Below are 406,108 nucleotides of genomic sequence, written 5' to 3'. Positions count from 1 at the left end.
TCTTTAGTAATATCGGGTTTTGGTAAGGGACCCGGTTAGTTAAATAGCAAATAACCCGCTGGAGGGCATGATTTATCTTGTGATATGGAGATATGGCTGTTCTCTTGAATGTCGGACTATGGTTATGATGTTGAATCATGATCTGAGACTATTTGTAAAACACACAAGATGAGTCAATGCTACCCCACCCTTCAAAACACAGGTAAAGGTATTGGCCCACAGTAGGCTATGGGATATTTACATCAGCCATTTATGATCAGGCTAACACATTTAATAAAATTTAACAGTGCCCAAATGTGTTAGCCTGATCTGTGATAAAATAACCATGCAAATCTCACTATCCTACTCCCTTGTCATCTTACTAACCCATCCCACATTCTCATTTGCAGATCCGCCAGAGCGCCTGTGGGCCAACTCCGTTGGTGACGATGCGCGGTACAAATACCTTTAACATTTAACATCATTGTTATTGCTTCGACTGACATTTTGGTGCAACCAATCTAAGTATGTCCTAATGTGGCATGGCATGTTTTACTGTAATATGTTTAGTATGTCTTTAGACTGCTCTATATTGTGCAGCCAGTTGGCCCTGATTTCATTGTGGCATGGCATTTTTAAGCAAAGCATTAAATTAATTCAAGCATTAATATTCCTGTGCACTGTTGGTGACTTGCATGTATTGGATTTTTGTTACCCTACAAAACAATTTCAAACACTCTGGCTTTTTAGCCAATTTTTCTCAGAAAGTGTGCTGTATAATGCATTAAAACACACATTTATATATTTCTCCTGGTGCAGTGTGCCCCTGCAGCAGCATGATCATTGTGTGTATCGCGCAAGCGTGGTGGTCTAGGCCCACAATCATGAGTTTGGTCTTGGACCTGTTTGGGGCCATACCGTTCAAGATCATCCAGTTTTCGATACAAGTGTATGCTTTGTTTAACATTGCTTCGTCATGTGCATGATAGCCAGTCAAGGGGATGATACACTGGGTATCATCTGAAAAGTTGGTGAACCAGATGCCTTCTTGTTCAAGCATTGCAAAGAAGGGAGCTGTAAATATGTTATAAAACACGGAGACAGACCTGCTCCTTGCGGAACTCCATATTCGATCGATACCAGGGTTGCTTCTGCTGTTTCTGAACATACACAGCTTTCCCTATTCAGGAGAAAGGAGGCTACACAACGAGAAGCCTCTGAGGAGAATGCTGCCACTTTTTCTTTTTTTTTTTAAATATATTTATTATTTTCACATGAAGTAACAATCAGAACAAAATGAAAACCATCTCCCCCCACCCCCCCTTCCGGGATAACTCCGTCCATGCAATGTTCTCGCGAAAATTGTGGTTCCTCTTCACGAGAATAGATCCAGTATCCTTATTGTGTGCGGACACCATTGTTCCTTGTAGTCCAAGTGGAGGCATCCTATCACTTGTCCCCAATCCTTTCTAAACCTCCCATGTTCTCCTTGGATGTTATATGTTAACAGTTCCATAGCCAGATGCGTCCACACCCTACGCGTCCAGTCTACTGCTGCCGGCGGATTTTTCTTTTTCCAGTTATGTGCCAACTCCAGCCATGCCCCTATCAACAGACCCATAAAGTTCCTCTTCTGCGAGGTGTTGAGAGTTTTATCCTTGGGGTCCCATAGGCCCCCCAGCCATACCTCGACCCCCAGGTGGTCTGTCCCCGGGAACATTTTATGCATTTGGGCCTTAATTTCCCCCCAATAGGTGTTCAATTTAGGGCAATCCCACCAGATGTGTCGCCAATCCCCTTGTCCCCCACATTCCCTCCAGCACCTGTTCTGGGAGTTGGCAAACATCGTGTGTAGTCTCTCTGGGGTGTAGTGCCATTGAAGCATTATTTTCACCCACATTTCTCTATTTTGGATGGCTCTCATCAATTTTGGAATCTGACGCCAGATATACTCCCATCTGTCCCTGGAGAGGGTGTAGCCCAGGGTTTTCTCCCACCTTTTCATATATTGCCATGTGGTTGGTTCCGGTTGTGCATTAATGTATTGATATGTATTTGAGACAAATTTGCGGGTGCCTGTTTGCGTCATAATGTACTTTTCAAAAGGGGTCAGGTCTCTAAACATTGCTTCTTTTATTCGTGGGGTACGTAGCCAGTGGCAGAGCTGTTCATATTTAAATCGATCCTTTGGTGTTAGATTCAAAAGCGTTGTGCAGTCCGCAAATGACCTTATCTGTTGGTCCTCTTGCATGTCCCCCACCATTTTGCACCCGGCCTCTTCCCATTTACTGTAGGCGCCTATTTCCATTCTCGGTGGGAACTCTGGGTTGCTAAACATTGGCATAAATGGAGCGGGATCTTTAGTCAGGGTTTCTTTTTGGGTAGCTGCATCCCACACCCCCAGCGGAGTCTTCAGTATCTCACTTACATGCGTATTGTCGTGTCGAAATCGATTGTTAATCCATAGCATATGCCTGGTGGGTGTCCTTGCCACCGCTCTATCCTGCCTCTCCCAAATTTTTTCCCCTCGCTCTGGGATCCATTCCCTTAATACCCACAGTTGGGCTGCATCATAGTAGTTCTTAAAATGTGGCATAGCGCACCCACCTTCCCCTCTATTCGCAGTCAGATTCGCATTTGAGATTCGAGGGATTTTGTTTTGCCAGACATATTTGGACACCTCCTTCCTAAGTGCTCTAAATAACTCCCTGGGGGGTCTTATCGGGAGGGCCTGAAATAGGTACAGTAGTTTAGGGAGTATGGTCATCTTGACCGCCGTGATTCTACCCCACCAGGAAATCGCCAATGGATTCCATTTTAATAAATCTTTTTTAATATTTTCCAAGATTAAGGGGTAATTATGAGCATAAAGTTCATCTATTTTCCCGGTGAGAGTGATACCCAAATATTTGATACCCGTGGTCGCAACCTTCAATTGGCAATCTGTCGCACTTGTGCAGATTTCTTCTTTGTTACCTGCCAGGATCAGTATCTCTGATTTTTGCCTGTTTATTTTTAATCCCGAGATCTCCCCAAATTTGTCTATAACTTCCATTAGATGCGGTAGGGACCGCCCCGGGTCTCCTATAGCCACTAGCATGTCATCTGCATATGCCACAGCTTTGTGCTCCTGTCCCGCCATTTCTATGCCCTTTACCTCCGGTATATCCCTGATTTTCGCTAGTAAGGGTTCCAGATAGATAGCATATAAAAGGGGGGAAAGTGGGCACCCTTGTTTCGTCCCTCTCTCTAGGTATACTTTATTCGACAATCCGCCATTCACAGCTATTCTTATGGACGGGGAGTTGTAGTTGGCCCGGATCATGTCGATATATCCTTCACCCATTCCCATTTTTTTTAGGACCTGGAATAGAAATGTCCACTCCACCCGGTCGAACGCTTTCTCCGCGTCCAGAGCTACCAGTGCCGCTGGGGTCTGTTTAATGCCTATTTTCTCGACCAAATGGAGCGCCCTACGAAGGTTGTCATGTGTCTGCCGATTAGGGACGAATCCTGATTGATCCTGGTTTATCAGTGTAGGGAGAAGTGGTGCCAATCTAGCAGCTAATATTTTAGTATACAGTTTGGCGTCTAGATTTATTAAGGCAATGGGGCAGTAGGCGGTGGGGCATTGTTCTTCCTTCCCCTTTTTATGGAACACCAGTACTTTTGCCTCATTCATGGTTTGGGTCACTGATCCCTTCCCCCCAAAAGTGTTATAAAGGGACATGAGTACAGGAGCGAGGATGTCTTTGTATGTTTTATAAAAGAGGGCGGTATATCCATCCGGGCCCGGTGCTTTGTTCATGGGGAGGGACTGTACTGCTGCATTGACCTCTTCTATTGTAATTTCTTTTTCTAAGTTTAGCCTCTCTTCCTCCCCCAGTACGGGGAGTTGAATCCCGGCGAGAAAGTCTTCTTGGAGATCTCTGTTAGGGAGATCCGTAGTGTACAGTTTTTGATAGAACCTTTCAAGTACCTGCCCTATCTCAGAGGTTTGGGTCCTTAGTTGGTCTGACTCATCTTTTAAAGCTTTTATTGTTCGCGTCTGCTGAGTACTTTTCAATTGTTGTGTGCTTTGAGTGCAATTAGATGTCCCCTTATTACCGCCTTTAGAGCGTCCCATACTATGTCTTTGTTTGTGTCTGGGAGGTCATTATCAGCCAAGAAATCTGTGATATGTTCCCTGAGCTTCTGCGCCGTCACTGGGTCCTTTATTATATCCTCCGGGAGGCTCCAACTCCAAAGCCAGGGATAATGTGTGGGCCAGATGACGGTCATCCACAAAGGGGCATGGTCCGAGAGCGTGATAGGTTCAATCTCTATATGTTTTATCTTACCTAGGAGGCTCAGTGAAACCCAGAGGTAATCTATCCTCGAGGCCGTATTATGTACGTGCGAGTAATAAGTATAGCTTTTTCGTTCTGGGTTGGCATTGCGCCAAGCATCAGCAAGCCCAAGGTGCGTGATTTTTTGCTTTAGGTTTTTCGATGGGGCGTCTTGACTATGTTTCCTGGGCCCGGATCTGTCTATGGATGGGTCCCACGCAATGTTAAAGTCCCCCCCAGTATTACCTCTCCAGCGGCTTGTTGATCTATTTTGTCTAGGACCTCTCTTAAGAAGCCATCCTGGCCTGTGTTGGGGGCGTATACCGTTGCTGCCACTTTTTCGAGCCTGGTGACCACCAACTGGTGGTCAATCAGGTCGAAAGTGGCGGAAAGGTCCAACAGCATAAGCAGGGAGGCTTCTCCTTTATCCATGTTGGCCAGGACCCTGGATTTAAGTTCCAGTAGTGCAGTTTCCATACTGTGGCAGGCTCTGAAGCCCGATTGACGGTAGTTGAGTATGGGAAAGCTTTCCAAGTGATTAGCTATCTGCTTGTAGGCGACCCTATCAAGTATTTTTATCAAGAATGCCGAGTTAGTAATAGGCCTATAGTTAAGGGGATCCTCTTTTGAAAGACCTACTTTTTTCAACAGAGGAGTCACCCATGACCATTTTCAATTGTCAGGCACAGTGCTCTCTCTAAAGGACGCATTAACAAACTGGAGAATAGCTTCCAGCAGAGAAGGGGGGTGGGGGGCATGTCTTTATGATGATAGCAGAAAAAGGGTCGCCCTTGCAACTAGTTGTTTTGAGCTGCCTATCTTTAACACCAATGTTGTAGTACATATCAAATTAGTATGACAATAATATTCAAAATAGATGTCATGGTTGTCCCTTTGCTATTTGAAAATCATATTGGATCCAGGAAAAGCAATAGAGAAAGAAATAGCTGAAAATCATATCAGATATCCCTTGGGAAGGCTCTCCCATCCGTGTGTGAAATATTACTGCTCATTTCATATCGTCACCCCAGCAGTGTAAAAAAAGGTATATAGGCATATCAAGTGGTGCCGGTGTATGATTGTTGTCTTCCAATTTTTGCCATCAATCACTTTAGTTCATATTACATACTTATGTTCATATGCCCCATTTGCAAAATAGAACATCATACAACAACCACTTGTCATATCCTTCATGGATTTCAAAATAGTCTCAAATCCCCTATAGGCAGAGGAAATCCGTTGTGCATTACTAGCACAGTCATCTAACAGCCTCTTGTCATATCTATCATGGATTTTAAACATGTTCTTAATTTCTATATAGATAGACTCATTTTGCACATTACTGACCCCATCGGAACCCCATCCTTCAATGGTAGCACTCAATAAATAAGGCGTTTCCAGCATCTATCTCCATTGTTGATCAAACAAAACCAAATGTGTGGCAGTGTATGAGATCATTTATCAGTGTTTTGTTTATACAGTGAGGTCAGTCAATATTTTTTGTTCCTTTCCTTTATTAAGTGTATGGTTGAAACAACCCTTCCACACTATAAAACTGAGATTAAAACTTTCAAATAAACATCTCTCCAACATGTCAAATAATTCACATTCCACAATTAATCAAACAAACAATTAAATCCATCAATTAATAACCTCACCCTATTTACACACCATACAAGTTCAAAATAAAAGAACTTGCCATACATAAAACTAACAGTAATTTAAAACGTTTAATACAATTTTACACCATCAATCAAAGTCTTCTCCAGCTACCATATATAATACATTTACACAATTTCAGATACAACTTTCCATATATAAAAACAGAAGTGATTTAAAACAGCATTAATTTCATTTTACTTTGTCAGTCTAAATTTCACCAACTGCCATACATGAAATACCCCAGCAGTAACTACCATAGACTCTGCACTGTAGATCACACTCCAACATTGATCCGATTGATATTCCCTAAAGCCAGCATAACTCTTATTATACAATTTATTCAATGTCACACATTGAGTAAGGATATGTCGTGATGTTTCCACATACTTTTTTACACAACCTACATAGCCGTTCTTCTCTGGGAATTCCCTTCCAGGCTCCAGTGTTAGCTAAAACTGGAAGAACCTCAAGTCTTAAATATAAGATGAAGCGTATAAATGATGTGTATCTTAGGTTGGTTAAATACTTACGTGGGTATGCAGAAAATAGGCCTTGATGGGAATTGCTAGCATCTTTCCTGGTATCAGCCAGGTGAGCTGAAGATTGTATTTGATCAAGTTCTCTAGTTAGAAATGTAGTTTTGGGGTTCGCTGAGACCAATCTCTCCAAAATGATTAAGAACCATGGACTCCATATCTCTATACCAGGTACTGCGCTTGACATATAAGGGAAGTACCACCTGGGTCGCTATATCTAATATTTCCCCAAATTGACAGACTACCACCTTTCAAAGGGAGATTAAGGACTGGAGACCCAGTTCTAATCTAATTGCCTCAACGGGTACGCCCCTGGAAGGCCCAAAGGAGATGGCAATATTCTTGCCTCCAGTCTTGTCAACCAAGACACTGCCTTTTCAGGATATGTTTCCAATGCTTACAACATAACCGGCATTATAGAAATTCTATAGGCCCATACCTTAGCCTCTATTGAGCCCCCCCCATGCATGTCAATAACCTTCCCGATGGACAACCATTTTTTCCAAGTCTTCAAATGCACCGTTTCTGCCAAATGAGCTAAACTCTTGGTGTTTCTAATTTTTTATGCCCAAATACTTATACCCATTGAACGGTTCCAAATGGAGGTCCTCAAGTCTAAATGCCGGATAACCATAGGCTTTTTTCCCAATAATCATTATCTTGGTTTTATCAGTATTGATCTCAAGGCCATTAGCCTTAGCGTATTGACAAAGCATGTCCAGCAATCGTTGCAAGCACATTGCAGTACGATCCAGCAACACGTTGTCATCTGCATAAACAAGAGAACATATATATCTTCATTTCCAAATTGAGGGGGGCACATTTTTTACTGTGTTCAATGAAGAGGCAAAATCCGATACATAGAGATTATGCAACATGGGGGCAAGCACGCACCCCTGATTTAGTCCTCTGTTAGTAGTAAGGGAGTCAGCTAAATCTCCCTCTTGGGATAAACAAACCCTGACATGGGTGTCTTTGTGGAGTAATTTAAGAAAATAAAGAATGGAAGGGTCAATACCCCACCAGCTCAGCTTATCCCATAGCTTTGATCGAACGACACTGTCAAAGGCAGAGCTATAATTTACATAAAAAATATATAAAGCAGAGTCTTGGTTGAACAATGTACCAGTTATTAATGTATTCAGCACCCAGATGGAATGAGACGTACTGCACTTTTTCCTAAAGCCTGTCTGAGTCATATTTAATAATAGAATAATAACTTTATGAAAGGGCATAGCGTAATTGTGCTAGAATCTGCAGCTATCTAGACTACCTCTCAATATCTTCATTCTCATTTCTAATATTATTTACAATTGGCCTGTCACCCTAAGCGCCTATATCACCAGATTCAGCCACACTTTTTTTAGATTTACTATAGCTACATAATAACACTTATCATGCTTGTTTTATCAAAGATGCCCAATATAAAATAAGAAATGGCTAGACTGGCTAAATACAAAAAAAAGCCAGTCTAGCTACATAACACTTATCATGTATAATGCCAATACAAAAGGTCATAGCACAGTAAGAAATGACTAGACTAGCTGCACCGAAATGCCAGTCCAGCCACGTAACACTTATCATGCTTGCTTTATCAGGGATGCCTAGTAGAAAATGCCATGCCTGCCCCCTGGGCCCACAATAAATGTGATTATATGTGTAAACAAGGTGCTGGGGATGCCAGGGGGAAGGCCTGGTATTTTTGTTTTTTGCACTTTTTGATGGCATAGGCCACCCAATTTTGCCAAAACATTGTTACAAGAATAAAGAGGTGGCAAGGAGCAGTCTATGTGGTTGCCATGCATGACAACTGGAAATGTTGTGCCATACAAGTACCAATGCACAAAGTGTTCATTTCTGTAGTACTACATGCATAGAATTAAAAAGTGGCTTGTTTAAAGTATTTTTGACCAATCAGGAGTACTGTCACATGTCACGTGTCTGTGTGACTTTCGCTTGAGCCAGTGGAGTAATCTCAAAGAAGGGAACGCTGTGCATAGTAGTGCAATGGAGCAGCCTAGAGGAGAAGGGCTGTGCATCAGCCAAATCCTAACAGCTCACACACTGCAGAGAGGGGCTATTTGTTTTGCATGCACCTCAGAACGTGCTCACAGACACATGCACGGCTGCTAGTATAAGGTCCTCTTCAGAGTCAGAGAGAAGCCAGCATACTGGATGCCCGGTCTTAAACACCATTCGTATTCACATCCTGCAAGAAGAATTCTCCACTACTGTGTTTGCGTGTTTAAACCCGAATTAAAATGTTGCCAGTGGTCTACCGCTCCAGAGAGTAAAGACTGAGCCGGAGACTAAGCAGAATTCATAGGACTAAGCAGAATTCAGTGCTACAGGCGCCAGGCCAGCACATGTAGAAACTGGCATGGTCATTATTGTGCTGTGTCCCCCACCCAAGTGTATTACCCATTTTGGCGGCATAGCTAAGCAGCCATGCAGTGAGGACGTCTCTTCCGGTTGCTCCCAGATGATCCAGCATAATCCTGGCCAAAATTAGCAGATGGAAAGCATTTGGAATACCTGACAGTGTGCAAATCCAGTGGAGGAAAGTGCAGGCACACGTGAGTGAAATCCGACTGGAAATTAGAGGCTGCATAGCAGAGAATGAGGCAGCCATAACACGTAACTGAGCGGGCAGTGCAATACCCAAGATGGCGGCAAGTGCAGACCCAGCAACCCACCCGACACTGCAGAGAGAGGGCAGCACTAAAGCCGATGCGGTTAGCAGCGGAAAGCCAACAAAAGAAAAGCAAATGCCTGATGCGAACAGGCGAGAGAGGTGCATACCAGGGTGCAGTGGACCTGTCCGCAAAGGAAGGGTGACCACCACTAGACCCGCCGCAGGGCCATTACCAAGCTGGGAGTTCCCAATTTGGTGAGCGCTGGGAACAACTGGAAGATGCGCTCATAAGACATCGAAGAAAACGCATGAGGAACTCAGACACTGCGAACATTGCTAATCTCACAGTCACAGAGGGACGGCCCCCCCATCATAAGAGAAGCACCCACAGACATACTGGGGCACACTGCAGCCATGTGAAGAACACATACACAGCAGGAGAGATAGCTGCAACTACCCAGCAGATGGGCCAGTAGCATCCGCGCTGCCTGAAGGAGGAAACATTCTTTAGAATGCAGCAGCCAGCCGAGAGCGTGCTTCAGAGAGATGCAGGCGAGAGGTGACGTGACGGAATGTTAGAGGCTGCTTGAGAGTCAACAGCGGAGTGTCAACAGCCACAGCTACGGACATACGTCCCCTCCCTCCTCTTTGTGTAGATTTGTACTTTTCAACTCATAGTAAAGTAATTAAAGCCATTATAATTTCTCCTCTTTGTGTTCCCTTATTTACCCACGTTCGGACACTTCATTTGGCGACGAGGAGCTGTGCAGCCGTCAGTGCTATCTGTCTGACAGTTACGAGGCCGCTCCACCCATGCCCGGGTGTTGCAGTGGCCCGATCCTTAATGCGGTAATGACTTTATGACCTTTTCCTTATCTCATCCGTGCTGCAAACCAATTGCCGTCAGACTCATTAAGATTCTCCCCACGGCACACAATAGCACTGAGATTTACATATTGTGCCGTTCTGTTCTTACTCTGTCTTCCCACTCATTCATACGCTTGTGTGTGCAGATATGCCTAACGAAAGCACATAAGAAGAAATTCCGGCACGTGTTCATTTAAAGTGACATGCACGCTCTGTAGTTATTAGGAGAACAAGCTGCTGTGGAACTCATAAGTTCACTTATACCTCACAAGCTAAATATCCATCTACCATTGTGCACTATATAAGAAATTTATTGCATCTGGACAATTATATAAACTGTTTCATTCCGGTGGTGATGGCATTCAGCAGTGTACCTCCACCGGCATTATTTATGCCAGATGCAGATGAACCGGCCATTCCTTGGAAGAGATGGATACGATCTTTCGAACATTATGCAGGGGTAGTCTGTGGCCCGAATTGCAGTGCAGAGAAGAGGAAGTCCCTGCTATTACATTGCTTGGGACCTGCTGGTCAGGAAAAATATGAATCCTTACCTGAACTTCCAACTGATGAGGACACAGACATTAATGAATATGAACGTACTGTAAAGAAAATAAACAAACATTATGAAAAGAAAGTAAGTATTATTCTGGAGAGATACAAGTTTGGCAAGAGGACACAAGAGGAGGGAGAAAGTGTTGAGAAATATGTAACTGCTTTACGTAAACTTGCCAAAACCTGTAACTTTAATGAGCAATTAGATGAAAGGATAAGAGACCAATTCATGCTAGAGTGCAGAAGTGCTAAAGTAAGGGAGAAGTTATGGTCTGAAAATGATCCTTCATTAGATATCGTGCTGAGAGTGGCAAAAGAAGTGGAGCACAACGAGGAGTGTGTGAAAGAATTAGAGAACAAGATGAAATCTGTCCAATTGGAGTCTAATAATGTGAAACTTGCTAGATTGACAAGTGACAACACTGATGAAAGAGAATCCATTGCTATGGTAACTAACACCAATGTAAAAAAGAAAATGCCCAATAAGTCACATCAACCACAGCCAGACAGAGGGAAATATAAATACAATCAGAAAAATAATTCAAGTAACTACTGCAAGAAAGAAGGTTTCATCCCAAATTCAAGGAAAAAACGGCAAGGCAGATGCTACAGATGCGACAGTGTAAATCATTGGGCAGATGATCCCGAATGCCCAGCATTGAAAATCATTTGTAGTAGATCTAAAGGAAAAGGACACTATTCCAAGTGTTGCAGGGTTCGCAACATGTCCACCAACTGGATAGGTGGGAATTCAAGTAGTGATCAAGATGAGGGTGAAGAGTGTGTATTCATGGTTATGGATGATGAAGATGAAGAAGTATTAGATAGCCCCAAAGCCAAAGTCTACATTGATGGTGTTGAAATAGACATGATGATTGATACGGGAGCAAAATATACATTGGTACCGCAACAACTATTGGATAAGAAAAGACATGAATATCTACATGAGACAGATATAAAGCCCAGAGCATATGGTGGTGTGAGAATAAATACCATAGGGTGGTTTTGGGGCAGTCTGAAATTCAAAGGAAGGAAAGCCAATGGGAAGATTTACATCACAAACTCAGGTCAAACTCCTCTATTAAGCTGGACACATCAAAGCAAACTACAAGTTAAAATAGATTCTATTGCTGAGGAATCTGTGTTTGCTGTTCAAAATAAACCAGATAAGCAGAAGAATAATTCCGAAGTGAAGAATCACACTCCTGAGGATGTCATGGCAGAAGTGTTTCGTGATGGGATTGGATGTCTGCGAGGGTATGTGCATGAAATAAAACTGCGAGCCAATCACATGCCTGTAGTTCAGAAATTAAGGAATGTTCCAATATCCATGAGAGATGAAGTCAAGAGGGAAATCAAACTCATGGAAAGTCAAGGCATAATCGAAAGCATTGATGCTAGTGAATGGGTGTCACCATTGGTAGTTCTCAGAAAAAAATCGGGAAAGCTGAGAATATGTATTGATATGAGAGAACTCAATAAATGTGTTATACCGGACAGGCATCCTCTACCAAATATTCAAGAGTTAATATCTACCATTGGACCCTCGAGTCATTTCTCCACTCTAGACCTTACATCAGCTTACCACCAAGTTAAGTTGCACGAGAAGTCGAAACACCTTACAGCCTTCATTACACCAGACGGATTATATCAGTTCAAGAGAATGCCATTTGGTCTTGTGTCGGCAGCATCTGTCTTTCAAAAGATTATGCACAAACTTTTTGAAGGAGTGCCAGGAGTGATATGTTTTCAGGATGATATACTGATTCATGCTGATAGTAAGAGACTTCATGATGAAAGGTTAAAATATGTGTGTAGAAAACTCTGGGGAGCAGGAATGACTTTAAGCAAAGAAAAATGCAAAATTAATTGCTCTGAAATCGAATATCTAGGACATAAGATTTCGGCCAATGGAATATCTCCAAAAGAACAATTAGTTAATGCCATAAAGAAGATGCCCAGACCGAGTACTAAAGAAGAAGTACGTACATTTTTAGGTATGGCAGAGTATTATTCAAAATTCGTACGTGATTTTGCTGTACATACCATTCCCCTTCGTGAAATCAATAAGAAGAAGATTTTTACATGGAACAACGAATGTGAGGAGGAGTTTGAATTCATTAAATCTGCTATTGATAAGGCTCCTGCTTTGAAGAATTTCATAGGTGATAAGAAAGTCATCATCACCACAGATGCAAGCAATGTTGGGTTAGGAGCTGTCGTCACGCAGGAGCATAAGGGGCAAGAGATGGTGATCGCATTCGCTTCAAGACTTCTCAAGGGGGCCGAAAAATCGTATGCAGCCATAGAGAAAGAAGCATTGGCAATTAAGTGGTCAGCAGAAAAATTCAGGAGTTTTATTTGGGGCCGTGAAGTAGAATTCCGTACAGACCACAAACCATTGATTCATGTTATAATGTCCAAAGGGTTGGACAAAGTTTCCAACCGAATCAGAAGATGGGTGATACTTCTTCAGGAGTTTAATTGTAATGTGCGATATGTACCAGGAAAAAAAAACATTGCAGCAGATTGTTTGTCACGGCTGACTAACGTTTCAGAAATTCTGGATGAAGATGATAATGCAGAAAATGTTCTAAATATTGAGTCCACGTCTATTTCAAGGATGGAATGGAGCGATGCTGTAAAGGATGACAATTCCATGAACAGTCTTAAGAAACTTTTATGCAATCAAGATTCATGGAATAAGGCCATGTTTGAGAAAGCCAATCTTTCTGAATATTGGCTCATTGCTGATGAATTGCATATTCAGAATGATATAGTGATGAGAGGAGACAAAATCATTCCACCTAGTAATTTGCGACAAAGAATCATCGAGTTAGGTCATGAAGGCCATCAAGGGATGGTAAAAACCAAGCAACGCATAAGAAATGATTACTGGTGGCCAGATTGCGACCTACAAATAGAGCGACATATCAGGGATTGTATCCTTTGCAACAATAATGACAAGAGCTGTGTGGGAGTGAAACAAACCATGGTTGTGACTGAAATTCCTGATAAAGCATGGAAAGATTTGGGAATGGATGTGTTGGGCCCAGTGTGCAGTGCGGGGATACAAAAGTATTGTCTGGTAGTGATTGACCTACTCACTAGATGGGTTGAAATACTTATAGCACCTAAAATCACTGGAAATATTGTAATAAACTTCCTATCTAACATATGTGAGAGAGAAGGCTATCCTAATAGTATTTTGACTGACAATGGCACTCAATTTAGATCCAAAGAAATGAGAGAATTTTGTAAAAAATATTCGATATTACACAAAAAAAGTGCCATTTATCATCCTCAAACCAATGGCACTGTGGAACGCTTCAACAAAGTGTTGAAACAGACCATCAGGTTGGCATGGTCCAACGGCATAGATTGGGAAACAGCTGATAAGGAAAGAATTATTGTGCATCGTTTCACACCCCATTCCACTACGGGACTTTCCCCGTTTGAGTTGAGCAGGGGTAGGAAAGCATGCACAAAATTGGCGCCAATGTGGTTAGACAATAAGAACAGTGGAGTCAACAAGGACTTCGGGTTAGTATGTGACAATATCAGGAGCATGCAGTTAAAAAACAAATCTGTATATGATGAGAAGAGACCCATAGGCAGATTCGATAAAGGAACTGTAGTGGGGAAGATGGTAAGAGTTAATCTACCTCCTGTTCTCAGAGAAGGCCCCTGCAAGTGGTCCAAACCCATCAGAGTACTGGAGGCCTTTAAACATTTGGTTAGAACGGAAGATGGTAGGATCTGGAATGTTGAAAGAATATGGTTATGTGGTGATAGAAAAAACTCTGCCGACAACAGTGTTAGAGGGATGGTGAGACATGAGAATGAGCAAAAGAAAGGGCAAGGTGATGTAAGTAGTTGGAAAGATGTGCGGGATGCAAGGTCTGACAAATCGGAAGTGATTTCCTTGCCAAGTCACATCAGCGAGATGCCTCGATGTTCTAGATCCAGGAGAGTTCATCACAAGCCAAAAAAGATGGAAGACTTTGGGCCTCATCACGACCCTGGCGGTAAGGGGTTAACGCCAGCGTTAGCTGCGCCGACCCCTTACCGCCAATTACGAGGTCCCTTAGCGCCATGGCGATTTTAACACCTGCTTTTAGCAGGTGTTAAAATCCATGGCGCTAAGGGACCATGGAGTTAATTACGCCACCGTAATTTACGGTGGCGTAATTAACGCCTTCCCCACTCCCATTATGCCCTATGGGGCAAAAATGGGAATGGGGAAGGGTAAATGGGGATTGGGGACTTACCGCCCCGCCAAGGTCGGAATGGGGCGGTAAGTCCGCCAACCACCATGGCGTAAACGTAGTTTACGCCATGGTGGTAAAGTCACGGCCCAGGCGGTAACTTACCGCCTGGGTCGTGATGAGGCCCTTTGTGTGTTGTGCACATAGATGTTAATTTCTGTTTTTAGTTGAGTTTTTTTGCTTGCATATAAAGGAAGGGAGATGTGTAGCATCCACGCTGCCTAAAGGAGGAAACATTCTTTAGAATGTAGCAGCCAGCCGAGAGCGTGCTTCAGAGAGATGCAGGCGAGAGGTGACGTGACGGAATGTTAGAGGCTGCTTGAGAGTCAACAGCGGAGTGTCAACAGCCACAGCTATGGACATACGTCCCCTCCCTCCTCTTTGTGTAGATTTGTACTTTTCAACTCATAGTAAAGTAATTAAAGCCATTATAATTTCTCCTCTTTGTGTTCCCTTATTTACCCACGTTCGGACACTTCAACACAGCAGGAGAGATAGCTGCAACTACCCAGCAGATGGGCCAGATACACACCGCGACAAAGGAGGTAAACGCAACGTGCATGAGCAGAGTAATCAAACAAATATAAATGCAGCAGCCCTGATAACCCATACCAGTTCACACATGCACAGGAGAGCACAGCAGGAGACAGGAGGAACATCAACCCTTGGGCGTGTCGCTCATAGTACACTACCTGTGCCCAAGCAGTGGAGGAACCAGTGTGATTAAACAGCTAGAACGGGTAGACACAAACCCGGTGTGAAGAGGTGTAAATAACACCAGCGGACAGAGCACAAACAGCTGACAAGGGATTACACATGTCAGCCAAAGCGATGAAGAGCAGATCCAAGCAGCCAACGCTGGACACATCTGCGAAAGCAGTAAACCCTGGTGAAGTCCCTACACAGGTGGTCCTAACACAACAGGGGGAGCAAGAAAATATGAAGGGAGAACAGCAGGTCCTGGAGGCCATAGCGGCCCTAAAAATAGCACTAGAGGCCAAAATGGACGCCATCCGCCTAGATGTAAACCTGTTGAGACAGGATGTCAGAGAATTGGCAGAACATACGGGGACCCTGGAAAACAAGTTGCAGAAAATGTAGTAAACGTGAAAAACTATGTTTCTGAAAGACACAGGGGACCCCACACTCTGGGTTAGGGTATTAATGTAACAATTAATCTCGGAAAGAAAGTCCAGAGGGTACAATTTAAAAGTAGAGTATCAAAGGATTATATTAGACCTGATACATTTTCAATATATGAGTTGAATCATGATTTAATCTGCACTTATGGCAACAATTTACATAGCAGGAAAATTAAGAACACATCTATTTGATAAAATTCATACTATTCAGTCGTTCAAACATTCATCCACGTACGTCCACCAAACATCAATACACTCATACCAAGTACCAATGGGTATAAGATAAAATCTATAAAAATCATAACATATAATTCATCAGTTTGATTGTTTATAGAAAGAATGTGCAATCAATATACATGGCCAGAATAGATAATATGAGTGGTCAAAAGTTGAGATGGGTCCCAGAAGTCTCCAACCACGACCTCATCACAAATTTCTCTTTACCGGTTTCGATGTGTACACGTTATTAAAGTAACGTCTTCATCGGGAGATAAAGATTACATTCTAAAAGAAGAGGGAAACATAAACTCTTAAGTCCCCTATTCTTGGATGGCAACATGAGAAGATAAAACCAAATTTACAATAATTACATCATTATTAAAAAACAATTTATAAACATAAACAACAGCCTGCCCCCACCCCAAGTACATATCTCTAAGGTGGACCATAGGTGTCAGACAGAAAGTGCAACCATCATGTATTGGTGTCCTGGGGTACAGTGGGGACAGGTCATGGAGGACATTGATACCACCAAGTTAAAGTGCAAGTGCATTCCGGGCATAGGAGCCTCGTGGTCTCTGGGTAGTAAGTGTAGAGCAGATATAGTCGCCTACTGTGTACACTGGCTAACTGAACTAGTACAAGTTGTGCTCAGATGATGGGGGCCCCTGATCTCTAGATGGTACGAGTGGAACAGGTGTGATCACTTGCTGTGTGTACAGACTAACTAGTCCAAATAGTGCTAAAGTGATGGCGACTGACCTTGGCACAGAGGAAGAGAGGCAATCCATGGCTCCTTTTCAAGTAAACTGGACCAACTGCCGTTCGAATTAACAGCGTCCAGAGATAGGTTCCTGCACAGGTGATTGCCAAGCTAGCAATAAGACTCCATTCTGTAAAGTATTAACATAATCTTATGAACTCATGCTAAATCCATCAGAAGTGAATCATAGGCCAGAGATTAAAATCACAGATCATTTTACCCAGTGTGTTCAATTGATGACACGAATGGAAGAGAGAGCGTACTGGCTCCTCCAAGGGTCTGCTGCCCCACCGTGCGAAGATCACTGAAACACACGGATGTATTGCGTCTCTAAACAGCAAAAGGAAAGAGACCAATCAGAAGGGTGGGTGTATATGCCAGTAGGTATAACCTGTAATAGACTTCCCATTAGGATTTCACTAAGTGTAGCCGCAGTGACTCCCATTCCACACAATATCCCCATTATATATTTGGAATGAGGTCATATGGGGGCCTCCCAACAGTTAAATGAAGTCATCCAAGACAAGGGAACATTGTAGCACTTTGTGTGCTCACTAGACACTAGAGATTCAAAAATGATGTATCTCCCCCCTCTCTCTCTCTCATGGCAAGGCAGCCCATGGTCAGTGTGGCGCTGCCCGATGACGGGCTTACGCGGCAGCGTGACATGTCACGCCGCCGCACTGTGTATAAATAAAGGGGGGGTTCCCGGCCGCGTTAGAGCGACCGGGAAGCCCGAACACGAAGGACTGGTGCCGGAGTGAATCCTTCATGTGGTGGGGGCTTACGGGACCGCGTGGGGGCTCCGACCCGCCCCCAACAGTGGCGACGAGTGGTGAGGGAGACCCGGGCCCGGCGGTGTAATCTTTGGAAGAAAACTTTTTTGAACGAAGCGGAACGGACCTTCGTTTCGTTTCATGCCAGGTCGCGGGACGCACACGCGGCCGGCGACCATTTTGTCTTGGAGGCCGTGAAACTTCACAAGGCTCCGGTTTGGAGCGTGAAGTCAACACGGGCCTAATTTGTGGACACACTTATAGCAGGAAGTCTACCCTGCACGCCCATGTCTGATTTGTGGGTTTTAACCCAAATTTGGGACTCTTACGTCGTGTGAAAGTCAGGAGAAGGACTTATATGACAGGGCCTGTCTAGGCAAATCCATCGCCTCGGCTCAATTTTTGGAACTCCCAGGTCCATGTGGATTGCGGCAAGGTGGATCCACGGTGTTCTCTTTGTCCTCTTCATCATCAGAGTGCCGTGGGTTTTTCTTCTTCTTTCTTTGTCTTCTTCATCATCAAGCTTGGCTGCTCTGGGTATCTGAGCCTTTTGTGCATCCACTGGTGCCTTGTCCGGAAGCCTCCCCTTGTTTGAACTGTTCGTGTGTCCGGAAAGGAGGGGTGAGTCGCACTATGATGGTGGGAGTTTGAGTTGCGGCCCTCAGGACAGTAGGTGGGGGTGCCTGTGCGCTCAAGCCCATGGGTGACTCTGAGGATTCAGACAGTGGTGGTGCAGCAGCGTCGCTCCCCCGCGATCGCGGCCAGGCAGCGTCTCAACAACAGGCCGTCCTACCTCCGGTGATTCAAGCCCCTGCAGGACCGCCACCTGGGCAACCAGGATTTCCCATCATGGCTCAAGTACGAGCACCCGCAGCCCATGCCGCCTTGCAGCCCATCCTGGAGTTCGATGCATCGGGCCCACCCTCGAGCATGGGGCCCCGATGGAGAAGATGGGTGAGTCGCCTCGACATGTATTTCAGGGCTGCTCAGGTGACGGATGATGACAGCAGAATTGCCACCATGCTGTACTCGGCAGGGCCGGCAGTCCAGGAGATATTTGAATCGCTTACACCAATCAACAACTCTTATGATGCGGCCAAGGCGGCACTCCTGGCACACTTCTTTCCCCTTGCAAACGTGGACTATGAGAGGTTCGTCATGCTCTCGGCGAAGCAGAAGGAAGAGGAGACACTGGACACTTTTTATGGTCGCCTACGCCGCCTCTCCCTCGGATGTGCATGGGGAGATGCAGACGACATGATACGCACGATGCTAATCCAGGCATGCTCCTCCGGCAAGCTCAGGAGGCAAGTCCTGAGAGAGCCGGGCATCATGCTGCCCCGCATACTGGAGCTGGGCAGGTGCCACGAGGTAGCAGAAGCACGAGCCAACAAGATGGAAGCAGGGTCGCGGTCAGTGAGGTCGGAGGAGGTGTGTGTCGTGTGGCGGGGTGGCCGAGGAGTGAGATGCCCGGGAGGAGGACCCCGAGACAGGGCAGGAAGAGCCGGGGAGTCGTGCGGGTACGACCTCCCTCACATGGCAGAATGCCCCGCGGTTGGAAAAATCTGTGGGAGGTGTGGACTGGCCAATCACTTCTCGAGAGTATGTCGTGCAGCCATGCCGGTGATGGTGCCGAGAGGTCAGGCACGGATGTGGACTCCGCGCCAGAGCCAACAGCCCAGTGTTGCCCAGGTTGAACAGGGTGAAGTTGAGTCCCATCCGGAAGGAGCCGAAGAGGAAGACGAGGAGAACATTTTTTTCGTCTCAAGCGTGGGAATACTCAAAGGAAAAAGCAGGAGACAGCCGAGATGTGTGGTCGAGATCAACCACTCCCCAGTCCCAGTGCTCGTTGACACAGGCACCTCTGTCAATGTGATGGCCAGAGGGCATTATGACTCTCTCAAACCCCTCTCAGGTCTGGTCGCACCGAAGGCCCGCATATTTGCTTTTGGGGGTCAGGAACCGCTACCGCTAGACGGTGCCTTCGTAGCAGATGTGGAGCATGATGGCTCACAAATCAAGGCTCGATTCTACGTGACCCCGGTGAGCAGTAATACCTTACACAGCTGCGCAGCTGCGGAGGCCTTAGGTATCGTCAGCTTTGCATACTCCGTCCACCTGGAGGACATTAATGATCTCCTTGACAAATATGCTGCACTCTTCAGTGGGATCGGAAAGATGACGGGGGAACAAGTTCGATTACACATCGATTACACATCGAGTCAGTGCAGCCCATCGCATTGAAACACCGCCGAGTACCATTCCATTTAAGGGAGCAGGTCGATAAGGAGCTGGACAACTTGGTGAGCCTGGATATCATCGAGAAGGTCGAGGGCCCAACCCCCTGGGTGTCTCCGATCGTGGTGGCCAGAAAGCCCAAGCAACCTGACTCGGTACGCATTTGAAGGACATGAGGCTCCCCAACAAGGCGATCAAAAGGGAGCGCCATCTTACACCAACAATCGATGATATCATTGCTGATGTGCAGGGGGCTCGAGTGTTCTCGAAACTGGACCTCCGAGCCGGGTATCACCAGGTCGTCCTTCATCCAGAGTCCCGGTACATAACAACGTTTACCACCCATTGGGGACTGTATCGATACAAGCGGCTGAGTTTTGGAGTATCGTCTGCCGCTGAAGTGTTCCAAAACATCATCAGGGGCGCCCTAGCAGATCTGGAGGGCGTCCTTAATATCAGCGATGATATTCTGGTGTTCGCCAAAACCGAAGTGGATCACATGAAGAGGCTCGATAATACTCTGAAAAGACTTCAATCGTTGGGCCTCACCCTTCACAGGGAAAACTGTGAGTTCATGCGCCCCTCTATTGAATTCTTTGGCTTCATATTCAAGGAGGGGGGGGTGTCGCGAGACCCGAAAAAGGTTCAGGACATCAAAGCGGCGAAGGCCCCCGAGTCTGTGACGGACGAGAGGAGCTTCCTGGGGATGGTAACCTATTGTGGGCGGTTCATCCCGAACTTAGCCGCGAGATCTGAACCACTCCGGGCGCTGACCAAGAAGGAGTCACCTTGGCACTGGGGCCCTCTCGAACAGGCCGCCTTTGAGGACATTAAGGGCGCCCTCACAACGGGGGACACCATGGCGTTTTTCGACCCAGCCTTGGAATCCGAGATTGTGGTCGATGCAAGTCCTTTCGGGTTGGGAGCAGTGCTGACTCAAGTAGATCACAACGGGACTGTTCGACCTGTGGCATATGCGAGCAAAGCGCTCACTGAAACGGAACAGAGGTACTCCCAGATCGAGCGGGAGGCCTTGGCAGTGCTGTGGGGCTGCAAACATTTCCGGCTCTATGTCTTGGGACGTCCAGTGACGGTGGTAACTGACCACAAACCACTGCTTCCGATATTGGTGGGCTCCTCGTCAAAACCACCGGCTAGAATTGAGAGGTGGATGCTCGCCCTCCTCGAGTACTCCGTCACCCTGGTGTGTAGGCCAGGGGCCAACAATGCCGCGGACTACCTGCCTCGTCATCCGGGAGTAGGTGGGGGAAATGGACATGACACCTGCGGAGAAGAAGCAGACAGTTATGTACGAATGGTGGTGGAGGCGGCAACGCCAAATGCGATGTCCCTAGAGGAGTTGGAGGCTGCTGCGGCTGAGGACGAGTGTTTTCGAATCTTGAAGGACGCAATGCATAATGGGTCTTGGAAGTCCATCCTCGGAACTGTGTCCGGGCGCACGCAGGAAGCCAAAACAACTCTGGAACAGTTGTGGAAGGTGAAGGAGGAGTTGTCGTTCTCCGACTCAGGGCTGCTACTCCGGGGTGACCGGATCGTTATTCCACGGTCAAAGGTGAGTGATGTGATCAGTCTCGCCCACCATGGACATCAGGGCGCTGCCAAGACCAAGGCGCGGCTCCACTCGAAAGTCTGGTTTCCGGAGTTGGAGAAAAGGGTGGACGACTTTGTGGCGGCATGCGTTTGGTGTCAGGAGGCCTCTCCTCTGCAACGAGAACCTGCCATTGAGGCAATGCCCCGAGGCACGAGGCCCTGGGAGATCGTCCACGCCGACTTTGGCTCAACATCAGTGGGCACTCACTTCCTGGTAATAGTCGATGAACACTCGAGATACCCGGAGGTTGAGTTCGTCGAATCTGTGGCCTTTGAGCATGTGGTGGTGGCGATGGAGAAGATATTTGCGGCCCATGGCTTTCCCCACACTCTATGCTCTGACAACGGATCGCCCTTCCAAAACGAGCGGTTCTCCGAGTTGATGGAGAGCTGCGGAATACAGCACCGGAAGATCTCCCCACTGTGGCCCCGAGCAAACGGGGACGCTGAGCGACTGATGCGGACTCTGAACAAAACCTTCCGAATTGCTCAGGGGCAGGGGCAATCCTTACAAAGCGCTCTCTATCAGTTTCTGCGGGTGTACCGCACCACCCCACATGCCGCCACGGGAGTGGCGCCGGCAGAAGCGTTATTCAAGAGGTGCCCCAGGGGACTGCTGCCGGAAGTTGGGGAGAAAGAACCAGGGGTCATCGATAGTCAGCAGGTGGAGGCTGAAAGGCGAGTCCGAACGGAACAAGAAAACCTGCGCAGGGGTCTCCGACCTCAAAGACTTGAACCGGGAGATGAGGTCCTCATCCGCAACCGACACCCCCACGGCAAGCTCTCGCTCCCCTATGAACCGGAGCCATTGGATGTGGTGGCAGTGAAAGGGTCCATGGTGACGGCCTCGGATGGACGATCTGCTGTCACCCGAAATGTGAGTTTCTTTAAGAAGCTGGGTGATTCCCGAACTGAAACCCCACCCGAACCTGATCCACCAGACTTGCCTGCTGACGGAGGTCTCTGGGACGAAGTACCAGAATCCCCAGTCCGGGGAGACGCGGCGGAAGGATGTCACGTGCCGGAGGTAGGCCGGAGGTACCCCCAGAGGGCTGGGCGAGGGAAACCTGCCTACCTCAGCGAATATGTTGTGGGACGTTTGGTTAGTGAACTGGGGTGAGAAGATCTGGGTGGATGACATTAAAGGGGTTTTTGGGTGTGCAGTAGTGTTTATGATAGATGTGTGGTTTTCTGGTTAATAAAGTTACTGTTAATCTATGTTGTTGTTCCTCCCGGAAAAGGAGGAGTGTGGCGCTGCCCGATGACGGGCTTACGCGGCGGCGTGACGTGTCACGCCGCCGCGCAGTGTATAAATAAAGGGGGCGTTCGCGGCCGCGTTAGAGCGACCGGTAAGCCCGAACACGAAGGACTGGTGCCGGAGTGAATCCTTCATGTGGTGGGGGCTTACGGGACCGCGTGGGGGCTCCGACCCGCCCCCAACAGTCAGAATACCACAGCATGAGTCCGCTAACCTGCAGCAATTAGAAGGTGTTGCTCAGCTGGCAGCCCCCAGCTGAATGCCTTCAAATGGGTGGGCTCATACGGATGCAGAAGCTCAGTAGCACGGTGTTGCTCTCGCCGTGAATTGAAATAGCGTCCAATTGGCCATGTGATTGTGCGCTCTGTCACCTGACCTTGCGTTTGTCGTGCTGCCGTGGCAAAATGAATCCATGTAATAGGCATTGAAGACGGACTCACAAGGGAATGGAAAACTTATACTACCTTCCCGATCGGGTCTAAGGCATACCCTAGTTCAGTGACTTAATTCGTTTTTCAAAAAAAGAGAGTGAAACAACGGAAGTTCGAAACGTAATTGCTCAATCAGCATACTGCCATAATTTTACGGTGCAATGTAATGCCAAAAGGATAGAGAGAAATTACATGTTTCTAATACAAGTCTAAAGTAACCCATGGCTTGGGGACTCGAGTACATATTCAGAATCCGAAGAGGCAATTGGGATTGAAATGGGGAGAAGTAGTTTGGAATAAGGACTACACAATAAGCTTACTGCCATGGTGTCATGGCATAATACAATAGAAAGCATGCTCATGAAGTGCTAAAAAGCATATAATTGTTCTTTATAGGCCAAGTTTTTTAACATTTGGGTCTGATTTTGAGCATACACTTTTTCTATGCAGAACCATTCTATTTGTTCTGCATTGTGTCCCATCTCTACAAAATGGATGACTCTGGGAGCATTAAGATTACGAGTTTTAATTTTGGAGCGATGTTCGTTAATGTGGGTGCTCACCTCTCTTGTCGTTTTGCTAATATACAGCATCTGGCAGGGACAGCGAATGGCATAAATGACATTTTTGCTCTTACATGTTGTGAAGGTACGATACGAAGATCGCAATTTTTATTTTGCATACTGAAAGAGGTCGTTTTCTTTGAAAATTTGCAGGCAATACAGGAGATATAAGAATAGCGCCCAACCACTGGGTTGAAATTGATATCTCGAATGGAGGAAGTTTTTAATAAAGTTTTTAATGAAGTTCTGCTAGCGCAAGTCATTTTTTGTTTCAAATGTTTACTTTTTTTTAATGCAAACAGCGGTTTAGGCATACTAGTTCCTGATGTATTAAGAATGTGCCAATTTTTTAGAATAATGCTTCTGATGGCATTACTATGTTGGCAGAAGGTTAAGACACAAAGCAGTTCCTCTTTTTTTTTTTACAGTGTTGCATTTGGGTAACAATAGAAGGTCCCGATTGGCATATCGGGCTCTCTTCCTAGAATGCTTTATAAGTTTTTTTGGGTACCCGCGTTCCAATAATCTTTTTTCTAGGACTGCTGCATGTTTTATAAAATTGGTGATGTCTGTGCAGTTGCGGCGTAACCGTAAAAACATGCCATAGGGTAGATTACGAAGTAAGCTGGCAGGATGTTGACTTTCATATTTTAGTGTGGTATTCCTTTCTGTGGTTTGTCTGTGTAGTTCGGTAGCCTACACAGCCTTCTTCGACAAAAATAGACAAACCCAAGAAAGCAATCATGGAGACTGACTGTTCAAAAGTGAAATGGATATCTAAGTCTACACTATTGAGCCATTCCACAAATAGTAGGGATGCTAAAGTTCCTTCCCAAATCATAAGTATATCATCAATATATCGACGGTATACCTTTATTTGATCTCTGAAGGGATTGAAATCACCCAAGATCTTTTCTTCTTCGAGCAAGGCCATAAAAATGATGGCCAAGTTCGGAGCGAAAGTTCAGCCCATGGCCGTACCTTTGCATTGTAGGAAGAATTCTTCCTTGAATTTGAAGAAACTGTTATTTAGAACCAACTCGGCCGCTTTACAAAGAAAATCTGTAGCGACAATGTGTGGTAAGGGTTGTCTATTTAGCATCGTTTGTAGACTAAGGACCGCTCTATCCTGAGGTATATTAGTGTAGAGGGCCTCAATGTCAAGAGTTACCAATATTTGTGTGTTTCAGAAGCCCTTGATATTGATTCTCGCCTTGCATCAGATGGAGCTTTTCCAAGTGATGTTCGTTTTTTGTGTGGCATGTTTGAGTCACTCAATGGCTTCAGCACATTTGAGAAAATGTCCAAGAAAGATTGATTGGTTGTGTTCTCTTTACGTGAATGAACTTAAGTTAACTGTAACCTTGCCATCTCCCATATTTGGAGTGATGTGCTAAAATAAATGTAATTATTTTTAAATTTCCTTTGAAAATGCTTTAATAAACAGTTTCAAACTGTATACAGCAGTAATACATTTCAAAGGAATAACAAACAAATCGAATATTTTGCTTCAGACACTTTTCAAAATGTTGCCTCCTTCTAGTACCTACTGTAGTGAATCGGGGTGAGCATCAGCAAATGGGGGTGTCTACAGAGTACATTTTTTGCATCCAAACATAGATTACGATCTTGCCTCAGACAAAACAGGAATCTATGCAAAATTTGGTAGAAGTGGGTTCAACGTTGTGGATTTGTATAATGGACAAACATACATACACACATCCAAACATTCCGCTTTATATATAAAGATGGTTGCTGGTGGAGTGCACAAGAGATCACTGTGCTATGGTACTGGCGGTGCAATTGTTGGGGAAAGCATGTTTGGAAGGGAGGGGCACCCTTCCCACGAAAATGAGCATTTTCAAAATATACGAGGGTGTGTGTTTCGAAAAAAAGGGGGCTCCCGCCTTATTGATTAAACTTGGCACAGAACCATTGAGGCATTTAAGCAGGTGCCCCCTGTGTGGCTTATGTCACAGCATGCCATTGCTTGGCACTTCATTCGTCACACACGTCCATAAGATGGCAAATCGCAGTGAAGGCATTTGAGCGGGAGCCACCTGTGTTGCTTATGCCATGGCATGCCATTGCTCGGCACCTCACTCCAAGCACACTCCCAGCATAACATGGCATAATATCACTGAGCAATGTCCAGTAAAATTGACCAGAGTCCCGGACCTGATCAACTCATTTTAAACAGTTTGACACCAGGCCGCCAAAAGGGATTGATTTCCACCACTTCCACCCCCTTTCATTAAGAATTCGGGCTCTTCTGGGGCACTGTTGTCCACGCATCAAGATGGCCTCTTGAATGAGCGGCTCTGCAGCCTATCAATCCACCACTGCAGAGTACATATCCTTAACTGGCACGGTTTTGCATTTGAAAGGCCGCCGAGGCATTCCAAAGGCAGCAGATCGGAGCGGGGCAATTTTGGAGACTATTGAAGCTGTTTTACCCCATCCAGAAGATTGGTCCTGGCCTGCGTATTGAAGCCACCGCTCTTCCCGCCCGACTAGGACCTATGGAGTGACCGCTGTTAACTGTCTGCCCACACAAGACAGTTCTGCTGGCTGCAGTACCCTCCGGTGGCCCCCCATGACAACAGAAACTCGACCCCAGCCAATACCGCCATCTAGCTCTATCCTCCTGGAGGCTGTGGGGACTGCATGGTGCGGCCTTGTGAACCTCTGGCCCCCCGAAAACTGCGGTGCTGCCTCTCCCACACCATGCACTGTACCTGCAGCAAATCCTGTCTAGGCAGTAGACCTCCTACTGGACATCCATTGTTCGCAGCAGCCTTGCGCACCGTGCTGTGTGTGTCACTGGACTTGTGACTGGAGCCTGCTGCACCCGTGGGGCCCCATCATCCTTACACCTGCAAGCGAGCTGTTGGGGTTATGGGCGGCACCTGCTGTGCTCGGCTGACCCTGTGCGATCCCTGGTCCAGTGGGATCAGCCCCAACCCCTCGCTGAGGTCCCTCTGCAGTGGGGGGTCCGCGGCTGTTGCGCTCCCAGGCGGCCTCCTATCCTGCTCCTGGGCTCCGCCCCACTTGCTAGAGTCTGGCCCCCCAGTGTTATTCCCCACATGCTCCAACTCTGTTATCCTGCTGGGCCTGTGTATGACATACCCATGGGCCCTACCCCGCCACGGGTGTATTCTGGAACCGGGATTCGCCGAGCCTGCTTTTGGTGGCGTCAAGGCTGTAGCCTGGCACCCGGATACCTGCCTCCTCCTACGCTGACACTAACCTGATAGCGGCACGGGTGACCTCCTTTTGCTGAGATGCAGTGACATAATTGATGCACCATGGCAGAGGTGGTCTGAATGGCCTTGGACCACACTTGTCACCAACAGCCCCGTCCACCACATCACCTGAGCTGTCTGTTCATCTTGGGATCCCTAGAATTTTGCAACATAGCCCTGCTGCAGTGCTACTTCTGGATTCCAGGTTGGTGTGTTGATGACTCCAGCAACTTCCGCCCGCCTCCCAACCCCCCCAGCACCCGTGACTGCCACCATTTTGCCCTGTGCTTCCATTTTATTTTTTTAAAGAGTAAGATCCCCAGGTGCACTCCGCACCTTCCCAACCAACTTCCAGCAACTCCCGCCCACCTCCCAACCCTCTCAGCACCCATGACTGCCCCCATTTGGCCTTGTACTTCCATTTTTTAAAAAGAAAAATAGTAAAATCCCCAGGTGCGCTCGGCACCTTCGCATGGTAAACCCCCAACCCACTTCCAGCAACTCCCGTCCACCTCCCAACCATCCCAGCACCCGTGATTGGCCCGTGCTTTATGCACAAGACCACACCAAGAGCCTAGCCCTTGCAGCTCTCACACCGTTGACCCGCCGCTTCCCCTGATTGGGCAACTCCCGCATTTAATAGTGCCTCACAGGGCAGCCCCCAGCCCAGCAGCCCCTGAGGAAAAGGGCGGCTCCTACATTGGCAGCTCAAAGGTGTGTCTGCAGGCGTCAGCAGGGGAAGCCAGTGGCCAGCCGTCAAACAGTAACAACTACCATAGTAAGTGTGGCATGGGTGGGGAGTAGAGCAATTACTCTACTCCAGAAAACCCTGCCACTCTACATTACCCTACCTCGGAACTGTGATTATTAGCAAGTACCACCTCTATATAGGACTGTGAACATTAGCCTACGTCGCAGCTATATAGGGTTATGAATGTCAGCATGTGCCACACTTAAATAGAATTATGAATGATAGCAAGTGCCACACTTAGCTGGAATTGTGATTGTTAGCATGTGCCACACCTAAATGGAATTGTGAACATTAGCCTCAGTCGCATCTAGATAGAAATGTGAATGTTAGCATGCTCCACACTTAGATGAAATTGTGAATGATAGCAAGTGACACACTTAGATGGAATCGTTAACATTAGCTTGAGTCGCATCTAGATAGGATTATGAATGTCAGCAAGTGCCACACTTAGATGAAAATGTGAATGTTAGCAAGTGCCACACTTATCTGGAATCGTGATTGCTAGGATGTGCCACACCGAGATGGAATTGTGAACATTAGCCTGAGTCGCATCTAGATAGAAATGTGAATGTTAGCATGCACCACACTTAGATGAAATTGTGAATGATGTTAGCATGCGCCACACTTGGATGAAATTGTGAATGATAGCCAGTGCCACACTTAGATGGAATCATGAACATTGCCTCAGTCGCATCTAGATAGAAATCTGAATTTAGGCAAGCACCACACTTAGATGAAATTGTGAATTATAGCATGTGCCAAACCTAGATGGAATCGTGAATGATAGCATGTGCCAAACTTAGATGGAATCGTGAACATTAGCCTGAGTTGCATCTAGATAGGATTATGAATGTCAGCAAGTGCCACACTTAGATGAAATTGTGAATGATAGCATGTGCCAAACTTAGATGGAATCGTAAACATTAGCCTGAGTCGAATCTAGATAGGATTATGAATGTCAGCATGTGCCACACCTAGATAGAATTATGATTGTTAGCATATGCCACACCTAGATGGAATTGTGAACATTAGCCTGAGTCGCATCTAGATAGAAATGTGAATGTTAGCATGTGCCAAACTTAGATGGAATCGTGAACATTAGCCTGAGTCACATCTAGATAGAAATGTGAATGTTAGCATGTGCCAAACTTAGATGGAATCGTGAACATTAGCCTGAGTTACATCTGGAAAGGATTGTGACTTTCAGCATGTGCCACACTTGGATAGAATTATGAATGTTAGCATGTGCCACACTTATCTGGAATCGTGATTGTTAGCATGTGCCACACTTAGATGGAATTGTGAACATTTGCCTGAGTCGCATCTTCATGGGATTGTGAATGTCAGCAAGTGCCACACTAATGTGTTGTGTTAATAGCGCCTACATTAGTACCATAAGGAGCTACATTGAATGTGCAGGCCTCAAAGGGGTGGAAGGTTACATTGTGCATAGTAAGGTAGGTCAGAGGCCCAAGTTTAGCAGCTAACAGAGACCTGTATTTGAGTGTTTGACACTAGCTAGCAAAGTGCAGGGCCGGTAAAGCTTGCCCACTAGGGGTTAATGGCAATGCATATTATTGCAAGCTTCTCCTGGAATAGTCTTTCTTTGCAACCATTGCACTGCCAGCCTTGGTAAACAGGCCCTCTTTCGCATGAGAAGGAATGGTACGTCCTTGCACGCACTGATAACAAAGATTTCTGAATTTGCAGATGGGCTTTGGGGGAAGGAGTGTTTTGGAGAGAGAGAGCAAGTTGGGTTTTTTCCATCGGTAAACTTGTTTTGCACTGAGCAAGTTCTGGAATAGTGCGTCAGGTTGACTGACAGCACGAGATTACAAATGTACATGCAATCATGACTCAGTGGGAGATTCATCCGTGGACTGCTGTGGAGCAAGTGCCCTGAGCGTGATGATGCCCCAGGTGGCTCCTTGTGGCGCTGTCATCTACAGAGCTGGCTGAGGAATGATGAGCTGCAGTTCGTTTTAGATGACCTAGGTCCCCAGTGCTAATAATAACATACAAGGAATGTAAGACTGTGTTTCTCTAATTATGTGTGATGTCTCTAACTTGAATTCACTTATTTCCAAATTGCTGCTATATTTACTGTTGTGTTATATTGTGCTGTCTGTCTAATAAAATGTTAAATTTATGCTGATGGTGTGATTTCTCCAACATTATGATCATGGCCATCGCATGGGGAACCTGTATTGGGGTGTGATAAGGTAATTTATTGCAATAAGGGCTGGTCCCGGGTGTGCAAATACTCTTTTCTATACACACATCTAGACAGAAATAGTTAGCGATCTAGATACGATTATGAATGTTAGCAAGTGGCACACTTAGCTAGAATTAGGAAGACTAGCAAGTACCACATTCAGATAGAATTGTGAACATTAGCCTCCGTCAGACCCAGACAGAATTGTGAATGATAGCAAATACCACACTTAGACAGAATTGGAAATGTTAGCATGTGCCACACTTAGATAAGATTGTGAACAATAGTCTGCATCACAACTAGATAGGATTGTGAATGTCGGCCAGCGCCACATCTAGATAGAATAGTGATTTTAGCCAGTGCCACGTCTAGACTGCATTGGGAATACTATCAAGGCCAGATTTAGAATAGAATTGTGAATACTAGCGTGCTTCACATATAGACAGGATCTTTCGAAGGTGGGCCAGTGCCACATTTGGATACAGTTGTGAATATTGGTGGGCGTTATATATAGAAAGGATTGTGAATATTAGCCAGTACCGGATCTAGATAGAAATAGAGAGTTATTCACGTGCCACATCTAGATAGAATGGAAATTTAGCACATCACTTCTAGACAGCGATGCCAATAACCAACCCACTAACAATTTCATCCCTCTGCATACACCTCTCAAACCCTAACCAACACAACCACAACCCTATAGCACAACAAACTGCACAAACTTCACTACACTGCAACAACAAAACATCCCACACATAGACTTGCACAACAGCACACAATGGCTACTGTCCGGAAAGCACCCCAGACCCAGGGGCTGGGATGAGGCTGCCAACGCCACATCACTGTTCTCTTGCACTTTTCCCACTTGTTCTTACTAACTCACGCCCCTTTCCATTCAGAGCCACCAGAGCACCAGGGGACCACTCCAGTGGTGATAGTGTGCGGTACAAATATCCTTTAACATTAACACTGCTCACCCCGGCTGGTTCTGTACTCGATTGCCCCCCCTTACTCCTGCTAACTGAATCTCTGCTGCATCACCTGGTCCATTGATGCACTCAGAGCGTTTCCTTTGGGCTCTGGGCTCCTGGGGAGTGCTGTGCCTGAATTTACCTCTACTCTACTCATATGGTTCATAACCCTTACAGCCCCTCTACTGCATTGGCCTGCTGTTCTCTGAGTGATCACTCAATAGAAACCTGTTGCTAGCTCTGCGTTTCTTCAGTTGTCTGCCCTGGTGTACGCCGGAGGTGGTGCTCAGCATCTGCGCCCTCAGCCCACTGTTTCCTCCCTTCCCTTCTGGTAGTGTAATCTCCAGTGTACTTCGCTTTACACTCTCGTTCCTCCCTGGTGGGAGGTTCCACCATGACTAAGGGAGGAGATAAGAAGCAGTGTTCTATGAACATGTTTGCTAAGCCCCCCCCAGGGACCCGGCAGACCCAGTGAATCAGTATCTGCCCCGGCCCCATGGCCGATGGAGAGCCCTCTAAGATGCAGAAGATGATGGACTTCATGCGGGAGGGGTTTACAACTCTCAACACCAAATTGGACGATATAAGTGGCACAATCAGCTCAATAAAGGCTTGCATGGAGAAAACTGATGCCCGTGTCACCAAAGTAGAGTCCTGGGTTGGGGTGACAGAGGCTGATATCACCTTGCTGCGTTCCGACCTAATGGCGCTTGGTGCGGGAGATTTGGAGGAAGAATGATGACTTGGAGTCCAGGTCTAGGCGCAATAACATACGTATTATCGGGATCCCCGAGGACAACATAACTGGCTCCATGGAGAATTTTGTGGAACGCACTCTTCTTTCCTTGCGGGAGGGTCCTAAACTGTCTCCTCAATTTGCAGTGGAGTTGGCCCTTCGCACCCTGATGACGAAACCTAAACCAGGGCCCCCCCGCCCTATCATTTCCAGGGTCTTAAATTACCGCGATAGAGATGCATTGTTACGTGCTGCCAGGGCCAAGGGAGAGCTGCTGCTCGGATAGAATAAAATTCATCTATACCCGACTTCTCTGTAGCAGTACAACAAGAGCGCAAATCCTTCCTGGCGGTTAAGAGGAGGCTCCGGGACCTTGAGGTCCACTATTCCATGATGTTTCCGGCCAGACTCTGTGTTGAACACTCCAATAAGGTATTTTTCTTCACGATCCCAGAGGAGGCGATCAGATTTATTGACCAGCATTTTCCTGGGTGACACTGCTTGTTCTAATGTCAGTCTCCTTGAGATCCCATTATCTAGTGTCGAGAATCTGTTCAGTACGATGGTCTCCTATTGGTCTGCGGTGGCCTCCAGCTATATATTAATTGTTGCATAATTCTTCTCCCTATGTGCCTAACCACTTGATATATTGCTCTCTGTTGTGGTGTGTGATGGGCTGCAAGGCGGTATCAGCTCCCCCATGCTAAGTTGCAAATGTTTGGGTATCAGTGTTGTGGGGTTTTCACCCTCCTGTTTGGGTCGGGGGTGTTAAAGGGGACAGTTGGTTATAGAGAATGATTTACTTGGGTTGCAGGTCTCTCAGAAAAAGGCAAAATTGATCAATGTTCTTATGTGCAATGTAGCAGCTCTCTCGCAGGCTGCACCATTTTTGTTATCTCTGAGTTGGATAGCGGTTGAGAGTTTGAAATGTAAGAGCTGGAATGTTAGAGGGCTGGGCAGCTACCCCAAAATGTGCAGGTTGCAGTTATATGTACAGCAGCACAAAGCCCAGGTACTTTTCTTACAGGAAACACACACAGGCTGTGGGATGTGAGAGGTTTGCAAAAGGCTGGGGCCCGCAATGCTATTATACTCAATACTCCACTCGGAGTAGAGGAGTGATGACACTGATCCACAAGTCGTTACTATACAGTCCTAAGAACATCCGTATAGATCGCTTGGGGCGATGTGTGCTTCTACATAGTGTGCTGGCGAGCTTGGAGGTGCTTCTCCTTAACATATACGGGACCAACATAGACGATCCTGAAGTTTACAAACAGGTAATGGATATGCTGGGTCGATATCCCCTGATTCCTATCCTATGGCGAGGCGATTTTAACATTGTCTTGGACTTGCAATTGGACAGGTCTGGGAGCAGGGCTTGCCTCCTGTCTAGGGCTGCACGCACTGTCCTTGATGGACAGCCCGAACTTGGTTGGGTGGATTCCTGGAGATTTCTCAATCCCCAGTTTGAGGTTACACCTTCTATTCGTCTGTCCATGAATCGCATTCCAGAATCGACCTGTGGCTAGTATCAGGGAAACTAATCAATCGCGTGTCTAGTGCTGACATACTCCCTAGGACAAATTCTGACCTTTCCCTGATCATCCTGACTCTAACCTGGGACGAGAGGCAGACCCACAGGCACCCCTGAAGGCTTAAACCCCAAGCAATGTTAGATCCAGTGTTGAGGTCCGAACTGGGAGAATGCGTCAAAGACTACTTTGATATCAATGTGGGTACGGTGGGTTCCTTAGCTGTTCTCTGGGATGCCTTCAAGGCATATATTAGGGGTATGGCTCTAGTAAAAGAATCCAGCATCCTCAAGGCGATATGTAGGGACCTCCGGAAGCGGGAGGACACTCTTAGGCACTTGGAAGGAGCATATGCCCAAGAGGGTTTATAGTCATATTTTCTAAATCAATAATTCCGAATGCATTATTGTCGAATCAATAATGTCGAAAAAAATGCTGTGACTGGGGTCAATCAGGGAGGCTATCGAGGGGTTCGGGAGACTGCTGATAGGGAGCTGAAGTTCCTGGATAGCCCGATGGCCGCTATACAATACAGTGAGGGAGAAAGTCCTAGCAGATTGTTGGCCAGGTTCGTACATCAGGAGCACGGGGGCGGCATATTCCTTTTATTGAGGATCATAGCTGTATACCAACTATAATGAGGCCTTGCAGGCCACAATAAATACATTCCTAGATGAGATACTGCTGTCAGTACTATCGGATGAAACTCGTGATGCCCTTGACCGCCCTATGGAGAGTGAAGCGATTGCTCATGCCATTGACACACTACACTACAATAAGGCCCCTGGCCCAGATGGTCTTACTATCGACTTCTATAAGAGTTATAAATCCCTCCTTGCCCCCCGCCTGGTTGCCCTGTGGGATGAGTCGTGCAACAGAGGGGTGCTTCCCCCGACACTCAGAGGCTGTGAAAACGGCCTTCCTAAGCCCGGAAAGCCTGCCGCACAGTGTGGTTCATATCGCCCCCTGTTCCTGATTAATTGCGACATTAAGATCTTCGCTAAGGTGCTCGCCGTCAGCCTCGCCCCATATATGGTACATCTAATTCACTCAGACCAATCTGGCCTTGTCCCGGGCCACTCCACTGCCCTCAACCTTCGGTGATTATTCAGTGTCCTGTCGCAGATCGCCCTTGAGGCTCAGGCCATTGCCGCAGTGCTTGATGTTCAGAAGTCATTCGACTCTGTCTTCTGGCGCTTCCTCTGGGCGGTTTTGGAAAGGTGCAACTTTGGTTCCCGCTTCGTTTCCTGGATACAGCTGTTATATTCCAATGCCATGGCCAGTGTGTGTACTAATGGCCGCCTTTTCCTGGCCGTTTGACATCTGCAGGGGGACCAGGCAGGGATGCCCCTTCTCTCACTTATCTTTGCCATAGTTATGGAACCCCTAGCCGATTTGCTAAGGCATAAACATGCACACAGGGGGTGCGGCGGTCTGGATCTCCTGAGATTGTTTCTCTTTATGCGGACGATGCATTGCTTTTCATCAGAGACCCTGAACGGAACCTTGAGCTGGTTCTGAGGGATGTATCCCGCTTCGGCTTGTTGTACGGCCTCAAAGCTAACCAGGCTAAATCTGAGCTCTTTCCTTTGACTGACTCGACTACAGCGCCGGCAGATTCTATGGGATTCACTTAGGCCCCTTCTGAAATAAAATATCCCGGAGTCATGATTACAAGGTGCCAGGACACACTGCATGATCAGAACTTTGGGACCTATTTGCATTGGCTCAGGCTTCAACTGCGTTCTTGGGCTATGCTTCCCATTACCTTTGCTGGCAAGGTTTCTCTTCTTAAAATGGTTGTGTTGCCCCAACTATTATACTGCTTTCTGTATGTCCCCCTCTGGCCAGGGGTGGTGCTATTTGCAGAGCTTTAAACCATTATTAATAGCTTCCTATGGCACTGGGGTGCAGTGAGATTAATGTGGTCCACTCTTACTCGATCTCATAGTCACGGTGGCCTTGCGGCGCCAGACTTTGAGATATACTGGCTTGCGGCACAAGCTCACTATGCAGCCTATTGGTCTGCAGACGGTCCGCCGCTCCCCCATGTGAAGATTGAGCGCCTTCCCTGCAAGCCCAGAGAACTCTGCTCGTTGTTCCTCCCGCCCTGGTGGAGGGACCCGAGAGTGCCCAGCCCGGCTGCCACTGTGGCTTTAGCTTGGGACAAAATACGGAAGCGGATGGGCGCTCCCTGCACATTCCACAGGGACCTTTCACTGTGGAAATACATCCCTGGTTTCCCCACGATTGGTAAGGCTGCGGTAGCCAAATGGGCTGATGTCGGCTATACTTCCCTCAGAGGCATGTACGCACAGGGGTCATTTGTGAACTGGCCTGACATACACAGTCATCTGAAGGATTTGTCCTCTGGTTGGCTGTAATATACTGGGCTGTGACCAACTGTTAGAGATGCATGGCCTGGGTTTCCTGCGCAACCTGCAGATGAACCACTATTTACACTGGTGACTGGGTCAACTGTACTTACTGGAGCTGTTTCCTCGATGTACAAGCACCTCCAAGATCACCAAATTAATAAGCCCCTTATCAGGCTACGTGAGATTTGGGGTAGGAACCTAGGCACCGATATATCTAAAGAAAGATGGGAAGTCATGTGTAGACGTGCCCGTGAAGTGTCCCTGAATGCAAGATATCGCCTAATTCAATTTAAGGTATTACATAGGTTTCATTAGACCCATACCAGACTCCATACTATGTCCCGAGATTACTCCCCCAGGTGCCATACTGATGAGGTGGGTTATTTTCACATGGTCTGGACTTGCTCTAAAATGTCTGAATATTGGGCAGGGGTCTGTATGGCTGTTTCTGTGATGCTTGATAGAACTATTGTTCCCGACCCTGTGAACTGTTTACTACATGAGTTCCCTACGCTCGACTGGGGTAGCCTCAGGCTGGCTAGTATCTGTATGCTTCTTGCTATATGACGCATTTTTCTCCTGTGCCTCTGACCAGCTGTCCCCAGCCCGGAGAAATGGCTTTGGGATGTCACCTGGGCATCAGATTTCGAGGAGCGTTGGATCTCCTTGCAGCCCTCCGGCTACATGCCTTTGGTATATATGGCCACACTTCCGTGCATACCTACAGTCATTATCAGGCACTGGTGATGAGGACCCCATTTCCCCTGGGCCTTCGGGCCCCCTGAACTCCTCAGTGATTACTGAGCCCTGCCCGAACCCTCCGAACTGTGACTGCTTCTAACCCCTACTGTCATGAGATGTTATGTTTTCTATATTACTACTGTATTCTCCGTATCGCTGTGCTTTTTACTCCGTTATGGTTTCCCTGTGACCTTGTCAAGCAATAATAAAGGTTTAAAAAAAAGAAAGAAGTTGGGCTCTTGAAAGTGAGCAAGGGGAGGGGGGTTGTTATCTGCACGAGCAGCGCGTAACATCGTATGAGAAGAGCCTTCGATGTTATCTGGGGCCTGGCCCCAGGGTGCTATGGGGCATCAACACCTGAGAGGCCCAGTGCCTCAGGGGGTTGCCGGGGAACACCCGGTCTTTAGTGGGAGCAGGGCGAGCATGCCCTTGACCATGAAGACCCTTGCCACCTTGCTGGCTCGAGGGTCCCATGGCATCATGGCCTGCAGGCCCGTGCTCACACAGTGTGGGCCTGCAGTCCTAAATGAGAGATGGACCAGTCATTCTTCTTTGGGAGGCTGCAGCCGTTCTAATGCACGTGCCTGCAGGGGCTCCTTTTATTGGTACGACAATCTTTTATCGGCAGGCTTTCTAACGCCAGGCTTTTAAACGTGGAAAGAATAATGAAACATTTCATCGAATTTTTATTTGGGTGGTGGGTAAGGGCAGATAAGGGGTTGGGGGGTCGGGAATAGTTAAAAGTCGGTGAGTGAAGGGGGGTTTGAGGGGATGGAATCCCCCCAAAAAAATGTGATGAACGTTAATGTTGTTCTTTCCACGTTGAAACAGCAGGCATTAGAAAGCCTGACGATGAAAGAACATGGAACGCTTTTATTAGCTTGGGCCATGACACAGTCATAGCCCACATTAAAAGGGCAATACACATAGAAGGGACACATTCCCTTACATGGGCAAGACACTTGGGAGGGTCACACACCACACTCCTCCTTTTTCATAACAAACGAACGTTACTAAAATATAAATGATTCCCTCCCCCGTTGCAGAACGACATGACTTGGGCTACTTCAGAATCGTAGAATCAACAACAAATAGGATGTGCCACTGATAAACACATGGGGCTCACATGGTTATAGACATACAACACATATCAACACACTCTATGCATCACCGGCAGGTGACAGTCACTGTTGGCGACCCAACAGTGGAATGTTGGCAGTTCGACCACATGTTACAAACCCTTTATTAACCTCAGGTCAGTGAAACTTCCACCACTGAATGACGCCATTGCTAGCTGCTGGCACCATTTAGAACATGCTTCCAAACCTACGGGAATTCAGCTTCACATCCATTTAAATGGGACCACTTTAAGCACATCATTTACATACAGGCTCACAGCACCTAAACACATGTATACTGAGAATTCTCCGAGCACTTGCAGGACTGCAGGAGACCTGTACACTTCACTTCAGTGTCTGTTCAGGATAGTCATTACCACGGGTCCAGGTCTGTTGATGTTACAGTTCAAAGGCCAGTAAAGCCGCACCTGGGGGCTCCAGGGGCCACAACGGTTTAGGCCCTTGATGTTGGGGCAGGCAGCGAGACGCAGGTAGCAGGGCGTTCAAGCTGCGCCAGGCTCAGGCTCCGTCAGTCCCTTGATGTTGGGGCAGGCAGCGAGACACGGGTAGCAGGGCGTCTAGGCTGCCCCACAAGATGTCAACCGGGCAGCGGTGTCACTTCACTGTAGTGGGACAGGAGGGCGCACAAGCACCTGTCCATAGCTGCAACTCTTGCTGGCTTATAGCACTTCTTCTGGGTGGTGGGTTTGAGAGCTGCGAGATGTTGGTTGGCCGGACACAGATGAATGGGTGCCTGAGCCACTTCTTCTCCTCCCCAGGCAGGAGTCCCTGCTTGTTGATGGGGCAGGTGATTTCCCAGTTCGGGGGTGAGATGAATCGTACCCAGGGCCACATCAGCCTGGTCCATGGATGGCAGGCCCAGCAGGGCACACACCAGTGGCAGGGCGATACTGGGGCAGGGTGTCGCTGGTGGCAGGGTGTTAGGGCCGCTTCTTTATTCAGCTCACACAGGACGAAGTAGTTGGCATTGTACTGCTAGCAGTAGAGGACGCACACCAATGGCAGGGTGTCACTGGGGCCACTTGATGCGCGGGCAGGGGTGACACACATGGCTGGGCATTGAGGCCACTTACTGTCCATTCCTCTCCCCCAGGCAGGAGCATGGTTGGCATGGCACTGCTGGCATCGGAGGGCGCACAAGCACTCCTCTGGAGCTGTAACCCTCAACTGCTTCTACCTGATGCATGTGCTGGGTCTCCTGACCGGAGTACCACCAGCCACTCTTCTCCATCTGAGTAGGGAGACGTTGGCACAACACAGGTGACCAGACGTCTGGGCTGCATTTTCCCCAGACGGCAACATCCTGGACGTAGAGAGAGTATTGCCATCAGCACGAAATATGTAATCTTCATCTCTCACATTCCCCACAGGATTGTAGGATTCTTGGAAACTGTTCAGAACATCATACAATCTTTCAAACTCCTTTCCTATCTCGTCTTGCGTCTTTTGTGTTTGCATTCTCTGCACCAGATGTTTGAATGGAATCTGAAGATAGCAAGGGATAGAAAACATGGTCAAGGAGTGGCCACCAGGGGGCGCACGGATGATCGCCTACCCCGTGTGAGCTCCGTCGTCGATGGTCCGCGAAGTGACTTGAGCCCCCACATCGCGACCCCCCCCCACGGCGACAAACCCGTGAATAAGGCGTCGGAACACCGCCCCACGGAGCAGGAAAAAACCCGAACGAAATCGGGGCTGGGAAGCCCGGGAAAACCCTATCTGAAGTTTTCACCCCGTCGGTAGCGGGAAAACGAAACTAGTTGGCCCGACGCAGCCGCGCTGGAAGGCGGGCCTGCCTGGAGGAGAACACTCGACTTCTGGACTTCCCGTCGACGTACCTCCCCCAGACCGCAGCCCTTAGTGTTGGAGTGCCCCCGCTGACTCCCCAGCACGGACCCCCACTCCTGGCCTGTGGAACAACAGAAGGCCCTGCCAGGGAAGTAGGCCGCACCCCGAGTCAAGTGCGGCCTACACAGCCAGCTGAGATCAAGGCTCCTCGTAGTCCCGAAGCCCGTCACTCGGTGGATTGAACCTGACCCCCCCCACCTATGAGCGCCCGGCATAGACGTACATCGCTCTAGGTGGCCCCGATCCTGACCAGGCCACGTGGGGATAAAGAGGTGGCGCGGGACCCAAGGTGAAGCGCCCGACCCCCTAGATAACTAATGGCCGCCATCGTCCTACGCCTCACAGACTGGTCACCTAAACTTTCGATGGCTTCATGTCAACCCACACCAGATACCGAAGATAGAAGACAGCCTTGAACCTGCAACCCTGCATGCCTTCATAGAGGGTAGGGCCCCCTACTCAGGGGCGTGTGCCTCCTCTTACCCGGGTCGTACTGTATGGACCCACTTCACAAACTAGCCAGATTTGCCTACGATCCTCTCCCCCCGCCAGGCAGGCCTGCAGCAAAAATGTCCACGGACCCATCGGAGGAGAGTGCTGCCGCCACCAAAGGAGACATTACCAGATTACTGAATGAGATAAAAAACATGGGAGCCAACCTAGGCGGTAAAATCGATAAAATTACCCAGAGGATGGACAGATTTGAGGAACGCTTGGAATGTGTGGAAAATAATCAAACGTCGATCGATACCCTCGAAACCCAGATGGATGTATGGATCCATAACATTGAAAAAAGAGAGGTTGAGGCGCGGCTTAAGATGGATGACTTAGAAAATAGGGAGATGAGGAACAATCTCCGCTTTTTCGGTATCCCAGAGCGCGAAGGAGAAACTGAAAAAGACCTCAGAGATACCATATATGATATAAAAATACTCACCGCTGATGAGGAAATTGATGAGTCCATGACCGAACGCATACATAGAGCTGGTGGACCGCCTGGCGGCCCGCGTTCCGTCCTAGCCAAATTCCATCGCTATCAGGACAAGACCAGGATTCTGGAGAAGGCCAGATCCGGAGGCCCACTCACACTGGGGCGCCCAAATCACGATCTTTCAAGATTTATTGTCACTAACATTGGCACTTAGACGCCTTTGCAGCCCCCTGACGAAATGGCTCAAGGACCAAGGTACACAATATGGGTGGGGCTACCCTTTCTCGCTCACCTTTGAGCACGGGGGCAGAAAAATTGTGCTACGCTCTGAGGACAAAATCAGGGACTGCATCACTGACTTTCTTGGCATGGGCTCGAAGGGCAACGAAGGAGGTGACAATGAGCAGCTGGGACCACAGTGGGAGCTCCAGGGCCCCAGGCGCAAGAGGGTGAAGGGATCGAGGAAATATAGACGCGCCAACAACACGCCTGACAAGGAGCAAGGGAGTTGAAATGTGTACGACCCGGCCAAATGTAACTACCGGTGAAGAACGAGACACCGGCCCCCGCAGAGTTCCGAAGAAGTAATATCCGTCGTTGGGGTGCCACCGCTGGCAGCGCACCCCTCTGGACTAAGCGACGATGTAAACTCTCGCGGGAGGCCCCGGGAACACACGTAACGTTAAACTTTTATATGCTTGTTGCCATTACTGTTGAAATGTTGAAGTTTTACAATGTTTTGGGGGGGGATTGAAAAAGGGGGCTCACCCTTAAGTTGTGATGGTATAATCGAACGGGACCGTGAAGCAACGGTCCCCACTGATGGTCCGCCAACGGGCCGCACAATGTCATCCGGCCCGTACCGGACGCCATCAACAGCTGCCCAGGCAGCACCCCCAGTTCCCAAGCTCAATGGAGCTCCACCAGATACGGCGGAACAGGGGGGGAGAGGTGAAGGGTCAGAGACACTTGGGAAATGTATGCGCATCATTGGACACACTCCGGAATGTCACCGTTCAGATGTCACTGAGAATCGGCAAACCGAGCTGGCTGCAACAAATGCGCGATCCTCAAACCCCAATCATCGATGGCTTCACTTGAGAAGTCTAAGGGCAAGGGTCTCCTGAGAGTTGGGACTGTCAATGCGAAGGGACTGAACTCTCCTACTAAGAGATCACTGGTCCACAGAGAATTCCGTAGATCTAACATAGACATTCTTCTCATCCAAGAGACGAAATTTGCAAGGGGAGAGGAGCGAAGAATCCTGGGAAGACGCGGGGGTATGGAATACTGGGGCTCCGGCCCACTCAGAAAGGCAGGTGTTGGAATCCTCATCAAGAAGGGAGTTGGGTTTGAATTGGAAAAGACTTGGTCGGATGTGAGTGGTCGAGCCCTTCTAATAGTGGGGAGAATTGCACAAGTCCAGGTCACAATTGCTACAATATACTCACCCAACAACGGACAGGCCGCATTCCTTAGAAAAACGATCCCCAAAATTGTGCTAGAGACCGCGGGTCAGCTCATCCTAGGTGGTGACTTTAATCAATGGGTAGACCCTGCCGTGGACTGGAGACCAGGCACGCCAGGCCTGAAGACCCAACACAAAGGGAACCGTACTGAATTTGCCGCCATGATGGATCTATACGACCTACGTGACGTGTGGAGGACTCTACACCCAGACGAAAGTGGCTTCACCTTTTATTCGCATCCCCATGGCACACTCACATGGATCGATTACATATTCCTTTCTCCTGACCTTTCAGAATCCACAAGCTACTCTGGAATCGTCCCAATAACATGGTCTGATCATGATATGGTCTTGGCGGACGTCAATTGGACCGACCTACCAGTCGCTAGGGGATCTTCGCGCTGCAACGAGTCCCTTTGGACTGATGCAGTGTTCAAAAACGAAATGGAGACCGAGATCGAAGAATATTTTAAGGTAAACAACAACGGGGAGGTCTCCAAACAAGTGATTTGGGAGGCTGGGAAGGCCACTTGGAGGGGAGTACTGATGCGCGAGGGCTCCTCTAAAAAAAGGGAACGTAAGATTATAGAAAATAAACTACGTAATGAGATACACCAGCTGGAAGTGGAAGTAAGAGATAATGCAGGGGTAGACCCCACCAAACTAGACGCAGCCCACCGTAAAAGGGAGGAACTACGACTGTTAGAACATGGCCAGGTGGTGAGAAAACTGCAATTCCTCAACCAAACATATTACGAGAAAGGGGACAAGGCCGGTACACTACTAGCTGCCAGGCTAAGAGAACGGAGGGAAGGACGTAAGGTGAGAGAGATAACAGAGCCCACCACTCCCCCGGTCGACCCCCCCCGCTCAATTCCCGAGTGCTTCGCCGACTTCTACCAAAACTTATATACCTCTGAACTGATCTCTACCCAATCTGACATATCCTCCTATCTGCCCTCAATCAACATGCCTACAGTAACACTCGCGGAAGCCGAGCTCCTTGATACCCCAATACTTGAGCATGAGATACGAGATGCAATCAAACGATTAACGCTAGGGAAATCCCCGGGGGAGGATGGTTTCACGGCAGGCTTTTACAAAACCTTTAGCGACCAACTCTCTCCCTTCCTCACTGAACTTTTTAATGAGATAGTGGACACTGGGGCTGCCCCGGAATCTTTCAAGAAAGCCCTCATAACAGTCATCCCTAAGGAAGGCAGGGACCCCAAATTATGCGGATCATACCGCCCCATCTCCCTCCTCAACCTCGACGCCAAGGTCTATGCTCGAGTGTTGGCTGCAAGACTGGAAACCTTGATGCCTAAATTGATCCACCCTGACCAGGTTGGGTTTATTCTTGGGAGACAGGGTGCCGACACCATGCGCAAAACTCTGCATCTCATTCACGCAGCACATAATCTACCAGAGGACCCGGCCCTCTTATCCATTGATGCAGAGAAGGCCTTTGACAGAGTGGAGTGGGATTTCCTGAGAGCAGTCCTCCAGAAAGTAGGGATAGGCCCCAAATTCTGCGATGGGATACGTGCAATATATACCTCCCCCAAAGCATAGATATTCGTGAACGGAGAGTATTCCAGGTGGTTTGCGCTGCAGCGAGGAACTAGACAAGGATGCACCCTTTCCGCGATCTTGTTTGCACTATCCCTTGAACCCCTGGCCCAAAAACTTAGAGAAGATCCCCTGATAGAAGGTATACGGTTGGGAGAAACGGAATATAAAGTAGCGTTGTACGCAGATGATATCCTCCTCCATGTGACCAAACCCAATGACTCCATTCCCCACGCCCTAAAACTAATAGTAGAATATGGCCAATACTCCGGCTTCAAAGTAAACAAGTCAAAGTCCACTCTCTTCCCCCTCCAAGGCACCCCTGATGAGAACAATGCCAAGTTCCTACCACTCGGGCTTAATCTGGAGCACACGAAACTGCAATACCTGGGGATTCAGATTACTAGATCCCTAAGCGACTTATATGAGGCCAACTTCCCCCTCCTCCTCCGAAGATTCGAGGCAGACCTTGAGAAGTGGAGTAAATTGATGATCTCTTGGCTGGGGCGTATCAACGCCGTCAAGATGGTGTGCCTCCCCCGCTTCCTCTACCCTTTCCAGATGCTCCCAATTGAGATGCCCAAAACATTCTTCACAGAGGCCCGTAAGATCATGATGCGATTTATTTGGCAGGGGAAAAGACCGAGGATCGCATATGACACACTTATACTCCCCAAAGACAAAGGAGGGGTAGGCCTTCCCGATCTAACTACTTACTACAAAGCGGTCCAGCTACGTATCTTGATTCTGCACTTTAGAGACCACAAACACCTGCAATGGGTACAGATGGACAATCATTACATGTCCCCCGCCACGGTAGCGGAATGGCTATGGTCTCCTTACCAGAGGGTCCAGAGAAGAATCAAACACCATCCCATACTGACCACCATATGGAGCATATGGCACACTGGGAAAGAGATGCGAGAAGTCACAACCTGGCCATCCCCGCTCAGTCACTTGTGGTCTCCTGGCATAAACGACCATATTCCGAATTTAGAACGGTTTCAGTCATGGTATGAGGCGGGCCTGGAGAGGGTGGGCCAACTCCAAAGAAAGGACTCGTTCATAACGCTACCGGACCTAACCACAGCATTGGGGATAGGTAACTTATCGACATTCCACTTTCTCCAATTGAAGGGGGTGCTAAGGAAATCTGAGTGGAGAGAGAAATTGAAGAGAGATCTTACCGCCTTCGAGAAACTACTAGACTCCAGAACGGAAATGAAAGGTCTTATATCTGTGATGTATCAGACGCTAATAGCGGCAGGGGGTGGATCTACAAACCCCCTCAGAGCCAGGTGGGAAAAAGACCTTGGTGAAGAGATACTCCCCGACCAATGGGATTTAATGTGCAGAGCTGCACCCAAAGCCTCCTTGTCCAATCAATACAAGCTCCATGCCATAAAGCTCTTACATAGGTGGCATTATGATCCACTTAAACTCTCTAAAATGTTCCAGTCGTTGAGCCCGAGATGCTGGAGGAACTGTGGAGCATCTGCTGACTACTGGCACATGTGGTGGAGCTGCCCGCATATCAGTGTATTGGACCGAGGTCCTGGGATGGATTAAGGAGATCGATGGAATCCAAAGAGAGCTTGACCCACTCCTTGTGTTGTTCGGCCTTGAGAGAGACGATGAAGAGTGGCTCCGGATGAGAGGTCTGGCCCCCCAGCTGCTGTTGGCGGCGAGAGCCCTGATAGCGATCAAATGGAAGTCTCCCCTAACCCCAGGGAAAAATGAATGGATTAAACTGGCCACGAGCATCTGCGTGATGGAAACGATCAGGGCCTCCCTGCACAATAAATCAGCTAAATGTGAAACCTTATGGATGGACTTTAAGAACAAACACATCACACCTATCACAGACTCCCAGTCAGGAGAACCCTCAGAAGCCTAACTTAACGAGGTCATATCCTAAAGAACACTGTGAAGGATCAGAGACTCATTCCCAGCAGCCACGGTGACGACAGATGTCGCACTATGCCAAATATGTGCTCCCAATGTTTATGTCAGATGATTATACTTACGATGTACATTATACCAAGTGGGGGAGGGGGGTGGGAGCGGGTTGGGGTGGACAGTGTAAGAGACATACCCAGGCAAATGGAACTGTCACGAATCTAAGCCATTTTAATATTGTTTGTTACTTTGCAGTGCTTCTCTGACATGTACCCCTGGACGATGTACAATTTTCTTTGAATACTGTTTGCCCTTCTTTTGTCTTCTGTTTTTGTAAAAACAATAAAGGAAAATTTAAAAAAAAAAGAAAACATGGTCAAATGCAAGACATTGAGTGTTTGTCAGATGACACCCAGGAATTGCTGCTTGGGTTGCAGGCACAGACCACTCCTCATTGGTACATGATGGCATTTGAAAACTTGTCTTCATATTCAGAGTATGACGCTTGAATGCCTACGTGCAGTGTCACAGAAAGATTGTTTGTTCTTTACTAGGGCTCCAGCTCTTTCTGTGGCCCAGGAACTGAGGTGTATTGAGAGGCAGACAACGTTACCCCGCCTGAATATCATTAGGTGAACCTTCTTGTTGCGCAAATAAATGTTAAGTGTTAAATAAATACGCCCCGAACGGCAGTTGCCGCCGGGACCTCGCAGCAGCCAGACGTGTCGCTTTTTTGAAGGCATGTGTTTGAGTGTTGTGAGGCGGCCCGAGGCGCTCCGGAAGGCCAACACTGCCGTCTGCTGGGGCACTCAGTTTCCACATTATTCTTTCTTCTGCCGGTGGACACATTTGACCCATTATGCGGCATCAAACTCCACACCACCAGCTCTCTCCTCCAGGAGGGATCCGATTTCTTCCGTATGGGCGGGGGTGATGGTGACGGCTGCGCCGCTTCCGCCTTCCTTCATTTATAAACAAGGCACAGCAGCCAAGCAGGGCGAGCCGGAGGACATCACACATTGTTCGTCGCCATTATTTCTGAGGCCTGCTATGGGCATCCAGCAGGCCCCAGGGTGCTATGGTGCATCAACACCTGAGAGGCCCAGGAACACAGTCTTTAGTGGGGGCAGGGCGAGCCATACCCATGACCCTGCAGACCCTTTCCACCTTGCTGGCTCAAGGGTCCCACTGCATCATGGCCTGCAGGCCCGTACTCACACGGTGTGGGCCTGCAGGCCTAAATGAGAGATGGACCAGTCATTCCTCTTTGGGAGTCTGCAGCCGTTCTAATCACGTGGCTGCAGGGGCTGCATTTATTTGCTTGGGCCATGACACAGCCATGGCCCGAATTAAAAGGGCTATACACATGGGAAGGTCACGTTCCCTCAAAGGGGCAAGACACTTAGAAGGGTCACACACCACAGTTACTGCACCTGCCAAGTTGTAACTTTCAGGCACCTTAAAATATTTCAGAAAACGACATACAGCTGAAAACGCTTCTCTCTTTTTGGTTCTTACTCTCCAAAAATCAGTGGTGCGCAGCCTCGCCCCTGATGAAAGGCACACTATGGAAAAACACCTTAACCCCGGCGCATGTTGGCCTGTTGTTGTTGTACCCCGTCCCCACTGGTACATGTACATGGCCTGTGGTGTGCATTACATTTCTATTGTGCATGGAGACGCACTGACGCAGGGTACAAAACGGCAGAGTGATTGCTACAGTTGCACGGAATGACCAAGCTTTTAAAACCAAAAACCAGGACATTTTTGCCATGCTAACCTCCCAAAACTTGCCAAATGAATGAAGGTATGCCTGCATTTTAACTTTGAGTGGAATCTATAGATTGATATATGTGCTGGAAACCGGAGGGATTTAGTCTGTCCTATCATGCTAGGTATTTACATTGCACCTGTTTCTAATTAACCGAAGTTAAGCCTGCAGGGTTGGCGTATGCATAGGGGAAGGCGAGGGGGTGGGGGAGGATTCTAGAAAGTGCACCTTCCTTCTTGGCCCCTGTTAAGTAGATAGTCATCAGTTTAGAGGGACACAGTTAAGTCAGTTAACGTGAGTAACTGATTGAAGCTTTTATGCAGAATTATTGGTACCCATGACATGCTAACAAAAAAGGTTTGCTTTATGTGGATGGTCAAACTAGTCCTCATAAGTGATTACACTCACTCTCAACCCCCCCACCCATCCTACCCCCTTTTCTCTACTCAACTCTACCCCCTTTCCCTTTACCCCACCACGCATTGTACCCCTTCTCCCTAGCCCCACCCATCCTACACCCTTAACTGCACCACCCACCTTACCCTCTCTCTCCCTATCCCCTCTTATCCTTCCTCTTACACTCCCTTTATTTGTTACCCTCTCACTCGCCCTTTCTCACTCATATTTCATCTTGTAACGCTTGTGTACAGGCACCTTATAAATGACCTATCATATCATATCTTATTCATTATCAATGGCACCCTCTATCAATGGCGTGCTACCTTGCTCTATTCCCCTTCTCATTCTATTTCACACCTGCACCCCTTATCACATCCTCCTTTCAAACTTTGCCTTCTCCTCCTTGCACAACGGTGTCTATAAGTGCATAATGCAAAGAACAACAGTAAACACCAGAACTATTGGCATTGCCAATGCTTGCTTTTACCAGGCATCTATCATAGAAAAATACCATCCATGCCCTCTGGGCCCCACAGCGACCTAAAATACGCACACGATATGAGTATGTGTGTATGCGAGGCTCCGCGAGGTCCGGGGGCAAGCATGGTATTTTTTTTACTGGACATCTATGTTAGATGTCCAGTAAAATAAATACCATCCCTGTCACTTGGCCCCACAGCGCCTCAGAATTAGAGCTGATTTTGGCTGGTGGGGAGAGGGATTGGGCAACAAAGGCATTGTACAAACCCCCCCACACTCGCCAAAACCAGCTACACAGACCAGCACAAACACACACACATTCACACAACACTCACACAGCATGCACTTGCTAATTCACACGAGCACCCATCAGCATACACGCATCCATACACATATTTAAACAATACATAAATTAACATAAACTTACCTTCTGGCCCAATCCCGAAGTTTCCTCCCAGTGCTCCAGCTACTGCGTAGCATGAACAGGAGCTTCCTGGTCCCTGCACATGCATGCAGCATCCTGAGCATGGGTGATGAAATGCCCTGCTACAGCCTGCTCTGTTTGTATGTGCGAGGAGGCGCAGGAGCGCCCCCTCGCACATACAGACATGCAGTTCCCCAGCCAGCATTTCCAATGGGCTGTGCAAGGTTGGGGAACCAAAACGGCCCTGGCCTTGCATGGCTCATTGAGCATGCGCAGCAGGGGAACAGAACTGCCAAAGGAAAATCGCATTTCCCTTTGACAGTTCAGCCAGTCCAGGAGCACTGCCTCAGCCGGAAAAAGAAGCTGAGGGAATGCTCAGTGTTTCACTGGGCTGGCTCCTCAGCTTCTCTATAATGGGCGTGGGGGCCAGTGAGTTGATGCCCCCTCGCCCATTATAGACGAGTCACCACTGAAAAACGGCTAGACCGGCTGCACCAAAATGCCAGTCTATTCAGACAATTACACTTAGCAAGACTGCCTTATCCGAGATGCCCAGTAAAAAAAAGTAAAAGTCAAGCTACAGTAAGAAATGACTAGATTGGCTGCACCAAAATGCCAGTCTAGTCACTAATAACACATATCATGCCTTCTTAGCTTGGACATGGATAACCATTACAATTTAGCGCACAACCACCGCTCCACCACTCCCCTCCACATGTCCCCTCTCCCTCACACCACCTACCCCAGAATCAGCTCCTTGGCCCAGAATTACCTTCACAGCCCTCTTCCCCGTCCCAGTACTTATGTATGAGGCACCTTGCCTCAAAGGTAGTTCCTGGGACGAGGAAGAGTGGGACTAGGCGTAATGAAATTTACAGGTAACTAAGGCAGGCATTACCTTCATGTCCCTCTACCTCGTCCCAGTACTTGTGTATGAGGCAACGTGCCTCATACACAAGTACTTGGACGAGGAAGAGTAGAGCTAGGCGTAATGAAGATTACCAATAAGTAATCCAGGCCGTAAACACAAGCAAACACACACATTCACACACCGTTCACCATACACTCACACACACACGCACACACTCCTAGCCACCCATACATTTACACGTGCATCCTTTCACCATACACACACACACACGGACACCCAGGCAGCTACCCATACATCATGCCCTCACTCATTCACACACTTTACATTATATACATATACACACACACACACACTTACATTCATGCACACACATTAAAACAAAATACATTTTCTTACCTTTTGAATCAGTTGGTGGAGGGAACAAGAGTTCAGGAGCCATGCACACAGGGGAAACGCGCTGGTATTGGAAGCAAGACCACACAGAGCAACAGAGGTTTGAATCCTGGATCCACGCTTAGAAACCGAACTCAGGTATGGTATTAGGCGCATTATAAAAAAACAATTAAATATATAAATAAATACACCCAGCAGAATAAAAGTCTTGTAACGTTCTGAGTTCACAAAGTTCCACACTTGCAACAAAACTAGGAGAATGGCTCTCTTCTATCTAATGTCCAGTTTACACAGATTCCTCTTACGTATACTTTAGCATTAAATCCTTCATCAAAGTGTTTAATTAATTTCAATGGTTTGGTGTTCTCTTTACTTGAACACTTTCTTTCAACTTGGCCCCACTGGGACGAGAAGGAGGCTCCTCAAGTCTTTCTCAACTACTCAATACCAGATTCTTAAGGGAACAGACCAGGTAGTCGCTTCACAAAATGGTTTACTTCTTTTGTCTCTGTTTCCAGTTCATAAATTGCCCCGGCACCCTCCCAGACTTATCACTGTTCCGTTTTCTCTCTCTCAGGGAACACTTTGCCAGTTTCACCAGTGGTCGTAGGTTCAATCTTCTACTTTCTTCTTCCACTCTCCTTTGGCCCGCTAAGCTTTGTAGCCTGTCACACTTCCTCTGTCAGCTCGACTTTGCAGGCCGTCACGCTCTTCTTTGGCCCGCTCAACTTTGCGGTCCGTTATGACTGGTGGTCAGGGCTCAAGTTTCAGACCAAACAGTCCACTCATTACAGGTCTTGCAACCACCACAGTTTCTCGTACTTCCCACGCGCCTCTGCCATAGGCTAGTTCCAATGGTGAGGGCATTGTTCTTGGATCACATGATCCACCCACTACGGGTCACACCACCACTGCACTGATTTTTCACTTCAGGTTTGCTGGATCTACACTGATGGATGAGACACTTCCCTTACGTCTCTTGGTTGAACTCCAGCACCTCAGACAGCTGTCTCACTACGGCCTCAGAACGCAGCCTTTTTGGCAGCATCCTCACTTGTTGGACTCTCCTCCCAGAGGTAGCTCCCCGTAAGTGCTTTTCCTAGTCCTTCTTTACTATTTGTCTTAAGTAGCTGGGACTGCCCTAGTATAACGTCAGTCCGATTGAGAGCAGCTGGTTGAATACTTCATGCTTGACTCTAGTGTTCTTGGTTTCTTCTTCGGCCCAGTCCATATCAAAGGGATGCTGTCTGGCACAATACAGTAATACATTGTCTCTGATTTTATCATGTATAAGGAAGAGTTGGGTGCTATTATCGCTTGTGATTGGAGCTAAAGGCTACGTATCCCAAACTTTCATCCTTATCCACAGGCAGGGATTTCTTCCCTATGAGGTCCTCCCTCATTTTACCACCACTAGGGGGACTATCGGTTAGCAGCCTCACCTCCCTAAAATCCAAGAAAAAATCTTGCCCCTGGGCTGAAGTGACGACATCTGAATGATCGTTACAGGACCTAGGTTACAGTCACCTGGGACCCTCTCAAAAGAACATGGGGACCATTAGGGTCACTAGGAAGGATTCCACCAGGTCACAGTAGGCACGTAAATGGATATGTTTTTGCCACTGGTGTTTTAGGGAGTGACAAAAACCCACTGCAGGCAAGCCTGGATGATATCTCCTTCATCACACAATTAGTGGAAAGTGGTGTGTCTGTGGTCTCGTATATAACCTATTTGGCAGCAATAGGGACATGTTACAACCGCTAACTACGGACGCTGTCATTAGCAAATCAAATAATTTGGAGACATGTTAACAGTCTACATAGATTACCTGCCAAGGAGAATACTTCACAACCAGTGGGACCTCAATGTGGCCCTGTTGGCGCTCATGTGAAAAATGTTTGAACCGCCAATTGTCGATGGTTGACATAAGGCCTCCAGATAAGGGTTGTACCAGGCCTTTATACGCATTCAAATCTTGTAAATACGACAGCTTTATTATTTTCCTGTGTACATTTACGCACAGGTTTAGAGCAGAGGGCCGTGCAAAGGTCAGGTTACTGGACAGAAACCAAAATGCTTCTATGGATTTTTATCTACATGGATGTAATTTCAAGCCATGGAGAAAAGCCTCTGAAACAGGTTTTTGTTTCTCTGAAGCCTTTCAGAAAAGAAACCACACACCGTGATAAAAGGATGTTTTTCTTTCTGTTCAGTTTCTGATGTGTTGTGTGTAGATGCTCATGGAGCGAACAGAAGCATTGTGCACATTTATTTTCCTACCATTTTAGGATTGCATAATTAATAAGATGGATAACTAAATTACAATGGAGAATTAATCCTTAGTAACAAATTATGCTTTTTTTCCCCAGTGAAAGCAAATCAGTATTGCACAATTTTATTTTTCAGAGTTCCTTTGCTGTGTGCATAATCATGCAGAGGTAGATAATTTTTTACGGATAATTTAATTTACACTCCAGTTATAAAAACAATGTGTAAAATGATGAGTATGCACGGTCTAGTTTACATCCAATCAACCTTGCAGTCAATGGGGTACATTACTATAAATGTTCAGTGGCATCAGAGTCTTTGCCCAAGGGTGAGTGATTGTCATTACAGCACAGGTGTTATAGCCTCTCAAATCTTAAAGACTAAAAAAACATCCAAAACCTGACTCTCCAGGAAGTGCAAGCGCTGTTCAAAAACAAACAAATGAAACTTTCATTTGTAATTGAAATAGAAACTCAGCAAGACCTGTCCCTGTGATAATCCAGATAGGTATTTGACTTCAGGTAGCGCTTCATGTATGGTTTGTCCAACATCTAGGCACTGTGATTAATATATGTCAGTCGATACTCAGTTACCGACCTCTGAAGGATGTTAGCCAATAAGATAGCTCAATGAGCACTCATTACTGTGATCTGTGCATGATATGTAGGTTGCAGGTTGGAATCCCGGCAAGGCCAACTCAGCCTTTCATCCTTTCGAGGTCGATAAAAGAGTATTAACTTTGGTTCGCTGATAATTGTAATAAACATGTACAGCGCTTTGCCAAAAGCGCTATATAAATAACAATGACCTTGAGATTAGCTATAGAATTTAGCATGTAGTTCTTGCCTCTCTGCACTGTTGTATCATAACATTGACATACAATTGGGTAGTAATAGTTCCAGGAAATGAGGACTTTCATTAAACATCAAAAGACAATTCTGCTATTGAATCACAAAACACACAATACAATTCATGTTTGCTTTACTATGTAATTGACTTGGTTTTTGTGTTTTCAACATTTAAATATATACAGGAGAGATCAAATGGCCAGACCTTATAGAAATAATGAAACGTGTATTCTGTCACAACGCAGAAAGCTGCCACATGGTAATGATTTCCATACTGTTTTGCACACATTGGCTGGATGTCATATACATTTTACCCTCTTGCAAAGAAGAAAACTCATTTTTACTCTCTTAAAATCACATGTACTCTCAAAGTTTAAAACTAGGGAGTAAAATACTCCCATCTCAAAATCTTATCTGGAGCACTGGTTGTCGTTAATGGTGGTCTTTTTGGTTGCTGTCACCCAAGCCTGCCGGATAAGTGAACTTCAAGTGCTCCGTGCAGAAAGCCTTCTATTATGTTCCACAGGGAAAAGGTGGTTCTCAGAATGCACCCCAATTTACGACCAAAGGTGGTTTCTGCCTTCCACATCAATGAAGAAATGGCACTTCCAATTTCTGCAAAATCTTAGTGTCTGCTGCGTAGCAGCAAAGCTCAATACACAAAGAACTTTGTGGGTATAGTCTCACTAATTGACTAAATAAACATTACTAGCTTTATTGAAATGAGCAATAAATATTGCTAAACAATAAATTGATATTTGTTAAGAGTCATTTTCCTCAATACTTCAGACACAGTGTGGAACGTAAAAAAGTGAATTGTTTGTAAACAAAAATAAATTCATGAAAGTGTAATGCATATAATACATGTAATGGCAGCAAAATATATGCAGGTGCAAGGCAATGTAGAAATACGTACCGCTCATTTTGCCCTGCTCACAATGACTTATTGCAAAACATTAACTCCATACCTTACACAAAGAGTTCATCATAAAAACAAGAATACATGAATGCATGTTTAATACTGACAAAACTGCTTTGTACATACAAATACATTATACATCCATATAAATGTGCTGAGTGCAAAATGCATCATATAAAAGTCAACGCAGAACCATATTACTTCACCAAGTCAAATCGTAAATATTGGAAATACCAGACTAAAGTGCAAAGAGTATAACAGATTCAAAAAGTGACAGGTGCCCTTCAGAAAAGTGTCAAGTGCCACATGTTTGAAAAGGTGCCAAGTTCTATTAAAAAAATTGTTGAGTGCCAACTAGCTGAAACCATATTAAATCTTGTTGTAGCAATCACTCTGACTACATTCCCTTATTATTCATCATATAGACAAGGGACTGGCTAGTTTCAATGAAGAGCACAGAGCCTCGTCTTTCTCAGGGCAGAATGTTCTATCTAAAAGATTGGTTTTCGGAAAATAACAACTTATGTCAAGTACGCTCTCTATTCAGTGGTGTATGAGACTAATGAACATGGCAACAGGCTCCGATCCCATTCCGTGGAACATCCCAAGATTATGGAGGAAAGGGTCTTTGGACTAAGTGTAAAGGTGTCACTACAGTGAAAACCCTTATGCCTCTGCATTCGCTATGCTGGTTAGGTCTGATTGGAGTTGTGGCCCTAAACATCTGAAGTGGTCAAAGAGTAAGGTGTTGTTTCTGAGTTCCTTGCACTCTGCCTAAAATAATAAATGTGGTTAGTGTGAGTTGCTTTTCATGTTATTTGAACTCACTGTCAGATAAATCCATATTTCGAGTGAAATTTGTAACTTGCAAATTTTCTTTCTGAGATCTTTAGTTGTCTATAGTTTATCCGTACTTGTTCACACTACAGCGCCATTATTCAAAGCAAATAATGTATAGATCGATAATTGAGTCACAAACTTCAGGCACTGTGTATCGGCATGCCCCTGCTGAATGTGTGAAGTCATGAAATCTGTTGATCCCTTAAAGGAAATATTCTGACAAAAGATTGTGAACATTTGCAATAATAAAGTTTACTTTTTCCGTTATCAAATTCTATCAGCTTTTCATGTGCAGTTATAAGAACAATTTTTCCGCAAATGTTTCACTCTTAGTCTTCTTTTTCTTCCAATCCCCCCAGGTAAAGCAGATGCACTCCATATAGCTCCACCAATTCGATCTTTGGTTTTAAAAAGGCAATTGCCAAATGAACTGTGTAATGTATAGTATGTATCCAGTCTGCACGTGTATATGTACTATTTGTTCTTTTACAGTGTAAGCATTTGTCATAATAAAAACACTTCCATTACCCAGTTGTCAATTTATTTCTTTAAGTTACTGTTTGTTATTCTTTCTTAAAGTTGAGTAGATTTCTATTAAGACTATTAGTGAACATAACACCAGATAACAGTATAATTATGGTTGTATGTAATTTGGTTGACCCCCAACTGGTTGAAATATCCCCCCTTCCATTTTTTAAAATTTTGTATACCACAAAAAAAAGGTAGATGGTTGGGCGGGTCAGGCAATATTCGTTTGGGTAAGGGACGTGGAGGTATGGGGGGGTAGACCTACCCCACATTCTGACATTTAAACAAATTAGGTACAAAACATTTGGGGAAAAATGCAACTAGTTCAGGTTCGATTAGAACAGATTGATCCATAATTATGCCAATGTAAAACATATCTGACACTTTGGTCCAATTAAATGGTTATAATAAATCTTGAATATGATAATTGTAATAATTAATTGATAATTGAATATGTAAGAACCATGGACTAATAGCGCGAGTAATATAATAAATGAAATGAAGTTTTACTTTAACAATATAAATACTTTCATGGAATATAAATAACTGAACATATGAAACAGTCAATGAAAAGAATTACATACTGAGTACAACAATGAACTTAGTGAAAGCATAAAAAAAGGAGAGAACTGTGACAATGTTTCTAGGTGGACACATGGGAACCGAGCTATGAGACCCTGGGAGGGGGGGGGCATACCTTCAGAAAGATAATAGCCAGTATATAAGGTATTCCGAAGGTGTCTACCCTATCCACTTTCTCCTTTGCCAGGTACCAGTCTGTAATTCAAGACCTGGTAGAGTTTTGAAGAATTAACTACTCTGCATTAGAAGGCTAAAAGGTCTGTGGGTTTCGCCTTTGATCCAAGTAAAAGTACATTTGGCTACACAGTCTGCAGGATGGACTGTGAACAAGACATACCTGAGCTTGAGGGTATGCAAGGAATTTGGCAGATGAGGGGGTGCAATGTTGACAGAGTTATTGTGCAGCTGCCTGCAGGAGGAACCATGGTCGGGTCAGGCAGCTACCATGACAGCGCTGCTTGACTTCAAGTTGGCAGCTGACAATTTATAACTGATACAAACCACTAGATCTGAAGGTGATGACTCAGAAGGGCCTATCCCTTTGTCATGTCCACACAAGGACTTGGGTACATTCATTAATACCCTTCCTTTTTCAGTTTTAAAAGGGGCAGTGTTATAAAGGGAGGCTTGGGTCGAAGGGAGTTTGGAAATAAGCGTTGCAGTAAACAGCGGAGTAAAAGAGGAAGAAGGAAGATGAAGAGAGTGGAAGGAGAGTAAGACTTAAAGAGAGATGGATGGTAAAAGGTGATGGGAGAGGAAGGTGAAGAAGGGTGAAAAGAGGGGAAAGGGGATAGCAGCGTGAAGAGGGAAAAACTAGCAAAAGGAGAGAGATGGAAGGTGAGATACAAGAGAAAGGGGGAAATTACTTGGAGAATGGTTTGAAAGGTACAGACAAAATTGGTATAGGAAGATGAGGGCCAACGATGGAGGAACATTTTTGGAGAGGTACTGAGAAAGAAAAGGGAGGTGGAGGAAGGAAGAAGTGCAGAAGGTGGACCCTGAAAATAAGGTAAATACTGTGGAAGATAGCCTCTGTCCGTTAAGAAATATGCTAAATGGCCCCTGGTTTTACATATTAACCTAATAACTAGCCCATAGCAGAAGTCAAAAGTAGAGAGAGGTAGTGGAAAGCCGAGGATGAGCGCAATACCCTGGGTAAATCAACTTCACTGTGGTTACACTCTCAACACCTCTGCCCTTCTCTTCATCATCTCAGAGCCTGCCATGCTCCTCCGACGGACTTCACTTGGCCTCCCAGCCTCACTGGACCCCTCTTCGCCTTCCCGAGGTAAGCCCTGGCTTTGTGGACTTCTTTGCGCCTGATGCGCACTTCTGGGCTTTTACATCACAGATATCCCTAATTATATTTTCGGCACGACGATTGCAGAAGCGCAATCTCACTACACAGAGAAATCCCATTTCCTGGGCATTTTCTTTGGGCACTGTGCACCTTTCTCCACGTGTGTTTTTGGCCTTCAAATATGTCCGGGTTATTTTTCTCAGCTTCTTTGCTGTGTGGCCTGGCCTTGACTCCCTCTCCCATTGGTTGGCCTGCCATGATAGGCCAATCAGCCGAACCGGGAGCCGCGAGCCGGCACCAGACCACAAAGGCCCTCACAAAAGCCCCTGTCAGTTCCCTGTCCGCTACAGGTTCGCTACCCACCCCCCAGGCCTCCTGTGATGATGCGTGTGCCCCTCTCCCTTCTCATGCCATGTCCTCTCCCCTGCCATCCGACTCTCCCTGCATGATAGTACCCCTTTTCGAAGTTTTGCATTTGTGTGCTGCTGCCGGCCTGCAACATGGGGTAGGCACCATGCATTTGCCCATTATTTGACTCTTGCATTTGTGTGCTGCTGCCACCCTGCAACATGTGGTAGGCACCATGTATATACCAACTACTGGACCTTTGCATTTGTGTGCTGCTGCCGCCCTGCAACATGGAGTAGGCACCATGTATTTGCCCATTATTTGACTCTTGCATTTGTGTGCTGCTGCCGCCCTGCAACATGGGATAGGCACCATGTATATGGCATTTGCTGGACCTTTGCATTTGTGTGCTGCTGCCACCCTGCAACATGGGGTTGGCACCATGTATTTGCCCATTATTTGACTCTTGCATCTGTGTGCTGATGCCGCCCTGCAACATGCGTTAGGCACCGTGTATATGCCCGTTATTTGATTCTTGCATCTGTGTGCTGCTGCCACCCTGCAACATGGGGTAGACACCATGTATTTGCCCATTATTTGACTGTTGCATTTGTATGTTGCTGACGCCCTGCAATATAGGGCCAGGCTCACTTTGTATGCTTCCTTTTCTGTAATCTGAAGCACTGAAACTAATTTCTCAAGCGTAAGCGCCGAGATAAGCTAGGGTTTTGCGCACTATACAAATAAATAAACTAAACTAAAGTGAGTGGTGCTGTCAGTCCAGAAAAAGTAGACACCCCTCAATCATGAGGCAATGTACTTTGTTGGCCGAAGACCAACCACCTCATGTGTTTAGTATTAGAAATATATAGGCATAAGCTTGACTAAAGTGCGGCCATTTTGAAGTGAAATCGCCATTTTGTTTTCTAACGTTTGCCTCTTGCTTTCTGTTAAAACTGCTTTGCTGAGAACTTATTCTGCTCCACTAGTACATTATTGTTCATGTAAAGTGCAAGGCCAGGAGAGACTTGTTGAAACATAACGCAGCAACCCAGACAGAAATGCCTGGTCTCCTCCCTCACAAGTCCTTTGAAGTAAGCAGCGAGGCATTTTAATCAGTGCACAGGTGCCAGCTAGTCTCGTTAATACAGTAGAAATGTTAGAAGCGAACATTAAATGGCTTGAATTATGCTCATCTTTGCGGCCCCCCTTTCCTGAGCCCTGTAGAGCCCTGGAGAGCAAGTTGACCCCCAGTACACGAATAGAAACTAGGAGATAGCGAGGCCTGGAATGCGTCTCTCCGCTGCACGCAGCTTGCTTTCAGAGAACAGAAGCAGTGTGTTCTTATAACAAAGAATTGTGTCTGCAGGCTCATAAAATTGCAAACTGTTTCTAAATAAATGTCTGAAGGTGTCATATTCGTCACAATTGTCAATCATTGTACCCAATTCAAAGGAAATACATTATGGGCGGTATTGAATGTGTCACCACTGATTGTGAGATGCTTGCTTTGTATATATGTAACTGTTGTATGGTTCTCACTCTCTTGCATCCCCTGGGGTCTGGAAACACACGTCGCGGGGCGTGGGTCCCAGTTGGCCAACTGAGACTATTTGCTTTGCAATAAACCCTAGCTTTTGGGAATACATCATGTCTGGCGTATTAGTTTGTGTGTGGTGATTGTGCCTTGTTTCCATACGCGAGGGTCCCTCAGCAACCCCTTCAGTGCCTCTCTTCAGTTTCCGGCCCTGCTAATGCATCACATCATCAGTTTCTGGCCCCTGAAAGGGCCTTTCTTTGTCTTCAAATCCAGGAGTGCCAGCGCGTCTTCAAGCCTAGGATGGACAAATGGTCTTCCTGTCCAGGAGAGCAAACACATCTTCATGCCTAGGAGGGCCAACCCATGCTCTTATAGAAGAGTGCCAAGAGGAACCCAAAAAAGTGTGTTGTGGAGCACTAGAGGGGGACTAATTAGAATACAAAAGTGGGCACAGGAATAAAGTCCTCTAGAAGAAAGGGGGCCTCCTCGCAAGTGCTAGGAATGTCATCAGAGGGAATGCTATGGGTTTCGGAATGAGAACACTAGAAGTGAATGCAAGACAAGTAGTATGGTTTTTGGTGCAAGGGTGAGTCGTTACTGCAAAATGATTAACTAAAAGGAAATAAAGAAGTCACACATACTGGCTGTGTCCTGGTTCACTTCCTTAAGAACTGGTGATGAGTTGCGGCAATGACAAAGAGCCTGAACTTGCCATTGGTTGTGGCCGCCCATTGAGGAGACATTGCCCGAGCTGAGCGGGTACAGGGTTAGTTGCACAGTCGAATGGTGGCTCATTGGGACTCTGCAGGCCTGTATTCGGCAGTATCTGAGCTGTGCATGAGCCTATGAGGACACAGGAAGCCCCCTAGCAGCATGGCCATGCATGCACGCTACAGAACGCGTGATCCAAGTATGCATCGTCCTGTGTTGCCAGTTGTTATCTGGCAATTTGAGACACGATAAGGAGTTGACATGTCTGTTTCTTAGCTATGTAACAAGCTGCAGGCCTTCACTGTGGGCACTGCGCTCCGTGGTTTACCCCTCCCACATGCAGAGTAGCAACCAAAAGGAACACTCGAACACATAAAGAAAGGAGCATGCCGTAGCACAATTGCCTTTTACTCTGAGAGGATTTTTTTCATTGGACCTTAAAAGGGAGATTACAGACATTTGTCCCTGTGAACAAGATTGCAAATACCAACAGCACGAAAATAGGGAAGCAACAGAAATGAATTAAAAGATTATGGCAAACACACCAGGCACTGGGTTATTCCTAGGTTATTAAATGGAAAGAAACTACCTGAATGCATCGATATGGGCAGCAGACTCAGTTTGATATATGCATAGCCAAGATGGACACGCATTACGAGGTGAAGGGGAATAACAATTTGGCTTGTTATCACTTTCCATCAGACAACAGAAATATTGTGAGACCATTCAGTAGTTTGCTACAGCACTGAGAGGGTTGGCTATAGAGTGTTGTTTTGAACATTGTCAGAAAGAATACATTCGTGACAGGTTGATGATCAACAGGAGAGCAGTGGGTCCCCTTGTCGAATGGAAACTAGCTTGTTCACAATGAAACAGCTAATTCCCATTAGATAAACAGAGCTCCAAACTGGGGAAGCAGAAAGGTCCTCTTGTTTAATGGGAACTAGCCTATTCACAGTGAAGTGGCTATTTCCCATTAGATAAACAGACCTCCAACCTGGGAAAACAGAAAGGTCCTCTCGTCTAATGGGTACTAGCCTATTCACAATGAAGCATCTATTTCTCATTAGAGAAATGGTCCCCTAGCCTAAGGAGAAGGAGACACAAAGGTCCTCTCGTCTAATGGAAACTAGCCTATTCACAACGAAGCATCTATTTCCCACAAGAGAAACAGACCTCCAACCCAAGGAGACATAAAGGTCCTCTTGTCCAATGGGAACTAGCCTATTCACAATGAAGCATCTATTTCCCATTAAGGATACAGACCTCCAACCTGGAGAAGCAGAAAGGTCCTCTCGTCTAATGGGAGTTAGCCTTTTCATAATGAAGCATCTATTTCCCATTAGAGAAATGGACCTCCAACCTGGAGAAGCAGAAAGGTCCTCTCGTCTAATGGGAACTAGCGTTCTCAGTGAGAATAATCTAAAACTCATTATTATGCAGGGCCTGACCACTAGGGAGCAAAAAGGGCAATTTCTCTAATGGGAACTGGTGTTCTCAGAGAGAATAATCTAAACCCATTATTATGCAGGATCTCACCACTAGGGGAGCAAAATGGGCCCTTTCTTTAACGGGAACCAGCGTTCTCTGTGAGAATAGTCTAAAACCCATTTTTATGCAGGACTTGCCCACTAGGGGCAAAAATGGCAATTTCTCTAATGGGAACAAGCGTTAGGGCAAAAAGGGCCATTTCTCTAATGGGAACTAGCGTTAGGGCAAAAAGGGCCATTTCTCTAATGGGAACTAGCGTTCCCAGTGAGAATAACCTAAAACCCATTATTAAGCAGGACTTGACCACTAGGGGCAAAAAGGGCAATTTCTCTAAAGGGATTTAGCGTTCTCAATGAGAATAATCTAAAACCCATTATTTATTATGCAGGACCTGACTACTAGGGAAGCAAAATTGACCTTTTCTCTGATGGAAACTAGCGTTCTCAGTGAGAATAATCTATACCCCATTATTATGCAAGACTTGACCACTATGGGGCAAAAAGGGCCTATTCTCTAATGGGAACTAGCCTATTCACTATGAAGCAGCTATTCCCAACTTAGAAATGGCCCTATCTGTTTCTCAGATGGGTCTATCTTCTAATGCAGGCCTTCTCTGTTTTCAAAGGAGGTAACCATGGGACCGGGAATTGTGGTGTGTGCTCTGGCCCAACGACATGGCTGGAATGCAGAGGCACTGCTGGACATGTGCTGCCCAGCGGCCTCCAGGACCCCGACAGGCCCCCCAAAACTTCCTCGGCGGGCCTCCGCTTCCATTTTGTCCAATGTGGGACACTTTTCAACGTACTACGAGTCCCACAATGCAGCATTTCCTCTCAGCGCAACAGTGCTTGAAGCAGCAGCAGTCTCTATAATATTCTTATTTATTTTTTTCCAATGGGCACATCCTGCTTACTGCTTCTCTGGCTGCTTTCTAAATGCAGCTTTCGCCAAACCACTCCAAGTTCCAGGCATAACACGCTTTTTCTTTCAGGCCTTTACCGAACACCTTGGACATCTCTTGGGCTGGATCATCAGGCCTCAGACTTCACTGTGCTTCAACTCCATCACTCTCCTTTATTCTTCTGGGCTTGTAGTAAGGACAATTTGTCGCCAAATGAAGTACCCTGGGCCAGGAAATAGAGACAAGGAGCAGGAACAGTCTGACCCAGGTATGTAGTAAAAGGAAATCTTCTATATTCTTCTTAGTTACAGTTGCAGGTAGAAATACAGGAGCATAGGGCATAAGCGTCCTTCTAGTTCACCTCTCACACTCCAAGTCCCTAACCAACATCCTTGGAACCTGGATCAGCCAAGGTTCCACACGCATCCTCACATTCCATACACTTCACTTCACAAGCACTCATACATAGACACCTGAGCTACCACAGGGAGAAAAGGAGCGAACGCTCTAGAATTTAAGAAAGCATAGTAGAAGGAAACACGGAAAGAACAGAGAGAGAAAGAGATAGAGAAGAAGGGAAGGACATATATACATAGGTTAGTCTAAAAGAAAACGAGAAGTTATGGAGAAGCTAGTTGACAGGTGAATGATAGACAAAGAAAATGAAAACCTTTAAGGCTATGCCGCTAGTGAGTGGTTGTGCAGCATTGAATGTAGAGTTGGCGGGATGGGAGTGCACGCTTAGTGCGTGTATTTGAATTGTAGTAGTTTGCCCTGGGGGGCATATTGCCAAGTTTGGCTTGGCGGTCAATGAAGTAAATACACAGGAAAATAGGATTGGAAAAAGACTGAGGGCAGGCTGCCTAAATTGAAAGAAAAGGGGAAGGGCGAACGTGGGGGCAAGCATATGATGCATGTACTGGGTGTGCCTCAAAACAGTGCCCTTTTTCGATCTTGAAAGGGTCGGCTAATTTGGTGAAATGCGTTTAACTAAGCATTTCGCGAGGTTCTAGAGAAATAACCAGCAAGGAAACTGTTAACATCCCGGGTGAGTCATTCAAGTTAGACGAGCCAAGAGCAGCCTCCGCATTGGGCTGTGTTGGTCCAGAGCTGGGACTGGGAGCCTTATGCAAGCCAGTTCTTCAATCGTGAGCTCATATTAACGTATGCAAACAACCCCGCACTTCAAATTCTTAGCGGGACGAAATGTTTCAAATAAGTGTTCATTAGATTGTATCTGGTTTATTACATTTGGTTTACTTCAGCATACTTTGCTATTATCAATCAATTGCTTCACGTTTTAAATTTAAGCTTTTACTTTTTGTGAAAAGAAAAACTGATAGTTCATAAGAAATGTCGGTTCATCAATCAAAAATGCGTTGTTCTTTTATTTACTTGTTTTGCGGAAATCTAAACTAAGAGCAGCCTGAATCTAATAACTTTTCGTAAATGTTTGTCTTTCGCTCCATTCCTAAAAACGCCCTATCTCTTTCCAGCCAGCGAGTTTACGCTCAGAGTCAGCACAAGTCGTTTTTATCCGACGCCCTGCAATCCGATTGGCCTGTTTGGATCCGAGGTTGTGACCAATCAGTAGTGAGACCGCGATGTTTTCATCGGGTTCAAACCGTATGAATTGAAAACGGCCACAAACTGAACGGACAGGACAGCTGTCACAGCTCATAGCACAATATAAGAGCGAGAAGAGCCATGCGCGCCTCTTCGCCCCTCAAGTTGGTGTCCACAGTTACAGGTGAGTTACTAGCACAGGTGTGTGTCAGGGCGGCACCTTTGGGTAGGTGGGCGGAGCTGTGTGTGTTCGGTGGGGCTAGTAGTCTAAGGTACTGTGCTGCCACCCCGCCGGTTGGTCTATTATCTCATTCTGTGTATGTATGTGGCTTTACTATATGTAGTTAAGTATGTTCTCCTAGGGCGACAACGCCGCTGTTGTATGCCGCCGCTTTACGAAAACGACCCTTGTTGCTGTTTGAATGTGTTGAGGGTGCGGCTCGGGTCAAAGGTTGGGGGTTATCAAAAGCAGCTGTGGGAGAGTGCTCAATTTTCTTTTTCTTAAGTATTGAGGTTATCCAATACTGCAATTCACAAAATAATTGTGTTGCATTTCAAGACTCCCAGCGAGGGGAGGGTGGGTTCTCCTTGCATAGCGATCTTGTAGAATAGCTTCCGAGCCATTGGGCATGATGTTTCCAGAAGTCTATATTACTAAGGTCAAAGTAGGGGACAGACATGGAACGGTGTGCCAACAGACCAAACTGGTTTAAGTAAACCTTTTTACTAACGTGACAGCACCCTGAATTCTACCTCGCCCAGACTTCTCTTGAAAATCCAACAGATGATCCATAACAATGTACTATCTAACTATTATGCTTTTATAGGGTTCAAGGTCAAAGATTTGAATACAAAGTTTCGAAATGCAATACTTTTGAAACAAAAGGCCTAAAAAAAAAAATCAAATGCATTTTTTTTTTTGTGGGGGTGGGAGGCCCAAAATCCCGTTTTTTGGCCAAAAAGCACTAATTTTACCTATACCAAAACCACAATTCTTTTTGTTTTAAAAAAAGGCATTTTTTTTTGTTATTTTTTTTATTTTTTTTTTTCTTGGTCCTTTTGATTCGAATGTATTGCATTCGATCCTTTTGAATTCGAAATGATGACCGGACACCCTTTTATAGAGCACCTCATAGCGGATACCTGCCTTGTCTAAATGCTGTAACAAGTGTTATTACTAATCAATTTAATGGTAGTGTAAAGTTGTCTTGTGTACATTGAAATTATGTTGTGCCGTTTTGCCAAACGGGGTGGGGGGTTGGGGGATTAATGGTGAGGCTGGTACGATTCCTGCAGTGTGGGCTGGTGTAACATCACTTTTTGCTATGTGTCAGAAAACCCTATTTTGCTGCCTGAGCTGCATGCTTAGTCAGTACTTAACAGATAGGATATATTGACACCTGGAATGTGGAGTACCTGTCTTTATGGGGTCCCAGGTGTGCAGTTTCTGTAACTTGATGTGAGCCAGGCTCACTGAAATAACAGAACACAGTGAAGCGGTGTTAAGAGCTACTCGTAAACCGACGCAAACGGCACGAACCCAGCTGACTCAAGAAGATGAATGCAGTGGACACTGTTTCATAAAGTCCCAGGATTCTAATAAGCACAATGTGCAAAACATATGAAAGTATCCATAACAAATATATATGTATGTGAACTAAGTGCATCATTATCACCTTAATAATGCACTTATTTCACATACACGTACATATTTGGGATAAATCTGGCTGACTGCGCATGCTCAGTCATGACTTATAGTTAAGCAGTGGGGGCAGGGCCGGCGAAATAGCAGAGGCAATCGTTAACATACAGATAAAGTATCATGAGAGAGTATTTTCCACATCCTGGATGGAAGCCTACAATCACCAGCACGAATGGTATTTCACAAGAAATAGTGAACGAAAATACATTACGATCACCAGGTTCAAGTTATGGGGCACCATCTATACATAAAAACAGCGACTGGAGCCTCGTTATATGGGACAAGTGTTGAAATTGCACTTTGCAAGTGGAGACATTAATCCTTGCACCACCTTAACCCATCATCATATTTGGACCTCTTGTTTGGGGAGGAACCTCACGGTACTGCTCCAAAAATGGTGTGATTGATAATGTAAATGCATCTGTCAGATAGCTCAGTGAGTTCAGTGCTCTCTGCTGAGAACTGTGCTCATCCTCAGATCTGCCATGGTCAGTCAGGGTCTTCAAGACACGCCCCTGCTGGGTTGCTCCAAACCAAATGGCCTCACGCTGCCCCTGTGAAGGAGTGTGGTGGAGTGGGCCGAAAGCTGATTCCTTGCTTTCCCCTGAAAGCAGCGCTTACAGGACACGCCCACCCTAATAATCATGCCCACCCTATTTTAGCATCTTCCAGCACCCCCCCGTAAACACCTATCGTGCCCCTCAGCACATAACCCCACCCACCCTGGTTTGCTCCAGCTCTGCAACCCACACCCTCAAGCTCACCTCAGCATTGAACTATCCAAGAACTCTTGCCACCCACCACAACCCTAACTCACCGCAGCACAACAGCTCACGCCACCCAACCTCCCCACACAACCCACCCATGCTACCTCAGCCTGCTTCCTTACCACCTCACCAACATCACCCCGGCCACCCTTAACCCACCACCTTGCCCACTCCATCCACTCACCAAAGCTAAACTCTCTCTTGCCTCCTCCGACACATCCTTACCGCACCACTTTACCCAACATGCACAGACCCTAACTCGCCACAGCCCACCACCCATTCACCTTACCTCACACAAACACACCCACGCCAATGTCGTCTCAGCATGCTACCCTCCCTGGTTTGGGTCAACATACCAACTTGCACACCCAACAAAACTTACCCCAGAACACCTCAAACGACCCATCCTACCTCATCCCCCAGCACAGTAGTCATTCCATCTCACTGCCTCCCACCGTAGCTTGACAGAGCATGCCTTCCAGCAACCCTCGATCGCCCTAGCACAACATCAACCATTCTAGATCACCCCAATAGCTCATTCTTCCACACTAGATCGCCCCAGTAGCCCAACCTCCAGTATACGCTTACCCTACCACCCACCCTTTATCCTACCTCACTGCAGCACTTCAAATGGCAGTGAAACCTAATTGCACCCCCTTTACTCACTCACCCACCCTAGCATGGCCTGGCCTGCCACTCATTAACCCAGCCGAGCCCCACCCAGAATTCCAAACTTTCACTATCCCCTCAACCACCAACCAACCCTTGTTGACCCCAGCTCACCTACCTCACCCTAGCACCCCATCTTAGATTGTCTCGTCTCCCTACCTACTCCTAAAACACACCTAGCCCATTTTACCTTGGCACTGAAACCCACTCACTCTAGATCACCCCAGTAGTGAATCCCAACCATCCGAGCACACCCCAGCCCTATGTTATTTGGCATTTATATAGCGCTCTATATATCATTGGTATGACCTCTAAGCGCTGGTAGGTTGAATGCCCTAAGCAACCATAGTTCTGGTCAACCACTCGGCTTTGCCCTTCCTCCATTCATGTACCCTAGCACATGCCAGCCTAAAGCTCACCACATCCCACCCCACTTCATCCACCCATCCTGTCTCAACCACCTCACCCTAAACCCTCGCCCAGAAAAAATCTGACCACCCACAATCGCCCCACATAATTCCACACAACCACTGCCTCTCCTCAACCAAACCAACTCCCCCCTCACATCACCCCATCTACAGCACCCACCCAACCATGTCACCTGCTCACCCAACCTCATCACGTTAGCTCGCCTCATCCAACATATCACCCCACCACCTCACTGACCCCAGGACCCCTCCGACCTAGGCTAACAATAGCACATATGCTTGAGGACCCTAGCTTACCCTAGCACAATGCCCACCTACCCTAGCTCATCCAGGCACAACAACCTATTGTTCATAACTAGCTCCAAAATACCATAGCTCACCCCAACACCTCACACGCTAGGTCACCTCAAAGTAACACACCACCCAGCGTGCCCCAGCAACCCACCCAGAGCTCACCCCTGGAGTCCGCTCACTCAAGCATCTCAAGAGCTCACCCACACTTGCTACCCCAGGATCACACCTAACCCTCTTCCCACTCTTCCTCACCTAGAATCCCCCGTGCTGGTTGCAGCATCACACCAACACATACCCTAAGAACCCACCTATACCCTACGACACCCTGATCACTCCCGGCCCACCAAATCACTGCAACACATGCGGCTCACACCAGAACCCCAACCACCCTTGCGCACCCTAGCAAACCCTAGCTCACCCCAGCAAACCTACCTCACCCCAGCACAACCTACCACACCAAGGAACCCTAGCTCAGCCAAGCTTTCACCCCAATGCAAATGCAATAAAAACAAGCACAACTCATTCAACATGGCTCATTCCAGCAGCCCACCTATCCAACCACCACCAAAGACCCCAGAAAACATGAGTTTGCCCCATTCTCCCCAGTCACACAACCTCCCTCACCCGACCTCACATACCCCACCAAACTTCAACAAACCACTTTGCCTCATCCTACACAAGCTTACCCAACAATGTCACCCCGCCCTAGCTCCCCAGCATAACACCGACCCACCCTAGCTCTCTGCAGCACGCCACCCATCTACCCAAACTAATACCCGCACAATACATATCCACCCTAGCTCCTCAGTACATAAACCTCCCGGCCTAGCTTGCCCTGGCACAATACTTATTGTAGCTCACCCAGGGCACCATAAGCTGCCTCAGAAAACCAATCCCAGCTTGCATCAGTACACTCCCGACTTTTTCTCTCTCCAGCTCCCCACCCACCCTAGCTCACAACATAAATCACCACAAAAAAAACATTGCACTCACCCTAACTCTTACTAGCATACAATCGACCCGCCCTAGCTCACCTGTGCAGTACAACCACCCTCCTCTAACACCCCCTGCACCCTATATCACTCCAGCACAAGGTCACTATAGCATCCCATCATCCAAGCATCCTATGCACCATAAGCTCCCCAACACTGCACACTTTTTAACTAATCTCAGCCCCTAGCCACTCACTCTAGCTCACCACAACATAGCACCCACCCACCTAGCTCATCGGGTACAACCACAGACCCTAGCTCACACCAGCAAAACGCCCCAGCCTAGCATGACCGACTAGGACGCGGATCCTAATTCACCCCAGCAAACCATCCTAGTTCACACTAGCCCTACACCTACCAGAGCTATTCCTCCAACCCCACCCACCTACCCTAATTCACCTCATCATCCCACAGACCTAAGCTCCTACCAGCACCCGGCCCACTTAAGCTAGCCGCCCAGCATCTGAACAAGCTTACATAGCTTATCACAGCACATCACCCACCCTAGGACACTAGAGCAAATAATGTCACTGTGGCTCATCCAAGCACCCCACCGTAGCTCACCTCAGCAGCCCACCCACCCACCCACATAAGCTCACCCGAGCTGTATAGCCAAGCACCCAATTACATCCCAGTACAGGCTCCTCTCATGACATCACACACCATCCTAGATTGCATCTTCTTGATGCCCACCCACTGCATCAACCGAGCTTCCCCCTAGCTCACACACGCTTCCCCCTAGCTCACACACGCATCCCGTAGCGCGACCGAGCACAACACACCCAACTGAGCTAAAAGCAGCACACTTTAAGGGCATCATTACAAGTTGTGGCACAGCAAAAAGTGGTAATTCCATTACTACCACCTTTTTGGGCGGTAGCAGAATTACTGCAATTTTTCACAAACCACTGAATTATACATTTGGATATAAAGTGGAGGATTTACCTCCAGCAACAAATCCGCCGGTGGTAAATCCATCACAAATCTCCATGGAGTCCTGTGCACTACACACACAGGGGAAATTACAAAACATTACCACCGCTTGTAATCCCATGGTGCACTCATGGGACCAAGTGGCGGTAATGGTAATGAAGAATAGGGGCACCTGAATGAACAGCAAACATGTAATGAGGCCCTTTACACCCACATTAGCACAGCCCACTCACCACAGCACTGCGCCTAAGCCAGGTCACTGTAGGACCTCCTCCACCAACCCTAGCACCTCCCAAGCACTCCCCTCTCCCACTCTAGCTTAGACCTGGCACATGCCCCAGATCAAGCCAGCACCTCAACCATGCACAGCACTGACCCACCGCAGCTCACTCACCGCAATGCCCACTCACCTAGGTCACCCCAGCATAGCCTCCACCAATCCTGGCACAACCCAGCACAGCAGTGACCCAACTTCTGTTTACTCTGATAGTTTGCTCCGGACCACAGATACCAGAATGCATTTGGTGGGGTATCCACTTGAGGGAGCACATAAAACATTGCACGGCGGCTCCCGAACCGCAGGTCAAGCATGTCTCAAACGCCTCGTAGTGAATGGTGTAGGTTGTCCAATGGTTAAGGAATTTAGGGCAGTAAACGGAGGCAGGAAACTAATGTGCGAGCGATTTCAGCGCAAGTAGACAGGGCGCAGCATAGGTAGAACGCAAACTCTGGGTGCAATGAAGCGTGATGTTAATTAAGAATTGTTGTGAGAGGCGCTGGGCATCGTAACACTTGTAATGTATCTGTAATGAATTGTGCACCCTTACATGATGTGAATGCACGACCAGGTGGTTGCTAGCTGATCGCTTGTAGGGAGTGCATTAGCTCCCAGAGCCATCTTGTCCTGAAGAGGAAACTAAAGTTATATGCACATTGTTCATTATTTAATGTTCAACGGGATTAGGTCATGATCCCGGCTCAAACGCAAGCGAAGACCACAAAAGTTTGCCAGCAGGTAATACAATGGTGTCCCCTCCAAAAACATCTTTCTTTTTGCAGATACCATGATTACTGGACAATGATGATTGCCCATGCGCTAAGCGCAGGAAGTCTTGATGCTATTAAAGACACAGAGGCTGTTGAGCAGTGAATAAAAATAAAGCATAATGCTCGCCTCAGGTCTTGTCATAGAATTATCAACACACTTGTTCTGTGGCCAAATCGTACAGTTTCTCCTCATGGTGTATGAAATGGCAGGACGATCCTATAATTTTACCCAACTGCGCGTTGCACCCTGGAACTTGGAGTTCCATATTAAATTTGACATATAATAAATACTACGAGCTCCAAAATGCAGATCCCTGTAGCACTATGTAAATGAATATTAAAAGTGTGCAGTGGACCTCTGCTGCAGCAGTCTGTATGCAGACATGTCCACATTGGCCTCTCAGCCATACCAAACTGAAGAATGACTAGACTGGCTGCACCAAAATGCCACAAGCCACTAATACCACATCAATCCTGCTCTCATACACACTAGGACTGGGAAGAATAGGGCTAGGAGTAATGAGTAAGCAAGGCATTAAACACAAGTATTGGTGCAACACCATTGAGTTGACTGGGAATCATCACTCCACCCCCCTCCCTCTAACCCCCTTGAAATTTTGGGCTATGTTGACTTGACCTGGCTGACCTTCAGAGCAGTTGCCAGACAGAACAGGACACATATGTTAAATGGCACCTGGGTTTCTCTGTGAACAAGAGCCCAGCAATTACTAGCATAAAGCATTTCACTGTTAGTACCTGCATTCAAATGCCACATTTTTTAGGCAATTGAAATCGTGATGTGGGATTTAATACTTGCATGCTAGGGGACTGATTGGAAGGGTAGAGAGTGAACAGGAGACCACTCATTCTCACAGCAGTCCGTAAGTGATTGCTTTCAACCTTAAAGGAGAGAGTTAACTGCTTGTAACATTGAAGCTGCACTAGAATAGTCTCATTAAAATGCGTAAAGGAATTTGATGCCCCAAACAAATAACTTTGCCCCTCCCCACCACCCATGAAGTTAGCGCCTCTTCCAACATTTGAAGGGTTTGCCACCCGAAATGTAGGTTTTGTTGCGCCCCTGAATGCAAACACACACACCAATCACCATACGCACACACGCACACCCAGCCATCCATACATTAAAGTGTGCACCCTTTCACCATATACTCACAAACGCACACGTCATGGGGTTGAACAAAAAATGACAGGACAGTCTGTCAGATTTTCCTACTCTTTCCTACCTTTCGGTGGGTTGCCCAATGCCTGCTCCCGGTAGGATTTTCTGATGGGTAGCAAAAACTAACGTTAAACCGGCAGTCTAGAGTGTGGCATTGACTCTTGGGTATTGTTTGGATCGCCTAGGGTGACCAGGCATCCCAAGTTTTCCCGGGACAGTCCGGGGAAATCGCCGTCGGTCCCGGGCTCCCGGGAGTTTTTTATTTTGCAAACCCCATCTGGGGTTTGCAAAGGTGGGTGCCTGCAGCCTACGGTCCCTGTTTTTGCTGGGACCCAATTTCGAAATAAGGTCCCGGCGCAACTCTGAACTGCGCGAAAAGCATTTTACTTTTCACGCCCCCATTTCCTCCCCTTCCCCTCCCTGGCCACTCTCCTCCAATGTGAGTAACGTGGAATGTACGCCATCAGTTTATCAGCAGCGTGCATTATTTGAAGCACAATGCTCACTGCACGATTAGCTGCATTTTCTCAAATCTGTTTTTGCTTTTGCATTTCTCTATTTGCACTACGTCAACACACCTTGAATCAGCACTTGGGGGGGGGGGGGGGGGGAGGATTAGTGTGGCATGTATGATGCCTAAATAAGTGAGATTTCTTCTGTGTATCATTTGTTTTACTTTTCATTATTGCTATTAGGAGTAGGTGGTGGTGGTGGTATATGAGCAATATTAATTCTATTAATTACACTGCCCTTAGGCTAGCTTCTATAATACAAATAGCAATAATTATAGTAATAGTAAGACATTACGCAGCTCAATAGTAGACATTACGCCGCTCCCCCTGCAACAGGCAAGTGACATAGAGGTAGGACTAAATTTTTAAAAAATGTTAGTCTTACTTCTATGTCTATGGCCTGTCGGGTTTTTGTTTTTAAAAATCTAGTCACCCTAGGATAGCCCCACTCTATGGGGCCGGACCTTGAGAACTTCTCATGCACGACAAGACCAGGACACTGGGATGGAGGAAAAGTGTCTTTTTGTGAGATGAGTTTGACCTGCAGCCAGAGGCTCCTGCTCAGGGGCGGAGCCAGACTCAACATTTTGGGAGGTCTGGATGTTAGTTTTGAAAGCTTTGAGTTGGGCCCTTACCTCTGTTCCTCTTCCTCGTCCCAGTACTTGCCTTTTGAGGCCCCGCCTCCTTTTCATGAACCTTATTCCAAGCTTTCTTCTCATAAGAACTGCCCCTCCCGGGAGGAATAATCTCTCTATTACCCATGACTGATCAGTTTTTTTCATTTATTGATGCTATGTATGCATTGCAAAGAAGGATTGGAGGGGCGCACAATTTCACTTAATAGGTTAAACCATGAGAGTACTGTTTCTGGTCTAACTGCTAAAAAATATTCCTGGCTAAAGGGATAAGTCAAAACAGAAAAGACGTACAGTTGTCCCCTGAAATCATTCAGGGGAATAACAGCGCACTCTTGTAACACCCTTGGAAAACCCTGTTTGGTAATTAAATTAGTACTTAGAACACAAAGATAAATACACAAAAATTCAACAGATATAATACATAATTGATTTCAAGAAATGTTTATAAAAGTTTCAATTCTGGACAATCAAACAGTCAAATGATGTATGTCCAGAGAAATTCAATAAATGTAACACCATGCAATTAACTAATCATATATGGAACTTTAGTGTGTACTACTTTTTTCCAAAAGAAATAAATACATAATTTAATAGTATCTCTCACTCAGAGATTAAGTAATTGGCGATAAATACATAAATCTATTACACATAACGTAATAGATATGAATTGACACTTGTTGATGGAATGAGTTCATGTAAGAGTAATCCCAATGTTAGTTTGAACGAGGTGATGGAAAGTCTCCAATTTCGGATTTCCTGCTCTTAACTATGCGTTTCGAGAATGGTTCTCTTCAGGTGATTGAAACTCAAAACCTACCTGTAACTAAGAAACCAGTCCAATTATGCCTCCTAGGATTAACTAACGTGTATTAAAACTTATGGACTTGCTCTGACTTGATTTCAATGGAGGGAACACTAACCCGATGGCTCAGTAAATCGTAACTGACACAACTGTAGTATGCATTGAATGTCACTACACAGCGAGGGGTATGTCTTCACCTTGAGGTGTTGTTCAGAGACCCCTAAGAGATGGAAACTAAAAGTAAGGCATGGTACTGGGGCGATATAGCTGAATTCTGTGTAAATCAGACAGTATAAAAAAGAGGGTCATTCACTCACTGCTAGCTGTGAAGAATGTATTGTTGATCACATTCCTTGATCACTGGCCCTGTAATAAGACCAGGTCTAATGTTAAAATTGTGGGGAACTAGAAGTGAATAAAATCTTAAATATTTTCCTCTGTGATCCCCTCTCCGTGTGTCTCTTACCCCTTCTTAGTGTAGAAGCGAAGCGTGGGCGGAAAGCAGCAATTACACGGCCTCCTGTCCTGCATTCGCTTCAAAATAAAACCATGTCTATGGTGGCTTGGGCACGCATCATGCGTCTCGCTTCGATCACGCGACGGTGCTCACGTCTTCATGAGCTTAACTAGAAATCAAGTGAACCATGTTGGAATGGCTAATTGACATTGTCGATGGATGTTAAATCAACTGTCCAAATGTAACCTGGATAATTAACTTTAGCCAGCCTTTATTTGTTTTTATTTTTTCAGAAACAGTTTGTTTCCAATAAACAACATTTTCATAAAAAGTACACAACGTCTCATACTAAGCAGTAATGATCAAAATTACAGTACATTGTAAATATCATATTTTGCGCATTCTAGCATAACTATATCCAATGAATTCAAGGAACATACAACAAATACACATATACAAAAGACAACACAAACAGGAAGAGGGAAGAAAGGGAAAAAGAGAAAGAAGAAAGAGAAAAAAGGTGACCCTCCCTCACCAACATTTTTGTAAAAGGCAGTCATATCTGTTATATTTATAATTCCATCACCACCTCAATCATAAAGAGCCAGAAAAGGACCCCATAACATCATAATCCTCTTCTTTATCTCTATTTTTCAATGAAACCTTATCATACTGTGATAAAACCTGCAACTCCGACAACCACTCTTCAACACTAGGCTTTTTCCAAATCATGAGGATAAGCTTAATAGCTACCATAATAACCCTATCAATCCAGCAAGAATGTTTTTTAGTGCGCACACACCTTTCGTTATGTGAGAGTAAAATTATGTTAACAGCAGATCTTTGCAAGTGTATGCCAAAGATCAAATCAATCCTATCAATAACCAACAATTGTACTCTCGGGCATTCCCACAGTAAATGTAAAAGAGTAACGCTATTATTGTTACAACACCAACATAATTCCCTTGATCGTAACCCCAATTTAAACATCTTAACTGGTGTCCAATACAGCCTTCCAATGACTTTCTGTCGAATCAAACGTAAACCAATATCTACTCCTAAATACAAATGCACCCTCAAAACACCTCTCCAATCTAAGTCAGAAAGGACCCTATTAATATCATGTGACCATATTTCCTTCAATCTAGTCCATGCTAATTGATGATTTTTTTTTTCTACTGGCATAAATTGCATGTAGGTCCATACAAGTGTATCCTTGTCCATCTAACAATTTGCTAATCTCTGGTTTCCTCCCAACTGAGCCCCCAGTCATATCCAACCTTTGATTAATCATGGAAGCTAAAGCCAAATACCTATTCATCTCTCTCTCCGTCCCAAGTTATATTTATGCTGCAATTCCTCAAAGCAACACTCACCATCCATCACATCCGCTAGTCTCAGAATTCCCCTATTAATCCAACTCCACCATCTCAGACATTTATCTAATCTGTAACGCTTCATTATGCCATATTGAAGCATCATGACTAAAGCCATAACCTTGTTCATTTTCACTAAACCGCATCCCTATCACCTGTCTGGTTGCCACCACCGGGATCAGTTTCAACCTTGTACGTGGTAGTTTACCCATACTATAGATGCTACTTAAGTCATATGGAGCGCACATTTCTCTTTCAATACGCAACCAAATCGGTTCTTTAGTGTCCCTATCTCCAAAGTAATAAGCTCTTTTTAATCAAAAAGGCCCTGTAGTATTTCATCAAATCGGGATACCCAAAACCACCTTCCTCAACACCTTGTAGTAAAATGTACTTTGGTACTCAAGGTTTTTTACCAAGACCCCATAAAAAGGATTGAGAAAGTTTATCAACTTTTATTAATTGTTTTTTAAATAATAATAAAGGGATGGACTGAATTACATATAAGAGTTTAGGCAAAAGAACAATTTTAATCGCGTACATTTTCGCCCACAAATTCAATGTCGATCTCTCCCATCTCCTGATCAGTAATGATATCTTTAAGGTTACTTGGTCCAAATTATATTGCAAAATTGTATTAAAATCACCAATAATATGTATTCCCAAAGATAAAGGGAACATTTCAGTTTCATCTCAATTTACTTTATGCCCCGATATCTCTCCTACTTCTTTAAACATTTCTTTTATCACATCCCGACATGTTTCAGGATTCAACAATAAAAGCAACATATATCAGCATATGATAACATTTTTACTTCAACCTTCCCAACCATAATACCTTTTATCAGTTCACATTGTTTAATGTAAACAGCTAGAGGTTCTAAAGCCAAATTAAACAAAAATGGTGACAATGGGCAACCTTGTTGTGTGCCCTTCGGAAACGAGTCAGAAATCGCTGCATTAACCAACACTTGAGCCCGAACATCACGATGTATACATTCAACCATTTTCAGAAATGTTGGTCCAAATCCCATTTTTACTAACGTGTACTCCATAAATGTCCAATTAACCCTATCAAAGGCTTTTTCAGCATCAAAAAATCCAATAACATTATTCGAGTCTTTACCATAGTGTTCTCCAATCACATTTAGCACAGTTCTTATATTATCATAACCAAATCTCCCTGGTATGAGTCCCACCTGAGATTCATCAATCAGGTCCTCTAAACAAGACATTAATCTATTAGCCCATATTTTAGTAAACATTTTCAGATCAACTTTCAGTAAAGAAATAGGTCTATAATTCCCACATTTCTTATGATTTTTATTAGGTTTTGGGATCACGATAATCGGTGCCTCTTTCATCGAATCACACATTACACCTGATGCAATAAACTCATTGTAGAGCTCACACAAGATTGATGCCAATTGAGTATCATACATTTTATAAAACTCTGAAATCACACCATCTGGTCGCCGTGATTTCCCATCTTTCAATTGAGATATGGCGGTACATATCTCAGCAACCTCAATCCTATCAATAGTCAATTTAGAAAGAAATCTTGTCAAAGAAAGATCCCAAACTATCTGCAGAGGACTCAACTCTTCCTTCTACAGTTGCTCATAAAAACTCCGGAGGTATGTGCAGACTACTCCATTAGTGTGCAAAGTTCTACCGTCTTCAGTTTGAATAGAAGAAACACATGTATCGGTCACTAACCCTCTAAGCTTTTTAGCCAACAATTTGTCATTCCTATCACCAAATTCCCAAAACCGTTGTTTCGAATAAAACATGCCGCTACCAGCCAAATTCTGCACATGATTCTTCAATTCCGCCTCTAGTTTTTTTCAACCTCAGCTTATTTTGGTCTAAATCATCACTTGCACAAACCTTCTGCAATTTTTTTAACTTCCATTTCTAGTCTTCTAATCTCTACCTGATTTTTCTTCTTTACATGGGCAGTTTTACTTCTCAGTTCCCCTCTTAATACTGCCTAAAACAATCCCATACAGTCTTAACTCCTGTTGACACTCTATTTTCCTCAAAATAATGTGTAATAAGTTCATCCAAACCCGTTGTAATCGAATCATCCTTAAGTATGCTAGCTTGCATCCTCCATCTTTTAGATATCTCACCGGTATTCCGCAAAAGCAACTGCATATCCAAGAGTGCATGATCAGAAATGCCCCTCTCCTCTATATTTTTGACGCCACTTCTTGGCTACATAGTGTATTACTAACAAAAAAGTAGTCATTTCCCGAGTATGAGTTATGTACAGATGAATAAAGAGTATTCCTTTGCACCCTGATGAAGTTCTCTCCAAACATCTACATGTCTATATTTAAATACAAATGCCCTCAGTTCTTCACTAACCTTTACAGTATATCTACAGTCTGATTTCCGGTCCATCACGCTATCCATCACTATATTAAAATCTCCTCCTAATATCAATGACTCACCTTCCATACTATCTAGCAATTAACCTAATTTACCAAAAAAGGAAGTGTTCGGCGAGCAAGGCGCATATACAGTACCAATTGTCAATTTCCTCCCATCATATCAAGCAATAAAATGCGACCCTCTTCATCTGATGCAGTTTTCTCAATTTTAATCGGTAGACCCCTTTTAAACAATATACTGACACCTCTAGACCTAGAATCATAACAATTTGAAATTGCCTGGGAGTATTTTGCTTTGGACAAATATTTTTCACTTTGGTCATCCAGATGAGTTTCCTGAAGGAAAATCACATCGCCCTTGCCTCTCCATAACCTTGCCAAAACCTTACGTCTTTTCACAGCATTGCCAATACCCTTAACATTCCATGAAATGAAAGTCAATGGAGCCATATCGTTATACCCTGACAAAATAAAGCCATATAATAACCTTTATATTCAGAAGGGAGGGTCCAGAAAAGGGGAGAGAAAGAAAAAGACAAACAGAAAGCTTGAGCATCGTGTAGCTCTCCTAGTGTCATGATGCCTACCCCCGGGCCACCGGATCGAGTCCATCAGCCCCGGGAGCAGGCATCCAGATACTCATTAAAACCGGGGCTGTTTGGATTCAGTCCTGGCGCCATAGGCACCAGGCTCATAGACGTTACTTACCTTATGCAGACCATGCTGCAAATGAGTCCAAGCCAACGTGAGGCCTGGATGGGACTATTTTATTACAGGGACTATTTTTTACTCGGATGTGGTTCTGGGGAACTTCTTACCTGGGACTACTTTGCAGGCTATTTAAACCACGCCCGAACAGCAGCTCATGCTTCGTGTTGTTCTGCATCCAGCAGCGTAACACTCACCGTGTCTGCAAGTCAGCATCCAGTCTTCTGCCACGCCCTCCTCGAATCCGGAGCTCCTAGACAAAAGGAAAAGAAAGGAGAAGAGGTTGGATCACGGACATTATTTGATTCCTTGCCTGATTCCGGACCCAGCACATCTCCGAGCCTGGAAAGGACATTACTTCAGCACGCGTCGCTTCGCCAGCAGCAGCGCCACTTTATACTCACCAGTCCACCGCATCTTTCGACTCGGCGCTGCCTCCATCAATTTCTTCGTCGAAACCCAGCACCTGGGGGGAAAACAAAAGGAATAACAAGGTGAGCCAAGAAAACCGACAAAGACAATCTCTTTGCCACCATAGGCTTACCTGCTTTAACACCGGAGGTATTATCCTTTAATTCGCCGCATCTTCCTATGCCGCACCTATAAAGGGAGAGAAAACGGCAAGCTAAACACATGCAACTTTTACCGGACAGTGTTTGGTAATAGACTCTTACCTGAACGCCATCAGCTGCCGCCAGGCAATATCCTTTTGGACCCAGCTGCAACCTAACGAGGGAATGGAACAAGAGTGAACATCGGACATATGGAACTCTTTGAACTTTATAGACACTGGAGTCATTATTCCTCGAACTCCTCCAGTAACTTCAAACCAGTGAAGTAACTGGTATCTACGCGCCCCTGCATGCCATGCAGGATGGAGAGCTCATCATTTAAAAAGATTAGGTGAGGTTACCAAGAGGGGATATTGGAGGTGATTAGTGGGGAGAACGAGAACAGTTGGGGGGCCATCACTAAAGTCCACGGGTGGCTAAATCCCTTTCTCCACTTGCAGGAGGCTACTTCTACGAGTGCAGCAGACAAGATTAGTCGGGCCAGTCCAGACTGTCCTCTCTTCAATACGCATCACGTTGGTGGAGACCGCAGCTGTCTGGGTCTGATCGACGCCCCTGTGGGAACCAGGTGAGAGTAACACCTAGTCTGATGAACATCAGACACAAAATAAGCATATATATGTACATCAAATATCATATTCTGAACTATACCCACCAGAAATCCATGCCCAAACAAACATGAATATAATAATCAATGCAGACCCAATGCTATCTATAACCATGTAATTCTCCCCATCACTTCCAACCTACCAACTATCAATTACATACCCCCCCACATATGATTATGTACTATACATACATTGGATTACCCACATACCCATTACACCCAATCACTGCATTTATGCTTTCCCATCAACAACTATCTTCATATTTCCAATCGTCAAACCCAAAAAAAACTGAAACCATCAACACAAATAACACACTCCTATTATATCTATGCCCAAATTTATCACCTACTGTAAATAACAGTAAACTATATCTCCAACAACTGAGCCAACACTCACAGTAATGTAGTAAGCAAACAGTCAACCCCAAACATGTATTAACAAATCAGTCCCATTGACGGTGAACTGCAACAGCTGAATTAGTATGGCAATTAAAAAAAGTTCAACACTATACTTGAATAACAACAGTAAACTTAACCAAAATGATCTTTCCCTAACTTCTCCTTCTACAACATCTCCTCTTCATTTATCACATTCAGCGACAACCACACCCACAACTAAGTCAAGTAGTAGGCAATGGAGAATTATTTTCGTGATTACAGCATGTCATTAATACTCCATCACGTTTCCAGATCATGGCTATAATATACCATTAAACCCTTGTAAATGTAGTTATCAGGCTGAGTGAGACATAGCCATTGAGTCCACATGAATCACTCGCATACAACAGTCAATACAACTATGTACTATTACATTCATATGTTTTTCCTGGCTCAAAAGTAGTATTCATGACACACCGCCACCTAGCTAGCCAGTTCAGTTTTGACAGATTCACATGTAAAAGTGAGTTCAAATCAACACGTGACCCAATTCTCAAGCCGCAATTAATGCTATACATAAACTTAATCACCACAGACATAAATGCCTAACTCACTACATAGGTTGTTAAGGCAGAAAGTAGGTGTTTCATTCTCACACATAACATCACATCAAACCTGGATAAGTCTTAACGCCAAACTATGCCTTGACTGCAGAGGTCCCACAATCTTATCAAGCTAAGCTTTCTCATAGTAAGTTACTCACATCCTTAGTGTGCTGTCATTTGTCAATTGGAAAACCTTCATAGCATCAGTAGATCCGGTACTCGCAGTTGGTTAACATTTCATACAGGTACTTGGACATCAATGAAATATTGTATTGGTCTTACAGTGTAAATAATGTAGCCAGGAACTTGAATGCACTCTTAGTATGAATACATCACACTTGGACTCCTAAACAAATTGTTATTTGGATATTGGGCACAATGCTATAGAAAACATGTGTCACAATGCCTGCCCCCAGACATCCGGAACAGGTCCATCTGTCCAGGGAACAGGCACCCAAGAAGACACAGGAATTCCCAAAACTCCGCCGAGGGGCTATATGGGTTCAGTCATGGCGCCATAGGCACCAGGCTCATATTGCCAACTTTAAACTATGCAGGTCATCCTGGAAAGAACTAATGTACAGGTCATCGTGAGGCCATGAAGGGACTACTTTCCATTAGGAACTATGTTGCTGCTTGGGTGTGGTACTGGAACCTCTTACCTGGGAACGACTTTTTTTGATGCTATTTAAACCACGCCTGAAGAGCAGCACATGCTTTGCGTTATTCTGCATCTTAGCAGCGTAACGCTCACTGTGTCTGCAGTCCAGCTTCCAGTCTACAGCCACACCTGTCTTGTGTCCGAAGCCGATCTTGGAGAAAAGGAAAGAAGAAGAGAAGGTTGGAACAAGGAGATTTCCATTTGGTCATCTTTTCCTGGAGCAGCCGCACCTGTGGATAAAGGAAAAAGACATTAAAATAAACTGCGTCGCATTGCCAACTGCAGCGCCATACTCCCCTGTCTTCGGAGCATCTCCACGACCCGGCGCAACACCCGTTGAATCGCCGCCCGAAACATCAGCATCTGAAAAGACGAGAACAAACAAAAGGTGAGCGGGGTTCCGCCAAAGACTTTCTTTTACTTACCGCAAGATACTTACTCGGAAATTTACTGCTCGAGGCAGCGCTGGTCACCATCCTACGTTAGACATTTTCGGCAAGGCGCTGCACCTGCAAAGAAGATGAACTATTGGTTAATTTCATTTGGAACAATGGTGCTTGGTACAAACTGACTCTTACCCTAAGCGCTACCTTCATCCATTGAGGCAAACTCGCTCCTTGGATCACGCTGCAAGGGAAAAGGTATGAAAGGAGCAAGAGTGAATTAACAGACATGTGAACGCTAAAAGAACTATACATTCGGTTTACACACTACTTACCTCAGTCTTCGTTGTCTGGAATTCTGCCAAATACCTTCGGATCAGTGAAGTAACTGAACTTCTACGCGCCCCTGCACTCCACGCAGGATGGAGAGTTCATCCTTTCAAACAATAAGGTGAGACTTTATGAAGGAGAATACGGAAGTTTCCAGGGAAAATATTGTTAGTGTAACCTCTCTACCACGGGTGGCTAATCCCCTTTACTGCTTTTAGGAAAATATTCTTGTGGGCCAGGCAGACGAAACTGAGTGGGCAAGTGCAGTCGATCATCACTTCGCTACGAGTCACACTGGTGGAGACCGCAGCAGTCCAGCTTCGTTCAACGCCCCTGTGGAATCCAGGTGGGCGTAACATGGTAATAGGTACATAAAATCATACAATACGTTAAATGCCATATTTTGGAGATGTTCTTATCACCTCTTTCAAACTACCATTGGGATTATTGTTGCATGAACTCATTCTGTCAACAAGTGTCAATTCATATGTAACGTTATGTGTAATTGATTTATGTATTTATCATTGATTAATCTCTGAGTGAGAGAACATTTATTTCTGTATGAATGTCTTTTGAAAAAGTGTAGTACACACACTACAGTTCATATATGATTAGTTAATCGCATGGTGCTACATTTATTGAATTTCTCTGGACATACATAATTTGACCGTTTTTGATTGTCCGGAATTGTAACTTTCATAAACATTTCTTGAAATCAATTCTTTATTATATTGGTTGAATTTTTGTGTATTTATCTTTGCGTTCCAAGTACCAATTTAATTATTGAAGGGGGGGGGAGGAATTACCCACAAGTGCACTGTTATTCACCTGAATGATTTCAGTGTAACTAATGTCTTTTCGGTGTATGCATTGATCCAGGCTTTCATTTGGTGCAGGGCACTGTGGGGCAATGGCTGGATCCTTGACTGCCAGACCTCAACGGAAATCTCATTTATCCAAATTTCTTGGTGAACAATAGAAGGGCATGTTCCATGAGCAAGCCCAGGTCTCCTTCCAAGGGTCAGAAGTCCTGACAAGTACAGTTGACTGCTGGGAGGCAGATCGACTTGTATTTTCAGGGTTTGGGACCAATTGGTCTACAAGATAGAGCTCTTCTCCCTCCCACAGGAATCAGGAAAAGTTTTATTCTAGTTCCAAACAACAAATAAAGAGGAAGGCCATGACATCCATTCGGGAGCTGTTTCAAAAGAGGCGATAATCTGAGTGCAGAAGGGGCAGAAATAGTTGGTATTCTTCTCCGAGTCTTCCTGGTACTCGACCCACAGAGCTCAAGGATCTGTACAAGTTTGTGTCTCATTCGAGATGGATACCCTGCACAGAATCATCCATGGTATTCTGAAGGGGGTTTGGCTGACGTCGGTGCATCTGCGGGACACTTACTACCACCTTCCCATTCTCAGAAACATCCAACGATTTGAGGTTTATGGTGGAACACAACCACTTCCAGTTCTTGGTTCTGGCCATTGAATTGAAGCCCCCACAGTGTTTACAAAGCTGCTGGGCCCTCTGGTGGCAACCCACAATTGGGAGGGGGGTCCAGGTGTAACCCTACTTGGCTAATGAGGGCAGCAGACAGGGTAGTGGATCTCAGATCCTCCAAGGGTATGCTAATCCTTGATCTGGTGTTGATTTTAACATTTCCAAGCCACGTCTGATTCCTTCTCAGCCTCTCCGGTTCATTGGGCCCAGTTCTGCATGAAAGGAGGGAAGGTTCAACTTCCTCTGGACAAGACCTTTAAGCTTCACGACTGTTATTCAAACTCTTCAACAGGGACTAGGTGATAGTGTTAGATCTGTGACCACTGCAGGGACACATGGCCTTGTGTTTTTGTAGTCCCTTTTGCAAGACTCCGTCTAAAACCATTGATAGTCCACCGTCACTCATTTTGGCACCTGGTGTTCTACAACTGCCGCATACCAATTCTTTGAGATCTCCAGGGGTGGTTCTCTCTGGGTCACCTTCAAAGGGGTGTAACCATATCTACACACAGTCAGATTACCCTTACAAAAGACGCGAGCAGGTGCAGTTGGGGTGTGACTCTGCAGGGCAGGGGTTATCGGGAGAGGTGGTCTCAGGAAGAGCCCAGGCACTCCTCCAATTGGAAGAAACTAGATACTATTGGCAGAGCCCTGATAGTCTTAAAGACCATGTCATAGAACCAGTGTGTGGTGGTAAGGACAGATAGTACCACATCCCTGTCATACATCCATTTTGTCAGGGAGGTACAAGTCCTTGGGCAAGCTGGCAATGCAGATTTGGTTTCTGGTTGGATGCCATCTGTCTTCCCTGGAGGCTGTCCACATAAGGGACATAGACCATGCAACCGCAGACCATCTCAGCAGAATTTCTAGTATCAGGGGAGCGGCCTCTGAAGAAAGGTGAAATCTGCAGAAGGTTTGGGACTGCAGTCATATATAGGTTTGTGTCCCCCTCAAAATGCTCACGCTCAGACTCATCCAATGGGTGGTTTCGAAGTTGAGAGGAGGGATTGGGACAAGCAGCAAGGGTGGTGCAGCTGGCAGGGGGCTTCTACAATTACATCTGACAGTCACCCGGCTAACTTTGTATCCTAGTGCAGTAGAAAACACTTACCGGCTTTAAACTATAGCATTCCAGAGATGGTACAATTCCTCCATAAGGGGGCCTAAAAAGAACGGGATGTATCCTCCTTCAGAGCACAATGGGCAGCCGTTAAAGCCTTTTTAGTACATTGGTTGCCTACTCTGGGAGAAGGGGGGGGGCAGGGAGGCGGTTGGGAGTTGGTTACGAAGATGCTTAAGGGTATTGTATCTTATGTGGATTTGACCTCCTTAGGATTTACTGTTGGTTCTGGATGGTTACATGTGATTTTTATTTTTTATCTATAGATTTTTAATGAATAAATACCGTTTTTATTTTGGGGGGAGAGGTCTCACCAAATACCTTTTTCCCTTAGTTTATAATCCCCATATATTTATATAATCTTTATTTTTGGATCTAAATGTTTAGATATAAATGTAGTTTATTTTCTATTCATGTAAATCCCTTCATACTGTTACAAAAGGCATTATTCACTTTGCTTGCTGCCCAATTTACTGAACGCTGTTTGTCTGCAATTTTCTTTACAGCAAAAATGTAGATGGGGGGGGGGGGGGGGGGTTTGGCGTGGTGTGTGTGTGTGTGTGTGTGTGTGTGTGTGTGTGTGTGTGTGTGTGTGTGTATAGGAAGGTAGGCATGGGTGGCGGAAGGCTGTGGGGGAGTTGCAGATGGTCTCCCGCTCTCTAACATGGGGTACATGTTAGAGAGCCCTACAAAAGGCTCCATTTGGCCCAATAGAGCCTGCTGATTAAAAAGTATTTTATTTTCAAATTTGTTTATTGGCATTTATTATTTGCAGCTTTTACATGACATTTAAGTGTGCCATTTATGACATTATCAGTGTCTACATTATAAAACGGTAACATTCCAAACAAAACAACATTAAGTGTCTGTGTTTTTGTCCATGTATATCAGTTCCTTTTTTCCCAGGGGGGTAGCAAGGCACCGGTGAAGGGGGGGGGGGCGCTAGGGGTCCATTCCGGTTTGTGCAGATCTCCCCTTGGTTATCCTCGCTTTTGGTTGTAGGCTAACGTTGTCTGGGACAGTTTAGTTCATGCGGGGCTTATCTGAGGGGTGGAACATGTTTCTTGCTATTTCTTTCCATGCCTCTAGTGCCATACTTGGGTTGTCAGTGGCTTTGGCGACACTGTCCTCCCATGCCTTTGTTTCGGCGCTCGCCCATCTCTCCAATTCTCTGTACCATGTGTTCTATTGTGGTCCTGCAGTTTTTTACCAAGACATTGCGATGGTTCTTTTGGCCAGTATGCATGTTATATCCATAAGTCTTACCACATGTTTGAGTTTGGCTAGTCTGGGGTAAGTTCCCAGCAGGCATTCTTCCGGGGTCCACTTATACCTGGTCATGCCTGCTTTTTCACATGTCTGTCTTATCTTATCCCATAGAGACTGTGTTTTGGTGCATTCATACAGCATATGAATCAAGTCTGCCTTCTCCGCCCTGCACCAGACACAATTTGGTTGCATTTGCTTGTTGAAAGGGTGTGTTCCTCAGCAGGTGTTGGGGTACCCAGATTAGTTCCTTTAGTTGTACCGGGGAGATCATGGTTCTGCTGATTAAAAATGATTACCCTAAAAACTATTTCTGATTCAGCCAGATGGTTGGGTGAGATGGATCTCCATTTGTGAAAGTGCAGGGTGAGTAACCTGTACTGAGATGTGGCCCTTCCTTTATCTGAAAAGCAGCCTTAAGTTTTCACAGGTCCCAAGAAATAGTCTTATAGTTATTCTCTCAGGACCCCAGCTCTGAGTCTACCTGGCCATGTCTGGGTGGTAAATGGGCTGTTCTTGAATACCTAATCCACACAGTCTCTCGGACAAATTATTGGAGACTTTTTCAGTTGGGAGTGTGGGTTAAAAGGCCTCCACGGCAACCATCAGTGGGTGGATCAGAACCACCATTCTTACGGCCTATGAGATAGCGGGCCTGCAGCACAGGCGCCATATTCAGGGTAGAGTGGGGTAGCACCCACATGGGGCAGCTTGCAATGTCGATCATCGCTTGACATCTGCAGAGCACCTACATCGGCCAGTTCAATACATTTATTCAGCACTTTAAGTTAATGTAGACGATCCAAGGTCAACCTCAATTGGTGTAGGGTGCTGCAGTCTGGGCCTTGATAAATCTTTGTTCCTTTGAAACTCAACAAAGTGGTGGTGGTTGGCTACGCATTCTGTTGGCATGTCAAGGTGGTTTGTCATAGGCCCCTTCCCCATCAGCTTGGCTTTGGCCATTCTCACGCCCAGGCTGGTCGTCACAGCAGAGTGATGCCACTGCCTCCAAAGTGGGAGGGTTTAAGACCTCCCAAGCCCTATGCTGGTGCTGCCTATGCACCCTCCATAGCTGCAAACCTCCTGTTATTCAAATCACTCTATAAGCTACTCCCAGTCCAACTGCGGAAATGACAGGCCGGGAAATCCTGCACTCAATAACGGAAATATTCAAAGTAAATGGCAAAACACGCTTTATTAACAATCAACATAAATCCTGGACAATATACAAGCATTAAGTATCTCAAGGCATAAATTGGTTTACAAAAATTGATTAGCAGGGCTTGCTAATTAACTTTTTCTTGATTAGAAATATTGTATTCTTAATTTCAGTGTCACCAGAAGTTTTGTACCCAAGACATAAAATGAGCAACAATACAGCAGTTTTGATTGTGTACTGCTGAAGTGAGACATTAGTCATGCCTTGAAAAACCTTTAAAATTCCACTAGACCTGCAGGACGCATAACTTAGTTTACAGCCAATTCAACAATTACACAACCACACTGTACATGTACAAGGGATCTCCAAAGAAGCAGTTTTTAATAGGAATAACAGACTATTAAACGACTTCATTTGATATCCTTGTACATGTGCAGTGTGCTTATGTAATTGTTGAATTGGTTGTTTTACTGGACACTCTGTGCATAGGGTCCGTTTTGACAGTTACCTGCTGCGGTTACTCATTTTATTTAGTTGCAGTTCAGAAATTCTCATAAAAAGGTCATAGAACTGACAAGTGCTTTGGGTAACTTAACTTAGTTTACCTACTCGACATAAGAGAAGTGCACTGGACCTATGGCAACAAATTTAAATGCGCTTTTTGTAAAATGTGCATGTCACCACAGACCTACTTTCTTTGGCCCACTGCTCCCACCCGTATGCCAGCCATGCAAAGTGAAACCTTTATTTGACATTTACTGTAAACAAAGTAAATGTTAAATGAAAAACCTCCCCTGCACATGGTACCCGCCCTTCACAAATTCTACTAGACTATGTGAGTGGCCAAAAGGACTTTGGGAGACTTGGATTAGTGTCTGTAAAATGTAAACGGTTAGCTGCATGAATGGACGCAGTTATGATAAAAAGGCTCTGAAAACAGTTTGGCCAGTTCTCTCCCACAGGTGCTAATATATAATGCAATCATAATCATAGAGCGAGCAAAGCGAACCCTGAAGGCTAACTACAGTGCATGGTAGTGCAGTAGATCTGCAGGTCTAGTGGTCTAGTTCCCGACTGGATGGAACTAGTGATCACTACTTTGAGTTAACATATAGTTAGCTTTGTCCATTATGTAAGAGGAAAGACTAGAATAATGGATGGCATAGCAGGCAGACACCTGGGCAAACTAGATGGAATATTGTAGTTTGTAGCCATCTCACTTTCAGGTTAGCTGGTATAAAGCAAGAATGTCAAGGTGTATGGGATCAGCTCATGAGTTCGGTTGCACAGATTATGCAACCAGCAGTTTACAGAACTAGGCTTTCCATCGGATGAATTTGGTAATGTAGATTTTCAAAAGTGCTCACTCATCTTCCCCAACAAAATGAAATGGTTGACACTGAGATTTAGATGCACAAACCTAAACTTGACTGGAAAGCATGGAGACACTGCAGTGTTTTGCAGCAGCAATACAGTAATTATGCATTATGTAACAACTTACATTTTTAGGAATGCAATTGCATGACTGTCTTTTTAAAACCAGTAAAGTGAACACATACCAGCCTTTGCCAGATAGGATGTAGTTGTCATATTCAACGTATCCTCCTGATTACTTGTGGTTTGCAATTATTTGAAAAAGAAAATCTTGCATAGCACTCCCACACAGGCCTTTGGCACTAGAGTGGAGGAGAGGGTTACTGCTGCACTCTTTCCCTGTGAGCCCTTTTCAACTTGCAACGAACAGAGAAAAGAGTAGAGCCCTAAAGGCAAGAGCAGAATGCAGGGTGAGTGGTGCTTTCATTGAACGGGTAACTTAAATAGCTAATTTTGCTACACAAGTGCCAACTTAATTAGCAAACCAACAGAATTGCGTAGCAATTTGTTATGCGACCTTGATTATTGTATGCCTTGCAATTATTTGAAAAACGTTCTTGTCTAGAACTCAGCATTTGCCACTTACAGTGGAGGAGATTACTGCGGCACACGCTCCTTTAGACCCTTCAAACTTGCAGTCAACAGAGAAGAGGGTGGAGAGAGGACTCGGGGCAAGAGGAATGCAGGGTGAACTGTGCTGTCATTCAACAGTATCATTTAAATGGCTATCTGTTCTACACAAGTATCAATTTAATTGGCAAACTTGCAGAATGGCTTAGCCAATTGCTATGCCACACTGCTTATTTTATGCCTTGGCTCTCGCATCACTCTCGTGCCAACCTGAGTGCACCAGCACTCTGTTCGAGGTCATTCGGATGAGTCGGAGGTAAGGAGACTTGTTTGTGTGTGCAGACACTTGCAGCTCTCCTCACAGGAACGAGGGAGCTCCTTTCCCTGGGGACAGTGGAGGCTGAGTGGGGTGTACTTCTCTGGATCTGGTAGCATTCTAGCCATGCATATAGAGGCACAGTTGCGCATTCCACCCAGGCATGCAATACTCCAGCCCCCATGATGCATTCTTTATAAGAATGATCCGAACTCTCCACACTTTCTCTTCTTTCTGTACTGTGCTCATCAATGTCTTTTTTTAATTACATTTTTAACTTCATTCTTGCTTTTCCTTTGCATTTGTTAAATCCTTGCCTTAAAGCACTGTTGAAAGTGGGAGTGTTATTTGCGAATCTGGGAAAGCGGAGCCAACTCCCATTTTGAGTGGGTACATGTTAGGAATGTTTGCGGGGCACACATAGCTGCTGTAGCATCTGTGGGGGGTTCTACTCGGCACTGTAAATGCATTTTGTGAAATATGTAACTTTGAGCTGTTATCTGTGCTTTTAATTCATTGTGGGCTTCTCCAAGCCTGCTGCTGACATTTGCGTACACGGGAGTTGCATGGGTAGCGTCATTTGCACTTGGCCTGCATAACGCGTGTCTTTTGTTTCAGACTCCGCTTTTGCCCACTGGTGTGCGTCTAAATTGCAGTTACCATAATGTTTCTTTGCTCTTTGTTAGATTACTTGATGAGGAAGGAGGTGAACCTAATGTAATTTCTTTCCAGGGTAGACCTGTTGATGTTCTAACAATGTTTGCCCTCGTACCACAGGCACCCAAGAAGTCTCCCCCCAAACCCCCTCCAAACACAGAACCTTCAACACCTGGGCCATCTCTGCCCAGCACACCTCACACTACCTACCACCCAGATCCTCGCTTACACTATTATAACATCCCCCAACCAAGTGAAATCTCTCAACTCTTCCTTCCACACCCCTGGCATTAACTCCTTCAACACTCCCCTGGAATTCAGAATCGGGGCGTCCTCTCCGACCTCCCACCTCTCCTTTCCTTCTTCAACTGCAACTTCGCTGGTCCCCTCAAGACTCCAGACCACCCTTCTAGGAACTGCACATCACAATCACTCTTCACACACTCTAAGAATGCCCACAGCGTCCCCCACCCACCTTACCAGACGCCTCACCTTTACCTATCAAACACTCCCTCTTTACCCCTACTAACCACACTGCACCCACCCTCCGCAGGAGATTACTCTCCCTTTGTGGCCCTCCACAGCTCACCTCTCCGGGGGTCAACAACCCCCTCCGTCCCTCCTAATTTTATGCATCTGCTAGGTCACCAAAAACTGACACAACATATTAACCTCATTTCCTCCGAAAACCCAGACATCCTCTTCATCATAGAAACCTGGTTCTCTGACTTCTGACCCATTGCACACAAGGCATTCCCCCCCTCCCCTCCAGACTACACACTTGTCCATTACAACCGGACGAGCAGAGCAGGCGGGATCCCCATCCTTCATTCGCACCTCTCTCTCACACTGAGGAACAAGCCTCCTATTGGAATTTCTCAACCCCCTCATACCCACAGCTTCCTGCTACTCTACAGACCTCCCAGCTACAATCAAGACTTTGCCAATGCTCTAAGAAACCCCCTACCTGCTATCCTGGTCACCCACCCTTCACTCTCCATGCTAGGAGATCTCCACATATGGTTCGATGCCCCGCACAACCCCATACAACCTAACCTGGAAGCCCTCATCATGACACAAATGGCATCAGGTGCCACACACACTGCAGGACATACCCTAGATGCAATTTTCAGTTTCTCCAACCTTATCTCCATGCTCCCGCCCACCCTCTGACCACAAACCACACAGCCACGCTCTTCTTTCAACTCCTACCCCTCCTCTCCACTTGACTAACACTGGTGATGGCCACCCGATTCCCACTGTGGAACAAAGTCCTAGTAACCCCGGAGTTGGCACACTCCCTGCATTCCTCACTTCAAAATCTCCTAGTTGAGGGAGGTCTAAGCCTGTGGGTTGTGCACCATGGTGCGATTGCAAAAGAATTTTCAAAAATGAAATCTGTGCTACATTCATTGTGATCATGTCCCTCAATGTGTGCAACACCTACAAGGAAGCAACAATCTCTGAATTTCACCCTTTTCGCTCCAGATTCAACTCTACGTGTTACTGGCCCTAATATTAAAGCCTTATAACATGGCTGCCCTGCATTGAGCCCACAAGCTGTGCCTTTCTTTCTTGGCCTGCCCCTGCTCCGATTGGCTGGCTTGGTCTTTTTCCATCCAATCCCAGCAACTGGGAGGCAGGAGCCGGCCCGGTGCACTTAGGCCTGAAACAAAGGCCCTGTCTGCCCCCTCTGTAGCCTGAATGGGGCTGAGGGTCCTGGTCGACTTCCCACATCACCACATGCGTCGCTATGGCACTGCACTCTCTAAAACCCACTGAACTTGTGACACTGCACGTCCTGTGGGTTGGTGCCATTTGTTAACATTACTCTCTCCCCTCTGACTTATTCGGTCTTGCCCACTCACTTGGACTTCGACCTCTTGCTGTGCCCATTGCCCATACCGGTTTCAACTGCCCTGCTAATTTTGTATTTAACTCTGCCCAGTGGCCGCTTTCTGCTTCTTGTTTCATGCTGTTCCGGCAGTCATTGCTCTCTCATCTGTTTGCAACCTCTCCCCTTCCCACTCTTCCTCAATTTCCCCCACCCACCCTCTCTTCTCTTCCATGGTTCTCTCAGTTTCTCTTATCTTCAACTGTTTCTCTAGCGACTATCCTATCCTTCTTACTAAGTCTGGTAGGAAGAAGTTCAACATCCTGGTTTCCAACCCAGCCCTCCCTATTGCTGATACCTACACCAGCGCTTCCTCGCTGACATCCTCTTTGTCGTTCCTTCGCCAGACCTATGGACTCCTCATATGGTCTGTGCTCTCTCCTTACTCTTCCTCTCCCATTAATGGTGGCACATGGTGTGAGGCCCTCCCGACTTCCTTCCTCTCCTCCAAGATAATAATCAATGTTTACCTCAATGGCTCCATCCTGGGCCAAGGCCCTCAGGCCAACCTCCACCTATTTGATGGAGGCTTCACGCACCTTATCAATTTCCTTTTCTCACCCACTGTCCCTTCTCTCCCTTCTTCGGCTTCCTTGCCCCCACCCTCTACCACTTCTCTGGTGCCCTCTTCCTCCTCCTCAGCTACCTTGCCCTTCTCCTTCCTCCTCTGCCTTCCCTCAGGCTCCATCTACACCTCTGCAGGGAGTACCTCTGATTTGTACCCCTCCCCAGAAGTCTTTCAAGGATGAAAACCTTCTCCACCTCGCCACTTTAACCCTCGCTCAGCTTCCAAACACTCCTCCGATACCTGCCGTCTCCTGGAAGAACACAGCCTTGATGTCCTTGGTCTCACCGAGACATGGCTCATGGCCTGCTCTGTCATGAGCTTTGACACTCTCCTTCCTGATGGCTACAAGATCCTCTGTGCCCAGATCCATCCGTTCCGGTGGGGGTGGGGTGCAGCCTTGATCTTCCCGGAGTGGATTCATGCGCCTATCATTCCTATGCAGGGTTACCTGGTCAGATCACCTCCTTCCTGTCATCCTCCTTGCTGACCACAACCATTCCACTCTTCCTCTTTGACTTCAATATCCATCTGGATGTTTCCTTTCCGCCACTGGAATCTTTTGCGGCGCTCCATTATTCCCTCTGGCCTCACTCACTATGCAGGGCACACGCTTGATGTTCTGATCTCTTCAGACCTCCCCCTCTCTAACCCTCTCACCACTCCTCTCTCCTGGAGTGACCACTCCCTCCTTTCCTAATCTCTCTACCCCTCAGTCCAAGCCTACCCCCTCACTGCTGCTTACCTTCTCAGTCATTCGACCCATGAAGCGTGTGTCAGTTGAGGCTTTTGCCACATCTTTCTCTCCCCCCTCCTACACCTCTGGATGACTGACCCTGACACATCCCTTTCCATGCTCTACTCTCTTATCTCTGATAGTCTCGATGTACTTGCCCCTGTCATGAGGACCCTGAAGCCTAAGTGCAACTCCTGGTATGACTCGAACCTCGTCCTCCTTAAATGTAAGCGTAGGGTGACTGAGAGGAAAGGGTTGGCATCTTGTACATACTCTGACAAACTGGCTTGCCACCTGATCAAAGGCAATATAGAGACTGTCCTCACTAAGAAGAGAACTTGCATCCAAGCCTTCATTTCTGCGGCATCTAACAACTCGGCCGAACTCATCTGCAAGGGGCTGTATGGCCCTGGCTTCTCTAAAACCCAGGACATCCGGTCCACCCTCTCGGTTTCTCTTGCCTCTCCCTCCGCTCTCTCCTCTTCCTCCAGACCCCCAGCAGCCACCCCACTTTTACCTTCTCTGCCTTTCCTCTCTTCTCCCCTGATGAGGCTTCAAGACAGTCCGATCTATAAAAACCTCTTCTAAACCGGTTCTTCCAAAAACATGAAGGACCACATTGACACACTCGCCCTAGCCAGCCCTGGCTGATTTCTGCAACCACTCTTTTGCCTCCAGGAAGTAGCCCCCTGAAGCACTTGTGTATGCCCTCTTCTCAAGAAACCCTCAGCCAACCCCTCCCATCCGGCTATCGCCCGATCTCTCACTCCTTGAAAAGCTGCCCATCTCCCTGCTTAATCTTCACACTGAATCTGTTGCTTGTCTCCATGACCATCAGTCTGGCTTCAGTGCAGCCAGAAGCATGGAAACTGCTCCCCTAAAACCATGAAGGCTTGCTCTCTAACCTTCATTCTAATCTCCCCTCTGTCCTCATCCTACCTGATCTCTTTGGCCTTTGACACGGTCAACCATACCATCCGGTTCAACTGGCTCCGAAAACCTGGGTATCACTGATCAGGCTCTGCCCCGGCTGACTTCTTTCCTCACGGACAGACCCTCCCAGGCCCAACTTGGGTCCTCTCCTCTATTTCCTTCTGCACCTGCGGTGTTCCCCAGGGGTCTAACCTTTCTCCCTGGTTGTTCAGAAATACTTGGCACTTCTCGCCCACCACATTGCCTCTCTCTGCTCCAATTTCCAGTGCTATGCGGATGATACCCAGCTCGCCTTCAGGCTCCCCTCCTCCCCCTCTTTTCCCCTCTCTCATCCTTGATTGTCTGACTGTAATCCAGGAGTGGTGCACCGCCAATGATCCCTGCTTGAATGCAGATCCTTCTATCGGCACACCCGCACCCCTTTCCTGCCACTCTGGCTGGCCTCCCTTGGCCCTCCTCGTGCTCCCACCTCCAAGGCTAAGAACCTCAGGGTTGGCTTTGACTACTCTCTCTTTCTCTCCTCATATTTTAGACGTCTCTAAAAGTCTAACTACCAACTGCATCTTCCTCTACTTCCCTCAGAAGCTCCCTGTATATAGAACTCTGGTTCTCTCTAGGCTTGACTACTGTAACAGTCTCCTCTCCGTCCTCTGCAACTCATCCAGAACAGGACTGCAAGAATTTTCCTTGGCCTCAAGCCCAGGTCATATATCACCAGCACTGAATCTCTCCATTTGGCTCCCAGTCACTGCAAGGATCACGCTCAAGACCCTCTGCATTGTCCACAAAGTCTACGGGGGCCTGGGACCAATCTCCAGCTTTCTCTTCTGAAGTATCTTCCTACTCAAGCACTTCGTTCGTCACCTCCTTGCGGATCAGTTGCTTTTCCAAGCAACGAGGTGGGGGCAGACCTCTCCCTCTTCGGCTGGCGCCTCCCTCTGGAACAGCCTCCCTGCCTCTCTGAAACTTGAGCAGAACCATCTCCAGTTCTGGAAGCAGCTCAAGACCTTCCTCTTTGCTTCTGCCTTCTCTCTTCCGCTACCTTGCTGATCTCCTGTGATACTGCACTAGTTACATGGCTACCCTCTGAACCACAGGCCCAGGTTCCTGCCCTCCCAGTTGCACACCTGCACTGCACCCCCTGGCAACCCTGCACTTGGAGCTGTATCTGCAACCCTACAACCCCCTCCCGTCCCTACTTGCACTATCTATCACCTGTTTTTTCTTCACTCAAACCAACTGCCACCTGCTGGCCGCCCTCCTTGTTTCAATTTTTAATCCTCTGTTTTGCACTTGCTTCTCCTCCCCTTCCCCTGGCACTTCTCCCCTTCCCTCTCCTCTGCACTTGCACGATGTCAATGTCACTGGGCCTAGAAAGATTGTCTTGTTCCTCAATTACCTCGTTGCGCCTTGAAACACGTGTGTGTGTGTGTGTGTGTGTGTGTGTGTGTGTGTGTATATAGGCGAAATATAAATAAAATATCATATCCTATAAAAAATTAAGTCCATCCTATTTACTCAGTATTAATACTGAACCAGCATTGACATGGCTACAGCCAGCAAGGAAAGGCTGCTACAAATGTGCAACGTGCAAGTTTGCCTACAAGAACACAGACCTTCACTGACTCAAGAGGAACCAGTTTGTGGATCCAGCACAAAATGAACTGTAAATCTAAATTTGTCATTTATGCTTTTGATATGTTTGTGATGAGATCTATATAGGTAGTACAATCGGAGAACTGAAAACTAGAATTGGGGAACATATCTCAACTATTGGTAGTCAAAACCGTAAACTCCCATTAGCCCAGCACTGGCAATCCACACAAACAAGATTTAAGATGTATTGGCTTAAGAAAAATGTCATTAGGTGAAAGCGGAGGAGACAAAGAATGTCTCTTGAGACAAATTGAGGCTAGGATCATATGTAAGATGAGGACAACAGTTTGGCCTTAACCCGGACCATGAAATGGGAACATTCTTATGAACTATGGCCAATTGTATGCTAAATTGATGAAGGCTAGGATACCAGTAAATGGGCGCTTCATTAGTAAACCATATAGGGCATAGAAGCGTTTAGTACTAGATGAAATGCTGTAAACTGATACATTAGTTAATTAAGCTTTAAATAATTCAACAATGAACTTGCATAAGTAATGGAATTTTGGGTGCTGTGAAGTAATGACACACAGGGCCTGATTCATGGAATGTTTTCCTATGGGATTGTGCCATTCTAAAACCCTTCCATGAATCAGGCCCAGAATGTGTGATATTCGACTATATAGAGTTCTTTACCTATAAAATGGGAGTAGTTTGTGTGTTTTGTCCCTCAGGACCAATGGAGAATCGCAAGCACAACGTAGCGCGATTCCGTAACACAGCCACACAAACGTGATGACGTTGCATGTTAGGTAAGTACATGTTCACAAGAATATAAATTCAAAATGGCGACCGCAACGTGAGTAGTTGCACGTGGGATGCCAATTCGAGGTTTTCCTTTACACAGGAAAGTAGGGATTTTTGTCACTTCCAATTTAGATATGGCTTTTTAACTTGGGGCGTTACAACATGTGGATACATCTATAATCTGATTGGTAATGTGGGAAGGGAATCCGGCTGATACGGAGCACATCACACATTTTGTGTGAATAGAGATTACATGTATGTCTAGTATCATTAGTGTAGGATTTGTAAGTGCAATAGGGAGGTTCCGTATAATTTAAATTGTTTTTCAGAACCAAGGCAACTAACTCTAATATTTGGGAGCGATGTTGCACAATAAATGGACACGCGTTTTGGAGAAAATATAATTGGGTCAGTATTACTCTTCTATGATTATCAATGTTGGCTATCTATGGAATTTAGGAAGCATGTAAGACTTGGGTTATGCCACCCACAGATAATAATTTAAACGTGTATCCTATGTAAAAGCCTAAGGATGTGTTCTGTAAGTTAGTCATCACCCCTAATGGATAAGATCACAGGAACAATATAGCAAACGCTGAAGCGTTACTTTACTAATGGTATCTAGGTTGCTTGTCTCTCATTCCCCACTAAACCTACCCACCACCATCTGTTTTTGTTGCAATGGTGCATTGTTTATATACATTTCATTTGTTTGGAGACCTATTTCAGAGGCCTGTTGGCCGAAACACATGTTAACCAAAAGGGCTTTTTGGTACAATATAAACAGTACCTTGAAGATTCATATTAAATAACTGCATTATTTGGAAGTTAAACTTTTTTCAGGTTTTTGGCGCACCCCAAGAATACCAATACTTGTACCCTTAAAGTTTGACATTTAAATGTTATATGTAAATGTTCATTGTGATAAACTATTTGTAGTGGTTAGCAGGGTGTAAAAAGGTACACTAGAGTGGCTAGATAACTACATGTCAGAGGCATCTCTTTTCCAGGCCCTAGTCTTTTATTATCCCCAACAGTCTGCATGATGGGTATGGGGGGAAAGCACTAACCACCTGCTTATTTACAGTTCTTTAATAATCTGCAGGGGTTGGAGGGAGAGGGCCCTATGCTTTGGTATGACCACTTTCTTGAACTCTTTTTTATTGATTTTCACAAGATGACAAACCTTCCCTTCCCCCCCCCCCCCCCCCAACCCCCTCGCCCACCCCCTTTTCCCCCCGGCAACGAACTAACCCATTCAACCCCCCTCCGCACAAGCAGAAATTCTACAATCAATGCAAATCCAACAGTCTCAATCGTTGTGGGCACCACATCACTGTGTAATCGCCTTTAAGGACGTTCAATAATTCCTCCCAGTCCATTGCAAAGCGCTGGATCTTACTGCCCATTCCAGAGCCACTATCTCCCACATCTTTCTGAACCAATCTTGAATCGTGGGGACCTCTGGGCTATTAACAGCATTGCGGCAAGAGTCGTTATGACTTTGGCTTTTTCCCGCCCTCTGGGTTCCCCTGCCTCCACCCCCTCCTGCCAGCCCAGCGGGATTTGCGCTGGAGTCCTTTTATCGTCCCGTCCGAAGGCCTGTTCCTGGGCTTCGCGCACTCCACCCCCCCCCAAAACGAAACCATCTTTTGACATTGCCACCAGACGTGCTCTGCGGAGCCCACCATCCCACAGCCCCTCCAGCAGAGCCCCGATACGGTTGGGTAAAATCTATGAAGCCAGGCCGGGGTGTAATACCACCCAAATAAAATCTTGTACCATGCTTCGTGCAGGCAGGGGGCCTTGTCCAGTTTGGGGATCCTCCTCCACAACTCTTCCCAGTCCGACCTACTAATCGCACCTCCCATAATCCGCTCCCATTCCCTCATGTGGGCCCATTGCCCCCCCCCCCGCCCTGGAGCCGTCCAGAATCTTATAGATATTAGAGATGAGGCCCCTCGCCCCATCGTTAGTGAGCAGGAATTTTTCAAAGAGTGTTGGGTCCTTCGTGGCCGCGTGCTTGATCCCAGGATGTAGCACCCAATGGCGTATCTGAGCATATCATAATCTCTCTCCTTCCTGGACTGCAAAGAGCCTCTTACAGTCATTAAATGATAATAGTTCCCCTCCAACAAACCTATCACAATTTCCGACAGCCACCCTCCTGCCACTTCGTGAATGCTCCCCTCTCCAAGCCCGGTGAGAAATCCCCATTACCAAAGATGGGGTAAAGGGAGACGGAAATGTGGTGGTCCCCTCGGAGCCCGTCAACCTGTCCCAGATATCGGCCATTAGTTTAGTGATGGAGCTCTCGTATAGGTGTCGGGGTCTACGTGGTTTCGGGAGCCACAAATACCTCTGCTAAGTTGCGGTGCGCTACGGCTCTATCCATCCGCACCCATAATTTGTCCAGCGCCCCTTCCTCCCCCTTCAGCCATTCCCTGATAATACGTAGCTGTGATGCCTCATAATATCGCCGGAAATTCGGCAAAGCAAGAAAGCCCACACTCTTCGGGGCCATCAGGAGACTGCACCCACCCTAGGTCTTTTCCCCTCCCAAATGAAACCCTTGGTCAGTAACCCCAACTCCTTAAAGTAACTCGCCGGGACTGGCTGCGGGACAGCTTGAAAAAGATAAGAGCCGCGGGAGCGTGACCATTTTAACCGCAGCTATCCGCCCTATCCAGAACACTCTTAGATCCCTCCACCTTTGAAAATCCCTCTTAATAGCTTTAAGGAGCGGTGGAAAATTCGCCGAGAACCAACGCGGCAATGACGCCGTAATTCTCACTCCCAGATACCGAATCCCACCAGGGCTCCACCGGAAATTAGTATTCGCTCTCAGGTTCTCCCTCTCTGCTGCCCCCAATGTTAAACTCAGCACCTCCGATTTTGTAGCGTTAATTTTGAGCCCAGAGGCTTCCCCAAATGTCTCCAAAAGGAACATACTAGCCTGTAATGGTTCCCGTGGGACCATGAGCATGAGCAACATGTCGTCGGCAAAAGCTACTATTAATTTGCTCACCTCCGAAAGGGACACTCCGAATCTCCCCCGCCTCCCAAAAAGCCTGGAGGAGCAGCTCCAGATAGATTGCAAATAGGATAGGGGAAAGTGGGCAGCCCTGTTTAGTCCCCCTCTGCAAGGGTATCCTTCTGGAGGCGACCCCGTTCACCATCACTCTAATGGAGGGCGACTGATAGTTAGGCTTGACCATCGACAAAAAGCCCCTCCCCCCCAAAGCCCATCTTCTCCATTACCCGGAAGAGAAAAGACCACCCCACGCGGTCAAAAGTCTTTTCCGCGTCTAAAGCCACCAGGACCGCGAGATTGTGTGTTTTCTGCACTTTCTCAATTATATGGGCCACTCGCCGGATGTTGTCCGCAGTTTGTTGTCCCCTAATAAACCCGGCCTGATTGGGATGTATCCGATCCGGGATAATGGAGTCGGCCTGTTGGCCAATATCTTGGCATAAATCTTGGCGTCAAGATTAATCAACGCTATATGGCGATAAGAGGCCCTCTCCTCCGGGTTTTTATCTGGTTTCAGGATCAAGGTAACTTTAGCCTCTTCCATGGTCGGAGTAATTCCGCCAGTGAGGCGGAAGGAATTAAAGAGTGAGGTGAGATATGGGCTTAGCAGCGCACGGAACATCTTGTAAAAGGCAGCTGTAAAGCCGTCTGGACCTGGGGCTTTGCCAGGTGGGAGAGCTCTTATCACCCCCCTGCACCTCCTCCTCCGTGATTTCCCGATTTATGGCCTCACTCACCTCCCTGCTCACTCTCGCCAGCTGGATTCTTTGGAGGAAGTCCTCTGGTCTCTCAGCCCTAGGATGTTGGGAGGTATAGAGCGATTCATAATACTCAGCAAAGGCCTCCTGTACCCCCTCCCCATGGTACGTGACCCGTTTCCCCGTGGCCAACCTCGGGGCCGCAATCGCATTCATCGTCCTTTTACCTCTGAGCAATCACGCGAGGAGGGGGCCAGTTCTATTGGCCTTAGCATAATATTGTTGTCGCATGGACAGTAAGGCTCCCTCCGCCCTCTTGTTACGTAGGAGTTCCAACTGCCCCACCGCCTTCCTATATGCCTGCATTGCCCTCCTCGAGGGGGTACCCCCGCCGCCTGACGCGCCGCCTCCAATTGCGATTCCAGGGCGCAGAGTTGCTTCTCACGGTGGGCGGCCAGCGCTATTAATTCCCCCCTGAGGGTGGCCTTGAAGGCATCCCACCTCATGTCCTCCCCAGTTTCCCCTTTCTTGTTGGTGTCGAAAAAGAACTTGATCTTCTCCAACGCCTTTTTATGATTACCGGATCTCTCAAGATGGCCCCCGGGAGTTTCCAACCCAAATCCCCCTCCTCCTCCGACCCACATCCAGCTCCAAAGAGACTACTTTGTGAATCCCTATCGGCCCCGTGCCTACCTCCCGAATGTCTCCAACCAGGGCAACCGAAACCCCCTCAGCTCCCTCCATGAATCCCTTAGCCCCAACCTTCTAACTCTGTCCTACAACTCCGCCGACATTACCGCTCCTCCCCCTCCCCCTTGTCCTATCCTTTCTCTTATCCCATGCTACGTTAAGGTCCCCGAGGAGGACAAGATGGCCCCACGAATGCTCTTCTAACAGATTCAGAACCCGTTGCAAAAAGGATTCCTGGCCCGAAATGGGAGCATACACTACGGCTATCGTTAAAGGTACCCCCTGGCACGTCCCTTTTGCAACAATATACCTCCCTTCCTTGTCTCTGAGGACCTTGCAGGGCTTGAAGTCTGCCGTATTCCTAATTGCCAGAGCTACCCCCCTGGCCTGGCAGGGGGCCGAGGCATGCAAGATCTGGTCAAAGCCTCGCAATTTCAACCTGCCCTGGTCCTTAAGGAGCAAGTGTCTCCTGCAAACCCATAACATCCGGCTTCTCCTTTTGTGTGAAATGCTCCAGCTTTTTCCTTTTGAGAGGGGTATTCAACCTCCTCACATTATGTGTTAGCCACTTAAGGGAGGAGAAGACAACCTAACGAGTGGCACACCCCATTGCATTTCCAAGTTTAGCTTGTTGCCGTGCCTCCTGAACTCCCCCCAAGCCCCCACCTTCCAACCCCCCTCTACCCCTCTGGAGGCTACGACCTTCCCGCCCACACCACACACTAACCTCGGGCATCATTGCCCTTTTGCTTCCAATATGGTTGTGCCCCCATGACCCCTAAGCGCATAGTCTCCCTAATGAGGCCCACCACCTCTACCAGCCAGCATCCGATCAGGACTGCTCCGGGGAGCCGCTTCGAGCTTCATTAGGCGTTCCATCATTCCGCCGACCATGTCCTCTGGGTCCCCTTTTCCTGTTTTCTCGTACCATCGTCCAGTCCCAGGGCCTGGAGCCCGCACGACTACTCGGGCCCAGGGGGTCTGCACCCGGGGGGGGCTGGGGGGGAATCCTTCAGGTCGAGATGTAGAAGAGCAGCACCTTCTTGGAGTGATGTAATTCGCCTCTGGGATCCCTCCCACTCAAAGAGCAGGCCGAAAGGGAAGGTCCACCTATATTGAATCGCTTTCTCGTTGAGGACCCTCACCACTGTCCCATTTGTCGCCTCTTTAAAAGTGTACTGCTGGCCAGGTCCTGGAAGAGAGCGATCTGCCGGCCCTCAAACATAATCGGTTCTTGTACTCTCGCCTCTCTGAGCACCGCCTCCTTCTGGGCATATGGAGTAAAAGCTGCCAGGACATCCCTGGGCCTCGCCATCTGGGCTTTAGCCAATCGACCAGTTCTATGGACACGGTCCAGCTCCACCATCTCCGGGTTGCTTTCGGCCAGAATATCTGCAAAAATGCCCTGTAGTGTCGCCTTCAGAGTTTTATCAGAAACCGATTCAGGCAACAGCTTCACCCGTATGTTGACTCTACGGGACCTGTTTTCCAGGTCTTCTACTTGGAGCTCAAGATTCCTGGTAGCGACATCCAGCCTCTCAATAGCTTCACTGTTTGCTGCATTGTCTTTATCTACCTCTTGGAGGCCTTTCTCCAGGATATCAGTCCTCTCCCCCAGTTGCCGCAGCTCTTGCTTCAACTCCCCCACAGCTGCAGTCGGGTCTGAGCGCATTAATTGAAACTGTTCCTGGAAAGTCTTAGCCAGATTGGCTTGCAAGGAATGTAACTCTCCGATTGTCACGATGCCTGCTCCCGGGGAGCCGGCTCCTGCCCTGCGTCCCCGAAAGCAGACATCAAGTCCCCGGGGAAGGTCCCAGCAACCCCTTATAGGGGCCCTTTGGACAGCGTCCTGGCGCCTATGGCGCCAGGCTCATAGAAAACGTCAGTCCTGGCGCCATAGGCGCCAGGCTCATTATGAAAGTGTTTGGGTGCACTGACCTGATGCAGACCATGCTGCAGAACCCCGGCCTCCTTGAGGCCTGAAAGGAACTACTTTACCTGTGGCACTCATTTACCACCCGGGCGTGGTCGGGGAAGGATACGTACCTGATTGGAGGAAGGACACATTCTAGGAACTTCTTCCAAAGCTATTTAAACCACACCCGATCAGCCACACGTGCTTCGCGTTGTTCTGCATCTAGCAGCTGGACGCTCACCGTGTCTGCTCCTGCATCTTGACTTCTGCCACACCTGCCAGTATCCTGAATCACCTGCAAAGGAAGGGAACAAGAGAACAGAAGAAGGAAAAGGCCTCACCTGCTAAATCTGCATCCCAGAGACATTTCGCCGACAATCCTGAAAAAGAAGACATTTATTTTTAAAAGCACATCGCATCGATCACTGCAGCGCCGTATTCTATTCACCTTTACAGGGCGCCTCCATGTTCAGCAGCGACCATCCGGATTCGCAGTCGCGCCCCCTGCGCCTAGGGAGAAAAAAGACAAGAACAAAGGTGAGAAAGAAGGGAAAAGGGAAGCTAAAACTCCATGTCAAGACTTACCTGCTGGTCATTCCCTTTTTATTTCGGGTCCGCGCCGCATCCAGGCATTTTCGGACCCCGGCCCCTAAGGGAAAAAAGACATCAGCGTAAATGAGTGAATGAAAAGACATTACCAAAACACTCATTAAAGACTTACCTGATTTCCACAAGGATTTCACCGCTCACCTTGGTTCGGCGCCTGTTCCCCGGCATTCCGTACCCCTGCCCCTATGGGGAAAAAGACATTAGTATTAGAACATTAATGCATGGACACAAGGGGAACCACTTATAGAAAAACTTACCTGGAAGCCAAGCAAGTTTGGTTCTCACCCATCCGAAAATCCAGTGACGTAACTGGATACCAACGCGCCCCTTCATCAGAAGCAGGATGGAGAGCTTGTCCTTCCAGACCCTAAGGTGAGACGCTATGGGGAAGCACAGAAGGGTTTTGAGGAGGGTGAGAGGGGTAAGTGGGAGGCCGATTGCATTACCCCGCAGACAGTTAACCCCCTATTCTCACCTACAGAAGGATACTTCTGCGAGTCAGACAAGCCAGATCTGGGGCCCGGTCCAGTCTGTCTTCTGAACCCTGCGCATCACCTTAGACGAGGTCACCGCAGCGCGAACCAGGCCAGCGCCCCCATGGGAATCAGGTGAGCGTTACACCGATGAACTTGTGTCTGGGCATATTCGCCAAGTCCTCAGTTCGCTTTGGCGCAGGTTCCTCCCTCGTTGGGGGCCTCAGACTCCTCTGGCGAGGTCCGCGCCGACCAGATGGCCTGGAGGGTGCCCGTGTTATCCCCAGAGGCCTGTGAGTGCTTCTCCCCTCTACCCCTGGATTTAATGGGCATGCCGGCCACCTCCTCTCCTCCAGCCCAAAGTCCCTCCACCGACCTCCTCCTACAGCAGGGTCCGGGCCCAGGAGCAGGCCCCTGCAGCGGCTCCCACAGGTATCTCCCGCCCCCCAGTCCCTGGGGGACCTACAATGTTATTACAGGGGCCCTGGCCGCCTGCCTCCTCACTCACCCCCCAGACCTGGCACAGTGCAGCCCGATGCGAGGATGAAGGGCCTCCAGGCCAAGCGCGCCTTAGTCGACTGCAAATGGTCCACAAGTGGTCTCTCCTCTCACCCGGGAAAATTGAGTCCCCCCAGCCCCCCTTCACCTCCGAGATGCAGGAGGAGGCAGGCCCCCCAAGTCTCCCCCAATACTGGCAGGGCAGGCTACCGGCTGAGTACTCCTTTCAGGTCGGCACGGTCCAGTCCTCCGCCGCCGGCCGCCTCCAGCACTGCGGGAGCCCCAAAGGAATAATTCCCTGCGCTCCGCGCCCGTATACCCACCTCAGGGCGCCTGCTTCTGCTCCTCGTCGCAACTCCCAGCAACAGGGTCCCGACCGCCGAGCTCGCCGCAGCTTCCGGGCTGCCTCAGCACCCAGGTCGCTTCCTCCGGGGGGCGCCGGGAGTCTGGACCCGCAGCTCAGTAATCCGCCAGCGAGAGGGGGCCGTCCCCGGCCGCGGCTTCCCGCACTGCCGGGCATCGGCAGCTCTCCTGCTCCAGATGCTCCTGCGACCACTTTACAGGACGGGACACCGGCCACTCCCTCCAGCGCTGCCCGGGACTCCAGCCTCTCAGCGGGCTTCGCGGCTCTCGTGGGCGGGCCCGCTGGCACAGGCTCCGCGACTCCTCCTTGCCTCGCCGGTACCGCCGCTGTTGTCACACCACAACTTCCCCAGGGCAGCACTCGCCACCGACTCTCCCCTCGCTCCTCGGCAGCCGCAGGTGACCGCAGACTGCTCTACGACGTCCGTGAAATGGGTGGTGGGCACCTTCCCCTCAAACGGGGCCAGAGAGCTCCGTCGGCACAACTACTCTGTGCCGGTGGCCATCTTGGAATCGTATAACCACTTTCTGATAGCTTTCTCTTACCTCCTTCAGGCTCCCCCAGCCCGTTCTGTTAAATCGTCTGTTTTTAAACATAGCTGGCTGAGAGTATCTAGCCTTGATCTTACTTCTGCTCTGCTTGCTAATTCTGGCAATGATGTGGATTGTTCTCTAATCTTGAAGCCGCCGCCTTAGCCTCAGCTGATCTGCTAGCCCCTATCAAACTCTGTAAACCTAAAACCCGTACCCCTGAACCCTGGTTTACCGATGACCTTTCTGCACTTAAGTTGCACTGTCATCAAGCAGAGAGGAAATGGTGCTCTGACTATTCCTCCTCTGCTAAAGCACCATTTTCGCTGCTCTCTCGGCCTATCATAAGGCTATGATTCTTGCTAAGAAGCTCTATTATAGCAAGAAAGTCTATTTAGTCGCTTAATATACCTAAGGCCCTCTTTTGATTTTGTCCAGTCTCTTTCCTCCCCTGAGAATGGTAAGGCCTCGGTCCCCCCTTCGCAAGGTTTGTGACTCTGATTTCTTTCTTGAAAAAATCTCTACTATTCGCGACCATATAAAAGCTGGTCTACCGTTGCTTACAGCTTCTAAAATTCTTATTTCATCTCCTCCCTTTACTGCTTCTTGGTCCCTGTTTTCTAATTCCGACATGCTGTCTAAGTCCGCATCTCCTAATGATGCTATACCTCTTATTCATTTAAATGAGGTCTCGGCTGACCTCATTGAGCATATTAATTCTGCTGTGAACATCTCCTTCTCTACAGGGCTTATTCCTCCACCCCTTAAGCATGCCCTGGTTGTCCCTCTGCTTAAGAAACCGTCTCTTGATCCTCATGTGCTGTCTATCGTCCTATCTCACTCCTTCCCTTTCTTATGAAGCTGATGGAGGCTTTGGTCTCCCCTCTTCTCTCTAACTTTCTTGAATCTTCTAATTTCTTCAATCCTTTTCTGTTTGGTTTCCGCCCCGGGAGGGGCACTGAATCTGTCTTGAACTCGGTACTTGATGACCTGGTATGTTTGGACAAGGGTGGGGTCAGAGCAGTCCTACTTTTGGATTTATCGGCCGCCTTCGACACCATCGATGATTCCATCTTGCTCTCTTGCCTCTCCAATGTTGGTCTTTCTGGCCAGGTTCTTGACTGGTTCACGTCGATTGTCTGATCATTCAGTCTATTTCTCTTCCCTCGTTCCGATCTAAGTTAGTTACACTTCTTTGCGGCATTTCTCAGAGCTCTGCACTTTCTCATATTGTTTTTAATATCTATATCAGATCTCTTCTGCTTCTTTCACTCACATGGCTTCCGTTACTACTCTTATGCGGACGATACACAGATTCTTGTCCGCCTGGATCTTACTCAAGCTGAGACTGCTGCACGACTCAGGAACTGTTTGAAGGATCTGGGGCATTGGATGATGACCAATTGGCTAAAACTGAAAGGCAGTAAGACCGAGGTCCTGGTTGTGGGTACTTTGTTCCCCCCCTTCTTTTTTGGGCCCCGCAATTCTGGCCACCGAGCCTCGGCCCTCTTCCTCTTCCGGTTCAATCGGTCCGCAGCCTCGACGTCAAGATCTCTGCCTCTTTGGCCCTTGACAACCAGGTGGCTAGCGTGTGTAGTGCTGGGCACTTTAAACTCTGCATTCTGCGGAAACTCCTGTCTTTTGTCCCTGCTGAATGCCAGGCTCTGGTAATGGCAGATTGGTCCTCAGCACTCTCGACTATTGCAATTCTCTTTATTTGGCCCAGCCTCGCTATCTCATCCAAAGGCTTCAACTACTTCAAAATGCTGCCGTTCGTTCTATATTTCGTCCTCCTTTTGGATCCCACATTTCTCCTCTGCTCAAACTTCACTGGCTTCCTGTGGCCAGCCGGATCTTGTTCAAATCGCTCCGTCTGGTGCACCGTGCCTTTTATGGCGTGGGTGCTGAGTAACTCCAAGCTAAATTAGTTCATTATACTCCTTCCTGTTTGCTGCGCTCTCAGTCTGCGTGTCTTCTCATTGTTCCTTGCTATCGGTTGTCACGTATGGGAGGCCGTGCCTTTTCAGTCGCGGCTGCTACAGCCTGTAATAAGCTGCCTACTGCTCTTCGTGCAACTGAAGACTATCTTACCTTCCGCCGGCTGCTGAAAACCACTTTGTTCTAGGCCCGCTTATTGTGGTTGTTGGCCGTTTTCTGATTGTATTCCCCTTCTGTAACTAGCGCCAAGATGCCTTTGGGTGTACGTGCGCTTTATCAAGTTTATATAACATAACTTCTGGATTTGTGCCCTGTAATGGCACTTCATTCTGAATTCTTGTACAGTATTTGTAGTTTCTGGCTCTAGGTTTAGAAGTACCAGAATGCAACGTGATCAGAACTGCTTAGCATCTCTCACCTGACAATTGTCACCCCACTGCTAAGTTTTGGACCCCACCAACATGAACTGCCTTCGACCAATTGCTGGGATATCATGGATTTCCAAAATATTGGAAATGGTAGTAGTAGTGCAACTGATTGTGGAATCCCATGGATTCAATCTGTCTTGCGGACCAGACCTGGGACAGACTGCTCTTATAACGGTCTAGGATGATATCCTAACAGCAGATAATTATTTTATCGGCCTTGATTATGCTGGACCTCTCCACGGCATTTAACACATTTGACCACAACATTCTGTTAACGCACCTTAAATGTTTGGTCAATTTGTCAAAAAATTATTTTGCCTGGTCTAGGCCCTTACTGTTCAAATGAGGTGAAAATGGGATTCAGAGCATGATCATATTTTCTGCAGAAGAAAAGGTCTTGCACTAAAACAAATTAGTTAGATGGGAATCCTTCAATGAATTGTATGGTCTTATTCTGTTGAATGAACTATGATCTAAGACGGGGACACTCTTACCCCCTTCTCATCTATTTCTTTTAAATTAATTTCTACCCCTGTTATGTCGCTCCCAGAAGGGACAAATTTGTTTTATGGAACAAAGCGAACTGTAAAACCATAAGCTTCTTGCTTTTTATTTTCGATGCTAGTTTCTAGACATGAAGCTGGGTTTAGAGACATACCAGTGACTGAATTTAGGTAACTTTATGCTTTTACCATTGAGTTACTTTAAACGTTTTTATGGATTGGTGTTGGTTATTGTTAGGAAGATATGTGAAATCTTTAATAAAACAATGCTAGACCTATTTCTTGCGATGTCCCACATTAGACCTATTTCTTGCGATGTCCCACATTATGTTCCATTGGTCCGTGTTAAACATGTTTTTCCAACCTCTGATGCTTTTTTATTAAAGAAACTGATCATCTTTATCACTTCTATGCGGATGACACGCACATTCATTTTCAGGATAGCTAACACCTGTGAGGGCTGGGAAAGTCTTGCCACCTGCATGTTGTGAAGTTCAGAATTGGATGGCACTTGATGGATTAAATACTGTCAAAATGGGCATAATGCTGCCTGGCCCTAAAAGCACTCTTTCTTTGTCTGCAGAAAAGGTAAACCTGAGTCTTCTTGCAAGCAAACATGGGGATGCACTTGCATGTCAATGAGACCGTTAAATCGTCCTTATACAGTCTGCCCATGTGTAAATGATTTTTATTTTTCATCCCTGAAAATGAGCATGCAGAGATCGTCTGGACTCTGTAGACTATAGTCTACTAATTGGTCTTCCTGCGAATCCAATCCATCACTTGCAAATGGCACAAAATGCAGCCATCAGACTGATTGTCGTAAAATGTCCCCAAATTTCAGATTATTGTTCATTACATTGGTTACAGTTCACAAACATATCCAAAATTCCTTTGCGTGGTTTTTAAATGCTTAAACCAGTTCTTTCCTCGGGTTCCGCTGGTAAAAAAAATGCTGACCATTCCTTTTGTCTGTTTAGGTCCAGAGGCAACATAAGATTCTCGGTTGGCAGACCAACTCTCGAACTGCTGCTCTACTCAATTCAGACTTTGTCAGCCTTTCGGAAAAGCTCAAACATGTTTTCTGTTTGTCCCACAGTCCATTAGCAACAGGGGCAGGAACCACACTGTGCCTCCGTAGGGATGTGTATAGCTATCCGTCTCCGACTACGCTTCCTAAACGAGATTGTGCCCTATGCCAGTGTGGTTTGGGATTAAATGGTATTCGCTTTAAAGTCTGAACTTCAGAAATCAACCTTGAAGCAGAAAGCGAACATGGTAGCTGAGCAGTTTTAGATGCTGCTGCTGTTCAGGGTGGGGAGGGGAATTTCTGCCCAATACTGAAAATCAAAAGTTGCCACCCAAGAACTCGCACGTCAGTTTGCTAATATTTGCTTTCAGACAAGAGAAGCATATAATTTCTAGTTGGCATTTTGACAAGAGGTTAACTTCAAAAGTATTCCTGGAGACCAAAAATAACCGATACTGTTGGTGGAATTCTCACAAAACATAGTTGTCATTTGTCCTTGAGCCTAGACACTGCCATATTTTATGCTGTTCACTGATAGCAGGCACAGAGTGAGGAGGATTGCGTTTCTTTTAATAGAGGATTGGTTAAAAAATAAAATAACTTGTTTTTTAGGCCTGGCTCACTCCCTGATGTGGTGGGGGGAAGGGGTGGGGGCAGGGTTGGGGGGGAGAGGAGTACTAGCTCGCAGGATCTGGGCAGCCTATCTTTAAGTGCCTGAGCGCCCAAGTGTGACCTACAGAGCGACTGACACTTCTCCATGATCAAATGACACTTGGAAGCAGCTCTGGTTTTTGAAAGAGGGTGGCGGGGGATTCACCTTTTTTTCGACAGTGTCATTTGATCATGGAGATATCCCGAACACCTCCAAATCAGTTATAATAAACATCTACTATATGTACAATGGCGACTGAAAAGTAAACTGCTGATCAAGCGTAACGCTTTCAGTTTAACAGGAAGACTTGCACCCCTGACTCGTCCTTAGTATCAGATGACTAAAGGAAAGCTGTTGGCCGTCGTGCCTAAGGCCATGTTCCTCATGGGCACCTTTCACAAAAAGGGGACTAAGAACAGCCAGAGGCCTTAGCCGTCTCTTCAGGACCCTCATTATTATTACCTTGAATAAAATGAAGAGGGGGCTATCATACCACAGGGGAAGGTTACAACTTGGATGATATCATTCCTTAGTTCGCACATACCTCAGAAAAGGTGGTTCCGCCTTTGGACAGTCTCTTCACTGTCAAATTGCCTGTGATGAAAGATTGGTGATGAAGGAATGCTAAAACGCCCAGGTTCCTCACAAGCATGACGGCTGTCAAAGGGAGACTATCCCCTCTGACTTTTCCAACGACCAGATGGATGCGGCTGCTAATTAATCTTTTTACACGGACTCTGTGTAACCTGCATCTCTGAACAGGTATTCATTTCATGTAGCACAGAATGAATACGTATTTTAGAGGGCCGGGGTGTAAGAATGGGCACGCTGTTTGGAGCTGCTGAGTATCCTAGCGATGCAGCTTTAGTTTTTGTTGATTCCTTTTTAATGTTTTAAGATCCTGAGTAGTGTCTGAGAAGCAATTTCAGCAAAAAAGCCAGCACGCAAGCTAGCGCCCTCAGGCTTCCATGCTTGGTTAAATAGCTCTTTCGACAGCTTGGCGGGAAGGGTTAATCTGTTCTGTAAATGCCAACTCAAAATGGCTTCCACAGCCAGACAACCTAGCTTGAAAATCACAGGTACCCATCTGCTAGTTGTGGCGGCCCTGGCGAAGCCTGTGGAGGTTACCCCAGTGGAGGTGACCTCGGGGCCCAGCGTTTCCCTGCCACCGCGGAGGGAATCCTCGGGGGGGGGGGTGGGGGGGGCCCAGCGTTTCCCTGCCACCGCGGAGGGAATCCTCGTTTCAACCCATCGATGAGACCCCCGTCAGAACCCTGGTGGAAAAAAGAGGGGGGAGGCGGTGGCCATCACGGACACGGATACAGCCTCTGAAGAGGAGCTGGCTGAAGTCATGAAGATCCTGGACAAGAAGTTCGAGGAAGTCCGGTCCCACGGGAGGGATCCCAACGAGGCAGACGAAGAAAGAGACCGTGGCGCCGACGAGGTTCCCGTGGGGGTGGAGGATTCCACGCCCCAACCATCGCACCTGTCGCAGCCGATACCTGGGCCACAGGATAACTCTGGAGCAATCTTGATGGCGATCCAGGCCTTGTGTACAGAGATGGACAAGGTTGTCCTTACCCCCAGCGGACGACCCAGCGGAGCCTGTACCGTCAGGAAGCCCTCCAAGCAAGCGGAGGAGAACTCGTCCCCCACCACCCTTCCAGCCGGCGCGGCCCTCAGTCTTCATCTCCTTCCCCGGATCCGCGGGATGACACGGGAAAGGAGACGGCCACGATGGGGACGGATGACTATGGTGGTGACGGGATGGGCCTCCCATCACCACCTCCTCGGGCCCCTCCGCCCAATGAAATCTGCTCCTTCCACACCATGATCGCCAGGGCATCCGAGCTCTTCCAGCTCTGCCCCATAGAACAGAAGAAGGAAGGTTTTCTCTATCAACGGCGTGAGGCCAAGAGGAAGACAGACCTCTCGGTACCACTTCTTGACGACATCTGGGACGAGGGGCTGGAACTCCTGAAGAACCCGTCCACAACCCCTGCCAAGAGGGACCGGTACGAGAATAAGTACTGGGTCCCGGATTCCGCCCCCATGTGCCTTAGGGCGCAGCCGACCCCGGATTCGGTCGTCTCAGCGGCGGCCAAGAAGAAGTCGGCGGGGGCGACGGCTTCGACCTCCCCGCCGGACGGCGAATAGAAGAAATTGGAAGCCATGGGACGACGGGTCATCTCGTTAGCGGCAACGGCTATTAAAGCGGCCAACGCCCTCGCGATTGTGGCCCGCTACGACAGGGAGCTGTGGTTTAAGATCGCCCCTCTGCTGGACTTCCTCCCGGACAACAAGAGTGCCGAGGCCCTGTAGATCCTGCAGGGAGGTGAGGTGGCGTCGGACCACGCCATAACGGTGGCCAAAGACCTTGCTGACACCGGCTTCTGCCAGATGGGCAACAGTGTTTGCCTTCACCTGCGAGGTTGGCTCAAGGCAACCGATTTCTGACAGGACGTGCAAACCAGAATTTTGGACATGTCTTTCGACGGAAACCACCTGCTTGGCAAGACAGTGGACGAGTTGCTGCAGGCTATCAAGGCCGACACAGACGGCGTGGGCCTAGAGTTTTGCAGCGACGACGGCCGCCCTTTCAAAACTTTGGAGGCAAGCAAGGTGCCTCCAAAGGATTCGGCGGCGGTTCCTCGATGTACCGCCAGGCGGCCCATTCTTAGTCGCCGGAGGCCTACAGAGGACACGGCAAGTAAGGAGGATATCGTCGCCTAGGAGGCCAAGGCGGCAAGGCCGCTACCAAGCAGGACTGAACCGGCCGTAGCGTCGGGCTCCCACCTGAGCACCCCGGTGGGAGGCCGGCTGGCGAAGTTCATCAGCGTGTGGGAGTGCATCTCCACCGACTGATGGGTGCTGGATGCCCTGGCTCGCAGGCACTCTCTAGTTTCTAAAAAAAGTTCCCCTGCATTCCACATGTGGCCAGGAAGGAAAACCAAGTCACTCAACTGCTGCCGGAAGTAAGGGCGATGCTCAGGAAAGGAGCCATTGAGCTCGTTCCAAAGAGGCTCTGGGGCTCCGAGTGTACTCATGATACTTCCTCGTAAGGAAGAAGACAAGGAGCTGGCGACCCATTCTGCACCTTCGTCGTTTAAACAAGTACATAAAGTCTCAGATTCCGGATGGTCACCATCCAGCACGTTCTGGGACAGCTGGAGTAAGGTGACTTCCTATCGTCGCTGGACTTGGAGGATGCCTACTTCCACATCCCCATTCTAAAGGGACATCAAAGTTTTCTCAGATTCTTAGTCCAATGACGGCCCTACCAGTTCAAGGCCCTCCCCTTCGGATTGAAGTCGGCACCCAGGGTATTCACCAAGTGCCTAGCACCAGTGGTGGCGCGGCTGTGCCTGCAGGGGATCCACGTCTACCCCTACCTGGACGATTGGCTCGTCTGAGCAAGGACAAAAGGACTCGCCGTCCAGCTGCTCACGGACCTGGGATTTCCATCAACTTCGCAAAATCCTGCTTGGTTCCGTCGCAAGTCGCGCTGTTCCTGGGAGCCAGGCTCGACACAGTGGCGTGATTGGCCTCTCCGTCGGAGGAAAGGACGAATGCCATCCTGGGCAAGGTGCAACGGCTGTTGACCATGGACGAGGCCAGGGTAAGGTCCATCAAGTTCCTCCTCAGCATGATGTCCTCGTGCATCTACCTCGTGCAGGCTGCGGATGCGTCCACTGCAAGAGTTCCTCGATGCCCGTTGGATGCAAGCGGCGGGCAGCTTCGAAGACAGGATCTCGCTCAACGAGACCTTTCACCAAGCAATCCGGTGGTGGGGCACCCGCGTGCATCTCGCGGCGGGTATGGACTTCCAGTCCCCGGCACATCAGGAGACGTGAAGACTGATGCCTCTCTGGAGGGATGGGGAGCACACACCGGAGATCTCCACTCAAGAGGCCTTTGGCTCCCGGAGGAGAGGTCACTTCACATCAACGACCTGGAGCTCCGAGCCATGTTCTGGGCCCTCAGGTCCTTCCTTCTGACCCTCAAGGGCAAGGTGGTGAGGATCTTCACCGACAACACCACCACGATGTTCTATATCCGGAAGCAAGGAGGCACCAGATCCCCAGTTCTATCCAAGGAGGCCCAGGATTTGTGGCACTGGGCCGTCGCCCAAGGGATGTTTCTAGTACCCTTCCACCTGGCAGGAATAAAGAACACCATCACCGACTCACTCGGCAGGGAGCTGCTTCTGTGCCACGAGTGGCAACTGCAGCAAGATCAAGTGAATCTGCTATTCCAACGATAATCCCCAGATCGACTTAGTCGCGACGAACACCAAGTGCCGGAGGTTAACCAGCAGGTTTCCCCAGCCGGGGAGCATGGGCGATGCCTTCTCATTCCCTTGGGACGGCCTGTTCCTCTATGCGTACCCGCCGTTACCGTTGCTGCTGCGACTCCTCAACCAACTCAGACGGTCCCGGTGCAGGATGAGCCTCGTTGCCCCGGCGTGGCCGAGACAGATCTGGTTCCCGGACCTCCTGATAGACGCGGGTCTCCTCTCCAGAGAAGGAGGCGCCATCCTCCACCACGACCGGGGGTCGCTGAACTTGCAGGCCTGGCTCCTGCAGCACGAGTTTGGAGGGTACAATATCCCGGCGGACTGCAAGGAGGTGCTTGCAAAGGCCAGGGTGTCCTCAACTCCCAAGTGCTATGGACCCAAATGGAAGAGTTTGTCTGGTGCTGGGCACAGAAGATTAACCCTCTGCGGATTATGGCCCCTCAAGTGCTGCTGTACTTGCTATCGCTGGCCAAGGCGGGGCTGGCCCATGCCTCCAAGCTCCATCTGGCGGCTATCTCCCGCTACACCAGAATTCCGGGGCTCTCATTCCTGTGGTCCCATCGCCTGGTGAAGGAGTTCATGAAGGGACTGTTCCGATCGTTCCCGCCGGTGAAGGCTCCGGCCCTGGCGTGGGAGCTCAACGTGGTGCTGACCAGGTTCCTGGGGCCGCCGTTCGAGCCTCTGCATTCGGCACCGTTGAAGTTCCTGTCTCAGATGCGTTTCTTGTGGCCATCACCTCCGCACGACAAGTGGGAGAGATCCAGGCCCTCTCCTGCAAGCCCCCATACCTGACTTTCCACGAGATGAGGGTGGTGCTGAGGACACACCCCTCCTTCATGCCCAAGGTGCCATCCGACTTCCATCTCAACGAGCCCTTGGTGTTACCTGTTTTCTTCCTGTCGCCTTCGTCGCCGGCCAAGAGGACTTTGCACTCGCTGGATGTAGCTAGAGCGCTGAAGTTCTCCGTGGACCGCACAAAGAGTTGTTCAGAAGATATCACAGCTGTTTGTGAACTTTGGACCTGTGAACCAAGGGAAGGCCCTCTTGAAGGCTTCCATTTCCAGATGTCTCTCCAGCTGCATCATGCACTGTCACCGGTTGGCAAACCGACCGTTGCCTGGCTGTCTGAGAGCCCATTCGACCAGAGCGATCGATGCTACCACGGCGTTCCTATCTGGAGTACCCCTGCTGGACATCTGCAGGGCTGCTACGTCGAGGTCGACGCACGCCTTCACAAGATTCTACTGCGTCGACCGGGATTCCAGAGAGGAGTCCAGAGTCGGCCAGGCAGTGCTGTGCAACCTGTTCACCTGAAGGTGGGCCTGGTGAGGAGGTAAGAGATGCTTAATGTTAAGTTGATGAAATGCTTAAGGTTGAGCCTTGCCACCTTCCGTGGTTGTGCATGTGTGTACTACTATGTATTCTTGTATTCATGAGCATGTGAATCCATACCAGACCCCATGCTGGAGAAGGAACAAGTTGCTTACCTGTAACTGTTGTTCTCCAGCATGGGTCTGGCATGGATTCACATGCGAACCCTCCCGCCTACCCTTCTGCGGCTCTTCACTTGGTCCTACTGCCACTTTACGTGCTACCAAATCCGAAGATGGCTGCCAGAGGAGGGATTTAGGTAGAGGGCAGTCATTGGCTGGGGGCAGTATGACCCAGAGACCAGTGATTGGTTATTAGGAGAAAGATAGTTAAGAAACTGAAACTGATTTTTTTTCTTTACCGAGGATTCCCAGCCTGATGACGGGGAATATTCATGAGCATGTGAATCCATGCCAGACCCATGCTGGAGAACAACAGTTACAGGTAAGTAACTTGTTCCTTGCTTAAGATGTTCTACTGGGTGACAATTGGGATGGCCAGGCTTGTGCCGGAAACTAGTTATTTTCTGGTGGTTCCGCCTTAGAATCTTTCGGGAGCACATGATCTTGGGCTGGGCATGAGTTCTTACTGCATGAACATCCATTTGTTACACTGAGATCGTGCTTGCTTTAATCTTCCTCCACTCTGGTTCCCCTGTGGAGGTAGCATTCAGATGGAACGTGTTGGCCTAGTGGTAGAAAACTGGTACACCATGTGCTTGAGTCTTTTTGCAATTTTGGAGCATTTAGCAGGGGTTTGAAAAAATGAGTGGGTAATGTATTTAGATGGGTGAGGTTGGTGATTTCGATGGCTTACTTTGGAGCTCAAGCAAAGCCCCCCCGGAGAAGGCAGGGATGCTATAAGTGAATTGGCAGCTTTACGTATAGCACACAGGGTGCCTCAATAATGGACCTCTGTAGGGCAGTCACTCGGGCCTTGGATGTGGGTGAGGCGATCTGTCCTTTAGGACCAAGGTATTGGAATGAGCTGTGCTTGAATAATCATGTAAATTGGAATTATTGGAAGCCCTCCTGGCCTGTATTGGGCTCGTAGCCAAATAACCTTGGTGTTAAACTTCTTTAGTAAAGTCATAAATAACTTGCCCCTTGACATCAATGCCTGTTTCCCAGATGCACAGGTTTTCTTGGCTAGTGAAGAGTATACATTTTGGTGTGTGTGTTTTCCCTTCTCTGGGGAAAAATGTTTTATGTGCTATACTACATGTTGGGGGATGTCAGGCTAGACTGGTACAGGGGCTTTCTGCTTTTCACTTTGGATCTGATCCATGGGGGGGGGGGGTAACCCTGTGCTGCCTGGAGTAGAGCCACCCTGTGTGGAAGGGGACACGAGCAAGAACCCACCCTGTGAGCCGGAGAAGTGCAGTAGCCATGTCTCTGGGCTCAACAACCCTGGGTGGGTAAGAAGTATGAAGGTGCATGCCACTGCAACGAGAACACTCAGACTAGTGAAGAGCGCTGCCTTGGGGAGGAGGGGAGGGTCCTGCAGAAGACTGCGCTGGACTCTGTTTCTGCATCGTCTGGAGTGGAGGCCCTTTGCATGGAAGACTGCATGATTTCCCCTTTCAATCCTCCCCACTCCCTTGGTCCCAGGACAAATGGCTAGGGGAGAGGAGCGCTGTGGAGTCGGAGCGCTGTGGAGTCGGAGCGCTGTGGAGTCGGAGCGCTGTGGAGTCGGAGCGCTGTGGAGTCGGAGCGCTGTGGAGTCGGAGCGCTGTGGAGTCGGAGCGCTGTGGAGTCGGAGCGCTGTGGAGTCGGAGCGCTGTGGAGTCGGAGCCTCAGGGTTTGACATGGCCCTGGGTTTCTGAGGGCTGCTGAGGGAGGGCAATCATTGCTGCACAGAAAGGGGGGAGGGAGGCTGATCATGCAGCAGAAGAGAGTGGGGACCCCCCCTTAAAGCCACAGTCCTAACTGGTTGGAAATTATGGAGATGGAAGGAGGCCTTGGTGGCAAACGTGGTGCTGTGAAGTGTGGCATGCCCTGGAAGCTAGCAATAATCAGTGGGAAGCTGGGAGAAAGACGACTGGTACTGGGTGTGGCAGAAGCGGCACACCTCACTTTTCACTTTCCGCCTCCCAAGATCTATACTTCAGGAGAGGGTGTGGAAGATTGCAGATTACATTTGGTGGTGAGAGGATGAAGAGCATTGAACACTGGGCTTAAACATTGACAAGTTGTTCTTTTGGAAGCTGAAAGGACTCTTCTAGCTGGGACTCATGGTGGTTTGACAAATGGTTGGTGCCGGTGACCCTTTGGAGGCCCTACAGGCTCATGCATGGATTTCGAGTAGAACAGTGATGCGTCTCACGAGGGTCTGTGTAGATGAGGGGGGGGGGGGTTCCAAGAGCGGTGTTCAGGCTGTTTGGTTGCCTTTGGGAAACGGTCTTCATTTCACTTCCATATGTTGTCAGAAGTAGGTGACTGTCTCTCACCCAGAGGATTATGAAGCAGTGCTCTTCAGAAGCAAGAATTAATTTATGGACGCAGGGAAGTGGAAGTGTCAACATTAGTGATTGTTTATTGGCAGCAATAACCACTAATCAGAAAGCTGATCAACTGGGCTTGAGGCTCAATGATTCTGAGTGGTCCCAACTCAGTTGCCTGAGATGTTGCAACATTTTCAAAAATGGAAGGAAGGAGTGTGGATTTGGGAACAGGTCAAGGAGAGAACATAGGGTACCCCACTCAAGGAGGAGGCAGATACATTTGTTTGCATGCAGGACTGGCCATAGCGGACAAAGGCGAGAGTTCGTGTAGGGGGACCTATGGGTTGGCACGCCATTGCATGAGCCAGGATCCTGCAATGACTGCTTCTTTCTCTCATTTATTGGCACGTAAAAAGGAGCTTTCACTTCACGGCTCCTTCCAAAAGACTTTTGCCATAGTTTGAGAGGCAGGGAAATATCTTATGCATCTCCCAATTTAAATATGCAAACAGAACATCCACCTCCTCCGAAGCCATATGCCTGTTTAATGTATCAATATTTGAATCTGACCAGCAGAGTCTATTGCCCTGTCGTTGGCAGAAAAAAGGGCATCTGAGTTTAGTTTGGAATTTCTTACCCCTATTCCACTCACACGTCCAACTCCATAATGCATGATCACTAAAGGTGCGATGTTCAAGAAATATTGGACTACAATGAGGCCATAGCCTATAGCTTAAATATGCGTAGTGCAGATAAGTTTCACCTTTACCATTGGTCCATGTGGCTTTCAAGGTTCCAGCCTCGGTCCTTAGTTTTAAGACAGATCAAGTCTTGAGCATCAAGACAGCTGTCCATCCAATCTTGGTTCTTTTTTGCCTGGGGAAACCGAACCAGCTACAGTATTCATCTCTGTAATGTTGTCATTATATGATCTGGGTTCAACATATTCATTTAGATCCCCACACACTACTACACGTCCAGTTTGGCGGATATCATGCCAAGATTAAGATCGGATAATCTAGTGGCGGTGTAAGTTGCTGTTTCCATAGGCAGAGCACTTTTTGGGTGGCTTATAACTCCGCTTCCCCTGGACGAATCCTCACCAAACTTTGCAAAAAAAAATATATTGGCCACCCTGAATTTCTTTGCGAAGTTCGGTGATGTTTGGTCTAGGGGGATTCCAAAACGTATTTTTTTCCCATAGACTAAATGGGGGAAAAACTTTGCGCACGGCTACAGGTCAAACCACTGGACGAATTTTCACAATTTGTGGCAGGTATAGGGGCTTGGTCCAGAAAGCGTGCTTTTGTAAATTTGGTGACAATCCGTACAATATTTTTCTTTAAAACGACCAAAAAGTATGTCTCAAAAAATGTGTATCTATGTCCGCTCCGCGGTCACACTTCACTGTTCGCTCCGCAGACAAGATAATGATTGGCTAATGGGCTTGCGTCATGACCGCAGACACGCAACGTCTCTGCCGATTTGGCTGCTGTGAGACGTGTTCTGCGTCAGATTGTTTGGCTGCGCCCGACATCTTGGATCCGCCGATAGCGGAGCAACAACCAGCGTACACATGCTATATTTATAAAACTCTTTTGATGTGTCACAGAGCGTTGGGACAGGTTCAGACAGTAAGACATGGGTGATCAATGCATTTGTTCTGGGGGTCGGTCTTCATGATGTATTTTCAATGGCCACCTTGAATGCACAGAAAATGAGGGGTGTAATAACGGTAGCATTTCAGTCCATGCAGTGCACAGGAAACTTGTTACTGTTGTAAGGAGAAGCGCAGTGGTAGCGAACATTGAAATAGACAACATGCCATAATTGCAATACATTTTCCTATGGGTATTATATTCATTAGTACGCCACCATGGGTGTGACATGCTACTGTGGTTGTGGCCAGGGCCTACAGTCTTGGATGCATGGCTGTCGGCCGAAGGCATTACTTCCAAGACTGTAGGCCCTGGCCACAACCACTGCAGCATGTCACACCCATGGATACACCCGTAGTATTGCGTATCGATTGCTAAATTGTGGGGAGTGTGTGCTGTCTTGAGTGAATGGCCAAAGTTGTAAGTACTGGATGTGCAAGCCACTGCACACCCATCCCATGTAATATCTATGGACATACAGCTCGGAGTGAAGCCTCTGGCCAGAAGCGGTGAAGGATACCACACTTATAGAAAACCCCCACTACCGCACATCACTGAGGTGGTTGTGGGGAGACCCTGCACTCTTGGGTGCATGACCGAAGGCCATGCACCCAATAACAAAGTTAGAACCGCTTCGTGATGCATTTTCTATGGCCACCTTGTACGCACATCACAGCTATTGGTACACTTGTACTATGCAACATCATTAAGATGGTTGTGGGGAGGGTGTATACAAACCAACTTTGTATATAGTGAAATGAGGAGATAAAATGGTTGATATGCTGTGGTGTTTCTGGCCAGGACCCAAAGTCTTGACTGCATGCCCAAAGGCCATGCACCCAAGACTGAAGTCATAAGCAGTGGAGTTATAAGTGAATATGGGAGTGGTGTAATGCGCTAGTTGTGTGCACGCCCTAACATCTTGGCTGCAGACGATGGTCCCAACAGTACATTTATAAGTAGCTAATTTACAAGGACCATGGTTTCCATATGCAGCAATGGTTGTGGCTAGGAAGTGTACTCTTTGTACTTTGGTCGTAAGGCGTAGGTCGTAGATTGGACACTGAACATGCAAGGGGCAGCCTCCAGCCACTGCAGCATATTACTACCATAGGTTCGACGTGTAGATTCGCATGTGTAGAAAATGACTGCCAATATACTTACTCCTTACTTCGTTCAGAATCCACATATATTTTTTAAATGCTTTTCGTACTACGTGGAAGTATCTCTTTTTTAATTTCTGTGATAAAAGAAAAAGGTATGTTAGTCTTTGCATTTTATGAAAACTTACTACATTGCATAATAGTTTACTTTTTTTTTCCCCTCATGTTTAGTTTACAAACCAGTGTGCTGTGCATTGTGCTCAGTTTCTGTGTTTGCTTTTCTAATCCTTGGGTCTGGGGGGGAAAAAAATCCTTGTCGGATAAAAAAGAAAAACCTTCTATTGCTATGGTACTAACGACTTCCTTGTTTCCTTTGAGTGTTTACTTCATCTTTCTGATTAATGTTATTTTTGTTGCCTTCCTTCCGATTTTTAACAGCTAGATACCTTTTAGGCGTATATTCTAACTGTGCATTTGTTCCTACAAATCTGTGATATCCATTTATTAGTGTCATTGTTATATCCTCTTGTGCAGTTAGATACCTGTTGGGCTATTCTAACTGTGTGTAGTCTTTCACGTAATTTTTTGGCAATCTTGAAGTACACATTATTTATTACATTTTGGCTTTAAGAAGATTAAATACGCATTTGTAAGATTAGCTGGCAATCTTTGCTTTAGAGTAATGGTGCTATCATTACATTCGAACCATCCACATTTCTTTTTAATGTATGCAGTGTAGTGACCTGCATTGGTTGTAGTTCCTGCATGGTAGACTATACCTATTGTTGTAAATGTTTTCTTTCCAAGTGACACTTGACCGTGTACGAATCCAGTCAGTTTGCAGTTGTTTTTGGTACCATCTGCATTATAACATAGAAGCATAAGTATTATGTAGGCACTATGTGATTGTATGAGTAAGGTGGAGCGATTGTCTGAATTGCAAATAGTGCATAATCTGCCATGGTTTGCATTCTGTACAAGTTGCTGAAATGGAATGCTTTCACATTTTGGTTTGGAAACATTCACAAATCGCTCATTTGGGATTTCTTTCTGTATTACATTTCTACAGAGTGCATGTATGTTTCCACATGTACGAAATCTGGAAGATTTCATTTACAGGTATGCTTTTGTTTTCCAATACTAATAGTAAGTACATTAGAAATTCTTGTAAATCTTCTTGCGAGTTGAGTGAATCTCACCATTCCAACAGTCGTCCAATTCTTGCCGTATTCCATGACCACTGTATGTGTTGTCAGGATTGCTTGTTGCATTTTTATGAAGCACTAACATTTGCAAACACAATTGGTCTGTACTGTGCAAGTAAATATTGCAAAAAAATGGTGGCAATTGAAATAGAATATTCATTGCTACATTTCCAAAGCAACTTACCCCACTTTCATTTGCAAATTGGAATGGACCAGCTAGTTCTGTATCTGAGTGCCTTTTTCAGAATTTCTGTTCCTCCTTTGCCGATGGCCCTGGTTTACATTCCCTAATAGGCTTTGTTTGTGGTAATTGCTGAAACTTTAGCTTCTTTTCTTTGAGGAATTTGCTGTTGGATTCTGTTGCATTTCTGTTTCATTTAGTTTTCTTTTACCACGTTTTACTTTGTCTGGAACAGGATATTGTTTCAGATGAGGGGTGTACAGTGAACGCAGTCTATTGTATTCTAGAATGCAAGGAATATCAGCTTTCACTTTACTTGCATCAAAGTTCATTAGCAATAGACCGTCAAATGTACGTAAGCGTGATAATGCTACGTAACTCATGCCTTCTTTAAAGACTGTTTCCTATATCTATCAATGCTTTATCTAGGGTAAGACCTTGGGATTTATGAATGGTAACTGCATATACAAGAGTTAGCGAAAATTGCTCTCTACGTACATACATGTCTTTGAAGAGAAGGAATCGAGCAATTGAGCGCCCTATCCTTTTCACTTGTGAAAGTTTATCAAAGTGAATACTGACAAACTGAATGTTGCTGTCACGTGGGTATGATTGAAAGCAACAACTGTACCTAGTGCTCCATTAAGTAGCCCTTGCTCGACGTCAAGGTTACCTTTAAGCATTACTCTACAATTTAAGCATAATTCTAATATTTTTTCCAACCCAGCTGTGTAGGAGATTGCATTTTATAAACTATTTAGTCGTGTTGTGGCTTGCTCACACATGTGTAATGTCATACCATGTACGTCTAGTTTGTCTGTGGCGCTAATTGCCATTATTGGTTGCATTTCTTTATTTAACATTGTTTCATTGAATTTGATACAGCTTGCAAGAGTTGGCATTGAGGCCATACAATTGACATTTTTGTGCCCTATTTGTTCCATAACATCAGTTGCACATGCATTATCACCATAGTGTATGAATGTGCCGGTTTTTCAATACAACTTGTGCTTCTTGCGATAGTACACCAACTCTAATACTTTTTAAGATGTTGGCATAAGTGAGATCTGCAGATTGCTGCATGTTCTCAGTTAATTCTCTGTATTGGAAATGTTGCCAAAGGTTGACATTACATATGCTACCAACAGTTCTCCGGCAGTTTGTGGCCTAAGGTTTTAAAAATAGGTTAACCTTTCACTGGTGTCAATTGTAGAATATCTCCGTAAACTATGTGTTTCCCTGCAAAGACTTCGTTTTACTTTTAAGTACTTCTTGTAATCTGAGGTGAATCAAAGCCAACATTAAGTTCGAGCCCATGCTCACTTCATCTATTGGTAGCATTTTCATTTGTTTTAATACTCTGCGTAATTCCATTGCAGCTTCTGCAGAACGTTTGTAATAGTCTAATTTATTTTGATGCTCTACTGGAAGCAGTAGTAATCGGTGTAAAGTGACACCGCCTATGTTAGGCAGCTAAATCTGTGGGGGCCGTTGCAACAGCTGGTTTGATGTTTGTCAATTGTTGAAGGAACTTGCTGATGATTTAAGAAGAATGTTTCCTCTGATCCAGCTTCACCACTCAAGTACAGCAGTATAGGTTTGTAATTTTGGCAGGTACATTCTTTATTTTCGTGTTGTACACCATGTACAATTGTTACGTCTTCAAAAATGGTGCGCTGATCTTTAAGTTTTGCTTGTTGTACATTTAAGTCTTCTGTATCTTCTTGATACTGATACATGGTGTTTTCTACTTCTGCCATAGCTACTTCAGCCTCATTTGCTATTAGTGGTTGTCCTAGTGGTTCTTGACTTCCTGTTACAGAAGGTTGACTACTGTCGGAAGAGTCTTTATCTAGTTGGGCGTGAAGTTCTTCTTCCTGTTGCTGCTCATTGTGTAACATTGTTTTGTACTGCGTAAAGTTCACATCAGTGATGGCGCTTTCATTTGCTTTGAAAGCATCTTCATAGCAGTCATAGTTTTCTAGCATGTCTTCCTCTTTTCTCCATGGTTTGAAAAGTTGTAACAGAGACATGTTATAGTTCTTCCTGTTGAGTTTTTAATGACAATTTTACATGATTGATTAAGCTTCGCTTGGTAAGTTTCACTAAGCTCCCTTCACAATCGGTCACTTTATATCTACGTTTGCTTTCATCTGGTTTTACATTATTTTTGTATGCACAGTTTTGAGCTATGTGGTATAGACGCATGCTTTCCAGAGTGCTACTCCTGTTAGGATAGTATGTGTCTAGTAAATTGTTTTCTCCAAGGGGAGGAACATTTTTATTGCAAATAAAGTGTAGCATGGCAATGAAACGATGATGGAAATATCTTGACACATTAACTGGATCTAGAGAGCAAAGTTCTGCAGGTGTTAATATATCTGTTTTTGTTGCGGTTTGCTATGCGTAGGAACTCATGTAAATCTTCCCATGCATATTCTGCACAACTTAGCGTAACAAACCACGTTGGTGGTCCAAGGTTTCTGATCATACAAAGCACGTCTCCGTGCTGTCGGACCAGTATTCCTTTGTACCACACATGTTTGCAAACAAATTTGTTATACTTGCTTGTAAAACCTCATCTTTTTCCTGTACGTTTTGTATTAACTGCGTAGCTGACCTATTTTGAAAGTGGGTTCCAGATTTTAAAATGTGTGCAACTCCATAACATAGTGTTGCTAATTCACTTTCATAGAGTAGGTGGGATATGTATTCCACATTTTTTCTAAATATGGGATCTTGCGAATACATTCGTAAAGAGCGGTATTCTGATGATCCAATCGGAGTGGGTCGATCATCGTATCTTCCACCTTTGCCAGTAGGAAATAGCAGTGGAAAAGCACGTGCTTCTATACTTTTTGCCATATACTCATTGGTGACATTTTGCTTTGTCGCATTTGGTAACTTTCTAGTGCATCATCTATGCTTTCAATGGAATGCAATGGATGAATTGTGTAATGGCCCAAAAGAGTGGATACTGTAGCAGGATCCAGAATGGCTCTTCAATTATTTCAGTTGTTTCCCTTAAGCTTTCATCAATATTTATTTCCTTGTAGTACTCGTTAGTTATTGTCTTTTGGATATTGCAATGCTTGTCTAACTTTATGCAAGTCTGCCAGTTGTTGCCAAAATCTTTTGTCCTTTGTTGGTACACCATTTACCAAGACTATTAAAGAATGCTCTATTGAACGTTGCACTCCTAGAGTGTACATATTCTGTTAGATCTAATGGCAAATAAATTACTTTGCCACAAATGCCTTTCACCAATTCAGAGGAAGGTAATTTAGCTGTTTTTTGATGAAGGCGTATAATTGCTTGAAATGGGTGAACTGTTTGAATTATTATGCTCTCATACAAATTGAGTTGTTGCAGGATTTTTGTTAGTGGGAACAATTCCAAATTATTTGTTATAGCACTTGAAGGAGTGTGGTTGTTTAATTTTGTAGTACAGTAACTGCAACATATTAGGCGTTCAGTTAGTTAATATTTGTTTTCTGCTAAAAGGTATAGAGCTAATTCAAACCATTTAGAGTCTTCATTGTCTTCTATTTTGAATGCTATGTCTACATTTTTTGTGTTCCTTTTGTAAAGGGTTCTGCGGCAACACACACACATGGTTTGGTACTTCAGACAATGAGCTTTTACATTTTACCATTTCTTTTCTGTATGTGTGTAATAGAAGGTTGCTATGTGCAGATTTGTTGCTACTATGTTCTTAAACTATTGCATTTTGTAAGTGGCTTTCAGTTCCAAAATACTTTCTCTGAATACGGTCAATTTTGTCTTGTAGTATTTGGGTGTACCATGCAGAAGAGTGTTATTTGAATTGCTTAATTCTGAAGCTGGAGTTTTTGCATAGTATATTTTATACTCTAGATTTCTTTCACTTGAATAATGTATTTATATCCTTTTGATATCATGGAAGGTGCTTTTGCAAATGGGCCCCCAAATGCAGGCTAATGAATGTCTTTGTAGTCCTGTGTATTTGCGCACTTGACCCATCCATATTTTGCAGCACTTTCATTTTTACTTTTGTCTTTACCTTTTACATACTGATTGAGGAACTGACGTAAAGATTTGAAAGCTTTCTTTGGAATGGCACACATTGATGTGCATGGCCATTTGTATACTGGATGGTGTAGTTCTGCTGAATCGAGAGGTAATTCTGAGTTTACAGAGGATACTTTTGTAAGCAGTGTTTCTTGTTCCATGATGGTAGTATTGATTTTCTCATACCCTCGTCCACTTCTCATACCCTCGTCCACTGCTATGGATGGTAATTGTTTGTTTTTGTTTGTATGCTTCTTCATTAAAATATGGTTCTGTGGTTGTTGTGACTCCATTCACCACCACAAACATTGAAAAAACATTTTTGTTCACATTGAGTTTATTGCTGAGTTTCTTAGTTTGGTACTTAGTTTTGTTAGTGCTTTCATCCTATTTAACACTAATATAAACCTCTTCCTTTTCAGAAGGAGTGCACTGTCCACCAGAGCTTGTAGGATTAACTTTCTAGGGTAGGTTTTAAGGGGTGAGGATGATTTCGGTCCTCTTAGTAGATTCTGAAGGACTCTGTGACGAACATTTTTGATAAAATACTTTTTTTGCTATGGGTTCTTGTTACACTATCAGGATTAGTAGGAACATTGTTAGCTGTACTGGTAGGCAATTCCTTTTATTTATTGCCAACATTTTTGTGTTTTGTGACCTATTTTGATGGAGGACGTAAAGTTTCAGTACTTGAAGCTTCTTTTGTTTTGCTAACCGACTGCATTAGCTGGTTTCTTCCAACATTCTCTACAAACTTTACAACAGATGGATGATTAGATTGGGCACTTTTATTTTTATTTGCTCTACTTCTGCGTTCCTTTCTACGGAGTTGCTTTTTGGTAGGCATTCTTTGGTGTCTGTTGAAAAAAAGAAGGCATACTTTGGTCTGTTGTGCTGTGTGCATGCGTGCATGAGTCTGATGGGGAAGCTCTTTGTTATGGTGTGTGAATGTGTATTGGACTCTTGACAATGATTTGGTAAGGCTATTTTACTGTTTGTATACTAGTACAATGTGCTTCAGATGAGACTAAAAAGTGGGCTAGTGTTGACGAAAAACTTTAATAAACAAAATGCCATAAACTTGCAACAGCAACTACTTTTCTAAATCTAACCTTCTAGGGATTACGTATGTTATTTGAGTTCCAAACACACAGGGATTTGTGAGCCATTCTGTCTGTTCTTCTTTGTTCAATAAATGGATATTTGTAGGTAGAATGGTTCAGAAATCTGTTTGCTTTGGTGCCCAAATTAAGCAAATAACCCATGCAGCCTCTTTGAGGAGTAGTTACAATATGAAGGTAGTGCTGTACTTACTTTTTTTTTGCAAGATGACCAGGTTTCTTTGGATATGTCTGCAGTGTAGATGCTGTTTATTCTCAGGAGAGTAGTCTTCACTGTGATTTTGAAGAAAAAAAAAAAAATTGATTACTTTGTGTACAGCAGTGCTGATACAGCACACATTAATTGTGCATAGTTCGTCAGAGCATTCTCCTTCATATTTGAACCCAGTGCATGTGCGCATTTCTGTGCAGGCTTTGCATGGTATTTGCAATACGTTACTTGCGAGTCCTTCAAAATTGCTAACATTTTTAAGGTTATGAAAATGCCTTGTTTTTTACAAGATGTACTATCAATAGGAGAGAGGTTTGTAAGCGATAGGGCACAGTAGTAGATGGGAACACATTTTCCACTTGCAATTTTCAAAGCACAATGCCGAAAAATTGGGAGACCTTCAGAGGGAGATGTCACCACAGCAATCGGGAGTGTTTACTTTTGTGTTACGATTACATTGTAAGTAGCATTACTGTAGGACGTACACAGTATACAACTCCGACATTTTCTAATACTAGTTTCGCCCTAAATAGGCATCCTTGCAGCATTTGTATAGGTTATGCGGAAGAGGTCGTGCGGTTTGTCAATGATAAATCGGACATCTTGCACTTAAAAGGGGGAGCGTTGGTATGTATTGCCTATGCACATTTAGCAGCATTCATTTTGTTTTACATTAAATCATAAAGGTTGCACATGTTCTCCGATTGAAATATAAATACCTGTACTCTATACTCGTGCATGGAGCTGTACGTAGAAATTCGCAACACTTGCACAGTAGCTTCTGAAGTAGGTTCTTTGCAATGATATGCGACTTCATTCAGAATTATCGACAGTAATTCTGAAGTGCGCAATGTTGATGACGAGTTACATTTAGCGATTTTCAATGTGATTGGTGGATGGTTGTGTGACTGCTTAGTTGTGTCCAATGAGGGTCTCGCTTTGCTACCGCTGTGGAAAGGGTGCAAGAACTGAGGTGCGTGCCGTACGTAGGCAACGCTTGTCCACGGGTAGAGCGTGTTGCATACGGGTTTCTACAGCAAATCCTGCATGGAAAGGGGACTGTAGGCATCAGCCAATCAGATGTTCACATTATTCATTTGTGTCCAAAGACGGTGCGTACAGTGAAGATGGCAGAGGTGGAGAGGGTCAGGGTTTTGGTGTTTGGTGACATTTTTGTCCATGGCTTACAACATTATGCAGAGTAGGCATGGGGCACACCATTTCGATGTCAGAGGAGTGGAGGTGGTGTGGAACACTGAGACTGATGCCATTGTTGCGGCAATTCTGCAAGTTTTGCAGACACCTACATACGATGACCTCTCCTCATGTGGTCATTTTGCACTACGGTGCTTGCCATTTGGGCTACGTGACTGCACGTACTTTGGCAGATTTGGGACAGTTGGTTGACGCACTCATGAACATCTTTCTAACTGCAAAATTTCTTTCTGGTTTACTCCCTAGAGTACAATGGGACAACAATTCTTTTTTCTGTCCAGATCAAAGTATTGGGAGGTGTATCATTAATCGCGGCATGCATGCGTTTGTTACGCGCTGGTATGTTTTTCTGCAGCCACGAAAACATTGTTCCAAGTAATGCGGATTACTTTGAAGCAGATGGTGTTGCGCTATCTTCTTTGGGAAATGCAATGTTCTTTTGGAATGTAAGGCTTGCTTTAGAGAATGTTCTGTAATGGTTGTACGAGTAAAGTAAGGACAAAATACAAAATAAAAAAAATGCTCTTTTCAGAGCCCACCTTAATTGGGAATAATACTTTAACGTACCGTCGTCACGCTCTGATCCTATACATGTACGCGCACATGGCGGTAGTTTGCAGCCAACGCATATCACCAACGGGAATTCTGGGGTGGAGACGCATGCAAATGAAAATGAGCGGACCTAGGGATTGGTCAATAAAGTTCAGTGGGTGTGTTCTGAACGGCGCGATTTAGTAAGACCGTCTTTCCCCGACAGGAGACCACACAGCCATGGCTTTGCGTGCTCGCAAACAGATTATCTGGATTTTGGGAGACTCATGGATACATTGGTTGAAGGTGCATGCAGAAAGCTGCAGTTTATCTGCAGATCTCGGATTTTCTTATGTGGAAGTGCACTGGCATGGCGTGCATGGCATGAGGTGGCTGGACTTGGTACCTCTGTGTTACTTTACTGACAGAGCGTCCTCCAGATATACTTATCATTCATTGTGGAGGAAACCGATTAGGCCATGTCTCTGGAATTTCTTTGCAATTTGCAATGAAGGAAGGACTTTCGAAGCTCATGGACATGTTTCCAAATTGTCAAATACTTTTTTCCCGTATTGCACAAAGACAAATATGGCTGCATTCTTGGTCCACAAATGGAGAAAGTGAGACGCAATGTGAATAAGGCTGGCTGTGCCTTTTTAAGAGATGTTGGCATGTCTTCATTCCACAATGAAAACATTTTGTTTTGCAGCTCTTTCATTTTCTGCAGAGATGGAGTCCATCTCACATATGCTGGCATATGCATTGCAACCTCTCTTGGATTCACCATCCACAGTTTTTGACCCACACAACACTCCACCGAAAGGCTCTTTTCAGAGCCACCACTTACTCCCAGCGTACACTTCATTGTGTTTGCTCCCCTTGCATCCTCCCTTTTTTTCTTTTTTTTTTTTCCCTACGACTGTCCGCAAACTTTTCTGCAACTTCGTGGGGGTCTACAACGGTCACTTAATAGTTCTATTGTTAAACTGAGAAAGGCGGCTCTGAAAAAAGCCTTTCGTAAAATTTTTGTTTTCTCGTTTCTTGGTTCTCAGCACACAACACACTAGGAGAGGAGGCCAAAGGAGGGTAAGGAAGGGACAGCAGCCAAGGGGATAAGAAAGGGCAAGTGGACAGAGAAAGATATAGGGTGAGCTTCACTTAGGTAAGGAGCAGATCTTCTGGTGCTCCGTGACCGTGGCCTCAAAAGCACTTCAAAAATTCTCCCCCCCTGCAGAGTACTACGTCACAATACATACACAATATTGTCACCTTTGAAAGGTAAGGGTCAACAGTATTGTGAATGGCTTGTGAGGCAGCTGGAGGGAGGCGCTCCCCCACAGGAGTCTCTCTTTTGGTAGGAGGATCAGACTCTGAGGATGCTGTGGAGGAACTCCATCGACTACGCTCTTCACATGGCACCACCTTGCGAATGTCCGCAGTGTGGAACGAAGTGAGGTGTCGCTTCATGGTTGTCGTACCAAAGCTGTACGCACCAGGTCTCCTGCGACTCAGCACCACCTCGCACTGGTTGCACCTCACCAGGTTCGCACGTGCTTTTGATATGTTCCCATAAACGGAAAACAACCGCCACGACTCCCGACGAGTGCTCCTAGTGCGGAGTTCCTCCACTTCATTCTCTTCCTACTCCCCTTCCTCGGTCTCTACATCCTCACCCATATATCTCTCTGCAGGCCCTTGGGCAGGTGGTGGTGGTGCTGGGTTTGGGGGTGGTGCACAGGCTAATGAACCAAAAGCAGCCATGGAAGCCATGCCGATTACTTTCCTTTTGGTCACTACAGCAGTAAAGGCAATACACCTCAATCTGCTATAGCTAGAAGGACATTGAAGATGCGCTTGGGGGTGTGGCCATTTATAGGGGTGTGCCTCGTGACCGTCTTCATCCCTCCAAAGCAGTACGAAAATTTGACACAAGTCCTCAGGTAAGCTATTGTCTGGGATATGTGAAAATATATTTTTACGCTCTACAACATTTTGCCTTGTGGCTACACATTCTTTTGTACTGCTGCGAAAGCACACAAACTGCGCAAATTAGTCCACACGCTCAGCGTGGTTGCGGTCACATGATGACGTCGTCAACACATCTGCGACAGAAATGGGAGTCCGCTGTACAGCAAATGCAGAGTTACAAACGTGTGCATGCGTGCAAATGTCCTACGGACAGTGTTCGGGTTCTCAAACTAATTCAAAGTGCGACACAAGTGAGATGGACAGTTAGGGACAGGCGCGATGTTCGTCATACTTTTGTACTGCGAATGTGCATACATGATCTGCTCACTCTATGGACAGGTCCAGTGTCCTTAGGATAACTCCATTTTGTTTGACTTGGAACTTGCCGGCCACCGCGCCTGTTCTACGGACGCCATCATTTTGGCTGCGGACGATACAGACAGGTATACTGTCCTTAACGCACTCCCATTTTGCTCATTTACAACCATCCCGGACACCTGATGTGTTAACATGTTTAATTTCGTTTGTAAGCGGCACAGCGAGGTATAATGTCCTTAGGTCGCCCCTTTCTGTTTGTGTGCACACTTTGAACAGATGTTGTGGTCAAACATCAACTCCATCTTACTTGATATTAGTAAGTGTAGGTGTACTGCCTTTACAACACCCACATTCCATTGCTTGCGGATAGGTCGATCAGGCACGCTGTTCGTGAACAGTAAGTCTTTTTAAAAACCTGTGTACTTCATAAAAAAATTCTACCTCCCCATTATGGTTCAAATTAAAACCGAACAACCCCTGAAATTCTCCAGTTATGGTAAACTAAGCCCCCATACCTGCCATCACCACTGTGCACTGCTAACACTAACACCCAGAACATGAAAGATGGCATCACAAATGTTATTGATGACATCACTGACAACATCACATGTTTAGCCCCTTTGTTTTCGTTCCCTGCCACATATATATACATTCAGTAAAACAACTTTGTTAAAGGGATGTTATACTTCACAGTGGAACCAAAAAACACTACATTCCCCATTATGATAAGCTCAGCAACCATAGCTCACAGCATCTACGTGCATTGCTAAGACTTAACACCCAGGACATCAAATATGACATCACATATATCATTGATGACTCCCTGATGACATTACATGTCTGCCTCACTTTTGTTGCATTGACAAATCTAGGCCAGGTGGTTTTATTCACTGACCATATCAAAATGGTAACCTTGTTGTGTGTTCGTAAAGTACTTTCCTTAGGGTCTGGTCTGTGTGTGTATGTATATGTATGTATATGTGTATATATATATATATAATTTCTTTTTTTTTTAAATTGGTTATTTATAACGTGATAATACCCAGAGGTTTCTAAGCGTGGACCCGGGATTGGACCCGGGATTGAACCTGTTTCTCTGCATCCTTTTGCTTCCAAAGCGAGCGCGTTGACGCTGAGCTATCCTTCCGAGAAATCTTCAGGATCAGTAATTATGGCTGGTAAACCTATAAGGTGACCTGATCTGTGTCAAACTGGGCAAGGGATATACCAGTTTTAGCTCCTATAGCCAGACCACCCATCGGGTGGCCATTGGATCTACGCTGAGCATGTTTGCTACGAATGCATGACTTGTTTATCTTACAGACTTGGTTGACATGAGACCATAGATGGATATAATATCTTGTGCAAAGTTAGTTAATCTTTGTTAGAAAGGAGTGCGTTGTAGCCCTCGAGTATTCCAGGAGGACCATTTGAGATGTGTTTGATAGATTTGTCAAGGCATAACTGACTTGGGGAATCCATTACTCGATACCTTTGTGCAGATGGTAAGGTTTTCTGGTTTGTTGTAGCAGGCATGTTCTTTCATTTAAATCTATTGGTCTTGGGTAGTTTGGGCAGAGATCTCATAGTTTCTCCATGTTCATGTTAACAGTATGTTTTCGGCATACTGTCAGCTGGTAGCCCATCGCGCTGAGCGCCAGTTGGTAATCACTCAGCAGTGGCGTTGGCGATCCAAATTCCATTGCAGCCCTGGTTGGGCTGTAGCTTTTTGGCAACTCCACATACGTGATGTCTTTACTGCTGATGTTTCTCAGATTTGGAATGTTATTAAAAGGTTTCATTAAATAACAGTTCATAAAAGGGCTAGTTGCACTTGGGTTAATTTCTTCCAACTTGGCCCATTTGCCCAATCGGGAAGAATCACCTTTTGTCTGGTTGGTTATGGTTCTTCTCATTGGTATGCCCACCTCGTTCATGTTACACCCAAGCATTGGGTGATAGTAGGACATATTGATTTAGAGCTTGCCCATAATATTCATGGGAAAGTGCCTGTGTTTTCCAGCAATGGCTCTCGTTAATAGACACAATGGTTCAGGGGCATCCAGCTGTGTTAGTTGTCTGTAGAGGCAGTGGGCATCCTTCTGCTTGAGAGCTGCGAGAGTACCAGATATTTTGAAGAGGGAAAAAGTGGCGTGAAGAACTGTCTTTTTGAATCTGGATCTGTCCCCCATGTTGCCCTTTTTGGTGGTCCTTTTGGCCATGCAATTGGGATTGTAGCACCCCTCTGTCAGTGACGGTAATTCTCGTATTTCCATTTGCAGGGTTTAGGTCCCGAACAATCGGATTGAGCTAGTGGGACAGAGGGCGGCTGTTCCTGTCATCCCATTGTCTGATAATTATGCTGAGGATGAGAAATCAATATGGTATATGGATTGATTCAATCCTGGATGAATAATAATGGGTTGGCTCTGAAATATGGATACTCCCATTTCCAAGTTGCTGGCTATAACATTAAAACCAAAGCAAGTAAAAACACTTGGTTTTCTTTGACCAAAATTTAAATATGAGGGCTCACATACAGACAATCCAAGATGAACTTGCTTGGGTAATGGGTTACAGTAGTTGGTTGCATGCATAACAGGCAGGTTTAGAGACAATCCAAGATTAACTTACTTGGGTAAGAGGTAGCTTACATTGGTTACAGGCCCGTTTATAAACATTTCAAGATTACCTAGCTTGGGTAATCTGTTGCAGTTTTCTTTGATTCTTGGGAGAAGAGCCAAGTTTTGAGGCCTTTGTGGAATGACCAGAGGGATGGGTCTGATCTCCGGGCCGAGTTCCATTGTTTGCCGCAATTACCGGAAAGCTGGAACCGCCCGCATTGTGCCATCTAAACCTAGGGATGGCAATGTGACCAGCATAGGCTGAGCGAAAACGTCTGTAGGACTGGGCTTTGGATATTTGTCTGGCTAGTTAGACCGGGGCATCATTAGAGAGGCACTTGTGTGTTAGGGTTTTGAATTTGATGCGATTGCGAACCGGCAGCCAGTGTATGTTGCGGCTGGCTGATGAGATGTTCTTTTCTGGGAATGTTGAGGGCGGCTCTGACTGCATTGTTTCCATTATTTGTAGCTTGTTGATTCGGGCGTTGGCACCTGCAAATAGGGAGTTACAGTAGTCGATCGTTGAGGAGAAGTGCTCTGGCAAGGGTAACACAATTGTCTGGACTTAAGAACGGTCTACTAGCTGTGATCCATTTGTCAGTGTAGGCCTTTGCTGAGGGTATGGCGTTTACTTGTCTAGTTAAGGAGAGTGAGTCAAGGTAATTACTTCGCTAGCTACAGCGCTAATGTTACGATCAATGGTGAAGAATTTGCAGGATTGGGGAAGTTTATTTAGCTTAGACTGATTACCGATGAGTTTTTTTTTTTTTTTTTTTTTTTTTTTCTCATTGAAACCAAGTTCTTGTTGCGCCATCCAAGCTTCGTCAACCACAATACACTTAATCAACATCGGTCTCCTGCAGAGCTCAGGTTCATGGGTGCCATCCAAGCTTGGATTGTGAGGTAGATTTTGTTGTAAGTTAGTGGTGTCCTAAGTATTTGGGTGTCGTCCGCCTAATTGGTATGTGACTCCCAATTTGTTTAAGAGGTCGAATAGTGGCTTGGTGAACACGTTGTACAGAGTTGGCGAGACACATGAACCTTGGGGAGCTCTGCAGGAGGCCGGGGCCAGTGAGGCTGCTGCAGAGGTGGCAAACTCTCATAGTATGGTTGGAGAGGAATGATTCCATCCAATTTATTGTGTGTGGCGCTAGGGCGAGATGTTGATTAAGTATGTTGTGGTTGACGAAGTCTGCAGATGGGTTAAGAAGAATTGCAAAGTCCCCCTTATCTTTCATTTTGGTCCCATTTAAATTTTTGAGGTCTAGGAGGGCAGTTTTGGTTCTGTGACCAGGACGAAGCCTGACTGGCGGAGGCCAAGGAGATTATTGGATTCCAGACATTTTTTTAACTGTAGGTAAGCCACTGTCGAGTATTTTCAAAAGGAAGGGTACCACTGTGATAGGACGGTAATTGGTAGGTACACTTGAGTCCAGGGTAGGTTTTATGAGCAACTGGAATTACCCAAGCTTCTTTCAGCTTATCTGGGACTTGACTGGAGGAGGAGTTGTTGAAGTTGTGATGAATGGCGCAAGCTCATTGACGCAGTCTTTAATGAGAGTGGCAGGGCATGAATAATCTTGGCATCTGGAGGGCTTTAATCCCTTGATTTTAGTAGTTTTGGCGGTGGAGACTGTAGCGAAATTTGATACTAGGGGTGGTATAGTGGCGTGGGGGGTTAGGACTGGTGATTGGGTGTCTAAGGTGAGTAGCTTTTTTGGCAATTTTGTTTTGGAGTAGGTTGATTTTTGTCAGTGCAATTATGGATGTTAGTGCACCAGGGCTGGTCCTTGATACAGTGGTCGGGAGTTGGGGCTGGTGATTAGAGTTCCCGTAATATGGAGAAAAGTTCTCTAGTGCCAGAGTGAGCTTTTTCAATTCTCAGATTATCAGAGTTACTTAGATTGGGTGGTAGCTTTCTTGTATTCTGTGGCTAAGGTGTTGAATTCTAGTTTGTTTGCGATGGATGGTGTTTTTTCCATGCACATTTGGCAATTATTTTAGCGAAACGTAGGCTTTTGATGTGTATAGGGTCGTTATATGGCATTTGTAAGTGTTTCAAGGCGCAACAAGGCAAGGAAGGGGGAACAGAGGGAGGACAGACAACTATCTTACTAGGCCAAGTGACATTGAGATCGCGCAAGTGCAGGGGAGGGGAAAAGTGCGGAGAGTGGGCTGGGCTGTACATGGGATCAAAACAATAACAAGTAGTGCGGCCAGCAGGTGCAAGGGTAAATGCGCACAGCAGGAGTCCAAAAGTGCAGGTGGGGCACTCTAGGGTTACAGATGGAAACCCAAGTGCAAGGGTTGCCTGGAGGCAGTGCGTGTGTGCAACTGGGCAGGTGGGGACCTGAGTCCGAAATTGGAGGGTAGCCAGGTGGCCAGTGCAGTATCAGACAGGAAATCAGCAGGGGGGAGGAACAGAGCAAGCAGGAGCAAAGTGGAAGGTCTTGAAGTGCTTCCAGAACCGTAGATGGTGCTAGAGTTTCAGGGAGGCTGTTCCAGAAGGAGGCCCCAGCCGAAGAAAGCGATCTACCACCAACTCGTTGCTTGGAGAAGCGACTGACCCTGAGGGAGTTGGATTAGAAAGAGCTTGCATAGGAAGGTATTACGATGAGCGAGTTGTAGGTATTGAGGACCCATGCCCCAGAACGCCTTGTGGACAATTCAGAGGGTCTTGCACTTAATCCTTGCAGCCACTGGGGTCCAATGCAGAAATTTCAGTGCTGGAGCGATAACATCCCTAGGCTTGGTGCCAAGGACAAGTCTCAGTCCTTTTCTGGATGAGTTGCAGAGGGCGGAGAGTAGAAGCAGGCTGATTTAGAAAGGGGCTGTTGTAGTAGTCCAGCCTAGAGAGAACCAGAGCTCTAGAGACATTGAGCTTCTGGGGAAGGAGAGGAGAGGAAAGAAAGAATACCTCTGAGGAGGTGCAGTTGTTAGTTTGACGTCAGTGTGTGGCGTCAAAGATGACTCCGAGGTTCTTGGCTTGACAGGTGGGAGCAGGAAGAGGGCCAAGGGAGGCCGGCCAGAGTGACGGGAAAGAGGGTGCAGGTGTGCCGAGGAGAAGCTCCGTCTTACTGGCCTTGTTTCTTGTAGGCTCGTGCAGTTGGGATGCGTGGAGAATGGTGTTACTGAAACACATGTTTTGACGTGGGAACCTAGTGCTTCTGCTAGTGTAGCACTTTGCTCTTTATCTGGAGAATGAAAGATATTTGCACGCCTCCTTCCCTGCACATGCTGTTGACCTGGTTTTAAGCAGGGTATCTGATCTTGGAAGTGGGCCTCTCGGAGGCTGACCCTCACATCTTGAGCAGAAATGGAAATGCTATCCAGGAAATTCCTGAGTTCTGCGTCTATTAAATTCAGATTGTTGAGAACCCACTTAGTCTTCATGCGCAAGGGACCGATACCCCAAGCCACCATGGAAGGACAGTAGACTTTAGCAGCCTAGCAGCAAGAGCGGTTTTGGGACTAGTCTTTGATCCGGCACCGTTAAGGCCTCCACTTCCACCCCCACCCTGGACTTCACTCTGGGTGTATGCATATGGGAGTACCTCTTGGTGGGAAAGTGGAGTCCTAAGGCTTGCCCTTCAGTACCGGATTGCCACTTTACTCCAGACAAGGTTCAACAGATATTGGAGTGTCCTGCCTTGGCATCGTCCTGGTGTCTAGGCCTGCAATTGCAGTAACTGGGAGCCTGAAGTAGTCAATCCTTGTCTGCTCATTTCCACCATAAGAGGAAAAGTCCTAGGCATCGTTTAGTTTGTTACTGTCTGACTTCTTCCATACACAAACCGGTCTGCCACACCTGAGGGTCTGAGTTTGTTGCTGGAGCTTATATTTCTGCAGAGGGTGAACCATGTAACCCTTCTGGTTATTTCATGTTACCGCTTCAAACAGGGTGTATGTTTACATTTGCCATTGGAGTAAGAAATACTCTCCTCCTTATTCACATACACAGCATAGCAACTGTTTGCCTGCGTAGTAACTTGCAAGTTTAACTTTAACTATTTAGCTGGTACGATAGCACAGCGAGTAGAGCGTTCGCTTTGACATCGTGCAGAGGCTGCTGACAGAGGTTCGAATCCCGGCAGGGCCAAACTCAGCCTTTCATCCTTACGAGGTTGATAAACGAGCACCACACACCGTGGGTAATAAACAGCATTCAGATACCTGAGCCAAAAAAAACAGTCCTGTGAGAGGACCCCCCCCCCGAACCTCCAATTCCTCTTTCTCCATAGAGTTCTGTGGAAGTAAACCTGCTGCTGTACCGATTTTTATTTTATTTATTTTTTTACATTTATTTATTTTTGAATTAATGTTCAAGTACCAAGACTGGCAGTCTTAAATATTTATAGTATAAGCGAATACTGGTTACTCCTGCCTTGCCTGGGTCTGAAATTCCAGACCTCTACGGCTTATTTGGACCCTCTGCTCCTGGTCCCTCTGTGCCTCTTTGGACATGGTAAAACCATTACCTTATGAGACCAAATTCTGCAGTTTATAGCTTTGAAGTTTGGCGATAGTGTTGTGCCCAATTTGCAGCTTCCTCCACACTCTCCATAGGGTCCCTCTTCCACGCGCTGGATGATTTGGTTGACTGTACGGCAATGGGATTAAAGGTTTTAAGGACTGACTATGCTGCATCTGAAATTAATTTTTCCAAAGAACTATTGGTTTTGTTCATGGCTATCCAGGTGTTGGATTTACTGCTTGCTGCTTCTGGTGGTTTGGTTTGTTACCTTCCATTCCAGATAAACCTTTACTGGCAATTGGAACTTCCATTCTGGCGCAAGTGAGGAAAACTGGTGTTAGAATCATTCAGACCCTGGTATTTTCAAGTACTCGGCGACACATCGAGGACCCTCTCTAAAGGCAAACATTTTGTTGTAATGGGGAATCTTGCAGTACAATCCAAGGTGGTGTTGGCTGCTGTGAGTAAAGGCGAGGTTCCGGTTCAGAATCCCTCCTGGACAAAAATTCTATCTCAGGCTAAGTTGTATTAAAATACCTTGGTCATTTTAAGGCTGTCTGTGTTTTGGTTGAGTATGACATCCTAAACTGCAAGGCATTCTAGACGTTTGTCGTTTTTTGCTTTCTCTGGACACCCAAAAATTCCTCTTTTAGCTAGTGGAGGATAAGGTGGTTTACTTTGCCACAACAGCTGCAGGTTAACCAAGACCACAGACCTTTCTTCAAGAGCTGCAAGTTTCTCAGTCTGCATGTGTAACCACAATTCACTGAAGAGACCTTTGTTTAATCCTGATGTGGGACAAGGATCTATCAATTAATGTGAACAATGTGCTCCACGTCCAACTCTTTCAAACCTGCAATACTGGTGCTGTGACTGCTAAATCTTTCCAGCCCTCTTTGAATTTGAATCGTTTAAGGCTTGACCATTTGCTAAAGGCAAGTTGTCCACTTCTATTTTACAGGCAACTTTGGGAAAAAATATATATTCGACAAAACCAGCAGGGTCTTCTTCCTTCAACCAGGATACTTTAGCAACATCGGCTTGACTCCAGTGGGGATGCATGTTCTTCCTCTTCTTGCAAAGCACCATGCGTCCCTGTGGAAGGGGAAACTTTCCTCCTTTTTTACAACTCCTGGGAAATCCTCATGTACGATCATTGGGTGTTCAAAATCATCCAATGGATTGTTCCTGGATGTTTCCCGTAGTTCATCAATGAGTTTCAAGATATTCCCCCCGGTGCGATCTCTGTTGTAGCAGAAGGTCCAAGAGGCCTCTCTATCTTCTCGCTACATCACAACACTAGAGAAAACTGATGTGGGAAGCCTATTATAGACGGCAACGAACTCTGCATGTGTTGCCCTCTGGAATCCTTTGACATGATGACCCAGCATTAGATTTTTGTGGCCTCCAGGTAGAGAATTGGTTAACATTACTGGATCTTCAGCATTGCCATTTCCACAAGTTCACCGTGGAAGGCGAGTACTAGCAAAACACATGCTTAGCCTTGTGCTCAAATGCAGCTCCTGGAGCTTTCACAAAGGTGTTGCCACCTTCATCTTCAAAACATTCAAATCTACCCATACTAGCCTGATTGGCTGATCAGGTCCTCTTCAGTAGAGTGGGGGGGAGGGGTACCTGGCCAGCCTCTCCTTTGTGCGCAAACCCCCTTGCAGGGTTTGAAACTGAGGGGAGCTGGGAGCGATTTAGCTCCTGCTTCTAGCCTGCAAGAGCCTGGTTGACACCAACCAATACCGGGGGCTACTTTGTGTTCGGTATTAGGTGGCCTGGCGAGCACAAACACATGTGAATTTAACTCTGTGCTTTTGGGACAATCTCTAAATAAATATCGGGACACATCTATAGTACAAATCTATAGGACATTTTTAAGCTTATAGGGTAATATATAACTTACAAAATGATATGTTTGTAGCTTGTGTTGTGGAAGTTAGATTTTGGGCAATGCTATGTACTGGCTCTTGGTCCCTGATTAATATGGGGTAGCCAGGAGCTGCTTTTAGCTCCCGATTATCCAATCTTAATGTCAAACCCTACCTTAATCCATCTGAAGTCTGGCCTCTCCCCTTCCCAGAGGGCTCAGTTTATTGGAGTGGCCCTGGATAGCTCACTGAATTTGGTTACATCAAGCCAAGAGACACAACGGAATAGTCATTTAACATCATAATGAATAGGTCCGATTACAAGGTGCAATAGCCGGCTCACAGAGAGCAAGCATGATGGTATAGGTCTGCAAGAAACATGTCTGGGTGGAGGTCTATGGCCTTGACAAGAATCTGAAAAAGAAAAGGGATTGCTGTAACTTTGGGCTGTAATAGGAGGTGAATGAATATGTGCAAAACATCTTATTTCTGTCTTAACTACGCTTCGGTAAGCGTGTGATGCATGTTCTTTGCAGTCTCCCTTTTATAATGTACTGTTTGGTTCAAAACGTGATTCCGCTGAAATGTTGATGTTGGCAGGTTACCACTTGTAGTGTACTGACTTAAAAATATGGGGAGGTTTTAACGTCTCATTAATTTGTCCACTTCATGTGGTGTGTTGCTGCATCTCAAAGAAACCTGGCTAAGCTCCAGATTGCCCAGAACAATGCCTTAAGGGCCGCAACGGCATTTCAAGCAGGGAACCCATCTCAATGGTTAGGAGACAGGCACACTGGCTACCTATTAAAGAAAGGGTTGTCTTCAAAACACTTGCCATAACACACAAATGTCTCCACGGACTCGCACCCACGTACCTTGAACAAAGGATCTCCAAACACAGACCAGACCATCAAGGGCCGCCTATGCCAACCGCATCTTGGTTCCTCACATGCGCAGTGTGCGCGCTGGGGGCTCGAGCTTCCCCCTCTATGGCTTCCTCTCTGTGGAACAACCTCCCGAACGAGATCAGATCAATTGAATCTCGTGCTGCCTTCCGTAAGGCCTTAAAAACTAGGCTTTGTCTAGAGGGCTTACCCCACGCGCGACTCCGAACTTATGCTTCCCTGCTGATTGTGTCACACCCTTCAATGTAAAACTATGCTTCTCTTAAATGTACCAAATAGAGCAATTGTGATATGTTGTTTCTCGGGCTGCTTATTGTAACCCTAAAGCAAGCCTTCTTAAGTATCCTTCACAGCGCCTCTACGCCGTGGGCAAAACAAGAGGTGATGGTTGGAAGGTTTAGAATAATTCTCAACCTCTGGCCTTGCTCTGGGCAACCCTCCCGACCATTGTTCTTCGCCTGCCAAGCCATTACAAAAGGGGAAAGACCACATGCAAATCAGGCTTGGTCCCACCCCCAAAGGGGTAGTCCAGCCCGAACTGCTAGGTCACATCCCTTCTGCACGAGACCACAAGCATCCCCAGACATGTTTCAACCTTGTTGGGCGTCATCAGTGAGGAGTAGCGTGGGTCTCTAGGCCTAGCAGGCACGGGACCCCCGTGGGCTGCAGTGCGCTCTACAAATCCAAAAATAAATAAATAAAAGTACTCGCAACATTTTGCTTTCACGAGGTACCGTAGAAAAACCAGCATTTTGTCAGTGACAGAAATGTGTTTTTTTTTTTTTTCATGTTCCAAAAACACACCCAAATTGCAAACAGTTTAATTTATGCCAGCAGAAAGTGATCCATTTTTTTCTGATTGTATTAATGTAAACATGGGTGTTGGTCATTTTATTTATGATATTTATAAGGCGCTTATACAGCAAACATTGTATCAAAGCGCCCCAAGGCAAAAGAGAAGGGAGCAAATTACATTGAATATCTTATCTCCTTAAAGACTTACCATTCTGAGAACATACCAGCTCCGAGCAAGTAATGAGTATTGATTAATGCTGATACTATAATGCTTTTTATTTAGTATGTCTGTCTTTATGCACTCGGGGCAAGTGTTGACATAAATTGTGGCCGGGAGGATAGCTCGGGGGGGGCAACAAGTTTGTCTTGGGTTCACGCTTGGAAACCAGCTCCGGTATTTGGCATGTTCTAAAAGAACAATTCTAATTATAAACTGTCATGAAGCCTAAACAAAATCGAAGGGCTTGGCATACATACTTAAACCTACTTGCCACTAATGTTAACTGTCCTGTTAGTAAATACACTGTATTGCTTTGGTAAACGGTGCTTTTTGTCTACTATTAATTATTACTGCAGTGCTTCAGTGCTATTATGGGGCCACATCGAATTTAGTGCCTGCATCTGTGACTGCTCCAAAATGGCTGCCTACTTTTTGCACCAGTGTGCTTTGGTGGGCTGAATGCCTACGGACTTGTGGTAGGCCAAACCAAGGATATGTGGCCCAATTGGGGTTTCCGGCAGTCAAAGCTGGCCCCTTTCCTAAGACCCCTGCCGGACCTGGGAGGGCCCCCACCTTCGTGCTGCTCTACAAATCGTGCTGCAGCCTCCTGTGCACATCTTGATCTTGACCCCAGCACCTCCAGGCTCTCTTCTGGTCAAATGTGAGTGACTGAACTGCCCTATTGCCTCCTCCACAGATCACCTTGAACCATAACTCTGCCAATCCTGTTCTGCCTTTTCTCTCTCGACCACCTATTCTTCATTGCGCTCTGTGTTCTACATAGGTAAATTCAGTCAAGTTGTACTTATTTGTTTTCCAACTCGCATCCCTGTGTGCACCACATAATTTGTGATCCTTTCTAAAATCGTATCTAGGTGGGTGTGCTTTACATCTTGCATCCATTTGTGCACTGCATTGTGATCCTTTTTGTAATTGAATCCTGCACCCCACCTTCTGCTTTCTATGTGTGCCCTCTTTACTACTAGTCCGCCTTCGAGTAAGGGCTAGGACTCTGCAAAGCAGCCCCCTTTCCTTCTCTCATCTATCCTCTGCCACTGAGATGGCACTCTACATCTCCCCAATTCTGGTACACTCACCTATCCTGCCGCTCTCACAATGTGTGGACGGAAAAAGCACAAGAGACCTTCTGGGAGCAAATCCTGACCTTCCCATCGCAGAAACCTATGTCTGCACATCTTCCAGAGATCTTCACCAATATCATGTTCTTTGTTCCCTCTCCAGACCTATGGGCTTCTCATCTCTACTCTCCCCTTTCACAACCGCTCCCATTTATGGTGGCACCAAGTGGGAAGTCCTCTTGGCGGGCTTCTTCTCACACTGCATCATTAATTTCTACCACACTGGCCCTATCCTGGTTCAAGGTCCTCAAGTCAACCTCCTTTTCTTTGACCGGATCCTGCCGTCCCTCATTAACATGCTTCTTTCTCCTCTTTGCCCACCCCCCTTCTCTCTGTCCACCCCCCTCTGACTGGAGGACCATGCCCCTGTACTCCACCTCAGAAAACCTTCAAAGGAAGAGATGCTCTCCACCTGGTGACTCTAGCGCCCACTCAGCCAACAAACGCTGACATCTGCCGCCTTCTTGAATTCACTGAACCGACATTCTTGCTCTTACTGAGACATGGTTCAATGCTAGCTCAGTCACTGCTTTTGACTCACTCCTACCTGCTTCAAGATCATTTCCAAGACTTGAATTCACTGTGCTGGTGGTGGGGTTGCCTTAATCTTTCCTGAGTGGGTTCCTTCAATTTTACCCACCCAGCTCGGCTCTTCCCTTGAGAGCCTGGTATGCAATTTGGTTATCTCCCTCCTCCACCCTGATCATTGCTACCATTTACTGGCCTCCAGGTGCTACCTCCCTGTTCCCCTCTGAATGGGCTGATTTATGTTCCTCCTTACTTGCAACCTCCTCCAATCTGCCTTTCTTGGGTGATTTCAACATCCAATTGGACTCCCCTGGCACTGCATCCCTTTGGCCCTCTGACCACACCACCCAAAAGCTCTGCCAACCTCGTTCATGAACATCCGCCCGATGAAACAAGTGTCGGCTGTTGCCTTCACTTCCACCTTTAGCCCTCCTTGTACCCCTAACTCGGACTCTACCACTGACGCTGCTCTCAGCAACTTCCACTTGTCCATAACCAACACTTTTGGCAATCTTTCCCCAGTCATGTAGATCCGCCTCTAAGCGTAACGCATGGTACGACTCTAAACTTGCAGCTCTGAATCTAAGTGGTGAGCGGCGGAACGGAAGTGGCAAACTTCAGGCTCACCCTCTGAAAAACTGGCTTGCCGCCTGCTCCAAAGGCAATACAGACTGTCCATCCGTGCCAAGAAAAGGGCCCACATTCAGGCACAGGTATCTGATGCATCCAACAACACAGCTGAACTTTTTCGAAATCTGCAGGGAACTAGCCAACCCTTCGCAGTTTCCTCCCCTCTTCCTTCCCAGGCCCTCTGCAACACACTGGCCACTCTCCCACCAAAACTCGGGACATCCTGAACAGCCTTGTTACTCGCCCTCCCAACCCATCCCACACCCCTTTGCATCCCTTGGCCCCTCACCCTCCTTCGCCCATATCACACCTGAAGTCACCAGAGTTGTCCACTCCATGAAGGTCTCTTTCAAACATCCCTCGCTGATCTCTGCAACCACTCTTTTGCCACTGGCACTTTACACACCTCCCTCAAGCACTCCATTGTGCGCCTCCTCCGTTAAGGCATTGGCAGACCCTACCTGTCAAGCCTACTACTGCCCTATTTCCATCACCTGCTGGAGAATTTGCCCTTGCCCCAACTCCACTCACACTGAACTTATCAATCTGGATTCGAAGCATCCAGAAGCACGGAAACTGCTCTTCTGAACACCCGCAAAGAACTGCTTGCATTCCTGTATTCAAACTCTCCAGCTGTCCTCCTCCTACTTCATCTCTTCTCTGCCTTTGACACCGTCAACCACTCCATACTCGTACAAAGGCTCCACGACACCCTTGGTAACACAGAACGGGAACTGGACTGGCTGACCACCTTCCTAACTGACAGCTTTTCCCAAGTCATCCTGGGCACCTTCTCTCCTACTTCTTTCTCCACCTGTGATGTCCCCAGGGTTCTATTCCCCACTCCCCCTGTTGGCTCTTTGACATCTACCTTACTCATCTCCCCCAACTTCCAGTGTTATGCAGACACAACTTTTTCCAACTTCCTGCTGATCCACTTGCACCATCCATCACCCCTGACTGCCTAACTGCCATCCAGGCATGGTGCACTTCCAATGATTTCTGCCTCAATGCCAGCAAAACTGGGATCCTTCCCATTGGGACCCCTGCTCCTGCTTTTTCCATCACTCAGGCCTTCCTCCATGGGCTCTTCTCCTCCCCCTCGCCTCCCGTTCAGTCTTCTGACGCCAGAAACTGTAAGTCATCTTCAACTCCTCCCTTCCTCTCCCCTCAGCCCCCCCCCCCTCCTCTCTCAAAGTACATTGTTACCCGAGCCCTGGTTCTCTCTAGGCTTTGCTATTGCAATATCCTGCTCCTGAATCTACCTTCTTCCACACTGTGATTCCCTCGAGTTAATTCAGAATAGGGCAGCAAGACGTATTATTGGCCTCAAGCCCAGGAGCCGCATCTCTCCTGCCCAAATGTCTTCACTGGCTCCCGGTTGCTTCACCGATTAAATTCAAATCCCCCTTATCCAGAAAGCGGTCTGGGACCACACTATCTGCAACTCTTATTAAATATTCTCCTGTGTATGTAAAGTGTTTTGCTAAACTGAGGGCACCAGGTCGATGGCTTTCCTCAGCTGGCTCCCTTTTTATGGAACAGCCTCCGCCCCCCTCCCTATGCTTCTTGAGCAGGACTTTCTTAAATTCCGGAAGCTCCTCAAGACTTTCCTCTTTGCCCGCCCCCCCCCCTCTCGCCCACCCTCCTTCTCTCCTATGCAATTTCTCAGTTGCTTTGATTGGTGCCTGGGGCCCTTATGCATCAGGGCACTGACCTCCCAGACCGAATCCTCCCCCAGCTTGTCTATCCTCAGCACTTGCCTTGTTACACACTTACCATACCTTGCACTTCATCTGTTGCTCACCCATGAGCATGGGTGCCCTAGCACCTACCCCCAGTGCCCCCCTGCCTTCTGCACTTGCACCTTCTAAATACAAGGCATAGTAGGTTCGTCCTCCCCCCTCCACACCCCCCCCCCCACTGTTTGAACATTTGTATGCATTTTAATGTCTCCTTCCCATGCCCCCTCCCTGTTGACCTGTGGGCGCTTCGAAACAGAATTTACTTGATGTATACGCGCCTAACAAGCGACCAATAAATAAAGTTAACCCAGGCAGGCAAGTGGCCCTTGAACACTTGCTGGCTTGTATAAATAACAATTTCTGAAGTTAACAATTAACAAGCTGGATTTGACTTCATTTCATATATCCAGTTTCTAATGGGAATACATTTGGTAATGTTCTACTGCAGTATACAACGTGCATATAGATTTCTTGTAAGCAATAAATGCATTTCTCCCTCTTCACCAGTATTTTTGTCCTATGACTGTCGCACTACATTCCTGTAGCTCCTAATGAAATCCCACCCTTTGTAATCGTTTCGCCCGATAAATGGCCATTCCACCAAGAGTTGCGCTGTGACAAATACTTTCCATGTTTGCAGCGCTGTGTCTCTTTGCTAAACATTACTGACTTGTATTCAAGTCCCACTCCACCCCACTCTACCGAAGAGGACCTGATCAGCCGATCAGGCTAGTATGGGTAGATTTGAATGTTTTGAAGATGAAGGTGGCAACACCTTTGTGAAAGCTCCAGGAGCTGCATTTGAGCACAAGGCTAAGCATGTGTTTTGCTAGTACTCGCCTTCCACGGTGAACTTGTGGAAATGGTAGTTATTGAGCTTGCACCTAGCTTTGGGGGCAGGGGGGATAAGGGGGTAGAGGTGGAAGACCTGTTGCTTCCCCCTATGATTGTAGGGACGCAGGAGCTAACTGCGAAGCTGGGCAGGTCACCTATTGTCGGGTAGGGTGTGGACCGATGTTGGCGAGTCTTGATGTGAACAGACTTAAACTAGCAATTCTTCTTTGACCTCTGTTTTTCTGGGATGATCACCCCACAGGCGCTCTGCCAAGTGGCGTTGCTAGAGGGCTGGGGGAGGGGTCTGCACTGAAATCCTGTGCCCCCCCTTGGGCACACCCTACAGTGGCATACTGAGCAGGTGGTGGGGAGGGGGGTAAGACCCAGATATTTGTCAGTGGGACACCTCTTCCGTTAGGCACCTCAATGAGGGTGCCCAACAGGAAAGGTGTCCTACCAGCAGGACAAGTGTGCTGAGAAATTCCTGCTCGGCACGATCATTGTCCTGGCAGCAGGACACCTTACACTCCGCCGTCCAGGACAACGTCCCAAGGAGCTCTGGGCAGCAGAGGGGCTCTCACGTTGCCGTCATCTAGCATTTCAATGTGAGTACTTAGGCACTGGTGGTAGGAGGCCTGGGGGGAGGGGCTACTATTAGCAGGGACTTTTGTACTTTGGGAATGGGAGGGAGTGATCAGAAGGGTGCATAATAATGCATGCTTTATGAAATTACTATGGCTTTGAAACCTAAGAGGATTTGTTAGGCGACATTAATCTACATGATGCTATTGTGACTTTGCATGGAGAATAAAACGAAAGCCATGCTCTTATTGCTCAACGTATTTCTATAATGTGTATAGTAACTGTCATGCGGTTTGCTTCCAAGGCATTTCTATAAATGAAGTATTATTTAAGCACATGAAATGCAAAGCAAAACCTTAATAAAAATCTATATCCAATAAACCTGGGAAGATGTGCTCAGTTGCATAAATTGTCCACATTACGGTTTCACCATTTAACCAAGTGTGTGTGATCCTGGGCATATCATTTAATCGACACTGATCGACAGCTCTGTAAGGGATTCACTTCATAGCTTATAATATATCATGCATTTATTTAAAAAAAGCCTAATGACTATAGAGCTGCTCCATATATAATAGTGCAATTGAGATTATCTGCCACTTGGCTTACTTATGGCAACTTATTCTAAAGTCACTTCCACGGTGCCCACAAGTATGAAAGACTGATGCTTCTTGCAATGTCCTTTTCTGTGAAGTAATTTCAGTTGGTGCAATCCATATGCAAATTAGGAGGTTTGCATGTATTTTGCCGCAGAGCGCCTGGACAGAGCTCTAATAGTTGAGTTTCCGGCATCTGTAATGATTCTAGAGTTTATTTTTATTTTTTTTTGTTAAAATGACTTCTGCCACTGGTACCAAAAAAGTAGAATGGGACAGGGGTGGGCGGTTTGGGGGCACAAATGAGACGGTATGGAATTGGGCACACAGCATTTGGGGGAGACCGGGGGGAGTAGCATGACTTTTTTAAAAAAAAATAATCTTTTCTCAAATCTTTGTTTTAGTTGAAAAGTTCACCCTTTCAAACATTGCTGAATTTTCAGCATCAATTTGTACAATAATTAAAATCGCACCACACCAAATGAATTCATAATTGCCATCAACAAGAATAAAAACATATGAAGAACTAATTGTGTAAAATCATTATAGTAAAACTAACAGAGAAAATGCTTCAAAGGTTAAAATCAACAAGTTATGAGCGAATTCATCAGAGGGAATACACATTTCTAAAATGAGATACTTCAACATTCCATCAAGAGTAAGAGCGTGTTGAAAAACTATTATGGTATGACTCCTGCAGATAGTAAAAATCCTTCCAAAGTTAAAATCAGCAAGTTAAAGTTCATCACTTGAATTACAATTTACTCAGATGATATACTTACTCATGAATTATAAGACAAAGGCTAGAACAAATCATCAAGAGGACCAGGACCTAACTATGACCTTCCCCAACAGCCCTTAGAACAAACATAGAGAGGGAAAGGAAGCACTGCATCACGGGCCCAATGCAATGGGTGAGAAACAGAATGTTTCATCACTACATACGGTCCACCAATACAAAGCAGGAAGCACAATGCCCCACCACACAAACTACAACTAAACAGTCCCAAGGATGTTCACCCCACGGAAATCAAAGAACCAGTCAGGACAGAAGGATACGAACGCCTGAATACACACGCTCACCAAGATGGATCCACTAGGACAACACTTCAACACAACCCTGAACCACTCAAAGCCTTAACCGACCAGGGTCACACTAGATCACCTGAGAATAGATATCACCCACCCAGTCCCACACCTGAAGATTAGGTTCAGACACACCCACCAATACAAACTATACTCAATAGGATACAGTTGGATCAGTGCAACACCACCAAATCGAGTCGGCCCACGAGGAACCAGCAACATCCGAACCCACAGGTATACAACTCTAACGGAATCATAAGTACCTGAACCAGGATACAGACCCCACTAACCCAACTCTCAATCTTCTGCATACTTAAACCCACACAAAACCACACAACCATCTCTCTCCCAACAATCCGCACGCACTTTACAACACCGCATCAACAGCACATAAACTTCACCCACAGCACTCGAGGCCTTCATCCGATCGATACTAGCACAAAAGCCCAGCTCTTGGTGTGTTGTTGGCAGCTTCAGCTCGGTATACACCCCTTCTCCCCCTCTCCTTCTCCCCTCCTCCCGACTAACCCCCCCCCACCCTTCTTGTTTACAGACCCGCCAGAGCACGAATTCCGTTGGTGACAGTGCGCTATACAAGTACCGCTAACATAACATTTATAGCTTCTACCATTAAAAATGCATTAAAAAGTTACACATCTGGGCTAAAATGCAAGTTTGAATTTACAATAGCGATATTGAGTCTGCATTATATATCTTTTGACCATAAGTCTCCTCTGTTACTGTATTGACTAAAATATTTATAAAATGCATCTTCTCCGGGGAGCCAAGGATGGACAGGAAACGATGAGATGTTTTAATGTTTCAGGAGAATTTTCATTTTTGCAACAGCTGACATTCATAGTTGATGATTTTGAATGCATAGCAATCTGAACTCTTGTTGGCCATAAATTTAATCTCCATCGTAGTATAATTGCCACATATTTGCTATCTGGGAATTTGGTTAAATATCTTGGTATTATGTATAAAGGTGTTAAGACAAATCCACCAGTTTGAACAATTGAAGTTGAGCACCAGTCCCACAGCTTGAGCTTAGCTTTGTCTAGGTTTAACATGTGCAGAGAAATGTCGGCATTTGACAAACATTGTTTACAACACAGTTCCCATGCATATAATGGGCTTGTGACAGGGCCGTTAAGGGCCCCAAATAGCAAAGGCAAGAGGGTCTTTGTCTGCATAGATTCATCAATACATTTTCTATAAAAGCTTAGCGCTTGCCATGCAACTATAGCAGCCAAGGAGACTAGGCCCAGCTCATACCTTAGAATTGCGATTGGTGTGCTCTTGGGAACCCTTGGTGTTTTTCCAGAAGATGCCTTCAATAAGAACCCAATTGGGATCTTTTGGAGGTTAACATTGGGCACCATATGTTTACTAGTACTGCTTTTTGCCTGTAAAATGTAATTTCCGGGATATGTGAAAATGTTTCCTCTGTCCGAGTCTAGCTTGTGGTAATGTGTTCATTTTCTATATCAGCTCTTTTCGATATGGTAGGTCTGTGGAGCTGTTCAGTTTTGACTGATATTTATCATACTCCTAAGTCCCGTCCCCTTTCCTCCATACTTATGGGACATCTCTCCATCCTGTGGGACGGGACCGGAGCACTTTGTAAAAGCATCCAAATTTTTTTCAAAAATGTGTCCCTCTCTTTCCTGCGTGGGGCATGGCACGTGGCCGTAACCCCGCCCACCTTGGCCCCGCCCCGCGCATCGCCCATCAGTCCTTTTCTCCGCAAGATCGGTGACGGACGCACATGCATCCTCTGAAGTTTTTCTTCAGTTTTTCCCCTCTCTGGCTCTCGCTAGCGTTCGTCCAGACTGTTCATCATGTCACTGTCGCTTCGCGAGGGCGGATCCCCATCCTCTTTGTTTAGAGTGTTTGGGTCCGGAACACCGTTGGGACTCCTGTTTTTACTGTGACTCCCTTTCGGTCCGGGCTCTTCAACATCGGTTGGAGCGGTGTGAGGAGGTGTTCGCTCGGACTCCTCCTTCGCATTTTCAGGCGTTCATCGACGAGAAGAAAAAACGCCCGGTAAGTTCTTTGATTTTCAGAGCACCCCGGCCGGGGGATACCTTCCCGGGTTCCTCTCGAGCCGGGAGGGGCGTCGATCGCTTGTTACCGAGGTTTGCCCTGAGGTGCCCGTCGGGCCTAATAATTCTACCGGAGTTTTCTCCGAGGGTCTCCGTAAGGGGCCTGTGTTCACCAGAGTACACTCCGAGGCCCCTCCTGTGGGGGCTGTGTGTAGACCCAGTTCTACTGAGTCGTGGGGTACCGGAGCTTGCTCTGAGGCCGTTCTTTCGGCTTCCCTCAAAAACAAAACCGGGGTACGCCCCGAGGTCTTGGCTGGGCTTGAGGTTACCGAACGCATGTTCGAGGCCAGAGCTGATAAGGCTTCTACCGGGCCTAGGTCCGAGGTTCCTCGTACAGAGGCTAAGGCTACCAACAGTTCTGAGGGGCCGGGCAAGGCCCTGTTGGTGACAGCGCACCGTTCCCGCTCTTGTGATGATACCAGGTCTGTTGAGGGGGCAAAGAAGCAAGGTTCTTCTTTTACCGGCAGTGCCGAGGTCCTTCCTTCGAAGGCTCAGTTGGCAGTTGGTATGTCGCAGAAACATTCCAGGCCTCATAGTACCGGCTCTGCCGAGGTTCCTTACGTTAAGGCTAAAATTAAGACCACTGATCCATCGACGGGGACCCCTGCCTCACCTCCTCACATGCCGCAGTGCCCCTCAGATGAGGACAAAATGGCGCCCGTTCCCGCCACGACCACGGCGGCCATTTTAGGTACTACCCCTACAACTATGCCATCGGCCCCTGGTGTAGGGTTCGGTCCTTCGGGTGAACCTAAGGTCCCTTGTGCACCTCCTTACCGGCCAGTTTTTGATTGGAACGGCCGGATGCCTCTTCCGCACAATGTTTTGTTGCCCGCGGGGGCGGCTCCCTTGATTTATGTGGATACGTCGGCGGAGGGGCCAGTGTGGCACCCGTCCCCGTTGCGTCCCTGGTTTTGTCCACCTCATAAGAGGCCTCCTCAGGTTCCGAAACTATCTCCTGAGGACGCATTTTTCGGTAAGTTTCAAGCGCTTATGCGCACCGACCCCATGAGGGAATATTTCAAAGGGCTTTTCAAGGAGATATGTCCACCCGCGCCTCCGGCTCCAACCGTCCCGTCTGTGGTTCCGCCGGCGCCTCCCTTGCCCATGGTGCCTCCCCCTGCGCTTCCGCCTGTGCCGCCATTGTCCCCAGTGGACAAGGCAGTGCCTGACTTGGCTCAGCAGGAGCCGGACCTGTCAGATGACCCTCAAGGCGATCAGGACAACGAGGACCTGCCCTGCTCTACCAGAGCTTTCCATGACTGGGTACTGGGCATGAGCTTCTTGGATGTTCCGGTGCCCGAAGCACCTGCTTCGCAGGAGGGCGTGCTTTCTGGGGCATTCACCTTGTCTCCTTTGGAGCGTACCAGCCTGTTCTTGCAGAAGGACGCTCTGGCCGAGGTCCGAAATGTTTGGGAAAAGCCACACTCGGGACTTTTTGTCAATAAAAAGAGTGACGCGAGGTACAGGGTACATTCCTCGGAAGAAGTGGCCTTGTCGTGTCCGCCTCCCTCCTCCACAGTGGTGGCTGTGGCCACGTTGCAATCCAGACCTGCAGCTTCCTCCTCCGCGACGGCGACTCAGGTCTTGGGGAAGGAGGACAAGCTCCTGGACTCCCTAGGGAGGAAAATCTTCGCCAATTCGGCCTTGCAGCTCAGGCAGGCCAATGAAGAATTGATTTTGGCGGGAGCTAACATGCGGATGTGGAGAGCTCTGTCGGAGTTTGAGGAGCATATCCCGGTAGAGAAGCTGGAGGATTTCAGAGGAGGCCTTTCCGATGCCAGGGTCTTGGCCCAGGATCTCCTGGAGGCTGCGGCTCATCACTTAGACACCTCGGCTAGGGGTCTGATGTTAGGGGTTGATGCCTCGCGGCAAGCATGGCTGCATGCCACTAGGTTCTCGAAGGAGGTGCAAGACAAGGTCCTGGACCTTCCATTTGATGGTAAGGAGCTTTTTCACTCTTCTATGGATGTAGAGCTCACCAAAGACAGCACTCGGACGGCTAAATCTTTGTCTGTTCTGGTTAAACCTCCCTTCAAGACTCGGAGGCCGTTGTCGCAAGGTCGACCTTCCTGTGGTTTTAGGGGCTTCCTCCACCGCAAAAATCGCAGAGTGGATACTCCTGTGGGGAATAACTGCCGTAGACAACAGCGTACACGGTATTTCTCCCGCTCCTCAGCCTCCTCATCAGGTTCAGGTGGCACCGCCACCGATAAACCTGCCAAATGATGGTTTTCCGTGCTCGCACGAGACCCCGGTGGGAGGACGCATTGCGTCTCATTGGTAGGCGTGGCAGACCATCACAGAAGACAGATGGGTCTTGTCAGTCGCTCGAACGGGCTTCTGTTTACCTTTACCCCCTACCCCACCCCTCAACCCTCCTTTTCAGCTGTCGGGCTCACCCTCCCTCTAGGCCGAGGTTCAGAAACTTCTGCTCCTCGGAGCTGTGGAACCTGTTCCCCTTGGGGAGCGAGGGGAGGGCTTCTCCTCCCGGCTGTTTACGGTGGCCAAACCCAACCAGGCTGGCCTGCGCACCATCCTAGACCTTTCCCAGTTCAATCTTTCCCTACCCCAAGAGAAATTCAAGATGATCACGCCCAGCCAAATTCGCTCCTCTTTGCAGGCGGGCGATTGGCTCAGCGTGGTGGATCTTCAGGATGCGTACATGCATATCCTGATTTGGAACCCACACAGGAGATATCTCCCTTTCTCTCTGGGAGAGGAGCACTTCCAGTTTCGGGTGCTTCCTTTTGGCCTCAGTTCGGCGCCGCGTGTCTTCACGAAGATGTCGGTGATCGCGGCCCATCTTCGTCTCCAGGGTATCCATGTGTATCCCTATTTGGACGACTGGCTCCTACGCAGCCCTTGCCGGTTGGCAGCAGCGGGCAACCTCCAGTCTCTCCTTCAGCTCCTGTTCCATCTTGGGCTGTCGGTGAATTGGCGGAAATCCTCCATGACTGTCTCACAGGACCTGACTTTCCTGGGTTTTCGTTGGAACACGATAGACTGCCGTGTGTATCTGACTGGGGACAGAATGGCGGATCTGTTGGCCACGTGTCAGATGTTATACGCAGTCGGAGAGCATGCCGTCCTGGTGGTTCCAGAGGCTTCTGGGCCTCATGGCCTTGTGTGTGCTGGCTCTTCCTCTTGCTCGTCTCAAAATGAGGCGGACCCAGATGGCTCTACAGAGTTCCTGGCGTCAGGCTGTGGACCCGGATTCCAAACGGATAATGATTCCATGAGAGTGGACCTGGACTTGTGGTCTTCTCTCAGCAACCTGTCAGTGGGTGTCAGATTCCAGGACCCAAGCCCCATGGTGACTCCTCCCTTTTCGAGTGGGGTGCGACGTTAGATCTTCTTCAGGTCTCGGACCTCTGGTCACCTCAGGACAAGCTCCTGCACATAAATCAATTGGAGCTTCGGGCGATTTTTCTGGTGCTCAAGGCATTCAGACCGCTCAATGTCAACAAGGTGGTCCACATAAGAACGGACAATGTGGTGTCAATGTACTACATAAACAAGCGGGGGGGAACAGTCTCCCCCTCTCGTGGATCTGGCCATTCAGATTTGGGAGTGGGCCGTGCTTCATGGGGTCTGGCTGCTTGCAGTGCACATCCCGGGCTGGCTGAATGTCACCGCGGATGCCCTCAGCCGGCGGACAGTGGTCAGCTACGAGTGGGAGTTGAAGGCGGAGATCCTATCATGGACTTTCTCGGTTTGGGGCACACCAGAGGTGGACCTCTTCGCCACGGTGATGACCAAGAAGCTTCCTCAGTACGCCTCCAGAGGGGGGCTGGGAGCCTCCTCTCTGGGGGACGCACTAGAGATCCCATGGCACAACATGAGAGCTTATGCCTTCCCGCCTCTTCCTCTGGTTCATTGAGCAATTTGGAAGTTGAAAAGTTCTGTCAACTGTTCTCTTCTACTTATAGCTCCGTGGAGGCCGGCCAGGTTTTGGTTCTCAGAACTTCAACACCTGTCGGCGTGTCCGCCGATCAGGTTACCAGTAACTCCCGATCTTCTTCACCAAGGGGAACAGCAGATGAGGCACCCCTCCCCACAATCGCTCAACTTGGCGGCATGGTGCCTGAGTTCACGGCGCTAGAGCCTTTGGGTTTGTCTGCGGATAACATGCGCATTATCCAGGCAGCCAGGAAACCCTCGACCAGATCCCAATACAAGAGTAAATGGCTTTGGTTCTGTTATTGGTGTTTGAAGAAAGAATTGGACCCGAGGGTGGCGACGATTGACACAGTACTGTCCTTTGTCTCCTCCCTAGCAGAGTCAGGGGTTCATGTCTTGTCCTGCAGGACTTATCTCTCGGCGATTTCCGCCTACCTCTCTACAGACCGGTGTTCTTATTCGTTAACTAACCCGGTGGTGGAGAGACATTTTGCTGGTTTGACACGCATCTACCCTCCAGTTCGTACTCTGCACCTGCCCTGGGACTTAAACGTAGTCCTGACGGCGCTGTGCCATAAACCTTTTGAGCCAGTGGCTACGGTTGACCTCAAGTACGTGTCCTGGAAAGTGTCCTTTCTGGTCGCTGTTACGTCAGCGAGGAGAGTGAGTGAGCTCCAGGCATTGCCGGTGGAGCATCCTTTCTTGGTTTTTCACAAGGACAAGGTAGTCCTTCGGACGAACCCAGCTTTCCTAACAAAGGTAGTGACCGAATTCCATCTGAATCGGTTGATTTCCCTTCCGGTCTTTTTTCCGAACCCTGCCTCAGAGGCGGAAAGGGTTCTACACTGCCTGGATGTCCGAAGAGCTCTTAAGTTCTACCTTGACAGGACTGCCGAGCTTCGGAGCTCCTCCCAACTGTTTGTGACCTTCGGTAAACCCCAGGGCAGGCCGGTGTCTAAGGCATCCATTTCCAGATGGATTGCTGCCTGTATCACGGAATCTTTCACCGTCCAAAAGCTGAAACCACCTAAGGGTATTCATGCGCATCAGTTGCGAGGCAAGGCAGCTGCGGTTGCTTTTCAGAAGTATGTTCCCTGGGAGTCCATCGCTAGAGCGGCTACCTGGGCCTCCCCATCTGCTTTCTGTAAGCATTACTGCCTCGATATGAGCTCTAGGGCCGACGCTCAGTTCGGCCAGGCTGTGCTGAAGAACCTGTTTCAGTAAGGGGTATTTCCATCCACCCATAGTTCCTGTAAGGAGTGCTTGGGAATCTCCCATAAGTATGGAGGGACGGGGACGTAGGAGTATTACCAGGTTACTCACCGTAGTGACCACCTTACTCCTAGTCCATAGTCCCCTTTCCTCCATGCGCCCCCCGCCGTCCCCTCTAATAAGGTTCCTCTGTTATTGCTAATGGGTCTTGGACCCTGCGATAGAAAAGGACTGATGGGCGATGTGCGGGGCAGAGCCAAGGTGGGCGGGGTTACGGCCGCGTGCCGGGCCCCGCGCAGGAAAGGGAGGAGGGACACATTTTTGAAAAAAATGTGGATGCTTTTTACAAAGTGCTCCGGTCCCGTCCCACAGGACGGAGAGATGTCCCATAAGTATGGAGGAAAGGGGACTATGGACTAGGAGTAAGGTGGTCACTACGGTGAGTAACCTGGTAATTTGCAAGTATAAGTGGATATCACTGAGTCCAGCGGAGTTTGCCTTTCAATTGTCTCCCAGAGGGTAATAATACTAGGGTGTTTGATTTTTTTTTATGTTAATGGTTGGTCCCTTTTCTTGCACGTATGAGTCGAGGCAGTTAACTTTCTTTGGAGGCTAACTGGTGTTTGATCCAATAACACTAAATCTGCATATAAAAGCCAAGATACTGGTACATTGTTAAGAGCGGGGTCTGGTTTAAAACAAGGTTGATATCATTAATATAAAAATGAAAAAGAATTGAAACTAAAATGCATCCTTGTTTGAGACCAGAGTTGGTTGGAATTACTGCTGTTAGCAGGCCGTCTCTTTTTAATTTTAATAGATTTTTGAGTAAAATTGATAAATAAGGTAAGACGGGCAACCTGCTTCAGCCGCAACCACAGCAACTTGCGTGAAACTGAATCGAATGATTGGCTAAACTGTGTTTATTGCTTGTGTCTTAATTGGAGAGGAGCAGGTTTAGGGCTGTTCCTATTGCCTTTACATATCCAGATCGATGGTCTAAGAGGTCAGCCTGTTGCATCCATACTTGCAGATCTTTCATGATTAGCCTTGCAAAAAATGTTGCCAGGAATATTAAGTAAGGTTTTAGGGTGGTAATTGTTAGGATCGGCCCGATTTTAACTTTTTTAAAGATGGGTATTATAGACACTACTGCGAACACTGTTAAAGATGTTTTGTAGTACCCGTTCATGGGGATGTGTCTTGAGCATCGCGTTTGACTGACCGTCCGGGTCGGGCGCACGCAAGTTGCTCACGTTATTAATTAGTATGATAATATCAGTGTGATCAAATTTCAGATTCATTGCATCAGTATGGCTAATTGACTAGAAGTTGATTACATGCAAATGTGGAACATTTTTGAGAAATGCTTCACTCGTTCTTGTTCACTGACGGAGTTTAGTAACAGCGTTGTTATAGCCGATGTTGGTCCTTTAGAAAAGATTCCATATTTCAGCAGTAGATTGATTTGAAATGGCCTTGAGCATGTTCTCCATCTATTTGGCTTTGTTTATTGATCTGGCGAATGCCATTTCTGTAGTTGGTGCAGAGATGTATTTTAGCATTCCGCCACTTCGCGTAAGCTTGCGTTGGAGTGCCTTTTTCAAGGTTTGCACTTCGACATTGCATGGGTGTCGATGTGGACAATGGTTGAGGAGTGTATTTTAAGTTTTCTATGATTATCAGGAGTATTTGTATATTATAAAGTACCTGGGGTGGGTGGGGGGGACGTGGGAGGGCACTTATCTGAATACGATCCATTAAAGTGGGTTTTAGATGCAATAATGTGCTTGTTGACCATCTTAATCTGTTTCTGGCAGGATTCAGACTGAATTTTCTATTCAATATGGTCTGGGATGGTGCTGATTGCCCAGTTCACTTAACTTCCAAAATGTTATGGTCACTAGCGTCTGATGGTATAATTAATTCATGACTACTATTTATAGCATTAGCTGAAATGTACACATGGTCCAGAGTTGCAGTGGAAGTGCCTCTGGACCATGTAGGTGCTGGAGGTACATCACAGATCGAACCATTTAAGACCATGACATTTCAAGCTTTCATAAAAGCAATCCACCTAACGGCCCATTCGGAAGAGGACGACGTTTAATAGTAGGCGATCTCAACAACACCTCTGCATACAATCAAAATCAGATAACTGTGGATCCAATAGTTTGTGCATAAGAATTATCGTTGATGGAATTGGATTCGAGTATATGTTTAAGAGGGCAGAGGGGAAGAGTTGCTGAGATGTTTTGTCTATGGTCAATTTTGTGATCTGTAGACCCGGATAGGGTGTCATGATCACTGCTTCCAAGGAGCCACGACCAGCCCAACGTCCTTGGAAGCAGGCCCCTAACCCTAATCCTAGCCACCAGCCGGTCCCCACAGGGACCTTTTGGACCTTGTCCTGGCGCCGGTGGCACCAGGCTCATCAGAATCATCGGTCCCGGCACTGGAAGCGCCGGGCTCATAATGTGTGCAGATGCTTGGGTGGACTTACCTGGAGCAGACCATGCTGCTTACTTACCAGCCACTTAGAAGTCCTCTGTAAACAGGAACTACTTTCTTACCTGGGTGGGGCAAGCTCCACTCCCTGGATTCAGCACTGGAAAGCTTCTGGAACTGGAACTCTTTTCTTACCTAGGCGGGGCCGTGGAGGAAGACGCCTCATCACTCCAAGGCTATTTAAACCACACCCGATAGACGAAACGTGCTTCGCGTTATTCTGCATCTGCAGCAGAACGCTCACCGAGTCTGTTCCAGTCTTTCTTCTTTCGATCCTGAATCTGCAAGAATTATACTCACCATTCCTGCATCCAGTCGACAGCAGCGCCTGCAGAGACAAGAAACAGCAGGTTAGCAAGGCAGCCTTAACTCGCAGTGCTAATCACCTGATCCATCGGCTGCGGTCATTTCGGCACGCTGCACCTCCGCCTGCGAAGACAAAAGCATTGTCACTACTTACCGGCACTCCGTGAATTCTGGATTTCTTCACACTGCATCGCCGCCTGCGGAGATAAAAGCATTGTATCTACTTACGGACATTCCGCGGACTCCGGCGCTGCAAACCAACTTCTGAAAGACCAAAGAAGAGACATTAGACAGGTATTTACTTACGCCCATCGCACTCTTCGCAATAGAACGCCTGCAATACTCCGGCATCTCTTCAGCACGAACTACGCTGCAAGGGAAAAGACAGAGCGCTTGCATTTACTCACGCATTTCCAGGTGCTTCACTCCATCTTCCTCAAGAGTCCTGCAAGACAAAAGGGAGAAAAGCATTATACGAAGTCCTGTTCAATGTTAACGTGCCTTGCACCTAAAGACTATTAAGACTAAAAAGGTGTCTGGAAACTCACCGCTCGTGCAGTTAACGACGGTAACGGTCTTCTGAGTCCAAGAGGCCTATGTTTCACCAGTGAAGGAACTGGCAACAGCGCCCTGCACCAGACGCAGATGGAGAGCCCAGCATTCACCTATCTAAGGTGAGCACGTTGACCTGGGGGCTCTACGGGGAAGCTAGGGAGAGAGAGGAAGAGGGACATTGAACAACCCAGACCATTAACCCCCATATTCTTTCACCTGCAGAAACCTCACCCTACGAGTTCGACACACAGTGCGAAGAGGTTCGACCCCAGAAGCCCATAGAGTTCTGCACATCACCTTTCGAGTCACAGACACCTTCCTGCCAAGATCAGCTCCTCCGTGGGAATCAGGTGAGCGTTACAGAACGCAAAGCCCACCGCAAAACTCCTACCCAGGCGCAATGGAAACTTCAGACACTGATCACTTAGCCCAGTTGCTCGGGGAATTAAGAGCAGAAGTACATGCAGCTCGTCAGGAAACAAGCTCTCTAAGAAGAGAACTGATAATTTCCAAGGAGCGAACAGAGGACCTCGCTAGGCAATTGCTACAAACGCAGGCAGGACAGACACTCCTGCCCGCTCCAGGAGGAAGCCATCCTTCTGCATCATCTGTAAATCCAGTGCAAATCAATCTACCTGGTAATGTGCCCTTGGCTCCGCCCGAACGTTTTTCTGGTGACCCAAAGAAATTTGCAGTGTTCATCAACCAGTGCCGCTTACATTTCTTAAGTCGACCAGCTGCATTCCCAACAGACCAGACCAAAGTGGCTTTCGTGCTTTCTTATCTCAGTGGCAGCGCCGCAGATTGGTCGATACCTTTAGTCACCCAGGATGAACCGGTTTTACATGATTTCCAGGCCTTCCAGTCCAGCATGGAGAAACTGTTCGCAAGACATGCACAAGGGCAGGCCTTGGACAATGAACTTCTTTCATTACGACAGGGTAATCAAGACCTCTTGACCTATATAGCCTCATTCAACAGACTCATAGTGGAAACTCAATGGCCCGAGGATAAGAGAATAACGCTTTTCTACAGAGGCCTGCGTGGAGAGCTCAAGGATGTGTTAGCTCAAGTTGTGAACCCTCCACAAGAATGTTCAGACTATATTGACTTAGTCGTCCAATTGGACCACAGATTACAGAACAGGAAGGCTGATCTTTCTAAATTTGATACCCGAGTGTTTTCTAAACCACAGACTTCTACTAAGGGAGCTGACACCGTGGAACCCATGCAAATAGGGGGGGATGAAAGGTCCTTTAACCCAAAAAGAGCGGGAAAGAAGAAGACAGCTGCAATTATGCCTCTATTGCGGGAACTCGGGGCACTTTCTTCGAGACTGTCCAGTGAAACCAGCTAAGAAGGCTGTAGGAGCCGCAGATTCCAGTACCACAAGTTCTGAGCAGGGAAACGACCTAGCCCGGCAAGTGTAGAGGTCCTCTTGCCGAGCGTTAAGATCTGTCCCGTGACCTCGCATTTCGTGGTGCCCATGGTCCTCATTAGTCCTGCACGTCCGGATAGTTTGCATGCAATTGAAGCTTACATCGACAGCAGAGCAATCGGCAATTATGTGGACCGTGTAATGGCATCAAGGATGAATCTACCCCTTGTCCCTAAGGCAGTAAAAGACTTCATTACTACAGTGGATGGCACAGAGATAGCCTCCGGACCTGTAACGCACGCCACCCAAGAAGTGACGCTAGTGAGCCAAGATGGACACCGGGAGAAAACCGTGTTCGATGTGATCAAGGCCACTCAGTTCCAGATCATTCTGGGAATCCCTTGGTTAGAGAATCACAATCCTCAGATCAACTGGCGAGCAAAGACGGTTCAGTTTCCAGAATGTTTTACCACTTGTTATCCTCAGACTGAAGTTTCAGTGGCGGCAATCTCTTCTGAAGTTCCCACATTACCTCCCGACTACCAAGAATTCCAAGATGTCTTTCGGAAGGATCAAGCTAACACCCTGCCTCCTCATAGGTCTTACGGCTGTCAAATAGACCTGATACCCGGAACAACTCCTCCTTGCAGTAGGATTTATGCACTCACCGAGCCAGAGAATCTTCACCTCAGACAATATCTGGACCAATACCTAGCTAACTGGTTTATCCGTCCTTCTAAATCTCCAGCTTCCTCGGCTTTGTTCTTCGTTCCGAAAAAGGAAGGAGACCTTAGAACTTGTATAGATTACCGCGCCCTGAATCAAATCACCGTTAAAAACAGATACCCGTTACCTTTGATCCCTGAACTCCTGGACCAAGTCAAAGAAGCATGTATATATACAAAGTTGGATCTCAGAGGAGCCTACCAATTGGTACGAATAAAAGAAGGCGATGAATGGAAGACGGCCTTTCGCACCAAGTATGGGCTATTCGAATATCAAGTGATGCCCTTTGGACTTTGTAACGCTCCTGCCGCTTTCCAGTATTTTATGAACGATGTCCTTAGAGAACTCATAGATGTGTGTGTTGTCTACATTGATGACATCCTTGTCTATTCATCATCTGAAGAGGAACATCAGACACGTTAAAAAGGTTCTCGAGAGACTGCGTCAACATAACCTTTTTGCCAAGCTTGAAAAATGCGTTTTCAACGTAACTGAAGTTGAGTTCCTGGGATTCATATTGTCACCTAATGGGGTTCATATGGATTCAAAGAAGGTCGATGCAATCATCAAGTGGCCATCACCAACCTCGGTAAAAGGAGTTCAAAGCATGTTAGGCTTCGCTAACTTTTACCGCAGATTCATTCCTGAATTCTCTCGGCTAGTCCAGCCCATCACCGCTCTGTTAAAGAAGAACAAACGTTTTGAATGGTCTACTGAAGCAGAACAAGATTTTCAGGACTTAAAAGCTAAATTCATCTCTGCACCTGTTCTAAAACATCCTCGCCCAGAACTCCCCTACATCGTGGAAACTGATGCTTCTAGTCTTGCTATGGGAGCAGTGTGATCACAAAGCGATCCGGTCACACACCAATTACATCCAGTAGCCTTTTGGTCCCGCAAATTCTCGGCTTCCGAGATCAACTATTCAATTACAGACCAGGAACTTTTAGCTATCAGATTGGCCTTTAAAGCCTGGCGGCATTATCTTTTGGGAGCCAGACACAGTCACCGTAATGACTGATCACCGCAATCTACAATATCTGAAGACGGCCAAAGCTCAGTCTTCCAGACAGCTTCGCTGGGCTCTGTTTCTGGCTGAATTTGACTTTATAATTACTTATCGACCCGGCAGTAAAAACGAAAAAGCAGATGCCCTCTCTCGGATGGGAGTAGATGAACATTTGACCAATCCAGAACCAATACCCATAATCCCAGAACAAAGGATTTTGGGGTTGGTCAGCGCTCAGTCCTTTGAAGACCTCAAGACTACAGTCAAGTCACTCCTAACTCCGGCCGATTTGCAGGACTGGCAATTAAAGGGAAAAGAATTCTCAGTGGATCAAGACCTACCATATTTCCAAGGGCGATTGTACTTGCCCTGTGAGAAAATACAAAAACAAGTAATCTCCGGTTATCACGACTCTCTAATGGAAGGTCACCCTGGCATTACCAAAACCATGGAAAAGATCAAAAGACATTTCTGGTGGCCATCATGGAAGAAGGATATTAGAGACTTTGTAATCTCCTGCGGTGTGTGTGCCCAGAATAAAAGTCAGAAGGAGAAACCAGCCGGCCTTTTACACCCTCTGGATATTCCTCCCTGTCCATGGATTTCATCACGGACTTACCTCCATGCTCAGGGTATAATACCATTTTAGTAGTCGTGGATCTATTCTCCAAGATGGCTCACTTCATTCCCCTGAAGGGCCTACCTTCGGCTTCGGTATTGGCCCGAGAATTCTTAGAAAATATCGTTCGGTTACACGGTTTTCCCTCGGTTTTAATCTCCGATAGGGGAAGTCAATTCATCTCCCACTTTTGGCGAAGTTGCTGTCGTCTAGCCCAAATTGATGTAAGACTTTCAACCAGTCACCATCCCCAAACTGACGGACAAACCGAGAGGACAAATCAGACTCTAGAGCAATATTTGCGTTGCATGCTCCAACAAACTGAAAACCCTGGGAAGGATATTCTTTGGATCGCTGAATACGCTTACAACAATTCGACTCATTCTGGAACCGGGAAGACTCCCTTCTTCCTATTATACGGACATCATCCTAGAACCTCTAATCTGGATCCTCCCCAAGAATTCGAAACACCTGCTGTGGATCATTTACACTCTGAGATCACCCGTGCTTTTAAAGAAGCCACTGCCCATCTGCAAAGAGCTAAAGCTCAAGTCAAAAAGGGAGCAGATCGACACAGTAAAGAGGCCCCTCACTACGCAGTAGGAGATCAGGTCTGGTTATCCACTAAGCACCTGCCTCTAAAAGGACCCCGCACCTTCAACCCGAGATACCTTGGACCCTACCACATCTCTACCATAGTTAATCCGGTGGCGGTCAAATTGGAATTACCTGCGCATATGAAAATACATCCAGTATTCCATGTCTCCTTATTAAAACCAGTACAACCAGAAACCCGATTAACTGAACTCCCAGAACCTGTTTTGGTAGACGGAGAACTCGAATTCGAAGTAAAGAACATTCTAGACTCCAAAATCTCCAAATCTAAGTTATATTATCTGGTTGATTGGAAAGGATACGGCCCCCAGGAAAGGTCTTGGGAACCCTCAGAATATGTCCACGCACCTCGTCTGGTCGAGAGATTCCATCTGAATCACCCCGACAAGCCAAAACCCCCGAAGAAGACACGCTTAGGAGGGGCCTTGAGGGGGGGGGGTACTGTCATGATCACTGCTTCCAAGGAGCCAGGACCAGCCCAACGTCCTTGGAAGCAGGCCCCTAACCCTAATCCTAGGCACCAGCCGGTCCCCAAAGGGACCTTTTGGACCTTGTCCTGGCGCCGGTGGCACCAGGCTCATCAGAATCATCGGTCCCGGCACTGGAAGCGCCGGGCTCATAATATGTGTGCAGATGCTTGGGTGGACTTACCTGCAGCAGACCATGCTGCTTACTTACCAGCCACTTAGAAGTCCTCTGTGAACAGGAACTACTTTCTTACCTGGGTGGGGCAAGCTCCACTCCCTGGATTCAGCACTGGAAAGCTTCTGGAACTGGAACTCTTTTCTTACCTAGGCGGGGCCGTGGAGGAAGACGCCTCATCACTCCAAGGCTATTTAAACCACACCCGATAGACGAAACGTGCTTCGCGTTATTCTGCATCTGCAGCAGAACGCTCACCGAGTCTGTTCCAGCCTTTCTTCTTTCGATCCTGAATCTGCAAGAATTATACTCACCATTCCTGCATCCAGTCGACAGCAGCACCTGCAGAGACAAACAGCAGGTTAGCAAGGCAGCCTTAACTCGCAGTGCTACTCACCTGATCCATCGGCTGCGGTCATTTCGGCACGCTGCACCTCCGCCTGCGAAGACAAAAGCATTGTCACTACTTACCGGCACTCCGTGAATTCTGGATTTCTTCACACTGCATCGCCGCCTGCGGAGATAAAAGCATTGTTTCTACTTACGGACATTCCGCGGACTCCGGCGCTGCAAACCAACTTCTGAAAGACAAAAGAAGAGACATTAGACAGGTATTTACTTACGCCCATCGCGCTCTTCGCAATAGAACGCCTGCAATACTCCGGCGTCTCTTCAGCACGAACTACGCTGCAAGGGAAAAGACAGTTAGAGCGCTTGCATTTAGTCACGCATTTCCAGGCGCTTCACTCCATCTTCCTCGAGTCCTGCAAGACAAAAGGGAGAAAAGCATTATACGAAGTCCTGTTCAATGTTAACGTGCCTTGCACCTAAAGACTATTAAGACTAAAAAGGTGTCTGGAAACTCACCGCTCGTGCAGTTAACGACGGTAACGGTCTTCTGAGTCCAAGAGGCCTATGTTTCACCAGTGAAGGAACTGGCAACAGCGCCCTGCACCAGACGCAGATGGAGAGAGCCCAGCATTCACCTATCTAAGGTGAGCACGTTGACCTGGGGGCTCTACGGGGAAGCTAGGGAGAGAGAGGAAGAGGGACATTGAACAACCCAGACCATTAACCCCCATATTCTTTCACCTGCTGAAACCTCACCCTACGAGTTCGACACACAGTGCGAAGAGGTTCGACCCCAGAAGCCCATCGAGTTCTGCACATCACCTTTCGAGTCAGACACCTTCCTGCCAAGATCAGCGCCTCCGTGGGAATCAGGTGAGCGTTACATAGGGAGAGGCCGAAGGTTGTAGGGAAATGCCAGAGTCCAGTTTGATAGCAGTCAAAATGCCTGCTGATGTGACACTTGAACCTTATGTCCCACAGCTTGACGTGTTATTGTATCTAATCGAGAGAGGTTGATACTTGCCATCTTCCCCTTGATATTTTGGTCAGAGTGAAAAGGATGGATTTTAGGCCTCTGCTTCGTAGGTGATTTAATGTAACCCTTTATCTCAGGTTCAAAATTACTACAGGGCTTGGTTTTCAGCTTGTTGATCTTAAATTCCAATGATCCATGAAATTGGGACTATCAGTATACTTGGTGGCCTCGATGTCACATGATTGTAAGCTTTCCAAATTTGCAATGGTTTGAAATGCAGCAATAATAGTGCTGCTGTTTGGCAAAGGATCATCTCTGAGCCTGTCGATCATGGTTAGGAGGAAAGTGGTTGCATGCAAGCTACATTTCAGACTTTGAGGCAAAAATAGATTTATGGACTTTGAAGCAAAGGTGTTTGGATAATTCATATTTGTAGCCAATGTTCTAGAAGCTTGAACAGCGGTCTCACAGGAGTTATTTTTCAATTCTGTATCCCTAATTTGCGTCTCTTGATGTAAAGAGACTCTTGTTTGTTGGTGAGTTCGCAAATGGGGAAACTCTTCATCCACTTGACAGGCAGTGATTAATCTTGTGCCTACAGATGAGTGCTGGGGAGAGTGTAAGCTCTCTATTATGGGGTTCAATTCTGGAAGAGAAGCGACAGAATAAGTTGAGAGGTTCATGAGTTCCTCTTCGTCTCGTTTTGCGTCAATTTGCAGTTCAGATTCAGTAACGGTCACCGGAGTATAAATTCGGCCTGGGTGAAAGTGGCTCTTGCAGGGTCAAAATAATGGGCTGAGGAGGTGACACTGTCGGAACTTGAGCTAAATCAGTGGGTGTGACAACATTGCGACCCTTACTAAACTGTCTCTTTGGCATTAAGGGTAAGGTGGCTTTACTAGGAGTGTTCAATCCATTAATGAAGCCCTTCGTTCTTGGATTAGTGGACTTTTTGATTTTGGGGTGTACAGGTGGGTTTAGTCTCTTGAGCCTCCTTTTCCATGCAATTGGGAGAAAAAGATGAAATATTTGCAGGTAGGTCGGTTTTTCGATAATTTCTACATCAGCATCAGCTTGTGGGTGAGCGACATTTACCCTTGACGAGATGAGAGCACTATTGTCAAAGATGGGTGTACGTTTTTGAGCCGCACTCACGGAGTCCCTCCACTGTAACCTCCACAATTGACCCAGCTACACTCTTGCAACAAGCCCTTAATGACTGGGTCAGCGTTGTCACCTCACTGTCAGTTTGCAAGCCTTTTCGAGGGGTGATTTCTGCTGCCACCCAGTCGACTTTGGCAGTCAATGGTGTCAGCAATGAATAGCAATTACTTTTTTTTTTGTCCATGTTCTCATGTAGTTTGACCATACTGTATACGGTTGTGTTGATTGTGGTCAATATCGATTCATGGAGTACATGAGGCGGGAAGGTCATACCAAATGAGGGGTGTAGGGTAGGCAAAAGATGCCGCTGAGGACAATTCTGAAAAGGATGAGTTCACCACAATTTAAATGGCTGTTTCTGTGTATAGGATGGGTCAGTTAGATGGGTTTAGCATAGATTGCCTAGGTGAATCGGCCAATAGTTTCCAGTATGGTATTGGGGAATAGTGTTGGAGAGTGCAAGGAGTCCGGCTGAACTGGAATTGCGTTACCGCAACAGTAGTGCTCTCATCTCGTGTTATTCGGGTTAGTGATCTGAGGTTGTTGTACCGCTTGAGAATAGAGTAAGGGAATATCTGCAGAATCAATTGCATGCACAGTTCTAACAGTCGGGGGATATACATCATTCATCCCCTCTAGAAATGGAGCTAGCAGCGTGTTAAATAACTCATTCGAAGGGTGCGCCACACTCTAGCATAACCGTCTGACAATGTTGTGGGTAATGCGCAGATTGGCTGTTGAAAGATGGCATGAACCTTTGGCATTTTCAGAGTTGAAAAAATAGCAGGATATGCATTTAAGAGAAAATCGGAGTTCGGCTTGGGCAAGCGACAGAAGTTACGAATGTCCGAGTCCAACATTGTTGATTGTTTCATAGTTATGCGCAAATGTTTGCGGTGTTTACTTCTGCAATGACTTTTGTCACGGATGTTGCCTCAGTATTGAACTCCAGCGGCATCAGTCATCAGCGTGTAGGCTGTCATAATCTTAATGTCAGAAGCACGATGTAATGGATTAACACAGTGCCGGGCAGAGGGTATTCAGCACAGACGGGAGAGTGGCACCCTTCGGAACAGCACTCTCCGGATGCACTCCCGAATGTGCGCGGGTACTTCAGGACGCTGGGACAAGGGGGCGTGGTCTGGCCCTGTAAATATAGCAAAAGCAATATTAAAGTCCTGAACCACTATACAGAGGTATAGAAGTAAAGTCTTTGTCCGTTAATGTGTACCGTTGTACATACAGTCCACAGGCACAGATTTCAAGGTATATCCACGGCAGGCAGCAGTAAACGCGCAGTGGAGCTCCAGCCTCCAGGGAGTCTGGCAGTAAAGCGTATGCACTCACGAATGCGCACTCACTGGACGTTTTGTGGCCCCCTGCAATGCCGGATACTCCCCTGCCTGGGCTATTCTCTCCGCAGTGCTGCCTGTGGTCCGCCCGCATGGCACACACAGGGCTGCAATAGACAGGGCCTCCATGCTGCCACCGGGGCTGGCTATGGGCACGGTAAATGCAGATAAGAACGCGCCATAAAGGTGCACACAACAGTGGCACAGGAGTGATGTTCATCAGTCGGAGTCCAGGACTTGCCATTGCTACTGCATGCATGCCCAGCTAGGTGAAGAGGAGCCCTGCCTGAGGGAGTGGGAGCACAGTGAAAAAAGACCCCAATTTGAATTTCAACCATCGGGCGTCGATTGTTGAAACTTAAATTGGGGTTTTTATGGGTAACTTGCCCCTGACAAGGGTTTCCCGGCCGAGCCCACAGCTTCACTGAGGGAAATAGGGGGCTCTGATCTAACCTGCTGTCCACCTTTCCCCAGCAGTCGCTTGCACATTTGCAGGTGTTTTGCTCAGCCGGTGTTTTTCTTCTGGCCTGAAAGGGACACTCTGCCCTCGGGACATCAGAGTGGCTCCATCTCTGCAGAAGACGCTCCTTCAAAGGATCATAGCTTGTTGCTGGTAGACCGCTGTTATAGCGCGCACTCACACTGTGCTCCTCGTTCACACGCCGGTCTAGATATTCTCAGTGCTCTTGCTACGTGTGCACTATAAAATGTCCAAACAAAGACCCTGCTGAGAAACGAACCCACAGGCCCAATTGCGATCTGCACAGACCTTCCAGTAAAGCAGCCGGCATTGCGAATCGTGGGTATTAAAGGCACACTTGTGAAAGGCCCCCTACAGCAGATGCGAAAGACCCAATACGGACACTGTCATTCCAAAGGGCTTAAAATGGCAGGTGTTCATTACTAGCCAATGACCACAGGCAACATCTGAACAAATTGCCCACGAAGGCCCGAAACCAGGAGTGAACTAACTGGTGTTGGGCGATATACTGAATTTTCCTATATCAAGTTCAATATTGATATAGGATGAGACCATATCAGTAACATCAAGATATATACAACATAATTTCTTGCTGTATAAATGCACGATTTTACTTCCCCCACCCCCCAGGCCACTTTGCCCCTGTCAATTTGGGAAAGCATACACATTGTTCTTATAGGCGCCCCCCCTACTTTTGTCTGTGGCCCCCTTTGCAATCCCCCTAAATTTGATTCTTGGAGACTTCTCTGCGAGAGCACACCTATGAGATTACAGGAAGACCCCGAGTGAGAATGATCAGATACAAACCCTGGATGCGATTGCTACCGTTCGAAGACAGTGGAGGTAACACTGGAGGGGCGGGCGGGGCTGGGGGGTGAGTCCGAGGCACAGAACCATTGGCTTGGAACTTGACTGAAACGGATGAAGGAGGATCAGGAGAGACTCAAGAATTGACACCCTCACCGCCCCCGCGACCCCCACTGAGTCATCTGGAAACCCTCCCGGCTCATCGAACAGATGTGACCCTAGAGGCTAGAGGCATCAGTGAAGGGGCGATGTTGTGGACACGGCCCCTTTGAGAGAGGACACGTGGGATGGGAGGGAGTGGGGAGGAAGAGGCGTAATTTGGGGTGAATGGGTTAATTGCAGTTGGAAAGTGAATAAAGTTTGTACCGCTTACAGACTCTGCATGATTAATTTGGGGCCTATTGGGGAAGCCCAGAAAACTGGCAAAGGGCTTTGGAAGCTGGGTCATGGATGATTTGGGATACAGCTGCCTTCTGCCAATGGTTCAGTTCCTGCGCTTTTGTTGGCTTCTCACAATATCTTGTCATTATGTTAAACCCATTGGAAATGTCCTTGCACGTTTCAAAATGTGTCGGTTGTAAAGTTACGAAGCACATCGTAACAGAAGTCCTTTTTCTTTTTTTAGAGCGAAGACGACAAAAAATTGATGAGCACTTTTCAAAACGACGGCCATTGTGTGGAGCATATGTAAATGTCAATCGAGCGCAAAGCAGGTTAGTTTTCTTGTACCTGTGGGGTGTTTACAATCCAAATGTTCCCCCTCAAAACGCTTGAGGGAGTATGCCGCACTCATTGACAGATATTGTGTTGAACTAGATCAAATTAGCTTTTTTCAGTAATTTAATATCGACGTTAGCTAATAGCAAATGTCTTAGCTAGTGCTGAGATTAAATAATTACTGAAAAAGCACATTTGATCTAGTTCAACAAACCATTCATGAATGCTACTGAATTTCAAACCGGTATGTAAAGTATTCCTGATGGAGCAATGAGTTAATATATATTTTGTAACTTTATAGGAATGCACCATGAATGAGCAAAATCGATTTGTAATTTTCAATTTTAAAAATGGTCTAATCAACCAATGTTACGTTGATATTTTTATGTGGGGCTGTTCATCAGGATCCATGTGGATGGCAATGTTCAGTGCATTACCCATGCGGGGCCTACGTTGCTTGCTTGGGCTGTATCTGTTCGGCCATTTGGTGATGGGATTGCAGTAATTTCTAGTGAATGAGCAGGGAAGGCATGAGGGCAAGTTCGACATGGGGACGACTTCTTGAAGTAACACACAACACTTGGTGTTGATCACTCCTTCTGTGCTGGGAAAGCAGCTGCCATTGAGCTTTCTACGAAGCCTTATGGGTTTTCTTAGTGACTGGAATGTCTTGCCACCCTCTGTCGCACGTGAGTGAGGGGCGGCATGAGTTCTTTAACCAGGAAAATATAATTTCAGAAGGGTTGCAGTGACCTGTACATGTCTACATGATGTCCATTAATCCGGTGTCAGCTGGGGGCACTTATTTCTTTGAGACCCCTTTCTCTATTGCCAATTCCATTAGCCGAAGAAAGCCTTTTTTTTGCAAGCACTAAATGTCAGTGGCTCGAAACAGTCAAAAATACGTGTTTTACCTCGAAGCTAAGTTTTATGCCCCACATGTGCCAATTTATTTTCATGTTCAGCCAATCCCTGTGAAATTTTGATTACCAAAAATGGCCATGGATGGGCTTTCTTGTCTGATGGCCCGGCAGGTCCACAGGCGAAATGGTTACCTGGGTAAGCTGTGTTTTCACTGGTTGGCATTTGCCGACGATGTCATCCTGTTTGACAGAGTACCTTTTGGACTTCAAAACAAATTAAACATCTTTTATGAATATTGTAAATTGAAAAACTTGAATATTAATTCGGATACATCTCACATCATAGCCTTCTTTAAAGAAGAAAAACCTGCGTTTTAAGTATGAAATAAATGCCCATCAGATTATGATGAAGGAAGAGATTACGTATTTGGGGTACCCTGTGTCAAGCAGTATGTCTGTTGGTAAGTGGCGGACAGTATTTGAGACCAAGCTAAACCACTTGTCAGCACAGATGCAGATTATTTTTTTAAGATCTTGTAAATACTCGCTTCTGCCCCTTCTGAATTACTATACTATGAAGGTAGAACCTATTCTACTTTATACTTTGGCTGTATGTCTGGTACAGCTAGGATCGCTCTTAAATCTGCTTCAAGGTAAGCTCTGGAAAAGAGTTCTAGGGCTTCCTGGGTATCTGCCCAACCCAATTCTCCTACACGAACTGGGACTCTATTCCTTATCAGACAAATATGATTGGCGTAGGTTGAACTCACTAAGTAAAATGATCTCGCCCCCCGCTAATTCTTTGTACGAGGACTTCAGCCTAATGTTAAGGGAAGCCCATCCAACTTCAATGGTTGAATTCAAGTTACAAATGGGGGCAATTCTGAGTTCCCTGAATATGTCCTATCAGGACTTAATTGACAGCCCACGGAAAGTCAAAGTAAGATTTTTTTCGGAATGCTTGGGGACGCAACAGACTTAATCTCTGGTTATTCCACTTTCCATACATATCCAAAATTTAGCCAGGCTGTTTTGCCTCGCTTGTCATATCTATTGTTTCCCTGACCACCACGCCCGTAGGACTTATGAGATTTCGTCTGGATCTCATCCATACGGGAGCCCGAATTGGCAATTGGACTGGGTAAAAAGGGCTGGGGCAGTGGGACAGTTGTCGGTTTTGTTCTAGTGTTGGGGAGTGTGAAACACTGCAACATCTAACTATGCAATGCACCCACTTTGCTCATAAAAGGCTCCTTTGTTTGGGACCTTATTTTGTCTCAAATACCACCATGGAGCGTGAGTTGGTCTGGTTATGTTGTATGTGGGGCCAGTCCAATGCCATCATGCTGGTTATAGTGAGATTGCTGAACATAATTGAGAAAGATCTTTTGGATTTAAATAAGTTGCTATTAAAAAGGGAGGCAACAGAGGCCTAATGTAGTAATTGGTAATTACTACACTGAAAGATTTTTCTGAAGATTAAAGAATTTGCCTGTACTGTTTAAATTGTTTTAATGCGTTTTAATTTAGTATGTGTCCGATGAAGTGTGCGCTATTATGTGCTGAACTCAACTTTTCGATTTGATTTTCTTGTCTAATATACTATATGTATTTATGTTGATGTTTAGGAATGAAGCTATGTTGTGTTATTAATGTGAAATGTAATCATTTTTGTTAAAGGGGTACATTTATTTTTGCTACCAAAAAACAAATAAAAAAATAAATGGTTACCTAGACCGAAATCCAAAGAGTGGAAGAGGAAGAAAAGGCCAACCTGAAGCAGCCTACTCCCAGCAGTCGAACTCCTGCTGAAGAGAAGGCTGAGATCTACTTCAGACCCTGCCACACGATGCAATTCAGAACACGATTCAGACCTGATGAGTTGCTTGTCTGGAGAAACTCCCTCTTGGAGGGAAGGACCACATGTGTCACTGATTATCGGTGTGCATAGCCTTGAATTTTCAACCCAGCCGTTTGCTCACTAGGATGAAGTTGGTAAACCAGACTCCTCCACCCAGGCTTGACTGGACTGGGGGGCCACATTGCACCGAATTGGACTGAATTGTTGGGACTAGAACCGAAGGGCCTTGTATAAAGCCGTTTGGTGGAGTTTTGCGTTGGACCGAGGCACAATAGACCAACTCAAGAGGGGGTTGTGATCTCCTTATAAAGGTTTTTGACTCTTCTGAAACAGCAAATTGATTGCATTCTAAACGAGACTGCTCAGCTTTCGGCGGTCCCTTCTCAACGTATGGAGGTCCTCCATTACAGAGAAACTGCAAAGCACTAGTGAACATACTGACAGTTCTACTGTTGCACAGCTTAGTATTGGCATCTGTGAAAAACTGAAAGCTGAACTGGAAGTTTCAGTACAACCGAAAAGAACAGTCGGTTGGAAAGGAACACTTGGAATTCATAGGACCACACCATTGGTCTCATGATGCGTGCACCAAAATGGCTTGCAATTAAGGTGTATTTTGTGTACCTTCTTACTCTTTCCCATGCCATCATTGTTTATTTTTTTTATAGTAATAGTCAATGGTTATGATTTGTCCAGTATATAACCAATTTAAGGGTGGGGCAGGGCAATGATTATTCGCTGTTTCAGCGACATTCAGCATGATCAACCACCCCACCCTGCTGTCCCACCTCAGCACTCTGCATTGCCCCCTATGTTTTGTTGCATCTACATTCAGCCTCTTGTTTGTCTCATCCTCTCCTTCGGCCTCCAGTGCTACTCGTATGCCGATTTGACACCCACATCCTGGTTTGCTTAGATCTTAACTAGGTTGAGGTGTCATCATGCTTGAATCGGTGCCTGAGGGCCGTGGGGAGGAAAGGAGGGGCTGGATGAGCAGCTAGTTGAAAGGGGACCAGACTGAGGTCCTGGTGGTGGGCTCTCCTCCTTATCCCACTTTTCGAATATCTTTCTGGCCAGCCGCACTTGGTGATCTTCCTCTCCCAGTGAGCGTTGTTAGGAATCTCGTGGTCACTCTATCCTCTTCACTTTCTATGGCTCCTTAGATGGGCGCAATTTTTAAGGCTTGCCATTTCCACCGCAGGCTCTTGGCAGCATTCCTAGCTTGTCACCTGCAACCCCTGGTAGTGGCCTCACTAGATTACTGTAACGCCCTGCTTTCTGGCTCAACCAGAGATGTGCTCATCCATTAGTTGCAGGTGAGGTAGAATCTGGCAGCCCAAGTTGCTACCAACACAGCCTTTGGTGCCATACTACACCTGCTCTTAACTCTCTCCACTGGCCAGTCGAGTTGAATTTAAGGCTTTGTCTTGTCCATCAGGCCTACGATATTCAGGGGGCAGACTATCCCCATAAGTTCTCCCCTCAACCTTCAGGTCGAGCTCTGTGCTCTGGCAGCGCATGCTTAGTCCTTGTCACTAGGTTCTGCTAGTCCTGGGGGGTGGGGGAGTCGTAGCCGAGCATGCTCTGTGGCATGGCAGTGGGCAAGATGTGGAATGCACCGCCCCTCCTCTACCATCAAACTTGGATGCACTTCCAACCAGATGTCTCATTGAAGACATTGTTCTTCTAAATTGGATATGGACTAGCTGTGCCAGGTGTCTCCAGTGCCAAGATGACCCCTGACGAACTAGTGCTTTACAAAACTAGCTAACATAATAACCTAACCACGACAGTTTCCTCAAGCCGAGCCTTGTGGATTTGATGATGCTTTAGGTGAAACGGTGGCTTGTTGGACCCGTTTTACCAGCCTGTTCTAAATTTCAGGGGAATAATGCGTGTGGATTCACTGGCGCTGAACGCAGCCTGGTGCTTGCCAAACCCATAATGATTCTTTTAAATTCACTATTTAATTGCTGTAATGGTGAAGTGCCGTTCACAAAGGATACTTTACATGCCTTACTTGGCTATTTGACTAATTGTATTTTTTTTTTTTTTAAAGTTGGCGTTGGAGATTGGGATTACTGACTCTACGTACTGGCCCTTTTTCTGCTGATCGGCCTAGAAGGATTTTTACAGTATATATGGGCAGTGCTGCAACCTATAGGACCTGGCCCTCTGCCCATACCGCATTACTAATTTCCCTGGCTATGACATTACATGCTGTGAAGCTAGGGCTGGCATGTCCCACGTGAAGGAACAGGGGAGTCTGGGAGATACCAAGGCCAGGAGGAAGAATTTTTGTTAGTGCGCTCTTCCGGTTTATAAACGTAGCATGTGTAGGACTGAGTGAATAACACTTAACGTTTGTAAAGTATATTTGCCCTTGGTTGTGGCTTTCTACATGCATGTCAGATTTGCATATCACTAATATATTGGTGTTAGGTGGCAGCACATGACTTCACTCCCTTGCTGGGTCCCTTGAGAGCTCAGTGTGTTGCAGCTCCTTCTGTTACGTGCTGTTCCTCGAACGCCCTCCCTACACCAGTCTGTGGATGGGAAAGAGTTGCGTTAAGAGCTGTTTGAATAATCATTTGTGACCTACATTACAAGTCTTTCACGCTGGTGCTGGTCTCTTAACTGGTTTCACTCATGGAGCATACGGGTGTGACACTGGTCAACATGCCACTACACTTTGGAGCAAACGGTTCATTCCATAGTACTTGAGCTTTTCAAATGGATTGTGTCCTCCCACGCATTCCTCATCTTGTGATAATTTGCTTCGCTGCTTCGGAATTTTTTTTTTGGCAGAGGGCGCTGTGCTCGAGGTTGTGGCGTCGAATGTCCCTTGATGGGCTCTGTACCGTGTCGACGTCACTGATGGTATAAGTAGCTCGAGCCATGCCCGTTGGCTTCAGTTCCGGTTTTTCCGATTGCTTGGCTCTCGTGAACTGCGCGCTTTGAGATTTTCTGTGAAGAAAAGGTCTTCATCAACCGCTTTGACTCCCAAAACTGGGTTTAAGTGTAACGACTGCGGGTCGAAGATGTCTATCACGATCCTCACCGTATCTGTCTTTGGTGTCTGGGCTCAGACCATCGAACCGGCGACTGTGGCTCCTGTCTGTCAATGACAGAGAAGGCCCTCCGTGAGAGGAAAAGTAAGTTAGCGGTGGGGCGGGAGGCGTCGAAGGGCTCTTCGAAAGCCTTGTCTAAAAAACATAAATCGACCGATTCAAAGGAATCGGAACATCATAAAAAACATTAGAAGAGATCCCCATCTCGTAGCAGGTTGAGACTATCTTCGTCTTCTAAAAAGCTCAAAAGGAGACTTTGATCTCCATCATCATCGTCCGATTCATCGAGGGAATTGGTTCGATGTCCGACTAGATCAGATTCCCCTTCAAAATGGGAAAGCTTTAGGAGAAAAATGATGCAGGTCTTTGAGATCTCGGCCTCAACCCCCTCAAAGAAACCTCAGAAAAGCCAGACCCCGGTTGCTCCATTGGACGACGCGGGGAAGTCGGGAACTACAACGGTAAAGCCTAGTAGTATCCATCAATCTCGAGTCGACAAATCGTCGAGATCCTCGAGGATCGAGTGTTTCTCTGATCCCTCATAAAAACAAAAGTTGACGAAATCAAGCGCAACTTCGTCGGCGCCGACAGCTCCGACGACTAAGCCTGTATTATCCTCAACGCCTTTGTTGAAGGCTTCGAGTGCGTTGAAAGTTCCTTCGACCCGACCCCCTCAAAGAAAACACTGATTCCTTCGACAAAAAATCAGGAGGAAGAGAGAAGGTTTACACCTTTACCAAAATCGGACTTCTTTAGGTCCATGTCTTCAATTTTTAAAGAATCTGGCTCAGGTGATGAGGTCACTCATTTTGGAGTAAAATATGGCACTAGAAGTTCCAGAGGAACTGATAAATCCTGAGACAAAAATGAGAGACCTGAAACGCTGCATTCTGCTAGTGGTGTGGACACATCACCCGAATTGAAGTTTGCTGCACCTGATCCTGCAGAACATGCAGACTCAGGGTATAGGAATTTGATGAGTAGGGTGATTGAATATATGGGTTGGGGAAGAGCCTCCCCCACGTTTGAACAATACAATATGACTGACCTTATCCAGTTCTCCCTTTCCATAGGGCGCTCCAAAGGACAGTTGAAAGGAACTGGGAAAAACCTGATAGCATTGCTGCAGTAGACAGCAATCTTCCAAAGAAGTACAGAACTTCTACTTCTGATCCAGAATACCTAAATAGACACCCTACGCCAGAAAGTCTGGTCATTCAGGCCGCTACCACTTCCAAGCAGACAGAATATCCAACCATGCCTACAGACAGGGAGGATAAAAAGGTTGATGCTTGGGCTCGTAAAGTTTTTACTTCGGGTAGCATGGCCTTGAAATCGACCAATGTCACCTTTAGCCTGGCCAGGTTCACACATACCCTATGGGAATGCATTTCGGGGCGGCTGAACATATTCCGGAAGGCGAGGAAAGGGAAGGCTTCCTGAATATAGTCAATGACGGGAAGGAGGCAATGGGGGAATGTCTCCAGTCTGGACTGGATACTGCTGATAGTGTTAGCAGAGCCATGGCATCAAGCACAGTGCTATGCAGATTAGCGTGGTTGAGAAAGTTGGGGTTTGCACCAGATGTACAGACCAGACTTCTCAACATGCCCTTTGATGGCTCGAGGCTGTTTGGTAGTAAGGCTGATGAGAGCCTAGAAAAACTACAGACATAGAGCGGCAGCTAAATCCCTTGGTGCCTTCATGAAACAGCCTCAGAAACCCTATTCGGGCTCATTTTCCTGGAGGGGTCGTCCTTTTCGATACTACTCCTCTGTTGGTAGAGGACGGGCTTTTCAAAGGGGCAGAAGGAATGTCACTCGTGGTGGAAGAGGAAAGACTACAAAGCCATCTTCAGGAACGGCATCTATGCCCTCAGCCGCTCCTGCAGCCGCCTCCAAATCTCTGAGGGCTTATCATACAAAACACCAGTGGGAGGCAGAATCTCTCAGCATCTGAAAGAATGGCGCGGCATTAGTTCAGATTCTTGGGCACTAGAAACAGTAGCCCAAGGTTACTGCCTTCCCTTCCTAAAAAGACCTCACGATCATCCACCGGGAGCCAGCTCTATCAAGATTCCAGACTTGCTCCTTTGGCAGGAAATTATAACCCTGCTAGAGAAAGGTGCAATAGAACATGTACCTGTAGCGGAGAGGAACAAAGGTTGGTACTCCCCTTATTTTCTCATCCCAAAGGACGACGGAGGATTGAGACCCATCTTGGACTTAAGAAAATTAAACAAGTTCCTCAGGAAGGACACGTTCAAGATAGTAACCCTTTATCGGATCCTTCAGGCTCTCCAGCTCCAAGACTGGTTGGTATCATTGGACCTTCAGGATGCTTATTTTCATGTGCCAATCCATCCCAAGCACAGAAAATACCTGAGGTTCGCAGTTGGCGGCTCTCGCTATCGGTTTCGAGTTCTGCCATTTCGGGCTGACCTCCGCTCCGAGGGTTTTCACCAAGCTGACGGCGGTAGTGGCAGCGAGTCTCAGGAGAGGGGGGATTCACGTCTACCCCTACCTGGACGACTGGTTAATCAGAGCACATTCTCCAGAACAAGCTCAGGAACACCTGTCGACCACCTGCCACTTCCTCCACAACCTGGGCTTCTCCCTCAATTTCAAGGAGTCCCATATGATGCCATCCCAACAACTCCAGTTTAATCGAAGCAGTCTTGGACACTTCCTCGGGCAAAGCCTCGCCGCCCGAGCTGAGAGCTCTCCACATCCAGCAGATGGTAACACAATTCCAGAAAGCCCAGCATCTGCCGGCCTTCGATTTCCTGAGGTTGCTAGGCCTCATGGCATCCTGCATTTTTGTGGGGCCAGAGGCCAGACTTAGAATGAGATCCCTCCAATGGGCCCTCAGTACTCAGTGGTCCCAATTTACGGGGAATATGTCAGATCTTCTGCAAGTCCCGAGCGCAGTTGCTCAGGATCTATCATGGTGGGCTTGCAACGACAACATCCTCAAGGGAGAATCTTTTTGGCAACCATGGCCGGAGATGACCGTAGTGACGGACGCCTCACTCACGGGGTGGGGAGCTCACACCAACAATCTAACAATCAGCGGACGTTGGTCTCCATCGGAGTCCAAACTACACATCAACCTATTGGAGCTGAGGGCAATCAGACTAGCGCTGAAGGCCTTCCTGCCCTCCGTACAGAGAAAGAATGTCCTGATAATGACGGACAACACAGTGGCCATTTACTACTTCAACAAAAGAGGGGGCGTAGGATCACTTCCTCTGTGCAGAGAGGCAATGCACCTCTGGTTCTGGCCGATACAAGAAGGAATCTCTCTATCGCCAGTTCACCTAGCCGGAGAGCAGAACACGGCGGCAGACGCTCTGAGCAGGCAGAGCACAGTCTCCCACGAGTGGGAGTTAGCTCAGGAAGCCTTCTGGAGATCTTCGCCCTTTGGGGAACCCCTCAAGTGGATCTGTTCGCAACCACAGTAAACCGGAAGAGCGATCAGTATTGCTCAAGGGAATTTCCCCCAAGAGGAGCTCTAGGGGACGCGTTCGTAGTGGATTGGAATTTTCCCCTGTTGTACACGTTTCCTCCAGTCCCCGTGATTCCTCAAGTAATCAGGAGGTTGAGAAAGTTCAGGAAAACCATGATCCTAATTGCCCCAGACTGGGCCAGGAGAACGTGGTACACGGACCTTGTAGACATGTATCTGATCTCCCGTACATCTTCCACAAAGAGAGAATCTTCTCTCGCAAGAGGAAGGCCTGGTTCTCCATCCAGAGGTCAACACACTCCACCTTCATGCATGGTTTCTGAGGTTGAGATACAAGGATTGGGATCTTCTGGATGACGTAATGGAGATTTTGCTTTCGGCCAGAAGGCCAGCAACAAAATCCTTGTACCAGTGTCGTTGGATTATGTTCAGTAACTGGTGCAAAGATAGGGATGTGGACCCTTTTCAATGTAGCACACCAATGGTACTTTCCTTCCTATTACATTTAGCCAATCTGGGGCTCCAGATAGGAACAATCAAATCTTGCTGCGCTGTCCATATTAAGTGTTCCTCGGAAGAGGTTTCTTACTTTAAAATTACATTATTAATACAGTTCCTAAAAGGACTTACAAATGTATATCCACCAATACCATTTCATGTTTTCAACTTGGGATTTAAATTTAGTTCTTAAATTCCTAACATGTATACCATTCGAGCCTCTGCATTCCTGTCCATTGGGGCTTTTAACACTAAAAACTGTCCTTGTGGCATTAACATCAGCCCGCAGGGTTGGTGAACTACAGGCTCTCATGTAAACCTCCATACACCACGTTTTACAAAGACAAAGTAGTTCTGAAAGTGAAACCATCTTTCTTAAAGAAAGTAGTTTCCGACTTCCATTTGTCGCAGAAAATTGTTTTACCAACATTCTATTCTCCTCATTTGGGAAAAGAGGAGAGATTACATAGGCTGGACCCCAGGAGGGCCCTCAGCTTTTACATTGCAAGAATGACAAAATTACGTCAAGACAACCAACTCTTTGTGGGCTACACAGGTCGTAAATTGGGTTTAGCGGTGACAAAACAAACCATACCCCGCTGGATTATTCTAGCTATACTGGAATGTTACAGATTAACAGGAAAAGACCCACCGGATGGGCTACATGCTCACTCCACAAGGGGAATGGCTACTTCTGCGGCTTTGAAGAGGGGTCCCTGCAAAAGAGATTTGACCGGCTGCAACATGGGCATCAATGCATACTTTTATCAAGCATTACTGCTTAGATGCTTCTTCCAATGAGGGGCTATTTGCCAGAGCGTAACGTCACTCTGTACATAAGAACTAGCACTCCCACCTCCAAATTGGTCACTGCTATGGGAGTCTATCACAAGATGAGGAATACGTGGGAGGACCCAATCCATTTGAAGAACAAGTTACTTACCGACTGTAACGTTCTTTCGACTGGATGTTCCTCCCACGTATTCCTCATCGACCCTCCCAACCTACCCCGCAGTACAGTTTGTTCTCTTACAATTTCTTCTCACGATGGGCCTATCAGTCCCAGCATACGCCTGGATGTTCCACGAGTATTTCCTCGAAAAAACAGAACTGAAGCCAACAGGTGCGGCTCGAGCTACTTATACCATCAGTGACGTCTATCCAGTACGGAGCCCGTAGTGGGACATTCGACGCCACAACCTCGAGCACAGCGCCCTCTGCCGAAAAAAAAAATTCCTCGCTGGTGAAACGAATTATCACAAGATGAGGAATATGTGGAAGGAACATCCAGTCGAAAGAACGTTACAGCTGGTAAGTAACTTGTTCTTCTCTGGTTTAACATTTTTATTGTGGGGAGGATGAAGGGGAATCGGAACATAAAACTGGTCGACCAACTGTCCTTGGTCAGGCTTTGATTCCCTTTTGGGCAGCTAATATTGAGTGTTCTTCGCTCCTTCAGCGTCCAGGGTTAGGCACTCTGTACATTGTGCCTCAGTGGATCAGGTTCCGTTAACCAACTGCCCCATGGTCCACCGGTACACAGCAAATTAAGTTCCTTTGTTACGTCACTTCAGCCCTGCCCCTTTTAGATGAACTGCTCTTCTGTAGAGGAGACCAGTTGCTTCTAGAACTCCCAGTGGACTGCTTGAACAAACAGGTTCATACATCTCTGAATTGGAATGGGGGGTGCTCTCCTTTCAGCAGCAGATACTTATGCATTCTGATGCTGAAGTGGTCGCACCTAGGACTGGGTGATCGTTTATTTTCAAATCGTTATAGCATGAGACAATATCAGTAACATAGAGCTATATACATATTTACATATACTATTTGTATAATTTACATTTTGATATTTACACAGCTGTGTATTCTCAAATGGGAAGAGGAACCCTGTTTCTCCAGCATGGGGTCTGGCATGGATTCACACGCTCATGAATATTCCAGCTGCAGAACGTGTTCAAGGAAGACGAGCATTCCTCATTCCTCTATTGTCTTCACAAGGACAAAACGCACGTGGATGAGGACTGTGCGTTTTGCGGGAACATGTCGGAGCGGACCATGAGGGACCGCCATCTTCGTCCAGCCAACTGGCTGGAGGGAAAGAGCCCGTCAGGTGAGAAGAAAAAGAAGAAATCCGAGCGGTCTTCTAAGACCTGTGAGGGCGCCCCGGCGACGGGGGCCCAACAGAAGGCTAAGCACCATGAGTCCGCGGGCACCGGAAGCACGGAACGGTCGGGCTCCTCGGCTGCCAGGCAGGGCGCATCCTCCCCGGCGCCATCGACCACGAGCCAACGCTCTGGCTCGGGTAAGAGGAAATCCAAGAACCCGGCCAAGCTTCTGGAGAGGCCCTGGTCGATCTCGAAGATTTCAGCTGATGAGCGAGGCGGGGAGCCCTCCCCCAAGGTGAAGGCCACAAGCACGCAGTCGGTGACTAAGGCCTTGATTCACCCAGCCAAGGCCTCTAGCGAGAAGGTCGCGGCATCCCTGGCGCAGCCTGCAGAGGTTACACCTGTGGTAGCGACCTCGGGCCCAGTCTCCCTGCCACCTCGGAGGGCGGCATCTTTCAAGCCCATTGAAAGAACCCCCACGAAGCCCCCGGCGGAGAAAGGGGGGAGGGGCAGTGGCCGTCGTGGATTCAGACATAGCCTCCGAGGAGGAATTTGTCGAAGTCCCTGAGAGCCACAACGCAGGTATGGAGGAGGACCAGCCCGTCGAGAGGGACGACGAAAGCAATGGCGGCGCCGACGGGACCCCAGACCAACCATCACGCCCGTTGCAGCCAGTGCCGCAGGACAACTCGGTGCCCATTTTGATGGCAATTCAATCCTTATGCTCTGAAATAAGGACTAAATTGCCTTTACCCCTGACAGAGGAGCCGGAGCCAGGCTCGACGGAGGACCCAGGGGCAGGCCCGTCGGGAAGTCCACCACCCAAGAGGAGAAGAACACATCCTCCTACACCCTTCCAGCCCTCGAGGCCTGCTCAAACCTCCTCCCCGTCCACGGTCCGCGGGGATGACGCGGGCATGGACATGGCCACGAGGGGCACAGATGGCAGCGACGACGGGGTGGACCTCCCGTCGTCCCCCCAGCCCCTCCCCGGGCTTCCCCGCCCGATGAGATTGGATCCTTCCATGCGATGATCTCCAGGGCATCCAAGCTTTTCCAGCTCTGCCCCGAAGAAAAGGAGGCGTTCCTCTATCAACGTCGAGAGACCAAGAGGAAGACGGTCCTCGCGGTACCTCTACTGGATGACATCTGGGACGAGGGGCTCTCGCCCCTCAACAACCCGTCCACGACGCCGGCAAAAAGGGACCGATACGAAAAGACGTACCGGGTCCCCAACGCGGCCCCTCTATGCCTTAGAGCACAGCGGACCCCGGATTCAGTCGTCTCGGCGGCTGCCAGGAAGAAGGCGGGGGGGCATCGGCATCGACTTCACCGCCGGACGGCGAGGGAAAGAAGCTTGACGCGATGGGACGACGAGTCATCACGTCGGCGACGACGATTAATGCAGCTAATGCCCTGGCTATCGTTGCTCGTTACGACAGGGAACTTTGGTATAAAATCGCTCCCTTGTTGGACCTCCTGCCGGACGACAAGAGGGCAGAAGCCCTGGAAATCTTGCAAGAAGGCGAGGTGATGTCAGACCACGACATAACGGTGGCGACTGACATCGCTGACACTGGTTTCCGCCAGTTGAGCAACAGTGTTTGCCTCAGACGGCGCGGATGGCTTAAGGCGACAGATTTCTGCCAGGACATACAAGCCAAGGTGTTGGACATGCCCTTCGACGGGAACAACCTGTTTGGGAAGACAGTCGATGAGTCCCTGCAAGCCATCAAAACAGACACGGAGACAGCCCAGGCCCTGGGAGTTTTCCAGCAACGACGGCCGTCCTTTCGGAACACCGGAGGCAAGCAAGGGGCCTCCAAAGGTTCCGGCAGTGGCTCCTCTACCTACCGTCAAGCGGCCCGTTCCTCGTCGCAGGAGGCCTATAGAGGACGGGGCAAGTCTGCAGGTTCCCGCCGTCGTCCCCAGGAAGGTCAAGGCGGCAAGGCAGCCTCGAAACAGGACTGAACCGACTGTGGCGTCGGGCCCCCACCAAAGCACCCCGGTGGGAGGCCGGCTGGCGAAGTTCGTCAGCGTGTGGGAGTCCATCTCCACCGACCGTTGGGTGCTGGAAACCCTGGCCCAGGGGCACCCCCTCGAGTTTCTAAATTGCCCTCGCGTGCCACCCATGGCTAGGAAGGAAAACCACGTACCCCAGCTGCTGCTGGAGGTAAGGGCGATGCTCAAGAAAGGTGCCATCGAGCTCCTCCCAAAGAGACTTCGGGGCTCCAGGGTCTACTCCAGATACTTCCTCGTAAAGAAGACAGGAGGTTGGCGTCCCATCCTGGACCTGCGGCGACTGAACAAGTACATCAAGGCTCAGAAGTTCCGGATGGTCACCTCCAGCACGTGCTGGAGGAGGACGATTTCCTGTCGTCGATCTTCGAGGATGCCTACTTCCACATCCGCATTCTATAAGGACACCGGAAGTTGCTTAGGTTCGTGGTCCAAGGATGGCACTACCAGTTCAAGGCCCTTCCATTCGGATTAAAGTCGGCACCCAGGGTGTTCACCAAGTGCCTAGCACCGGTGGCGGCGTGGCTACGCCTACAAGGGATCCACGTCTATCCCTACCTGGACAACTGGCTCATCCGAGCAAGGACAAGGGAGCCTGCCATAGAACACACAACAAAGACGTCCAGCTACTCACGGACCTGGGGTTCTCCATCAACTTACCAAATCCCACGTGGTCCCTTCGCAGGTCGCCCTGTTTCTGGGAGCCAAGCTCGACACAGTGGCACGGCTGGCCTCGCCGTCCGACGAAAGCCATCCTGGGCAAGGAGCAACACCTGCTAGCCAAGGACGTAGCCAGGGTAAGATCCATCAAATCCCTTCTCGAGATGATGTCCTCCTGCATCTATCTGGTACGCCTGTGCAGACTTCGAATGCGTCCACTGCAAGAGTTACTCGACGCATGCTGGATCCAGGCTACGGACAGCTTCGAGGACAGGATACCGCCCAACGAGACCTTCCGACGAGCGATCTGGTGGTGGGGCACCCGCACTCATCTGACGGCGGGCGCAGATTTTCAGACCCCAGCTCACCAGGTAATGGTGACGACGGATGCCTCCCTGGAGATCTCCACGCGAGAGGCCTTTGGCTCCCGGAGGAAAAACAGCTTCATATCCACATTCTGGAGCTCCGCGCAGTGTTTTGGGTCCTTTCTTCCATCCCTCAAGGGCAAGGTGGTGAGGATCTTCACCACCAATAACGCCACCACGATGTTCTACATCAGGAAGCAGGGTGGAACCAGATCCCCAGCCCTATCCAAGGAAGCCCAGGATCTGTGGCACTGGGCCGTCAACCAGGGGATGTTTCTGGTACCTTTTCATCTGGCATGGATAAAGAACATCATCGCCGACTCACTCAGCAGGGAGCTGCGCTCGTGCCACGAGTGGGAGTTACGCCAGGATCAAATGGATCGACTCTTCAGGCTGTGGGGCAGACCCCAGGTCGATCTCTTCGCGACGGCGATGAACTCCAAGTGCCAGAGGTTCGCCAGCAGGTTCCCCCAACCGAGGAGCATGGGGGGATGCTTTCTTGTTCCCCTGGGACAACCTGTTCCTCTATGCTTTCCCACTGTTGCCACTGCTACTCCGGCTCGTCAACCAGCTCAAGAGGTCCCGATGCAGGATGATCCTCGTCGCACCGGCATGGTCGAGACAGATCTGGTTCCCGGACCTTCTGGACTTATCGGCGTCCCCACCAGTCAAACTGCCCGTGGACGCGGATCTTCTCTCCAGAGAAGGAGGCGCCATTCTTCATCACAACCCGAAGTCGCTTAACTTGAAGGCCTGGCTCCTGCAGCACTAGAGTTTGGAGGATACGATATACCGGACGACTGCAGAGAGGTTCTTGCAAAGGTCAGGGTGTCCTCAACTCTCAAGTGTTACGGACACAAATGGAAGAGTTTCTCTGTCTGGTGCCGGGCACAGAAGATTAACCCTCTACGGATTACAGCCCCTTAAGTACTGCCCTACCTACTGTCGTTGGCCAAGGCTGGACTAGCTCACACCTCCAAGATACATCTGGCTGCCATCTCCAGATACACCAGGACATCACCAGTTCCCGCCGGTGAAGGCCCCAGCCCTGGCGTGGGAGCTCAACGTGGTGCTGACTAGGCTCATGGGTGGGCCCCTTTCGAGCCTATGCATATGGCACAGTTTAAGTTCCTATCGTGGAAAACAGCTTTTCTTGTGGCCATCACCTCCGCACGGCGCGTGGGAGAGATTCAGGCCCTATCTTGCAAGCCTCCATACTTGACTTTTCACGACATGAGGGTGGTGCTCAGGACGCATCCCTCCTTCATGCCCAAGGTGCCGTCAGACTTCCACCTCAATGAGCACTTGGTGTTACCAGTTTTCTTCCCGTCGCCTTCGTCGCCGGCCGAGAGGACTTTGCACTCGCTGGATGTAGCTAGAGCGCTGAAGTTCTACGTGGACTGCACGAATTTTCGGAAAACGTGTCAGCTTTTTGTGAACTTTGGACCTGTGAATCAAGGGAAGGCTCTCTCGAAGGCTTCCATTTCCAGATAGCTCTCCGGCTGTATCATGCAGTGTCACCGGTTGGCAAACTGACCGCTGCCCGGCCGTCTGAGAGCCCATTCGACCAGAGCGATCGCTGCTACCATGGCGTTCTTGTCTGGTGTGCCCCTGCTGGACATCTGCAGGGCTGCTATGTGGAGGTCGACGCACACCTTCACAAAATTATACTGCGTCGATCGGGATTCCAGGGAGGAGTCCAGGGTCGGCCAAGCAGTGCTGCGCAACCTGTTCGCCTGAAGGGCCTGGTGAGGAGGTAAGAGATGCTTAATGTTGAGCCTTTTGCCACCTCCCGTGGTTGTGCATGTGTGTACTGCTATGTAATCTTATATTCATGAGCATGTGAATCCATGCCAGACCCCATGCTGGAGAAGCAACAAGTTACCTGTAACTGTTCTCCAGCATGGGTCTGGCATGGATTCCGATGCGAACCCTCCCGCCTACCCCTCTGCGGCTCTTCACTTGGTCATACTGCCAATTTACGTGCTACCAAATCTGAGGATGGCTGCCGGAGGCGGGGCTTAGGGAGAGGGCAGTCATTGGCTGTGGGCAATATGACCCAGAGATCAGTGATTGGTTACTACTAGGAAAGACAGATCAGAAATGAAACTGATACTGATTTTTTTCTGTACCGAGGATTCCCAGCCTGACAACGGGAAATATTCATGAGCATGTGAATCCATGCCAGACCCATGCTGGAGAACAACAGTAACAGGTAAGTAACTTGTTCCATTTTATTTTGATGAAGGTCTTATAAATGTTTGTCACATCTCTCATGTAGGTCGTGGCTTAAAACTGAGCATTTAACCCACACAAACCAAATTGCGATCTATATCATTCAGCCCTCTTTTTTTTTTTTTTTTTTTTCCATGTCGCCTCGCACTAGTCCCACCATCTGGAGATTATTGCACAGGATTGGTTTGAGAGTAGGGTTGATAAAGCTTCAAGAAGGCAGCACTTCTTGGGTTTGCCTGTCTTAAGTTATAATATATAATATTTTTTTTTCCCCTGTGGGCAAGAACTGATTGGAGAATTGTAATTTTTTTAAAAAATGTGTCACAACGGAGCTTACACCACATTTAGCAACTGTTCAAAAATGGGGCGCCTCTGACCTTCTCTTATTGTAAGACAATGTTGGCATTGACGGAAGCAGAAAGATACTCGTACACGCAGCTTAGGCACTGGATTGTCGCCATCGATTCAACAGGGGGGTGATCTGGGAATGAGCAGACCTTGTTGGAGAGTGCATGGGGGGGAACATATGTCAGCATTACGAACTCCTGCAGCCTTACGTGGTCGCCCTTGGTATATGTCGCACTGGGAAGCAGACTTGGGCTGCCCCGTGGACGACAAGACCTGGGTGGACATTTGGTCATGTAATTACTTCTCAACGTGTGACCAACAGGGAATGCTAAACTGGTGTCCCGCTGGCAATGTCCCGTTCCCCCAGCCAGGCTAAATGCGATCAAGAGCACGGTAGACTACTCTTGCTGGAAGAATAGGAACATTCTTTCATATGTGGTGGGAATGAATGCCCAAGGCTTCTGGGGAAAGGCGGTGACCCAGGTTCAACTCCGCTAGAGCCAGAGGTTCTACTGCTAGGGACCCTGTGGAAGCCCCCATCCCCCTCACTCTCCAGTGGTGGGCAAATGTATGCGACATCCTAGTGGCAGAAAATGTCACGTCAACCAAGGACTGGGTATTACACGGTTTATGGTCTTTGCATCGAAAAAGATGCTTCAAACAGACCATGCATCGTAAAATGGCCAATGAAAATAAATGCATCGAAAGTCTGCTTTACATTAAAAGTACATATCCATCCAATGGATATGTACTTTTAAATGTAAAAGAGAGCATTTCGATGCTTTTATTTTCTACGTTAAAACGTTACATGGAGCGCTGAAATGTCGGCACTGACCAGCTCCTTGAAACGTTTTAATGTTTGTCTATTGGGGGGGGGTTCCCCCTAGCATCCTAACCCCAACCCTAATTCTAATTATCCATCGAAATTCATTCAATGAAATTGCTTTTCAATGGAAAAGCAATTCAATTAATACATTTCGATGGATAGGAAGTTGATGGACATGTATTAGATGGAAAGACCAGAAACTGTATTACACTGATTTACTGAGACTTGGTTCCCCTCGAATATGGCCTGGACATTCCCTGTACAAGTGTATAAACCACTGCTAGTGGCACAGTTCCTAAAGGCCTGTAAATGGGTCGAAAGATTGCCCGAGTTGGGGGTGGGACAGGGAGGGCGGATTTAACTGGAGGGAGGGGTGGGAATGTTCAAGTGATGTTCTGTAACTGCGTAATATATAAATGTCAACATTGGGCTTTTCATGTGCAACCATACTTACGGTTGTTTGAAGTGTCTGCTTTAAAACATGGTGGTTTACCCAATAACTGTCATGCTTCAGCTGACTCCATTTCGTCCCCTTAAGTCATTTGCTAGCCCAAGCTCTTTTGCGCAGAGCCCTTCGGGGTGCATGTGCAAACCTTAATCTGCCTGGGCTGTAGTGTGGAACCTACTTGGGCTCTATCCCTCAGTGTTACAGTTGTAGGATGCAGTCATACATCCGGACCCTCTGGAAGCGATAACATAAAAGGAAACACTAGAGTCTCCATCCACCTTTAATTCACGGCAAACCTGTGGAAACCTCTTTTGGATAAATGGATTTGCATTGGCACGGCCGTAGTATCCATCTCCCTGAACAGCCTGTAGCTTAGATGCAAGAAGGGCTTGCGAGTCCTTGCAATGCTGGTATCTAGCAAACTGCCATAGGACCCGTCATGAGCCTCCGCCAGCCAACATGCTCCATCCCACTCCCCCACACTGTAGTCCCTATGGTGCCCTAAACTAAAAATCCCAGAACGCCACTACTTGTCCTGAGGTGTACAGAAGATGCCAGAAAACCTTAACCGCAAACCGTGGTTCAATGCTTTGTATTGTAACTTTCAACTGCTGCAGCCAGTGGTCGGGTAATAAGTACTAGTTTAGTGTGCATGGTAAAACAAGCTCCCCCCCACCCCGCTCTATGGTACTCTACCCCTATGCCACTGCACATGAGGCATTTCCTGAACCGCTGCAAATTACTCTTGAAATGCCACTCGTGGCTGGCTCAGCACATGCCGCATGCGCTCCGATCTTTTGCATACTGCCTGGTATGTTTCGAGTCACTTGGGGCCAACCGATTCGCTTTGTCCATGAAAAGGATTCGTTCCCCATTTCAGGTATAGGTTTAAGAAGCCAACTACATCAACGAACCGTTTCCATCGTGACACACAAAAAGCCAATCGGAACTCTGGTTGGTAGCATTGGGCTCGCTAGGGAAACGCATACTGATGTAACAGCAGAGTATTTGTGGGAGGGCTCCAATTGAAAGGTGCATCGACTACAGACCTGCATGAGCGGAAGTCCACGCATGTAAGCAGTTTCACTCCGAAAAACCTGTTAGTTTAATGGCACATGTGATAACAATGTTAGCTGGGTCTAAGGAGCTGTCCAAAGAGGGATATGTCAGTGTGAGTTGGTCTACTTTAAGGCGTGTTTCGCATCCGTAGGTAGCTGTGGTCGAGCAGGACGGACTGCTGGAGAACTGCCCCTGCTATTGCATACACCAAACCATTTACATAAATGAGCATGTTGAACCTTCATCAGGTTGGGTGTGGAGGGTCCACAAGGGGTGGGGTTGGTCCCTTTTTACAGCAGATTCTTACGGAGCAGGACAAGTCAATTGGGACGAGGCCAGAGGGCAAAGCAAGGAGGTGGGGGGGGGAGAGCGGGGGTTGGGGGAGTTGGAGGGGGTGAAGAGCAAAGTGGGAGTAGGAGGGGATGGTCTAGGGAGAAGGAAAACCTTCAATCAGAGTAAGGTAGTTTGAAGGAGTTCAATAGTGTAAGCAGGAAGAAAGGTGGTGTAACCTCAAGATGGTTGAAACATTTTGAGAGGTGTTGGTGGAGTAAAGGGTAAGGGGGGGGCAAAGACGGCACATCTGTGCAGAGACGAAATACCTTGAGGAGAAGCAGGCATCCTACAGGCATGAACAGGGTGGCGGTGTAGAAGTGTGTGGTGGAGGAATATAATTGGGCTCGGAGAGGGACACACGACTGCAGTGACTCAAAGTGAATGAGCTGTTGGGGACCAGCCTGGATCCCAAGAATGGGAATGGGTTGGTTGGGGGCGGGGGTGGGTGTCAGAGAATCAGACCCCTGTTTGCAGATTTGGGGCTTAGCTTGGCCTTCTCCAGCATGGGATCTGGCATGGATTCACATGCTCATGAATATTCCCCGTCAGGCTGGGAATCCTCGGTAAAGAAAAATCAGTATCAGTTTCGTTTCTGATCTGTCTTTCGCAGTAGTAACCAATCACTGATCTCTGCGTCATACTGACCACAGCCAATGACTGCCATCTCCCTAAGCCCCGCCTCTGGCAGCCATCTTCAGATTTTTACCGCACGTTCAAGTGTTGGGATCCTCGTGCTATTGCTCTCGAGCGTTAGTGCTTTTTTCGCGTTTTTTCTTAAGAAAATGTTCTCTTTTTCGGTCAAGAGGCTCAAGCTCCACCGTTTCTTTATCCGATCAACCGGGACCCGTTTCGGATTCTTCTACGCCCCTCAAGGGTGAAGATTTCGTCGAGCCACGCTTTTGGAGAACTCCAGAAGTTTCTCGGGCCCTTCTCGAGCATGGCCCAGGAGAAGGGAAACTCGACGCCCGGAAAGCTGTTCAGGGTCTGCCCTGGATGCCAGCTTCAGAATGTCTTTTAGGAGGACGAACACTCCCTTTGCCTTTACTGCCTGCATGAAGACACGACGCACGTGGAGAAGGACTGTGCGTTTTGCGGCAATATGTCGGAGCGGACCATGAAGGACCGCCATCAGCGTCTCGCCAACTGGCTGGAAGGAAAGAGCCCGTCGGGTGAGAAGAAGTCCGAGCTGTCTTCTAAGACCTTTGAGGGCGCCCTGGCAACGGGGGTCCAACAGAAGGCCAAGCACCGCGAGTCCGCTGGCACCGGGAGCGCCGAACGGTTGGGCTCTACGGGCGCCAGGCAGGGCTCATCCTCCCCGGCGCCATCATCCACGAGCCAACGCTCTGGCTCGGGTAAGAGGAAGGCCGAGCACCCGGCAAAGCTCCTGGAGAGACCCCGGTCGTGCTCGAAGGCCCCATCGGAGGGGGAGCGAGGTGGTGACCCTCCCCCCAAGGAGAAGGCGGTGAGCGCACCTAAGGTGGTGAAAGCCTTGATCCATCCGGCCAAGGCCTCTATCGAGACAGTCGCGGCGGCCCTGGCTCAGCCTGTGGAGGCTACACCAGTGGTGGCGACCTCGGGGCCCAGAATCTCCCTGCCACCGCGGAGGGAGTCCTCTTTCATGCCCATCGACGGGACCCCCGTGAAACCTCTGACGGAGAAGAAAAAGGGGGGGCAGGAGGTCATCGTGGATTCGGCCTCAACCTCTGAGGAGGAGCTGATCGAAGTCTTAGGCCACGGCGCTGGCGTGGAAGAAGACCATCCTGTCGGAAGGGACCCCGACGTGGGAGACGACGAATGTCGAGGGTACCGACGGGGCTCCTGATCGCCCGTCGGAACCCCCCTCAACCAGTGCCGCAAGACAACTCGGCGGCCATTTTGTTGGCTATACAGTCCTTATGCTCGGAGATAAGGACGAGACTGCCGTTACCACCAACGGAGGAACCGCTCCCGACGGGGGACCCGGAGCCAGGCCCTTCTGGGAGCCCTCCTCTTAAGAGAAGGATTCATCCTCCACCTCCTTTTCAACCATCGCGCCCTGCTCAGCCCTCCTCCCCATCCACGACACGTGGGGATGATACGGGTACAGACGACGAGGTTTACGACGAGGATCTCCCGTCGTCACCTCCCACCCAGGCTTCCCCGCCCGACGAGATTGGATCGTTTCACGCCATGATCGCCAGGGCATCCAAGCTTTTCCAGCTCTGCCCGGAAGAGAAGAAGGAAGGTTTCCTTTATCAACGGCGCAAGACCAAGAGGAAGACGGTCCTCGCTGTGCCTCTACTGGACGATATCTGGGATGAGGGTCTCTCCCTCCTCAAGAACCCATCCACGACGCCAGCTAGAAGGGATCGGTACGAGAAGAAGTACCGGGTCCCGGACGCGGCCCCCTTGTGCCTCTGGGCACAGCCGACCCCGGACTCGGTCGTCTCTGCGGCGGCCAGGAAGAAAGCGGGGGGGGCGCGGCCTCTACGTCAACCTCCCCGCCGGATGGCGAGGGAAAGAGATTGGACACGATGGGACGCAGAGTCATCTCATCGGCAGCGACGACGATTAAGGCTGCCACCGCCTTGGCTATCGTAGCCCACTACGACAGGGAGTTGTGGTACAAACTCGCCCCCCTGCTGGACTTCCTACCAGACGACAAGAGGGCGGAGGCCCTAGAGATCTTGCAGGAAGAAGTGGCGTCGAACCACGCCATTACGATAGCGACGGACATCGCTGACACTGGATTTCGCCAGTTGGGCAACGGCGTGTGCCTGAGGCGGCGTGGATGGCTCAAGGCTACTGACTTCCGTCAGGACATGCAGACCAGAGTCTTGGACATGCCGTTCGACGGGAGTAACCTGTTTGGGAAAACAGTGGATGATTCCCTACAAGCCATCAAGGCGGACACAGAGACGGCCCGAGCTCTTGGCGTTCTCCAGCAACGACGGCCGCCCTTTCGGAGCAGCAGAGGCAAACAGGGTGCCTCCAAAGGTTCCAGCGGCGGGTTTTCCACCTATCGTCAAGCGGCCCGTTCGTCGTCACGGGAAGCCTACAGGGGACGAGGCAAGTCGGGCAGACCCCGCCGTCGTCGCCAAGGAGGACAAGGTGGCAAAGCCTCGTCGAAGCAGGACCGAACCGGCCGTGGGGTCGGGCCCCCACCAAAGCACACCGGTGTGAGGCCGGCTGGCGAGCTTCATCAGCGTGTGGGAGTCCATCTCCACCGACTGTTGGGTGCTGGACGCCCTGGCTCAGGGTCACGCGCTCGAGTTTCTAAAGAGGTGCCCACGCGTCCCCCCTGTGGCCAGGAAGGAACATCAAGTCCCACAACTTCTCTTGGAGGTAAGGGCGATGCTCAGGAAGGGTGCCATCGAGCTCGTCCCAAAGAGGCTTCGGGGCTCAGGAGTCTACTCAAGATACTTCCTCGTGAAGAAGACGGGAGGATGGCGTCCCATCCTGGACCTACGACGACTGAACAAATTCATCAAGGCACAGAAGTTCCGGATGGTCACCCTCCAACATGTCCTGGGTCAACTGGAGGAGGGCGATTTCCTGTCGTCGTTAGATTTGGAAGATGCCTACTTCCATATCCCCATCCTAAAGGGACACCGAAAGTTTCTCAGATTCGTGGTCCAAGGGCGTCGCTACCAGTTCAGAGCCCTCCCCTTCGGGTTGAGGTCGGCGCCCAGGGTGTTCACCAAGTGCCTCGCACCGGTGGCGGCGCGGCTGCGCCTAGAGGGGATCCACGTCTACCCCTACCTGGACGACTGGCTCATCCGAGCAAAGACAAAGGAGCTCGCCGTGGAGCACACGGCAAGGACCGTCCAACTTCTCACGGACCTGGGATTCTCCATAAACTACTCCAAGTCCCACCTGGTGCCCGCACAAGACGCACTGTTTCTGGGAGCAAAGCTCGACACAGTGTCGCTTCTGGAAAGGACGAGGGCCATCTTGCGCATGGTGCAGCGGATGCTGGTTGCGGACGCGGCCAGGGTGAGGTCCATCAAGTCCCTCCTCGGAATGATGTCGTCTTGCATTTCTCATCCGCCTGTGCAGGCTCCGGATTGCAGGAGTTCCTGGACGCACGCTGGATCCAGACGACGGGCAGCTTCGAGGAGAGGATCACACTCGACGAGAGTTTCCGACGAGCGATCCGGTGGTGGGGCACCCGCGCGCATCTGACGGCGGGCATCGACTTCCAGACCCCGGGCCACCAGAAGACAGTGACCACGGATGCCTCCCTGGAGGGGTGGGGAGCACACACCGAAAACCTGCACGCGAGGTCTTTGGCTACCGGCGGAGAAGTCCCTCCATATCAACGTCCTGGAACTCCGTGCAGTGTTTTGGGCCCTCCTGTCCTTTCTTCCGTCCCTCAAGGGCAAGGTGGTGAGGATCTTCACCGACAACACCACCACCATGTTCTAGATCAGGAAGCAGGGTGGTACCAGATCCCCAGCCCTGTCCAAGGAGGCGCAGGACCTGTAGCATTGGGCCGTCGCCCAAGGGATGTTTCTGGTGCCGTTTGATCTGGCAGGAATAAAAAACACCATCGCCGACTCGCTCAGCAGAGAGCTGCGCTCGTGCCACGAGTGGGAACTACGACAGGATCTAGTGGACCGCCTCTTCCGACGGTGGGGCACACCCCAGATCGACCTGTTCGCGACGAACTCCAAGTGCCGGAGGTTCGCCAGCAGGTTTCCCCAGCCGAGGAGCATGGGCGATGCTTTCTCGTTCCCCTGGGAGGGCCTGTTCCTATATGCGTTCCCTCTATTGCCGCTGCTGATCCGGCTCATCAACCAGCTCAAGAAGTCACGGTGCAGGATGATCCTCGTCACACCTGCGTGGCCGAGGCAGATATAGTTCCCGGACCTTCTGGACTTGTCAGCGTCCCCGTCAATCAAACTGCCAGTGGACGCGGATCTTCTCTCCAGGGAAGGAGGCGCCATTTTCCATCACAACCCAAAGTCGCTGAACTTGCAGGCCTGGCTCCTGCAGCGTTACAGTTTGGAGGTTACGACTTACCGGCCGACTGCAGAGAGTTTCTTGCAAAGGCCAGGGCGTCCTCAACTCTTAAATGCTACGGACACAAATGGAAGAGGTTCTCTGTCTGGTGCCACGCACAGAAGAGTAACCCTCTACGGATTACGGCTCCCCAGATACTGCCGTACCTGCTGACGCTGGCCAAGGCTGGACTGGTGCACGCTTCCATCAAGATTCATCTTGCTGCGATCTCCCGATACCAGAACCATGGGACGGTCGTCTTTGTGGTCTCATCGTCTGGTGAAAGAATTCATGAAGGGACTGTTCAGATCGTTCCCGCCGGTGAAGGCCCAGGCCCCGGCGTGGGAGCTTAACGTGGTGCTGACCAAGCTCATGGGACCTCTGTTCGAGCCTCTGCACTCGGCTCCGTTGAAGTTCTTGTCGGTTTCTTGTGGCCATCACCTCCGCACGACAGGTGGGAGAGATCCATGCCCTTTCCTGCAAGCCCCCGTACTTGACTTTTCACGACACGAGGGTAGTGATCAGGACGCACCCCTCCTTCATGCCCAAGGTGCCGTCGGACTTCTACCTCAACGAACCCTTGGTGTTGCCTGTTTTCTTCCCGTCGCCTTCGTCGCCGGCTGAAAGGACTTTGCACTCGCTGGATGTGGCTAGAGCTCTGAAGTTCTACGTAGACCGCACGAAGTGTTTTCGGAAGACGTCACAACTTTTTGTGAACTTTGGACCTGTCAATCAGGGGAAGGTTCTCTCGAAGGCTTCCATTTCCAGATGGCTCTCCGGCTGTATCATGTACTGCCATCGGTTGGCAAACCGACCGCTGCCTGGCCGTCCGAGAGCCCAATCCACCAGAGCGATTGCAGCTACTACGGCGTTCCTATCTGGTGTGCCCTTGCTGGACATCTGCAGGGCTGCTACGTGGATGTCGACGCACACCTTCACGAAATTCTACTGCGTCGATCGGGATTCCAGGGAGGAGTCCAGGGTCGGCCAAGCAGTGCTGCGCAACCTGTTCGCCTAAGGTGAGCCTGGTGAGGAGGTAAGAATTGCTTAATGTTGAGTTTTTTATGTAATGCTTAATGTTGAGCCTTTTCCACCTCCCGTGGTTGTGCATGTGTGTACTGCTATGTATTCTTTTATTCATTAGCATGTGAATCCATGCCAGATCCCATGCTGGAGAAGGAACAAGTTACTTACCTGTAACTGTTGTTCTCCAGCATGGGTCTGGCATGGATTCACATGCGAACCCTCCCGCCTACCCCTCTGCGGCTCTTCACTTGGTCATACTGCCACTTCATGTGCTCCCAAATCTGAAGATGGCTGCCAGAGGCGGGGCTTAGGGAGATGGCAGTCATTGGCTGTGGTCAGTATGACGCAGAGATCAGCGATTGGTTACTATTGCGAAAGACAGATCAGAAACAAAACTGATACTGATTTGTCTTTACCGAGGATTCCCAGCCTGACGGGGAATATTCATGAGCATGTGAATCCATGCCAGACCCATGCTGGAGAACAACAGTTACAGGTAAGTAACTTGTTCCTTACCAAGCCCTAATGGACCCCTTCATGTGCATGGGCAAGGCCCAGGTAAAGGGTTATCAAGGGCCAGAAATGAGGAGCTAAAAGAGCTGGGTACACTTAACCTCTTCCAAACAACATCCACCCAACGGGGGGAGGGAGGGAGTTATCAGAGCAACCAGCCCAGAAAGGGGCACACCGAACCTCATGGGGTCTGGCACCTCACGCAACACCTCAGCACAAAGCGTCAGCAACAAAGCTATCGCCAATCCAAAGCAGCAAGCAACATCCTCTAGCAATCTGTTGGCCACAGGGAAATGATATGGACCAAGACACTGCTAAGACAAAAGTAAATATCAATGGCTTATACAAGCGAGATAGTAATACTCACATGGAATGTCCAGGGTCTGAACTCGCCAAGAAAGCGCAAATCAGTCGAGCATAGACTGGGACAACTATCGGGAGGTATCATTCTTCTCCAAGAAACCCACCTACTGCAAGAAGACGAAAGCCGGGTGAGATTCAATAGGTATAGAAACGGAGCATACTTCGCCTGCTTTGGAAAGAAGAGATCAGAGATAAAAAAGAGATCCGGAAGGCCGCTTCCTCCTCCTAAAAGGCCTGTTCGAAGGTCTCCCGATCACCATCGTTTCAATTTATGGCCCCAACACATCCCAAGCCAACTTCATCACAAACCTAATCCCAACCATCCTAGCCTTCCGCGAAGGACACTTGATTATGAGCGGAGACTTCAATTGTATGCCAAATCCACAAATGGACGAAACTCTGCCCCCCACGAACGCAGACTTTGCGCATGCACTGTCAATGGCCAAACTACTCAGAGAATCTGAAACTGTAGACGCATGGAGGCTATTCAATGACACCTTGAGAGATTACACTCACTACTCCTGTGTGCATAAAGGCTTCTCAAGAATGATCTTATTTTAATATCTGGAGTCCTGTTGCCATGCCTTAATAGCGCAGAAATCCACACCTGTATGTTATCGGACCACGCTCCAGTATCCGCCAAACTAGCCATTTCAGGTCAAAAACACTCCATTCAAAGACATTGGAAACTTAACGACTCACTGCTACTAGATGAATGCATCAGATCGGAAACCGAAGAAACAATCTCCACATTACTTCAACGAAAATACAACGGAAAACTCTCCCATCAACATTATCTGGGATGCCATGAAAACCGTTGTTAGAGGCGCACTGATCAGTGCCGGAGCGGAACAAAGAAGAGTCTCGAATATCATGGCTGCTAAACTGGAGAAAAGTGTAAGGCATTTAGAGGACGAACTCGAATCATACACCTCCAGGAAAAAAGAAAGGGCCCTAAGGAAAACTAAAACAGCGCTGGAAATGCACTGCGCCGATCGTACGGCAAAGGCCTTAGCATTTACAAGGCAATTCTATTACAGCAAAGGGAATAAGGCAAACGAGGTCCTGGCGCAAACATTGAAGAAAATCCGCAGCCGAAACAATATCTTGAAACTCAGAAGGGAAGATGGAAAAATGCTTTACTCCGTGACTGAAAAGACTGAGGAACTGTTGAATCACCATAAATCAATCATGCTTGGGACACCCACAGCACTAGACAATCTACCAGAATATCTAAGTACTATTTGACCTGGTCGACCTGGGGTATATCCAGGCAGTCCTGAAGCATCTGGGATTTGGCCCTAATTTTATCACATGGTTAACGGCAAATTATCAATCTCCTACCATACAGCTACGGGTCAATGGCACTAGATCAGTAAAATTCACATTTCCAGAGGTACTAGGCAGGGGTGCCCACTCTCTCCCCTAATTTTTGCCCTATCTATGGAGCCTTTCGCTGCACGAATCCGGCAAAATGCCAGTATAAGTGGGTTATCCGTGGGAGGTCACAAGTATAAAATAGCACCATATGCAGACGATGCCCTAATAACAGCTACAAACCTAGCAACGTCCCTAGATGCCCTGTGGACGGAGATCTCAGAATTTGGGGCCCTGTCAGGATTCACAGTAAACCTGTCTAAATCCGCAGCCCTGGCGGTTAATCTTTCTAAACAAGAAAAAAACGCTCTCAGCCCTTTAATGCCAATCCGTGGTCGTCTGGCCCAATTGACCATCTCGGGGTTCACATCCCTAGTGACCCACGGTGCCTGTACTCAAGCAACTTCCCACAAATGAGATCTCCAGAAGGATCTTAAAAGGTGGAAACCCCAGGAAATATCCTGGTTTGGCAGAATCACGGCCATCAAGATGAATCTGATCCCCAGATGGTTGTACCAATGCACGGCACTCCCAGTCAATATCCCGGGCCCTGTCCTAGCAGCCTTACAAAAGCAAATAAAAGCATTTGTTTGGGGGGGAGGGGGGCCTCGTATAGCCAAACTGATAATGATGAGGGGATACCACAGGGAGGATTGTGAGAGTACCAGACCTAGCTAGATACACACTAGCAGCGCAAATGTCTATGCTTTCAAATGGGCCCAAGAGTCGGAGACCCCGAAATGGGCGCAACTTGAAGAATATTGGAGTCCAGTTGTGACCTCAGACCTCACACATCTTCCACCTATAAAAGCACAAGCAGTGGACCCCTACTGGCAACGCTGACAACGGTCCGCTGCTGGAAAGAAGCAGCCCGAAAGTGGGGTATCCGCGGTCCACTAGGCCCCCTAACTCCATATGGAGTAACCCTGAATTCTCACCAGGCTCGTCACTGCAGTGTTTTCAACCATGGATTGAAGGCAGCCTACGAAAGACCAGCGATTTCCAGGAAGCAGATGCACCCATCTTATTCGAAAGGTGCAAAGCAAAATTGGGGATCGACGAACGGGAAAGATTCCACTATGCACAAATACGCCACTGGATGTCCGACAGAGTGACCAAGAAGAAATGCTCCAGAGACTTAACAGCTTTGGAATTATCCTTAACGACCCCCACAAGCAAAGGCAGGATTTCGACCCTGTACCGTCTCCACGACTGGGCAGACCCATCTAAAAAGGAAAGATATATGCTTGAATGGGAAAAAGACCTGGGAAAAGAAATTGAAGTAGAAGAATGGGGACAAATTTGGGCCAGGCTGCATAAAAGTTCACAATGCATCACAAACGGAGAAGGGGGCTACAAACTATGCTACAGGTACTACACAACCCCTGCTCAAATCAATCAGGCCAACCCAAACATTCCAGGAACCTTCTGGCGAGGGTGCCCATCTATCGGCTCACTATTCCACATGGTATGGACATGTCTGAAGGCGAAAGCATACTGGAGAGAAGTAATCAAACACATTAAGGAAATCTCGGTCTTTCCATTCCATGGGACCCCGGAAATATCCTTTTAGGCAACACGGGTGACGGAGCGTTCCCAATCTTGGGCCAAATCCCCAGGCTATGCACACATCTACTCCTAGCAGCAAAAATAGCACTGGCCCGGGTTTGGAAAAATAAGGAAGGCCCATCTCTGGCACTCTGGAGGGCGAAATGCTCGGACATAGCAGTGACCGAAAAAATCACTCCGATCCGAACAGGCTATCTGAGTACAGCCCTAAACATATAGGACCCATTTATGGACTATGCTGCCAAATTCCCGGCTCTCACCAAGCGCCCTCCGCTGACCAGATGGCTTCAAAGCAGCTAGCTTTACTAAAAACACAATCTCACACCGTAGCTGCACATCGCCCTGCAGTCCACTTGGCAGCTAGGGATAGACCATGGACAGCAATTCTCACCCTATCACACTGGTCCTTCCCACTCCGGTCCCCCTGGAGAGACATTACCGCTCTATCACACCTACTGATTGCTGCTCTATGATTGCTGTTATGTTTATTGTAATGCTATTTTGTGAAACTCAATAAAATGTTATGAAAAAAAAGAAATAACTGGAAAATGAGACGATTCCCGAAGAGGTGTGCACAGTAAAAAGGAATCCTTGATCGGGGAAGTAGAGAATAGGCCGTTTCACACCAACCGAAATCGGCCATGTAGAGGAATTAAGTCCCATAGTTACAGGTGTGGCAATGTTGACTTGCCGCAAGGAATCGAGCATGTCAAGTTGGCAGTGCGGAGTGCTCTTATTCAAGAACTGAACCATTGTAATCCAGGATAGAAATGCGAAGGATAGCACGTCTGTCAAAGGCCAATTCGAAGTTGGCGCAACAAAGCTTTCCAAGATCTTAGTGATGCAGAGTCGACACGATTTAACTTTCTGAAAATACATGATGTTCATCAGTATAACACGCTGAGCCCAGTTGAACGTTTAAAAAAAAAATCTTTTATTGAATGTTATACTTTATTACAAACTTTTCACTCCTATTTTACCAATACTTTCAATAATTCATGCTGTTTGTCCATAATACAAATCATAAAAATATAACTAATCATCAAGTTAAGATATTAGTCCGGAAGATCCTTCCAAAAGTCATATTTTGTCTTCCATAATTAGATATTTGAGTCATTCAATTTTGGAATCTATCATTTCCAGATATAATTAGGGACCATCTCTGCTCTGGTTCCAGCTGTATAGTTCTGTTAATATACCGCTGAACAATAGTCTTTTAACTTTGGAGCGCATTATCAGATGTCGTAAGGATTCAACTTGATTGTGTTCCAGGCAAAATCTGCAAAATATTGAGTTCAATGGCAATTGATAGAATTTCTCTTGTCTGGAGGATGTTCAAATGTAATCTCAACAATGTATCTCTGATACATTTTTCTGTAAAGATTTGGAGATATTTTGGAAGTTGATTGAGGGGGCGTATAGTTAGTTCGCTATTCAATCAAGTTGATAGCCGGATTTCTGATCTTGTGTTCAAATCCAGTCATTTCTTAATATTTTGATCTTGGCTTTCTGTGGTCGATTGAACATCGCAGGATCTGTCTTCTTGTTTCATTATCTGAATGCAAGCTTCCTTCCAAATTTTTAGGACTGTCTTTAGATGTTGTGCTTTTCTGACGCAAGAGTTCTATTGCTGGAATATCATCTTTTGCTGTTGTTTTCCTATACAGCATCAGAGTTTTCCAGTTCTTGGCGGTTTCCAATGATTGCAACGCTAGTTCAAACCTTATTAGGGGTATTGGGAAGGCTGGTGGTAAATCTAGGATTTTTCTCCAGATCAGGCCTTCTAATTGTACCCATAGGTCTATTAAGCATGGTTTCAGCTTCATATGTTAGTATTGCCATGATCATCTGCCTATAGAAGGCAGTAACCGGCTTCAGCGAAAACGTCCCGTATTTTAGCTGCAAAATCCGGGATTGCCGGGCTAATGAGAGCTTTTTCTTTTAGACTGTCTTTTCTTTTTCAATGGAAGATTGATTTATAAGCAATCCTAGAGTAGTTGACTGTTTCCACTTTATTTCCGTTCAGAAAGATTACTAGTGGCTTCTTATTCATGTTCGGGTATCTCGATAGCGTCATCACTTTAGTTTTTACCACAATTTTTAGATCGTTATTTGCCACATACGCTTCCAGTGACTTGTGTTTTTGTCCAGCATCACCAAGTCGTCCGCGTACATCATGTTGCTTAGCTTCATATTGAGTCTTGGGGGATAGACTTTTGCACTTATCTGAATGTTTCGAAAGTCTGAGATAAATAAGCTAAACAGCGTTGCAGCTAGCAGACAGCCTTACTTTAATCTGTTCCTTGTTGATATGTTCTGAGTGACATGGCCTTGATGAGAGAATCTGATTTTTATTGATGTGTTTGTATATAACGCTTTGTTTGTAAAATATCCTTGGGACAATTCCATCTTTCTAGTTTGGCCCAAAGCTTTGTTCTATTGATCAAACGCAAGCTGAAGGTCTATAAAAGCGGCATGTAGTTTTTTTTCTTTCGCTGCTTCAAACTTAAGAAGTAGGTTCACGGTCCCAACATTCTTAACAAAGCCTGTCTGTCTGGGGTTGCATCTTCCCACCGTTTTTGCCCAGATAAAGAAATTGATTAATAGTAAAGATGCTAAGATTTTTCCCATCAGGTCAAGTAAGCTATCGGGCGATAGTTGGCTGGATTTTCCCTATCCCCTTGTTTGTAAAGCGGGATCAGAAAAGCTGTTCTCCATGTTGCTGGAATATGTCTTAATCTGATAAATATCTCAAACAATTCAGTACATAGTTCTGCCCAGATTTCTGGATTTCACCTGAGTATTTCATTGCTTAGGCCATCGGGGGACTGGGCACGAGATGGATTTAGATGTTTCACATGATATTTAAATCATCCAAGGTGACCTTTGCTGACCTGCATCAACACACCAATCTCAGCAAGGGCTCATTCAAAAACTAACAAAAGCAGTGCACACCAGGACCTTTTTGCAATTCTGCTTGGCTGCCTGTTAATTTATCGTACAATGCAATATGCATGTCATACCGTGATGTTCTTGTCCGATTGGAATCTGAGTTTTCTGGTTCCAAACCTAGTAAATATCAACAATACTCAACTGCTTTTGTCAAATTAGGTTGTTGTGGGGTCTGGAACCTATATCCACAGAAGCCGGGTCACAATCTGTAAACCGACCGCAGCCGAATAGCCTTCAAAGTCCGAAAACGAAACCTCCAGACAGGCTATGGCACCATAAGCTTAATCCTGCAACTTGGGTTTGATAGAAAATGAAGCTTCGAACTGCCGGAATAGTGAAGGTGGCTCATCGGGTTTCTTGGGAATGGATACGTGTGTGTGTGTGTGTGTGTGTGTGTGTGTGGTTTTTTATTTTTTGGGGGGGGGGGGAGACGCTTATGGTGTTTGAACAATAGGTGCATGTCACAATTTGTTATGCTGTTCTAGTGGAAAAGCCCTGCGCAAACATTAGGGCTTTCAGGTGAAGGAATTCCATTACATGTATGTGGTGTGTAGATTGTGGTCTTTCTCCAGTGCTCTTCCTGAATAAATCTGAAACCGACCATCAAAACATTCCAGAGTAATAATTTAAAGTTGCAAGCTACTAGCCATGCTTAAAGTTACTTTTCGCATGCACACAGTGCAAGAGTCTTAATTGCCAAGAACCAATGCTAACCTTTGGTTAGAGGCAAGTGCAAATTTTAAGGCCTGAAAGCTAACATTTGAGTTTAGGAATCTGCCAAATGACGCACATTTTCTTTGTTGCTTATTGTGACTGCGTTTAACGCAACGGCCTATACTAGGCGATTATATTTTTCAAATGTTTTTAACCTGAGAACAAACAAAGGGAAGCAATTCCTTCTGTGAAGATGGTGCTTGCAGCCAGTAATATCTTGAGGCCACCTAGACTTTGTAGGTGTGAGGCTAGGGGTATCCTTGGAAGTGGTTTTGGGGAGATAGACTTTGCTTCAGAGCTGAAGTGCAAATTAAATCTTCAACCCAGATGATTGCCCCGCTACTCCAGCAGGCCATGATGGAAAACCGGTCAAAGCTGTGTTTTAGCAGATTAAATGTAAACCTTAAGCATCCTGCTGTAGGAAAGCCTCTGCATGTCCCTGGAACCCCCGTCATACCCCACCACCACACTCCGGATGCCCCATCACAAGTTATTTTTCTACCTGCACTTCATGCTGGTTATCGACTTGTGGCTTCAACCAGCTCTTCCCATACTTGTTCCTTCTCTAGGAAGAGTGAAAACCCTTTGGCCTCAGTTCCGTTTTTCCACGTTCGCATTTGTTTCGAGTGAAATTCGGCACACCTCGTCTGTGACATACGTTATATTAATCATTGATAATGTCGTCTTCGACTGAGTCGATGCCAAAGACCGGCTTTAAGAAATGCAGAGATTGTGGCTCGAATTTACTGACCCGCATCGCATCTGCCTCTGGTGCCTCAGAGAGCCACAATACCACAGTGTTACAAGTGTCAGTCCATGACTGGAAAAGCCTTGAGGGAATGGAAGGGGAAACTCTAGATGGGGGGTGGGGTGTAGGAAGCCCCCAAAAGTCACCTACCCGAACTGCTAGGCCTTCGACCGACGAGTCTAGGGAAGACTCTCCTTGGAGGAAGAAGGCAAAGTGTTCTAGGTCGAGTAGTGGTTCCCTCCACTCTTCGTAGTCTTCGAAAAAGTCGAAGAGGAGGCACCGACCGTCGACTTCTTCTTCATCTGATTTCTCTGAAAGGGTTGCATGCCCTTCAAAAAGTCAACACCGGCTGAATGGGAAGCCTTCAGGGTGCAGATGCTGAAGTTATTTGACAAAGCCATGCTCTGACCGTGCCTTCAGATGAAGCCGGAAAGGAGAGGTCTCGGTCAAAAACCTGCACGCCCTTGAGCCCGGGTAAAATGCCTGATCCGCATCAGGAGCCATTGAGGCCCCAGTCTGAAAAATCCAAGGATCACAAGAAACCTGGTGAAAAGTTGAGGTTGTCGACGCCATTGACACCTTCGCCGGCGGTGCCTTCGAAGCCTGCCAGGGCCTTGATGCCTATTAAGTCCTCGATGTCGGTACCGAAGTCTTTGAAACCAGCTGTGCGACATTTGCCAACCACGCCGTTTGGCGCCTTGCGCTCCTCGTACATCGATGTCGACAAAGAAAATATCTGACTTCGACAATGTTGAAGCCTGTGGGTACAAAGCCAGTTTGTGCTCCTCTCACGAAGGATTTTTGTTTTTCTTCCAAGTCTCTTAGCTCTATTTTTGAAGAGGAGGAACATTCTGAGAGGAGGCACCATTTGGGTTACAATAGGGTACACCCAATGTACCAGAGAACTTAATCTCTGAGGAAAGCAGGATGCAAGATCTATGAGAACTTGCAAACAGCAAGTGGATTTAATGCCTCCTCAGAACTGCCACAAAACCACTCGGAGGTCTTGAGCCACGGTTGACTAGTGGGGGACAGACTCTCAGCATCTGCAAGAAGGACGAGGCATTACTTCGGATGCTTGGGCAACCATAGCCCACGTTTATTGCCTTCCTTTTATACCAAGACCTCTGAACAATCCACTGGGAAACCCCTCTTTGAGGATTCCGGATCCTCTCCTTGCGCAGGAAATTTTAACTCTGCTAGGGAAAGGTGCTATAGAACCAGTACCTGTAGCGGAGAGGAACAAGGGATGGTACTCCCATTATTATTTGATTCCCAAAAAGGGCGGAGGACTGAGACCCAGCTTGGACTTATACTTGAACAAGTTCCTCAGGAAGGTCAAGTTCAAGATGGTCCCACTTTCTCAGATCCTTCAGGCCCTCCAATTCCAGGATTGGTTGGTGCCATGGACCTTCAGGATGCTTATTTTCATATGCCAATCCATCTCAAGCACAGAAAATACTTGATGTGTGCGGTTCTCATTTTCAGTTTCGAGTTCTGCCATTTGGTCTGACCTCCGCCCCAAGGGTTTTCACCAAACTGATGGCGATAGTGGCAGCAAGTCTCAGGAGAGGGGGACTTGCGTCTACCCCTACCTGGACGATTGGCTGATCAGGGCACGTTCTCCTAAACAAGCTCTGGATCATCTCAGTCACCTGCCACTCTATTCAGACTGGGTTCTCCCTCAATTGCAAGAAGTCCCATATGACACCTTCCCAAAAGCTCCAGTACATCGCAGCTGTACTAGACGCACCCTTGGGGAAAGAGCTTGCCACCCAAAGTGATGGCTGAAGACATTCTTCAGATGGTTACCAAGTTTGTGTGCCCAGAATCTGCCGGCCTTCGTTTTAAAAAAAAAAAAATATTTTGAGGTTGCTTGGCCTCATGCCATCCATTTTTCTGGTGGCAGAGGCCCGTTTGAGAATCAGGTCCCTTCAATGGGCTCTAAGGACATGGTGGTCCCAGTTCTCAGGAAAAATGCTGCACCAACTTCAGATTCCATTTAGGGTCTCGCAAGATCTTCTGTGGTGGGCCTACAAGGACAATATTCTGAAGGGAGAACCTTTTTGGCAACCATGGCCGGAGATAACAGTAGTGACGGATGCCTCACTCACATGCAAACGATCTGTCAGCAGTTGTTGGTCTCAGAGTCCAAACTACACATCAATCTTTTGGAGCGGAGGGCAATCTGACTAGCGCTGAAGGCCTTCATGCCCTCTGCCCAGGGAAAGAATGTCCCAATGACGGCCAACAGTGGCCATGCACTACTTCCAACAAGAGGAGGCGCAGGATCACTACCACTGTGCAGAGGCAATGCGGCTCTGGTACTGGGCAATCTCCCTATCAGCAGTTCACCTAGTTGGAATGGAGAACACGGCAGCAGAAACTCTGAGCAGGCAGAGCAGTCTCTCATGAGTGGGAACTAGCTCAGGAGGTGCTTCAAGAGATCCACATTGTTTAGGGGGAACCCCTCGAGTGGATCTGTTCGAGGTCTGAACTGTACTGCTCCAGGGAATTTCCTCCAAGAGGAGCTCTAGGAGACGCGTTTGTGGTGGACGGCGAGTTTCCACTCCTGTACACGTTTCCTCTGGTCCCAGTCATTCCTCATGTAATCGGGAGGTTGAGCAGGTTCGGGAAACACATAATCCTAATCGCTTTGGATTGGGCCAGGAGGACGTGGTACCAGGACCTTCTGGACACGTCCATCTGTCCTCCGATGTGTCTTCCACAAAGAGAGGACCTTCTCTCGCAGAAGGAGGGTGCGGTTCTCCATCCAGAGATCAAAGCTCTCAACCTTCACACTTGGTTTCTGAGATACAAGGATTTAGACCTCCCGAATGACATGATGGTGTTGTCGCTTTCGTTCAGAAGACCAGCAACAAAATCTTTGTGCCGTTTTGCAACTGGTGCAAGGAAAAGAATGTTGATCCTTTTCTGTGTGAACCCCCGGATGTCCCATCTTTTCCTCTATCGTTAGTTAATTTGGCCTTCAGATTGGTACCAACAAAGGCTACTTGGCAGCGCTATCAATCTTTAAGCGCTCTTCAGAGGAATGCTCCCATTTCAAACTACCACTGCTGACTCAAGGGCTCACTAATGTGTTCCCACCATCTCGTTTCCAGGTTCCGGTTTGGGACCTTAATCTGGTTTTGAAATTCCTGATGTTTGCTCAATTTGAACCTCTGCACACATGTCCGGTAAGGTTAACCTTTAAGACAATCCTATTGATGGCTCTGACATCAGCCCGTAGAGTGAGCAAGTTGCGATGCACCCTTTAGTCTTCCACAAGGACAGGGTTGTTTTAAGGGTCAAACCCTCCTTTTTGCCAAAAGTCATGACTTTAATTTGAGTCGGAAAATTGTTCTGCTTTGCTTCTATCCTCCCTCATCCTGGCAAGGAAGAGGAAAAACTCCATAGGTTGGACCGTAGGAGAGCACTAAGCTTTTACATCTCCAGAATGTCTAAATTGAGAGTTGATGACGACCTTTTATTGGATACACAGGACACAAGCTAGGTCAGGCTGTTCCAAACAGACCTTGTCTAGATGGGTAATTCTCACTATCGGAATGCTACAGGCTGGCAGGTAAAGACCCTCCTGAAGGTTTGAGAACTCATTCTACCAGGGGCATGGCTACATCTATAGCCCGTCAAAGGGGTGTTCCAATTAGAAATATCTGTGAAGCTGCAACGTGTTCTTCCATCCACACGTTTACATAACGTTACTGTCTGGATGTTTCCTATGCTCAGGCTGGTATGTTTGGCAAAGTAGTACTTTGCTCGGCCCTTGAAAATGTAATTCTATACCCTCCTCCAAACAATACTGCTTGGGAGTCTAAGATGAGAAATACGTGGGAGGACACAATCCATTCGAAGAACAAGTTACTTTCCCCTGGTAACATTCTTTCGACATGCTTCTCCCACGTATGCCTCATCGCCCTCCCAACCTACCCCACAGTAGAATTTCCTGGGCTATTAGTTTCCGTTCCACCAAGGCTGATTACCGTCATGCCCGTATTTATGGGCATCTCTGCTGCAAGAGGAGGGGAAAAACAGAACTGATAATGGGCATTGCGCGAGCTATATACCCTTCGATGACATCACCCTTGACAGATACCTTTGAGGGACATCCACTCACAGCGCCCTCTGCCGAAATTATTTTTCCAAAGCAGCTGAAGCTGGACATTACATGTCAAAGATGAGGAATATGTGGGAGGAGCATCCAGTCGAAAGAACGTTACCAGGGGTAAGTAACTTGTTGTTCTGCTGACGCCATTGTGGTTAAAGCATCCCTGCCTACCAGCCTACTCCTTTTCTGGACCAGGGGAAAGCGTGTTGCGGTTAAGGAGGAAAACTGTCAATATTCTGGCGGTTCACTCTGTTTATATAGTGGAGAGATTGGCCACATTCTTAAACACTAATCAGCTGAAGTTTAGTTATCTTCATTTTAAACCAAGTACTCTTTTCAAAAGCTCTGTTTTTGGTTGATGTGGTCCCGTCCGCCTGCTATATGTTCCAAGGGGACATGGGAGTTTCAAGATCTCATTTAAAAAGGGAAACGTTTTGTGCCAAAATAATAAGTTACTTCAGTAGTGTGAGCCGGTGCTTCACGGTCCGTTATCCTTTTCAACTGTCTTTCTTTGACAATGTTGTCGGTACCTTCGAAAATAAATCTTACAAGCAAACCAAAATAAACATCTGAACAAGCCAATTAAAATATTAAAACAAGACCATTCTGTGTTTGACTTTAATGCTAACCTTTTTGATAAACGATTACAGCGGGATTACTTGCAGCATATACTTCTAGGATGGGCTTCATTATGGACGTATATGGCCAATACCCTGCCTAAGTTTACAACTGTGTCACTCGCATCTGGTTCATGAGTTGCCCTACGCAGTCTTTTTGTCCTGTGTTAAATGACTTCTCCAATTTGAGACTGTATTTACTGTTCTCATTATACAAGGGACAGTAACAAAGAAATGGTCTGGGCTTTCTTCATCTTAGCAATTAGCTGAGCTAGCAGGAATCTGCTCAACTTTTTAATTTAAGAATTCATAGTCATCAATTTTTTTCGAGCACATGAGCTAATGCGGTTCAATGTGAAAATGTACTTTGGGGGGGAAAGTCGCCAGGTAGGCTTGTGTTTATTCATTTTTCTTTTCCCTGCACCCCTAAAAGCACCCCTCATTCTAGGACTGGTGTTAATTACTATTCAGCCCTAGAGTATTTAGGGAAAGTGCTCGATTTTCATGGAATGCCCACAACTCGAGACACATATGCTGGGCCTGCATTCAATAGTGACTTGCACATTTTGGAACGCCTGATGCCTTGTGGGGGCAATGACCTTTCTTCCAATATGATTGTTATGGTAACATTTGTCCTAAAACTATTTTACCTCCATTTGTAGACCCCTTCCCACCAAACATTTTGCTTTTTGTTAAAGCACCCTGACCTGACCTTTGCCAGTTGAGCACAGCTGTACTCCACTGGGCTTTAGCTCATTGTTCTGGGGAAACTGACCTGTCCTTTAGGCTGTCAGTACTGAGAAACTGTTTCTCTTAGTCTTTCGACTTTGCGCAATGATAAAATGTTACCAAAAGTGGCAATGTGGCCCTTGTGTTTTCTGGCCCTAGTCATCCCCTAATGATATTTTGGTGACTGGACAATGTGCCTAGGAGTAGACTGGTGTGTTTTTTTTTGTGTTATTTGATTTTACCGAGCCATACTGCACTTGACTGTGAATAGTGTCAGTCTTTTGTCTACTCCTTTGTCCGTTTTGTCCATTGGCCTGCCCCCGGTCTTTGTGACCCAGGAATTCATTATTTTGGACATGCAGTTGCCCACACCCGAACTTTCTCCACACATCCCCTCACTTTTCCTTCAGTCTTCCTTTACCACCCCTCTTCCCCCCCCACCCCCTCTATGTCCATTAGGTCCCTGGTGTATGTACTTTCTTTCTCTCCTCCATCAATTGAACAACTCCAGCACCCCACCCCCAACTATCCGCTCTCGGTTGATAGACTGGTCTACTTTTCTGCTCAACTCCAGCTTCCATCAAGGCAAGGGAAGAGCACCTTGAAGCTGAACATTTCAACGTCCAAGACGGCAAGCTTGATTCATTGGTGTCCTTTGTTGCAGCCCAGCAATCCTTACGTATCTAGTTTATGGCTAGATTTGCACATTGATGCACGACATCTGCAATAATTTGCAAGCAGAAATGGGATGAAGAAATGTAGGGCTTCACTGTCCTACCCTCAATTATGAAGGTCTCTACCTGACTACATGGCAGCTGTAAGGTCCTGCTTAGTAATTGGCTTCCCTTAACAGAACCACAGGATGGCAGATTCTCAGAATGTTGGTAATCTCATGTGTATGACTTCCACAGTATCTTGAAGGCTGCAAGGTCTCTAGCTTTGTACACCAACATGATAATTCCCTTTGGGAATGGTTGCAAGGGATGCTCAAGTTCTTGACTGAAGATGAAAGACAAAACCTGTTACAGGCGGATAAGAGATCAGGGCCTAAGATGCAGCAGACTTTGGCTTTTTGATTAGAGACTTGTTGAGCCAGATTGATGGGCTTAAGGACTACCCCAACTTTGAGACTCCCTTTTTGAAACTGTTCAGAGCACACTCATCGAGCTTCCTCAGATGATTTAATGCTGAGGTTCACAGAGCTGACAACAGTATAGGTGCACACAAACACCCATTACTGGGGTGAACCACAGTACTCCCCAAGTGGTATGAGGAGCAAAGGAGACAATGTCCAGCCAAACGCCATGTGAGGGAGATGAGTCCAGGAAGAGAGTAGGGAATATGGCTCGATACGGCACGAGGGCGCATACAAATCCAACCATGCAAAGGCCTCCCGTATGGCACGAGGGTGGAGCGAAGGATGGGGTCAAGAGATCAGGTCCCAGACAGGAGCAAGTGACTGGCCGTAACTCGACACAAGTGACAAACACAAAGGAAACCCAGACCATCGATAATCCAATGGGTAATCCAATAGCAAGGCCGGGGGACAGGCCGAGGTCGGTCTATGAAAGTTAATCCAGACTGTGAACGAAGGTGCTAAACTCACTGCAAGATTGTCGAGCGCAGAGTCTGTTCTTCTCTGTTTCTGTGTTCATTCTTCTGGTCACTCTCATTTGCACTGTCTTTCGCGTTTTTGTTACTATGGCCAGTTCGTCTGCTAGGGACGCTGACGTATTACGGGGACAACCGTACTGCCTGACTGGTGAAAACTAAGCTTCAGACCTTAGTCAGTTGGCTTTTGGTTTTCGAAATTTAAAGCCATCTTACTCTATCTAAAATCTTTGATCCATCCTGTGACCAACAGCAGCAGCCTTTCACCAGCAATCCAGGCCACACTAGTTTCAAACCAAAAAGGGACGAAAGCAACTGTTGTGGTGGATAAATCATGCTTCACACAAAAATAACTAAGGGTTGGGGCATTCCCCTTATGGGAGTATTTAAAACCACTTCATTTTGATGACTCCTAAAAATTGAAGGGGCAATTTCAACCGCACCTCACGCCTGATCGAAGTAAGGATTCCTTATCCAGAAGTGAGCAATAGAAAATATCCAAAAAGAAAGGTAAGTCAGGAGATGGACAAGGTGGCATATTGGTCAAACCCTAAACTGTCCCTAATTCCCATGGCCCTAATCTAAAAGAAAAATTAGTGCTCCTCAGTCTTGTCTTACAAAATGTTTGAGGGCCAGTAACCTATTCTGTAAAGAGATCTGTCCTTTCCACTTGATACAAGCAAAATAACCTAACTCTTAACAAGGGTACAATAAGGCTGTCACCTAAACAAAGGAATAGTGGCTGGTTTCGGACCCCACCATAATGCCTGTCTCGAAAGACCAGGGGCTCTTTGCCCTGTTGCAAAGGTCCAGTCAGGACACCAAGTTTCTCATAGATTACCCCCCGCCCCCACACACCCTTTAGCATTGAGTCTCAGTCTCTGATTCGTCTCCTTTCCTAGGGATTTGCAGATACCTTCTCAGGTCTGCATACCGGCTTTTCACCCAAGTAGACTCTGCAATTCTGTCTGCTCTACAGTTGAGTGCTCCCTTTAGAGCCATGTACCTCTATTCTCCAGCATGGGGTCTGGCATGGATTCACATGCTCATGAATATTCCCCGTCGTCAGGCTGGGAATCCTCGGTAAAGAAAAAATCAGTATCAGTTTCGTTTCTGATCTGTCTTTCGTAGTAGTAACCAATCACTGATCTCTGCGTCATACTGACCACAGCCAATGACTGCCCTCTACCTAAGCCCCGCCTCTGGCAGCCATCTTCAGATTTTTACCGCACGTTCAAGTGGTGAGAGTCCTCGTGCTTAGCTCTCGAGCTTTTACTGCGTGTTTCGCACTTTTTCAGGTGATTTTTCACATTTTTTCGGTTAATCGAGCCTCTAGCTCCACCGTTTTTACTCCCGTTAACAGCTACCCGTAGCGGGATTTTCCTACGCCCCTCAAGGGTGAAGATTTCGTCGAATCAACTTCTTGGAGGATTCCAGAAGATTCGCGGCCTACTTCGAGATGGCCCAGGATGCGAGTTTGTCGCCCGGACCCAAGCTGTTTCGCGGCTGCCCCGGATGCGGGCTGCAGAATGTGTTTAAGGAAGACGAACATTCGCGATGCCTCTACTGTCTTCATGGGGACAAGACTCATGTAGAGAAGGACTGCCAGTTCTGCAAGAACTTGTCGGAGCGGACCATGAGGGACCGTCGATCCGGTCTCGCAAGCTGGTTGGAGAAGGGCTCGACGGGTGAGAAGAAGAAAGGGTCCGTGCGAGCTTCTAAGTCCTGTGCGGGCGCCCTGGCGACGGGGGCCCAACACCAGGCCAAGCGCTGCGAGTCCGTTGGCTCCGGGAGCGCCGAAAGGTCGGGCTCTTCGGTCGCCAGGCAGGGCGCACCTTCCCCGGCACCGCCCGACGAGGTTGGCTCATTCCACGCCATGATCGCCAGGGCGTCCGAATTGTTCCAGCTCTGCCCGGAGGAGCAGAAAAAGGAAGGTTTCCTCTATCAACGCCGGGAGGCCAAGAGGAAGAGGGTCATTGCGGTGCCCCTAATCGATGACATCTGGGAGGAGGGCCTGTCGGTTCTCAAAACCCCCTCCACGGCACCAGCCAAACGGGACCGGTACGAGAAGAAGTACCGGGTCCCCAAAACCGCTCCCCTGTGCCCCAGGGCCCAGCCAACGCCAGACTCGGTCGTCTCGGCGGCGGCTAAGAAGAAAGCGGCGGGGGTCAGGAGCCTCGACGTTGAATTCCCCGCCGGACGGCGAGGGAAAGAAGTTGGAGGCCAAAGGGCGGCGGGTCATTTCGTCGGCGGCGACGACGATCAAAGCGGCCAACGCCCTGGCGATCGTGGCCCGTTACGACGGAGTTCTGGTTTAAGCTGGCCCCCATATTGGACTTCCTGCCGGACGACAAGAGGTCCGAGGCCCTGGAAATACTGCAAGAGGGCGAGGCGGCGTCAGACCAGGCCATAACGGTGGCAACCGATATTGCCGATACCGGGTTCCGCCAGCTGGGCAACGGTGTTTGCCTACGACGACGGGGTTGGCTTCGGGCGACCGACTTCCGTCAGGACGTCCAGACCAGGGTGTTGGACATGCCGTTCGACGGCAGCAACTTGTTCGGGAAGGCGGTGGACGAATCCCTCCAAGCCATAAAAACGGACACAGACGGCCCGCGCCCTAGGAGCCCTTCAGCAACGACGGCCCTTTCGGAGCTCTGGAGGCAGACAGGGTGCCTCCAAGGGATCCAGCGGTGGCTCGTCGTCCTACCGCCAGGCGGCACGCTCCTCGTCTCAGGAGGCCTACAGGGGTCGCGGCAAGCAGGGAGCGCCTCGCCGCCGTCGGCAAGGTGGCCAGGGCGGCAAGGCCACCACCTCCAAGCAGGACTGAACCGGCCGTGGTCTCGGGCCCCCACCGAAGCACCCCGGTGGGAGGCCGGCTGGCGAATTTCGTCGGCGTGTGGAAGTCCATCTCCACCGACCGTTGGGTGCTGGATACCCTGGCAAGAGGACACTCTATCGAATTCCTGAAGAAGTGCCCTCACGTTCCACCTGTGGCCAGGAAGGAAAATCATGTCCCGCAACTGCTGTTGGAAGTACGGGCGATGCTCAGGAAAGGCACCATCGAGCTTGTCCCGAAGAGGCTCCGGGGTGTACTCAAGGTACTTCCTCGTCAGGAAGAAGACTGGCGGCTGTCGCCCCATCCTGGACCTTCGTCGTTTGAACAAATACATCAGATCACAAAAGTTCAGGATGGTCACCCTCCAGCACGTACTGGGACAGCTGGAGGAAGGCGACTTTCTATCGTCGTTGGACCTGGAGGATGCATACTTCCACGTTCCCATCCTCAAAAGTCACCGAAAGTTCCTCAGGTTCGTCTTCCAGGGACGCCACTACCAATTCAGAGCACTGCCGTTCGGATTGAAGTCGGCCCCCAGGGTCTTTACCAAGTGCCTAGCACCAGTGGCGGCGCGGCTGCGCCTGCAGGGGATTCACGTCTACCCCTACCTGGATGACTGGCTCATCCGCTCAAGGACGAGGGAACTCGCCGTCGAACACACTGTGAGGACCGTCCAGCTACTAAGACCTGGGATTCGCCATAAACTACCCAAAGTCCCACCTGGTGCCGTCGCAGGTGGCCCTGTTTCTGGGAGCGAAGCTCGATACAGTGAGTCGCCTGGCGGCCCCATTGGAAGAACGGACGAAGACCATTCTAGGCAAAGTGCAGCGCCTGCTAGCCACGGACGTGGCCAGGGTGAGGTCCATCAAGTCCCTCCTGGGGATGATGTCCTCTTGCATCTACCTGGTGCACCTCTGCAGACTACGGATGCGCCCTCTTCAAGAATTTCTCGACGCCTGTTGGAGGCAGGCGACGGGCACCTTCGAAGACAGGGTCCCCCTCAACGAGGTGTTCCGGCGGGCGATCCAGTGGTGGGGCGTTCGAGCGCACCTCACGGCGGGCAAGGACTTTCAGACGCCGGCGTACCAGGAGACGGTGACGACGGACGCCTCCCTGGAAGGTTGGGGCGCCCACACCGGAGATCTCCACGCAAGAGGCCTCTGGCTCCCGGAGGAGAGGCTCCTGCACATCAACGTCCTTGAACTCCGAGCCGTGTTCTGGGCTCTCAAATCCTCCCGTCGCTCAAGGGCAAGGTGGTGCGGATCTTCACGGACAACACCACGACAATGTTTTACATACGGAAGCAGGGAGGCACCAGATCCCCAGCCCTATCGAAGGAGGCACAGGATCTGTGGCACTGGGCGGTCACCCAGGGGATGTTCCTGGTTCCCTTCCACCTGGCAGGAGAAAGCAACACCATCGCCGACTCGCTCAGCAGGGAGCTGTGCGCGTGTCATGAGTGGGAACTGCGCCAGGATCAGGTGGATCAACTCTTCCGAAGATGGGGCAAACCCCAAATCGACCTGTTTGCAACAGCGACGAACTCGAAGTGCAAGAGGTTCGCCAGCAGGTTTCCCCAGCCGAGAAGCAGGGGCGATGCGTTCTCGTTCCCCTGGGACGGCCTATACCTGTATGCGTTCCCTCCGTTGCCGTTGCTGCTTCGACTCATCAGCCAGCTCAAGAGGTCCCGGTGCAGGATGATCCTCGTCGCACCGGCGTGGCCGAGGCACATCTGGTTCCCGGACCTTCTGGACTTGTCAACGTCCCCTCCCATCAAGCTGTCAGTGGACGCGGACCTTCTCTCCAGAGAAGGAGCGCCATCTTCCACCACGACCCGGCGTCGCTGAACCTGCAGGCTTGGCTCCTGCAGCGCTAGAGTTTGGAGGCTACGATATACCGGCCGAATGCAGAGAGGTTCTTGCAAAGGCCAGGGCGTCCTCGACTCTCAAATGCTACGGTCATAAGTGGAAGAGGTTCTCTATCTGGTGCCGAGCACAGAAGATCAACCCCCTTCGGATTACGGCCCCTCAAGTGCTGCCGTACCTGCTTTCGCTGGCAAAGGCTGAGTTAGCCCCTACCTCCATTAAGATTCATCTGGCGGCGATCTCCAGATATACCAGAACCACAGGACGGACGTCCCTGTGGTCCCATTGACTGGTAAAAGAGTTTATGAAAGGACTGTTCCGGTCGTTCCCGCCGGTGAAGGCCCCGGCCCCGGCGTGGGAACTTAACGTGGTGCTGACCAGGCTCATGGGGCCCCTATTCGAGCCGATGCACTCCGCATCGATGAAGTTTGTGTCGTGGAAGACTGCATTCCTGGTGGCCATTACCTCCGTACGACGGGTGGGAGAGATCCAGGCCCTATCCTGCAAAGCACCGTACTTGACTTTCCATGCCTCGAGGGTGGTGCTTAGGACGCACCCCTCCTTTATGCCCAAGGTGCCGTCGGACTTCCATCTCAACGAGCCCTTGGTGTTACCTGTTTTCTTCCCGTCTCCTTCGTCGCCGGCCGAGAGGACTTTGCACTCGCTAGTTGTGGCTAGAGCGCTGAAGTTCTACGTGGACAGCACAAAGAGTTTCCGGAGGACATCACAGCTGTTCGTGAACTTTGGACCTGTGAATCAAGGGAAGGCTCTCTCGAAGTCTTCTATTTCCAGATGGCTCTCCGGCTGCATCATGCACTGCCACCGGTTGGCTAACCGACTGCTGCCAGGCCGTCCTAGAGCCCATTCGACCAGAGCGATCGCTGCTACTACGGCGTTCTTATCTGGTGTGCCCCTGCTGGACATCTGCAGGGCTGCTACGTGGAGGTCGGCGCACACCTTCACGAGATTCTACTGCGTCGATCGGGATTCCAGAGAGGAGTCCAGGGTCGGCCAAGCAGTGCTGCGCGACCTGTTCGCCTAAGGTGAGCCTGGTGAGGAGGTAAGAGATGCTTAATGTTGAGCCTTTTGCCACCTCCCGTGGTTGTGCATGTGTGTACTGCTATTTATTCTTATATTCATGAGCATGTGAATCCATGCCAGACCCCATGCTGGAGAAGGAACAAGTTACTTAACTGTAGCTGTTGTTCTCCAGCATGGGTCTGGCATGGATTCACATGCGAACCCTCCCGCCTACCCCTCTGCGGCTCTTCACTTGGTCATACTGCCTCTTCACATGCTACCAAATCTGAAGATGGCTGCCAGAGGCGGGGCATAGGTAGAGGGCAGTCATTGGCTGTGGTCAGTATGACGCAGAGATCAGTATTTGGTTACTACTACGAAAGACAGATCAGAAACAAAACTGATACTCATTTTTTCTTTACTGAGGATTCCCAGCCTGACGACGGGGAATATTCATGAGCATGTGAATCCATGCCAGACCCATGCTGGAGAACAACAGTTACAGGTAAGTAACTTGTTCCTTCATCCGCTCTTGCCACACCCACTGCTCTGACTTGGAGCCAATCCTCATCACACTCATTTGGCTTTAGTTTCTTTCTGATGCCATAGGCACTGAAAAAGGAAAGGTGCTCTGCAAGTGCCGGCTCACTGTGCTGGCTTCTGCCTTGCAGCTTCTCGCTTGTATTTGGGTCAGTGTAGTGACCCTGTGGGTGAATATGCTGACATCCAAGGCTTCTTCAAGGTATGTTTAGTTAGACGTTCCAGGTAAGTGGTGACGGATAAGTAGGTTCCTGACAAACCATGGCACATCCACACACAAGCATCCAGTTCTAACTGACTTTTACAAAATACTCACCATGATGTGCACTCCAGAGCAAGCCTACAACATGCCTCCTCATGTTATAAAACACAACAGAGAAACTGGCCTATGGGAAATCCATACGACCCACCTCAACCAGAAGACCATTCCACTAACAAGCATACATGAGGCTAGCATGCAAACCAAATGGGAGAACCCAACTCCAAACAAAACCTCAAACTAAGGATGACAGTGCTTCAACCAGATCCATGTTGTACAGTGATCAGACACAAGTATCTATAATGTTTTTTTCGTAGTTACAATCAAGGCTCCCCAGGTGTATGCTATCACAACTGATTTCTCTCCTCTTTCATGTGATTTGTAGAATCCAAGAACTCTAGAACCATATTACGTCAATATGTACCATGGAAACAACAATATATAAATATATAACATCTCCCCCTCCACCAAACAAGCATTTGCATATGTATGAAAACCATTAAACCATGAACATTACCATGTGTCCTCTGATCCTGTGCACCGCTGCACCCTCAACAGGCCACAACATAAACACGACGTCATGCAAATAGCGGGCCTTGCACACCAATATTGACCCCCTGCCAAGCCACATAAAAACAACCGAACCCCCTACGGCCACAACACAGACAACGGCAGAGATAAAACACAGGCCTTGTAGATACTAAAACCCATTTAGGCCTCCTTTTTATTCTGAGCACCTTCACCTGCCGATACAATTCCCAAAGGTCCAGATCCAGTTCTTTCAAACGGTTCACAAAAAGGCAGCACCCTTGACAATACACTGCTCTATGAAAATCATCCTCCTTGGATACAGAACAGGGAACCTGCTCCCCAGGGCCACATCACAGATGTCCTCAGCCACTGTTACCATGGCTCACCCGGACACCACAGGAAAAAGCACAGGAGTTCCCACCAAGTGCAAAACATCTCTTGTGCCATTGACCATGGCCCCCACATATCTGCAGACCGCTTGCCCCAGAGAATGAAACTGTACACACAGAAGCTAACTCATGGGGCTGCTGGCCGCCTGTGCCTTCTGCACTGTGCCAGAGAGGTCACCACAACGCTGCTGTGTGCGGTCTGCACAGTCTCCATTCGACGACTTGCCCTGCCTTTGAGGGCCTTAATCATTCCGGCTGCGCCAAACGCAAGAGCTCCACAGAGCACATCATGTCCAACTGCCTATGGCTCCTAATGTCGCATGGATCCTTCATCAGCTGCATTGCCAACAAAAACTTTCTGGTGCCCCGGAATGAGGGTGGCACCCCCATGTAGCTAAAGGAAACGAGCCCTTAAGCTTGGGATCGGCCGCCGGGAATAAGGAGTGGGGAAGGGCAAGGAGGGAATGAAAGGCAGCAAGAAGGCTGTCTCGCCCCATATTGTGAAGTATAGGTATGCCTCGTACAACATAGATTTAGTATAGGTGTATTTATTACGAGAGCCCGTAGGTGGGTGCACTCCCTGTGAAGCAACAGATCCTCACTCACCCCGGCGTCGTTTCCGAACCTGCCGGGCTCGAACAATGGCAGAATTTACATCACAACATCTCCCCTCCATGGGTGAACAAGGAAAGGTAAACCGGGTAAGGAAACAAAGGGACAAAGCAGGGATAAACTATACGAATAAAAATGATACAGTTGATAGTAAACAGTCCCTCAATTTGGAGCAACTCTCCTGTTCCTCAAGCATCCTTTTGGCAGGGAAAGGATCACTCTCCATCGCGTTATCAGTGGATGAGCCTTGGTCGTGAATCCACTCTTGACCTTTGAAATCATGACGGTTCACTTGGTCTGTTACGTTCTCCAGAACACACATCACATGACCACCTTTTTCCATCCTCCAAAACCACTGATTTCTCCAATGCTTTCACCACGCTCTGTGCCTCCCTGAATTTGGACAATCCTTTAAAAAATCTTCCTAGGTTCTTTTACACACACCCAATCTCCTTCCTTAAATGTACCTTTCCATGCCTAGTATGGTCCTAATACTCTTTTATATTTCATTTTTTTTCTCTTTTTCACTCTCCTTATGATACACTCAATGTCTATTTTTTTTACAGCTTTTTGTTGGTAACCATGGTGGTCTCAACCTCTTAGACACTACTCTCCCTCTCATAATAACATGGTTCTTCTGTTGTAGAATGACAGAGCATTCTATACACATTTAATGCCTATTTTAATGCATCCCTCCGGGGTAACGAATTGGCCACAGCGAGTTGTATTATATTCTTTACAAACCATTCATGCGCTCTACTTATCCGTTGGTCATGGGATGATAAAGTGAAGTGACTTTGTGTTCAATGGCTCTATCTTTTAAAAATGCTTACATCTCCCCTGACATAAATTGGACCCCATTATCAGATTCTATTTCCTGGGGATATCCTTCCCTACTGAATACATATTCCAGAAATCTCTCAATCTTTCATGTCGTAATTGTGCCCTCCATTACTCCCCATTCAACCCACTTTGAGGTGTAATCCAACAACCCGACTATCTTTTGGGCATCCAATGTCTCGAAAGGCCCTGTAATATATATGGCCAATTTCTTCACACCATGCTTGGAACCACAACAGGTTGTAATGGTGTAACATGCACCTTCTTGCTCTTGTCGCTTACTGGACATACCTGTCAATTCTTTACGAGCTCTTCAGCTTCATTCCACATCCCTGGCCACCAATAACATTCTCTGATTCTTCTTTTTGTAAGATTTCTTCCAAGATACCCTTCATGTACCAAATGTATTATGTTACAGGAGGAATTATTTGATTGCCACTGAAAACAAACACTGCATCTTGTGCAATTTCATTCTCAATTTTTGCGTATTCCTTCAGAGCATGGTCAACCTTCTCCCAGCCTTTCTGTACAGCTTGGCGCAGTTAACTTTGCTCAGGGTCTTGCAGATGCTCGGGCCCAATCTTTTGATATTCCTGTTTCAATATGTGCAATAATGCATTCCATATCCCCATCAACAAACACTTCTGTCCTCCATTATCCCAAGGCAATCTAGAGAAACAATCTGCAATAACATTCATTTTTCCAGGCGTGTACACTATCTCCACATTAAATCACATTATGTCAAGGATACACCTGCGCAATGTTGGAGTTTACAGCCAACACTTCCACCCCCTTCCCACGAAGTGTCAGTGACACCGACACAGGCATCCTGAAAGGAAGCCCAGCAAAGATATGACAGTCGGCTAATGGCAGGCGCCGGCACCCTAACAAATGTTCTCTCCCCCTTTGACTTCAAAGGGGGAGAGAACAATAAGACAAATAGGTGTGTGGCCCTCCTTTCCCTCACCTATGTGCGTTGGCCGTCTGCATATGGCAGCCGCCTGGTGCCAAGGACCTGTGATGACCCAAGGACATATTTGCCCTATAAAGATGGGGCTGCTGTAGCAGTCCCTGAGAAGAAACACTGCCATGAGTGTACCAGACTCTGCTTGCGCAGACCCAGCTTCTGGTTTCCCGGATCACTCCCCGGAAGAAGGTACATTTGAGCGAACAAAGTCGTGGAACGGAACAGGAAGGCCGCATCGGCCTGGAAGGAAGCTGCCATCAGGCACAGGAGTGCTCACCAGACATTGTAAAGGTCCTAAACGCACAGAGCTGGGAGCCCACACTGTGGGGCACCCAGTGAGCAAAAAGGGCAACTTCCATTTCCTGGCCCAAGTGCCCAAAAGTACAGAACTATGATAACCCTGCACAACTGTTTGTTGGAAAATAAACACAATACTCATGTTTTGGTTTATTAGTATGTTTAATAAAAAGCCACAGCCTTTTTATTGCCAAGTCTGCATATTGTTTATTACAGATGATGCATCAGGGTCAGGTTCCCCAAGTTTAGAAGTTCCACAGCTTATGGCGCCTGGCCTGCCGACATCGAAGGCGGTCATTCATGCGTCTTCCTGAATGCGCTCCAAGGACACTGTTACTGTGCTCACAACACCCATCAAATGGGACAATGTCTATAGACTGTGTTCACTCCAAGCTTCTACCAGCAGGCCTCTGCTGCCCTTGCAGCCTGCTTGTAGCTTCTGCCTATGCTGCCCGGCTAAAGCCTCGCCTAGTACTCCTGGGACTCTTAGCCCCAGACCTCCTGCCAGTAGGCCTCCGACCTGTCTTTCTGGTGTTGACACCGCCCGGCCTGCCAGCCTTCCAGGACACCTGTTCAGACCTGCGTTGTCCCGTCTGCTTGCTGGTACCCTTGCCAGCCTACTGGGACTCTGGCACCCTTAGCTCAGATGTAAACTTTGTCCGAAGCTGCTCCCTCCACCACAGAACCAATCTCCTGGGACCCCCTGGAGAACCAACTTGTCACCAAGTGTAGTGGCCCATGGCTAATGAAGATGCTGACATCCTGTGAAAACAAACACAAATCTACCTTTGGCCTAGCCCCGCATGGGTGACCGTGTTGTCAATCCTAGACAATCTCCAAGGGGGGTGTGGATCACTATGCCCCCATGCTCTTAATCTCAGGGCCTTTGTACACTGTTATTCCTAGATTACTCCCATTTTACTCCGATGGGCACACTAACATAAGACACAAAGAAAACACATGAATCGATTCAACAATAGAAACACTTTTATTCATACATAGCAATGCATGATGCAAACACTACTATAATGCAAATCTCGAATTTGCACCTTTGTATGCTTTTGGTGCAAATCTACCATGCAATGCAATTACTATAAGCCTTACAGGCTTCTAATGCAAGCAATCTAATAACTCAAATACACACCATTCCTCTCCATTCCACACCACCATACTTCACACTCTCTCGAAGACCAACCCTGTCTGATTACCCCATCTATCATGTCAGCCAAAGCTCTGTGTGAGAGTCTGTTCCAATTCCCCATGCACGTGTCTTATTCAGCAATACTCCCCTTTTTCTCTGTGTTGCTCTCTCCTCTCCTGCTAACTCTGCAACCAGTCAGTCAGGGCCAGGCCTCTCTCTGCCAGATCGATCTCCTCAGCTCTGCTGCACCCAAAACCGCTTCCCGAAGTACATCTAATCACTCAAACGCCTCTCCAAGTCATCTCTCGATCTCGCAAGAGTGTCGGTGATCTCCAACAGGCATCTCGAACTACCAACTCCCTCTCTCCTCAGAGAGCAGACCAGCAAAGGGCAGCAATTTAAATCTCAGAGCCTCACATCTCATTATACTGTTCAAAGACCTATACATATCCATGGTTACACTCGTTCTCTCTAAGCTAAAATGCCTCTTTCTGACTGTCAGAATTTCTAAATCTGAGCAGTGCCTAAAAGAAGTGATGCATGTACTTGTACTTTTCAATCACTGTGTTCTGGTCATCATGACATTTTCTACATATCTATACCCTATCTTCTTCTGTCTGCGGTCACCATCTTACCATCTCCTCATATTTCTCCATTCAAATCCCTCTCTCCTTGCATGTCTCTCCTGCAAAGCTCCTCTCGCTTCATGGTGCTGCCTGCCCCCACCTTCTGTCTCCGAAGCACCAGCCCAGGGCTGATAATAAAGCCAGCAATGCCTTCTCCACTCGGACAAGTGTCACGTTATCTGTCTGCCAAGCAAACTGTTTATGCATACTTTCTTCACAATAACACATAACTACGCACTCTGCGGCACATCTGTGTCATTCAGGATGGCTTAGTAGCCAGCTAAATGCATTCTCTATAGTGCTTAGCACATTCACTCAAACCAAGCGCTACATAATGTGGACCCATTGCATATTCTAAGTGCACACTCAATGCGTCTCTACAATGCATACATAATACATAACATAGCTCTACATGTCTCTACAAATGTGTCTCTACATGGCACTTCAAATACAACAGGCCTCATTCTATAGCAAATTGCAAATGCATACAAAGTGGCAGAATAATGTGGATAGTCTAATGTCACTACTAGTCAGAATGTATCATGGATAACTGGATCCCTAAATGGGAAAGGATTCTCTAACAATGGGCAATGATTCTGTAATAAACCAGGCTTCTCCATACGATCAGGTTTTACAATCCAAGGCTTCTTAAAGGTATGCTTTTTATAGTTCCAGAGTACCAGGTAAGTTGTGATGGGTAAGTAGTTCCTGACAAACACTGGCATATCTGCACATGCCAGCTTCCAGATCTAACGGACTCTTACAGAGCAATCACAACACTCAAAACATCACATTCCAACATGACCTCAGAACATTAGTCACCATGACATACACTCCAGATCAAGCCAACAGTCAGCCTCCCAGCAGAACAGGGTGCAAGTAGTTGCTGGTGGGAAGAAGGCATTTGTTTTCAAAAAATGGATTAGCTGAGCGTGCAAATGACTAGCAAACTAACTTTTTTTTTTTTTTTTTTATTTACCAACTTGGTTTTAATATCACAAGAACTTCTTTACACCCAAGACCTAAAATGAGCTAACTGAATTTGTGGGTACCTCTGGAGTAAGTAGTTCGTGAGATGAGTGTCTGTGAAATGTAATTAGCTGCATGAATGGACACAAATATATAGATCTGATTAAAAAGGCTCTGAAAGTCCAAGGTTTCGTGCAGCGGGCTACGGTCAGTGTTGCACTGGTCATGTTCACTTTACTGTATGCTTAACCCATCATTTGCTGTGTACGGAGTAGTTCAGAAGTTTCACAAATCCAACTGTTCACAATGTTAAGGCGTCATAGCTGGAGACAAAGTACGTAGTATGGTGTTACAGCAGGGAGCATAATTGTCTACTACTTCAGGTTCTCCAGATGGCCCTTACCAGTCATTGATGTCAACGGTTTCCAATATAGCTTTAAATTCCACTTTTGGGGGAGGGCAGAGACGGTAACATGCCTACGTGGCTTTGGCTTCAGGGCCAAGTGTAGCATTCCAGCCCTGCACACCATGAAAGCAATATTTATCACTATTAGTACTCTGATCTTGGATGTTGATTTTAAGGGAACCGGCTTTGTGCAATTCATGCTTCCCCTAAAAAGAAATGACACATCCTCAATTGGAAATCTGGAGGTGGGCTAGGAGGTGCGCAAGTGAATGGGCAGGAGAGCAGACCCCTGATGGGGTCAGGGTGGTAAGGCTGAGGCACTTCAGTGAGGACTGGACTTGAGGCATTACCCCTAATGATGAGGTAAAGGCTGGTCAGAGGCGCAGTGGGCTGTGTGTGTGTGTGTGTGTGTGTGTGTGTGTGTGTGTGTGTGTCTCTGTGTCTCTGGCACTACAGGGGAAAAATGATCTCCACTGTGAAGGGTCGGGAAGGTAAAAAATCTGACTCAGCTCGTAGTAAATTACGTGCTAAAAAAAAGGCATATTGTCCAGCAATTGGTCAGTATATCTCCATTCACGCTCTGAAACACTTGTGTATGAGTGCGATACAAATAAAATATCCTAATCATAGAGCAAAGTGAGGTCAGTCTGTAGTGTAAGGTATTGCAGTAGGTCTGTATATGTATAGATTGGATGGAACTATTGATCGCTGCTGTGTATTCATTACATAAGGGGAATTAAAATAAGAGCCTAAACCGAGTGGATGGCGGAGCATGTAGAGAACTAGATGGAATTTTGTAATTGACACATCTCGCTTTCAGGCTAACTGGGATAAAACTGGAATCTGTTCATGGTTTGAGCATCATTTACACAGATTAATGCAACCAGCAGGTCAGAACTAGGTGTTCCACCAAAAGCATTTGGCCGCGTGATCATGTACATGTTCCATGTGTTAACTTGTCAATATGATGCACCTTTCCCAACAAAATTAAATATCTTTGACACTTTGAGATTTAGATACACTGACCTAACCTTTACTGAAAGTGAGCCAATGCTGTTTTTTACAGGATAAATATTATAATTATGCATTATGTAATGACTTAATGGACTATAGTTGGCTTAATAATAGCATTACTGGTTTGAAAATACAAAATTCTTGCTGAGGCCCATTGGAGCCTCCTCAATTCACCCAGTTAGCAATAAAGATTTTCTGCATCCAACATGGGCAGCAAACAGTTTCAAAGTAGTTGTAACTTTTATCCATCGGGCTTGTAATTGTTGAAGTACTTTTTTATTATTATTTATTATTTTTTTTTTATGACCTTGTTGGTTTGCACACAAACCTGTGGTGCTGGTTGGAGAAGGTAAAATAAGTGTGCTGGTTAACGACTAGGACTGGAGTGCAAGGGCCGTTTTAAAATGTACAAGTCTTCCATCTTTTGAAAATGGTACAATTATACCCTAATCAACTCTGAGGTAATTCTTTGTATTTTTCTTTGTTTTTAAAAGGGGTAACTCGAATAAGCTAAAAGGTGTGACTATCCGAAAGAAACCCAACTGCAAGAATCCTGCACTGCAAGAAATGGTGAGTTGGCAGATTCTACACCTCTTGTGAGGTAGTTCCATAAAAAAGTAGAAAACCTAATAATGCATGGTTCAAGAATTTTTGGTTCTCCTGCTTTCTGTAGGTGTAACACTTGGCACCATGAACAAAGGTTTTAAGGTCTCAACGATGCTCAGCTTTACGTGTTTGCAGGACATTGTTTTCCAGTGTGGTTGGCAAGCCTTTGGATGTAATGTGTCCTTCAATTAGCTGCATGCAGGTGTGTTCCACTGGGCATTGGTGTGTTGTATTTTGTGACCTGCACAAGCATGCTTTAAAATGTAGCCGTTTCCTCCATGAGATCTGGGGCTAATTTTGACGTTTTCGTCTTTGTTTACTGAGATTGTGAAATGGAGTATATCCCTAACTAAATGGGAATATACAGGTGTGCTGTACAACTAAATATACTGTCATTTTATGAATTCAAGTTGTACCGGAACTTGACGGAGGGTGAAAAAGGCACATAGTGGAATTGTGAACTGGGAGTATAATTACATTTTACTGTCCCATTCTACACAATTAATAATATACTGCAATGGTGGAAAATGGGAATGTGGAGTGTCAAGCTGTGAGTTTGTCAACTGCAGATGCATGCTGGGAGTATGGATACAAGCATTCCGCAATGTGCAAGTATACTGGACTTGTGCAACAATAAACTGGGGTATACTGCTGGAATTCTGCCAGTTTTATTTAAGACAGTTCTCCGTGGGGTCATGAGGGGGGGGGGGGCCGTTGCGCTTGATGGAGCATGGCCGCTTAAACAGGAGCTCCGTGCTGGACGACTGCACCCGAACGAATATTTGCTGCTGCACGGTGAATCCTGAAGAAGGAAGACTGGGGGCTCCTTCCACTTAACCTCCCCCACCTGCCACCTGAAGATCGGACCGGGTTTCTGCCCCATTTTGTTGACACGGTGGCCACAAGTGGGCCGGGAGGTGGCTCTGTCCCGAACCACATCCAGCGGGGTCCGCCTCCTAAACCAGGAACTGGCGAGGCTGCAGGGCCTGCTGTGGGGGGAGTGGTGAGCGACTGCAGCCACATGGCCGCCCCACGTCGTAGGAGGCCCCCGGCCCCCTACGCACCATCACTTGTTGCTGCAGTCCCCCTGCCCTGTGACCACTGTCCACGGAGCAACCCCTTGTACCTCATCCCGGACTGGAGCCCATACTTCATGTCCGACCTGGCGGCCTGTTGAAAATCACCCCCTCGTCTTCAGCGGGGAGAGCGGACATCCGGAGGCGACGGACCGACCTCAGCGAGGGACCATGGCCTGCAGGGTGTGAGGAGGTCCCTGCGGACCCGGTCACGTGGTGAACCCCATTGTCTGCGTTGCTTCTCTTGCTGGTGGCGATGAGTCTCCCTCTGCCCCCGACGTCTCGCTGGTGGTGACTGAGGATTCCCCACCGTCTGCTGCTCCTCACTTGCTGCGGACCTCCACCCCCTCCTTCTGTTGACTATTGGTGCGATTGCCTGACGCTGCCCTCAGGCTTCTACTCCGAGTGCCACGACCGCTGGATTCTCCCTCTCGCCCGCAGCGCAGCTGCTCCACTTCTCCTTTAACCACACTGTATTTTAATGTGGCACACACCCAGTGCCTAACGGCTGGTCAACTCCTTGGGGGAGAGAGACTCCCACTTGTTTCCTGATACGTGGGGAGACACAATACATTCGGCTGCTGAAGGGCCCAGCTGAACTCCCCAACAAACCCAGCTCTGCCACTGCCTACGGTGCTGCTTGCCAATTAGCCCTGGCTCCTCAAGAGGACATTTATACATTTATATTGCATTAGACTACCTGCCATCCGGTCTGGATCCTGAGGCTCCTCTCCAATGCACTCTATCCCCAGGTTCTGGTCAGGGGCTCCACCTACATGCCTCACACCCTATCTTCAGCCCCCTGACTACTGCGGTTGCCCCACCACCATCTCCCCTCTGCATTTTTACGTAGGCTGCTGTATACCTTTTTTTATTTGGTTTATTACAAACCTTTAAAAAAAGAATACACATCACATTACACAATATCCATTTTAGAGAAAAAAAAGAACTAAGACCAAGGCCATTACAGAAAAATCAATACATTTTCGAATGGAGTGATCCTATTTTGGTCCCATCCATAGGGTATTAAAACAAAACGGTCCGTGCAGTAATCCCTTCCAAAGAAAAATTTTAATGCTACTGTCCGCCTTCTATCGCTTTCATCACAAAGGACTTGCCACCAGTCCTCTAAGCTTAGTGATTGTCGTGCTCTACTGAATTTCCCAAGGTGGTTACATCTTTCGCCAGATAAGGGCACAGCATTATTAAGTGTTTGAGCTTTTCATCTGCTCCATTACAGTCTGCATAATTTCAGTATAGGGGCATCATTCACCCATAAGTTAGTGCGTTCTCTTGTCTGGAAGGCATTTAAACGAAATTTCATATAGTGTTTCCTTCGATGTTGATCCGAAAATTTCGCTAAGTAATTTTGGATTTCATTTACGCTTCTTTTCTGAGGTTGGACATTTTTCATTATGCAATGGTTTGGCATTGCTCACCCGTTAAGATCCAATCTTGCCTCCACATCTTTTTCTTAACATAGTTTGGATTTCCCTGCAATGTCGGGAGGTCGGCGTCCAATTCCACTAACATTTCTTTGGCACGCTCGACCCACATAGAGAGAACGGATACAGTCGTCTTTTCACTTAAATATCTCAAATTGTGGGCATAGTGAAGACCATGTTATTTTTCAATACAGATTAAGCGTAATCCAGCAGACTCTTGCATTGAGTGAGATCATGCTAAGATCGTGTCTAATGCAGACTGTAGGTGTGCCCCATGGAAGAGATGAGACACGTGACCAGAACATGTTTTCCAAGTTGCTCCCCCCGGGCGCACTCTGTTCCATAAGAAGGGCAGGTACAGCTTTTTGTTTGTAGAATGATTACACCGGTAACAGTGAAATTGCCATATTTTGTTAAGCCAAGCAGTTTGAATTGCCAATTTCTTGTATTTCGTTTTGATGTTGTTGACCCAAGGTGCATCGTTTGTTTGAATTAAATAGTGCCCAAGTATTTAACTTGCGTTGTGGTTGCTAGCATTTTATCGCCCAAATGCCAACACAATTTTTGTCGGGTTCGGGCATGGGATCCTTGTAACTTTTGCAGTACTATGATCTCAGATTTGGTGGCGTTTATGACCAGCCCATTGTCTTTGACATACTTTTGGAGGGCGTTCAGGCTGCGTTGCAGACCAATTGGTGTTGAATCAACCAAAATGAGATCTGTGTAGATCATGTGACCAATATGACCACCATTAATTTTAGGAGGAAATATCGCAGCTTCCTTTAAAGTTTGATCAACATTTAACATAAAAGGGTTGAAAATGATGGCGGCTAAAGGGCAACCTTGTTTGACCCTGCAAAAAGTTTGTATGGCAGCTGACGGCCTACCCGTTTTGTCAAGCCTGATGCATATATTTGTGTTGGTATGGAGGTCCTTTACGGCTAGGAATAAACTGGCTGGACAGTTCCATTTAATCATCTTGTTCCATAGTAACTGGCAGTTGATCCTATCAAATACGTGAGATAAAGCTATAGAAGCAATATAGATCTTGCCACCAGCTTGCAGGTTGTTCATTTTCAACAAGTTGATTATCAGGAGGTTTAGGCTGTAGCCCACGGCTTTTATAAACCCAGTTTGTCGGATGTCTGTATGCTTGCTAGACAATGTCCACCTTCGCAGGTCTCGCTGTAAGGTCGCGTAAATCTTACCCCAAAACGTCGAGCAAAGCAATTGGGCGATATTGTCTTGGATCCGAACAGTTGCCTCTTTTGAAGATGGGCACGATGATGGCGCTTTTCCATGAAGATGGTGTTGTGGCAGTAGAAGCAATCTTTGTAAAAAGTTTGTAGCAAAAGTCGGCCCACTCCACAGGACTTTGCTTCAAAGTAAAGTTATCAAACCATCAGGCCCAGGGGCCCTAGATGAACTTAGCTTTGTAATTTCTCGAATTTTAGGTCCCAATGATTCACATCTGGCACAGATGATTCACTAATTTCGCCCTTGTTACTGTAGAGCTGTGTGTAGTGATTTATCCAGTTTTCCTCTGATACCATGTTCTCTTGTAAGGCATCTCGAGGAGCACTAAGGTTATTTATAAGGTTCCCAAAATTGCGGGAGTTTTTGTTTGCCAATTTTGACATCATAGCTTCTGCGTCTTGTTGGAGAATAGACGCCTATGCAATTTCAACCAGTTCATATGATTTTTCTTTTGCAAGATGTATTCACTGATCGAGTCTCTTGAACAGCGTCTGCTCTCCATTCTCATTATTCGTTTGCGCTTCAGAATGTTCAGGTCAAAGACATTGGTTTGTTGAAACGTTTGACATCGAGGACCTTTATTGGTCTCTCTGTACTGTTTTAATAAATGCTGGTATTCGATTTGGTTAGGTTCCATCGAAAAGGCTTGATTTAAAATCTTGACCTCATTGTTTTTTAGTCGCAGACGGATCCTATTGGATTCTACAGAAATATCATGTTCCCAATATGCACACGTTTTGCCTGTCATGCTAATTACCAGTTTTAATAGGTTGTGATCACTTTCTTTTTTGTCAACCACCAGAAGTGACTGCACCTGGGCATGCAATTTGTCTGAGACATAGAAGTAATCCAGGTTAGATTTCTGGGTCAGCCTTTTCCAGGTGGCTTCTGCAGGGATATCTCCAGTAGTGCATCCATTTAGCATTGACATTCCTTGTGCGGACATCTCAGCTATCCACAGGGATGCATTATTTTGAGTGGTCATTTTAGCAGTTCCTTTTCATAGATGGTATCAATAAGGATTGAGATGTGATCGATAAAGACATTTGCACTAATCGCTTGATGTTGCCAATAAACATTAATGATTGAGATTACGTCTTGAGTGCATTTTGCTATGTTCTCTAGTTTGACAGTTACTAGTTGAACATAAGGTGTTGTGTCTGCACTCTATAATTTTATACCCAGAACCTTTTCTTATCATGGTCATAAGGCCAGCAATAGGTCTGCCTATTTTTTTTTGAATTGCAGGGTTTAAAGCAACTTCAAATTCGTCACACAGCAGATTCTGTGATAACCACGTCTCCTGAAGACGCACAATGTCCAGTCCAACAAGCCAGGCGTAGTTGAACAGATGGCTGAAACCACGAGAATTCCATCAAGCTAATGTCAAGTTTGGTTTACAGAGTTTAAACGTTAGCTTTGATAGGAATGAGCCAGGGATTTGGCCACCCAATCCCATTCGTTGGACTTTATTGATTCCGCTCCGATGTTGTCCATAATGTTGTTGGTTTTTGAAGCGTGTCCATCCCAGGAAAACGTTATCTGGATTTGCTCACTCCTAGAGGAAGCGTTTGATATTTTCAAGGGCAATTCGTCATCGACGTTAGCCCCTTTCAGTAGGCCAAGTGAAGTCACTATAGGTTGAGTTTTCCCAGGACGACTAAGTGGCCCAACAGCATGACTGCGTTGCAAAGGAGAGAAGGTTTTAATTGACCTTGGTGCTACGCAATCTTTTGGTGAAACCAGATTCATTTCCTGTGAAGTTAAATCTTTTCAGATTTCAAAGCCCATTGACAATAGAAGAGATGCAGAGTCCAAAAGGATATTGCGTATGATCCCTGAATCAAAATGCAGTCGCACACCATCATTTTGGGGTTCCTTGTAGAATTCCGCAGTTCGTATGTCCTCTGATTCGATTGTGCGAAGAGTTGGGACATAGTGGAATAGTTGTAGAACATTGTTCCGGTTAAGTGTGAGGTCATCATTGGTAGATGCAATACGTTCCAATATCAGCCAATATGTAGACACAGACATTTTAAAGGTTGGCAGTTTTCTGTTTCGTGCCATGCTCCATTTGTTAATGACCTTGTGGCGTGGTCCGTCCTGTATCCACTTTCACGGGTGCTGGTAGCAGTAGTGTCAGTGCGTGCATTAAGGGCACCACTGATCCATTTGTTCACATTCTTGAAGATTGTTTCAGTCGCTTTACCAGGTTCATAAACTGATAACTTCCATCTTTCTCCCAGAGTGACAACCTTTGAACTTTCAGGTTTTAGGTTTGTGACAGCTGGGATTTCTTTTGCGCACACAATGACCCAATGTCTTGAACTCTGTATAGGTTGCATGGGGGCAGCATTAGGAAGAGAAGGTTCCTCTGATTCGATAGGTGTTGTATCTTTGGAGGGTTTATCCAAATCTCCTGTTGCGGTTTCAGAATCATCATCGTATGTTGATAGATCTAGAAGGTCTACAACAGATTCCAGAGATCCGATCAAGGTTGTATCGGAGGTAATGCAGTGAACAGTTTTGTCTAATGCAGTCAGTTGGTCCTTTGTCTTTGTTACAACAGGGTCGCAGTCTTAGGTTATCTAGATGGATAGCAGTGTGCTTTAAAACTGCAGTTATCTGACATACAAAGATGTTCCAAAATGGATCAGGTGTCACTTGAACCCTGGCAATTATTTCCACCCACTTTCTAAGCACCCAGGCCCTGCACTGGTGCTGCAGAGGGCCTTTCGATAATCCTTCAGTCTCGTGATTAAGGTGCCACAAGCACTTTAATCACGAGACTGAAAGCCAGGGTTCCAGTGCACCCTGATCCGTAATGGAACGTCTTTGTAATGCCCATCAAGCCACCATAGGGTGACTAAATTTAATAAGTTAAAAACTGGGACATGGCAACTAACCTAAAAGTAGGACTAACTCTTGAAAGTGGCTGTCAAGGCACTACACTTCAGTAGCGTTTGGAGGAGAAGGGGGTTCAAGTGTTGCTGTTCAAAGAAACACATATTATAATACATTTATTACAAACTAGCACAATCTTAATTTGTAAAATAAAGCATTTCGTCTGTGAAAGATTGTGCATTCCTGCCTGCAAGCTATAAAGACCTACTACAAAAAACAGACCACTGCAGTTTCCAATGGGAACATAATCATGAGAAAGGAGGACAGTCCCGGCAAAACCGGAACGTCTGGTCACCCGCCGTAGACCAACATAGCCTGCTTGCAGAGGGCATTTTAAATATTCTTTCAGTCTCGTGATTAAAGCGCTCATGGCACATTTAAGCACTAGACTGAAAGACAATGCAAAGTGCCTTCTGTAGCAGGCTATGTTTTTAGTGCGGGCCTGGGTACCTAGAAAGTGGCAGTAAATATTTCTCCCCCCATTTGGGCGGGTGAGATATTGTATACTTCCACTTTCTAATCAGCCACGCCTGCAGTAAGGGCCTGCTTGCAGAGGGCATTTTTAATTTTTTTCAGTCTCTTGATTAAAGCGCTTGTCGCACCTTTATCACAAGATTGAAAGAAAATGTTAAATGCCCACTGCAAGCAGGCTACGTTATTACTGCAGGCCTAGGTGCTTGGAAAGTAGCAGTAAATAATGAATCTTCCGCCCATACGGGCGGGAGAAATATTTACCGCCACTTTCTAAGCACCCAGGCCTGCAGTAATAACATAGCCTGCTTGCAGAGGGCATTTCAAATATTCCTTCTCGCGAATCAGGAAGGAAAGAATATTTGAAAGGCGATCTGCCAGCATGCCATTTTACTGTGGGGCTGGGTACTACCAAGTCGCTGGAATTAATATTTCTCCCACCCGAATGGGCAGGTGAAATATTTCTTCCTAGCCGTGGCCACTTGCTAACACCCAGCCCTGCAGACAAGGGGCTCGCCCTCCTCCACCATCCCCTAAGCACCCCAACATGACTCCTTACCTCGGATCGAAGCCAGGTCTGTGAGTGGAGCTGGGGTGCTCCTATTGAAGTCTTCTCCGCTTGACTTCGATGCTGCCCCCCGGCTGGGCTCATACATTGATACAATGTATTTAGCCCAGCCCGGGAGCTTCTGCCTGCACACTCAGTGCACCAAGCGCAGAGCTTAAATAAAAAGGCACAGTAATATGTGCCTTTTAAGCTCTGTGCCCGGTGCCATAAATCATATCGCAGAAACTGCGACATGATTCCAAAATTAAAACGCAAACCAGTGGTATCCTATCGCAAATTGCGATGGGATACCGCTTATTTTATGCCTTGCATTAGAACAAGTTCCACTTACTGGCACCAAAAAGTCCACAACGCAGGTCTTGCCAGCAGTGGGCAATACATTAGCTGGTCCCTCAACTTCTAGCATTATGGGAAGAATCCTGCGTGGCGGGCATACTTCCTGCCCCCATCCCTGCGCAAAGCCGTTATAACTGTCCTTCTCGAACTGGGCAAACCTTCCACTTAATGTGGTTTATATTGGGCCCTTTGCCTCATCAACTGCAATGTTAAGATTTACGCTAAGGTTATGGCCCTACGATTGACTCCTTACATGTCGCACATTATTCACTTGGACCAGTCAGGATTTACCCCAGGCAGGTCCATATCCCTTAACCTACACCGCCTCTTTAATATTGTCAGTCGAATTGATCCTAACACTCAGACAGTGCCGGCAGCCCTTGACATGCAGAAGGCTTTTGACTCCGTCTCATGGAATTACCTTTGGCAGGTGCTCAAGAAATGTAACTTTGGGCCTTGCCTTCTATCTTGGGTCAAACTGTTATATTTGGATCCAGTAGCCAGGGTCCGCACTGAGGACAGATGCTCCCCCCAGCCTTCTATATAGCCAGAGGCACGAGACAGGGCTGCCCCTTCTCTCCTCTGATCTTCGCCATAGCTATTGAACCCTTGGCGGATGGGATACGGCAAGCACTCGCACCGAGGCCTGAGATTACTAGGCACACCAGGCATCGTATAAGGAGACACAGGTGATTCTTAACTCTTCATTCACCTGAACGCATCCTCGCCCCCATTCTAGAGGACGTCATTCACTTTGGCTTGATATTGCACCTCAAGGTTAACTGTTCGAAATCTACTCTTTCCACTCACTGACGTTACCCCCCCTCCTGCCCCCTAACCTAATGGGATTTACTTCATCGCAATCGGAACTCACCTACCTCGGTGCAGTGGTTGCTTGCCATCCCGGCGTGTTGTATGAGTCCAACTACCAGAATGACCTAACCACACTCACCAAGAAATGTCTGGGCTGGGCCAAACTTCCACTCTCCCTCGCTGGGAAGATTGGTAGCTTGAAAATGGTTGTACTTCCCCCAACTTCTTTATAGTTTCCTTAACCTCCCCCTGTGGCCCTGTAGGTAATTTTTGCAGTCTCTAAACCGCACGCTCAACACATTCTTGTGGCACTCCGATGGTGGCGGCTTCGGAGCTCCCAACTTCAAAAAATACTGGCTGGTTGCCTAGGCAAAATTTGCATCTTACTGGTTCACCATCTCAAATTCCCCCCCCACCCCCCCCCACACACACGCATAAGACTTGAGCGTTGGGCAGTTGAAGGACGGGATATTTGTTTCTTGGTACTCTCCTCCTACCCTTAATTGTAGCCCTCTGGACCCGGTAGGCACCACGTTCTTTGCTTTAACCAAAATGTGGACGCTATCCGGTGGCGTTCGCCACTTTCACAGCTGTCTGCCCCTTTGGAACTTCCCCTCACGAGCCCCCTGCATTCCCCTGACCGAGGTACGGCACTGGGCCGAGGCGGGATTGGAGACCCTTCGGAATATCTTTGATCAGGTAGCTTTTTAGAGTGGCCGGACTTACCAGAGGCCCTGCGACGAGCACCCATTTGGCTTCAATACTCAAGCCTCCACCGATTCCTTGATAAATTATCAGAGTTTCCCGAGTATACCCCCCCAACTACCCTATTTTAGCCGAAATCATGAAAGCTACAACCACTGGAGGGAAGGGTTCCAGACTACACACCTTGCTACAGTCCAGAACGTCTGTCATTTGATAAGCTTAAACACTCTTGGGCTGAAGATCTGGGGGTCGACATAACTGACCAATGCTGGAAGCGTATGTGTGCTCGCACCCACAATGTATCATTTAACTCCCGTTTCAAACTCATTCAATTTAAGATCTTAAACGGATTCCACTACACACCCCAATTAGACTGCACGGCATGTCGCTGGATCACTGCCCCAGGTGTAGATCTGAAGATGCTACTTATATTCATGATCTGGTCCTGCCCCAACCTTACCCAATTTTGGGCTGAGACTTGCTCCAAGCTTTCAGCTATTCTACACCACGATCACCCCATCCCCACTGAACTGCCCCCGAGTACCCACAGTCAGTGGCTGGTCGCCGTAACCTGGGCCTCCGACACAGAGGAGGCATGGGTGATTCAGCAACCTCCAACTTCCAAGCCCAGAAAATATCTGGTCCCTGTTTCGATTCTACATATCTATTTCAGATGACCACGAAGGTGACTCAAGTGCGCCTTCTTCCCCTTCAATGTGTCCTCCTGAATGATGGCCCTCAATGTTGTCCTATGTGTATTGTGCGGTTACTGATCCTACACCCTCTCGATCTGATTGTCGATAATGCATACCATTATTCATGCCACTGCTGTTATTGCGAATTATTTATTGCTCGCTCTTCTGTTATGTCAAGCACAATAAATAAAGTTTTTTAAAAAATAACCGTCCTCTGGGATTGAGACTAGAACGTACAGGAGTTTAAACGAACTATAGAGGTATTGTGCAAACAAGCTATTCAGATCGTAGAACTAGTTGGAATGTGCATATGATTTATGTTGACCGAGTGCCCAAAATGGGAGCCTGTAGGGATTTTGGGAACTAAGCTTGCTGGATTTGTCAAACTGTGAATCTATAGGTAGATTGGGCCTTTTTTTTGTTTATTTTATTTCGACACTGGATGTTGCTGAAAATTGAGTGAACTGGGAATTAGTGGGAAATGTACAAACTACGCAAAACTATGCTTGCCAAACTTCAATCGAAGTGTAATGGCGTGGGAGTAAACTGAGAAAATACTGGGATATCTGGAACTGATAGTATGCTGAGATTTTGCTAACTGTGATTTCCAAACTGGGAGTTTACGTTGGTGTAATTCTGGAATTATGTTGGATGTTTGTCCCAGGATACTGGGATTTCTGAAAACTGGGTTAGAACATAGGTACTCTAATTGTGCAAGCTGGGAATGTCATAACTGAAAAAAAATCTACAAGTTATCAAGCTTAGATTATACTGGCATTTCAAAACCAGAACAATACTCCTTGTTGTCCCATTGGTGTACATTCCAGCACTCCAAGCAAGGAGTAGGTATTTTTTTGGGGGAGGGATGGTGGAGCTTTGTCGGGTGGGAGCATTTGGATTTGTTCCAAGTGGATTGAGATGTACTTTTTAAAAAGTTGAATGTATATAGTTCATACGAAATTTTACATATAATCAAATCTATCATTTATGTATGAATTGTATATTTTATCTATGAAGTGTTATTTTAAGTTCTTATCTCCATAAGTATTTCCCTGTGAAGGGGGCGTGGCTTGAGCAGCCATGGAGTAGGACGTGCTTCCCGTGTAGCTCCAGAGGATCCGACAGATCTGTAAAAACTACCTTTGAAAGTGCGCCATTGGTTCCAGAATTGATCACACACGCATGGGAATGTATGCTCTGCTCATTGTATAAAGATCGAGAGAATCGTAAGCGGGAGTCTGGAGGAATTGCTCGACGAACGACGGCGGCAGTTCGGTCCATTGTCACACAAGATGGCTGACAACAAAGGAAACGAAACTAGGGTACCCGAAGAGGACGAATAGAGGCGGCGGCCACGGGGAAAGAATGACAATGGCGAGGTGAAGACGGAACAAAATCCCTGGGGGCTGTGGGCCTTGGGTCGTGGAGGCTTGGATGCTGGCCCGGACGGCAGGAAAATGGCAGCGTGAGGGGCTGTGGGTAAGAACAAGAACAAACCCACCCACGATGGATATTTTTGCGAAAACACAACCGTCTCCTGCGGCCATCGCAACCAAAGGCCCGATGGCACAGGCTGAGGGCGCCACAGCGGCTGATAATCGTCAGATTTTAGAAGCCATTACGGAGCTGAAGGCATCTTGGGGGGGGGGGGGGGTTGCGATGTTGGACCTACGCACTTCCCTGGAGGCTAAAATTGAAGCAGTGGGCATCGAAGTCTCCCTGCTGAGACAAGATGTCAGGGGACTGGCGGAACGCACAAGCAGCCTGGAGGGTGCAGTGAAATCTAACACGGACACCAGCACCAACAATGCAAAGGATATCCATGTCCTTAAGCAACAGGTGGCCAACTTGGAGTCTCGAGCAGAAGAAGCCGAAGGGAGAGCGAGGAGAAACAATATTCGTGTGGTGGGTTTGCCGGAAGGTGAGGAGGGCCAGGACCTGACTGATTACATTGAGAACTTACTCCTACAAGGAATCGGGGCCGGTACACACTCGCAGGGATTTGTGGTGGAGCGCGCACATAGAGCCCTCGTGAGGAAGCCGAGACCAGGGGCCCCACCACAAGCGATAATTGCTAAAATACTGAACTACAGACCGCGAGAAAATACTGGAGTATGTTGGGAAAGGCGGAACAATTGAGAGGGCCTCCCGGATAATACTATGCTGGTCCAAAGGCAGCGGTACAGCTATGTAACTATTAAAAGGAGGCTGCGGGCGGCTGGGATAAAATATATGCTGCTGTACCCTGCGAAATTGAAGGTCGTGCACAAGAGCAAAATGCATTTTTTTAACACTCCGGAAGAAGCAACAACATGGCTGGATCTGCAGGGCTGCCCGGATCAAGACACGGAAGAGACACAAAATGGATGTGAAAAGTGACTCAGATATGGTATGCATACTGCTATGGCAGCGAGCGAACATCCCAAGGGCGCCTAGGCGAAGGCTGAGAACGATGGGCCTTGCTGTAGGAGGCTGATGTTCGATAACATATTGCTGATTGTGAGAGACTTGATGGACTGAAATATAGTGGCGGTTACATATGTTTAAATTGTATGGCAATGTGTAGTTATTCAATGTGCTATTGGAGCGGTAGGGCGGAAGTACCCTACCCCCCGCATTATAGTTGTAGTAGGTTGGCCACTAGGGCGGCCTCACCCTGCGGAGCTTCGAGTACAGGCGAAAGCCGGAAAGAGCTAGATGCGGGGGAGCCCGAGATCCAGGGATGGAGCTGGGCAACATTTGAGGGGGGGGAGTGTTGGGGAAGGGATGGGAGGCGGGGGGGGGGAGAGGATAAAGGGGTTTTAGAATGGGATGCAAGCCTATACGGATTGGAACTCAAAGTTAAACGGCACCTGGGGGGGAGGGAATGGGATCATACCAGGCCATGGGGGACCTTAAAATACTCACATGGAATGTGCGGGGACTTAATAGCTATTTAAAAAGGAACAAGGTTATGCTGTATCTGCGCAGGCAGAAAATAGATATTGCATTGCTGCAAGAAACCCACCTCTCACTTGAGAGGATGGACATGATTGCGGGAAAGTGGAAGGGGGTGTTGGTGGGCTCATCGTACTCGGCCTACGCAAGAGGAGTACTTATATGGGTGGCGCCACATGTCCCGTTTCAGCGGTTGCAAGTGGTGGCTGAGACAGACGGGAGGATGGTTATGCTGAGGGGATTGGTAGAGAACAGGGAGATAAGTATTGTTTACATGTACGCCCCGAACCAGAACACAGCGGCGTACATTAGGACACTGAGTGCGAACCTGAGCGTGTGTGTGGGAAGCGCAGTGATCTGCGGAGGGGACTTCAACTGCTTATTGAACCCGAGGGTGGATAGATTGGACGGGAAATTGGATAGACCGGCCCCTGCAGCCAGGGCGCTACAGACACTGCTTGATGACTTTCGGTTGGAAGATGCATGGAGAGTGTGGCACCCTGGGGAAAGGCAATATTCGCATTATTCGGCCCCACAGCAGTTATCAACGAGGCTGGACTATGTCTTCGCATCACCTGAAATGATAGCAGAGATTGCACAGAGTACAGGGTCCTCTCGGACCACTCGCCCCTGATTCTTGCATGGCAATACTGCCCCCCCCCGTGGGCGAGGATCCCGACATGGCGCCTACGAGCAGAGGCGTTGAGAGACCCCTTCTTCAGAGAGGATTTGCGGGAGGAGATGGTAAACTATTTTGAAACCAACACTGGGAGTGTGGACTCGGCGGGGACATTATGGGAGGCCTTTAAAGTTGTCATGAGGGGGGCGGCCATGGCGAAATCCAAGGGCCTACAGGGTGGGGTTTCGGCTGAACTGAGGGAGACGGAAGCAACATTGGAAGAGGCCTTAAAAGCCGGTGACGATGCAGCAGAGAAACTAGATTTGATACTTAAGCTACAGCAAAAATGTGCAGAATACTGGGAGAGGTTGTGTAACCTTAATTATAAAAAGTACGTAGAGAGACAGCATGCGGGAGGTGATAAACCGGGGAGACTTTTGGCGTGGTTATATAAGAGCGAGACCCCAGAGCCACAATTAGAACTATAGAGAGGGAAGATGGTCGCGTAGAGGACACCCAGGAGGGAGTTAATCAAGCGTTTGTGGATTATTATAAAGTGTTATACGGGGGAAGATGGGGGAAAGTAGCCGTGTAATGATAGAGGAAACTCTTGATGATATGGGGCTGCCCAAGATAAGCGAGGAAGAAAGAGAGGAATTGGACTCCCCGATTACCCTGGAAGAACTGGGGCAGGTGGTGAGGCAGTTGCCTACTAGTAAGACCCCTGTGACATATGGGCTCCCAAGCAAATTATATAAGGTATATATAGAAGAGGTACACCCCCCCCCCCCACTGCTAGAAATGATAAACGAAGCGTTCGAGATGGGCCGCTTACCGGAGTCACTGAGAGAGGCTGTCCTAGTACCTCTCCCTAAACCAAATAAACCTGGGCGTAGCTGTGGTTCCTTTAGACCTGTGCCAATGCTGAACCAAGACGGCAAGACAAGATATTAACTGCAGTCTTGGCGAATAGACTGAAGAGGGTCATGAGCAAGTTAATACATCCGGATCAAACTGGCTATGTCCCCCATAGAAACTTCACCAATAATCATAGGCGACTCCAGAGGATCATTGAGCTTGGCAGTGGAAGTGATGAGGAAATGGCAATTGTGTCTTTTGGATGCGATCAAGGCCTTTGACTCAGTCAAGTGGCCGTGGCTGCTGGCGGCCCTGAAACACTATGGGTTAGGGCCTGGCTATGTAAGGTGGGAGAAGATTTTGTATAGTGAACCGCTGGCTAGAGTTAAGACAGGATCTGTGATATCAGAGGTGGGTGGCAGCTTAGCAGGGGTACCTATGCCCGTGGTCTCCTATGCTCTACATACTGGCCCTGGAACCTCTCGCGATCTATCTGAGGCATCGAGGTGAACGGGGAGCGGCATTTGATCTCCCTATATGCGGACGACATGCTGCTGTATGTGCGGTTTCCAGAGGAGAACCTCCAGTACATCTTGGAAGTGCTTGGGAGATACGCTGTGCTATCCGGCATAGCGGTGAACCCCCAGAAGTCTAGCCTGTTCCAGTTGGGGGGGAGGGGGTATATAGGGGTTCCAGCGGAGAGGTTACCGGTTTTACAGGTACCGTGGGCGGGGAGTACTTTTCGGTACCTTGGGATAGACATATATCACACCGTTGGGGAGGAGCATAGGTGTAATACAGAGGCGGCAATCCAAAAAATTGAGAAATGCATGCGGTTTTGGGCGAAGCTGCCTTTGGCGATGATGGGGCGGGGAGCGATGCTAAAGATGGTGGTCCTACCGAGGCTCCTACATTACTTCGGGAATATACTGTACCTGATTCCTAAAGGGTTTTTTACCAAACTGAATCGCATGTGCAGGGACTTTCTGTGGCCTGGCACGGAAAACAGAGTGGCGTTATGGAAGCTTCAGAACTTCAATGACAAAGGGGGAATAAAGCTGCCCAACTACGAGGCGTACTATGTGGCGTGCCAGTTGCAGTATGTTGCAAATGGCTATCTGATGAAGAGACCTCTGAACTTGGGCTGTTTGGGCGTGATTGTGCACCTTTTTATTTGAAAGAAGTTATGTGGGCACCCAGGGCGGAAATGGTGGGGCGCCCTAAAATGATGCTACTAGGGTGGAAGGTATGGCGCAGGGCATGCCAAATGATGGGGGACCCGTCCCCATGCTCACCGCAGATGCCATTGGTTGTATTGACAGGAGCAGACGCTCATCTGCGACTGATACTCCGGCCCCACTGGGAACCGGCTGGGGTGGCAACGATGGGGGGGGGGATATTTGGCAGGAGGGCTCTAGTGTTACTTTTGAGGGGCTGCGCGAAGTAGCTGGGTTGCACGAAGGCCAGTACATTCGTATCACAGAATGGTACAGAGGATTAAGAGAATATGGCCTGAAACTGTGCTGGAGGAAGAATTGGACGCCACCATAGATGTGATATGATAAAGCTGAGGGGGGTCATGAGATTTCCACACTGTATGAGATGTTGTCTAAAGTGGGGAAGGAGGTCACGCAGTTGAGAATGAACTGGGAAACGGAGGTTGGGGCCCAGATGGGAGATGGGAGATGGGATGTGGGAACGGGTGCAAGGGTATCAAGGTGTCTAGAAACGCGAGGCTGAAACAGATACAGCTGTACATAACACACAGGGCTTATATGACGCCTTGGAGGATATCGAGGTTCGAGAATGCAGGTCGGCAAGCACGCCCCAAGTGCGACGAAGAGAACTCGGGCATGGTGCATATGTTCTGGTCATGCCCGATCATAGAGAGGTTCTGGAGGGTAGTAAAAGAGACTATAAGGAAGAGGGGTCAAGATAGTGGATACAGTGTGGGCCTGTCTGCTGGGGGGGGTCCCCAGACCACAGAAACTCAGGCATGTAAGCAAACTAAGGGACCTGGCTTATGTGCTTGCCAAAAGGATTGCCATGGGATGGAAGTCATGCCATGAGCCGAGGATTGAGGTGTGGTGGAAAGACATGCAAAAAGGGGCAGAAGCCGAAACCATGGCATGGCAAGAAGCATGTAGCAATGGGGGGGGGGGGGAGGAGAATGAGTCCCTGATGGCCTGGAAATCACTGATAGCTGGACTGTTGGGTCATTAGATGACCCGACTGGGCCTGTGGAGGAGGAGACAGAACCACAGGGTGTGCAATAGAAGGGGTAGAGGGAGTAGTGGTTAGGAATTAGTGTATTGAAACTGTTGGAACATGCACTGTTTGTTTGGTTTTATTGTTTGTTTGTAAAATTTAATAAAAACCTTTAAAAAAAGTATTTCCCTGTGAATCGCACATTTACCATCATTCCAATATAATTTTCTGCTTCTACGGATTCCGATTTCAGTTTGGCAAGTTTTTCCCATAGCCATTCTAACACTCCACACATGATGACGCAATATGCAATGAGTTATTGTCTGTATTTAGACAATCGCCAGAATGACTAACTTTTAATATTTAAATTCATGACCAATGTGCCCAACAATTTCATAGAGGTGGGGGCCTTCTGTTAGGCATGCCGTAAGCACATGGTGGGCAGTTTCCATCTTTCCTTTTATACCACCTAAGCGACATGTCCTGTGCTTACTGATGGCAAGTTCTGAGCCAATAGACGCAACAGCAGAATAAATCTGCATAACGCAGGAGATGGGCAAATTATGAGGTACCTCTGTTTTCTATAATAATTTAGGAACTCCATAATTGGACAGTAACTTTTCAGGCTTGCCAGATTGTAATTGGGAATAATATCACGTGCAAAGCAGAAAGTTTATGACTAAGATAGATCAATGGGACTGGATTGCCAGTTTGGTTCCCAGTCTATTGTCCTGAAGGTCTTATTCACCATAAGGCTAAATGTACTCTTAGCATTGGTGCTAATATCCCATCCCAATAATTGTAATAGTGGGCAAGGCGGAAATGCCCTTGATTTTAGCTATAATGGGCATTTCCCTTTCAGGTCCATAGCAACCATTTAACTGCCAAGTTCCAACCTCATGATCTCACTAGGTATACTTGTACACAATTCTAGGATCCTTTGCCAAAACTTGCCTTCTATCTTTCCTCTATCTTTAGCCATGAGATTATCCATGCCAAGGGCTTCCAGCCCATATAGAATAGAAGAGCAAACGTTCTGTCTATATAGCAAGATGCCATGTAAGCTATAGCCAGAGGCTTCTCTAATGCACCTTGAGATCATATTAGTCAGAGCTATGGCTTTGTGTTTTTTTCGTCAACAAAAGCGGACTAGTCACAGGTAGCTGTATATACTTACGTCCTGTCCCCTTTCCTACATACTGCATGGGTGTCCCTTCCAAAGGACGGGAGACTAACCTTTTTCACCAGACAAAAACACCTTCCCCTTTTAAATTTAGAGGCACACCATGGTGCGGCCCTGGGAGCATGAGACACACCTCAGTCCCCTAATCAACATCGACAGGAAAGGGCCGAATTCACAGCGCTCCTGGGTTTGACTTCGGCCATGTTGTTCCACGCATGGAAAATTCTTATTGTCTTATTGTCTTTTTGTCTTTTTATCATTCAGGTACTCGGGCGTCGCGCTCCTCACTGCCGCATGTAGACTTCTACAGAATTCAGCAGGTGTCATCCTGCGACAGGCTCTTCCCGACTAAAGACCCCCACTCCCTCTGCCTATGGTGCCTTGGCCCTGACCATGGCTGGCATGCTTGTACCGCATGCAACATGCTTTCCTCAAGGTCTCTGAAGAACAGACTAGCCAGGTGGAGGGAGCTCTTCCACAGATCACCTCCAGAGGACCTAAAGGACTTCGTCTATCATTGTTCTTCGCCTGCCAAGACATGACAGAAGGGGAAAGACCATATGCAAATCAGGCTTCGTCCCACCCCAAAAGGGGCAGTCGAGCCCGAACTGCTAGGTCACATCCCTTCTGCATGAGACCACAAGCTTCCCCAAAAAATGTTTCGGCCTTGTTGGGCCTCATCATTGAGGAGTAGCTTGGGTCTCTAGGCCCAGCAGGCACAGGACCCACGTCTGGGCATACCCGTCCCACTCGGGGTGACAAAGCAAAAACAAAAGGGTGTTCGCTGCAAGGGTTAGACTGAATCTTAACCACTGGCCTTGCTTTGGGCAACCCTCCAGACCATTGTTCTTCGCCTGCTAAGACATACAGTGGATCAACAAATCCTGTTGGAGAGACTGTACAACCTCGGCATTCAAGTCACTGTTACACTGGATCAAATCATTTTTAGATGGTTGAACTCTACAAACTCATCTAGAATCTTTCTTCTCTCAGCTCCACCTCTTGGAATGCGATGTGCCACAAGCAGGTGTTCCATCAACCCCTCCTTTTTAATCTATACCTTTAGCCACTTATGGAAGTTCTACATGATTCCGGTGTCGCTTTTGTTTTTAACTGTGCCGATGACACAGAGATTTTGGAGGATCTCAAGGTGGTTGATGCCAACAAGATTAAGTAGTATCACCTTGATGTCAAATCCTGGATGGGCACACATTCATATTTCTGTTTTTCTCAAGATTCACCCTCAATTGGTCATCCATGACAAACCAAATAGTTGGATTTCACTATGTTGGCCAAATGCCTTTGGGCAATGCCCTAGCCCTGCGGTCAATATTCTCATCTACCTGTTATCCTTCTGTAAACATTTCTGTTTATTATTTAACCTTTTATTAATCATTGTTGCTTAGTAGATTCTTCTGTTCCCAGTGGAAAGATCTTTTCACTAAAAGGACGCTTTAGAAAGGCTTCCCCCATCTGTCCTTTCTCCCCAGCCTCAAGCTCTAATGAACACCGCTCACCCTGAACACCAGCCAGTGGTGCAAAAAACGGACCCAGAACAGCGGTCTATGCTTCTAAATTCTGACCTGCTCTATGCAAGGGAAGGTCACCAAGGTCTGTGTGCAATATGGGATATCATAAAGCACCAAATACATTTTAACCTTCAACAGCCAGTCGTCTGATTTTAGCTAGAAATTTGTTTAAACTACAAATAGGATGACTACAAATAGGATGACCACTAAGGCCGTATGCCAGTCTTGCGTATCAACTCATCCTTTCTCCCACAACAGGGACACCCAATCCACGGCCTGATGAAGGTAACAACTCACTTAGCCAAAACGTCAATGGATAAGGACCAGCTACAAAACAACTGCAGTTAATGACTAGAGACGTTGACCGACCCAGGATTGGTTATTTTTGTAAAATATTTCTGTAAAATATACTGAAAACGCAACAAAGGAAATGCTAAATGATGTCACATGTATATGTTTAAGCAATTGTTTTTTGTCTAAAAACATAGCACCCTGAGAAATGTTCATGGTTATGCTTTAAAAATGTGGTAAAAAAATATACTGGGAAAATGCAAAACGCCCAAGAAAAACAATTAGTCAGAATGTTTTATGCACTAATAGAAATATCCAGACTAATGGTATTTGAAGGTTAGGAGGGAATTAAACGCCTTGCACCAACATCTACCTCTCTAAAACCATCAAGGACCACAAGGACCACATTGACACCCTCGCTCTGGCCTTTGCTGATTTTTGCAACCACTCCTTTGCCTCTGGATCCTTCCCCTCCCCTCTGAAGCACTCCTTTCTGCATCCTCTTCTCAAGAAACCCACAGCTGATCCTTCTTGTCCAGCTAACTATCGCCCAATTTCCATTACTCCCTTTCTTGGCAAACGCCTGGAAAAGTTGGCCATCTCTCAGCGTAACCTTCATTCCAATTCTGTTGGCTGTCTCCATGACCACCAGTCTGGCTTCAGAGCTGCCAGAAGCATGGAAACTGCTCTCCTAAACATCCGTGAAGATCTGCTCACCAACCTTGACTCTAACATTCCCTCTGTCGTCCTCCTCGATCTCTCTTCTGCCTTCGACACGGTCAACCATACCATCCTGCTCAACCGTCTCCATGAAAAACTGGGTATCACTGATCAGGCTCTGGCTTGGCTGACCTCTTTCCTCTCAGATCGACCCTCCCAGGTCCAACTTGGGTCCTTCCTTTCATCTATCCTCCTCTCTACCTGTGGTGTTCCCCAGGGGTCTAACCTCTCGCCCTGGCTTTTCACCCAATACCTGGCAACTCCCGCCCACTGCATTGCCATTTTCTGCTCAAATTTCCAGTGCTATGCCGACACTCCTCATTTTCAGGCTGCCCTCTCCCACCTCCTCTCCCTCTCTCATCTCTGATTGCCTAACTGCCATTCAGATTGGTGTGCCGCCAATGATCTTTGTCTGAATGGCAGCAAGACTGAGATCCTCCTCATCGGCACACCTTCACCATCCTTTCCCCTCACTCTCTAGCCAGCCTCTCTTGGCCCTCCTTCTACCCCCACCTGCGAGGCTTAGAACCTCAGGGCCATCTTTGACTCCACCCTTTCCTTCTCCGCCCACATCTCTGAGGTCTCTAAAAAGTCAAATTTCCGACTGCACCTCCTCAGAGGTACTCTGCCTTTCCTCTCCTTCTCCCACCCAGAAGCTCATGGTATCTCAAGCTCTGGTTCTCTCTAGCTTGGCCTATTGTAACAGCATCTATCTAAATGTTCCTGCCTCTACTCTCCGGCCTCTGCAACTAATCCAGAACAGGACTGCGAGACTTGTCCTTTGCCTCAAGCCCTGGGATCGTATCTCTCCAGCTCTGAAATCTCTCCACTGGCTCCCAGTGGATGCAAGGATTAAATTCAAAACCCTCTGCATTGTCCACAAGGCTTTCTGGGGCCTGGGTCCAAAATACCTTCAGCTATCCCTCCGCAAATACCTCCCCTCTCGAGCTCTTCGCTCCTCTACCTCCAACTCACTCGGGGTCAGTCGTTTTTCTAAGAAACGAGCTGGGGGGGGTAGATCTCTGTCTTCGGCTGAGGCCTCCCTCTGGAACAGCCTCCCTGCTACTCTAAAACTTGAGGAGAACAAAATCCAGTTCCGGAAGCGCCTCAAGACCTTCCTCTTTTCTTCTGCCTTCGCTCCCCCTCTCCCCTGCTGATCTGTTCTGTCTTGGCACCGTGCACCTGGCCACCCTCTGTCTTTTGGGCCCAGGTACCTGCTCATCCTGCCACCCTCCCGCACTGCCTCCGGCCACCCCTTGCACTGGGGTCTGTACCCATACTGCCCCCTCTTTTTCTTCCTGCACTTATCAGACCGACCCTGGCTACTGCCTTAAACCTAGCACTAGCACTTGCAAATTGGCGGCTGCATTACCACTGTTTGTTGCCTTTATTATTTATTGTTATTTATCTGTTTCTCCTCTGCTTCGTACTTTCCACCTCTCACCCCTTCCATGCACTCCCCCCCCCCCCCCCCCCCCCTCTCCCATGCACTTGAGCGTTCTCAATGTCACTGGGCCTAGTAAGATCGCTGCCTTGTCGCACTCGGAAACACTTGTGTACGAGCGCGATTGAAATAAAATATCAATCAACAATCAAAATAACAGGATTGATGTATGTGGAATTTTAAAGTGACGGGACACCCTCAGTTATAGCAACAAAAAACAGACCTGTTAAAAGCGAACTCATTCAGGGGGTGCGGTCAAAACCAGGTGCTAAAGTGGAGAAGTAGATGGAAGGTCCTTTAGGCACAATTCAGAAACTTCATTTCAGAAGCATAATCCTCGCAATCTGCTTGCATGACATGCCGTGAAGTTAGCATGGGAAAGGCATAGGTGAGGGAAATGGGCCCAAAAAATATTTGGGAAAACTTTGTAATTGGCAATGGGTACATAGTGCCAAAAAGACACAAGGACCTATTTGGATAGTTAATTGACGGTGGTTAATCTTTTAATTGCAGGTCTATAGAAATGAGCCCGTTTTAGATTGAAATATAGATACATTTTCATAGAAGAAAGAGGCTTACTAGTGTAGCTGATGTTCGAGTTAATAGTTTACCAAACATTTTGATTTTTCAAGTGTCAGAAATGAGTACAATTAAAGCAAGAGAACAATACAGGGAACGGAGGCTTTGTTATGTACTGAATGTTGAAGCATATTGATCATTTCTATGGCAACATGTGATTGCATTGGGTGGAGTGTTTTTAGCTCCATCATTCGTTTGTGGCATCTTGCTTTATGAGCAGGGGCATGTACTGATGACCTTAGCTTGATCACACTCGATTATGTTCTAACAAGATGGTGGATGGGACAGGCGCAGCTCATGGGTATTCGTCAAAAACGGAAGTCCTGCTCTGCAGGGGAAATAAGTTGCATACTTCAAAGCCAGGGAAGGTTTGGATGCTTGCTGAGGACTGGCAAGATGGTAGTGAACGGAGAGTGGCATGTTGAGTGCTGACCCTGAGGTCAGATTTGGTAGAATCTCGAAGCATAGTCTATCCTATCTGGAAATGCCACAACTCCCAGTGGTACTAATCATTTATGTCCTCCCATATCCTCAAATTTTGTGATGCAGGTGGCACATGTGACCAGTGTATTAGGATGCCAGAGGGAAACTGTTTTTAGAACCGGGAGTCCAGTTAGAGCGGCATCTACATTTTGTGGGTTTTATAATGGGATAACCACAAATTCAGTAGACTGGATCATCGGGGTGACTTCTACCCTTTTACCCGACCACATGAGTCCTATGTGTTGGGAAGCGTGGTGGTGAGCTAGAATTAATTGCATCTGTCCCAAGGTGGTTCTCACAAAGGGGCACACAAGAACTAAGATTTATTAAGGCAAAGGTGGGAATGCAAAAAAACCTTTGTCTCTTGTCTTGCTGCCACACTTCCTTCCACCCACTCGTTGTATTTTCTCTGGGACTCTCTCCGTCGCTCACTGGCCTTACTGGGTTATTTCTTGATCTACTTACTTTCTAGGCGGTCTCTGTAGATAGATTGTGTCCAGTGGGGACCTCTGTTCGAAAGTGGGGCTTATTCTAGGCCTGTAGCAAAAGTATGGCTTGGACCAGGTGTCTTACAATGGCTGAGTCTTAGACTGACCAGATTTCCCCCCATTGCCTTCTGGGCCTTCACTACAGGAGACCAAGGACCCACTGGAAGAAATGTCCTCCAGGAAGAAAGACTTCTAGAGGACAATTGAGAGCCAACTTGTTGGTTGCTGAGAGCCAATGAATGGAGGCAGGAAGGCAGACTAGCCATAATTGGGGAAACAGCCCAGGCAAAGACTAAGTACCAGGGCAGAAGCAAAAGAGCTGCAAGGGCAGAGGATCATGGGCAGAAGGCAGGATCAGAGGGAAGGGACAACCACCAGCGCTAGCAGAACAGGAAAAATCATGGACTGGGAATGAGCGTCCTCAGTGGGCTTAACTGCTAAGTTGTGGAGTGATATAGACTCTGGTCGTAGAACGATTCGGTAGAGGCTGCATAGGTATGCTGTGGAACACTAGACCGCTGAAGTGCGTACACAGAAGCATAACGGCAAAGCGGCCACAACAGCAGGGTCCTGCCAGCCTGACCACTTGCTCCAATCGCCTGCCTCCCTTTTCTACTCTCCAGTCTTATATTTTACTCTTCAGCTTCTAAATCCCCACGGCCTAGACTCCTCCGACTGCCTAGACTCCTCCACACCTATGTGAACGGCTCCAAATGAGCCATTTGTGTTCCCTTGCTGGTTATTGGCGCTGTGATGTCTGTTAGACCAACTGTAGAGTTGAAATTAGCTACACTGTTAGGGAGAATTCTCTTATGGCTAATTTCCCAAACCTAGTGAGTCCCCCAGCAGCTTTTCTGGATTTTTTGGGTTTGTTTTTTTCTCCTGCTAAGAGTGAGACTCTTTTCCTCCCACTCTTAGACATGATTTGAGGTGCTTTTTTACTTGGTATATGTTCATGGGCTATGGGGTAACCTCTTTCTACTCCATAGGGCATCATCTGTTTTTGTATGTGTGTTACACAGCAATCTCAGTGCAGTAACACAGGGGTGTCATAGTGACTCCCCAACATAGACTCCATACCCTGGGACTGACTACTGTCTCCCAGAGCATGTAAAGTCACCATAGACTTTACTAGTCCTAAATTGTGAACAGAACCAGTACACACCATCATATTGTGGAAGTACTGGTAGGGGTAATTTGATTTCCCCCGTGTATGTTTCCAAGGGGGGCACTGTGCAGTCCCCCCTTGTCGAGTTTCTGGCTGGTGGCAGTGGTTACCACGCAAAACATTCCTTCGGAATATTCTCTATGGGATTTTCCCATTGATTTTAAACGCACCACTATTTTGTGCAATGTCAAAGATACCGCCACTTTATTTAATATTAAATCCACGGTTGGGTCTTTTTGCCAGAACTTGGTTCCAAAATGGCGTTTGTGTCCGTCTCTGTAACTCTGACCAAGGTCGAGCCCTTTGTTCCACTATTTTGGCAGGCTTCTCTTCAGAAGCCCTCCAAATGGTGCCACTCTGGGTTCCACAGGAGGGGTGGAGGGGGGAATCGGCACCCTGGACAGCGTTGCCTCGGCAACCCAAGTCGCACTCTACTCTGATTGGCCCAGTGGTGAGCCGCCCGGCATGTATGATTGACAGCTAGGCTGATGAATGGGGGGTTTTCTGCATAAAAGCAGGGCCTTTGGGACTGGAACTTCAGAAGTCGCCACAGGACCTAAGAATCCGAAGAGGGAAGAAGCTGAGCCATCTGCAACGACACCACCGGTGAAGCCCTGCTGCAACGACCTCACCACTTTCCCAACGACAAGAGAAGATCTTTTGCTGGACGAGTCTTCTCCCCCTGAGCTGGTGGGAACAACCAGTTCGCCTCTTTTGCCTTCCAAAGACGTCTCTTGGTCGAATCGCCCGTGCCAAGCTCCCCGGCGGCCGGATAGACAAGCTTCACCACTTGGACAGCGAATAAAAGGACCGCACCTTTTAATCGGGAACTCCGCTAGGGATGTAACGGTATAATGGTATACCGTTAAAGATACCGTGAACCACTTAATTGAACAATAATAACCGTCACATTGTTTATACCGTTCATACCGTTAAGTGTGCTTTTCAATCTGATTTGGAAAGGCTGCAGTAAGCAATTGCTGCGCAGTCTTGGTTTTGCACTGTTGGATGTGCCGTCTGCCAAGTAGTTTCAGTTGGAGCAGTTTTTAATGCCTTTCCATAAACCACACGTGCCTTACACAAAATCAATATGTTAGCAATAGGAAGAATAGATACAGTGCCAAGAAGGAAAAGGGTTTACTTTGGGGTGGCGGCTTTGGGGTTTATATATTTATAATGGATAATGTTCTCTAAACATATGGCAATGGGGGATTTCCCTGGTTCTATCATTGAATTTACATATAATAAGTCACACTGCAAAATTCACTCATCTCTGTGGGTATTCCCTGCTGCCATACCAAAGGGTAACATGTCAGTGATTACTGAACACCTTTGGCCCGCAAGTAAACTAAAGGCTGTAACGTAAAGTGTGTGTGTGTGTGTGTGTGTTACCATCAGCCTCCATTGATCTGGCATGCATGTTATCAAGATGGCAACATGTTCATCTTCACCAGTAGCCAGTGGGGAAGCAAAAAGCATAAATGACCACTTAAAAGCTATTCAGTTTGCTTTGCCAGTTGCAGCAGGCCTCCACCCCCCCCCTCCTCTCCACACGTGTGTTTGTGTTTGGTGGAAGCAAGGCGTTTCAGTGGAAAGTATGTTGAAAAGCCCAATTCTGGCCCTGGGTGCCTGGTTTTGTTTGTGATGATACATCTGTCAATTTATGACCTTTTAGAAAATATTTGTTAAGATCAGTTAACTCCACCTGCTATACCGTGATAAACATGATATACCGTCATTTGGCAAGAAGGTTATCGTACCGTCATAAAACGAATACCGTGACACCCCTAAACTCCGCGGCTGGTTTCATCCATGGGCAGTGCAACGACTCCAAGTTTCCTCCTCGACGAGATTCTCTCTTCCCCCCGGAACAACGAACTGCAACCACTGCCAGGGACAACTGTCACCTCTGGAGCTTCCTCTCTCTTGGTACTGTGTCCTACCTTGCCTCCCTTTCTACAGATTGCTAAAGGTGACCCTTAAATCCTTGGCTTTCTATACTGGGTTGGCCCCAGACCTTCTAACTTTGTTTCTTGAACTAAACCAACCTCTTTTGAACCCTCTCCAAAGACTTTTAGTGCAAACTTAAACTGTGTGATCTTGAGCACATTGTGCTTTGCTCCATTTAAAGTGAGCCTGGCCTATGAACTTTGGCTCTACAGTATAACCTGCCTTTTCTGCCTTGCTCTGAACTCTTAAAAGTGTTGGGAACTGTTATGCTCTCTTTTCTCTCCCTTTTTAACCTTAACCATTGGAGTGCCATCTAGGCTAAGCGCTCACTTCTGTCTTAACAAATAGTAGTGTTTTAACCCTGACTTGTCTGGTGATCAAGGGAGGTGTGTATACTTTACCTGACTGTGTTTTAACTTAATTTTCATTGAGAGTGCTAGTGTGTTTTTAATAAATTAACTCTATACTCTTGATACAAAGCTCTGGTCAGTGTTTGTTAGCTCTACTGTGTATACTCTATATACTGCCCTACTCTTCTTGAGAGAGGTCTGATTGCTCAGCCACAGCTACCAGGTAAATCTGGGTGGTGCAGACTGCTACGAATTGGGTTTACTGCTTACTCCTGTAGTCTTAATCTTTTTGCAGTGTTCCCTCAGGGAACTGCACATGATTCTGCCTAACATACATGTACAATCTGCCGAGAGTAATATTATGCTCTGTTGGGGGCACAGGCACTTCCTTCTCTTTTTCACTTTTATATTTTGTTTGTATACATTTGCTGGTGCTAATATTCTTAGCTGTGTTTTCCTTACAGCTAGTAACTTTACTGCTGAATCTTCTATAAGGGTTCATGTTGGTGAATATACTATGTGGCTTTAGAAGTTTACTGTTTTTCGCTGCTTCTCTTTATTTATTTTTTATTTCCAGGAAGCCGCCCATAAACATCAGCCAACTGCACATACAAATGAAATGCATCTCATACCTTGAAACATCTTTCCTTCAGTCTGCCCGGAATTTTAAGATGACCAATATGCATACAACAACTTCGGCAACATGAGAAGGCTCACACAGATTGACTCCTTAGACCCTGCACTTTACTCCTCCTCTTGCTCCCCATTTATCTGGCAATTTTGTCCAGTACGAATTCCAACAAAGACCTATATCGTATAAAGAAATTCAGTTTACATTATAGAGATTATTTAGTAGCATAGGTTTGTGTAAATTATGCTCCCTATCCTTCACTAACTCCTAAAAGGGGGACCAACCATGCTTTAATAAACTTCTGATACTTGCCAGTGGCTAGGGTGCAAACCTTTGCCGTGGCTAGGAAGATCCTCCCGCCCCTAGCCCCCACACTCAAAAAAAGTTGAATCCACCATCTGGCCATGGTTGGGCCATCTGCAGATTTCCAATATTGGAATATGTCTCGCAGCAGTCGATGGGTGTATGTAAAAAGCGTCACCCGGGCACCTGAGATGGCATACACCCCTTCTGCTATCATTCTAACCACTACTGGATCCATTGGTAACTGTGGCTCTAGCAAAAATGTGACCCAGTTTTTCTTTCTGAAATGCATGCGCTTTTGGCTAAGACAACACATGACCGAAATCCCCAACCAAACCACAACCTCCAACACAGCTCTCAGGATTTCTAAGCCATATTATGACTTCTCTGCAGGATAAGGTACCATATAAAACGGATTTTGAATGCTTATTCTTTAATTGCCAAACATAGGAACCCTGCGCACCCTCTCACGAATCTACCCGCAAGTTTCCCCGGAGATGGAGACAATGAAGGCACAACACTTCATGCTTCCACCAGAAAAAATGCAGGCTGCTGGAGAAAAAGGCCCAAGACACGCTTGCAAGGATAACAAGTATTTATTTCTTCAAAATAGAAATGCATAAGCAAAGCTCTGCTGCCGCTGAACGTTCTGAGATCCGTAAGCATATGCGGCACATAAGCACAAACAACGTCACTAATGACGCCATTACATATAGTACAATTGTACAATACGGATTGGAGTAGCCCTATACATGTAGGGCCTGCTCCATATTGAATTCCAGGCCATTGGTCTGTATTCTTCTGTCCATCTTCATCCACGTGGGCGTCACTGGGCTCGTCCTCCGGTGAACCTTGCCTAACAATTGGCTACTTGCACAAACCATGTTAATTTGTCCTAACAATGATACAGGAAGATAAAGGGAATGGGGGGGGCAGAGGGGGAGGAGGGGAGTGGGAGCTGAGTTCACATTAACTCTCATGCTTCACTCGTTCCCAGACAGATCAACTCCCAAGGCCCTCCACCTTAGTTGTAGGCTATAATTTTGAGCTATACGAGTCTCTAGTTCCGACCTCTTTGAACACTTGAGACAGTGTGAGTTGAATGTAATGGAAGTGTTACCTTTTGCCCTGCTGAAAGGCCCTTAAACTCTTCAAATATTAATGGGGATCCTTCTTTATATAGTTCTGCTAGTCTAATGGCTTTACGGCTGCACCATCCCCTCCAAAACCACTCTTTTAGCCCACGTCCAAATTCCACATTGTGCCTAGTCTGTGAAGCCCCAGCTTCAGACCGTTCACTCTCAGCACCTTATGCCGAAACCCTTAAAGCGGTCCACCTGTAGCTCGTACCAGGCCCCTCAAAAATGGGAGAAATTGTAACCGAATTGATGTGGCACCCTGTTCCACCTCACACCAACCCTTGAACCTCCTCTCCAGTGACCAGTTAGTCAAGGGTACTACCTGGGATGCTATTGGGTATCATTTAACCTATGGGATGCCTACCAACCCCAACCAGGTGATCAAGCTATAACATATCCAGAGAGTCTTGGCCGTTTCCCATTCCAAATAAACAAAAAAATCTAATTTCTTTTTTATTTTTTTTAACGATTCTGGAATTGCAATCGGGAGTCCGTGTACCACGTATAAGAATCTAGGGAGAAGCATCCTTTTTACAATACGAGTGAAGCATGAGACCTCTGGTAAACCCTGCTGCTTTAAATTCTCTATCCTCTCACAATAGGGGAATATTTGGTTTTTTAAAGACCTCATACCTTGATAACTTCACTCCCAGGTATTCTATCCCATCGCTTTCCCACATCAGGGATAATCCCTTTTCCCATTCTCAACCTGTTCCGGATCCGCCAATAGATTGAGCGCCAATTAATCGTGAATCCAGATACCTCTCCGGACTCCTGCAAAATGTCCATAACCCTTGGAAGTGAGCTCCAAATATTCTGTAGAAAAGAGCCAAAAAAAGATAGAACGGTGAGAGGGGACAACCTTGCAGGGTGTCCCATAAAATCTCAATCTGAGTTGATGGAATTCAGTTAACCTTGAGCTTCACTGGCGGTATTCGGAAATGTGCCTCTAATAGATGACTAAACAGAGGTCCAAAGTCAAATGCTGCAAGCATATGGCTCAAATCTCCAATCCATGCTATTGTATGCCCTTCTAGCATTCAGCACTGCCACTGACCTTTCCTGTCCCATTCACACCCCCATTGAATTAGATTGATCTTGTTCCTAATGTATGTATTACGAACCTTGATGCGGATGAAGAATCTGTGGTATAGCCATCAATCGATTCGCTAGTATCTTGGCTTTTACTTTCACATCCCCATTAAGAAGCAAGATGGGGTGATAACTTATGCAATCAATAGGATCTTTACCCGGTTTCAACATCTGAGCCGTCATGGACAGACCATGCCCTGTGAAACCTCCTTTCTCCAGGATCGTGTTAAACAACTTAGTCAGGGGTTGTACCAACCAGGACTTAATAATCAATAGTCCCCATTCCCGACTACATGCTGTCCTGGAGCTTTATAATAAGGCAACGCAGCTATAACTTTGCCAGCCTCGCCGGTGGTAATCGGGGCTTCCAATGATTACTGTTCCATTTGATAACTGGGGCAATCCTACCTTCCGTACGTATGCAATTTGTCTCTCGGTATCCACTATAATCCACCTTTACTAGACTTGTATAGAATGACTCCACAATCTTCAATTTGTCCCTATTTCCCCCCTCCCTTATTCTGGCCCGACTCATCCTTCAATTATATAATATAATTTCTGCCTTTTCTGTTTCCGTAGTTTGGCAGCCACAAATCTATTGGCCTTATTTCCTTTTAATGATTCTCGCTTGTAGTAATAATTGTGCCGATCTATCTCCTACATGTCCCCCAAATTGTTGTACCCAAGTTAATTCACTGAATGATTTGAAGGTGCCCTTATTTTTATGCACCCTCTCAGCTGTAGCAACTGCTTGTTCCAGCGCCACTTGCTCCAATTCTCATGTTTTCATGAAAAAAAAGTTTTCCCTACAAATTGCCATGTACTATCACTTTCTCTGCATCCCAAATCACCCTCCAGTCCATATACCCTACATCATTTTCTTGAAGGTAATTATGCAATGCCTGTCCCCTGATCGAGACATCCAGTAAAACCAGTTATTTCAGGTGCCATTGCCTCATCTCCCAACTCCCTCAGGCATGATCCGACAAATACTGCAATCCAATCTCTACCGAGAGCCCCGTCAGTACCAGAGTGGCAGATATCAATAACATATCGGTTCTGAGAAACCCCTGTGAACCACTGAAAAATGTATATAGGCTTTCACCTTCCTTGGAGAAGTTTCATTGAAGTCTAATTTCTCTCAAACCATGCCAATTTCTGGCATCATTCACCTTTGGTGGAAGCATTTTATCCATAGATTGGTTCATGCCTGATCGTCAGACTCCTCACATTCCCCGGGAGAACATTAAGACAGTGCTCCTGCTGCTCATTGGGTGAATATATTGCAACTAGAGTAAATGACTGTCCCCCATAAACCCTTTGAGAAGCAAAAATCTCCCATCAGGATCCCTGAGAACAAATTGCGTAGAGAAGTCACACCTCTCAGCAAAGAAGATAGCCACCCCCTTCTTTTTACAGCCACTGGTAGCAAAATATTGCTTTGGGAACCACTTACTCCTCATTCTCGCATAATCTTTTGAGAACTGATGCATTTCTTGCAAAAAAACAAGGTTTCCATCTCAGTGAGGTGCCCAACAATTGTCTCTTTTGAAGGGGAGTTCAGTCCTCGCACATTCAGGGTTATAATGCTCAGTTCAGCCATCTCCAATAGCTAGTCTTTATAAAGTGTTAAAATGTACCCTCCCCACCCCCAGTGTACCCATAAAACCATCCTACAGGACCTAATAACCATCCAGTGGCCTATTGGAAAATCCCATTCCACACCACCCCAACCCCATTTGAATCTTCTCCCCAAACAGTGTGTTTCACCAGAGCAATCTATATTACCAGTTTGTTTTGGCACCGTTCTACCCATAAGCCAGCCTGACACTACAGACCACCCATCACCCCTTGCCACCCAATTCATCCTCCTCAACTCCTTCCCTCTCCCATACTTTAATCCAAAACCCAGTCCCTAGGGTGACCTTTGGTTGACTATCTACTCTCTTCCATCCCTCCTCTGGCACTTTCTTCATTTGTCTGTCCAACTCTCACGGGGATGCCTCTGCTGCACTCCAACCTCCTGCTGTAGACTTTTCCCTCTGTATTCAAATTTCAACCTGCACGCAAGGGTCCACCTGTACTTCTCTCAGCCAGTGTGTAAATTGCCTCAAAGCTATTCTTCTACAACATTGCATGGGCTATATCCTGATAGAATAGTATTGTAGTGTCCTGAAATCAAATCCTGTTTCCTTGAAGCCACAAAATCTGGGTGAGCACATCGGGAAGCAAACACCTGCTCTGCTGGCAAGTCAAGTAGACCCTGTGTGTTCGGTCCAGCACCATTTCTTCGTCCGATGCATTCGGCCCATCAACTTCCCGTCCAATATGTGTTTTCGGACACCTCGCAGTCTGATGTTCCACCTTGATCTGTTTTCGGCATCCTCTTGTTTGGACATGACAAATTCCATCTGTTCCAGCTCCAACATTCTCTCTGCCTGTACAGCCTGTTCATGACCCTGGTCACAAAGGGTAGTCTCCTCCTCCAATCTCTTTTCTGACGCAAGCATAATTTTGTCAAGCTCCGAGATTTTGTTAGGGTTGCCACACTGTCCTGTATCAATTTCAGAGAATAGATTGCATGTCTGGTTTCGTTATAGGTGCGTCAATCTGCGATTTTGGACTTTGCAGAGAATTGATCTGTGCTGCTTGTTGCACTTGTTACTCTCCTGTATCTGCAGCATTGCCCTAATATCGCCTGAGATGGCCCTTCTGCTTTGCTTTAGTCTTGTACATGTTTGTGTGCGGACCACGGAAACCCAGGTTTTAACCTGCTGGTCCAGAGTCTTTTGCGTCAATCTTGGCACTACCACAGTCCACATACCCCAGTGGTACACTGTAGTGGGTCTCTTGTAGTGGGTCGTACAAGATTTGGGTCACCATCACTCGTGCTTTGGTTCAAATACACTACAATCCTACCCATGCATCCAACACCTCTTCCTGGTCTTCTAGGACAAGGTATGGTCCCCACACATCCCGAGGGAGTATCCAATCTCAGCACGCAGTAACACTGAACCGCTCCACTGTGTGCCTCTGGGTTGCTTGCATCCACCATATTACTCTGGCTCACATGGCATGCATTACTTCTTGCTTGTCTTCACACTTTCAGCAGCCACAAGCACTGCCATGCATCTTCCCCGCTGGAGTGCAAGCTGTTGCTGTGGATGGTCGTGTCTGCTCTTCACTGGGCCTTTCTGCAGCAGGTAGTTCAGCACCTCCCTGATGGCAGGATTGCTTAAAGAGGAGCAGGCAGAGCCTTTAGCGCCACGCACCAGCATCGGGACAACGCAGGCACCGTCCACGCAGGGCTCCTCCACCCGCATCCCTCCTCCCTTTCACCGGCATAAGGGCTACTTCCCAAGCTGCACCAGCCAGCGGGGTCGGTTCCGCCCGTCCAGACGGCCAGTTGCACTTCTGGAACCCAGCACAGCTCGCAGCTCTCCCCCTGCTACAAGTGCTCGAAAGCCTCGCAGCACGAACGCTGTCCCTGGTGCCAGCTTGCTGGGCTGTCCTGAGGCGTCGCACAATCAAGACCGGTCGGGGGAGACACTATTGTCCCCAGCCAAGGACTACGATCGGCCGCATGCTTTTGCCGTGATATGCTACAGACTCTGGCTCATGTTCGCCTCATTAAGGGGGCTGCAGGGCTGCGTTGCAGGCGAGGACCCACGGAACTCGCATAGGAAGTGGCTCCATGCTACTCTGGTCGGCCATGCCCCCCTTTGGCTGTTTCTTAAGTAACCCTTCCTCCTTTTTTCCACATGTGAAGAAAGCCTTCTGCATATGGCCTCTTTAGCCAAGTCTTAGGCCCTTTAGTTTCCCTCTGGGGCAGAGATGGGTGTGCCGCTTGATTGGGTAGCAGGGTGGCAGCCTTAATCTGAGCAGAATGGACATCTTATGACATGCCCATTATGCTTGTATGTCCTGTCCCCTTTGCTCCATCCTTGTAGGTGTCTCCCAACATGGGGACGGTACCGGATCCTTTGACGGTGATAAATGTAGATTCCACTTTAAATTCAGTACAGCGCACAGGGGCACAGCCTTGGGCATGGGAATGTGCTGCCGAGGCTCGGCCCTCAGGTGCCTCATCCCAGTCCCTTCTTCCACACGGTCTGTGTTGGACCTGACAGCCAGCGTGGATTCTTTACGCTTGCCCCCAGTTTAGTTTTTTCAATATTATTTAACTTCGGTGCCTTGCCTCCCCCAGTGCATGTCGGCTGCAGGAGGCTTCACGAGATGTGCCTAATGCGACCAGTCATTCCTGGCCTCGGACCCCAGTGTTTGGGGCCGGACCACCATTGGGACGCATGTTCGGCTTGCAGCGCTCTGTCACATGGCATTGAAGAATTGTTTGGCACAGTGGAGGGAGATCTTCTCCGCCCCATCTTAAGGATTTAATCTCCCGGATCTCTCGTCAAGACAAGGTAGGCCCTCTGTTCAGCATGGCTCTGCAGCGCAGCAACTCCTTCCCCAGGGTTCCCACAGATCGGATTCAGGTTCTGGCAGGCCGAGGCCTCTATAGCTCAGCTCCCAGGCCGAGGAGCCTGGGGGCTCTACCAGGTTGCCCTCCGAGGCGATCAATTTCAGTGCCACCTCCAAGAGTTTGTCCTCGGCTTGCTCCAGCACGGCTACCAGCACAGGTGCCGAGGGCATCCAGCCTACCAGTGTTTGCTCTGAGGCTGTGAGTAAAGGCCCACCGAGGAGACTGCGCCTAACTATTCTCGGAGGTTGATGCTTACGCTTCGGGTGCAGGACCCGGGCTCTAGCCTTCTGTGTCCGAGGATTCTCTTGGCTCAGGTCCTTCGCTCCCTCCCACCCAGGGCGCAGTGCAAGGCATCAAAGTTAGAGAAGCATGTGGAGGAGCCTGCCAGGCCGGTGGCCATCTTGGATCAGTTCCCGCCCATGCTTTCACCCATTGAATGGGTTTTGTGTGTTTGCATGGTACAGGCGTCTTCTCAGGGATTCATCCAGCCTTGCAGCTACACGCCCGAGACGCTAGAGTGCTTCGACCAGTAGCGGAAGTCCAGTGCCTCGTAGGGCCGGGTCCCTAGGGATCCGGTGGCTTGCGAGGACCGCTTCTTTGAGTGCTTCCTCATATATTCCCCTTAGATGAAGGGGCCCCTGAAGGACATTGAGAGGTCATCCTGCAGACTGTGCCTCCCCAGCCTCTGGATACTCCTCCCGTGCCGCCAGCACTACCGGTTCTGGACCAGGCTCTTTAGTGGTCCATACCCCACAACCTCCCAATGCCTCCCCCTCAACAGTTGTTGGATCGGACTTTGATCCCGGTCTCGGGAAGAGGGGCTTTGGGGGTGTGGACTCCGGTTGGCACCTTTTTCACAGGGCCCAGACTCCCCTTGGTCTGTAAAAACAAAAAGGGAGTGGGGGGGCGGGGGTGGAACTGTCGACGATGAAGATCACTCGGCAAGGCTTTTCATGACTGCCTGCAGGGTTCTGGGGGGGACGGGTGGGGTGTCCATCTGCTGCAATATCCCCTCCAGAAGGATGTCTGCAGGTGGCGCAGAGGGTCTGGGGGAAGCCCAGGGCCAACACCCAGATAAACAAGCTGGGTGGGAGGTTCAGAAGGGGAGCCAACACCTGCGCAGAAAACCTTCTTGCAGGACAAAGTTAAAACCCTGTGCTTTTCCCAGCTTCAAGGGGGTTTGGGACCATGATAGACGTCTGAGGTCACCCAGCAACAACAGGAGAAAGCAGCAGAGGACTTTATGGGTTTTTCCACTCCCCGCACCCTCCCATCTGACACCAAGAAGCAGTGACCAGGTCAAGAAACACAGCTCGCCTGTGGGGAGGCCGGTTGGCTCTTTTCCAGGACTCCTGGAAGTGTCTTCATCAACACGTGACTCCTATCCATAGTCTCCACAGGCTTTGGTCTTCCTTTTCTTTGACCTCTGCCATCCTCTCTTCGTCAGATGAGGTCCCTAGCTCTTTTACGAAGGTCCTTTCGTCCTTGGAGATGCAGGCGATGGAACAGGTTCCTCTTTCAGAACGGGGCTCCGGATTTTTGCAGTACCCAAAAACCACCAGGCTGGCCTGCGGGTTATCCTGGACCCGTCTTTTTCTAAATCTGTTTTACTTATGTAACGCTTCAAGATGATTTCTCCCACGCACATAGCCGAGTCTGTGTGCAGGGGACTGGATGTGTTCCCTGGACCTCAAGGTTGCATATCTGCATGTACTCATCTACCAACCGCATCAGAAGTTTCTGCTGTTCAGGATCATGTCCTGCCATTTTCAGTACAAGGTGCTGCCCTGCGCCCTGAACCTGGCCCCTCGTGTCTTCAGAAAGTTGAACGCAGTGGCAGGCTTTCTCTACTTTGAGGGCCATCATCTGTTCCCATACAGATGACTGGCTGGTGAGGGTGGGGTCACCTGAGGATGTGGTGCACTCCTGCCAGAGATTGGCAGATATTCTTAATCAGCTGGGGTTCTCCCGCAACCAGAGGAATTCACAGCTGTGCCCATCTCAGGAGCTGGTCTTCCTAGGGGTGCGTTTGGACACCACGGTTCAGCGGGTGTTCCTTACGGGGCTCCTGTCCCTCCGCAAGGCAGTGGGGCAGTTTCTGGATAGCTAGACCACCATGGTGCTTTCAACATATTCTGGGCTTGATGGCCTGCATGCTCGCCTCAAGATGAGGCACCCCAGCTCCACCTGGCAGCTAATTGGGATCAGGAGGTGGGGTCTCGGACAGGATTCCAATACCACCGCACCTACTGACCGATCTTTGCTGGTGGATGATGGATGGCAATTTCTCAGTGGGAGCCCCCCCCTTACCTGTCCGGAGCCTAACCTGGTGGTGACAAGACTCCTCTTTTGGGCTAGGGGGCTACTCTGGAAGGCTGTGATTATGGCGCGTGGTCCAGGACTGAAGCCCCCCTGCATATCGACCTGCTCAAGCTCAGGGCAGTGGGCCTGGCCCTCGAGGCATTTTTTGCCCCTCATCAGGGACGGTTCTGGTCTGTTCCGGAGAGAGGACTCTACAGCGATGTTTACCTGAACAAGCAGGGTGGCATCCATTCCCTCCGCCCCTCCCTTGTGCCCCCCAAGACCCTCTGCATGGAGGCGGTATCAATCTGGGAATGGGTCCTGACGGAGGGAATTTGGATTTCAGCAGTCCACCTCCTGGGGGACAGAAATGCAGAAGCGGACCAGCTGAGCTATGAGTCGACACCGAAGAGTGGGAATTGCACACTCCTTGTTTCCCCTGTTCAAGCGTTAGGGGTTCAGGGACCTGGATTGTTCCCATCCCCTCTGATTTTTCAAGTGCCCCCAGTTTGCTTCATGGGCGGGAGGGGGGTCTGGGTCTCTGGGAGATGCCTTCCAGATCTTTTGGCACAGCGGCAGGTGCTGTGTTTGCGCCAACCCCTCTACTCCAATGGACCATCCACAAGTTCCTGGCTTCGGTGGGTTGCAGCCTCATCCTTGCCCCCACTGGCCTTCGAGGCCCTGGTTCTCAGATATGCTGCAGTTGTGCTTCCAGGCCTCTGTGCACCTTCAAATCTCAACGTGGGCTTGAGCAGGGCGGGGCACTGGACCATCCAGACCCAGCCAAGCTAGCGCTGGCGGCCTGGTTCCTGACAAGCTGAGGCTTCAGCATGCTCAATTTTCAGATGACATCTGGGACATCATTCAGCAGGCCAGGAGGACCTCGGCTCGGTCCCAGTATAAGAGCAAATGGACTAAGTTCTGCCATTGGGCTTATGACCAGGGTCTGGCTCCTGTCACCTGTACTCTGGATGATGTATTGGCTTTCTCAGCGCACATGGGTCATTCTGGCGTGCAGGTGGATACTTGCCGCACTTATTTGGCGGCCTTTGTGGCTTACAAGAATGCCCCTGCGCATGTTTTCAGCAGCCAATCCAGTGGTTAAGTCCCACCTTAAGGGGTTGTCTAGGCTTTTTCCCCCGGTGCATAGGCTGCACCCAGTCTGGGACCTCAATGTGGTTCTTGCAGCTTTGCAGCGCAAGCCTTTCGAGCCAATGGCCAATGTGGACATCTGTTCGGTGATGCTAAAGACAATTTTACTTTGGCTCTCACCCCTGCGCGCAGGCTTAATGAGCTACAGGTGTTGTCCTTGTGCGAGCCCTTCACTTTTCACAACATCTTGCACACTTGCTTCTTGCCCAAGGTGGTCTCCATTTCATCTGAATCAGGAAATCTGCCTGCCAGTGTTCTTCCCAAACCCTCAGTCGGAGGCAAAGGGGGCCATGCATTCCTTGGAGCTTATCATACGAAATCCTTCAAGAAGTCTGAGGCATCGTTTGCATTTTGGGGGCTACTCCCCTGGCTCTTTTATGTTCAAGGCTTCATCTCCCGATGGATGGTTCAGGCCATTTTGGAGGCATACACAGCCATGGACAAACCTGTTCCTTGGGGGATTCATGCCCTTGTGGTCGGAGCCAAGGCTACGGCCGTCGCATTTCAGAGTCCTGCTTCCTGGGATGTCATCAGTAAGGCAGCTACTTGGGCCACTCCTGCTTTCTGTAAGCACTACTCACTGGACACAACTTCCAGGCGCCATACTTTGGTTACGGTACATAACCAGTATTTCCAAGAGCTGCAAATAAACAAGTGACTATAAACTAAGTTAAATCTTAATTCTACTACTGATGGTATCCCTTAACTCGATATCCGGACATAAATTATCCTATTAGCAAATTTATTGAGAGTTCAAATAAACATAAAAGGTGAAAGAATAAGCAAATAGTTCTATTAGTTTGGTCACGAATCCCATGCAAAACCATTACTGCACCACTGGTAAGCCATTACATGGAAAAACTCTACGGACGAAATCTCCCGGTGGGTTCTTGATGTGAAACGTTCTGCCAATACATCAAGAGGTTTACTTCAAAAAGAAGCCAGATGGATCTACAGAATGGAGACACACACTAAAGGTCTTAATGAGGAACTCAGTCCCCCATTGTAAAAGCCAGTCACACTACTGGTTCAGACTTGCAGGGTATACAAGCCAAACACCATCATTAAGTATGTCTGAGATAGGACATCCACTTCCACTCGTGTATAAACACATTTTGAGGCAGTGCAATTATGTAACTGCTACTGTGCCCAATAGACTCCCTAGGGTCAGTTTCTTTGACTCTGCCAAAGCAATGTCACCTTGCAGAAGGAACAACAAGTCACCCAGCAAGGCCACGTCATACTGTATGCAACCACACAATATACACAATGTCCCATATTAGCACAACACTATGTGCATAGCGCAGCAAATGAATATTACATGTGGAATAATAAGTCAGCCATTGAGGCTCTGTACCAATAAACATATGTTGCATGATTACCAACTATGCATCATGTCCCAAATGAGCTCCAAATATCGTGCACGCCAATAAATGTAGAAACAATTTACTCTACTTCAGGATTTACAAGGAATCCATTAGCTCTGAATTCATGTCTGCACACATTACATATGCGAATGTGGTGTTTGCAGTTTACAATATCCGGGCGACTTGATTTTTTGTTAGGTTTCACATACCTGATCCAAAATGCGCATGTTGCATCAAAGTGAACCATGCAACTTCTCGTGATGTTGCGTGCCTTTTTCATGCAAGACCGTCACTCATGGCTTTGTCTTTCAACTCTTGGGCATTAACCAGCCGAGGTTACACAAGATATACGTGTGACTCCATTACACTCATTCAGCTAAACCTGTCACTAGCAAACAGGTTGCCATGACAACACTCGGTCAGGTGACAGTGCTTGTTACTTCGAATCATTCAAATGAGAACGTCTGGTCTGGACACACAAGAGGCTCATCATACTGAACCAATAGGTGGTCTTCCACATCGGGTAAGCAGGAAGACCAACACTGACTACAAAATTTTGGATAACGCTGCATTGGAAGCAAGAAGCTCTGAAATAAGCCGTCCGCGGCAGCATCAGAGAATTCAAGTAGGTTATTTCTTCCTGTTAGTACTGCTCACGGAATACAGCATCACAAGTTTCTCCATGTGCTAACAAGTTATGCTAGGCATTCCCTGCTGCTTTTGACAAACGCAGCGCGCCTCAAAACTTTCACTTTTAATATTCTGGTAATAATTATCAAGGACCCTTAACAGAACTAACCATCACTAGCTTTAGCTTTGAAGAAGGCAGCAAAGTATGCCTCTTTCCATATCGTACAGATAATACATTTTTAATATTCAATTTGTTATGGCCCTCATCGCCCTCAACCTGCACCTTTGCTTTTTTAGGACGACTAACATAGCACCCAACTGAGTGGGACTATGATTGGCAAATACCAGCTCAAAAACTCCGACCTCTTGTTACTTAGCAGGTAAGAAAAATTAGGGTATAGCCAACCAAGGTCAACCTTATTGCCCAAAGCTAGCCTTTCCAAAATAGTTTTTCTTTATCTTTTTCTTTGTTTTTTGTTTCTGTTTTTTAAAATTAGGATGTACCTTATTTCAAGTGTCGATGGCTGACACCAAGCCAGGACAACCAACCCAGGGGCAATTACCCTCTCGGAAACATCCGATGACTTCATTAAGCTCTCTTGTCACTAGGTGTTTACTTAAATTTCCACGTATTACCTCTCTGCCATCTATACCTTTCAATCAAATACACTATTTAAATTCTTTGTTCATGAATGGCAAAAACGTCTCTTCTTGCACACAGGCGAGAATCACCCGCCCTATGAGGAACGCTGGCCATATCTCGCTGAAGTCTACTTCTAGTCTTGTCCTTTTTATGTCTGCCTTGTTCAGGGGTAAGTCTTATTGAGGACGTGTCAAAATTATGTTCAGTGAGTTTTTTGACTATACAAAGTTACAATGCAAGCCCAGTCCAAATGTTCATGCATATACAACAATGTTTTTTTTTTGTTTTTTAACTTCCTTGGTTTTAATTTCCATGCATTTGTCTGCTTTCCCCTAGGGGTCCTTTTTCGCCCTGAGGAAGGCATTCCACTCCAAGCCCTACAGGTGGCTTGCCGAAACGCTTTAGGATGTTCTAAATTGGAACTTTTCAAAAACATTGTCTAGAACATGCCTAGAAAAATATTTTTTGATTTTGATGCTTTTTCTTATACGTAGGCAGACCTGTAACAATCAATTTGTATATTTTTGATATGTAAAAATGTCTGTTTGTAAATGTGAAATGAATTTCCATGTGCTTGGCAGACCTGTATCAAACTATTAGTTTGTATTTATTTCTTGATGTAAATATTTGATTTTATGTAATGTGAAGCACATGAAATCAGTTCACAGCCTTTACATGCATATCTGTAGAGAATAATACAATATTTTGTTCTACAGACATATTCCCCTTTAATAGAACTACTTGCTTATTCTTTCACCTTTAATGTTCACATTTGGACTCTCAATAAATTTGAGAATAGGGTAATTTATGTCCGGATATCCAGTTAAGGGATACCATCAGTAGTAGAATTAAGATTTAACTTGGTTCATAGTCACTTGTTTGTTTGCAGCTCTTGGAAATACTTATGTACCGTTATTGAACCCCCACCAAAGCTGCACCACAAATGGGGGTAATCCTATCATTGTTTGTTTCATGCTTTGGTTAGGCGGTTCTTAAGAACCTTTTGGCTTCGTCCTAAGATATGAGGCCGGTTATCACAGCTCCACAAGGATGGAGGAAAGGGAGCAGTATGTGTGAGTAATTAAAGTTAATCACTGTAGTGACGAGTACCCATAGTCCCCTTTTCTCTATACATCCTTCCTACCCACCTTCTCTCGATTGTTGCCAAGTGCTAATAAATTCAGTATAGCTAGATATCTAAGCGTCTGATGTGTTAAACGGGGACTGAGGTGAGGCACCGCAGGGCAGGGAGATCCTGAGGCTGCGCACTGTACTCCATTTAATGGGGAAGGTACATTTTTCGCTGCCATCTGGTATCGTCCCCATGTTCGATGACGTCCACAAGGATGGAGGAAAGGGGACTATGGACTGAGTACTCTAGTCACTACAGTGAGTAACTTAATTTTTTTACAATTCTAAAGAGACTAGATTTATATTTCTTATTCGCCTGAAAGCATTTTGTTTGAAACCATTTTGTTAAAGGGAAGTACGTTCATAATTGTTATTGACCCATTCGATCGGACACGTGTTTTGAATCATATTTCGATGAATCTGAAAAATGTTTCCTGTCTTTTTTTTTTTTTTCTTTCTCCTCCTGATTTACACATGCGAAACTCGCACGTTGGAAGCCTCCATCTTGTGAATCTTTTCTGTTGAGCCATCGGCCCAATTTACAGTGCCCTTGTGCCAGTAAATCATAAGACTGCCCCTAAAGGTGACGCCATTCGAAGCTTCCACCCCTTGTCACAACACCAGTGCACGTCTCGTATCTCCCATCCACAAACCAACCACCTGAGACGTGCACTGGTGTTGTGACAAGGGGCGTAAGCGTCTAATGATTGCAACTTTAGGGGTGGTCTTATGATGCCGCAATGGCACTTGAACTTAGATCGATGGATCAACAGATGAGATTAGCACATGATGGCATCTTCCAATGTGTGTTTCGCACGTATAAATGTGAGAAAATCTAAGGTAAGACGCATGGGAAACATTTTTCGGATAGATCGAAATCTGCTCAAAACTACAAGCCCTAATCGACTGGCCAATTTATCTTTTCTAAGCAAACTTTTAAATGCTTGGGAATCCCAAAGAACCTGCAGGAAAATATTCTAGAAGCAACTTAAGTATAAAGCTGTGATGATGAATTAAGATTAGTGCCGTAACCTTTCTTTTACAACTGGCTTTTGTCTACCATGTGTCACTACATTGCTTAGAAAGGTGCAGGACTTGGATAATCTAGAGATGGATTTTATAGTCCAGAAGATGGTGCTTCAAAGGCATACATTCTTTGCTCCTTCCTGTAATACTTTATAGCCAAGATGAGGTAAATTAGCTGTTGCTCCCTTAGATGTTTGCATTTGGTATTCTTTTCTCCACACTTCTGTCTCCTCCTCCTTTCTTAGTGGAACCCTAATTATCTGCTTCAGACAGCAGCCCTCCTCTTCTGCTCTTAACTGCAAAACGTTGCTACGTTGTTAAAGGAACTAGTCTGTGGCCATCTTGGGCTTCCCAAGCTACCTTGACAGTCTTCAAGCTGTTGGCATAATCCACAATAAATATTTATAGTCAAAGGGCCTCTGCTCTTGCCATCGACTCCCTGGCAAACTAATGGAACCACTGAAATGCTTTTTCTCGCCAGCTAGACAAGTTGGCAGCCAGGTGAAATGCTACAAATCGAATTTACCCACCATAGGTGAATACAATACAGAATGTTACTTTACCTGGAGGAATGTTTAAGCCTGTTAACCATGAAAATGTGCTTTTGTCTTGGCACAATCCTTTTTTACCTTGCTCAATCATGTTTAACTCCTGTCTACTAAAACTCAAACGTACAACCTGGTTCAAGCACTTCTAATGGGAATTACCAATTTCAGGCTTGTATCTACTGTGAGCCATCTACTTTGTTTCAAAAGTAAAAGGTTTAAGGAACCATCTTAAAACATTTTTTAGTAACATTTTGTCAGATTGTAATGTCCTGTGGGAGATTTATTTTCCCTTTTCTTTAAATTTTACTCTACCTTGAATCCCCAACTGTATCCACAGGACTTTGTTTGGTTTTCAGACCGGTTTTAGTGACCTGTGGTTGTGCCCATTTTCTTGGCAAGCATGCCTCAATTTTGCATTGGTGGGGTCTTCCATTATTGCATTCTACACTACTGGGTTTGGCATCGATTTAATTTCTTGTAAGATCCATGCTGTCTACCCCAAGGTGGCCTCCTTACATTTTAGCTTTTTGTTTGCATGTCCTTTTTAAAGATGCCCTGTGGACTACTGCTCTAGTGTTTTACAGGCACAACTTGGTGAGTCTTGGCTCCTGCTGAGATGCCCTCTGTTGGTCATGTTCTCCCATCGTTAAAACAAGTGCATGAACGGTCTAATTATCTTAACTGAATACTCCTGTCATCAAATGGAGTAAGTTGCACTTTGTTCCTGTATATGAAAGTGTATCAACCTAGTGATGTTTTTACTTATCTAGACTAACCCGCTGACCTGTCCCAATAGTTGGCTCTATGTGAAATAATATTGATAATATTGGATGTGGAAGGTACCAGTGAGAGCATGGGTGTCGAAAGCACAATGGGACGAAGGACTACCAAATAACTGCAGGGGCACTGCTTCTGACTTGGAAACGGAGTACTTGAGTCAGCTCATTAACCTTTTGAAGTTTACTTTCAAGAGGATGAACGTGTAACTCAAATAGAAGTGTTTATCAAATTGACTGTAATATTGTGTTCTAATTTAGGTTTTATTTTCTTTGCTATAGGAAGACAAGGAAAATGCTGGGCGGAAGCCTGTCCAGGCGATAGTAATGGAACGTACTACACCAGCTGTACTAAAAACAATCCAATCCCCTAACCTGTGTGCAACCTCAGAAATTAACAAAAGTTTTGAGATACTCCGTTTGGAGGAAATGAAGTCTGTGGAGAGCCTTACTGCCTGTGTTTCAATCGGCCGGTCCTTGTTGCTGAAGAGCACTCTTTCAGAAAAACACCCAATGGCGTACAAAGACAATTCAGATGTCCAAGTGGCTAGAAATGTGGTCCCTGGTTCAGTAAAATTGAAATCTAATGTCATCTTGAGTAAGAGACCAGTCAGTGGTGTTTATCGAGGGAAGGTAGTCCAAGCCAAGATCAACTCTTTCCGGAAAGTGTCTGAAAAAGAACCTTCAGAAAACCAAGATCAAGCCATTGTGGTTTCCAGGAAAACTTCTGACCCCCAGCCTTTGAATTCAGCAATCCCTACTGGAAGAAAGACCGTCAAATCCAAGATTAAGTCCAACAACCCTTTAAACAAAGTGAGGTTTACGGTTTCCAAACAGCCGGCAAAGCCCCACGATCCCTGCCCTCTGGGCACTAGAAGGAAAGCTGAACAATCCAGGGTTCATAATGTGGTGGAAGTTAATAATAAAGCTGTGGGTCAGCTAGGGTTCCACAATGGTAAGCCCACTGCAGGACAGTCTTCCAGTACTGTTACTAACAGAACTATTGGCTCGACCAGCATGTCAACCTCTGTCAAGTTCAGAAACCCATCATTTGCACCTTGTGGAACTAAAGTGAGCGCCAACTGTCGACCTGGTTCAATGGACAAACTGAAGCAACCACCCAAAACGGGATCATCCAATGGCAAAACACATTCTTCTGGCTCTTCCATAATTTCCTCTGACCTTCGATGCAAAAGGCCATTTTCCAGTGCTGTAACCTTGAGAAGAAAAACATGTCCAACAGTTAAACCGTTCCCTCACACTGGGCAAACAAGTGCTGTATCTACAGCTAGGAAGTCTCATCTGTCCCATATAGCTCCTGTTGCTTCATCAAACACTGTGTCGGGACCTTCTCGAAAGAAAACAGTTTCTGAAATTCTGACAGCTGTGTCTACTAGATTTGTCCATCCAAAAGAGTTTGCAGAAGAACAAAGGTAATGTTTGCCTTGGATTGCCATAAATGATTTGATTACATCTCAGGTTGGTTTGCAAAGTTGTTAGGACAGATTTGTTTAGCGTTTGACTTTGATGTTCTATAGCTAAAGTCTGAATGTTGGTATAACTTCATTGGACTAATTGAAAAGGTGATGCTGAGATGAAGTAATGCATGAGCTTTCAAAGTCACAAAGAGCTTCAACTGATAGTAAAAAGCAAGAGTAATACGTTTCACCTCAAGGTCTGGCATGTAATGCTGTACTCACATTACAGAATAGCTCTGAATCTGTACTCCAGAACAGTTGGCTTGCGGTCAAATATTTTGCTGCTTAAAAATGCTCGAACAGTCATAGCAAGTCAGTCTTTTGTGGATTTCCAATCTCTTTCGAATGCTTCCTTAAAATAAGACCAGGCCTAGTGTTTTGAAAATTATCACTATTCATTCCGAAAAATGTTTGAGTGCAGCGTTTAAAAAGGAAAGTAAGCTTTTTCATTAATTGTACAGGTAAAATTGTATTTCTGACAACATATGCACCAACATACATTTTCACATCCTGGCTGCTCCTTCAGTAGGCCCAATACTAAATGCAGTGTTTCCAACATACTGTGCAAAAGGCGCATTACGCTGTTATGCATAGTGAGTGGCCCATTTTTAGGTATGGACTAATACGGACCTCTGTTGCGGTAGTCTGTCTTGTTCAGCAGTAGATGAGTATTCTTACGCCCTGTCCTCTCCTCAACTGTTATGGGGACCCACCCTGTGTGATGGTCCAGGAGCTTTTTTCACAGCACTAAATTTGAGCACGGAGTTGACTTGGGTTCAGTTTAGCCTCCAAGTATGCTGGGTCCACCTCCCAGCAAAGTCCTCCATTCCCTTTTTCCACGCAAACGGAATCTGCATGCTGCTGCAGCAACCTTTTTGTTCATAACTTTTTTATCTGGTTTCCTTAATTTTTTAAATACATTTTACTAGTTTGCCAGCTGTCTGCCAGTATTCCTCTACGTTTTGTCTGGGCAAACCTATTTTACCTCCAGCAGGTCATACTCTCCAATTCTCAGCATGTGACCTTCTCTGCCACCCCTTATTATACTGACTGGAGTGAGTAGGCCCCCATCTCTACTGGGATGCATATGTGGCCTGTGACTCTCACACAGAGCACTCAAGATTTCTCTCCGGAGGTGTAAGGAATCTTCAGCGGACCTACGCCAAATCGCTTGTGTTTTTTAAATATTTGTTTTTAAATGTAAAATTTCAGCTATTTGCCATAGTGCTACCAGGGATGGCAGCGGAGGCAAATTCGTCCCAGTGGGGTCTGTGGGTGAGCTTGTGGTGGTGACACCAGTGGTAATAGAGTATGCTCCAGGATCTCCTTCTGGTTCTCGGATGACCCTGCAATTTCTGCACACTGTTGGCAACAGAGTATACAATAAAGGGAGTGGAATGGTGTAGGGAGAGATTGTCTTCAGTCTGTGTTCCTTACTTGTCATGTGTTCCATTAAGAGCAGAGGCTTCAATTCTTTCCTGAATCACGAGAGGGGAGAGCGCCAGACTGATGTATTTGTATTTTATTTATTTGTACAGCGCACCAGGCCCAGGGGCAACGGGGCGCATCACTTAGTTACAACATAGGAAAAACAGACAGCATCATAATTACAAAGTTTACAAGTATAATACAGAATTTACAGGTATAATAATAGCAATGAGAGGACAAGCAGATTATATATACGTGTACAAATTAAGCAGAGAACCCAGAGCTAAATGTCCTGGGCGGCCAGCCAGGTTTTCGTAAGGTGTTTGAATCTCGGGAATGAGGGTTCTGCTCTAAGCTCATTAGGAAGCGTGTTCCAGAGTTTAGCAGACCAGATAGGGAGCTAATTCCACCTGATCTTTGGAGATAGAAACGTGGAACCTCAAGGCAGTTTAAATGAGCCATTCTGCGGGATCTAATGGAGTTGTGGAGGGCAAATCGGTTGGCCAGGTAGCAGGGAGCTTGGTTAAGAAGGCATTTGTGGGTAAGATAGGGAGATACGGTGTGGGACTGAGAGCCAGCGAATATTGCGTCTGGTGTCGAATATGTGTTGGCGCCTGGGAATGTTGAGGGCAGCTCTAATCGCATTGTTTTGGACAATTTGCAACTTGTTTAGGTTGCAGCAATTGGTGCCTAGGTACAGTGCATTACAGTAATCAATCTTGGATAATACAAGAGTTCTAGCCACGGTGACACAATTGGTTGCGGAGAGGAAAGGGTGACAGGCTGTAATAAGCTTGCAGGTATATGCCACTGCGGAAGAGACTGAGTTAGTTTGTCTGGTCAGGGATGGGGTCGAGTCAATGTAGCTCCCTACGATTTTTGTGTCCATGGCGGTTGGGATAATATTCCCATCGATGATGAAGGACTTGAACGCAGGGTCGAGTTTGGTAAGTTTTTGTGGCGTACCAAGAATGAGGAGCTCAGTCTTTTCATCATTAAGACAGTCCGTGTTGAGCCATCCACGCGTGGATGACCTGGTAGATGACATTGAAAGCGAGGGAGTCAGCTGTGTAGTCACCTTAGATAGGGATTAGTATCTGGGTGTCGTCGGTGTAGTTGGTGTAAGTGACACCCGATAGTCCAAGATATCGAAGAGAGGTTTGGTGAACACATTATACAATGTGGGTGAAACACAAGATCCTTGTGGCACGCCACAGAAGACAGGTGCAGGTGGGGCGGCTGCTAGTGGAGAGAACACGCGCATAGATCTATTGTCTAAAAAGGAGCTAATCCAGGTTGTAGCTTTATCGGAGAAGTGTGCAGCTGATTTAAGGTGGTGGCAGAAGATTTCATGATTGACGAGATCAAAAGCCGCCAAAAGGTCCAAGAGGAGTAAAAGAGCAAGTTTGCCTTTGTCTTTTAGATCTTCAATCTGTGTTTTTAAATCTATGAGGGCAATTTCAGTGCCGTGACGTGGCCGGAACCCAGATTGCCTAAGTCCCAAGAGTTTGTTAGCTTCAAGGTAATCTTGAATTTGTAGATATGCTGCACGGTCGAGGATTTTTAGTAAAAACGGGACCGTGGTGATTGGCCTGTAGTTTGTGGGTATACTAGCGTCCAGGGTAGGTTTTTTCAATAGGGGGATGACCCACGCGTCCTTTAGATTGTCAGGTACGATCCCAGAGCTAAAGGAAGAGTTGATGAGCGTAGTAATGAATGGAGCTAGGTCATGAGCTGCTTCCTTGATTATAGCTGCCGGGCAGAGGTCGCCTTGGCAATTTGTTGGTTTAAGGCTGGTGATGATCTTTTCCACTTCGGAAATGGAGAGTGGAGAGAAGCTAAAAGGAGTCAGTGTCTGGGATGGGGTGGTTTAGGGTGGGGATAGGGTCGGGTTGTGGGTTGGATTGTAGGCTTGATTGTTATTGATTTTAATTTGGAGGGTGGCAATCTTGCCGAGGAGAGCCTCTTGGATTTTGGTACACCAAGTGCTATCTTTGATGCAAGTGTCTGGTGCAGTGATAGGGGTTTCAAGTTCTTTTAGGATTCTAAACAATTCTTTGGTGTTGGATTTGGCTTGTTCGATACGTTTATTGTAAGTGTCTTTTTTAGCCTGGAATATGGCTTCCCTGTAGTTAAGGGTGGCCAGGAAGAGGCACGATTTGTTGGCTGCGGACTGGTTGCTTTTCCAATGTGATTCCGCAATTCGTTTTTCTTTGCACAGGCTTCTGACCTGGGGTGTGAACCAAGAGTTCAGGTGGGCTCGAGGTTTGGGTTTTCTCAATTTGGATGGGGCGATGATATCTAAGGCTTTTTGCATAGCGAGGTTAAAGGTGTCAACCATAGCTGTGGGGTCGGAGCATGAGCAAACCTGGTCAATGAGAGCCCGGAGGAGGAGGGGGAGGAGTCTGTCGCAAGTGATGTCACGTTTATTGCGGGTGGCAGTAGCCGGTGTAATGGTAGGAGAGAGGCTGGCAGGTAGGGACTGAATGTTAAATGTAATTGTGGTGGTAATTAAGTTGTGTTAGCGGGAAGGTTGTTTCAGAGCGAAGTATGATGGCATCTTGGACATAAGAGCTTTGAAGGTGATGTAGGTTTGAAGAGGGACAACCAGTGTGGTTCCTTGAGTGCGGGAAATTTGATCTAATTTCTTCAGTCCTGTGATAAGACATGCCAGGTAGCTTTCGGAGGGGCCATAGCAGTGGCGCTAAGAGGACATGCCACTCAACGTGTAGGGAGCACCAGGGCCTAGGTGACTAAGGTGTAGGAATGAAGGGTTTGATTTGGCACAGGAGTGGGAGCTAGTAACCTGCTGTTTGTCGTCTTGGAAATGTGTGCTTTGAAGAGTCCCAATTGGTGAAGCTGAATCACTTTGCACTAGGTGTGAGTTGGGGGAAGTAGCCATTGCGTTCCATGGTAGTTTCGAGGTTCAAGTAGGCATTAGACATCGAGACTTGAATGGTGGAGAGGCTCTGTTTCAATTGGTGATTGTCGTTGCAACAGTTTACCTTCTGGTGTTCTATAGAGATGGGTGTCTCCCCACACTACTTTGTGGTTTTGGGATTGGTACGTGCCCATTTGGACTAGCTGGTATCTGTCGACTATGGCATTGAATGCCATGTGGCAGGACATGTTAGAATTGCTTTATGGTCGATCGTCTAATGCGTCAGAGGTTGTGCAGGACCAGGAGGCATGGGGGGTGGGAGGGGGGGGTCACCCTTGTCTGAGTGCCTTGTTAATGGCCGGGATATGGTGGTCTCAGTGCTACAGTTTGGTCAGAGGTGTTGGCTTGTTGAAGTCTGTTGTGTTGGGAGGATCTTATGGACTAGTTGGAGCGTGTCCATTTTCTTGACAATGCCTATTAAGGGTAGATGAGTGGGGCTGTAGTTTGCTAGGTTATCCAGCTTACTTGTGGGCTTCTTTGGGGGTTGGATCTAGACAGTTTCAATTTCTCGAGGAAGATGCCATGCATAAATGGAACTTGGATAGTATGGAAGTGAGGAGTGAACATCTTTCCTGTGATGTTCTTCAGGATTGAGGCTGGTATACAGGGATCTAAATCTGAATGTACGAGTTGAATGTAGTTCCAGGGTGTCCGGATTTTCCCCTAACCGGGAGATTTTTAAAACCGCATGAATGAGGTATCTGGGCGATCAATATTTAATGGGGGACTTTAAAAAGCTGCTTTTCACATTGTCGGCATAAAAGCTCTGGAATGCCTGAAAGATTATTATTTTGTTGGGGAGCCTAAAGTGTGTAGGGTGTGCTGATCTTCTGAGGAAGAACGCAACAAGAACATTTGCTTGCATTGGGCTCCCCATGTATTCTGGTATTTTCTGGGGCTGGTAGATGGCTGATGTAGTGTTTGAGAGCCTTAATAGTGTCCCTGTTAGAGGCTGCTGCTATGGTTGTTGTGCAGTAATGTTCTTTGGCTTAGCTGAGACTTTTCAAGGTGATGGTGATTTTGTAGCTCTCAAGCTTTTGTTTGCAGATGGCGCATTTACTGTCTGGGTGTTATAGTGTGTACCAGTGTGCAGAATGCCTGCTTTTTTAGTTTTTGTTTAACAGTGCATGGGTGTTGGCAGAGTTTGAGTGCAATTGAGCTAGTGAAGAAGCACATTGATGTAGGATGAAAGACGGAGTGTGGAAGCCAGGATGGTCTTAGAGGGCTTCCTGGGGACGTGAGCCTCCAGTGGCTTTGTTGCTTTCAGTTGCCCTCAATGGGATGGCTTTCCATGCCAGAGCTTGATTGGCATCATGGATTGGGGTTGAAAGCCTGAGATCCAAATGTTGGGGGGACAAAAGACAGAAGATTATTTTTCTGAAATAACCTTCGGTCTTTTCTCCCCCTGAACATTTCCAACTTGTCGCCCCATCCCCCACCCCTACTTACCTTGCGGCCGCTGACTCGCAGTGTCCGTGCGACGCCTGTTACCTTTCACTTTCGTGATAGGTGACTGGCGCCGCAGGGTCCTTTACTTGTTTTATTTTCATTTTTTTGGGAAGGCTGCAGGTGACACCTTGCTCACAATATGCGCCCCGCAGCCCCAGCACCGAATGCATGATCTGGTTGAACTTTTCGGCCATTTGGAATTTTCGAACGGCCGACATTCGGCCAAAACACGCATTCGGTCATTGACAGTCATTTTGGACGCTTCCGGCATCACTGCCTGGTCAGTCATGTTCTATAGTTGGGAGGCACTTGATGTCTGGTGATGAGCCTACCAGGATGAGTGTTGTATTTGGTGTGTAGGATCAGTGATTAGTTCTGTGATGTGGAGTGTGTCCAGTAGGTGGAAGGGTGCTTATGTTTACTTGGTTGCTTTTGTTCTAGACAGATTGAGATGGAATGATTGACAGTTGAAGCATTGAGGTCATGATTTTATCCAGGATGGCTTAATTATTTTCTGGCTGACAGTAGCAGTTGTGGTGTGAGAGCATAGTGGCATTTCGGGAGCTCCATTGATTTGAGTTTTGAAGGATCCAGGAGTGTGTCATGGTGTTTGGGATCTCTGGAGTGCTTTGTGCAGGGGCTCTGGCCGATTCTAGGCCCTAACTGGGCCTAAACGGGTGTTGTGCTGGCTGAAGCACTGGTTTCATTCAACCTTTGCAAGGAACACCTGGCCAAGGGGCACTCTAGTGATGGTTTTTCTAGGGAGGGAGAGCTGCCACACAGTGGGCAAGCACTAATCACAAGAAGAGGGGAGGAAAAAAGGCCAAAATGGGGGCAAACTAGCACAGTGCAGGCTTTGGCTGTCAAGCAGTTTGCCCCAGGTGATCCGGTCTGATTAAAACGGTTACTATGGCAAACCCCAGTTCCCCCTCTTGCAGATTCCAAGGGGTTTTATACCCCCGACTCTTGTCAGCCCACATAGTACCTCCACTGTGGACCCCTTCAGCCTAAACATCCTCACAAACTTTAAGCAAGCGCCAGTTTTTCCACCCTTCCAGTAGCGCATGCAGACTTAAGCTGTGACCAGCTATTTTAAGAGGCTGATCAAGGAGGTTCTGCCAGCATCTTTGCCTCCAGCACCATCTCCCCTCTGAGTGCCAGCTGTGTCTACGGGCAGGCACCGGATCAGGATAGGAGGCAGACTTCTTTGCTTCTGGAGCAAGAGAAAGACATTGCTCCAGTGGACCCCTTAAATACTGTAGTTGGGGGTGCTCCCATTCAAGCAACCTTTCTGTCTGGAGGTGCCTAACTGGATCAGGCGACCCTTGAGGCCGATGTTCCCCCCTCAGCATAATCCTTTCATGATAGTATAGGGTGGGGTGACAGTGGAAGTACGTTGGTGTTTCTGGGACTAAAAGCTTAAGATGGGACTCTTGGAGGTGGGTGTGTGTAGGGGAGGTATTGCCACTGCAGGGTTTTAATTAAAGTCCAAAGTTTCAACCGTTGAGTGGGAGGGGGGGGCACCATTGAATTCTGCAGTATCTCCTGAGAAATGTTAGTACCTGACTCAAGTCATTGGCAAAGCAGGTTGCTTCATTATAGCATATGAGGTTCATTCAAGGGCCACAATGTTCCATATATTCCAGAGCCAGTCTTGGAATGTTGGCACTTCCAGCCATTTCCATCTCTGAGCAATTTACAGCATTGCAGCTAGAACTACGATTATACCGCCTTTTTCGTTGGGGCCTGCTAATGCCTGCGTTGGACTCCCCAGCAGAAGAACCTCTGAAGGCACTACAATGTCAACCCCAAAAACCTGAGCCTGTGCTCTGGCAGCCATTCGAACCTCCCTTCTTACTCACCAGGTAAAGAGGCCAAACTTGTAGATGGCCTGGGGAGTCTATGAAAAACTGAGGAACACCTCAACTAAAACTATCGAGGTGGCGCAACACAAATGACATTTTGCAGTTCTTTGTTTGGGTCTATGACCATCGAAGTGCACAGGTGGTTTATTGGCTTGCAATATATATATATATCAACCGGAAAACCCCTGAAATTCGACAGTCATGGTAAACTAAGCCCCCCAAACCTGCTAACACTAACATCCAGACCATGAAAGATGTCATCTCAAATGTCACTGACGACATCACATGTTTAGCTCCTTTGTTTTCGTTCCCTGTAAAAGTAAAAAGTAAAAAAACTTTGTTAAAGGAATGTTACACTTCACAGTGAAGCCAAACACCACTGCATATTCCCCCATTATGGTAAGCTAAGCAACCATAACTTTCACCATCTATGTGCATTGCTAAGACTAACACCCAGGACATCAAAGATGACATCACAAATATCATTAATGACATCACATGTCTGCCTCACTTATTTTGGTGCATTGAAAAATGTAGGCCTGGTGGTTTAATTCACTGACCATCACAATATGAAAATTGAAAAGGTGCTGTATATCCAAACGTTACCCTTGTCATCTGTTCTGAAAGTACTTTCCTTGGGGTCTGGTCTCAGCTCATGATGCACATGCATGGGGCAATAGCAGGCCTCAAACACACTTTGTATACAGGAAGATAAACTGTGTGATGCTGCTGTTTCTTCCTTACTTCAGTTTTCCTCTGTGCCTCCTTATTTATATGCATTGGGTGTTCATATGTATTTTTTGTAGTAGCACAAGTGTGTATTAAGTCTAGATTTGTGAGCTAGTTATTACATGTTTAACATTACACAATCACCCCCGCCATCTTGCTACCAGCATAATAGAAAGAACCCCTTGTAGGTAGGAACTTTTCAGGAACATTATTTTCACATGTGATGTCATCAGTGATGTCATCAATGATATTTGTGATGTCATCTTTGATGTCCTGGGTGTTAGTCTTTTTTTTTAAAAAAGACGTAAAATGTTTGCGAACAGCGTGCCTGTTCGACCTATCCGCAAGAAATGGAATGTGGGTGCTAAGAAGGCAGTACACCTACCCTAACTAATGTCAAGGAAGATGGATTTGATGGTTGACTGCACATCTGTAGAAGGTGTGCGTACATAAACAAAGGGGCGTCCTAAGGACATTATGCCTCGCCGTACCGCTTGCAAACGAGATGAAACATGTTCGTAGAACACACCAGTTGTCTGGAATGGGTGTAAATGAGCAAAATGGGAGTGTGTGAAGGACAGTATACCCGTCTGTATCGGGCGCAGCCAAAATGGTGCCTTCTGTAGAACAGGGGCGGTGGCCGGCAAGTTCGTAGGCAAACAAAATGGAGTTGTCCTAAGGACACTGGAACTGTCCGTACAGTGAACAGATCATGTGTGCACATGCGCAGTACAACCGTACGTATAGCGAACATCGCGCCAGTCCCTAACTGTCCGTCTCACGTGTGTCGCACTTTGAATTAGTTGGAGAACCCGAACACTGTCCGTAGGACACTTGCACGCATGCGCACCTTGGGTAATCTGCATTTGCTGTCCAGCGGAGTCCCATTTCTGGCGCGGATGTGTTGAGGACGTCATCATGTGACCACACCCACGCTGAGCGTGTGGACTAATTTGCGCAGTTTGTGTGCTTCCACAGCAGTACAAAAGAACTTGTAGACACAAAGCAAAGTATTGTAGAGTGTAAAAATGTAATTTCACATATCCCAGACAATAGCTGACTTGAGGACTTGGTGTGTAAAAATTTTGTACCGCTTCGCAGGGAAGAAGACGGTCACGAGGCACACCCCTCCACCCCTACAAATGCCCACACCCCCGAGTGCATCTTCATTGTCCTTCTAGCTATAGCAGATTGAGGTGTACTGCCTTTACTGCTGTAGTGACCAAAAGGAAACTAATCGGTATGGCTTCCATGGCTGCTGTTGGGTCATTAGCCTCTGCACCACCACCTCCCCAAGGGCCTGCAGAGAGATATACGGGTGAGGATGTAGAGAGCGAGGAAGAAGAGGAGCAAGAGAATGAAGTGGAGGAACTCCGCACTAGGAGCACTCGCCAGGAGTCGTGGGGGTGGCGGTTGTTTTCAGTTTATGGGAACGTACCAAAAGCACGTGCGAACCTGGTGAAGTGTAACCAGTGCGAGGTGCTGCTGAGTCGCGGGAGACTTGGTGTGTACAGCTTTGATACGACAACCATGAAGCGACACCTCACTTCGGTCCACACTGCGGACATTCGCAAGGTGGTGCCATGTGAAGAGAGGAGTCTATTGAGTTCCTCCACACCATCCTCCGTGTCCGATCCTCCCACCACAAGAGACACTCCTGTGGGGGAGCGCCTCCCTCCAGCTGCCTCACAAGCCATTCGCAATGCTGTTGACCCTTACCTTTCAGGGGGAGAGTTTTTGAAGTGCTTTTGAGGCTGCAGTCACAGAGCACCAGAAGATCTGCTCCTTAGCTAAATGAAGCTCATCCTATATCTTTCTCTGTTCACTTGCCCTTTCTTATCCCTGTGGCTGGTGTCCCTTCCTTACCCTCCTTTGGCCTCTTCGCCTAGTGTCGTGTGCTGTGAAGCAATAAACGTGAAAACAACAAAAATTACAGAAAAGGCTCTTTTCAGAGCCGCCTTTCTCAGTTTAACAATAGAACTATGAAATGACGGTCGTAGACCCCCCACGGAGTTGTTGAAAAGTTTGCGGACAGTCGTAGGGGGAAAAAAGGAGTGTGCAAGCGGAGCAAACACCATGAAGTGTACGCTGGGAGTAAGTGGTGGCTCTGAAAAGAGCCTTTCGGTGGTGTTGTGTGGGTCAAAAACTGTGGATTGGAGAAAACGGATTGTCAGATAGGTTAGTGTGATTTCAAAAGAGGTTGCAATGCATTTTGTACATTGCGAAGAAAAATCTGATTTCCAGCATATGTGAGGTGGACTCCATCTCTGCGGAAAATGAAAGCGCTGCGAAACAAAATGTTTTCATTGTGGAAAAGGGACATGCCAACATCTCTTAAAAAGGTACAAACAGCCTTGTTCACATTGCGTCTTGCTTTCTCCATTTGTGGACCAAAAGCAGAAGAACGCAGCCATATTTGTTTTTGCGCAATACGGGAAAAAAGTATTTGCGAATTTGGAAAACTGTCCATGAGCTTCGCAAGTCCTTTCTTCATTACAAAGAAATTCCAGAGACCCAGCCTAAACTGTTTCCTCCACAATGAATGATCAGTATATCTGGAGGACACTCTCTCAGTAAAGTAACAGAGGTTCCAAGTCCAGCCACCTCATGCCACACACGCCATGCCAGTGCACTTCCACATGAGGAAATCTGAGATCTGCAGATAAACTGCAGCTTTCTGCATGCACCTTGAACCAATGTATCCATGAGTCTCCCAAAATCCAGATAATCTCTTTTCGAGCATGGAAAGCCATGGCTGTGTGGTCTTCTGTCGGGGAGAAGACGGTCTTACTAAAGTGTGCCGGTCAGAACACACTACTGAACTTTATGGACCAATCCCTAGCTCCGCTGATTCTCATTTGCATGCGTTTCCACCCCTGAATCCCCGTTGGTGATATGCGCTGGCTGCAAACTACCGCCATGTTCGCAGACATGTATAGGATCAGAGCGTGACGAGGGTACATTAAAGTAATATTACCCCTTTTCCCCTTTAAGGTGGGCTCTGAAAAGAACAGATTTTTTTTTTTTTTGGCCAGATACCGCACAGACATCTGTTATTTTTATTTTTTTTGTACTTCCTTTGCTCCTACAACCATTACAGAACCTTCTCTAAAGCAGTCCTTACGTTTCAAAAGAACATCGCATTTCCCAAAGAAGATAGCGCAACACCATCTGCTTCAAAATAATCTGCATTGCTTGGAGCAATGTTATCGTGGCTGCAGAAAAACATACCAACTCGTAGCAGGAATGCACGCATGCCGCGATTGATACACCTCCCAAGGGTTTGATCCGGACAGAAAACAGAATTGTTGTCCCATTTTACTCTAGGGAGTAAAGCAGAAAAAATGACTTTCGTTGTTGGGAAGATGGTCATGAGTGCTTCAACCAACTGCCAAATCTGCCAACAAAGTACGTGAACACACGTATCCCAAATGGCAAGCACTGTAGTGCAAAATGACCACATGAGTGGTCATTGTACGCATGTCTCTGAAAAAATGCAGAATTGGCATCAGTGTGTGTGCTCCACACGACCTCCACCCCTCTGACATCGAAATGGTGTGCCAAATGCCTACTCTCGGCATAGTGTTGTAAACCATGCACAAAAATGTCTCCAAGCACCAAAACCCTGACCCTCTCCACCTCTGCCATCTTCAGTGTGCGCACCGTCTTTCGACACGAGTAATGTGAACATCTGATTGGCTGATGCCTACAGTCCCCCTTCCATGCAGGATTAGCTGTAGAAATCCGTATGTGACACGCCCTACCTGCGGACAAGCGTTGCCTACGTGCGGCACGTAACTCTTACCCAGTCCTTCCACCCTTTCCACAGCGGTAACAAATCGAGTCCCTCATTGGACACAACTAAGCAGTTGCACAACCATCCACCAATCACATTAAACATCGCTAATTCTAACTCCGTCATCAACATTGCGCACTGCAAAATTACTGTAGCTGATTCTGAATGGAAGTCGCATATCGTTGCAAAGCACCTACTTCACAAGCTACTGTGCAAGTACTGCAAATTTCTACGTACAGCTCCATGCATGCGTACATGCATGAGTATAGAGTACAGGTATGTATGTTTTAATCAGAGAACATGTGCAACCCTTATGATTTAATTTAGACAAAATAATGCCGCTAAATGTGCATAGGCAATGCATACAAATGTTCCCTGTTTTTAAGTGCAGGATGTCCGATTTGTCATTGACAAACCGCACAACTGCTTACTGTCTTCTGCATAACCTGTACATACGTTGCAAGCATGCCTATTTAGGGCAGAACTCAATTGTGTATGTGGAAATGTCGGAGTTACTCAGTTCTCCAGCATGGGGTCTGGCATGGATTCACATGCGCATGAATATTCCCCGTCGTCAGGCTGGGAATCCTCGGTAAAGAAAAAACCAGTATCAGTTTCGTTTCTGATCTGTCTTTCGTAGTAACAACCAATCACTGGTCTCTGCGTCATACTGACCACAGCCAATGACTGCCCTCTACCTAAGCACCGCCTCTGACAGCCATCTTCAGATTTTTACCGCACATTCATGTGTTGGGATCCTCGTGCTATTGCTCTCGAGCGTTAGTGCTATTTTTTCACGTTTTTTTTCTCAAAAACTTCGTTTTTTCGGTCAAAAGAGCCTCAAGCTCCACCGACTCACTATCCGATCAACGGGGACCCGTGTCGGATTCATCTGCGCCCCTCAAGGGTGAAGATTCGTCGAGCTACGCTTTTGGAGGACTCCAGAAGTTTCTCAGGCCCGGTCATGGCCCAGGAGAAGGGAAGCTCGACGCCCGGAAAGCTGTTCAGGGTCTGCCCTGGATGCCAGCTGCAGAACGTCTTCAAGGAGGACGAACACTCCTTTTGTCTCTACTGCCTACATGAGGACAAGACGCACGTGGAGAAGGACTGTGCGTTTTGCGGCAACATGTCGGAGCGGACCATGAAGGACCGCCATCAACGTCTCGCCAACTGGCTAGAAGGGAAGAGCCCGTCCGGCGAGAAGAAGAAGAAGAAGAAATCTGAGCGGTCTTCTAAGTCCTTTGAGGACGCGACGGGGGTCCAACATAAGGCCAAGCACCGCGAGTCCGCTGGCACCGGGAGCGCCGAACGGTCGGGCTCTACGGTCATCAGGCAGGGCGCACCCTCCCCGGCACCATCAACCACGAGCCAATGCTCTGGGTCGGGTAAGAGGAAGGCCGAGCACCCGGCGAAGCTCCTGGAGAGGCCCCGGTCGAGCTCGAAGGCCCCATCGGAGGGGGAGCGAGGCGGTGTCCCCCCCTCAAGGATAAGGCGGTGAGCGCACCTAAGGTGGTGAAGGCCTTAATCCATCCGGCCAAGCCCTCTATTGAAACTGTCGCGGCGGCCCTGGCTCAGCCTGTGCAGGCTACACCAGTGGTGGCGACCTCGGGGCTCAGTCTCCCTGCCACCTCGGAGGGAGTCATCTTTTGTGCCCATCGATAGGACCCCCGTGAAATCCCCCGTGGGGAAGAAAAAGGGGGGACAGGGCGTCGTCGTAGATTCGGCCTCAACCTCGGAGGAGGAGCTGGTCGAAGTCTTAAGCCACGGCCTCGGCGTGGAAGAAGACCGACCCGTCGGGATGGATCCCGACGCAGGTGACGACGACATCGTCGAGGGTACCGACGGGGTCCCTGATCGCCCGTCGGATTCCCCTCTGCCAGCGCCGCGAGACAACTCGGCGGCCATTTTGTTGGCTATACAGTCCTTATGCTCAGAGATAAGGACGAGACTACCGTTGCCGACGGAACCTCTCCCGTCGGGGGACCCAGAACCGGGACCTTCTGGTGTTCCCCCTACCAAGAAAAGAAGGATCCACCCTCCGCCTCCTTTTCAGCCGTCGCGCCCCTTCCAGCCCTCCTCCCCGTCCACCCGAGGGGATGATACGGGGACTGACACGGCAGCGACGGGTACGGACGACGAGGTATACGACGAGGATGTACCCTCGTCGCCTCCCACCAGGGCTTCTCCGCCCGACGAGATTGGATCGTTCCACTCCATGATCTCCAGGGCATCCGAGCTTTTTCAACTCTGCCCTGAGGAGAAGAAGGAAGGTTTCCTTTATCAGCGGCGCGAGGCCAAGAGGAAGACGGTCCTCTCAGTGCCTCTATTGGACGACATTTGGGATGAGGGCCTCACCCTCCTCAAGAACCCTTCCACGACACCAGCTAGAAGAGACCGGTACGAGAAGAAGTACCGGGTCCCGGACACGGCCCCCCTGTGCCTCCGGGCGCAGCCTACCCCGGACTCCGTCGTCTCCGCGGCGGCCAGGAAGAAAGCGGGGGGGGTGCGGCCTCCACATCGACTTCCCCACCGGACGGTGAGGGAAAGAAATTGGACGCAGAGTCATCTCGTCGGCAGCGACGACGATTAAAGCGGCCAACGCCTTGGCTATCGTGGCCCGCTACGACAGGGAGCTCTGGTACAAACTGGCTCCCCTGCTGGACTTCCTGCCGGACGACAAGAGGACAGAGGCCCTGGAGATCCTGCAGGAAGGTGAGGTGGCTTCAGACCACGCCATTACCGTTGCGACGGACATCGCCGACACTGGGTTCCGCCAGTTGGGCAACGGCGTTCTCCTTAGGCGGCGTGGATGGCTCAAGGCTACGGACTTCCGTCAAGACGTTCAGACCAGAGTCCTGGACATGCCCTTCGATGGGAACAACCTGTTTGGCAAAACAGTGGACGATTCGACGGACGCCCTTTCGGAGCAGCGGAGGCAAGGGCGCCTCCAAAGGTTCCGGCGGCGGTTTCTCCACCTACCGTCAAGCGGCCCGCTCGTCTCAGGAGGCCTACAGAGGACGAGGCAAGTCTGGCGGACTCCGCCGTCGTCGCCAAGGAGGTCGAGGCGGCAAAGCCTCGTCCAAGCAGGATTGAACCGACCGTGGGGTCGGGCCCCCACCGAAGCACCCCGGTGGGAGGCCGGCTGGCGAGCTTCGTCAGCGTGTGGGAGTCCATCTCCACCGACCGTTGGGTGCTGGACGCCTTGGCCCGGGGCCACGCGCTCGAGTTTCAAAGAAGGTGTCCACGCGTCCCCCCCGTGGCCAGGAAAGAACTTCACGTCCCTCAACTTCTCCTGGAGGTAAAGGCGATGCTCAGGAAGGGCGCCATCGAACTCGTCCCAAAGAGGCTTCGGGGCTCCGGAGTGTACTCGAGATACTTCCTTGTGAAGAAGACGGGGGGATGGCGCCCCATCCTGGACCTGCGACGTCTGAACAAGTTCATCAAGGCGCAAAAGTTTCGGATGGTCACCCTCCAGCACGTCCTGAGTCAGCTGGAGGAAGGAGACTTCCTGTCGTCGTTGGATTTGGAGGATGCCTACTTCCATATTCCCATCCTAAAGGGGCACCAAAAATTCCTCAGGATTGTGGTCCAAGGGCGTCCTTACCAGTTCAAAGCCCTCCCCTTCGGTCTACGGTCGGCACCCAGGGTGTTCACCAAGTGCCTCGCACCGGTGGCGGCGCAGCTGCGCCGCGAGGGGATCCACGTCTACCCCTACCTGGACGACTGGCTCATCCGAGCCAAGACGAGGGAGCTCGCCGTGGTTCACACGGCAAGGACCGTCCAACTTCTCACGGACCTGGGATTCTCCGTGAACTACGCCAAATCCCACCTGGTACCCGCGCAAGACGCTCTGTTTCTGGGAGCGAGGCTCAACACAGTGTCCCTTCTGGCCTCCCCGTCGGAGGAGAGGACCAGGACCATCCTGGGCAAGGTGCAACGGATGTTGGTGGCCGACGCGGCCAAGGTGAGGTCCATCAAGTCCCTCCTCGGAATGATGTCTTCCTGCATCTACCTCATTCCCATGTGCAGGCTCCGGATGCGCCCGTTGCAGGAGTTCCTGGACGCGCGCTGGATCCAAACGACGGGCAGCTTCGAGGAAAGGATCACACTCGACGAGAGTTTCCGACGAGCGATCCGGTGGTGGGACACCCGCGCGCATCTGACGGCGGGCATGGACTTCCAGACCCCAGCCCACCAGGAGACAGTGACCACGGATGCCTCCCTGGAAGGGTGGGGAGCGCACACCGAAAATCTACACGCAAGGGGCCTTTGGCTCCCGACGGAGAAATCTTTACATATCAACGTCCTGGAGCTCCGTGCAGTGTTTTGGGCCCTCAGGTCCTTCCTTCCGTCCCTCAAGGGCAAGGTGGTGAGGATCTTTACCGACAACACCACCACCATGTTTTACATCAGAAAACAGGGCGGAACCAGGTCCCCAGCACTGTCCAAGGAGGCGCAGGACCTGTGGCATTGGGCAGTCGCCCAAGGGATGTTTCTGGTGCCGTTTCATCTGGCAGGGATAAAAAACACCATCACCGACTCACTCAGCAGGGAGCTGCGCTCGTGCCACGAGTGGGAACTACGGCAGGATCTAGTGGATCGCCTCTTCCGACGGTGGGGCACTCCCCAGATCGACCTGTTCGCGACGGCGACGAACTCCAAGTGCCGGAGGTTCGCCAGCAGGTTTCCCCAGGCGAGGAGCATGGGCGATGCTTTCTCGTTCCCCTGGGAGGGCCTGTTCCTCTACACGTTCCCTCCTTTGCCACTGCTAATCCGGCTCGTCAACCAGCTCAAGAGGTCACGGTGCAGGATGATCCTCGTCGCACCTGCGTGGCCGAGGCAGATATGGTTCCCGGACCTTCTGGATTTGTCAGCGTCCCCGCCAATCAAGCTGCCGGTGGACGCGGATCTGCTCTCCAGGGAAGGAGGCGCCATCCTCCACCAGGACCCGAAATCGCTGAACTTGCAGGCCTGGCTCCTGCAGCGCTAGAGTTTGGAGGATACGACATACCTGCCGACTGCAGAGAGGTTCTTGCAAAGGCCAGGGCGTCCTCGACTCTTAAATGCTACGGACACAAATGGAAGAGGTTCTCTGTCTGGTGCCACGCACAGAAGATTAACCCTCTACGGATTACGGCTCCCCAAGTTCTGCCGTACCTGCTGACGCTGGCCAAAACTGGACTGGCACACGCGTCCATCAAGATTCATCTGGCTGCGATCTCCCGATACACCAGGACCACGGGACGGACGTCCTTGTGGTCTCATCGTCTGGTGAAAGAGTTCATGAAGGGACTGTTCAGATCGTTCCCGCCGGTGAAGGCTCCGGCCCCGGTGTGGGAGCTCAACGTGGTGCTGACCAAGCTCATGGGACCTCCGTTCGAGCCTCTGCACTCGGCCCTGTTGAAGTTTCTGTCGTGGAAGACAGCGTTTCTTGTGGCCATCACCTCCGCACGACGGGTGGGAGAGATCCAGGCCCTTTCCTGCAAAGCCCCGTACTTGACTTTTCACGACACGAGGGTGGTGCTCAGGACGCACCCCTCCTTCATGCCCAAGGTACCGTCGGACTTCCATCTCAACGAACCCTTGGTGTTGCCTGTATTCTTCCCGTCGCCTTCGTCCCCGGCTGAGAGGACTTTGCACTCGCTGGATGTGGCTAGAGCGCTGAAGTTCTACGTGGACCGCACAAAGTGTTTTCGGAAGACGTCACAACTCTTTGTGAACTTTGGACCTGTCAATCAGGGGAAGGCTCTCTCGAAGGCTTCCATTTCCAGATGGCTCTCCGGCTGTATTATGTACTGTCATCGGTTGGCAAACCGACCGCTGCCCGGCCGTCCGAGAGCCCATTCCACCAGAGCGATCGCAGCTACCACGGCGTTCCTTTCTGGTGTGCCCCTGCTGGACATATGCAGGGCTGCTACGTGGAGGTCGACGCACACCTTCACGAAGTTCTACTGCGTCGATCGGGATTCCAGGGAGGAGTCCAGGGTCGGCCAAGCAGTGCTGCGCAACCTGTTCGCCTGAGGTGAGCCTGGTGAGGAGGTAAGATGCTTAATGTTGAGTTTGATGCAATGCTTAATGTTGAGCCTTTGCCACCTCCCGTGGTTGTGCATGTGTGTACTGGTGTGTATTCTTTATTCATGAGCATGTGAATCCATGCCAGACCCCATGCTGGAGAAGGAACAAGTTACTTACCTGTAACTGTTGTTCTCCAGCATGGGTCTGGCATGGATTCACATGCGAACCCTCCCGCCTACCCCTCTGCTGCTCTTCACTTGGTCATACTGCCACTTCACGTGCTTCCAAATCTGAAGATGGCTGCCAGAGGCGGTGCTTAGGTAGAGGGCAGTCATTGGCTGTGGTCAGTATGACGCAGAGACCAGTGATTGGTTGTTACTACGAAAGACAGATCAGAAACGAAACTGATACTGGTTTTTTCTTTACCGAGGATTCCCAGCCTGACGACGGGGAATATTCATGAGCATGTGAATCCATGCCAGACCCATGCTGGAGAACAACAGTTACAGGTAAGTAACTTGTTCCTAATGCTACTTGCAACGTAATCGTATGAGAAAAGTAAGCGCTCCCGATTTCTGTGGTGACGTCTCCCGATGTGTCGGCATCGTGCTTTTAGTTTGCAAGTAGAACATTTTTCCCCATCTACTACTGTGCCCTATCACTTACAAACCTCTCTCCTATGCATAGTGCACCTTGTAAAAAACAAGGCATTTCCATAACCTTAAAATTGTTAGCAATTTTGAAGGACTTTCAAGTACCATATTGCAAATACCATGCAAACTCTGCACAGAGTGAAGTGCACACAAGCACTGGGTTGAAATATGAAAGTAAAATGCTCTGACGAAAGAAGGAAAATGAATGTGTGCAGTATCATCACTGCTGTAAACACAAAGTAATTGATTTTGTTATTTTCAATCGCAGTGAAGACTACTCTCCTGAGAATCAACAGCATCTACACTGCAGACGACATATCCGAAGAAACCTGGTCATCTTGCAAAAAAAAGTAGGCACAGTACTACCTTTTTATATTGTAACTACTCCTCAAAGAGGCTGCATGGGTTATTTGGTTATTTTGGGCACCAAAGCAAACATTGATTTCTAAACCATTCTACGTACAAATATCCATTTATTGAACAAAGAATAACAGGCAGAATGGTTGACAAATCCCTGTGTGTTTGGAACTCAAATAACATACGTAATCCTTAGAAAGTTAGATTTGGGAAAGTTGCTGTTGCAAGTTTATGGCATTTCGTTTATTAATAATTGGTCTCGTCACAAGTAGCCCACTTTGTACTCTGATTTGAAGCACATTGTAGTATACAAACAGTAAAGTAGCCTTACCAAATCATTGCAAGAGTTCAATGCACAATGACACACCATGACAAAGAGCTTCCCCATCAGACTCATGCACACACACGCATACATTGGACAACAGACCAAAGTATACCTTTTTTTTCAAAAGACACCAAAGAATGCCTACCAAAAAACAACTCCGTAGAAAGGAACGCAGAAGTAGAGCAAATAAAAATAAAAGTGCCCAATGTAAGCATCCACCTGTTGTAGAGTTTGTAGAGAATCTTGGAACAAACCAGCTAATGCAGTTGGTTAGCAAAACAAAGGAAGTCTCAACTACCGAAACTTTACCTCCTCCATCAAAATGTGTCGCAAAACACAAAAATGTTGGCAAAAAAATGGCTACCAGTACAGCTAACAATGCTCCTAATAATCCTGATAGTGTCACAAGAACCCATAGTAAAAAAAAAAGTATTTTATCAAAAAATTGTTTAATCAGAGTCCTTCCGAATCTTCTAAGAGGACCAAAATCATCCTTACCCCTTAAAACCTACCGTAGAAAGTTAATCCTACAAGCTCTCGTGGACAGTGCAAACCTTCTCAAAAGGAAGTTGTTTATTAGTGTTAAATAGGATGAAAGCACTAACAAAACTAAGTACCAAATTACAAAATAAACGCAGCAATAAACTGAATGTGAACAAAAATAATTTCTTACATGTTTGTGGTGGTGAATGGAGTCACAAAACCACCACAGAACCATATTGTAATGAAGAAGCATACAAACAAAATCAAACAAACACAATTGCCATCCATATCAGTAGACGAGGGTATGAGAAAATCAATACTACCATCATGGAACAAGAAACGCTGCTTACAAAACTATCCCCTGAAAACTCAAAATTACCTCTCGATTCAGCAGAACCACGCTGTCCAGTATACAAATGGCCGTGCACATCAATGTGTGCCATTCCAAACAAAGCTTTCAAATCTTTACGTCAGTTCCTCAATCAATATGTAAAAGGTAAAGACAAAAGTAAAATGAAAGCTCTGCAAAATATGGATATTTGTCCAGTGCGGAAATACACAGGACTAAAAGGACATTCATTAGCCTGCATTTCTGGGCCTATTTGCAAAAGTACCTTCCATGATATCAAAAGAATATCAATACATCAGTCCAATGTAAGAAATCTTGTGTATAAAATATACTACGCAAAAAGTCCAGCTTCAGAATTAGGCAATTAAATACCATTCTTCTGCATGGTACACCCAAATACTTACAAGAAGAAATTGACCGTATTCAGAAAAAGTATTTTGGAAGCGAGAGCCACTTACAAAATGCAACAGTTTTAGAACACAGTAGCAAGAATTCTGCACATAGCAACCTTCTATTACACACATACAGAAAAGAAATAGTAAAATTTAAAAAGGTCATCGGCTGAAGTACCGAACCGTGTGTGTGTGTGTTGCCGCTGAACGTTTTACAAAAGGAACGCCAAATATGTAGACGTAGCATACAAAATAGAAGACCATGAAGACTCTAAATGGTTTGAATTAGCTCTGTACCTTTTAGCTGAAAACAAATATGAACGAACTGAACGCCTAATATGTTGCAGTTACTGTACTACAAAATTAGACAACGACCACACTCCTTCACGTGCTATTAGAATATTTGGAATTGTTTCCATTACCAAAAATCCTGCAACAGCTCAATTTGTATGAGAGCATAATAATTCAAACAGTTCACCCATTTCAACCAATTATACGCCTTCATCCAAAAACAGCAAAATTACCTTCCTCTGAATTGGTGAAAAGGCATTTGTGGCAAAGTAGTTTATTTGCCATTAGATCTCATGGAAAATGTACACTCTAGGAGTGGAACGTTCAATAGAGCATTCTTTAATAGTCTTGGTAAATGGAGTACCAACAACGGACAAAAACATTTGGCAACAATTAGCAGACGTTAGAGAAGCATTGCAATATCTAAAAGACAATAATTAGTACTATAAGGAAATAAATATTGATGAAAGCTTATGGGAAACAACTGAAATAATTTAAGAGCCATCAGAAACTGGACAATTTGGAACTTCTGGATCCAGCTACAGTATCCACTCTTTTGGACCTTTACACAATTCATCCATTGCATTCCAATGAAAGCATAGATGATGCACTAGAAACTTGCCAAATGTGACAAACCAAAGGGTCAACAATGAGTATTTGGGAAAAAAATATAGAAGCACGTGCTTTTCCACTGCTATTTCCTACTGGCAAAGGTGGAAGATACGATGATGGACCCACTTGGATTGGGGCATCAGCATACCGCTCATTACAAATGTATTTGCAAGATCCCAGATTTAGACAAAATGTGGAATACATATTCCACCTACTCTATGAAAGTGAATTAGCAACACTGTTATGGAGTTGCACACATTCTTAAATCTGGAACCCACTTTCAAAATGTCATCTACGCAGTTAATACAAAAAGTACAGGAAAAACATGAGGTTTTACAATCAAGTATAACACATTTGTTTGCAAACGAGTGTGGTACAAAGGAATACTGGTTCAGACGGCACAGACGTGCGTTGCATGATTAGAAACCTTGGACCACCGACTTGGTTTGTTACGCTAAGTTGTGCAGAATATGCATGGGAAGATTTACATGAGTTCCTACGCATAGCAAACAGCAACAAAAACATAGATATATTAACACCTGGAGAACTTTGCTCTCTAGATCCAGTTAATGTCAAGATATTTCCATCATCGTTTCATTGCCATGCTACATTTTATTTGCAATAAAACTGTTCCTCCCCTTGGCGAAGTGCAGCACTTCCTTTGGAGAAAAGAATATCAAGCGAGAGGAGCACCACATATTCACATGCTGTTATGGATCAAAGGTGCACCGAAATTTGGGCACGACAGTGATAGCACTGTTTTGCAGTTTATCCCAAAATATGTTGCATGTGAAATCCCTTCACAACAGACACATAGTGAGCTGCATGGGCAGATTTTACAATTTGAAAGACACAAATGTGGCAAATGCTGTCGCCGCAAATAAAAAAATGAAGGTAAATACTACACCAAATGCCGCTTTGGTTTCCCTAGACCATTTACAGAAACGGGTGAAGTAAACAACTTCATGTCTTCAGTTCGAGATAGTGTTAAAGGTAAATCACCTAAGAACACATATTACATAAAAAGAAGGGAAGAATCAAAATATATCAATGATTACAATGCAATCATTGCCCTCTTATGGAATGCAAACGTAGATGTGCAGTACATTGCAGACAATTCAACTGCTGTTGCACGATATGTTACAGCCTACTTAACAAAAGCAGAAAAAACAGATTCAAGACCTCTGGAATGACCTAGCATCAGACAAAACATTATCACAGAAATTGTACAGCCTAGGCATAAAAAAGCTCTCTCATAGAGAATGTGGGGCCTATGCAGCAGCAGATCGTTTAACCAGCACTGTTTTGTATGGAAAATCAGACAACATAGTATGGCTCAGTCTTGGTCCTGCAAAATCTAGAAAGAGTGCTAAAATCATATGAGGACATAAACAGTTGCCAGAAATGATCCCAACAGCAAAGACATTCTAAAAAACAATTTACTGGACACCTACTATACGAACAGGAGTAGCACTCTGGAAAGCATGTGTCTATACCAAATGGCTCAAAGCTTTGCATACAAAAATAATGTAAAACACGATGAAAGCAAACGTAGATATAGAGTGAGCGATAGTGAAGGGAGCTTAATGAAATTTACCAAACAAATCTTAATTAATCATGTAAAATTGTCATTAAAAACTATGACTCCTATGACGATGCTTTCAAAGCAAATGAAAGCACTATCACCGATGTGACCTTTACGCAGTACAAAATAACTTTACACAATGAGCAGCAACAGGAAGAACTACTTCAGGCCCAACTAGATGAGGACTCTTCCGACAGTAGTCAACCTTCTGTAACAGGAAGTCAAGAACCACTAGGACAACCACTAATAGCAAATGAGGCTGAAGTAGCTGTGGCAGAAGTAGAAAACACCATGTATCAGTATCAAGAAGATAAAGAAGACTTAAATGTACAACAAGCAAAACTTAACAAAGATCACCGCACCGTTTTTGAAGACGTAACAAAACAAATTGTACATGGTGTACAGCACGAAAATAAAGAATGTACCTGCCAAAATTACAAACCTATACTGCTGTTCGTCAGTGGTGAAGCTGGATCAGGGAAAATATTCTTAATCAAAATCAGCAAGTTCCTTCAACAATTGACAAACAACAAACTGTCAGCTGTTGTAACGGCCCCCACAGCTATAGCTGCCTACAACATAGGCGGTGTCACTTTACACCGATTACTGCTGCTTCCAGTCGAGCATCAAAATAAATTGGACTACTACAAACTTTCTGCAGAAAATGCAATGGAATTACGCCGAGTATTGAAACCAATGAAAATGCTTCGAATAGATGAAGTGAGCATGGTCTCCAACCTAATGTTGGCTTTGATTCATCTCAGATTGCAAGAAGTACTTAAAAATAACAACAAAGAACTCTTTGCAGGGAAACACATTATCGTTTTCAGAGATCTTCTACAATTGACACCAGTGAAAGGTGAACCTATTTTTAAAACCTTAAGCCACAAACTCTGCCGGAAAATTGTTGGTAGCATAGGTAATGTTAACCTTTTGGCAACATTTCCAATACAGAGAATTAACTGAGAACATGCAGCAATCTGCAGATTTCACTTATGCCAACATCTTAAAGTATTAGAGTTGGTGTATTATTGCAAGAAGCACAAGTTGTATTGAAAAACCGGCATGTACATGCACTTTATGGTGATAATGCATGTGCAACTGATGTTCTGGAACAAATGGTGTACACAAATGTCAATTGTATGGCCTTAATGCCAACTCTTGCAAGCTGTTTCAAATTCAATGAAACAATGTTAAAGAAAGAATTGCAACCAATAATAGAAATTAGCGCCACAGACAAACTAGACGTACATGGTATGACAGTACCCATGTGTGAGCAAGCCACAACAAGACTAAATAGTTTAGAAAATTCAATCTCCAACACTGCTGGTTTGGAAAAAATATTGAAATTATCCTTAAATTGATGAGTAATGCTTAAACATAACCTTGACGTAGAGCAAGGGCTAGTTAATAGAGCACTGGGCACAGTTGTTGGCTTCAATCATACCCACGTGATAGCAACATTCAGTTTGTAAATATTCGCTTTGATAAAGTTTTAGAAGTGAAAAGGATAGGGCGCTCAATTGCTCGATTCCTTCTCTTCAAAGACCTGTATCTACGTAGAGAGCAATTTTCTCTAACTTTTGCATATGCAGTTACCATTCATAAATCCCAAGGTCTTACCCTAGAGAAAGCATTGATAGATATAGGAAACAGTGTTTAAGGAAGGCATGAGCTACATAGCATTATCACGCTTACGTACACTTGACTGTCTATTGCTAATAAACTTTGATTCAAGTAAAGTCAAAGCTGATATTCCTTGCTTTCTAGAATACAATAGATTGCGTTCACTGTACACCCCTCATCTGAAACAATACCCTGTTCCAGATAAAGTAAAACGTGGTAAAAGAAAAGTAAAAAACAGAAATGCAACAGAATTCAATAGCAAATTCCGAAAAGAAGCTAAAGTTTCATCAATTACCGCAAACCTAGAACAACCTATTACGGAATGTAAACCAGGGACGTCGGCCAAGAAGCAACAGAAAAACCGGAAAATGCACTCCGATAAAGAAGTTGCTGGCCCATTCAAATTTGGAAATGAAAGTGGGGTAAGTTGCTATGCAAATGTAGCAATGAATATTCTATTTCAATTGCCACCAATTGTTAATATCTACTTGCACGGTACAGACCAATTGTGTTTGAAAATGTTAGTGCTGCATAGAAATGCAACAAGCAATCCTGACAACCGTGTTCATGGAGTAAGGCAACAATTGGACGACTGTGCTGGAATGGTGAGATTCACTATGAACTCACAAGAAGGTCCACAAGAATTTCTAATGTACATACTATTAGAAAACAAAAGCATACCTGTAAATGAAATCTTCCAAATTGTGTACATGTGGAAACATACATGGACTCTCTGTAGCAAAGGGATATAGGAACAAATCCCAAATGAGCGATTTGTGTATATTTCCATAACAAATTGTGAGAGCATTCCATTTCAGCAACTTGTACAAAATGCAAACCATGGCAGATTATGTACTATTTGCAATTCAGACAATCGCTCCACCTTACTGATACAATCACATAGCACCTACATAATACTTATGCTTCTACGTTATAATGCAGATGGCACCAAAAACAACTGCAAACTGACTGGTTTCACACACGGTCAAGTGTCACTTGGAAAGAAAACCTTTACAGCAGTAGGTATAATCTACCATGCAGGAGCTACAACCAATGCAGGTCACTACACTGCATACATTAAAAGGAATTGTGGATGTTTTGAATGTAATGATAGCACCATTACTCTAAAGCAGAGATTGCCAGCTAATCGAACAAATCCGTATTTAATGTTCTTAAAGCCAAAATTTACGAAACAATGTTTACTTCAAGAATGTCAACAAATTATGTGAAAGACTACAAACAGTTAGAATACGGCCACAGTTATCTAACTACCTAGGAGGATGGAAGAATGACACAAATAAATGATTATCACAGATGGTTGGAAACAAATGCACAGGTAGAATACACCTACAGGTATCTTACTGTTAAAAATCGGCAGGAAGGCAACAAACAAAACATTAATGGGAAAGATGAAGGAAACGGGATATAACAACGACACAAATGAATGAGTATCACAAATCTGTAGGAACAAATGCACAGGTAGAATACGCCTACGGGTATCTTACTGTTAAAAATCGGCAGGGGGGCAACAAACATAACATCGATCAGAAAGATGAAGGAAACCCGCAAAGGAAACAAGGAAGTAGTTAGTACCATAGTAAATGAAGGGTTTTCTTAATCCGACAAGGATTTATTTTGCCCAGACCCAAGGATTAGAAAAGCAAACACAGAAACTGATCGCAATGCACAGTACACTGGTTTGTAAACTAAATATGAGGGTTAAAAAAAAGGTAAACTGTCCATTATGCAATGTAGTATATTTTCAAAAAATTCAAACACTAACACACCTTTTTCTTTCATTACAGAAATGAAAAAAAGGGATACTTCCGCCAAGTACGATAGTCACTTAAAAATTGTATGTGGATTCTGAACAAAGTAAGGAGTAAGTATATTGGCAGTCATTTTCTACACATGGGAATCTACATGTCTAATCTCTGGTACTAATATGCTGCAGTGCCTGTAGGCTGGCCCTTGCATCTTCGGTGAGTAATGTACCACCTACGCCTTACGACCAACGTAGGAGTATAGTTCCTATCCACAACCATCGCTGCATATCAACATCATGGTCCTTGTAAATTAGCTACTTATAAATGTACTTTTCGGACCATCGTCTGCAGCCATGAAGCTAAGACACTAGGGCATCATCACAACTAGCACATTACACCACACCCATATTGACTTTTAACTCCACTGCTGATGACTTCAGTCTTGGGTGCATCGCCTTTGGGGCATGCAGTCAAGAGTCTGGGTCCTGGCCAGAAACACCACAGCATATCGGAACCATGGTGCCTTGTCATACACACTTGGTTTTGGGAGCATGGCCTTTGGCCATGCTCCCAAAACGCTACGCCCCCCCCCCCACAACCATCTTGATGATGTTGCATAGTACAAGTGTACCAATAGCTCTGATATGGTGCAGTAGTTTGTAGCCACTGGCTACAGAGGTGAGTTTGAGGCCATAGCATTATGAATGTATGGGTATACAGTATTTGAAATGCATAGTTGCTTACAACTGCAGTGCTTATTACTTAGCTCAAGTACTCTGCATCCTGGCCACTACTACCACACCATATGACATTAATTGTGGCATATAACTACACTACGAACAAATGTACTTTTGTGGGCATGGCCTTTGGCCATGCACCCATGATTGCAGCCCCTCCCCACAGCCGACAGAGTAATGCACTACCACACCATATCGTACCCACTGTACCTTGTAAGTACACTACATATAACTGTGCTGTTGGGTGCATGGCCTGCGGCCATGCACTCATGACTGCAGACTCTCCCCACAGCCACCTGACTGATGTTCAATTCTAGGGATGTCTGTGTAGGTCTGAAATGCTGCACTGATTGTGGGCAGGGCCTAACATTGTAGGTGTATTGCCATACATTTCAATATATGGTTGTGAAGTGGCTTATAACTCCAGTGCTTACCAGGTTACTGTTGGGTGCATGCTTGGGTGTATGGCATACAGCCTGCAACCATGTACTCAAAAGTACACATCTTGTCCATAACCACCGCACTACTTGAAGCCCATGTGGGCTTGTAAGTGAAAAGGTTATAGTTTTGTTGTTGGGGACATGGCCTTCAGCCTTGCACCCAAGAGTGCACACACTCCCCACAACCAGGCAATCGATGGGCATTAATAAGAGGGTATCCATGGGTGTGACATGCTGAAGTATTTGTGGCCAGGGCCTAGAGTTTTGGAAGTAAGGCCTTCGGCCGACTGCCATGCATCCAAGACTCTAGGCCCTGGCCACAACCACCGTAGCATGTGACACCCATGGCGGCGTACTAAAGAATATAATAGTAGCCGTAGGAAAAAGTAATGCAATCACTGCATGTTGTCAATTTTCATGTTTGCTTCCACTACGCGGGTCATTACAACAGTTACAAGTTCCATGTGCACTGGACGGACTGAAATCGTGCCCTTATTGGACCCCTCATTTTCTGTGCGTACAAGGTGGCCATAGGAAATGCATCATAAAGAGATTATAACTGTTATTGGGTGCATGGCCTTTGGCCATGCACCCAAGAGTGCAGGGTCTCTCCACAACCACCTCAGTGATGTGTGGTAGTGGGGGGTTTTCTATAGGTTTGGTATCCTTCAGTGCTTCTGGCCACTCCTAGCTGTATGTCTATAGATCTTACATGGAATGTGTGTGCAGTGGCTTCCACGTCTAGTACTTATAACTTTGGACTTGGGTGCATGGCCTTAGGCCATGCACCCAAGACTGTACGCACGCCCCACAATTACGCACGCCCCACAATTTGCCAATCGAAACGCAATACTACGGGTGTATCCATTGGTGTGACATGCTGCGGTGGTTGTGGCCAGGGCCTACAGTCTTGGAAGGAAAGCCTTCGGTCTTCAGCCGACGGCCATTCATCCAAGACTCTAGGCCCTGGCCACAACCACTGTAGCATGTGACACCAATGGCGGCGTACTAATGAATATAATAATGGACATCAGAAAAAGTAATGCAATTGCGGCATGTTGTCAATTTCAATGTTGACTACCACTATGCATGTGTTTTCAACAGTTAGAACTTTCCTGTCCACTGTATGGACTGAAGTGCTATCGTTATTACACCCCACATTTTCTGTCCATACAAGGTGTCCATAGAAAGTACATCATGAACCCCCCAGAACAAATGCATTCATCACCCATGTCTTACTGTCTGAACCTTTCCCAACGCTCTGACACAGCAAAAGAGTTTTATAAATAGAGCATGTGTACGCTGGTTTTTGCTCTGCTTTCGGCGGATCCAAGATGTCGGGCGCATCCAAACAATCTGATGGAGAACACGTCTTGCAGCAGCCAATGGGCAGAGATGTCGCGTGTCTGCGGTCATAACGCAAGCCCCTTAGCCAATCGGTATCCTGTCTGTGGACCGAACAGGGAAGTGTGACCGCGAAGCGCACATAGATATCACTTAATTTTTTCAGACCTACTTTTTCATAATTTCAAAGAAAATCCGTCCAGCGGTTTGAACTGTAGCCGTTCGCAAAGTTTTTCCCCCCCCATTCAGTCTATGGGGAAAAAGACGTTTTGGGACCCCCCCTATAACTTTTGTCCCCCTGGACCAAATATCTCCAAACTTTGCAAAAAAAAATTAGAGTAGCCCATATACTTTATTTGCAAAATTCGGTGAGGATTCGTCCAGGTGGAGCAAAGTTATAAGCCGCCCAAAAAGTGCTCTTCCTTTGGAAACAGCAACTTAACCATAACTACAAGGCCACTTTTCTTCTTCAACAATACTAATTCGAACAAGGTGCTGGCCACTCAGTCCCCCTCTTTTCACTGGGAAGAGCCGATGCCAGCATGGCATTACACTTGCAGCAGGCAAATGCAGGCTCCATGCTAGGCTAATGGCAGTGAACCTGCCAGGGGACCAAGCCCCATTCATTTTGTTCAGGCCTGATATGCAGTTGATTGCTAGGATTTTGTTGGAATCTGAATCGTAGATTAATGGCAAGGGGATTACTCTTGGGTGCAGGCATATATTGCTTTGTGTGATAAATTTCAGCTATGACATTCGGGAGAAGATTCTATCTTGGCTTCGAGGGGTCAGAGGTATTTCATAGCGGCGATTACTCTAAGATGCTTGCTTCTTCTTACCCCTATATACTATTCTATGAACCTAATCACCTCTACCCCCTTCTATTGACCCTTCATTATCCCCTGTTACGCATGGTGATTTTGCCACTTACTAAAGTAGTTAATCTTCGATCTTCTTGCTCGATTTTAATTGTGACGCTTTCCTTCTAATTTTCGTTTAATCTCCCTACTTTTATTACAAAAATTCTTGAAAAAATACTTTGCTCTCAAGACTCTAAACCTAGATTCTTTGCTCCTGCCTTTACTATCTGGATTCCAGCCCTTTCACTCTACTGAAAAATGCTCTTTCTGTTGACTTTTACCTGTTGGACATTCTGAGTACTCTTCTTTCCTTACCTTACTAGAGCTCACTGCTGCAACACTGTCAATCACTATTCTTTCTTCTAGGCTTGTCTTCGTATCTCCATTACTGTTAAACAAATAGGAGTAGAACCATTTAACTATACTGATGCTGTCCCATGCGCTAGTCATTTCTCTTCCTCTTCCAGTTCGCTTTCGGTTTCTCCAAGGATCTGTCCTTTACTCTTTTCTCTTTATACCATATGCACCTGGCCCACAAAATGTCCATCCATGCTAAGCTTTCTGCTTTTCTTTCCTCTATACAGTCTCTGTGGCTGTCCTCTCATTTCATTCATCTTAACTCATCCAAGATGGAATTTTCTTCCCTTCTTTCCAACTTCTCGTCTTATTCCTCCTCCTTGTAGTTTCTTCCAACTCTGCTAAAGTTGTCTTCTACTGCTTGCAATTTTGGCATTTCTGGTCCCTGCCTTGACTTTCTCTACACATAATCTTGCGGCCGTGCATGCTTGCTGTTTTCCACTTAATATACGCAAGGCCTGACCATTAACGTTCACGGCAACTAAGCTCTTAGTTTCAAGTGTTCTTGCCTGCACTATAGTTCCTTTCTTGGTCTCCTGACTTCTCATCTTGCCTCTTTACTCAATTTTATTTTCCTCTAATCTGTAAATCTTTTTTTCTCTCTCGTTCTATTTCTCCTGCTCTTATCTCCCTTCACTGGCTATCTTTTAAACATTATCTGCAATATCATTTTGTTTCAGTTATTTTTAAATGCCTCTATGGTAGAGCACCCTCCCTATCTTGGTTCTCTTGTATACTGGTATCAACCATTGAGCTCCCTTCAGTTTCTAATTTTTCTTCTGTTCCTCAACCTCCTTGTGCCCTTCCACGTTTGTTTTTTCTATACTAGCTCCAACTCTGGAATTCCCTTACTCATCTATTCCTGAAATCTTATTTTCTTACTCCGAAAGAGGAGGAAATTAAGATTTCAGCTAAGGCATTGCCCTGTTGAACTCCATTGTACCGCTTATTGATATTCTACTGTTGATTGCTTTGACAATGAGTGCTATGTATGCAAGCACCAATAAACTAACACAGAATATACGCTCACTAAACTTCAGCCAATACGGCTAAATCCTTGCAAGCTCCCTATACGCCAGTGCTGAAGCAGTTTACATTTTGTACAGGTACCAGACACCATGGCAGATCTGGGTGGGTTCTGCAGTGTGCTTTTGGAGGGCGCTATGCAGGTTTGGGTGGAAATCAACATGTAACAGTACTTTGGCGCACAAATGGTTGGTCACAGCCTCTCAAAGTGCTTTGTCTTATTTTTAGCTCTTACGATCTAATGCTTTTGGCCAATTGGAAGAGGTTTGAGTTGGTCCCTCATGCAGGCCACCTATTGGCTTTGTGTGGGATTCCCAAGTGGGCCATGGTATTTCAGGAGAGCCTGGCAGAACTGTCAGAGGCAGCATTTCACTTCCTTTCCGTTTCCCAAGGTTTCTAGGCCTTCTGGTGTCCTGCATGCTGGTGATCCCCTTTGCCATGTCCCAGATGCGCTTAGTATATCTGTTTCTGGCAGAGTCATGGTATCTGCTACAGGATTTCCAATCTGCCAAGCTCAATTTATCGTTAGTCTGGTTTTCAACGAAGCAAGATTGCTTCATGGGCTCTTCTACCAATGTGTTGCAGCATATTGAGGGCATGGAGTATTGTGGGGTACTAGCTAGCCTCCCAGGAGTCCTTAATGTAATGTGACGTCTTGATATATGCAGCCTCAGAAAAAGGAAACTTGACCACGCTCAGACACTTATTCTGCTGCCACAAACTTATGGGTTGACATTTAGCATGTAAATGTTGAGCGGTTTCTGTAACCTTCTCTTGTCTTATATTTCAGGGCTACTGCCTGTCTACTTGTCCCCATGATGGCGGATATTAAGTCCACATCCTCTTTCTTTGCATGCCGAAGTACAAAACCTCCTGGGAATTGAAATGGTGTGGGTGTCATCCCTAATATGGCCATCCTCCTGGAAATGCTGCACTACCTCCTCAGGAAAGAATGTTCCGAGCATGTGGTGAGCAGGAGCACATTGCATTTGATACAACCAAGCAAAGGCTAGTGATGGATAAAACGCTGTTTTTTTTTTTTATTCTGCAAGAGCATTGAAATAGTGGGTGCCATCCATTTGGTGCTGGGTGTGATGTTGATGCAAGTGGACAACTGTGCACAACTTGAGATTGTCTGCTCCACCAAGGCCCTCAACCCTAGAAAGCCACTTTAGAGTGCAGTGTTGTGGGACTGGAGACCTTTTCCCCTCCAAATCCATGGCCACCCTTTTGTGCTGGTGATGGATCAAAAACCTGCCTAGATCGAGCATTGCCTTCTACAGATCCAGGGTAAAGGTTACAATTCAGAGTGGGAGTGTCTGATGAATGCTTCAGAGTCCTCACTAAGACCCTGCCTCCAGTCTCCTCCCAGGTGGCCAGGGAAAGGCAGACACTTTCTGATCTTGACCTTGGGGGTGGTATTCTGCAGGAGGATCTCCTGGGAGGAGAAGGGACCCAGGGGGAATAGAATGATTCAGTTGGGCGAGATGCAGTATTTGCCTTCCTCTAGGGAAGAAATCTCAATGTCAAAGTATGTAATGGCTTGCTGTCAGAACAATCTTTCTGCTCCCCAAGTTGAACATCTTAATGTTCATGAAACATTCTGAAACCCTTATGTATTTGGAGAAGAGAAAACCCTTCTAAAACCATGGAGACTTATAGCAGCTTCGCTAACTCCCAAAGGTACAGTGAGGAGTCTGAGGTGCTATTCACAAACTCTAAAAAAAATTAAAAAAAAATAAAAAAAACTTTTTCTCTATAAAATCGAGTCTTGTGGGTGATCCTTGATATTCCTGTAGAGAATATTAGTAGGAACAGAAATGAGCTTCAGATCAAAAATCAAGCACTAAAAAAACGAATTCTTGCATTAGGGACCTCATAATTCCTGAAATACTGGGACAAAGATGCAGGCTGAAGAGGAACCAAACTTCATGTGCAGCTTGTTAATGGGTATGACCGACACATGAGGAATACTGGGAAGCTTAAAAGGCCCCCTCGGGCACAGGCTATTAATGGGAAGGAGAAGAGCAGCAGTCAAGGTGGAGTTTTGAACTCTCCACGTTGCAAGAAGGAGGAATACACTGTGACATCTGTCGAGCGGTGAGCAGTAGCCGATCTCAAGAGGATTTTTGCCTCCAGAAGCCTTAATAGCAGAGATTGCACAGCAGAAAGCGTGAGAGGGAAGCTCGCCCCTCCCTCCCCCCAACCACACGGAGACCTGTTTTGCAGAGGCTTCACAGCGGAAAGCAAATGTTTGCAGTACTTTCCTTTCCCCAAGGCTATCTCTGGTTGCAGGCAAACATCAGTGTGTGTCTGGAGCGAAGGAAGATCTGTGTACAAGAGGCGTGGGTGGCAATAGAGTCAAACCAGCAGGTTGCAGGATTGTGAGGAGCCGCCGAAGAGAGGACCTGTGAGCAGCAAGCCTTACCCAGTGATTGTCTGGAGCGCTCCATGACCGCTCGCGTGCTCGTTGCAGGTGTTTACATATTGGAAAGCAATTGCGTATGAGTAGACCGCAGTCTGAAAGCGATTTTGAATACTGAACTGGCACAAAACAGAAAACATTACTATACAAGATAAAATGACTGACTTTAAGAATTTGAGTTTATTTAAAACCCAGCAACAAGATGAGGACTTAATGCAAACAACCATTACCCAAGCCAAAAGAAAGTAAAGGCAAGGCAATTGTAAACCAACAAACATTGAGTCGCAGGGTAAATGAAAGTTCCAAAGGTTAAGTTTACTAACCGTTCCCGGCGTAGACTACACCATTGTAGCATTTCTTAAAGTTCAATATCGGTCACCACTCATCGTTTACAGAAAGAGGGCCTAGGTCACTGTGACTTATTATGGCCATTGAAAAGGATAAACGTATAGGTAACTGTCTTTTGAATTTGAAAGACATACAATTGCAGTTCAAGAGTGTTTATTGAACTTTATAATGGGTCAGATAAACGCCTGAGCCAAATCGAAATCTATGATGGGAGCAAGCTACGACCATCAAATAATAAGGCAGTCCTAGTGGCGTCTTGTCAAATAAAAAGGGCCTATAAAAAAAACTATTGCCAATCCTTACTGCTAAATTACAAAGAGTGTGGGATAATGTTAAACCAGAAAAGAAAAGTGTTCACCAAATGAAGTCAGGATGGTATGGCTGGGTCTTCCTTTCCCACATGGTGGGACTTCTGAGCACAGCACACTCCTGGGCCTTGCCAGCTTGAGGTTCACATTTCCTGGGCCTCGCCAGCTTTCAAGATCAACAATATCAGAACTTCCAGAGGCTAAGTCTCTTTCCTTAGAAGGCCTGCTGGTTCACGACAGTTATCTCAGTGATCTTGCACCTTGGGCGATTGCCCTTCGCCCCCAGGATCTCCCTCCGCCAAGCTCGGATCCTCTTTGCAGTTTGGGCCTCCCTCAGTCGGGTTTACTACGGGCTTTCTTTAACACGGTTCATGTATTGTTCCTTTTCATCAGAAAGCAGGGTTTTCCTTATCCTAGCTTTCTTTCGGCACCCCTTTGTTGGTTTCACACTTGCCACAGTTCACAATCTTATCAGAAAACTGGGTTCCCTTGCCCTAACTTTCCTCTGGCAACGGGTCAGACTTGCGAGTGTACAAGGGATTCCACGTGACCCTTGTAGGACCACTTGGATACCTCCCACCACCCCTTCCTAGGATCTTCTGGTTCTTGTAGTTTCAAAACAGGTCTCGGTCAAGAGTATTTCGAAGGAGCTACCACATGGCACTGGACCCCAACTGGGCTTTCCTTGAAGTTTAAACACATACACAAGTTCTTTCTATTTCAAATTCCTTGCGTTCAAATTGTTGCTACTTGCAACCTTGGGCTCAACAGTTTGGTTTTCTATCAACACCTCCGACTCACAGGATGTGCTGAACCTGTTGGTTTTGTTGATCTCTGGAGTCAAGGATAGTACCACTTTTCAATGCAGGAGGCCCCAGTGTACCGTTGACATCTGCTGCTCTGTGCGCCAGCTGTACCTCCCGGTCTTAGGATTTCCCTTTCGGAGGCTTTGCGGGGTTGAGTTGAAAAGTGCAAAGGAAATCTCCCCTGCCCCTTCGTCCTTCCAGGTCTCACCGTCTTTCTTCTCTGTTTGAACTGCCGGTTTGGTGTAGCTGTCTCCTCGTGTGTTCGGTCTTGCTCGAAGTGTGCTTTCATGTCTGCCTTTTATCTCTGTGGGAAAGGTAAAGGAACGTCAGGTGTGCGTGGTTACTGTCAATTGCCTGACCCATGTGCTGGGACATGCCAAGTAAACGGGTCTGGTGTTAGTCCGTAGTCTGTTACAGTGTAAGAAAGAGTTCTTGTGGGAAAGGCGGGGCAGGGTTCGAGCTTCTAAATATCCTACAGGATAGGATGGGGAAAAGTTGTTGCAGGGAAGGGAATAACATTTCGAGGGCATTGTGTCCTCCAACGTATTCCACATCTTTGACAGGTAATGTCCACAGCTGTGCTGCTTCGGAAAATTTTCGGCAGAGGGCATCTTGCGTCGATCCGTTACCGTTGTCCCTCGAGGGTCGACGTCACTGGATGTTATATATATATATATATATAGGACGCACGGCGCCTGTAGCCTCCATTCTGTTTTTTTCCGCAAACGTGTTTGCTTCGGAATCTTGGCACGCTCGATTATTTCTTTGTGTACGATTTCTTCTTCTTCTACCCCGAAGTCGGGCTTATAAAATGTCAGGACTGCGGTTCGAAGATGTCCATCACGGACCCGCACGACATCTGCCTCTGGTGCCTCGGCGAAAGCCACGCCACTGACGACTGCGAGGATTGCCAGTCCCTGACCTCTAAGGCCTTGCGGGAACGTAGGGAGAAATTGAAGGTAGGTTAGGGTGTCTAAGCCCAGTAAATCGAAGTCCGCTGGGCTTTCGCCCGATGACTCGAGGGGCGACTCTCAGCGTCAGCGAAAATCCAGGGGGTCTCAGTCTAGGAGTGGTTCCCACCATTCCTCTGCTTCTTCGAGGTATTCTACAAAGTGCTGTCACCAGTCGTCGTCCCCGTCGGAGGAGGACTCCGCCAGACGGTTGACTTGTCCCACCAAGTCTTTGTCGCCGGCCGAATGGGATGCATTCCGCCAGCAGATGCCAGTAAGTCTGAGGCCTGTTTTTTTAGCCCTATTCTGTTCCTCCTCCTAGATTGGAGTTTTTCCAACCTTTACAGGATGTTTCAGAGGTTGAGGAACTGTCTGAGGAGATGGCCTTGCCTGTGCCTCCTGATGTCCCTGATGACCTTTTTTCTGGGCATAGTCAGATGGAGGAACTCCGTCAGTAATTGCATGATGCTAGTTGCCTTGACTGGCTCTGGAGGTGGAGCTTGGCCGACTTGAGCCTGGGGCGCATGCGGATTCCTCCTATCAGCGTCTCATGTCAAGGGTGACAGAGTACTTGGGGTGGTTTGCTCCAGCTGTTGAGTTTGCTCAGGATGATTTGACGGACATCCTGGATCAAGGTCCGCCCACTGACCCAGTGTTGTCGTTTCACATGGCTTTGCAAAGGAGGGTGGCGGCGGCTTGGACTGCTCTGGAGAGTCTACCGGCAGTTAATAAGTTGCTATTAAAGAAATACCGCCCATCCAGTAGTGACCCCTGCTACTTATAGACGCACCCTACTCCGTAGAGTTTGGTGGTGCAGGCGGCTACGGCCACCTTGAGGCAGGCTGCGTACCCTACCATCCCTCCTGATAGGGTCGATGAGCGCTTTGATGGTTGGGCGAAGAAGGTATTTTCGGCTGGGGGTATGGCATTGAATTTGGCCAACTTCACTTGTGCCTTAGCGAGATTTACACACTCTGTGGAACTGTGCGTCTTTGGCGGCTGAGCATATTCCGAAGGGGGAGAAAGGGATGGTTTTCTAGCCCTCGTGCAAGACTGTAAGGATGCCTTGTGCGAATCCCTTCAGTCGGGTTTGGACACGGCAGACCGTGTCAGTCGGTTCATGGCGGCGAGCACCGTGATACGCAGGTTTGAGTGGTTGCGGAAGTCTGAGTTTGCTCCTGATGTGCAATCCCGTCTTCTGAACATGCCCTTTGATGGTGTTCATCTGTTTGGCAGCAAGGCTGACGAGAGCCTTGAGAGGTTGCAGACCTCCAAAGCTGCAGCAAAGTCTTTGAGTGCTGCAGTACGTCAACCTCTGCCTTTTCGTCCTAGAGGACAGCAATGGAGGGGAGGTTCCTTTTCGGTACTACTCTTCCTTTGGTAGATCGAGAGGAGCTGCCAGTCAAAGAGGCCACCATAGGAGTACCCGGGGTGGAAAACAAGGTACTCGGGGTGCCAAAGCCATTCGGGCAGTTGCCTCTTTGCCCTCAGGCACTGCCGCATCCGCTCAGTCATGAGGCCATGTCCCATGGTTCGCCGGTTGGGGGCAGACTTGCGCAGCATCTTGGAGAATGACAGGCTATTACTTCAGATGTGTGGATTATGGAGATCATAGCCCACGGCTACTGTCTTCCCTTCCGGCAGAGGCCTCGCGACAGTCCACTGGTAACTTTGAAGTGTCCGGATCCGCTCCTTGCGCAGGAAATCCTATCCTTGCTGGACAAAGGCGCCATAGAACTGGTGCCTATAGCGGGGAGGAACAAGGGATAGTATTCCCCTTATTTATTGAGCCTGAAAAAAGACTGGGGATTGAGACCCATCATGGACTTGCTTTGGTTGAACAAGCTCCTCAGAAAGGACAAGTTCAAGATGGTAACTCTTTCTCAAGTCCTCCAGGCCCTTCAACTTCAGGATTGGTTGATGTCTCTGGACCTCAAGGATGCTTACTTTCATGTGCCGATTCATCCCAAGCACAGTAAGTACCCGAGGTTCGCGGTTGGCATTTTCAGTTTCAGGTCCTGCCGTTCGGATTGACCTCCGCCCTGAGGGTCTTCACCAAGCTGATGGTGGTGGTGGCAGGATATCTCAGGAAATGGGGGATCCACGTCTACCACTACCTGGACGATTGGTTGATCAGGGCGCTCTCACGGGAAAGCCCTGGACCATCTGTCCATCACCTGCCACTCCCTTCACAAGCTAGTCTTCTCCTTCAATTTAAAGAAGTCACATTTGACACCTACCCAGCGGCTCCAATGCATCGGAGCAGTGCTCGACACATCCCTGGGGCAGTGTTCGCCTCTCCAGGTGAGGGCTCATCACATTCTGCAGATGGTGGACAAGTTTCAACGTGCCCAGAGTCTCCCGATGTTCAAATTCTTGAGGTTGCTCAGCCTCATGGCATCCTGCATTTTCCTGGTGCCAGAGGCCAGGCTGCGGATGAGATCCCTGCAGTGGGCTCTCAAGATGCAGTGGTCGCAGTTCTCCTGCCGGATGTCAGATCCCGTTCAGATTCCGACCTCGGTCACCCAGTATCTTCTATGGTGGGCTGACTAAGGCAATCTGATAAAGGAGCACCATTTTGGCACCCATGGCCGGAGGTTACGATCGTGACGGATGCATCCCTCACAGGTTGGGGCGCTCATGCCAACGAGTTCACAGCCAGCGGACATTGGTCTCCGTCGGAGTCCAGACTCCACATCTTTCTGTCAGAGCTGAGGGCCGTCAGGCTAGCCCTGAAGGCTTTTCTGCCGTCTGTGCGGGGGAAGAATGTCCTGATTATTACGGACAATACAGTGGCCATGTACTACCTCAACAAAAAAGGTGGGGGTAGGGGTCACTCCCGTTGTGCAGGGAAGCGATGCAGCTCTGGTTCTGGGCCATCCAGCAGGAAATTTCGATCTCGGCAGTTCATCTGGCCGGAGACTAAAACGTGACGGCGGACACTCTGAGCAGGCAGAGCAGTCTCTCACGAGTGGGAGCTGGCTCGTGAAGTTCTTTTGGAGATCTTTGCCCTTTGGGGAACCCCCACAAGTGGATCTCTTCGCCACCAGTGTCAACCGGAAGTGCGAGAGATTCTGCTCACAGGAATTTCCCCCAACAGGAGCCTTAGGGGACACGTTTGGAGTGGTCCTTCCCACTGCTGTGCGCGTTTCCTCCAGTACCCATCATTCCGCAAGTGTTACGGAGGTTCGGTTCCCGAATGATCCTCATTGCTCCGGCATGGGCCAGGAGAGCGTGGTACCCAGACCTTCTAGACATGTCCATCTGCCCTCCACACAGTCTTCCCTACCGGAAGGGGGGTCGGGTTCTCCATCCAGAGGTCAAGTCTCTCAGCCTTTATGCTTGGGTGCAGCTGCCTTTTCTTCCGAAGGTTGTCGGAATTCCATTTGAGTCAGAAGGTGATTCTTCCGGCGTTTTATCCTCCTCCACATCCTAGGAGAGCTTTGAGTTTCTATCTCTCACGGATGTCCCGTGTCAGAGTGGAGGATCAGCTCTTTGTTGGTTATGCTGGAAGGCGCTTGGGTCAGGCTTTTTCCAAGCAGACCTTGTCCAGATGAATCATTTTGACGATCTGAGTGTTACCGTTGGCGGGAAAGGACCCTCCAGTAGGCTTTGGGCCTCACTATACTAGGGGTGTGGCTGCCTCCACTGCTCTACAGAGGGATGTTCCTATTCACAGTATTAGCGCAGCAGCCACATGGGCATCTGTCCATACTTTTGTGAGACACTATTCCTTGGACTCCATCCATGGGCAGGATTTGGCCTTTGGTAAGACAGTCCTCTATTCAGCCATTACATTGGGCATTCTAAAATTCTAAAATTGTAAATTCTTTTCCCACCTCCATAAGTTGGTACTGCTTTGGGAGTCTTTCATAGATGTGGAATATGTCTGAGGACACAATTCTCGAAGAACAAGTTACTTACCATATCTGGTAACGTTCTTTCGATGGGATGTTCCTCCGACGTATTCCACTTCGCCCTCCCATCCTGCCCCTCTACTGAATTTCCTATGCGATTGCAGCTTAGGTTTCCGCAAGGCTATCTGCGGTCATACTGTCAGGAGATTGGTGCCACATGTTCTGGGAAAAAAACTACAACTGAGGCTACGGGTGCCGTGCGTCCTATATATAACATCCGGTGACGTCGACCCTCAACAGAGGCCCTCGAGGGACAACGGATCAACGCCATCGATGCAGGATGCCCTCGGCCGAAAATTTTCCGAAGCAGCACAGCTGTGGACATTATAGATGTGGAATGCGTCGGAGGAACATCCCATCGAAAGAACGTTACCAGATATGGTAAGTAACTTATTTGTCTCAACCCTCGGTGTCCCACTTCCACTCCCCGAATACCCCTCGCCCAGGTGATCCTCCCCCCTACTGTCCACCCACAGGAACTGGATCCAATAGTGATGGCTGCGTCCTGGCCACTTGGACGACTGATCACTGGGGACAAGTCGGTGAGGCCCCTTCAGGTTTCTCACACATTGCAGAGTCCTCATGATGGCATAAAATTGCATAGTAGCATAATTGCAGCACCTGCTTTCAGTTTTATCTCGTGAGGAGGCATTCGTCCTACATAGTTTCACTCTTTAGAGATAGAAACATTGAGCTGGTAATTAACTGTTAATTGACACTGGAACCGCCATACCCTGTGGGAATAGAAATGGGGGTGGACAGATGTCATTTAAAATGATTCCCACTGTTTGTGATAGTGGAAGGTGACCACATAGAATTGTGCTCATTCTGTTTGTTAATATGATAGCTGTTGGTGAAGTGGAAGGGCACACAGAGGTGCACTTTGCCATTTGGACAGCAATGGGCAACCCAACACTGATAAATTGCATCAGCTGTGTGCGGAAACCTAAGCGTTATATAAGCTGGTATAAAGTCACATTACCAAAGTCAAAGGAGCAGAAGAAATCCATATAATTGTCAGTGTTTGGTTGATAAAGAAGTGGGGAAAACAAGTGGCAAGAAGGCTGCCCTTCTGGTAGAGGTTGTTCAGAAGGAGAGGAGCATAACCAAGAGGTTTTGGAAATCACAAAAGGGTACTAAAGAGCACCATGCAAATCTTGCCTTCCATGAAGAATTGCTTAAAACGTCATGTTGTAAAGAAAGAAGCACTACAAAGTTGTTTTAAGCTGATCTTGACCAGAGACACTTGCTGTAAAAACACTGTTTGGTCAGGGGAGTATGCCTGACCAACAAACTTTGAAGTAGTAGGCATGGCATGGGAGTAAACTAGGTGAAAGTTGATGAAGTGGTAAATCATCTTGACAAACTTTCATTGTGGAAAAAAATGGTGGTTGAAGAAGCAATAGTAAGCTGTTAGTTTATTAGCAAACTATCAGGAAACGATCTTGACACATTTTCATTGCTGAAGCAAGAACTGCATAGAACCGCAGAAGTGTTCTATATCTTCAGAATTAAAATGTTGTTGCAGAAGCATCCCGAAAATTTGTTTATACTGATAGCTAAGGAAGTATTCTTGGTTCATGCAAAGAAGATTGTGGTTGATCTCATTATTCCAAGAGAACTTTTGTTGAACACATCCGAAGTGTTGGAACTTTGTCAAGTTGGAGCCACAAAGAACTATGTTGGGCCTTTTGTTACAAAACCAGATTTCCTGATTTTCTTCCTGATTTCTTTTGGAAACCGTTATCATATTGTGAAGTTACTCGTTATGTTTGTTTTGCCTTTGAATGGCCATGCAGTACCTTGTTGAGTTATTGTATGTACAAGTGTGAGGGACGGACCTTTTGTTAATGTTTCATTTAGTTTATTTTAGGCTGGGAAATTCTCGTCTGGGTAGGGTTAATGAGGTGTGGATCCAACCATTTGAGTTGATAAAATGGCATCTTTTGAAAAACCTTCACAAAGTTGTCTTTCACATTTCGGACTCCTCACAAGTGGTTAACATGCAGAATACCTCTCCCAGCAACCAGGGGCTCGCTGAGAGTACATAATAGGGACATCTTTGGAACACAGGCACATATCTGATTTCTTAACCAAGCGATGGGCTCAGCGTCCCTGTTCTTGGCTCACCATGTGGAAGCCACAAAACAAGATGAATGCATGTAGTTGGTAGCGAAATGTGAGGCTGGGAAGTGGAAGGAACTACTGGCACCAGAAGCAACAAATGAACGCCTCCTGCAGGGTCAATTACTTGTTGGCAAAAAGATGTAGCAGTATTCCTGTTCCACACCTGGACAAGACTAAAGGGTAGTGATCCTGCCAACACTAGTGAAGGTGATTGTTCCTGCATGACATGCAAGGGTCACCCTGGTGCTGTGAAAAGATCAAACTCTGGGAACAGGGCTGGTTCCCAGGGCTGGAATATTTTGGGGAGACTAAAAGTACTCCTGATGCCAAACATGTTAATGTGAAAATGCCTCTGAATCACCACTTAGTAATTGCAGGCCATCCGTATGGATCAGGACCTTGGCATGGTTTCCAACAATTTCTGTGTTGAAGTACCCATATAATAAAGTGGGGTTAATTTCATCCACTGTGGTTGATGTGGTTATTTGTCTGCGCAGAGGTTTGCAGCTCAGGTTAAGGGCCCTCTTCATGAAGTCTGACGGCAGTCGCTTCTTTCAAGGCAGCGACTTCCAATTGTTCACAGAAAATTAACTCATCTTGCACAAACCCATCACATCCGGCTGGCTGAAGTCCAATGGGGATCACCACAAACTTTCAGCATCAACCCACCAATGTATACACAAAGGCCAATCGACCACAACCAGGAGAAGTATGGGAACAGTAGTCCTTGTAGAATTTCAAGTAATGGAAAGCAGTAAACCAAACCACACCACTCTGGAATCTGACCTGTTATTAGAATTCAGTGAGGTCAAAGAAGTACTATACACAATAACCAGTAAATCTTGCAGGGCCCGCACCACATGTGGGCCAACTATCTCGAATAGGTATCAAATATAACAAGGGGAGGACAATGTAACAATACAACCTAAAAAAAACAGGTAAAATACTCAATGGGCCTGCCCAAACTAACACGTTCTGTGTGGTAGGTCCTAGACCAGGGGTCGGGACCTACTCATGTAAGGGGTAAACAGAAAAGGTAACCAGACATTTTAACCCACCACTAAAATGGTCCTAAACCACCTCCCCACCCCCCACTCCCCAAGGCAAACACTGTTGCACCACCTTAATTCACGTCCCTTAGGACCTCATTTTGAAATAATAGTTGTCCACATGTTCATTAATATCAGGCTAGAGGATGGAAAATAATTTCTACGTAGAGCACATGCATGCCTATGAGTAAGCAGACAGTCATTGAAGGACTGAACGGCTAAACCATAGTCCATGACTGGCGGGATCTCGCACACCGGCTGTTTGAAAACAGACCCACCATTGAAGAAACACTTGTCGATTGGGAAAGCACACTGCAGAACATGGGTCATTGACGAGGACTATTAAGCCATTGACTGACAAGAACTCACCAACAATAGAAAAACCTTAATAAAAAAACAAGCACTCCTCACCCACGTAGAAGGCCTCGTCGAGCAGACTCAAGTTACCGATAAGTAGGGCTCCTGTTTTCCGTTTGTACTCATTAAATCGAAACTGAAATCACGGATTCCTTTCAGTATTTATCAAGGACCCAGATTTCAGCTTCCCATTACAGATATTAAAGGGCCACATTTTTATTTGTATAAATGCAGAAATACATTAATTGCAACTTATATTGTTTTACAGAGCAAATATAAATGCGGACGGAATAGTCCTAAAACGAGGAGCCTTAAATGTAATGCATCTAACACTGCACTGCTGGCTGGTTCTCAGGGGCACCCTAAACCAGATGTGGCAGCCAGGAGGAGTTGTCCAATCCTGCATCCTCTCACGGACCCCAGTTAAAGAGGGCAGGAAGTTCAAAATCATAGGGCTCATATTCTCAACATTGGCATAGCTATTTATTAGACTGGCCGAAGCCTTAGCTATGACTGCCCATTGTGACAGGGAGAACTGGCACAAGAGACTTATGTAGGGGAGGACTGGTCCAAGACGACCCCCCTCGCCTACGCTTTCTCCCCAGGTGAGGACTCTGGCTCCTTTGGGCGTCCCCTCATGCCACCCGGGCCCAGGTGGTGGAGGGTTCACCCACTGGAGACATTGCCCGCACGTATTAATTGCCCACACGTATTAAAACGTAGCTAGGCCTAGAAACCATTTTTGTCTGGTAAAGATGGTGTGAGCTCAGCGCACTGTAGCGCGGCCCCCACCCTTGGAGGGCTTCAGTCATCCTTGTTGCCGCAGCACCCTGGCAGATCCGCTGCGAGCACGTTCCCACGAACAAGACGGACATGAGCTAGTGTAATACACTAACATTGTAACAGTTCACCTCCCGCAGTGTATCATCGCTCCCAGCATGACCCGGCCAGCAGGCCTAGGCAAATGAAAAGAACAGTAAAATGGTCATTATATGCCAGACAATCTTTGTATATTAATGTTGAGACTACTTGCAAAGGATGCTTTTCTCTCATAAAATCCCTTATATTACAAAAGCCTGTAAGATGTATACTTACAAGAGAACATGCCCCCATGATATAAGCGATGGTGAGCATATACCATTGCAGTTGGGTACTAATAATAACGGCACGCACCAGGAATCTGGCTGTTACGTGCATGACTGGAAAACTTACACCCCATGGGCTCGTACCATAACTGAACTAATGCTGCTAGAGGACACAAGAAAACGAATGTAACCATACAAAGAGCCTGTGTGAAGAATGCATGGGAAGGCGCATGTCATGTGTGCATGTCCAGGCCGCACATGTGCCACCACCGTCACGAACAGTGGCGGGTTACTTTCTATGTTCTCCTCCAATCCTAATTCTACCTCACTTACTGCAAATATATATGCATATAACTAAATACTGTACTTGTTAAAACATAACGTATGAATAAGGTGTTCAGACTGGATATAATCGAGACACATCCAGCAAAGTTTAAATGCACGTTTTGTATTGCGCTGAATAAGTATTATAGAGTGTTCAAATGTTTGTGATGTTTTTACCTAAATCGGCAACACACGAGGGAGATACCTTTGTGAAACACGTGCAAGGCCATTCCCCCTCCCACCCTGCGAAGGCTGCCAAGGCATGAGAACAGAGGCCGCGCCGCACTGCTCTACCTCCCCCAACCAGACTGGAGCCGCTTCAAAGATTTGTAACCCCCTCTGTAGCACCCAAGGCCACCACCCGCCACCTGCATTATTTACAACACAGCAGTAAACCTCTGCCTGAACACACGCGCCCCCTCGTAAACCTCACAACCCACCGGACCATCGCAGACTTATGGCCCTGTGCAATCAAGACACCCAACACTTTGACAACACACAGCGGAACATCCATAACAACTTCTAACAAGGCAGAAAGACATGTACCGCCCGTCCCAGGCCCTGAAGCTTAGCCCCTCGACCTATGGCCCCGGTCAACAGGACACTGGTAACCATGCCCTGACGTATTGCCTCCAGTCCCCTCACAAGGTGCATTCCTCCTGTGTTGCATTAACCTGTTGTATAACCTATCGAAAGATTTACTAAAGAAGATAATACCAGAATGTTTGAATGACTGCGGTGTGCACGGCTTAGGGCTAACAAGTCAGGAAAAGACATTCATCTCTGCCACTGGCCGCGATGGCCCCACAACACCGCCTGGATGAACTCCGCCACCCTGCCAGGCCCAGCCCAACCCACGAGGCTGCCCAGTGACGTCTTCCAGCCAAAGCCAACCACATCACAGCAGCACCTATAGTTAGTCATCGCCACCCAATCCCCATGAACTTGTGCCCCCTATAGTGTGTAGGTTCTTATGACGTTTTTTGTAAATATATACGCCTGTCTTTGCGATTGTCAGACAGAGCGCTCTCGGAGTTTGCAGAGTTCTTTGCATGCCCTATTCTGATTGATAAACTCCCATTACGCTCACCCGCACTCTGTCTTGGCCTTATTCCCATTTTGGGAGAGTCCTTCATTGTCTCTCATTGCGGGGAGGATTGTGCTGTTTGGGGACGCTTGCCTTCAGTGGTGACCCCGATAGCGTGATTTTATTTCTTCCTAAACCCATTATAACCGTCCCCTTTTGGCACGAGAATCTCCGGTCGAAAAGGGATACGCACGGTGAGCCGGCTCCGGGAAGCGGCCCGCCAACGGCGACCGGTACACTAAGAAGTGCGCACTCAATAGAGAGGGGGTACGGGATCCCGGTTGAAAAATCCCCTTTGAGTACCGCTCGCCGGAGCCGGGGCTGACTGTTGAGCTGACGGCGACACTGCCTGGACGGACCCAGTTTCGGAGACTATCGGTTCAAGACGGGCACGTGAGTACTGAGTGTGAGCGATTGTAAAGGGAGCGGGGAAAGAAACGTAGGACAGGGAACGAGAAGGGGGTACGAAGATATACTAAAGACCATTCTAAAATTTCCTTTCTTTTTCTTTGCATATGGCCATTAGGATTACGAGGTGAATAAAGAGATAGAAGTGACGGGAACCTAGCTCCGAAAGGGGGTGGAAGGCGGCGCCGCATAGTGCTATATTGACTAGTGCTGGGAATATATGACGAAGTGAAATATAAGATAAAAGTGTTCAGCAAAAGGGGGCACTGAGAATATATTAGTGATCGCTACTACTTCTTTTCTTTTTCTTTAAGGGCAGGGGGAGAATAAAAACGGAATTAGCACGAACTTGGGAGAAAAGTAAGAGAACAAAGGTCCTACTAGAGGGGGGGAGAGCAGGTTAAAACCTATAAATATATGCATATGCCCTAAGTAAGATAGACAGGAACAGCCGGCTAGGGAGGAAAGGGAGGACAGTGTGAATGGTGTACTGAGTGTTACCAAGAGGTGTGTGCACCTCGTATGTGTCAAGGGACGACTGTGATGTTGAGAATGTGTAAAACAGCTATAAATATATAATTGTTAAATGGTCATGGTAAGTGTGACCGGATAAAACGTTTTGAAGGCAACATTGAGACAGCGACGTGAGTGGGTGCTTTTTGATTTCCAGGTTGATGTTGTCAAAATAAAAGATGGGTTGCTGTTGTATGTGTCTCCCAAAGAGAAAAAGTTAAAAACTGTGTACCGTCTGTTCCGTGTTGTGCAGTCAAGGGAGGGAGAGCCCAACCGAGCATAACATTGAATGTGAAGTAGAATACTAAAAAATAATATCGATACTACATTCACATTGTGGCTGTAGACACGCACACACAGCGACACATAAGCACTAGGAGGACACAGAGATGGGGGCTGAAACACCCTTATCACATATTTGTAAAAGTCTTCCAGGGCACGCGGAGCGGATTAAGAAATATCACGACCAATGGGTAACCGAGTTGAAAGGAGAGGGGCTACCCCAGATATGGCCAGAGGGAGGATCATTTGACAAAAGCGTTCTAGATACGGTGATGACATGCATTTTCTTGAAGTACCGAGGGAAACAGCTGCAGAATAGGAGGGAAATATTAGATCTCTGGCGGTTATTTGAAGAGGTACCACCGCCTAAAGCGCCAGCACCAAATCCCGATCTCCCATCTACTACAGACAATCCACTGGTGTTACAGAAAGATATCAAAGAATTGCCAGGTGTAGCGCCGCCAGTAGAGGTAATAAGTTTATATCCGATATTAAAGAAACCTGTACCCGCGGAAGGATACAGTGATCCAATGTACGTACCTCCCCCGACAACCGCTACACCCCACCGGCCCACTGCACCCCCACCATATGAAAGTACAAGGGAGCGAGGTCAGGCTTGTACACAGAGGGTGGACATAGAGAAACTCACAGATGATCTAGAATCAAGACTGTCGATAGCAAAAGATGAGCTCTCGAGGATAAAAAACATATGCGAACGAACAGCACTAGATGCAACTAGAGCTGGACGTACGTCTAGAGCATCGGATGAAAGCAGAAGGCCCGAAGAGGGGTGGAAAAAGGGCGAGATCCTGTTTAGGATTGAGGAAGAACCAACGCGAATAATAGAAGTAGGGACCCGAGAGGAAGATGGTGGTAACGAAGAAAGGCTTGGGGGATTAAGAGAGGAGTTACTATGCGATATTAGAGAGGAGCTAGACGAAAGCGACAGGTTGAGTATGGCAATAGGAGGGGGAAGCGAGGGGGAGGAAGGTGCATGTTCTATGCGAACCCTAGATGATGAGTGGGCGGGGCGACTGAGGAACAGAGTGGGGAAGATGGCATCACTGGGAACATCAGCAGCCAAAACGGGTCCGGATACAACAACGAAAGGAAAGCTACAGCTCCCGTTGATACATAGGGGAGGAGGGAGGCCTAACTATATCCCATGGGCACAGATGGATAAAGCTAATTTATTAAAGCTATTACCCCCGTTATCAGGAGGGGCAAATAAGTGGATATACGCCTTCGAAAAACATACAGCTGGGGTACCCCTAGCTGTAGGAGATGTGAAAAGTCTGCTCGTATCAGCGGTGGGCGACCAGGCTGAAAGAGTATGGGTTAAAGCCGGTTTCCCGGGAGTAACCTTAGACTGTGACCGCCATGATGGGGCCTCCTTTAACACAGTGCGGGCTAGGGTGTGGGACGCCTTACGCGAAACATTTCCAGACACACCTGACTTACAGTCCGTGATGCAGTGTGCAATGAATGACGGGGAGGAGGCTATGGATTACATATTTCGGGTCCAAGAGATGTGGAGAGCGGAAACGGGCACGCCCTGGTATCAATCGACATCTTTATTTTACTTCATTATAAAAAGGGGGCTCCCAAAGGAAGTGCAGAAGGCGCTTGACAAAATAGCAGGTATAGAAGCAAAGGGATGGCCGGAAATTCAGAGCATAATAGTACACCATTGCAAACGAATCAAGGAAAGGGAGAAGGAGGTGGCGCAGAAAAGATTGGCAGACGAGGCGAAGTTGGTGCAGACAAAGTTAGTGAAGGTTGCAGCAGCAGTAGCCGCGCTCCCACACAGTAGGGAGGGAGAAGATGAGGAGGAGGGGCTGATAGCAATACAAGGAAGGGTGGCAACTAATTGGGCGGGAACAGGACAGCGGCAGTGGAACGAGCAGGGTGGAGGTCCGCAGTGGCAAGAGTGGACCCTTCGAGGGGGACGAGGTGGGTACAGGAGCCGGAGAGGAGGTGGACCACAGGGGTACGGGGGAATGGGAGGAAGTGGATGGCAGGGTCCCAGGGGCCCTCAGGGGAGTTGCTGGAACTGTGGACGATGGGGGCATTACTCCAGGGAGTGCAGAAGTAGACAAAACAACGGGTTCCAGGAGGTGGAACAATATGGCCATCCCCACCCGGGAAGCCCATATGGCCTTCCGATGGGACAACAGCAACTGAGAGACCCAAGCCAGGGTAACACGGGCCAGCAACAGGGACCCCATTATAGAACACAGAACCACCCACAAAACATGCCTAACAACGACAGCATGCAATATACACCAGGCAACCCTTTCGCGACAGCAGCTAACGGGGCCCCCGCACCAGCACCCTATAACGGCATGTCAGTGGTCTCAGGTAACGTATTCAATGAAGGGGGGGCGATGAGACACCCCGCATAGGACAGCCCACAGAGAACACTTGCGTGTCCAGTTCTATCTACCACCCACAGTGCAGCAGAGGAACCATTGGTAGGGGCGCAGATAGGAGACAGGCAATTTATATTCATGGTTGATTCGGGAGCGGAGAAATCATGTGTCAGGGAGGGCCGGTTCCCGTTATCTAACAGGAAGTTAGAGACGCAGAGGTTCTCTGGGGCTGTAATTGAAGTTCCTTACACAGAAGTTTTGGATGTAACCATAGGGGGCAAGACTGTAAAAGCACCCTTACTGTATTATGAACAGTCCCCGATAAATTTGCTGGGGAGGGACCTTATGAGTAAACTTAACATGACCATATCATTTACGGAAGGAGGGATAGTGTGTTCTACACCCGGGATATGCCCCTTGCGTGCAATGTTGGTAGTGCAAGCCTACACAACCACACAGGAAATACGAGGGCTGCCACAAAAGGAAGAGATGTTCATTGCAGGGCTAAAGACTTTGGCCCTTATAGTCCCAGAGTTAAAAAACATGGATTGGAGGATTCCAGCAGAATTCCTCTTCCGCCCCATAGTGTGTCCAGATGCAGCACCAGGATCAGTGGTGTCGTTGGATTTGCACGCTGTGCAGGTATCAACGAAACGGATCGCTGTGATTGGAATGGACAGAGAAGGATGTGAGTGGCGCACAGTACTGTGTAGAAACGCAAACCTCGCCCTACGCGAAGTAACAGATGAGGATCTCTTTTTAGACACAGAAGCAGATGGTGAGATAGTAATGGAAATAGCGATGCCCTGTGACATTTTGATCCAAGCCAGAGAGATCCCCGTCCAATTGTTGGCAGTGGTAGGAAAACCACCGTCATTTTTTGATGACGACATGAGGTTAGTACCAAACAATTTATGGACGACAGGCCCCCATGATGTAGGGCTGTTGCATGGAGTACAACCTGTGATAATAAAACTGAAACAAGGAGCTATCTTACCCCGAGTCAAACAGTATCCATTGTCCCGCGAGGCTGAAGAAGGGATAAAAGAAACGATAAATGCACTACTAGTACAAGGGATAATAGTGCCTTCAAACTCACCATGTAACACATGTATTTATCCAATTAAAAAAGCGAAAGGGGGGTCTTGGAGGATGATACAGGACTTACGCCCCCTCAATGATGTAATACAGAAAGAGTTCCCTCTAGTCCCGAACCCTGCGTCAATACTATGCAGCATCCCAAAAGCAGCATCACATTTTACAGTAGTGGACTTGAAAAACGCATTTTTCTCAATACCCCTGGCTGAAGAGAGTAGATATCTTACAGCGTTCACACTGGGGGGAAAAAGATATGAACATTGCAGATTGCCACAGGGATACTGTGAGAGCCCAAGCATATTCAACCGCATATTGCATGAAGACTTGGGAAACCTATCAGAGAGTACAATTATTCAGTACGTGGGTGATTTATTGGTGTGTGCACAAGACGAAGCAACATGTAGAAAAGATTCAACAATGCTTCTGACTTTACTAGCCAACAAGGGTTACAAGGTAGACGGGGAGAAGCTACAGTATTGCCTGACTGAGGTCCTATACCTGGGTCAGCTCATATCAAAAGATGGAAAAAGAATAATTCCCGACAGGGTGGAGGCAATAAGGTCAGTAGGAGAGCCCACAACGGTGAAAGACATGCAAAAATTTTTGGGGATGTGCAATTATTGCCGAGCATGGATACTAGACTATGCAGCATACACCAGGCCCCTCCTGCAAGCACTCAAAGAAGCACAACAGGAGAATGCAAAAATAAAATGGTCAGAAGAAATGAGCATATCGTTCAAATTACTGAAAGAGCTAATTTCAAGCGCTCCAGTACTAGCAAACCCTGATTATGGACACGAATTTTACCTATTTTCCCATTGCAAAGGAACACTTATGACAGCAGTACTGACACAAAAAACCTCCTTAGGACACAAGCCCCTGGCGTACTATAGTGGTACTTTGGATGCCGTGATGCAGGGTCATTTCGCGTGCGAACAATCACTCGCAGCAGCCGCATTCGCGATTGAGAAGAGTGCCACAATAGTAATGGGATGCTCTGTAACATTGTTTGTGGAACACTCATTATTTGCAATACTCGAAAGATCAAAAAGCACGCTGACCACACAGCGGGCAACAGCATATGAGATCATATTGTCCAGCGCCAACATCCACATAGTGAGATGTAAAACAGTGAACCCCGCCACGTTTATCACAGAAGCGTGCACATTGGAGGATATGCAAAATCACGATTGCGCAACCCACACAGGAGAAGGAGGGGAGGGCGCAGTTGTGTGTGAAAACGCTCTAAGCGAGGGGGAAGTGTACTTTGTGGATGGATCCGCATCAATTGATATGGATACGGGAGAAAAGCATGTTGGCATGGCGGTAGTGAGATTAGAGGAAGGTGAATTTGAAACACTAGTACAGTACCGCCTCCCGTCACATTACTCTGCACAAGCAGCAGAACTGGTTGCGCTCATAGAAGCACTACACGCAGCAAAGGGCTGTGCAGTTACAATATACACAGACTCAGCTTACATGACGACGACAGTACATGGAGGTCTAGCAAGATGGGGCCGTAGGGGATTCAGGAGGGCAGACGGAACGCCAGTGCAGCATGCAGAATTGTTAAAAGAATTAATAGAGGCCCTACAAAACCCTACTGCTGTAGCAATAGTGAAGTGCCAGGCCCATACATCCAATACAGACGTTGTGTCTTTAGGGAACGCGGCAGCGGACGCTGCCGCCAAAGAGGCTTCCTATTTTCAGAAATACGACACAGGTGAGTTCATGATGAAGAACACAACAACCGAAGAACTGTCAGAAGGGTACAACATGATGTCCTTATCAAAAATTCTAGAATTGCAGGAAGGAGCTAGTGCAGAAGAAAAACTAACGTGGACGAAACGGGGATGCAGCCAATCAGGAACAGACCTATTATGGCGGCAAAATAACTCAGGGAAAGTGGTAATGCCACTACAGTTACTAGAAGTAGCATTTCAACAGCTACACTTCCCCGCACACAACACTAAACCGCACATCGCAGCAGAAATACAGGAAGAATGGTTTGTGCCCTGTCTCCAGGAGCATGTGTCTAGATTGGCAATGGAATGTACAACATGCCAAATATACAACTCAGGAATGACATTACGCACACTTCGGGGAACAATTCCCAAACCCATTGGCCCCTTCAGAGAACTGCATATAGACTATGCAGACATGGGAGAAAGGTGTAATGGCGCACGGTACATGATCGTGGTTGTGTGCCCGTTTTCAAGGTGGGTGGAAGCAGGACCCTGTGCGCGACCTGATGCCAAAAGCGCCGCCAAGTTCCTAGTAAGCGAAGTGTTCCCGCGCTGGGGAATTTGTGACGTGATTCGCTCAGATAACGGCTCTCACTTTGTGAATGAACTCTTCAAGGAAGTTACCACGTTATTGGGTATACAACATAAATTGTGTTCGATTTATCATCCTCAAAGTAATGGCGTAGTGGAAAAGATGAACGGCCTGTTAAAGGGCAGGTTATCAAAACTATGCTTCTCATTAAAGAAAAATTGGATTTACTGTCTACCCCTGGCACTATTTGAGTTGAGAAATCAACCAAGCAAAGACCACCATTTGTCCCCACACGAGATCGTGACTGGGAGACGAATGAACACAGCACACTCTCCACTGCGTGAACACTCAGATGCTCACAGGAGCGCCGCAATATTGGGAGATGAGTTCACAGACTACCTAAGAAAATTAACAAGGGCAGCGCGCGCAATATCAAAGCAACTCTCCCCACCCTTCACTAGAGAAGAGGGAAATGTAACAGGATCTGTCATGGAACCAGAGCAACAGCTACAGCTGATGCCGGGTGACTCAATTTATGTTAGAAGCTTTGTGCGTCGGTGGAACGCACCACGATTCCATGGCCCCTACGAAGTAATTTTTTGCACACCCACGGCAGTGAAGGTGAAAGGATTGAGGTACTGGGTGCATTTGACCGACGTACGAAAAGCATACAGCAATGTACAAGAGGAGATAGATGAGGAGGCACAGACAACAGCAAACGATGCAAATGAGTAGGATGGCTAAATAACGACTTGTGTGTGTGTGTGTGTGTCAACACTGCACTTCAATGGAATAATGACTGACAAGGATATTACAAAAAACAAAAAAAAAAAAAAAAAAGGGTGTGTGTGCTTTCTTTTTTTTATCTTGTTGAGTGGTATGTAATTAATGAAATAATAATATTATAACATGTATATACCCTTGTCTGTGAATACCCCTCCCCCACATCCCCACCCGCTTCCATTCCCCGTCAAATGTATTGGCACAGATGGTGCCAGCAAAACGTTTACATGCATGCACTTAATGCACTTTTATATCTCAAACAGGAGCTTCCATGGCATCTAACGGGCAGCCTGCAACGGATAGAATTAGTAGAATGAGAGAATTAGTATATGAGAGATGTAGATATTCGTATGAGTGTGGATTATCAATATGCATTACATTGTTTTTTATGATAATGTTCGGCTTGGTTACATATTGGTTTATAGCGTTCATCTCTATCGAGATGTACGAGGGGGGAGGGAGTAACAACACCACTGGACCAATTAACAGTACCACCGGGCCCAATGCAACTGCAGGGGTCAATACCAAGGAAGGTGATTTTTTGATATGGGACGGAACTAAACTTGTGTGGGGGTATCATACCACACCATCCAGTGTTGTGACCTCACAAAGAGAAAAGCCACAGGGTGGAATGCAGAGCAACACAGTGTCTCCACCAGGGGTATCCACTTACAATGCCCACAGTCTCAATGACCGAAACCCGTCTGCCATATCATGGTTATATAACACCCCCACCAGCCAGCTTGCCCCCACCCCAAAAAACAATCTGCCAGATAACGTCAGGAAAGAAAACGATAAGCTACTAGAAATGCACGAAATATTATACGATGAATGGGTCAAGGGGGGCGGGAAAGAGAAAAGGGGGTCTAGTTGGTCCACTGCCCAGGGGGGTGGGAAGTACATGAGCAACAAGAACAGACAAAAGAGAGAAGCAGGGAGGAGAAAGTACGATGAGTACTATGGGCTAGGTCTAGATGAGATGGAAGACCCACGACACCCCCATCAAACAAATAAATGGTATGCAGACATGAGTGCCACAGCTAAACAGACAACAAACGAGAGCTGTTATGTCTGTTCCCTCATCCCCCATGCATCAGGTACACCCAAAGTGTTGTTACCTAAAGAGTTGCCTATTGTGGATGCCCAATGTCTCCTTCATCTCACGCTGTGCAGGATTAAGAACACCTTCCAGGCACACGAAGTGACTTTTCAAATGCTGCAGAACGAGAAAACGTGTTACCCAAAAACGACAGGAGTAGTATGTTTGAAAGAACCATTTTTTGTGATAAAAGGGACACTTTTTTCTGACAACAAGCAGAAGGATGAAGAAGTACTGTGCAAAGCGGAAGCACTAAGAGGTGTGGCGCCGGATAAATTACAGTGGATAGTGGAGACATGTACACCAGTATGGAGAGAACACATTTCAAAGCTAACTTGGGTAACTGCCATTGAAAAGCCGTTCAAACTACAGAGCGAAATGGACTATAAACTGTGCTTTAAAGGAGAAGGGAGAACCCCCATGGGAACAAACAAGAACTGCAACAAGACCCTCGTTATCCCAGACCTAAGGAAAGGGACAGCGGCCCTGATGGACACGTACTGGGTGTGCGGCAAACAGGCATACCTACACCTCCCCCAGTCATGGAGTGGCAGCTGCTCAATGGCCACTCTGCACTCAGCCCTGATGGTGATACCAGAAAGCCACGTCGATGGGACACGGGAACGCATGCAGAGTGTGGCTCAACCAACTGCAAAGACACAAATATATGTCCTGTCTTCGGGAAACAAGGAAGAAGTGCTGACCCGTAACAGGCGAGCATCAAATTACATATCAAAGGCATCATCAGAACTATTGGCTCAGATCCCAGACAAATATCGATTATTTAGCTCAGCAGAAACATTTTTTGCCTCACTCGTCTCAAGTGTCCAAGCACGGGCAAACGCAAACTGGCTCCAGATAACACGCTGGGAATTAATTCAGCTGGCGAACGACACTGAAGAAGGATTCAATATCATCAGAGTTGAACTAAGAGCCTTACGACTAATGACCATGCAAAACAGATATGTTCTAGACCTGCTGACGGCGATGGACGGTGGTGTTTGCCGAAAAATAGGAAGTGCCTGCTGCACTTTCGTACCTTCTGAAGACGCAGAGAATGGCTCCCTGTCCCATGTGATTGAAGCAGTCCACAACCTAGGAGAAAAAATGAAAATGGAAGGTGGAGCAGAAGCGAGTACCTGGTTCGACAACATCTTCTCCTGGGTTCCCTCATGGCTTGGAACAACTGTGAAATTTTTAATACCAGCTGTTGTGTTCCTCCTTCTACTTTTTTGCCTGTGCCAGGTGGGTCTTCGAGTCTGTGCTAACGCAGTACCAAATGGTGCATTGATGATGGTGACAATGGGCAACTCACACAGTACAATAAAAACAATGCAAGAAGCACAAGTACAAACAGGGATAGATAATTCGCCAAGGTACCAACTGGTGCCCATATACCACGATAAAGATATTGTAGATAAGTTGTGGCACACCACCATCAAAGAGCCCCGTATACTAGAATGGTATGAGGAAGTTTGGGTAGATCTAGAAGCAGATGGTGGGTGCATATATCTAACGTGTACCCCAGATGAATATGCCCGGAGAGGTGAGAGCTTAAGAGCGGTATGCAGAGCATGGATGCCCATCAAAGGAACTCCGGCATGGGATGAGGCGGTGATGGACGAGGCAGAATGTAGGAGGATAGAAGAATTAAAGAATTCGTTACTTTAGTAACGAAAGGGGGGAAATGTAGGGGAGGACTGGTCCAAGACGACCCCCCTCGCCTACGCTTTCTCCCCAGGTGAGGACTATGGCTCCTTTGGGCGTCCCCTCATGCCACCCGGGCCCAGGTGGTGGAGGGTTCACCCACTGGAGACATTGCCCGCACGTATTAATTGCCCACACGTATTAAAACGTAGCTAGGCCTAGAAACCATTTTTGTCTGGTAAAGATGGTGTGAGCTCAGCGCACTGTAGCGCGGCCCCCACCCTTGGAGGGCTTCAGTCATCCTTGTTGCCGCAGCACCCTGGCAGATCCGCTGCGAGCACGTTCCCACGAACAAGACGGACATGAGCTAGTGTAATACACTAACATTGTAACAGTTCACCTCCCGCAGTGTATCATCGCTCCCAGCATGACCCGGCCAGCAGGCCTAGGCAAATGAAAAGAACAGTAAAATGGTCATTATATGCCAGACAATCTTTGTATATTAATGTTGAGACTACTTGCAAAGGATGCTTTTCTCTCATAAAATCCCTTATATTACAAAAGCCTGTAAGATGTATACTTACAAGAGATCATGCCCCCATGATATAAGCGATGGTGAGCATATACCATTGCAGTTGGGTACTAATAATAACGGCACGCACCAGGAATCTGGCTGTTACGTGCATGACTGGAAAACTTACACCCCATGGGCTCGTACCATAACTGAACTAATGCTGCTAGAGGACACAAGAAAACGAATGTAACCATACAAAGAGCCTGTATGAAGAATGCATGGGAAGGCGCATGTCATGTGTGCATGTCCAGGCCGCACATGTGCCACCACCGTCACGAACAGTGGCGGGTTACTTTCTATGTTCTCCTCCAATCCTAATTCTACCTCACTTACTGCAAATATATATGCATATAACTAAATACTGTACTTGTTAAAACATAACGTATGAATAAGGTGTTCAGACTGGATATAATCGAGACACATCCAGCAAAGTTTAAATGCATGTTTTGTATTGCGCTGAATAAGTATTATAGAGTGTTCAAATGTTTGTGATGTTTTTACCTAAATCGGCAACACACGAGGGAGATACCTTTGTGAAACACGTGCAAGGCCATTCCCCCTCCCACCCTGCGAAGGCTGCCAAGGCATGAGAACAGAGGCCGCGCCGCACTGCTCTACCTCCCCCAACCAGACTGGAGCCGCTTCAAAGATTTGTAACCCCCTCTGTAGCACCCAAGGCCACCACCTGCCACCTGCATTATTTACAACACAGCAGTAAACCTCTGCCTGAACACACGCGCCCCCTCGTAAACCTCACAACCCACCGGACCATCGCAGACTTATGGCCCTGTGCAATCAAGACACCCAACACTTTGACAACACACAGCGGAACATCCATAACAACTTCTAACAAGGCAGAAAGACATGTACCGCCCGTCCCAGGCCCTGAAGCTTAGCCCCTCGACCTATGGCCCCGGTCAACAGGACACTGGTAACCATGCCCTGACGTATTGCCTCCAGTCCCCTCACAAGGTGCATTCCTCCTGTGTTGCATTAACCTGTTGTATAACCTATCGAAAGATTTACTAAAGAAGATAATACCAGAATGACGTATTGCCTCCAGTCCCCTCACAAGGTGCATTCCTCCTGTGTTGCATTAACCTGTTGTATAACCTATCGAAAGATTTACTAAAGAAGATAATACCAGAATGTTTGAATGACTGCGGTGTGCACGGCTTAGGGCTAACAAGTCAGGAAAAGACATTCATCTCTGCCACTGGCCGCGATGGCCCCACAACACCGCCTGGATGAACTCCGCCACCCTGCCAGGCCCAGCCCAACCCACGAGGCTGCCCAGTGACGTCTTCCAGCCAAAGCCAACCACATCACAGCAGCACCTATAGTTAGTCATCGCCACCCAATCCCCATGAACTTGTGCCCCCTATAGTGTGTAGGTTCTTATGACGTTTTTTGTAAATATATACGCCTGTCTTTGCGATTGTCAGACAGAGCGCTCTCGGAGTTTGCAGAGTTCTTTGCATGCCCTATTCTGATTGATAAACTCCCATTACGCTCACCCGCACTCTGTCTTGGCCTTATTCCCATTTTGGGAGAGTCCTTCATTGTCTCTCATTGCGGGGAGGATCGTGCTGTTTGGGGACGCTTGCCTTCACTTACAAGCTGAAGTGCATGCCATCGTCCAAGAAGGGGAGACCACTTCAATCCATTCTATAGACTCTGCAGTGGACACCATATAGGCGTTTCAGGCAGATGGTGCATGGTGCTGTACAATGTCTGGCATGGAAGAAGGCAACCAATTTCTACTCGAAACTCCAACCTCAAATACTGGACATGCTGTTCGATGGTCAGAAGCTCTTTGGTAAGAAGATGGACACCGACAAGGCCAGAGCTATTGGCTCTTTGAAGGACTGGGATCGCAGACAGCTTTGTTATTTATGAAGAGAAGTACATTCTGCACATCCACTAGGAGAAGTTACTGCATGCAGTTAGTCATCAGCACATTCTCCATCTTCTAGGTACTAATAGTCTTTTACCAAATAGGGCACACAGAGGGGCAGACGAGGTTCTGGGCATTCCTGACTTCAAACAGCTAAGGAGGCCTAACTCCCTAACAACCACTTCCCACACAGCAATCCTGTGGGAGGGAGGGTCAGTTGCCGCTTGGAGCAATGGTGAAAGATCACGTCAGACCACTGAGTGCTCGGCGTAGTGGCCAAAGGTCATGTGCTGGAATTTGCCAAATCACCACCATGCTTGACACTGCAAAAAGTAATATCACCCTGCCTTGACCAACTCCATCTGGAGGGAGGCATGCAAGCTGCTACAAAAGGCCTTTTTAGTAGGCACCACAACAGGCCTTTACTAAAAAGGTACCACCACATCAGAAGGGGAAGGGGCTGTATGCCTGAAACTTCCTAATAGGAAAAAAAAAATCTGAGAATGACACCTGATCTTAGACCTCCGCCTAACAAATACTTCAAGTGCATCAAATTCAAGATGACACCGGACTCACCCCGCCCTCCAGCATGTCATCCCTTTGGTGCAGAAGGGCGATTTTCCTAGCGACCATCTACTTGGAGGACGCTTCCTTCCACATGCCAATACGCACTGTCCATAGGCTCTAAGACCCACATTGGGTGTGTACTACGATCAGTTTTCGGATGCTCCCTTTCGGCCTGAAGTTGGCAAAGAGGGTCTTCACAAAGTGTCTGGTGCCAGTGGCAGCTCATCTGTGCCAATCCAGAGTGGCTGTTTTTCTCTACCTAGAGGATTAGTTCACCCCATGAAGCTCAACCACTCCAATGTGCAGCAATCCATGGACATCACCTGTCTAGGGTTCTTTATCAATGTAAAGCAAGGTGCATATACATCGTGGTGCAACCACCAGGTTCCTATGACTGGATCTGGACACCACCATCTCATAAATAAGACAATCGCCCTAAGAGAATAATTTCTCCTACGGCTGACAAGCCGCTTCTCGTCAGCAATGACTTGCACAGTACGACAATACAAGTTCCTTTTGGGCATGTCATGTAGATCACTGGTACTGAATTGCGGACTAAAGAATGTGCGCCTTATACAAGATTAGATTTAACGGCAATAGATCCAGGCTATTGGGTAGATGTCATCCATTTGAGTCCCGGATTACACCAAGCGCTGCAATGTTGAAAAAAGGAACACAACCTCCAAAAAGCAATGCTCTTTCAGTCACCCACGTTGGCTTTAACATTGAGGACCAGCACCTCTTTACAGCGGATCCAAATGTGCTCCCCAGCCTGGTAGACTACAAACAGCTGGTGGAACGGCAGAATAAGACTCCATAGACCCATTCATTGGGGAAGTCTTTTCAACCCATCAACCAGGGGCGAGTCGTGGCATTGTAGACTGATGGCACATCAGTGCATTGCACCAACAAGCAAGAAGGCACAAGCTCGGCTCTCTCTGCGAAGCTGCGAAATCTGTGGAGGTGGGTCCTGAAGTAGGAATCCACATCAGAGTGGAATACCTGCCATTAAAGTAGATTGCCCTAGCCAATCGGCTCAGCAGAGAGCACACAACTTCCACAAGTGGGAGCTGGCAAAATGGGAACTACAGCACAACTCCACAATGTAGGGTGGGCCCGTACGCCAACGCCAAGTGCCAGCTCTTTGCAATAGGGTACCCAGAGTCACGGTTTCTGGGAAATGTCTTCTCCCTTCCATGGAGCAATAATGTCCTTTATGCCTTCACACCAATTCCATTGGTGCCCTGTCATGGGCCATGCAAATTTGGTACCGATATAATGAGGATGTTGATCAAAAAGCCCATACGCTTCAAAGCACACCAAGCATTGCTAATGCAGCAGAGCAGCCAGATACGGCACCACAATCCAACCTCACTTCTCTCGAGGCTTCGCTTTTGGACAGTGCAGACACATTCACCTAAATTTCCCAGACGAATGCTGGCATATCCTTCAAGCAGCGAGGTCCCCTTCCACATGTTGAACCTACACCAACGAAAAATTGGGTTGTTTCACCATGTGGTGAGATGGGCACTAACTAGATCCTATGGAGGTGTTGGTGGACCAGCTTTTACCTTATTTGCTGTATCTGGCCAAGGCTGGGCTCACTTGCATTCCTTGTGGTATCCTCTGCCATTACTGCCTACACAAAAGGGCCTCAATCACCTTCCTCTTGGAGCATATGGTCAAAACCTTTGAGTCTTGTGGCCAGGGCTGTGACCCCGCACCACCTCCCAACCCCTTCATGTTTGCAACTCAACATAGTACTGGCAGCTCTAATGACGATCCACAGGTTTGACAAAGTGCCTATCGCGAAAAGTGGCCTTCTTGATTGCCTTAACTTCGCCCAGGCTCATAGGCGACCTACAGGCCTTGGGCGTCAGTCCATCAATTTACTGTCTTTCAAAAGGACAAGGTCCTATTCAAACCTCATCCGAGATGCTTACCCAAGGTGTTCTTTGAGATGATGCTCACAGAATGCAACATGCTACTGACTTTATCACTCCACGCTGGCTGAGAGCACTCTACATTAACTTGATGTAATGCCTGCACTCAGATTCTACATTGAGCGCACAAGTTCTTTTCAGGCATCCTCCCATTTGCTCATCGCCTTTGAGGGCCATCATATGAGCCAAGCAATTTTCAAACCTGAACTAGCCAGCTGGCTCTGCAGTTGCATCGCACATTGCCACGAGATAAGGGGCCGCCCAATCACAAGGTAGGAGCAACCTCCCCCCTCAGTGGTATCGTACCCCGGGTAACTGGTTCAGTGTCCGGGTACCTGCCTAAACTGCTTGGTATTCTATTCAAGCATGTAAATCTTTGAAAATTCATTGCTGGAGAAGGGGTTGCTTACCTGTAACCGTAGTTCTCAACATTGGAATCTTTCAAAGGTTCACATGCACTCACATGCCTCTCCAATGAGGCTGCTCCTAGAAGTAGTAGTCGCTCGATGAGAGGTTTGAATCTGAAATCTGAAAATGGCTGCTGTGGGTGGAGCTCAAGCACTAGCCACCTCATTGGTTGGGTATGAAGGAAACAAAATGAGATTCATAGGCTACAAACTAAGGTCTTTATGACCCAAGTAGCAATTGCTGTGTGGCAGATCAGAAGGATAGACTGACTTAATGTCACTGATATTTATTAACTGAAAGAAACAAATCCTATCTTCTACCTAACAAAAGTAACTATGGTGCACGTCCGTCATCGTCCAAGTCCAAATCTGGATCAGTCCACTGTCCAAACTAACCTCTTCTAACCTACCATTATAACAAAACCCATGAGACTGACTCCCTTCTCCTGTGAGCTGGTTCTTCACCACATTCCACTGCATAAAGTAGGCTTCAGTAGTTCTTGGTAACTTTAAGTTGCACAGTTCTGTTACTGGGTTCTTCAAGTCTTTCCTTTGATTACTCTCTTGTCTTACTTTACTTTTATTTATCTTTTCTTTCATAGGATGACTTTGTCCAACACTTGGGACTTATCAATTGACTTCCTCTTTACCAGTCTTTGGTTTCACTCTGGCCCTTGTTTCCTATTTCAATTTGCTCTTTGTTTATCCCTCACAGTATTTCCTCTTTGCTAGTATCTCAGGGTTGTCTCCTTGATCTCTTGGATTATAAACCTTCCATTAAGGATTATCATTTCACATTAATGTTTTAACTCCGCAGGACTGACTGAGTATTCCAGTAGTGTTTCCTTTCCTCCTTTCCCTTTATTTCCTCTTGATACTTTATCTTGAGAGGAACAAGTATGAGCATTCCAGTAATGAGTCTCAATCTCTTATCTTCATTCAATGTCAATCCCTTATCTCGACTGGGATGAGTAGGAGTGTGACAGTAATGATTATAGTTAATCCACCTCACGGGTCTCCCATTTCCCCTTTACCTCTCGTGTTTGAGGACAATGTCACTGGGACTTGCCTGGTTGTAACTTTCTACTTTACTTGTCAGGTTGGCCTCTCGTAGTGCTTGCGATTTCATTCATGGTCCCCGATTTACTGTTTCCTTTCTTCTTCCATTAAGCAAAGTGGTATCAGCGTTGTTCATACACCTGCTGGTCCACCTCTAACTTGGGTCATGCCACCACTCCGCCGTTGTTCTGGACTAGGACACCTCAAATTTTGGCCTCGGCTTCTCGTCCCTTTCTTTCTACAACGCTACATGTTGGAAACTTCAGCTGTATTCTGCCTTCACATTGTACGCTGAGTGACCAGCTTCTCTTCAGTATACTTCTCAAAGCAAATTCATAACTCGCGGGTTCTCGCTCATCTTCCAGGCTCTGCCTCCTTCCTTTATTACGCTTTCCTGGGACTTCCTCAGCACAATGCCACAATCCTGTCTCTTTTCGTTTCAGGTTCTGTATTCCACCACCGGTCTTCTCCCTCATCTCCGTCCCATGTAGTTTTTTCCTTAAAGGAATAATCATAGTATCCTGGTGACAATAACAGATTTTGGCATATTCTTCGTACTGTTTCGTCACTGGATGTGAGTCCTTGTCCCCAAAGGGGAGTCTCTCCCGATGAGGTCCCTCTTGCCTCTACACCTAGGGAGGGTATTGGGGAGTGGGCTCACCTCTCTAGCCTCACAGGGAAAGGCTCGCCCTTGGGAAGAAGTGATGGATTCCCATGACTCATCACATGTATTAGACTGTAAATCCCGACACCCCCACCCTCCCTCTCCACCCTCCGTTTATTTAGACACTAGGAATAATTCAAGCATGTGAATCTGTGAAAATGCACAGGTAAGCAACCAATTCTTCAATGGTTTTGGCAAGGTGTAGAAAGGCGCAAGGAACTTTGGTTCTGCAAGATTCGGCTTGAATGAAGGAAGTGGGGAGAGAACATCTGGTCCTAGAGTATGGTGATGTGGGAAGAGGGGAAGCGCAAGGGGGTTGGGGGGGGCAGTACCCCCCCCCAAATGTTCTTAGGACCTCCCCAGAGCACATGAAAGGCAATGGCGAAAGTGTTAAAATTGCTGGATTGTTTTTGCTTTATAAAGTTGGAACTCTTGGAGGTGACCAAGGGACACCAATAAGAGAAAGTATCCGAGCTGCACAATGAGCATGTTGCAGAAATTGCGAGACTATGTAGTATGAACAATGGTCTGTCTAACAGTTGCATGTTTGTTGTATTAGAAGGAGGGGTGTGACCTGGGGTCCCCCCTGCAGGGACTGGTGGTGTGACCCAAGGCACCACATTATCACCAATAAAGGCTGGGTACCAGCGCAAGGCCAATCCCCAGTGTTCCATCCTTCAGACACGTGGTGTTCATTATGAGCTCTGCCCCTAACTGTGTAAGCCCCAAAACCTACACACGAACACCCATGGCAGTACCACCGAAGTGCTCTGGGTTGAGGCTGTGATGTTGGTAATGTCCTACACAATTTGCTGACATTGAACATTGAATCCAGGACGGATGCACAGTTCAGTCCGGCCCTCTTGAGATGCTTTAACTCAATAGGTCGAACAATCCCACACATTGTGGCTTTCTTAAGCTTAGCCTTGTTCTAGAAAGTCTGGAAAATAGCAGCTGGGACATGAGTGGGACATGAGTGCAATTTACTCCCTTTTTGTTAGTAAGGTACTCCTATGCACAGGGAAGCGTCCACCCTACCCCCCCCGAACCCCGTCTCCCCCCAGTCTCCATCCTCCCCTTTTTCCCCAGATTACTTGCTGCTGTCTAAGGACCCAGCCTAAGGTGAAATCAGTGTGGTCAATTAATTGGATTTTTCTTTTTAATGTGCAAATTCAACTTTTCCCACTTGACACACTTCATTTGGTTGCTTTAACATAATCCAACGAGGAACAAGGGCACCCCCTTATCATGAAACGCAGTAGTGACCAATATGGATCCTCAAGTGGCAAAGGGGGAATGGGGAGCCATCTAAGTGTGCTGTGGCTTTCTAATATTTGTTCAGGAGTAAGTCTGCCCCAGTAGTTTGGGCAGAAGAGGCTGTAGGACTAAGTACAAGAGGCGATGGGTAAGTAACTTGCACTTTTGATCTTGGTGTATATGGAGGCTGTGGTCATGAAGTTGGTCTAAGGAGTAACCCAGTGGCAGTTTTCATGGACTCAATGGGCATGCAGCTAGACAAAATGGATGAATTTACAATTGGGATTCTTGCAGGCGTGGGCTTTAATTTGTAAGGGGTTATTGTATAGCTTATAAATTAAAACTGTCCCCTAAATGTTACTTCTGTACTCAGGGCTCGGCTAGCTCAGTGGCAGGCTTCCAAAGGGAAGGTGATGAAGAGACCGCCTATGGTAGCAATGAAGCTTCGTCCACCTGAGGTCCTAAAAGAGCCTGTTCAGAGTGTTCCAGAGAGCATAAGGAACGAACTCCGAAGACTGTCCATTGAAGAGGGACAGAGGACCGAGTCGGAGTGCACAAAGTCGGATCAGGTACAGTTCTGAATTTTAAAACCCTGAAATTTGGTCTTCCCTACTTGTGTTCTGCTTTCGGTTAATTTTTGCACTGGCAGAAATTGTTGATGTGCTAGTTTCTTGGATTAGTGTTCGACGCCATTGTTTTATATAGTTTGCAATAGTTATTAAGTCACTTAGACTTTGCTTCGACTTTTTTTTAGTCTTTGTTTACAATAATTGTTTTGCATTTCAATTTAACCTTGGTGCCCTATCTGAGCAGAGGTGCCTGCAAACCTGCAGAACGGTCCAAGTGCTGCGGGAAATGAAGCCCTACTATTCAAACATAACCCTCCCACATGCGCACTCAGTTGGAGGCCCCTAGTTTCACATTGACACACTTGAATGGCAGGCGATCTGTGCGCAAAAGAAAATGAGGGCACATGCCGAAGTGACAACCCATACCATGAATGACTCTGGGAGAAGGCAGTTGAGCGCTGGGTCGCCCGGGGAGGGCATCCCATTTCAGCACTGTAGACTGCCCGTGAGAAGAGTGAGCAAGATGCCAGAGCCGGGGGGAGGAGGAAGGGAGGGCATAGTGGAAGTAGCGTCACATGAACATAAAGTTTAAACCATGACATCTGAGCAAGTGATGTTGCAGAGGTGTATGCTAGTAAGCTTTAAATAAAATACTAAAGCCAACAGAATCCCATTTTAGTTGGCAAGCGTATGTTAACTAGTGTGCTGCCTTGCTAGGCCTGACGTGGGTTGATGTTCGGCTTGGCTATGTTTAACAGAAATAACATGGGTCCGGTACCAGCACCCTCCCATATAGCTAGTTACTCTCATCCTTTGGTAGTTGGTGACTTGTGTGCCAGGTACAGCCCGTCCTATTCGGGTGCATATGCCAAAAGCAGCCTCCTATTCTTCAGAAATGGTGCTCACTAGGTACCACCTTGTCTATGTAGGTGCAGCACCCATCATATGCAGCTTCAAATGCCATATGGGCGAAGATGGTGCTTTTCTGCCTATATGCCAATTAAAAATATAGTACTTTGGTGCCTCACACGGGAAGCTCCTAAAGCTGCCTTCTTAGTCTACAATCCAAGATCCATTTTCAGTCAAACACCTGCTCCTGTGGATGTGGTAAACCTCGCTGTAGCTCGAAGTGCCACAGCCGAGTATGCTTGTGCTTTTTGCATAGACTTGCATAATAGCCTGACAGTTAAGGGGTTACACCACTTCTAAAGAAAAATACATCACTTGTGTTAGTCACCATTCTGTTACGTTGCATAGACACTGGAGTTCGAGACATAATGGACAACCTGACTAGCTATTAAAGACAGATTTCCGATTTGTGGTTTTTCTTCAGCTTTTTGCAAAAAAATACTGAAAGGATTTCATTCTGCATGTGCAAAAACCGGAAAACGAAACCTTATATATAATGGCAATTCCTCATATGCATGGTGGTCCATATAGAGTTGCCACCATGCACATGCCCTCATATCAAGTGAATCCTCTGCCCCAGTACTTCATCCAACGCCAGTTAATGCCTCCTACGTTTGGTATAGGCACCCAATGTAATGTGCAGATGTTATATGTATATAAAGTGCGCGGTCACCAACCAAGGTATCATGGCACCGAAATAAGTAGTTCTCTTCAATAGTTCTCAAAGTGCAGAGAATAGAATTCCTTACTGAGCCGCAGCCACTGAAGCAACGGCCACCAATACGGGAGGCCTGAAAACGGGGCACAGAGGCCAGAGCAGCATCGGCATGGATGGAGCGCCTGTCATGGAATGTACAGTCGATCTCGGCTTTAAGAACCAAAGCTTTCAATTGGACGTGCTTATAGGGAGCACCTGGGCGTAGAGGCGGCAACTCATGCCGCGCAATTCTGCAAGACTTGGAGGCGCTGCAATAAATAGGCAGGTTGCGCAAAAATAAAGCATTACAATGATCCGTAGTGGACAGAACAAGAGGATACCACCGGAGCTCTAAATTGAGAATGAAGATGGAGGAAAATCTTACGCAGAATTGTAAATTAGAAGTACCCTTTCTGGCAGATTGCACTTAGGAGTTCGGCAGATAAATATGCAGATTTTGTTACTCCATTATCTTTCACAGATGAAGCAGGAGAAGAAAAGCAGAACTCCAGAAAACACCAGCTGGTGGCAGAGGGGGTCGGTGGTAGGGGGGCAGCACCTTAGTTTTCTCCCTGTTCAATTTAAGGCAGTTGTTACACATCTGACGGCTGGCTTCAAGACGTACTCTATCTGCTGGAGGAGACGGATCTAAACGTACCAAGATTTGGGCATCATAAGCATAAGAAAACAGCTGACGCAGAGTAGAAAACTCTCTACTCACATTAACACCATCTAACAAAGTTTTAAATAACTATGAACGTGAGGCCCAGCTCTTTCAGCCTCTGCAGAGTCCTCTCTAGCCGCTTCATGTGTTCCACCTGAGACGATGCAAATACTAAAATGTCATCGCTCATGTTGAGCACTACCTTTAGGCCTGCTAGTGCCCCTCTGATGGCATTCTGAAATACTTCTGTGGCAGAGTACACGCCAAAGCAGAGATGTTTGAACTGGTATAGCCCTTCGTGAGTAGTGAATGTTGTAATGTACCGCAAGTCCGGGTGGAGCTTTAGCTGATGATACCGGGACCACAAGTCAAGCTTAGAAAAAATCCTTGCCCCCCTGCAGCTCGCCCACAATGTCGTCCAGCGTCGGCGTGATATGGCGTTCCCGTTTGATGGCAGCGTTCGGGAGTCGCATGTCCACACAGATGCGGACGGTGCCAGGTTGTTTCGGCGTTGGTGCTACGACAATAGGCGAGACCCAGGGAGTTGGTTCTTCGACACACTCAATGATGTCCATCTCGATGAGCGACCGGAGCTCCTTCTCTACTTGTGATCTGAGGTGAAAAGGTATCCTCCGGTGTTTGAGTGTTATGGGCCTTATTGTCTCATCAATGTGTAAGCATACTGGGCTGACTTTAGTTTGCCTACCCCCTAGAAGATGCTTGAGAACCTGTCGAGGTTGGTCAACGTCCGCTTGGTATACTGCCAGAGCAAAATGTACAATGTTCAGGGCCTCCGGCGCAGCTCAGCAGCGAGTGCGGACTGACATCCGTGACGTAGAAGCGCACCTTGATTGCATTGGTCCCATGTGTCACAGGCGCGACAAATACACCCTCAATCGGCAGTGGTGCGTCACCCCCAAAAGTCTTTTGATTTGTCCAGCGGTTGTGGGCCCGGGATGGCTTCGTAGTGTTCTGTGGCTAACACGCACACGGATGCCCCTGTGTCGAACAGTACTGGTGTGGGGGCGCCCTGAATGTCGACGACACATGTCGGTTGCCTCCTTTTCTTGGCTCGAGTGGCCAGGTTCAAGATGAAGATCTCTTCGTCTTCCTCTTCCTCCGCAATATTTAGCCTTTGAGCTTCCTGTTCCAGCGTAGCGATGCTTCACTGTCTCCTGAAACTGCTTCCACTTGCTCTTGTGGGCCCTCTGTGCGTTGTCACTGGAGCGGCCGCACCACACATGCCCCGGTGTGCTGCATCTCCCGCAAACTCTTGTCTTCGCCGGACAGTCCTCTGAGTGTGGTAAATCGTACCCACAGTACTGGCACACTGCTGGGGAGCCCTGCGTAGGCAAGGCTTCTTGGCGCTTTTGGCTCCAACGTGTTTTGGATGGAGTCGATTTCCCTACTGCAAACGCTTACTCCCCTTTGCACGGGCGTACAGCAACGTCCATTTTTGCGCCTCTGCTCTCTGCGAGCTCATACACCCTACCATTGTCCAGTATCTGAGTCAACATCATGCCTGGCTCTCGCAGAATTTGCCTTCGCAGTTTGCTGGAGCTGCATCCGTGTATAACTTGGTTCCGAATCATTACCTCCTCATTGTCCCACCTACAGGTGCGCCACAATTTACGCAGACGTGCGCAAAACTGGTCCAGGGATTCGTCGTGTTTCTCCCCACACATTACGAATCTGTCAATCAATGTTTGACAGTGGGATAAAGTGGTTTTGGAGCGCAGTTTTGACCGCGGCATAGGTCACTACTTGAAGGTTCAAGGATTCATATATCTGCAGCACTTCCGTACCTGTCGAATACAACAAAGTTGCAACCTTCGCATCATCGTCCTCCCCTGTCGCTCTGAAAAACGCATCCAGTTTCTTTATCTATAAGCCATTTGGGGCCCAGCTTGGAGGGTGGGCCAGAGTTGTCAAACTCTTGCATGGGTGATAGTGGCCCATGCTGTCGCCGGGCCACTCTTGCTGGTGCAGGCGTGTCGCTGTTGCCCATCCTCACACCACAGGCACCTCCTTCACTATGGAGGCCGCAAACCTGACCTTCCTGGGTGCAGACGTACCTGGGCGTGCAGACGGTGGCAATGTGGTGGACCCCACCTTCAGTATAGTCCACTGGCTGTGTTTCTGGGCCTGGCCTGACCAGTCTCTTGACCACCATGCCGTGAAGGGGATGGTCCCCATGGATCAGAAGCGCAGCCCTCGGGACTGGAGGACCACGAGGGTTCCAAAAATTGAGATAATGAATTCTCCAGCACGTTATCGGCGCACAAGCACCCTCGTGGGCCGCTACTGCGTCATGCGCCAAAATCAAAGATGGCTGCCACCGATGGTGTCGGGTCCGGACTGCGTTGGATGAAAGATAGGTGTTTGACACGCTCGCGCGAGTCAATTAAGCTTTCTCGTGGCAGCTGTCCCTCTTCGCCAATGTAGTGGCTAAGCCCGTGCCTCGGGCTGCCTCACTCACACGCATACATGCACTCACACATGGAGACACGGAGGCACTTCTGCTGCTCGTAAGGTCCCGGCGGCAGTCTTTATTCTTACAGCGCATGCGCGGCTGAGAACGAGGCTCTCGCATGCACGCCTTTACTTTACGACGTAACATACTCTATTGAGCAAACTGTCAATGTTGGAGGAGGACCTAAATAGGAACCCCTTTGGGGGGTTAAGAAAAGCCTGTACCTCAGAGATTGGTCTTTATTGAGATTGCACGGCTACAAAAAATGCATCGCCTCAAAAAAAGAGGAATAGTTGCAGCATACTTGTCAATATGCCCAAGCAGACTTGTGAGAACTTTTTATGAAATTTCTATGGAACTTATTTTTAACAAAACCAATCCAGGGAAGGCATGGCCTTATTGCTTGCAAGTCTATGAATTGCGGATTCTATGATCTCCCAGAAACTCAGTAATCACTTAGACATTTAGTGACTGTTTGTCCTGCACTGTCGTTAAAACGTCAGCATTATTTTAGTAAATTTTTACATTTCTATTACACTATTGTGGAAGTTGTTTTTTGGAATGAATGTCCCAGGCCGTACCACCTCATTGGTTATAGCAATTGTGGGTTTTATAAGTTTACATCTGGATGACAGTTATAAATGAATGATGTACTTGTCTTTTTAGAATTTTTCATGAAAAATTAGCTATTTTATGGATTAAATGAAATGTAATTGTGTTCTTTCAAATATGAGATGAAACGGATGTATTAATTGGTGTAAACATTTCTTTTGGTTTTATTGAAAGTAATTGTTTTGGAAATTGTTAAAGGTTACTTGATTAACCAAAATAACAATAAAAAGATAAAAATAAGAATAACAGCAGACTATGTGGGTGAAGATCAGCTTGATCAAAGGTTGGATATAGGTGTTAAACAGGGGATAGGGCTGAACCCTGGGTTCTACGTTATTTTGCCGCAGGATTTTTCGCTGCGGGACTTTTCATCGCCGTTTTATCGAAAAAAACGTGTTTTTTTTGGGGGGGGGGTTACCCCCAACCTCCCCTTTATTTTTTAAAAATTATTCCCATTCACCCACAAATATTTAGTTAATTGTTAACCCCGCCCCCCAAAAAACGAAAATCCCACGGCAAAAGAACTGTATACCGTACCCTGAACCACACATGCGCGTAGTGGGAGAGGAACGAAAGGGGGCAGAGAGGATGGAGTCCTATCTGGAAGTATGAGAACCAGTAAAGAACAATGCCAGAAAGGCTCGCTCTGGCAAGGCGGTAGAGTAAGACAGCGTGGTTAATTGCATCAAACGTAGCGGATAAGTAAAGTAGCAGCAGCACTCCCACCCCGCCTTGCACATACAGATGTGCAAGATCGTCAAACGGAGACCAACACGCTTTCAGTAGCCCGACCAGAGTGGAAGCTGGATTGAGATGTATGAAAGAAAGAAGACTCTTGAAGAAAAGTGCTCCGAAGAGGATCAACTAATTTCAAGAAGCTACATTGGAAAAGGAAGAAGAGGGAGAGGATGATAGTTAGCAGGAACAGTGGGATCCAGGGAAGGTTATTTCAAAAGGGGAGCAACCATGTAGTGCTTAAGGGACACCGGGATAAGCCCCTTAGAGAGGGGTGTTAATGGCAGATGTAATGAGAGGGCTAATACAAGGTAATATCTGTCAGGGTGGCTAAAGAGATGGGGGATGCTGACTTCAACTTGGCAACAGCTGTCAAGATTTCAGCAGTAGCAAAAACAGGAAACTCACACCACGAGAAAGTAGAAGGGAGTGGTACAAGCTGCATCATCTGGAGCAGAATGTCAAAGGCCAGAGGAGCCAATAGTTTCGCAGATTTTAACAATCTTGGGCAGGCACGATGGGGCTGTCAAAGGGCAAAGAACTTTGATAATCTCTTGAGATGGTTAATAGTTACCAACCCAATGCGAGAAGTAGAAGCATTTGGCGTTAAAAATGGCTTGATTATTGCTGGATAGTTGAACACAAAGCTGCTTTATCAGCCGGATCAGATTTCAAGTGTCATTTATGCCCTGCTTGCCTGCATGAGAGGTGGTTGAGCGGTCTGTAACGTATGCTTAGACATACTGAGAGGAGCAAGAGTCTGCAGCTGAGGAAAACGCTTGGACAATAGTATTAAGATCAATAACTGGGCTGTCAGAGCAACAGGCCTCTAAATGGCTCGAGATTGCATCAGAAGAACTTTGCGACTTCTGAGGGGCCGTGGGAGAAGACTCAAGGAAAACGATACAAAAATGGTCAGACCAAGCAATAAGGAGGGAAAAAGGAGCCATGGTGTCTGGTTCAAGAGCTTAAGCTCTAGCGAGTTACCCAAACAGTGGGTTGGACCAGATTTCGAATCAAAGATCATCGTTTTCCAGATTAAAATCAATAACAGTTAGGAGATGGGAATGTCGGAGTTGGAGATCCAGCCGCAAGCTCCAATAGACTCTCAGAAATGTGGGGTCCGAACCAGTCGGGCGATGGGCAACTAGAAAGTGAATAGATAAAGTAGGGGAGATGGTAAAACTGGCAAGTAGAGCCTCCATTTGAATGTTATGATTCAAAGTCGATAAAGTCCCGGCAAAGAGAGAATTGAAAATAGCACCCCCGCCTCAATGGTGAGAGGTAGCATGATCACACTGCAGAATATTAACATTGTTAAGCAGCAGCTGAACTATAGCTGGAGCAGATGCTGCGTTAAACCAGGTTTCAGTGACGCATGTAAAATCGGGGACAATCATTTTATTTTGTCATGGTAGTGGGTAGAATGGGCCACAAGTGAACGGGCATTGAGGAGAAAGCATTTCAATACCTCTGAGGGAGGAGACAAGCCAACAATATCTGCATCCAGCGAAAATTCCTTAGGGGCATTTTATAAATGGTGGAGGAAGCTGCAGAGGCTGTTCACAAGTAAAGGAGCTGAGGCGTTAGTGGTACATGTCCATGGGGCACAATCCTGTCCTAGCAGACGGGGCTTGCAATTTGCACACATCTGACATGCCCGCTGCGTGTTGGCTCTTGGCACAAATGCTGAATGTAGAAAGACTGGTGATGTGCATAATGAGGCAGTGTGAATAATGAACAAGGAAAATGTACTGCATGTGGCCCAGTCCTGCCATCACTTATCTAGCTTCCTGTGTGCACCTATCTTCTCTGACACAAAGCTTTAACCTCTTGTCGCAATGCTAATTCCCTGAGTAGCTGCATTCAATGAGGGGGGAGGGCGGGCAACTTGATCAATGATTTTGCATTCATAAGGTGGGAGTGTCTTAGCCAATGAAGTGTTTGCTTGTCTGGAGGCATTGAAGCTCCCCCTCAAGGACAGTCCTGTCTCTGCAACTCCCACTGTGGGCTCACAGAGGAACATCTGCTCCCCAACTCTGGGAAGAGTGCTTTAAGAGGAACTCTTATTCTATAGGCTTGATAAAGGTACACCTGTGAGCTCTGAATGCCCAGGGTTTACGAAGTGGGATGGAGAAATCTTCTGGATGAGCAGAGATTGTGGACAGTAGTAGTGCAGACTAACAAGATCCCTTGGTGAAGAGAAGCACAAATTCAGCTCAAACTGATTGATCCACCTTGGCATGGCTTGCAAAGGCCTTTTTCTCGAATGGATTGTGTCCTCCCACGTATTCCTCATCTTATATTCTCTCCATATACAGCTTTAGCTGCTTCGGAAATGTTTCCAGCAGGTGGTGCTGCGTGTCGATGCCTGTCGCCTCCATGTCCCTTGAGGTGCTCTGTCTCGATGTCATCACTGGTATGTAGCGCACGCAGCGACCATTGGCTTCAGTTCCAGTTCTGCGAGATCTAACGCTTTGGAAGATCGGTGCGCTTCGGTTCCTTCGAGAAACCTTTTGAATTGTGTAAAAATGCCTTTGTCGTCGGCATCATCGACTCTGTGGTGCTTGGCTTCCACTCATATAACATCGGAGTGTGAATCCTGCTTATCGATGACGGCAAAAGCCCTGAAAGAGCATAGAGGGAAGTTAGCTGCGGGTAGGTCACACAAAAATCCCCTTCGACTGTGGGAAAAACTATCCTCGGACGAGTCGAGAGGCGACCCTCGTCGGACGAAAGCTAAAATCTCGATCCAGGAGTGGGTCTCATCACTCATCGTCCTCACTACGTTAGAAGAAAAGGTGTCACAGATCTCCGTCGAGTTGCTCCACTGAATGGGTCGCTTGCCTGACCAAATCAGCCTCGCCGGCTGAATGGGAGAGATTCAGACTAAAAATGAATGCAGCCTTGACCCTCTCGAAGAAAAGCAAGACTCATGCCCATGTCAACAAACCCGACAGAGGCAAAAGACAAAACCTGTGCACCATCGGGCTCAGGTGTTCAGGAGAAAGTTCCTGTGCAACCTTCGGAGGTTCCGTCGAGCAGAAACTCCTTTTGAAAGGAAAACCTTCATCGACACCGAAAGGAAGAGGAGAGATTACACAGGTTTGACCCAAGATGTGCACTTATCCAGAAGTTAAGACGGGATTATCACATTTTCGTTTGTTACTCTGGCCATAAAATGGGTATGACAGTCTCAAAACAAACCTCATCCAGGTGGATCATTTTAGGAATTTCTGAATGCTACTGTTTGGTGGGAAAAGATCCTCTGAGGGTCTCGGAGCTCATTCAACCAGGGGCACGGCTACTTCCTCTGCCTTACAGAGAGAGTCCCAATTTAGGATGTGTGCAGCGACCGCATGGCCTCCATTCACCAAGCATTATAGTCTGGACTCTTCTTCAGGCCGGGAAGGTGGTTTTGGGAAGGCAGTATTTCATTCTGTACCCACAAACCAATGAACTCCTACATTCTTATTTGAAACAAACTTCTGACTTCGTCCTCCAAAAATGCAAACACTGCTTTGGGAGTCCTCATAAAATGAGGAATACGTGGGAGGACACAATCCATTCGAAGAACAAGTTACTTACCCGTGGTAACGTTTTCGATTCGATGTTCCTCCCATGTATTCCTCATTGCCCCTCCCAACCTACTCGCAGTAGAATTTCCTGTTGCAGTTTATGCTCTTTCAGTGGGAGTAACTGTCGGGCATAAGGTATATTTGAGAGATTTGGAAATGAGCATAAAAACGGAACTGAAGCCAACAGTTGCTGCACGTGGTGTATACCAGCGATGACGTCTACATCGAGACAGAGGCCCTCGAGGGACATAGTCGACAGGCATCTACGTGCAGCGCCCCCTGCTGGACAACTTTTCCGATGCAGCTAAAGCTGGATGTGGGGATCTCCATAACATGAGGAATACATGGGAGGAACATCCAATCGAAATAACGTTACCACGGGTAAGTAACTGGTTAGTTGGCTGAACTAAGTGGGGGCGTGAAGCTGCCTTCCCCACACTGTCCTGTCACCCACCCACCCCGGTAATTTAATCATTTCTAAAGTGCTTAATACCAGAGACCATTTTTCTAAGTGCTCAACCGGGATTTGAACCAGTGTTGCTCTCGTTAACTTGCTTCGAAGACCAATACATTGCCCTTGAGCTGTGCTCCTGACGTGCCTAGAGAAACCAACAAAATGGTGTCCATGCACTTCACAAACCGTTCCCTTCTCAAATATGCCAAAGGTCTGAAACCTTTCATATAGATATTTAGTCCATCTGCCTACAGACAGCAAGTGCTATTTCTGCAAGCCAGTCTCCTGCATTTGCCAGGAAAATGGCTTTTCCTCTGGGTGTTAAGATTAAAAAAACACAGGATCACTTTCTTGAAGGTTTCTGTTGATTTAGCATATGGAAAGTGATTAAGTCGGATGTATTTAGTCACCTATCATTAGATGCACAATAACTGGTTCTGTTTACACCCAGACAAGAACACGCCTCTGAACCGAGGGTCCTTGCTGACCTGGAAACCTCGCGGATCACAAGAAAGTTATGCAGGTTGCCGGGTAGGTGCTGGGGGTCTGAGAAGGTGGTAGAAAGCCCAGAGGATGGGGTGGGAGTTGAGAATAGTGCCTGGGACCCTGACCAAGGGAAAGGAACTGTTTTACTTCTGAGCCGCATGATAGTCCTTGGCAGGAGAGTGAACCAAGTCTATCGGCAAAACTAGCAAGAAGGGCGATTTTATTTTTTATTGTTTATAACAAACTTTGAAAAAATACTATTATCAATCAAAAAGGGCAAAGATATTATCCACATTTATCCAAACAAAAAATACATTAAACAAAACGAACAAACTGAAACGTACAATAACATTTGTCCCCTTCTCAAGATTCTGGGACCCAAACCCATAAGAGGGAGTTTTTGAGTTTGTTGAGAAATATTAAGGGGGTGTGGGATCCCAAGAGGGAAAGCAATAATCTTGGGACACTACTAAGAGGATCTGGGACCCAAAGAAAAGGGAGGACTAAGTGGGAAAAGACTCTTACCTGGCAGGATGGTGAACCAGGTTTAGGGGAAGTCCGGAAAAGGGAAAGACTTCCTCCAAGGGGTTCCATGTGTTAAAATCATGGCAAAAATGGCAGTGAACACAAAATATTGCTGCAAAAAGGCCGTGGTTTTGCAGCTGCAATCCATATAAAGGATGCGGCGGACACCCTGCAAACCCCGGACCCATTATACCATTTAAGAGGAACGGGGGACACCCCCGCTCTCCTTAAATGGTGTAATGGGGTACCCCTTTTAACAGGTCAAACCACTGCAGTTTTCCCGTGATATTTTTGTTCAGGCGACATTTTTGCTGCGATTTATACCTTCCAAGGTGCATCTTCCTTATGCCAGTACCTGACGGGGGAGTATACCAGGTCTGCCCAATACCCGTCCCTGAGTCTGGCTTGACACCCATATAAAGCCTGAGCGAGGCCATGGGAAGGGAGTCCTTTCCCCTGGCATTGTGAATTGCACGGTAAAGGCCAGGAGAAGTAAGTCGTTCATTCTGGCAATGTTAAAAGTATTGAGAAACCTATAAGGCCAGGCACTCGTTTGAAGAAGTCGAAAAACTGCCACGTGAGGGCAGAGGTCAAATTACCCATGCTGTTTCCAGCAACCCTCTGGGTGGTTGGTCCCAATGCGGTAAGGTTCTTCTATGCCCCGGTGGAGGCTTTGGACTGGGCAGCCAATGAAGATTTGGGCTGACAAACCATTACAAGAAGTGAAGAAAAGTGTCTGGCTAAATGAGGGAGTGGCAGGGGACCGAGACCAGTAACGATGGAACTGAGACATCGTAGTGTGATTGAGGAACATTTCTGTCCAAGGTTGGCTTGGTCATAAGTGGCATAGTCTGAGCGGAGCTGGAGAACTGTGACAAGCACACAGCTCTGAGATCGCCCATCTGTGTGCTGGAAAAATTATTGTTTAGATCTTAGTTTAAGGGTGACAGATGCTTCAGGTTGGGGGGGGGGGGAGTGTGTGGTGGGAAGCAGGCTGTTGTGGAAGTTCTTTATAGTCTTAGTGTTTTTCTCACTGCAGCCATGTGGGGACAGCACTCTTTTCAGGGGCAGTGAATAGAGGTGCTGCTGGGGGCCTGGGACGCAGTATGCAAGATAGGAATGGCGGATGCAGATAATCCACAGAAAAGGTCCTTCAGCTGTATGTCATGGAATGTCAATGGGCGCCTATATGATATTAAGAGGCCTGGTGGCAAAATTATTGGCGGCCCATCAGACGGACATGTTAAGAGACCCATATGCTGGGGGACGGCATGCAGTTTTTTTGGGGGGGGCAAGATAATGGTGGTAGAGCATGCAGGGTTAACCAGGGGATGGCAATTTTAATTAAATTACTTGGTGGTGCAGTATGTGGAGGGGGATAAAGGGGCCGGGGAGAACAATCCTCTTGAAATTAACATTATGCGGTGAAACGCTATGCATTATTGTCTATGTTCCTAAAGAGGGTACAAACCGGCATCTCAGCCCAAGATGAACTGGGCACCATACAGGGGTGGGGGAAACACCCTCTTCTTAATTCCTTTACAAGGGCCACAGGGTTGAAGGATGTATGGAGTGATATGCACCCCGGGCAATGAGGCTTCTCAAATTTGCATTAGTCCTTTTCAAGGATTGATTGAATATTCCTCTCAAGCACTATGGTGGGTAAGATAATTGCGGACAAATTTCTTGCAAAGGATATCTCGGATAACCCCCCCCCCCCCCCCACTCCTGATGGGTCGCTATACAGGGAGCAGAGATCCAGCAAAGGGGGGGGGGGTTGTTTGGCTGAATTCATATTTGAATCATGAAGGGTAGCCGAGGCTCTCATGGAAGAATATGTGGCCTACTTTCAGAACAACTCTGGGACAATGTAGAAGCCGCTCCACGTTTGGACAGCGGTGCTATGGGGAAGGGTCACCTGCATCTCAGGGAACGGTTGCATCAGTTGGAGCGGGGAGTAGACCGTGGAGGCACAGATGGTGCAGCACAACACAGAGGCGGACAAAAGGGTCCTAATTAGGCCACAGTATTTGTATAGAACAGTGGCCAGGGATGAGGCTAGGGTTGCCCATTGGTAATAGGCAGGCGGGGGATAAGTGCAGCAGACTGCTGGCATGGCTGGAGAGGAGGCAAGGAGTGACAAGGTGGGTGAGGGAGATTAGACATGCGGATGAGAAATTTCATCCAAGGGTGAAGGTTATAGCTGAGGCGTTGGATGCATATTATGTGGAATTATATCCGGCCACAGTAATCCAGGATGCTCCCAGGATTGCGTGCTACGTAAGAAAGACAGGATTGCTGCAGGTGACCCAGGAACAGAGGGAGAGTCTGGAATTGGACCCAACGAGGGAGGAAATCCAAGCCACAATTGACTGACTCCAATCTGGTAAATCTCCAGGCCCTAAAGGATTGTCTGCGGTTTTCCGGAAACTAGTGGGACAGGGACCGGCACCGGCAGAGGAGATGAGGGCTATGTTGATGAAATGTCAGGAAAGGGGCATACTGCCAGAGGACCTACATAAAGAAGCTGCCAGACCAATGCAGTGAGTATTGATTAATCTCCCTGATAAATGGAGAGGTGAAAATATTGGCGAAGGTCTTGACCAACAAACTGTTAACACTCAACCAAGTCTAATCCACCCTGATCAATGCTGGTTCGTTTCAGGTAAGACCAAAGGGATGAATCTTAGAGGCTTACAGAATGCACTGAATGCAGCCTCCTCCCGCAAGGGGCCACGTGCAGTCCTGGCAGTAAACTCAGAGAAAGCATTTGACTCAGTGGGGTGGGAATATCGCTGGGCGATATTAGTGTGGTTCTGCTTTGGACTAAGGTTTATAGAGTGGGTTAAACTATTATACACCCAACAGTTAGCCAGGGTTAAGGTGAATGGATGCACCTCAGATGTTTTCTCTGTACAGAGGGGCACCAGGATTGGGTGCTTGCTCTCGCCACTCCTGGTTTTTATTAGTGATGGAACCTTTTGTTATGAGGGTGAGAACGGCCCCACAGCTTGAATGGTGTTGTGTAGCCGGGGGAGACCATATATCGCTCTATGCAAATGATCTTCTCAATCTAGGGTGAGCCAAGATGTACCAGGCTGAGAGCATTTGACCCGTTTTAGGAGTTCAGCGAGACGTGTGAGACACCAGAAGGTGCCTCACCCACTAATCCCTGGGGATCTGTCATCCAGGTGGCCAGGACACAGCCATCGCTATTGGATTCAGTTCCTGGAGGTGGACAAGTGGGGGAGGATCGCCTGGGTGAGAGGTCTTTGGGGAGTGGGACACCAGATGGTGCGACATGGTATCTCCTTCCCTGTAACACATTTTCCCCATCCTACTAGGTAGAATACTTGGGTACTCTACCCCCATCCCCCACTTTTTACAACACAAACATTTTCTCATAGACAGCCCGCTGTGAGAGAAAACATGCTAACATCCGAGCAGTATAACTGATGTGTCCCAATACAATAGTCTGGTGAGGTCATGCAATTACTAACCATCACACATCGACTTCCATTAAGCTTCCCCACACGGATAAAAGGCGATTCACGACAGCACACACTGAGCGAGGCAAAGCACACGAGGAAACAGCAGTTTTGAGACGGCAGCTGAACGAGGGAGGAAAGACTGCAAAACTGAAGGGGATCGCAAGGAGGGAAGTTCCCTGGACCTTTTCGACAAGGAACTGTTACTTTCCAGATGCCTTGCGCAGAAAGCGCAAGACCAGGAAACCAGGCTGAAGAATCCTACATTGTGTCGGAGATACCTGGGGCCCTCCCGCGTCAGTAATCAAGGCCGGGAGAATCTCAGCCTCTGTGGTACCGTCCTTGGCTCCAAGAAAAAAGCAGCGTCAGTGAAATCAACACAGCGGGTGAGTTGGGGAGACCGATACAAGAACGGTCTGTGTTGAAGCCAAGGTTGCAAGCAGCAACATTGTATGGCGGGCGCTAGAATGAAACTTGTTAAAACCTGTATAAGAGATGGAAATAAATTTGAGCTGATGAGTGATTGAACTTTAAAAACAAGATACAATACCTTTTTGAGAGGTCCAGCACCACGTGGGTGCTCAATCGAAGGTCTCTGTAAGGTATCCAGCTGAGAAGTGGCAAAAGTGAAAGTGAGATGGGTCAAGAAGAGAACAAGTGATTGTGAATCAAGTGTTCCTGTGTTGGATCAAGCAAAACCCTGCGCGCATCCAAAAGTCTTCGATTTTGATGAAGTAGAGGAATTTGGTCCGAGCCCGGTGGAGGGAGACAAATTGAAGGTTTTGTGCTAAAGTGGATCTGAGCATGGCGGAAGGGCCCCAAACGGCTTCCATTAAGAATCTTGTACAATATAGAGATCTTCCGACCTGGCGGGTTCCCTGGATTTAAGGTTTTTCAATTTCGTTATCCCCCTACGACCTATTTTAGAACAAACAATGCAATGTTGCAGCTGTATATAAGTATGTTTGGCTCATTCTGGGAAATGTTTGTTTGCATTTGTTAAAGGACCTAGCTCTCAACCTACAAATAGTTGGCCAATCCCCTTTAGTCCCCCCGCCTTAATCCACATATTAAAGGATGTTTGGTTCAGGCCTGGGGGGGTGGAATTCAGGATTCTTCAAAACTGGAGTGAGTGGTGAAGGGACTGTAGTCTATTTCCTCCCCACCATGTCCCAATAGTGCAGTGTTAAAGTAAGTTGGTTTACTGTTTTACTATTGTCTGTACAGTTTTGTTGCACCCTGACAAAGACGTAGCATAACATATTACAGCACACTTCTAAACTGGTTGGTGATCTTTTTGTGACTATTGATGACATATTTGATTTTAAATGGAGGTCCCTTGCATCTCTATGATGTGTGAATAGAGATTGCTTTTTTTATTTGTTTTGGGAACGATTTGTCTGTGTATGCTTGACTTTTATGTATGTTCACTCAAATATTGTTTGGGAAGATCTGCTCATGCCAACACGTTTTGAATACTTAACTGGATTTTATGTTCACTAATGTTTAATTTTTGTCGAACGACTGTATATATTTTTTCCTGCTGTCTATTTAAATAAATGTATGGACTTATTTATCATTCAAATATGTATGGTAGAGATTCTGTGCTTTATATTGATCCCATAGGCCCTTCCTTTCTGTTTACATACCTGTCCCTGAGTGACCTCTGAGTTATAAGCAACCTGCTGTTCAGCTTCTAGTTAGTCTCTCCAGAACAGCATTTTGGTACACACTACCTGAACACAACACCAAGAGGCACCATCGGAACAAGTGGGAGCTGCATGTGGTTGTAGCAATCAATCTTCCAGAGGGGGGATTGATTGGAGATGTTACATGCTTTCTTGTGATGCAAAGTGCTAGCTTTATGATTCATATATATGGAGTAGGGTAAACTCTCTCAGGTACTTGACTTAAATTAGAGGGGCCTAAAAAAGAGCCTCCTTACCACTCTGATGCACAAGTTGCTGGAAAGATCAGGAAGTCCATACTGTTCTCGAGTTCTGATCACTCCTCACTGGCCAACAAGGTCCCGGTTCACTGCTCATTACATTTACGAGCAATACATGTTGGAAACTGAAGTCAGCAGATTGGACAGATAAATCACCCTGCCCCTATATTAGTGAATTTAGCAGCTTTGCTACTGAGCAGTTCATTCTAGCCCAGAAAAGCATTGATCAGCCCACTAACCTAATAAGTGGGTTCGTTTTATTTTTGTCCCTAGTGTTTGAAAAGGGGCATAAACTCCATGGACAACTTTCTTGTTGCAGGCCAGCTCTGAGATTCAGGTTAAAACTTGGAAAGCTTACCAGCTTCAAGGGCCTATCATTTAGACAATTTATTTTCCCTGCTATACTAGCGGGACGCTTGCATTTGTTGCCACCAATTAATTTGGGCAATATTCAAATGCCCAAAAATACAATCTGCTTTGGTCAAGCAATTTGTGGCAGCAGCCTCTGATCTTCAGATGGTCAGGTGAAAGATGCCCTTTTAGGGGATCACTTTCATCTTAGTCTTTCAGCTGTGAAGCCTTTACAGTGTGTTGTAGGGGAAAGGTTTTTCTCAGAACTCCATAGTTTCCTCTGTTGCAAATGAATCCCTCAGAGAATGAAAAAGGAAAGCTTAAACTTAATTGGACTCTTGTGAGTGGGCACGAGCACATAGAACCACATACTTGGCTAAGAGAAGCACCCATTTACTGATCTGTTTGGCCTCGCCAAGAAGGGCAGTTTGGCACCAGAAATCTAGGCAGTTGAACAAGTGCACCACCACCAGCCCAAAACACTAGTTTCTGCTTCCTTTGGCTTCCTCTGTAAGGTTTAGCTGTGCTGGTGTCTCTTGGCACAGAACGCAAGGGGTTCATGTGAATTGGCCAGAGTTAGGCCTTGTTTCCAGTATCTCATTTCTGGCAAATGTGTAAATAACCCATCTTTTTTACTTGGTGTTTTCCTATTTCAAAGTAAATCAAGGGGTCAGTCTTGCACGGGACTAATACAGTGATCCAATTATGTTCTTTTTCCTATGGCAAAAAGATCCAGGCAAGCAGGCTAAAAAAAGTCCATAATCAGATTTATAGTTTTGTGTATATTGGAGTCCTAGAAATCTTAGAAGATTATTTATCTTGTGGGGTTTTGTGATTATGCAGTAGGGGCTAACTAAGCCTCTTTAGCTTTTCAGAGGCCTTCGCCAGAAGATCAAGTTGATGCCCAGGTGGCTACCTTGTAGATGTTCATCAGTAAACACTAGCATTGGCTAGTGAACTGGCAGCCATAGAGTTGGCTAAATATTGCTGTTTAACTCATTTGGAGAAGTGCAAGGTTTAGATGCATCCATTCTGTAGCCTTTTTGTGGAACGACGCACAAGTAGGCAGGAAAGGGGATAAGCCCTAGGAGTATGTAAGTTAGTCGCCACAATGAGTATTGTACTCCTAATCCTTAGCACCTTTTTTCTTCATTTGCCCCTCTAGCATTCTCCTTAAGTCTGGTTTGGGCAGATGGGGGGCTGGGGGGGCTCGTGTGGGGGGCATAGCATAATGGGGCCGATCTGTGCATGTTCTTTGGCTTTGCTTTCAAAATAAGTGTTTTTGTTGTACAAAAAAAGCCCTGTCTCAGTTCCATGGAATTGACATCCCACAAGTATGGCGGAAATGGGGCTATGGAGAATGGCAGTAGTCACTATGGTAACGTTTTGTTCTTCTTCATCAGCCGATGGGTGACCTACAGAATGTCCTTTCTGACCAAAATGTGGCATCTCCAAAATATGAGACTGGTAAGTAGCTTTCTTCAGTTGTTAATATCTTGAATTGCAGTACATCCTACATGATTGTGTGTGTACAGATTTTCTGGCATATTTGTGAGATCATTGAAATGTATTCAGGAAAACCACAAGGGCAGGAGCCCACTTCATCACCCTCTGTACCAAGGTTCCTGCTCCATCACGGGAGTACTTCCTCACAAAATGATCCTGAATATTTTATTGAAAATGCTAGTCGATCTCACTTTTCAGTGTTCATGTTTTATTCTTTTAACTAAATGAAGTAGAAGCAGGCAGAATGTTTCACTGCCGATGGAACATCCGAAATTCATTGGGCTTGCATGAACATCCTCTGCCTGTGCCTTAGTTTTCTTTCGTGTGAACTTTTTGTGTAACTGTTCAATACAGTGATTGATTCGCTTATTGTCTTGTATTCTCATTACTTTGAAAATTGTTTAGAACATACATGTTGTATTCATAGGAGGTCCTTCAAAGTTCCTGGAATGGTTGGCAGGACCTCTCATTCGCTCCTTGTGCCAAAGGAGCATTTATGACCACAGGGTGACCTAAATTAAGTCTGCATTCAAACGCTAGACTCGGTGTTCGAGACTTCTGGCCACCTACTATGGGTAGTAGGTGGCCAAAAGGGTTTGGGAGAGGTAATGGATGGGTGTGGTGTTGATTTGGAGGGGTAGCGGGGGGAAGTTCAGGGTAAGCTTGTCTTGCTTTTGCATGTCTTTTGAGAAATGTTTGTTTAGTATGCTCAATGCTTCATCAACTTCAATCTTTAGCACAGTCGGAGATCTATGCCCTTCAAAGTTGACAGTCGCACCCGATCAAACTGTTATATGCACAGTTTTTGAGCAACAAGCTAAGGACAAACACTTTGATCATTATCAGAAACATGAGCAGTTGAAAACAAACTGACTTCGATTTTCTGCTAAGGAAAAGAGGCATGCAAGGAAATGTTTTACCACACAACAGTAGTGTATGTTAAGAAATTAAATTGAGAGTCGGAAAAAACAAAAGTTGAGCAAAGTTGGTCCCTGCTATCCTTTGCTGCCAGGAGAACGGTTATGAAAGGCAAACACTGGTTGTCATAATGAGCCGCCTGCAGAACACGGAGGGCAGCGATTTAAATCCATAAAAGCAATGTTCATAAAGGGATACTAACTGGAGAGTATTTTGTGAATAATCCCTTACAAAGTATTTCTAATGTCTCCACGAAGTTCAGCGGTTGTTCCTTTTATTTGGATGCCCCGTTACTTTGAGCAAGAAGGCAGAGAAAAACCCCAAGGAAGCTGATATGGTGAAACGGCTCATGCGCCAGAGCTCGAACTAGTGGGCCATGGCTAGTGTCTAATGCTCCCTGCTTACAAAATGGCAGCCCGCTTAGATTTGCAGTTCTATGCGTGTCTACACTACTCGTAGGCCTCTAGAGGCTTTGCATTGTACCCCGTGCCTTCCAATAGGGCATCTGCGATTTGGGGATTCTTTGGTCAGGTAGGGGGCAGGGCCCAAGGTCCTGGCAGTCCGAGGGTGTTCTGACACCCTGTGTGATAGTTTGTCCAAGGGTAGGCCCCGCTACTGAGGTGGGCACCACTGCTGGGCTTTGGCCATGGCCTTGACACAGGCTTTAACTCACTTTCTTGCCCCACTGGTGTGTAGCAGATGTTTACCTCTGCCTCAGTGCAGTTCGAAAGTGGACTTTTTGGCAGCACTAAGGACCTGCTGGCTACCTGACACATCCAAAGCCAGTGCCTGGTACACAATGTCACACCGGAAGGAGAACAAAATGCCACAAATGGGTAAACTTGATACAGGAGTGAGAGGAGCTTGATTTTGCAGGCAGGCCCTGATGCACTGCCACAACAGCTGTCCCCTGGTAACCCCACACTCTACATTTGCCTCTATTATCCCATACAAGGCCCCACCACCACTGCTTAGCCAAGGATGTGTGCTTTTATACTTAATAGTTCAATAAAGTAGGTAAATCTGGCAAGCATAACAAATCGCAGCTCACGCTCTCGAATACATTTCAGTGACACAAAGGCTTTATACCTCCATATATGTCAGCTATGATGTCATCCTACGTGGCAAATGGTAAACCACTATCGGGCGGAGCGATAGGTTAAGGTAACATATATACCTATAGTTTATTTAGGTATTAGTAACATAATTGACTGCCCCTTATCGAGTAGACACTCGTCAAACTACGTATAATACAGATAATCATAGAATATTGGCAGCCGCTTGGCTCCTGCAACAATCAGTCCATCACATAGGCCATGCTAATAAAGATTGCCCAAGTGACTAGCGCAGGAAGTCTTGATTCTGTTAAAGACACGGAGGCAAGCATTACGCTTCAACTTCTTTATTTACTGATAACCACAGATTTTAAAATCATATTTTTATTTTTCAGTTTAAACTTGTGCAAATACAAAGAAAAAACATCGGACTCAAACGTGGGCATACTACAGCCCCCATGAGGCTCTGCTGCCTGGTAGTCCCCAGCCTCCATCTCACTGTCCAATCTGGGTCCCCTTTCCACTACAAGTATCTGCCACACAGGGTCCCTTCCTCTTCTTTTTTGGCCTTTCTCATAACTGTGAACCAAAGTCTTAAAACCAAACTCAACGCTCTTGAACTTTCAAAAAGGGGGTTCTCTCCCTCTTTCAGACCTCCTCTGACTCGTGCTCAATCTGCTGTCTGTAAACTTTTTTTAACTGTCTCCAATTGTCCTACTCTCGATGATTCTTTTGGTCTTCCCCCATGCAAAAACAGATTTGCAATGTTTGGGATGGGGAATAAGAATCTTCTGCCAAATATTCACAATTCTATTATGACATATACCATATCACAATTTTATACAATGTTCATGGCAGGCCTATTCACAATTTATACAATGTTCATGGCAAGCCTATTCCCGCTGGGTGGGATAATGCTCTCCTCTGTGTCTTTAATAGAATCAAGACTTCCTGCGCTAGTCGCTTGGGCAGTCTTCATTCTATGACAAGACCGGAGGCGAGCATTATGCTTGTTCAAAGCTTTCCACCACTGCAGATGCTATATCGGAGACTGGCTTAAAATAAAGTTCTGAACACTGAACCAGTCCACCGCCTTCATGATCTCCTGCAGCGAAACGCCAGCTGCAAAAGCTTGTGAGGCCATAGCACCTCTGGAGTGCGCTCCAAACTTTGTGATATCTATGCCTGCTAGCTCCATCACTTTCTTCACCCACCTAGCTATGGTGGCTGTAGCAATCGCCTTATATGGCTTCCTACACGATTTAAGCATTTGACTAACTCCCTCAGGCCTAATCACTGCTGTTGCCGCTTCATAGCACTTTATGCATTGCGCTACACATAATTTATCATTGGTAGGGAAGTATGGGTATGAGATTACTTTAGTGTTGGTCTTGGTCCGTTCCGCTATGTTAAACGCTATCCCCTCTGGGTAGAATACCTTCCTTTCTATCTCCAGAGCCTTCACCTCTGAGACACTTCTGCAGGACACTAAGCAGAGTAGGGTTGCCAGCTTCCCTGGAAGCTGCTTATTTGACAGAAGAACGTTTCTCAGCCACTGCTCAAACAGACACAGAATTTTGTGAACATCCCACACCGACAAATATCTCGGCATGGGCGGCTTGCTAACTTTCACCCCTTTAACAGCCTTGTCTCTGTTGGGTGCTCCCCCACCGGAGCGCCGTCTACGAGCTCGTGCCCAGTGGATATCGCCGACCTATACACTCCTACTGTCCTGAAGGCTCTACCGGTGGAGGGTAGACTTGCTAGAAAGTTCACAACCTGTACTACAGGTGCTGAAATGGGAGAAATACTCCTCCCCCTGCACCATAACTCCCAGGCTTGCCACGCGGAATTATAGATCCGGATCGTGGATGGAGCCCACGATCTATTGATAAATCCTGCAGCTGCCTCTGAAAGCCCTGGCAGGCGCCATCTATGCCTGAAATGTTTCATGCCAACAGCGTTAATGTCCGGTCCTGTATCAGAGGGTACAGGGCTCCTGCTGGGTCGGACAGGAGATCTGACCTGTACGCAATCTTCTGAGGGAAATCCGTAGAAAGTTTCATCAGAACTGGAAACTAGGCTTGCGATCTCCATTCCGGCGTCACTATTTCTGCTTTGTCCTTGCAGACCTTTGCTGTTATCCTTGCCAGCATCTCAAAGGGGGGAGGCATAATGTGTCTGACCTCCCCCTCCCCCATGCCCCCCTAATGGTGCAGGAATGCATCCGTTCCCTGAGCCTCCGGGTCCAAATTACAACTGAAGTATCTTGTCAGTTGCGTATTCAATCGCAAGGCAAACAGATCTATGGTCAAGGGACCCCATCTCTGTTCCAGCTTCTCAAAGATCGACCTGTGGAGCTTCCAGTCACTGTAATCTAGCAAGTACCGGGAGTTCCAGTCCGCCACCGTATTCGGGGCCCTTGGGAGATGCTCTGCTCTGACCGATATGCTCCTCTCTAGGCAACTGTGGCAGAAATCTTTAGCTAGCTCCGCCAGCATCTTGAATTTGGTACCTCCTAGCTTGTTTATATATCGCACTGCCAATATATTGTCCATCCTCAGGAGGATGCAACAGTGTGCCTTGCCTTTGGTAAAAGCTTTTACTGCGAAGGACCCTGTGAGGAGCTCTAAGCAGTTGATGTGCAAATCTAGCTCTTCCTTTCCCCCTGTCTGGCTGCATTGGGCTCCCCAGCCTGACCTGCTGGCGTCTGACTCTATAATGAGCTCTGGAACATCTCTGAAGATGGCCCGGCCGTTCCAAGCTTCCATATTGCGTAGCCACCATGTTAGTTCTGTCTTGCTCTCCGTCTACCGGAACTAGTTGATGGTACCTCAAGCCTCTCCTTAAGTACCTGATCTTCAGTCTCTCGAGCTCGATAGTGTAACGGTCTGGGAAAAATCACTTGAATGGACGCTGCTAGGCATCCCACTATCCTGGCTAGGTTTCGTAGAGAGATCCACTGCTTCATGAGCGCTGATCTCAAGTCCTTCTTGATTGACCTTATCTTTGACGCTGGCAGCTCTAAGGTAGCTTTTCTCGTATCTATGGTGAATCCTAAAAATTCTAGTCGCTTGTTTGGTGTTAGTTCTGACTTGTCTCTGTTCACTAAGAAACCTAGACTGGAAATCAGATGTATTGCTGACTGAACTTGCTTTTGCAACCGACCCTTGTCATCTGCCATTATTCGTCCAAGTAGACGATCATCCGAATACCCTGCTCTCGAAGTGCTGCTGCTACGGGCCTCATGAGCTTGGTGAAAGCCCATGGCGCTGAAGCTAACCCAAATGGTAGGCTTTTGAATTGCCATACTTCGTCTCTCCAAAGGAATTTTAGGAATGGACGGCAGTGTACTGCTATCGGTACTGTCAGATATGCATCCTTAAAATCTAGCCGCGCTAGCCAATCACCTTTTCGGAGCAGATCTCCTAGCAGATGGATTCCCTCCATCTTAAAATGCCTGTACACTAGCCAGCTCTTTCAAATGCATTACCGGACGAACTTTGTCCTTGCGATGGACTGGGAACATGTTGCTCAGAAAGGATGGCTTGTGCAGCGTTGCTTTCTCTATTGTGTTTTTCTGTGCTAGGGCCTAAATCTCTGCGTCTAGCAATGCTTCCTCTGCCTGTGCCATCTGGATGTGCTGAGTGGGACGCTCCTGCTTCTGAGTCCCTTGAAACTCCAACATAAAACCCTGTACTGTCTGCAGGACCCATGCGTCTGAAGACAGACTGTGCCAGCTGCTCAAAGAATGCATTGTCCTGCCCCCCACCGGAGGATAGCTCGTTGCACGTTTGCTCACCTTTACTATTGCTTTGGTGTCAGTAATATCCATGTCCCCATCGTCCTCGGGGGGGGGGGGGGGGGGGGGGGCGGGCCCTCTTCCTCTGTTGGGTAAGAAGGCATCTTGCTGACGAGATTCCCAGTACTGGGCTCTGGGACCTCGTGGCCTTCTGTTGAACGAGCTGGCCTATCGGCCCCTAAATCCGGGAAAAACTCTCCCTGGAAACACCTTCCTGATGGATGCTTGGGCTTTTTCTAAGGCGATAAATGGCCCGACAAATGTATTAATTTCCTTAACGAAGGTATCTCTGAAAAGGATGCCATGGGCGCTTTCACATCTATTTTTAGAAGCATGGATCGACGCAGTTCGGAAGATATTGCACAGTTTGTGTTGCCCAACATGCAAACTGCCCTTTGGGCCCATCCCGCCGGGATAACTGGGTCTACCGGTTCCCCGGTGTCTTTAGCCCTTTCCGCTAGATCCATCACTTTTGTGATGGGTCCCGTCAGGTCTAAAATCTTGGCATATCTTCCACATCCGGTCCATGCCCTTTCCGGCAGCTTTCCCTGCCTTTGTTACGAAGGTTGGCATTTTGGAGTCGAGTTCAGGTGTATCAGCTACCTTCCCTGCTAACTCTGGTCTTGGACACTCTGCTCTGAACCTGGTATCTTTTTCCTGAGGTTTTCTAATCTTTTGAGACCTATACAAGGCCACCCTCGGTGAGGGGGGATCCATAATGATTTTTTTCATATATTTCAATGTGCCTCTGATATAGCTAGCAAATCGCTAAGAAAATAGCGTTATCCGCGTATTGTGGGAGAGAGATACTATGTGCTTCTGGTCTGACCGTTAATTCGCGATAAACGCTACTTCGCATGCGCGTGTTCTCCTTGTTTCTATGGAGGGTTGTGCTTGTTTCTCACTCGTGCAGCTGGGAAATCCCCCTTACGCGCTGAGGACTTACTTGTAATGCCGGTGATGGACCGGCAGGAGCCCCAAAGCGAGAGATACAGTGACAGAGTAACAGGGTACTTATCTTTGTGGTTGCAGCAAAAAAGAGGAAGGGACCCTGTGTGGCAGATACTTAATACTTGTAGTGGAAAGGGGACCCGGATTGGACAGTGAGATGGAGGCTGGGGATTACCAGGCAGAGAGCCTCACGGGGGCTGTAGCATGCCCATGTTTGAGTCTGTGATGTTTTTTCTTTGTATTTGCACAAATTTAAACTGAAAATAAAGGAATAAAATTTAAAAAGCTGTATAGCAATAAATAAAGAAGTTGAAGCATAATGCTCGCCTCCGGTCTTGTCATAGAATTGGTTGGCACCCTCTTCCAACCTTGGACATTTGGCTGGTTAGCAGCACATAAGCAAATCGAAACCCAGTTGCAGGGAATGGCATCAGACAACTGCCCACTTGGCCAATTAGCCTACCATATCTTGTCAGTTAGGCCCTAAGCCAAGGCTTCTTCTTTGTAGTGAACTTTAAAGGGATTGAAGGTACATTGCTTTCTTCATCTGGAGCATTATGAATTGGCCTTGTTTCTGGTCTTGCACCACGTGTGAGGAGACAATTATCCATTCTGTCCTCTTATTTAATGCTATTTGATTCAATTATACTAAGTGCTATTACTCTCCTTGGCCTCTGGAGAGTTGGTTGCTCCCTCCTGCATATCCTTCCTGCATTTTTAATTGTTAAATACTTGGCACTCGCAAAGGTTTACTCCTTTGCCTAATCTAAGAGATGTCCTATGTACATGGCTTATTCTCTTCGACTCCTTTTTCAGTTGCTTGTTCCTGCGTCATCCGTGATCTTTAGCCAAACAAATATTCTTTGTTGTTCCATGAATCTGTGCCAGTCCGCTCTGCAACCTTGGTCTCTCCCCTTGGGACTTTTAGCTTACTATTATACAAAACTGACGTCCATTTTCTCAACTTTTGCTCAAAAAGCAGGGCTGCTTTACCCATTATATATTCTACTGCAGCAAGCTTCTATATTTAACTACCTTGCATTTCTCCGTAAATAAATCTACTGCATTTCTTCTCACTTATCTTCTCGGAGCTTATGATTTCTTCACATTTGCATGCATGTTCACTTTGTTACTTCAGTCACATCTTAATTCTTTGAGTATTCTTGTATAATTTCAATGTGCCCTCTTCTCTTCATGTCACTTTGCACCTGTCAGACTTTACTTATAGTTCTTTTATGTCCATTGGTGTCTGCAGACTTCCTTCTACCACATCAGTTCGAGGGCACATTCGACTCCGTCGTCTGAGCTCATGTCTTTCATATCTTCGATGTGGTATTGTGGTGATACAGGTGTCATGCACAGTGTCTTCTTGCTGCTCTTCCAGTAAGTCGAAGCGGAGGGTGTGGGCTCCATGAGTGACATGTACATCTGCTTCTCTACACCAGGAACCAGTTATAGCTGTCTTATAGTTAGACTAGGAGTCCAATCAAAATAGGTTTAATCAACTGTTCGCTTGTAAATATTGGAAGGCTTTTATTCCAATCCAGTTACTATACAGGAAGATCAAGGGCCTTCATATATTTCATCTACATAGAGCAATGTATCAAAGTACTGATAAACTGTGACGTGCTGACCCTTTATCACATTCTGTTCATTTTAGCACCGAATTGATCATAGCCACTACACATGGTGTAATTAAGTGAACATTAATATCTATCCATGTACAAATAATTTGATAAATGGGATGCTCCTCGTCCTCTAATTAAATGGGTGGGGGGGTTGTAAGAGTCATTCTTTATACCCCTAGAAATTGGATATTCTCTTGAAGGTTCTCCAGACTGATTTGGGCATAGCTTGTAACCTTCTGTAATGGGGCCAATGAGGTTACTTTGTTGGCAAAAGACGTTTTCTCGGTAGTATCCTGCAGGGAGATGCCTAATTTATAGATTGGAGGCTGAACTGGCTGTGCATCGTGAGAAAAGAAGTAACTCACAAAGGCGAAATTAGGGAAAAGGTTTGTTGCTTGTGATCCTGTGCAGCAGGGAATTGTGCCAACAGTTCCGGCTGGATCCGAGTATCTCTCTGTAGGCGCGCCAGCATCACACCGATTATCATATTCAGTAGCCCTCCAATGGCTCAGAAGCTAAAAATGATTGAATGCCTCCCTGGAGAAATTTGTTGTAGCAAATCGGTGTCCGTAAAAGCTTTTACATCCATTAGTTTGTTTTACTCCGGATACTATTTCAAAGAAGAGCTACTTGTCCTAGCAAAAGAGATCCTGAATGATGGTGCATAGCATTGCTATGAACCCTTCGGACATAAGACAGTGGTTGTCAAAGGACCTTGCGCCCAACCCCTTTTTAAACTAAAGGGAACTGCTACTTGCAAAACCCAGACCAAAATGCCCGATCATATTGCATTTGACAAGCACGTGTGAGCGGGCAGTAGACTTGCCTAAGCAGTTAGATTGCTTCTGTTGAGTTGGTCGGAACAGTTTTCATGAGTGGTGTTGGCAAAAACTAGGTATATAAATCTGAAGGATCCAGTGAGCATAGCAGTAGGAAGCAGCTTTCGCCTGGAGCCACATTGCAATCGGAAACCTTGTGTATCAAACTTTCAATAAAAGAATAAATCACTCGAAAGAATCAAGTGTTTCGGAGGATCATATTAACTGCAAATAACCTTGTCTGCATACTTCATAAATATTTAATACATGTGCTGGGCATTTAGACAAGATTTTGTAAATGTTGAATGGGCACAATCTTAAGATCTCTAGGCTTCAACCATATTGCAGACAAAATGTTTTGGTCCGAAGGTAAATTGTATATAGAATATTATAAAAGCAGTTACTTGTTACAAAAGAACACATGCAGGAATTTCTATTTAGCGGCAGGAATGTGCTGGCTCCTGTCTGAATGAGGGGCTGCAAAATAAGCCGCACAAGCTGGGGGAATGTAGGAGCTCCATTTGAAACATTCTAGATAATTTACCTTCAGATTTTTTTTTTTTTAATCCACATGGTTGACGGCTTGCAGTGGAGTTGCAGCACACAGATCATGGGCGTAGGAAAATGTTTTTCTAGAAGTTATTATAATGTAAAATACATCACATCGGATTCAGATAATGGTTCATTTTTAGTGTGGGATACCTATAAGCCGGAAATATTGCATTGGAGTACAGCTAGGGAGACATGGCATATGAGTAGGGAGGGGCACACAGCTTGTAGGTGTTGTATTTGCCTACCTTTTGACTGCCCATGGTCATGCTAATCCCTATGGCAATTCTCACCTAGTTCCTGCTCCTCCCCACCCATGGGAACTCTTTGAGCTCCCTTTAATTAATCCTTACCATCAAACTTAACGCTCAAAGTGTCTGCCAGTGTGTTTATAGAGCAGTCTTCTGAGAGTTAATAACTTAATTGGAGTTCTAAACCTGCTGCTGCAATAAAAATGCCTTAACCAGATCTGCCTTCAGCCATTCATTGTATTACCACTGTGCGTGTCTTTCACTGAAGTCCTGTTAAAAGCAAGAACTGGCAAAGCCAACAGTTTTGGCTTGTCTATATATATTAGGCAGAGACCAGGCACAGCTCTTGGATGGCAAGGCACTCCCTTTTAGAGCTGCTACCATCAATGCCCAGTTAATACCACTATGGCAGTGCCTGGCGAGTACCATTCCCATGCCTACACAAAAGCCCAAACTGCTGGCATTGCCAATGCTTGATAATTATTAATGTATTGTCTTTCAATGCGTGCGATCAGTGGTGTCACATACGTGTCGGGCTCCGTTCGAAAGTGATAGGTGGCTCTGAATCCGTCAGTATGGCATTTAGGTGTGCGCAGGTGCATTCTCTCTCTAGCTATTTTTTCCCTCCCCCTGCCACCTCACACCCCACCTATGCCCGCCCTTTCGTTTCTTGAGCCTTAACAATAGCCGCATTGTTCTCCAATTATGGAGAACCAAAGAGCTCCACTGGGCCCTGATAAATGAAACTTGGACTGCAATAAGCAGGTACGAAAAGGAAACCGAAAGCGCAGCTTTACTGGGCAACAAGACCCCAGATCTTGCCGCCCCTGATGCCAAGTGGCATCTGGTGCACAGCAATCCCCCAGAGTCTTATGGTTGTGGGGCCGTTTTCGGGGGCTCAGGAGCAAAGTCAGTTTTCTAAGCTGTCCTTAAATTTGTCCATTTCATTTTTGGTTTTTGATTGTAAACCTGCCAACGGGTGTTTAAAAGGGTATACACGCATTTCACTGCGGTATTTTTCATCGCGTGTTTTTTCATCGCTGTTTTTATTTCGAAAAAAAACTCATCGTTTTTTTTTTGGGGGGGGGTTAAATTAAATATATGGTTGTGGGTGTAAGGCAATAAAAAAAGAGGGGGGCTTTGGGTGGTGACCCCCCCCAAAAATAAACATGTTTTTCGAGAAAAAAAACGGCGATGAAAAAACCTGCGATGAAAAATACTGCTGCGAAATAACGTAGAACTGTTTAAAAGTGCGGGAGTGGGGGAAGCCTGCAATGATTCATTACGGGAATTCAAGGCCAACATACACACCCTTAACACTTTAGAATTCGATATCCGTATATCATGTTGACCTTCAATATTACAACAATGCACTTTACTAGGGAAGGGGTGCTTTTATCCGGTTCTGCAAAATTGCCCAAGTGTTGCACATGTTTCCAAAAAACAAGGATTTTCTTTTTGTTATTGATCTTTTGACAAGACTGGAGGTTTACAAATTCAGGGGTGGACTGGGAACCAAAAGAGGCCCTGGAAATAATGTTCAAAGTGGACCCATATTACACATTTTCAGAAAGCCCAACCCTATGAGAACATTTGCAAATAAAATAGGTTACCACACAAAAGAGGGCCCGGGTGCACAGGCCTACTGGGAAATCTCCAAAGTTCTCTATAGGGCAGTCCACCCATGCTAATGTTAACCATTGACTTATCCACTTTTTTCCGATAGGAAGGAAACAGTACACTTTAAAGTACACTTGAAAGAACATCTTGTATGTGTAGCATTTAGCATACGTACTCGGCAGAGGCATGGCCCCCAGAACAAACAATTCACACAGGGTACACGCACACAAAATGACGTGCAATGATTCCTACTTCCTTTTTCTTTGCTGCTCGCCACAGTAAATAAGTAGCGCACATTTCAGTATTCACTAATTATTTCTGTGTAATGGCTTGTAAAGAAGAGGGTTGTAAAGTTTGAGATTTGTGGACAAGGAATGGTGGCTAGACGCCCAGTATTTTGGGGACCAGCTATTCTCAGGCCATAAAAGCCTTTTGACATGGGGTGGTAACATTTTTATGCAAACTGAACCTTCTGAAGTGAGATGCCAAATTGAAGGATTTTATACTCTGAACTGCTTTTCTTGTTCTTGATGTTATTCTGTTCTTTTGTTTTCTTCTCTTGTTTTATACAGTGATGATATATGTAGTATAATACGTACTGCTATTTTAATTTTAGTTTTGTAATTTTGTGAAAAGTAGAGTTCTTTGACTAAAACACAATAAATAAAAAAGCAAAGTCCCCAAGGTGTCCCCTGTCCCCCCCCAGGTTTTGTCTCCTATGCCCCTGACAGTGAGTCTTTGACCATTGATCCTTAACTAGTGTAATGCTGTTCTCTGTCCTCCCTTGATGTCGCTCTTTGCAGAAGAGCCCATGAAAGAGGAGCAGAATAACAATGATGAGCTGGTGAAACCCAAAGAAAAGGGCATGCAGTTGGTAAAGGATGGAGGAGGAGAAGGAGATGTTGAAGTGAAAACGATCTTAAAAGTGGAGAAGACTGGGAAAACACGTTTTAGGAAGCTTCATGCTAAAGGCTGCCACAGAAAAGCAGAAGATGAGAAAGCTGAAGAGGTGCGAGTTGGCCTGTCTTCACAATTCATGTCTCCAGACAATGACCCTGAAGGCTCCACCGTGATCCGGTTTAATGTGAGGACCACTCCTTCCTTGAAAAGGTATTTCTTTTTCTTCTGTTTGACATGGGTTTCTTAAAGTAGCTGACATTCTATTCAATGAGAATTACTCAAAGTAGAACTAAGATTGGCCTGCAAAGCTTTGCCCATACACTTCAACACCAGATACAAACTGTGTACATACATTTGGAGTCCTGGTTAGAGCAATGCTAAATCATTTGAATAGTCTATGGTTGAAACCTAGAATGTTCTCCCTCATTCATGCCTTGCAAGAGCGGGAACCTAAGAAACCGGGTGAAGCTACTGCACGTGAGACAACCTTACTTGACCAGAACTGTAGTAGGTGAGTGTGCATGTGCAGTAAGTGAGCTGGCAGCAACATGAAAGCATTACTTATTTATTTTTGCAAGTAAATCACCACACTGCAAGATTGGGGCGGAACTGGTTGCCAACTTGCCAAAATGGGGTCTGTGATTGGCAGAGCTGGACATGCAAGGTTTTTAATGGGGGCACATATGGCCTCATACAGTGCCTCCCATATTGTTTCTTTTGCACGCAGACCGTTCACTCAAATGGCTTTTCCCTTGAAACTAAATGCAATAATGCCCTCTTCACATAAAAGCTTACCTTTCCACTACTACAGTCCGTTTCAATTTTATATTTTTACCATTTGACAACCTTTTGGCATTCTTTCATCCCTTGTCGAACACTTATTTTGAGCACTCCATTTTTGATTGCATTCTGACAAAAATCTGCTTGAAAAATCTTTGGTGTTGATTGTTTTGCTTGAAGAGGGCTCCTAGTTTTTTGATACATCTGTGTGAGAGGAGCACTCTGTAGTTTTTACTGGTTGTCAGTGCCACATTCCAGAATGATCAAACTTCTTTAGTCCCAGGGAGCAAGTGGATACTGCTTCAAAATAGGCATTCCATCTTTGAAAAAGGAGGAGGAACTGGAACAACTGACAGCTGGATTGTGGTTGAAGGTCCTCCAAGTGAGCTAATCTGAATTACAAGGACTAGCAAGTACCTGGTCAAGTGTGGGTACTGCAAGGTGAGCAGGTGGCGGACAAAATGGTGGCCGGATCTGGTGGTGTTCTCGAGAGCCAAGGGCAGGGGAGAGCACTGGGACATTCCCTCGTTATGCCTGAAACCTAGAAAGCTTCAGGTTAAAAGGCCTCTGCTTTTTTCCCAGCATTGGGCGGAGGTCCTGTCACCTGAAGGTATGTACTGTGGTGGAGGTGGCAGTGTGGCCAGGAGTTCGAGAGCTGCAGAAAATCCATTGAGGTGCATGTCGCTCCATTGATATTGGGGTGTGGGGGGGGGTAGAAATGAGGATGACCTCAAACTTCAGTCCTTGACGCAGAGGCGCAGTGAAAGACGATTGTATGGAAAGTGGCTCTGAAGCTGTTCTTTGGATCGTGAAGGAGAGGATTGGATTAATGGAATCTCGGCATAACAATGGCTGCATGTACAGTGTGCAATAACTTCTTGAGACATTGGGTTTCTAGGTGGAGTGCATAGAGGGCTTCAGGGTGAAGTGTTTGGGTGTTTTTTTAATTTTTGTTTTTATTTCTTTTTTTTCTTTTCTTTTTTTGGGAGGGGGATTTTTCCTCACCTTCTCTTAAAATAAAATCCTTGCTTATTCGATTCTAATTTGTTTTTGGCTTTACTTTTATGGGATTGTACGCCATGTTTCACTGGCTTCAAGGCATTTATGTAGAGTAGGCATCCGTTTTCTGCTGCTGACCTGCATAGAACTGGGGTTCCAAACCTTGGCAAGCTCCATTTTCTGCAGTTGCTGTCTCTCTACGTGGACCCTGCCTATGCCCCTTAAGGGCTTTTCAAGGAAGGCATATATCGAGAAATGGTGGGTTTTATCTACAGCTCTGACCTAGGTACCGGGTAATGTATATCAGGCTTCATGGAGGTGGCTAGAAGATCAGTAGGTCAGGCAGGAAATCTCCATTTCAGGGCAAGGCCTTTTTCTGGACTGTTTGGATGACATTTGTTCTGGACCCTTGGGCACAGCAGTACCTGTTGATGGTATCAAAAGTTTGTCTGGCCAACAGTCCTTTGTACCAGAGGATTATGGAGCCAGGTAAGGAAAGTACGGCACTGAAGAGGATGCAAGTCCTCAGCCCAACTCTACAGGTCTTTCCTGCTCTGAGGTTAATCTGGTTGTGACAGAACCCCCTCACTCGGACAGTAGCTGGTAGATCATTTGAGAGTTTATAATATTGCTCAATTCAGAAGCCTGATACGTTCCTACCAGAGATTTAGAATACCCCATGTTTACTACTTATGAGTGATGCTTCTCCTTGAGGTGTTAATCTGCCCCTGAAGGGTAAGCTATAAAAGCATGATTCAGACCATGGGACCAAATGTGCTCCTTGGAATCACTTGTACTGGAATCACTTGCTTCTCAAAAAAAGAAGAAATCCCTTCCCCCTGTGATATCACCACTGCCATGTTTCTCTACTCCCTAACCTTGTTCTTCCTCCTATGATTGTAAATTGCTCTGTTGCTTCCCAATCACAGGAACCAGCGTGAAGGTGAAGGTAAGTGGGGTTTGTGTATGTTGGTGGTGTGGGTCGGGGGTGTTATGGGGGGGGTGGGTGTGTGTGTGTGTGTGTGTGTGTGTGTGTAAAAACAAAGTGTTCGAACATTTCGTTTTCGGATATTTCAGCCTTGATAATTTACCCTTCGGTCAAATCACTGGGATTCGGTAAAATTCTCAAGGATTCCAGTGTTCTTGCAAAGGGAGGGGGGAAAGGTTGGGGTGTGTAACCAATTTTAAAGAGCAGATGGTGCCTGAGGTATCCAATAAGGTGGTGGTAGCCTTAAATATGATAGTCCTGAGCTCCGGTCTAAATTCTGCATCTTCCCCAAGTTTTCATATTGGCTCCTTTACCCTGTTTGTAGAAAATTGCAGGCCAATTTTTAAGATCAGTAAGCCTGCCAGAAACAGCCAGGTGGGGGTGTCGAGCTCATGGCTCTTTGCTAGTTGCAACAAAGCAAAAAGGTCACTTCTCACAGCCCTCAAAGCCTCACACCCTAACCCTATGGAAATTTTAGGCTAAGGTGCCGGGGTTTTAAATCAACACAGTAGTAGAAGGGCAGAGATTGCCAGGGGAACACTGGGATGCTCGCTGTATAGCAACTTCCTCCCGTGATTTGAAAACCGTCTGGAGGATCATAGCGAGAAATCTGGCCTGGATCTGGGCTTTATGGCAGTCCCTGAAGTGCATGTGATGGACTACTGGATTAAGCATGTATGCATAGTCCATTTGTAATTGGGGGGGGGGGGGGTGCCTCGGGAGGAGATGTGGCAGAAGAGACCTTGTCTCCCCTTGTTGAATTGGTTTCTGTCCTGGGGAAACAAAAACCCTGTAAAGCCCAGAGTCTCGCTGGGCTGTCAAATTACATATTTTGTAGTAAACTTAATGTGGGCTCCCTTGCTTACACAAGTGTTTAACACCCTAATTATTTCTAGGTTTATTCCAGACTGCTGGGAAACTGGTATCCTCGTACCTTTTTTTTTCTTTTTTTCTTTTTTTTCTTTTCTTTTTTATTATTTTTTCCTTCTATTTTTAAAAGGGTAACAAGTCTCTTGCATCTTATTACCCATTTAACCTGCTGGTTGGCACATCTAAGCTTTTTGCCGGCACATGATTGGCGGAGGGCGGGTAAGGGATGTTGGGCAGAATTACATGCAGTACCCTTTGGGAACACTGCACACAATTAAGACTACAGGTGTAAGCACAATCTCACCTTTGGTACAAGCCTGTACTATAGTTATGTGGTAACAGTGGCTGAGCAGCCAGACTTGTCTCAAGAGGGATGTGAGCAGTACAAGGTGTTACACAAAGGACTGGCAATCACAGTAGTTCAAACACTTACGTAAGGTTTCTTGGTAAAAGAATATACATTTATTTACACATTTAGTTAGGAAACATTCCACTAGTAAGAAGCGGCTCAATATCACAATATAATACACTACAGTACACAACCAATACATTTCTGAACAAGTTAGGCTCCCCTGAAGTGGGAGCAAAATGGCACTCCAGTAACTTTCAAAAGGGGTAGAAAGACGAAGGTTCTAAGGATCAAAACACAATTATTTTAAGATTCAATTCAATAGGCCTGGGCCAAAGTCAATGGTTCAGTGTCTTGAATAGGATAGCACAGTTCTGGTAGTAAACGGTTAACTCTTTACCGATGTTCTTGGAAGTAGTTTGCCAGAAATAGTGATGTCGGTTTAGGAGCGAACAAGACTCCAAATTTGGGAAAGTTTCACAAGCGCTCACCGTGGTAGAAAGGATTTCCACACAGTTTGCACAGTACCTTACTGATGAAGAAAAGCTGTAGCTGAGGCAGTTGTTCCTGGCAGTTCCTGAGCTTCAGTTGTGGGGACAATGAGGATGTCGGGAGATTCCTGCACTGCCCAGGGAAGAAGCCACAAGCTTGGCTTAACGTCGGTTTTAAGGTGCAAGTGCCTTAAAGTCCATAAACTTTACCAGTTTATCAGGTTTTCAACAGCACTCTGAAAATTTGACCAGTATGGAGACGGTGTCCAGGTGGCTTGCGAGTTGGTTTTTCTCACCAGCTAAAGGGAAGAAGTCCTCCTCGAAGGGGCTTCTCTGTCGAGGGAGCTTCAGGCAATTCAGACCTGCAGCAGGGCTTCACTGGGCAAACCAACGGTCCAGGAGTTGCAGCAGTCTTCCTTCAGCTCGTCGTTGGTTCTTTTGTTCCAGTGGTCGACTCTGCCTTCAAAGTCCCAGAGACCTGCTTTTAAACAGTTTTCTCCCATTCATAACAGCCTAGCTGTCACTCACCCAGCAGGGTGGCTGTCCTTGCCCGACAGTCAACCAGCTAATCGCAACAGAGTGCATTCAGGTCTCCTAGGAGACTAAGCACAGGGAGTTTCGGGCACCTCCCTCACATCCTGTCCACCCCAGACACTCAGGCGCCAGAGGAGGGCTTCAGCGCTGAAGCCCGGCAAAGGCCATCGAACAAAGGGACCAAACCTGGTTTGGCATGCACAGACAGACACTAGAAGGACCTTTCCTGAAAGAAACAGCAAAAAAAGATGACCTGAGTCTGTTTTTACAGAGGGGTCTTGGACGCCATATTGAAAATCATGGCTGACCCGATTTTTAGCTACCAGTGTTTGCGGTCAGGAAATATCATGGTAGTTTGTTCTAAAACCACTGCCACCAGCCATTTCAAGAGGAAAGGGTAACATTTGACTGTTACATGAGTGTTTAAACATGGGGGGGGGGGGTGCTAGGCAACCCCTCCAGCACTCTATAGGAAGATGGTGTGTGCTGGGTCTATGAATTTAAAAAGACTAGCAATGTCAATTTAACTTTACATGCACTGGGAGATGGTAGTCCGTCCCAGAGAAGGTATTTAAAACTTGGGAAGTCCGCAAGACACCCCTGTGCCACTGCACTGAAGGTGCTGTGTGACACACAAGAAAAAGATGCCTATGGAGTTTGTCTAAAAACTCCATAATCCACAGAACACAAAAGTAAAACGCACATCAAAATACGAGAGTGGGGGAAGGAGGGGGGGGGGGAAGACCCACACTCTTTCCAGGTAAAAATTTAAATCCTAGAAATCCAGCAAAGTTGTTGGGGGTCTCAAAAGGTAAGGAAAATTAGCACATTCTTGAGAATTCTCCCTAAAAAGGGGGCATGATCTGTCGGATACACAGCTGTTTTTCAGGTCTGGCATGGGCACTGTGAGACAGTGTTTTAATCTGTATTTGATTTTGGCAAAATATGCCTCCCTTTTGAGATCAGTCTACGTGGCCTTTATGGACTGGGGTTTGACCTTGAACCAGGTTGACGGGTGGCTCCTTTGGGCAAAGCTGGCACAGATGGGGATACCAAAAACCCTGTTACCGATGGAGGTCCTCCATACTGACTCAGTCGCCGGTCCATTATGTTAAGAAGGGTGAATTGAGTGATGCCATAAAGGTGGGGCAAGGGAGTTAGGCAGGGTGTGTTCGTGCTCCCCTCCTGTTTAACCTTTACATAAACTCCCTTACAACCACCTTGGTGGCCACTTGATGATCATGTCCCCCACCTCCACTTTGCGGGCAGAAGGTTGCCCTTTCTCAGTTATGCTACTAGGCAGTATTGCTTGCCAGAACCCCTAAATCACTGCAGATACTTATGGGGAATTATATGCAGCAGTGTAGTTTGACAGCTGTTCTCGAAGGCCACACAAAGCTCTTTGTAACTGAATATCTGTGAATGGTCAGAGGCTGCATGTTTGTAAGCAGTTTGCTTATCTTGGGATTTGTTTCAGTCAATATCTCTCTTGGAATTGAACATTGAAAACCAGAGATCCAAAAGGAATCCAGCAATTGGGGGCTTGTTTAATTTTTCCAAGACAATGAAGATGCATTCACTTGGCAGTCTGTTTTGGGGCTTATGGGAGCGAGCTATGGGACTCTGGCAATTTTAGCGATTTTACGGGGCGGGGTGTGGCACGCATCTTTCTTGCTACACTCATTGGTGTCCCTTCTAAATCCGATTTCCTGCACCGGGAATTGGGCCTTGGCTTTCTAATTGTTTGTCCTTGAGGCCAATCCTATTGTGGCATGCTGTATGTATTAGTGAAGAGGGAGCATTGATTAGTCTATTAATAAGCAGTATGCAGTATTATAACGCAGATTGCCATAAAATATGCTTGCTTTTCCTTTTATCAAAAGGTCACTGGGTACAATGGAGTTGGATTGTTACTTTTAAAAATCCTGAAAGTATTAATGGCATCTCTGTTCAGGATCTCAAAGAGACAGTATGGACTGTTTGGGATAATTTCTGGGAGGATGGAAATTTGAGCAATCCCTCTGTCAGGATGATTCGCCACCCCCTGTATTCTGCCGGGGGTACCTGTACCTTGTGATGGTCTCAAACCAATTTCACTGGACCCTTTTTACTAGGGCCAGTTTAATACTTTCCATTTAAAAGCTATAACCTGTAAATGGAAACATGGCCTAGGGACACCGTCTCCTTCGACGGATACCTGACAATCTGTAGTAATGCCAAAAAGGGTAGCAAAGGAAGACCGGCAGGGTAGATTACTAGTCATGGTAAAAACGAGAAGAGGAGACGGCTCTCAACTCGTGTGGGGAGGGCCTACTAATTTTCAAAATGGTAGACGTGATTAATAACCAAGTTGTCCAGACTCTTCTAATAAACATCTAGTTTAACCCTCTTCAGGGTGACACTGACACAGTCCTGAATGTAATGTAAGGCATTTTCTAGGAGTGGCAACGAGAAGATGGTGGGGGTCCCATTATTCTAGGAGGGGACTTAAACTGCTACTGCATGGTGACTACCGACGAGTTTGAGTTAGATGGGAGCGAAACAGGGGGTGGGCGGGCTAACCGTCGGCACCTAGAGAAGGACCAACATTGGCTGGGAATGGTCTCGCTACCTCTTGAGATGGGGTTTTAGTCCATTTAACCTGATCAGGGATCAATACCAAAAAGACATTCCAACCTGGGCCAACGCCTGAGGGAAAGATTATGTGAAAGAGGAGGGAGGAGACTGGGGTGGGCAGAAGATTGACAGATGAGGGAATATGGAAATGAGAAGCTAAGATAGAGCAGTAAGAGAAAAGATGGAACAGGAAAAGAGACCAGCAGAATAGGAGCAAAAGCCTTGGAGGTGGGGAGGGAATTGGTATGGAGCAGAAACCATAGGAGGAAGAGGGAGAAGACACAAATCCATAATTATATGAAGCCAAGAGATCGAATTGGAGGTTTAGAGAGCCAACAGACCGAATGGGTGCAGGGCTAGAGAAATCAGACAGACTTGGAAGAAAGACTGGGAGAGTTCAAGGGGGAGGTAGAATAGGAAGAGTAAGGAGGAGCGATGAGAGACTGAATTTGAGGGGATGAGAATGAAGGGGATATTGCAAGTGGTAAGGTGACGGAACAAGAGAAAGGCAGTCGAGCAGAGAGGAAGAAGGGAGAGCGAGCAGGCGCAGCAAAGATAGAAGAGGGATAACAGCAGAGAGTTGAGGATCAGTGAGATCCTATAAGTGTGTTGCAGAAGGAATTAACAGAGGAGGAGGAGGTGATGATGAGGAATTTTAAAATGTGATAAGGATGCTAGGGAGTATGCTGTGTTTTTATACTGTGTAAATCCCAACCATAGTAGCTTAGTTATGCTGCCAACTACCTCCATACCCTGGGGGAGGAGGGGCCCTGACTTAAACTTTTCCACAATGGGGACTTGGGATTGAAAACTGCTGAGATATACTATGACTGAGTGGAAGAGTAAATCTGAAAAAAAACATGCTCCATAATCTGCTGAAAAGCGGCTGGTGCTTTTACAAGTCCAAATGGCAGGACCTGAACCTGGTAGAATCCAAAGTGTGTCTTCCACTCATCACCCTTGCATTTTCTGTGAAGATGGTATGTTTCACGGAGGTCCAGCATGGTGAAGATAGATTTTGACAGCCTCAAGAATGTCGTTAAGTGTCATAGGGTATCTGTCTTTAACTGGAACCCTGTTAAGACCCCTATAGTCCAAACAGGGACTGAGTTCTTCAGTGTACTTCTTGGGCACAAAAAAAGAGGGACCACTTGGTGACCTGAACTCCCTAATGAGCCAATTTTTTAGATTAGTAGTTAGATAGTCCAAGTAATTTCGGACTCTTATCATCCTCAAATATATCAAGGTAGTCAAGATGAGTATATGGAACACCGCTCGGAGGGTGTCTCAGATGGATCACCGTTGCAAGTGGCAGCAACGTCAGCCTGGTCTAAAAACATCTATCTGTAACAGGTCTTGGAGTCAAATGGTAAGGTATTGGTGTACCAGTTGATTCTGGAGTTCTCCAGCATGGGGTCTGGCATGGATTCACATGCTCATGAATATTCCCCGTCAGGCTGGGAATCCTCGGTAAAGAAAAAATCAGTTTGTTTCGTTTCTGAACTGTCTTTCTCCTAATAACCAATCACTGGTCTCTGGGTCATACTGCCCCCAGCCAATGACTGCCCTCTACCTAAGCCCCTCCTCTGGCAGCCATCTTCAGATTTTTACTGCACGTTCAAGTGTTGGGGAGTCCTGGTGCTATAGCTCTCGAGCATTTACTGTATTTTGCGATTTTAAAAAAAAAAAAAAGTTAAACCTCATTTTCGGTCAATCGAGCCTCGAGCTCCACCGTTTCTACTTCCGATCAGGACCCATTTCAGAATTTTCTACGCCCCTCAAGGGCGAAGTTTTCGTCAAGTCCCACTGCTTGGAGTATTCCAGAAGATTCTTTGAGGCCTACCCTGCGTGGACATGGCCCAGGAAAAAAGGAGCACGACACCCGGATCCAAGCTGTTCAGGAGCTGCCCTGGATGCGGATTACAGAATGTCTTCAAGGAGGACGAGCATTTTAGATGCCTCTACTACGTTAACAAAGACAAAACCCACGTGGAGAAGGACTGTGCGTTTTGCAAGAACATGTCGGAACGGACCATGAAGGATCGGCGGATCCGCCTGACTAACTGGCTGGAGGGGGAAGAACCCATCAGCAGGAGAGAAGAAGAGGTCCGAGCGGTCTTCTAAGACCTTATGAGAGTGCTCCGGCGACGGGGGCTCAACAAAAGCCAAAGCACCGCGGGTCCGTGGGAACCGGGAGCGCCGAACGGTCGGGCTCCTCTGCTGCCAGGCAGGGCACACTTTCACCGACGCCATCAACCACGAGCCACTGCTCTGGCTTGGGGTGGGGGAAAGGGGAAAGGAAGTCGGAGAACCCGAGTAAGCTTCGGGAGAAGCCCTGGTCGATCCCAATGGAGAAAGCCGAGGGGGAGTGAGGCAGGGACCCTTCCCCCCCAAGGTGAATGCCTCAAGCATGTTCAAAGTCGTCCAGGCTTGGATTCACCTGGCTATGGCCTCTATCGAGAGAGTTGTGACGGCCCTGGCGAAGCCTGTGGAGGCTACCCCAGTGGAGGTGACCTCGGGGTCTAGTTTCCCTACCACCACGAAGGGAATCCTCTTTTCAGCCCATCGATGAGACCCCCGTGAAAACCCCGGTGGAAAAAGAGGGGGGGTGGTGGCCATCACGGACACGGATACAGCCTCTGAAGAGGAGCTGGCCGAGGTCGTGAAGACCCTGGACAAGAGGTCCGAGGAAGTCCGGTCCCACGGGAGGGATCCCGACTAGGTGGACAAAGAAAGCAACGGTGATGCCGACGAGGTTCCCGTGGAGGCAGAGGATTCCACTCCCCAACCGTCGCAGCCAGTGCCTGGGCCACAGGACGACTCGGGAGCAATCTTGATGGCTATCCAGGCCTTGTGCACAGAGATAAGGACAAGATTGCCCTTACCCCCAATGGACAACCCAGCGGAGCCTGGACCGTCGGGAATCCCTCCAAGCAAGCGGAGGAGAACTCCTCGCACACCGCCCTTCCAGCCTACGCGGCCCTCAAGGCCTTCATCTCCTTCCCGTGTCACCCCACGGATCTGGGGAACAGACGGCTACGACGGGGACGGATGACGATGGTGGTGACGACGGGATGGGCCTTCCATCACCACCTTTCCGCCTGACCAAATTGGCTCCTTCCATGCCATGATCGCCAGGGCATCCGAGCTCTTTCAGCTCTGCCTGGTGGAACAGAAGGAAGGTTTCCTCTATCAACGGCGCAAGGCCAAGAGGAAGACGGTCCTCTGTCCCTTTGCTTGATGACGTCTGGGACGAGGGACTGGAGCTCCTGAAGAACCCATCCACAACCCTTGCCAAGAGACCGGTACGAGAAGTAGTACCGGGTCCCAGATTCCGCCCCCATGTGCCTTACAGCGCAGCCGAACCGGGATTCGGTCGTCTCAGTGGCGGCCAAGAAGGCAGCGGGGGCGACGGCTTCATCTTCGACCTCCCCACCGGACAGCGAAGGGAAGAAATTGGATGCCATGGGACAACGGGTAATCTCGTCGGCGGCGACGACTATTAAAGCGGCCAACGCCCTCGCTGTTGTGGCCCGCTACGACAGGGAGCTGTGGTTTAAGATTGCTCCTCTGCTGGACTTCCTCCCGGACGACAAGAGGGCTGAGGCCCTGGAGATACTGCAGGAAAGCGAGGTGGCGTTGGACCACGCCATAACAGTGGCCACGAACATTGCTGACCCCGGCTGCCGCCAGATGGGTAACGGTGTTTGCCTCTGCCGGCGTGGTTGGCTCAAGCCAACCAATTTCCTTCAGGACGTGCAAACCAGAGTTTTGGACATGCCTTTCGACGCAAACAACTTGTTTTGCAAGACAGTGGACGAGTCACTTCAGGCCATCAAGGCCGACACGGAAACTGAGCGGGCCTTGGGAGTTTTGCAACAACGATGGCCGCCGGAGGCAAGCAAGGTGCCTCCAAAGGATTCGGCTGCGGCTCCTCGACGTACCACCAGGCGGCCCGCTCCTCGTCGCAGGAGGCCTACAGAGGAAGCGGCAAGTCAGGAGGATCTCGTCGCCAAGGCGGCAAGGCCACTACCAAGCAGGACTGAACCGGCCGTAGTGTTGGGCCCCCACCTGAGCACCCCGGTGGGAGGCTGGCTGGCGAAGTTCGTCAGCGTGTGGGAGTCCATCTCCACCGACCGATGGGTGCTGGATACCCTGGCCAAAAGTGCCCCCTCATTCCTCCCGTGGCCAGGAAGGAAAACCACGTCCTTTAACTGCTGCTGGAAGTAAGGGCGATGCTGAAGAAAGGAGCCATCGAGCTCGCCCCAAAGAGGCTCCGGGGCTCCGGAGTGTACTCACGATACTTCCTCTTAAGGAAGAACGGCGGCTGGCGACCCATCGTCGCTTAAACAAGTACATCAAGTCCCACAAGTTCTGGATGGTCACTCTTCAGCACGTGCTGGGACAGCTGGAGGAGGGCGACTTCTTATCGCTGGACTTGGAGGATGCTTACTTCCACATCCTAAGAGGACATCGAAAATTCTTCAGATTCGTAGTCCGAGGCCGGCACTACCAGTTCAAGGCCCTCCCCTTCGGACTGAATTCGGCGCCCAGGGTATTCACCAAGTGCCTAGCACCAGTAGCGGGGCGGCTGCTCCTGCAGGGGATCCACGTCTACCCCTACCTGGATGATTTTCTCCGAGCAAGGACAAGAGAACTCGCTGTCGGACACACAGCGAAGACCGTCCAGCTGCTCACGGATCTGGGCTTTTCCATCAACTACGCGAAATCCCAATTGGTCCCGTCACAAGTCGCACTGTTTCTGGGAGCCAGGCTCAACACAGTGGCACGATTGGCCTCTCCGGAGGAAAGGACAAAGGCCATCCTGGGCAAGGTGCAACAACTGTCGGCCATGGACGTGGCCAGGGTGAAGTCCATCAAGTCCCTTCTCGGCATGATGTCCTCGTGCATCTACCTCGTGCGCCTGTGCAGGCTGTGGATGCGTCCACTGCAAGAGTTCCTCGACGCCCGTTGGATGCAAGCGGAGGGCAGCTTCGAAGACAGGATCTCGCTCAACGAGACCCTCTGTCAAGCGATCCAGTGGTGGGGCACCCGTGCGCATCTCGCGGCGGGGATGGACTTCCAGACCCCCGCACACCAGGAGACGGTGACGACGGATGCCTCCCTGGAAGGATGGTGAGCGCACACCAGAGATCTCCATGCAAGAGGCCTTTGGCTCCCGAGGAGAAGTCGCTACACATCAACGTCCTGGAGCTCCGAGCAATGTTCTGGGACCTCAGGTCGTTCCTTCCGTCCCTCAAGGGCAAGGTGGTGAGGATCTTCACCGACAACACCACCACAATGTTCTACATCCGGAAGCAGGGAGGCACCAGATCCCCAGCCCTATCCAAAGAGGCCCAGGATCTGTGGCATTGGGCCGTCGCCCAAGGGATGTTTCTGGTACCGTTCCACCTGCCAGGAATAAAGAACACCATCGCCGACTCACTCAGCAGGGAGCTACGCTCGTGCCACGAGTGAGAACTGAGGCAGGATCAAGTGGATCTTCTATTCCAACGATGGGGGGAATCCCTTTATTCGCGACGGTGATGAACGCCAAGTGCCGGAGGTTAGCCAGCAGGTTTCCCCAGCCGGGGAGCATGGGCAATGCCTTCTCATTCCCTGGGACGGCCTGTTCCTCTATGCGTTCCCGCCGTTGCTGCTGCGACTCATCAACTAACTGAAACGGTCCCGGTGCAGGATGATCCTCGTCGCACCGGCGTGGCCGAGACCGATATGGTTCCCTGACCTTCTGGACATGTCAGCGTTTCCCCCCCCCCCCCGGTCAAACTGCCAACGGATGCGGATCTCCTCTCCAGAGAAGGAGGCGTCATCCTCCACCACGACCCGGGGTCGCTGAACCGGCAGGCCTGGCTCCTGCAGCACTAGAGTTTAGAGGGTACGATATCACGGCGGACTGCAAGGAGGTGCTGGCAAAGGCCAGGGAGTCCTCAACTCAAGTGCTACGGACACCAATGGAAGAGGTTCTGTCTGGTGCCGTGCACAGAAGATCAACCCTCTGCGGATTACGGCCCCTCAACTGCTGCCGTACTTGCTATCGTTGGCCAAGGCTTGGCTGGCCCATGCCTCCATCAAGATCCATCTGGCGGCTATCTCCTGCTAGACCAGAACTCTGGGGCGCTCATCCCTGTGGTCCCATTGCCTGGTGAAGGAGTTCATGAAGGGACTGTTCCGGCCCTTCCCGCCGGTGAAGGCTCCGGCCCCGGTGTGGGAACTCAACGTGGTGCTGAGCAGGCTCATGGGGCCGCCATTCGAGCCTCTGCATTTGGCACCGTTGAAGTTCCTGTCGTTGAAGACAGCGTTTCTAATGGCCATCACCTCCGCACAACGAGTGGGAGAGATCCAGGCCCTCTCCTCCAAACCACCCTACCTGACATTCCACGAGACGAGGGTGGTGCTGAGGACGCACCCCTACTTCATGCCCAAGGTGCCGTTGGACTTCCATCTCAACGAGCCCTTGGTGTTACCTGTTTTTCTTCCCGTGGCCGGCCGAGAGGACTTTGCACTCGCTGGATGTGGCTAGAGCGCTGAAGTTCTACGTGGACCGCACGAAGAGCTTTAGGAAGACATCACAACTGTTTGTGAATTTTTGACCTGTGAACCAAGGGAAAGCCCTCTGGAAGGCTTCCATTTCCAGATGGCTCTCCGGCTGCATCATGCACTGTCACCAGTTGGCAAACCGACCGTTGCCCGGCAGTCCGAGAGCCCATTCAACCAGAGCGATCGCTGCTACCACGGTGTTCCTGTCTGGTGTGCCCCTGCTGGACATCTGCAGGGCTGCTACGTGTAGGTCGACGCACACCTTCACGAGATTCTACTGCATCGACCGGGATTCCAGGGAGGAGTCCAGAGTAGGCCAGGCAGTGCTGCACAACCTGTTCGCCTGAAGGTGGGCCTGGTGAGGAGGTAAGAGATGCTTAATGTTGAGTGATGAAATGCTTAATATCGAGCCTTGCCACCTCCCGTGGTTGTGCATGTGTGTACTGCTATGTATTCTTGTATTCATGAGCATGTGAATCCATGCCAGACCCCATGCTGGAGAAGGAATAAGTTACTTACCTGTAACTGTTGTTCTCCAGCATGGGTCTGGCATGGATTCACATGCAAACCCTCCCTCCTACCCCTCTGTGGCTCTTCACTTGGTCCTACTGCCACTTTACGTGCTACCAAATCTGAAGATGGTTGCCAGAGGTCGGGCTTAGGTAGAGGGCAGTCATTGGTTGGGGGCAGTATGACCCAGAGACCGGTGATTGGTTATTAGGAGAAAGACAGTTCAGAAACGAAACTGATTTTTTCTTTACCGAGGATTCCCAGCCTGACGGGGAATATTCATGAGCATGTGAATCCATGCCAGACCCATGCTGGAGAACAACAGTTACATAACTTGTTCCTTATGTCTTCGTAACCAAACTATCCTGAGGATTATCAGGAAATGCGCTGCTCGGATAAGATCGAAAGACAAAAGTACCTGATGGTTCTGTATCTTGATCAAGAGCGACTGGCTCATTTCGGTTATGGGTTCTGCAGTTAGAAGATGCCCGTCCACACCTTCAACATCCTGGCAGGATTCCTTAGTTTCTCTGGGTATCTTGTTGTCCTCACCCATTGGTTGTCCATGAATATGCAAGCAGCACCGCTATGCAAGAGTGCAAGGGCTTCTTGTCTTCAAAGAGGAACCGTACCCCGAGAACCATTAACCTTGTATCAAAAGGTTTGACTGAAGTCCCTTGTTGGTGCCGACATATGCAAAGTTTCCCTGATCTTAGCCCTTACTAGGACTGCAGGCTGGCATTTCTGTCTTCGTGAGGGTACCTCTTCACAGTGCCTCAGTAGATGACCTTTCAAACACAATAAAGGCACAGGTCTTGTTCCCTTTTCTGCCGTCTTTCGTCTGGGGTTATTGGACCCCTATCGGCACTTATCTGCATAGGCTTATCCACTGGAGGCACAGGAGCCATGGAAGGAGTGGGTGGTCTATAGCAGATGGTACTTCCTCTGGCTCTCTCTCGTCCCTTCGTTCCAGCTGGCGGTATTCTATCTGGAGTATTCAAGATGAATTCAGCAAGAGAAGTGGGGAGTGCTACACATGCCAATTCGTCCTTTCTCATTCAGTCCTTGGCTAAAGATTGCATACTGAGCAGCCTCAGGCCATCCAGCTTCAGAGGTGGTCCATTTGAAGCTAGTCACATAAAATAGAATATCAGAAGAACACTGTTGGATGTCCAATAAGGTCTCATAAGCCATGTAGGTAAACTCTGGCTGATCAAACTATTTTTCCTGACCAGGATAACAGCAGAGTAGTTGACAAGAAGACTGGTGGAGATAACAAACTAGGTAGCTCAAGCCAGTAATTTCCAACCATGTTTGAAATAGTAAATCGGACTCTGGCTCAGTCAATGGCAACGGCCATAATGCGAAAGCTAAAATTAACAGTGCAAGCATCATGGAATTCACAAAGTTTCCAAGGGAGCCATCAAACTTTCCAAATGAAAATATGCTGAATAGAGGATCCGTAGGAGGCAGTTCATGGGTAGATTTCACGTGGCGTTTTCACCTTTTAGGTTCTGGATCTCTGCTGTTCAACCCTGGACAGCGTGAACTAGTTCTTGTAGCTGGCCCATGTTCCCGGAATCCACTTGTTATAGCAAACTCTCACCTTTTTTTGTCTCGTTTGTGTTTCTTTTCCTTATATCTTGAATGGAGTCGGTCCGAGTAGAGGTAGGGACGATCCCTACCGATAGCCACTTTGCCCACCTATTTAGGCCAGGGCAGAAGGGAGACCAGAAGTTGGAACCAGAATCCAGGGGGAAAAGCCAGCAGTGGAAAAAACCCTGACGTGATGCAGAGCTGGATCCTCGGTTCTTGATAGCAATATATAGTGATATTCAAAAGGAGGAACCAAGGGTTGGAGTGAGGGTTGTACCAAAGTAAGTGAGGTACAAGTGGGGGGCACGGAGGAAGATAACTGGGCAAAGAGAGAGGAGTGCAATTGGACAGTTTCTCACCCGTAGTCTGAAGCACAGGTAAAATTAAGGGTTGCGGCGCAGAGCGCTGTTATCCTTAGGACTTTTGTAGAGCGATAGCTCCGGATGGTGGCCATCTTGGATAAAGAGTAGACCGGTACCGGTCTCACGTTGAGCCCCTTGTGCCACAGTCTCCAAAGAGCCCAGCGGCTCGTGGTGGTGACGGGAACAAACAACTAAAAGAAAGATTGAGAGCGGAAAGTCTGAGAAAAGTGAATTTGGGGAAAGATGAGGAGCTAAGCCATTTAAAAACCATGCAGAGCTTTGAAGTAAAGCCACTGAGTGAATGTAAGGTCAAGGAGATGGGGAAAGAATACACTGAACACTAATTGAGGAATGATGGATTGGACAAAGAGGGTTAAGTTGATGGGCAGGGAGACCAAGAAGACTAGAGCAGTAGAACAAACGGAAGACTAAGACACACCTTTGGGGCATGAAAAGATAGAAACTGACGTGCCTTGCGGATATTGAAAAGGTAGCACAATCGAGAGTTTGGGGAAATGTGAGAATTAAAGTAAAGTGTCAGGGAGGGGAGGGGGAGGACCACCAAGATTTTGGCAGAAGTAGAGATGGGAAGAGAAACGGGAGGAAACTAAATGTGGAGAGGGACAAGTAGGAGGATTAGTAGAGGCGGGAAAGAGAACCTCAGTGATTGAGGTTAACTAGTGGGAAGACATCAAAGATTGCATAGAGAAGTCAGGCCGAAAGAGGAATGAATGGAGTCCGCAAAAGAAAAGGTCAGAAGAATCTGAAAGTCATTGGTGTAGACGTGAGAAACCAAAAGGAAGAGATAATGGGAGCAAAAGGGGTAGTGTAGAGAGAGAAGTTGGGGCCCTAAGACTGGGCCTTGAGGCACACCATGAGAAAGAATAACCAAAGGACTATCCCAACAGACAGAAAAGGTAGGATATCGCATTTATAACGTGCCTATACACAAGTGTTTCAAGGCGGGATGAGGCAAGGGAGGGGAACAAGGGAAGACAGACAACGAAACTACTAGGCCAGGTGTCCTTCAGATCGCGCAAGGGAAGGGGGAAAGGGAAAGGTGCTTGGGGAAAGGAGAGGGCAAGTGCAGTATATAGGATAGTAGAATAAATAAGATAATAAAACGGCCAGCTGGTGGCAAGTGCAAGGAAAGTGCAGACATAAGTGCTGGTAGCGGGACTGTAGGAATACAGACAACAGTCCACAGATGCAGGGGCTGCCAGGGAGCCAGTGCAGGTGGGCAACTGGCGGGGCCTGGGCCAGAGAACAGAAAGGGTGGCCAGGTAAGCAGTGCAGTTTCTGTCAGGAATTCAGCAGGGCAGAGGGGGAGAGAAAGCAGAAGCAAAGAGGAATGTTTTGAGGTGCTTCCGGAACCGGAGATGTTTATCCTAAAGTTTCAGGGAGGCTAGACGGCTGTTCCAGAGGGAGGCCCCTGCCGAAGAGAGAGATCTACCACCAACTCGTGGTGATTGGTTTTAGTTAGCATCTTTGTATTTTTTTATTATTTCTTTTACTGTGGTCTATTTTAGAAATATGTTAAGTGTGTGTTGTACATGGCTTTATTCGGTTTAACAACCATAAAAGCATTTTAACATAATATTCTGCAACAAGCTATTAAAAATACATATCAATAATGCGCTACAAATGCATATAAATCCCAAACAATTAAATCAAATACACTTGGCCCTATACAACCATTCTCTAGGTATATATTGTGCAATAAAATGGGTCAGGTTCACATCTTTGGTGCTCTTACAGAAAATTATTGCCATTTCTGTCGTCCTAATCCCCTTTAATCGGGATATTGGCAATAAATAATACCTCCTCAACCTGTCATACCTTGGGCAAAACAAAAGAAAATGCTTCAATGTTTCCAATGGGTTACCACAAACCCTACAAAGCTTTTCTCTCATGGCTTTCCAGCTAGCGGTATACTCTAATACCCTCAGGGTATTAGTGCGCAGCTGGACAAACAGCATTCGGGCATATACTGGGGTTACGCAGTTCAAATATGCTTCGAATCCTGCAACAGGTTTTGGCATTACACAGGGGGCTTCTGTTTTCAACCAGTGGTCAAAGTGTACGAAAAGAAGTAGTGGAACTATGTTCCCTACTAGCCCGCACCGCTCCCCACAGACCTCATCACCGCGCCCCCTACCATGCATAATAAAAACCCCAAAACACACATGCCTGCTCTTTATGGAAACGTCCTGTGCAGTGCACTGTAAGTGCAAGTTTCAACTTCTTCCTACACTTTTATTTTAAAATGAAACCGTTCCGGAATGGTTTCTTTTTAAAATACAAGTATGGGAATGGTAAAACTTAATTAAAAGAAGTAGAGGAGCCCCGCCCCCGCCTTCGACCACCGTTTTCAACTCCATGCAGGCCATTCGGATTTTACCAAGGATGACCTTTTGACAAATAGTTTTAGCATTGGCTTTAGCACTCATTTACGCCTTCCGGGTTTACCCAGGAGTACTCCATGCCTCCCTATACTTTGCCAATTCTGGAACACTCCAAAATCCAATATAGCAATGGCTTGGTGCCAATTCATTCATTTAATGGTTGGAGGCCAGTTCCCATCTCAAGCTTGCCATCGGGGCTCCATTCAGCTGCATGAGTTGGTTCCATAGGAAGTTATCCACTACACACTGCTCAGCTAAGACACAATGTCCCCATAGTTCCGCCCTTAGCTTGCCGCTGCCCTACCTTGCATCCTCCGCATAGAGGAGTGATGGAAATGTATCAGACCGGAGCTTTGGAGTATCCATACTAACCGGCATTATCTCCTTGCATTTGTATACAGACAGAATGAAAATGGGGCAAGCCCACACGGCTCCCCTCTTTCTACTGCAAAATACTCTAGTCTCCCCAGCCAACCCCCACCTTACAGAAGCTCTATTACAGTATAATGATTGAATGTTAAGAAAATGTTGCTCTGGAATGCCCTTGTCTCTCAGTATTGGCCAAAGTTTATTGCGAGAAACACTGTCAAAGGCCGTGTGCAGGTCCACAAAGACTGCCCATATCCTAGAATGCTGTATTGTGACATATTTGGCCAAAATGGCATACAATGTAAGGCATTGGTCCACAGTGTTGGTGCCAGGACGGAACCCTGCCTGTAAATGGTTTAAAACATTATTCTTGGTGGCCCGTTCTTGCAAGCGTATATTTGGCATTTCTGCGAGGGGGGGGAGGGGGAATCCTGCAGGCATCCAATAATATGGGCCTATAGTTCCCTGGCTCTCTACAGTCCCCCTTTTTAAAAATTGGCACAATTGTCGCACTACACCAAGAAATTGGTACGTCCCCCCCCCCCCCCCTCCTCGTTCTTGCCACAACATCAAACACTTATTTTAGCAGGTGGGCCCAGACAGTAATTTCGTCTTGGAATAGGTCCATTGGAAGGCCATCTGGGCCTGGAGCCCAACCAACATCCCCCCATCCCCTCCGACCAGTCGACTAATCGCATCTATCACCTAATTTAATGATAATTTCAGTCGTACTTCTATCCACTGTCAGTTCATCATTTCCCATCAGAGATTCATGAGCACCAGACTTCACCATACAATGCACTGAAATAGCTAAACCACTCCCTTGGGGGTGATATGGCTTACCCACTTTCCCCTTCATCCCCGGGTGCTGACTTCCAGAAATTCACTTGATCTCCTTTCTTTCAGTAATTCAACAGATCTTCCCTTTTTTCTCATTAAATTCTGCCTTTTTTTTAATTACCAATTTCTTGTAAGATTCCCTTAACTTCTTCAAATGTAGTTTGTCTATCAGAGGTGCTTTCTTGAGGTAGGTTAATAAAAGTTCCTTTGCCTCTTGGCAATCACTATCAAATCATCCCTTATTTACTAATGCTTGTTTCCTACATTTCCCTGGTTGTTTATTAAAAAGAGACAATATCCTTATCATATCTTTATATAATTATGCAAAATTTGTGGCCCTTCCATCACCCTCGATGAGTGCTACAATACTCTCATAAATATATGTAAGCAAAATGTGGGTCAACCAATGCGTTGCTAATAAAGATTTCAATGTAAGAGTAACCCTAGGCAGGGCTCCTACACCATTGACAGTTTTTGAGGGCATTAATCAAACTGCGATGCAAAAAATATCTATTTGTATGATTGGAACTTTGTTATAATTTTCCCAAGAATTGAACCTTTTAAAGTTCATGCAGTTTGAGGTTTCTCACCATGAACGTTAGTTTCCTGGTGGCCTTTACTTCCCTGGGACAAGTGAGTTATCACCAGCCTCTTTGATGGACTTCTCATGTAGTCTTCTGTAACAGGTGATTCTGAGGGTGGGGTGGTACTTTGTTTCCATTGGTGACCGACTCTGACCTGTCTCTGGCAATCGGTTTTCAACTTTCCACCTCATCCATCAATGACTGATGAGAGCTTTCATCGTCATGCCCCAAGAAGGCTGTTACTTTTTCGGATACGATCTCAGGAAGGATGACAAGCTGTTTCTGGCAAGACTGTTAACAAGCAGACCCTGCCCATGTGGATTGCATTTGTTTACTACAAAGTAGTCAGCAAGGGACAAAGTGGTGCAGAGGCCCTCATCCCATTCTACCAGAGGCCATGTGGCTACTTCAGCCTTTTAGAGGGGGCTGTCCCTGTAATGAAACTGTCTAAGCCTTTACTGAACATTACTGCCTGGATTACTTCCAAGGACAGGATGCCTTCTTTGTCTAGCAGTGTGCCATAGTTGTCTGGTTTAGTTGTTTCCTCGCTCTCCAGCTTCTGCACAGCTTTTGGAGGCTTTATAAGATGAGGACTTTGTGGGATGTAGGGATACATTAGAAAAACAAATTACTTTCCTTTTACAAATGCTTTTTTGATGACTTGGCCTTTCCTCCTACGGAATCCTCCATATCTTTCCGACATACCATGCTCACTACTGCCTCCTGTAATTTTATGGTTTCTCAAAGCAACTATGCAGAACATGGCTACTGTGCATCCAGTACTACCCCCCCCTCCAACCCCCACCCCCACCTGCTCATACTTTAAAAAGCTAGTCTGACACCTGGAAGATATTGGAAGGATTAAGCACTAACAAATGAACCTTAGCGAAGGCAAATTTGTAATCTGCATTGTCAGGCGATGGACATAGACCTTGAACTAGCAACAGGAGAGTGTGGGACTGCAGTTTGTGGCAGTGGTTTTGAAGATGAAGGGCCTGTTTGGCTGTGAAGGAAGGAAGTGAGCCTCGTCTGGGTGTGACATCTACACCCAGGAAGGTTTTTAGACTGCAAAATTGGATTAGATCATCCAGGGTTTGCATGCATTTGATAAGTCACGTATGAATAACTGCTGTGGGTTGGTTGGAACCGATATTTTGCAGAATGTCCCTTTTTTAAATCTAGAATGATGGATCCTGTGATTCTTCCTAAGCAGAAACCAGGTTGTGAAATAGGTGGTTGATTAAACTGTCTATTTGAAGATATTTTGTGCCCAGATGTTGAATGAGATTTGCCTGATCCTCGTGTTTTTTAAGAAGGGGACAGTGATTAGTGCAGACTTGAGGGCAGAAGGGAGCATCCCATAATATAGATGTCTTGCAGCAGACTGTAGTCTCCAGGGTGTAAATAAACTATTTTCCTATGTGGGATTGGCACCGGGAGGTTCTTAGGTTTTTCTCTTGCTGACTGTTTGGAGCATGTCCTTGAGGCTGCTAGAGGTGTAGTTCGAGAAGACAATTGAGGGTTTACCCAATGAGTTGGTTAATGCATTGGTTACTTGCTGAGTAGTCATTGTTGCTCATCCTCCTACTCTTCCTTGACCCCCTACTTGGAGCCCCGACCCTGGATCCCGTCCCAAAAGGTTCCAAATAGTCCACCAAACAAATTTGAGGTTCCACTTCCTCCCCTTCCTATAAGGTAGGGCACTTACCACTCCCCTTCCTGTTGGATATAAAGGATTGAAGTGACTCCTCCTCTCCTCATCCCAGTGGCGGTGGGGGGGGGGGGAGTTTAATGGGGCATAGGTACTGGGATGAAGAGCAGTACAAGAAATTTGGATTACCAGTAAGTAATACACAATTCCAGTAGATGCAACCCAAATCAAAGGCTCCAAATACTGCACACCTATTGACTTTAATCGAAGTGAGTGAAATTTAGTGTGACGCTGCTTGCAGAACAGCATTCTCAAAGCTTCCCCAGCAGATGCAAACAAAGTTGGCCAAAGTCTGCAGAGAAGGTCATGTTGCTACTCGGCAGCTTTCCAAGATCAAAGCACCCCTGGCCTCCGTCTAGGGCTAGGTGGTTGCCATCCCTGTGGTAGAACGATCCTGGGAGGGCAAGGAACATGGTGTGGGGCAGACAAATAGTGTCCCTTGGCCAGTAGAAGATGGTCCCCTGAAGTCTGTTGAAGTGGCCCACTGTGCTCACAGACCAGGAGCCAGACCACAGAGTAAAATCATCCTGTGGAAATGTATAATGTTTGGACCGCATAGTCCAGCGCAAGGACCTCATGTCTGTCGCACCATGATACAATGGACTTCCAGTGTTGCTCATAAGAGCAAAGTCTAATCTTACAGGAACCCTGAAAGGAAAGGACAATGACTACTCACCCTGTAACTCTTGGCATTTCAATGCCTCCCACCACTTAAAAACCAGGCTCCCCATTTCCAGCTACTATTCAGCCTAGCACTGTCATGGGAGAGCAGCAGGGTGCGGGGGCAGGATTTTGAACCACAGGAGCACACCAGATGGGGCAAATTAGCCCTTCCTGGCTAAACACTAATCTGGAACTGCTGGCCCCGATTTTGTGGCTGGTCTGTGGAATTGGTGTGGGGGGGGGGCGGAAGGGTGAGGTGTAAATGACATCTTGCCAAGGAATAACAAAGCTGTCTGGATGCCCTTTCCTTGATCCAAGAACAAGATTTTCCCTAAAGGCCAACCTGTCGATTTTGGGGTCACCCCAGGACCGGGAAAGCTTCCACTTCAGAGATTGAAAAGTGGCAGCTTGACCTGTCCACTCTGGAGTCGCAGCCTGCCCAAAAAGGGGGAGAGTCTGTGTATACCTAGTTCCCAGCAAATCCTCTCCAGAGTCTTGGACTTTGTGCCTCCCCTCAACCCCCCCCATCTTCGGAAATTCACATTGACCAGTACGGAGCTGTTAGTCTGAACCATGACAGCTTGCCCTCGGAAATCCTGCACAAAGGAATGGCCCTGGGTCCCATGCAGTTGCATGAAATGGCGTTCTTCTGCCGTGCCCCATGCCCTGAGAGGTCATGGAACCCAGAAGGCACCCAGCTAATGAAGTCTGCCCCTCGTCCTGATCATTAATACAGAGATTCAAAGCAAACCTTGAGCCGATTCAACCACAACTTTAGAGTCCTGAGGTTTTTGGCCATTGCGCTATGCTCCAGAAGTCCTGCAAAGTCTGCTTCGAATTCCTGTACAGATCGGATCATGGTGGGTGCTGATGAAGGCATGCACATGGTGACCCTGCAGCTGTCTTCACTCCCTGGACTCTCAACCATGCCCTGGCTGGGGCATACAGAGAAAGAACTACTTGAGGTGCTGATTGTAGACCTAAGGGAGTAACGCAGGTTAGAAGTGGTCAGTCAACTGTGAAACTGATTTTGCAAGGGGCACACAGGGGGCATGGAGAAACATCCTTGTCCTCCAGAGTTGCAAGCCAATCCCCCTGGGCGAGGAGGGGAATCTATTTTAGCAAGGTCTCCATTTTGGAGATCTTTTGAATGAAGCTGTTGACTACCTTCAGGCTAGTTACTATCGAAGCCCCTAGAGTCCTGTTCATGAGAATGATCAGATAACACCCTTGTCCTGTCTCCTGATGAACGCCTTGGATGGCATCCTTCTGCAGAATGGTCTGCAGCTCTGATGGGAGGGGTTGGTGTCATTTAATCTTGTACCCCTTCCAAATTATATCCACCACAAAATGGATTGGGACCCTCTCCTATTGGGTGCAAATTGTAATCTGGCTCCCACACAAGGCGTCCTGGCTATGTCGAGAATGTTGTGACCTCCGGGGAGCTGTGTTGAATTTGTGCTGAGAAGAGCCTGTGCGTGTCTTTAAAGACGGCCCATCATTAGCTTGCAAAGGCCTTGTACCGTGGTCTACATGACTGATCTGACAGGGACTTTTATGGATGGGACCAAGACTTACGCCTCAGTCTAGCATGTTTCTCCTGTGCATGAACCTTGGCCACCTTGCACTCCAATTACTCTCCCAAGAATTTTGACCCCTGGAAGAGCAGAAGCGGGACAGGACTTCTGGACAGATCAGTCTTCGTTGCATGCGTGGATCCTAGTGCCTTGCTGGTCGGCACAGCTGCTTAATCTATTGTAAGTTAAAAAATGTGGGTGTCATCCTATCTGCAACATGATCTATGGATTAGCAAGTCATTGCGGTCTGTCAATCTGGTATCTTATTTAAAATCTTAAGGAAAGTGCTTCCCATGATCTCTCCCCCTCTACGTTCACCCCCCCCCCCCCCGTGGTAGCTGCCATGGTGTTATCCCGGCTCGACTATTGTAATTCTCTTTACTTTGCACAACCGAAGGGTGTGATCCAATGCTTGCAACACGTACAGCCAAATTTTGCAGTCGTTTCAAAGGGCACGCCCTTTGCAGCCCATATACCTCTGGTGCTTCGGGCTTTACACTGGCTCCCAGTGGTCCAACGTGTCAATTTTGAGGCACTATGTATAGACTTCCGGGCACGCCATGATCAAGGGGCCAAATACCTCCAGGCTAAGTTTGCCCACTACCACCCCATTAGGAGTTTGCTCTGCTTCTAAGAACCGGCTGGTAGTTCCTAGCTATAGGCGGGTTCGGGTGGGAGGGAGAGCCTTCTCTATAGCTGCTGTTGTTTTATGGAACAACCTTCCGTTGGCCATTAAGAATATATCCAACTACTTGGCCTTCCGAAAGGCTATTAAAACACATTTATTTTAGGCTCCGCTATAATTGGTGGCGGCAGCCTCTGATCACCTTAGCGCCAAGATGCCTTCGGGTGACCGTGCGCTCTAGAAGATGGCTTAACATAACATATTGTAGGTTAGATCTGAGAATCTGCTTGTGCGTGACTATCCTCTTTCCAACTTGAACAGTTCACCTCCTCGCCCCTTTTTGTTGTATAGCAGGTGGACGTCCTCGACTGGTGACTTGGCTATATGCCTTTACGTATGCCTCCTGCACAGCAGTGTGTGCCTGCACGCTTTTCTTAAGAGAAGATCCAACCCTGCAGTGAAACTGGCCCTGTACCGTCCTAAGGATCTCACTGTGTCCACCTCCACCATTGTGGGAAGTTTCTTATTCAGTCCCTAGAAGGTACAATGTGGGTACTGGGACCCTTTCTTGGTCTTTCCACCCGAAGTAGCTTTTTCTTGATTGCTGGAATAAGCAGAATACACCTCTTTGCCTCCTGCAAACTGTTGCACTGGTGGTCATTCTGACCCTGGCAGTAGCCGTGCCAGTAAAACCGGCGCGGCTGCCACTAGAGTCATGAAATGACCGGCACCTGGCAATGGGGACTTACCGGGGGATTGCAGACCCGGGAAATCCCCATTGCCGGAGGCCGGTAATTATTACTCCCCATTCCCATGAGTCCTATTGGACTCAATGGGGAGGCCGGATGCACCGGCACCATTCATGAATGGTGCCGGTGCATCCGCCGAGGTCTGCTCACTGGTGCCGGTATGCCCGCCTGGTCAGACCTAGCAGACTGAAAGGCACCCACGAGCAGAACTTGTTGTTTGCCGGTCCAGAAACAACGGTACCAGCAAGCTTACCGGTACCGTTGTTTCTGGATCAGCAAACTTGTAATGCAGCCCATTGACTCTTCTATAGCTGGTGAAGTCTTTAAACTTCATGCAGGTTGAGACATGGCCCAGCACTCCAGACACAGCTTTGTGATTCGGGATTTTTCCCTTGGGTTTGCTGAACTCTTCCTCTCAAAGGGAGGATGATGAGCAAACTGAAGGAGGAGGACCCTCTGGTTCTGGGCAATCCACGTTGTAGCTGCTGCATTCTCTTTGAGGGTTTCTCTGTCCTTCAGTAGACTTGCACCTCTTTCCTGGCCTCTTTAGTAGGAGATTGATCAGAGGAAGGAAGGAGGTGGTTCCATGTGCTTTTCTTTTGCAGCGTTTGCCCATCATGGTCTTCTGAAGAACTGTTTACCCATCTGCTGAAAGCCACGTCCCAGCAATAAGGATCTCTGACTGTCCCTTTTTAAGCATGATGATCAAGTCCCAGCAGCCACCAAGCGGGACCAAACCTGCCTTGGGTAACTGAAAAGGGCCCGAATGGGAAGGGGTGGGAGGGTCCACCATTTCCCAGCAACAGTGAAGTCCACCCGCTCCTCTTTTGGCATACCAAACGAGTGCCCACTACAACCCATCCCCACCGCTCACTGAGTGGAGGAAAGCTACGCATGCGCATTGCAAGTGAATTTAGTTAGTCCAGCGCAACCCAGAGGCTCCAACAATAGCTCCTGGAGCAGCTCTCGCCTGTTGCCTTGGTCTGAGACCTGTGCCCTCCCATGCAGGCCCACAATACTCTGCTCGTGGCGGGCAACTCTAAGCTCAGATAAGGCAGCCAAGAGGGCTCTACTCCCTGGGTGGCCGTTTTTCAACCCCCTCCACCTTCACCCTGACACTGGCTAGTTGCAATCACTGTGCCTATCGCAGCCCAGCAGGTGGGCCATCAAGCACGCCAGGGAGACTAACCCAGCATGCCTCCGGGGAACCACTGTCCAGAGGACCTAACAAAAAAACAGGAAGTGTTGTGGCAAGTGCCCTCCATTATAGGTAGGGATTGGGAGGGGGGTTGAGCTTCAAATTAGTTGGGTGGAATATTTGGAATCACTGATGGAAATGCAAGACTCCTTCAAGACAAGGTATATTGAACAGCTGATATATTGTCAACATTTGTTTGGAAGATGGCCAACTTGTCAGATGGCTCTTGGGTCGGTTCTTATGCTAGGACTTGGTGCACTCTTCATACTGCTAAATGTTTCTCTAGTTTTGTTGGGTGGTGAATCCATTTATTGGTGGACAAATGCCCTTTTTTGGCATTTTGTGGCTGCAGTTTTTCTGCAGTGTCTGTTCTATTGTGACTAGGGACTTGAATCTTTTTCCAGATTCATTCCAGTTAATGGCCTCGTTTCATGGCTGCTAGTTTACGATCAGTTTTTCTGGGGTTTGCTGGAAATTTACAGGTTTTTGGTTTGTGGAAAGCTGGAAGGTTGCTGTAGTAAATTGTATGCATGCAGGGAAGTCTGCACGTATAGATTGAACTGAAAGTTTCTAATTCTTGTACCTTTTTAAAGTGAACCTTGTTTGCTCAATAAGAGCAATGAGATGGCACCCACTGGACATCAATCGCCAAATTCAAATGTTCAACTGACGCGTGGGACACAGGGCTCTGGCGTGCCCAGGATTCAATGCATAATCCCCTTCATGACCTCCCCATTCCCAGTCACTCATGTATGTTAGCACTCTGGATACAACATACTCTTGTACACGAAGGCTGCCATACACAGAGACCGGTTGCTGCAGTGCATCCAAATAGCAGAGAGCACATATGCTGAGCAAGATTTAAATGGTAACTAAGGATTCAATAATCACTCTAAAGGAAATAAAATATATATTTAATTCAAAGAGTATTCACTCAACATAGTATCAAAATATAAGCACCACAATGACAGATGGAAGTTACACTAAGTTAAAAAATATATATATATCTTTACTCTGGTGTGGTGACAAACGCCACTTCACAAAGAACAAGTAATCAAAACATTCATCAAGCTCAAAATTGATCGAAAGAGCATTAAACACAAGACGTTAGTTACACAACATAAATACAATAAAACATTTAAGCAAATAGATCATACAAAATCAAAGAGCAATATTAATGGAGCTCAAAATGACCACCGAAGGCTGCGCAAACACTGAGGGGTAAGAGGGAAACCTACGAACTATTTGTGTACAACACATAAAGGGGGGGGAACTCCGAGGTGGGAGATTTGTAAGTCTAATATCTACAAAAAGAAGTTTAAGGTTTTTTCTTAAAAAAGGGAAGAAAGTGCCACCACTTACATGGGTATCCTGTCTCACAGATAAATTTTTAGGCAAAAATAGATATAAATTTTATTAGTCGTACAAAATTCATTTTAAAAATAGAAAATTCATCATAAAAAATGATCATATCACATGTAACAAACAATCAATTCTAAAACCACACAAGTAATTCAGCTTCAATCGGTTCTAGTCTCAAATGTGATCTTTTGGTCAACCCGTATGACCCAATCACACTGAGTCCCCTCGCCTCGAAATTAACTTTTGGCTAATTCAGTTCTTAGTTTCCCAAAAACCCAACTTGTACAAGTTTCTGTCCCATTATCACAACAATGTAGGACATTCTTCAGGGGTGTGTAGTGTCTTGTGTAGATCTTATTCAAGATGAAACCACATTTCCAAAATTCTATCTTCTTTTAGAAGTCGGTATACCCTGTTAATATAAAGGAGGCACTATATTACTCTCTCTTATCACAATGTTAGTCCATTGATTATGCTAACTTTTTAACCCTTATCCCCATAAGGGTGAAGAAAATGTTATTAATAACATACCTTCCTGACTCGAGGGTTCTCTATCCCGGAGTCTTCTTTCAACCTCGATTGGCTAAATTAAGGCAAATATCCAATTAATGAAGGACTTCATGCCTGTGTTCCTGTATCTTCTGTCCTAATACACAATATATACACGTATTAGATTCTTATTACCCATAACTATGAGCTCAAAAGCCCTTGTTTTCCTCATGGAGGCATCTTACCATATAATTCTAGACTTATGCCATCCAGATTTACTCCATCAGTTGGTTCTGAAGACTTCATTTACCCTTCAGGCTATATATACCTGAAAGACATCAAAACGAAAATACAAAAACCTCAGTGGAATGTCCATGTGTAAAAATCTCCTACACATCTTGTTTAAGTAAGCAAAAAACATTACTTACTCATGACTCCCACTGGGGCTGGATGTCTTCAATATTGTCCTGCTAACCCTATCCAGTGTGCTATCTACAGCACTCTAAATGCTCTTTCCCTTAATAGGAAGAAATGCAGGCTTGGTAGTATTCAATTATCCTGCTCTTAACTTCGACCCAGCTTGTTCAAAAAACGAGCAACGAACAGCTCAGGAGAAAATCTAGGTACCGTGTTTGTCCTCGCGGGCAACGCGATGGCGTCATCACGCCCCACGCGGATCGGAAAACGCGTGTCGCGCAATGGTGACGTCACTACGTCCCGTAATATGCATGCGCGCACCCATAGCTGGGAATTGAAGTCCCAGGTCGCCCACTAATCCGCCATATTGCTGCAGAATGCTAGTCTGGCCACCCAGATGCCCTTATGACTGTAATTTCATCCTGATATTGATCAATAGAAAGCTATTACAGTTGGAACAAAAACTTATTTTTTCATCCAGAAGCCATCTCCACGGTCTGAATGAAGGTGTAGAGTGGCATAATACTTAGGCAGCTACCTCTGACTCGGTTTTTCCTTTTTTTCCATTGGGCACTTTGAATTGGGATTGATGTAACTAAGAGATCATGTTGATCGCCGAATATGTGCGCATATCATATTTAATGACCTATGAGAAATTGTTGCAGAGGGTATAAAATACATGTATAATACCGACTGTTTTTCAGAATGTATGGAGGATTCTACTGCAACGATACGAAACGATTCAATGTGTTTTGAATTGAAATGGTTTTGTGTTTCACATTGATTGTGAAGTCTTTTTCAGGATGAAATTACAGTCATAAGGGCATCTGGGTGGCCAGACTAGCATTCTGCAGCAATATGGCGGATTAGTGGGCGACCTGGGACTTCAATTCCCAGCTATGGGTGCGCGCATGCATATTACGGGACGTAGTGACGTCACCATTGCGCGACACGCGTTTTCCGATCCGCGTGGGGCGTGATGACGCCATCGCGTTGCCCGCGAGGACAAACACGGTACCTAGATTTTCTCCTGAGCTGTTCGTTGCTCGTTTTTTGAACAAGCTGGGTCGAAGTTAAGAGCAGGATAATTGAATACTACCAAGCCTGCATTTCTTCCTATTAAGGGAAAGAGCATTTAGAGTGCTGTAGATAGCACACTGGATAGGGTTAGCAGGACAATATTGAAGACATCCAGCCCCAGTGGGAGTCATGAGTAAGTAATGTTTTTTGCTTACTTAAACAAGATGTGTAGGAGATTTTTACACATGGACATTCCACTGAGGTTTTTGTATTTTCGTTTTGATGTCTTTCAGGTATATATAGCCTGAAGGGTAAATGAAGTCTTCAGAACCAACTGATGGAGTAAATCTGGATGGCATAAGTCTAGAATTATATGGTAAGATGCCTCCATGAGGAAAACAAGGGCTTTTGAGCTCATAGTTATGGGTAACAAGAATCTAATACGTGTATATATTGTGTATTAGGACAGAAGATACAGGAACACAGGCATGAAGTCCTTCATTAATTGGATATTTGCCTTAATTTAACCAATCGAGGTTGAAAGAAGACTCCGGGATAGAGAACCCTCGAGTCAGGAAGGTATGTTATTAATAACATTTTCTTCACCCTTATGGGGATAAGGGTTAAAAAGTTAGCATAATCAATGGACTAACATTGTGATAAGAGAGAGTAATATAGTGCCTCCTTTATATTAACAGGGTATACCGACTTCTAAAAGAAGATAGAATTTTGGAAATGTGGTTTCATCTTGAATAAGATCTACACAAGACACTACACACCCCTGAAGAATGTCCTACATTGTTGTGATAATGGGACAGAAACTTGTACAAGTTGGGTTTTTGGGAAACTAAGAACTGAATTGGCCAAAAGTTAATTTCGAGGCGAGGGGACTCAGTGTGATTAGGTCATACGGGTTGACCAAAAGATCAAATTTGAGACTAGAACCGATTGAAGCTGAATTACTTGTGTGGTTTTAGAATTGATTGTTTGTTCCATGTGATATGATCATTTTTTATGATGAATTTTCTATTTTTAAAATGAATTTTGTACGACTAATAAAATTTATATCTATTTTTGCCTAAAAATTTATCTGTGAGACAGGATACCCATGTAAGTGGTGGCACTTTCTTCCCTTTTTTAAGAAAAAACCTTAAACTTCTTTTTGTAGATATTAGACTTCACTCCACGGAGTAAGAGGTTTACCAATCCCCAACTGTGGTTTTCCACTGTCTTGAGAATAGAGGGAGATTTGTAAGTGACATAAAATATGGCATATGGGGAAACCCCTCTACCCAATCCTTACATGGTGAAAGGAAATGAAAAATTGTCCACACCTTGTGAGGAAAAATGGCGAGATACACAAAATATCTTAACGAGTCCTACTCCTATGGTCTGTAAATGTGCATGGCCAAGACTGGTTAAAGGAAGAGTGCCAATGGCCAATACATCATTGATGGCCTCGGGATGGGACGCAACGGCCCCTCCATTAATGCATTTGGAGACACTGAGCTGTTTGTAATGGTTTGCATCTCGTATGGGTCCTGTTGTGTAGCGCCCTAAGAGGTTGTTTGAAAACGAGTTTGCATCCCTTTGAAACTTTTGGTTCGCTCCGTTCCTGGAAGAATTGTTTGGTTATGATCACGTCCGCCCGGACCGAGAATAAATTACAGGGTTTGTTCTAAAGGTGATCTCTTGGTAAGGTTGTTTTAACGATGGGAGACATTATTTTATAATATCGTTTAAATAAGGTGATTGTATTTTTTTTATTTTTCTCTCAAGCCTTGACCACCGTTTTCCAGCAGTAGCACTTCGCAGTCTTAAAGAGCCTGGACCTTGAAGTTTTGTTTGGAAGGAATAAACACTTGAAATGATAGTCTTATTATTCATGGTGGTCCCCAGGGTATTAGGTAGCCAAGTCGACTGTCAACACGTGTACTGTTTTTCAGTTAGGCCAACATCTTGCATAGTGTTGGACTTCATGCACATTTCACCAGGTTCAAGACCACATCGGGTATTTGTCGGCATGGGCCCATCCCCGATCTATAGAGTGGCAACATGGGCTGGTAAGGGTACTCGTTGGTCATCTCCGAATGATGCCCCCTTTAGCCGGGAGGTTCTGTAAATTGTTGGCTTGATGCCTTTGGGCATTTGCTGGTCCCTTCTCGCAGCATTTGTTCTATGTAATTTGTCAGAAGCTGGCAAGGAGTGGAGTGTGTCGGAGTAATGAGCCAGTTATGGTGTTCAGGTACATCAGCTGTAGGTCTTGCTCCTTTACAGCTCACCCCGCCGTCATCCCCTTGTGCATAGAACTGTCACGTTGGTAGCTCGTTGTGCAAACTTGGGAAGTGGCGGTTAGGACTGTTGTGCCTAATAAAGATTCGCTTTTTGTATAGCTCATCAAGCCGAATTCATCCAACTTCTATGCATTGTAATGTTCTTACCCAATGTAATGGTAATCCATTTTCTGCAGGATCTACTTCGTTTTTCGATCTTGTGTCTGGACACATGTTGGAGAGTGCTTAGCCTGAGGACAGGCCACCCAGTAGCATAATGTGTGTATTTAGATGCAGGGGGAACCATTGACACGCGAAGGGACGTCCCTATGGGGGGGGGGAGGTAACGAGTGTGGGAGCCCTGCTACTGAGAATGAAGATGGTTCAAATAACTGTTACGGAATTTCTTCCATTCGGGAGGGTCTAAACCCACGTTTCCTGTGCGTATCCTTCTGGTCTCGCCCACAAGGGCAGTCCAGCAACGAAATGCTCGGAAATTCCCCTCGGAACAAGCATTGGCAAAGCAAACAGTTGTGTAGGAATGGGAAAGGCATTTGCCAGGCATTGCTGTAGTGGTATTCACTGCCCATCGATGGTAGCGGCTGCAAAATGAGTACCCGGGCATAGAATGGTGGTGCCTGGCAAATGCTTAATACTTAAACAGAGGCCAAAACAGTTGCTTTTGACAATGCTTGCTTAAATAGGGCTTCCGTGAAGGAAGCACATGGTGCTTATAAATTGTGTAGCTGAAGGCAGACCTAGTTAAGAGAATTTTATTACAACTGTTTGTAGCTCCAATTAAGTCATTAACTCGGAGGGCTGCTTTGAAAAACACCGGCAGGCACTTGGACTGCATCTTTTGAGGCTTGATGAAGCTAGCTCCAAGAGATCCCAGATGGGAGCTGTTTTGTGGTTAGGGTGGGAATGGCCACATAGATTACCGTGGCCAGGGGTGGGTAAATAACCAAACACCCACAAGCTTTGTGTCCCTCGTATGCCATGTTCCCGTCATGAACTCTAATGCAATAGTGAGTACCATTTTATTCATGATAAGCTGGGGAGTAGGTGTAAGTGGATCTAGGTCACCTGGCCTAAGCCCCGCCACCTTCTTAGCCCTGCCCCTTCCCTCCTGCTCTTAACTCTTAGATGAAGGGCGTCTCTCGCCCGGGCGTCCAAGGTGAAGGGCAGTCAAAGAAAAGGGCTATTGCTGTTTGAACCTGTTCAGAAGCATGCACCAACATGTGTTTACACCCTCTGTCCCCACAGGCCATCCCCACCCTCTCTGGTCCCCCCGTGTTGTTCCCTTGTGCACCCCCCTCCCTTCCTGCACACAGGAGTCTATCCTGATACATTCTGGTTTCACCATCACCGTCTTGTGGCCAATGCTGGATTTGACTTTTATGGACTTCATTCATTCATGGTGTGTCACCCTTTCTCAACTCTCATGCTGGACTTCCTTTGCATTTTGTATTCATGATGGCCCTGAATCATGCTGTTCATCTTCATCTTGTATCCTGGCTTGCAACATTATGTGTTACTACTGACTTCTGCAATTGTATTCACTCTCCTCTCTTGCTTCTCCACTCTTTTTGACTGCTTACTCTGTTCTCTCCTCCCTTCCTCTCCCCTCTCCCTTTTCCCATCTCCTCCCCTCCCCCCCCTTACTTTCTTCTATGCACTTACTCTATCAGAATTGTACCTGGCCCTACTATGATAGCAACCTCGTCTGTCGCTCCCCTATCCCTTTACTGTTGCCCCCCCCTCCCCTCCAGCACTATCTGAAACGACGTTGTCAGGCTACAATAGACACTTGTATTGTTCCTCCCCTCCCTTTCTGCACCCCTCTCCCTCACCTTTTGTTTTCCTCTGGCTCTACCAGAAATGTCGTCAGGCCTAGTATGGTAGTCGCCTGTCTGTTTCCATTTCCTTCCCACTCTCCCCCTCCCTTCCTTATCTATGTTTTAGCTCTTGCACTATCTGAAATGTTGTCAGGCGGAGTACGATAGTTAATTTCACATCCTTACTGTTCATGGCCTGTAAGAATGTCCTATTTTCCCTTGTTCCCTTCCTTGCCTTGAAGCGCTTTGAAACACATTGTGTATAGGCGCTATATAAATAAACTATCCTATCATATCATGAGGGGTTGTACATTCTAAAGCTGCAGCAGAGCAGTTTACGGACCTGCTGCAGGGTTGGGGCTACTCAAGTTGTGAATTGCGAAATAACAAAAGTAATACTTGCTGTTCTTTTTTTTTTTTTTTTTATTGGACTCCTTTGCAAACAAAGCTGACATTCCTTTTAAAAAACCTACTGTCCTAGTCTGTGCTCCTTAATGCTGATTAAGTAGACCCCATGGCACTCCAACGTATTATCTATAACCTTATTTCTTCTTTTTTTAGCCTTACGAACAACATGCACAATCAGTTGGGTGATTCCACGTTCAAAGACTTGAAGTTCTTGACTCCAGTAAGGCGTTCTCTACGCATTGAGCGCAAATCCTTTAAGCTTCCAGATATGTTGCACGACCACGATCCATGCCTGGCTTCCCTCGGGGAGTTGGCGGAACTCGGTGGGGAAACGCATGCGTACATCTTCAGGGAGAACAGCGCGCTGCGCGAGCTCGCCAAGGACTGCAACCCCCTCAAAGAGAACTGATGACTTTCCTTTGCTGTACCCACCCTCTCTGTGCCCTTCCCTTCTGCATTATGTGTGCTGTCTTCTCGCTGCGTATCCCGTGTCTTTTTTTTTTTCTATATGTACTTGCTTCTTAAAACAAGTGATTTATTTTCATTGTGATTATAGAACTGATCCAGGCCAGCAAATTTAGCGGCCACCGAGGTACGACTCTTTTTCCCTTATGGGCGATTATCCAGTTCATTCAAGTGATTAAAAGTATCCCAAATCTATTGTTTATTTATTTGCCTGTGTCTTTCAGAGCGAATGTATTCCCTGAGAAAGACCTGTGGCTGCATTTTTTGTGCTGTTGTACCTAGGTATTTATTCATAATGTAACGTAGGACCGTGAGGAGAAAATAATGCAAAAAAAGAATGGTCGTGGTAACCTGATGAAAACGGGGCGTTGAAATGTTGACTACACAAATGCCCTATGTAACCTGACACTGCATTTGTGAGCCTTTAATATTGAACACTGCTTTTTGTCTAGAACAAATTGTTGTATACAACTCAATAAATGGTACGTACAATCTTTGTATGCTACTTTATCTTGGGGGGGGGGCAAAGGAGGAGTATGATGGAACATATAGTGGTAGGGAGAAGCAAAATCTGGTAGATGGGATAGGGGCGGGTGAGGGATAGATACAATGCACAGGAAGGCCTGAAGGAAAAGGTGGAGGAGTACAATTGGACCGAGTTTATTGTGGGATTCAACTGTATTTTATGGGGTGGGTACTAAGAGGAGAGAGCTGGAGAGTAGGTGTTTGCTGCACCGGAGGGGCGGGGGGGGAGGTGTTCTGTCTGGAATTTGCTCGCTGCATGTTAAGCCTGGGCATGTTGAAGTCATGCCCAAGTAAACGCAGACGGCAAAGCCCCTAGCTTACTTCTTACATC

The 406,108-nt window shown here is 47.2% G+C and overlaps 1 protein-coding gene across 1 annotated transcript; it reads left to right on the top strand.

Moving 5' to 3' along the window:
• Positions 1-63,487: 63,487 nt before the first annotated feature.
• CKAP2 (cytoskeleton associated protein 2) lies at positions 63,488-405,748 on the top strand. Its single transcript, XM_069639818.1, has 8 exons — positions 63,488-63,625; positions 170,784-170,871; positions 227,175-227,250; positions 271,868-273,018; positions 338,493-338,688; positions 357,012-357,075; positions 369,510-369,816; positions 404,941-405,748. The coding sequence occupies exons 1-8, from the start codon at positions 63,583-63,585 to the stop codon at positions 405,194-405,196; spliced, it is 2,181 nt and encodes a 726-aa protein (XP_069495919.1). The 5' UTR covers positions 63,488-63,582; the 3' UTR covers positions 405,197-405,748.
• Positions 405,749-406,108: the final 360 nt, after the last annotated feature.

This window comes from Ambystoma mexicanum, chromosome 7q, assembly GCF_040938575.1.
Source record: "Ambystoma mexicanum isolate Mex_15411 chromosome 7q, UKY_AmexF1_1, whole genome shotgun sequence".
Classification (NCBI taxonomy): domain Eukaryota; kingdom Metazoa; phylum Chordata; class Amphibia; order Caudata; family Ambystomatidae; genus Ambystoma; species Ambystoma mexicanum.
The sequence above is the reverse complement of the archived record's forward strand: the minus strand, read 5'-3'. Positions and strand labels throughout refer to the sequence as shown.

Bases quoted from the DNA above. Each gene is read 5' to 3' on its own strand.
- CKAP2 (XM_069639818.1), top strand. From the start codon at position 63,583: ATGCGCGCCTCTTCGCCCCTCAAGTTGGTGTCCACAGTTACAG. The intron at 170,872-227,174 runs GTTAGTTTTCTT...TGTTTTTAAAAG, and splicing joins GTCAATCGAGCGCAAAGCAG to GGGTAACTCGAATAAGCTAA. The intron at 369,817-404,940 runs GTATTTCTTTTT...TTCTTTTTTTAG, and splicing joins ACCACTCCTTCCTTGAAAAG to CCTTACGAACAACATGCACA.